Raw genomic sequence first — 576,716 nt, forward strand, 5'->3', positions numbered from 1 at the left:
TTGAAGGATTTGCCGTATAGTGAAGATTTGGTCGTTTGTTGATCTGCCGTTGATGAACCCGGCCTGATAACTCCCGACAAATCCATTTACCAGTGGTGATAGGCGCCGGAACAGGATCTGGGATAACACTTTGTAGGCGGCATTTGACACTGTGATTGCCCTGTAGTTTGCACAGTCCAATTTGTCACCTTTCTTGTATATCGGGGTGATGACCCCTTCCTTCCACTCCTCCGGTAGCTGTTCTCTGTCCCAGATCTCTTCGATTATTCGGTGCATGCATTCCGTCAGTTTCTCCGGTCCCCTTTTGAAGAGTTCTGCTCCTAGACCATCCTTACCAGCTGCTTTGTTATTCTTGAGCTGTTGGATAGCCTCCTTGACCTCGTTCATAGTGGGCACTGGTACATCTCCGTCGGCTGCAACACTGACATAATCTTCCTCCTCCAACGCCTGATTGTCCGCCTGTGCACTATTCAGATGTTCATCGTAGTGCTGCTTCCACCTTTCGATCACCTCACGTTCGTCCGTCAGGATGCCACCTTCCTTGTCTCTACACATTTCGGCTCGCGGCATGAAGCCGTTGCGAGAGTCATTCAGCTTCCTGTAGAACGCCCGTGTATCCTGAGAACGATATAGCATCTCCATCTCCTCTCTCTCCGACTCTTCCAGGCGGCGCTTTTTGTCCCGGAAAAGGCGAGTTTGCTGCTTTCGTCTCTGTCGATACGATTCCACGTTCTGACGGGTGGCTTGACGCAACATCGCTGCGCGTGCTGCATTCTTCTCGTCCAATATCTCCTGACATTCGCCGTCGAACCATTCGTTCCGTCGACTCCTTGGCACGTATCCCAGGACGCTCTCCGCAGCATTGCTGATGGCTGCTTTAGTTCTGGTCCAGCAGTCCTCCAGGGGAGCATCATTGAACTCCTCCTCCGCTAGCAACGCTGCTTCGAGATGCCGCGCGTAGGCAGTCGCGACCTCGGTGTCCCTCAGTCGGTCCAGATTATACCGCGGCGGGCACCGGTACCGTACGTTATTCACAACGGACAGTTTTGGACGCAGCTTAACCATCACAAGGTAGTGGTCCGAGTCGATGTTAGCGCCCCGATAGGTTCGTACGTCGATAATGTCCGAGAAATGCCGTCCATCAATCAGGACGTGATCGATTTGTGTCTCCGTTTGCATGGGTGATCTCCAGGTGTATCGGTGCAAGAGGCGGTGCTGGAAAAAGGTGCTTTTTATGGCCATGTTCTTGGAGGTGGCAAAGTCGATGAGTCTTAGGCCGTTCTCGTTCGTTTGCTGGTGGGCGCTGAACCTTCCAACTACCGGTCTGAACTCCACCTCCTGGCCAACCTGAGCATTGAAATCGCCGATGACGATCTTGATGTCATGTCTTGGGCAGCGATCGTATTCACGTTCCAGCTGCGCGTAGAATTCGTCTTTGTCGTCATCGCTACTTCCGAGGTGGGGACTATGCACGTTAATTATGCTGATATTGAAGAACCGGCCCTTGATCCTCAACCTGCACATTCTGTCGCTGACCGGCCACCATCCGATCACACGCTTTTGCATCTCCCCCACAACCATAAAAGCTGTTCCCAGCTCGTGTGTGTTGCCGCAGCTCTGGTATATGGTGTGGTTCCCGCGAAAGACCCGCACCGTAGACCCCTTCCAACACACCTCCTGCAGCGCTACGATGTCGAACTTGCGGTCTTTCACTATATCGGATAGTATACGCGTGCTTCCGATGAAGTTGAGAGACTTACAGTTCCACGTACCGAGTTTCCAATCTCTTGTCCGTTTTCGTCGCAAAGGTCTGAGCCGATTAGATCCATCCGAATTTTCTTGTTGAACTTCCTGAGCAAGTCCTTTTTATGGGCGGCTAGCTAGGCCTGCGCCAACCTTGCAGTAACGCTGAAGGACCGCGAGAAGAGAGAGATTTGGGCCAGGTGCATATTGAAAGGCGGCGCCAACTCGCCTTGTCAGGGCCAACTACTTTAGGTCTTGTGGTTTTTAGGCCTAGAACGTGTAGGGCCCACTACCTCGTCCTACCCACACCTGCAGTCAGCCCCCGCTACATGGTTCGGGTCGCGAGTCACAACGAGTTGCTATCGCGACTAAGCATTATCCACCACCTATGACCCGCCCGGTTGCTTGCAGCTCAGCTTCCCTCATAGTGCTCCTCCTCCACCACAGGGCCCGAGAAAAGTGTATATATATCAGGTGTACAACTTTGCTTCCGCCGTTTTTCCATAGGTGACTGTACCGGCTGAGGCTAGTCAAAATACATAGATGATAATGCCTTTAGAGTATGTACAGTGCCTAACGAATTTTTTGTGTGTTTCGATTATAGAGGTCTTAACCTTAAGGTCATTCGGCTCTTCGGGCCAAAAAAACTTTCTGACCCTATGTGCGGGGTTGGGAATCGAACCCAGGAGGGCTGCGTGAAAGGCATCGACTTACCCATCACACTATACCCGTCCCCCTGCCTAACGAATTGTCGTCGCCGTTTCAGTGACAGTTGTTCTTGTTTTCGTATTATTCACGCTCGAAAATGTCTGTTTATGTGTCCAATTCTCGCCATTTGCGGGAAGTTTTACTTTTCTGTTACAATTCGAAAAAATGTAGCTGAAGCGCATCGAATGCTCTCAGAAACTTACGGTGATGCTTCTCTGAGTAAAAGAACGTGTCGGGAGTGGTTTCAACGTTTCAAAAATTGTGATTTCGATGTCGAAGACAAACATATTGGTGGAAGAGAAATAACCTTCAAAGATGAACAACTAGAAGCATTGCTTAATGAAGATTCGTGCCAAACCGAATCTTGCCGAATCGTTGGGAGTGAGTCAAAACGTCTCAAGGCCCTGATTCAGAAAGAAGGAAACTGGGTGCCGTACGAGTTGAATCCGAGGGACATCGAGCGCCGTCTATTTGTATGTGAGCAACTGCATCAAAGACAAAATCGCAAGCGGTTTTTACATCGAAGCGTAACCTGTGATGAAAAGTGGGTTCGATACGATAATCCTAAACGTAGAAAATCATGGGGAAAGTCCGGGCATGCTACTTCGTCGTAGGCAAAATCGAACATACACGGCGCCAAGGTTATGATTTGTATTTGGTGGGATCAACTCGATGTGATTTACTACGAGCTCTTAAAACCTGATATTGGAACTGGATTCTGAAATTGAGCCTTGGATCTTAAAGACTGTCCCAGAAAGTATGGACGCAACCAAAAACCGCTGCCATTTCGCAATGGTTTAGAATCTGTCAATTTTTATGGCTGCGTCCTGTTGTTTGCACTCTCCTCTAACCACTTGTTTATTCGTTTTCATTAGTTTGTTTCGAACTGCGTGGACTTTCAGCAGAACTACGTCGAAAAATTGTGAACAAATGGTGCACAGAACGCGGACTGTCACTGAGAAAGATAGCAAAAATGGAAGGAGTAAGTGAAAAAGCCGTGCGAAATGCAATCAGGAAGTTCGGTGAGGATAACTCCTTTGAGGATGAACCGAAAACGGGTCGAAAAAAAGGTCCTGCTACTGAAGGCGTTCGAGTAAAAGAAGGAGGTTTCAGTTCGGGATGTGTCCAAAAAAGTGGGTACTTCGAAGTCAAATGTTCTTCGTGCTAAAGAACGTTTGAATCTTCAAACCTATAAGAAGCAGAACCAACCAAAATGTAGTCCGAAACAAGAAGCATCGATCAGGCCGAGGGTTCGAAAGCTGTACAATACGATTCTTGCTGGAAATTTGAACTGCATAATCATGGACGACGAAACCTACGTCAAACTTGATTACAAATCCTTGCCGGGACCACAGTATAAAACGATGCAAGAAGGGCAAGTGTTAAACCAATCCGAGACATCGATTGAAGTCGAAAAATTTGGTAAGAAAGCTATGGTCTGGCAAGCAATTTGTAGTTGCGGTAAGATTTCGAAACCCTTCATCAACAATGCTTCAATGAACAGTGAAATATACATCAAGTAATGTTAGCAAATATTACTTCTACCCATGATTAGAAGCCACAAGGATCCTGTTGTCTTCTGGACAGATCTTGCTTCTTGTCACTACTCGAAATCAACGGTAGAATGGTATACTATCAAAAATGTCACGTTCGTCCCAAAAGACATGAATCCACCAAATTGCCCACAACTTCGACCAATTGAGGAATTTTGGGCGTAACAAAGGCACATCTTAGGAAACATGTCTCGGCAGATGAAACCATTCAACAGTTCTAAAAAGATTTAAAAAAAGTGTCAAAACTTGTCGCCAAGAAGTCTGTACGGAATTTAATGAGGAACGTTCGCAAGAAGGTGCGCCAGCTAGTCTACAATGGCTAAGTAGCAAATGTTGAGAATAATATTCTGTTGTTGTAGTCTAATACTATCAGTATATCGAATAAAATTTGAATATTTAACACTTGTAAATTATTTAGAGCGAAATCAATGTGCGTTCATACTCTCTGGGACAGTCTTTAATCAATCGAAATGAAATGACACTGCAAGTAATAATTTTTTATACCTACTTTTATACACGAGAAAGGCAAACACGCACAAACATGAGTTTTTCGTTTTGATACTCGTACATTTCAGAGAACTTTATTTTTGAATTATGTGTGGTTATGTCATTCAATGGAATAGTTTATCATAAGTTGTTGATCATATTTCCGATGGAATGTAGCATAAATTATTTAGATACACTCTAAAAAAATTTGAATTTTACAGGTGACTTAATCCCTCATACAATGTTATTCATAAAAACCTTTGTCAAATGACGGAAAATTTTATTTGTAATAACTTAATATTAGATGAGCTTGATTTTTACTGGTTTAGACTGTAACTTGCGTTCTATTAGCAGGTGCGACTGTATGAGTTTAAATGCACCTTTTACCGGCCAAGCAGATGCATGCTTCTGTGGCTCAGTCGATTATCAGATGAACTTGCGATCCAATGATTCTCGGTTCGAGTCGCGGTGGGTTGCTACATAATTCTTTTTTTTATTTCAATGAATTTCATGTCATGGAGTTTTAGACAAAATCTTAAATGTTCTTCCACGTAAATTTGCGTGAATTGCGACGCTCCCTTTATGTTCATCTAATAAGATGTAAAAATTTTTAAGTGTGTACGTTAGTTACAACAAGAGCTATCGACGATCAAAGTTGTCTTACTCTACTATGGGGTGCCTTTCAAAAATTTGAAATTAATAACTCTAGTTACCGTGCATTTCCAGTTGAATCCATACAAATTTTATTACGTATCTTTTCTATATAAGAAAGGTTAATATGGAGCAACAAAAAAGCGAATTATTGTTATTAGCATGTCTTGTTTTGTAATCAAAAGTAACTAAAGTTGCTTCAATAGTTTCGACAAGTCAAATAACTTTTACTTGAAATATTTCTAACTATACGCGTCTTTCCAAGAAAAGCAAAAACAGCAACATAATGTGATATTAATTAATAAATTGTAGTATTGGAATCAAATTGAGATTTCAATCTGATGTTGCTATCATAATTTGATTTCGATTTTTTCTCATTTTGATGTTTGACTTTACTAGAGCAAGACTATACTGTCTTCAAATTTTTGTAACTCGGAGACTATAAATTGCATAACAATGTTGGAAGGCCATTATTTGATTACGCTAAATACCGTGTTTATATTTGCGCTGATATCACTTGATTTACCGAGATAATATGCATTCCATGTCGAAGTGTTCACATATGAACAAAATGATATCGTTTGACAATCAAGTTGTCATATTGAATATTCTCATTATTTAGACCCATTTTATCTTAAAGCTCAATCAATAGTAAAAGTTTCGCATTTATTGGTTGTCGAACGCCTGTATTTGTTGGAAAATTCAAAATTATAATGATTGTTTATTGTCATTTTCAAAGTGACATTTTTGAATGCGTGAGCACACCAGTTAGCCGACTGAGCCACAGAAGTGCATATCTGCTAGGCTGGTAAATCGTGCATATAAGTTCATACACTCTCACTTGCTAGCCGAGTGCAAATTACACTCGGAGGCAGTAAATTTCTAAACGAATGGAATATTGCATCATTTGAGAAGTTAAGTAGTTATGAATTGTATCGTTTGTAGAATTATGTCAGCTGTAAAATTCATAATTCCTTTCTGTGTATGGTATATCAAGTGATATGGCACGTGGTGTTATATAATGTATCAAGTATATCCGCATATCACTCGATATCAGCGCTAATGGGAACATACTATAACTTTGCACTCTAAATAAATTCGTCCTCCGAAGTGATACATTTACATCAGAAATATTTTCAATTAGAAATAATTTCTATATGAGTATTATATTTTATATTTAACACCCAAAAGAATCTGCTGAGCACAACATCTCGTTCTAGAAAGGATAAACTTGGGAATTTGAACGGAAATTATTCATAACTATCTAGTGAAAATGCACCAATAACTGCTAGGTGTCACCGGGCAAATGAACGACGCGACAGTAAATCTTCTTTCCAAATGACGATCTTCCGGTGTATCCAGAAAGGATTTTGTGCGCAGCTTCTTTTCCGTCAAGAAAAGGGGAAAAGTTGTGGATAAACGGAAAAGTGAACAAAAATGTAAACACAGACAAACTTTCTATTCGACGATATTTATGGAAATTGATATTTGCGGGGGAAATCCCGTCGTATTAGATCCTGAAAAGGTACGACTGGCTCACCGCAACGAAAATAAAATGAGGGATCATCAATGGTCGCGTTCAGAGGGTCGCGTCTCGGTTTTCGAAGCGAAGTATTCAATGTTGGAGCGCACAGCAGGATGCAATATAATAAAAATAAAATCAATTTGACTGATGAGGATATTTGAATGTTGTTTGAAATTGGCCAAATCCTGTTATGTTCGGCTATAATTGTATTAGTTTAACCCTCGGTTATTCTGTAGACTAATGAGCAAATCATCGAGAAACAGTATTTTTATTGCTGATGAGCAAAAGAAAGGATAACAGGTCGGTACAAACATATTTTTTTCGTTTTGAACTGGAAAATGATTCATTTGTGGATATTACATGTAATAGAAGTTTTACATGCTATGTCAAATTTGCCACTAGTTATTACATTGGTCAAACCATAACAGTAGGTCTTGACGATCAATGGTTAATCAATGTGGTCATCTGTGTTTCCGAAAATTGATAACATTTATTTCTCAGAAATTCTTGCACCGTATTTTATCTTAGCATGAAATGAAGCTTAGTTTCCACGTTATTCAACACATGTAGCTGCAAATGAAAAATTCCGTGGAAATATCTGTGCCTCTACAACGCTCTAAGCCGTGAATCATTTTGCGAGCATTTTCAACTTTTTGTTTAAATTTGACAGTCGAGTAGTTATTACATTCTATTTAAAAGATTTTTTTTCAGGCCTATTTTCGTACAAGCTTTACGTGGCCGATTGAGCCGATTTTTTATTTTTTTTTTATTTGGATCTCGTTGTCACCCTTTTTCTAGGGGGAGAGGAGCTTGCATTTCCTTCTTGCGAGGATTGAGGGGCATTTCGTTCGTAATTCGTCTCGTCATCCGTTGCCGCATCGATGATATTGTTGTTGATTTCGTTGCTAGTTGCTGTAGATGAGCCTTGTTGTACATTGTTTGCAGTTGCTGGTTGGTTGGATGGTAAGTTGTTAACTGCAACTAATGTAATTTGTTCTATAAGGGATACGTTGGAGGGTTTCGTTGAAGGGGATGCTTCATTGTTGTTGGTGGATGTCATAGGTGTACTGAGGTTGCTTGGGGTTGGTGTGAAGGAAGCACCGTTGTCCTTTGGTGTAGTTGTCTCCTTGTCCAGTTTATCACATGGCTTACCGTAGTGAACAGCTTTTTGGTAATATTGACATGTGGCCATCTGGTTGTCATAGGTAACAAATGATTTGCACGGAATTCTTGTATTTTGACCGAAAATCACATAAGAAGGTATAGGCCTCTTCAAGTGTATGCGTAATAAACGTACGCCATTTAGAATACCGGGGAAAAAATTCTTCCTCTTTTATTTTTCGATAGAGAGAATCTCTCCGTATTGGGACATAGTTTTGCGAATATATGAATCAGTAACGTTTGAGGGAAGATCATGCACACGCACTTCTATAGCACTATCTTCCATATATATTTGAATGTTGTACTTAATGTTCTCGTGCTCCACATAGTGCACATTGTTATTGTCTTTTGCGAATTGAATTGCATCCAACTCCTTATAAAACTGGATGTAAATAACATTATTCGTCTTATTACATTGAAGTAAATGCACACGTTTAATGTGAAGATGCATTTGCTCCTTAAGCAAACCTTCAAGTTCTCGTATCGAAGGTCGAATTTTGCACTGCCTAAAGTCAACAACAATTGTATTCTTTCGTATCGGCGGTAACTTTTGTTCGTTTGGTTCACTCATTTCGAGGTCGTTCTATTGTTCACTACACAATACTGTACTTGGTTTCATCTGTCCCGAACGTAAGCAGATTTGTTTTATCGACTGACTTGGATGAGATGTGAAACCGAACTGAGTTATTGCCTTCATTGTCAAAAACAACCCTGCTCGAGAGCATGGTTGTTTTTGACAGTGCGATAGTTATTCCACAAAGAGTAGACATCCAAGTAGAGTTTTCAATTTGTGTAAGAAATGTAATGGTGTTTTTAAAAAAGCAATCACCAAGCAGCAATTCTCCTGTAGAGGCGCTTCGAGCAGCCCAGTAGTCCCTTATGGGCTCTTGCGTTCTACCTTTCATACAATGGTAATTCATGCGTGCAACTGTGATTTTTAAAAGATTTTTACTTGTATGCGTTACACAGCTTTTTTGAAAAAGTTTATACTAGCTTGGATGTCGGTTCTCTGTGGTTATTCTCAGCTGTTTTTTTTTGATTTTATAAAAATGTGGACGGGTGAATAATCAGACTTAAAAGAAAATCATTCGAAAAACCATGCGTCTCCACAAAATTGTCATCGTCCTATGGAGACGAATGGTATTTAGTTCTAAAATCATATATCACATACCCTTAGAAATAAATACCATCCATCTACAACTTGAGTTCAGGGCTTGAGTATTGACATAATTTACACACGCCCGCACGCCTGGCTCGATTTACCAAGCAATGATGTAGGATATGCATTAGTGAACATATGTGCCAGCGGACGGTTGTAATTCATTTCTAACTTTAACATCTTGCGGGATAGTCCGGAGCTTTCAAGGTTAGCTATTAGCAGTCCTAAGAAATACTATAAACCAGATAGAACTCATGTTGAAGCGCCTGCAGCAAGCCCTGAAGAGCTAAAAAGAACGTATTAATTCGCATCGCCGATTTTATATACAAACAACATGTTCTTTGAAACTTTTTCTTTTTTATTCTTGAGTCTGCCGAATCACATTTAAGAACCATTTTCAAATGTTTTTCGTCTGTTATCCTGATGACATGCCCAGCCGATCGTAGCTGTCCAATTTCAGCTGTACGTATGATAGGTGGGTCTCCAAGCAGCGGTTTAAAACCGTTCCTTATACGCCGTTGATTGGTTTCTTATGGTGACGTATTACTTTTCTTGTAGCCTTATCCGTGTTCATAAATGAATGAATACACGAATTCATCAACCATCACGATGTCGTCGCCTCGTGTCATTATTCGAGTAGGAAGGTGTTATATTTAAAAGCCTTGTTCTCTCATTAATCCGTTGATTTAATCCGTCTTGGTATTTAGTTCTAAGGGCATGTGATATATGATTTTAGAAAAAAATACCATGGGTTTCCGAATGGTTTTTGGAATGATTTATCATTTAAAAAATCTGATATTATACCCGTCCACATTTTTAAAAAATCTGAAAAAATGCAGCGTAATATACTCATAAATAATTTATTTTTTTGTTGCAAAATCTAGAGTCTTACCAAATTTTACCAAAATTGTAAGTGCGGATAAAAAAAATTCAAAAATTTATTTTCACATGGAATACATTTTGAAAAATTTTGAAAAAAAATCAGAAAGGTTTCCAATATTTCCTAAAATATTCCTGTTTTTTTTGCAAATTTTTTGCTAAAGAGGTTTTTGAAAAATTAAAATAAAATTTAAATCAGAAGAACCACCCTAACTCCTCCAATATGGCAGTTAAAGGGTTAAAATTTTGGGAAAATCATCTCCAATATGAAGCCTTTCAAACAGCGTATATCAACTTTTTTTTGTTTGGGGGCAGTTTTTATATGCAAACTCGGCTACACCCTTTGCCAGACAATAATACAGCATAAAGTAAGATTTTTTCGATATTCATGTATCTCAGAAATTCAAATCGCGGTGCATCGCTCTTCTCTTCATAATCTTCATCGCTGAATGAACATGGTGTATTATTTGATACGGTGTTTTCACGGTTACGGTTCTTTCAATAATTTCAAAGTATCGCTTCTAAGTGGAACACTTTTGCGCTTTTTGACTTTCTCATATAGCAAGGCTATGCCATCGCTGTGAAAACCGACTTTACAACTGAGGCCGAAAAGTTGATCCAAATCCGACTTCCGGTTCCGGTATTACAGTGCGATTTGTGAGAATATTCAGTTTCATGAGTATTTTTTCAAAACCGATGGCGAAACGAGGTGCATATTTTTATAAAACTCACTGATAAATTCATCTAGTTGGCAGATTTTTTTAGTTAGTGAATATATAAAACTACTTTGGGACTACTAGTCCCCGGTTTCCGTTTCCGATAATAATGAAGAAAATCTCCAAAAACGGAACTCACTTCGATTTCTCAGCAACGGTTAAACAGGTTTTCACGAATCATGATTCAAATTAAAACTCTTATTTCCGGTTTCGAGATTATAGGGCAAAACATTCAAATCGTTATTCAAAATGACGATGCAAAACTAGTACGCGACGGTACGTTCAGCTTTTCTCCGTTCGTAGAGTGCTTTGTTCAATTTAGTGTAGTGGCAAAGTTGCCACATTAAAATTTATATTCTTCAGGTGAAATAAATGTAAATCACTAATTCTTTTATTCAATTTGTACCTACTTGTTAGTGTTATAACAAAATCATGATAACGTTCCTAGTCCCATATAGAAAGCCTTTCCCATATAGAAAGTTTATGCAAACACTTGAAAAATTGACTAGTGAAAATTTGCCCAGAGGGCTAAACTGAGCAATGTATGTGTCTGTGCGTGTATGTGTGTGAGTATGGGTCAAATAATGTCACTCATGAAATAAAAAATCTCGTAGTCCCATACACACTTAGTTTTCTTTACCGACTTCAGCAATATTTTACCGACTTTTACACAGCTGAACGTACGGTAATCTGTTCAGTAATTTATTAATTGACGAACGTTCAGTAAAACTGAAGTTTGTTCGAATTGTCATTTTTAACTGTACTGGTCAGCAAATGTTGATGAGGACTCAGTAAATATTGCTGTTTAGTCAGCATTTGTTTTACGTTGAAAAGTTACCGAACCAGCGGTTAAACCAACTGATTGAATCAGTAATTTGTACAGTTCAGTGCAGCAGAAAATTAAATTTGAATGATTAAATTATTTCATTTGAAATTTCGGAAAAAATATCTTGAACTCTACGTTCGTTTTATTTTTGATTTAAAAAACATTAATTTTCTTTCATCTCATAGTTTCGGCGAAAGTTTTCACCCGTTGTAGTAAGAGTTCCAATACCATATAAAGTGTTTATAATGAACAAACGAAACAGTTCATCTGCAGGATGGCTTTTACAGTTGAATACTTCAATTTTACTTGAATTTTAAGATCGCGCCAAATAATAGCTCCTCCTTCAGCTTTGTAAAGTAGTATCGGTATATAGGAATTAACCTCAGGAAACGGGTCATCAACCTGGAATAACACATGTAAATTCACAGATATAACAGCGTAATTAATTATTACTAATATTGTATTCGTTCTTTGTGATGGTATTAACAAGACGGAATTAAAAAAAAAACAAAAAATACAGTTTTTTACCTTTAACCACTGAATTATACCGTTTAACGGGTTTATTTTTTCTGTATCTGCATCTTTTGTTCTTTTAGATCCACGAGAATTTTTAATTTCATCCGTTTCGGTATGTTTAGTGTCTTCATTAATTGAATCTACTGACTCATTATCCGCTAGTTCCGCATATTCAAATGTAGATTGAAATGACGGAGAATTCACGAGAAATTGCGGTTCTCGGGCATGTTTATCCAAAATATATCTTTTTTAAGGCCAGAACCGACTATAACGCATATTACAATTCGATAATCTACAGTCGTAATGTACAGCGTCAGGAAGAAAATCGCGATTTCGGATATGTAAAGAGACATGGTGTCCAAGGTCTTCTACATAACCGGAACTGCCTTTCGACAGAAAAAAAAACAAGTGATTGCATCCATTTATTGTAAAACTGAAATGTTATAAGGAAAATCATATTACTTACTGAATATTTCGAATAACTATACATCCAAAGATTGGATTTTGTTCAATATATATTCCATTTTACTCACTTCGATCACAGTATACAAAAACCAAGTTTTGCAAATTGATTCGGTACTCTTTACCGAACAATTCGCTAAAAATCGATAAATTACTGATCGATCAGCACGATTTCTATTAAATTTATCGAATAATTTCAAAGTGAAGACAGTTCGGTAGATAATTGCCAAATTTCCAGTACATGTTTTTGAAGAGCTGAATTTCGGTAACAAAATATGCTGAATACGTCAATTTTTATAAGACAAGCAGACTAATCGGTAATTTTGATAAAAATAACAAATTTTCCAGTAAAAATATTACCAAACTGAAAATCCGAAAATAAGTGTGTAGGTTGCTATTGAATTTCACACCGTCATTTAGAGCGACGATGCAAAAAGGGTAAAATTCTTCTAGATTTGGCCTAAAACTGATTCAATTTGTAGGCTATATTAGGTACTTACTAATCGAACCGACTTCGGCTGTACTGGTTCCAAGTTCCCGGTCCCAAAAGTACCGGAAATAGTGGTCAAAAAGCGAAACTCACTCAATTTTCTCAGAGATGATTTGATCGATTTCCACAAACAGGCTCAAATAACAGTTCCTATAGTCTCATAGGTTGCTGTTTAATTTCATCCGGGAATTCATCATTCCAGAACTATTGGGTAAAGTGTGTTTAATCATTTAGTGCGACGATGCAAAATAAAGAAAAATTCTTACTAACTTGACATAACAGTTTACATGTTTTTCATAAATACGGTTATTTCTTAAGGCAATATACTTAAGTTTTTCTTCGCCGTAGCATCCATAATACATAGTACTTTAAACCTAATACATTTCGAATATCATATTAGTATGTCGGAATTCATTAGTTTATCTAAACACTGTTTCTATCAAGCGATGTGCTATTATTAATTCCATTAAATAAAAAAAAACATTTATTTTGTACATGATAACATACATGATGATACATTATAACTATTTCAGGTTTGTTTGTATCAGTTAATCACTTTCATTCAATAAAAGATAGCTTGCTATTGGTTGATCTCATGGAAGAGGAAGGAGTCTAACATAAAATAAAAATTAAATTGTCTTAATGAAATGATAAAGAAGTTTCATGTAAGGAAGGTCACGACAAGCACGAATGTCGCGAACTGGACATTGAATAGTCTGCCTTGGGTACGCAAAGAAGGTATCACCTGACATCACGATACTCCACGCATGTCCAAACGACAAGATCAATATCGCGGTTACTTTTGTCACAAGCACAATGATTAGTCACGAAAAGACCAATTCGAAGGAGATGTACATCTAACGTGTAATGATTGGACATGAGTCTGAAAACCACACGAATGAACTCCCTACTCACATCCAGCCCCCTGAACGAACCATGCCTTTGTCGATATTTTAGTAATAATTTACTAAATTTCTGTATGAGCTGTTAGTAGAATATTCTCACTAATAGTACTGTTGTTGTACCGTTGAATTCCACTATATCACGTCATTACACTCTCACAAAAACACTATTTTCACAGTCACTATTTTTCCGAAAGTGTATCAAACGTTATAATACAGATACGTATTTCGGAATGCTATTTGCATCCTTCTTCAGTGTATCGGTTTTATAAGTTAATTGGAATTAGGAATAATTTAGTGCATCCACCGACCCAGATCATCTTTACCCCAAGAAGTTTGCCAGCTGGCAAGTGTTCTTTGGCGAGACGTGCTATAGAATTCGTTGGAAGCATTCGGTCGCTCATAAATTTTACCCTCAATAGCACCACTTTTGGCTAAAGTAGCGGCTCTTTCATCGCCTGGAATGGAGCAATGAGCCGGGACCCAGACTATAGTGACTTGATAATTATTATTTAATATGTCGTTCAGGCACTGTTTTAAAACGGTAAACGGCAAAAAAAAACGGTTCATTTTTAAAAGTAGCATTTGAGCGAACGGCTTCAATTGCGCTCAGATTATCTGTGAAGAGGAAATAATGGTTCGGAGATAATATGACTATTACACTCAAGCTATCATGAACTGCTACTAACTCTGTAATATAAACAGATGCAGGATCTTGAAGCATAAATGAATCCGAAATATTACCAAACCATGTCACCTCTTCAATTCGTGATCCGTCCTTGTAGAAACTGTTTACAAATTGAAAAGGTTATATTAGTTTATACCCAAAGAAAGTTTCTTATTTGATTCAAGATTGAAAAAAAATTTCTTCACAGAATCTTCTAGTGATATTTTTGAAAATATAAGGAATATAAGAAAGGCATCATTACATCACCAGTTGGATTGAAAAAGGTTTCTATGTTCTGCAAAGACGAAATCTGAGGATACCTCAAGTCTATTGAAAACATCTTGGTTGGTGGCTACCCTGTTAAAAACAATAAAAATAGCGATGAATTACAGAAATCACAGAAATGCAAACGTGAATACCGTGAACATTTTCTTATCCGAAATTCTCGAATTTTTTTTTGATGTCCTTGTTGCGACATTCCTGTGGTTCCTCTGAGAGAGTACCAACAGCAATGACAAACGCTCACACAATCACCTTTTGTCTGAATAACGACGTATTGATTTTTCGATCGAATGCGGTTCGATCGAATCTTAGCTACGTTTGATTTGGCTAAAATCGTGAAAAATCGATACGAATAAGGCTTAATCGCCCTTATTCTGAATAACGTCGTATCGTTTTTTCCCTCGTATTTCATTTGTATTTCCCATACGGCTAGCAAAATCAAAGGAAGCTATGATTCGATCGAACCACATTCGATCGAAAAATCAATACGTCGTTATTCAGAATAAGGCCGAATATCTGCCCCGTAAATAAGCACATGATGTACACTGGGTGGCATTTTGTACCATCCGTAATGCTCAACATACTCCTCCGCAGTTTCAATGCGGATGAACTGGTGTCAAAAATAAGCCCGAATTATTGTCAGCAAAATGTAATAATAAAAAATAATCTTAATAAAGAGACAAAAAAATTGAATGAGACTGTTTCGTAGAAAGAGAAAGGCATTATCACACCACTAGGTGGATTAGGAATAGGTTTTATTTGTGAAAATCGTTTGAGCCATTGCGGAAAAAAGTGAGTTTTTTCCTAAGGAGTGTATCGACAATAAGCTATCCACATACATTCGTGTTGTACGCATGTATTTGTGATGTTTTTTGCCTTTCTCATATAGAAAGGTTATGCAATCACTTGAAAAACCGACTAGTGAAAATTGGCCCGGAGGGCCAAGTGTCATATACCATTCGACTCAGTTCATCGAGCTGAGCAATGTCTGTGTGTGTGTGTGTATGTATGTGTGTGTGTATGTGTCAAATAATCTCACTAGGTTTTCTCGGAGATGGCTGAACCGATTTTGACAAACTAGGATTCAAATGAAAGGTCTCGTGGTCCCATACGGAATTCCTGAATTTCATCCGGATCCGACTTCCGGTTCCGGAATTATAGGGTAAAGTGTGTTCAATATTGTACACCGTCCTTTAAACCGGCGAAGCAAAAAACGTGAAAATTTTTCTAAACTGGTCTCAAAACTGCACAAATCGATAGTCATTATCAGTAGGCAACTAAACAAACCGATTCCGGCTATCCTGGTTCTCGGTATCCGGTTCCGGAAGTACCGGAAATAGTGGTCATATATACCAAAATGGATCTCACTCACTTTTCTCAGCGATGGTTTGACCGATTTCCACAAACTTAGATTCAAATAAAAGGTCTTCCGGTGCCATATGGAATTCCTGAATTTTATCCGGATCCGACCTCCGATTCCGGAATTATAGGGTAAAGTGTGTTCAATATTGTACACCGTCACTTAAACCAGCGAAACAAAAAACGTGAAAATTTTTCTAAACTGGTCTCAAAACTGCACAAATCGATAATCATTATCAGTAGGCAACTAAACAAACCGATTCCGGCTATCCTGGTTCCCGGTATCCGGTTCCGGAAGTACCAGAAATAGTGGTCATATATACCAAAGTGGATCTCACTCACTTTTCTCAGCGATGGTTTGACCGATTTCCACAAACTTAGATTCGAATAAAAGGTCTTCCGGCCCCATACAGTATTCCTGAGTTTCATCCAAATCCGACTTCCGGTTCCGGAATTATAGGGTAAAGTGTGTTCAATATTGTACACCGTCCTTTAAACCGGCGAAACAAAAAACGTGAAAATTTTTCTAAACTGGTCACAAAACTACACAAATCGATAATCATTATCAGTAGGCAACTAAACAAATCGATTTCGGCTATCCTGGTTCTCGGTATCCGGTTCCGGAAGTACCAGATATAGTGGTCATATATACCAAAATGGATCTCACTCACTTTTCTCAGCGATGGTTTGACCAATTTCCACAAACTTAGATTCAAATGAAAGGTCTCCCGGTCCCATACGGAATTCCTGAATTTCATCCGGATCCGACTTCCGGTTCCGGAATTATAGGGTAAAGTGTGTTTAATATTGTACACCGTCCTTTAAACCGGCGAAGCAAAAAACGTGAAAATTTTTCTAAACTGGTCTCAAACTACACAAATCGATAGTCATTATCAGTAGGCAACTAAACAAACCGATTCCGGCTATCCTGGTTCCCGGTATCCGGTTCCGGAAGTACCGGAAATAGTGGTCATATATACCAAAATGGATCTCACTCACTTTTCTCAGCGATGGTTTGACCGATTTCCTCAAACTTAGAATCAAATGAAAGGTCTCCCGGTCCCATACAGAATTCCTGAATTTCATCCGGATCCGACCTTCGGTTCCGGAATTATAGGGTAAAGTGTGTTCAATATTGTACACCGTCACTTAAACCAGCGAAACAAAAAACGTGAAAATTTTTCTAAACTGGTCTCAAAACTGCACAAATCGATAATCATTATCAGTAGGCAACTAAACAAACCGATTCCGGCTATCCTGGTTCCCGGTATCCGGTTCCGGAAGTACCAGAAATAGTGGTCATATATACCAAAGTGGATCTCACTCACTTTTCTCAGCGATGGTTTGACCGATTTCCACAAACTTAGATTCGAATAAAAGGTCTTCCGGCCCCATACAGTATTCCTGAGTTTCATCCAAATCCGACTTCCGGTTCCGGAATTATAGGGTAAAGTGTGTTCAATATTGTACACCGTCCTTTAAACCGGCGAAACAAAAAACGTGAAAATTTTTCTAAACTGGTCACAAAACTACACAAATCGATAATCATTATCAGTAGGCAACTAAACAAATCGATTTCGGCTATCCTGGTTCTCGGTATCCGGTTCCGGAAGTACCAGATATAGTGGTCATATATACCAAAATGGATCTCACTCACTTTTCTCAGCGATGGTTTGACCAATTTCCACAAACTTAGATTCAAATGAAAGGTCTCCCGGTCCCATACGGAATTCCTGAATTTCATCCGGATCCGACTTCCGGTTCCGGAATTATAGGGTAAAGTGTGTTTAATATTGTACACCGTCCTTTAAACCGGCGAAGCAAAAAACGTGAAAATTTTTCTAAACTGGTCTCAAACTACACAAATCGATAGTCATTATCAGTAGGCAACTAAACAAACCGATTCCGGCTATCCTGGTTCCCGGTATCCGGTTCCGGAAGTACCGGAAATAGTGGTCATATATACCAAAATGGATCTCACTCACTTTTCTCAGCGATGGTTTGACCGATTTCCTCAAACTTAGAATCAAATGAAAGGTCTCCCGGTCCCATACAGAATTCCTGAATTTCATCCGGATCCGACCTTCGGTTCCGGAATTATAGGGTAAAGTGTGTTCAATATTGTACACCGTCACTTAAACCAGCGAAACAAAAAACGTGAAAATTTTTCTAAACTGGTCTCAAAACTGCACAAATCGATAATCATTATCAGTAGGCAACTAAACAAACCGATTCCGGCTATCCTGGTTCCCGGTATCCGGTTCCGGAAGTACCAGAAATAGTGGTCATATATACCAAAGTGGATCTCACTCACTTTTCTCAGCGATGGTTTGACCGATTTCCACAAACTTAGATTCGAATAAAAGGTCTTCCGGCCCCATACAGTATTCCTGAGTTTCATCCAAATCCGACTTCTGGTTCCGGAATTATAGGGTAAAGTGTGTTCAATATTGTACACCGTCCTTTAAACCGGCGAAGCAAAAAACGTGAAAATTTTTCTAAACTGGTCTCAAAACTACACAAATCGATAGTCATTATCAGTAGGCAACTAAACAAACCGATTCCGGCTATCCTGGTTCCCGGTATCCGGTTTCGGAAGTACCGGAAATAGTGGTCATATATACCAAAATGGATCTCACTCACTTTTCTCAGCGATGGTTTGACCGATTTCCTCAAACTTAGATTCAAATGAAAGGTCTCCCGGTCCCATACAGAATTCCTGAATTTCATCCGGATCCGACTTCCGGTTTCGGAATTAAAGGGTGCGTACTGGAAGATTTTGTGTGTCATGTTAGTTGGTGGCCGTACGAACCGATTTTGATTATACCGGTTCTCGGGTTGCGGTGCCGGAAATGCATATAATAGTGAACCCATTTCGTTCTCTTAAGGATGGCTTACGCAATCAAAGCACTGTTTTATTCTGTATGTTATGCATAAACAATCACTTGGTTTCTTTCAAAAATCGAAGAGAAAATTTTTGAATAGAATACCACAATATTATATGTACATGAGAAAGGCATCATTACACCACTAGGTGGATTAAAACAGGTTTTTTATGTTCAGATCACAGCATGCTGTGTGTTAAGCTGTTAGCTTTCGTATGTTTACTTGTTTGTGCGGTTGAAATTCCGCATTTTCAAAATGTCGCGTATTGAAAAGAAAGTGAAAATTAATGTTCTAGACACATGGCTAAGTGAGATGGGTATTACTATGCGAAAATTGGCAAAGCGGTTTGGGATTCATCATGCCAGTGGTAAAACCATCATTAATAAGTTTGGAGAACACTATTCGTTGGATGAGCTACCAGGAAGAGGCAGAAAACCCGGTTTTTCCAACCCGAAACTAGTCCAGAAAGTGGTATCTCTAGTCTTGAAGGAAAAATCAATGTCAATACGTGATTTGGCCAAAAAAGCAGGAACGAGTGTCGGAATGATTCAGCATATCAAGAGGCGAAATCACCTGAAGACCAACAAGAAGTAGAAAATCTCGAAACAAAGTGTAGAACAGAAGAAGCGAGCAGCAACAAGGGCCCGGAAATTGTATTCGCGTCTTTTGCAGTGTCCGGATGCATGCGTTTTGATGGACGATGGGACTTATGTAAAGGAGGGTTCAAAAACTCTTCCAGGTCCACAATACTTTACTGTCGTCGTTGGGGAGGATGTGATCGATGCGGACAGGTCGATTCAAGTAGAGAAACTTGGTCGAAAGATACTGGTATGGCAAGCAATATGTTCCTGTGGTTTGAAGTCAGCCATTTTTTACACTACCGGAGCTATAAATCTATCGATCTGAGTGTCTCCATGAGAGATTGCTGCCTTTTTATAAGAAGCATAGTACACCTCCACTGTTTTGGCAGCATTTAGCGTTGGCTCACTATGCCAAAACCACTCTCAATTGGATTGTGGAAAAGGGTATAAATTTCGTTGAAAAAAATATCAATCCACCAAATTGCCCTCAGCTTCGACCCATCGAACGTTACTGGACAATCGTGAAGAGGGTCTTCAAGAAGACTGGTAAGGCAGCTGGGAACATGCAGGAGTTCAAAAAAATTTGGTCTCAAGTGTCCAAAAAATGCGATGCAACACGTGTCCGGAACTTGATGAAGAGCGTTCGATCAAAAGTTTGAAAATTCTTGAAGGAATAACATAAATTTCATCTGGTTTTCATTATACTCAAGTTTAACCTCGTACAATAACGGATCAATTTTTAGTTTGAATAAAATATCGTTTTTTATTATAATTTGAAAGAAAAATTAGCGGATAGCTTATTTTCGATACACTCCTTATAACGACTTCCCGACAGTGAAAGTAGGACCTGGAAGGAGCATTCTATAAATAATCAAAAATAATTTGTAGTTATTATACTTACTGAATAGATCGTTGAGTCTCATGTCTTAACTGTAACAATATTTGATATTATTTTATGAACCTACTTCTTTATTTTTTCCTTCGATAGTACTACCAATTTTATTTTACTTGGTCAAATTATATTTAAATAAAACTCTTGAAACTCTTTAAAAAATTGGCATACTTAGCTCACTTTTGTTCTTATATTTGTATATCCTTGAAACTATTAGGATTCATTTTTCTGTCTGCAAACTGTTTTTTGCGTCATGACGTCATGACTTACGACTAGCTAGTGCAGTTACATGAATTTACCACGACTATCTGATTCTATGGTATCCTTTAGATAAACAGGCCTACTTTGTGATCAAAACAACTTTGAACCAAGGCCTTGAGAAAAGTATGCATTAAATTATATGAGATATGTTTACACCGATTTTTATAAACTTAGATTTAAATGAAACGACATTTATTTGGATCCAACCTCCGGTCCCGGAAATAATTTTTTTTTGTCTCGACGGACCATGTAAAAAGTAGCTAATTATTTAAAATTGGTTATTAAATTTTTTTAGTTCGTACAACTCGTTAGTTGATGACCAAATAAATTCAATTTAGATATACCAGTCCCCGATTTTCGGTTCCGGAAGTATCTGAAATAGTTATGTTGCGTTGTGCCGATGGTCTTGGCGGATTGCCACCACCGTTAGGTATTATTTCGGAGTGGAAGGATATCGGTGTTCATAGCACCCTTCCAGGTTTTGTGCATCGCCAGTACTGCGATATGTACTTTTCCCCATACTTTTAAATTAGCTCCCGACTTTGATCCACTCGCTTCACTCCGGAGGATTGACCAGTGGGGTGTCGGTCCGGCGATTCTGGTTGGGGTGGCACATCCGGTTCGGTTGGTTACATCAGTTCCCAGTTTCCTGTTTCGAGAGTACTGGAAATTGAGGTCGAAAACTCAAAACCTTCGATTTCTCAAAGATTGTTTGGTCAATTTACATGAATTAGAATTCAAATAAAAGGTCTTATAGTCCTATAGGTGACATGTATCCGGATCAGACATTCGTTTCTAGTGTTATATGATGTTAAGTGGTAAAAATAATGGTCGAACAAACAAACTTCGGTTATATCGCTCCTTAGTTTCTTGTTCTGAAATCCTTCAGAATGGAATAAACAACGATTTTTAGACCACTAGATGAGTTGAAAATGAATTTAATTTAAAAAAATAATAAAAAATAATAAACTAAATTAAAATTCGTTTTTTATCTCAGCGCTACGACTCATTTTGTACATAAATAATTCGCTGTCAATTATGTATAGAAAGTTTTTATAAAGTTCGTAGGGAATGATGATTCTGAAAACTAATGTTTTATACTTTTTGATGGCTATCATGGAATGGTCATGGGATTCCAGTATGCTAACGGATCAGCAAAACTCTAAAGCTCACCTTGCTTGGTGATCTCGCGCCTTTTCCATTCATCTAAGCGACAAAGCGGAGTGGGAGGAATCAGGAAACGTCCATAATCAGTCGCGTGCTCCTGGTTCAAAATACACGAAGCCGGCTATTTCCTGACCGGTTGCAAACTTTTCCAACTAACGAGATCCGATTACGATTTCCGCTTTTCTCGCAGTTCACTGACAAAGTTCGCCTGGAGTTCACTTGTGAATAGCCTAGTGGCCGCCATCAGGAACCTGTTTTGCCACATCATCACCATCGTCATCATTCTACTGCCCGCACACTCTCTTGCCGTCTCATAAATACAAATTGCCTTATTTAGCATTTGCAATTCGGTGCATTTCCATAATCCCTTATGAAATATAAATTAAATAAAGTATGGAGTTGCTCTTCCGCGCAATGCGCTAGCCTAACGAACGCAGTAGCCTAACGGAAAACTGTTCGACTGACGGTGAAACAAAAAAAAAATTCCGCGACAAAAGTTTGCCATTTAGCTTTGAGTTTATTACTCACTATAGTGCAGAGAGTTCAAAGGTTCATGCATCGCTCGTTGAAAAGGTCCCCAAAGAAAGTAGCCGTTTTCTTTTATTTCCTGCATCTACGGTAGGTGATAGAGTTATAAAACCAATTGTATTGTGATTGCAGTAGGTATTGTACTGTGCAATGAACCGAATGAAACTATAAAACCAAACGGGAGTAAACTCAAGCTGCTGCGTGTCAACCAAGTCCTTCGAAACGAAAATATTGTGCTGTTTAAATTTTTTGGTAGATACGAGTAGGCAGAATACTATTTTTTGTAAATAAACTGATTGAACCATGTAATTTCACTGCGCTTCGAATGATGAGCCTTGGGACGGTGGCGGTGGGAGTCAGTTTTAAATTCTTACAATACTGCTGAAGATGAGCCCAATAAAACCATACTGAGATCGAATGTTTGTGACACTTTGAGGTTTCGGATTGAATTCCGAGTAGAAGGCAGAAACCGTGCAGACATCGGCTCCATTCGACTTGATTTTGGGTCAGAAATTAAAATGCATTTCGAATCGATGGCGGATTGGATTTGAGTGGGGGAGGCGTATGAAATAGACAGTAATATCCGGGAAGAAAATTTGGGTTTCGATTAAATTTATTCTTCAAATAACGCATACTCCAACCATGATGAATTTTCATGACAGTTAAAGCTCTTGATTTGGATCATTTCGATCACAAAATCCAGAATCATCATTTTGAAATTATCGGTTTCGTGATTATTCACTCATGACAACTATAACGGGTTTTTGATCCCGTATATCTTTCAACATGAACATTGCGCATATATTTTTACTGAACGTGAAATGAAAAAAAAATCACTCTACTATTAACAGTACAAAGGGGACAGGACTGCGCTTCTGCCGTTTTTCGTCAAAAAATGTTCATTGTCATAGGCATGTCCTGTTTCAGTACTTTCGTGATCTCGTCGGCTCAGCACGGTTTCATCAGAAAACGCTAGTCTACAATGAATTCGATGCTGATGAGCAATTTAGAAAAACTACAACAGTTCGGTGAGATATAAAGACTGTCCCAGAAAGTATGGACGCAACAAAAAACCGCTGCCATTTCGCAATGGTACAGAATCTGTCAATTTTTATGGCTGCGTCCTGTTGTTTACACTCTTCTCTAACCACTTGTGCAGTTGTTTATTCGTTTTCATTAGTTTGTTTCGGAATGCGTGGACTTTCAGCAGAACAACGTCGAAAAATTGTGTACAAATGGTGCACAGAACGCGGACTGTCACTGAGAAAGATAGCAAAAATGGAAGGAGTAAGTGAAAAAGCCGTGCGAAATGCAATCAGGAAGTTCGGTGTGGATAACTATTTTTATTTACTGTGAATCAAAAACTTTGCTTATTTTCACCTCTGGTTTAGACATTACACTTCGGTGTAAGAGCAAAAAGTATTAACTTTATGCCTGTCTAGCGGTTTAACTGCTACGCACTGATGGGTCTGTGACGAAAAAAAAAACAAAAAGTAAGACTTGAAGAATCATCCCCATTGGGTTGCTCGAGCTATTGATGTGGAACAAGGCTTCCAAAAATTTGAACGACTGATAATTTCTATAAAACATTTCAATCAGTTGTCCTAATTCTCAATTAACGATAATTGTATATCGATTTGTTCGAGCATCACAACAGTTTAATCTGAACCTTATATAAAAAATAGATAAAGAATTCGTTCAAACCTTGGAAATTTGTTGTTAACTTTTTGAGCTATACTAAGTTTTATGTCAATATTTGCAGTTTTTTGACAATATCTGTCACAATTGACCTCAAAAACAAAACAGATTCCAAAATTTAGAAACCTCGTTGTAATACTGTTTGGAAGGTATTACAACGAGGTTTCTAAATTTTGGAAGCCATAGTTTGTAGAAATCCGTCCATTTTTGAAGAAGGTATTGACATTTTTGTGAAAAAGACTTTTCCTCTCTATTGCAGTAAAAGGAGTTTTGAACGTTTCATGATAAATCGATGTTTGGAAGCGAAGTAAAACACTTGAAACTTTAAACTGCACTTGAAAAATTGTGTACAGCACCTAAAAGAAAGTGCACAGCATCCTTTTTATGACATTTTGTGCAGAAGATGAAAATCAAAATAATTCAGTTCTCTCAAGAAGCGCTCGACCAATTTTCATAACTTAGGTTCAAATGAACGATCATACAATTTCAAAGAACCCTGTCGAATTTTATCCGGATATATCTCCAAAATTACAGGCTGATAAGGATAAAAAATTTAATTTCAAAAAACGTGCTTTATACATGACACAATAAAATTGAGCAAAGTACTTCAGGATGTCATATAATTCATCAGTTGGTTAGTTGATGACCAAATTTACTGATTCCGGGTATGCCAAATCTTAGTTACAGTTATCGGAAAAGTGATCGTATTCTCCAAACCGGAGATCACTCCATTTTATCAGAAGCAGCTGCTCAGATTTTTTACAAACATAGATACAAATGAATTATGGTCACATAAGTTAATGGTAAATTTGTCCAGACCCGGCGTCCTGTTCCGCAATTATAACTGATTTCAAATAGTAACACTTATGAAAATAAAAAAAAAATATAAGAAAGGCATCACCACTCGATGGATTAAAACAGGTTTCTGTATATTCCGCGTGCACATGAAATGATCAAAAATTTAAATTATTGTTTTTACCTTTTTTATAAATATAAAAACGTGCATAATCCACCTAGCAGTGATATGTAAACCTTTTTTATCTATTCGCATGTGCTTTTTGCATGTATATTCTTCGGTGTTTCAGTTTACGTCATTTTAAGCGGCAATTTGAGATTTTAATCACTCATTACTCTGTAATGTCGAAACTGCAAATCGGATCGAGTTTGTATCTAAAAGTATGACAATCGATTGAATATTTCATGAGATGTCGAAATAAGTTCCACTTTAGAGTTTACGGTTATTTACGATACTTCCAAATCCGGTGTTCAGGAACCAGCATAGCCCAAACCGATTCGTAAGCCAAAATAAATTGCAATAGTTTTGAGTTCAACTCTAATGCTTTTAGGGATTGGATCTTCTCTATCGGTTTGAATTAAAAAAAATCATCTTCCTTAATTTATTTTTATATGGGACTAGGAGTTTATTTTAATTTGAATTTTTTTTTAAATTCGATTTAGCTTTTTTTGAGAAAACGATTGTGCTTTGAGAAACGATTCGATACTGGAACCGGAATTCGAAAATCAGTGTAGCCGAAGTCAGAGTAGCTGTATAGTTTACATTTGTTTCAAAATGTTTGAAAATCAGTGTAGACATTTTTGAGAAATCGTAGTGCGAATCATGGGTACCTTCCGAATCGGAAACTGAATACACCCAAAAAAACTAAACATCAGATCTCAAAACCATTCAATAGCGTGCAGGGTGACAGGGAGACTTTTAATTTGCGACTAGTTTGTTCATATAGACACACACACACCCACACACACACACACACACACACACACATCCAACAAACCACCCACCCACACACACACACGCACACACACACACACACACACACACACACACACACACACACACACACACACACACACACACACACACACACACACACACACACACACACATACACACGGACATTTGCTCAGTTCGTCGAGCTGAATCGATTGATATATGACACTCGGCCCTCTGAGCCTAGGAAAATTTTTCTAAAGTTCTAAAGTCAACAAAGAGGTCGAGATCTTAGAGATGAGTGAACCGATTTTGATCAAACTAGGCGCAAATGAAAGGTCTCCCCGTCACTCTGAACGCTATTGAAGAGTTTTGAGATCGGATGTCCACTTTTTGAGTTACACGAAGTTTTATGTCTAAATTTTCTAAATTTTTTGACAATATTTATCTAAAATGACCTTGAAAACACCCCCAAAACTCTCCCTGCGCACGGGCCTGGCTTGCCACAATAATTGCTGGAAGAACACTACTTCTTACACCTTTATATCATTAGAAGAAATTTGTCGAGATGAGTAAATTTGTTTGTGGAAAATAATTTCATGATTTTTATCGGAGGTGGCTTAACTGATTTCTACAAACTTAGACTTATATGAACAGTTTTGTGCTCCCATATAAGGTTTCTGTATTTAATTTGGATCCGACTTCTGGTTCCGGAACTACAGAATGATATATGCAATTAAATTAAAATAATGTCACGTATTTTGCTCGTAGGTGGCTGAACCGATTTCGTCCATCTAACATTAAAATTAGTTCTAAAGGTCCCTTAAAAACTACTTATTTTTTAATTACATCCGACTTCTTATAAAGGAGATACAGCGTGATTAGTGTAAACATTTCACATAAATTTAGCGGGTTTATCAAGTTTACAGATTTTGATAGTCGATGACCAAATAATAGTTTTAATATTTTTCGATACCGGAAAGTACTCAAAAATTTCATTTAGAACGCACTACAATTTCTCTAAGATGGCTACACCGATTTTCGAAAGTTTCGAATCTAATGAAATGGTTTACAATCCATTAGGCGAATTTAACTGACTTCGGTTACACCGATTTCAGAATTCCGTTTCTGAAAGTATCGATAATAGATAAGCTAAAAGAAGGCCAAAACGAATTTAATAAACAATAATTCAAATTAAAATAAACTTATGGTCTCATACGAAATTGGTAAATTTTATCCGATTCCGACTTATTGCAGGATGATGAGTTTTCATCATTTTCAAACCATCATAGAAGATGACGATACCAAAAAATCTTCAAAGTTGGGCTCAAAACTATTTCAATTTATTCGTCATAGAAATTCATGGACATACAAACTTTTTTTGGTTATGCTGGTCTCTGAATACCGTTTCTGGAGGTACCGTAAATAATGCCAAAAACTTTGACGAGGAACTCACTTCTACATCTTATGAAATGCTTAATCGATTGTCACACGTTCAGATTAAAAGCGATATTTTTAAGGTTACGTACAATTTCTATCTTCGATTCGTCTTGCAGTTAAAAATTACAAGGTCGTAGTGAGGTCATAGTGAACATCGAAAAAATATAAGATAAAAAAGGTATCATCTCACTGCTAGGTGGATTAAGCACGTTTTCCCCTCTAAATTGCCACAATCTGTACGGCTAGTAAGTCAAAACTTGTTTCGCCCAAGACGTCAGTTTAGACATTACACTTCGGTTTAGCAGAAAAAGGGGTTTTGAAAATGCTACTACCTTACGTTAGGGTGCGATAGCAGCTCAATATAAATTGCTACGTACTGATGAGTCTAAGACGAAACGTAAAATCAAAGTAAAAAAAGTTATGCGCGTTGAGCATAAATTTGGGGTACAAACCCTTTTCCCTTCCAAATTACTATAAGGCAGCGTGTTTTGTATCCCCTTACGATCTTTCTGTAGAATTTGTTTTGTGTAAGTTGTATGCAAACCATTCACAATCCATAATATTGGACAACATTTTTATCGTGAATATGGCTTACTTTACTGTAGGGCGCCCTTTCAAAATTTACCCCAAAATTATCGTTTTCCAAAATATTTCATATCAACGAGTATTAAAGAGAAAAACTCATGACACTTTTTGTCTTTCTCGGGCTCAGACGATCTCGCGATAACCATGATTAATTTTCATGATAAAAAATTTTTTGCTCATGGTTTGAATCGTTTTGATCATAAAATCATAAAAAATTATCATGATTTCATGAGACCATAAAATGTTTGATTTCGTGATTTTTAATCACGGCTGCAGTAACTGACTGCCTTTTTTGTATGATTATGGAAGAAATTCAGTCCGATCAAAAAATCAAGTATTAGTAGCAGAAGGTCACGTTCTGAGTTTTTGGGCACTATTCAGTTGTTTGGCTAGAAATCTCCATACCGAGCTCTATGATCGTTATACATGTGTAGTTTAAGGCCTGATGACAGTGAGCTACATATACACACTTAGACAAAAATCATGTAAATTTACGTTTTTATAGATGCACATAAAAGGAGCGTCGTAATTCTTCCGAACACTGCTCCTAAATTTTACGAAAATACTTTACAATGCACACCGTTCACCTCTGCGAAAATAACATGTCCAATTTTCAACAGCCATACCTCAGGAACAACACTTTACACTGTAGCAGTCTCTAATAAAGGAATAACAGCTACATTAAAATTTAAGGCTAGGAAGTTATTTTGTTGTGAATACTTTACTATGGGGCGCATTTTCAAAATTTACTCTGTACAAGAATGGGTAGAATTTTATTGCGAATATCACTTAATGTACCTAAACCAGCAACATAACTTTTTTTACAAGCTATCGGAAATATGATCAAGAATTTGTGATTAAATTTTCGACAGCGTGAGATAACCAATAATAATTGAAAAACAAAGTTTTCAAAAACTTTTGGAAATAATGAGGAAAATTCATCCCACTTGCTTGTCTTTTTCGCACCCGGACGACGGTTTTAAGGTAGTCAGGCGCATATCAGTTCCGATGTTCTACTGGACGAGTAAAAAAGGTAAACTTTGATCGAAAATTATTCATTTCTTCTAATGCTTGTGACTGAACTGGATATTGAGTTTAGGTTCTCCCACAAACATCACTAACAACGAACCAGGGATGAAGTGTGAAACGGTCAGGTCGTGCTTTCATTTGGATTTCGATCGTCGGGTGCAGCAGTCGCCAGTAATGAGATCATATCTGTTGCGTGGTACACGAAGAACGATTGCGTCATTCTGCTGCTGATCGTTTGCATTGGAGCACATGCAATGGAAAATAGACAACTATATAAAGATTGTTTCTTTGCAAATCGGAAATTAAAACCATCAGTGTAGTGTCAACCTAGGATAATTTGATTAGCTTCATGCAATTCTAGCAGTGCTGAATTCGCAACAGAGTCTATTATTATTTATATGCAAATAGTGTTTAACATCGTAGAGAATTACATAATTTGACATTTTTATAGTTTGTTTCACTGAAATATTGGAATCCGAAATGAAATAATCGACATAAAAATTGTGTATGCTGCTATTTAGAACCATAATTATATACCCAAAGAATTATGCGATTACCTACAACGACCATATCAGTATCGCACACACGGACAATACACCAGCCTGGAAATAGAATATGGAAGTAAACGATATTCATCGAAATTCGAACTCAACTCGCCACTTTCCATTATTTTATCATAAAGAACTATACTGGTTATTTCGTAATATGTAATTGTGTGTTAGAATGTTAAATGTAACTAATCTGTACTTTAGTTTAGGTGCATCGTTTCAAATTCTAGTAGTGAAACAAGGGAAAGCTTGCACAATTCACACAATCGATCAACTAATTGATATTTGGAAGTATAAAGAAAGAGTGTCTTATTCGTCTGCACGACATCTAGTTATGTCTCTGACACTACACACTCGCACTTTTTTAAACAACGCTCGAAATTAGGGATCGAAATTTCCGTTTACAGGAGAAGCTTCCATCAAGACAAAGCATAAAATGAACCTACACTGAAGTGTTTTTTTCGTGCGGGTTATGTAATGCTTAAAATGAATCCGAATAACTACGGCAATTCTCATAACTAGGGAAGTCCACAAAATAAAATAACACATAACTTCGTAAATCCGTATAAACTCGCATGAACTTAGTGTACTTTATAATACAAAGATAAAGGAAATTATTGATGAAGCCATGTTTTTTTTGTGAATTTTACTGCATTTGTATTTTTTCATCTAGAAGACTTTTAATGTATATACAAAGTCTTCAGTGTATACAACGTTTACCGTCTGCATCGAAAAGAGCAGAACAAAAAACAAATAAATTCAAGAAAATTATGCTGCTATACTTGGCGCCGGTTCATATTTATATCCATTCCGAATGCAACGTGATGCACATATGAGGGCTAAACACCCTGCTCCTAAAAACCACTAATAGGTACCTGTGCAGGGCCGGTTCTTACTATGGAATTGGAAACTTTTAAATCTATTTCACAAGATTTGATCGGCTGGATATTGTACAATTTATTTAGCATTAATTCCTCTCAATTACGTCTTGAAATAATAGTCCATGTTGTTTAAGTAATGTTAAGAATTCAGAAGAGGTTAAGACTTTGTGAAACGGCGTTCAGACTGGATCTGCAAAACTAATTTAGGCGTTTTGATATCTCAAAAGTAACCGGTTTGTGACTACGGCGTGATAGCAACAAAATCTGGACAGAATAAATTTGAAATTAGAAAAAAATTTCTGTTAGTTCAATCCAATATGCATTTTTATTCATTTCATTGTGCATTACTAGTCATCCTAAAACTAATTGCTGTTACTTAATTGGGCTGCATGAAGAAACTACGAACTTTTGATTTTATGCACTATTAGGGTCTGCATGAACTTCTCTGTAACCGGTTGAGCTGCTTTTGTCCAAGATTTTCGATTTTTTTTTGTCTGTAGTTGAAGTTTGTTGTTTATATTGAGAGAGCTCTCTCTTCACTAGAGCCCAACATTACTCGATGGATCGCAATTCCGGGCATTTAGGTGGATTCGTCTCTTTCGGTACAACATGGACTCCATTCGTTTTATACCATTCCTTTGGCAGTAGTGACAAGATGTTAAATCAGACCAGAAAAGGGAGGGAGCGTCATGGTTGCGTAGGAAATGTAATTCTCTACGATTTTAAACACTGTTTGCATATAAATGATATTAAACTCTGTTGCGAATTTTGCACTGCTAAAATTGCATAAAGCTAATCAAATTATCCTAGGTTCACACTACACTGATGGTTTTAATTTCCGATTCGCAAAGAAGGAAATGTTTTATTAGGAATGCCTAAAGAAGTGATTGCCACAATTCAGGGTGCTTCTCAGGCATTCCTAATAAAACATTTCCTTGTTTACAGTTTCAGTAGTGATGAAGATTTGGCTTATATTTCCAGATTTTGTCGAGAACAAGCCTACGCAGTTTTCCCGCCAAAAACTGCGCTCAAGATCATTTGATGAGCGTTGGTACTAGACCGATATAGATATCAGGAATACCGGCATGAAGTGAACGTTAAGATACAACAATTTGGTGTAGAGGAGCTTTAATTTTGTTTTGTTTGGTTGGTATGAAATCTGCCAAATCTATATTTTTTTATTTGAAAGATATTTTAAAAAATTTTTTTTTGATTTGGATCTCGTTGTCACCCTTTTTCTAGGGGGAGAGGAGCTTCCATTTCCCTCCTGCAAGGATTGAGGGGCACTTTTTTTTTTAATAACTATTTATTGGAATATGAGTTAAAATTAAATTATTAAGATTTAAATTGGGTGTTCAGCCACAAGTGGTGACTTTTCAGCCCTGTTATATATATATATATATATATATATATATATATATATATATATATATATATATATATATATATATATATATATATATATATATATATATATATATATATATATATATATATATATATATATATATATATATATATATATATATATATATATATGATTTGGTTATTACCATGAAGACATCATTTGCTTCCGCAATTCTGAGATTTTTGTGTAGGGAAAATTCTAAACCTACTTGTATTGTGTAATGAAAAGGAACTTATATACTAACTTACTAACTAATACAGAGAGCGAATCGATTCAATTGAAGATTGCATCGATTTTTGTCGGTTATTATGTGACATTACATCTAATGGTTCTATATTTGTGGGTCTGTGTAACTCATTTGTACATAAACCAGGGAGGACGCTTCAGAATCATTTTTAGAATTTTATTCTGAATCCTTTGAAGCGTTTTCTTCCTGGTGGAATAACAACTTGACCAAATTGGTACTTCATAAAGCATGGCTGGTCTGAAAATTTGTTTATAAATTAACAATTTGTTTTTTAGACAGAGCTTAGAATTTCTGTTTATAAGAGGATATAAACATTTAATATATTTAACGTATATCATACGTTAAACCTAAGTATTTAGCTTGATCAGACCATGTCAATTCCAAGCCATTCAATTTGAGAATGTGATTATTGTTTGGTTTAAGAAAAGAAGCTCTTGGCTTGTGAGGAAAGATAATTAATTGCGTTTTTGCTGCATTTGGTTTAATTTTCCATTTTGACAGATAATCACTGAAAATATTTAAACTTCTTTGTAGGCGACTGCAGATCACTCTTAGATTTCTACCTGTGGCTAACAGACTTGTGTCGTCACAGAATAGCGATTTCTGACAACCAACGGGTAGATTTGGAAGATCAGAAGTGAAAATATTATACAAGATTGGAGCTACACTCGAACCCTGCGGAACACCGGCTCGTACGGGTAGCAATTCAGATTTACAATTCTGATAGCTAACCTGAAGAGTACGATCAGTTAAATAATTTTGAATCATTTTGATCAAATAAATAGGAAACTGGAAATCAGACATTTTTGCTAAACACTGTCGAATGCTTTTTCTATGTCTAGAAGAGCAACTCCAGTGGATAACCCAAAAGATTTATTTGATTTTATCATGTTCGTTACTCTGACAAGTTGATGAGTAGTTGAATGTTCATGACGAAATCCAAACTGCTCTGGTAAAAAAATTGAATTCTCATTTATATGAGACATCATTCTCAACAAGATAATTTTTTCAAAAAGTTTACTGATAGAAGAAAGTAAGCTAATTGGGCGATAACTTGATGTTTCTGCTGGGTTTTTATCAGGTTTTAGGATAGGAATTACTTTAGCGTTTTTTCCATCTTTTTGGGAAGGAAAAACACTTGTTGAAAATTTTAACCAGGAGTCTCAAGGCAACATCGGGAAGATTTTTAATAAGAATATTAAAAATTCCATCATTACCAGGAGCCTTCATGTTTTCGAGTTTCCTAATAATTGATTTAATTTCATCCAAATTCGTCTCAATAATGTCATTTGGTAACAACACTTGAATTGAAACATGATCATATTTCAGTGAGACTTCATTTTCAATAGGACTCACAACGTTTAAATTAAAATTGTGGACACTCTCGAACTGCTGAGCAAGTTTTTGAGCTTTTTCACCATTTGTAAGAAGTATTTGATTTCCTTCCTTGAGAGCAGGAATTGGTTTCTGAGGTTTCTTAAGAACCTTAGAAAGTTTCCAGAAAGGTTTAGAATATGGTTTAATTTGTTCAACTTCTTTAGCGAAATTTTCATTTCGCAAAAGAGTAAATCTATGTTTAATTTCTTTTTGTAAATCCTTAACTATGTTTTTCATAGCAGGATCACGAGAACGTTGATATTGTCGTCGACGAACATTCTTCAACCGAATGAGTAGTTGAAGATTGTCATCGATGATAGGAGAATTTAATTTAGTTTGAGCTTTGGGAACTGAAAGATTTCTAGCTTCGATAATATAATGATTCAAATTATCAATTGCTGTGTCGATGTCCGCAGAATTTTCTAAAATAGTTTCATGATCCACATGATTTTCAATGTGAGATCTGTAATCCAACCAATTAGCTCTATGATAGTTGAAAATAGAACTAATTGGATTAATTATAGCTTCGTTGGAAAGTCTGAATGTTACTGGAAGATGATCTGAGTCAAAGACAGCATGAGTAATCGGTTCACTACAAATGTGACTTTGATCTGTTAGAACCAGATCAATTGTAGACGTGTTTTTCACGGAAGAGAAACAAGTAGGATTACTGGGATGAAGAACTGTGAAGTAACCAGCTGAGAGTTGATTATGAAGTATTTTACCATTACTGTTATTTTGCCTACAATTCCACTGGACATGCTTAGCATTTAAGTCCCCTATTACGAAAAATTTCGATTGATATCTTGTAAGTTTTTGCAAATCGCCTTTAAAGAAATTTAATTGTTCGCCGGTGCACTGGAATGGCAAATATGCTCCAGCGATGAAATAAATTCCATGAATGGATTGAGGGGCACTTCGTTCGTGGTTCGTCTCGTCATCCATTGCCGCATCGATGGTATTGTTGTCGATTTCCGTCTTCTTTTCGTTGCTGTATATGCACCTTGTTGTATATTGGTTGCAATTGCTGGTTGGTTGGAGGGTAAGTTGGGAAGTTCTATAGAGGATGATGATGGATTCGTTGAAAGGAATGCTTCATTGTTGTTGGTGGCTGTCACAGGTGTACTGGGTTTGCTTGGGCTTTGTGTGAAGGAAGCACCGTTGTCCTTTGGTGTAGTTGTCTCCTTGTCCAGTTTATCACATGGCTTACCGTAGTGAACAGCTTTTTGGCAATATTGACATGTGGCCATCTGATTGTCATAGGTAACAAGTGATTTGCACGGAATTCTTGTATCTTGACCGAAAATCACATAAGAAGGTATAGGCCTCTTCAAGTGTATGCGTAATAAACGTACGCCATTTAGAATACCAGGGAAAAAAATCTTCCACTTTTCTTTTTCGATAGAGAGAATCTCTCCGTATTGGAACATAGTTTTGCGAATATAAGAATCGGTGACGCTTCTATAGCACTATCATCCATATATACTGGAATGTTGTACTTAATGTTTTCGTGCTCCACATAGTGCACATTGTTATTGTCTTTTGCGAATTGAATTGCATCCAACTCTTTATAAAACTGGATATAAACCATATTATTCGTCTTATTGCATTGAAGTAAATGCACACGTTTAATGCCAAGATTCATTTGCTCCTTAAGCAAATCTCCAAGTTCTCGTATCGAAGGTCGAATTTTGCACTGCCTGAAGTCAACAACAATTATATTCTTTCGTGTCGGTAGCTTTTGTTCGTTTGGTTCACTCATTTCGAGGTCGTTCTATTGTTCACTACACAATACTGTACTTGGTTTCTTCTGTCCCGAACGTAAGCGGTTTTGTTTTATCGACTGACTTGGATGAGATGTAAAACCGAACTGCCAAATCTATTCAATATGTATCAAGTTATAGTACTAGCAATTTTCATCGTGTAGTGAATGTCGAGTTTTTTTCCCAGATAGTGATTATTTGCGCAAAGCATTAATATTTTGTTTACATTTGAAGAAAAGTGTTGCAGAGGCATATGGTGATCGTGCTCTATCAGAAGCAACATGCGAAATATGTTTTAATCCATTCAGAGATAATGAATTTAATGTGAAAAATGAAAGAACGTGGAAGACCATAAAAAAATTTAGAAGATGCCGGATCGCAAGCAGTATTGGATGAAGATGATAATTTTAGTCAAAAGCAAATTGTAGCAATGTTCAAAATTGCACAACAAACAATTTTTGGCCGTTTAAGAGCTATGGGAAAATTCCAAAAGTGTGGAAAATGTATGCCACACGAATTGAACGAAAGACTGATGGTAAATCGAAAAAAAAAACACTTTGCTTCATAGACACGGATGAAAATCAGTTTTGCATCGATTGTTAAAAAATCAAAAATAGTTTTATCAGTTTAACATAAAACCGTACGGATATACCTGGTAACTACATAGTTTGTCTTTGTACTTAGCATGATCATAAAATTGCGAAATTAGAAAACGTCGTAAGTGTATCGTGATATTATATAGATGATGGGCATTGAAATATCAAAGCTACCTGTTTGATAGTTTGGGACTAAACTATCAAAACTGAAAGTAATGTACAAGGCACTTCTATTGTATCCAATAACGAATGAAACATTCCGAGTATCCGAATATTTATACGATAAAAAAAACTTTGTTCACGATCATCGAATCAATTGCTCCTCACTTATTTTTGATCAGCAATTTATGATAAAATTTGCAGTAGCATGAGATAATAAGAAATAGTTCGAAGAAATAACGAATGAAACATTCCGAGTATCCGAATATTTATACGATAAAAAAAACTTTGTTCACGATCATCGAATCAATTGCTCCTCACTTATTTTTGATCAGCAATTTATGATAAAATTTGCAGTAGCATGAGATAATAAGAAATAGTTCAAAATTGAAGTTTTCTAAAATGTTTGGTATGAACTAGCATTAAGGTGAAATTCAGTACTAAAATAAGGCGCGTATAATTTCAACCGAATGAATTGAACGAACCATTGCACAAAGCGTATGGTGCAAAACCGATAATACGGAATATTTTCAGTGATTGAGTGCAGTGGTTAGTTCCTGTTTTACTAGCGAAACGTTTTTTTCGCTAGTAAAACAGGAACTAACTATCTTTTTCAATTTCTGAATAAATTTGAACATTGCATTTTTGATTTAATCGGCCTTGTCCCCTACACAACCCCGCAATTTTTGCTCTCTTGTGTTCCGCCTTTTAATTGTACCGTTACAATTAAGCAAGCGACCCAATGAATGTTCGCCAAATTCACACAATCAATCAACTATTCATTCACTCATTCAATTTTTCCTTCCCTCTTTCATACACCCATACACTCTTTTCATTCACTCATTCATTGATTAATTCATTTATTCATTCGTCACTTAATCCTGCTCTAGTGCTGAAATAAATAGATTAGTGTTAGTTTCGAATGTTCTAAAATATAAGTAAGAGCCCCTTAAAAGGTATTCTACATTCCACTGGTAGCTCTAGCATAGTGTAAATAGTTCATTGTCTTTTCGCTAGTATACAACGTTAGTCGTATTAATCTCAGCTTGTCAACGTCGTGGTTCTTTTTTGCTACAGTATTTTTTTCCAAGTTGAGGTATGCATACCTTATGATCAAAAAAGAACCGGAATTTTCATTTTAAAATTCCCGCGCTTGTCCAATCGGTAAACTTTTATTTTCTCAACGTTGGCAACACTTTTATACACATTCTTTCAAATTTTGACGCATATCGTACGATTAGTTTTTGTTTGGCTTCTATACAAAGAAGTTGAAAAATTTTCGTGTGGCGATTTTTATAATGGATGAAAAGTATAGTTTCGGTTTGCTGTTTCTTTCGATTTTAGATATGATTTCTAATATTATCCTTTCACGTAACCGTAATCTTTTTCTGTCATAGTTTTGAACGATTATAACACAGTCATTCGTTGATGGATTGATATAATTTAACAACCAATCTATTTGGAAATATTTAACTTAAACATACATGCAATTGATTTGAATCAGCTTATGTTCTCACGAGCCAATCACAGCATGCCAAAATGATGTCTTCCACCTGATTTCTCCAGGACAGCGGACGGTTTCGATCATTACTTCACACCTCGAATTGCGTTCAGTAGCAGTTCTGCTTCGATCGTATAAGCAGGATTTACGTCATGCATGACAAAGTATCGCTCTGTTTTGCACAGTATGAACCTTCGCACAAAACGGAATTTATAAATATATGGGGAATTCCACACAATATTAGCCACCAGATTTGTTTCCATCTACTTTTTCGGTTAAGAACTCAAAATATTTTATACGTATTTTTTCATTTCATTATGATTTTTTGAATTTCCGCGTTCACAAAAAAGAGTGTTTTTTTCAACAGCCTATACTGAAAAATCTAATAATGATTCAAAAATTTGTCCAAAACATGAAATGTGCGTCTTTTCCTTAGCTTTCAAATAGGCTTTTCCAAAAAAAAAAAAAACAACGTAATTGTGCATTCAATGAAAAAAGGTCAAAGTTCATAAACAAGTAAAAAAATTTCAAACCTGGGCCTTATTTTTTTATATTTGAAAATAGTAGCCTTAGGGGTTTGACTAAGTTCGGGCAAAGTTTGAGAGTGGAAAGATGAATACTTTCGGAGTAGTGAATTTTTCAACTATGACTCGCACGCGGGGTGCGTACCGCAGCGCTCGGACCAGAGCAGTTAACATTCCGACTACCAAGCCTTAAAACAGTCGGAACAGTATTTTCCAATGGCTGTATCCTCGTTGGTACTGAGTCGATTTGGATAATTTTGGTATCAAAGGATTTTTCGGAGTGTTAAAATCAATGTACTTGGATTTGAGCATTGGCCAATTTTGAAAATTGAAAACGTCGGAGAAAGTACTGTAAAATGACATATGCATCACAACAATTGTTGAGAAACTTAACATCTATCGCGATAACCTGCGTTTTTTTTCAATTCGTATTGACACTAGTGATAAGTTCTCAGATCGAATTTTGACTTCAAAGGAACTAATATTTTCACAAATAGGCACTTTTTTGTGAATGCGGAACTTCAAAAAATCATTACTCAAAAATTTCACGTATCATATTGGAATAAAAAAATACGTATCGAATACGTATGCATTTTTGAGTTTTGAACCGAAAAAATAGTTAGGTGAAAAAAATATTGGTGGCTGATTTTGTGTGGAATGCCCCATCCCTTCCCTCGCTGGATAGTCGCTTTTGCACTGTGTGCGGTGTGTAGATGCAATTTTCCATCTGCTACATACCGTGTTCGCTTTAGTATATTAAATACCAATTAGCTATTGATTTTGATTCCCCGGTGGCTGGTTGGCTTGAAACTATCTGCGATAGATCTTTGCACCTAGTTTGAAGCGTTTGAATCTCGGTGATCTGTTGATGGAATTACTACCTTTTATTTTTTTCAAATAACATTTTTATTCAGGCCTACTCGCGTACAAGCTTTACGTGGCCGATTGAGCCATATTTTTGTTAGATGCCAATATTTATTTACTGTTGGATCTCGTAGTCAGCCTTTTCTAGCAGAAGTACTGGGTTCACTAGGCACCGTTGCTGAGCGGTTGTCCTTGTCTTTGGTTGAAGATGTCCTTTTCGCAGTTTAAGTGCAGGATTTACCGTAGTGTACAGGTTGTTCACAAAATTGATATATAATCAGCTGACTCTCATAGGCAACCAACGATTTACAAGAATTCCATCCACCATGATCACAAACTACATAAGATGATATTGCCTTATGCAGTTGCATACGTAATACTCGCACGCCATTCCAAATACCGGGAAAAAATTTCCGCCATATTTCCCCTTCGATGGAAAAAATTTTTCGTGCTGCGACATATTTTCTCGAACGCAATGATCACTGACCTGCGGGGAAAGGTCATGTGCACGTATTTGTGTGGCATTGTCCATCACGTACTCAAGGATTTTGTATTTAACATTGCCATACTTGACACTGTGCACTTCGTTGTTGACCGAAGCGAATTCAATTGCATCGCTTTCACGTTTGAATATAATGTACACAGAGTTACACGCCTTGTTGAATTGAATCTCCTTTACATATTTAACGTCTAAATGTATTCGTTCTTTAAGTAAGATTTCAATTTCGGTTGAAATCAATACAAATTCATTTTGGTTTAGTAGGCCAAGTTTCAGCCAAGACAGTAAGCAACTTTCGACTGTGCTGGGTGAGATGCGAGCACGAACTGGTACACACATTTAACTTGATTCGAAAACACTACTTCAATAGTGTACGCTTAAAATGGATTCATGAGTCGACGGAGTCCATGAACAGACTCACGTATACAGAATCATTAGATCTAATATCACGTGCTATTATGAATAGTAACCGTCCAAAATATTTGCAATCTTCTATTGAATGGATTCGTAAACTGTAGAATTTGTAAGCTAGTTTGTGCGTTCTCTTATTCCCGACCAAAAGACAACTAGGTTTACAATTTTTCCAACAACAAAAGTTTCAGTATCCCGGAAGTAAATGATTTCTTAACTAAACAGAACTAAATCAAGTAAATAATAGAAATGAAAAGTCGGAATAATAATTTCTGGAAAGGGTAGAATCAATAATTATGAATAAATGCGATCGTAAATTTTCTCATTCGCAATCTCTTTGACTAGAATAAGTTTTTAGTTTTTATCAACCATTACAAAAAAATTGTATTTATTTAGTGAGTCCAATAATTGTTTCATTTTTAGGATCATTGTGCACAGTCGTATCTTGTGTATAGAGACCGTGCACGAGGGCGTGGTTTAGTGGCCCGGTAACGACAGCGCACGAGGCGGCGAGTGGAAAAAATAATCCTACCATAGCAAAACTTGTAATCTGAGTTTAAAAATATATTCTCTGTGTATTTTTTTTTCAGAGTCAGGAACTTTTCGCGTGCGGACGAACGATTGCTCAACATCGACTGGCTATTAAATTTTAAGTCGAATTATTCGTTCTGTATCTAAATACGGCCACGTCATTTTTTGTCATTGCAGTTGGATTTGTGTATAATGTTGATCATATTCTCTGAAACATACTCTATTATCACGATATTCTCAGCACATTAAATGATTTTTTATCGACTGGACATGAAACACCAAAAAAAAAAATCTCGAAGTTCTTCTCTTACTTTCGCTAAATGGCAATTATTACACCACTTGCCATTACTTTATTTTCAGAGCAAAATAGACCCAAATAACTTTCCATCCGTTAAACTTTGAAATGGGCCGCAGTTTTCGATAAATTTAACTACTTGATAAAAATAACTGCTCGACTGTCAACTTTCAAATAATTCGTAAGATTCTTAGAATGGAAGAAGAAAATAAATTGCAATTGTAAAAATGCTAGCAAACTCACGGGTAGCCAGTTCGACGAATATTGAAAATACGAGTCACAAATGTGAGCAATGTCTGTCTATTTGTTTTTCGAAAGTGACTTAATCGATGTTGACCAACTTAGATTCAAATCAAAGGTCTCGTGGTTCTATACGGAATTCCTGATTTTCATCCAGATTCGATTTTCGGTTCCGGAATGATAGGGTAAAGTAAGTTGAAAATTGTGTACCGTAACTTAAACAGTCGAAACGAAAAATGTTAAAAGTTTTCTAAATTGCTCTCGAAAGTATTCCAATCGGTAGCCATTACCACTAGGCAAACTAACAAAGCAATTTTGGCTATCCTGGTTCCCGGTTTTCGAATAACGACGGCAGATAATAGTTATATACTCAAAAAAAGATCCCACTTATTTTTCTCAGAAATGGCAGTACGGTATTCCTAATCTAAGGTCCAAATGAAAGATCTTATGCTCCTACCGAAAATTATGCATATATTTCGGATGCAATTAACACCCAAACGCTCGGGTAGGGATTTTAAACGAATTTATTTTTTCAAAAAATCATAACTTTTGATACCGTTGATCAATTTCGATGCGTCCAGTGCCAAAAAAAAAACAGATTTTCTTCTAGTCCATGCTGACTCATACGGAGCCGCAGTGGTCCAAAAACACCGGAGTTATTCCAGATCACGTTGGGGTATGTCTGTTCTGCCGTTAGAAGTTTTTGATACATAAAATTTTATATAAGTATGGGATTATCGTCGTTCAGTGTACGATGTCAAAATCGTATGAAATCTTCAAAATTTGAATAAAAACTAGTAGAGTTTGTAGGTCATGTTAGTTGATGCCATACGAACCAACTTCGATTATACCGGTTCTCGGGTTCCAGTACCCGAAATACCTACAATAGTGGGTATAGTACACTAGTGGCGCTATTTGTTATCGTGCACGGTCCCTATAACTCCGTAATTTTCGACTAAATTGCCTTTCCGTTATATTGTATGTTCGACCAATAAAAATATTTGGAATTACAATTCTAACTGATATTTCACCAGATTGAAGGTTTCCGAACTGTTAGAAAACAGATTTAAAAGTAAGTGGCCCCTGGCAAAAATGCCAGCATTTTGCCCGGTACCTATCAATGGTGCAACGGCTCTGTCATCTATCCAAAGCACCGTAATTTGCCATCGGTAGAGTCGATACACATGCGAGCCGCACCTTCATACTGAGTTTCTCACATACATTGGAAGGCACTTGCCAAACATGCCCGGAATGCTCGATGTTATCAGCAATTTACAGCAACTTTCCGGCATGGTGGTGCCGTCTCATCGCATTCGTTTTGCTGGAAGCGGAAGATGGGGGAATACTCGTATGACTATGAATTGCACTTCCGGAATATTGGTTTGGATAAAAACATTGCTGGCAATTTGGGCGTAAAAACCTATTTTAATTTCGGCAACTGTATTTTAAATCCATATTTTACGTGCGATTAAACCGATCTTAGAGCAACAGTGCGTGCTTCGAATCGAAAGTTGGATTATCAACAGTGGTACTAGGAGTTTCTCATCGAATTTATGCGGTTGGGAAATTGTTTCTGAAGAAATTAAATGTTCTATTGTGACAGTTTAACGGTATTTTCTGCTTGATAAATTGGAAATGGCTACAGGTAAGGATGCATAAACTAACCACCGCCTGCTCGAAGCAAAGAAGAAATTGTTGAGAAAGTTGGCAAGTTATTTTACCTCATAAAACGTGCGTGATATCTAAAACAGAAAAGGATGTTCAATGTAGTAATCGGTATCCATCGATTTCCAACCTGGAAGGACTTATAATGTCAGTAGGATGGGTGGCATGGTTCATGTAATTGCCTTTTACACAAAGAATTGTTCTTGAAATCTGTTGGAACAGTAGGTCAGTTTCCACATCAGAATGTAATACCAGGACTTTGCTGTTGCTTTGCTTACTTACGGAATTAAATCTTTTCTCCTCTCCTTATACTAGGTCATAATTTATGAAAAGTGTAGTTGAGATAAGGGAAGGAATATTTACTGTTGCCTATTTTTTATAATATTTTGATAAATAAACTGTCGCACATGAAATCATTGTTCAGTTCGCAAAAGGAAACGTTTAAACCAGAATAAACTTAATGGGTTTATTTTATTTTTATGAATGCGGAAGGGAATGTAAACCAACCGAAACCTAAGAGTCGATTATGTAGAAGCGTATAATTGAGCCAGAAAATGAAGAACTAAATTCATTTTTTCCACTGTTAATTGCTGAAGATGCGAAATACTGTAGATACATTTGTGTAGTACGTATGTATTTGTAATGGCATTTTATGCTCAGATCACAGCATGCTTTGCGTTTGGCTGTCAGCTTTCGTTTGTTTACTTGTTTGTGCGGTTGAAATTCTGCGTTTTCAAAATGTCGCGTATTGAAAAGGAAGTGAAAATCAAGGTTCTGGATACATGGCTGAGTCAGAAGGGTATTACTTTGCGAAAATTGGCGAAGCGGTTTGGAATTCATCATGCCAGTGTTAAAAACATAATTAATAAGTTTGGGGAACATTATTCTTAGGATGAGCTACCAGGAAGAGGCAGAAAACCCGGTTCTTCCAACCCGAAACTGAACCAGAAAGTGGTATCTCTAATCATGAAGAACAAATCAATGTCAATACATGATTTGGCCAAAAAAGCAGGAACGAGTGTCGGAATGATCCAGCGTATCAAGAGGCGAAATCACCTGAAGATCTACAAGAAGCAGAAAATCTCGAAACAAAGTGTAGAACAGAAGAAGCGAGCAGCAACAAGGGCCCGGAAATTGTATTCGCGTCTTTTGCAGTGTCTGGATGCATACGTTTTGATGGACGATGAGACTTATCTAAAGGAGGGCTCAAAAACCCTTCCAGGTCCACAATACTTTATTGTCGTCGTTGGGGAGGATGTGAGCGATGCGGACAAGTCGATTCAAGTGGAGAAATTCCAGTGGTTTGAAGTCAACCATTTTTTACACTACCTGTACTATAAATGCTGAAATCTATCGACCTGAGTGTCTCCAGAAGAGATTGCTGCCTTTAGCATAGTACACCTCCACCTATTTGGCCGGATTTAGCGTCGGCTCACTATGCCAAAACCACTCTCAATTGGCTTGCGGAAAAGGGTTTAAATTTCGTTGAGAAAAATATCAATCCACCAAATCGCCCTCAGCTTCGACACATCGAACGTTACTGGGCAATCGTGAAGAGGGTCTTCAAGAAGACTGGTAGGGCAGCTGGGAATATGCAGGAGTTAAAAAAATTGGCCTCGAGCGTCCAAAAAATTATATACAACACTAGTCCGGATCTTGATGAAGAGCGTTCGATCAAAAGTTCGTTCGTCTGTATGCCTGGTTGCTATGTAAAATATGCGGATTCGTCAGTAATGCTATTATTGAAAATGTTGGAATAATACGCGTAGTTTTATTGATTCCCATGAACATTAAGTATTATTTAACGAATCCTCCAGGTGATGTCAATCGAATACACATTTCTACCGACTAAATAATTTAGTGTTTATATGACTAACTCAGAGTCTGTCCGATGAAGGGAACAACATGCGAACAAAATACGAACTATGTAGTCTGAGTGCATCTTAAATCCTTTGAATGAGTAAGTTCTATTTTTTAGACCAGGTGTCTTCCAGTTACTGCTAGATGTAATGATTATTTCTTCTAGTTTACAGGTCTTGTAAGTTGAAGACCACACAGACTCATATAGAATATACCGGTTCCGGAAGTAATGTAAATAGTGATCAAAATCTTCAAAATGGAACTAACTCACTCTTCACCACGACTGCTCACCCGAAATTTAAAATCAAATGGAAGAGCTTACGATCCTTTATAGAATTTCTGAATTTGACCCGGATCTGACATCCGGTTCCGGATTTACGGAGTGATGAAGTGAAATTTCAAGTCATCATAGTGCGACGATGCAAAAGAAGGAAATTCTTCTAAATTGGACTCAAAACTGTTACAATTTGTACACGGAACGACCGAAATTAGCTCTGCGCCTAATTCGTATTACTATTTTTGAATTAGTTGATTTTAACAACAAAATTTTCAAAATAACTATGAAATTAGTTAAAATTGAGAATTTACTTTGCTGAAAAAACTCTTATTTTAAGAGAATGTGTTTAGTTGGTGAATATCCTGGGCACAAACCAGCAATATTTCAATCCAACACGAAATTCTCATTGACAACTAATTTTGTTATTAAAATCAGAAAATTTGTTTCTATTTATCTATCACCATCATTACTGAAGGACAGCACAAAGAAAACAAAACTGAAATGGGTATTATTAACAAGTTTATTAGCCAAAAACTCATGAGAAGTGTCAAAGCAAAACAATCAATTAAAAAGCTAAAAAGGACAGTCTTATTGAAACTGCTTGAAAATTGTTTTGATGTTTTTCGCATGTGTTCGATATATCTTTATTTAAATTTCTAAACCGATATGTAAAAATTTCGTAAACTGTTAGTGGAAATCGTATTTATTCAGAATTTGTGCGCACTTGAAGCGATTGTGCGTAATAATGTTTTTACGCGGAACAGTGAAGTGAATTTCGAATGTTTCACTCTAATTGTGATGAAGTTTTTTTGTATCTTCAAACCTTCCGAGCTGCGCCGTCCGGTGTACTACTTGTATTCGGTTTTTGTTTTCCGAGTGCTCAAAGTTTTCAGTGAGAATGAAGAAAACAGTGATTTAGAAGAAAAAAAATTCAAAAAGATATTTATGTTTCGTTTATGTCTTTTTCTCCAATACAACATCGTATTTATACCTGCCAATATGGAAAAGACAACCGCGTCTGAAATTTTTTCGGCAGTAGTGTGCCATCTAGTGGCAAGTAGTCATTACGGTGTTACCGTTTCGGTGACAGGGCGCCATATAGCTGCAGATTGCAGAAGCCAATTCAACCATTCATATTGGTTGAAAACAACATTTTATTTCTTTGATTCAACTAAAAAATTAGTTGAATGGAAATGAAATGTGCCTTAGCTAAGAAATGACAGCACGTTTAATTTGTGAATTCAACTAAAAGAAATAGTCATTTCAACAAATATTTTATTATTATTAAGGGAATGAGAATAAAAAATCTAAATTAGCAAAATTAAGAATTTTTTAGTTGTCTCAAAAAATAACTAACTAAAATCAGCAAATCAACTAAATTTTTCGCGAAAATGCTGATTTCGGTCGTTCCGTGTAGCTACTGATCATATAAATCGCCTTCGGCTATACCGCACCCCGGAATCCGGTTCGGGAAGTTCCGAAAGTAGTGGTCCAACATCACTTTTCTCCACATCGGTCAATCATTTTTTTCTAAGTTAGACTCAAATACAGAGTATCTGAAGTTAATCCGGATCCGTATTCCGGCACTGGGATTAAAGGGCGATGAGTGTTTAAAATTTCATGCCATCATATGGTGCGACGATTCAAAAAAGGAAACAATCGATATCGGATTTACCTGGTCCCTTCAAACTGTGACCAAAGGTTCCAAAACACTCATATTTCTCCGTTACTTCTCAACCGATTTTAAAAAACGAAAAGCCAAAATTAAAAGATAATCTGGTGCTACAGGGAGAAGTATGTTGAAAATTTCAATCTTAGGCCGATGCTGCAAAAAACTGAAAAAAATCTACTTTTTTTCTCTTGAAAATAGGTCGATTTTTAGGCTTTGCTAGTTCACGCCTTTCCTGTTTCTATTCAATGAGCAGTTTTTTAGACTACCACAGTAACATTGCTGAGTCACGTGAGAAAAGCATCATCACACCACTAGGTGGATTCAAACAGGTTTTCTATTGTCATTGCAAAACTGAGCTAAGTTATGTTGACTTTACGTCAAACCAACCAGTGTTGGTGATTGTCGAAAATTTGACAGAAGCTGCTATATTGCTATCTATATTGTATACAACATTTTCAATCCGGTAGAAGATGCTACAAGAACTCGAGTCTCTCAATGCATGAACCGCGAGAAAATTTTTCTACATTCCTTCGCTCCACTTCATACTCTGAGTATTTCACGGCCCTTAAAAAATTACAGTCTGATAATGATCGTTGCTGTGTGGAATTTCCCAAGAGAGAATCGCAAGTTGACAATTATCGCAGAAAATCGAGTCGATGATTCAACTTGATGATTCTCATACTAGGTTGCAATATTTCAAAACCCTTGTGTGGAGCATTCACATACATTTTCATAGACACAACTTATACAAAGATTATATGCATATAGTTATAATAAGCGGCAATAGTAAAATGATTCTATTGCAATTATCAACTGCCTGTATAGAATCGGATCGCGAAACGAAAATAAGCGACCGTTTGTTGCTTCAGAAAGGATCCCCACAGCAGCGTGCTAACCTTTGATTCTCAGAAATGTCATCGAGAGAAATTCGCTCTCGCACTGGTGTCGATTCTATGTTCAATGAGCCATGCCGGGTTTTTGTTGGTACGATGATTTCCAACTCTCTTTGATGGCACTGATTCAATCGTTGAAGAGTTGCCAGTGAACGTTCTTTGATACGATAAAAGCCATCCTTGAAACCAACTACTATTAATAAACCGTTAAAAACCATCTGCGGTTTGAATTTCCGTAACAATGTACCTCTTGTAAAGTGAGGGTCATGGTAAACATTTCCGGTTCCGGAGATAATATCGTATAAAAGGCGGAACCAACAAAACGCTGGTTTTTATCCGGTAAATTTTCTCAGAAGTGCCTGAACCGATTTTGAAAAAATCTTAGACGCTACTATTGGCTTATTTGATAATCTTTGATATCTTATCAAGAACATATTCGGTTCTCGAAGACTTATACTCGTCTAAGTAACCTAACCGACAAAAGTTCAGTTTTATGCTTTCAGCATAATTTTCTCTGAAAGTGATCAATGATCATGTTCAGCTGTATTATTGCTAATGCTTCGAGAATGTTAGCGAATATGAGAAGTAAACTTTGAAGCCCGTTTTTAAGATCGACTCGAATTCATCTTAAGGGGGGAGTAGGATCTAAACGATGGAAAAATTATAATTTTTGCAATTTTATTCAGAATTATCGTTCAACAAAATAAATTCCAATGTTTTGCATGATAAAAATCATCACTAGAACAACAAATTTTTTCGTTGAAAAAATGGAGGAATAAGTCGGTGAAGATGTTTTTTTTAGGACGCTTCTTAGTAATCATGGTTTGTGGTGTCCACTGTATTCCAGCGTAGACTAATCAGAAGTGAACAAATGAACGAAGCATAGTTAGAGTAGAAGTTTTTCTAGATCCCAACGATTCTGTTTGATTTTTTTTTTTATTTTTGGTGGTTGTTCAAAGTGAAAACTACGATTATTTCACAAAAAATCTGTCATTTTGTAGCTGCTAAACCTATCCAAAGTAATAAACAACGAAAAGAAAAACGTTGGGGTCAGGTTTTTTTATATGTAGAAAGCGGGTGCAAATTTAAAAAAATAGTGCAGTAGTTTTTTGTCTATAAAATCATCGGAAACAATTAATTACTCCAGGTACCCCTTAGGGTTTAACATTTTCAAAAAATCACATTTTTTCTTTTATAATTTATTATAATGAAACATTTAAAGAATGTTTGGTCAAGTTTTTAAGTAATCGAAGTAGAAATCTTGGGGCTGCGCGCCAAGCTCTTGCTTCTTTGCAGAATGAGATAGCAATAGATAAAGGTCCATAACTTCCAGAGATTCGTTCCAATAGGCTTGAAATTTTAACAGAATATTCTTTAAATGTTTTATTATACGAAAACATGAAGAAAATAACAATTGATTTTTCAAAAGTGTTAGATCCTACCCGACCCTTAATGAATTTGTGTCAAAATTATCCTAAATTCATACCAAAAACTATCTCAATTAAAAATTTTTCTTCTATGGGACTTTTTAAATGGCAAAAGAAAATCATCATCACACCACTAAATAAGTTAATCAGAGGTTTTGCCTTTCTCATATAAAGGGTGATTTTTTAAGAGCTTGAGAACTTTTTTAAACAATAAAACGCATAAAATTTGCAAAATCTCATCGGTTCTTTATTTTAAACGTTAGATTGGTACATGACATTTACTTTTTGAAGATAATTTCATTTAAATGTTGACCGCGGCTGCGTCTTAGGTGGTCCATTCGGAAAGTCCAATTTTGGGCAACTTTTTCGAGCATTTCGGCCGGAATAGCCCGAATTTCTTCGGAAATGTTGTCTTCCAAAGCTGGAATAGTTACTGGCTTATTTCTGTAGACTTTAGACTTGACGTAGCCCCACAAAAAATAGTCTAAAGGCGCCAAATCGCATGATCTTGGTGGCCAACTTACCGGTCCATTTCTTGAGATGAATTGTTCTCCGAAGTTTTCCCTCAAAATGGCCATAGAATCGCGAGCTGTGTGGCATGTAGCGCCATCTTGTTGAAACCACATGTCAACCAAGTTCTGTTCTTCCATTTTTGGCAACAAAAAGTTTGTTAGCATCGAACGATAGCGATCGCCATTCACTGTAACGTTGCGTCCAACAGCATCTTTGAAAAAATACGGTCCAATGATTCCACCAGCGTACAAACCACACCAAACAGTGCATTTTTCGGGATGCATGGGCAGTTCTTGAACGGCTTCTGGTTGCTCTTCACTCCAAATGCGGCAATTTTGCTTATTTACGTAGCCATTCAACCAGAAATGAGCCTCATCGCTGAACAAAATTTGTCGATAAAAAAGCGGATTTTCCGAATGGACCACCTAAGACGCAGCCGCGGTCAACATTTAAATGAAATTATCTTCAAAAAGTAAATGTCATGTACCAATCTAACGTTTAAAATAAAGAACCGATGAGATTTTGCAAATTTTATGCGTTTTATTGTTTAAAAAAGTTCTCAAGCTCTTAAAAAATCACCCTGTAGAAAGGCTATACAATCACTGTAAAAACCAACTTTTAACTGAGGTCTAGAGGGCCGAGTGTCATATACCATTCGACTCAGTTCGTCGAGATTACAAAATGTCTGTGTGTGTATGTATGTATTATGTGACAAATAATGTTATTCGTTTCTCTCAAAGATGGCGAAACCGATTTTCACAAACTCAGATTCAAATGTAAGGTCTTATGGTACCATAGATCACTATTGAATTTTATCCCGATTTGACTTCCGGCTCCGGAATTACAAGGAAATATGAGCAAATTTATGACTAAATGCGCACTAATTTTTTTCGGAAAATTCTTAACCGATTTTTACAAACTAAGAAGCAAAAAAAAAGTCACCGAGAAGCTGATCCAGATCCGGCTTCCTATTCTGGTAGTACAGTACGATTAGTGAAAATTTTAAATTTCATGAGTATTTTTTTAAAAGTGATGGCGAAACTAGGTGCACATTATTATAAAACTTGCTGATAAATTCATCTAGTTGGCAGATCTTGTTAGTTAGTGAATGTATAAAACTACTTTCGGACTACTAGTCCCCGATTTCCGCTTCCGAAAGCATCGATAATAGTGAAGGAAAGCTCCAAAAACGGAACTCACTTCGATTTCTCAGCAACGGTTCCATCGATTTTCACAAATCACGATTCAAATTAAAGCTCTTAGTGTCTTAAAATATACTGTGCAATTTTTTCCAGACATGACTTCCGGTTCCAAAATTTCGTTTAGCGTACTGGGTTGCCACGTTAAAATCTATATTTTTCAGGTGAACAATATGTAAATTTGTAAATCTTTTATTCAATTTGTACCTACTTGTTAGTGTTATTACAAAATCATGATAACGATGCTATTCTATAAAAGTACACTTATTGCCTTTCTCATATAGTAAGTTTATACAATCACTTGACAAATTGCCTAGTGAGAGACATTTCATAGAACTGAACAAATTATGTGTGCCAAATAATTTCACTCATAAAATAAAAATTCTGATAGTCTCACAGGTTGCTATTGAATTTCATCATACTTTCATAGGGTAAAGTGTGTTTAAAATTGCACACCGTCCTTTAGAGCGACTATGCAAAAAAGAGTAGAATTCTTCTAGATTTGGCTCAAAACTGATTTAATTTGTAGGCTATATTAGTTACTTACTAAACGAACCGACTTCGGTTAGTACTGGTTTCAAGTTCCAGGTTTCAGAAGTACCGGAAATGGTGGTCAAAAACTCTAAAACGAAAATCACTCAATTTTCTCAGAGATGATTTGATCGATTTTCCCAAACTTAGGCTAAAATAAAAATTCCTATAGTCTCGTAGGCTGCTGTTTAATGTGTGTTTAATCATTTAGTGCGACGATTCAAAATAAAGAATTCTTATCAACTTGACATAACTGTTTACAAATTGAAACAGTTGTGTTAGTTCATACCCAAAGAAAGTTTCATATTTTATTCAAGATTGATTTCTTGACAGAATCTTCTAATGATATTTTGGGAAATTTAACTAATATGAGAAAGACATCACTACTTTTATAGAATAGCACTAGGTCAATTAAAATAGGTTTATTCATAAGTAATCATGTGATGAAAAGAGAATTCTTTTAATTGGCTAATGAATTTCTCTAATTTGCAGATCATAATACTCTAGGACCAAATAAACTCATATGAGATTTTCATAAAATAAAACTAAAATCAACAGCTCTGGAAGACCCATTAAAATATCCAAGTCTGATTTCCGATTTTTACATTACAAGGTGGTAAGTTTTCAAAATTTCAAACCGTCATAAAAAACCGTCAATTGAAATAAAATCTTCTGAGTTGTGCTCGAAACTGTTCCAATTTATAAACTATGTTAGTTTTGCCTGTAGTGTACATTTGTTTGACGAATAAATAAATAAATAAATTTATGATAGCGGTATCCAGTTTTCGGTTCCGGAAATTCCAGAAATAGCGGTCAAAATCTTTCAAATGTTACATTTGAAACTAATCAAATGGAGCTCTTAAATTCAAATGTAAGATTTAAATGTAGTACAGGGTGTCCCACAAAAACTTCGAGTTTATAAAGCAATAGTAACAAAAAAACCCCTCATAATCCACCTAGTGGTGTGATAATGCCTTTCTCTTCTTTCATAACAGTCTCATGAAAATACTTTTATTAAATAAATTTGGATACTAATTTTGACACCAATTGATTCAGATTGATTCGAGTAGTTCACAAAAGCATGCTTCAGTGTTTATGTCACACAGTCAGCATCATTTTTCCAAACTAATGCTTGACATTTGCGTTGCCTATTTGTATGAGAACAGTGATGCTAATCTAAAAAAAAGCACTCTTAGTCCACTTAGTGGAATTTTCATATATCTTGAAAAATAACCATAGGGGGGAGTACATGAAATTTTCGAAATCGAAAAAAAAATTGATGCCAGAAGGCTTAGAATTGCATGAAACGTCGAGATTTAGTGTCATCTCGAAAAAAAATTTTTTGGAAAAAGTCGACTTTTTGGGACTTAGAAAAAATATGAACATTTTTCTAAGTCCCAGAAAGTTGATTTTTTTAAAAAAATTTTTTTTGAGATGACAATAAATTTCGATGTTTTATGCAGTTTTAAGAGTTTTGTCATCAAAAAAAATGTTCGATTTTGGAAATTTCATGTACTCCCCCCTATGGTGCTTTTTCAAGGTCGAAAATTGTTAAAATCGGTTCAGTTATCTCTGAGAAAATTGAGCGCGTTCAAATACAACGCTTTTTGTCGGCTACGTCACTTATACAATCATATCTCCGGAACTAAAAGTCACAACCATTTGATCTTCGAACTTGATCAATGGCCCGATAGTACCTTTCAAACGAGCCCGAGTTTGTTAAAATCGGTTCAGCCATCTCTGAGAAAATTGAGCGCGTTCAAATATCTTCTATCAATGTCAATGTTTTATGAACAATTTCGCTAATGATTATAAATTGTTTATTTACAACTTCAAAAATTTTGTGAAAGATAAAGGAAATTATTCGTTGAATCAATTTTCATTTTATTCTTTTTGTTTATGAAATGCCGATAGTAACACATATAAAAATAATATTGTAGATCACAGCCAGTTGGAGCGCTATTTCAAATGAACCTAATTGAACGCTATTCGCATGCATTTCATGTATATAATTCAATATAGAAGTAACTGGAGCGCAGAATTTACCTTGCCTAGGTAACCCATCAAGCGCAATGTTTTAACTCATGTTTCTGTTTGCTGTGCTTTTTGAGTTCGTCAGGCAATCAAAGTCATGAGCTCCTGTTACTTTTGAGTCTAGATTTTGATCAACAACAAAACAACAAATTGTTTCCAACACCGTTTTCCGGTTAATACTGATCTTGTACGGTATTATCGACCTATGATAGTTTTGATTGCAATCAGTTTGATCCTGGATTTTGGAAGATTTTACTTTCACAGATCCGATGTAACAGTATAACGAGGATTGAATATAAAATTGTCCACAAGCAAACATAAGAACATGCCTTTCCCTTTTTCTGTTATGACGAACTCTCATCGAGTAACGAATCTTCTGGTATTCTTATACAGGGTGATTTTTTAAGAGCTTGAGAACTTTTTTAAACAATAAAACGCATAAAATTTGCAAAATCTCATCGGTTCTTTATTTTAAACGTTAGATTGGTACATGACATTTACTTTTTGAAGATAATTTCATTTAAATGTTGACCGCGGCTGCGTCTTAGGTGGTCCATTCGGAAAGTCCAATTTTGGGCAACTTTTTCGAGCATTTCGGCCGGAATAGCCCGAATTTCTTCGGAAATGTTGTCTTCCAAAGCTGGAATAGTTACTGGCTTATTTCTGTAGACTTTAGACTTGACGTAGCCCCACAAAAAAATAGTCTAAAGGCGTCAAATCGCATGATCTTGGTGGCCAACTTACCGGTCCATTTCTTGAGATGAATTGTTCTCCGAAGTTTTCCCTCAAAATGGCCATAGAATCGCGAGCTGTGTGGCATGTAGCGCCATCTTGTTGAAACCACATATCAACCAAGTTCAGTTCTTCCATTTTTGGCAACAAAAAGTTTGTTAGCATCGAACGATAGCGATCGCCATTCACTGTAACGTTGCGTCCAACAGCATCTTTGAAAAAATACGGTCCAATGATTCCACCAGCGTACAAACCACACCAAACAGTGCATTTTTCGGGATGCATGGGCAGTTCTTGAACGGCTTCTGGTTGCTCTTCACTCCAAATGCGGCAATTTTGCTTATTTACGTAGCCATTCAACCAGAAATGAGCCTCATCGCTGAACAAAATTTGTCGATAAAAAAGCGGATTTTCCGAATGGACCACCTAAGACGCAGCCGCGGTCAACATTTAAATGAAATTATCTTCAAAAAGTAAATGTCATGTACCAATCTAACGTTTAAAATAAAGAACCGATAAGATTTTGCAAATTTTATGCGTTTTATTGTTTAAAAAAGTTCTCAAGCTCTTAAAAAATCACCCTGTATATTGTTTAAACCATAAGCAGAAAGAACAGCAATGTTAGCAATGTTAGTGATCTATTTGATATATGATGTCCTTCATTAAGATACCTTCAAACGAATACACTTCAAACAGTACAATACATCAAAGTAACATACCGAGCAGTAAGACGAGTTGAATGCATACAATTGTTTGGGACTAGCGATCCATTTGAAACTTTGGAACTTTTCGAAATAATAAATTTGCTTCAAATGAGAGTTTGCATTTGAATCAAGCTCTCTTTCAGACAGCAAGCCATGTAATTTAAGAAGCTTGGATCTTTCAAAGGAAAGCCTGCCATTCTTTCCTGGTTGCTGGCTGAAACTTGTCGTTGAATGAGTAAAACTTTTCTGATCTCATTTTCTTCCTTCGGTGGTAATAGCGAATAACATCGGAAAGCGGTTGCATCTAACGTTCGCTGCTGAGTTATTTTACACGACGCTCGACGCTTCGGAATGTACGTTGTTATGTAACCCGTGAGGAGGTATGACTTGATGAAATCGCAAACAGGATGTTTTTGCTAGTAACACGTTCCGTAGGTGAACGTGCTTTTACGGAATGTTGCGGAATTGGGGCGGAAATTTAATAAATTTTACCCATGGAACCGTACCGCGCCTGAAGTTATGTCAGAATGGAAAGAAATGATGTCAGTGACAGACGTTGATCGGTGATTTGATGATTCGGTTTAGATAAATTAGTTTGATGATGCGTTCTACAATGGTTTCACCAGTTTTGGTCAATGATTTTTGTCTATCTCTAAGAGAGAGGTAATAAAGAAATGCTGGAGAAACCGACTTTTAATCTGAGCTCCTGAGACCTCTAGTGGCATATACCATTCGACTAAGCTCGACGAGATCGGGAAATGTCTCTCTGTTTGCACCATTGATTTATTCTATACGCTCAATTTTCTCGGAGATGGCTGAACCGATTTCAAAGGGCTTAGGCACATTTGAAAGCTATTATTGGATTGTGGATCATGTTCGAATATCAATTGGCTGACACTTCCGGTACCGGAGATATACTGGTATGTGTTGTAAACGACAAAACGCGTTTTTTTACAATCCGCTTTTTTCAGAGAGTTCAAATGTATTATACTTGTACTTTTGGTTTCGAGAATGTTGTCGAATATGCGACGTAAGCGTTGAATCACGCTTTTCTGAACTAATTGGAACAGTCTGAATAATTTTGCGTTAAAAATCAACCCAAATCCGTGTCGGAAATTTTCCTAACAAAAAAACACTTTTTTTAAATGATACTGTTCGAATGACAAGAAAATGGCATTATCACACAACTAAAATGATTAAGAAGTTCTACTGGTTCATATTTTCGACCGCGCACCGAACGGAGAGTGTAAAAACCTGTTTTAATTCACCTAGTGGTGTGATCGGATCGGAAAATCGGATATTTATGAAACTCTCATGTAATAAATAAGCGCATATTTACGCTCATTTTCTTCTAGGTTGAGAAAAGTCCGCACTTCGGACTTAACTCTACCGATCGAATCTTACTTAACACTTATTTTTCTTACACCATCCACTAACTCTTTTCAAATTCTTGTAGGTTTTGAAGATCTTTCCTGTTTTTCGGAGCTCGCTCATTATACTTGCCCAATCTTTCCTATTGGGTTAAGTTCTAACAAGATCGGCGAATTTGAGTCTTTGAATACCATAATTACATCGTTGGCTTCGTACCTAAGTCATATTAGTAGATGGTCATACAAATTTACTTTGGCTATACTAGTTTCGGACTGGACTGGGTACTGGAAATAGTGGTCTGAAATTTCAAACCTGCAGAATCTTGCTTAACTAAGGCATGCTCGTGCACTTTCTCTTTCCTGTCGTCCAGTACAATTTTATGTATTATTATTATTGTCAATTATTTTACCCGGTTTCATCCTCCATTTTATGTGGGTTTGACTCTATTCTGCTTCATAGGACCTGCCGCTGCGTGCTTTATCGGCAGTGGAGTTTTGACCATCACGTAACTCTCGAAATCTCTATCTTACGGTGTAATATGCAGGATCAACAGCCTCATAATATTTCGCAGTCTTTTTTTCTCGTTTCTGTTTCTGATTTCGGTACGTGGCTGTCGGTAACATTTAATCTGATCATGATAATATAATATAATGATTCCTTCATGGGTAGAATAGAACAATTAATTAATGTGAATAATATATATGCTCATTTTCTTTCAAAATTAGATACATGTTTTCGTTTCGTTAAGGTATGTCATCGTAGATTCGTTGTATGATCATTTCTAATCAATTCTTAATTTTGACGCATGTAATGCTTCGTAACGCCTAAAATTTATTCAAAGTAACGAATGTAACGCTTTGTGATGCTTCTAAATTACTAAAAGTAACGCATGTAACACTTCGTAAAACCTGTAATTCACAAAGGAATAACGTAACGTCAAAAACTCACAAAAATCAAACGCATGTAATGCTTCGTAACACCAAAAACTTATACAGAGTAACACATGTCAAGTTTCGTAACACCTGTAACATACAAAAAGCAACGCTTCGTAACGCCTAAAATTTATTAACAAGTGACGCATCATAACGCTTGTAACTTACAAACGAGTAACGCTTATAACGCTTCGTAACGTCTATAACTCATAAGAAATAACGCATGTAACGTTTCGTAACGCTCAAAACTTATAAAAAGTGATGTTTGTAATTTATAAATGAGTAACGCTTGTAACGCTTCGTAGCATTATAACTCACAAAAAAGTAACGCATGTATCGCTTCGTAACCTATAACTTACAAAAAAGTAGTTCATGTGACGCTACGTAACACTTTTAATTTACAAAAATACCGCTTCATAACGCTTCGTAACGCCTATAACTTAGTAAAAAATAACGCATGTAACGATTCGTAACGTTTATGACTCACAAAAATTAAGGCATGTAACGCTTCGTAACGCCCATAAGTTATAATGAAATATCACATGTAACGCTTCGTAACGCCTATGAATCACAAAAAAGTAATATATGTAACGCATCGTAACGCCTATAACTGAAAAGTAACGCATAAAACTCTTCGTAACACCTATGACTCACAAAAAAGTAACGCATGTAATGCTTCGTAATAATTATACTTCGCGAAAAAGTAACGTATGTAACGCTTCGTAACGCCTATAATATACAAAAAAGTAACGCCTTTCACTTATTAAAAAGTAACGCATGTAACGCTTCGTAACGCCTATAACTTACAAAAAATAACTCATGCAACTTTGGGGACGGGTATAGCGTGATGGGTAAGTCGATGCCTTTCACGCCACCCGCCTGGGTTCGATTCTCAACCCCGCACATAGGGTCAGAAAGTTTTTCTGGCCCGAAGAGGCGAATGACATTAATGTTAAAGCCTCTATAATTGAAACAAAAAAAAAACTCATGCAACGTTTCGTAACGCCAATAACTTACAAAACAACAACGCATGTAACGCTTCGTAACATCTATAACCTTCAAAAGAGCGATGTATATAACACTTCGTAACACCTATAACTTCCTCAAAAGTAACTCATCGTAACTCGTTTACCGCAAGAATCTAACCCTTATAACGGTTTTTAACATTCATAGCTTCCACAAAATAACTCATATGATTTGTAACACTCTATTTAAGTAACTTATCGGTGCAATGCTTTCTAGCTTCTTTAACATAACGTAACGCTTCCCATTTCACGATAATATCGAGTGAAACGATTCGTCAAATGGAACATTTTTCCATATTGTGGACGGGTATAGCGTGATGGGTAAGTCGATGCCTTTCATGCAACCCGCCTGGGTTCGATTCCCAACCTCGAATATAGAATCAGAAAGTTTTATTTAACCCGAAGAGGTCAGTCGGAACAAACACAATTTCCATTGTATCTTTACTCAGGCATTGACTCAGATATGCTAGAAAAAACTTCGTTACGTATATAGCTTCAACAACTAAATTACTATTTTATGTATTATTATTATTGTCATTTATTTAACCCTCTGTTATACTTCGTAGGACCTGCCGTTGCGTGCTTCATCAGCAGTGGAGTATTGGTCATCACGTAACTCTCAAAACCTCTATCTCACGTTGTAATCTCAACTCAGAATCAACAGCCAACTGCCGGTGTAATCTCAACTCAGAATCAACAGGCGCAAGAATCAAAGCCACACGACCATCGTATGCGCCGTGAATTCAGCAATTGGTCGCTCAATACACTTTTTTACCGCAAAATTCTTTTCAGTGAAGTCTATGGGATGGTGGAATCATCGGTCTTTATTTCTTTAAAAATGAGAAAGGACGACGCGTTACCGTGAATGGAAATCGATACAGTACCATGATCAATGAGTTTTTGTTGCCAAATCTTCAAGATATGGATGTGGACGAAATGTTGTTTCAACAGGATGGTGTCTCTTATCATACTGCGGCCAAAACAATCGATTTATTTAAAGAACATTTCAACGATAACATTGACGATAACTGGACCGATGAATTGTTCTCCGCGTTCGTGTGATTTGACGCCACTAGATTTTTGTTGTTGGAATACGTGAAGACATTGACTTATGTGGATGCTATGGAAGCCAATATTCAACGTGTCATTGATGAAATACACCCTCAAATGCTTGAAAAAGTGGTCGGTTCCTAGTGTAACCTAATAAGAATTTTAGGGACTTAGGTATTAGAATCATTAGGATTTGTTACAGAGCCACCTAACTCTGAACAAAACTCGTCCATCGGTATAGAATCTGCTGCAGATTAGAGATGGTCGGGTATAGAAATTCTTATACCCGAACCCGACCCGTACCCGAGTGGTCAGCAAAAAAATTTACCCGTACCCGACCCGTACCCGATTAAAAATTAAAAAAATTACCCGTACCCGACCCGTACCCGATCAATAATAAAAAAAAATTACCCGTACCCGACCCGTACCCGATAAAAAATAAAAAATTTTACCCGTACCCGACCCGTACCCGATAAAAAATTACCTGTACCCGTACCCGACCCGAATGAGTAGTAAAAATTTTACCAAAATTCAGTATGGAAAAAATAAAGTGTTTTAGATATCGAGCCGTATCAGGCTCTAGTTGGTAAGAAAAATACATTAAAATGCTTGTTTACTTTTAAACATATAAATACACTGTGGAGCATGAATAATGTAATGTAACTTTTTTTTAAACATGAAAAAAAAAACGTTTCATCCGAATTCAAAATTTATTTTTTCATATTAAAGTACAATCTCTCCGGGTAATTGTGGCATATAATTTCATTCAAATGGCTGCCTCGGCTGGCCTTGCAGTACGCCATACGGTCGGTCCAGCTATTTAATACATTTTCGATTGTACATATGCAGCTTTATTTCAGCTATGGATGCACGAATGTTATCCTTCAAGGCTTGAATTGTCTCTGGCTTGTCCACATAACACTTATCTTTGACAGCCCCCCAAAGATAATAGTCTAACGCTGTCAAATCACAGCTCCGAGGCGGCCAAACGACATCCGAATTTCGACTGATAATTCGATCTTCGAAGACTGTGCGCAGAAGATCGATCGTAGCGTTGGCTGTGTGGCACGGAGCACCGTCTTGTTGGAACGAAATAGTGTCCAAGTCTTCCTCTTCAAGTAACGGGAAGAATCAATCGCTAATCATGGCGCGGTAGCGCTCACCATTGACCGTGGGGGCGGCTCCTGCCTCATTTTCGAAGAAAAATGGCCCAATGATGCCGCCAGATCAAAATAAGCACGAAACCGTCACACTCTGAGATTGGCTTCTCCATGATGACGTGCGGGTTTTCCGTCCTTAGATGCGACAATTTTGCTTATTAACTTACCCGCCGAGATGAAAATGTGCCTCATCCGAGAAGATGATTTTTTTGCACACATTCCGCAACATTATCATGATTTTGAAAGTAAAACTGCACTATTTTCACGCGGTCCTCAAGCGTATACACAACCATTTTCGTTCAGCGGAAGGATACAACTAAGTTTCTGTCAAATCAGAAGTGACATTGAGGTTACCAATGTCGAAATAACCGCTAGTTCAAAAACAAATGTTAGATGGCGGACCCTGTAGATTTTCAATGTCTTTGGTACTTTATACTCATTTACAAATGTCAACAAAAGGGAGTAATATCAACTCAAATTTTTCGAGAAGCATATTTACCCAAAATGTCGTAATACCCGTTGTATTCAATTTTGGTTAGGTATGGTTTTTACGAAACAGTGCGACTTTTGATCCAATTCTTTAGAACCGCAAGTAAGCGTGCTCGTTATCTTGACACACAAATAAAAATTCACATTCGAATCACTTGAAAAATCACTTAAAATAGTTCCAAATGTCAAATTGAATATTATACGTGACGAAAATGAATGTTATGCGAACACCCCCTAAAAAGGAATAGTGTGTTATCAGTTCGTTTACGTGAATTGACCAAAGAATCAAACAATGTACGTGTATTCCCGGTGTGAAAAATTCAATTTTGAACATGGTGAACAGTGAGTCCTTCAAGTGTAAGTAGTTTGAACATTCGTAGGAACATTGCTCCCTAATGCTAAATCTTGGTATTATTACATGAAATATCGTTAATACACCTTTGCTGTTGCAATATTGCAACAAATGGAATTATTGAAATTTTGCACTGAATGGGACTGATATGCGGGTACTTTAGCATATGGGACACATAAATGAGTTGATATTTTTTTTATATTTTACTGAACAAACCCTCAACTTTCATTGCAATTTCTGAGAGTATATTGAGGAAAGACTCTATTCCTCAAGCTAACTCAAAATTGGCGAAAATCGATATGAGACTGATATGCGAGTATGGGCAGTATATGAATCAAATAATTTTTTCTGAATTGTGCATTAAACAGTTTTAAAATGACAGTCCATTAAAACCTACGTGAAAAGTAGATTCCGACCGCAACATCATAGAGCTAAGGCAGTGTGTCTTATTAAATATGTTATAAACAAAGTAGGGCGGGAAATATTCACATAACTTTTCACGTAACTATTGTCGTTTTCGTTTTTAAATTGCACTACACCGGTGTAGCGAAAGCTGCACCTAAACCGTTCGTTTTTACCAATTGCACTACACCAGTGCTACACTTTTTCTGCACCGATACCACTGGTGTAGCACTCATCAAAAGTTTGGTGTAGCTCTGTGCAATGGTATCGTTTATTGTAGTCAATGGTTACTGTTTATGTTTTCGTCATTTTTGTTCGTTTATGCATGCCTCAGTGTAGCACTGCACCGGTGTAGTGCAAATTAAAAACGAAAATGCCATATGATTGATCTTTTTTTAAATGAAGAAAAAAATGTTTTTTTTTTTCTGGAAATAGATGCCAGTTGACAGGTCTGGTCCTAGGCGCGAATGTCAAAACCCCTTGAATCAAATTGATTATTTTTCGGAAGAACTGTTTTGCAATGAAAAAATCTCGTCAACGTGTAAACATATTTATGTGAAGTACAAATGGTCGGGTAATCGATCCGAAAAAAAAATTTACCCGTACCCGACCCGTACCCGAGTGAGCGGTAAATTTTTTTACCCGTACCCGACCCGTACCCGAGTGAGCAGTAAAATTTTTTACCCGTACCCGACCCGTACCCGATTGAAAATAAAAATTTTTACCCGTACCCGACCAAAAACCCGTCGGGTACGGGTACGGGTCGGGTTTCGGGTAAAATACCCGATACCCGACCATCTCTACTGCAGATGTAGGTCTCTGAAGACGTCAGACCTCTCCCCAAGGTGAGTGCATGAACTGATTTCAAGGAGCTTGAAGGTCATAAACGTCGATTAAAGTTGGGGTAAAATAAATACTCACAATCAATCAATCACATGTCTTCAATATTTAAAACGTCGATCTCCCACATTCTTCCGTATTACTCCATAAACCTACTTTCACGTTGCGAAAGCCCGAGTTGGCGGTTCAATGCATACGGCGCTAGTCTAACGAGCCAGTTGTCATATGTTCGAGCCCAGACCTGGAAGGATTCATAGTGCCAGTAGGATCATATTAGTACTAGCCATGCAATGATTCTGTACGAAAAGAATCGTCTGCGAAGTCTGTTTAAAACAGAAAGGCCAAATTCAACAAAAGGAATGTAATGCCAAGACTTTGCTTTTACGCTGCGAAAGTTCGCATGGATCCTCCAGTATGAGATGTTGGAGCTGAGGTGATTGGGGGGCAGTTGCCCTACATGTTCTGTAGTTAATCTGTATGTAGTGTATGTGTGTGCGCACATAAATCATCGTACCCCACGATGGATAACCAACCCTCAAAAGTCACAGAGTTGGGCACATTGATGTTTTTGATCGAAATCAATTTTTTTTTTGTCAACGGAAATGAAAGTATTGGCTAAATAACGTTTCCACCGAGTTTTGATCGAATGTTACTGACGCTGTTTTGATTTGCCTCCTGCTCGGTTTGCCTTCAATGTCCCTTTATTTATAAGTGGTAGATAAACACCAAGCAACGCACTACAATCATTAGACGGAAATATTGTACCGCTTTTCTATTGTGTATTTTCATAGCTATTACCAACCAGTTTGATAACTTCCATGCATTGAAAAATTGTGCATCAGTATGCATGTGTGGTTCGGTGAGCAATAAATTTGCATTTTTTACAGGCGATGTAGCTAACCAATTTGTAACTGTTTTCTAGTTTCCACCCTCAGTAAATCACAGTTTTCTGAATAATTCATTCGAAGCAACTTTCCTAGCTTTTTCCACAGAGCACACGCGAGACTAAAAATGTTGAAATTTGATGTTGGAAGAGTACACCAACAGCAACCATCAATCATAGTTGGGAAAATTTGTTGCTTTTCTGTAAACTCTTTGAGGTAGGCCACACATAATACTTGTGGAAGATATAGTCGAGTTGCTCGCAAGGGTAGAGTTTATCGGATGTTTTGATTCATTTAATATCGATCTGGCAATGGAAGGATTTGGTGCTTAAACTTTGATTGTGTATTATATAGAAAATTCAAAAGCTACTTTATCATATAGTTTCGGTCAGCGTGGGTCCAGCCTTGGAATATTTAATCGAATAGCCAACAAAGAATTGAACTTGGTAACAAACTTGTAGTAATGATTTTTTTTCAAATTTATTGAATATTGAATATGAAGCATAGAAATAAGATTAAAGTGCGAACACCAAATGTATGAATAAAATATATAACACTTAAGGAGTGTATCGAAAATAAGCTATCCACATACATTTGTGTTGTACGCATGTATTTGTGATGGTTTTTTATGCTCATATCATAGCATGCTGTGCGTTTGGCTGTCAGCTTTCGATTCTTTACTTGTTGATGCGGTTGAAATTCTTCGTTTTCAAAATGTCACGTATTGAAAAGGAAGTGGAAATTAAAGTTCTGGACACATGGCTAAGTGAGAAGGGTATTACTATGCGAAAATTGGCGAAGCGGTTTGGAATTTATCATGCCAATGTTAAAAACATAATTAATAAATTTAGGGAGCATTTTTCTTAGGATGAGCTACCAGGAAGAGGCAGAAAACCAGATTCTTCCAACCCGAAACTGGACCAGAAAGTTGTATCTCTAATCATGAAGAACAAATCAATGTCAATACGTGATTTTGCAAAAACAGCAGGAGCGAGTATCGGAATGGTCCAGCGTATCAAGAGCAGTGTTGGTGATTGCCGAAAATTTGACAGAAGCTGCTATATTGCTATCTATATTGTATACAACATTTTCAATCCGGTAGAAGATGCTATAAGAACTCGAGTCTCTCAATACATGAACCGCGAGAGAATTTTTCTACATTTCTTCGCTCCACTTCATACTCTGAGTATTTCACGGCCCATGAAAAAATATACAGTCTGATAATGATCGTTGCTGTGTGGAATTTCCCAAGAGAGGATCGCAAGTTAACAATTATCGCAGAAAATCGAATCGATGGTTCATCTTGATGTTTCTCATACTAGGTTGCAATATTTCAAAACCCTTGTGTGGAGCATTCACATACATTTTCATAGACACAACTTATACAAAGGTTATATGCACATAGTTAGAATAAGCGGCAATAGTGAAATGATTCTATCGCAATTATCAACTGCCTGTATAGAATCGGATCGCGAAACGAGAATAAGCGACCGTTTGTTGCTTCAGAGAGGATCTCCACAGCAGCGTGCTAACCTTTGATTCTCAGAAATGTCATCGAGAGAAATTCACTCTCGCACTGGTGTCTATTCTATGTTAAATGAGCCATGCCGGGTGTTTGTTGTTGCGATGTTTTCCATTTCTCTTTGATGGCACTGATTGAATCGTGTGAAGAGTGAAGATTGATCGTTCTTTGATACGATAAAAGCCATCCTTGATCAAGAGGCGAAATCACCTGAAGGCCTACAAGAAGCAGAAAATCTCGAAACAAAGTGTAGAACAGAATAAGCGAGCAGCAACAAGAGCCCGGGAATTGTATTCGCATCTTTTGCAGGGTACGGATGCATGCGTTTTGATGGACGATGAGACTTATGTAAAAAAGGACTCAAAAACCCTTCCAGGTCCACAATACTTCACTGTCGTCGTTGGGGAGGATGTGAGCGATGCGGACAGGTTGATTCAAGTGTAAAAACTCGGTCGAAAGGTACTGGTATGGCAAGCAATATGTTCCTGTGGTTTGAAGTCAACCATTTTTTACACTACCGGAAATATAAATGCAGAAATCTATCGATCTGAGTGTTTCCAGAAGAGATTGCTGCCTTTATATAAGAAGCATATTACACCTCCACTGTTTTGGCTGGATTTGGCGTCGGCTCACTGTGCCAAAACCACTCTTAATTGGCTTGCGGAAAAGGGTATCGTTGAGAAAAATATAAATCCACCAAATTGCCCTCAGCTTCGACCCATCGAACGTTACTGGGCAATCGTGAAGAGGGTCTTCAAGAAGACTGGCCTAGCTGGGAACATGCAGTAGTTCAAAAAAAGCTGGGCTCAAGCGTCGAAAAAATGCGATGCAACACTTGTCCGGAACTTGACGAAGAACGTTCGATCAAAAGTTCGAAAACTCGTGAAGGAATAACTTAAATTTCATCTGGTTTTCTTTATGCTCAAGTTTAACCTCGTACAATAAAGGATCAATTTTTAGTTTGAATAAAATATCGTTTTTATCATAATTCGAAAGAAAAATTTGTGGATAGCTTATTTTCGATACACTCCTTAGTTTGTAAAACGTTCAAGTATATTGTATTATGTAGTACTACTACCATTTGTAGAAAAACATTATTTTAGTTTTTCATTTCAATACCCACTCAATATATTTAGTTAGACTCTATATGACAATTAAATTCCAAGTGTATAAATTTTATTTATATGAAATCATATTGAAACTTATAATTATATCACTTTAATTTTATCAACAAAACTGTATATATATTTTAAATACATTACAATTTATATTCAATTAACTAGACTCTTACCAATTAATTTTTAGACCTTTAATACCTAACTTGATTTCATTTTTTTTGTTTCGATTATGGAGATTTTCACCTTGTGCGGGGCTTGGAATCGAACCAAGGTGGGCTACATGAAAGGCAGGGAAATGCCCATCACGCTATATCAATCCCCCATAAAGTTTTTTACGATATACGATAAAGATATTGTAAAATTAGTTTTATTCTACAATATCTATATTTCGAACATTTAATGTAGAATATTATTTTTCGTTTGCGTCGTACTTATCATGCACGAACTAAATAATGTCGTTCGAAAGAAGAAAACACCACCGCCTTTAGAACGAAACACACAACGTACTTGGTTCAATTTCGTATCGCGTGCACTGTTGCTACATTTAAATCTATGTTTTCAGCGCCAGCTCATTTAGTTGGATGACAACTGAAATTTGTGTACGACATTTTTCTAAGCATGTTCGATCTTCTGTTGGCAACAAAGTTCGGCACGTTAGTATAGACATTGCATTTCGATGCAAAGAAAAAAAGTGTTCTGTAAATAGCAGAAACTTTACGTCTGCTTAGCGGTTCAAATTGAACTGCCGATTTTTGCATAAAGCAGTTCAATTTGATGAGTCAAAGATGAAACGTAAACATATCAACAAACTTATGTTTATTTACAACAATTACGCCACATATATATCAAAGTCGTCGAAATCTTTTTACAATCATGGTTTTGATGACTGGATAAAAACTGTATGCGAATTTAAAACGACTCATTTTATATAAAATTGAGTTTCTGATTGTGGACAAAATTGAATTTTTGTGAGTAATATTGTCATTTATGAAGTGGAACGCCTACTTAGTATCGTACGCAATATGCATTCACAACTCAAAATTTTAAAAAAGGATTTAGTGCAACAATTAAAAAAGGATTTAGTGCAACAATCGATTCAAGAGAGCTCATGAACAGTGCATCAAGTGTAAAATCCTTTGCTTTAAATAAAGATTTTTTGACGTAGGACTAAGTCTTTCTTTACAATGCTCATCATGAAACGAATTGAAGAAGGTGTAATATTATTGTCATTACACGTTTATTACGAAAAAGCAAAGCCTTGGCGTTACATTTCTGTAGTGGAATTTGACCTTCTGTTTCAATAGACTTCGCAGCTGATTCAGAATGTACAGAACCGTTGCATGGCTGGTGCTACGATTCTGGTTTGTAAGACCAGCGCCCTATGTATTGAATCGCCAACTTGGTAGGAGTTTATTACGTTTATTACGAGAACATTGTTTAAATAGTGAATATCACACATCTAATAAGCAAGCTGCCATCTACGTCAAGAAAGTGCAACTACATCCGGCATTCAACTGGTGCTTCAGTCAATATGAGGTTCCGTTCCAACAACAACTAGTTCTTCTGTGAGCATATCTGCTGTTGGACTTTCGTAGTGTGAGTTTCGCTTCAAGCAAGAGCTATTGCGTTATCCAGCTGCTGGTCGTTTGCATTGAAGAAATGGCAATCGAAAAGTGGACAACTATGGGGAACATTATACCAAATCAGCCGTTCTAATGGCTCTAAATGTTATCTAAAGAACTATTAAGATTACTTCTTCAAAGGTAAACATCATCAGTTATGTTCGAATCTAGAATAATTAGCAGCTACAAGCTATGCACATCTCGATGTGCCATATTCGTTCGAGAAAAATGTTACGAATGGTGTTTCGTAGAGAATTCCACGGTTTGGCACTTCTGAAAGACGGAAATGAGTCCCGTACAGCATTTCGATAGTTCTATTCACTCAAATAATGAGATGTATGAAATATTAAATATGTCAGCCATTGTACGACTTGTGTTACGATTATATTTATGTAATGAATTCTTCTTGGTCAAGGATCAAACTTACAAATTTCCTGGAATACAAACGTAACCATATAATCTTTTCCAAGACTCCAAAACCACTAACGTTCCTTTTCAGGGCCCCAACAGTAACGTAAAGGACTCATCTAGAAAACTGTTTTAAATCGTTGCCCTAGAATACAAACGCAATCTTTTGAAACCAAATGGCCTCTTCAGAACTACAAAATCTTAAACAGTTAAACGATATCAAATCAATTAATATCTATGCCGATCTCGAATGCAGTCCTACGTCAATCTCTCGGTTATGTCTCTGGCATTACCTGCTCCAAGTGTTTTACATTTTTACTTGCATGATATTTTACATATTATTAATTTGTGAGCAAATATTCGCCCTGATTTTTTTTTCTTTACAAGGAACAGTGTTGTTCAAAGTTCTATAAATTTCAATGTCAAAAACATTTCTATTTTTAATTTTTATGTATAAATTACAAAGGGATCGGGTTGTCAAAAACTCGCAATGAAGGTTAGGAGATATACTGAAATGACAGAGTGCGGGATTTTAAAATACCTTTCATTAAATTAAAAAAAAATGTCCATACTGACGACTCCTCACTCCAACGTTATGAATAGAGAAAAGTTTTGATTTCCATTAGCATGGCTCCGTTTCAACTAACTGAGTTGTTCATCATGCATTCTGCTATGAATTGAGACCAAAAGGATGAATTGAAGCATAGGCGTAAACTAATAAATTGAAAACATTTCACATTTTCATCAAGATAAGATTTAAGTTCAGTAATTCAATATTGAAGATAAAGTAATCCTTCTTCAGCTAAAAGATAAAATTCAGGCCATATATCATGTCAACGGTATTGTTGATTGAGTCAAACTTTTCATGTGATAATCAGATTACATAGCCGAAAAGAGTAAACAACATCATAGAAATTCCTTTAACACGATTAATGCTAACGACATTTCCCTGGGAAGCCAGTCTTGAGTTAAGGTGTTGATGGATAAATAACTGCACACCCGTAAAGTGATTATTTTCCGTCACCAATGGAACTCCTAGCGGAGCTGTACCCTCTAAAGTAAAATTAATAGCCTGATATCTAGTTTAAATTAATGACCGAATTAATAAACCATTTCAGAATAATGAAATTGTTCCTACGCATGCACGGTGCTCATTATGTCGCATGCTTTTTAAAAGGACGGTAAGTGATAAAATTACTACCCCTTGTATATTTTCATTACTGCCAACACCTCCCGTTGTCATTTTGCTTGGAAGACGGGTTTTATGATTCCACGTTGACAAGGGTGATGGGGTTCGATGTTCGTGCCGCGTGTAATCGAGCTTCTTGTGGAGTCATAAACACATAATGAAATTACGCGTGAAAGCAAGTCTCACCATTTTTTTTTTTTTTTCCAAATAAAATTTTTATTAGGCTCATTTGCTTTAGCTTAACGTGGCCGATTGTCTTGTTGTTAGGGAGAGAGAAAGGGATGCCGTATTACGGGGCGGCATACTCCCCAGTTAGTAAGGGGACATAGGGAGGGTGGGACCTACACAGTATTGAATTGAAATTTGAATACATCATTGGTTTGTGGCATACATCTTTTAGACACATTTTGAGTTCGATGAATCTTCATGTTTTTCAGCTTGTAGCAATGAAGAGATTATTCTGGATTGGGATGCTTCGTTGGTGTGTTCTGACGTTGATGTGACGTTTTTGGGTAGCTTCCAGCAACTCAGTCAGTTCAAGGCAGGTGCATGCTCCGAAGCATCGTTTACACAGGCCATACTTCCAGCAACGTAAAGAAGAGTGCGGTAGAGCTGTAGACGAGAAAGAGATAGGGAGAGCACTAAATTTGAGCATTGATAGTTTTCAAGAAGTTATAGATGAGAGTCATATAAGGAAGATTTCGAGTTGCCAAGACGTCGCGGACTGGTACGAAGGGTGGTATACCTCGGGCCCGAAGGGAACCTATGAGTTGGGACCTGGCATCACAATACTCGACACATGTCCAAACAACATGTTCGATGTCATGATAACCCTCACCGCAAACGCAGACACCACTCTCAGCGAGCCCCACACGACGGAGATGCGCGCTGAACATATAATGATTAGACATGAGCCTTGACATTACACGAATAAAGTCTCGGCTCACGTCCAACCCCCGGAACCAAGCTTTCGTCGATACCTGTGGGATTATTGAGTGTAACCATCGTCCCAGAGTTCCACTATTCCATGTATTCTGCCAGCTAGCTAGAGTTTTCTGACGACAGCAACTGAAAAATTCATTGAAGCAGATTGGTCTTTCATAGATATCACCTTCTAGTGCGCCCACCTTGGCTAACGAGTCCGCCCTCTCATTGCCCCGTATGGAACAATGTGAGGGGACCCAAACCAAGGTAATCTGGTATGATTTTGCAGATAAAGCACTCAATTGTTCCCGTATTTTCCCCAGGAAATACGGTGAGTGCTTTCCAGGCTTCACTGAACGGAGAGCCTCAATGGAACTGAGACTGTCCGATACAATGAAGTAGTGATCTGTGGGCAGAGTGTCAATGATCTCAAGGGTATACTGAATTGCAGCTAGTTCTGCGACGTAAACTGAAGCTGGATCACTGAGTTTATAGGAAGCGGTGAAATTTACATTGAATATACCGAAGCCAGTGGACCCGTCTAGATATGATCCGTCAGTGTAAAACATTTTATTACAGTCGACTTCTTTAAATTTATTATTAAAAATTTTTGGGATCTCTTGAGGGCGTACAGGATCCGGGATTCCACGAATTTCTTCTTTCATGGATGTGTCGAAAAACACAGTAGAATTAGAAGTATCCACAAAATGAACACGATTGGGAACAAACGAAGAAGGATTTATATTCTGAGCCATGTAGTCAAAATACAAGGACATAAAACGGGTTTGTGAATTAAGCTCGACGAGCTTTTCAAAGTTTTCTATCACCATCGGATTCAAAATGTCGCATCGGATTAGCAGTCGATATGAGAGATCCCAGAACCTGTTTTTCAACGGTAAGACGCCCGCCAGCACTTCAAGACTCATCGTATGGGTTGATTGCATGCAACCCAAGGCAATACGTAAACAACGATACTGAATTCTTTCCAGTTTAATGAAATGAATATTCGTAGCGGAGCGGAAACAGAAACATCCATATTCCATTACTGACAATATCGTCGTTTTGTACAACCTGATCAGGTCTCCTGGGTGAGAGCCCCACCAAGTTCCGGTTATTGTACGAAGGAAATTGATTCTCTGTAGGCATTTTCGTTTCAAATACCTAATGTGACATCCCCAGGTACCTTTGGAATCGAACCAGACCCCGAGATATTTAAATGTGAAAACCTGAGCTATGGTTTCACCCCCTAGTTGAAGCTGTAATTGCGCAGGTTCTCGCTTCCTTGAAAATACAACCAGCTCAGTTTTCTCCGTAGAGAACTCGATACCCATTTGAAAAGCCCATATCGACAAGTTGTCGAGGGTATCTTGCAATGGTCCTTGGAGATCGGCAGCTTTGGGTCCTATAATAGACACAACACTGTCGTCGGCAAGTTGTCTTAGCGTGCATAATGTGTTGATACATTCATCAATGTTATTTCGTAAAAGTTGTATAAAAGGGGGCTTAAGCATGAGCCCTGAGGAAGACCCATGTAACTGAATCGCTTTGTCGTCAAATCACCATGCTCAAAATGCATGTGTTTCTCGGACAATAGATTATATAAAAAGTTGTTCAAAACTGGTGAAAGACCATGCTGATGCAACTTCTCAGATAGAACGTTAATGGAAACTGAATCGAATGCCCCCTTGATGTCGAGGAAAACTGATGCCATTTGTTCTTTACGAGCAAATGCCATTTGAATTTCTGTTGAGAGCAACGCTAGACAATCGTTCGTTCCTTTGCCCCTGCGGAACCCAAATTGTGTACCTGAAAGCAATCCATTTGTTTCGACCCAATTGTCTAGACGGAAGAGAATCATTTTCTCCAACAATTTCCGAATACAGGAAAGCATAGCAATCGGCCGATACGAATTGTGATCGGAGGCTGGTTTTCCAGGTTTTTGAATAGTAATAACTCTCACTTCTCTCCATTCGCGTGGGACAATATTACCCTCGAGGAACTTGTTGAATAAATTCAACAAGCGCCTTTTGGCAGAGTCGGGCAGATTTTTCAACAAGTTGAATTTAATTCTGTCTAACCCCGGGGCTCTATTGTTACACGACAAGAGCGCAAGTGAGAACTCTACCATCGAAAACGGTGTTTCGTTTGTATTCAATGTCGCGACGCGGGATATCTTCTGTTCCGGAACAGAATCAGGACATACTTTCTTAGCGAAATCAAATATCCAGCGGTTAGAATATTCCTCGCTTTCGTTCGCGTGATTTCGATTGCGCATGCGACGGGCCGTATTCCAAAGAGTGCTCATTGCTGTTTCTCTCGTTAATCCGTCAACAAACCTTCGCCAGTAACCGCGTTTCTTAGCTTTAATCAGACTTTTCATTTGAAATTCTAACGCCGCGTATTTCCGATAATTATCTGGAGTTCCGTTCCTTCTAAACGAGATGAAGGCTGAAGCTTTTTTCGTTTTCAGCTCTGAGCACTCTTTGTCCCACCATGGGTTGGGAGAACGCATACTAGTTTGCGCGCTAGGTACTCGTTTCGTCTGAGCTTGAATTGCGGTGTCAAGAATCAAGCCAGCCAAAAATGTATACTCTTCCTCCGGAGGAAGCTCCTGTGATGTTTCTAGTTTCTCAGATATCGAGCTCGCGTAACGTTTCCAATCAATGTTTCGTGTGAAATCGTACGAAACATTGATTGTTTCCGATGGTCTTCCACGGTTGGTGATAGAAACTATGATCGGCAAGTGATCGCTACCGTGAGGATCACAGATTACCTTCCACTTGCAATCTAACTGTAGCGAAGTCGAGCAAAGGGATAAATCCAGCGCACTTGGTTGTGCTGGCGGTCTAGGGTTCCGTGTCATTTCTCCCGTGTTTAGAATTGTCAAATTGAAGTTGTCACACAGATCTTGGATTAACGAAGAACGATTATCATCATATAAGCAGCCCCATCCTGTACCATGCGAGTTAAAGTCCCCTAAAACCAGCCGCGGTGAAGGAAGAAGTTCTATGATGTCTGCAAGCCGACGATGCCCTATCGAGACTCTGGGAGGAATGTAGATAGAAGCTATACATAGATCTTTGCCTTTAATATTAATTTGGCAAGCAACAACTTCAATTCCCGGTGTCGAGGGGAGGTTAATACGATAAAATGAATAGCACTTTTTAATCCCTAAAAGTACCCCTCCATAAGAGTCTTCTCGGTCCAGGCGGATTATGTTAAAATTATGGAAGTCGAGGTTGATGTTAGAAGTAAGCCAAGTTTCACTCAAGGAGAATACATCGCAATTATGAGTATGTATTAAGTGTTTGAAAGAATCAAGTTTTGGGATGATACTTCTGCAATTCCACTGAAGCACAATGATCATATCTTCGATTCTCAGTGGTAAATTATCCATCAAAAGATACGATCGCTGCAAGGAGGGGCCATTGTTCAGTCAACTGTTTTAAAAATGTCCTTACTGTTGGCAGTAGAGCAGTTAGGAAGCTTTTCAGAGGATCAGTAATATTGAAGGCTGTTAATATCCAGTCCACGATATCAGAAAATTTCAATAATCCAGCGTTTGTTGGATTTTCTGGTTGTGCTTTGGGGTCATTCGGGTTTTTTGATGCCCCAGGAAGTGCTGGGTACTCCTTATCATCCCTAAGTTTTTTGAACCCAGGAGGTGTTTGCTTCGGTTTTGAGTCAGCACTTTTTGTTTCCGTTTGGTTCTTTTGTGACGAAGAGGACAGTCTGAGGCCTTTACGAGGAAGCTTGGGAGAAGCCAGATTTTGTCTTTTCCTGCTTCCTTCAACCTGTGTGTAGGAAGGTCCTTCGCCTGGGTCGTCAGAGGTATCCTCTTCAACTGGCAAGATTGCAAACGGGTTCTCAGGGGTCGATGGAGTGGTTCTTTTTAAGATTTCCGCATAAGAACGTTTGGAACGTTCTTTCACGGATCGCTTCAATTTCTCCGCACGCTGTATGTACGTAGGGCACACCGAAAGATCATGAGGATTCTCCCCGCAGTAGCAACACTTTTCCACTGCTCTTCTGCAGAGATCGTCCTCATGGGCCTCTCCGCATTTGCCGCATCGCAGTTTGTTGCAACAATAGGTTGCCGTATGACCTAGCTGTTTGCAGCTTGTACAATGCATTATCCGCGGTACATACAGCCGAACAGGTAGACGAACTCCACTCACTACCAAATAATTTGGAAGTGCAGATCCGGCAAAAGTCACGCGAAATGAGTCCGATTGGTAAAATTTACCATCTATCGATTTGGAGTGCAATTGCTTGCACTCCAAAATTTTCACTGGTTGAAGGTCGGGGTTTTTGAAACGGCCTACCCCGTCCTTCATCAGATCTTCGATTGTCAGACTTTCGTCACGGACCACACCGTCGATCTCCACCACATGAGACGGGACGTACACGCGGTACTCCTTCGTGAACAACTCGCTGGTAGCAATCCCGTTTGCTTGCTTCAGGTCGGACACAACAACGCGTAACTTGTTTGGCGAAACCTTATCTATTGTTTTTATTGCCGAGTAATGTTTTTCCAGGTCCCGAGCAATATTTAAAACTCTGAGAGACTTTAATTTGGGCCGGAAGTATACCACCCACGGACCCCCCGAGCCATCGTCTTGGTAAACTTTTTGGCGAGCAGGCAATATCTTAGAGGGAGATGGAGGCATCGGAGAGGGAGATGGCATCGGAGAGGGAGATGGTATCGAAGGGGGAGATGGTATCGGAGGGGTAGATGGCATCTCGGAAGCAAACTCAGCCTCTAAATGTTCTTCGTTCATTCGTTCAGCTTCGCCCTCCTCCGAGACACCCCCACTGTCATCAATATTCATATTTAAAGTGCGGGAGTAAAGAAGTCTCCCGCACTTGAAATGAGAAAGAAAGAAATAAAATGAAAAGAAAATATATGAATAGTAAAAGTTGAAAGAAAAAGTTTGAGAAAATACTTAACAGTATGTCACGGTAAGCTGTTAGGTGAGTTGCTCCTTCACTCCTTCGTTGTGCTTCAGCGTGACCTTGACTCAGGATTTGGCTGCTGCGATGCGGGTAGCAAACAATAGAAATAACTGCTGCCCGAGGATAGCACAATAGCGTCTACTGTCGATACCGATACAAAACCGGTGCACAGACAGAACTCACTTGCGGGGATGCTACTTTTTATCACTTTTATTTAATGCCTATACTACAGCCTCTGCTGTGATAGGCACCTTCGTCTTACCGATGTCGATTGTTAAAAAAACGCGTGTGCTCACTTTGAACATTCGGTTACGAATGTAGTCTCACCATTGATTATTATCACATTTTGATGCCATTAATCCAGGTTGACAAACTTGAAAAACTAATCAATCAATATGAACCGAAAGAATATCCGAAGAAAGTTTTCTAGTTTTACTTCTTATTTTTTGTAATGTTTGTTTGGATCGTATTAAAAATGTAGCACTAGTAAAACCCTATTGAAGACAGCATAAATCACTTGTTTCTAGATTATTTCCTTAATTAACCCTAGAGTTATGGAGTTTGTTGAATTAAAAAAATTCAATAGCATTTTCATTTATTTTTTAAATATTCTGGGACAGTGGTTCTGCAAGCCAGTTGTCGTATGTTCGAGTCCCGATCTGGATGGATCGTAGTACTAGCCATTCAATTGTCTTGTACACCTTTGAATTGGCTGCGTAGTCTATTGAAGGTAAAGTACCGCATCGGAATGCACCCAAACCTCCGTTTACAAACACTTTTTATACGTTACCTTTTTTTTTTTTTTTTTTTTTTTTTTTTCAATTATAGAGGCTTTAACATTAATGTCATTCGCCTCTTCGGGCCAGAAAAACTTTCTGACCCTATGTGCGGGGTTGGGAATCGAACCCAGGCGGGCTGCGTGAAAGGCATCGACTTACCCATCACGCTATACCCGTCCCCACGTTACCTCTTTTTACGAACCAAATCCCAAATAACGTAATCTTTTTTTACGAACCAAATCCCAAATAACGTAAACTTTTTTTACGAACTACCTCTTTTTACGAACCCCCGTTTAGTTCGTAAATGGAGGTTTCGGTGTACAGTGCTCTGACTTTGTTTGCTACGGAGACGACTGGTTATTTGATGTTTACAAAGCACCAAAAGCTGCCAGTGGAAGTCATTTGGAGCCTTATTCGTCAGACGAAACATTGTGCCTAACGGAAACGATTAATAAATACGTTGTAAGCATATCAATAAACGGTTCAGTGATTTTTTGCTATCGTTTATTCGAAACAGTTCATTTTGTATACTATTTGAGATGAACTATTTTTCTGGGACTACTAGTTTTTAGTCAGCTTTGCTCACGACCGCTTGTACGAGCACCGCTCATAGGAATAGTGTTTGATTTATGCCTTTCAATGTTGGGACAGCAAGTTTCCTGTCGTGTTGATCGAAACGTTATGCGCTGTGCAATCCATCACGTGTTCAGGTTAATTAAACTTACGACCTGTTTCCGTATGTTGATTTAGTTGCAAATTCCGCGCGCGAAAAGTGCATAATAAATGCAATCTGAAATGATTTGAATAGAGTTTATGATTTACAATTCTAGCATCATTTAGTTTGCAAATTACAACAATGAAACACACATTTCAGTCAGCGATGTATACGTAAACTACTGATAAATTAACTTTTCGGTTGAAAAATAGCTTAGTTCATTTAGAAAGAGTTAATTGAGCTAATTCAGTATTTCTAGAGCTTTTACAGCAATGGATAACAATACATTTTCAGCAAATGTTTTGTATGGATGGAGAGACCAATTCGACTCAAGACTGATTTATGAAATGAGCGTATATATTTTTGCATGCTTTTTCCTGCAATCAGTTAAAACAAAAACCTAAACCTAATCAAATAGAAGGCTAAGAAAATGATGAATAATATCTAGAGAACAGTTACTTTTGGGACGAAGATTTTATTGAGCAAACTTATTGCCTTTGGTAAGTAGAACGGGCATTCATTATGGATCAAATTTAAACCACGTTCACTTGTGTTGGTAATTTGTGTGTTAAGTACATTTTATTCGGTACGTATGACATAGAACTATGTCTTTGTATATGCAGTGCAACCAGTTTATCAAAGTGGCTTGAACGATTGAGTTTAAAATCAATCTTTTAAGCAAAAATTTATTCTCAAACGAATGTGAAACCTGACTTTTTGCATGAAATATCAGTTATGATAAATTTTTCACCAACGTTTGATGGAAAATTACCTACATTTTTTAAGTCATTTTAACTTCCTTATAAAAAAGTTAGCTACACTGCTTCAGTGCATTTGTTTTAGATCGCGCTACACAAATTGAATAATCATACCTAGTCATTTGAAGTTTCGCTCGCTTCGTTTCAAGCGCCAATGAATCCATCTGTTTCTCTGTCTCAGTCGCCGACAGTGAACAAGTTCTAATGAATAGGCATGAACATCAGCTCGATGACAGAAAATAAATTCGACCGGTACAATAAACATAAGGTGTCGGTTTCCATTTGAGTTTACAGCTATCGCCAGGAAGTTTGAATGTATAATTTTCGAATTTTTAGTATGCTTTAGACGTATTCCAAAGTATTAGACATTAAAATTGGAGTATAAACAATAAATTTAAGTACATTCTGTGTTTGATCGTATTTACTATTCAATTATTATCTTGAACCAACGGAATATTCACTAAGAGTTCATTTGATGGGCACCCGCAAAAATATAAACCATTGATTTACAATTAGATCTATTTTTTTATTTCTAACGATTCAATATATTGTTTCTACGATTCACAATTGAATTTATTGTTTCAAACAATATGCAAACTGTATATTTGATTGTTTTCCGAGAAAACAATTTTATTGTAAAAAGCTTGTTCACAATTAGTTAAATAGTGTATTACAATATATCGAAATATTTTTCAATGGTCAAAGCTAAATTGTGGAAGGTTTAATAACAACAAATCATATTGTTTTTCAACAATATTTTTTATTCGGGAAGCCTCTCAGTCAATTGGAAGAGATGTTTGTTATTTCAGGGGAGAAACTGACGTCGACTAAGTTTCAATTGACGGTGCAACTGATGAATAACAGAGTGTTGTCCATTCAGTATATTAGTGAACGGTGTATTCATTGAGTATGGAGTATCCCGAATAAAAAATATTGTAGAAAAATAAAATACGATTTACTGTTACAAAACCTTCCACAATTTGGCTTTGACCATTGAAAAATATTTTAATGTATTTTTATACACTATTCAATTAATTGTGAACTTGCTTTTTACAATAGAATGTATAGGTTGTTAAGCGTCGTAACAATTCAAATCATAAAATTTTCTCATACATGTCTTGGAAAACAATCAAATGTACTGTTTGCATATTGTTTGAAACACCACGTGTACAATAAATTCAATTGTAGAATCGTAGAAACAATATATTGAATCATTGGAAATAAAAAAAATCTTGTCAAGATTAAATAAAATGTATTGTAACCAAGGATGGCTTTCATCGTATCAAAGAATGCTCACTCTTCACTCTTCACACGATTGAATCAGTGCCATCAAAGAGAGACTAATATCATCGCAACAACAAACACCCGGCATGGCTCATTTAACATAGAATAGACACCAGTGCGAGAGCGAATTTTTTTCGATGACATTTCTGAGAATCAAAGGTTAGCACGCTGCTGTGGGGATCCTCTCTGAAGCAACAAACGGTCGCTTATTCTCGTTTCGCGATCCGATTCTGTATGGGCAGTGGATAATTGGGATAGAATCATTTTACTATTGCCGTTTATTCTAACTATGTGCATATAACCTTTGTATAAGTTGTGTCTATGAAAATGTATGTGAATGCTCCACACAAGGGTTTTGAAAGTTGAACCATCGATTCGATTTTCTGCGATAATTGTCAACTTGCGATCCTCTCTTGGGAAATTCCACACAGCAACGATCGTTATCAGACTATTTTTTTTCAAGGGCCGTGAAATACTCAGAGTATAAAGTGGAGCGAAGAAATGTAGAAAAATTCTCTCACGGTTCATGCATTGAATGACTCGAGTTCTTGTAGCATCTTCTAACGGATTGAAAATGTTGTATACAATATAGAGAGCAATATAGCAGCTTCTGTCAAATTTTCGGCAATCACCAACACTGATTGTAACCCATATATGTAATTGTGAATCAATTGTTTATGCTGTAAAATCAATCGTCTATTTTTTTACGGGATAGCACAGTCAACTGATCGGCTGTGTATAGTCGATTTTAATTGAATGAAATTAAATGAAATTTTACGGCACTGGTAATGAATATTGAAGGGTAACAGCTGATGTCGATAGTTTCAAGAGGTTTAACATGTGTCATTAATATTCAGTTCATCTTGCTTCGTTTTTGACTGTGTTAATTATGAACAATTTTGTGTAAACTTAGTATATGCTCCCGCATATAGTTTTAATTTTCTGTTTTCATTGGAAGAAAAGTTCAGTTTCTGTACGATTGAAATCCTTGGGAATGATTCAAGAGCAAAGCAGTTGGGTGCCTTACGAACTGAAACCGAGAGACAGTCTTCTTCTTCTTCAATTCTGAGTGGCGTCACCTCACTTGAGATGACACCGATTGATGGCCTAGTAGCTTAGACTATATTGCCAGTTAATTTTCGTTTATAGTCCAATGGACTTTCTTTTCACTGGACTACAAGCGAAAATCTTGCAGTGTGGCTCTGTCGAGCCGCCAAAGTAAGTTGCCATCGACCTCAACATCAACACCAAAGCCGAATATTCATGGTTCGAAGGTCATTTTGTGCATCTGGTGGAGCCAAAAGGATGATGTGTACTACGAGCTGCTACAACCAGGCGATACTATAACGGGTGATCGGTATAGGCTGCAGCTGATGCGTTTGAGCCGTGCATTATGAGAAGAACGGCCGAAATATAAGCAAAGACATGAAAAAGTTCATCTTCTCTATGATAACACTCGGCCTCATGTCGCAAAAGTCGTGAAAAAATATTTGGAAATGCTCAAGTGAGACATTTTGCCGCACCCGTCGTATTTTCCTGATATTACTCCTACTGATTACTGGTTGTTTCGACGGATGCAGCACGATCTGGCAGGCTTACTTCTTTCGCAGAAATCCAAAATTGGCCTCATACTTGGATCACCTTGAAATACGGTTTTTTTTAGATTGAATTCGGGAATTGCCCGAGAGGTGGAAAACGGTAATAACTAGCGATGGACATTGAGGGGTTAGCCAAATTTTGTGCTAGGGGACATAACCGTTTTTATTACTTTTACGTTTCATCTTTGACACATCAGTGCAGATCAGTTCAAATCGAACTGCTTAGTGCTAAACTTGGCAGTTCAATTTGAACCGTTAAGCAGACAAGTTTCTGCTATTTACAGTTATGTGCACAAAATTTGACTAACCCCTAAATGACAAAACCTGAATCGGCCAGAAATAGTCGAAAACACGTTTTCGTTCGGCACGTCAGAAAAGACATCGCACTCCGTTGCAAAACAAAAAGTGTTCTGTAAATAGCAGAAAATTTACGTTTGCTTAGCGGTTCAAATTGAACTGCCGTGTTTAGCACTAAGCAGTTCGATTTGAACTGCTCTGCACTGATGAGTCAAAGACGAAACGTGAAAAGTAATAAAAAATAGCGATGGCCGATCTTTTGATTAATCAATAAATTCGTTTCATTTTTGAATAAATGCATTTTCGACTCCCAAAAAACTGACCGAATTAATTTATACTCGCAATGAAAGTCCATTGCCATCCAAGGCCATTGCGAATTTAAAGTCGGCTAAAAAAACGAGAGGAAGAAAAACAAACATTGTTCAATGGGATAAATAAATTTATTGCTGTTAGTTGAAATAATTAATCATATTTGTAATTCTTTTTTAACTTTTTAGAAACAGACTAGTCTAAACATCTGATGAAGGTTGTAAGAATAGTTTTGAATATGTAAGATAGAAGAATTATAGTTTATCGCCAGACTCAAATATAAAACATGAAATTGCATGCCTTTTATGCCTTTTTATATACTAATTGTATGATTTTTCAGAAAACTTGTCTTTGGACCTTGTATGAAAACATACCACCCATTTACTACTGACTATTACCTTTACTCTCAGAGTGGATTTAACAGCAACCTTTAGCCTCCATTTGAGCTTATGTTTATTATAATCGGTTAGACATCCAAGAGTACGATTTTTCTTCAAATGTTGACTGTTTTTAAAAACTCCCATGTCCGGAAATCATGGATAAAAAATTTAATTGCCTTTTCTTATCGATTGCAGAGTTTAATTGAACCATTGAAACAGAAATCTTAGTTGCATAACATCCACTGCTTTTATCTGATGAACTTGAACCAATATAGAATTACACACAAACCTCCATTTACGAACCTTAAATATGTATGTATGTATGCTTACACACTCCCTCGTTTGCGTATATGTGCATATATTTATACGTATAAATAATCACTTTTACTTCACCAATATTTATATGTATTAGGAAATACAAATATTTGCACACATGCGTACGTATATCAATACATATATGAGTTACGTAAACGGAGGTTTGGGTGTATATGCACACTCAAGGGCTTGGTTAGTGGTGGCATTACCAGCGTATTAGGAAAGAGATTTGAGGTGTTGGGCAAGATGCGCCAGCACGTGATTGGGTGGCAGTCAATCAGTGACAGGAAGTGCGTATTGAAGATCAAGGGCCGCTTCTTCAATTACAGCATCATCAACGTGCACTGCCCACATGAGACGAGACCCGATTACGAGAGGGAAGCGTTCTACGCGCAGCTGGAGCGAATGCAAAACTCGTCATCGGAGAGTCTGCACGCGGCAATAAATGACAACGGCCAACAATGCGTAAACTTTGCTACCTCCAGAGAAATGGTAGTCCGAAGCCCCTGGAGCCACTTGGAGATTACCTGATCAACATAGAGAAAACCTAATCGATCACGTGCTCATCGACGGAGATTCTTCTTCGACATCATCAATGCCCGCACCATTGATTCGGACTACTATCTTGTTGCGGTTTGTATGGGCTCAAAACTATTGACGGTGCATAACTCGTCGCGCACGAACGCCGAGACTTAATCTCGAGCAGCTATGTCACGATCGGGGGCGGCCCGTTTGGTATAAGGTCATTTGTCATAATACCGTTTGACATAACGCTATTTGGCATAATGGTTATTTGGCATAACGGTTATTTGGCATAATGGTCTTTTGGCATAAGTCCGAACGAGCGGCAGCGAGGTCGGACAGCAGGTCATTAAAAACGATGAGGCGTAGCCGCATTAGACCTTGCAAAATTGCAGTAAATTAGAACAATTTCTATTAAGCAGCATGTTCATCTGTTATGCCAAATGACTGTTATGCCAAATGACCATTATACCAAATAACCATTATGCCAAATAACCATTATACCAAATAACCATTATGCCAAATGTCGTTATGCCAAACGGCTTGATGCCAAACGTGGTAGCCCCGTCACGATCATACTGCCCAGGAATATGCGCATAAGCTGGAGTTAGTGCTAGTAACGGAATAGCAGTTCGGCGCGGCGACTCTTGAAGACAGCTGGAGGAATATAAGGTGAGTGAGTTACACTACTGTAATCGTACTATGTACGACTTTATCGAATCGAGGAAATGACTGGTTTGATGGTGAATTCCAGCAGTGGGTCAAAGAGAAGAATGCAACCACACGCTACAGAACGAAATGTGCAGAGATACCACTGGTAACCTTCTCACGAACAAATGTGATGTCGGTTTGGTTTCACATCTCATCCAAGTCAGTCGATAAACCAAAACCGCTTACGTTCGGGACAGAAGAAACCAAGTACAGTATTGTGTAGTGAACAATAGAACGATCTCGAAATGAGTGAACCAAACGTACAAAAGCTACCGCCGGTACGAAAGAACACAATTATTGTTGACTTCAGACAGTGCAAAATTCGACCATCGATACGAGAACTTGAAGGTTTGCTTAAGGAGCAAATGCATCTTGACATTAAACGTGTGCTTTTACTTCAATGCAATAAGACCAATAATGTTGTTTATATCCAGTTCTATAAAAAGTTGGATGCAATAATATTCGCTAAAGACAATAATAATGTGCACCATGTGGAGCATGAAAATATCAAGTACAACATTCCAGTATCTATGGAAGATAGTGCTATAGAAGTGCGTGTGCATGATCTTCCCTCAAGCGTCATCGATCCTTATATTCGCAAAACCATGTCCCAATACGGAGAGATTCTCTCTATCGAAAAAGAAAAGTGGAAGAATTTTCCCCGGTATTCTAAATGACGTACGTTTGTTACGCATGCGCTTGAGGAGGCCTATACTTTCTTATGTGACATTCGGTCAGGATACAATAATCCCGTGCAAATCACTTGTTACCTATGACGATCAGATGGCCACTTGTCAATGATGCCAAAAAGTTTTTCACTACGGTTAGCCATGTGATAAACCGGACAAGGAGACAACTATACCAAAGGACAACGGTGCTTTCTTCACACCAACCCTAAGCAACCCCAGTACACCTGTGACAGTCACCAACAACAGTGAAGCATTTAACCCTTTAACGAAACCATCCAACGTATCCCCTATAGAACAAAGTACACCAGCTGCAATTAACAGCTTACCATCTAACCAACCAGCAACTGCAAACAATGTACAACAAGGCGCATCTACAGCAACTAGCAACGAAATCAACAACAATACCACGGCAATGGATGACGAGTCGAACCACGAACAAACTGCCCCTCAATTCTCGCAGGAGGAAAATGGAAGCTCCTCTTCCTCTAGAAAAAGGGTGACAACAAGATCCAATACAAAAAAATTATCTGAAAACTCAGCTAAATCGGCCACGTATAGCTTGTACGAAAATAGGCCTGAATAAAATATCTTTTAAATAAAAAAAATGTGATGTGATCGACAGGTGAAGCAGTACCACGACGAACATCGGAATGGCGAAACACAAGATACAGAGAACGACACAGGAATCAATCTGGGTGCACGCTGAGCTCCCGCGGGCAATGATCAATTGCCAGGCGAGCTACTCAAACATCTAATCAGTGCCTGCTAGAGCGCTGCCCTGGATGTTTTCTAAGATATAGGAGGAAGGAAATCTACCGCAGGAATGGATGGAAGAAACGGTATGACGCAAATATAAAAAGCTTGATTGTTGCCACTACCGCGCAATCACATTGCTGAAAGCTGCCTTCAAGGTACTCACCCAAATCCTTTGTCGTCGTCTATCACCAATAGCTACGACGCTCGTTGGGCCGTACCAAGCGGGTTTTACTGGGGCTCGCGCCACTACGGATTACATATTCGCGATAAGGCAAGTACTCATGAAGTGTCTTGAAAGCAAAGTACTATTCATTGACTTCAAAGCAACAGACGACACAATCGATCGAGAGCAGCTATGGCAGATTATGCACGAAAACGAGTTTCCAGATAAACTGATGCAATTGGTCAAAGCAACAATGAATAGTGTGATGTGTTACGTCCGAGTATCTGGGATGCTCTCGAGTCTCTTCGGGACTGGTGATGCAAGGTGATGGACTGTCTTGCCGCTTGTTTAATAATGCTTTGGAATGTGAGTGAGGATCGACAAGAAAGTACGATCTTCCGAAAATTCGTACAACTTTTTTTGCTGCGCCGACGATGGATATTGTGACACGTAACCTTGAGAAGATGATGGAAACATGCATCGGACTGAAAGTTGAAGGTAGGCGTATCGGACTAGTTATTAATGCGTTGAAAACAAAATACATGAGAGCAGTGGCGTACCGAGGAAGTTTGGCGCCCGGGGCAAAATAAGAGTTTTGCCGCCCCCATCGTTGGATTAGTGAGCAAAAAACAAAAATCCGGAAACCCGCAAAGATCTTCGACTAGCAAAAAAAAGGTCCCAAAGATGACTTTGCCGCCCCCTTCAAATGTTGCGCCCGGGGCTACTGCATGAGAGAAAGAGGCTCTAGAGAAAAAAAATAACGCCTTCCGCCACGAATATTGATTGACGGTGACACTATCGTGGTGGTTGACGAGTTCATACATTTGGACTCACTGGTGATCGCCGATAATGATATCAGTAAAGAAATTCAGAGACGTATTTTGGCAGCTCATTAGACCGGTTGTTCTCTATGGTCACGAGACCTGGATTATCTTGGCAGAGTACTAACGCGCCATCTATGGCGGAGTTGAGATGGGAGACGGAACGTTGAGGCGACGTTTGAATCACGATTTGCATCAGCTAGGAGAACCACACACCTAGAATAAATCGTGTAAATATACTTCACATATGACATATATGAGCGTCAAAAATACTTCAATTTTACAGTAAATATAACTTATTTACACGTTTGCTTGAAATGCGGACATATATTTATATCATTCTTGTAAAATTCAGTCGTTTCACGGATTACATTCTATGAATTGTGTCATATGTAGATTTGTGTCACCTGTCAATTTCATAATTTTTTGCTGTGCACTCATCGTATAGAGAGCTAAAATCGGAGGGTACGAAGGGCTGGACATGTGATTAGGATGCAGGACCGCTGACCGATTACGCTATACCCGTCCCCCAAAATGTTGTATTTATCAGATAACAGAAAGCTTACCGGAAAAAAATATTTGTAGGAAAATACAGCACAGTCATCAAATTATGCTATAACATCGTTGTCAAGAAGTCCTTTAAATATTGACAACAAACTGGCAAACCCTTTGAGCTTAACAACAACGATTATGAACATTTTCCAGAAGAGTTTATCTGACGAATAACTTTTCGGAGCATACTGCCTTAATTTTCGCAGTGGCATCAGAAACCGTAACTATCTGTTAGGTAGTATATGTCAAATGTTATTTCAGAGTGATTTGAGGCAGATTTCCGCACACCGTCGTGAACGAGCCTTTCTAAATGGAATAGTTTCCGATTGAGGAAATACTGTTGCAGATGGTGAATTCTAAGCTGTATTTAGGGTACGAAATTTCAGCTGTTGTCGTTTGCCAAACACGATGAAAAGTGTTATTTATGTGCCAGACATAAACTGCGAGTTCGCAGCTCTTCTTTCCATTTAGAAACAACTACAAAAGAAGAGATTATTTGTTTTGCGGCGGTAAGCTTAGGCGCAATGAAAACGGTCGCTAGATTTATGGTGTACCTTTGCTCCGTAAATTGCGTGTAAGTTACACATAAATCATGATAAGTGGAGTAATAAAGATAAATAGCTTTTTGCTATCATTCTGGTTTCTATAAATGTTCGTTGAAAAGTGTCTAACACTGTGGGACTAATTTCTGCACCACCCACCGCTTTGCACTGGAAATAACGTTTCTTTTCTCCATTTGTCAATGCTAATCATGCCAATTTGAATCAGTCAAGAAAAGGAACAGTTGCGAGTCAGGAACTGTTACATCCTTAATACTGGTTGAATACAGATATAGTACATTTGATTAGAGGAAGGCTAGATCACGCTGGATTATATTGAGTCTTATTTTCCCACCGACGCTACTGTGCCGTACCCCAACTAAACAAACACTACGAACATCGTCAGGAAACTTCACGACATTTGTTATTAAAACTTTTGCCATCAGCGCAGTTCGTCGTTTTCCGTTGACTGGATTTACGAAGCCAAGCGACCCGTTTTGTATATACGCATCTAAAACTATCGCAGTATTCAAAATTAATATTTACAGCCATAAACTTCCTCTTTGCCAGCATAAGGACATCTCCCCGGCGTCGTTGGTACAGCCGGGAACCATTCAAACTTACCAGCAGCAGTGCATTTCCGATCCAAAATAGATTTTCTTCCGGTGATAGGGTACAAGTTACTCGAACTAATTTAATTTGGAATTATTAAACAAAATATTCGAGAAATATTAATCACTTCCTGGTTGGCAACCAACAGCAACTAGACGATCCAATTAAAATGCCATATCGAATCAATTTACGTTGATAAGTAATTTTTTAACGACCGTGTAGTGGAAGTCACATATGGTGATAATCATGTTGGCCGTGGTAACATAATTGCATGGAATCATCAGAAATTAATTACAGTTTTGATTCATCTACTGACTCTGTATCACTTCAACTTTTTTCCAATATGATTTATTTATACAATTTTATCCGCTGTATGTGGTTACATTGGGCTATCGTTTGACCCGGTAGAAAACATTAGAATGAATTGCTTTTCGATAGCGTTATGAGTACTCATTAGTGTTGTTCAACGAGCGCAGATAATTGCGCTACAATGTGTACAATTTTAAATCATGGTAACTTGTTCGTGTCGGAAACCGTACTATGCTTTATAAAGGTTCCATTATTGTCGGTCGGTTGGTTGAGAACTATTTAACACAATACCTGAAATTTTATATCGCAAGGCTCAATTTGTAGAATGATTTAATTGATACTTGACTGTTTCAAACTTGTATGAAAACCAGTAGTAGTAGCGATGCTATATTCGCAGTGTGTGAGTTTGAAACGACGGTAGAGACAATCAAGCGTCAACACTGATATTTGGTCGAAGGGTTTAGTGTCGAACAAGAAATGCAGTAATAGAATCAAAAACTACATCTCTGATGGAAGAGCCAATGTATCCTGTATATGTTATGCATGAAAGGAAGAATTTAACTTTGGGCCTGAACATTTTACTTGCTTTAGTCATATTGATTTGCAGTGTTTAGTTTGATGATTTAATTATTGATAGGTTTTAGGAAAAACAGCCGATACTCATTTGCCATGTGGTCAAATAATCATTGAAGTTTTTTCTAGAGTGGGTAGAACTTAATCGTCAATATCTCTTGTTGTCAGTGCAGTAAAACTTCATTCAATTCAATTGAAACTGAATGTGGAACACATTGACGATCTCTCCATTGCAGTAAACTTCACTCTCTGACACACACAATGTTTGCTGATGGCCCGAACGGGTAGCATTCAGTTCATCACTCGTTTTTCTTCAATCGAGGCTCAGTTCAACCACCGTCAGTTGATCTCTTGAAGTAACAAAATATCTCTTTCAATAGTATGAGAGCGGCCTTCAAATGAGGTTCATGTAAACATTCGAATTGGTTCAAGATAATAGATGAAAGACTAATCAGATAGCTGAAATATCAATCACAGAACACACATAAATTAATTGTTTCCTCCTTCAGTTTTCATTTTTAATACTTTACTCCATTTAAAATTCTATTCGTTCGAACTTGCTTACTACCAAAAGAGAAGACATTGAAGCAGCTATACTACTTGGCATTTTAAACTGTGCAAGCAAAACTTCAAATGACTAGGTACGTCTATTCAACTGACGATGAATCCTGGGAGCTTCACTTGAACATGGCAGCAAAAGTCAAATGAATTAGTAGGGATACGCTGACGGTCAGCGGCCATAAATTTCATTTTCATCTTATATTATTCGATTGAAAATGAAACTTTACCGCACTGCTTGTTGTATTTAAGGCAGCAACATTATTTCTTCTTCATACCATATTTTCAGTAATTGAGTGCTGTGGGCTTACGACACGTTTTGTTATCTTGCAAAACTGACACTAACAATGAATGGTTATAAACCATGAGTATTTTTAATTCACTAATAGGATGAAAACATGTGCGTGTTGTTCAAGGCGGTCAATTCAGTCATTCAATTTATAATCAAAATGCTCTTATAATTAATATTCTCGGCTATTGAGAAATTGTTCATACTTGGCTACAGATTAAAATCTTTGGCAAAAGTAGTATACTTCTCATTCGGTTAATAAGCGGGAGATTTGAATGCTGAGTGTGATACTTGTTGTGGTCGACTGATCACCTATACATCTAAGTAATTCCTTAAAAACTCTTTACTACTCAGATACACTGGAATTCGGTAGTTGTGTTACAAACAAGATTACATCTCTCGAACCGGAAATGTTCGTCACAACCCGCCCAAATTAGATCGATAGCTTTCAAATAAGGAGTGTATCGAAAATAAGCTATCCACATACATTTGTGTTGTACGCATGTATTTGTGATGTTTTTTTATGCTCAGATCGCAGCATGCTTTGCGTTTAGCTGTCAGTTTTCGATTCTTTACTTGTTTGTGCGGTTGAAAGTATGCGTTTTCAAAATGTCGCGTATTGAAAAGGAAGTGGAAATTAAAGTTCTGGACACATGGCTAGGGAGAAGGGTATTACTATGCGAAAATTTGGGAAGCGGTTTGGAATTCATCATGCCAGTGTTAAAAACATAATTATTAAGTTTGGGGAACATTATTCTTAGGATGAGCTACCAGGAAGAGGCAGAAAACCCGGTTCTTTCAACCAGAAACTGGTCCAGAAAGAAAATCGTGAAGAACAAATCAATGTCAATACGATCGATGTCTATCGATCTGAGTGTTTCCAGAAGAGATTGCTGCCTTTATATAAGAAGCATAGTACACCTCCACTGTTTTGGCTGGATTTGGCGTCGGCTCACTACGCCAAAACCACTCTCAATTGGCTTGCGGAAAAGGGTATACATATCGTTGAGAAAAATATCAATCCTCCAAATTGCACTCAGCTTCGACCTATCGAACGTTACTGGGCAATCGTGAAGAGGGTCTTCAAGTAGACTGGTTAGGCAGCTGGGAACATGCAGGAGTTCAAAAAAATTTAGGCTCAAGCGTCCAAAAAATGCGATGCAACACTTGTCTGGAACTTGATGAAGAGCGTTCGATCAAAAGTTTAAAAACTCGTGAAGGAATAACATAAATTTTATCCGGTTTTCTTTATTCTCAAGTTTAACCTCGTACAATAAAGGATCAATTTTTAGTTTGAATAAAATATCGTTTTTTATCATAATTTGAAAGAAAAATTTGTGGATAGCTTATTTTCGATACACTCCTTAAGCGTAAGTTTAACGAAATTCGTTGAGTCATCTTCGATAAAATTCAACCGATGGAAAATGTGCAGTTAGTCGGTTACGTCACTTAACTATACTATTATATATCCGGAACCGGAAGTGACAACCATTCGTTTGTCGAACTTGATTCACAATTCAATAGTAAATTTCAAACGAGCCTGGACTTGTTGAAATTGGTTCAGCCATCTCCGAGAAATCGAGCGGAAAAAAGCGGAATGTTATATAATTCAAGCATCGGATGTTTCGAGCTATTTTTGTTAGGAGAGTTTTTAATTTCCAGTGTTGTGAGCAGTGCGGTAAAATTTCATTTTCAATCGAATAAAATAAGATGAAAATGAAATTTATGGCCGCTGACAGTCAGCATATCCCTACTAATTCATTTGACTTTTGCTGCCATATTCAATTGAAGCTCCCGGAATTCATCGTCAGTTGAATAATCGTATCTAGTCATTTGAAGTTTTGCTTGCTCAGTTTCGAGTGCCAAGTAGTCTACCTGCTACAATGCCTTCGCTCTTGGTAGTAAGTAAATTCGAACGAATAGAATTATAAATGGAATAAAGTATTAAAAATGAAAACTGAAGGAGGAAACAATTAATTTTTATGTATTCTGTGATTGATATTTCAGCTATCTGGTTTGTCTTTCATCTATTTTCTTGAACCAATTCGAATGTTTACATGAACCTCATTTGAAGGCCGCTCTAACACTATTGAAAGAGATATTTTGTCATTTCAAGAGATCAACTGACGGTGGTTAAACTGAGCCTCGATTGAAGAGAAACGAGTGATGAATTGAATGCTGCCCGTTGGGGCCGTCAGCAAACATTGTGTGTGTCAGAGAGTGAAGTTTACTGCATTAGAGAGATGTGTCAATGTGTTCCACATTCAGTTTCAATTGAATTGAATGAAGTTTTACAGCACTGGTTGTGAGTTTTATTGTTTTACTAGCACTTCTTTTCTATTCGTTTAGAAAGGATATTTTTTTCTACTGCTGTCTGATTAACTCATCGTAAGTACGTATGAGTTTCATGAATAAATGTTATCAATATATTGACATATAGCTTATTGAGGCAGACAGGCACCACACTTTAGCTTAACTGGATTAAGCGGCCGTCAGTCCGTCGCAGTCTTTCACGTAGGTCTAGCAACCAAACATTTATTTTCATAGCTAATAGTTATCGTTTAAAACAGATGACGAGCGAAACCATGAAAAAGTAAAGCAATGCTGGGACTATCGGTGGCTGCTTCGGTGGTCTACACTGCTCTTTACGCAGCCAAACGGAAACTCTATGCGGTTTCCCTGAACACCATTTATGCGGGTACAGCGGAAGCGAAGAGATTTGATATCAGGGTTCGATAATAATTATGATAATTTAATGATTATTTTACGGCAAGTAATTTGCATAGTAATGAGTTTGTGGGCAGAGCACAAGATCTCTCTATCGTCATCACTTATATTATTAGAAAAATGTATAATGCTCAGGACTTCGTTCTATATCGATAGAGATTATGCATCGTGATTAGATTCTCCACCGAAAGGATGGCTTCAAATTTGGAAAGGGTAATGTATGTAACATCTGCACAAAATATACGAGCCATAGCGTAGAGTAAATTTAATTTTAATCGCTAGTTCATATCTGATTCTTAGACTCGATGGTTGAATAAATTATACGGTAGTGGGTCATAAGTTTAGATTTTTGATGGATTTTTTGAATGAAATTTAACGCATCACGGATGACATTCTGCGATGTGCCACTGCTGTTGGTTTCCATCTGGATCCTTCGGCTCATGAATTAACGAATAATTAGAGCGAAAAGCTTCGGGAATCGGCGTAGTCGAAGTGGGCTTGTATGGCTTTCTACTAACAAGACCTACAAATTAGAGTAGTTTTGATCTCAGTCTGAATGATTTTATGCTTTTTTTTCGCGTCGTCTCCTTAAACTAATTCCAAAGTTATTATTGTTGTAGCTTCTGTTTGTAAACAAAATCCGTTTTATTGATAGAAACTCATACATTTCCTTATATATTAATCTAATTTTGTTACCAACATTTTGACGTTTTGACATCTGAGCAATTCCAAAAAAAGATGAGCAAGTCATCAGAATTCACATACTCCGATTCGGATGAAATTGAATTTCAAGGAGTTCAGAGAATTCAGTAATTCTAAAGCTTCTAGGCTTCTATAATTCATTTATCGTATTTCCCAGTATTTTGAAGATTTTTACTGTCTGAAAGCACTCTACTGTAGCGTGATACGCTTGACTCTAGAGTATGCGTCTGTCGTTTGGCCACCTTTTTACCTTCGAGACATTCAACGCCTAGAATCAATCCAACCCAAATTCGTCCACTTTGCACTTCGTCGTCTTCCGTGGAGAGACCCATTAAACCTTCTGAGCTACGAAGATCGTTGCTAGATTTGCTCTCTGTTCGATGTGACGTCTGTAAGGTCATTTCTGTCGCTGATTTACTACAAGCTCGTAAAGACTGTTCAGATCGTCTACAATTAGTACACTTAGATACTCATCACCGTACTCGTACTTCGTTTCCACCCATTTCTTAGAATATCTTCATCTAGAACTAACTACAGTTATTACGAACATTTGACTAGTATGTTCCGCCTATTTGATAATTGCTCCAATGTATTTGAGCTTCATAATTCTCGTAATGTTCTAAAAACGCTGTTTCTCAGTTATCTATCTCGATAGGCTCTAGAAACTAGCATATTTAGTATTTTTTTTTATAAAATTTTTTTTTATTCAGGCCAATTTGCGTACAAGCTTTACGTGGCCGAATGAGCCATGTTTTTATTAGATAAAATAATTTTTTACTGTTGGATCTCGTTGTCACCTTTTTTCTAGGGGGAGAGGAGCTTCCATTTTTATCTTGCGATGAGTGAGAGGCACTTTGTTCGTGGCTCGTCTCGTCCTCCATTGCCGCATCGGTGGTATCGTTGTTGGTTTCCGTTTTTTCTTCATTTTCCTTGTAATTCGCATTCTTGAGCTCGTTGCTAGTTACTTTAGATGCGCTTTGTTGTACATTGGTTGCAGTTGCTGGTTGGTTTGATGGTGAAACATGAGTACTGCGCTCACTAGTTTTCGATGTTGAATGGTTGAATTTGTCTTTGGTTGAAGATGTCTTTTTTGCAGTTTCAGTGCAAGGTTTACCGTAGTATGCAGCTTGTTTACAAAATTGACATGTAACCAGCTGATTTTCATAGGTAATCAACGTTTTACACGGACGTGTCCCACCTTGACCACAAATGATGAAAGATGGAATTGCCTTACGTAGTTGCATACGTACCACTCGCACGCCATTCCGGATACCCGAAAAAAAATTTCGCCATACTTCCCTTTCGATGGAAAGAACTTCACCGTACTGCGACATACTTTCCCGAACATACCCATCGCTGGTGTGCGGGGGATGGTCATGCACGCGTACTTCTGTGGCATTGTCCACCATGTACAGAGAGATTTTATATTTAACATTGTCATGATCAATACTGTGCACCCCGTTATTAACCAAAGCAGATGCAATTGCATCTTTTTCACGTTTGAACATAATGTACACACAGTTAGACGCCTTGTTCAATTGAATCTCGCTTACATCAGTAACGTTTAGATGCATTCGTTCCTTAAGCAAGATTTCAATTTCGGTTTCTGCTGGTCTAGCTTTGCAGCGCTTGAAATCTTTACAAATTGAATTTGGCCTTGTAGGCCAAGTTTCAGGCTTTGTTAAATCGTAATTGCCCATTTCGTACACTCTATTGTTCACTACACTGTATTGTCTTTGTTTCTATCGTCTCGACCGTAAGCAATTGTCGACTGTGTTTGATGAGATGCGAGCACGAACTGAGCATATGTCTGTATAAAATGTTCAAAACGACGTATGTAACATTGAGATATTCTCTTTGTTTACTTTCTCTTTCGATAATTGCGAAATATTCCTGCTTTTTTTGGTAATTTCTCCAGAGCAGATTAAAAGATGATAGCTTTATTTATTATTATCGGTAAATAATTGGATAGAAGGATTGCTAAGAGTGCCGTAATAATCAAAAGAGAAAGTAAACAAAGAGAATCTCTCATTGTTACATACGTCGTTTTGAACATTTTATACAGATTTAGTATATTTAGTATTAGTTTTTTCTTATCACTGTATTTTCCGTAGCGGCTGAATGACTAGCAGGTATGTGCTAATATTACTCAATCGATACACGGACGCTCATTGCCATCCAGTGATTCTCGGTTCAAATCCCAGTCGTTTCTAATCATTTTTATTGTTTATTTCATTGATTTTCTTACCATGTGTCTTTCGAATCGCATGAAAAATTCTGTTTTATGATTGGTTGAGTTTTGTTACAGCCGATTCAAAGGAATTTTACAGGTTTCTTTCTAACTGTGTAGCAAATAAGAAATTTCCTGCACAGTGTTTAAAACACTCATTTAGTTGCATGTCGCTGCCAGGAACAACGACTAGCATAAGTGATAGAACGCTATAATAGTGCCGCAGCACGCTGCTAAGTAAAAGACGAAGCAGTCGTGCATAATGTTTCTAATTGGAAAATCAAATAGTTTTAAGGCAACCGATGTGGATAAATAGGTTGGGAGCCTCTGGGAGTTGACGATGATGATATAATGCTTACCGCCCGGATAACGGGTACCCCAGCAAGCGGCTAGGAACATCAGAATCACATTAAAATCATCACCACCGAGGTTCTACTTTGGTATTATTCCATCACGGAGGTTGAACCACTTGTTTATCCCACCAGGCAAAATGAAACGTCTACTGATACAACTGTTATCCTTCCATTCACCATCAAATCCAATTGCTGCTACAGTTTTTCGACGAGTACAGAGAGGTGGAGTGAGATAGTTAGAGAGAGAGCGAGTAGGGTAAGCCTTTTTGTGGCAATTGTTCAGTTTAATGGATTTGGAAATTTTTGCGAGATAGCATCCTTGATCATTGAACGAACAGGGTTTTTGTACAAATTTACGGTTGATCATATTTTCACTCTTGCCTTGGCCGAACATTCGCCCAAACACTCTAACAATTCACGAAGCATATATCATTCGTAGCTATCATCACCAGCCGTTCAGAGCGTCGAGTGCGATGTCAACAAGAAGCTAGAAATGCCTATGTTCGTACAACTGTCTATCTGTTTCCATCTGTATCGCATTCAGTTAATGCTGAAAGCTTTTGATCAGTTGCTTTTTGCCTTTCTCGTTCCATGCATACTGGTGCGTCTGGAATGTACGCCCAAGGAATGGATTAAATAGAACATTTGGCACAACAAGGCTGTAGATTCTGCTGGCGGTTGCTAGCATTCGACTGCAGGAAGAATGCAGACTGCTTTCAAAATTAGGATTTGTAATAGCACTTCCAGCTCAAGTAATATACGATTTTCAAATTTATTGAGTTTTGCTGTCGGTAATTTTAGTATGGATTGTTCGTTGGCCAAATTTGAAACCATTTGGAAGAAATTAGAACATCAATTGTAATAAATATCTTGGAATTTCGGAATACCTAACACGTCGGTCAAAAAGAAAGGGATCTGACAAAATAACGTCGTTGGAACAATTTCATTCCTCATTGCAGAGGAATATAATTATTCCAACGGCGATCCAACATTTTTACTCCGCGATTTCTTCTTAGAACGAAAGAACGCTTCAGTCTCATCATTCAATGCAAATCTCTTTCCAGCTAACTTCCTTTTTTGATTCTGAGAACAAAAAAGAGTCGCAGAGAGCTTGCAAATATGGTGGATGCGGTAGCAATTCGAATTTCAATTCATGGAATTCTGTTATTGTATCGATAAGTTGTTTTGGATCAGCTGTGAGAAAACGCGGCAATAACTTTGCATATAATTTTGTTATATTCAAGTGCTCTAAAAATTGCGAATAAACTTTTTGGCCTTAGCCAACGAGTCTGCTTTTTCACTGCCCGGAATTGAACAATGCGATGGGAATTTTCCAATCACACAATATTACATGGTCTTGTACGTAAATTTTCGTGAACTGCTACACTAAGTGTAAAATCAGAGTTTTTTTTCGAAGTGTGTAGTATATTAATATCAGATTGGGTACACGGTACTTAACACACTTCATTCGATGCAAAGAATCTTCCCGTATATTGAATAGATGCTTTTGTAACATTTTGGCTTGTACTTTATATTATCGTTATATTTTATCTTTAACGTTTTCAAACGAAAAAATATACCCTTCTAATCAAGAACAGCAGGTGTATTTCGATTGAAATTTGTACCGCTGTGTCTTATTTCTGGTGTAATGGCCCTTCCAATTCTCATACAAATATAAACATGCAGACGAAAGTCTACATACCCAATTCCTTTTATATTTTCCTGAATTTAGAGGTTTTCGTTGTTGTGTTACCCGTAGGCTCGGAAACATACAAATTGAAAAGAAAACATGAACGTGCAGTTAAAAACTTGAAGTTCAACCTTATTTAAAAAGGATATAATTATCGTGCTAATCACTTACGTTCGGTCGTTATTGAAATTATGACGTGTATTACTTTTACAGCATGTGATTTTACTACATATTAATTGCCAGACGCCATGACGTGCTCTTTGATAATAGGTAAGCCTCGTAAACTAATTTTAAATACGAACATAAATAATTGTAACTGGAAGAAAAAAAATTAGAGGGTTGTATTCAAGACACGACCGAGCACAATAACATTAAAAATGAAACGTTTCTAGGGTCTTCATAATAAATACAAAAATAAAGATGATAATGATAATGATACACTAAACTTCACTACACTTCAAAGTTACTTGAAAGCTCAATTTGAGATACAAACAACCTAAAGATTTAAACCTGAACAAATGAAACTATTTTATTTTAAGATGATAATTTTAGAGCAACGTACAAACTTATTAATTTGATTTGATTTATATCGTTTATTTACCCCCAGTTTTAACCTAATAATGGGTGGACTTATTAATTTTATAAATAGTTAATCGATCCAAGAGAATGTTGTACCACTAATCTCAATAATGGTGTAATTTTATTAATCCTTCAAAATCGTCGATAATCGTCGGAAAGTGTCGGTAAATGATATGGTAACAATACGAGGAAGAAAACATATGAAACAGTCCGCATAAAATTAAGTTAAAAGTGTCCGAATCGATTGGTTGTTAAATTATAACAATCCATCAACAAATGACCGAGTTATTAACGTTCAAAATTATGACACAAAAAGGTTACGCGACTATTTTTGAAACTTTTAATTGACACCCGGCCCCATATAGTGAAGAGTAAGGCATTTTTAATGCCAAAAAACAATTACACTATTCTTATTTTTTCTGCGTATCCAGCAGAATATCATTTGGACGACTTAGCACAAAAGCTCTAAAGTGTTGCGTTGAACTTAATCACGCATGCAATGAATAGCAATGTGGAAAAATGCTTCATGAAACAGCATTTCGTAGAGCACGTTTCATAGCATGTTTCAGCTGGGAGTTTAGGAACTCGCGAAAGAGCACAGCAAAAATGCCTTTACGCTGAATCCTATGTCAAGTGAGCTTTGTTCCGGTATCGCGAAACCGGTTGTTCGTTGTTTCTGACAGAGTTTGCTGCCGGAAGTGGGCTCGCCGGTGTGTGTAATTATCAGCAAGCGAGCAGTTAGTGCACCTGGTAGCGAACGAAGAATTCGTATGAGTTTAAATTTCCCTACCGGTTCGTTCGTTGCTTCTGCCTTTGAGTTCCTGGTGATATGTTATTAGAAGGCATGACGCCTATGGCCATGTGTTTCGATCAGCAGGAGGGGCAATCGTTCGCATGTTGAAGAATTTGTTATTTTTTATGTTAGCTGTTCGCCGCTTTGCGGGAGGGTGACTAAATAGTTTCATAATGAAGGTACGTGCTTTGTGTGCTTTATGTCGTTTCGGTTCCTCAACTATTCAGCATGTTACCGATGAGTTGTAATATATGGTACAGTCGACTGTTCCATGTGGTATTATCGGAAGCGATCAGCAGTAGGAGGGACGCTCAGCCGTTTATTTGATTCCAGGAAGAATTTTTGATTAGGTGTGCTTCCTCATTTGAAAGTGTAATTATGTGGTGCGCGTGCCTTTTTTTATCTACAATTATCATGCTTCGTTGATCGCGCGTGACTTTCTAGTTAAGTTCACTTGTGCTATAAAATGATGTCATAGGGACGCTCCATTCAATGCATTTATTTGTTACAGAAATTTTCAACAGTTTTTTTTGGAATTCCGTTTTGAATTCAAGTTTCTCTATGTTCGACAGGAAGTAGATCGAAATGATAGTGTCCAAAAAACATTGATTACGTTGTAAAATATTAAACAAAAATGGATGACATCAGTATGCCGTAGTAAACGCTAATGAAAATCTCTTACACCCAAACCTCCATTTACGTAATAATCGGGACTACGTAAATCGAATTATGACGTGAAAAAAGTTTACGTTATTTGGAATTATCAACGTAAAAAAAGTTTTTCTTTTAATTTAAAAGATATTTTATTCAGGCCTATTTGCGTACAAGCTTTACGTGGCCGATTTAGCTGAGTTTTTAAATAAAAGTTTTTTTTTTTGTATTGGATCTCGTTGTCACCCTTTTTCTAGGGGGAGAGGAGCTTCCATTTTCCTACTGCGAGGATTGAGGGGCACTTCGTTCGTGGTTCGTCTCGTCATCCATTGCCGCATCGGTGGTATTGTTGTTGATTTCGTTGCTGGTTGCTGTAGATGCGCTTTGTTGTACATTGTTTGCAGTTGCTGGTTGGTTGGATAGTAAGCTGTTAACTGCAGCTGGTGTACTTTGTTCTATAGGGGATACGTTGGATGGTTTCGTTGAAGAGGATGCATCACTGTTGTTGGTGACTGTCACAGGTGTACTGGGGTTGCTTGGGGTTGATGTGAAGGAAGCACCGTTGTCCTTTGGTATAGTTGTCTCCTTGTCCGGTTTATCACATGGCTTACCGTAGTGAACAGCTTTTTGGCAATATTGACATGTGGCCATCTGATTGTCATAGGTAACAAGTGATTTGCACGGTATTCTTGTATCCTGACCGAATGTCACATAAGAAGGTATAGGCCTCCTCAAGGGCATGCGTAACAAACGTACGCCATATAGAATACCGGGGAAAAAATTCCTCCACTTTTCATCTTCGATAGAGAGAATCTCTCCGTATTGGGACATAGTTTTGCGAATATAAGAACCGTTGACGCTTGAGGGAAGATCATGCACACGCACTTCTATAGCACTATCTTCCATATATACTGGAATGTTGTACTTGATATTTTCATGCTCCACATAGTGCACATTATTATTGTCTTTAGCGAATTGAATTGCATCCAACTCTTTATAGAACTGGCTATAAACAACATTATTGGTCTTATTGAATTTGAGTAAATGCACACGTTTAATGTCAAGATGCATTTGCTCTTTAAGCAAACCTTCAAGTTCTCGTATCGAAGGTCGAATTTTGCACTGTCTGAAGTCAACAATAATTGTATTCTTTCGTACCGACGGTAGCTTCTGTTCGTTTGGTTCACTCATTTTCGAGGTCTATTGTTCACTACACAATACTGTACTTGGTTTCTTCTGTCCCCAACGTAAGCGGTTTTGTTTGTCGACTGACTTGGATGAGATGTAAACCCGAACTGGAAAAAAAAGTTTTCATTATCTTTATGTATTATTAAATATGTATAATAAATTGGATAGTTATGGAACGAAAATTATGAGTATTTACAGGAAAAGGATGTTCTAAGAAGCATCAATTTCCACGATGGCGACTTCCGGTTTATTGATATTCCTTGAAAACCCTTACAATATGTGTATTTTCGGTACGGATTTGATGAGTAGATGTCGGCAAAATATGTTTGAGGTGGTTCTGAATTCCAAGATAACGACTTCCGGATTATTGATGTTCCTACAACATGGGTATTTTTGGAACGGGTTTGATGAGTAGATGTCGGGAAATGATGTTTGGAGTGGTTCTCAATTTCAAGATGGCGACTTCCGGTCTATTGATATTCCTTGAAACCCCTTACAATATGGGTATTTTCCGAACGGATTTGATGAGTAGATGACAGAAAACGATGTTTGAGGTGGCTCTGAATTCCTAGTATTTGTAGTAAAAATTATTTATTTGAATAGATTCAAGTTTTGAACTACTGTTAAAACAGTTATTTTTGTTTTCGTTGACTGATTTCAATCCCTGAACTGTTGATTAGTTTCCCCATAATTTCATTCCGGTAAATCACAAAAAACTAATGAGTCAAACAATTAGATTTTAAAATGATTTTGGTGGCTTTTTCACAGACCTGAATTAGCAACTAACAGTTCCTCTTCATGTCGTTACACTCAAACATCGTTTTATTTATTTATTTCGTCAAGCAAATGTAGACTACATATAAATGGTTTACAATGTTTACTTAGATACTACGCATTTTTTCTACGACTAAGCTGGAATTTCATTTCATTTTTGGACATACCAAGGTCAAGATGTTCGCAATATTGATTGTAGTGGCGCATTATACGAATGATTGGGCTATATTTTGCATAATTTGTTCTAGTGTTTCTTTCTAAAAATAATTTCCTGGTTCGTAATTGACGGCTAGGTGTATAAAAATTCAGTTGCGATCATAAAGAAGGTGATTGAATGCGTTGAGAAATAATGTCGCTGATAAAATACAGCATTGCAAGGTCGCGGCGTTCTTTAAGTGTTTGAATATTGATGAGCATGCAGCGTGCTTCATATGATGGTAGAGGAAATGCTGTCCAGTTTATTTTACGAAGTGCATGTAAAAGAAATTGTTTTTGAATAGATTCGATGCGTTCTTCGTGAATAATATTATATGGATTCCATACTAGGCTGCAATATTCCAAAATAGGTCTGACATATGTAGTGTATAATAATTTAATTGTGTATGGGTCCTGAAAGTTATGATTGAAGCGTTTAATAAAGCCCAGCATGCTATTTGCTTTATTGATTATGGAATTGTAGTGTTCCACAAAAGTTAGCTTGGAGTCTAAGATTACGCCTAAATCTCTTACAATTTTACATTTTTCTACATGTTGATTTCCTAGATGTATGTTTGTAGATATAATTTCATTTTTCCTACTGAAAGTTATTGAGTTACATATTTTTACATTGAGTTGGAGTAGAATTTTGCAGCACCAAATGTGAAATAGATTGATTTCGTTCTGGAATATTACAGCGTCGTTGATATTTTTAATTTTCATTAAGAGTTTCATGTCGTCTGTATATATAAGCACTTTCAGATTTTTGAGTATGAAGGAAATGTCGTTTATAAGTAAAATGAAAAGGAGAGGCCCTAAGTGAGAACCCTGAGGTACGCCAGAAGTTACATTAATTCGTTCAGACAGAATATTTTGGAAGCGGACTACCTGTACACGATTCGTTAAGTATGATTTGAGCCATTCAAGAAGAGTATGTTTTATGCCATATTTTTATAGTTTGTGTAGAAGTAATAGTATGTCAATAGGGTCGAAGGCTTTGCTAAAGTCAGTGTAAAGAGTTTCTACGTAGTTGCCGGCGTCCATTGCATTCAGAGTGAATCTCATAAATTCTAAGAGATTTGTTGTAGTTAAGCGGCCTTTAAAAAACCATGTTGTTTGTTTGTTATTACATTTTTAAGTTGATGAAAAAGTTTTTCATTTAAAATTTTTTCAAATAATTTTGGAATGCATGCGATAATGGCTATTCCACGGTAGTTCCGAATGTTAGATCTTGCACCAGATTTAAATATTGGTACAAGAAAGGAAAATTTCCATGCTTTAGGATAAGTTCATTTATTAAGTGATAAGTTAAAAAGTAGTTGTAGTGGTAGTGTAAGTTCTTCAGCAAGATTTTTTAAGAATATTGGTGGTATACTGTCAGGTTCGGGCCCTTTTGAGGCGTCTAAGTTTTTCAGTGCTGTCGAAATGTCATGTTCTGATAGATAGTTTACAGAGATGGAGTTGGAAAATGCAGGTATGAAAGAGAAGTATTCACGATCACGGTCAGTTTCTGAATAAGATGTATATACTTCTTGAAAAAAATTGGCAAATTGATTGCAGATTTCTGTACTATTTTGCCCTACATGTTCGTCGAGGTGCATTTGAGATGGAAAATTGTTGCTTTTTAGTTTAGTTTTTGTGTAGTTAAAAAAGTTCTTAGGACAAGTCTTTATTTCGTTTTCCATTTTGCGGTTATTTTCTTCATGTGCTGTGTTTATGGCTATTTTGAGTTGATTGCATAGGTTTAAGTAATTTTGAAGATGAGCATCACTTTTTTCTTGCTTGTAAGTTTTGTGTGCTTTTTGTTTCCTATTTTTCAAATGTTTTAGTTGTGAATTGAACCATACAGGTAATTTGCTGTTATGATTTTTTCTTCTTCTTTTCATAGGCAAAGTTTCGGCTAATATTTTGTTTATAATGTGATAGAATTTGCTTACTTCGACGTCGACATTTCCTTCTGTACTCAGTATGTTCCGCCAATTTATTATACTTAGTCTACACTTGACTTCTTCAAAGTCAATTTTATTGTATTCCGGCACTTCCTCATATTCCAAGTCGTAGGGAAGGGATGCATTGTGTGTAAATAATGAATATTCAATTGCGGTGTGAAATGCTTCATTTTTCAATAATGGCAGGTTTGATGCATTCACACAAAAGTCTTCTGTGAAATTTGTGAAGAGAAGGTCTAAATATGCGTTTTGTTGATTTTTTACGGAGTTTACTTGATGTAGGCCAAAATTAGAAATTTTGTCGAAAAAGTAGTGCAATGTTTCGTTTTCTCCTACGACTGGAAGTAAGATTGATTCATTTTCAATGTCAGAAATGAAGTCCGCATTTCGTTGATTGAAGTCGCCAAAAATATGAAGCTTTACTTCAGGTTCCATATTCGAAATAATTGTGTCTAAAGATTGAAAGAATAATTCAAAAGAGAATTTGTTCGCATTTTCGGGTGGAAAGTAGACAGAGCAGTAAATATGTTCTTCTCCCAATATTGAGACTTTGGCCCATACATGCTCAAATTCTTTATATTTGGGAGTAATAATTTCTTCAGAAGTAAAGCAAGAGTTAATGGCTATGAGGACTCCACCTCCAGTTTTTTTCTGACAGAGAGATAAATTTCGGTCGTGCCGAAATACGTTAAAATTATTTCCAAATACTTCTTCACTTCTAACACTTTCATCCCAGCTGCTTTCAGTTCCAAGGATTATGTCGAAAGAGGAGGTTATTAAATTTTGATGAATTTCTTTCATTTTGGCCGGGCTTTTCATGCGGTTGAAATTTTGGCAATAGACCAAAATTTCAGTCACATTTTGTCTGTGAAGCGAAGAAATTTTTGAGAATTCTGAAATACTTTTCCCATAAGAGTCCAGGTCGGCCAACGCTTCCTTAGGTTTCATTCCATATTCCTGGTGCACTTCGATGAAGATTCGTAGGAGGTGGTCAGGTGTTGTTGGAAGGCCTTCTGATGCTAATAGCATTTTTATACTAGTTGGTGTCATATCCTCGATGCATACTGTAGGTTGTTGATTTTTCATGTATGACAAATACAGACGGACGACGTGCATTATTTTCGGGTCACGAAATCTTGCTTTTAAGAAGCGTTCGTCGCCATTTGCAGATTGTGAAATAAGACGTACAATGGGAGGACGCATTGGATCAATTTCGAATTGACTGTCTGTATTCATGTCCTGTGATATTGCAGACGTATTTATGTTCTATGATATTGCAGATGTGTTCACATAGTTAGTGTATGGTACAGCTTCGATGTCATTACTTCCTAAGACCGGAGTAGTGTTGTTTTGAATACTTCTTGTTCTTTTGTAAGGGTTGATTGTTTCGCCTTTTTGAAAATTTATGAATTTTGAGGCAATGTCTGCATCTGGATGCCCGGAGAATTGAACCCGTGCAGCTGCTAGTAAGTCCTTGTCCAAGGGTAAGGTATATTGTAATGACATATTATTATTATTAAACCAGTTTCAAAAATACCCTTATTATAAGGATTTTCAACGAATATCAATAAACCGGAAGTCGCCATCTTGAAATTCAGAACCATCTCGAACATCGTTTCTCAACATGTATTCATTAGACCCGTTCCAAAATACTCATATTATAAGAATTTTCAAGGAACATCAATAAACTTTTTATCACCTCAAACAACGTTTTCCGACATCTACTCATCAAACCTGTTCCGAAAATACCAATATTGTAGTAATTTCCCTGGAATATAAATGAGCCGGAAACGATTTTCATTGTATGCAAAAACCTCTTTTTACGATGTAAGTTCGTGAAAAATTTTTACGTTATTTGGAATTTTCAACGTAAAAAAAGATTACGTTATTTGGAATTTTTGTCATAAAAAGAGTCACTTGAAAAAACAACTAGTGAAAATTGGCCCGGAGGGCCAAGTGTCATATACCATTCGACTCAGTGCATCGAGTGGCTGATCCGATTTTGACAAACTTAGATTCAAATGAAAGGTCTGGTGGTCCCATACGGAATTCCTGAATTTCATGCGGATCCGACTTCCGGTTCCGGAGTTATAGGGTAAAGTGTGTTACATATTGTCCACCGTCACTTAAATCGGCGAAACAAAACACGTAAAAAAGTTTCTAAACTGGTCTCAAAACCACACAAATCGATAGTAACTATCAGTAGGCAAACAAACCGATTCCGGCTCTCCTGGCTCCCGGTATCCAGTTCCGGAAATTCCGGAAATAGTGGTCATATATACCAACATGGATCTCACTCACTTTTCTCAGCGATGGTTTGACCGATTTCCACAAACTTACATTCGAATGAAAGGTCTCGTGGTTCCATACGGAATTCCTGAATTTCATCCGGATCCGACTTTCGGTTCTGAAGTTATAGGGTAAAGTGTGTTCAATATTGTACACCGTAACTTAAAATATTGTCGGGTGCAACAAACATTTAAATCGTAATTTAGAGTGCGTACTAGTAGAGTTTGTGTGTTGTGTTAGCTAGTGGCCGTACGAACCGACTTTGATTATACCGGTTCTTGGGTTCCGGTGCCGGAAGTGCATATAATAGTGAACCCACTTCGTTTTCTTAAGGATGACTTACGCAATCAAAGCACTGTTTTATTCTGTATGTTATGCACAAACAATCTCTTGGTTTCTTTCAAAAATCGAAGAGACATTTTTTTAATAGAATACCACAATATTATATGTACATGAGAAAGGCATCATTACACCACTAGGTGGATTAAAACAGGTTTTTTTATTATGTTCAACAGCATTCTCTGATAAACCTTTTACACCCAAACCTCCATTTACGTAACTTATATATGTATATATGTATTAATATACGTACACATGTGTGCAAATATTTGTATTTCTTAATACATATAAATATTGGTGAAGTAAAAGCGATCATTTATATGTATAAATATTTACACATATATGCAGACGAGTGAGTGTGTAAGCATACATACATACATATATAAGGTTCGTAAAAGGAGGTTTGGGTGTATTTAAAATCGAAAAAAGTCTATTTTGTCATGATTTGCATTTATTCGCTTTACTTAGTTAAACATTATTTGTCAAAAAATGATTCTTTGCGCCCTCTATTGAGTTCTGTGCGCACTAAAACAGCCAAACTCATTCCCGTCATTGCTCACACGTACAAAACCGATGAGGAATTTTGATTGAAAATCCGTCACAAATCATAAAAGATATATATTAGGATATATTTTATGCACAGAATAAAATAAAAAAATGCTGTTCAGCCAATATAGAACGATCAGTCGAGTTTTTTTATGATATTCTCATACTTTTGCTCGGTAGTGTGGTTTAGCTTTCAGATGTTGAATACTCGTTCGCACCGCACGCGAAAAAGTGTTGGCTCTGGGATTTTCGGATAGCTGTAATTGATTTTTAGTTTATAACTGAAGGTACCCACGAAGTGGTGTTTCTAACCCTTTTTTTCATAATTTACAGCATATATATTATATCGAAAAAAGTCTGAAAATAATAAATTTTTATGAAACGTGCTGCCATTTTTTCAATTTTTAAAATGTTGTCCATTTTCTTCCTCGACAACATAAACAGAATTAAGATTTTTTTTTGGTATCGCATTTTTACACTCAAAATACCAAGCCTGAAAAAAAGTTGTAAAGTTGAACTTCGAGCTGTCGTAGCTCAGCTGTTTTTCAACGAATCTCAATAAATTTTACACCCTCGAAATTTGTGAAGTCCTTAGATTGATTCAAAAACTTTGGAGCAGACGATTGGTTAGAAAAACCAATGAAAATTTGATTATTCCCGTTTCAAGTTTTTTTTCATGCGCTTTTCTGCTTTCCTACTTTCTTTCCCTTGGCATCAACGTCGCATGTAAAATAGTCAACCGATTTTAGAAATTCGTTCACCATTGAAAAGGTAGAATTTCCAGAAATAAAATGCACTGAACAAACGAAAAATAGGGTTGTCTACCCAAAGTTATAATTAAAACTGTAGATAGATGTCCTCAGACTTTTCACAATGATCGTATATATCTCGAAATTCAAAGCGAAGACTTATATGATTTTACACATAATTTGATTGCTAGTGACACCAGCTACAATTTTCGCCTAACTACCATTGTTGCACTATCAAAAGAAAACCTCCAAAAATCGGTAAATTTATGAATATATATAAATTTTTCATTTTTGTCGCATTTTCGTATATAACTCAAAAGATAAAGCGATGACGTGTACATTTTTCTGCTCCAAAATATTTGAATCATTATCAGAAACAATGTATTGATGTACAAAATTATATACCCGTTCAAAGAATTTCAAGAAATTTGGAACAAATACAGAGAATTTCTATTGTTGGGAAAATTTGGCCAAACAAAATCAAGTCAAAACTTTTAAATAGTACGACATATATTATTTTATTATTTTGGAAATTGGAAATTGATTATGAACAAAATTTACAAAAAATTGAAACTTAGATTTCATTGACAATTCTAAGAATCTTAGTAAACATATCGAGACTCTAATCTGTCCCATATGGAAAAAAGGTATATCGAGAAAAAGACGATCAAAATTTTATTAACCATTTTTTTGATTTATTGTGTCACCTAATTCCAAATTATGGTTTTATTAAATGAAATATCGCTAATACACCTTTGCTATTCCAATATAGCAACAAATGAAATTATTGAAATTTGCACTGAATGGGACTGATATGCGGGTATATGAGTTGATATATTTTTCACATTTCATTGAACCAACCCTCAACTTTGATTTCTGAGAGTATATTGAGGATAGATTTCATTCCTCAAGCGAACTCAAAATTGGCGAAAATCGATATGGGACTAATATGCGAGTATGGGCAGATATTTAAGAAGAAGATTAAGTGTCGGTGTACAATATTGAACACACTTTACCCTATAACTCCGGAACGGAGTTTTTGAAAATCGGTCAAACCATCGCTGAGAAAAATGAGTGAGATCCATTTTGGTATATATGACCACTATTTCCGGTACTTCCGGAACCGGATACCGGGAATCAGGATAACCGAAATCGGTTTGTTTAGTTGCCTACTGATAATGACTATCGATTTATGTAGTTTTGAGACCAGTTTAGAATTTTGTTTTGTTTTGTTTTTGTTTTTTTGTTTCGCCGGTTTAAGTGAAGGTGTACAATATTGAACACACTTTACCCTATAACTACGGAACCGGAAGTTGTATCCGGATAAATTCCAGGAATTCCGTATGGGACAAGAAAACGTCTCATTTGAATCTAAACTTGTGGAAGTCGGGCAAACCATCACTGAGAAAAGTGAGTGAGATGCATTTTGGAATATATGACCACTATTTCCGGTACTTCCGGAACCGGATACCGGGAACCAGGATAGCCGGAATCGATTTGTTTAGTTGCCTACTGATAATGACTATCGATTTGTGTAGTTTTGAGACCAGTTTAGAGTTTTTTTTACGTATTTTGTTTCGCTGGTTTAAGTGACGGTGTACAATATTGAACACACTTTACCCTATAACTACGGAACTGGAAGTCGAATCTGGATGAAATTCAGGAATTCCGTATGAGACCAAAAGACCTTTCATTTGAATCTAAGTTTGTGGAAATCGGTCAAACCATCGCTGAGAAAAGTGAGTGATATCCATTTTGGTATATATGACCACTATTTCCGGTACTTCCGGAACCAGAAACCGGGAACCAGGATAGCCGGAATCGGTTTTTTTAAGTTGCCTACTGATAATGACTATCGATTTGTGTAGTGGTGAGAGCAGTTTAGAACTTTTTTTACGTTCTTTGTTTCGCCGGTTTATGTGACGGTGTACAATATTGAACACACTTTACCCTATAACTCCGGCACCGGAAGTCGGATTCGGATGAAATTCAGGAATTCCGCATGGGACCACAAGACCTTGCATTTGAATCTAAGTTTGTCAAAATCGGTTTAGCCATATCCGAGAAAAACTAGTGAGATTATTTGACTTATACACATACACCCATACACACACATACACACACATACACACACAGCCATTGCTCAGCTCGATGAACTGAGTCGAATGGTATATGACACTATTTTCACTAGTCGGTTTTTCAAGAGATTGCATAACCTTTCTGTATGAGAAAGGCAAAACGGTGGAAGATCGGAAATTTTAAGATGTCCGATGCACATTACGTTCCAACGGTTCTGCAAATCAAAGTGAATATATTGCAATCCGATTTAATAATAAAATATCCACCTAGTGGTGTAATGATGCCTTCCTCATATCAATCATACTATCATATATAATACTGTGGTATTCCTCAAAATAATTTTCTTCGACTCTTAAAAGAATAACCGAAATCGGTTAGTTTGACCGTCTACTGATAAAAATTATCAATTGGAAAAGATTTGAGGTCGATTTAGATTTTTTAAAGGTTTTTCCCCATTTTCAGTGATGGTATACAATTTTTAACCCGCTTTACTCTATATTTCCGGATCCGGAAGTCGGATCCGCATGAAATTCAGGAATTACGTATGGGACCACAGGACCTTTCATTGGAATCTAAGTTTGTGAAAATCGGTCGCGCTATCTATGAGAAAAGTTAGAACACATATTATCTTTTTTTTGCACATTTTACCCCATAACTCCCGAACCGGAAGTCGGATCCAAATAATATTTAGGAATTTTATATGGGACCTCAAGACCTTGAATCTTAGTTTGTGAAAATCGGTTCAGCCTTCTCTGAGAAAAGTTAGTACAAAAAAACGTTACATACACACATACGCACATACACACACATACACACACAGACATTTTGCGTACTCAACGAACTGAGTCGAATGGTATATGACACTCGGCCCTCCGGGTCTCAGTTCAAAAGTCGGTTTTCACAGTGATTGCATAACCTTTCTATATGAGAAAGGCATAAATAGAACGTAAAATTATAAGAATTTCGTATACTAACCCATGGCAAACGAAGCCAACTACAGTTTAAAAATGATACATTGCTTGATTTTTGTTTTACAAGCAATTGAGAGCAAAAACACACACTTCGAAATAAACCCTGTGATTTTACATCTTATTATATGCACATAAAAGGAGCGTCGCAGTTCATGCGAATTCACGTGGAAGAACATGTAATATAGTGTCTAAAATTCCATAACATGAAATTTATTTAAATAAAAAAATGAATACTGATTTGCCCCAGTTTTACTCGCTTTCTGCCTACACGGTGTACACAAAATATCATTTGCTTGCAAAAAATCGAATTTCTCAGGAAGGGAAGAAGCAACTGGACGCAACAAATGTTTTTGATTTTTGAATTCAGGTTATACTTGATTTCAACTGGGGTGATAATCGTGGAAAACTGTAAAACGGCTGTCTCAGTCTTATAATACAAACGAATGTTGTTTACTGTCCGACGTTCCGGCCTTTGATGTAGGCCTTTTTCAAGGAAAATAAAGTCTATCGTTTATAGTCAAAATTTGTCGATGTCTGACGCTACGCTACGACTGAGACAGCCGTTTTACAGTTTTTGAATTCATTTTTACACCGCAATCTTAACAAAAACGTTGCTAACAATAAACTGTCAAAGTTAGGAATCGATCAGTGGCGCGATATGTGTCGACAAGTTAAGTCCGTATTCGAACGAGTTGCGCTGCGGTGCACTCACGTACCATATCGAAAAAAATAAATACGTGTCGAATATTTTCGAGTTCTTCACCGAAAAAAACTAGTTAGATGAAAAAAAATGTTGGGTGACTGATTTTGCGTGGAATGCCCAATATACCTTTTACACATTTTCCATACGCACTCATTCAGAATGCTCCCACTACCCTTTCCGAAAACACACCCGTGCGATAGACCCAAATGCATAGGTTCGGCGTGCAAATCCTCGCACAGAAAAAGTGGTGTTATGCAATCTGTTAGTCGGACAATCAACATTCTAACAAATCAGAAATATACAAATATATGCTTCTGGGGAATTGCCAAAATTGAATTCTTAGTAATTCCAAAGGAAATGATTATGTTTGCGACCTGGAGCAGTCGGTTTCGTCTAAGAAACATCAAATCAGATAAACACTAGTAAAGCAGAATGTCGCAAGCATTTTGTTGATTTCCTTGTTCCGTTAGCCGTTTTCGTTAAATTTTTCCGGTCTTACTTGAATTCAGAAGAAAAAGTGTTGCTGCACGAACTGCAATTAATTATTTTTGTTTACGCAATCTCTGCTCACTATGTAAATTCGTACAATGAGATTCAACGTTCTCAAAACATTGAAAGTGTTCTCCATCTTCGTTTACTTACCACCAAGCGCCGCTTGAAGCAGTACCAGTAGGGGAGCAAGTTATATTGTTTGACCAAAAAAATGCTCTGCTGGGCTCAGGACCAGCAGCTGGTTGTAACGGACGGAACCCATAACCCAACCGTGACGAGATTCTGGAACACGGCAGATATGCGTCGAACCGAGAACTAAACACAACATATGTGCTATTTGCACCGGTTTGCATGTGTAGGTTGTCAGGAGGAGCGTTGGTAACAACTGAGGTGAATCTAATGCACATCCCTCGAATCCCTTGCAGTAACCACACTACAGTCAGCAGTGTGTAAACTCGTTCCGCTTAGTTGCACAAGACAAATGGTTTCTATTTCTACGAATCGAAAGTGGTGAGTAATAAAATGTTGGCTCAACAGATTACTGAGAAAATATTGTAATATTTTGAACAAGAAATGCTTCTTATGAATTAATCTCGATCAGTGCAAGCAAATCTCTAATGTCTACTTGCGAATCAATAATTGTTTTCTGACATCCTAGAGCTTGTTCTTGTACGCCACTTACTTTCACCCAACACTACAAGGTCCGTGTAGCAGTACAGCTCAAGTATCCACTCTGTTTTGATGATGCTCAGCTCTTGGAGCAGGACAATTGCACCGCATAAGGGCAAAGAAATGAAGAAAGGAAATTTATACTGACGGCAAAATTATGCTGATAGCATTTTCTCTTTACGGCCTTCTGCTGCCGGGCCTGTAAGGGTTCTGTTTTTTGTCTCTTCTTTTCTTCCACGATCGCCTTTTTCGCTGTTGTTGCATTATATCCAGCTTACGATGCTGTTGCGGTTCTCAGCTTAGTTTACGGTCCGTTTTTGTCACGTCCATCGGTCCCATGAATTTCGTGTTGTTGTAGCACAGTACGAGAACGCATGCGACTGTTCAGTTGTATCCGCGTGTCATCATGTTTGGCTTTCGATTTCGGCTTGCATTGCTTCACTTGCTTACTGTGGCACTCTCGGGTAGGTCCTTTGGGGTGTATATAAACTATGAACCAATACAATGATCTGTTTTTGTTTATTTGTTGACGTAATATCGAATGTGGTTGCACATATAAATCTACATCTACGGAAGTGCACTTTTGAATATATTTTGCATCAATATGCAAAATCTTATAGTTATGTCGATGCAAGACTCAGTAAAATTTTAAGAATCATATTTAGTTATATTTTGTGAACATTTCGATCTCTTTCTTCGGGGTATTCGGCATTATTTTGAGGCTTCAGATTGATGAATTGAGAAGTTTCAGAAATTAATAGGTGGTGAAATCTGGAAGGATTTTCACGATTTGAATGAAACTTTGTACACTTCTTCAGTTTGAAAAACTATATGTTGACGTAAAAATTTCATTTTTCTTTCGTTTATATCTGCGTTATTATACAAATATTTGCTACATGTCTGGTACTGTTAGAAATATTGAAATTCAACATGAATATTTTGTAAGTGAACGTGAAACTTAGGGAATTATTAACATAAGAAAAAGTAACCAAAGAGAAACTCTCATTGGATTATGTGACCTTATGAAATGTTCACGTCGATTTTCGCACAAAAAGAGACACCGGTTCGACTCAAAATTGATGTTTTGAAACGAGTGAATGCTTTTTCTGCATGCACTTTCTTTAAATCGTTGTTATTCGGAAATTGTTACATATACAAAAATCGTGTCCAAGGAGAGTTTGCAAAAAGTTAAGGGGAGCTATTTATAGAAATGTACACTGAAAAAATGCTATTTCAAGAACTAGAGAATTTATCGAAAAAATAAAATTTGAAAAATAACGCATCCTTCATTGTTTTTGCCATAATTTTTAATTTAATAGCTATGAGAACCTACATTTGACGTTAGTTTGATTAGTAATACTATTAGTTATACTATACGAAGACGAAAAAATATAAGCTATATATTATAGGTAAAACAATTTAAACAAGTTGTATGTATGTATGTATGTAGGTTGCCACCATCCCAGCTGGAGTCTTGCTCTGCATGCGGTTCCACTCGACAGTAACTTCAAAATTCGTTACCAATCTAAATTCAACATACCACTGTGTGATGGAGCCAAAAAGGGGTGAGCGGTCTCGTAAGCCGAGTGACCTACGCGAAAACCCGCGGGGAGCAAAGAATCTCCTTCCAACGGTATAATCCAATAGATTGAATTATGATTTTTTTTACTTGTCTAGCTTTCCGCTTGATGGTTTGTTGAAAAAGGGCGTGTCAAATATTTTACAACTGTTGGAGAGAAATGCATCAGTATCGAAAGACTAACACTTTTCCTCCTTGACTCCGATTGGCACTCCACTTCATTGTCCAGTTGTAACTTCAATGATACCCTGATGCGATTATCATGCATTATATAAATAGTGCGGAATATAATGTAATATAGTAGAATAAATAGAATATGATGAACTGCAATATAATATAAAATGATGTAAAATACTCTAATGACTCAAAATATAATACAGCACCAACAATATATTTAATGTAATACTATGTTCACACCTCGATTTAAAAACGCATTTTAAGGCTATCTTGATGTCATTTTTCTTGTTTATTATATTAAATCCCGTTTTAATTCCGTAGTGTGAACATAGTATTATATAATATAACACAATACGATATAAAACATTATAATACTACATAATATAGTATAATATAAAGCAATGTAATACAATCCGATATAATGAAAAACAATATAATGCATTGTGACACAATCTGAAAAAAATAATATAATGCAGTATAAAAATATATAACATCAAACAGCAAATACCCGGCTTGGTGGTTCAATACATGCAGCGCCAGTAATATAATATAATACAATGTAATACACTGAGGTCTTTTTTTATGCGGTCTTTTTTATGCGGTTTTTTTACGCGACTTTTTTATGCGAATTTTCAGAGTTATGCTGTTTTTTTTATGCGAAGTTTCAGAGTTATGCGGTTTTTTTTATGCGAATTTTCAGAGTTATGCGGTTTTTTATGCGAATTTTCAGAGTTACGCGGTTTTTTATGCGGTACGTAAATTCACATAAAAAAGACTTCAGTGTATAATACAATATAATGTTATTTAATAAAATATAACATAATATAATATAATATAATATAATACAACACAGCATAATATAATATAATGGTTTTTATTACTATTCTCAATTCCACTTCCACATTCACTTCACTTACATGTCACTTCACTTGAATTTCCCTATTACCAGTGTCACGCACAGTGAAGTAATCACTATAATTAAAATCATTTTGACAACAAAATTTGGTGATGTGATGCTCGTAATAACCACAAGCTCATTAAAGCAATTATTTTTTACTCTAAAGCGACTTCCGTAATAAGAACCTACATTCACTTCACTTGGTTTCCATCGTGAAGCGATACCTATAATAAGGGTCACAATCACTTGACTTGGTTGGTAAAACAATTTAAACAAGTTATATACAAAACAATTTTAAAGTATTTGCAAATCTTCAAGATCTTGGTAGAAAAAGCCAATCAAATACTACTATCCGATTTTACATATGAAAAGCAATAATCATTTTTTTTGGATAGTGCCTCATTTTTTGAAGAATTTGTTATTTTTAAACAGCAGTCATTTAAAAAAATTAAGAAGGGGTACCAGTAGGCAGTCTACACAGTTTTTCGGTTAAGTCACTTGTACGATCACATCTTTGCTACCGGATGTATATAGTGTAACCATATAATATAAGATTATATTTCATGTAGACTTTAGTCAGATGGATTTAATAACAATAAAGTAAAATAAAATAAAATATGCCATTTGGACTAGAATAATGACCCAATACATAGCTTTCAAATTAGTCTAAAATGATCAAAATTGTTTTGGACGTCTTTTGCCGATAGAAAAATAACACCGAGAAAATTGAGTGGGTAGAAATGCGATGTTATTTTGCCTTTCTCATATAGAAAGGTTTTACAATCACTTGAAAAACCGACTAGTAAAAATACACAAATCGATAACAATTATCAGTAGGCAACTAAACAAACCGATTCCTTCTATCCTGGTTTCCGGTATCCAATTCCGGAAGCACCGGAAATAGTGGTCATAATAAAAGGTCTCACAGTCCCATACGGAATTCCTGAATTTCATCCGGATCCGACTTTCAGTTCTGGAGTTCTAGGGTAAAGTGTGTTCAATATTATACACCGTCACTTAAACCGGCGGAATGAAAAACATAAAAAAATTCTAAACTGGTCTCAAAACTACACAAATCGTAAGCCATTATCAGTAGGCACTAAAAACGCTAATTCCGGCTATCCTGGTTCCCGGTCTCCGGTTTCGGAAGCACCTTTGTTATAGGGTAAAGTGTGTTGAATATTGTACACCATTACTTAAACTGGCGGAACAAAAACCGTAAAAAATGTTGTGAACTAAACTCAAAACATTTCTTAGGGTCAAACGAAAGGTCTTATGGTTCTACCAAAACTTACTGCATATTTTCGGATACAACAAACATTTAAATCGTTATTTAGAGTGCGATGGTAAATTTGTATAGAATCTTCAGAATTTGACTAAAAACTAGTTCAGTTTGTACGTCATATATATATATATATATATATATATATATATATATATATATATAAATATACACTTGATTTCCTTGGAGATTGCTGAACCGATTTTTACAAGCTTATGGCGTTTTCGTTTTTAATTTGCACTACACCGGTGCAGTGCTACACTGAAGCATGAATAAACGAACAAAAATGACGAAAACATAAACAGTAACCATTGACTACAATTAACGATTCCATTGCACAGAGCTACACCAAACTTTTGATGAGTGCTACACCAGTGGTATCGGTGCAGAAAAAGTGTAGCACTGGTGTAGTGCAATTGGTAAAAACGAACGGTTTAGGTGCAGCTTTCGCTACACCGGTGTAGTGCAATTTAAAAACGAAAACGACATTAGATTCAAATGAAAGGTCTCATTGAACGCTATTGATTTTTATCCGGATCCACTTTCGGCTCCGATATTAAAGGTTTTTTTTATTCTATAATATAATATAATTTTAAGACACACTGCTTAAGCTCTAAGATAGGAAGGGTATTTACTAATCTTAATTATCGTCAAACTAAAAACTAAAATAGTCTTAAATTACAGGGTTATAATTGCAAAAAATAGGCATTCAATTTTATCGGAGTTGTCAGAGCCGATTCTAACAAGCATAGATTCAAACGAAAAGTCCTAAAATCCTGTAGAACGCTATTTAATTTTATTTTAATACGTCTTCCGGCTCCCGAACTAAAGGGTGGTAAGTAACGAAAATATAATTTCATATTTGCGGACAAAAAGTTCTTTGAACTAGCCGTATATTTCTTATATTATGCATATTTTGTTGGTTGGTGACAAAAAAAATCGATTTCCGATATATCGATTCTAATTTCCCGATTCCGGAAGTACCGGAAGTAGTGGTCAATACTATAAAACGGAACTCATATATTACTGTAGAATTTCATTCAGATCTGACTTACAATTCTGGAATAACAAAGTGAAGTGTGTTTGAAAGCTCTTATCGTCATTTAGAGTGACGATAAAATATACGGCAGAAGTATTCTAAACATGGCTATTCCAAATTGGAGTTGGTTTTAGTTGCTGGCCAAATGAATCGATTTCGGCTATATCTGTTTCCAAAATTACCTGAAAAATGGTCAAAATCTTCAGAAACGGAATTCACTTCATTTTTCCAGAGATGCCTAAGCCGGTTTTCGTAAGCTTACGCTCAAATGAAAAATCTTACATTCCAATAAGCTGCTACTAAGTTTTATTTGGATCCGACTTCTTGCTCTGCAATAACAGAATGAAGTGTGCTTGAAATTTCAAAACGTAGCTTACATCCACGGTGCAAAATACGGAAACAGTATCAATTTAACTCAAAACTATTCCAAATTGAAGTTCGTTTTGATTGCTGGTTAAACGAATCGATTTCACCAACATCTGTTTCTAATTCCCGGTTCCAGAAGTGCCGGAAGCAGTGGTCAAAAATTCAAAAAACCTGTTTTAATCCGCCTAGTTGTGTAATGATTTTCTCATATTACTTATAACATCAAAAATATTACTTTGGAATTCGCAAAAACCACTGTTCATTGAATAGAAATAGGAAAGTTTGTTCGGACTTAATCTAACAAATTCTACAAATCCTGTTTACCCTGTAGTTCCGGAACCGGAAGTAAAATCCACAACAAATTTAGGAATTCCGTATGAAACTGTAAGACTTTTTCTTTGAACCTATAAGTTTGTGAAAATCGATTTGGCCATCTTGAAGGAAAGTGAGTGAGACTTTTTTAATCACCATTCCAATTTCTTTCGAAACCAGATTCAGATGACCGGTATAGCAGACATTTTCTCAGTTCGTCGAGCTGAGTCGGCTGGTACACACTGAATTCTTATTTTGATGTTCGGTAATTTTTTTTACAGTTTTAATCTGTAAAAGGAAATTTTAGCAGAAAAAATCGGCAAATAATTCCATTTTACCGACATCAGTAAAATATGCACGAGTTGTCAGTAATTCCATGATAATTTTGCTGAAAATTTGTTTTTTGTTTTACTGACGTATGTTGTAAACATTGAAATGTCATCACGTCTAAGTCATTCCGTAAAAAAAATCACTGATTCTCAGTGGTTGATGAATAAACACCGAAAAAATATGTCAACAGTGCTGAGCTTCAGTAATTTTCACTGAACGCTTTCGGAGAAAATAAAGCCTGTCAAAAGTGTCGCCATTTTAAAGTTCAAATAATACTAACAGTGGTAAAAATTAGTGCTTTTTTCGGAAAAGTGCAGACTGCAGCTAAAATGGACAATATATTGGACTTACTTGCGGATGAAGAAGTAAAGAAGCTGTTCAGTAAGTACATTTATAATATTTTCAAAGTTTTCTCATTTTTAGCAAAGTACGAAAATGTCTGACGAGTGTATCACTTGCTTTTTTTGTCGTAAACCTGTTCCGGGATACGTTGAGGGGCTCGTACGGCACATTACGTAGCACATAAAACGTAACCACACATCACTAAAGGTAAATAAATTGTATCGAAAAACGTATATTCGAAATTGATATGAAAATTTTCTATACAGATTTCTTGAGGGCTCTAGCTATAATTCGGATGAAAAATCCGAGTCGCGGAGCAAAACGATTGCGTGTATCCGGCGCTGCCAACGATAATCCTCTCCAGGGCATCTTAGAATGGTGTCAGGTAATATAATGCAGTATAGAATTTCATCGAAAATAACAATATTTTTTATACATCACAGGATGACATCCTTCCGCAATCATATGACGTACCCACATTACACATTAAAGGAGACATGTTTGCGGTCAACTCTGAAGCATTTATAATTAGCATTAGCATTAGCATTAGCATTAGAGACCGCCCGTGTGTTGCTACTCCGTTATTGATCTGGACCAATTGAGATTGCAAAATGATTTTTTGAAGTAACATGTTTGGGAATAACACATTGTTTCACACTGTGCAAACTGTATTGAACCATGCATGCTGATCAATACCGACGCCGGCCACGTCCGAATGCAGATCTACTTGGGAGGGAAAGGATTGTCAGTTCGATGTATGTTGCTACTAGGAACCGAGGAATCCTCTGCATTCCCACATGCATCACAGGAGAGGATACTTTGTTAGTAAATGTTTTAATAATGTTATCATGTGTTTATTGCTCTGGGTAGCCGGCTACCAAGAATGTTTTAAAGTATTATCGTTTTATGTGTTACTTTGTGCTGGCAATATAATGCACGAAACAGTCAATCTCCGAAATTGACAAAACTCCGGACAGCCGGCTGTCGAGTATGCAGTCACTCGTTTATGCATCTACCTTTCGCGTTTTTTTTAGTCATGCAAAACAAAACACATGCGGATTGATGAAAAAAAGGTATCATCTCATTGCTAGGTGGATTAAGCACGTTTTTATAAATGAAACTACGTGACACAAAATTAACGAGCGAATAGGATTTAGACAAAAAAGTTGATTCATTGCATTGAAATATTCTAAACAGTTATTATAAAATCATTTGAGTCGGTGTTGAACAGTCGTTCGCACCGCACGCGTATAGCTCTTGGCTCCTGGAATTTTTTTTTTCTGGCTACCTAGAGTTTCATTGATTCAAGGCTTCAGTCTTTTTCAAGGCTACCTGAATCACTAACTAAGTGACTAAGTGATACAAAGAGTGATATTAGAGTGACTAAGTGATACAAAGAGTGATATTAGAGTGACTAAGAAATTAATCAGCCTTTTTTAAGGCTAGCTAGGAGTCTAATCGAAGACTAATTTAGCCTAGTTAATTTAATTTAAAATTTCATTAATTTCAAAAATGCCTGCGTCCAACCGGAAAGGCAACAAGCCTAAGGCTAAAAATAATTCAATACGGAATAAATCACAATCCGTTATTCAACATTTTTCTAATAACATTCACGATCTTATAGAATCTGAATGTAAAAATAAAAGACAACGGACGGATTTCCCTTCCGTTGATCCTATGCCGTCTAACAATATTTACGAGATTCTTCCTGAATCCGATTGTAGCGACATAGAAGAAAATTCTTCAAAAATTCCCAAAATGGACGCTTGTCGTTCTGGGAAGAAACATCAATCTATGCCACCAGTGACGGTGATGATTTCCGACTTCAAAGCATTCCGTACTGAGCTTTCTACTTTTCTCCCGGAAGTAAAAGTCTCATTTCAAATCGGACGAAGAGGAGAATGTCGAGTCTTGGTGGATGGATTGGAAGATTACGAACGTCTTATTCGATATTTGTCCGAAAAACTTCATAAATTTTATTCATATGATATAAAATCAGACAGACCCTTCAAGGCTGTCTTGAAAGGATTATCAAATGATCAAAGTATTGATGAAATTAAAAATGAACTAAAAGAATTGCTTGGTTTTGCCCCTTCCCAAGTAATACTTATGAAAAAAAGAGCGAATGGTACTTCTAAACCACGCTCTGGAATTTCCCATGAACTTTACCTAATACACTTCAATCGAAGTGATGTAAACAATTTGAAAACTTTAGAAAAAGTACGTTTCATTTCCCACATTAAAATTCATTGGGAACATTATAAACGGCATAATCGTATTGCAAACTTAACGCAATGTCGTCGTTGCCGAGGCTTCGGTCATGGAACCAAAAATTGTCATATGGATATACGGTGTTTGAATTGTGGTAAATCGCATTCGAAAGACGCTTGTCCAATGAATGAAACCACTGATAAATTTTCATGTTCAAATTGCAATGGAAATCATAAATCCAATTATTTGAAATGTCCTGTCAGGGAAAAAATTTTAAACGCTCGTTCGCTTAGACAACAAGTCAAATCAACGACCTTAAATTTACAGAACATACCTGAAAATTCTTCTAAGGCACCTGCCAATTCGTCTTCTAACGAAAACAATTTATTGACAGGTAGATCGACCTCGTCATCATCTTCTTCTAATGTCAGTTATGCTGGTATATTAGGTAGAAATCTATCTCCTATTTCTTCTAATGTAAATAATCAAAACACAGGACCGCCTTGCAGTTCTTCTTCTAACGAAAACAATTTATTAATAGGTAGACCGGCCAAATCATCTTCTTCTAATGGCAGTCTACCTACAAATATTCCTTCAATGCCATTCGCTTCTTTAAATGAAGTCGATTTAGGCGATATAACTGAAAATAAAATGATCTACCTACAAGATCAACTTTTTCAAATGATCATCCAAATGAATTCGACTTCATCACTTTTTGAAGCATTTCAAATCGGATGGAAATTTGCAAATAATATTATAATGAATTTAAAATTTAACAGTGATGTTAAATAATTATTTGAATATTTTAAATTGGAATGCTCGATCTTTGAAATCGAGTGAAGATGAATTTTATAATTTTCTCAAAGATCACAAAATTCATATTGCCATTGTGACAGAAACTTTTCTTAAACCAAATGTAAAATTGAAAAGTAATCCACATTATGTGGTTCATCGATTTGACAGGTTTACTGGAATTGGTGGTGGAGTTGCCATTTTTGTCCAACGGCAAATTAAACATCGAATTTTACCTTCTTTCAATACTAAAGTTATTGAAAGCTTGGGAATCGAAGTTGAAACCATTCATGGAATTTATTTCATCGCTGGAGCATATTTGCCATTCCAATGCACCGGCGAACAATTAAATTTCTTTAAAGGCGATTTGCAAAAACTTACAAGATATCGATCGAAATTTTTCGTAATAGGGGACTTAAATGCTAAGCATGTCCAGTGGAATTGTAGGCAAAATAACAGTAATGGTAAAATACTTCATAATCAACTCTCAGCTGGTTACTTTACAGTTCTTCATCCCAGTAATCCTACTTGTTTCTCTTCCGTGAAAAACCCGTCTACAATTGATCTGGTTCTAACAGATCAAAGTCACATTTGTAGTGAACCGATTACTCATGCTGATTTTGACTCAGATCATCTTCCTGTAACATTCAGACTTTCCAACGAAGCTATAATTAATCCAATTAGTTCTATTTTCAACTATCATAGATCAAATTGGTTGGATTACAGATCTCACATTGAAAATCATGTGGATCATGAAACTATTTTAGAAAATTCTGCGGATATCGACACAGCAATTGATAATTTGAATCATTATATTATCGAAGCTAGAAATCTTTCAGTTCCCAAAGCTCAAACTAAATTAAATTCTCCTATCATCGATGACAATCTTCAACTGCTCATTCGGTTGAAGAATGTTCGTCGACGACAATATCAACGTTCTCGTGATCCTGCTATGAAAAACATAGTTAAGGATTTACAAAAAGAAATTAAACATAGATTTACTCTTTTGCGAAATGAAAATTTCGCTAAAGAAGTTGAACAAATTAAACCATATTCTAAACCTTTCTGGAAACTTTCTAAGGTTCTTAAGAAACCTCAGAAACCTATTCCTGCTCTCAAGGAAGGAAATCAAATACTTCTTACAAATGGCGAAAAAGCTCAAAAACTTGCTCAGCAGTTCGAGAGTGTCCACAATTTTAATTTGAACGTTGTGAGTCCTATTGAAAATGAAGTCTCACTGAAATATGATCATATTTCAACTCAAGTGTTATCACACGATGACATTATTGAGACGAATTTTGATGAAATTAAATCAATTATTAGAAAACTTAAAAACATGAAGGCTCCTGGTAATGATGGAATTTTTAATATTCTTATTAAAAATCTTCCCGATGTTGCCTTGAGACTCCTGGTTAAAATTTTCAACAAGTGTTTTTCATTAGCTTACTTCCCAAAAAGATGGAAAAACGCTAAAGTAATTCCTATCCTAAAACCTGATAAAAACCCAGCAGAAACATCAAGTTATCGCCCAATTAGCTTACTTTCTTCTATCAGTAAACTTTTTGAAAAAATTATCTTGTTAAGAATGATGACTCATATAAATGAGAATTCAATTTTTTTACCAGAGCAGTTTGGATTTCGTCATGAACATTCAACTACTCATCAACTTGTCAGAGTAACGAACATGATAAAATCAAATAAATCTTCTGGGTTATCCACTGGAGTTGCTCTTCTAGACATAGAAAAAGCATTCGACAGTGTTTGGCACAAAGGTTTAATAGCAAAAATGTCTGATTTCCAGTTTCCTATTTATTTGATCAAAATGATTCAAAATTATTTAACTGATCGTACTCTTCAGGTTAGCTATCAGAATTGTAAATCTGAATTGCTACCCGTACGAGCCGGTGTTCCGCAGGGTTCGAGTGTAGCTCCAATCTTGTATAATATTTTCACTTCTGATCTTCCAAATCTACCCGTTGGTTGTCAGAAATCGCTATTCTGTGACGACACAAGTCTGTTAGCCACAGGTAGAAATCTAAGAGTGATCTGCAGTCGCCTACAAAGAAGTTTAAATATTTTCAGTGATTATCTGTCAAAATGGAAAATTAAACCAAATGCAGCAAAAACGCAATTAATTATCTTTCCTCACAAGCCAAGAGCTTCTTTTCTTAAACCAAACAATAATCACATTCTCAAATTGAATGGCTTGGAATTGACATGGTCTGATCAAGCTAAATACTTAGGTTTAACGTATGACAAAAAACTCACTTTCAAGGATCACATTGAAGGAATCCAGGCAAAGTGTAATAAATATATTAAATGTTTATATCCTCTTATAAACAGAAATTCTAAGCTCTGTCTAAAAAACAAATTGTTAATTTATAAACAAATTTTCAGACCAGCCATGCTTTATGCGGTACCAATTTGGTCAAGCTGTTGTTCCACCAGGAAGAAAACGCTTCAAAGGATTCAGAATAAAATTCTGAAAATGATTCTGAAGCGTCCTCCCTGGTTTAGTACAAATGAGTTACACAGACTCACAAATATAGAACCATTAGATGTAATGTCACATAATATTATAAGCAAATTCCGACAAAAATCGATGCAATCTTCAATTGAATCGATTCGCTCTCTGTATTAGTTAGTAAGTTAGTATATAAGTTCCTTTTCCCCATTACACAATACAAGTAGGTTTAGAATTTTCCCTACACAAAAATCTCAGAATTGCGGAAGCAAATGATGTCTTCATGGTAATAACCAAATCATATATATATATATATAACAGGGCTGAAAAGTCACCACTTGTGGCTGAACACCCAATTTAAATCTTAATAATTTAATTTTAACTCATATTCCAATAAATAGTTATTTAAAAAAAAAAAAAAAAAAAAAAAAAAATAAAATCATTTTAAATCACCAAACAAAGGTCAACAGATTTCACACGCGTCTTGATTCTTTATTATTTCCGCTTTATTATTTTAATTATTTATTAAAATTATTAATTGGTTATATTAGTTGATCTGGGCAGCCGGCTACCGAGAAAAATAATAATTTACTGTTTGAAATATTAATATCAAGTGTTTTTTACTATGTATTCAATATACCGATATATGTTATCTCTGTTATTAACTTTGTAATATAAACGGATTTGCGCAATGGTTGATTTTTATCATTCATTTTATAATCCTGAAAGACAATCAATAACATGGAAGAAGAAATCATTCCTAATAAAACTTTTCTCCGAAGCTAGACAGAAATTGATAGGTTGAATAAAGAGATGATTTAGTAAAATAGAGTAATCAGAAGTAAAACATTGAAAATATCTGATAACTGAAAGGAAAAAGAAACTCCTGCAATTGTCGCCTTTTACGACATGGAAGCAGGAACCCAGTGGATCTATTCTTGGTTCATTTTTTCCGCCGGATTCCACACGGCATCTAGGCTGGTACAGTCCGGAGAGAGCTAATAGGTACTATCAATCTCCTAGTGGACCCCAGCCCCTAGGGTCAACTCTGAAGCATTTATAATCTGGAGAAACTGGAGCCTGAAAATAAGTGGCGACTATCAATATTTCTTCAAGATACTGGTTGAGTGCTACAATGTGGCGAAAGTCGACTGTCGTCCTTCGAATAAATTTTTTTTTATATTTATATATTCGCTCATGGGCATTGCTGCCTTAACAAAGACGGGAGAAAAATTTATGCGTAGTCTTAAGTAATGTATTCAAAAATCATTAAACTTAACATATCACCGAATAAACCTGTGTATTATTTTTCGCTGATCCTTTTTAATTTCTTAGTATTTGGTATCAAATACTACAGATTAAGTAATATAGAAGAATTCAGAAAATTCAATTTTTACGTTTTGTTTTGCAAATTTTACCGAACTTCGGTATTAGGTGATGAATAAGTCAGTAAATTTTGACAGTTCGTTGTGGCGATCCAGTTTACCAATCATTCAGTAAATTTAAATTTTACTAAACTGTTTACTGACTGTTCAGCTGTTTGAAAGTCAGTAAAATTTTTACCGACACCCGTAAAAAAAGTATAGTGTGTATATGACATTTGGCCCTCCGGGCCTCGGCTAAAAAGTCGGTTTTCACAGTGATTGCATAGTCAAACAATGGCAAACAATGGAACTGAATTCATTTTCTCAAATACACACCACTGCTGTTGAATTGTATCGGAATTCAAGTTTCGGATTCACAGAATGCAATGTTTTTTAAAGCATCATTTAGAATGACGACGAAAAAACGGAAAAATTCTTTCAAATTTGGCTAAAAACTACTTAGAAATAAAATTTTATTTAGTTGTCAACTAAACGAACCGATTGATTGATATATGACACTTCACGCGCTGGACCAAATTTTACTAGTCGAATTTTTCAAGCGATTGCATATTCTTGTTATGTTTGAAAGACAAGAAAAGGTAAAAAATGAAAAAAATAAAGTCGTCATTAGTTAGAGTGAGATTCGATAGATTGAATTCAAGAGTAAGATGAAATTAGGAGCATTCGCATCAACTACGTTTTCTGCGATATTTCTTGTTAGATTGTATTCGATTTTATCACAATTCGTTGATTGAAAGTCGAGTAATTGGTAAAATAACATGGTGACGCTACTAATAAGATGATTATCGGTACAATAGAGTTAAGCATTTTGCTTTGTTATTTGAAATAAAGTCTTGAAAATTTTAATACTCTTCACCTTATAGTTTCGGAACCGGATGTCTTAGCCGTCAAAGTTTCATAGCAATCTGTGAAACCGTAGGACCTTTGGTTTGAGTCTACGTTTGTGAACAACGAAGTGAGTTTTTGGCAAGTCTTGGCGATATCCTGTGTCAGCCAACACGATCTGCAAACTGGAGTGTTCACAACAACACTTGATCATTTGAGTTTAGTTATTGAAAATCGGTTCAGAGAAAAGCGATTGCGCTGGAAGTCGGATTCGAACTACAATATCTTTTATTTGAATCGGAGTTCATTGAAATCGGTCCAACCGGCTTGTTGCTTTTATCTTGGAATACAGCTGCTAAATGTCGAACCCAGAGCTGATCAAACTCAGCTGTTTCTATTTCCTTGTATTTGACCTCACTGGCACCTACTATATCTGAACACAATGCAATGTTTCCTGCAAACCCTTTTCATATTGCTGCATTTTCATCCTATCTTGTGAGGGTTTTTTCTGGCCTAGATTTATGTCTTAATGAAAAACTCCAACAGAATTGTTAATAGACCTGTGGACTGGGAGCCGGTAAACTGAAGAAAGGAAAATGAGCGGAAATGTAAAAAAGCGCAGTAGTGAAAGGAGAACTGGAACTGGTTTGAATGTGACTGGGCTAAACGCCAGGGACACAGAATTCAAAGTGAGCACACAAAAAATCCGGAATGCTTTGGTCCTGGAAGTTGCTGGCCTAGATAGATGTTATTTGACAATAGAGTAGATATATAAGGCACGTGATTTGAGAGCGAAACAATTCCATGTCTACGACTAGAGGAGGAAGAATTGAAAGATGCAACAGAAAATGCTCAAATAATTGTTGGAGACAGATTACAACCATGATGCAACGTTAGATGCAAAGAATCACAACATTACGTGATTAAAGTGTGTTTTTGATCCACAATCTAAGAGCCCGGCATGTAAACAATTGATTCTTTGTGTCCGTCCGCGACCCTTATCGCGATTTGTCATCCTTTGTTCTGTTATTGTGGAATATAGTTTGTCTGTCCGGAACAAAACTAAAAGTTGACTAAATTTAAATTAGATATTTAATATCTTTTTGGATTTTGCCTTTTTCTTTAGAGAGGATATAGCATTGAAGCAAACACTGACTTTTTAACGGAGCTACGGAGTTATGTCGTTCTACTCCATCTAAACAGTTTCAAACAGGCCCGTGCGCAGGGGGGGGTTTTGGGGGTTTTAACCCCCCCCATGAAGAATTTTTTTAAAATTAAGTTTCATGAACAATGGAGTACTTATTATATTAAAGTGCAAATAACTTGACAATTCATATTTTTTTATCAATTTTTTATCTATTTATAAACTGACATAATTTGAAACCCCTCCCCCCCGCGCACGATCCTGTCAGAATTCGTTTTACATTTTTGGACACCCCCCTCTCCCCTTGAAACCCCCCCCCATGGATGATTCCTGCGCACGGGCCTGGTTTCAAATATTCCACAGACCATAGTACGTTTGAACGTGATCGGAAATCACTATCTGAAATAAATATGCAGAAAGAAAAAAATTAACAACTTGACGATTACATCACTTGTGCGATTACATCTTCAAAACTTGACATGTTAGTCACTTGATTGTCTCGAACGAGCCTAAAATTATTGATATCGGTAAGTCCATCTACGAGAAAATTGAGCGGTAATCAGTTGCGACGTTTACATCACTTATACCATTATATAACCGGAACCGTAAGTGACAGCCATTTGAACTTCGAACCTGTTTGATAAATCAGTGGCTGCCAAACCGTTATTTTAATGCATATAGTTGCTTTTAAGAAATTATTTACAAATATATACCGCGTAATTTGATTTTATCCCTAATTGTTCATGGCCTCCTTTGACAAAATATATAACGATAACTTTTTTTCTGAAGAGAGAGAAATTTTTATTCTTCTACAAAGTTTTAGAACTATTGAAAATAATTTACTTTGTCAAATATACCAAAAGTCTAGGTCGCACCGTTTCGGATATACAAAGCGTTTTCACGGCAATCCCCCTAAAATCAGTTTTTTATTTAGAACTTGTTTCGAGTTATTTTTTTATGCATACTTTGTTTGGAATAATTGAAGAAAATAAAAAATCTCATATTTCTGTTGAAGGTAGTGCATAGGTTTGATGTTTCCGGGCAAAGTTATACATCATTTTACCTTTTTTTACCTATGATAAAACCTTACACTGAAGCGAAATATGCAACTTTATGCAGGTGATTTTTACAAATTTTATAGGAAAAGATATGCTCAATACTATAAAAAAAATCTAAGTGGAACTCGATGGAACCTTTTTTAGGCCTTTTCAAAGTTAGTTTTAGTTATTGAATTATGACAACCCCCTTAAAACTACTTTTCTAATCATAACTTGTTTCAAGTTAGTTTTTTATACATACTTTATTTTGAATAGTTATAGAAAATATAAAATCCCATAACTTTGTAGAAGGTAATGCAAAGGTTTATTCTTTTCTGGAAAAGTTATACATTTTACCTATTTTTACCTAGGAAACCTTGTACTGAAGCGAAATATGCAACTTAATGCAGCAAACTTTTACAAAACTTATAGGAAAATATATCCCTAATCCAATTTATTTTCCAATGAGAATATCCTGAGTACTATTCGTGTAACTCATTTTCACTATAGCCATGCTGAAACCATGAATGGTTATTAAACTAAAAGAATTGCTTGGTTTAGCCCCTTCCCAAGTAATACTTATGAAAAAAGAGCGAATGGTACTTCTAAACCACGCACTGGAATTTCCCATGAACTTTACCTAATACACTTCAATCGAAGTGATGTAAACAATTTGAAAACTTTAGAAAAAGTACGTTTCATTTCCCACATTAAAATTCATTGGGAACATTATAAACGGCATAATCGTATTGCAAACTTAACGCAATGTCGTCGTTGCCAAGGCTTCGGTCATGGAACCAAAAATTGTCATATGGATATACGGTGTTTGAATTGTGGTAAATCGCATTCGAAAGACGTTTGTCCAATGAATGAAACCACTGATAAATTTTCATGTTCAAATTGCAATGGAAATCATAAATCCAATTATTTGAAATGTCCTGTCAGGGAAAAAATTTTAAACGCTCGTTTGCTTAGACAACAAGTCAAATCAACGACCTTAAATTTACAGAACATTCCTGAAAATTCTTCTAAGGCACCTGCCAATTCGTCTTCTAACGAAAACAATTTATTGACAGGTAGATCAACCTCGTCATCATCTTCTTCTAATGTCAGTTATGCTGGTATATTAGGTAGAAATCTATCTCCTATTTCTTCTAATGTAAATAATCAAAACACAGGACCGCCTTGCAATTCTTCTTCTAACGAAAACAATTTATTAATAGGTAGACCGGCCAAATCATCTTCTTCTAATGGCAGTCTACCTACAAATATTCCTTCAATGCCATTCGCTTCTTTAAATGAAGTCGATTTAGGCGATATAACTGAAAATAAAATGATCTACCTACAAGATCAACTTTTTCAAATGATCATCCAAATGAATTCGACTTCATCACTTTTTGAAGCATTTCAAATCGGATGGAAATTTGCAAATAATATTATAATGAATTTAAAATTTAACAGTGATGTTAAATAATTATTTGAATATTTTAAATTGGAATGCTCGATCTTTGAAATCGAGTGAAGATGAATTTTATTATTTTCTCAAAGTTCACAAAATTCATATTGCCATTGTGACAGAAACTTTTCTTAAACCAAATGTAAAATTGAAAAGTAATCCACATTATGTGGTTCATCGATTCGACAGGTTTACTGGAATTGGTGGTGGAGTTGCCATTTTTGTCCAACGGCAAATTAAACATCGAATTTTACCTTCTTTCAATACTAAAGTTATTGAAAGCTTGGGAATCGAAGTTGAAACCATTCATGGAATTTATTTCATCGCTGGAGCATATTTGCCATTCCAATGCACCGGCGAACAATTAAATTTCTTTAAAGGCGATTTGCAAAAACTTACAAGATATCGATCGAAATTTTTCGTAATAGGGGACTTAAATGCTAAGCATGTCCAGTGGAATTGTAGGCAAAATAACAGTAATGGTAAAATACTTCATAATCAACTCTCAGCTGGTTACTTCACAGTTCTTCATCCCAGTAATCCTACTTGTTTCTCTTCCGTGAAAAACCCGTCTACAATTGATCTGGTTCTAACAAATCAAAGTCACATTTGTAGTGAACCGATTACTCATGCTGATTTTGACTCAGATCATCTTCCTGTAACATTCAGACTTTCCAACGAAGCTATAATTAATCCAATTAGTTCTATTTTCAACTATCATAGAGCTAATTGGTTGGATTACAGATCTCACATTGAAAATCATGTGGATCATGAAACTATTTTAGAAAATTCTGCGGACATCGACACAGCAATTGATAATTTGAATCATTATATTATCGAAGCTAGAAATCTTTCAGTTCCCAAAGCTCAAATTAAATTAAATTCTCCTATCATCGATGACAATCTTCAACTGCTCATTCGGTTGAAGAATGTTCGTCGACGACAATATCAACGTTCTCGTGATCCTGCTATGAAAAACATAGTTAAGGATTTACAAAAAGAAATTAAACATAGATTTACTCTTTTGCGAAATGAAAATTTCGCTAAAGAAGTTGAACAAATTAAACCATATTCTAAACCTTTCTGGAAACTTTCTAAGGTTCTTAAGAAACCTCAGAAACCAATTCCTGCTCTCAAGGAAGGAAATCAAATACTTCTTACAAATGGTGAAAAAGCTCAAAAGCTAGCTCAGCAGTTCGAGAGTGTTCACAATTTTAATTTAAACGTTGTGAGTCCTATTGAAAATGAAGTCTCACTGAAGTATGATCATATTTCAACCCAAGTGTTATCACACGATGACATTATTGAGACGAATTTTGATGAAATTAAATCAATTATTAGGAAACTCAAAAACATGAAGGCTCCTGGTAATGATGGAATTTTTAATATTCTTATTAAAAATCTTCCCGATGTTGCCTTGAGACTCCTGGTTAAAATTTTCAACAAGTGTTTTTCATTAGCTTACTTCCCAAAAAGATGGAAAAACGCTAAAGTAATTCCTATCCTAAAACCTGATAAAAACCCAGCAGAAACATCAAGTTATCGCCCAATTAGCTTACTTTCTTCTATCAGTAAACTTTTTGAAAAAATTATCTTGTTAAGAATGATGACTCATATAAATGAGAATTCAATTTTTTTACCAGAGCAGTTTGGATTTCGTCATGAACATTCAACTACTCATCAACTTGTCAGAGTAACGAACATGATAAAATCAAATAAATCTTCTGGGTTATCCACTGGAGTTGCTCTTCTAGACATAGAAAAAGCATTCGACAGTGTTTGGCACAAAGGTTTAATAGCAAAAATGTCTGATTTCCAGTTTCCTATTTATTTGATCAAAATGATTCAAAATTATTTAACTGATCGTACTCTTCAGGTTAGCTATCAGAATTGTAAATCTGAATTGCTACCCGTACGAGCCGGTGTTCCGCAGGGTTCGAGTGTAGCTCCAATCTTGTATAATATTTTCACTTCTGATCTTCCAAATCTACCCGTTGGTTGTCAGAAATCGCTATTCTGTGACGACACAAGTCTGTTAGCCACAGGTAGAAATCTAAGAGTGATCTGCAGTCGCCTACAAAGAAGTTTAAATATTTTCAGTGATTATCTGTCAAAATGGAAAATTAAACCAAATGCAGCAAAAACGCAATTAATTATCTTTCCTCACAAGCCAAGAGCTTCTTTTCTTAAACCAAACAATAATCACATTCTCAAATTGAATGGCCTGGAATTGACATGGTCTGATCAAGCTAAATACTTAGGTTTAACGTATGACAAAAAACTCACTTTCAAGGATCACATTGAAGGAATCCAGGCAAAGTGTAATAAATATATTAAATGTTTATATCCTCTTATAAACAGAAATTCTAAGCTCTGTCTAAAAAACAAATTGTTAATTTATAAACAAATTTTCAGACCAGCCATGCTTTATGCGGTACCAATTTGGTCAAGCTGTTGTTCCACCAGGAAGAAAACGCTTCAAAGGATTCAGAATAAAATTCTGAAAATGATTCTGAAGCGTCCTCCCTGGTTTAGTACAAATGAGTTACACAGACTCACAAATATAGAACCATTAGATGTAATGTCACATAATATTATAAGCAAATTCCGACAAAAATCGATGCAATCTTCAATTGAATCGATTCGCTCTCTGTATTAGTTAGTAAGTTAGTATATAAGTTCCTTTTCCCCATTACACAATACAAGTAGGTTTAGAATTTTCCCTACACAAAAATCTCAGAATTGCGGAAGCAAATGATGTCTTCATGGTAATAACCAAATCATATATATATATATATATATATATATATATATATATATATATATATATATATATATATATATATATATATATATATATATATATATATATATATATATATATATATATATATATATATATATATATATATATATATATATATATATATATATATATATATATATATATATATATATATATATATATATATATATAGAACAGGGCTGAAAAGTCACCACTTGAGGCTGAACACCCAATTTAAATCTTAATAATTTAATTTTAACTCATATTCCAATAAATAGTTATTTAAAAAAAAAAAAAAAAATGAATGGTTAAGAAACGGAGGGCGTCACGCATCTGCTATTTCTGTGACTAACTTTTGCAGTGAACGTAGATATGTGCAATTCGCTCCTGAGCTATTCTAGTGAATCGAATCTTTAAAGTGAGCTGATAGCTCACAGCTCTTTTTAAAAGAACCGCAGCTCACCAGTTCACCGCACTGGTAAGCAGGGATGCCAGGTTCATTAATCTGTGTTCCACAGATTTTCAACCTTTTGCACGGATTCTCACAGACTTCTGAAAATAGTCACAGATTTACACAGATTCTGAAATCGATCATAGATTTTAAAAATTGATCACAGTTTAGCACCAAAAATTACAGTGCGGTAGGAAATAGTGAGAGTTTTTGTATGGTTACAGATTTTTCGAAAAATGACCTGGCATCCCTGCTGGTAAGGTTAAAACAATCTACGAGCTGAACGGATCTTCGGCTCTTGAAGAGCGAGTTACAAATGAGAAGAAATGTTTACATGAGCTTTTGTTCGTTCTTCTAAATGTGCATCTATCCTTTTTAACAGATAGAATGAGCCATTGTCAATAAGAAATCTTACCTCTCACTCAGTAGGCTAAGGTATTGCTCTTTGTTTTCTTTCTATCGTCTTAAAAAACGTGTTGCTTCGGGATAAGTCAATTTATTTACACGTTTAGAAATGAAATCTCTTTGTAAAGGTTTGTATTTTACAATACTTTTTCATATTTTGTTTGGAAAACATTTTTCCATTTTTTTAATATATGTTGAACTTTTGATAATTTTTCGGATTTTGAATATTTAAAACTAACTTTGAAAAGGCCTAAAAAAATTGCATCGAGTTCCACTTAGATTTTTTCTAATATTTTTAAATGTCAAAAAGTAAACAAAATAATAATCACAACAATTTTCTTAAGCTGCGCGTGCAAGCATGAGCTTGTTTATGCGTATTTATGCGCACTTTGTAGTAGATACTTAGGTAACAGAGGTAGATTTTACGTAGATAAAATCGAAAAAACTGTTTTTAAAATAAAGTGAATATATCTCAAAAAATATTTTGTTCAATTATTTATATTTTCAGCAAAAATACTTCAAATATATTTTCTTCAAAATAAGATAGAAAAAAAAAATTTTTGCGAAAAAATTTTTTTTTCCGAAATTACCTCCCCAAGTAACAATTTTTGTTACGCTAGCTTGTTTGTGACTAGTTTGTAACCAGATATTTGAGTGATTGTTACTAACGTCTAACCACTTGCAGGACTCAAAAAGCGCATTTTCTACTAGTTGTTAGGTCGGCTAAAAATAAGTTGTCGTTACGTTGTAATGTCATACTGAAAGAACTTATCTTTTCATTACTTGAACTTGTTTTCAAGTAAACTAGTTGAAACTTAGTCACCATCGACATTATAAACATTGAATGAATACAGAACACTTTTCTATCATCAATAAAAAAGCAGAAGAGTACTTTAAATCACAAATTCGATACAAGGTACAAATTTCACAACGATTTTGAAACTGTCGAGCGGAATTAAATTTTACTTAACTGTTTTTTATGCGCCTTCAATCAAAATCTGTTTATAAAGATATAAAAAATAAACAGCAAAATAACACTATGTTCAGAATGCTCAAAATTATTCCAAGTGATTTCTCATCATTTTGAATTCATATATCATGAGAATTACAATATTATCACAATCGATGTTCAATCCCTATATTATTTTCTTCGTGTTTATGACAGTGCATAGAACAAAAATGACTATTCTGCTTTTCACTATTTTCGACAAAAAGTAGTTTTGAAACAAGTAATATCCTGGTTTTATTTATGTTTCATACACTTCTTGAGACTCCATATTGTGTTCGCCATATTCAAGCCAACAAAGGTTGTTTTGTTTTCATTTTCGTTATCATAACGTTGAGAAAACCTACCGATAACTATCTGAATCAATGAAGAAATTATATGTTATAATTTTATAATATCTAAGTTATTACTACATCAATTCACAGTAACGATTTACATATACGCTTACGTATTTACATTGGTTTCGCAACGGAAAATAAACCTTTTTTCAACTAGTAGCTAAAAGCATAGTTGTGATTAAAGATATGTTAGAATCAAGTAACGATAACTTACAAATGATAGTTAGTTCAATGTTTACGTTATAAAAAAAACACTGCTGTCACCTTGTTTCAACCAGTACTACATAAAAAACATGTTCGTGCTCTTGTTGCAACACAGTTGGGTTAAGTGGTATCAAAACTAGTTACGGGTTGCTACTATTGAAGTCAAATAAACTTTTTTTCAACTAGCAGCTAGAAGCATTGTTGTGATTAAGAATATGTTTGGATTAAGTAACGATAGCTTATAAATAATATTTAATTCAATATGACACGAAGATGTTATTATTGGAAACCTAAATAACTATTTCGTAACTAGTTATGTTATGATGAAACATTGCTGTCACCATGTTTTAATCACTATAACATAAAAAACATATTCGTGCTCTTATTGCAACATAGTTAGGACTTTGTCGTATCAGAACTAGTTGCGGATTGCTACTTGGGTCCTTAACAAAAATTAAGGTGCCACTAGGTTCTACAAAAGATCCTACGGATAATTTGAAAAAATCTGGGGTATACAAAATCTCGTGTTCTCATTGTGATAAAATATATATTGGACAAACAAAGAGAACTCTAGACATCCGTTTCAAAGAGCACGTCGCTGAAAGAGCGAAAGCATCTAAAGAAATAGAGAAAAGACTACCACATCATTTCAAGTCAAAAGTAGCTGAACATGCCTTTTCTGAAGATCATGAACTCACTACCAACGACATAAAAATCATAAGACAAATTTCCAACCCATGGAAATTAGACACAGCCGAAAGTTTAGAAATCTTCAAAAATAACTCCATTTCTTTATTAAATCGTGACCAAGGAAATAAGCCCTCCTGGCTATTCAAGTTATTACCTAAACATAAGATACAAATAGATTTAGGTAATACTTAATCTCTTAACAAAATATTCCACTTCTTCAGTTTGTTGCCCTCCGCTGACAATCAAACTACCTTCCTACCCGTTTGTTACTACCTGTTTCTTCCCGTTTTTATGTTTGTTATGCTTCATTAAAGTATAGTGACTTTGTGAAAGTGTAATAACGTGACAGTGAAATAGTGGAATTAAATGGTACATAAATAGTGCAACTGTTGAATATATTCCGCTAACAGCTCCAGGTGAAAAATAGTTATTTATGTGATTAATCTCCCTAAAAGTGAGATAAAAATTTTATTTTAGCTCAGGGCCAACATACGGGCTGAGTTACTTCGATAAAGTTGTGCAGAAAGTTATTTCATACAAGTTTGCTGAAGGTACTATTCCCGTAACTTGAGTGTAATTCAAGATATAATGTATTTTCTGAAAAGGATGTCCAAAAACCAGTTTTTGTGAGAAAACATATATATATATATTCAATTTATATGAGTTTTTCATGTTATACAAAGCTTTTCATCTTTAAAAACTACACAACTTTCTCGAACATACTATTCTGCTATCATTTCAGTTTAATGAAATAGAGCAATTTTTCATGTTTTTTTTAAATAACATTCTAACTTGTCTATTATCAAAAGGCGCAGGAAGGTGAAGATGGGACTACTTACATATTAAACTACTTCAAAAGAGCTTTCATACCGTGGTTGAATTACTCGTCTGTGATCGTCTGCAGGCGAGATAAGTTCTCTTCAAATATCCTTGTCCTTGACATTTTCAATGATAAGGTTCATTGTATTTCAGATCAGATTCATTGTATTTCAGATTCCATTTTATCTCCGAAACCATAATTGCCCGACATTTAATCTACGAACTTGATCCGCAATTTAATAGTAGCTTTCAAACGCGCTTAGGGTCATGAAACCGACTCAGCCATCCCTGAGAAAATTGTGCGGTAGAAAAACCTACGTGTTTTGTCGGCTACGTGACTTATACCATTGTATCTCCGGAACCAGAGGTGACAACCAGTTGATCTTCGAACTGGATCACTGGTAGAACAGTAGCTTGCAAACGAGCCTAAGCTTGTGAAAATCGGTTGAGCTATCTCTGAGGAAATTGAGGGGTAAAATATCTTCGAAAAAGGCACACACATGCATACATACACACAAACATTTTCCAATCTCGTCGAACTGAGTCGAATCGTATACAACACTATGGGTCTCCGAGGCTCCGTAAGAAAGTTGTTTTTTCCAGCAATTCTATAGAGAAAAATAAATATCATATTTTAATGGAGTACCATCCTCGAATGATTTCAGGAAAGCTATGATTCCTGATATTTTTATTAGTATTGCTAGCAAACTTTTTTCTTCTTGATCATGTGCTTTAACGTTTTTTCCAAGTTTTTGCCTTTCTCTATAGAAAGGTATTAGAATTGCTGAAAAAAACGACTTTCGAATGGTGCCTCGGAGATCCATAGTGTTATATACCATTCGACTCAGTTCGACGAGATCGGAAAATCTCTCTCTCTCTGCGTGTGTGTGTAGCTTGCAAACGATCTTTCGAAGATATTTTTACCGCTCAATTTTCTAAGAGATGGCTGAACCGATTGTAACAAACTTAGGCTCGTTTGAAAGCTACTGTCGGGCCACTGATCAAGTTCGAAGATCAAATGGCTGTGACTTTTGGTTCCGGAAATATGATGGTATAAATGACGTAACCGACAAAACGTGTTGTTTTTTTACCGCGCAAGTTTCTCGGAGATGGCTGAACCGATTTTAACAAGTCTAGGCCCGTTTGAAAGCTATTGTTAGGCCATTGATCAAATTGGAGGATTAAATGGCTGTGGCTTTTGCTTCCGAAGATATGATGGTATAAGTGCCGTAACCGACAAAACACGTTGATTTTTACCGCTCTTATATATAAGGGTGCCAATATTTTGGGATCACCTCTATTTTCGTAAAGCTCTAGTGCTCAAAACTTTAAGTACCTCGAAAGAAGCCCTCATGCAAAATTTGAGCTAAATCGGACATGCGTGAGGGGTGCTGCATTAAAAAAATTTTTTTTTTAAATCAACTTCATGGAACTTACAAATTCTTTGATATTTATTAGTCCCAAAAAGTCGATTTTTTCAAAAAAAAATTTTTTCGGGATGACACTAAATCTCGACGTTTCATGCAATTCTAAGCCTTTTGCCATCAAAATTTTATTTTTCGATTTCGAAAATTTCAAGTAAATCACCCCCCTCCCCTCATATGGTGATTTTTCAAGATCTATGAAAATTCCATTAAGTGGACTAAGAAAGGGTTTTTTTAGATTAGCATCACTCTTCTTTTACAAATAGGCAACACAAATGTTGGCAAAATGATATCGACTGTGTGACATAAACACTGAAGAATGCTTTTTTGAACTACTCTAATCAATATGAATCAATTCATGTCAAAATTAGTGTCCGAAATTATTTAATAAAATTATGAAATATTTTTTCATGAGACTGTTATGAAAGAAGAGAACGGCATTATCACACCAGTAGGTGGATTAAGAAGGGTTTTTTGGTTTTCGCCGCTTTGATATCATCACTGTGCAACGTTCGAGATACGTCTTTTTCGCCTACCTGAGTTTTTTGTTCTTCACCTGGATGGCGATGGTTGTAAACGACCTCTAGGTTGCAAATCTTTATTAAATCTCTCTTCACATGATTTCACAATCATGCGCGTTCCAACTCTTCTGCTAAAGTCGCCATCCGGGTATTCGCACTAGATCAATTGTAGTATGGTTTCTCACAGAACAGAAACTCGTTGGGCTATTTTAAAATAAATCAGATAAAATAGGCATACTTCTTATGCTTCACACGGAACTGGACGTCGTGGTGAGGACCACCACAGCAGCAACAACAGACCATACCTTATGTGTGGTATAAAGCTTCAAACACTCAGGTCGTGCTCTCATTGGGTTTTTGGGCATCCTGGCGAGCAGTTTCCTTCTGAACTAGTAGCCTCAACAACAGATTATCATTAAGCGAATTCAGGTCCTGCATACTGGATCTGGATTTGAGATTTGAATTTTTTTACTTGGTTCTGTAACAAAATCCTAAAACAGAACGAAAAACCTGAATTCTGGTCCTCCTGAATTCTGAGCATAATTTCAAGTTTAAAATTTTGTTTCAGAATTTAGATTTAGGTTACAGAAATTAAAACCATGTGTCTGGGTCGGGATCTTGACTTGATTTTTGGACATGAATTTAGTTCCTTTATTAATATTCGGAATTTAGTTCGAACATCAAGTTCAGAATTCGGTTCCAGAGCTTCAGGATTTTTAAAAAGAGTTTCATCATTGTAGAACATGCTCATGTAATGAATTCTTGGTCCAGATTTCTAACCAGATTTTTTCCTCTAAATTCTAAATTCAAATTACCCATTACCCACCCACCTTTTTCAACCAGCTCTTGCATTCAAAGTTTATTTGCCGATTACTACTGCTGCTGACGAAGCATAGTTTGCTTGTTTGTTACGGGCGGCCAGAATTATGCTGCGTTCTACTACGCCAGTCTTCAGAAAAATTATAAATGCAAGAACCGTATAAAATCATTTGTTTCGGAAGAACCAGCGTAGATTTTATACAGTTATATAATTAAAAGTTTTTTTTGTCCGGTTCTGACAAAAAATTTTTTTAAACAATATGTGTTTAAACGAGATGATGTTCAAAACTCATAATCGAATATATTGTACGGTTGTTGATAGCTATCAAAATGTTAATCTAAGAACAACAAAAATATCAAAATTCTTCCAGTTATATTTATTCAAAACATTACTTCTGTGTTTGCCAGATAAAAGGTGTAGTCCGTTCGTGATCTTATATGATATCAATTGTCTATCAGTCGGTTTATCGATAAACACTATTAATTTCAAACTAGCAAATAAATATTTCTCAGGATTAAGCAAACAATTTTAGCAGTGCCAATGTCTGCAATTTACCAATTAGTATCTACCTCATTTTCGCTTGATTTAGAAGGTTCAAAGTGATATCCGTAAGAACAGTGAAGTTACGAGTATCCAATAAAATACATTCCGCAAGTAACGCATATTGTGGCCATGATGGGTTTTCATGGTTAGGATCACTTTGATCATGAAATTATGAATAATTGTCATGATTGCATGAGAAGACAAAGTGATTTGGTTTAATGAATTTTAAATCATGACTACAATAACGGATTTCTTTCCATGTATGAAGAAAGATGTAATTTGATAAACAATTCAATAAGGATACTGTGGATAAAGCTAAGATCAGACTAGCCAGTTTATATGTCACAGTTTATCTGCCACGGACAAGTAATTTTTCGGCAGTTTAAATTTGGTCTGGCAATGTGATTCACAGTTAAATGACTGCAGCGGTCAGGTTTGACTGCCGGTAGTCAATATTTTGACAGTTGTTATGTTTGACTGTGACAGACTTTTTGAGCATGTCTGTATTGTGATTACATTGATCAGACAAATAAAACTAGTTACAGACTTATTATAGGGAGTGGGCTGTTTATTACAGTTTTTCTGCACACAGTGATCACATTACAAGAAAGTTTTGCGACAGAGAACTTTCCGCGGAATATCGTTTTATGATAAAATATCGATCTGGTCTCACAAAAGGAAGTTCATTGCGTTGCTACTTGGTGTGTTGTGTTTGGAAGCAATTAAAGAAGGAATGTAAATGTGCTTCGGTTTTTTTTACCTCTTTTATATATATAAAAATAGGTATAGAAATCGCTCAAACTTAAGAAAAATTTCCCAAGGCCCGGAGGCGCATGGTGGATTGGTTATTATTTTAGAAAATCTCAAATATTGAACTTTTCCACATTTTTGAAAAATATGAAACCGAAGCTCTTCGATGTATCTAAAAATTATTTATTAATCAAGGATGAAGTGAGCGTGTTTTTGTTAAAATGAAACGTTAATTTTGAATGAGTAAATAAAAAAAAAAATAGTCGAAATAGTGACCATCTTTCTGGCAATTTGTGGATACCTTGCCAATCAGATATCCAATTTTCGACTTCTTCGTAGGAATTGAAATGGTGCAAAGTCAATGCGTGGCTATTCGATAAAAACAAATTGTAGTCATTTCATATAAATTCATATTTGTTTTCCTTCCTTTTTCATCTCTGCATGATTTACATTTCAAGTGATTCTATCATAAATTGTTTCATCTTTGTTACAGTACTTTGGTTGTTCTGTTTCTTATTTCCTATCTGTATTTTACTGATTTAGTGTCGTTTGATACAAATAGTAGTCGGAAATAAATGAACACGACGGTGAGGGAGAAGCTCCCAGTCAAGTGCTTTGATTGTATCCTTCCTGAACTTTGACACTGATTTTGATCATTTGGTGCCCCCCCCCCTCCCCCTCTCGTCGCCCTGATGATACACTACACCTTTCTAATCCTTTCCCACATAAAAATCATTACCTTTTAAACCGTCTTTTACATGTTGCTTCTGATAGAGCATGATCACCATATGCCTCAAACAAGCATTCGATGAGACTCTGCAGTACTTTTCTTCAAATGCAAACAAAATTCTAATGCTTTCCCCAAATCATCACTTTCTAGTACAAAATTCGACAATTTTTAAATGATTGATATATGCGATGTTGTTTGTTCTATGATGTATATTAGATATGTTTAGCAGATGTCATAACAAACAAAAAATTGAGATTCTTTCACATTATATGTTCATTATCTACACATTTGTGTCTTAACACTCACATCATACGGGTATATCTGCTATTACTAAAAAATCCAGAGTGGCACCGAGATCGAAAGCGTAAAAAATATGTTTCGCAATTGTTAAGAACTTTTCACGCAACAAATACATTTTCAATAAATTGTAAATGGAGTGGTAGATTTAAAAATCAAATGCAATAAAAATCCATAGGATCATCCTACCTAAATATGACAATTACAGGGTTGAAATCGAACTAATGAACGAACGATAAGCTATTGGAAACTCGGTAAATATTTACAAAATCTAGAAACAAATTTCAAATGAGTAAATTATTTGTTACTGTTCAGTATTTTTTAATTTGGAGTGGTTAATAGTTTTTTCATTATTTCATTATTTAATTTTTCATATCTATTTCAGTACAAAGCAAATCGTTCCAATACTAAACTTCTGGAAATCCATTGCACTTTATCGTGAAGAAGGAGCTCGGAAAATTCACTAGTAATTTTTTTAAAGAATTCTACGAAATGTGATAAAAGTTTCATTATTTCGACCGGAAATGACGACATTGACAACGCGGTTCGGTGAGAAGTGAGTGCACGTCGTTGAGAGATAGAGGTGGTGTCCAGTGTTGGTGATTGCCGAAAATTTGACAGAAGCTGCTCGATATTCATCAATATTGTATACAACACTTTCAATCTGGTAGAAGATGCTACAAGAACTCGTGTCTCGCAATGCATGAGCCGCGAGAGGATTTTTATACATTTGTTCACTCCACTTCATACTCTGAGTATTTCGCGGCCCTTTAAAAAATTACAGTCTGATAATGATTGGTGCTGTGTGGAATTTACCAAGAGAGACTCGCAAGTTGACAATTATCGCAGAAAATCGAATCGATGATTCAACTTGATGATTCTCATACTAGGTTGCAATATTTAAGAACCCTTGTGTGGAGCATTCACAGACATTCTCATAGACACAACTTATACAAAGGTTATATGCACATAGTTAGAATAAGCGACAATAGTAAAATGATTCCATCGCAATTATCCACTGCCATACAGAATCGGATCGCGAAACGAGAATAAGCGACCGTTTGTCGCTTCAGAGATAATCCCCTCAGCAGCGAGCTAACCTTTGATTCTCAGACAGGTCATCGAGAGAAATTCACTCTTGCACTGCTGTCTACTCTATGTTAAATGAACCATGCCGATTTTTTGTTGCTGCGATGATATCCGTCTCTCTTTGATGGTACTGATTGAATCGTGTGAAGAGTTGCTAGTGAGCGTTCTTTGATACGATAAAAACCATCCTTGGTGGCGTCTAATACTCGTTAATCGATTTCGATCGATTTTAGGTACTTTTTTGCGGCTTCCTGTTCCTGACATAGTGGTCATATACTCAAAAATGGAACTCACGCACTTTTCGTAGAGGTCGCTTAACCGATATTCACAAATTTAGGATCAAATAAAAGGCCACAACTTCTGAACTTTGCGCGGATGCCAGTGTTTGAAATATCCCTTTTAAAATTATAAGTATTTAAAATTTAAACCGTAGTTTAAAGTACGATGGTCAAATCATATAAAATTTTATAAAATTTACTAAAATCAATACAGTTTATAAGTCATGTTAACAGATGGTCATTCGAACCGACTTCATTTACACCTGTTGCAGAAGTACCTGGAATAGCAAAACTGTTTCATTTTGTTGGTTGTACTAATTGATGCGCAATCAATTTTTTTTGTTTTCTTTCGAAAAGCAATGAAAATTATTTCGAAGAACCCCACATACATGAGAATGTGAGAATATGAGTAATACGAGAAAGCCATCAATACACCACTAGGTGGATTAGAACAGGTTTTTTATTACTACCTGTTTTCAACACATTAGAAAAAATTTGATCACGAAACCAAACCTCTTGAGGAAAACCACGTGTACTCACTTCTCACAACATAAACAAGTTTTTGGTTGTCATAGAATCTGTGACGGACAACTTCTGCACAACAAATTCAGAAACAGTCAAATTTGTCTGTTTGTCTGTCGACTATAATCACACTGTGATTACATTGTCACAGATAATCTGCACACTTTGACTGCATACAGATGGACAGTCAAGCCGATTTTGACTGCATGCAGACAACTGCGAACCGATTACACTATATTACAGTCAAACTGCACAAGTTTGTGCAGATAAACTGGCTAATGTAATCGTTGCTTAAGAAGCCTTTACATTATTTGTTATATGCCGATTTTCATAGTTGTCCCGGGTTGGCGGTTCAGCGCATAGGGCGCTGGTCTTACAAGCCAGTTGTCATATGTTCGAGTCCAGACCTGGACGGATACTTAAGCTACGATCAGACTAGCCAGTTTATCTGTCACAGTTTATCTGCCACAGACAAGTAATTTTTCGGCAGTTAATATTTGGTCTGGCAATGTGATTCACAGTTAAATGACTGCAGCGGTCAGGTTTGACTGCCGGTAGTCAATATTTTGACAGTTGTTATGTTTGACTGTGACAGACTTTTTGAGCATGTCTGTATTGTGATTACATTGATCAGACAAATCAAACTGGTTACAGACTTAAATATAGGGAGTGGACTGTTTATTGCAGTTTTTCTGCACAAAGTGATCACATTGGAAGAAAGTTTGTGGGGCAGAGAACTTTTCACAAAATATTGCATTATGATAAAATATCGATCTGATCTCACAAACAGAAGTTCGATGCGTTGTTACTTTGTGTGTTGTGTTTCGAAGCAATTAAAGAAGGAATATAAATGCTCCGTTTTTTTAACCTTTTTTATAAATATCAAAAATAGGTATAGAAATCGCTCAAACTTTAGAAAAATTTTCCGAGGCCCGGAGACGCATGGTGGATTGGTTATTATTTTAGACAATTTCAAATACTGAACTTTTCCACAGTTTTAAAAAATATGAAACCGAAGCTCTTCGATGTGTCTAAAAATCATTTATCACCCAAATATGAAGTGAGCGGGTTTTTGTTAAAATGAAACGTTTTTTTTTGAATGTGAAAAAAAAGTCGAAATAGTGACCATCTTTCTGGCAATTTGTGGACAATAAGTATTTTTCACGCAACAAATACATTTTCAATAAATTGTAAATGAAGTGGTAGATTCAAAATTCAAATGCAATGAAAATCCATAGAATCATCCTACCTCCGTAAATATGACAATTAAAGAGTTGAAATTTTGGGAAGGTTGTATCCAGTCCAAGCTCTTTCAAATATGGTATAACGGTATGAATTCGCTTTGGGTAAGAGTTCAGATTTTGACAGATCCCCACTTTTATTACCAAACGCTTTGTAATCAATGCAATTATCGAACTAATGAACGAACGATAAGCTATTGGAAATTCGGTAAATATTTACAAAATCTAGAAAAATATTTCAAATAAGTACATTTTCTGTTACCGTTCAGAATTTTTTAATTTGGAGTAGTTAATACTTTTTTCATTAATTCATTATTTAATTTTTCATAATTATTTCATCCAAGTACAAAGCAAAACGTTAAAGTACTATGCTTCTGGAGATCCATTGCACTTTATCGTGAAGGAGGAGCTCGGAAAATTCAGTAGTAATTTCTATTAAGAATTCTACGAAATATGCGATAAGCTTCATTATTTCGACCGGAAATGACGACATTGACAACGCGGTTCGGTGAGAAGTTAGTACACGTGGTTAAGCGATAGAATTGGGGTCCAATACTCGTTAATCGATTTCGATCGATTTTAAGTACTTTTTTGTAAAATAAACAATATTTGTGTATAAAACTAAAGAGCCCTGGCATCATATACAAAGAGCCTTGGGCTATTCCCGGCTTTCTGTTCCTGAAATAGTGGTCATATACTCAAAAATGGAACTCACTCACATTTCGTAGAGGTCGCTTGACCGATATTCACAAATTTAGGTTCAAATAAAAGGCCAAAACTCCTGAGCTTCTAAACTTTGCCCGGATGCAAGTGTTTTAAATTTCATTTTTGCCATTTCCAAAATTATAAGTATTTAAAATTTAAACCGTCGTTTAAAGTACGATGGCCGAATCATATAAAATCTTATAAAATTGACTAAAATGAAAACAGTTTGTAAGTCATGTTAACAGGTGGTCATTCGAACTGACTTCATTTACACCGGTTGCAGAAGTACCATCAATAGCAAAACTGTTTCATTTTGTTGGTTGTTGGTTGTGCTAATTGATTTTTTTTTGTTTTCTTTCAAGAAGCAATAAAAATTATTTCGAGGAATACCACATGTATGAGAATGTGAGAATATGAGTAATACGAGAAAGCCATCAATACACTACTAGGTGGATTAAAACTGGTTTGTTATTACAATCTGGTTTCTACACATTAGAAAATAATTGATCACGAAACCAACCCTCTTGGGGAAAACCACGTGTACTCACTTCTCAAACTGGTGCTGGAACGTTTTGCTTTGTGTTTGGATGAAATAAACAAGTTTTTGGTTGTCATAGAATCTGTGGCAGACAACTTCTGCACAACAGTTTCAGAAACAGTCAAATTTGTCTGTACAGTCATCAACTGGTTGTCTGTCGACTATGATCACACTATGATTACATTGTCACAGATAATCTGCACACTTTGACTGCATACAGATGGACAGTCAAGCTGAATTTGACTGCTTGCAGACAACTGCGAACCGATTACACTATATTACAGTCAAACTGCACAAGTTTGTGCAGATAAACTGGCTAATGTAATCGTACCTTTAGTGTCAAAAGGATCGTAGTACCAGCCATGCAATGACTCTGTACGCTAAGAACCGGCTGCGAAGTCTGTTGAAACAGAAAGGCCAAATTCCACAAAAGGAATGTATTGCCCGGAGTTTGTTTTCGATTTTCATAGTTTCGGTAAACGGATATGCATTAATCCGTAAGTCCGATCGTAAGGAAATTGAACTGTAGCTGCTGGTGATACTACCTGCACGCATCAGCACACATACTGACGTTTTCTGATATCGATGCATAAAGCCGCATGAAGTTGAAATTATACAATAATTATTAAGTCTTTTTCTAACGAGATAAGCAAAACGATAGGGCGATTTAATGATGAACAACACGTTGGAAATGCTAGTTGCGTTAGGGATACTGGTTCAGTAGTTTTGCTCGTAATAAAGTCATAAGAAATAATGTTCCAATCATTTAGTTATCTATTTTTCAGGAGTGAAAATGTTGCAGACTAGAAACCGAAGGTATGGCTTCTCTTTTGCCTTGTACCGTTAGTCATTTGAATCAAACAATAGATAATGAACCAACAGATACCAATTAGGATCCAGCTTCTCACAATACATGCTGATGGATGTCCTTTCTTCGATAGATCTATTTGTGGATAAAGCATCAGTACTCGTGTGGTTTCAGGATTCGATGAAAAGCCATCATCTCGAAGCGGGTTCTGTTGAACATAACCTGAAGCAAGAAATATAGCACCAGCTTCCCGCTAGTATGCTTCCTCCGTACCGGTTCCCTCTGACGATTCCGACAATACGACGACAGGCATTGGAGCCACCTTCAATTACGGTCGGTATCATTTATTTTTCCTGACCTACTGACTAGAGTGTGGGTTCGGGAAGGTTGGTGCGTTTCCAACGTTGCTGCTGTCTCGCAAATTTGCTTTCCCGCTGCTTGTTCGGACTGGCTCTCCAAGCACAAGTGTTCATCAGTTATGCTTCAGTGCGCTCTCTGTAGATCCCTGAAAACCGAGCCGACGACGCGTCGGTATTCGGAACGACTCGGGTTGTTATGCTTCACATGGAGAGTTCGGTTTGTGTTGCGCAACATATTCCTTCGGTTTGACGAGCCGACCGGGGGGTTCCTCTCGAGGCCGTATAGCAATGCGACTGTAGCAACGGTACGTCAAGGTGAAGGATTCCTCATGATTCTTGTGTTATGTTACACGTAGCATAGCGATGAGAGAGTTGGTTCGTTCTAGAGCAGATAATATTTCCGGTAGGAGCGGAATTTTTAGTCGTGTTTTAGAAATCGAAACGAGCGGATGTATTTTGATGTTTCTCGCGCCCCCACGCTGTAGGAAGTTGTTTGTGAATATTTCGTGTTTGAGTCCTGTTTGCTATCGCAACGCTGGTCACGATTTGTTATCTGATTTGGCCATTGGCAATTTTGAGCCTTTTCGCACACATTTTGGACTGGTTAGTTCACACAAAGCTGCAGGTTTAGTTTGAAAGTGCGAAGTGTAGTATCGTGCCGGTAGAAGGTTTCGGTTTTTACCGACGATCTCGTGATACACTTTGGCACCGGCTGCCCTGGCCTTCGGTCTACATATAGTGCGAGTGGTGTGTGTTTGTGGGATGGTCATCGAAAAACGCCGCCAAGTGCAGAACAGAGCAACGAGGAAAATCTTCATCCCAGCTGTTTCGAGTTTCTCTCAGACGAACTACGTCGACTACTAGGTGCGGGAGCACGGAAGAAAAATCGGAAAATGCGAATAGCGAATAATGAAATTGGAATAAAATAAATTTCCTTCCATTCGTGTGTGCATTGTTGGTGTTGGTGAAAGCTGAAATAATAGTGAATATCGCAGCAAATTTGTTTTGATAAATTTGAATCTGTCAGTCCGTTGTACGTGTTGGTCGTGTTGCTCGCCCGTCTATCTATCGTCACCACCCGCGCCACCTGAGGCTACCTGTAGGAATGATAAAATTGGAAAAGTATTAAATTGTAGCTACAGAGTGAACGCATTTGGAGCAAAATTTGATTCCGTGCCTAGATCGGATCGCATATAGTGTGTAAAAACTGTGAATTGCTTTCGGTGTAGTAAAAATAGCTAGCGTGAGCTCATGCCGCGGGCAAAACAAGTGATGTTTATTCAATTTTCTTCGCACGTGTGTGTCCTGGCATCGCTTTAGAAAAGCCCGAACGGTGTGCGGTGCGTGAAATACGTGCGTGTCTGATAGCAAGTCATCTGTAAGCCTACGGATTTGTAGCCACCTGAGGACAGCAGCCGTGAAAATTCAGGAAGCTCACTCCCGTTCTTCTAAACTAGCAAGATCAGCGCTGACTGAGCAGCACCGAGCATGGATAAATTCAGCACCATAAAAATTGGATTATTCTGTTTACTTTTCGGAGGTGAGATATGGAAATTTCGCGTCTTATACCTTTATCTCTCGAATGTGTCAGAATTATAAATTTTTCGCCTTGTTTGTTATAATAGAAATAAGCGTTTTGTTTGATATAAGGCACCGAGAGCGCATATCTGTTGCTATATTGTGTGGATTTATTTGGAATACACCGCATGCGGCTGCTAGGTGTACGTTTTTTTTCTACTTCATCTTCTAAGGGATAATATTTCAAAATCTTTAATTCAATTAGGCATGGGCAATCAGGATTTTCTGTACGTGAGAGGATATCTAATCTAAGTTTCAATAAAATCCTGAGCTATTTACATGAAGTTTTGCAATGATTGAAATTAACCTATTTTGACGGTATGATTGCAATTGGTTATTTTGTCCGGGTAAAATTTACTTTTAATTTGATTTTATTTCGTCTTCTATCGTATAACGATCATTTGGATCCGAAAACTTGTGTTCACAGGCAATATATAATAAAAGAGCGCCGTTTTGTAGGGCAACGTTTTTGAAAGTGGTTTATCTCGTTTTTAATTCACTCGTCAATTCTTTCCAGTTTGATTCTCTTAAGTAGTTTAAATAATATAGTTGGTTGAAAAATTCATCCAGAATTTATATAAATAATTTTTGGAACACACTGTTATCTAAAAAACCACCGACCTAGCTAGAAATCATTATTACATTCTCTGTGTGCCATACTATTACATTCTCTTGGTGAAGTTTGATTTGGCATTCAATTTCTTACGTGCATAAGCTTCACTAGGCTGAAATTCTATTAACACTAACAATCCTTCCAGATCAGGGCTCGAACATACGACAATTGGTTTGTAAATAATCGGTTGCACTGCACGCTTGAAATCGCTTGTTTTTGACAGATAGCTCCTTGCTCTCATTCGCTGAATTTACTTGGAGATACTTGATCGGATTTAGAAGATCGTACACTCGTTTGAAATATACGATTACATATAAGTTGGAATGGCTTATAGTGAACACTGCCGGTTCCAAAGAAAAAAACCTATTTTAATCCACCTAGTGGTGCAATGATGCCTTTCTCACATTACTCATTACATCATAAATATGATCGTGAAATTCGCAAAATCAACTGTTTATTGAATAGAAATAGGATAATTTGTTCGGATCTAATCTTACAAACTCTATAAAACCTGTTTACCCTGTAGTTCCGGAACCGAAAGTAGTATCCACAACAAATTAAGGAATTCCGTATGAAACTGTAAGACTTTTCTTTTGAACCTATAAGTTTGTGAAAATCGATTTGGCCATCTCCAAGAAAAGTAAGTGAGATCCTTTTTGCAGTTTTTGATCATTATTTCCAATACTTCCGAAACCGGATTCAGATAAACGGAATAGCCGAAGTTGGTTCGTTTACTACCAACAAATATGACCTACAAATTGGATCAGTTTTGAACGTAGTTAAACCTATACTTACTATCTCATGCTCTATTTCGATTAAACCAATTAAACGAAACGAACCTGCGTTTTTGTTACTTCTGCGTATGTAAGTCAAGCTAAACAGCATAACACATGTAATAGGATTATTATTATTATTATTATTATTATTTTTATTAATATTATTATTTTTATTATTAATATTATTATTATTATTATTATTATTATTATTATTATTATTATTATTATTATTATTATTATTATTATTATTATTATTATTATTATTATTATTATTATTATTATTATTATTATTGACATCACTACACAACGTGTACGAAATGGAACAAAGCACGCCTTGTTCGTTTTGTGTTTTCTTCTTCTTTCAGTGTTGTACATAGTGCCACTCTATATGGCGATTTGAAAACTTTGACACTCATCGCCCTGCAACTGCGGAACCGGAAGTCCGATCCGGATGAAATTTCACACTAGGTTTAAAGACAGTATGAACTTCAATTCAAATCAAGATTTGTGAAAATCGGTTCAAGCATCGCAGAGAAATCGAAGTGAATTTAGTTTTAGGAGTTTTTCTTCTCCACTTTCGGTGTTCTTCGAACAGGGAAAGAGGGAACCAGTAGTGCCGAATTAACTTTTCATGCCCACAAACTAACAAGCTCTGCAAACTAGAAGAATTTATCAGACAGTTTTATGGGATTTGTACCTGTTTTTAACCATCGTTTGTGGAAAAATACTAAAAAAATTGGTAATTTTCCACTTATCACTTATCTTAGCTTGCAAAAATCGGTTGAGTCGTTCCAGAGATAATTGAGTGTAAACTTTTTCTCAAATTTTCACGCCATATAACTCCGGAACCGGAAGTCACATTCAAATGAAATTCAATAGCAAGCTATGGGACTATAATACCTTTTATTTGAATCTTAGTTTGTGAAAAACGGTTCAGCCATCTCTGAAAAAAGTGAGTGCATATTTTTTTTCACTTTTTTGGTACTATATCTCCGGTTAAAAAGTCGATTTTCACAGTGATTGCATAGCCTTTCTATATGAGAAAGGCAAAACGTGAAAGTATCGTAACCGCAAAAACGCATTTTTTTCTTTCCGCATAATTTTTTTCAGAAATGGCTGGCCTCATTTAGGCCAATTTGCGCTCATTTGGGGAAGTGAATCTTAGTTTGTAAAATCCGTTAAGGTATTTGGTATTAGTTTGTAAAATCCGTTAATGGTATAATGCAAAACTATCAAAATATTACTCAGATATTTCATATCCGTATGCTCTGAACCCCTTTCTATTCTTGTTGAAACCCTTCTTATTCTAGCTAGTGGTGTGAAAATGCCTTTCTCATAGCCATCATATTTATGAGATTATATTCTTAGCCAATAATATTCTATCATTTCACGCATAATTGTCTCGAATATATAGAAAAAAAAAACACATAAAATATGGAACAGTTATGTGTAGAACGTCCGTATTGTTAACTTATCAAATAACCCAATAGTAGCTTACAAACGTGTCTAAGACTATGGCATCGTCGAGAGATTTTGAAGCACTGAAAAACATTATGTTTCGTCGGTTAAGTCATGTATAAGACAACATATCTCGAACCGGGAATGTTTGTTTTCTAAACTAGATCAGGGACTACATTGAAGCTTCTAAATAAGCCTAAGTGTATCGATATTCGTTGATTGAATGTGAAAACTGCAGTTAGTCGAATACATCACTCATACCATTATATCTTCAAACAAGCTTAAGCTTGTTGAAATCGGTTCGAACATCTCAGAGAAAATTGAGCAGAAAAAAGAATTGACAAGTGCACGCACATACACACACACACCTATACACACAGACATTTACCAATCTCGTCGAGCTGAGTCCAATGGTTTATAACACTCAGTCTCCGGTTTCCGAGGCTCTGTTCGAAAGCCGGTTTTTCCAGCAATTCTATCGGCATCCTATTGAGAAAGGCGAAAGGCACGAAAAAAATTTCAACCGCATGAATTAAACGAACCATCGCACAAAGTGAATCGTGCAAAACCGACACATAGAAATACAGAATATTTTCTGCGATTGAGCGCAGTGGGCTTGCGACACGTTTTGTTCGCTAGTAAAACAGGAACTAACTATCTATAGTTATAAAACATAAGTAATAATAATACTAATACTGCACTAATATGCTTCATCATTTTACATGTAATTTTGCTCGCGACACCAGCATAATACGAAATAGCATCGCGCAAGGAACAAAGAAAATGGCGATCATTTTTCAAATTTGATTCGAATTATTTGGAAATTTTTACTAATTCTTGTAAGTTGAGATAATTTTGAGCTTCAAACTGGGAATCATAGGAAATTCTTTCTTTAGTACTTTTTATTTTTGCCTTTCTCTATAGAAAGGTATTAGAATTGCTGAAAAAACGGACTTTCGAACGGAGCCTCGGAGACCCATAGTGTTATATACCATTCGACTCAGTTCGACGAGATCGGAAAATGTCTGTGTGTATGTGTGTGTGCACTTTTAGAAGATATTTGAACGCGCTCAATTTTCTCAGAGATGGCTGAACCGATTTTAACAAACTTGGGCTCGTTTGAAAGCTACTGTCGGGCCATTGATCAAGTTTGAAGATCAAATGGCTGTGACTTTTGGTTTCGGAGATATGGTTGTATAAGTGACGTAACCGACAAAAGGCGTTGAATTTGAACGCGCTCAATTTTCTCAGAGATGGCTGAACCGATTTTAACAAACTTGGGCTCGTTTGAAAGGTACTATCGGGCCATTGATCAAGTTCGAAGATAAAATGGCTGTGACTTTTGGTTTTGTAGATATGATTGTATAAGTGACGTAACCGACAAAAGGCGTTGAATTTGAACGCGCTCAATTTTCTCAGAGATGGCTGAACCGATTTTAACAAACTTGGGCTCGTTTGAAAGGTACTATCGGGCCATTGATCAAGTTCGAAGATCAAATGGCTGTGACTTTTGGTTTCGGAGATATGATGGTATAAGTGACGTAACCGACAAAAGGCGTTGAATTTGAACGCGCTCAATTTTCTCAGAGATAACTGAACCGATTTTAACAAACTTGTGTTCGTTTGAAAGCTACTGTCGGGCCATTAATCAAGTTCGAAGATCAAATGGTTGTGACTTTTGGTTCCAGATATATGATGGTATAAGTGACGTAACCGACAAAACACATTGATTTTTACCGCTCTTATATATATATATATATATATATATATATATATATATATATATATATATATATATATATATATATATATATATATATATATATATATATATATATATATATATATATATATATATATATATATATATATATATATATATATATATATATATATATATATATATATATATATATATATATATATATATATATATATATATATATATATATATATATATATATATATATATATATATATATATATATATATATATATATATATATATATATATATATATATATATATATATATATATATATATATATATATATATATATATATATATATATATATATATATATATATATATATATATATATATATATATATATATATATATATATATATATATATATATATATATATATATATATATATATATATATATATATATATATATATATATATATATATAAGGGGTGCTGCCCGGTGGTAAACTTTTTCATATTTTCATATTTTTTCTAAGTCCCAAAAAGTCGACTTTTTCAAAAAAAAAAAATTTTCGAGATGACACTAAATCTCGACGTTTCATGCAATTCTAAGCCTTTTGGCATCAAAATTTTTTTTTCTATTTCGAAAATTTTATGTACTCCCCCCTATGGTGATTTTTCAAGATATATGAAAATTCCACTAAGTGGACTAAGAAGGCTTTTTGCCTTTCTCTATAGAAAGGTATTAGAATTGCTGGAAAAACCGACTTTTGAACGGAGCCTCGGAGACACATAGTGTTATATACCATTCGACTCAGTTCGACGAGATCGGAAAATGTCTCTGTGTGTGTATGTGTGTGTGTGTGTGTGTGTGTGTGTGTGTGTGTGTGTGTGTGTGTGTGTGTGTGTGTGTGTGTGTGTGTGTGTGTGTGTGTGTGTGTGTGTGTGTGTGTGTGTGTGTGTGTGTGTGTGTGTGTGTGTGTGTGTGTGTGTGTGTGTGAGTGTGTGTAGGTGTGTGTGCACTTTTCGAAGATATTTGAACGCGCTCAATTTTCTCAGAGATGGCTGAACCGATTTTAACAAACTTGGGCTCGTTTGAAAGCTACTGTCGGACCATTGATCAAGTTCAAAGTTCAAATGGTTGTGACTTTTGGTTCCAGATATATGATGGTATAAGCAGAGATGTCTATCTCCTCTGTGTGACGAAGAGCAAGCAAAATTTCTCTCCTCGCACTGACAACTTCAACGAGAGCTCTTCTCTTTCACATTTATACACCACTGTTGTGTAAGTGTGCACGCATCATGAGTGCGTTTGTTTATTTCCTTTTACCTCTTCCACTGAATCGCACCAAAGTGCTAGAGCATTAGCTAATAAATTCTCTGAGGTGGATGCAGATACTTTCACAGAGGTGTACATGCCGGTGAGCACTCTGCTGTATGGTTTTCGTAGATGAAGCGTGGACACGCAAAATCAGCAAAATAAAACAATTTATCATAAAATTTTCGGTTTTCCTTGCAAATTTTTCATAGCAAGGCCAGATCTACTCTCTATTAATTGAAGTTCACAGAAGTGTTCGCTCACCATCACACGCCAGTGGTCACTTGGGTGTATTTAGACGAGAGCGCGTGTGAGCGATTCATGCGAAGAGAATGTGTTTCACTCGCGCCAGCTGCTTTAACCACAAGCACACACTCAAATGCTGTCTATTCGACACTGAGAAGAAGTGCGCTTTCCTCTTTGTGCGGTGATTCGTTTTTTGCATCCTCGGTGTGGCAAAAATCTGACTCTAGCGTGTATAACTCTGGTGAAATGCCATCTCTGGGTATAAGTGACGTAACCGACAAAACACGTTGATTTTTACCGCTCTTATATATATATATATATATATATATATATATATATATATATATATATATATATATATATATATATATATATATATATATATATATATATATATATATATATAAGGGTGCCAAAATTTTGGGATCAACTCTATTTTCGTAAAGTTCTAGTGCTCAAAAGTTTAAGTACCTCGAAAAAAGCCTTCATGCTAAATTTGACCTAAATCGGACATGCTTAAGGGGTGCTGCCCGGTGGTAAAGGTTTGACAATTTTCGATCTTGAAAAAGCACCATAGGGGGGAGTACATGAAATTTCCAAAATCGAAAATTTTTTTTGATGCCAAAACTCTTAAAACTGCATAAAACATCGAAATTTAGTGTCATCTCAAAAAAATTTTTTTTGAAAAAATCAACTTTCCCAAAAAGTCCCAAAAAGTCGATATTTTCAAAAATTTTTTTTTTCGAGATGACACTAAATCTCGACGTTTCATGCAATTCTAAGCCTTTTGGCATCAAAATTTTTTTTTCGATTTCGAATATTTCTATGGTGGTTATGGTGATTTTTCAAGATATATGAAAATTTCACTAAGTGGACTAAGAAGGCTTTTTTTTAGATTAGCATCACTGTTCTCATACAAATAGGCAACGCAAATGTCAAGCACTAGTTTGGAAAAATGATGCTGACTGTGTGACATAAACACTGAAGCATGCTTTTGTGAACTACTCGAATCAATCTGAATCAATTGGTGTCAAAATTAGTATCCAAAATTATTTAATAAAAGTATGAAACATATTTTCATGAGACTGTTATGAAAGAAGAGAAAGGCATTATCACACCACTAGGTGGATTAAGAAGAGTTTTTTCCATCCTATCGTTGGTCCTTTATTCATCCTATAAATTAGTAATGGCGACAACAATCAAAACAAAATATTCCACTATTACACTCTCAGGTTCAAAATGTCAGAATTCTTTTTAAAAACGGCCTAATGCCAACTATAAGACAACACACGATATTTTTAGAACTAGTTTGAAATCATTTCAACGTTTAAAAAATTTTTCGGTCATTTCCGTTACCTTTCGCTTTAAATTTAAAATTTTACTGTAAAGTTAATTTGGTGAACTTTAAATAAAAACAAAAAAAGAATTGTGACTATTTAGGCATTAGTCCTTCTTAAAACAAAATGCAGAACCAGAGATGCCATTTATACAGATTTATCTGTATTGTATAGATTTTTGCGTTCGCTTACTGATTTCAATCAATGTACAGATTTTATACAGATTTCCTAAATTTAATACAGATTTGTACAGGTTCATAAAAAGTGAGAAGTAAAAAATTTGACTTTTCTCTCTGAGTATCTATTAGTATTCGATTGCAGTGATTCTTGAAAAGTTAATTAATCAACGTTAAAGTAGAAATCTTTTATGCAGATAATTGATTATTATTAACACCATTTTATTAGTGAAAACAGATAGAGAAGATATAGACTTTCTATGCATAGTAATACATATTTTCTATGAAAATATCTGGCATCGCTGTGCACAGCCGATTAAACACACACACTTCATAGCGTTATGTTGACGTATAGCGGAATGAAACCAGTGCTACTAGATTTGCCACATTGGTTATTTCAATAGTATTTAACACGCTCTTTCTGATAATATTCAAAGCTGAAACAGTTTTATTGAAATATTAATATCAATAATATAATTAAACTAATGTCACGGATACCAAAAACATACTTTTTGATGATAATTTGAAGAAGAAAAACACTTTTTGTTTTGTAACATTATGAGATAACTTGGCAACTTTGCGAAACCAAATGAGATGAAAACAAAGTGCAATCAAGTTAACTAAGTGAAAAACTTTCATCTCATATTTTTGAAGACTTTTATTACTTGTCGGGTAATTTTTGAAGTTTTTAATCGTTAACTAAACAAGTGTCGAGTAAACATTACTAATTATGAAGTCATCCAGTATTCAATGGTAGTGTAATTGGGCGAAATAGTGATCATGCTTTGAGACGAATCGATTAGTAGATAATCAGAAACATGACGAACTGTAAATCTTGAGTCGAAAATGTGTCCTAAATTGAAAAGTGAGTTTATTTTAAATGAAAAAAAAAAACGATCACCGAAGAATACAAAATTATTTCTATCAATGGGAAAGTGTGACAATAGCTTTTATAATCATTTTAAAACATTTCACAGTTTGGTTCAGGTACGTTGTAAAATATTATTCATGTCCAAAGTAATGAGGTGACGGGATGAGATGGAAATAGGAGCTCAGATGAAATAGGGTGCCGTTACCCTACTAGTTAATGCACGAACAATTCCTTGGTTCCTTTCAAGAAACATTTTGAATTGATTTTTTAAACATTTTGAATAAAATGTCACAATATTATATATGAGAATATGATTCATATGAGAAAGGCATCATTTTTAATTTCGGTTTATATTTTTCACAAACCAATCATACTTAGTAGTTGTAAATTTAGTTACGAAATGTTAAGTGTTTTACTTTTTTCGAAGAACGATCTAGTTTTTTAATAATTGTTCAAAAATAGAAAGCACGCATTCCACTGAATTTCACTTAGATTCTTCACAGTATTCTCAGTGACCAGACGCAAGACTTTACTCACAATATTAATCTTATTATAAATTTGCCAGTCCCTTCGGTTTTCCAAGGGTTTGCTTCATGATGGCGTAACATCTTTCTTCAACTAAGTTTCCGGGTGTATGCATGATTGCAGTCTTCTGGTAGAATGGTGATGATGCTTTCTGCAAACCACGACTCGTTGACATGAACTTGTTGATTAATCGTACCTGCGGTTATGTAGATGATGATCTTCAAACCACAACTTCAAATAACCTGCCAAACCAAGTACTGTTTCAGAGAACTTCGATACCACCAAAAGCGGCAAAAGAGGCAACAGAAAAAAATCTCCAATCAGTCTTAAACAGAAACAGAACTGGTGATATCGTTGTGTGTTCAGCATAAAATGGAATAAAGTAAACTACAAGGGAAATTAGATCAATGTTCCGGGACCATTAGATGTACTTGATGAAAAACGATTACCGATTGATAAAACTGAAATATTTATGTTTTAACCTTCTAGAGTTGTAATTGAATTGAGATTATTTAATCGAAATGGGAATTACTGTTTTTGTAAATATTCGAAGCAAGTTCCATGTTGAAATAGTGTAATACTGCATAAACTTAATCGTCTGCGGGAAATCGCTGCGAGTTTAATTTTGGAGTTTTGAACACTATTTTCGACCCCTGCGGACCGAAAACAAGGGACCGGTAAAGCCAAGTGATTTTATATTGCTATTGAATAACAAGATCTGCAGGGGACTGGTAAAGCGTGATTGGTAAGTCGATTTCTTTCATGCAGCCCACCTGGGTTCGATTCCCAACCCCGCACATAAGGTCAAGGTATTTTTTTTGGCTCGAAGATGCGAAGGCTTAAGGTGAAATGTAGCGGAATGCGAAAATCGCGTTTTTGATCAATTATTCAAAAACTAGACCGATTTTCGAAAAACCAAAAACACTTAAGTTTTCGAAATCAAATTTATCATAACTAAGTATTCTTAGAATTTTGAAATTTTGCTTTGCCGAGCCGTAATTGGTTTTTGAAATGTATAAACGGTAACTGTTCCGTTCCACGGGGATGATTTTAGAACTGAGAAGTAGTGTTTGTAGCAGAATTTCACAAAGAATCTGAAAATGCAACTCAAAATTATAAAATTTTAGCTAAAACAACCGAAATTTGAAAAAGGTTACATAAACTTTTCCGCATTTTTTTATTGCTTTGCGCGCTACTGTTTCGTATTGAGGTGGTGTGAGAAATGCACGGTGGACTCGGTGGCATTATATCGTGAGCAAAAATTACATGTCAAATAATGACCCGAATTTATGCAGCATTGGGTTTTGTGTTGAAATAAAAACGAGTTGAATACAATAAAATGGGTATTGTAAGAAATCGTTTATTTTCTAAGTAACTGTCATTTATAATGCTAATAATGTCCAATTCTGTTGAGTTCAATGCATTTATGTTGCTGAAGCAATAAAGCCTGGTTGTGTGATATCGTATAACAGGTATTATTTTAGATTGTAGCAATTTTTATAGCAAAACTATAACTTCATCATTGACAAGCTACTGAATGAAACACAAACCAAGTATTATCGTGATACAAACAATGTGATAAACATTGAAAAACAACAGGCATATACATGGTTAGCAAGTTGGTCAATACATATACATATAACCTCATGTTAGTCATTCATAATTACTCATGATTTATAGCTCTAGTGTAAGAGTAATCACTAACAATAACGATTGAATTAGCATATATTCAAAGTGTGAAGGATTTCAAAATCCATTACGTCCAGTATTTTTTACAAGCCAATATAACGAGAGGTAAACCCACTGCGCCCAATCATTGAGAAAAGTTTTTGTTTCTATGTGTCCGTTTTTCTTGGTATGCTTTGTGCGACGGTTCGTTCAACTGAAGCGGATAAAATTTTGCGCGCATTTTATGATGCTACATTTCACCTTAAGGTTAAAACCTACATAATTGAAACAAAAAGCCAAAAAAGATCTGCGAACTAGACGATTTTATTAAATAATTTCAGGATTTCATTTTATTCGCAAACTCATATATGAAAAATCAAATGGCAAAAAATCAGTTTGGAAAAGTTCGCTAGCGAACATAAGCCTCGAAGATATTTAAGGAAAAAGTTCACACATAGAATACATCTGATATTATTCTCGAACATACTATATTCGGAAATTGAATATTCATAGCCGTTATATCTCATCTCTTTGCAGAATTCATGATGTATAAATTCACCTTTCTGAAAATGTTCAGTTAGAGTGGTTGATAAGAGGATAAATAGTGGAGATTTTCTCAGTAATATCGTGGCGATGGAGTAATATCATCAATAAAAGACGCAACTGCTGTGATTAATAATAGTAATAATGATAGTAAAAACATTACTAAGAAATCAATCACAACGCATGGAATTGCGGAGCCGGAAGTCGGATAGTAAAATTAGGAATTTTATTTGAGACCGTAAGACTTTTCGAATCTTTTGTGTTTCGCTTCGCCAGTGATAGTGCTACAATGTTAGTAAAAGTTTGCTATTTAACTTTTCCATGTAAACTGTTACAGCATCTTGTTTTCCGTACCCAATATTAGTTACAATAGTGTAAGTGCATACTACACTGTGAATTTTTAAAATCTTCATATGTTTTCAGTCTGGTTCTCCTTTTTGTTTCGAAACATTTCATATGAATAGCAATTCAGAGCAATACCGGTATGATGACCACTTTTCTGTAGTTGAGTTCAACTCCTAATTGACGAGCACGGTTTGATTAACTGTTTTATTCGAGAGGCGACAATGATGACATTTAAACCAGTTCAATCGAAACAAAAAGGAAACATATATTAGAACATGTATTTTTCTCTTTTTTCGAACAGAATGAAATATTTCGGACTAATTATTACGGAAACCGAACCAATTTAGGCACTGCTCAAAATCTGAAGCATTGCTTCTTTGGAAAGCCATAAAAATGAGCTGTCTATCATCATATTCCGTTTCGAAGTTTACTCCTCCTCCAAACTGAATGTTAACAAAAATTGAAGCAAGTGAGTGCAACGGAGAACATGTTGGAAGGGGCCACCAAATTGAGTTTGCCAATTTGCCAATCAGAATAACAAGCAATAAAGCTGCACTCGTCCATTCATCGCTTCCCTCGTCGAGAAACCTTCGCAACATAAATTGGTTTAACTAAATAAAAGTAATGCATGTTTACTCATCTTCCATGAAGCGAAGATAGCTCTCTGGGTCGTATGTCTCCACTTTTCATCATTCTCCTCTCAACAAATCACTAAGCATACCACTCTCCCGGCCGACGTTTGCGTCGGCCGTGATTTTATCTTCCATCGAAAATACCAGTACTAATAAATTAGGGTGAGCCGGCAAAATGTTTTATCCAACGTAGGTTGATGCTAGTCTATCAAGCTAAATTACACACTTTGTCTTTGTATTTGTGACGCGAATTTTTTTTTCTTCAAAATCCTCGATCATTTCTTGTTTGTGTTTTACATGCAGGTTCTTCGGTTGTCTAGCGAACTAGCCAATTCAAACAATGAAATGTAACTTATGTTATTCAGGGTTTAGCACAATTTAGTACTCATAACACATAACCGTTTTTAATTTGGTTAACGTTTGGTCTTTGACTCGGCCAATATAAGTTGAAATATATATTTTTTGTTTTCTGCTACAGTGTCAATATTATGTAAAAATACAGAGTTGTTCCTGAGATACGGTTGCTCAAAGTGGAACAAACTGTCAACCTGATGCGCAAGATTGTCGATTGTGTCCCAAGCAAAGTCTTGGCATTACATTCCTTTTGTGGAATTTGGCCTTTCTGTTTTAACAGACTTCGCAGCCGATTCTTAGTGTACAGAATCATTGCATGGCTAGTACTATGGATTCTACTGACACTAAGAATCCTTCCAGGTCGGGGCTCGAACATACGACAACTGGCTTGTAAGACCAGCGTCCTATGCATTGAACCGCCAACCTGGGAACGATTGTGTCCCAGTTAATACGAATCCTCAGTGATCTGCATTACCCATTTAAATGAGCCCAAGTTTGTCCAAAGATTCAGCCTTCTCTGATAAAACTGTGCAGATAAAAGGCGCGTGGATAATATCCGAGATGTAACTTGAGGACGTGAATACGAATAAAACATACTTTTTCACATTTCCTAATATCAATTATCGTACACATTAGTTGATTGTTTGTGTGATTTGTGTAAAATTTCAATACTTCACTTGAAGAATTATAACGGAGTAAAGCGGAACACACGAGAGCAATAAATTATGGGGATGTGTAGTGGAAAAGACCGATTGCGATGTCATTAAAAATGCAATATTCATATTCATTCATAAAATTACTTAAATTATTAAATTTCATAACTGGATATCTAAGATTTCTAGATTTAAGTTTTGGGTGGCGATTAAAAAGAATGTACATACACCGAGTGTCGTCCTTTGGTATTTTGAGAACTCTACAAGTATTACCTGGTGGAAACTAAGTAGTGCAAACAGAAGCTAAGCTTTTTTTTGTCGATGACCCGACAATTACAAATCTGGTTTGATTCAGCCAATGTTTTCTCACAAAACCAACGTTTGCTCTAAACAATCAATGATTTCTCATATAGAGACAACTATTATTGTGGTTTGATAGACAACTGATCGTTTTGTTATTTTAAACAGTCGAGAAAAACAACTCTGCTACGAGATGGTATATGTGAGTAAAGGTAGGAGTAGGTGTTCAGTTGCCGGCACCCCACCGTAACTTTTGACAGAAAGCAGATAGCGCCATTTCGACAAATTTCATGTGTGTGTAATAGCAGCACATTCTTTTTGTGCCGAATACCGAAGCAAACAGACGCTTGTACTTTTTGCAGCGTTCAAAACAAATTTTAATTGCGTGAAAATCAATACAAAAGTTTTTTCTAACTTTTTATAGTCTCATAAATTGAAGAGCATCAATCGGAAATGTGAGTGGATTGAATATTTATGAGGTGAAATCGATCTATTTCGTGATTTAATATCAAAATTATCGCAACCAAAGATTTGTTTTGTCATTTTCAAAATGTCTGCCGATTTCGGTTACCGGCACCCCAAGGTGTTAGGTTACCGGCACCCATTTTTTTTCGACAAATCGTGAAAAATTTTCAGTGATATGCAGGCTGCTGTCGAGACAAAGCAAGCCAAAGTGTTGGCCAAACATCTAGCTGCTCATACAGCAGATGCTCCGGCTAAGAAAAAATGTGGAAGACCGGCCAAATCAATACCAAAGGTGCCACCATTTACTAAATTGATAATACATTTTTTTCTAATAAATGAATCAACAGTTTCCTAATCAGTTGTTACGTAGGACTTTAGCTTTCCATTGATGCATAGTGTGCACTAAGTCATACGTTATTAGCTTAAAATAAAAGGGTGCCGGTAACCGAACACTCTCCCTTACGTATTAGCATAAGCTTTCGGTTTATTTAAAACAACTTTTATCTATTATTGATATAAAATTGAACGTATAAGAAAAATTTGAATTTTTTTGCGATGACTGAGCGGAAACATATATTGGAGAAGCCAAATGAAAGAAAAACTAACAGAAAAGATGATTTTTTGGAAAAAGATACGCTCATAGACAGGACTCTAACCTGCGTTCTTATGCATTCCGTGCATACGCGCTACCATTTCGCCACTCTGAATCTTGTTTTAGTCACTCTAAAACGCCAGACAGACATAGTAGAACGTACATCGAACATGGTCTACATCCTGGCCGTCACCCGACCGATACCTTCTATCCAAACATCTTCTCTGTCCATCAAACACTAGTCCTCTCGCTTTATACCTATTTCTCCGATCAAGCATTGAGTAGGAGAGTGTATTTCTAATCGCTTGTCACCTTCAATGGTGCCATGTTCGATTTACGTTCTACTATGTCTCTCTGGCGTTTTAGAGTAACTAAAACAAGATTCAGAGTAGCGAAATGGTAGCGCGTATGCACGGAATGCATAAGAACGCAGGTTCGAGTCCTGTCTCTGAGCGTATATTTTTCCAAAAATTCATCGTGTCTGTTAGTTTTTCTTTCATTTATCTTCTCCAATATATGTTTCCGCTCAGTCATTGCAAAAACTGAACTTAGTTATGGCGGCTTTACGTCAAACTAAAATTAATAAATCGTTAAAAATTTGAATACTATTTAGATCTTTTATAAAATGATGCATAGTTGGAATCAGCTAGGTGAAGTAAATTTCTCTCTATGCAAGAATGCAAATTTTAAGAGCATTTTAGTTATAAATTGAATGACTAAATTGACCGTCTTAAACAACATGCACTAATGCGTCTCCTTCATTTTTGTCAATTAAAACTACTCACGGTTTTTAACCATACATAATAAGTGCTTGTTTTACTAGCGAACAAAACGTGTCATAAGCCTACTGCACTTAATCACAGAATATATTACGTATTTCTAAGTGTCGATTTTGCACGATACGCTTTAAGCGATGATTCGTTCAATTCATGCGGTTGAAATTTTGAGCGCCTTTTTTTGGCACTGAACTTCATCTTAAGGTTTGTTCATATCAAACCTTCTAGAAAACTGCAATTTTGAGATTTTTGTGATTGCCTCATATTAGGGAAAATTTTATCATAAATTACACATTGTTGCGTGAACTACAAAAAGGAATATTCACGATTGAACTTAATCGTGAATATCCTGTTGGCTAATTTTGAAAAGGCGCCCCATAGTAAAGTCAGTCGTATTCACGATAACAGTCATATTTGCAGCTTGTCGATTATGTGACTTATTCGAAATTGTAGCGCTTCGCAATTAACCTCACAAACTCGACAACACTTATATTTATTATAGTGAATTCTATGAATTACAAGTTTCTCTTCGATGCAGTACGATACAATATAGTTGACTGGTTGTAGAGTCCCAACAATTACAAGAATTACAAGTTTCATTCTTTCTTTTCATCACTACAAGAACTCGAAGCAAGACAATGGTACGTTGTTACTAACTGACTGACTGACGAATTTCTGCCCTTTTGATGTGGGGTTTTATGTGCTTACTACTAACTTTACAAGCTTCGGGGTGAAGCATACAACTGTACTCAGGTAATCAGGTCTCGGCGAACTTTCGTCTTATGCTCTCTAAGTGTTGTGTAGCGACCCGAGACCACTGTTTTCAGGATCATCGTCAATCAGACTCGCACAAACACTGAAACGCCTCACCAAAGCTGAGTTGTATTAAATGCAACAACTAAATTTTTTCTCCATTCGATTAGAATTTTGTAAAGCAATTTATGATAAAATTTCAAGCTGCATGAGAAACTGTCTCAAACCTTTGGACATATCAGTCCCGATGTTCAACTAGACGAGGATAAATGGAAATCCATGATCGACATTCGATCATATCTTCTAGTCCGTTAGACGGAACAGGAAGTCTTGGCGAGGACATTCCACCAACAGCAGCAACACCAGACCTTCAGCGTTGTGTAAAACGTAGTGTTAAGATTTGAATCTGGAACTGAATTTGAAATTGAACTTTGGAACACTTTCTTGACTAGAATTTTAAACTGAAATTAGTGCCTTAATTTAGATTTTGGAACCAAATTTTAGATCTGAACTTCGCGTCTGAATGTTGGACCTGACTTTTGAATTAGTTTAACTTTTGAACTCAGTTCCAGAACTAAGCCTTAGATTTCAGGCTCAGAATTCAGAACTTGTACACCGGAACTAAATTCGAAACTTGGATTCTGAAACTAGATTTAGGAACTGAATTCAGTTTTTTAATTCAGAGTAGGAATAAGGTTATAAAACTAAATTTGGAACTTTTTATTCTGAAAATTAGTTCAGTAAATGAACTCTGTAACTTAACCAATGAACTAAATTCTTGATCTAGATTTCGAACCTTAATTTTGCAACTGCATTTCGAACCTATTTATCAATACCAAAAATTGTTTCTCCACTGAGAAATCTGCAAAAAAATCAACTATCACAGTGTTGGTTGTATTTTTGCCTTTCTCATATAGATAGGCTACGCAATCACTGTGAAAATTGACTTTTGAACGGAGGCCCGGAGGGCCGAGTGTCATATACCATTCGACTCAGTTCGTCGAGATCACAAAATGTCTGTGTGTGCATGTGTGCACGAGTGTGTGTCTATGTGCAAATTTCTGCGTAACTCTATTTTCTCGGAAATTTCCCAACCGATTTTTACAAAATAAGAAGCAAATAAAAGGTCTTGAAATTCTTTAAGAAGTCCCCGGGAAGTTTCAATTTTTCAATTTCGTTAGTATTTTTTCACAAGTGATGGCGAAACGAGGTGCACATTTTTATAAAACTAACTGCTAAATTCATTTAGTTGGCAGATTTGTTAGTGAATATATAATACTACTCTGGGACTACTAGTCCCCGGTTTCCGCTTCCGAAAGCACCGATAATAGTGAAGAAAAGCTCCAAAATCGAAACACACTTCGATTTCTCAGCAACGGTTAACCCGATTTTCACAAATCATGATTCAAATTAAGGCTCTGATTGTCTTAAAATATACTGTGCAATTTCATCCAGATCCGACTTCTGGTACCGAAATTGTAGAGCGATGAGTGTCAAAACATTTACGTGCGACTTTTTTCCGTTTGCAGAGTGCGTTGTTCAATTCCGTATAGCTTGCAGGGTTGCCACGTTTAAATATATTTTTTCAAGTGGAAAATATTTAAACTTTTAGACCTTTTATTCAATTTGTATCTACTTGTTAGTGTTATTACAAAATCATGATAACGATGCTTTTCTATAAAAGTATACTTATTGCCTTTCTCATATAAAAAGTTTATGCAATCACTTGAAAAATTGACTAGTGAAAATTGGCCCAGAGGACTAAGTGTTCTATATCAGTCGACACAGCTCCCCGAGCTGAGCAATGTCTGTGTGAGTATGTGTCAAACAATGCCACTCATAAAACAAGAAAAATTTCATAGTGCCATAGGTTGCTATTGAATTTAATCATGCATTCATAGGGTAAAGTGTGTTCAAAATTGCATACCATCATTTAGAACAACGATGCAAAAAAGGATAGAATTCTTCTAGATCCAGCTCAAAACTGGTTTAATTTGAAGGTTATAGTTACTTTTTTACTAATATAGTTACTTTTTTACTTTTCTCTTTTTTTACTTTTTTCTTTTTGCCTTTCTCTATAGAAAGGTATTAGAATTGCTGGAAAAACCGACTTTCGAACGGAGCCTCGGAGACCCATAGTGTTATATACCATTCGACTCAGTTCGTCGAGATCGGAAAATGTCTGTGTGTGTGTGTGTGTGTATGTGTGTGTGTGTGTATGTGTGTGCACTTTTCGAAGATATTTGAACGCGCTCAATTTTTTCAGAGATGGCTGAACCGATTTGAACAAACTTGAGCTCGTTTGAAAGCTACTGGCGGGCCATTGACCAAGTTCGAAGATCAAATGGCTGTGACTTTTGGTTCCGGAGATATGATTGTATAAGTGACGTAACCGACAAAAAGCGTTGTATTTGAACGCGCTCAATTTTCTCAGAGATGGCTGAACCGATTTTAACAAACTTAGGCTCGTTTGAAAGCTACTGTCGGCCCATTGATCAAGTTCGAAGATCAAATGGCTGTGACTTTTGGTTCCGGAGATATGATTGTATAAGTGACTTAACCGACAAAAAGCATTGTATTTGAACGCGCTCAATTTTCTCAGAGATGGCTGATCCGATTTTAACAAACTTGGGCTCGTTTGAAAGCTACTGTCGGGCCATTGATCAAGTTCGAAGATCAAATGGCTGTGACTTTTGGTTCCGGAGATATGATTGTATAAGTGACTTAACCGACAAAAAGCATTGTATTTGAACGCGCTTTTTAGATTAGCATCACTGTTCTCATACAAATAGGCAACGCAAATGTCAAGCACTAGTTTGGAAAAATGGTGCTGACTGTGTGACATAAACACTTAAGCATGCTTATGTGAACTACTCGAATCAATCTGAATCTATTGGTGTCAAAATTAGTATCCAATTTTATTTAATAAAAGTATGAAACATATTGTCATGAGACTGTTACGAAAGAAGAGAAAGGCATTATCACACCACTAGGTGGATTAAGAAGAGTTTTTAAATGACTAGTTTTAGTAGTCAATATTTCTTTTTTCTTATTGCGATATTCACCTAACCAGAGACCATTTTTTTAGAAACAGGAAAAACAGGTAAAATTCTGCAAAACGGACTCTGGTTGGGTGAATATCGCAAGCAAGAAAAAAGATATATTAGTTACTTACTAAACGAACTTTTGCCTTTCTCATATAGAAAGGTCACTTGAAAAACGGACTAGTGAAAATTGGCCCGGAGTGTCATATACCATTCGACTCAGTTCATCGAGCTAAGCAATGTCTGTGTTTGTGTTTGTGTGTGTGTGTGTGTGTGTGTGTGTGTGTGTGTGTGTGTGTGTGTGTGTGTGTGTGTGTGTGTGTGTGTGTGTGTGTGTGTGTGTGTGTGTGTGTGTGTGTGTGACTGTGTGTGTGTGTGTGTGTGTATGTGTGTGTGTATGTGTCAAATAATCTCACTAGGTTTTCTCGGAGATGGCTGAACCGATTTTGACAAACTTAGATTCAAATGAAAGGACTCGTGGTCCCATACGGAATTCCTGAATTTCATCCGGATCCGACTTCCGGTTCCGGAGTTATAGGGTAAAGTGTTTTCAATTTTGTACACCGTCACTTCAAATATTTTCGGATGCAACAAACATTTAAATCGTAATTTAGAGCGCGTACTAGTAGAGTTTGTGTGTCATGTTAGTTGGTGGCCGTACGAACCGACTTTGATTATACCGGCTCTCGGGTTCCGGTGCCGGAAGTGCATATAATAGTGAACCCACTTCGTTTTCTTAAGGATGACTTATGCAATCAAAGCACTGTTTTATTCTGTATGTTATGCACAAACAATCTCTTGGTTTCTTTCAAAAATCGAAGAGAATTGAATAGAATACCACAATATTATATGTACATGACAAAGGCATCATTACACCACTAGGTGGATTAAAACAGGTTTTTACTAAATGTTCAATAAGTAGGTATAATAGGCCCGAACAAATTTTCGGAATATCATCTGTATCCCGCTCCCAATTCTAAAATTACAAGTTGATAAGTTTTCAACCCGTCATACAAAATCGTAAAATGTCTTCTAAGTTGTGCTCGGAACCATTTAAATCGAAGGTGCAGAAAATTTTACAAATTCTTTCAAATTGAACTTAAAACTGTTTCAGTTTACAGTTCATATTGTCTGATGGTTCAATGATCCGAATTTTACTATAGCGATACCCAGTTTTCGGTTTCGGGAAATAGTGATGAAAGTCTTTAAAATGGAGCTCACCTCATTTTTCCAAATGGGGCTGAATCGATTATCACAAGCTTAAGTTCAAATGTAGTATTTTAATGAGAGCGGGCCATTTCGTCGAAAGCCATTTTGCCGAAGGTCGTTTCACCGAAAGTTGTTTCGCCGAATAGGTAATTTCGCCGAAAGGGACATTTCGCCGAAAGGGACATTTCGCCGAAAGGGTAATTTCGAATACATTATATTTTCATTTTTTGTGTTATTATGCCGCCGAGGCGATGCCGGCGAAGGCCTCTTGCATACAAACCTGTAATCGCCTCGATTGCCCGGTCTACTCAAAGCTAGGGTTCTTTGCTTTAGTTAGGTCCGAACGAGCGGTAGCGAGGTCGGACAGCACACGAATCAAATCGATGTGGCGAAGCTGCATTAGATATTTTTCATATAGTAAACGGAAAATACCACATACATTTGCTTGGTAGACCCATGCAATTGCTTTGATGCTTAATGGCTATTAGTCACCAAGTTTCCTTGGGGACTCCGCTCTGAATTCCGTGAATTATTCAAGAAGCACAATTGTAGGTCAACAAAACGGGTTTTAACGTATTATCATTCATTTGTGTTCATTTTAAATCAATTCCAATTATAATATTAAGACAGTTGCAGGAATTGGCGAAATGACCCTTTCGGCGAAATGACATTCGACGAAATGACATTCGGCGAAGTGATCCATTCGGCGAAATGTCATTCAGCGAAATGATCCTTTCGACGAAATGACTTTCGGCGGAACGGCTTTCGGCGAAATAATCCTGATCCTATTTTAATGTAGTAATATTATGCAAAAGAAGTTTTCTGGATTCTAAATTTATTTAATTTGTAGTATTTTGAATAATCTTGCTGTAATATAAGGAAGATAATAAATAATATGTGAAAGGCATTATTACACCACTAGGTGGATTGAAACAAATTTTTTACCTATAAATAGGATTGTTTACTAGAAGTATCTTAGTTGTTTAAGTTAGTTGGTTGATTCGATGGAAAAACTACAAATCACTAACTTTTCGTTTGAGTGTTTGAACAGAATGATTTTACAAGAATAAATTTTTTAATATTACCATTTAATTCTGTTATAAGTATATCACGTCACTATACAAACTCACTATGTATCTCACAACACTATAAATCATGTATAATGAACGTCACATTACATACCTTATGATCGAAAAAGAACCGGAATTTTCATCTTAAAATTCCCGCGCTTGTCCAATCGGTAAACGTTGGCAACACTTTTATACACATTCTGTCAAATTTTGACGCATATCGTACGATTAGTTTTTTTATTTTTTATTTAAAAGATATTTTATTCAGGCCTATTTGCGTACAAGCTTTACTTGGCCGATTTAGCTGAGTTTTTAGATAAAAATTTTTCGTATTGGATCTCGTTGTCACCCTTTTTCTAGGGGGAGAGGAGCTTCCATTTCCCTCCTGCAAGGATTGAGGGGCACTTTTTTTTTTAATAACTATTTATTGGAATATGAGTTAAAATTAAATTATTAAGATTTAACTTTTCAGCCCTGTTATATATATATATATATATATATATATATATATATATATATATATATATATATATATATATATATATATATATATATATATATATATATATATATATATATATATATATATATATATATATATATATATATATATATATATATATATATATATATATATATATATATATATATATATGATTTGGTTATAACCATGAAGACATCATTTGCTTCCGCAATTCTGAGATTTTTGTGTAGGGAAAATGCTAAACCTACTTGTATTGTGTAATGGGGAAAAGGAACTTATATACTAACTTACTAACTAATACAGAGAGCGAATCGATTCAATTGAAGATTGCATCGATTTTTGTCGGAATTTGCTTATAATATTATGTGACATTACATCTAATGGTTCTATATTTGTGAGTCTGTGTAACTCATTTGTACTAAACCAGGGAGGACGCTTCAGAATCATTTTCAGAATTTTATTCTGAATCCTTTGAAGCGTTTTCTTCCTGGTGGAACAACAGCTTGACCAAATTGGTACCGCATAAAGCATGGCTGGTCAGAAAATTTGTTTATAAATTAACAATTTGTTTTTTAGACAGAGCTTAGAATTTCTGTTTATAAGAGGATATAAACATTTAATATATTTATTACACTTTGCCTGGATTCCTTCAATGTGATCCTTGAAAGTGAGTTTTTTGTCATACGTTAAACCTAAGTATTTAGCTTGATCAGACCATGTCAATTCCAAGCCATTCAATTTGAGAATGTGATTATTGTTTGGTTTAAGAAAAGAAGCTCTTGGCTTGTGAGGAAAGATAATTAATTGCGTTTTTTCTGCATTTGGTTTAATTTTCCATTTTGACAGATAATCACTGAAAATATTTAAACTTCTTTGTAGGCGACTGCAGATCACTCTTAGATTTCTACCTGTGGCTAACAGACTTGTGTCGTCACAGAATAGCGATTTCTGACAACCAACGGGTAGATTTGGAAGATCAGAAGTGAAAATATTATACAAGATTGGAGCTACACTCGAACCCTGCGGAACACCGGCTCGTACGGGTAGCAATTCAGATTTACAATTCTGATAGCTAACCTGAAGAGTACGATCAGTTAAATAATTTTGAATCATTTTGATCAAATAAATAGGAAACTGGAAATCAGACATTTTTGCTATTAAACCTTTGTGCCAAACACTGTCGAATGCTTTTTCTATGTCTAGAAGAGCAACTCCAGTGGATAACCCAGAAGATTTATTTGATTTTATCATGTTCGTTACTCTGACAAGTTGATGAGTAGTTGAATGTTCATGACGAAATCCAAACTGCTCTGGTAAAAAAATTGAATTCTCATTTATATGAGTCATCATTCTCAACAAGATAATTTTTTCAAAAAGTTTACCGATAGAAGAAAGTAAGCTAATTGGGCGATAACTTGATGTTTCTGCTGGGTTTTTATCAGGTTTTAGGATAGGAATTACTTTAGCGTTTTTCCATCTTTTTGGGAAGTAAGCTAATGAAAAACACTTGTTGAAAATTTTAACCAGGAGTCTCAAGGCAACATCGGGAAGATTTTTAATAAGAATATTAAAAATTCCATCATTACCAGTAGCCTTCATGTTTTTGAGTTTCCTAATAATTGATTTAATTTCATCAAAATTCGTCTTAATAATGTCATCGTGTGATAACACTTGGGTTGAAATATGATCATATTTCAGTGAGACTTCATTTTCAATAGGACTCACAACGTTTAAATTAAAATTGTGGACATTCTCGAACTGCTGAGCAAGTTTTTGAGCTTTTTCACCATTTGTAAGAAGTATTTGATTTCCTTCCTTGAGAGCAGGAATTGGTTTCTGAGATTTCTTAAGAACCTTAGAAAGTTTCCAGAAAGGTTTAGAATATGGTTTAATTTGTTCAACTTCTTTAGCGAAATTTTCATTTCGCAAAAGAGTAAATCTATGTTTAATTTCTTTTTGTTAATCCTTAACTATGTTTTCCATAGCAGGATCACGAGAACGTTGATATTGTCGTCGACGAACATTCTTCAACCGAATGAGCAGTTGAAGATTGTCATCGATGATAGGAGAATTTAATTTAGTTTGAGCTTTGGGAACTGAAAGATTTCTAGCTTCGATAATATAATGATTTAAATTATCAATTGCTGTGTCGATGTCCGCAGAATTTTCTAAAATAGTTTCATGATCCACATTTTCAATGTGAGTTCTGTAATCCAACCAATTAGCTCTATGATAGTTGAAAATAGAACTAATTGGATTAATTATAGCTTCGTTGGAAAGTCTGAATGTTACTGGAAGATGATCTGATCGCCTTCAAAGAAATTTAATTGTTCGCCGGTGCATTGGAATGGCAAATATGCTCCAGCGATGAAATAAATTCCATGAATGGTTTCAACTTCGATTCCCAAGCTTTCAATAACTTTAGTATTGAAAGAAGGTAAAATTCGATGTTTAATTTGCCGTTGGACAAAAAATGGCAACTCCACCACCCATTCCAGTAAACCTGTCAAATCGATGAACCACATAATGTGGATTACTTTTCAATTTTACATTTGGTTTAAGAAAAGTTTCTATCACAATGGCAATATGAATTTTGTGAACTTTGAGAAAATTATAAAATTCATCTTCACTCGATTTCAAAGATCGAGCATTCCAATTTAAAATATTTAAATAATTATTTAACATCACTGTTAAATTTAAAAATTCATTATAATATTATTTGCAAATTTCCATCCGATTTGAAATGCTTCAAAAAGTGATGAAGTCGAATTCATTTGGATGATCATTTGAAAAAGTTGATCTTGTAGGTAGATCATTTTATTTTCAGTTATATCGCCTAAATCGACTTCATTTAAAGAAGCGAATGGCATTGAAGGAATATTTGTAGGTAGACTGCCATTAGAAGAAGATGATTTGGCCGGTCTACCTATTAATAAATTGTTTTCGTTAGAAGAACTGCAAGGCGGTCCTGTGTTTTGATTATTTACATTAGAAGAAATAGGTGATAGATTTCTACCTAATATACCAGCATAACTGACATTAGAAGAAGATGATGACGAGGTCGATCTACCTGTCAATAAATTGTTTTCGTTAGAAGACGAATTGGCAGGCGTACCTGTTTTTTGTTTCGAAGAAATCAGTGCCTTAGAAGAATTAGGCGTGGCATTTGTAACGGTTTTTTGATTTTCAGGTATGTTCTGTAAATTTATGGTCGTTGATTTGATTTGTTGTCGAAGCGAACGAGCGTTTAAAATTTTTTCCCTGACAGGACATTTCAAATAATTGGATTTATGATTTCCATTGCAATTTGAACATGAAAATTTATCAGTGGTTTTATTCATTGGACAAACGTCTTTCGAATGCGATTTACCACAATTCAAACACCGTATATCCATATGACAATTTTTGGTTCCATGACCGAAGCCTTGGCAACGACGACATTGCGTTAAGTTTGCAATACGATTATGCCGTTTATAATGTTCCCAATGAATTTTAATGTGGGAAATGAAACGTACTTTTTCTAAAGATTTCAAATTGTTTACATCACTTCGATTGAAGTGTATTAGGTAAAGTTCATGGGAAATACCAGAGCGTGGTTTAGAAGTACCATTCGCCCTTTTTTTCATAAGTATTACTTGGGAAGGGGCAAAACCAAGCAATTCTTTTAGTTCATTTTTAATTTCATCAATACTTTGATCATTTGATAATCCTTTCAAGACAGCCTTGAAGGGTCTGTCTGATTTTATATCATATGAATAAAATTTATGAAGTTTCTCGGACAAATATCGAATAAGACGTTCGTAATCATCCAATCCATCCACCAAGACTCGACATTCTCCTCTTCGTCCGATTTGAAATGAGACTTTTACTTCCGGGAGAAAAGTAGAAAGCTCAGTACGGAATGCTTTGAAGTCGGAAATCATCACCGTCACTGGTGGCATAGATTGATGTTTCTTCCCAGAACGACAAGCGGCCATTTTGGGAATTTTTGAAGAATTTTCTTCTATGTCGCTACAATCGGATTCAGGAAGAATCTCGTAAATATTGTTAGACGGCATAGGATCAACGGAAGGGAAATCCGTCCGTTGTCTTTTATTTTTACATTCAGATTCTATAAGATCGTGAATGTTATTAGAAAAATGTTGAATAACGGATTGTGGTTTATTCCGTATTGAATTATTTTTAGCCTTAAGCTTGTTGCCTCTCCGGTTGGACGCAGGCATTTTTGAAATTAATGAAATTTTAAATTAAATTTATTAGGCTAAATTAGTCTTCGATTAGACTCCTAGCTAGCCTTAAAAAAGGCTGATTAATTTCTTAGTCACTCTAATATCACTCTTTGTATCACTTAGTCACTCTAATATCACTCTTTGTATCACTTAGTCAATTAGTTAGTGATTCAGGTAGCCTTGAAAAAGACCGAAGCCTTGAATCAATGAAACTCTAGGTAGCCCGAAAAAAATAATTCCAGGAGCCAAGAACTATACGCGTGCGGTGCGAACGACTGTTCAACACCGACTGATTGAGGGGCAGTTTGTTCGTGGTTCGTCTCGACATCCATTGCCGTGGTATTGTTGTTGATTTCGTTGCTAGTTGCTGTAGATCCGCCTTGTTGTACATTGTTTGCAGTTGCTGGTTGGTTGGATGGTAAGCTGTTAACTGCAGCTGGTGTACTTTGTTCTATAGGGGTTACGTTGGATGGTTTCGTTGAAGAATACCGGGGAAAAATTCTTCCACTTTTCTTTTTCGATAGAGAGAATCTCTCCGTATTGGGACATAGTTGCGCGAATATAAGTATCGGGGACGCATTAGGGAAGATCATGCACACGCACTTTTATAGCACTATCTTCCATATATACCGGAATGTTGTACTTGATATTTTCATGCTCCACATAGTGCACATTATTATTGTCTTTAGCGAATTGAATTGCATCCAACTCTTTATAGAACTGGAAATAAACAACATTATTGGTCTTATTGCATTGAAGTAAATGCACACGTTTAATGTCAAGATGCATTTGCTCCTTAAGCAAACCTTCAAGTTCTCGTATCGAAGGTCGAATTTTGCACTGTCTGAAGTCAACAATAATTGTATTCTTTCGTACCGGCGGTAGCTTTTGTTCGTTTGGTTCACTCATTTTCGTGGTCTATTGTTCACTACACAATACTGTACTTGGTTTCTTCTGTCCCCAACGTAAGCGGTTTTGGTTTATCGACTGACTTGGATGAGATGTAAACCCGAACTGACGATTAGTTTTTGTTTGGCGTCTATACAAAGAAGTTGAAAAATTTTCGTGTGGCGATTTTTATAATTGATGAAAATTTAGAACAACATGCGTGCATCAAATTTTGTGTTGCAAATGGATTTAAGTGTTCCGAAACGTTGAAAATGTTAGAAAAGGCCTTTGGTGAATCGTGTCTAGAAAAAACACAGGCATACGAGTGGTATAAACGCTTCAAAGGTGGTCGTACAAGCTTGGATCATGATGAGATCCCTGGCCACCCAACAACATCTGTTACAGAAGAAAACATTGAATCGGCGAAGCAAATCGTGTTGCAAAATCGTTCTGTACCGATTAGAGAGATTGCTGTGTTGTTGGGCATCTCTTATGGATCAGCCGAACACATTTTAACTGATGTTTTGGGTTTGAAACGCGTCGCTTCTCGGTTGGTGCCAAAAAAGTTGAATTACATTCAAAAAGAGCGTCGTGTTGATGTGGCCGAAGAGATGATTTCCAACGCAGATAGTGACCCCACATTCATCGAATGCCTCATAACTGGTGATGAGGTGTGGATCTATGAATATGACGTCAAAACCGCACAACAATCGACCGAATGGCGCTTCGATGGCGAGCCGTTGTTCTAAATTTTCATCATTATAAAAATCGCTACACGAAAATTTTTCAACTTCTTTGTATAGACGCCAAACAAAAACTAATCGTACGATATGCGTCAAAATTGGACAGAATGTGTATAAAAGTGTTTCCAACGTTGAGAGAATAAAAGTTTACCGATTGGACAAGCGCGGGAATTTTAAAATGAAAATTCCGGTTCCTTTTTGATCATAAGGTATACGTATTTCGAATACAATTTATATTCTTCTTCAGTGTATCAGGTTTTTTTTATTAATTAAAAAAATTATAATAATAATAAAATACTAAAAAAGTTATCCTTGTACAAATCACTATTGTCTTAAGTTTTGTTGTCTTTCTCATATAGAAAATATATAGAAAAGCTATGTAAGCATTGCAAAAACCGACTCTTTGGCCCCATAGCCTGCTATTGAATTTCATCCCGATCCGACTTTCGGTTTCGAAAGCAGGGTAATATGTGCAAATTAATAAAAAAATGTTTTATATAGTTTTCTAATGTCGTTTTCGCTTGATAAAACTGAAACTGACCCAGGGTAGTTTCATCAAACAAACACTTTTCACGAAACTGTGTTGATTTCGCACTTAGCAACGGGGGTTTGAGTAAAACTGATTTAAAAACCAGGTTGGAAACTGACTCGATTTTCAGTTCAACAACGTTGAAACTAGGTTCGAAACTGACTTCAAACAAACGGTTTGACAGCAGTTAGGGTGGAAACTGGGTTAGGTTTGGCATCAAGCGAAAACGACATAAGCATTTCGAATTTTATCCCGATCCGATTTTCATTTTCGGAATTACAGTTTACGGATTGGTGGAAAATTGTCACTTTCATGAGTATTTTTTTCACAAGTGAATGGCGAAAAGATGTGCAAATTTCATGAAATTAACTGGTAAATTCTTCTAGTTTGCAGATGTTGTTAGTGTTGAAGTAAATCTCCAAACATGGAACTCACTTTGATATCTCTTCGATGGTTGAACCGATTTTCATATGCTTTGATCTTATTGTCTCATAAGCTGATGTTAATCCGGATTCAACTATCGGTTCCGGAATTACTTGCTGATGAACGTCAAAACATGGATGTCTCATGGTTTTTTCTCTTATGATCAGTTCTAAATTTAAATTTAAATTTTAAAAATTATATGTTTTTCACAATTATATCTCGTGTGAATCCCAGATGCTTCGTATGTAAAGTCAAAACCCATCCAGTTGTCGTAGGTCCGAGCCTCGGCGTGGAAAGATGCTTAGTGTGCGAAGGATAGTAGGACTAGTCTAGCAATTGCTCGATATGCCAAGAATCGGTAGCGAAGTCTGTCGAAATAGAAGGTCGAGTTCCGCAAAAAAGTGTTTTACATATTATTACATCCTACAGACGTTGGAAATATTCCTCTTCACAAGCGCTGTCGATCGCATGGCGCATTGGTTGTATCGAATTTCACCGTTGGCAAAAGGTCAACCCGTGCCAGAAATAATATTACCTGAAAGGAAATGAGTACACTCCTGACTGTGTCGATCCACTTGAATTCAAAAATCGACAAAAAATGACAGTGCTGATGCACTCCCATCCCTGCGGCTACGTAAGCCTGTCACAAAAGGTATGAAACTGATACCATACCTGATGGCATGTGCCAACATGTGTGTTTTGGTTTGTTATGATTGATCTTTTCAATACCAACTATAATATCGATATTGCTAGTGGAATATTTTTTTGTAACCTGAACCTATGATGACAGTATGCTGTAGTGAGGAAATTGAAAATGATGCAGCGGAAATTGCGACATATGCGACATATGGTTGTTTGGCGAATCTGCTACATGAACTGCAATTGAACCCGGCTACTAAAACGTTCCAAACCCAGACTCTACAACAAATATAAAAAAGAACCAGATTTTACAAAGTAAGTGTAAAATGATAGAAGTTAAGGACGTTATCTACGTCTAACTTCTGAAGCTTTGGTCCCGGCTCGCATTAAAAAGACAAAGAAAACACACAAAGGCGTGAGTCCCGGCAGCCCCACAAATTGGCAGTTGCACGGAAAACTTGTTCATTGGAAAGGCTCACTCTGCTGTCTAACTGGAGCAGTAGGTGGGTCCTCGCACGAATAGCCTTTTCCCACGTGGTGAAGATTCCAACAACTTTGAATTGTTTCCTTTATCAAGATTCGACAAAGTTTATCGGAACCGTCCTCTCTCATTTGACCGCTTACCACGTGTTCCAGATATCGCTCTTCGTTTGCGTATTGCAGATACACTAACCGATAAAATGACGAACGTGCTCATTTCGTGCGAGAAAATTGTTGACCCAAAAGAAAATACAGCTCGTCCGGGGAGCCACTCTGACGAGGCGACGATGATTTATGGCTGTCTTCATGCAAAATTACCACACCGGAACCTTATCTCATGGTCCTGCTGCTGCTAGTCTATGAATAATGAAAGCAGAGAAATTGCCCCGGCCTTCAAAAGCGTCGAAAACGTGACGGAATGGAAGTTCAATGCGATGAGTGACGGGGAGACACTCGGGGAAAAAAGTGGGTTCAATTATTTTCGAGCACAGGTCGGTGTCAACATCGTAAATAATAGCGAAATCCATCGAATTGTAAATCATGTTACAAGTGAAACATTTTGTTCATTTGAATACATTGATAGTGTTGTACTGACCTCGAGTTTGCATATCAGTTGGAGAGAAGATTTGTCTTCTTTTTAATTACATTCTCTGTTCGGTGGAAAATGATCACCGTTTCAGAGGTACAAAACATCCTCGCACGAAGAGTGGTTATGTTTCGATTAAGTTAATTAGCAATATACGTAATAATGCATTAATGTTGTCTCAATGAAATTATGGTGGCATTAGAGTTTGAATATATAATGTCTTAGAGCAATTGGCATAGTGTTTCCCTAGTATCCTTCCGGAATGGATAGATTCTCATTTATCTTCATTCTTCTCACTTCAGGCTACATAATTATTCTGTATTTATCGAATCGGCTGCGAAATCGTTAATAACAAACCTATCAATCTAATCAGTAGGAGTTCTTGTTGGCTGGATCTAGTAAACCTTTCCAAGAAGCTGTTCGTTAGTCTCTCAAGACACCAATTCTTTGTAAGTCACCTTCCATTGAATTGCGTCATTTTAACAAATCTAACGTGAATTTCTTTACGCTTCGCCTTCGGATCATCAGTGACTGAAGTAGTTCAAATTGACTTGCTATCTTCGCCTAGCAGTTCAATTGAAACCGCTAAGCAGACGCAAACTTTACATTTTAAAATTCCTTTTGTGGAATTTGACCTTCTGTTTCAACAGATGTCGCAGCTAATTCAGAGCGTACAGATCAACCATCGTTACAATCGTACTGACATTAAGAATCGCTCCAGCTCGGGACTCGAACAAACGACAACTGGCTTGTAAGACCAGCGTCCTTTGTATTGAACCGCTAACTCGGGAATAAATAATATAGAGGGTAATGGTACCGGTCTCAGCTCCAGTTATCATCTCATATACAAAAACCATTAGTAAGAGTGGAATCTTGTGTCTCTGTTCGATAGGTTGACTTTGTGAGTGAGATGAAATCAGAGGCATTCGCTTTAAGTTTTCACGTAGCTATAACAGCAGTATTGTACAATTTCGGAACTATTTTTTCTGTGGTATCGCTTCTTAGAGCCGAAGCAAAGATGTTGTATTGTTTTGCCGATGTCTGCAAATTGCAACAAGTTTAAAACCAGAGGTGTTTCATACTTATATTTTATTTTGCTTCTCTCATGTAAAAAGTTTATGCAATCGTTTTAAAATTTAACTCGTAAAAAGTAACCTTCTTGAGAAAACTCTCCACAATCTTAGGGTCAAATGACAGCTCACATGCTATCATTGATTTATTCTAGTGTTTTTTAACTGAGCGACTGAAAACAAAAACCGGATAGAAAACATTGGGAGTAGAAACCAGACATGGATTTTGCAGTGCAAGAATTGATTAAAGTAATCTTTTTTTTGCATGAATCGGACAAGAAATACTTGGAATGCCAAAAGCAAACAAAAACTTTACCGGTTCTTCCAAAACAAATGTTTTTATTTATTCAGTTCGGTTTCACATCTCATCCAAGTCAGTCGATAAACCAAAACCGCTTACGGTCGGGACAGAAGAAACCAAGTACAGTATTGTGTAGTGAACAATAGAACGATCTCGAAATGAGTGAACCAAACGAACAAAAGCTACCGCCGGTACGAAAGAATACAATTATTGTTGACTTCAGACAGTGCAAAAGTCGACCTTCGATACGAGAACTTGAAGGTTTGCTTAAGGAGCAAATGCATCTTGACACTAAACGTGTGCATTTACTTCAATGCAATAAGACCAATAATGTTGTTTATATTCAGTTCTATAAAGAGTTGGATGCAATTCAATTCGCTAAAGACAATAATAATGTGCACTATGTGGAGCATGAAAATATCAAGTACAACATTCCAGTATATATGGAAGATAGTGCTATAGAAGTGCGTGTGCATGATCTTTCCTCAAGCGTCATCGATCCTTATATTCGCAAAACCATGTCCCAATACGGAGAGATACTCTCTATCGAAAAAGAAAAGTGGAAGATTTTTTTTTCCCCGGTATTCTAAATGGCCTGTACCTTCTTATGTGACATTCGGTCAGGATACAAGAATCCCGTGCAAATCACTTGTTACCTATGACAATCAGATGGCCACATGTCAATATTGCCAAAAAGCTGCTCACTACGGTTAGCAACTTTGGCAATGTTCGCTACCTATTTTTTATGATCAAGTCAAAGTTTGAGTAGATAATGATTCAGTTACGTCCCATTAGAAACTCAAAAAGAGTAATCGATTATTTACCTTAAGATTGAGTGGCACCAACATTTTTTTTCCGATCTAATTTTTGGTAGCTCATAGAAAAGCTCGACAATGAACGATTTTTCCTACAAAATCTAGATTTTCAATATGTGTGTGCAGTGGCGTCTCGTGAAAAAAATTATAGGTTATGTACTGCTTATGTGGTACGATATCAGATGGAACAGTTCGTAGTGAGTGAAACCGAAAGATTTGGCAAATGGATATTCATTAGTGTTTTTCAATACTATAAGCCACTGAAACCTCTCCTAACGGTGTGCAAACAAGTTCTCACAGAACCAGACGTTATAGCGAGAATAACAAATCTCAGAGCTGAGTGGAGTAATCCCTTCTCTTCTTGAATCTGCACAGTAACTTATGTACACGGAGAAGACACTAACACAAGAGATACTTGAAATTTTATGTTGGATGTATATGAGATAGGTGCATAAGGCAAAGTGCTCGAGTTCAGAGCGCAGCGTATTGGCTACGGCAATGTGATATAAAAAGATCGTTTAACTGTCATTGACCAGAAAGCGCATGTAACTTATGGTGAAGTTGCGCATATTGTGTTGTGGACAAAATCGCTCTTTTTTTATTCGGTATCTAAAATTAAAAAAATAATTGAGTGCGGAAGGAGATGCAGTTAATTCCTTCAGTTTGACTGACTGGTTGTGCAGTGCACTAGGTGCACATGTAGACGAGACGCCACTGTGTGTGTGTATTCCATAGCGGCAGTCGATAAAAAATTTTAAATGCAAAAACCGGATTTGGCCATAAGCTGTTCAATTGTCCAAATAATGGTGCGCCGAAGCAAAGAAACGGAAAAACTCAAAATTTATTTCAAAGCTTAATGATCCTATGCGTGGAGTTGGAAACCGAACACAGCCAGATTGTGGGTGATAGAACCTAACCATCATACCACACTCGACCCTGCTCAAAATATTAATGTTTGAATTGTATACACACTACAAAAAATTATGTAATTAATTTTTTAAGCATTTAAAAATAAGATATCACGGTATGCTTGAAATTGAGGTTATAGTCCTACTACAAAAGGTTATAGTCGAGCGGGGCGTTTTCTGGAGAGTTATGAGGATGTGATAATATTTTCGAAGTTAGGTTTTTTTAATGTGCTCTTCACCTGATAAGCCTTTTAAGATGTTTTGTTGTTGTGACCCATTCTGGTCATTGTCGGTAGCAATCCAGCTCAATCTTAATAACTCGTAGTACACCACTACACACATGGTCTCATAAAGCATTGTCTTATGAGCAAAATGATGTGGCCTTGCAATCAATGGGCCGGCTTCACCAGATGAAAGCTATGATTTGTTCGAGTTTTTTATCTCGTCTCAATTCTTCAGGAAAGATTTCCTCTCAAACTGTCAAAAAAATAGGTATATATATAAGTTCGTGTCATTTTCTTGCAAATGACGTAATTTGAATTTTATTTCAGTGATTATTTGTTCTAATATGCGTAGGAAAGCTACAGTCAAACAGTTTCAGAATCATTATGTGTCATTTAGCTGAAACGTAATACTTATACGTAATACTTTTTTACTATGAAAATTCCGAGTTTAGAATAATTTGTTTTTACGGGGGTTTATTTCAATTTCAAGAAAACAGTCGCCGAAAGTCATTGTATTTTAGTGGAAGCATATGATGAGCATACTCTAGTTGAGCCAGCCATTTGTCAACATTTAAAAGCAACGGAACGATCCGAAAGGTAGGCCATTAGGTGTCGTATGAATTGAAGTCAGAGGACGTCGATCGTCGTTTTTTTCACGAGCGAACAACTGCTACAAGAGGCACAAAAGAAAAGTTTTTTTTGCATTAAACTGTTACTGGCGGTGAAAAATGGATCCATTACGAATCCATTTAAAAATCATCATTATCATAATTAGAATTTCAGTTTGTGAAAATCATTTAAGACATCTAAGAGAAGATTGAGTGCAGCTTTTCTTAATGTTCTGTACATTCCGGAACCGGAAGTTTGATCTTCGTTCAATTACGTTCGCAGTTTAATGTACATCTTCATATTTTATGCTGATTCCCATGGTCCTAAAGTACATTGATCGCCAAATTTGAAAAACGGCAGTAATTCGATGCGGGTATGATTTTTCAAAAGCTCTCGGCCGTGCTCCTAATCTCTTCGCTGTGAAAAAAATTGAGTGGATTCCCAATGATTAACTTTCTGAAAAAAAATGCGGATGAAAAAAGTGTGTTGTCGGTTACGCCATTCATACCATTATATTTTCGGAGTCAGAAATGAAAGCCAACTGATCTTCGAAATTTTCCGATCTTGTCGAGCTGAGTCAAATGATATATAGCACTATTACTTTTCTATAGAGAAATGAGCACATACTCGCAAATATATTATTTCTGCATCAAAATTCCGAGCCATATTATGTTCCGATGTTAACATGGCACTATACCCAAGTAACAATTCGAATGCCTAATGGTTTTGATTGTAATTTATAGGAGTTTTGTAATAGAATTTTCAATCACTACCTGTTTTATGACGACTATAATAAATGTCTCTTTTGACAAGTAATATCATAGTTTTTAAAGCTTCTATAAAACTTTTTACCTAGACTAACAACTGGACTAAAAATAAAACAATGTGTTCTAGAATAAAACCATGGAAAAACTCTTAATATTGCTTTCAAACATTTTCTTTAAAACATTATTGTCAGTTAAATTCTTTCATAAATCTAGTTTTGTGTGTGTGCGTTTTCATTGGATGACAGTTTCACTCAGAGCAAATTTGAGGGTTCTAAAGTATATTTATGACACATTTGTTGTGGGCTATTTGATTTATTGCTCCTTAGATTAAGTGTAATTTGCATTAAAGAAAATTTCATGGCCGCCATTATGATGTCCTATACCGTAGCATTTATTGACATCAAATATACTTCGAAATGCAAAAACGAATAAAAATGATGGGCTTTAATGATTCATTTTCAGAACGTATACACAAGTTTTAATGCCACGATATAGTTTTATACGAAAATGACGAAGAATCACAAAAAATAATTTTTAAAAATCATGGAGATTTTCGTAAAAACTGCATTTATTTCAAGGCGATTAGTTATAATTCTTATTTTTATCCAAACATTCACGATAAAAATAAAAGCGCATGAAGTTTTTACGTCCGGAAAAAACCTCAAACTTGTAAATAAAATCTAATATATTCTTACTGGTTGCATTCAAAGCAGACATGACACACACATAGCCATGAAAAATATAATCAAAACGACAATTTATTCATAGCGGAATTCATTCCGCCCGAATAATTTAAATGTTGATCGTAAAGCTGGTTTCAAAATTTTCTTGAATTTGGAGTTTTCACGCAGGTTTAAGCTAATTCTTCACTTTGCTTTATAAACCTTATGAAGAATGGTCCACTTGGCAGGAACTTGCTCTTATAGAGGTTTTCAGTAGGCTTTCGTGGAGTTTAAAGTTTTAATGCAAGATTTATTATGTAGAATTGAAGACAGCTACAAGTATTTATTAATATTAAAATTGTTACTTGGGTACCTAATTGCATGAAACATGACCAACACAATCAAAATCTAGCCATATGTTCATTTATACATATTGACGTTTTTCCGCGGTATTCCACCTCATGATCTTTTTTCTGTCATGGCAAGATGCTAAATCCAGCCTACATAATGGAACAATTGTATTATTCGAGGATAGGACTTCTCTCCGTTCTTCATCTTCACATTTTTGCTCTTCCTTGAGAGTTCTGGCTCTATAGTTTTCATATTCTTTCTTCTTTTATATGTAGTCTCTAGTTAGTTTGATATAGTTAAAAAAAGCCAACAATTTGAGTATAGGTTATGAACGTTTTCCCAAGCACGGTCCGTTCCAAATGTCACTTTTCTTGCCAGACGTCCTGTCATACAAGATAGTTTTGATCTTTTTCAATAGCTGAATGTGTTTCTTCCTACTTGTGCATATATGTCTTGCGGAAGGATTCATCATCCTGCTTTCGTGATCGTACTCAAGCCGACTTGTTTCGCTGATCGTCACGACCTTCTTCCAATTCAATAATCCAAATCGTTTTTTTTTTTCGCTCGATGCACGGTTGTAGATCGCATTTCTTGCTTACTTGCGACATCTCGGTTGCAAAGTTTTAGGTACCGCTTGAAGCAACTGGTCACTCGTTTTCGACACTCTCTCCGAATATTCTTATTAATCTAGTGACAATTTATTTAGTAATATTCAAAAGTTTCAACAACATGGTGCGGGAGTAGTTCGGATATTTGTGATGTTTCAGCAAAATTTTGACGCGAAGGAAGCTATTCTTATTTCGATGCTATTTTTCGAGTGATGAGAAAACGTCAAAATCAAACAGTAGACATAATGCATGAACAAATCTTTAAGATAAGTGCGTAGGTTATTTTACTGGAAGTGCTATTCAAAGCATCCTGTTGAAGTTGATCAATTTTGGATCGTAATACTATTCAGCATGTTAGTCACTATAATCTTAGGATGCCAACATTTCACTTTTTCTGAAAATCAATTTTCGAATATTGAACTACTGGAATCGATAATGATCTGAAATATAAAAAAAAATGAAACAACTATCTCAAATCTCTTTCATAATTTCCATCTTATTTCCCGCAGTGCAGCAATGGTTTAGAAGCGAGTTTCCTACATTAGTTGGAAACGGTGAAACGTGTCACCACTCTTCGGTACACTATTCTAGCGAGAGAACCGCTTGTCTCATATCCTCTTCACCAATAGGAATGAGTTGACATGGCATAGCAGCCAGGATCGCTGTAAACTTCAGTTCGTGAATTACGTCAATCATTTTCCATGAGACACATAAGTCAGATTCCTGACAGTAGTTTTGGTGGATGCGTGGGTTCTGCGGAATATTTTTCGGTTCTGGATATTTACGTGAGAAGATTACATTCGACATGTGTTGGATTGAATTATGCTCTAATATGTTTGTCAATCAGTCAGTACCCCATCACTCTTCATCGCGATAGGATTGGCATCAGATACGTGGTGAAATTCTACCGATCATCATACCGACACGATTGGAGTTTTCCGACTCATTTCCAAAGTTATAAGTTGCTAGAATCAAATCTTCTGTGACGGGCGTACAACCTGAAGGTTACTTAACAAATGGCTCCCATTCAGAAGGGAATTGGGTCCATCAACTTCATCAGCCTTTTAGTGGCAGTTGAAGAAAGCTTTTGTTTGAACAGTACAGGTGGGTTGGGCAGTCCAATGAATAAAATATGACTCCTACCACTGGGTCTATTTGCTTGGTTCGAGTGACTGGAAATCCAACCTTTCGCTGGTTCGTTCACTGTTTAACTAAAGAAGATTCCGCAAAGATTGAGGTAAGCTTGAATATAGTCAAACAAGGAAATGCAAGAAGCCGGGAGGGAGCCTCATCGGAAAATGGATTCTACCGGAACGGCATATTGCGCGTGAAGTTAAAATCTTCACGTTTACTTCCGTAATTTTTTCCCCCGGCGACTCGGTCGCATAGCTCTCGTGAGTGGAATGTTGTTCTGGCAAGGGTGCAGTGTTTTTGTCCCGACATGGCATGCGGTTTCGTGTTATGTATTATATTTCCATATTTACATCGAGGATCTGTCAGTTTTGTGAGCACGCAACATTCATTTCTGCCTGTACACTACGCGCTTGTTAGACCGCATGTAATTTCAGTCCGATGGGAAGAAGGAAGATTGCAGAGAGACATTCGGTTTACAGAGGAATGATTTGTACAATCAAATGATCCTTGGCCTGATTATGTAGTAGAAATTACTCTAGTTTGCAGTTTGGAATTTGATAAATATGGTGTTTATTAAGAAGGAACATCAAATGTAAATTTTAACACATGGGATTTTTTATCATCTGAAGACAGAAGCATGCATTGTTAAGAATAGGGGGAAGTAGAGAATTTCGAACTACACTTTGATTCTGATTATACTTGTCACGTTTCAGAATTTGCCGAATTCAAAATTTAGAAAGTTAGAAGGAATATACAAATCTAGTCAATTTTGTCAGTCATGAGGAATTCCGAACCACTATGCAAATTGAGACAATTTGAAGAAATATTTGCGTAAAATGTTTTTAATTTTCTCGGAGACAGCTGAAACGACTTTCACAAACTTCCAAATGATGAAACCACAACCTCCCAGAGGATTATGCGTTTCTTAGTTTCGTTTTTAAGATCCAAATGAAAGGACTTGCAAAGTTCCCAAATTTCATTTAGATCCGACTTCCGGTTTTGGAATAACGGGGTGATAAGCACCAAAACAATGAAGCTAATGTTACTCAATTTTTTCAGAGACGGCTAAGCCTGTTTGCACAAGCTTACATTCAAATTAAAAGCTTTGCAAAGATCCAAAATTTCGTTTGGATCCGACCTCCGGTTCTAGAGTTGTAGGGTGATATGCACCAAGAAAGTTATAATGATGTCAGTTGCTTCTTTCGAAGATGACTGAACCTATTTTGACCATTTTGGATTGAACTGAGAAGTCTTTAGATACCATAAGAATATTCGGATTTCTATTCAGATTTACGTTTTCGGACTTAGACTAAAAATATCAATTTCAAGAGTATACTTTTCAATTCTTCAAATTAGCTAGTAAATTTCTCAGCTGTTACTATTCAATATTCATAACAACCAGAGCCATCTATTGAAAACGGACCGAACTTATTTGTACTCTCAATACTTATGGGTAGCTCATAGAAAAGCGCGACCATGAACGATTTCTCCTCAAAAAACCTGTTTTAATCCACCTAGTGGTGTAATGATGCCTTTCTCATAGCAATCAAACTATCATATATAATATTCTTCAAAATTATTTTTCTTCGATTCTTAAAAGAATAATCGAAATAGATTTGTTTGACCGTCTACTGATAAAAACTATCAATTGGAAAAGATTTGAGGTCGATTTAGAAAACTTTTTACGGTTTTCCGCTCTTTTCAGTGATGGTATAAAATTTTTAACACACTTTACTCTATATTTCCGCATCCGGAAGTCGGAACCTTGAACCTAAGTTTGTGAAAATCGGTCGCGCCATCTATGAGAAAAGTTAGAACACATATTTTCATTTTTTTGCACATACACACACACAAACACACACACAGACATTTTGCGTACTCGACGAACTGAGTCAAATGGTATATGACACTCGGCCCTCCGGGCCTCGGTTCAAAAGTCGGTTTTCACAGTGATTGCATAACCTTTCTATATGAGAAAGGCAAAAAAAAAAATTTCTTAGACTCTTAAAAGAATAACCGAAATCGGTTTGTTTGACCGTCTACTGATAAAAACCATCAAATTGGAAAAGATTTAAGGTCGATTTAGAAAATTGTTTAGGGTTTTTACCCATTTTCAGTGATGGTGTACAATTTTTAACACACTTTACCCTATATTTCCGGATCCGGAAGTCGAACCTGCATGAAATTCAGGAATAACGCATGGGACCACAGGACCTTTCATTTGAACCTAAGTTTGTGAAAATCGGTCGCGCCATCTATGAGAAAAGTTAAAACACATATTTTCTTTTTTTTTGCACATTTTACCCCATAACTCTCGAACCGGAAGTCGGATCCAAATAATATTCAGGAATTTTGTATGAGACCTCAAGACCTTTCATTTGAATCTAAGTTTGTGAAAATCGATTCAGCCATCTCTGAGAAAAGTTAGTGCACTTATTTTCACAATTTTTTGCACATTTTACCCCATAATTCCGGAACCGGAAGTCGGATCCAAATAATATTCAGGAATTTTGTATGGGACCACAAGACCTTTCATTTGAATCTAAGTTTGTGAAAATCGGTTCAGCCATCTCCGAGAAAAGTTAGTGCAAAAAAACGTTACATACACACATACGCACATACACACACACATACACACACACACACACACATACACACACAGACATTTTGCATACTCGACGAACTGAGTCGAATGGTATATGACACTCGGCCCTCCGGGCCTCGGTTCAAAAGTCGGTTTTCACAGTGATTGCATAACCTTTTTATATGAGAAAAGCAAAACAAGTAAGCTCGGTTTTTGCAATGACTTGTTGGAAACATATTGGAGGAGAGAGTTTTTTTTTCAATGACTGAGCGGAAACATATATTGGAGAAGCCAAACGAATGAAAAACTAACAGAAAGATGAATTTTTGGAAAAAGATACGCTCAGAGACAGGACTCGAACCTGCGTTCTTATGCATTCCGTGCATACGCGCTACCATTTCGCCACTCTGAATCTTGTTTTAGTCACTCTAAAACGCCAAACAGAGACAAGAGCGCGTACATCGAACATGGTCTACATATTGGAGGAGCCAAACGAACGAAAAACGTACAGAAAAGATGTTGGAAAAAGATACGCTCAGAGACAGGACTCGAACCTGCATTCTTATGCATTCCGTGCATACGCGCTACCATTTCGTCACCCTATGTCTTGTGATAGACACAACTCTAAAACACGATTAGGCATGATAGAACGTACATCGAACGTGGTCTACATCCATTCTATTATGCCTAGTCGTGTCCTGTCTCTGAGCGTATCTTTTTCCTAAATCTCTTCTGTAAGTTTTTCATTCATTTGGCTTCTCCAATATATATTGCAAAACTGAATTTAGTTATAGCGACTTTTCGTCAAACCAACTAAAAATTGATAAATCGTAAATAAGCTCGATTTTCAGGCGTGCGTTGAAGGCATGTTTCTCAATTTGTTAGGTTGGTGTAGAGCAGAATTTTTCCATTTTTTTCGGGAAATTTAAATAATCCAAGAAACAAGCTAAGTATTTCAAATCGATTTTGTTATACTCTTTTTAAAGTGGACTTACATTTATTCTGAGTCTTTCTGATCGGAGAGATTGTATTCCGCTTATTTATAAATTACCTTAAAAACGCTTAACTACCTGCTGACACGTCGTCTTAACGGCTACTGGTTGCCATGTTGAGCTTCTTTATGATAAAGACAAAAGGTTTTCTAAGGCATAATAAATATCGTACCGCATGGAAAAACTAATATCAAGGATGGCTTTTATCGTATCAAAGAACGCTCCCCAGCAACTCTTCACACGATTGAATCAGTGTCATCAAAGAGAGACGGATATCAACGCAACAACAAAAATCCGGCATGGCTCATTTAATATAGAATAAACACCGGTACGAGAGCGAATTTCTCTCGATGACATTTCTGAGAATCAAAGGTTAGCACACTGCTGTGGGGATCCTCTCTGAAGCAACAATCGGTCACTTATTCTCGTTTCGCGATCCGATTCTTTACAGGCAGTTGATAATTGCGATAGAATCATTTTATTATTGCCGCTTATTCTAACTATGCGCATATAAACTTGTGTATAAGTTGTGTCTATGAAAATGTCTATGAATGCTCCACACAAGGGTTTTGAAATATTGCAACTCAGTATGAGCATCATCAAGTTGAATCATCGATTCGATTTTCTGCGATAATTGTCAACTTGCGATTCTCTCTTGGGAAATTCCACACAGCAACGATCATTATTAGACTGTAAATATTTTTAAAGGCCGTGAAATACTCAGAGTATGAAGTGGAGCAAAATTCTCTCACGGTTCATGCATTGAGAGACTCGAGTTCATATAGCATCTTCTACCGGATTGAAAATGCTGTATACAATATAGCAGCTTATGTCAAATTTTCGGCAATCACCAACACTGACTACTATATTTGAAAATTCTCTAAAAACGCAACGCAAAAAATGCATTCTGCATCATCGCATAAAAAATACCGCATCACTCTGAAAAATTTGCAAAAAAATACACATCTCGGAAAAACTTGTTGTATTGTTTGTATTCACCAGATGTCTTAGAAATTTGTGAAGCGTTGTGTGGTGTTTTTACGTATAGGATTTTTATAAACGTTGACTTGGGACTTTTTGAGATTCTTTAATTCGAGAGTTTTGATGCCGAATGTTTTAAATATATCTGAATATTAAAATAAACGAATCTGGCATTTGAAATATTTGTTCCAGTTAATATGAAATAAAAAATTGAGATGACAAAGACACGTTTCATGGGTTTCTGAGACGTCTGGCATCAATGAAAAAAAAGCAAATTTCCGATTTGGGGCTTTCCATGTCCCAATAAGTCGTTTTGGATCATTTTTCAGATCATTTTTTGGCCGTTAATAACTCATTCATTTGTTAATGGATCAATATAATTTAACAACCAATCGATTCGGAAACTTTCATTTAAACATGTATAGCACCGTCGTTTCAGTATTTCAATAGTATACTATCAAAACATTGGTTAGAATCGACCTATGTTTTCATTTACCAATCCCAACTGACCAAAATGATGATGTCATTCTCTTGATTTTTTGTGCTTTCGATCGTTAATTTTAGTGCTTTGTTCGGCATAGGAGGCTTTGCATCATGCATAAAAACACCGCAACGCTCTGCGTAGTATGAAGCTTAGCACAAAGATGAATGTATAAATATATGATGCATAACATTTCTTTGCCGTGTTGATGCTTGTCTGTGAATGAAACAAGTAGCTCGTCCAGTGAGGTGATGACTGGATTGTATATGCGTTCGCTCGCTGGATTGTCGCTTTTGCATGGTGTGTTGGTGCAATTTCCTGCTATCTGCGGCACAACGTGTTAGCATGAGCATCCAGATATTGAAGAACCGAATCAGTTTGGTTACCGGTTCTTTTGAAATATCCCATGTATATGGTATATTTTGTTCAATTGACTTGAGTTTGAACGAAAGCAGGTAGTAAAACCTGTTCTATATACTCGGCTGAAAATTTTCAGTCAACATGCAGATTTGATTTAGGTGGTAAAACATTAGCAAATATATTTATGAAATCAATTTCGTTTATATATAAACAGAAATTCTAAGCTCTGTCTAAAAAACAAGTTATTAATTTATAAACAAATTTTCAGACCAGCCATGCTTTATGAAGTACCAATTTGGTCAAGTTGTTATTCCACCAGGAAGAAAACGCTTCAAAGGATTCAGAATGAAATTCTGAAAATGATTTTGAAGCGTCCTCCCTGGTTATGAGATGAGTTACACAGACTCTCAAATTTAGAACCATTAGATGTAATGTCACATAATATTATAAGGAAACTCCGACAAAAATCGATGCAATCTTCAATTGAATCGATTCGCTCTCCGTATTAGTTAGTAAGTTAGAATATATGTTCCTTTTTCCCATTACACAATACAAGTAGGTTTAGAATTTTCCCTGCACAAAAATCACAGAATTGCGGAAGCAAATGATGTTTTCATGGTAATAATAAAATCATGTATAAAATAGGGCTGAAAAGTCACCACTTGTGGCTGAACACCCAATTTGAATCTTAATAATTTAAATTAAAAAAAAAATTCGTTTATTATTTATCAATTAATATCTAACTACAACCTCAAAAACTAAGAATTTACCTGATTTGAAAACTGCGAATAGATATTGATGTTCCGGTGCCTAACAAGTCAGTTTGAATGATAGATTTTTCGAGCCCAAATCGGAATGCTTGTATCTTGGTAGTTTTTGATTTGCCACATTTAACTTAACTCAAAATATTACTACGAAATTGTACTCTTGAAAATGAATTAATTTGTCGATGGGATCGTGTGCTCACTGTATATTTACAAGCGATACTATAAGTAGTGTTATGAAGATAATCATAGATACTTATTTTTCGTTAAATATGGCAAAAACACAATTAATTATCGTTTAGCATTAGCCACCAATTACAGTTATTGAACTGAACAATAATCATGTAATCTAATTGAATAGTTAGAAACTGGTATGGTCTGATCAAGTAAAATCCAGACTAAGTGTAACGAGAACAATAAATCGTTAAGCTGCACCAATTTGATCACGTTGTTTGTCCACCAGGAGTAGAACGCTTCAAAAGATTCGGAATAAAAGTCTGAAAGTTATCTTAAAGCGGCCTCATCGGTTTTGTACAAATGAGTTGCACATATATAAAACTATTAGATGCAATAACATACAGTATCAAAGAAAAACTCTAGATAAGGTGATCTGCGCTTTAACAAGTATCATTTTAATAGGACGCCTCGAGAATTTCGGTTTACCGAGTCTTAATTCAATTATTATTTGAATCAAAACAAAAAGCGGATAATATTAAATTCAATACAAAAAATGTGGGGAGGGTTAAAAAATCAATGATTATGAAAAATTCAATTGTCGATTTTATCATTCGCAAACAATTCAAGCGCCTAAACTACATTATGGTTCTAATCGGTCAATTGAATAAGTTTTTAATTCAGTGCATCCACCATAATCTTTATTTTTGTTGTTATTGTAGAAACATTTAGATTGTTTCATTTTTAATGTAATTGTTCTCGGCTGTGTCTTGCATAAAAACTTTGGGTACTTCATAGAAAAGCTTAACAATGAACGATATCTCCTAAAGAAAAAAGTAAACTCGTTTTGCCTTTCTCATATAGAAAGGTTATGCAATTACTGTGAAAACCGACTTTTGAACCGAGACCTGTAGGTCCGAGTATCATATACTATGTCTGTATGCGTGTTTGTATCTATGTAACATATTTTTGCACGCACTTTTCTCGGAGATGGCTGAACCGATTTTCACAAACTTAGATTTAAATAAAAAAAGTCTTATAACTCCCCACAAAGTTCCTGAATTTTTTTTTACTTTTCTCAGGGACAGCTTAACCGATTCTCAAAAACTTGAATTCAAATAAAAAGTACAATTGTCCTATACAAAGTTCCTGAATTTGATTGTGATCCGACTTCCGGTTCTGGAGTTACATGATGATTAGTGAAAAAATTCTTATTTCGTATTACTTCCTCACTTTTCTCAGAGATGGCGTGACCGATTTCAACAAACTTAGATTCAAATTAAAGGTATCATGTTCCCATACAAAATTTTTGCTAATTTTCATCCGGATCCGATTTCCGGTCCCGGAATTTTATGGTGAAATGTGTTAAAAAGGTGGCAGCGTAGAGAAACAGTGGACGGCGTTCAAGAATGCCTTTACAGAGACCTGCCAAAACAACCTACGTGAACTACGCGCCCGGAAGAAGGAGTGGATCACGGATGATACCTGGCGGAAAATTGAGGAACGGAGAGACGCAAAAGCCGTGATAGAGCGAGCGAGAACCAGAGAAGCGAAGCGCTAAGCCTGCCAAAAGTATTCGGCCCTCTCAAAGGAAGTAAAGCGCTCGTGTAGGCGGGATAAGCGAGCGTGGGTGGACTCCCTGGCCAATGAAGGTGAGAAAGCCGCAACAACCGGCGATATCCGTCTCCTCTATGATTTCCAGTGAAGGACGCGACTGGTCAGCTGCTAACCGACCCCATTGACCAGTTAAAACGTTGGTTTGAATACTTCGAACAACTTCTTCAAGTTTTGACGGTCAACCAGCCATCAACATCTCGGCATGAGCCGCCAAGAGTGCGAAGCATCTCTCGTGTCAGCTCCGAGGCGCCATCTTTATCGGAGGTCAAAGCCGCCATTCCAAAGCATGAAATCCAACAAGGCTGCTGGGGTCGATCGCGTATCAGCGAAGATGCTCAAAGCTGTCCCCACGCTATCTGCTCAAATGTTGCATCAACTAATTCTGAATATCTGGGACACCGCGACATTCCCGGTCGACTGGATGCAGGAGAGGTATCATGTTACTGTGTATTGTTCTCAAAGTTCTGTGTAAGGTTATCCTCAACCGGATACAAGAGAAGATCGATGTGACTCTCCGACGGCAGCAGGCAGGATTCCGTGCCGGAAGATCCTGTGTGGACCATATTGTCACGCTTTGTATTATTCTGAAGCAGGTCAATAAATTTCAAGAGTCCCTTTACTTGGTCTTCATTGACTACGAAAAAGCCTTCGACCGACTCAATCACGAAAACCTGTGGGGCACTTTAAGGCGCATTCGAATCCCAGATAAAATCGTCAACCTCATCGAAGCGTTGTATGAGGCTTTCACGTGAAGAGTACTGCATAATAGAGCCTTGTCTGACCCTATTCGGGTAGTCGCTGGAGTGAGGCAAAGATGTATTCTATCATCGCTACTGTTCCTCATCGTGATAGACGAGATAATGGTTGGTGCCATTGACCGTGTACAACACCGTGGGCTGCTTTGGCAGCCTATCATTATGGAGCATCTCAACGACCTCAATTTGGCAGATGACGTTGTTCTAGTATCGCAACTCTGACTCGTCGAACGCTCCTCAGCGGCGGGTCTCAACATCAACGTCAGTAAGACTAAATCGTTGGATGTCAACGCGGCCAATCCATCCAACTTTACGGTAGCTGGTCAGGTAGTGGATAAAGTTGAAAGCTTTCAATATCGTGGTAGCCAGATGGCGTCAGACGGTGGGACCAAGAGCGACATATGCGCGCGGATTAAGAAGGCACGGTTTGCCTTTGCGAGTCCACGAAATATCTGGAGATCAAATCATATTCGTCTACGCACGAAGATCCGAATTTTCAACACAAACGTGAAATCTGTACTGTTGTACGCCAGCGAAACCTGGGGTATATCAGCTGAAAGCACGCTAAAGCTGCAGGTGTTTATCAACCGATGTTCGCGGTACATAATTCGTGGCCTGAAAATTGGATTTCCGAGCAGATGCCGAGCTCCATCGTCGTTGTCATCAGAAGCCGATATTGACTGAAATTCGGGAACGTAAGTGGCGGTGGGTCGGACACTCACTTCAAAAGAGCGGAAACGAAATCTGCAAGCAAACGCTGGACTGGAATCCGGCTGGACATCCCAGCAGAGGTAGTCCTAGGGGCTCATGGCGGCGGAGCCTGAACAAGGAATTTAAGCGAGTCGATCAGAATCTGACCTGGGCTCAGGTCAAGGCGAAGGCAAACAATCGCCCAGGGTGGAAATGTTTCTCGTTGGCTCTTTGCGCCACTTGCAGTGCGCAGGACACATAAGTAAGTAAGTGGGTTAAAAATTGGAAACTGTTACTTGAAGCGGCGAAACAAAACACGTAAAAAAATTTCTTAACTTGCTTCGAAACTATTCCAATCGGTAGTCATTGTCAATAGACAACCAAATAACTCGATTCTGGCTATACTGGAAATAAAAGGTAAAAAATTTCTAAACTTGCCTCAAAACTTGGAATAGTTCGATAGTCATTGTCAGTAGACGGGCAAACATATCTGGTAACCAGAGATGTACATCTCCTCTGTGTGGCGAAGAGCAAGTATAATTTCTCCACTCGCACTGACAACATCAACGAGAGCTCTTCTCTTTCACACATATACACCACTGTTATATAAAGTGTGCACGCATCATGAGAGCGAGTGTTTATTTTTTTTCAACTCTAGCATTCGATGACACTAAATTGCTAGAGCAGAGCTCTGAAATTCTCTGAGGAGGATGAAGATATTTTCTCCGAAGTGTGCACGTCGATGAGGACTCTGGTACACGGTTCGCATAAGAGAAGCATGGGGCACGCATATTCAGCAAAAGCGCAATTCTGTATAAAATGTTCAAAACGACGAATGTAACAATGTGAGATTCTCTTTGTTTACTTTCTCTTTCGATTAATGCGAAACATTCCGGCTTTTTTCGGTAATTTCTTCAGTGCAGATTCAAAGATGATAGCTTTAGTTATTACTATCGGTAAATAATTGGAGTGAAGGATTGCTGACAGTACCGTAAAAAATCGTTAAAGTTTAGTTTTGCCTTGCTGCGAAAATAATTGTCATAGCAAGGCCATCGCCATAGCCACCTTCTATGAAATATAAAATTAAATCGAAGAAGTGTTCGCTCACTAGCACGCACCAGTGGTCACTTGGGTGTATTTAGGCGAGAGCGCACCAGAGCGATTCATGCGAAGAGAATGTGTTTCACTCGCGCCAGGTGCTTTAACCACAAACACACACTCAAACTCTGTCTATTCGACACTGAGAAGAAGTGCGCTTTCCTCTTTGTGCGATGTTTCGCTTTTTGCATCTCCTGCGTAGACAAGAATCTGACACCAGCGTGTATCACTCTGGTGAAATGCCATCACTGCTGGTGACTATGGTTTGTTTACGAGGGCTACTGATTCACTGGTGAGATGCATGGCTTTTTATGCTAGCAGCACGGTCAAGATGATTAGATGTCCGGGGAACAGGTGAACAACGGTCGGTTAAAATCTTGAGACACTTACAATTTCGATACTATTAATTCCAGGTTATTTCGTACTTTGCGAACTATACGCCGTTCATCGACTTTCGATAGGATACATTTTTTTCTCTTTCTGCCTTATTCTTCTGAATTCCCTCGTATTTCCATTTGTCAACGATAAGTTGTACAGTGGAATGTGATCGATCGAAAGTCATCAATTCAATTTCCTTGTAGAAATGTCAGTTTGCCTTCTTTTGCTTTCCATTACAAAAAAGGGTTCTCTCAGAGTTTCAATTCATAGCTCGCAAACCGAAGCTGTCATGAACTGTTGTTGTTGATAACTTTAACACTTAGCTAAGCGTACACGCAAAACGAGTTCATAATAAATCGTACCGGTATTGGTGTACGATGAGATTGTGAGGTAAAAATAAGCTTATATTTCCCTATTAATCGACTATTTCTAACAACAAGTTCTTTTAATCCAAGTTTTTAATTCAATTATGCTTCAAACAAATGTTCATTGCAAAACCACTTGAAAACAAATGAAAAATTTGCTAGTAACAGTTTGAACCTGCAAACCATTAGTTCATTTACTTTCAACCGTGTTTGCTCATCCACCAGAGATCACTTGCGAGCTTCACTCCACTAGTGCCGACGGATATCGATTTTCACTAGTAACACTGAATTGGAAAACAAGATATCGACACCTAATTAAAACGAAAAAAACACAATCACACCGAAGACTTTTGTGAGCCAATTCTGCTTTCTGTCGCGTCATTCAACACTGGTTGTATTGTGCTGCAAAGTTGTTATTTGTTCACTATCTATCATCTGTTTCGATTTTCTCGTTTCTCTAGCTAGCCGGTAAGCGAAGAAAATTCAGCCGACAATTTCCGGAATCTGCTGGGTAACATAACAAGGTGTACCGCCCGGATCGAAACCCAGCTTGACTTCGCGTAACTGGAAGGAGTGTATCGATTCAGCAGAGTTGTGGGGAAGAAGAGAAACAAAATCAAGAGATTTTCTTTTAAGCGCCAACAAAGAAAAAGGACATCATTCAACCTACGCTTGGTTGGAAGTTGTAGAGGGTTTGCCAGTCTTACTCTATCTTTGGAACGGAAAGTGAGGCATGCCTTTCAACTATCTTTGGTAGATTTTATTTACACTTTTTATATGAAACTTCATAGACGATGACTCAGACCCCGTCGTCCCCTGGTAGACACTATAAGGAAAGTGGGTAAACATTTACCTTCTACATCTATACTCTACTACGTCGTACTCAGTCCAAATGAACGCTGATGGACTGGTTTCACTGTTTCTGTAGTGAGCCAACTTGAAACTGGCGCACAGGACGTAAGTGGTATAGTACTATAATGGCAGATTTTATGCTCCTTGAAATTCTGACGGAAACGGCCGAGGTCCTTCGGATATAGCAATAAATAGCCTTTCGATTTGATTCCATACCATTCGTCTGCCTGGTTGAACGGGGGCGGTCCGTTTGGCATAAGGGCATTTTACATAATACCGTTTAGCATAACGTTGTTTGGCATAATGGTTATTTGGAATAATAGTTATTTGGCATAATGCCATTTGTCATAATACTAATTGGATTTGCAATATTTCAATCTAATGTAAATTTTCGTTTGTGTTTCGATCGAGTGATGTTGTGCAAGCAAAACTCAAACGAAATATGTGAATTTTACATTCGGTCCAAATATTTCGATAATATTAGATGAACTAGCATTATTATTTTTTATTTTTAAAATTCTGTAGTAAATAGCACACTACCATTTTATATAAGCAACTCACTTAGTGCTAGCACAAAATTCTGTTCGTCATAGATGGTTCAGGTCGAGACGGCCGAAGGCCACGAGTGCGCCGGCGACCCACCGTCGGAAGCGCCGGCCACTGCGGAAGGGCAGCGCCCCCGCAGAAATCACCTCTGTCTAGTTGTGGGTGTTTGCCCGGATTACCCAAAGTTAGGAGCTATCCCTCAGTTAAGTCCGAACGAGCGGCAGCGATGTGGCGTAGCCGCATTAGACCTTTCAAAATTGCAGTAAGGAGTGTTTCGAAAATAAGCTATCCACATACATTTGTGTTGTACGCATGTATTTGTGATGGTTTTTTATGCTCAGATCATAGCATGCTGTGCGTTTGGCTGTCAGCTTTCGTTTGTTTACTTGTTTGTGCGGTTGAAATTCTGCGTTTTCAAAATGTCGCGTATTGAAAAGGAAGTGAAAATTAAGGTTCTGGACACATGGCTAAGTGAGAAGGGTATTACTATGCGATAATTGGCGAAGCGGTTTGGAATTCATCATGCCAGTGCTAAAACCATCATTAAAAAGTTTGGGGAACACTATTCTTTGGATGAGCTACCAGGAAGAGGTAGAAAACCCGATTCTTCCAAGCCTAAACTGGACCAGAAAGTGGTATCTCTAATCATGAAGAACAAATCAATGTCAATACGTGATTTGGAAAAAAAAGCAGGAGCGAGTTTCGGAATGATCCAGCGTATCAAGAAGCAAAATAACCTGAAGACCTACAAGAAGCAGAAAATCTTGAAACAAAGTGTAGAACAGAAGAAGCGAGCAGCAACAAGGGCCCGGAAATTGTATTCGCGTCTTTTGCAGTGTCCGGATGCATACGTTTTGATGGACGATGAGACTTATGTAAAGGAGGGTTCAAAAACTCTTCCAGGTTCACAATACTTTATTGTCGTCGTTGGGGAGGATGCGGACAGGTCGATTCAAGTGGAGAAATTGGGTCGAAAGGGAATGGGAGGGCAAGCAATATGTTCCTGTGGTTTGAAGTCAACCATTTTTTCACCTTACCGGAACTATAAATGCAGAAATCTATCGATCTGAGTGTCTCCAGAAGAGATTGCTGCGTTTATATAAGAAGCATAGTACACCTCCACTGTTTTGGCCGGATTTAGCGTCGGATCACTATTCCAAAACCATTCTAAATTGGGTTGCGGAAAAGGGTATAAATTTCGTTGAGAAAAATATCAATCCACCAAATTGCCCTCAGCTTCGACCCATCGAACGTTACTGGGTAATCGTGAAGAGGGTCTTCAGAAGAAAATGCAGCAGTTAAAAAGTAATGGGCTCAAGCGTCGAAAAAAAATGCGATGCAATACTTGTCCGGAACTTGATGAAGAGCGTTCGATCAAAAGTTGGAAAATTCGTGAAGGAATAACTTAAATTTCATCCGGTTTTCATTATGCTCAAGTTTAACCTCTTACAATAAAGGATCAAGTTTTAGTTTGAATAAAATATCGTTTTTTATCATAATTTGAAAGAAAAATATGTTTATAGCTTTGTTTTCGATACACTCCTTAAATTAGAACAATTTCTTTTAAGCAGCATGTTCTGGCATAACAGATGACTGTAATGCCAAATTACCATTTTGCCAAATGACAATTATGCCAAACGGCGTTATGCTAAACGGTATTATGCCAAACGACCTTATGCCAAACGTGGTAGCCACGGTTGAAAAACTTTCCAAAGCCAAATCCCAGCCCTAGCATTGCTATTTTGCCAAAATTTGCGGAATGCACTATCGCGGCAGAGCAAGACAAACAGTGCTGAGCAGTTGAGAACTTCAACGTAGGTGGGGTACCAACTTTCGTATTAAGTTTTGTTATTGAAGGCCAACATAATTGAAATATCGTTTCGTGATTTAAAAAAAAAAAGGGCACGTATCGTTAAATTAGGATATATCCGTTGTTTACACGTGATAAATAAGAAATTACACTTTACCCATTTTCACAACCCTAACCGACATACCGTTCCTCACTGTACAGGGTGTTTCAAACCGTTTCCTCAAAGTGAAATCCGCAAACACGTGCCAGCAGGGATTACTTTTCGATATCGCGATTTACTGCCATTTTCGAATCCCTGATACAGACAGGGCGCAATGCGTGTTACAACACGTTATTCGGCAGTCGGCTTCCTCTTTCGCAACGTTTGCCAACCAATAGCAAATATCTCAGAATTCAATCATTTCGAGTTTATCCCGCACCACAAATCCTACAAAATCTCCGATACCGCTGAGCATGTCGTATCGATTGTTAAATTTACACCAGTTTATCGTTCCATACAGGAGTCGCGCGGAGTTCGCTACCACTCACGTCTCCATTAAATCCGATTTCCCCAAAGCTCTTATACAAACCGGAGCGGAGACCCGTTACACCCGCTCACTTCTTCACATTTCCGCGGGTGGCCACAGAAGCCGAACCCCATGATCATGAAATGCAGATGGAAACCCGTGTACAGCTGAAATATTTATATTCCCAACAGTAAGCCACAGAACAGTCATGCAGACCTATCTACCTTTCTATCTGCATGTGAGTTAGTAAGACTGGCTGCTGGAATCCCGTGAAATAATACGGGAATGAAAGTAAGAAGACGAATGCAGTGTACGAGATTTCCACCGGGTTGTGCATTAGTGACTTTGTGCCGCTCAAACACCCACCGACCTGCCCACTGTGGAAGCAAGGTTTAAATTCTTGGCGAAAAGCGCAGAACACGAGCTTCAGTGCTTTCCCAAACCCGCAATCCCAACACTTCCACAAGGTGACGGCTTGCAAAATGTATCACGTTCAAAACCGTTTTTCCAGTGTAGTTGTGTGGTGGAGCTAGCATGGATTTTTTCATGGTACGCCAACCCGCGTGGTGTAATGGCGATTCGGGATAGTTTCAAGATATGTAGCAGTTCGATAGTTCTGATACGCTATGCTGCCGACTGTAGCTGGTGCCATTAAGGTGGCTCAGAATTTCAAAGGACGCTCGGAAAACATTGCAGTAGTTGTGTCTATGAACAGGTGAATGAACAGGATGTCACCATCACCTCTGTCAGTTTGCTAGGAATGCGATCGAAATACACACATTGAGCCATTCTACGGCATGAAGCAGTAATGCTAGTGCAAATCTGTAGTCCTCCCGGAATTGGCTTACCTGGACAGTCATAAAAATAGTTGACGTGATCGTTTGTTGTATTCAGGAAATGCATACTTTAAATTGTGTCCTTTTGTAAGCGGATTAGATGTTACTGCGGTGTTGATGTAGGGTCTGAACCGTAGAAAATAAGCGTTTCGTATTCAAGCACTTCAATTAAGTGGGTCACTCTACGAAAAAAAACGACTTGTTTCATTACTTCAATCGATAGATGTACTATCTGAGAACATAATGGCAAAGCCGTACTTTAAATACAGGGTGATTTTTTAAGAGCTTGAGAACTTTTTTAAACAATAAAACGCATAAAATTTGCAAAATCTCATCGGTTCTTTATTTTAAACGTTAGATTGGTACATGACATTTACTTTTTGAAGATAATTTCATTTAAATGTTGACCGCGGCTGCGTCTTAGGTGGTCCATTCGGAAAGTCCAATTTTGGGCAACTTTTTCGAGCATTTCGGCCGGAATAGCCCGAATTTCTTCGGAAATGTTGTCTTCCAAAGCTGGAATAGTTACTGGCTTATTTCTGTAGACTTTAGACTTGACGTAGCCCCACAAAAAATAGTCTAAAGGCGTCAAATCGCATGATCTTGGTGGCCAACTTACCGGTCCATTTCTTGAGATGAATTGTTCTCCGAAGTTTTCCCTCAAAATGGCCATAGAATCGTGAGCTGTGTGGCATGTAGCGCCATCTTGTTGAAACCACATGTCAACCAAGTTCAGTTCTTCCATTTTTGGCAACAAAAAGTTTGTTAGCATCGAACGATAGCGATCGCCATTCACTGTAACGTTGCGTCCAACAGCATCTTTGGAAAAATACGGTCCAATGATTCCACCAGCGTACAAACCACACCAAACAGTGCATTTTTCGGGATGCATGGGCAGTTCTTGAACGGCTTCTGGTTGCTCTTCACTCCAAATGCGGCAATTTTGCTTATTTACGTAGCCATTCAACCAGAAATGAGCCTCATCGCTGAACAAAATTTGTCGATAAAAAAGCGGATTTTCTGCCAATTTTTTTGGTAATAAAATTCAATGATTTGCAAGCGTTGCTCGTTAGTAAGTCTATTCATGATGAAATGTCAAAGCATACTGAGCAAATAATAATGCATGAAAATCATAACCTCAAAAAATCTGAGCAAATACTAATGCATGAAAATCCTAACCTCAAAAAAATCACCTTTTACATTCGAAGGTATAGTTATTAAAGTTTACTCGCACTTAGCCATTCCTTTGAAGCGTCTACGCTTTGAAACGCGTTGTTTTCTTAGATTCCGTTCACACGATAAACAAATCTTTTTTAACTTACCTGGTGGTGTGATAATCTCTCTCACTTTGCATTCAAGCAGTCTTATTACAATATTTTTATTGAGCCAATTTTTGACACAAATTTGAAGGGATTCTATTAGATTGATTCGAGTGTTTCCCAATAGCGTACTTCAATAGGGTTAGGTTCAATACTCGCCGCCATTCCGCTAAAAGCGGTTTCACCGAAATGGTCATATCGCAGAATCGTATAATTGTCTTGATATAGCGTTTGAATTTAAAATAAAGAAAAATGAAAAAATGAATTCATTTCTCCGTGTTTCTCAGAATGTGATTAGTTGCCTAGTTGACTTTATTAACTAAGAAATTTCAAAACAGTACGCCAAGTATCTGACAGGCAAATTTTGCGATACTTTTCCGACAACTGAGCACAAAATATGTCTAATGCGTTACGCTGCAACCGTATTGTGCGTGTGATGTCCGATCTCGCTAACACCAAGAAACGTAGCTTTGAGTGGACCGGACAAGGGCGGTCACTCCCACCCTCCTCACATCGCTTTATTAATTCTAGGGGAGTTTTCAGCTCCCTTAATACGGCATCCCTTCTTCTCCTATAACAACATGACAATCGGCCACGTTAAGCTAAAGCAAATGAGCCAAATAAAAATTTTATTATAAAAAAGGGCGGGCACAGCTTTGTAGGTAAGTAGTCAGCTAATTCAGCTCGCCTCCGCCGCAAATTCATCTTAGAATACATAAAAATAAATAAATATTATTGATGGAGAACGGTCACTTATAACGGGTGATTTTTTGAGATGTCTGGATTTGATTGAAAAAAAAAATAACAAAAAAAAAATAAGAAATTTGATGAAATCTTTATTGGAATCGATAGAACGATCAATATAATGTAATGTTTGAAGATGATTTCGTAAAAATGTTGGCCGCGGCTCCGCTTTAGATGGTCCATGCGCAAAGTCCAATAACCCACACCAAACAGTAACTTTTTTGGGATGCATTGGTGGCTCTTCTGGCTGGTCTCCATTCCAGATGCAGCAATTTAGCTTGTTGACGAATCCATTCAACCACAAATGAACTTCGTCGCTGAACACAATTTTTCGATGAAATGGTGGATCTTCCTCTAACTTTACTAGGTTCCATTCATGATTAAATTTTAGACTAAACGACGATTCATGATTAAAATATAGACTAAACTGAACAAGTTTGACAATGACACGATTCACGTGTGATCTGTCAAAAACAGTGTTGCCAAAAAGATACCAGCAGAAAATCACCCTTTATAAGAACGTTTTTTTGCCCGACGTTTCGTTCACCAGTTGTTTATCAAAAGATATATTTCATTGGTTCTCATCTGCAATTTTTTAAAAACAAAATCAGCTGCCATTTTATATTTCATGCATAGTGAAATAATTAGAACTATATCATAGTTTAATATTTACTAATATAATAATCAAGTAAAATTACTTTTTCATTAACTTTGGTATTATTATACTAATTATGTCAAATTATGGGTGCATCCAAATGCGGAACATGACCTCCTGTTTCAACAGATCTTACAGCCGGTTCAAAAGTGTCCTGGAAAACTTTATGGCTGTGATGCGTTTCTACTGATGTTGAAAATCACTTCCGGTCAAGGTCTAGTGACATGCGATGACTGGATTGCACGGAGAACCCGCAGATCACAAAATTACAATATTGCAACTGTTGTTACACGCCCTGGTGGTTTCAACTAAAATGTTGTTGATTTAACTAACATGTCTGTTGATTTTGTCATAACCATATAGGTAAACGAAATTTCTGTATTTAAATGCTGTCACTTTGCGGAGAACGAAGACAGCAAAACGCAGAACAAAAATCCTCTTCATTTCATCAGAAACGTTTCATATTGAAAATTTCCAATGGCAAATGAACGTCACTTATGTCAGTTACGTAGTGACCATTTCATGTAAGTGAAAGTATGCTGAAGAACAAAAGAGTTAATTGTAAAATAGGTTTCCCATGTATTCAATAGATATTCCTACAGTACAAATGTTTAAATTTTATCTCCGAGTAATGTATTTTCGGACAGCTTATGTTAATGTAACTAAATACGCTTAAAGCTTTTGCTAACGCTTTGATGCTAAAGTGGTACTATTTGTATTTTCTTGAAAGTGCATCTGTAGCATTAGACTTATCAGCAACATTTTTGAACATGGAATCAAAAAAGCTCTTCCTGCAAGCCAGTCTGCAAGTGGAGGAAATATTTCTTAGTGTCCTCTGAACATTTTACTGGTGTACCCTTTTTCTTGGGAATTTTAATCTTTTGTTGCATTTCTATATCATCTGTGAGTTTAGTAATAAAGATATAAGCAGCTAACTGAATAATTGGTTAAAACTACTGAAGGAGTGTGTCATTGCTCAGTCCCACGAGTGACACCTCATTGAAACGTTTCATTTTCCGATTAGAGGTGCATGTCATCGCTCAACTGTAACGTTTCATTACTCGTTTGTGGTGCGTGTCTTTGCTGGGTGTCATTAATCAAAAATGACAGTTTCGTTAAAACAACAATCGATTAGTTGTACCAAATTTTAATCAATTAAATTCAGAAAAACAACTAATATTTTAGTTGTTTTTTTTTTCGAATTTGCGATCGCTGGCTTTTCCGTGTGCGAAACCATTGTCTTATAACAGATCGGCTGAAAAGTTCGTATTGTTTCTATGAGAGGGCGCCACTAGAATTAAATCCATACCATTTTCAGTTAGTACCAACCTTCAAAAGATACGTGTATAAATTTGACAGCTGTCTGATTATTAGTTTGTAAGATATTGCATTTTGAGTGAAGCTACTTTTGTTATTGTGAAAAAAAAATGGAAAAAAGGGATTTCGTGTGTTGATGAAACACTACTTTTTGATGAAAAAAAGTGCCGCCGATACCAAAAAATGGCTTGATGACTGTTATCCAGACTCTGCACCGGGCGAAGCAACAATTCGTAAGTGGTTTGCAAAATTTCGTACTGGTCATATGAGCACCGAAGACGATGAACGCAGTGGACGTCCAAAAGAGGCTGTTACCGATAAAAGCGTGAAAAATTCCACAAAATGATTTTCAATGACCGTAAAGTGAAGTTGATCGAGATAGCTGACACCCTAAAGATATCAAAGGAACGTGTTGGACATATTATTCACGAATATTTGGATATGAGAAAGCTTTGTGCAAAATGGGTGCCGCGTGAGCTCACAATCGATCAAAACCAACAACGAATTGATGATTCTGAGCTGTGTTTGGAGCTGTTATATCGAAATAAAACCGATTTTTTTTGTCGATACATAACAATGGACGAAACATGGCTCCATCACTTCACTCCGGAGTCCAATCGGCAGTCAGCTGAGTGGACTGCACGCGATGAACCGAACCCAAAGCGTGGAAAGACTCAACAATCGGCCGGTAAGGTTATGGCGTCTGTATTTTGGGATTCGCATGGTATAATTTTCATCGACTACCTTGAAAAGGGAAAAACCATCAACAGTGACTATTATATAGCGTTATTAGAGCGTTTGAAGGACGAAATTTAAAAAAAAAACGGCCTCATTTGAAGAAGAAAAAAGTTTTGTTTCACCAAGACAATGCACCGTGTCACAAGTCGATGAAAACCATGCTGAAATTGAACGAATTGGGCTTCGAATTGCTCCCTCATCCACCGTATTCTCCAGATTTGGCCCCAGTGACTTTTCCTGTTCTCAGACCTCAAGAGAATGCTCGCTGGTAAAAAATTTAGAAGCAATGAAGAGGTAATCGCTGAAACTGAGGCCTATTTTGAGGCAAAGGACAAATCGTACTACAAAAATGGTATCGAAAAGTTGGAAGATCGCTATAATCGCTGTATCGGCTCTGATGGCAATTATGTTGAATAATAAAAACGAATTTTGGCAAAAAAATGTGTGTTTCTATTAAACGATACGAACTTTTCAGCCGAACTGTTACTGTGAACCACCGATCCGGGTTTTTCAGATATCGTCCGAGTAAAAATTTTATATTTTTCCAAAATAAGGCTCTCGTTCGTAACTGGCTGATTTCACGAGGTTGTCTTACAACACAATAAACTGTGGATATGAGTTTTAGTTTGATAAAAATCGACTTGTTCACTAAAAAGTAATAAACTATTTCAGCATACATTCACTCACTCGGGCTATCTACAAGCTCAGGAATGAATTTCCCTTTTTAGTAATAATAAAATAAGTAAGTAAAAGGTAAAGAAAATTCATATCTATAATTACTTTATCCTATGTTATTCTAGCGATTCAAGATAACAGTTTTCTCCAAAAAATGTTAAATTCATTTTGAAATTACTATTGGCATAACGATTATTACTGTTGCGTTTCATAATCAGAAATTTACGACCAAGCGTATCCTGTTTATTGTTTTTTTATGAACTGAAAGAAAACATACATGCGATGCTATTTAAATCATTTTGGTACAATTTTACGAATTACGTTCTTTCGATTCAAACACGAATTTACGTCACCGGTAAATTTCACAATATTTTGCTGTGCATATAATAATAAGTGTATAAATATTTTCGTGCCCTTTTACTAACAGATGGTGGAGCTTAATTTCTATTCCAGTGATTTACCTTTCCTAATATGCGTTTGAAAAACAGTATGTGTTATTTGACTAAAGCTTAAACAGTAATTCTTTTGTCGTGATTTGTGCTTTACTAGTAAGCGCCATTTCAAAATTAACTCTCTTATAGAGTGATAAGTTTTGATCGTGAATATCTCTTCACAGAAAGAAATAATGAAATTTACACGACATGTAAATCAATAGTGACACGGAACAGACTTTAGAACTGTATCTTTCAACTGACGCTTACTTTTGCGATTAAATTATATTGAAACCTAAAGAATTGTAAAGTAACTTTATGTTTAAATGCCTGCTCCAAATATGTGCATGAAAATAGATGTAAAATCACAAAATATTTTTATCTGTTTGGTTGTATCTAACGTATCAACATAATTTTAGCTACATGCCATCGACAATATGATCATCAATTTATGATAACATTTTCAATTATATGACATAATCACAAATAATTCAAGGTTAACACTTGATATATTTCGTTCATTCTAGCCCGCACAGTTGATTGAGCAGGAATTATAGCAAGTGCATCATTCCCTTTAGTTCAGGTCTAGATCTCAGTTTCAGTATCACAAATTCAGTTCAGTAGTGAATCAATGGGCACTGTGAGTAGTTTTGCTGCGGGACATTCGCAGTGCGATGCGTTAAATATGATTTGAGCCAATCCAGAAGTGAAGGGTTCTATACCATATTTTTTGTAGTTTGTATAGAAGTAATGGTATATCAATACGGTCGAAAGCTTTGCTAAAGTCAGTGAAAAGAGTTTCTACGTTGTTGTCAGCGCCCATTGCATTCAGAGTGAATGTCACAAACTCTAGGAGGTTTGTTGTAGTTGAGCGGCCTTTGAAAATGCCACGCTGTTTATTTGTTATTACATTTTTCAGTTGTATTCAATTTTGTTTTTGAAATAGTTTGGGAATCCATGAGATAATGGCTATTCCATGGTAGCTTCGAATGTTAGATTTTTGCTTTCTTGTATAAAAAGGCTATACAATCACTGTGAAAACCGACTTTTGAACCGAGGCCCGGAGGACCGAATGTCATATACCATTCGACTCAGTTCGATGAGCAACGTAAATGGCTATGTATGTATGTATGTATGTATGTATGTATGTGTGTATGTGACAACTAATGTCACTCGAATTTCTCAAAGATGGCAATGTGCAAATCTATGAGAAAATTTGCATTCAATTTTCTCGGAAATGTCTTAACCTATTTTTACAAACTAAGATGCAAATGAAAGGTTTTAAAATTCTTTGAAAAGTCTCCGAAAAGTTGTTCCAGTTGTTCCGACTTCCGGTTCCGGTATTGCAGTGACATTAGTAAAAATTTTCAATTTCATGAGTATATTTTCACTAGCGATGGCGGAACGAGGTGCACATTTCTATAAAATTTACTGGTAAATTAACCTAGTTGCAGACCTTGTTAGTTGGTGGAAATGTAAATCTACTTTGGGACTATCAGTCCCAGGTTTCCGCTTCCGACCGACTTTCACAAATCATGATTCAAATTAAAGCTCTCAGTGTCTTAAAAAATACTGTGCAATTTCATCCAGACTTCCGGTTCCGAAATTATAGGGCGATGAGTATCAAAACTTTCAAACTGTCATATAAAATGATGCAAAATCGATACGCATCGGTACGTGCTGGCAGAGATGGCATTTCACCAGAGAGATACACGCTAGAGTCAGATTTTTGCCACACCGAGGATGAAAAAAACGAAGCACCGCACAAAGAGGAAAGCGCACTTCTTCTGTCGAATACTACTTGTGCTCTGAAACCCGACCTGAACCAGAAACGACGGGTATTTGTCGGGCTCGGATACAGCAAACATTTACAAGTTGTACGGGTCCGTTTGGGTGAAAAAATTTAGTCGAGTTTCGATTTTGTTTTGGGTTTTGGAACTTTTTTCGGGTTCGGGTAAAGATTTGGGTCGGGTTTGGGTTTGGAAGAAAAATTTTTCTGGGGCTCGGCTCGGATACGAGAAAAACATTTTTATTTTCGAGCGGGTACGAGTCGGGTTCGGGTTTGAACAAATTCTTACCGACTAGCTGTAGTAAGTATGTGAAAATTGGTTCAACTTTAAAATAAATATCACAGAGCTTCACACTGAAGTTTCACAATGTTAACGAAACTTCCTTAAAATTCGCATTCCTGGAAGCCGGATTCTGAACCTGGATTCTGAAACTGAATTCTGGTCCAGGATTCTGGAACTGAATTCACAATCTGGATTCCTGAACTGAATTCAGAATCTGGATTCCGGAACTGGATTTTAGAACCGAGATCTGGAACTAAATGCAACACTTGGTACTGGATTCTGTACGCTATGAAAAGGCTGTTAATTCTGTTGAAATAGAAAAGCCAAATTTCACAAAAGGAATGTAATGCTAAGACTTTGCTCTCATGTTGCTGAACCTTTTAGTAAACAACCGACTTTTTTTAGTAGTATTTTGCCAGATTATTTTCTTAGCTGAGATTAGTTGCGTCCATTACCAGGGGACTCTACTAAGTGAAGCTCTATGGTGTTGGGGAGTGTGGTGGGAAATAAAAAAATATTGACTAAAGTGGGGTGATTTACCGCTCTGGGAGAGTTGTCGAATTTTAGAGTTGAAAGTGCTCTAGAGTTATTATTGTCAGTGTGAATTCACCTCGTCAGACGGCAGTGGAAAGGTAAGTAAAAGTAGCGAATTGTAATTTATCTGTAAATATTTATATCCGATAGTATATTGATAGCTCTGGTGTAGTGAGCGAGATGTTTATTTCATGCCACGTAAAAGATAATATTTCGTTCGAAATCCATTTCAAAACAAGAACACAATTTATCTTCGTGACAGATAAAAAATTGTTGAAGATATTTTTACAATAACTGAAAAAGTTTTTTTTCATCGTCATTTAGACTTATGCGGCGTCTATACCTTCAAATCGGTAGAGACATCGCACAAAAACTACACACTTAAAAAAACCCTGTGATTTTACATCTTATAAGATGTACATAAATGGAGCGTCGCAGCTCACGCAAATTTAAGAGGAAGAACATTTAATATTGTGTCCAAAACTCCATACATGAAATTCGCTGAAATAAAAAAAAAAAGAATACTGAGAGCAACCGTCACGACTTGAACCGAGAATCATTGGATCGCAAATACGTCTGTTAATCGACCGAGCCACAGGAGCATACATCTGCTTGGCTGGTAAAAGGTGCATTTAAATTCATACAGTCGTACCTGCTAGCAGAACGCAAGTTACAGTATGAGGGATTAAGCCTGTAAAATTCAATTTTTTTTGGTGTGTGCACATTTAGAAAAAATCATGTGATTTTACATCTTATTAGGTGCACATAAATGGAGCGTCGCAGTTCACGCAAATTTACCTGTAGGAACATTCAATATTGTGTCTTAAATTCCATGACAAGAAATTTACTGAAATAAAAAAATGAATCCTGATAGCGACCGTTGCAACTTGAACCGACTACCATTGGATCACAAAGTACGTCTGTTAATCGACTGAACCAAAGAAGCACACATTTTCTTTTTTATTTTTTTTTTATTTATTTATTTATATATTTTAATCAACAGACAAACTAAAGTCCTAATGATTATTTCTAAGAATATTCAAAAAATTCGCTTTTATTCTGCTACGAGGAAAATGGAAATCGAATCCCATCGATACGCCATTGAAGGTTCGCTGCAATCCAATAACGGCACCGTTGATTCCGTAGTTAGTACGACGTAGAGGCATTCTGAGGAGGTTGTTGTTGCGAAGAGCTCTAGAACGAACGTTGATGTTGATTTCACTAAGTAGTGCAGGGCAATCAATATTGTTCGTCAAAATATCGGCAATCAGCATTGCACGGAACAGATCTCGGCGTACTTGTAGAGTATCGAGTCCGATGAGCATCGCACGGCTTTCATAACTAGGCAGCTGGTGAGGGTTATTCCAGGGCAAACGACGAAGAGCGAAACGAACGAATCTGCGCTGTATTGATTCAAGTCTTAAAGCTCCATTATGAAAGTGAGGGTTCCATACTGACGAACAATATTCGAGTGTTGACCGTACAAGCGAGCAGTAGAGAGATTTCAAACAATATATATCTGTGAATTGTTTGGCGGTTCTCATGACAAATCCTAGACAACGAGAAGCTTTTGCCACGATGTACGAAATATGCTGCTTGTAATTCAATTGTTCGTCGAGAAGAACGCCAAGATCTTTGACACAATTGACTCTATCAATCACTGATCCTCGAAGACAATAATTGAAACGAATTGGTGTTTTTTTTCGTGTGAAGGTGATAATCGAGCATTTGCTGATATTTAGCGACATTTTATTAATTTCACACCACTCGGAGAAAATTTCAAGCTCACTTTGAAGGAGACAGGCATCTTCAAGAGTCTTGATAATTTGGAATAACTTTAGGTCGTCCGCGAAAGATAATCGTGCACCTTTCAATGAAAAGTTCACGTCGTTGAAATACAGTAGAAATATCAGTGGTCCGAGATGACTGCCTTGTGGAATACCAGAAAAAGCAAAAAACTCCTTGGAAACATTTTCATTGATCTTAACCGCCAGCCGTCGATTGCAAAGATACGATTGAATCCACCGAAGAATGTTGGAACCGAAGCCCAGTCTGTCCAATTTGGCAATAGTGATAGCGTGATTAATTTTATAAGTTGTTTTCTTGTTTGGTAAAAGGTACATTTAAATGCATGCCGTCGCAACTACTAGCAGAATGCACGTTACAGTCGAACCAGTAAAATTCATGCAAATCTTACATTAAATAATTACACATTAAATTTTCCGTCATTTGACAAATTAGGTGTTTAATAATTACATCGTATATCGTATATCTTACTTACAGTGTCTATATTGCCTACCCGATACAAAAGGAAGCCTGTTGTAGAGCGAAAATTTAAAAGCAGTCATGAAATGTGTCAAAAGAGGACAGTAGCCATTTTCCTATTTTCGATCCTACATTTTGTAAAAGCGGCAACTCTCTCAGAAAAATTTTTCAGAAATAATAAAATTTCGCCTTTCCGCAATCTTCACATTTGTGATAGTATAATAATGAAGAAAATTTTCGATTACTGAAGAAAATTTTCGATTACTGATGACTAGGCAATTAATTTTTCAATCCTGATCGCTCCTGTCGAACTAACAGCAAATTTTTTTTAAACAAGTTCGGCAATAATTGGCAGTTGACAAATTTTGAATTGCCGAGATGCTCAGTAATTATACATTTTGCCGAGACTATTACCGAGCACTCGACTGTGCAAATCTCGGAACTGTTTTTGTCGGGGTTCAGCAAAAAAAAATTTTATTTAGTGTGAGAAACGATATTCACGATTAAGGTGATGGTATGACGAAACCAGAGAATTTAAATGTAAATGTATTTGTGGAGTCTACGTTTTTCCATTCAGTTATGATATTTGTGAGTATAGCACCCATCACTCATCACCCGTACAACAAGAGTAAAAAGCAACAAGTTGATTGATCGATTCACCTATCAACCTGAAATCGAATTATCTGATATTATTTATTTCGTGTTCCTTGAAATTGTGAATATAAGGCAGGATTCTGTTCAATAATGTACTCCAAATATTGCAAATTGTCCAACGACGTGTTGCTAAAAGAGAGTATGGGGTTTACCATATAAATATTCTGTACTAAATTTATTGAATAACCAAATGTATGGAACAACCAAAATAGAATCACTTGGTACTTCCAGTATGCTTTCACACATGGTTTGAGTGTCGCATTTCTGGGCTGAACTTGAAGACAAGCTGATAATTTGTTCTGGAATAACTTTGCCTCTTTCATCGATCGATTCTAGATCGTTATAAATATGAATAATTTTACTTTTTGATATCTCTGAAGAAGGACCATCGGCAGGGTTACTGAATTCCAGTGGAAAATTTTTTCGAAAAGGCGCATCTGATAACTCTTTAACTAATGTTTTAAATCAAAAATACATTGAAATGGTAGCTCATGGTTATATATTTTTTAAAACATCTTTGGGCACAGTGTCGAAAAAAAACTGGGTAGGTATTACCAATACTACAACACTATGTTACCGTTACGTATGTTTACATACCGAAATATTAAAATAAATAAAACCGCAAATCTCGGTTGATTTTTCAGAAGGCCGCAAGCAAGTGACAGTTTCCACTTCCGGTGAAACCCTCAGCGAGTGAACACGTTGTATAGTGTTAGTGCGGTGAAAATTTGAGTATTTCGCGGGAAAGAAAGGATTTTAATCCGTACTTTGGCGACTCCACGTTGTCACATAGCAAGGTTTTCACTTGTAGTCCAGTGAAAAGAAAGTCCATTGGACTATAAACGAAAATAAACTGGCAATATAGCTAAGTCGCTGTACCATCAATCGGTGTCATCTCAAGTGAGGTGACCCACAGAAGTTCAAGAAGAAGAAGAAGAAGAAGAAGAAGAAGTGACGGTTTCTCTCTGTTTACTTTCTCTTCTATTAATTACCAAGCGGTTTCCACGTTCATCACTCAACACTTTGCATAAAATGATACCCGAAACTTTCGACTTTCAAACAGTTTTGTACAACCCATGAAAATCTTTATAATCGCATCACAATAATCGAAATAAACTGTCACTTGCTCTTACGGCCTTTTACAAAATCAACTGGGAAATGGTAATTTTCCTACCTTTTTCTTGGAAATTTGGTATGGTGGACAAAAAATACCATGTGTGATGTTTTTAAGCATTTTTGTACAGGGTAAATTTTGTAGAGGAACCCAATAGAAAAATAAGATGAACTCACGCCAAAATCAGTCTTGCGGTGGATGTTAAATGTCTTTGTTCGTTCCCCATCGAACGCTAAACCACTGCTTATATGTTATTTTTAATGGCACAGGATTCGTCGTGGTCTCATGACGGCCCGTAAATATTTTCTCAACATAAGTTTCCGTATCCTGAGAGTCTTATACCTAATAATTAAATGTTACATTGTGTAGAATTTTCAAAGGACATGTCATGGAATTCAGGTCTAATTTTACAATCGCGAGCAGAAACATTGCACGTCTCGGTAAAGCGTCAAATTTTCGGCACGTGTCGGAACTTGCTTTAATCATTCCTATTTCAACAACATACATAAACATTTTTTTGGCCTACCTCTATGTACGCTATGGCAATTGTTTATTCGAAGCTTGCATGTACAAACAAACTCCTGCAATTGACGTTCGAATTCTCGACCCGGTAGTCGTGTAAAACAAACACGTCATGTTGCCGTACACAAGTTAAACAAAGCAAATCAATTCACGTGAGCTCACCTACCGATCGAGTTTACAAAATTTGAACCATACTGATTTTATAAATTGAGCCACAATCAAATGGAAGCCCCCCTGAACAAACTGACGAACATAAGTCTTCGTGAATGATGTCACAGTGAAGCCTAGATGAAGGTACAGTTGTGAACATGATAATTCAAATCGGATTACTCTTTTAACAAGTTCGCATATCAACCATATGGGCGGTGGGGGAGAAAAATCAGTTTCGTACACCCAAGAAAAATAATATTCTTCGTTGCGGAAAAAGTGCTCCCCCATGCAAAATAAATTCAGCCCCACCCAGCAGCATTATGAAAAATGCGAATGACGACGGTGATGATGCTGATGACGGCGATGATCACGATATCGATGTCGATTCGTTTGCCAAACATAAGGTTGCTTTTATCATAGTAGCAGTTGATAATGCGTCTGTTAGGTGGAGCAGTTTCGTCAGACCGTTCAACCTACTGATATTTGCATCGTCGTATCAACGACTTGCAAGTCACTATTCCCATCTGTATCGGTTGTAACAATGTGTACTCTTTCAATTCAACCCTATAGGAACGAAACTCGTACCAAGGTAGGTCTGCTGGAATGCATTTTCTGTAACTGATCCTCTTCGAAATCATCATCAAGAAAGTTTTGTATAGAGAATATGCACTCGTGATTCAAGATAGTACATAGCCTTTACATCACAGTTGAGATGTGTGTAGACTACTGGAGAATTGCTCTCGAGAAGAATGCTTTATATTTGATTGCAATTATCTGCTCACACGACGTATTAGAAACAGGAACCATGTCTCGGTATCATCTTGAATCAATTACAAGTTATAAAATTTGATATATTTGCTTGTCAAGATGATTTGTCAACCAATTAGAATTTGTTCAGTTAAGAAGACCCATTTCCATTTGTCAAAAATCCCTCGTTCTGGTTCGTGCAAATCACTAGGGACTAAGGGTAAATGATTTCAGAGGTGCTAATCAACGTCCTCATAGCGGCTAGAGGTAGCATAGATATCTGTGGTGATTGATCACCGGTTGAAATACCGCTGCTCAATCAGAAACCTAAAAACCGAACGTGCTGATGATTTCCGAAATCAATTGGCTCCATTCGCACTGGTCGAGGAGAACAGTTGAAATCGAAACAGCCTCCCATTGGCAACGGGAACGGTTCATTTGCTGATCTGTACAGAACAATAGCATCTTCTCCTCGAAATGCTCGGATGCGATATTCGAAACACTGTATATCATTTTCGTGCAACTGACTCCGACTGGAGCCGGTCAAGCACGGAAATCCAATTAAATTCATTCCTTCTTTCCATTGGATTTGAATTGTACAATTTATCCTCATTAAATTTCCATCCAATCAGCTGCAAACGTGCTACCGTAAGCGTGTAATGAAAGAGTAAGCTTCGTCGGTATGGTGTGTTCTGTTGGAGTGAACAGGAGCCTTGGTTAACCCCCACTCCCTGTTGGCGATGAATTGAAAGAGAGGGAGGGAAAGAGCGTAAACCACCGGAGAAAAGGAAGGCACAACATATCGGAAACGTCGTCAGAAACCCCTTTTCTACTCGAGGAAATCCGATGCGCTCCGGGAAGGGTAATACCGCTTGTTTATTTTGCGTCGTTTAATTTTCTTTGCTGGCAAATTTACCGGTATTGTTGCTCGAGGCAGATTGGATTGCTATTGTGCAAGTCGGTGAGACAGTAGTAGACTAGTGACTAGTGATACTGATCAAACTAGCAACGACGAAGCTTGTAATAGTACGAAGTTATGTCAGGGAGCGTATAGCTTTAACCTGTATATGATTCCCGTTCATTCCAACAGAATGCAGTTATCACACTAGGCCATGCTACTATTTTCGAGCCAACATAATGTAATTACGATGTTGAATCTGTACATGAAAAGTTTCTAGGTTCATGTTTTTCGATTTCCATTCAAGTTCTGTGGTAGAAGAACAAAGTGTTGCCGACTTTTATGTTCGAATAAACTTAATATTTTGACGTGAATAGTCTGACTTTACTATGGAGACCTCTTCAAAATTCGCCTGTTTTTTGTTCGTGAATTTCTTTAATCGTACCCAACGAAACATCATCCTATTATTATTAATATCGGTTTTAGTCCTCGCTTTTTTCTTTATGCCAATTGAGATTTGTCCAGGTCCAGGTCCAGGTCCAGGTCCAGGTCCAGATCCAGGTCCAGGTCCAGGTCCAGGTCCAGGTCCAGGTCCAGGTCCAGGTCCAGGTCCAGGTCCAGGTCCAGGTCCAGGTCCAGGTCCAGGTCCAGGTCCAGGTCCAGGTCCAGGTCCAGGTCCAGGTCCAGGTCCAGGTCCAGGTCCAGGTCCAGGTCCAGGTCCAGGTCCAGGTCCAGGTCCAGGTCCAGGTCCAGGTCCAGGTCCAGGTCCAGGTCCAGGTCCAGGTCCAGGTCCAGGTCCAGGTCCAGGTCCAGGTCCAGGTCCAGGTCCAGGTCCAGGTCCAGGTCCAGGTCCAGGTCCAGGTCCAGGTCCAGGTCCAGGTCCAGGTCCAGGTCCAGGTCCAGGTCCAGGTCCAGGTCCAGGTCCAGGTCCAGGTCCAGGTCCAGGTCCAGGTCCAGGTCCAGGTCCAGGTCCAGGTCCAGGTCCAGGTCCAGGTCCAGGTCCAGGTCCAGGTCCAGGTCCAGGTCCAGGTCCAGGTCCAGGTCCAGGTCCAGGTCCAGGTCCAGGTCCAGGTCCAGGTCCAGGTCCAGGTCCAGGTCCAGGTCATGTCTAGAATTCAAGATCCAGATCTCATATCCAGAATTTAGATCAAAGTTCAGAATCCAAGTAGAGATTCCTGCTCCATCAGTCGAGGTGCAGAATTCAGGACTAGGTTCTGAATTCAGGTTCATACTATAGATCCAGAATTCAGGTTTAGGTCCAGAATACTGGCATAACTTTCACGTTCAGTTCAAGAATTCATTCAGGTTGAGAATTCAGATCAACAATCCAGGTCCACAATCCAGGCCCAGGTTCAATATTCAGATCCAACTTAAAAGTCTAGATTGAAAATCCAGGTCCAGAATTCAGAAGCTCCTCTGGTCCTGGTTTCGAATTTAAGACCAGGATAAGAATGCTGGTCCAGACTTCGGGCCAAGCTTCAGATTTCAGACTCAGAGTTTAGGTTCAGAATTCGAATCCTGATAAAGAATTCAGCTACAAGCTCAGAACACAGTTTTTCTGATTCTGATTGAATGGGTCATTTCGCCGAATGCCATTTCGCCGAAAGTCGTTTCACCGAATGTGGCGAAGCCGAATTAGATATTTTTTCGTCTGCACTCTGTTATCAGAAAATACCGCATTATGCCTACAAAAATGGTCTCTGGATCGTTTCAGAAGTACGATTGTGCCTACAAAAATGGTCTCTGGATTGTTTCAGAAGTACGATTGTAGGGCAGCAAAACGTTAGTTGAAATAATTGTTTTTTGCCTTTAATTCTTCAATACCAATCACGATATTAAGACTATTGAAGAATTCGGCAAAATTACTCTTTTGACAAAATGGTTTTCGGCGAAATGACTTTTTCGGCGAAGTGGCATTTGGTGAAACGGCTTTCGGGCGAAATTACCCTGATCCAACTTGAACTATTCTTGGTATTCGTATTCACGTCATCTCTTTGACATTTCTCACATACTGTGTTAGTTTCAGACTTATACTGATCAACTTTCACAATGAAGTATTGCATTGTTCGAATTACGAATTATTTATTACATAAAGATAGTGATAATTATAGCTAATATTGATAACTAAAGAGATAAAGTTCGAAAACAACGGCGGCACATAAATATGTAGCAAACATAACAGATCGAGCAGTCGATGCTGGATTGGAGTAGATCTTCGAGAAAAATTCAAGCAAATCGTTATGAATGAACAGTTGATCAGTGATCTTGGATTTTGGAAGCTTCAAAGGATCTATTTATGTAAGTTGACAAAGCACGACACAAACATATTTATGTTGAATGACTTATACATAGATAAAAATATTTTGTGAATTTACATCTATTTTCATGAACATATTTGGAGCAGGAAATTTAATCTAAAGTTACTTTACAATTCTGTACGATTCAATATAATTTGATCGCAAAACTAAGCGTTAATTGAAAGCTACAGTTCTATTCATTGAAAATTCAATGTTATCCAATTTCGTTTTACATCGATGATGGGTTTCAACCAAACTTATTCAACGCATATTACTATTGATTTACATGTCGTGTAAATTTCATTATTTCTTTCTGTGTACTAGTTGAATGTTATTTTGGTAATACGTTGACACTACAACTGCTGCATATTCAAGTGTATGTGAGTGATGTGAAAATTTTGCGTCTCGGTGGTTGTAGTTGAAGACAGTTCGATTTAGTAATAAAAATGTATGGGTTATTTTTTAAGTTCGAAGATAATGCATAATTTTCAATACAAGGGTTAACACGTCACAGTCGAACAAATATGTTGCCAAAATACTTGGCTGAGGAGTACTGTATTCAATATTTCAGTCACTCAGAAACTATTGTATTGAAAATTGTGTCTAATTTTGATTCCAAACGTCCTTTCATCATGTTTCCTTCAAAACCCCTACTACGTAGGTTGTGTTTCCCGGTGGATTTGACGTTTGACAGTTTTAAACTATTACCATCTTTAGAACATTTTATCATCTGAGCGCTATTTGTTTTGTTTATTTTACTTCAGCAGAAAAATGGAATTGAATCGTGAAAATTTTCGTGCAATAATTCATTACGATTTTCGTCGTTGACTATCAAGGCAAGAGTGCTTCAATCAACTTAGTTCGACTTTTGGCTGTAGCACCATTCTATGCGAATGTGAAAAAAAAACTAGTATAACGAATTCAATCGTGGTCGTAGTTCGCTTTCCGATGAATTCGAAAAAGGTCGTCCAAAATCAGTTGTTTTGCCAGGAAACATCGATGCATTCAAAAATCTGATAATGGAAGATCGCCATGTGACGTACCGTGAAATGGAGGCAGTCTTGGGCCTTAGTTTGAAAAGCTTATATGTTATTCTGCATAAACATTTATTCGTGAAAAAAATTGTTCTCGTTGAATCCCACATAATTTGACCATCGCTCAAAAATAAGAGTAGTATCGATTGGTGCAAAGTAAAGTCTTGGCATTACATTCCTTTTGTGAAATTTTGTCTTTCTGTTTCAACAGACTTCGCCGCCGATTCACAGCGTACAGAATCATTGCATGGCTAGTACTACGGTCCTACTGACACTAAGATTCCTTCCAGGTCGGGGTTTGAACATACGACAACTGGCTTGTAAGACCACTGGTGCAAAAAAATGCTGAAAAAATGCAATTGTGATGCTTCAAATTTAATGTATTACACAGAGCTGGGAATAAGCCCATTTTGCGCATGAAAATGTGAATCAAGATTTCCGATTGTGAATCAAAAAACCGAACACCGTGAATTAAAAAAATGTTTGCGATTATGTTTTTAAATTGTGGGGAATGAAATTGAAGACTTTCATAAATTCTAAGTAAAACCAAAATTCATCTTATTTGTATTACTATACGTATACATGTGTGCAAATATTTGTATTTCTTAATACATATAAATATTGATGAAACAAAAGTGATCATTTATATGTATAAATATTTACACATATATGAAGACGAGTGAGTGTGTAAGCATACATACATACATATATAAGGTTCGTAAAAGGAGGTTTGGGTGTAATTTCTACAATAAATATGTGATATGAAAAGATAATACTGACTATTTTAATTTACTGGAAATCAAAACATTAGCTTATTTCCACCCCTGGTATAACATCTACACAGGTGACGAAACATGGATTTACTCATATGATCCCGAAACTAAACAGCGGTCGACTGTATGGGTGCTCCAAGAAGAACCAAATCCAACAAAAGTTTTTGTTCGGCAAAAACGGACATATCGCTACTGTTGTGTGAAAGAATTGTAAGACCGTCAATTCTAATTGGTATACCACCATTTGTTTGCCAGAAGATTTTTTGTGAAATAAGGAAAACAAACACAAGACGCAATATCATTGTTTATCATGATAATGCAAGCTCTCACACATCGGCTCAAACAACCGAATATTTTAGCACCCAAAACGTCGAATTGATGGGCCATATGGTCCTGGCTTGGCACCTAACGAGTTCTATTTGTTCCCTTCCGTGAAGAATAAACTGCGTGCAGAGCGATTCAATACTCCTGAAGAAACTATTGAATCGTTCAAAAACCATGTTTTGGGGGTACCTCGAGAAGAGTGGAAAAAATGTTATGAAAATTGGTTCAAGCGTATTTTGAAAAACATTAAATCCATTTCCGTTCAAATATAATACTGTTTTCATTTTAGGCCTGGTTTTGGGAAATGACGGTGTAATTGACTACTCAAAAATATCTATATATCCGTAAACAGTTGACTTTTTCTTACATTAAATATTTAATTTCCAAGGTCGATTGTCACAGATATTGCTAAAAAACATACAATTTTTGCAACTTTTTCTATACAAGGTTGTATAACTCGGAAAGTAATCGTCAGATCAAAAAACAAGAAAATATTGTACATACTTCCAGGAAGACTTTTCATTTGCAACTAGTTTGATCAAAATCATACATACAGACATGTACTCAGTTCGTCGAGCTTGTTCGATATGGTGAATGTTCATTTCGAATGGTAGAAGCAGTATAAACTGATAATATTTGACATACACCCGATGGAGATAGCTTGAAAATTAATGTAACTGAAAACAATCACACCATAAAAGCATACCGGCGACACTGTTTCGAGAGCGCTATCAAACAAGGAAACATTGAACAAATAAAAGTATCCTGTAGTGCGTACAAAAGAGGTATCTTTGCTGCAGCTGTTTCCTATGGTCGTTAGACATAGCCGACTAGTATAATGCTATCCAATATGCACCAAATCATTAACGTCTATGGAATCCACTGCACTAAGCTGGCATGTTCACTCGATACCCTCTTTCTAGAGCCAGATGAAACTAAATGGATCGCATCACGGTACTCTCACACAAAGCGCACGAAAAATGTTTGCAGTCAAGCAAAATTTGAATGGTTCTGTTTCACACAAACAACCGGAACATGACTTTAGGGTAATGAATAGCTGGGTTATAAACGATTGCCATCCGAATACGTATATTCTGCTCTGGATTGTGCAATCCGGGGAAGAAAAGCGCCAGGAACTAATTGATTGAAAGCGTTCAGCTGGTTTGATTGAAAGGAAGCTCACCTCAGATGATGAAAACAGGGCTGTCAGAAGCAAAGCAAACAATCAACAGGATTCCTACTATGAGCTTCGGCAGTCTATCGGCTGGTTTCTCTGCATAGGTAGAGCGAGGTTGTTGAATTTCCATACATGTGATTAGTGGGAATGTTCTATTTTTCAATTAAAGGAATCATTTAATATGTGACTCGCATCGAACTCGAGTGGAAGTACATCAATCAACTGTAACGAAGTGGGAAAATCGAACACCTCTACTGCTGATGAGGCTAGTTTACCGCAACTGGAGGACTAGAAGGAAGCACATCAGCTCGCCTGACCAACTCTGCTCAATGGATCTACGAAATCAACGTGGGAGTGGGTGGAAAGAAAGTGTCGGACCAACCTTAGTCAACCGACACGCTTGGCCACATGTGCCCTGGGGCTTCCGGATGCTCAAATGAATAGTTTGTACGTGAGGATACGCTTCATGTGTGCCTACGATCCTGGAGCATGCATGGTTGTGTGTATGGGTATGTTTTTGTGATGATAATGTTAATCAATCAACTGTTTACGCGTGGGTTTCCGGTAGGCGTGTGAATGTTTCTGCTGAAGCCAGTCTGGCATGGTGGCTTCGTTTAGGTGAAATGTTGTTATACTTTATCGAATCATGTACAGCTTCCGACCGCAATTTAGTCAATACACAGCTTGTGTGTACAAGAAATCGAAGGCGACCTCGAAGAAGATAAGCGGTTAGTTTCATCAAGGGTCTGCAATCGTTAAATAATTCAGATAAATCTAGAGTTTATCAATTTTCAGTCCCATGTAATATTCTTTCAGTAGTTTATTTATGATGACAGGGGTGGTTCATTTGAACTCCGTTTAGCAATTCGAATTTTCGATTTTTCTATGTTTATTTATAATGATCAACTTCAACTTCTTCCCATCGACGCATTCCGAGGAATGATGTAGAACACAGTTTATTCATATAGCAGTGTACATTATTTACATACTGAATAAGAAAATGGGCTGAATAGTGGTCAAGTTTTAAACGTTGAGCCCATTTTGGAGGTATGCTCAATATGTTTGTATCATTCTCTAAGTACACCGAAACCTCCATTTACGAACTAAACGGGGGTTCGTAAAAAGAGGTAGTACGTAAAAAAAGTTTACGTTATTTGGTATTTATTTCGTAAAAAAAAGTTTTGTGTAATTAATGTGGAAACCGCGCATCATATGATTATTTTCGGAACGGATGTGAAGAGTAAGTGTAAGAAAATGATGTTTGGGCTCGTTTAAAAATCCAAGATGGTGGCTTCCGGTTTATTGAGATTGCCTCAAACCCCTAACAATATGGGTAGCTTCGGAACGGAATTGATGAGTAGATGTCGGAGAACGATGTTTGAGGTAGTTTTGAAATTCAAGATGGCGACTTCCGGTTTGTTGATATGTCTTGAAAACCCTTACAATATGGATATTTTCGGAACGGGATTGATGAATAGATGTCAGAAAACGATGTTTGAGGTGGTTCTGAAATCCAATATGGTAACTTCTGCTTTGTTGATATTCCTTGAAACCCATTACAATATGGGTACTTTCGGAAAGAGATTTAAAAGTAGACGTCGGAAAATGATATTTGAGGTGGTTTTGAAATGCAAAACAGTAACTTCCGGTTTATTACTATCTTTTGAAAGTTTTTGCCTTTTACCTTGAACTTGATATTCCTTTAAAACACTATACCGGAAGTCACCTCATTGAATTTTGAAACGAGTTCAAACATCGTTTATCGGTATCCATTATGTTTCGGAAATTTCTTTGTTTTAAGGGTTTATAAGGCATATCGATAAATCGGAGGATGTTATATTGGAATTCGAGACGACACCAAACATAGTTTTTCGGCATCTGTTTATTAACACTCAAACGCTCGGGTAGAGATTTTCAACGAATTTATTTTTTCAAAAAATCATAACTCTTGATACCGTTGACCAATTTCCATGCGTCCAGTGTCAAAAAAACAGATTTTCTTCTAGTCCATGCTGACGCATACGGAACCGCAGCAGTCCATAAACACCGGAGTTATTCCAGATCGCGTTGGGGTATGTCTGTTCTGCCTTTAGAAGTTTTTGATACATAAAATTTTATATAAGTATGGGATTAATACGGAAATTGTATAAAATGTGAAGGGCTTACTAGAACTCATAAAATGCAATGTCCAATTCCGGTAAATCCGGATTGTGGTCCCATAGAATTTGACATGGCTCTCAGGACTTCTCAAGTTGTTGGAAGGCTTTCAAAACTAATTTGGGAACTCCAGTTTAGTATTTGTTAGCTGATCTGCAGATTTTCGAGATTTTGATGTAAATTTAAAGTACTTTCCACTTAGAGCTGTTTGATCAACTACTTTTTGCCACCTTCATAACATACTTCTAACGGCAGAACAGACATACCCCAATGTGATCTGCAATAATTTCGGTGTTTTTGGACCGCTGCGGCTCCGTATGAGTCAGCATGGACTAGAAGAAAATCTGTTTTTTTTACACTGGACGCATCGAAATTGATCAACGGTATCAAGAGTTATGATTTTTTGAAAAAAATAATTCGTTTAAAATCCCTACCTGAGCGTTTGAGTGTTAAATACTTTCCAAAAATACCCATATTGTTAAGGTTTTCAAGGAATATCGATAAGCCGGAAGTCGCCATCTTGTATTTTAGAACCACCTCAAACATCGTTTTCCGATATCTACTCATCAATTCTGTTCCGAAGATACCCATTTTGTAAGGGTTTTCAAAATGTTTCGTTTCCGACATCTACTCATTAACCCCGTTCCGGCAAAACCCATATTGCAAGGGTTTTCAAGGAAAATCTATCAACCGGAAGTCGCCATCTTGGATTTAAGAACCACTTCAAACATCATTTTCCGACATCTACTCGTCAATTCCGTTCCGAAAATACCCATATTGTGAGGGTTTTCGAGGAATATCAATCAACCGGAAGTCGCCATCTTGGATTTTCAAAAAGCCCCAAACATCATTTTTCGGAATCTACTCTTTAAACCCGTTCCAAAAATATCCATATTGTAGTAGTTTCCATGGAGTCGGAAATCGCTTTCGATGTAGGGTTCGTAAAAAAAGTTTACGTTATTTGGGATTTGGTTCGAAAAAAGAGTTACGTAAAAAGAGGTAACGTATAAAAAGTGTTCGTAAACGAAGGTTTGGGTGTTATACATTTTCGAACAAATTTACCCTAATCTGTGCATTTTAAGTTTTATGGAAATTAATTGTTCATTAGCGTTAACATTAAAAAAGATGTTTAAATGCAGCGCTTTGATTAGTCATTCACAGCAAAAACAAAACCGAAGAAGTACGTGAATGTAGTGTGTAACATTTTTTGCACTCACTTTTCTTGGAGATTGCTGAAGCGATGTTCATAAACTTAGATTCAAAAAAATCTATCCTTTTTTAATCAAGCTAGTGGTATAATGATGCCTTTCTCATATTACTTATATTTTCAAAAAAATGTTCGAAGATTCTGTCAATTTGCCCTATAATTTCGGAACTGAGAGTCGGATCTGGATGAAATTGTACAGTATCTTTCAAGTCAATGAGATCTTTAATTTGAATCATGATTTGTGAAAATCGATTTAACTGTTGCTAAGAAATCGTAGTGAGTTTCGGTTTTACAGCTTTTCTTCACTATTACCGGTGCTTTCGGAAGCGGAAACCGGGGACTGATAGTCCCAAAGTAGATTTATATTTTCACTAACTAATTAGGTCTGCCAACTAGATGAACTTACCGGTGTAAACCCTGTATTGCCGCGCAGCCCGAGCGGTGTGCGTCGAGGATTGAAGGGGCGTTTCTTTTCGCGAAGTAATTTATTTCTCTTATGGTCGAGAAAAAATGCAGAATCTACATTGACAATTCGCATATTTATTTTTATTAATCGCAATCATGTACAATTGATTTCTTTTCCTTCTCGTGAAACTTCACTTATATAGGACTGGCTTCTACAGTGGACTGCACGATTCTATATTCCAATTTCTCTTTTAATCAACCTTTCGCAAAAACCGTTGTCACCTGATTTAAGTTCACAAAGGAAACCTCTGTTTCTAACTTACACTCTAAGTGCACTTTCGCAAAACCGTTGTCACTTGTTTCCGTGCTTATAATATTATAAGATATCTTGCGCACGCCCTATACTATGACGACCGCGACTTGCGTCTATCTTTCGCGGCTACTATACGTACACTATCCGAAACTGACTGACCTGTCTCCGGGTCGACGCTCGAGACTTATGGCTATTTATCGCGAGCTCTTAGTTTGTGAAAATCGTGCATCTTAGTTTGTGAAAATCGGTTAAGAAATTTCCGAGAAAACTGAGTGCGCATTTTCTAATAGATTTGCACATGTTGTGTAGTAATTCCGGGACCGGAAGTCGGATCGGGATAAAATCCAATAGCAGTCTATGGGACCATAGGGCCTTTCATTTGAATCTGAGTTTGTGAAAATCGGTTCAGCAATTTCTGAGAAAATTAAGTGACATCATTTGTCACATACACACAGACATTTTGTGATCTCGACGAACTGAATCGAATGGTATGTGACACTCGGTCCTGTAGGCCTCCGTTCAAAAGTCGGTTTTCACAGTGATTGTATAGCCTTTCATATAAAAAGAAAGGCAAAAAATGCTTGATCACTTTGTGTTGAAAACTAGCAAACGTAATTTATTTTCAATTAAAAATATGTGTTAAATTAAAAAAAGTTCATACCAGTCGTGAATCAACTTTGAATATGAGTTTGGAAATAATTTTCAATGTTTCTCGATGCATAATTAACATAAATAACCAGTAGTCATATCACGAAGCCCACGTTCCGTAACAAACACGTGATGGTGCAAAAGCACACAGTGAGTGCACAATAATTACTTTAAAGTTTAACAGTCTACCTTTTACTCGATGCGCAGAACATAACATATTACAAATTGTCTGTCAGTGATCTTGAATTTGCTCTGTCTGAGTTATAATCTTTCATCCGTAACCTGCAGGCAGTTGAAAGTTTTATTCCCTTATCATGCTTGGGTAGACGAAGTTCGTAAATTTTGGGGGAGAAAGCTCTGTGGCGGATGGTAGGATGAAAAGTCACACAAAATGATTTAACATCATGGTAGCTAAGTTGTTTTGAGTTTTCTCGAGACTTTTTATCGGTTGAAGGCCGTTCACTCCAAAATCCGGAACCTCTCGGGGAACTGTTATGCAGACAAATCAGCATGGAACGGGTAGAAAATAGCTTTTGCATTTCACAAATATGGGCAATAAAGCGACTAGAAATTGTATCGAGTATTGCGATTACATTTAATAAGAAGTTGGGAAAGAACATTTCATAAGATTTTCTTAGGCAGAGAAACGTTTCGCGGATGGTTTTAACTTATTGTTAAAATTTGACAGTTCGATAGTTTAGATGGATGTGAAATTATTTGAATTAAGTTTGCACTGAAAATAAAATGATAACAAGTGGTGCAATACAGCGTACGTAAGAACTTAGAGAAAAACTTACTTTGTTTGTCGATTTATTAGAACGTTTTATATGAGTAATTCCTTTCAATGAAAGTGTTACAAGAATTTACTTAGAAGTAATTTTCACTTAAGATCTTAAATTAGATTTTTTTTGAGAAGATTTTTTTCAGTGTCGGAAAATAACTATCGAGCTGACAAAAATAATCATACTCTCAAGCAGGATTGTTTTTGACAACGATTACAACAACTACTCGACTGTCAGATGTTACCCAAAAAATTTTTATTATTTCGATTATAGAGGTTTCAACCTGAAGGTCATTCGCTTCTTAGGGCCAGAAAAACATTCTGACCCATCATTCTAACTCCTCCCCAACTAAAAGTAAAAATTATCTGCGAAATGATTCACAACCTTGAATTTTTTTGCCGGATTTTTGTGTGATTAGCCTATACTTTCTATACGTCATTTCTCTCTCTTCCTATGAACTTCTTTCCAGTCCACTGAGTATAGAAAGGCCACGAGAAAACAAATCAAACTGTTTGTTCATTATTTCGGTAGGTAACTTGTGATGTGCGTTTATAATTTGCTGTAGTGTGTAAAACTGATTCAAGAACAGGATTAGTAATTGACCAACAAACCGTATGATCGAGCCCCGAGGTATTTTTAATCTTGTTTTTTTTCTATATTCTATATTCTTTTAGGTATTTTTAATCTTGTTTTTTTTTCTAATACAAATAGATGATTTGATGCACACTTTGAAAATATTACAGTATGGGTTTATATATCACCATCCTGATCCGACTTCCGTTTCCGAAGTTATAGGGCGATGAGTGTCAACAAATTCAAATCGTCATGACGATGCATGTCGTCATGACGTCAATGACGATGCAAAACTAGTACGCGACGGTACGAGCGGCTTTGCTCCGTTCGCAGCGTGCTTTGCTCAATTGCTTATAGCGGGCAGGGTTGCCGCATTAAAATTTATATTTTTCAGGTGAAAAAAATTTAAATTTTCTAATTCATTTATTCAATTTGTACCTACTTGTTATGTTATAACGATGCTTTTCTATAAAAGTACACTTATTGCCTTTCTCATATAGAAAGTTTATACAATCTCTTGTAATATTGACTAGTGAGAATCGGCCCAGAGGGAAAAGTGTTCTACATCATTCAACACAGTTCATCAAACTGAGCAATGTATGTGTCTGTGCGTGTTTGTGTGTGAGTATGTGTCAAATAATGTCACTCATTAAATAAAAAATCTCATAGTCTTAAAGGTTGCTACTAAATTCATCATGCTTTCATATGGTACAGTGTGTTTAAAATTGCACACCGTCATGTAGAACGACGATGCAAAAAAAAGGTAATATTCTTCTAATTTTGGCTCAAAACTGATTCAATTCAATATAACATAACATAATGAAATATGATAAAATATAATATAATATAATATAGGGTGATTTTTTAAGAGCTTGAGAACTTTTTTAAACAATAAAACGCATAAAATTTGCAAAATCTCATCGGTTCTTTATTTTAAACGTTAGATTGGTACATGACATTTACTTTTTGAAGATAATTTCATTTAAATGTTGACCGCGGCTGCGTCTTAGGTGGTCCATTCGGAAAGTCCAATTTTGGGCAACTTTTTCGAGCATTTCGGCCGGAATAGCCCGAATTTCTTCGGAAATGTTGTCTTCCAAAGCTGGAATAGTTACTGGCTTATTTCTGTAGACTTTAGACTTGACGTAGCCCCACAAAAAATAGTCTAAAGGCGTCAAATCGCATGATCTTGGTGGCCAACTTACCGGTCCATTTCTTGAGATGAATTGTTCTCCGAAGTTTTCCCTCAAAATGGCCATAGAATCGCGAGCTGTGTGGCATGTAGCGCCATCTTGTTGAAACCACATGTCAACCAAGTTCAGTTCTTCCATTTTTGGCAACAAAAAGTTTGTTAGCATCGAACGATAGCGATCGCCATTCACTGTAACGTTGCGTCCAACAGCATCTTTGAAAAAATACGGTCCAATGATTCCACCAGCGTACAAACCACACCAAACAGTGCATTTTTCGGGATGCATGGGCAGTTCTTGAACGGCTTCTGGTTGCTCTTCACTCCAAATGCGGCAATTTTGCTTATTTACGTAGCCATTCAACCAGAAATGAGCCTCATCGCTGAACAAAATTTGTCGATAAAAAAGCGGATTTTCCGAATGGACCACCTAAGACGCAGCCGCGGTCAACATTTAAATGAAATTATCTTCAAAAAGTAAATGTCATGTACCAATCTAACGTTTAAAATAAAGAACCGATGAGATTTTGCAAATTTTATGCGTTTTATTGTTTAAAAAAGTTCTCAAGCTCTTAAAAAATCACCCTGTACATATAATATGATGTAATGCAATGAAGTATAATACCATACAACATAATATAACATAACATAAAATAATGTAAGACAAAAATATATGAAATACTATGCTATGATACAATATAATAGTTACTGTCGCAGTGTAAGTGATGCTCTTCTTTCGTCGCAGTACTGCAGGAAATATAATATTTTTCTATTATTATTATTAATATTAATAATAATAATAATAATAATAATAATAATAATAATAATAATAACAATGATAATTATATATAATATAATTCATTTCAATATATAATAAATGATGTAATAAACAACAGAATTTTATGTTGTAATACACTATGATAAATAATGCTCTTCAGGATGGGCTTCAACTTATAAACCATTTCGCCTCCTCTCATTCTGCTACTAACGCAGAAGGCGATAGCACCCAGTCGAAACCGTTCTATTGACCAAATGTCATTATAGACGCTCGGGGAGGCATGAGATAGGAACTTGTGAAGACTTAGTTATCTCACCATTTGACGACATTCCAAGTAATGGAAATAATGGTCAAAAAATGTTCGAACCCCGACCTGGAAGGATTCGTAGTATCAGTAGAATCGTAGCACCAGTCATGCAATAGTTCGGTACACTCTGAATCGGCTGTGAAGTCTGTTGAAACAGAAGGTCAAATACCACTGCAGGAATGTGATACCAAGGCTTTGCTTTGGTCAAAAACTCTAGAACGAGATTCACTTAATTTTCTCAGAGATGATTTGATTGATTCCTTCAAACTTAGGCTCAAGTAAAAGTTCCTATAGTCTCCTAGTTTGCTGTTTAATTTCATCCGGGTCCGACTTCCGGTTTTAGATCTATAGGGCTAAGTGTGTTTAATCATTTAGTGCGACGATGCAAAATAAAGTAAAATTCTTATTTACTTGACATAACTGTTTACAAACTGAAAAGGTTATGTTAGTTGATACCCAAAGCAAGTTTCTTGTTTTATTAAAGATAGAAAAAAGTTGTGAGCTTATACTTAGGCACTAAATTCAGTTTCAAAATTCAGTTAAGGAACCAAATCTCAAAATCTCGCTTCAGAAACTTTTGAACCCGTATTCGGAAGCTCATTTCTAAAACTGAATTCAGAAATTGAATTCAAAATTTTAAATCCGTTGAACATTTTCCAGAAAGGAAACCCATTGAAATATCGGTCAACATTGAGTTATTATTGTGTAAGAGATCTTTAACCAGACTGTATCTTTCGCTGTTCGCTGAACAGATTTCACAAACGCTCTATTACTATTAATCCATTATTTTAGAAGGTTCAGAACAAATTGGCTTTATTTATAAAGTAAAGTAAAAGGTTTAAGTCGTCAAGAAAATCTATGCAGTTTTTTAAAAACATTGATATTTTGTAAACTGCAATTTTTAATTCTTCCCTGTCAAAAGGTTCCAATCTTTGTGCTAGCTGAAACTGAATTTGGCGAACACATGAATTTATCGCATCTGTTTGAAAGTTTCATTGTTTTCCCAGCCACAGCAGAATTCTATGTATACGATAACAAATAGCGCAAATTAGTTGGACCGAAAAGAGTAAACCTATCTATCGTTTGATTGATACAGAGTATCCGTTGCTATTACAACCAAAATCAATTTAAATTGAATGGAGTTTATATTAAAAAAAAAACGATGGAAAATCATAAATTCTATACACTCTTTAATGCATGATCAAAACGCACTATGGGAAACAACAAATACAGGACGAAATTATCATGTTGAATGCAACACTCGAGGGCATAAAAAATGAACGTTTCACGTTGATGCAGTTTGATACTAACAAAAAAAAATGAATGAAGGATAACACCAGAGATGCAGATTTGTTAATAAATTGCTGCGGATATTTTTTCGACTGTAAAAATTACAGATTTTTCAATATTTTTGCAGACATTCAGCAGATTTTCGAAGTTACCTTACAGACAAAATGAGCGGACTTTTGAAACTGACTCGGCCTTTTTAGCACGCTAAATCTACATCCCTTTTTTGGAGCATTTCGCATTAAGCAGACATTTAAAAATTTCCCTTGCATTTCTGGATTACACGACAAAATAATTTAGAGTTTACATTTCAAAGTTCAAATAGACGACACTTTTTGCTCTGGAGACATAATGGTATAAGTGGCGTATCCGAAAAAACGCTCTTTTTTCTAACCACTTAGTCAGAGATCTAGACTACTCCAACTGAGAGTTCCCCGGCGAAGTAAGTTCTCTCGACTCCAAAACCTCCGTTACACCACACGGGACACCCGAAGGAATGCCGAGGTCGGTTCGCCTGGCGTCGGCTGGCGCCCCAACGACTCAAAACGGTGTTGTAGCGACTACTCGACTAGCCTCCCGAAACCGAAAAATGTCTGTGCGTGTGCGTATGTGTGAGAAAAATATGCCCTCACTTTTCTCCGAAATGACTGAACCGATTTTAACAAACTTAAGCTTTGATGAAAGGCATTGCTCCGTAGATTTTTTGATGTGGAACACATCTTTATTAGGGGTGCAAATCAGAAACTCAAGAAAAACTACACGTAGAAATGTGGTCAGGTTTTAAACACTTACAGCTCAGTCTGTTTTGTATCAATTATTAATATTATTTCATCATTTGATAGGAAATATTTCTACGTATTGATTTGAATGTTCATAGTCATATATTTTGAATTGTATATCATTGAAATGTTGATTAATAGCTAGCAGTGTTCTATTTTGACTGCAAAAAATCTCCAGCATACCGGATTTCTCTGCCCTAGTCGACGGTTTTGAAGGAGTAAGCGATATATCAAAGAGAGAGCATCGCTCTGATTGGTCAATCGATGCAAAAGCGAAGCTGTTGGAAGCACGCGAATCTATAAATAGAAGCGAATTTAAAGCTAACGTTTCATTCGTCATCTAACACTCGATGTGGATAGACGAATAACCTACTACGACTAATTTCGATTTTGTTTTATTTTTTATTCGCAGTTGTCTACCTACCCAAGCTATGGGTAAAAACCGCCATAGATCCGAGAAGGATCCAAAGGATGCTAAGCGTCTGAAACCAAGTGATGTACAGGTAAACGACCGTTTGCTGAGTAAAAACCAATATGCTGATCTGCCAGTAGATGTCGAAGAGGAACTGCAGAAGAAGGAAAAAATGCCGCCTTTCTACCTGAAGGGCTTCCCACCAACTCTACGCTCGGATTTCAACACACTGATCAGCAAAGGACTACAGGCAACAATCCGTTTATGTACTGAAGGCTACAAAATAACTGTTCCGGCTTTGAACCACTACAAAGGAGTGGAATGCTATCTGAAGCAGACAAAAGCGGAATACTTCACACACGATATTGCCGCCAACAAACCTATGAAGGTTGTACTTCGAGGACTACCCGACATGATGGAAGCCGAACTAAAGCAGGCACTTTCGGAGGCTGGACTAAAGCCTTTGATGGTATTTAAAATGAAGCGCCATAATACGGACAAAAAGTTTAGAGATCAACTGTACCTGATTCATCTGGAGAAGGGCTCCATCACCATGAGTCAACTGAAAACGATTAAATCGTTATTTCACATAATCATCGAATGGCAAAAGTATAAACCGGTACATCGGGATGTCACACAGTGCACGAACTGTTTGAACTACGGCCATGGAGCGAGGAATTGCCACATGAAAAGTCGGTGCGGGAAATGTGCCGAACCACACAATACCAACGATTGCCTACTAGATGACATCGGTGTAAAATGTGTGAACTGTGATGGCGACCATCCATCTACTAGCAAATCGTGTCCCAAACGTGCTGAGTTCACAAAAATTCGACAACAGGCGTCCCGCAAACAATTAACGCGCAAGAATGTTCCACAGAAGGATGAAGTTAATTTCCCACGGCTCCCACCGAAGAGGGATATTCCGAATTTGCCGCCACTTCCTCGCAGCAATCCAAAAGATTCAGCCGCTGGATCACAAAAAGAATCTTCCTCAAAAATCCCTCCTGGATGGGGCAATAATCAACCACAAGCAAAGGATTACTCTGGTGATTTATTTTCTGCTGAACAACTGATCGTCATTTTTGAAACAATGACAACAAAACTACGAAACTGCAGAACGCGGTTAGATCAAATCAACGCCTTAGGCAAATTCATCATCGAATATGCAATTTAATGAGTTGGTTATAGTAAATTGGAATGCTTGCTCACTCAGGAGCAAAACTGCTGAATTGTCCGACTTTCTTCAAGAGAAGAATGCCGATATTGCTATTTTAACTGAAACTCATCTTAAATCTGAAATTTCTATTTTTATTTCCAATTACAGGATTCACAGGCTCGACAGGGCAACTACCAGAGGAGGGGGAGTTGCCATTGCCGTTAAACGATCCATTCAGCACAGGCTTCTGTCAGCCTTTAAATTGCAACTCATAGAAGCCATAGAACTCATGGGACCCATCATCATCATTGCAGCGTACTGCCCCAAACAAACCAATCTTCGAGATGGTACGTGTGCATCATTGAAGCGAGATCTGGCTATGCTCACTCGACGACAGAACAAATTCATCATTGCTGGGGACCTGAACGCACGGAATGAGCTGTGGGGAAACAGAAGACAGAATCGAAACGGATTCGTACTTGCCGAAGATTACGAAGCTGGACAATACATCTTCGCTCCGGATCAACCAACGCGAATTTTTTTAGATCGGGAGTTCATTCCATTTTGGATATATTCATCAGCAACATCACCATAGACAGCTCTCCGGTTGTCTTCTACGAGCTCTCTTCTGACCACTTTCCAGTAATATTGACGTTGGGATCTTCACCAGAAACAGTGCCTATTCAACCACGGAGGAACTATTATCGCACCGATTGGGTCCAATTTCAACAAATCGCCGACCAACTTATTAATATCGATTTGCCACTTGATTCCCCGATGGAAATCGATGCAGCCTTATCTTCCTTCCAGCATTCAATCACAGTCGCTCGTGATAGGACGGTTCCAGTACAACATATGCCGAGTTCCTCTCTTCAAATCGACAGTGTCACCAAGAAACTCATCCGACTTCGGAATATCTACCGGAGGCAGTATCAACGAACTGGCATCCTAGATAGGAAGACTACTTATAACAACTTAACTAGGATAATCCAGGAAAGGATATCTGAGCTTCGCAACAGGAACTTCCAGCAAAAGCTTCGAGAAATTCTCCCACATTCAAAGCCCTTCTGGTCCTTAACGAAGGTGCTTAAGAAAAAACCGAAGCCTATTCCTCCTCTGATGTCACCCCAGGACGCAGCTGAAGGAATACCTTTAATCACACCAGTAGAGAAGGCAAATGCGCTAGGCCAGCAGTTTGTGTGTTCTCACAATTTAGGACTCAACATTGTTAGTCCATATGAAAGAGCCGTTGCTGATAGCGTAGCTGAGGTTGACCAATCAGACAGCTTAGTTCCTGAGGAAAGTAGAGTCACTGCGAATGAGCTGATGGCTTTTGTGAAAAAATCCAAAAATATGCAGGCCCCCGGTTTCGACAACACATTCAACATTGAGCTGAAACATTTGAGTATTCGCTCATTTGTCTTCTTAGCTAAACTTTTTAACAGGTGCAGGGAGCTTGGTTACTTCCCTTCAATGTGGAAGTTAGCTAAAGTTATCCCAGTTTTGAAACCGGGGAAAGATCCTTCCTTTTCCAAGAGCTATCGGCCCATCAGCTTACTCTCTGCCCTATCCAAGCTGTTTGAAAAGTCAATACAAAGGCGAATTCTTGCTTTTGCAGATGAACAGGATATATTTCTAGAAGAACAGTTTGGGTTCCGGAAAGGAAGATCCACCATCCACCAGCTCACAAGGGTTAACAACGTCATCCAGCAAAACAAATCAGTGTCCAAAACGACTGCCATGGCAATATTGGATATTGAAAAGGCATTCGATAATGTGTGGCACGATGGACTGGTGTTCAAACTGCATCGGTATAATTTTCCCATGTATCTTATTAAAATTATCAAAAATTATCTTGCAGATAGAGCATTCCAGGTTTCTCTGAATAATGCACTTTCAGAAAGATTTACTATTCCTGCTGGTGTACCCCAGGGAAGTATCCTAGGTCCCATTCTATACAACATTTTCACATCAGACATCCCACCTCTTCCAGGTGGTGGTGTTCTGTCACAATTTGCTGATGATACTGCCATTCTTTACAAAGGTCGTGTCATTAATGCTCTGAAAAATAAACTACAGACAGGTCTGGACGCTTTAACGGAATATTTTACAAGCTGGAAAATTGTGATCAATGCAGCAAAAACTCAGGTCATCTTGTTTCCACATTCAAGATCTCCAAAACTTGTTCCATCAGACGAATGCAGAATACGATTCGGTGATGAGGTCATTCAATGGTCCGATGAAGTTATCTATCTAGGACTCACCTTTGACAGACATCTGATATTCAGGTCACATGTTGACAAAATCGTTCAAAAATGCAGCATACTCATTAGGTCTCTGTATCCGCTGATTTGTAGAACATCTAAACTATGCCTGCAGAATCAGATGGCTGTCTATAAACAAATCATCTACCCCGCAATTGAATACGCAGTCCCTGTTTGGCGGGGTTGTGCACGAATACACAAACTTAGGCTTCAACGCATTCAAAGTAAGATCTTAAAGATGATTCTAAATCTACCCCCTTGGACAAGGACTAGTGAAGTACATGAGATTGCCTCACTGGATATACTAGAACAAAAATTCGAACAATACTGCACGAAATTTGAAGAGAGGTGCTCAATCTCTGAAATAAAAATAATTCAAAATTTGTACGTATTAGGTTAGGGATAGTCATAAGTAGGTAGACATTTTATAAATAATTAAAATATATATTATGATTAAACATTAGTATGTAAAACAAGAGTAACTAAAACACCTAATATTAATAACGAATCGTATGAACAACAAAGATGAAAGGCCAAAGGGTCAAAACACTTGTACTGTAAAATGTTGATGTAATACACAAAAATAAGATTAATAAACAGATATTTATGCAAAAAAAAGCTAACGTTTCAGTAATATTCCTAGCATGCTAGAGGTAGGTTGTTGCTAGACAGCAAGACGTGCTATAAAACGATTTGAAGCTTTAAGGGCTGATGCCAGTTGTTAGCGTAGAACCGTGTCGCTCGCTGTGCGTATTACATTTCTCTTCATGCTCTCTCGTAAATGTGTAAAATGACTCTCGATGTGGCCGGGTGGCCAAGAAAGTTTTGATATTTTCGGTTACAAGTTTGACTACATCACATAAAATCCAATAAAGCTACCGCTTGTTTGGCAGCCTTGAAGTGCCGATTTTATTTCTCTCTCATGTTTCGTTACGTTACCAGGCAGAAATGGTCCGCCATAGAAACGTACTTACCATTACAAAAATAACATTCACTTAATTTTTATCGCGACAACATATATGTTTTTATGCACTAATCGCATCTAAACTAAATTATCTAGACATTGTCAGGATAGATTTTTGATCCATGCTTTTGAAGGCGAGATATTCAATGAACAAGTTGAAAGTTGCCGTTTTCAGCTATGCAACTCTTCGTTCAGAAAAAAGACTTTCTCGACCGCTAAAATCAAACAATCATTCTGAAATTTTCACAGAATAATCTAAACTAAATTTCTAAGAGATTGTCAGTTGGGTTTTTTGATATTCGTCACCGTTTCTGAAAAATAAGATTTGAAGCGTGAAAATAGCCCTTTAAAACGCTCCAAAACAAACTGGCCTGAAGCGTGAAAATAGCCCTTTAAAACGATTTAAAACAAACTGGCCTCAGCCCTTAATTGGTATGCTCTGATCTTGTGTCATGCAAGCTCGGAATTCCATGTTATGTCGTTTCCCCATGAGAAATTGACAACTACCCCTGGATAAATTTTGAATGCTAAAGATTAATTTCTAATTTATATTAGATGATCTCGATTGATTATGAGAAATAGTTTATCGCTCCAACCGAAATCGCAGAATGGTAGAGAAACTTAACGCTAAAAAAACTGCTTGCATAAAAAACTTGAACACAAGCTTGGCGAAGAGAAGCCTAATTATCGATATCGCAACTATGTACAAAGATATAATTGCATGCATTTGGGATAATGGTGTAATTTCGTCGGTTATAAAACAAATGCAAATTAAGACAAATGATGTTTGGTGTTGGTTCGGTTTGATTGAACTTTTTGATTGTAGATCATTAGAAATTTTGGTTTCCTTGTTCCACATCAATGGCTCGAACAACCCCATGGGGCTGATCCTTGTAGTTTTTTTTCTAAATTTGATATACGCGGATTCGGTTTGGCCGGTATTCGTTGTTGCCGGATTCGTTATTGCCGGATAACCGCGATAAACGGGACCCAGAGCATATGGGATTTCGAATGATTGGGGCTGTGAACGGTTTTCTCGCTTCGGTCGACAGATAGAGCCACACAATCTTCGGCAAACTTATTGTAGATACTTGGACCAACAATTTAGTGTAGTTTGACAGACAATTAATTGAGAACTGCTCCGCCAGGGGCGCTTTGAAAAATGCTTGATATAAATCATTCGCATAACACAGACAAAACGATTTGAGCTTCAAGTAACTTATAAATTATAGTATTTTGAAGAATGCGGGAATTCAAAGTTTGTCAAACAGCATATGTTTTAACTCGGAATCACTCCATCAGATGTAGTTAGTGTGCTTGACTACACATTTTAGTTATCAGAATTATGCTCTTATCAAAAAACTTAAAGATATTGAGCGTTTTTTTTTGCTGGAAAGTTGTTAGGAATGTCAGGGTTATACGTTATGAAAACCATGGTAGTTAAGAACTTGTCCACCGAGTGGCGCTAGTTGGTTCACAATTTGACGATAGAATATTTATTATGCGATATCTGTAAACCGTGATGATACAGAATGTTGGTGTTTGCGAAAAGAATGTCCCGGAGCTTGAAACAGATCGAATAGTGTAAACAATTTGAGAAAATTCTCCAATGGGTGGCGCTAGTGTGCAATTCAAGGTTGGAAATTAATGTTGACTCATTCAGATGGTTTCTTCGAGAAGTTGTTTTATTGTTTCAATACCTATTAAATGATTGACAAAACAGTTCGTATTGTATCTACAAGGTAGTCTTCAGTAACTGAAAATCAGAATTGTTTACGAGAGTGATGTTATTGATCAGTTTTTCAATAAATTGATGGAGGATAGACAAATCAAAAACTGTTTTCCTAGAAGGCGTTAGTAAGCTACTAGAGTATTTGCAAGAATGAGCTATCGAAATCTGAAATCTGAGGAACTTAAGAGAGTGAAACTCAAACTTTATATTAAAGTTTTGATTATTTGTATTGCTAGATATAATGATAAGTACATAAAAACTAATAGTTATGTTTTTTTTTCAATTTTATTTTATAACGACCGCCAATTCATCAACATTTCTTGAAAACACTTATAAATTGAGTATATATGGCGAATGATCATGAACGGTTGAAGTCGTTAATAAAATGAAACAAACGAACAAACAGTATAGTACAGAACCGTACTGTCTTCGGGGAGTTTTTGTGTGTTTGTGGAGACTAAAAGTGATATTTTAAATAAAATTAGTTGACAACTGTCTCACCAGAACCGCATTGAAAAAAGCATGAAAAAAATATATTGTATGGTATAAGATGGATTACGCGTAAAGATTTTGATTATTTGGAAAGGTGGTGGTTCTGTGCAAAACATAAATGAATGCGCAAAACATAAATGTATTTAAAACTAATTACTCTATCAGGTTCCACCTAATAATTACTCTATCAGGTTCCGCTTGTGTACCGTAATGTTTACAGTATCTATCAGAATACTCGTTTCGTTTGCACGAAAATTGTTCGCAAGATCTTTAACTAAATAATTGAGGGTGTTTTAGTTTTAGTAAGGCAAAAGTAATTACTTGGATTAACTTGATGCCATTATGAACATCACGCCACAAACATTTTGTTGAAAAAATTAGTTTGTTTTTCCACTACAGTGATCACTTCACTATGCGTGATAATGGTAATAGGTAAAATCAAGTGAAGTGAATGTGAAAGTGGAAGTGAGAACGGTAATAAGGGCCATATATTGTGAACTGATTTGCGCAATTCTTGAAAATGGTGCTGTCGTTTAGGCTCCATATTGTTAACTCGACATCCAACGCGTCGAAGAACTTCTTAGGTTTACTCTTTGTAGTCTCCTTTGGAGGGATCCCTAAAATTTATCCAACCATCAAAAGCTTTATAAATTTATCGGTTTATCGGTTTATCTATTCGCCGAAATGTCTCTTAGGCCGTTTGCGTAGCCGATTTTGTTTGGATTGCATTGAACTTTCAATAAATATAACTGTAGCTTTCAATTAACGCTTAGTTTGCAATTAAATTCTATTGAAACGTACAGAATTGTAAAGTAACTTTATGTTTAATTACCTGCTCTAAATATGTGCATGAAAATAGATGTAAATTCACAAAATATTTTTATCTGTGTAGATGCCGTGTGGAATCCGGCGGAAAAAAATGAACCAAGAATAGATCCACTGGGTTCCTGCTTCCATGTCGTAAAAGGCGACAATTGCAGGAGTTTCTTTTTCCTTTAAGTTATCAGATATTTTCAATGTTTCACTTCTGATTACTCTATTTTACTAAATTATCTTTTTATTCAACCTATTAATTTCCGTCTAGCTTCGGAGAAAAGTTTTATTAGGAATGATTTCTTCTTCCATGTTATTGATTGTCTTTCAGGATTATAAAATAAATTATAAAAATCAACCATTGCGCAAATCCGTTTATATTACAAAGTTAATAACAGAGATAACATATATCGGTATATTGAATACATAGTAAAAAAACACTTGGTATTAATATTTCAAACAGTAAATTAATATTTTTTTCGGTAGTCGGCTGTCCAGATCAACTAATATAACCAATTAATAATTTTAATAAATAATTAAAATAATAAAGCGGAAATAATAAAGAATCAAGATGCGTGTGAAATCTGTTGACCTTTGTTTGGTGATTTAAAATGATTTTATAATAACTGTTTAGAATATTTCAATGCAATGAATAAACTTTTTTGTCTAAATCCTATTCGCTCGTTTATTTTGTATCACGTAGTTTCATTTATAAAAAATAGGGAATTTTTTATTCTTTACGCGATAGTATTGCAAATTTTTCTTAAGTTTCCTCCAATAAGAGCTGTTAATCAAGACTTCCCGGGACTTCAATATAGAATATTGTTGAAACGTTCACTCGGGAAGTCAGTGAGTTTAGTGGTGCATCCGAGCATCTTTAAACCGGAACATACTGAGTCGCGCGCGAATAATACCAATACTGAAATTTTTACTAACAAATATCCTTATCCCGTGACACTTGTGGAGTGCGTAGTAGTATATACGGCCTCTAGTAACAACAAGTTTTGGACTAACATCCCTTCCCATTCCTTAGACGATCTACGATCAGGCCTGGCCGGCGCCGGTACTGATCAATGATTTCTGGGATTACCAGAAGATGTACATTGAAGGATGATTTACCAGTCCCAGGTCGGATCATCTAAAAACTCCCTGTACAATTTCAGCTAATTCCGATCAGTAACGGAGTAGCAACCAGGGGTGGTCGCTCAAGCTCAAGCTCAAGCTGTTGTTCAATGAAAAACTAAGTGAATATTAATGTAATTTTACATCAATCACGGTTTTAAATCAGATTTTCGTTTCAACTGATGTCTATTTCATAGTACTATCGGTTTACCTGCCGTGTAAGTTTCATCTTTTCTTTCTGTGTTGTTGAATAACTGGATTTAGATATTCACTCTCGTTATATTAAATCTCATCCATTCCTGAAAATTTAATCAGCATTATCTGATAACGGTTTTTTAATGTATTGTATATTAATTGTATTGATCCCACTAACGCCACTTGGTGAATGAGTTTCTACTTAATATAATTTTCATAATGTAGATCGCTACATTCCGAACAGAAGAGTAAAAATTTCAGAAGTGGCCCCCCCATTTTTCACGAGGTAACCGATTTTACAATAAGTGTTATTGTTTTGTAGTATTAGTATCTACGAACATGTTCGTGAAATATTTCGTCGATATTCGAATATTTTATGCTATTTTTAGTTACATTAACATTTATATACCTTTTCATTGCAATGTTCCCTGAAACTCAAGTTCTCTTTCGAATTATACGAAACTTCGCAAATGCATAAACAACTATTTTTGTCATAGAATGAAGAAAAAATTGTTTAAAAATGTTCAATTTTACTGAAAACTACTCAAACGTAGAAACTTTCTGTTAAATGCTAAAATGTTGCATATTTTATTGGTTTTCATAATCAACAAAAAATTTTTTGTCCTCAAATAGGGTTTTTGAAATATTTGATTTTTTGTATACGCGCGCTGTATGCAAAGTGCACCGCTCGAGCGAATCGGTATGGTGCGGCAGGGTTCGGTAGGGTGCGATGTCGTCATTGTGATTGAAGCGAGTTGCGACAGGTTTGGACAAGTAGGCATAGAAAATGATTTTTTGCCTTTCTCATCTCAACTTTTTTAAATTGTAGTATTTCGATGAATTTTTGCTGTAATATATAACAAAATAAATAATATGAAAAGGGCATCATTACAGCACTAGGTAGATTAAAACATATTTTTCTATTAAATGTACGTCAGGAAATTTATTGATCACATATTGTTTTATAATTTTTTTTTAGTTTTTCGTCTGGTTTGGACGCGAAAATAGTCAAGTAAAAAACAAAAGTTTGAGATCATTCCGAAAAAAAAGATTAACGATACAAGTTCAGTGCATTTACTGCACTTCATGAGAAAGATTATAAAATTAGGACCGAATGGAATTCTTTCGCAGCCTCACATGGGAAAAAGTTATCTTTGGAAGAACCGTGAAAAGACACGCGTATAAAGTTAGTTTGCATCAAATCAAAACCAGTCGAATTCCAACTGCGCATAATCTATTCAATTGAGTAAAGGATTCATTCAAACATATAAACTTTGATTTTTGCATGATGACGAACCAGACATTCAGGATAGACAACAACAACATCGATTTAAAAACGTAATGACGATTAAAACTACACGCGAATTTAAGATTTTTTCCGACAACGAAGTATTTGTTGTAAATGTTATGTTCAAACCACCAGAAAATATAGAATAATCTAGAGTCGAACTTGTGAAGTAATATGTGATTAATAAATTTCTTGACGTACATTTAATAGAGAAAGCTGTTTTTATCTACCTAGTGCTATAATGATGCCCTTTTCATATTATTCATTTTCTCTTATATATAACAGCAAAAATTCATCGAAATACTACAATTTAAAAAAGTTGTGATGAGAAAGGCAAAAAATCATTTTCTATGCCTACTTGTAGAAACTGTCGCAACTCGCTTCAATCACACCGACGACATCGCACCCTACCGAACCCTGCCGCTCCATACCGATTCGCTCGAGCGGTGCACTTTGCATACAGCGCGCGTATACAAAAAATCGAATATTTCAAAAACCCTATTTGAGGACAAAAATTTTTTTGTTGATCATGAAAACCAATAAAATATGCAACATTTTAGTATTTAACAGAAACAAAAATCGCGTGAAGAAGGTACTTTAATATCGATTTTTTTGGAAAATTTAAGCAGAAATTTTAGTAAAATTGAACATTTTTAAACAATTTTCTCTTCATTCTATGACAAAAATAGTTGTTTATGCATTTGCAAAGTTTCGTATAATTCGAAAGAGAACTTGAGTTTCAGGAAACATTACAATGAAAAGGTATATAAATGTTAATGTAACTAAAAATAGTATAAAAAATTCGAACATCGACGAAATAATTCACAAACATGTTCGTAGATACTAATACTACAAAACAATAACACTTATTGTAAAATCGGTTACCTTGTGAAAAATGGGGGGGGGGGGGGCACTTCAGAAATTTTTACTCAGAAGACAAAGTTGCTCTAAATCTTTCAGTTTTCGTACTAGAGCATAATTTTGATATTGAAATTTGTACCATAGCAAGCACACTAATTCCATCTGATGGAGTGATTCCGAAATATACTTTTAACTTTTTATTAAACTTTGAGTGCCTCGAAGAGCTGTTTGAAGATTCCAGAAAACCACACTAAACTGTTGGTCTAAGTATCTACAACAAGTTTGCCGAAGACTGTATTGCTCTATCTGTCAACCGAAGCGAGATAATCGTTCACAGCCCCAATCAGTCGAAATCCCATATGCTCTGGGTCCCGTAAGTCATGTTAGTTGCTGACCATACGAACCGACTTCGGATGTACCGGTCCCTTTTAAGGCTATGCTATTCTACGCCCGAACAAACTTGCAACATACCACTGTAATATTGCTGAGAATACAAGACATATGAGAAACACATCATCACATCACTAGTTGGATTAAAACAGGTTTCTCCGATACTACCGATTTTAGCAAGCTCAAGCTCGTTTGGATGCTTCTATTGCTTTATTAAACATGTTTTTATATTCAAATGGCTGTGACTTACGGCTTCGGTGGCATAATGGTATAAGTGATGTAAATTATTGAAATCGATTCATGAGCTCATGAATCGATTTTAATAATATTTGGGTCGTTCGAGATTAATAATTGGTTGTGAATCAAGTTTAGAGATCTAATTGTTTCCTCTGTGGTTTCGGATGTATAATCGTACGGGTGACATAACCGCATAAATATTTCAGAAAATAATCAATTATCAAAGTTCAAATGTCGTATCGCTGAAACAGTTGGTTTGAGGAATGTTGCCGAATATGTAACCTAAAAGCTGAACCAGTTGCTCGTTTCAAATCATGTAGTTATTTTGGTACAAATTATTAAAATTCATTACACAGAAAGAAATTATGAATTTTACAGGTAACATAATTCTACAAACGATACAATTCATAACTACTTAACTTCTCAAATAACGCAATATTCCATTCGTACAGAGATTTACTAGTTCCGAGAGTAATTTGCACTCGCCTAGCAAGTGAGACTGTATGAATTTATATGCACGATTTACCAGCCAAGCAGATGTATGCTTCTGTGGCTCAGTCGACTAACTGGTGTGTTTTGTGATCTAATGTTTTTCGGTTCAAGTCGCGTTGTTGCTGTCGATCTTTTGATTTTTATTCCATTCGTTTTAATGCCGTGTAATTTTCAAATCACACAATTTTTCATGTTCTTGAATATAAATTTGTGTAAAATATGACGCTCCATTTATGTGCATCTGATAAGATGTAAAATCACAAGAATTTTTCGAACTGTGTAGAATTAGAAAATACATTATTTCCAATTTCAGAAAATTCTTTCGATTTAAAATGGAGTAATTAATAGCATTATGATTCGGTGTCACTTACAGCGGTACTATTGTCCGCTCATAGTATTTATGTAAATTAATAAAAAAACCAACGCATATGTGATGAGGTAAGTATCTTGGGAACGGTGGCATTTTGAATAATTGAGACAAAAACACAAACGAAAAGTGAAAATGGAGACTGATGTCACGGTGTGTCGCTGGCAGAAACTGCTAAATGTGTTTTTGCCACTTTTCCCGTGACATGCCTCAGGTCGGATTGGGTCGGGTCGGCTGGTTAGCACCTCTGCGTAGGTCATCATCGCCGCTCGTCTTTTTCAACCGCAACCGACCAGTCCCCAGCACCAGTTGGCTCCCCGCCCAGGGAACGAAAAAGGCTACTGAATCCAACAGAGTCAGCAAATGGCAACGGTAGCAAAAAAGAATAGCACACACACAAACACACTGATGCGAACGATTTTTTTTGCGGATTGAAGATCTACTCACGCTCTCCCATGACGCTTATGATGTGGATGCCCACAGCTTCGTCGAGTGCGGTCGACGGTCAGCACTGAAGCTGAACGTGACCCCTTGAGACTAGAGGATATTTAATGTATGAATTTAATAAAATCGAATGGCCCGTCCAAAAGCACATGTGTCAGACAGAGTGCCAAATGGCCCGAATGTTGTATGTTACTTTTTTTGTTTTTCTGGCTGCCCGCAAGCCAAGATATATTTCAACGTTTTTTGTTAGTTCAATTAAAAAATTTCCTAAAGCCTCTGGGTGTTTCACGGAAATATGATGTGGAATGCACTCAAGTGAAATAACTCTCTTCTGGGACACGGGAAATGTTTGTAGTTAATACGTTTGCCCGGACCCCGGTGGTGTTTGTCAATTTAATGGATTACGACCCCTGTGTTTTATAACGGAGTAAATAGGGGGTTTATGATAGGATATTATTCAAAACGAACCGCAGAGGAAATGTCCTTCTGTTCATATAAAACGGATTTCTAAGGTGCAAAATAATGTTTGTAACCAATTGATATTTATCATTTTAATGGTTTGAAAAATTCTGAAAGTTCATCCGTATTTGACTTGCGGTTCCGGATTTACAAGATGATAAGAGGAAAAAGATGCGAACTTCTTATAGCTGGTGTATAAACTCGTAGAATTTAAGATCTGATTAGATGACGGCCAAATAAAATCACGTTGGCTTCACTAATCTCCGTTTCCAGTTACATGTACCGATCGCTAATATTTGATTCCAGGGAGTTCCAGTGTAGCTGTCAAAAGACTCAGAAGTTGAACTGGTATTGCTTTTCAGAGATGCCTGAACTGATTTTCACAAACTTAGATTCAAATGAAAGGTATTATGATTCGTTCGACCACTGTTGAATTTAATTCGAATCTTACTTTCGGAATCAGTGATAACAAGTGTTAACAATTTCGAAACGTCTTCTAAACGGAAAAATATCAGATTAAAAATTTTTACATTTCTTGTTGATTACCAAACAAACTCGTTTTGATTATTACATTACACCACTAAGTGGAAGAAAATTGGGTTTTGCTGTACAGTTTCATTATATAACATCTTACACAAAATACGTTCTGTTTGTACGTAGAAAGTTTTTTGGGACTCGAACCTTCAACTTTCTTTTATTCTCTGAATGTGTAGAGAAAAAACTCAGAAGGTAATTCATAATATTGGTTTTGACTACGATTGTGATTTTGGCAGAATATTACAACTGTCATTAATGTAGACTAATGTGTTTGATTACACAAGGATATACAAAATTTGCATGAAAGACGGTTTTCGAAAATAAATAAAAATATTCTTCGTCTTCCGGCCAGCCATTATAATCTATTGTTGCCCTTATTTAGTTTTAGTTTAAGTTATTGATAAAAATATTCCATGTTTATGAATTCGTGTCAAATTTTCTTTCCTAAGCTGTTGTGATATTTTAAAATAATACTTTTCAAATATATTATTCGTTTAAATTTGCAATAATGTATTTTTTCTACTTACAGGTGAGTTCACAAATACAACTACAACGACAGTATTGCAGTGTACGCAGGTTGTATACAATTTTAAACAAGTGCAGAGTATTTTCGATGGTAGATTTCATTGTTAAAATTCGTATTGCGATTATTGCGAAAACTCAAACTTATATATGAACTCTTCTATAAATGATAAATCTGATGATTTTTTTTCTCGGATATCATTCCTATTTTTAGGAAAGACTCAAACTTATTGTTATCTAACGAGGAAGATAGGATTTGATCTATTTTATGTTTGACTGTTGTTTAGTTGTTTATGTTATCGGGAACGTTATTTTTGGGACTTTTCTGTCCCTTTATGATATTAGCTACTGCTCAGTAGGTAAAGACAATGTCAGTTGCAACAAATGTGCTGAAACCCGTTTACTATCGGTAATCGCCTTATTGACTGACTTCTTTACTACGGGATTCCATGTGGATAAATAACAAGTTACCATTTCTGAACAATGGAGAAATATTTTAGTCGTTTCTTTTTAAAGCAAAACAAAATTACCTTAACTAACTCTTTTTGATATTTCCTACCATGTGTATGCCTTTCTCATAAAGAAAGACTATGCAAATGAAAGGTCTTTCAATTTAATAAAAATACTCAATTTAATGAAAATACTCATACAAAGAAACATACAATACATTTACAAACGGTGGTCAGAAACAGGTACAAATATCATAAAACTGACTTCTTCTAATTTGCAGAAATTTCTTAGTTCGTAGGTACACAAACTTAATTCGTCACTACTGGTCTCCCGTTTTCTGTTCCGGAACACAGAAAAACTCCAAAAGTAGAACTCACTTCGATTTCTCAGCGATGCTTGAACCGATTTTCACAAATCTTGAGTTAAATTAGATCTCACATTGTCTTCAAAGCTACTGTAAAATTTCCTCTGGATCTGACTTTCGGTTCCGCAATTACAGGACGATGAGTATCAAAACTTTCAAACCGTCATCTAAAATGACGATACAAAACCGATACGAAGGAAGAAGGAAACACAACACGCCCTTACGAATGATGCATACAGAATGCTTTGTTCAATTTCGTACATACTATAAAAGAAACAAAAAGTAACAGAGAAGCATGGGTTTGGAAACACAACCGAGTGCATAAGCACCGTAAACACATGACCAGGAGTTTTCAATCGGGTTGAATGAAGCAGAATCACGATGCGGCTATGAATGTCTGCTAGAATTTTGGTAAAACACTTTTTTTATTATTTACAAGATATTTTTTATTCAGGCCTATTTGAGTACAAGCTTTACGTGGCCGATTGAGCCGATTTTTTAAATAATTTTTTTTTGAGTTGGATCTCGTTGTCACCCTTTTTCTAGGGGGAGAGGAGCTTCCATTTCCCTCCTGCGAGGATTGAGGGGCACTTCGTTCGTGGTTCGTCTCGTCATCCATTGCCGCATCGATGGTATTGTTGTTGATTTCCGTCTTCTTTTCGTTGCTAGTTGCTGTAGATGCACCTTGTTGTATATTGGTTGCAATTGCTGGTTGGTTGGAGGGTAAGTTGTTAACTGCAGCCGGTGTACTTTGTTCTATAGAGGATACTGATGGTTTCGTTGAAGGGGTTGCTTCATTGTTGTTGGCGACTGTCACAGGTGTACTGGTGTTGCTTGGGGTTGGTGTGAAGGAAGCACCGTTATCCTTTGGTGTAGTTGTCTCCTTGTCCAGTTTATCACATGGCTTACCGTAGTGAACAGCTTTTTGGCAATATTGACATGTGGCCATCTGATTGTCATAGGTAACAAGTGATTTGCACGGAATTCTTGTATCTTGACCGAAAATCACGCCTCTTCAAGTGTATGCGTAATAAACGTACGCCATTTAGAATACCGGGGAAAAAATTCTTCCACTTTTTTTTTCAATAGAGAAAATCTCTCCGTATTGGGACATAGTTTGGCGAATATAAGAATCGGTGACGCTTGAGAGAAGATCATGCACGCGCACTGCTATAGCACTATCATCCATATATACTGGAATGTTGTACTTAATGTTCTCGTGTTCCACATAGTGCACATTGTTATTGTGCAAATTGCGAATTGAATTGCATCCAACTTTTTATAAAACTGAATGTAAATAACATTATTTGTCTTATTGCATTTAAGTAAATGCACACGTTTAATGTCAAGATGCATTTGCTCCTTAAGCAAACCTTCAAGTTATCGTATCGAAGGTCGAATTTTGCACTGCCTGAAGTCAACAACAATTGTATTCTTCCGTGTCGGCGGTAGTTTTTGTTCGTTTGGTTCACTCATTTCGAGGTCTATTGTTCACTACACAATACTGTACTTGGTTTCTACTGTCCCGAACGTAAGCGGTTTTGTTTTATCGACTGACTTGGATGAGATGTAAAACCAAACTGAAAACACTTTATATCGTCACATAAAGTGGCGAAGAGGAAAACGTAAAAAATTTCCTAAACTAGGCTCGAAACTATTCCAATCGTTAGTCATTGCTAGTAGACAACCTATCAAATTAACGCTGGCTATCAAATTCAAATAAGCCAAAATGGGTCACAGTTTATTTCCTCAGAGATGATTCGATCGATTTCCCCGAATTTAGGTTTAAGTAGAAGATATTATGGTCCCATAAAAATATCCTGATTTCATCATACTGGTAAAAAGGATCTATCTTACTTTTCTTCAAGATTCAAAATATATGTTTTGCAGTTTCATGCGGAATGCCTTAATCTGTTCTGGATACTACTTCCCGTTCCGTAACTACAGGGTAAACAGGATTTACAGATTTGGCTGGATTACGACTTGTATTTGTATTTGGTCTTCGATAAATTTAATCGCACCGACTCTTACGTACTAATTCTTAACCTAAACACATTTTTAGACACTATAAAATCAAAATTGTCACAAACATCATTAAATAAGCGGAAACAAATATCCAGTGGGTTGTTTTGTCCATATTGGGCGCGGTAAGTTGTTAATCAAAAGAGTTCCGTACGACGGGTTCGTCTTAGTGGAGCATAAAATTGTAATTTCTCCAGTAGTTCTGCGCTGTCAATGATGGTACATAATATGTCGAAAATTAGAGGACGCTGAAAGGTTTTGCATCTGCCCAAAATCTCAATTTGCTATCCAAATAAACGGCAAGTTTCTTTATAACGGAAAATGATACGACGTTACATTTACGTTAGTTAGCCTCCTCCATACCAGTATTGTTACATAAGGCAATGAGTAAATCGATGTCAAATTGAAGGACGTAACAATTTAAGATAGATTCTTTACAGCGAAAAATCTTTAGGTCATTCGCATACAGGAATTTAGAAGATTTTATCACTTTACAGAGGTCGTTGGTAAATAGAACCAAAAGCAGTGGACCAAGACGGCTTCCTTGAGGGACACCTGAGGATATTCCGAACGGAGAAGATATTGTATGTCCGATATGCACGAAAGCACTGCATTCAGTTAAATATGTCCAAATCCACCGTGTCAGCCAATTTGGGAATCCGAGTCTATTTAATTTCACGACGACAAAATCTGAGGGACTCTGTCGAAAGCTTCGGACAAGTCGAAGTAAATAGTGTCGACTAGACGTCGATTCTCCATGTGTTCAATATAATTAGAAACATGGCACGTAAGATTTTGTATTCGAACGTTTTCTTACAAACCCGTGTTGTTCTTCGGCAATTATGGGATGCACTGACTCATACAGGATATCATGTCACATGCTTTCGAGCATTTTTGGTAGGCAGCTGAGAATTGAAATCGATCGGTAAATACTTATATCGTGAATGTTACCACTTTTGTCAATCGGAGTTATTGATGCAGTTTTCCATGCAGTCGGAAAAACGCAGTCGCTGAGAGATCGGTTGAAAATCAGGAAAAGCGGGGAAGCTAACTGAAAACTATGCGTGATATGTTGAGATTGTAGTGGGGCGGTGAGCTCAAGTACGATTCTGTCAAGGGTGGTGAGTTATTAGGGGAAAGTGTTATAAAGCGCCCCTGCTGGCCAAAACGCCCCCCTTCCTTTTTTAAGTATTCAAGACTTTTCTAAACAAAAGTTTTATCTCTAATGTTATCTTTTCGTAAGATCTGTCTGGTATGCAAGTTTGGCAGTTGTGGTTTGTTGGAAAATATGAAAAAACTAAAAATATCATTAGATAGCTTTTCGATGTAAGGTTTTGCTTCGACTAAACAAGCCTTTTAATCGTGTAAAACGTCTAATGGTCGGTTGCAACTTAGTAATTAACTTTCAGCAGTGCTTATGTCTCTATTTACAGTATAAATATCTAGAGAAACAAAGCCATTTCTTTGATATACGAATTTTCTCATAACAATCACTCTATGGACATTATGCCCCACCTTCGATTCAACAGTATGCTTCGAGTTAAAATATTGTTTTAAAGATTTATAATGGTTATTAAAACAAAAAGTAGCGTTGGGAGGATAAAAACTGTTGGTTTCCAATTGTAATTAATTGATTATGCAATTGATTTCTGATGCAAAGAATATCTTCTTTATCTGCTTTTCTTCTATACCGACATTTAAAGGGGCATATTGCATCATTGTTGTGGCATACCACTGATTTGTTGTGAGGCATATTATACGGTTGCTGGGGTATTATGCCAACGGCAAGCGAAAAAACTGAGAATGTGGTCGTTTTGGAAAATGTGTTTGTATCAATCAATTATCATCACTTCTTCCGAAATCATTGAAAATTATGTTCCTTAGACGTATTGCAAAGAAATACACACATTCTCGAAGAAAATATATCAGTACATTTAGAAATATCTCAATATTTTCTTAAGGGGGGCATATTATAACACTTTACCCTACTTCGCACACTTTGAAAGAACGACGGGAATAGGTTTACAGTACACAATGATGTATCGACTGATTCACCGTTATAACGAACGTTAATTGGTCTATCTTGGTCTTTTTGCGGCTGACGATACACTTCCAAAAAGTCTTCGGGTTGACCTTCACATTATTTTCGATGCACTGTATATAGTTACGAAACGAAGTCACGTGCAAAGAGTTGTATTGACGCTCTAGTTCGCGTGGCTCTGCTTTATATCATTCACACTTAGTTTTAAAGAAACGATTGTTTGCCTTCCTTAACCGGTTTCGTACATTCTGAAGTTTAGCGTTCCGCCAGGACTGATTGTAGTGCTTTTTTCACTTAGTTGGCACGTTATGCGAAATAATTTCGAACAGTTTTGTGTAGAAGAATGAAACAGCGTCATCGATTAATCTCGTCATTCAATCTCAGATATCAACTTTGAGTAATCGGCTCGATTTAAATCCAAAGTCGTCCATCAATGTCAACTTCCCTTTCTGAGCAGCTTAGATAGCTGTGTAGTGTCGGTAGCGGTTTTCTAACTGGCTAAGAATAATGCTACGGTCCACCTGTACCGGTGGTATAAGTCCACCAAACAGGTAAGCCGTGTGACATCCGGCGGAATTATTTTCTACCAAGAATTGATCCACTGGTTTTCTGTTCCATGTCGTGAAAGGCCACAAAAATAGGAACTCCTAAGTCAAGGTGTATTTCCGTGCCGAGGACTGAATGGCTGCAGGAGGTTAAACAATGCAGTCGTGAACGGAATATCTTGGGTTTTTCCCCTACTGGATACACGCAATGCTTAGCAATCGATTTCTTTGTTCATCGCTTCGGCAAACAGAGATTACAAAGCTAAGTGTCTGTGTGTGTCCTCAAGGTGGAAAGGATTGGCTTTCGGCCAATGCAGACGAGCTTTTGGAAGGTCATGCAGACTCAAACCCAGAAACATTCATTGGATCTACACAACTATCGTTAGACCAATTTTGGCATACGGATGTCTTGTATGGTGGCAGAAAGGAGAAGTTGCGGCAGTTCAGTCAAATCTGAGTCATCTCCAAAGGATGGTCCTAATAACGATGACGGGAGCATTTACGACAACGGCTACTGCTGCTCTAGAGGCGCTACTGTGCATTAAACCACTACACGTGTTCCTAAAACAAGAAGCATTATCTTGTGCATACCGTAACAGTAACCCTATAGACTATGCTACTAGCCACACTCGCTTGTGGTCTCGAATAGTTACCTGGGATGAGTATTTACTCGCTCCTAGTGACCTAATTCTCACATGTAGTTTTCCTTTCAAAACATTCAATGTGAGCTATCCTCTTCGTGAGGAATGGTTGACTTGATGAACACATAGTTTGTTATACGGACGGTTCTCTGTTGAATGGTCGTGCTGGTGCTGGTGTCTACTGTCGTGAAATGAGGCTAGAGCAGTCTCATTCACTTGGTAAATACTGTACTGTGTTCGAAGCAGAAATCTACGTGGAATAGAATCGGCACTTCAGCAGAGGATCTGTGGTATACGAATTTATTATTGTTCCGACAGTCAGGCAGCTTTAAAAGAACTGAGTTCGAATGATTCACGGTCGAATTAAGTGATCGCATGTCGAACTCAAATTGAAGACCTTAGCATCTCCAAGGCTGTTTACTTCTTATGGGTATCCCGGCCATTCTTGTATTACTGGAAATGAATGAGCTAATGAGTTGGCAAGAGCTGGTGCAACGAATGATTTCGTTGGTCCGGAACCAGCTTTACAACTTTCAATTAGTTGGATAAAGCACAAGATTAGTTCTTGGGCTGCATCCAAACATGCCAGCAAAAGGATATTCTCTCGTTTCTCACCCAATGTGATAAGGAGCTATAGTCAGAAGAGTTCATCGTTCTTCCTGGACTGAATGAATCCTTTCTGTATTCACTTTAAATAGGGTTTAGCAGATTGTTTGGCATCTCTTATGGGGTACCGAATTTACTTCTGTCTGTACATACTGCGAATCGTTCTGCATTCTTCCGGAAGTGCAGAGTGGTATAGCTAAGTTGGCACGTTATGCGAAATAATTTCGAGCAGTTTTGTGTAGAAGAATGAAGCAGCGTCATCGATCAATCTCGTCATTCAAGCTCAGATATCAACTTTGAGTAATCGACTCGATTGAAATCAAAAGTCGTTTCATTGAAGTCTGTGTGTGAAGTGTGTTGAAAATTACAAGCCGTCGTTTAGAACGACGAGGCAAAATATGGAAAAATTCCTCTAAACATGGCTCAAAACTATTTCAATTTGTAGGTTTTGTTAATTGCTGGTGTGGCTAGCAATTAACAAAACCTACAAATTGAAATAGTTTTGAGCCATGTTTAGAGGAATTTTTCCATATTTTGCCTCGTCGTTCTAAACGACGGCTTGTAATTCGGCTATGCCGGTTACCAGTTCCCGGTACAGGCAGTAGCGGACATTGTGTTCAAAACTCTAAAACGGAACTCACCAAACCGGTTTTCACAAACTTAGGTTCAAATGAAAGGTCTTATAGTCTCACAGGTTGCTATTGAATGTAATCCGGATACGACCGTTTTCGGAACTACAGAGGGAAGTCTTGTAAACCGTTATTTAGAGTGACGATGCAAAAAAGGTAAAAAATCTCCTAAATTTGACTCATAATTGGTTAGAAATTGAAAAAGTTATGTTCGTTTATTCCCAATTAAACTTTCTAGTTTCAAATAATTTTTTTAGAAGAATCCGAAATTCATAAGAATATGAGTAATGTGAGAAAGACATCTGAAAAAAACAGGTTCTTAATTATTTCGTTTGTCTTTTGTAGTTTTTCGGTTTTCGTTAGTCGTTGGTCGTTTATCGTTGTTGTTTCTATTGTTATTTCCAAGGCTTCAAGGTTTTATGTTTACTAATTCTTTTATTCATGCGGATTTATCAATTAAGAAGCAACTTATCTAGTTTTTTTTTTCTAATTCTGTGTCTATGGGTTCACATAAGTGATTGTGGACTTTGTCGGGTGAGATACGAAAGTGAACTGATCTCGACGAACTACATCAAACAATATGCCACTCGGTTCTCCACTTAACATAGTCAACGATAAGTCGACATATTTGCATATCGATTACGAAATACATTAGTTGTGAAAATCGTTTATGACGAATAATTGTGTACATTGATAGTCATGCAGATAACTTAGTAGTTTCGTTGTGTCCTTCTCATAAATAAAGTTTAAGCAACCATTTGAAACTTCGACTAGTATGACCATTCGACTCAATTCGTCGAGTTGAGCGGTACACGGGTAAAAATTCATTGCCGGTACCATGATTAAAAATCATGAAATCATGAATCATGTCTATCATGAACAATAAATCATGATTTCATGAGCAAAACGATTGATATCATGAGCAATAACACATCTTTCATGAAAATTTTCATGATATCAATCGTTTTGCTCATGAAATTTCATGAGAAGGCATGGTTAATGATTTCATGAATAAAAAATCATGGTACCGGTAATAGATTTTTATCCGTGTATGTGGTAAACTCGTTCAAATTTAAATCTTATAAAACATTATCGTGCGTGGGATCTGTTATTGTCATCTTGAAACTTTCAGCAGACATTTTCAGCTTCAAACGAGAAACAAATAGATTCTAGATGATTATAGATGACAATTTTACATTTATTTTTTTAGATTCTAGATGATTATAGATGACAATTTTACATTTATTTTTTGTCAAAGTCGTAAACATTACATGAAATATTACCTTGATCAAAAAGTTCCCGGAGTCACCACCATGTGGCGCTCTCAGTCACCCGATTAGACATCTGTCATTGATATTGTATCAATTTTTCGGCTTGATACATGGACATTTGAAAAAGTTACGCTATATTGAGCGAGTTTGCATTTGAATTTTGCGTTGAAAACGGTTTTAATGGTGCGACGTCATTGCGAATGTTAGAAGAGTGTTTCGGCAACGATACTCTGAAGAAAACAGTCGTTCATCAGTGGCACGAACGTTTCAGAAGGGGCCGTGAGTCTGTGAGTCGTTTTCAGACGAAAAAGAAGGCGATGCTCACAGTTTTAATTGATTACAAGAGTGTTGTATATCATGAATTCCTTCCAAAAGGCCAGGTCGTCAACAAGAAGTATTATTTGGGCATTATGAAACGTTTGCGTGAAGCAAATTGCCGAAAAAGACCAGATTTGTGGACAAACAACTCGTGGATCTTGTACCCGATAACGAATCGTCAAACAATGCCATAGTTATCCGTGAACATTTGACTAAAAACGAAACAGATACCATTCAGCATCCACCGGATTCACCTGATTTAGCTCCCTACGACTTATTCCTATTCGGTCGACTCAAGAAACCGCTCCATGGAACGCGTTTTAGCACCCGAGGTGAGATTATGGATAAATCGCAGATGGCTGTGATGGCCATACCGAAACCTGAATATAAAAAATGTTTCGAAAATTGGATCAAGCGCTGGCATAAGTGTGTTGCAGTCGATGGAGAGTACTTTGAAGGGGACAATATCGATTTTGATGAATAATCTTGTATACCTTATTTTCTGAATAAATTCCGGGAACTTTTCGATAAAGGTAGTGGGTAACAGAAATATTTTCCCGCATTAAATGTTTCTAAGCTACGGTTCTATGCACACGTTCATAAAATTCAATATAAAATGATACGTACTCATAAATTGTTATTGTTAAGCGCTGTGCGTATCGATCTTACACGGAAATCATGCACTGTTGTTATGTTCTGTTACGATGATTTACCGTTACTGGAGAATCTCACAGAGCCATAATTGAGTAACTAATTTAATACTATAATACTATGTATAGCGCTCAAGTCAAGTGTTTTATTAAAAATCTTACTTTAAGAGTATTAACATTTGGCAGAATTACTAACCGTAATCTCTTCCTAATAACAACTGATTGAATTCTCAATGCACGACTCTTCTCATAAAAGTTCGCACCACTGCCATCGCGACAAAATATGCTTTTCAGCATGTTTCGTTCGGATTGGTTCAGCTGTTTGTAGTGCCACATCTGTTCCAATTTTGGTTTCAAATTCATGCACGACACTTGTGATGACAGAATTACTTTTCAAGCAAAGGGAATACTTCAACACATTTTTCAAGGTTCGGTTTTTCTTTGCGGCAGCATTAAATAACATTCTTGATATAGTTGGATTAGTATTTTTATTCTTTTCATCGGTGCAATGTTTGGTATGTTCATTCATTTTCTCATTTTAAATACAATACAATTTCAAAACACTATTTAGTTAAATAATGATGTCGGAATTATAGATGCTGCTTTCTTGCTGTTTCCAATCAATTAAATCAGGTATCGCTTTTTACTTTTCGACATGACCCCACTTTCATTGTGAAATCTATCAAAACTTGAATTTCTCATTTCCTCATCTGCACTCGAAAAGTGAATGATGATGCCACTATAGGAAACGGAGACGCTACTATCTGATCAGATATTGAATCCGAGTAAGAAAATTCTTAACTGTGCTGAATTGGTCGCATTTGGTCGTTTTTGCATGGCAAAAACACGGAAACATAAGAAGAAGTCGAAGATGAGGAAACTGATTTCGTATGCCACAGGCGCGAAATGTGCTTCCGATTAATATGCGCTACCTTTCGCTTCTTATGTTTTTGTCACCCGTTTAGGGACAGTCAACGCTTATAGAAAACGTGATTTTTCTATTTCTGAGACTTATGACAGAAAGACGAATTCTAACATCAGGCTAAAAATTGAAACCGTGACTTCAATGCGAAAATATATGGTTGAACTGAAATACGAAAGTGAAGTTAGCTTTACAGCTGCATGTCTATGATGGTTGGTTTCGTGTAAGAAATCGACACTCTGAAATCTGTACAAAATAGTTCAAAGTCATACCTCGAGAACTTAACGTTCAACTCTGAGGAAAATCTGAATTCTGAAATTGTAATTTGTACTTTTTGCATAGTGCTTGATGTGTTATGTCAATAGTTTCTGTCTTCTATATTTTTCACTTGCCACAGCTCTTGAAAAACATTCCACAAAATAGCAATTGAAAAGGTCCATCACACAAGAGGCCCTCATTTAAGCTAAACTAACTAAAGCAATTAGACAATAGAAACTTGTAATAATATCTGCAATTTTTAATGGAAAAGAACGAAAATGATATCCGCAATTTTTAATGGAAAGAACGAAAATGATTATAGTCATCTACTTAACGAAAGGACAATGACTTATCCAATTATTCCACAGATGTCGCAGTATTGGTGAGGTTTTTTTTTTTTTTTTTTTTTTAAATAACTATTTATTGGAATATGAGTTAAAATTAAATTATTAAGATTTAAATTGGGTGTTCAGCCACAAGTGGTGACTTTTCAGCCCTGTTATATATATATATATATATATGATTTGGTTATTACCATGAAGACATCATTTGCTTCCGCAATTCTGAGATTTTTGTGTAGGGAAAATTCTAAACCTACTTGTATTGTGTAATGGGGAAAAGGAACTTATATACTAACTTACTAACTAATACAGAGAGCGAATCGATTCAATTGAAGATTGCATCGATTTTTGTCGGAATTTGCTTATAATATTATGTGACATTACATCTAATGGTTCTATATTTGTGAGTCTGTGTAACTCATTTGTACTAAACCAGGGAGGACGCTTCAGAATCATTTTCAGAATTTTATTCTGAATCCTTTGAAGCGTTTTCTTCCTGGTGGAACAACAGCTTGACCAAATTGGTACCGCATAAAGCATGGCTGGTCTGAAAATTTGTTTATAAATTAACAATTTGTTTTTTAGACAGAGCTTAGAATTTCTGTTTATAAGAGGATATAAACATTTAATATATTTATTACACTTTGCCTGGATTCCTTCAATGTGATCCTTGAAAGTGAGTTTTTTGTCATACGTTAAACCTAAGTATTTAGCTTGATCAGACCATGTCAATTCCAAGCCATTCAATTTGAGAATGTGATTATTGTTTGGTTTAAGAAAAGAAGCTCTTGGCTTGTGAGGAAAGATAATTAATTGCGTTTTTGCTGCATTTGGTTTAATTTTCCATTTTGACAGATAATCACTGAAAATATTTAAACTTCTTTGTAGGCGACTGCAGATCACTCTTAGATTTCTACCTGTGGCTAACAGACTTGTGTCGTCACAGAATAGCGATTTCTGACAACCAACGGGTAGATTTGGAAGATCAGAAGTGAAAATATTATACAAGATTGGAGCTACACTCGAACCCTGCGGAACACCGGCACGTACGGGTAGCAATTCAGATTTACAATTCTGATAGCTAACCTGAAGAGTACGATCAGTTAAATAATTTTGAATCATTTTGATCAAATAAATAGGAAACTGGAAATCAGACATTTTTGCTATTAAACCTTTGTGCCAAACACTGTCGAATGCTTTTTCTATGTCTAGAAGAGCAACTCCAGTGGATAACCCAGAAGATTTATTTGATTTTATCATGTTCGTTACTCTGACAAGTTGATGAGTAGTTGAATGTTCATGACGAAATCCAAACTGCTCTGGTAAAAAAAATTGAATTCTCATTTATATGAGTCATCATTCTCAACAAGATAATTTTTTCAAAAAGTTTACTGATAGAAGAAAGTAAGCTAATTGGGCGATAACTTGATGTTTCTGCTGGGTTTTTATCAGGTTTTAGGATAGGAATTACTTTAGCGTTTTTCCATCTTTTTGGGAAGTAAGCTAATGAAAAACACTTGTTGAAAATTTTAACCAGGAGTCTCAAGGCAACATCGGGAAGATTTTTAATAAGAATATTAAAAATTCCATCATTACCAGGAGCCTTCATGTTTTTAAGTTTTCTAATAATTGATTTAATTTCATCAAAATTCGTCTCAATAATGTCATCGTGTGATAACACTTGGGTTGAAATATGATCATATTTCAGTGAGACTTCATTTTCAATAGGACTCACAACGTTCAAATTAAAATTGTGGACACTCTCGAACTGCTGAGCAAGTTTTTGAGCTTTTTCGCCATTTGTAAGAAGTATTTGATTTCCTTCCTTGAGAGCAGGAATAGGTTTCTGAGGTTTCTTAAGAACCTTAGAAAGTTTCCAGAAAGGTTTAGAATATGGTTTAATTTGTTCAACTTCTTTAGCGAAATTTTCATTTCGCAAAAGAGTAAATCTATGTTTAATTTCTTTTTGTAAATCCTTAACTATGTTTTTCATAGCAGGATCACGAGAACGTTGATATTGTCGTCGACGAACATTCTTCAACCGAATGAGCAGTTGAAGATTGTCATCGATGATAGGAGAATTTAATTTAGTTTGAGCTTTGGGAACTGAAAGATTTCTAGCTTCGATAATATAATGATTCAAATTATCAATTGCTGTGTCGATATCCGCAGAATTTTCTAAAATAGTTTCATGATCCACATGATTTTCAATGTGAGATCTGTAATCCAACCAATTTGCTCTATGATAGTTGAAAATAGAACTAATTGGATTAATTATAGCTTCGTTGGAAAGTCTGAATGTTACAGGAAGATGATCTGAGTCAAAATCAGCATGAGTAATCGGTTCACTACAAATGTGACTTTGATCTGTTAGAACCAGATCAATTGTAGACGGGTTTTTCACGGAAGAGAAACAAGTAGGATTACTGGGATGAAGAACTGTAAAGTAACCAGCTGAGAGTTGATTATGAAGTATTTTACCATTACTGTTATTTTGCCTACAATTCCACTGGACATGCTTAGCATTTAAGTCCCCTATTACGAAAAATTTCGATCGATATCTTGTAAGTTTTTGCAAATCGCCTTTAAAGAAATTTAATTGTTCGCCGGTGCATTGGAATGGCAAATATGCTCCAGCGATGAAATAAATTCCATGAATGGTTTCAACTTCGATTCCCAAGCTTTCAATAACTTTAGTATTGAAAGAAGGTAAAATTCGATGTTTAATTTGCCGTTGGACAAAAATGGCAACTCCACCACCAATTCCAGTAAACCTGTCAAATCGATGAACCACATAATGTGGATTACTTTTCAATTTTACATTTGGTTTAAGAAAAGTTTCTGTCACAATGGCAATATGAATTTTGTGAACTTTGAGAAAATTATAAAATTCATCTTCACTCGATTTCAAAGATCGAGCATTCCAATTTAAAATATTCAAATAATTATTTAACATCACTGTTAAATTTTAAATTCATTATAATATTATTTGCAAATTTCCATCCGATTTGAAATGCTTCAAAAAGTGATGAAGTCGAATTCATTTGGATGATCATTTGAAAAAGTTGATCTTGTAGGTAGATCATTTTATTTTCAGTTATATCGCCTAAATCGACTTCATTTAAAGAAGCGAATGGCATTGAAGGAATATTTGTAGGTAGACTGCCATTAGAAGAAGATGATTTGGCCGGTCTACCTATTAATAAATTGTTTTCGTTAGAAGAAGAACTGCAAGGCGGTCCTGTGTTTTGATTATTTACATTAGAAGAAATAGGAGATAGATTTCTACCTAATATACCAGCATAACTGACATTAGAAGAAGATGATGACGAGGTCGATCTACCTGTCAATAAATTGTTTTCGTTAGAAGACGAATTGGTAGGTGCCTTAGAAGAATTTTCAGGTATGTTCTGTAAATTTAAGGTCGTTGATTTGACTTGTTGTCTAAGCGAACGAGCGTTTAAAATTTTTTCCCTGACAGGACATTTCAAATAATTGGATTTATGATTTCCATTGCAATTTGAACATGAAAATTTATCAGTGGTTTCATTCATTGGACAAGCGTCTTTCGAATGCGATTTACCACAATTCAAACACCGTATATCCATATGACAATTTTTGGTTCCATGACCGAAGCCTTGGCAACGACGACATTGCGTTAAGTTTGCAATACGATTATGCCGTTTATAATGTTCCCAATGAATTTTAATGTGGGAAATGAAACGTACTTTTTCTAAAGTTTTCAAATTGTTTACATCACTTCGATTGAAGTGTATTAGGTAAAGTTCATGGGAAATTCCAGAGCGTGGTTTAGAAGTACCATTCGCTCTTTTTTTCATAAGTATTACTTGGGAAGGGGCAAAACCAAGCAATTCTTTTAGTTCATTTTTAATTTCATCAATACTTTGATCATTTGATAATCCTTTCAAGACAGCCTTGAAGGGTCTGTCTGATTTTATATCATATGAATAAAATTTATGAAGTTTTTCGGACAAATATCGAATAAGACGTTCATAATCTTCCAATCCATCCACCAAGACTCGACATTCTCCTCTTCGTCCGATTTGAAATGAGACTTTTACTTCCGGGAGAAAAGTAGAAAGCTCAGTACGGAATGCTTTGAAGTCGGAAATCATCACCGTCACTGGTGGCATAGATTGATGTTTCTTCCCAGAACGACAAGCGTCCATTTTGGGAATTTTTGAAGAATTTTCTTCTATGTCGCTACAATCGGATTCAGGAAGAATCTCGTAAATATTGTTAGACGGCATAGGATCAACGGAAGGGAAATCCGTCCGTTGTCTTTTATTTTTACATTCAGATTCTATAAGATCGTGAATGCTATTAGAAAAATGTTGAATAACGGATTGTGATTTATTCCGTATTGAATTATTTTTAGCCTTAGGCTTGTTGCCTTTCCGGTTGGACGCAGGCATTTTTGAAATTAATGAAATTTTAAATTAAATTAACTAGGCTAAATTAGTCTTCGATTAGACTCCTAGCTAGCCTTAAAAAAGGCTGATTAATTTCTTAGTCACTCTAATATCACTCTTTGTATCACTTAGTCACTCTAATATCACTCTTTGTATCACTTAGTCACTTAGTTAGTGATTCAGGTAGCCTTGAAAAAGACTGAAGCCTTGAATCAATGAAACTCTAGGTAGCCAGAAAAAAAATTCCAGGAGCCAAGAGCTATACGCGTGCGGTGCGAACGACTGTTCAACACCGACTTTATTGGTGAGGTTTGCTTGGGGCTTCATAAGCTTGTATGAAATTTCAAAGATGTTTGAATAAGTAGTATCTTTATTTAAACCGATTTTACAACTAAATCCCAGTGAACCGATCATCGACTCAGTTCGCCGAGTTCATAAAATGTGCGTTTCTATGTCAAGGTTGAAAAACTTCAAAAGGATGGCATTAAGTGAATGGCCAATGTGTGGGACTTACTAGGCGTTAGTCACACTTCCTGTCCATTCACTACTTCAAGGAAGGCCTGCGCTCAAGAATTCAAAGGTTTCAGTTTCAATTTAGTTTTTAATCTCCAGTTTCAGTTCGTTGATTTCAAGGGGAACACTGGCATCCCGATAACTCAAGATTTGTGCAACATTTCGAAACTACTCGGTACGCGGAGGGTCAGGTCTACAACGAAGAAGAGATTCTCGGCGGTTGAAGTTCTCCCGAAACTGGCGCTTTCGATATTCGTCCACGGTAAACCCGGCGCTTTCTGCACTACGCAATGATTTACTTGTCTAATCTCCGACAAGTACTGAGGTCGGTGCGGTGCGGGATCATAGCTTTCGGTTCATTTCGATGCATCTAGCCTACGCCGGCTCATAATACATGGGCTGAAAAGTCCCGAGCCTAACACATAGATCGCTAGTTTTATCACAGTTAATACTAACCTTGAAAAGACAGCTGTTAAAATTTCATGATATTCTACTTTTTTTATTTTCAGAACAATAGATCAAAAACAATTTCGTGTTTTAATTTTACACAGCTTCTTGATGGGTAAAAATACCGTTCATAGGAAGCAATTCACGGAAAGAAATCCGTTACTGCTGTCATGATTAGAAAATCATGAAACCAATCATTTTAACTTCTCATGAAACCATGAGCAAAAAGTCTTCTCCCATGAAAATTAATCATGGTCCGAAAATGCGTTACTTGAGGAATGTATTTCTGTCAAAGCTCGTAACTCCAATTTTCTACCCGGATATCACTTTAAACCCTCTGCCTCAAATGATGTGACGAATAGCTTAATAGATTAAGGCAAAAAGCAGACATCGAAAAGCAAGAAGTACTGAAAATCGGTAGCGACCATCTACCTATCGTAATTTCAATCGCCTACGGATTAGGACCATCGGAGACAATCAATGTTTCGTATGACCTCACACGAAATATTGATTGGAAATACTACGCAAATTCGATATCTGAGAAACTAGAATCAGCACAAGAACTTCCTCCGGAGGAAGAGTACACGTTGTTGGCTGGCTTGATTCTCGACACCGCGACTCAAGCTCAGACGAAACGTGTACCTGGCGCGAAAACCAACATCCGTCCTCCTAACCTGTGGTGGGACAAAGAGTGCTCATCACTGAGCGCGGAAAGATCATTAGCGTTCAAGAAGTTCAGAAAAAATGGAACACCCGATAATTATCGGAATTACGCGGCGTTAGACAAGCAAATGAAGAACTTAGTCAAAGCAAAGAAACTTGGTTATTGGCGACGGTTTGTTGAAGGATTATCAAAAGAAACATCGATGAGCACTCTTTGGAACACAGCCCGACGAATGCGCAACCAAAACGCCACGAATGAAAGCGAGGAATATTCCAACCGCTGGATATTCGATTTCGCTAAAAAAGTATGCCCAGACTCTGTTCCGGAACAGAAGACCACCCGCGCCGCGACATCAAATACAAACGAAACACCGTTTTCGATGGTAGAGTTCTCACTCGCACTCTTGTCGTGTAACAATAAAGCCCCGGGGCTAGACAGAATTAAATTCAACTTGTTGAAAAATCTTCCTGACCCTGCGAAAAGGCGCTTGTTGAATTTATTTAACAAGTTTCTTACGGGTAATATTGTCCCACACGACTGGAGACAAGTGCGAGTGATCGCCATCCAAAAACCAGGAAAACCAGCCTCCGATCACAATTCGTATCGGCCGATTGCTATGCTTTCCTGCATCCGGAAATTGTTCGAAAAAATGATTCTCTTTCGTCTTGACAATTGGGTGGAGACTAATGGCTTGCTTTCAGAAACACAATTTGGTTTCCGCAGGGGCAAAGGAACGAACGATTGTCTTGCGTTGCTCTCAACAGAAATTCAAATGGCATTTGCTCGTAAAGAACAAATGGCGTCAGTTTTCCTCGACATCAAGGGGGCCTTTGACTCAGTTTCCATAAACATCCTATCTGAGAAGTTGCATCAGCATGGTCTTTCACCAATTTTGAATAACTTTTTGTATAATCTATTGTCCGAGAAACACATGTATTTCGCGCATGGTGATTTGTCGACAATACGATTCAGTTACATGGGTCTTCCTCAGGGCTCATGTTTAAGCCCCCTTTTATACAATTTTTACGTAAGCAATATTGATGAATGTATCAACACATCTTGCACGCTAAGACAACTTGCCGACGACAGCGTTGTGTCTATTATAGGACCCAAAGCTGCCGATCTCCAAGGACCATTACAAGATACCCTCGACAACTTGTCGACATGGGCTCTTCAAATGGGTATCGAGTTCTCTACGGAGAAAACTGAGCTAGTTGTATTTTCAAGGAAGCGAGAACCAGCACAATTACAGCTTCAACTAGGGGGTGAAACCATAGCTCAGGTCTTCACATTTAAATATCTCGGGGTCTGGTTCGACTCCAAAGGCACCTGGGGATGTCACATTAGATATCTGAAACAAAAATGCCAACGGAGAATAAACTTTCTTCGTACGATAACCGGATCGTGGTGGGGTGCCCATCCAGGAGACCTGATCAGGTTGTACCAAACAACGATATTGTCCGTTATGGAATATGGATGCTTTTGCTTCCGATCCGCGGCGAACACTCATTTCATCAAGCTGGAAAGAATCCAGTATCGTTGCTTGCGTATTTCCTTAGGTTGCATGCAGTCAACTCATACGATGAGTCTCGAAGTGTTGGCGGGCGTCTTACCGTTGAAAAACCGATTCTGGGATCTCTCATATCGATTGCTAATCCGATGCGAAATCTTGAATCCGAAGGTGATTGAAAACTTCGAAAGGCTTGTCGAGCTCAATTCTCAGACCCGTTTTATGTCCTTGTATTTTGATTACATGGCTCAGAATATTAACCCTTCTTCGTTTGTGCCCAACCGTGTCCTATTCTTGGATACTTCTGATTCCACTGTATTTTTCGACACATCCATGAGAGAAGAGATTCGTGGAATTCCGGATCACGTACGCCCTCAAGTGGCCCCCAATATTTTTTATAACAAATTCAGAACAGTCAACTGTGAAAAGATTTTCTACACTGACGGATCATACATCAACGAGTCCACAGGCTTCGGCATCTTCAATCAAAACATCACCGCTTCTTACAAACTCAGTGATCCAGTCTCAGTTTACGTCGCAGAACTAGCTGCCATTCAGTACACTCTTGAGATCATTGAAACCTTGCCCAAAGATCATTACTTCATTGTCACGGACAGTCTAAGTTCAATAGAAGCTCTCCGGGCAATGAAGCCAGGAAAGTATCCCCCCTATTTTCTGGGGAAAATATGGGAACACTTGAGAGCTTTATCTGGACGGTCTTATTTAATATCCTTAGTCTGGGTCCCATCGCATTGTTCCATTCCAGGCAATGAACAGGCAGACTCATTGGCTAAAGTGGGCGCATTAGAAGGTGATATTTATGAAAGACCAATATGCTTCAATGAATTTTTCAGAATCTCTCGTCAGAAAACTCTCGAAAGTTGGCAAACTTCATGGAGCAATGACGAACTGGGACGATGGCTACACTCCATTATCCCTAAGGTATCGACGAAACCTTGGTTCAGGGGGATGAACGTGAGTCGCGATTTCATTCGTGTTATGTCGCGGCTCATGTCAAATCACTACACCTTCAACGCACATCTTCGGCGTATTGGGCTCGCGGAGAGCGGTCTCTGCACCTGTGGCGACGGTTATCAGGACATCGAGCATGTCGTGTGGTCGTGCGTAGAGTATCGCGACGTCAGGTCGGAGCTACTGGAATCCCTTAGGGCCCGAGGTAGACCGTCCAATGTTCCGGTTCGGGATGTGTTGGCGAGTCGGGATAGTTTATACAGGGTGATTTTTTAAGAGCTTGAGAACTTTTTTAAACAATAAAACGCATAAAATTTGCAAAATCTCATCGGTTCTTTTTTTTAAACGTTAGATTGGTACATGACATTTACTTTTTGAAGATAATTTCATTTAAATGTTGACCGCGGCTGCGTCTTAGGTGGTCCATTCGGAAAGTCCGCTTTTTTATCGACAAATTTTGTTCAGCGATGAGGCTCATTTCTGGTTGAATGGCTACGTAAATAAGCAAAATTGCCGCATTTGGAGTGAAGAGCAACCAGAAGCCGTTCAAGAACTGCCCATGCATCCCGAAAAATGCACTGTTTGGTGTGGTTTGTACGCTGGTGGAATCATTGGACCGTATTTTTTCAAAGATGCTGTTGGACGCAACGTTACAGTGAATGGCGATCGCTATCGTTCGATGCTAACAAACTTTTTGTTGCCAAAAATGGAAGAACTGAACTTGGTTGACATGTGGTTTCAACAAGATGGCGCTACATGCCACACAGCTCGCGATTCTATGGCCATTTTGAGGGAAAACTTCGGAGAACAATTCATCTCAAGAAATGGACCGGTAAGTTGGCCACCAAGATCATGCGATTTGACGCCTTTAGACTATTTTTTGTGGGGCTACGTCAAGTCTAAAGTCTACAGAAATAAGCCAGTAACTATTCCAGCTTTGAAAGACAACATTTCCGAAGAAATTCGGGCTATTCCGGCCGAAATGCTCGAAAAAGTTGCCCAAAATTGGACTTTCCGAATGGACCACCTAAGACGCAGCCGCGGTCAACATTTAAATGAAATCATCTTCAAAAAGTAAATGTCATGTACCAATCTAACGTTTAAAATAAAGAACCGATGAGATTTTGCAAATTTTATGCGTTTTATTGTTTAAAAAAGTTCTCAAGCTCTTAAAAAATCACCCTTTATATGCTTCTCATATACCAGTACCTTAAACACATTAATATACAAGTGTAATCCGTAGTTTCCTCTCTCTTGTCGAGGCTAAGAATAATCTTCACCTACAGGTTCGAGACTAACATTCGCCCGATTCTCCAAACCCCTCGCCTGTCCACCATCTCTGTATAAAATAACAAGATCTTTTTGCTGTCACTAACTTCTTCGTTCCCCCTTTCTCCGTTTCTCCACCATCTCGATGTCAACTAATTAGATCTTTATCGTGTTTGGTCATTCGTTCTCAAACCCCCTTTTTCATCCCGTTTTCCACAAAATTACTTCTCTATACTTCTTTCATTCTCTTAGGCAAAGGCATCGCCCACGGGAAAACTGCTTCAATCGATGAACAACATGCGGGCCACCCGCTGGGTCTCTGTGACCTGGGGGTGTTTCCCGCGGACCCATTGAAACGTATAATCGTCATCTGGAAGAAACTAATGCCATATTTAATCCACCGACCATTGCCGATCGCCAGCTGCAGACTAAATCTGCAGAATCGACCATTGCGACCGGAATTCGCCACTACCCTAATGATAATACCCTAGTTTTAAGTTAGTTTTAATTTAAAATAAGAAAATGCCCTTGGCATCTAAGAGCTTAAGCAGTGTGCCTTCAAATATGTTACTATTGAATAAAAAAAGTACTGAAAATGTTTACATAAATATAATGAACCGAAAATTTACATTATTAGAGACTAAACACGTTACATTTTGTATGAATATATCTGAATGTATTCTAACATATTTGATGTGACTGTTGTTAGAATAATGTACGATTCAGACGATCCGGCTTCTTCCGTCACCGGAACGCCAGCCTCCGTCAAAATTAGTCAAATGAGTTTTCCCTTTGCACATTCACACGATCCAGCAGTGTTTTTTCCTCTTTCTAGGTAATTTTGAAAGTAATTTATTCGATTAAAAGGTAGGAAAACAACTGATCGATTGGCTTCAAAAGCTCCCAGGTTTTGTATTAGTGGAATAAAATAGTGCGAAACTAAGTTCTTCAAATTCTGCGTGTAAGAAAGTGATATGACGGACACGGATAGGAAACCGGATCGTGTGAATCAGAATGACGGTGACGGAAGAAGCCGGACCATCTGAATCAGAATATTCCGAAAGCTAGCGTGAACCGAAAAATAAATTCGACTATGAATTTGGAACCATCTAACGAAAATAAGAAAAAAAATTTTTTTTCAACCACTTTGAAAAATTTGTTTCATATATGTAACAACACAGGCTGTATTGATTCGTCTAAATATTTTAAATAAGACGATTTTGCAAATGATGTTTCGAAGAAAAAAAAAGCAAATTCATTCCGCGGTATTTGCAAGAATTCGACATAGAGTTTGTTTTTAAGAGGGTTGATTCACTCGTGTTTTTTCATGAACGCAAGTGAACACGTTATTTTAGGCGTCGTCGTTTTTCAAAAACATAATGTTTTAATTGTTAATGATTCCGATTAGAAGAAATTTGTCGTGCTTTTCACTGTTTGGCTCTTCAAACGTATATCATTTGAGACATTAGTTAAAATCGTCCAAAAAATTCGTTCATCACCCCATTCCATTTAAAATTTTCATATTTTAAAATATAACGCCTGAATTTATGTTACAAAGATTACCATCGTAGCAGAAACACGCCTGAAGTTATACCCATTAACAACGCTTAAATTTCAGCGAAATCAGTCCAAATGGGTCATGATCCAAGAACTTTTAATCATGGTGTATTATCATAACATGAAAATATACTCTTTTCCCTAAATCATGACTCATTTTGCTCATTTCTAGAATCAGAATTTTGCCCGTGTGGCTTGAAAAGTGCTATGGAGACTCCGCTCCATCCGAAACAACAATACAACATTGCACAGTGGGGAAAAATGGACCAAAAACGCGACGATTTTTTTGAAGGCATGATACAGCTGGCCACAAATCACTGTTTTTGTGTAAAATGGTCAGTAAATTCTAATACAAGTTCCCTTTTTATACTGCATTGTATTCAAGCTTAACTATATAAGATAAAACCGAAGAGCTTGCAGAAAAGCGAATAGAGTGTTTCTGATGTAAAAAAGTGTAACATACCGCATACCGAAAGCAGGCTGATTGCGATTGATGAAAATCGATTGATATTACGAAGAAAGACCTGAAAATAAGATTACAAATGAATTCAATGACCGCATGAATCTTGTTATACCGTTTTACCACAATTTATTTCATAAGTCGTATTTCTGGTTTAAAGAACAGTTCAAATTTTTTTATCAATCTGTCGTAGACGAATCACTGTCAGCAGAGGACATTGACGATACTGATGAGTGGTAATGAGAAAATAGAGAAATAATTATCTGTGCGAAAAAAACGAAAGAATGAAAACGTGTTTGTAAGTGTCCTTCGAACACAAAATTTTTTTCACTTTAATTTTTTTATAATTTTTCAAATCAAGGTACATTGAACATGTTACTGCGAAAATATTCAACGAGCTGCTTAAGCCACTGCGTATTTTCAACAAAATGTTAGTATAATATAACTCTGTTTAATCAATTCGACCAGATTCCTTTCAGAATTCAATAAAATTTTACCTCGAAACTGTTATAAAACCTTCAATGACAGTTATAAACCATAAAATGTATTTGGATCGGTGAAGTTTTTTACGTAATATGGACCAACATTGATAGTTCGTATTGAATCTGCTTCCGAATTGTAGATCAAAGCTAAATTAAAAAAAATTGAGGTAAAACGCTATAACAAGATTCGTGTGGTCATTTAGTTCATTTGTAATCTTATTTTCAGGTCTTTCTTCGTAATATCAATCGATTCTCATCAACCGCAATCGGCCTGCTTTCGGTATGCCAAAGAAAGTTTTGCCAGAAATACGACCTATAAAATAAATTAGGGTAAAACGGTATAACAAGATTCGTGCGGCCATTGAATCCGTCTGTTATCTTATTTCTAGGTCTAGGTCTTTCTTCGTAATATCAATTGATTTTCATCAACCGCTATCAGCCTGCTTTCGGTATGCGAAAGAAAGTTTAACCTTGGGGACGGGTATAGCGTGATGGGTAAGTCGATGCCTTTCACGCAGCCCGCCTGGGTTCGATTCCCAACCCCGCACATAGGGTCAGAAAGTTTTTCTGGCCCGAAGAGGCGAATGACATTAATGTTAAAGCCTCTATAATTGAAACAAAAAAAAAAGTTTAACCAGAAATACGATTTTTATATAAATTGGGGTAAAACGGGTTAAACATTCTAGTACTGTCATTCCCATTGTGTTTATTTGGATCACAGATGTTTTGTACGTTATGTGAACCAATATTGGTAGGTCATATTGGATCTGCTTCGGGATTGTAATTCTGAATTCAACAAATAATTATATTTGTGGCTAAATTGGGGTAAAACGATGTAGCACGAAGCATATGATCATAGAGACTATTTGTTAATTAGTTTTTGATGTTATATGCGAAACATAGAACTGTCTTGTTTAACCAAAATTGGTCCAAACACCGATCAGTTGAACTTTTGTTTATGTAAAACATGGAAGAAGATGACGGGGGGTTAAACAGAGTACAATTATTTGCGGTCTATCTTATTAAAAACAATTCATTTATCTAACTTATGAACATGTCAGGAATACCTTCCGATTGGTCGAATTCAATTTTTTCCAGAGTTTCACAGTTGGTTTTCAAAGTAAAGTCTGAAAAAATAGGAATTGCAGCATAACGGGCATGATAGTGAATTTGGCGGATCTTCTAACTCATGAATCGATTCCACGGAAAAATTTGCATAAGAAATATTAACTTTGAAAATATTTGCTTAGCTTTTTATAAATCTATTGAGCAAAGTCGCGTTTTTGATTGTTTTTCCCCGCTGTGCATTGGTTTGCTGACTTCAAACGTGTTCGTAGAGACCGATGATGCAGAACGCAGTGGTCGTCCAAATAAGGCGGTAAAACAAAAAAAACATAAAAACTAATTCCTAAAATTGTTTTGAATGATCGAAAAGAGAAGTTGCGTGAGTTAGCTGACATCTTAAAGATATCAAAAGAAGGTGTTGGCTTTATATTGCGTGAGCATTTGACTATGAGAAAGCTCTGTTCAAAGTGGTTGCCGCGTTTGCTCACTGTTGACGTGTTGATGATTCTGAACAGTGTTAGGCCATGTTTAAACGTAACAAACAGGAATTTTTGTTTCGATATGTGGCAATGGATGAAACATGGGTTCATAGCTTCACTCCGGAATCAAAACGATCGTCATTTGAGTGTACGATTGTCCAAAGCACCCAAAAGCACAACAATCGGCTGAAAAGGTTATGGCCCCGGTATTTGGTGTGATGTTTATCGATTATCCTGAGAAAGAAAATACCAATAACAGTGAATATTACATAGCGTTATTGGAGCATTTGAAGGCTGTAATTACAAAGAAATGATCGCATAGGACAAAGAAAAAAACAAATTATAATAGAAAAAGTATGATTTTTTGAGAATGTTGGACCTTACTGGCTCCCTTGAGTAATAAATTGTTTCCATTGATTTTATAGATAATTCCGTTTCCACTTTTCTATCAATTCCAGAAATGTAACGAACATTTATGTAATAACGTTGATATAATCGAAAGAGAGAGTAAACAAAGAGAATCTGTCAATGACTTTTAGACCCTTTTGAAATTTTTACTTCGAAATGACAGTTTTGTTGAACTTAGTCAACCAAGGAAACTATTATTTAGAGGAATAGCGTCTTTATCCCAATCATCAATTGATTCAATTGGCCTGTATTTGGTTGTTAAAAGAATGTGATGGATTTCCACACCAAAACACTTTACAGGTGTGGAGTTCAGTATACTCCAAACAGGGCTCCCGTCGCTTCTGATAACAACATTCTTATTGTAGCTTGACCGCCGATTTTAATCATGGTGCCAATTTGGCAAACATATAAAGAAACGAAAATTGCGTTAGTATTGAATCGATCCGCGTTTGGCAGTGGGCAATTTTATACTGACAATCAGTTGTTGATTTTTGGTGTTGGATGAAATAAATGAAATAATAATAATAATAATAAAAACAATAACAATAATAATAATAATAATAATAATAATAATAATAATAATAATAATAATAATAATAATAATAATAATAATAATAATAATAATAATAATAATAATAATAATAATAATAATAATAATAATAAAAATAAAAATAATAATAATAATAATAATAATAATAATAATAATAATAACAATAACGGTTTTAATCTGTACCTCAATAAAAACCTAATAAGCTAATTTACAAAATCCGCACTGTCAGCAGTACGAACTAGAGTAGTGTATAGCCTCGGATCTTTTTTTTTTGCTCGAAGGCCGTCCTACGTTAATTTCGCTGTTGTATCTCTGCCATTATCTACTCCTAATTTTTCTGAGCTGTAAGGCAAATAATAACAAAAAGTTAAACCGCTGTGATTGATTGCATAACCTATCGTCAGAAGAAAGGGTAACACTCATCACAATGTAAAATTTTAAGAATTTTGATTGAAGTTCAAGTATCTCGAGTATTAATTCCTAAAAACATGTAGCACATGAGCACGTAACACCGAATAACAAAGTTCAAAATATTTACCCAAAGTTTAAGAGAATTTTTTCCAACAGCTGACATACCAATGAGCCTACTAAAGTGGCAAGCTGTTTCGTGTATTGTAATATTCAGTGAGTCTGTTCGTTATTTTAATTTGGTTTATCCCATTACGAAATCGCCGGATATGGAGTGGTACCAGTAATCCAAATTGAAACATGACAACGTTTGCTTATGTTCAGCCCGAACCTGCCCCTGAACAGCCCAGTGACCGGATCCCAGAAGTATGCTGCCGACGCGCCCTGGCCGACAGGCAATCATCCAGAAGCCGGAAGGTCAGCCCGTACTGAACCGTGTTGTCGGCATTTTAATTGCTTTAATTGCAACTCCCATGTTCCGACGATCATCAGAAATGCAGAAATGTGCAATGAAAGGCATGCTGCGAATTTGCTGAATCATTCATTCTGGCTTGTGAAATTCTGATGCCCTGGTCGTTATACTACATGGAATATGGCTGTTCATTGGTTTGCTGTGTATTCGGATATTGCAGATTTTCCTGTGAGCATGGACCCTGTACATTATCGTGCTGGTGCTATTTGCGGTTCTGCGTCTGTCCATGTTCAAACAAGCTGAATTTTTCTGCTTACGAAAGATTATTTCAGCTGCTGTACCAGCAAAAAAAAAATTGTTTATTCAATTACATTCAATCGGATCTCCATATTCTTAAGCTGAGAAAATGCTTTGAGTGCTCGGTTTACGATTACAAGCCACCAAATAGCTATTCATACGGCAAATGCAGCACTGAGATACCCTCGTGGTAGCAAACATATTTCACATAAAAATCTTTCTTTTTACCATTTCAAATGTATGAAACGTCGTGCCATAAACGGCATGCACGTGCTTTCCAGATATTAACATCTTTATCTGCTATATGAAAGCCGGCTACCATTTCCCGAAAGTGCTCCGAGCATCAACTAAAAAAAAAAGAGAACAGATTCGTCGCCTATTCTAGCGCCTTGCTTGGAGCCGACAGTACAGTCATTTGGGATTCATGGAAGATGATTACATGGCTGATTCACAGAATCAGCATGGCTGTTCGCGAGTAAGCGTTCTGCTATTTCCCCTTCATCTCATTCCGACACTTATGTATGTGTTTGGGCTAAGCCCCGGAAAAACCGGACGAGCACGTGTGTGAATGGTGAGAACCAAAAAAAAAAAATAATAATCTCGGTGACTAATTTTGAATTCAACAGATGAAGATGTTCCTTCGAAATGGGGCTTATGGAGATATTAAAAATGTATCCGCAGTGGTGGAGCAAGTCTTGAGGAAAGGAAAATGGTGCCTACGGAACGAACAGTCTATGGCACAGTGCATGCCGAGGGAAGGGTTCATCAATTTCCATAAATCTGAGCTCTGACTGATTACATTTCATTTGTGGCTGTTGGGGTCAGACTCTCATTTTATGAAGAGTAATATGGAGTAAAACGTATTTTAACACGGATTAGTAAAGTTTCAACTTGGCAACTGTTTGTTTACATTAATTCAATTGTGAACACGGAACTTTAAGTGAAATGTGAACTTTGTGTGAAAGAATTCTCTTTTTGTGAAGAATTTTGTGTTAAATTAATGCTTGAATTGTTTGCTTCTTGCGACTTGCTTCGTTGTAACTCGGAAGCTGTTAATGGTAGAACAAAGATGTTGAAAAATTTGAACGTTGAGTCCTATTGAAAATGAAGTCTCACTGAAATATGATCATATTTCAACTCAAGTGTTATTACCAAATAACATTATTGAGACGAATTTTGATGAAATTAAGTCAATCATTAGGAAACTTAAAAACATGAAGGCTCCTGGTAATGATGGAATCTTTAATATTCTTATTAAAAATCTTCCCGATGTTGCCTTGTTAGCTTACTTCTCAAAAAGATGGAAAAACGCTAAAGCAATTCTTATCCTCAAACCTGATAAAAACCTAGCAGAAACATCAAGTTATCGATCAATTAGTTTACTTTCTTCTATCAGTTAACTTTTTGAAATGAATTATCTTGTTGAGAATGATGTCTCATATAAATGAGAATTCAATTTTTTTACCAGAGCAGTTTGGGTTTCGTCATGAACATTCAACTACTCATCAACTTGTCAGGGTAACGAACATGATAAAAACAAATAAATCTTCTGGGTTATCCACTGGAGCTGCTTTTCTAGACATAGAAAAATCATTCAGCAGTGTTTGGTACAAAGGTTTAATAGCAAAAATGTCTGATTTCCAGTTTCCTATTTATTTGATCAAAATGATTCAAAATTATTTAACTGATCGTACTTTTCAGGTTAGCTATCAGAATTGTAAATCTGAATTGCTACCCGTACGAGCCGGTGTTCCGCAGGGTTCGAGCGTAGCTCCAATCTTGTATAAAATTTTCACTTTTGATCTTCCAAATCTACCCGTTGGTTGTCAGAAATCGCTATTCTGTGACGACACAAGTCTGTTAGCCACAGGTAAAAATCTAAGAGTGATCTGCAGTCGCCTACAAAGAAGCTTAAATATTTTCAGTGATTATCTGTCAAAATGGAAAATGAAACCAAATGCAGCAAAAACGCAATTAATTATCTTTCCTCATAAGCCAAGAGACTCTTTTCTTAAACCAAACAATAATCACATTCTCAAATTGAATGGCTCGGAATTAACATGATCTGACCAAGCAAAATACTTAGGTTTAACGTATGACAAAAAACTCACTTTCAAGGATCACATTGAAGGAATCCAGGCAAAGTGTAATAAATATATTAAATATTTATATCCTCTTATAAGCAGAAATTCTAAGTTCTGTCTAAAAAACAAATTGTTAATTTATAAACAAATTTTCAGATCAGCCATGCTTTATGCAGTACCAATTTGGTCAAGGTTTTGTTCCACCAGGAAGAAAACGCTTCAAAGGATTAGATTTAATGTCACATAATATTATAAGCAAGTTCCGACAAAAATCGATGCAATCTGCAATTGAATTGATTCGCTCTCTATATTAGTTAGTAAGTTAGTATATAAGTTCCTTTTCCCCATTACACAATACAAGTAGGTTTACAATTTTCTCTGCACAAAAATCACAGAATTGCGGAAGCAAATGATGTCTTCATTGTAATAACTAAATCATGTATATAATAGGGCTGAAAAGTCACCACTTGTTAAGCCACAATCTTAATAATTTATTTTAACTCATATTCCAATAAATAGTTATTAAAAAAAAGATGTTGAAAAAGTAATGGTAGTATTGGTCGATCGGGCGCACTGCAAATTCTACACATTTGTTCTTCAAGAGTTCATACATTGTCCGATACAATATAAAACTACAAGGATCAGCCTAATGGGGTTGTTCGAGCTATTGATGTAGAACAAACCAACCAAAATTTTTAAAAATCAATATTTTAATCAAACGGTTCAATCAATTGGAGCACATAATTTTGAATGCGCAATTGCACGAGAGTCTGCTCAGATTGATTTATATTAGGAACCAACATCGAACACGCGAACCCAGATCATAGACTCTATTTGCCTTGATTTGTATTTATCTTGTATCCGGCGAAATTATATCAATAGCCCAGATAGGTATATGCAATTATATCTATGCGCATACTAGTGTAACGGATTTCGATATTTAAGCTTCTTTTTGCCAAGCTTCTGTTCAAGTTTCGCATACATGCAGTTATTATTATACCGTTAAGTTTCTATTGTGAATATTTACTATCATTAGGCGATTTCGATTGAAGCGATAAACATTTTCTCATTATTAATCGAATTTATCTTATTCAAATTAGAAATAAATCTTAAGCTCTAAACTTTACCCTGGGGTAGTTGCAGACTTCTCAGACGGAAACGACATAACAACATTTCGTTCAAAATCGTATGACACTTAAGATCAAAGCACATCAGTTAAAGCTTCAATTCGTTTTACAGCGCTTTGTGTGATACTTGATGTCTTGCAGCAACCTTTCTCTGACATGTTTCATGTGAGACTTGAGCTATAGAAATAATGTTGATTATATTTGTAGATTTGCGTGTTTCCACAGTTTCGCTTTTGCATAAACTGACCAATCAGAGCGATACTTCTCAGCTGATAAATCGCCTACTCCTTCAAAACCATCGTCTCCGTTAGGGAAATCCAATAAGCCAGCATAGCGATTTTTAGCAGACATAATGGGACACTGCTCGTTATTAATCATAATTTTAATCATATATAACTAAAAATACTTGGCTTGATACATATAAAGTGAAACTAATAGAAATATTTCCAATCAAAAGGTGAAATAATATTAAGCTGAGTGTGTTCAAAGGTGACCACATTAAGTAGTTATAACAGAAACTTTTTACTTTTTTTTTATAACTTCTGGAAAGTTAGTGATTTTTTTTTAATTTCGGTTTTTAACGATATCCAACTAACTAGAGATTGTAATAGAAAAAAAGAATATGAAATTTATAGAGCCTTAGTGCTCAAGGAAAAGTGAAACGTGACAAGGTCATCTCATCGATGCAAATCATTCGAGTCTCTGATATGTCAGAAAGTAAAGTCGTTTACCATTTATTATCCGAACCGAGATGCCTAAGTTCGACTCATCTGGTAGAAGGTAAAAGTTTTGCTGCGAGAAGCTTTCTGCTTACTCCAATGACGCTTGTCTCGTTTCACTTCTCCTTGAGTACTAAGGCTCTATAATTTTTCTATTCTTTTTTCTATAACAATCTCTAGTTAGTTTGATATCGCTAAGAACCGAAAAATAAAAAAATCACTGAATGAACAGAAGTCGTAAAAAAATTAAAAAGTTTCTTCTACTACTACTACAACTGAAGAATATGGCTGGAATTTTTTATTATTTTCATGAATTTACGTGCTTCATGAAAAATAACCAATCAATCACTAGTCAAAAGTATTAAATTTACTAATAGTACCCTGTTCTCGTACCCCTAATAGTACAGCTGTTCTCGATATATTTAGACATGAAATTGAAAATACTGCTTTTATCTAACTAGGGGTGTAATGATGCCTTTCTCATTGCCAGGAAGTTGAGAAATTGATGCAAGTTTGAATTAAGATTTTTTAACTACTATTTTCGGTATCGGAATAGCCAAGTAAATTTATATGGCCATAAACTAACCAGACCTGTATATTAGATCAGTTCCAAAAATGAATTTACTTATTTGGCATTGTCGCTTTTAGTGCAAAAGTTGACAATCCTTAAACTTCTTACCACATAATCGTTCCGTTTTTATTTGAATTTTGTTCGCCATTTCCAGTACAAGCACTGTTTCAAAGAGTTTCTACAGTTTGCATCGTCTCCTTAAAGACTATTTTTTATTTTTCCACACTTTTCTCAACATAATTCCGGAACCGGAAGTCAGATTAAGTTTCATGGCATGTTCGAGCTTAAGCTTGTGGAAATCGGTTCAGAAGTTTCTGAGAAAAGGCTGTGGGCTTCTCCTATTAAAAAAGGTCAAAAACTCCATGAAAACACAGCTCATTTCAACAACAGAGCCAAAGGAGCTCTGTTTTCATGGAGTTTTTGACCTTTGTTTTTATTAGGAGAAGCCCACAGCCTTTGACTACTTGTGTTTTCTCGAAAAGTATCTAAGGAATTTATTTGAATTTTCTATTGTAAGTAAAGTAAGTAGTTTCTGTGACCTCCCTTTAAATTTAATCAAAAATATTTTGTTAGTTTAAATGAAAAAAAATCTCATTTTTGCGACGACAATGTAGATTTTTGGTTTCAAGATTTCTATCGTTAAATTAGCAGAATGATAGTTTTCTGTTACAGATTAGCAGAGCATAATGACATTAAGTATCAGAGAATATGTTTTTATAGATTTCAGTATAATTCGAATGTTGCAGAAAATGTTTCATAAGTAAAGATCTTATAATGCACTATCGGGTGGCTTGGGCCACAGCACAGTAGGCAGCTTTGGGCCACTGCTTATGAACATAAAAAAAGAAAGAATCAGCAACGGCCCTGAAATGTGCCCCTTAGAACAAAAAACGTAAGAAGACTTCTACAAAATCAATAAAAAAAGGTGGGTAGGTAATGCCAGAGACATAACCGGGTTGATGTGAATACGAATAACAATGGCTCGTTGAAACTCAAACTGTTTCCTTATAAAGCACGATATCAACATGTCGAAAGTGGGCTATAGAAAAACATATATAATACCAATAAGCACAATATCAATAGGAAATATTGGAAATGGCTCTATACAATAACGTGTGCGCTACTCAATATATAAAAAAAATAGAAACATTGGAAATGTTTTGTTCCATTGATACGTATTATTTCGTTTATGTTTCAATTACTGCACATCATTGTCATCGCAATCGGTCGTTTCTTGTACACAATCCTGTAATTATTTTAATAGTCTAATATGATTAAGATGATCGCTTGGTGAATGATAGCATCCATCGGCATCTCATACATTGAAATTCGAAGAAGGCAGGGTATTTAATTTTCGTCTAATACATTAAGGAAGATATTGAATCAGGGTGCAATTATAGTATTGCTTACGTAAAATTAAATAGGGTACCAGAGTTCGTCAGTCTTAATTTTCGAAATGTACAGACTTTTATTTTTAATATTTTGCATCTCTGAACTGACTCCATATAAAGACAGGTTCAAAGAGTTTATCGTTGATTCGAAACGACACCCGTACTAGTATAAAGATGTCTTTCAATTCAATACGTTCATTTTCGCATTGCGTGTGAGCATTTCCCCTTCGCAATTGAATGTGTTAGTGACGGGGCATACTTTTTCCACTTCCATTTTGATGAATTCGATGCTTTTGATAAGAAATGGATAAAATTCAAATAAATCCTTATGATGATCTGTGGGATTGAAAATTGTTTTGAATTGTCATGACCTATGGGATGTGCATTTTGGTGAAATTGAGCTGGCTCTTGGTAAACTCGTCCGAAATTTGATTCGGAATTCATTGTGATTTTCACTTGTACTCCAAATAAGATGAAACAATCGATTCCAGGCGGAATCAGTAGGTGCATTTGGAAATCACGAGCGGTAGCGAGGTCGGACAGCATACGAACCAAAACGGTGTGACGAAACCGCATTAGATATTTTTTTCATTTTCGCTCAGCAAAAAAAAATATCACAAACATATGCCTAGTAGATACACCTATGCAAATGCTTTGATGCTTAGTAGCTGATCGACGAGTTTCCTTGGGAATTCCGTTCTGAGGTTCTTGAATCAATCTTTATTCAAGAGTAAAAGAATGAATATTTATTCAAACAATATAATTGTTGGTTATCCAAACGTATTTATTTTTATTTAAATCAATTTCAATAACGATATTAGGACAATTGCAGAGTTCGGCGAAATAACCTTTTCGGCAAAATGTCATTCAGCGAAATGACTTTCGATGAAATAGCTTTCGGTGAAATGTCTTTCGGTGCAACGGCCTTCAGCGAAATGGCTTCCTGAGAAATGACCCTGACACGTTTTTGCAATACATGTTTAAGTTGAAAAAGTTCAATTTATTAGAAGTTAAATTTTATAAATCCTTCTACCGACCAGATTTACGGCTCAATGCATATGGTCTGATGACTGATGACTGAAATCAAAAATTACAAGTCTGTTTACAAAAAAAAAACGCGCTTAATCCACCTAGCAGTGAGATGATACCTTTTTTTACCAATCCGTATGTATTTTGCATGCATATTCTTCCACGGAACGACCGAAATTAGCTCTGCGCCTAATTCGTATTACTGTTTTTGAATTAGTTGATTTTAACAACAAAATTTTAAAAATAACTATAAAATTAGTTAAAATTGAGAATTTACTTTGCTGAAAAAATCTCTTATTTTTAGAGAATGTGTTTAGTTGGCGAATATTCTAGACACAAACCAGCAATATTTCAATCCAACACGAAATTCTCATTGACAACTAATTTCGTTATTAAAATCAGAAAATTTGTTTCTATTTATCTATCAACGTCATTACTGAAGGACAGCACAAAGAAAGCAAAAATGAAATTGGTTTTATTAACAAGTTTATTAGCCAAAAACTCACGAGAAGTGTCAAAGCAAAACAATCCATTAAAAAGCTAAAAGGGACAGTCTTGTTGAAACTGCTTGCAAATTGTTTAGATGTTTTTCGCATGTGTTACGATATATCTATATATAAATTTCTAAACCGATATGTAAAAATGACGTAAACTGTTAGTGGAGAGTGTATTTATTCAGAATTTGTGCGCATTTGAAACGATTGTGGGTAATCATGTTTTTACGCGGAACAGTGAAGTGAGTTTCGAATGTTGCACTCTAATTGTATATGTCAAATAAAGTATTTTGTATCTTTCAATCTTCCGACTGTGCCGTCCGGTGTTCTACTTGTTTTCGGTTTTTGTTTTCCGAGTGCTCAAAGTTTTCAGTGAGTGAGTCGATTTCGCGAAGTCTAATGAAGAAAACAGTGATTTAGAAGTAAAATTTTCAAAAAGAAGCTTATGTTTCGCTTATGTCTTTTTCTCCAATACAACATTGTATTTATACCTGCCAATATAGAAAAGATAACCGCGACTGAAATTTTTTTCGATAGTAGTGTGCCATCTAGTGGCTAGTAGTCATTACGGTGTTAACGTTTTTTCGGTGACAGAGCGCCATATAGCTGCGAATTGCAGAAACCAATTCAACCATTTAAGTTGGTTGAAAACAAGGTTTTATTTCTCTAATTCAACTAAAAAATTAGTTGAATGGATATGAAGTGTGCCTTTGCTAAGAAATGACAGCACGTTTAATTGATTAATTCAACTAAAAAAATAGCCATTTCAACAAATATTTTATTATTATTAAGGGAACTAGAATTAGAAAATCTAAATTAGCAAAAGTAAACTAAAACTAAAATCAGAAAATCAACTAATTTTTTCGCCAAAATGCTGATTTCGGTCTTTCCGTGTCGGTGTTTCAGTTCTCATGACATTATTTTAATGACCGTCGTTTCAAGCGGCAATTTGAGATTTTAATCACTTATTACTCTGTAATGTCGAAACTGCAAATCGGATCGAATTTGAATCTATAGGTGTGACAATCGATTGAACATTCTATGAGATGTCGAAATAAGTTCCACTTTAGAGTTTACGGTAATTTATGGTATTTAAACCGGTATTCAGGAACCAGCATAACCCAAACCGATTCGTATGGCCATATGACGAATAAATTGCAACAGTTTTGAGTCCAACTTTAAAGCTTTTCGGGATTGTCATCTTCTATATCATCCTGTAATTCCAGAATCGGAAGTCAGAATTTGGCTATTTTTGAGAAAACGATTGAGCTTTGAGAAACGATTGAATACTGGAAACAGAATTCGAAAATCGGTAAAGCCGAAGTCAGATAAATTCACCTATATATTTACATTTGTTTCAAAACGTTTGAAAATCAGTGTAGAAATCTTTGAGAAATCGTAGTGCGGTTTAAATTTGTGGGTACCTTCCGAATCGAAAACTGAATACAACTAAAAATAAAATAAGTTTATTTGATTATCGACTATCCAAATCTGCAAACCCGATAAACCTGATTAATTTATGTGATATAGACATTTTTATACTAATCAACCAGAAGTTAGATCTGACTGAAAGCAAGATGTTTTATAGAATCTTAAAACTTTCCATTTGAATCTTAGATCCGTTCAGCCATCTACGAGCAAAATGAGTTACACAATTTTAATATCGTTTCACATATCATCTTTTAGTTCCAAAACCAGAAATCGGATCCAAACATAATTCAGGAACCTTGCTTAGGAACATACGACTTTTGATATGAATATGAGTTTGCAGAAAATCGGTTGAGTCATCTCACACACACATTTGCTGATCACGACGAACTGATTCGAATGGTATATGAGTGTTATGTTCTTCCAGAAATTATTGCTGTAAGTAGTTTGAAACAATATAATTTAGGAATTGCTTTCAACTCGAAAATTCTGCCATCATCTGATTTACATATGGCATATTCGAACGATTATGTTGCCAAAAACGAATCGTGCTAAAATCGGTCCGAAGCAAAATGCCATGAAAAAGGATGGGGGAAAAGTCGCTTACACAAAAATGTCGATATTTTCGTTGAAAATGGACGGATTTTAACAATCTACGGCTAGTTGGATAGCTATTACCGTGCGGAATTTAAGTCTGGAAAATTATTCTGTTTTCAAGGTCAAGTGTGACAGATACTGTCAAAAAACTGAAAATTTTGACATAAAACTTCGTATAACTCAAAAAGTAAACATTCAACCTCAAAACTATTCAATAGCGTTCTGGGTGACGGGGAGACCTTTCATTTGCAACTAGTTTGATCAAAATCGGTCCAGCCATCTCTGAGATCTCGACCTCTTTGTTGACAACACACATACAGACATACACACATACACACAAACACACAAACACACACACGGACATTTGCTCAGTTCGTCGAGCTGAATCGATTTGTATATGACATTCGGCCCTCCGGGCCTCGGACAATTTTTCCAAAGTTTGAGAGAATTCTATACCTATTTTTTATATTTATAAAAATAAGGTAAAAATACGATGAATAAAGTCTACTAAATTGCCAGTTTGATGACCCTACGAACCGACTTCGGATGTACCGGTCCCTGGAATCCGGTTCCATAAGTACCGGAAATTGTGGCCAAATACACCAAAACAGTACACATACTATTCTCCGCGACCGTGAATTGTGTTTAAAATTTTAAACTAAACTGAAGAAAAATCTTCTAGTTTTGACATAAAAATATTTCGATTTTTGGGCTATGCTAGCTTACACCTGAACAAACTCACATGAAAAAGACATCACGAATTAGCGTTTTTTTTAAATCATCATTCCTTAAATTCATACCGGAAGTCAGATTCATACCAAATTAAAGAAAAATTCTATGGACCAATAGTACCTTTTGTTTAAGTCCAAGCTTGTAAGAATCGGTTCAGCCATATCAAAGAAAAGTGAGTTAATTTTTCTCACACATAGACACTTTGCGTACTCGACGAACTGATTCGAATGGTATATGATACTAGACTTTCCGGGTCTTGGTACAATAACGGTTTCACAGTTATTATATATTATGACTAATCGTCGGTATTTCCTTAGATGGGAATCTACATAACTGTTACACATACGACACTGACTCAACATTCAACATTCTGAATATCATTTTCTACATTTGCCTATTTGACATTAGGAAAATGAGTCAAACTAATCGTGTTTCTTATTTCACATTTGACAAGCTAATAGTCAAACACATTCTTCCGCAAATGAACCAATTTTGGTAAGTTGCACATAGGAATTGGAACTAATTTTGAATCGCCAAAGAGAACCGAAACAAACAACGTAAATTCCGACTCTCGTTTGGCTAATGTTTCAGTGCAACTTAGAGCCACAGTCATTATTTGTTTTGACTCTGCACTGTTACATATCGAAGCATAGCGTTTCATCGGTTTCCTAACAACAACAAAAAAAAAAACAGTAATTCCCTAGGAGTAAACCATTGCGAGTTTAGTGAGTGGATGTGCTTTACGTTCTATCCGGTTATGTAAATGAAATTCTTCAATATAGCTAAACGAATTGTGTCAGGAGGAAAACTCCAAAAATCGTCTGCTATACAAAATGTTACAGTTCTGCTGCTTAAACGATTCTGGCACCACCACCCATTCTACAGTCAGGAACGGGACCTACTGGTTCGATAGGAGCTCTATTTTTTGATATTTACTATTTCGATTTACGGAGAGTAGAAGCATCCTGCTAAGTGATAAATCGGAGATGTGTTTTGTGGATAACTACAAACTACGCTACCGATGGCAGTACCAATCAAATAGCAGTGTACTTCGAATGGCCATTAAAAGGATTCACGTGTTCGTCGTTCCGGCAGTAAGACTCCTGACTGTGTTCGTGTGTAGCTCGTCCAACCGCAAAATCCTTCGAACAGAATATTCGACTGGGACGTATCGAACTGCAAGCTGAAAGAGCGAAAAAGTTTTCCCGTTCACCATATGCCAACCGTCATCGACATCCCGAGTGAGTTCCGACCAGAACGGTTGCCCGCAGCGGCTGGCGGAAAGCGTTATTGGCTAATGGCTACTGTTGCCGTTTCCTGGCGTAACTTTGAAATTAGCAAAAATTGAAACTTGTGCCGATGTACGATATCCATATAAATCCAGGAACAATAGCTGCCGGAAGGCGCGTGGAACGGGAACTGTCGTTTTGGGGACCGAGACCGGTCAGCAAGCATTAATATATCAGTCGGGTTTGCACTTTCCGGAATACGACGCTGGTTCTATTTCAGTGCAACGATGGCCTTTTTTATTCATTCGTCGAGATAGAACAAGTTTTCGCGCAGCTGATTATGAGCAATTTGCAGCTAGGCAAAATTTTGCTGATTTATTCGATGGCAGTGCATTTTCGGGTGTATGAAAGTTTCCTGTTTAACGAAAAGGTAATTATAACTTGGAATTGGTTTTGCTTTTAGGCCAAACCAGCTCTTTGTGCAATTACTTTTGGAGACTCCTGGTCTGACAGTAAACCGCATGAATGATAGATTTTTAGTTTCAAAGCTTAACAAACCATGGCTGTCTAGTATCTAACATAAAAGCAGAAATGTTGTGGATTTGAGTTTACTATGCAAATATAAGAACTAACATTTTGCTGATAAACGATTCAGTTTTGATCGTTGATAGTTGTGAATTTTTTTAAATATTTTTCGCGTATCACCATGGAAAGTTTAGACACATAAATTCTGAATCATTTATTGAAAATTGCAAAAAATTGTTGCGCTAAGTTTGGTAATAATTTACTGAGTATTTATGGAACTATGCCGATATATACAAACAATTTGACTTCCAGGCCTATGGATATCCTTACGACCATCTCTTACTTGTAACTTGTAATAAATATCTTTACTGTTGAAAAATGTCGATTTTAGCAAAATAAGAGATATTTTGCTTCAATTTCTCCCTGTACGCAACAAGTTTCTGCCAAGTTTAGTGGCAATCCGTTCAGTAGCTCCGGAGTTATGCCGTTACAAACATACAAACTCACATCCTTTCTTATATGCTTAGGAAAAATAGGTGCAAGTATTTCAAATACAGTTCGGACGTTTTCGGAAAAATTATATGAACAGTAGTTCTGCAGAAACAGTTATAAGGACTTGTGTCGGCTGTTATTACACATGGAAGTTCGTTGGTTTTTCAAAGAGTAATTGTTTGAATCATTTCATGTAAGTGTTTGACTATATGATGGAGTTACATGGAGTGTATTTGTAAACTTATTTAATAAAGTTAACTTACGATAGAGGAATTTCAGAATTTAACGATAATAGGATGGAAATTTCATAAATTAACAATACTAGAATTGCTCTGATTTTGATCAAACTCTGCACACATCTTAAGTATGACAAATCATTTGTTTTGCACGGATAGAGATACCATTTGGATTCGAGAGTGATTGTTTTCATGTACGAATGTGTTTTAGCATAAAAATAACTCCGAATCAATGGTCATAACAATTATCCCCCAAATTTGGCACAAGTTATTTCTGCAGTTCATAGATAAGGATATTTTAAAAGGGGAATTTGTTGCAAAATGTTTATTGCAACTAAAAGATAAGGATATATAAAAGCATAAAAAGGTAGTAAGTGTATCAATCAAAGAATCAAAGAATTAAGGAAATATTAATTTTCGTCCTCCTATGAACGCGAGTGTACAGTCTGTTACATAAGAGCGTGGTCACTGTTGTGAGATAATGAAAAGACTCAACACGGAAAACGTTCTCAATTGGATTGGCATCGGGCGATTGAGAGCGCCGCGGCAGCTTGGGTCATTTGGGGACCTTTCAGGGGCGAGCACAACAAAACTGTTTCGAAGCGCGAACCTTACGCGGTACTCATTTTGAAAAAATGCTGAGATCGAATTGTAAACGATAGTCAGCTAATTTATTCTCGCATTGCATGAAGGACACTGAAATTAAAAACTACAAGGATCAGCCCCATGGGGTTGTTCGAGTCATTGGTGTGGAAGAAGGCAACCAAAATTTCTAATGATCTACAATCTACAATCTACGATCAAACAGTTCAATCAATCGTCATACTTTTGAATCCGCAATTGTACGAGAGTCTGCTTAGATTGATCTTGATTAGGAACCAACACCGAACATTGTTTGTCTCGATTTGTATTTGTTTTATAGCCGACGCAATTACACCAATACCCCAAATGTATGCAATTATATCTTTGTACATGCTTCCAACAGCTTCGCTTTTGAATCGACTGACCAATCAGAGAGCTGCTTTACCTTTGATATATCGCTTACTCCTTCAAAACCGTCGTCTATGGCAGGGAAAACCGCTATGCCGGAGATTTTTAGCAGACAAAATAGGACACTACTCGCTACTAATCAAAATTTCAATCATATATAATTGAAACTACGTGGCTTGATACATTCAAATTGAAACTTAGAAATATTTCCAATCAAATGATGAAATAATATTAATGATTGATACAAAATAGACTGAGCTGAGTGTGTTTAAAACCTGACCACATTTCTACGTGTTTTCCTTGGGTTTCTGATTTGCACCTCTATATAGAAAATATAGATGTGTTCCACATCAGCCCGGAAAGCAGCCCGATTAAATAGTACACCTTGTTCATGTTCAGGTAGCTTAAATTTCAGTCTATTTCATGTCATCTACTTTCGCACAAAATCACTAATTAAGCCATACTCCAAAAAATAAAAGGCGGGTGGGTAATGTCAGAGACATAACTGGATGTCGTGAATACGAAAACAACTGACATGTTCCTTAACACTTCCGAATATCAATTAGTTGATCAATTGTGTGAATTATGCAAGCATTCCCCTTTTCCACATTTTTCGCAAAAACAAAGAAGGCTTCCCTTGATTTAGATTACTGTGAATTTCACACAGCGAAAAAAGCAAAAATCAAATCAAACAGTTCTAGATTTGCACTAAACTGAGGATATTTCCTTTCGATTTGCGAGCAAAAAATCCTAATAGTTCTTTAGAATACTTTTAAAGCCATTAGAACGGCTGATTTTGTGTAATGCTCTCCAGCGTTGCTTTTTCACCAATGCAAATGACTGGCTGCTCTGACGTAATCGCTCTTGTCGGAGGCGAAACTAGCTTTGCAAACGACACAAAATACATCTGCTCGCAGTGGCGATAGAATCCAAACTGATCCAATTTTTGTTGAGAGGCTTGTTTTTACCTGATTTTCTTTGTAGCTTTTTCACTAATGGGCGGTCCTAACGGCTATAAAAATAGCAGCACATAGAATTTTAATTTCGATATTTCATTTCGGATTTGCATTTCATTGAAAGAAACTGTCCGGATGCTGTACGGGATTCATTCCTGCCTTTCAGAAGGGCCAAATTGTGGAACTCAGTATGATATTAAACACTAATCGGAACATTTTTCTCGAACGATTTGTTGTACAGCAGCAGATATTTTGTTCTCTTCCTCAGAACGCGTTCTGATTGGCTGGTGTTGACATGGGTCAAATGAGACAGGTTTTTCAATAGTGTACTATTGAAATACTTCAATGCTTTTTCTTTACACGCTTAAGTTGAAAAATTTCGATTCTATTGGTAGTTAGATTATATAAATCCTTTCACAGATCACTGAGCTATGAGCTTTAAAAATACGAGAAAGCAAACGCGCCTTATGAATTATCCTCTTTGATACTCGTTTATACCAAACATTTTAGAAAAGTTTAATTTTGTATTATTTGAGATTATGTCACATAACTGAATATTTTATTATAAAATTGTGATCATATTTCCGATGGCATGTAGCAAAAATTATGTTGATTCGTTAGATACAACAAGAGATATTCACGATCAAAAACTTATCACTCTCTCAGAGGGTAAATTTTGAAAAGGCACCCCATAGTAAAGTAAGTCGTATTCACGACAAAATTTACTCTATTCTCCCACTGGATAATCTTCGCATAAAATCACGGCAAAGTGGCTAAATGACACGGAATTTTCGAGTTCTTCATTTGGTGGGACTAATCGACCAAAAAAATTTAGGAAACACTGGTCTAACCATACAACAAACATTATAGTAACCGGTATTGAATGAGAAAATTATATTAACAAAAAATATGACTGCTTCTCAAATTGAAATTTGCATTAAGTGCAAGAAACGATTCCGAAAACCAATCCAATTCTGGCCATGCTTTGAAAAAACACTGTAGAAACACCAATGCTCATAATTGGTGCGGCTTTAGTTTACGCTACTGCCATCTGGACGATTGACGAAATTCAATAATGTTCGTCTGGTCGGGTATTAGGAGAAAACGAAATCAAAAGTTTCCTTTCAGTGTCCATGAATTAGATCCGATAATTATATCCTCCCGATTGCCAACGTCAATTTTCATTCGACATAATAGCTTTTTCTTTTTACCAACTAAAAGTAAGACATAAGTTGTCATAATGCCAAGCTGGACTGAATGGAGAGGGGATAGCAAATAATCATTTTGACTAATCAAAACTTTTCACCTCGTCGTCCTGTTTGCTGGCTTCTATGTTCATTGCAAACGTTTCGCACGTCTCATCGACAGCCGCGTGACCCTCTGCACCGATGAGGGCGAACTCCGTGGAGATTTCTACACAGAGGAAGTTGGGAATTTCTCCAATAAACCGGTAAAAGCTGCCAATGTGTTCATCGATACAGCTGGCTCCATTTACACCTTCGATGCCGAGCTTCACCAGGATAATTTATTTTATCGCACCAACACCTCGATGGACTAGAGCAATTGGTTCGATCTTCCATTTCCCCGGACGAACCCGATCAGAAGAGAATAGCAAACGAAGACCATGTTATGTCATTCTTTTCAGAATAGCAAAATAGTTCTGTTTGGTATTGGTTAGGTTGAATTAAGAGCTAAAATATCAAAACTGAATACCAAAAATTTACACCATGCATACCAGATTCATAACAAGTTGACCTATTTAAGATACCAAAACTATACCACAAGAATATTAGTTTATACCCATTTTCTTTCTTGATGTGTATATGAACCCAATTTTGATTACTACGATTTAATCGTGCTGATCTAAAAATAGAATCACAAGCTTAATGTATTTATAGCCAACATTTAGGCGTATGAAATTTGCCATAAAAATTATTGAGAGGGTGAGCTTAATTGCATACTTGAAGGCTAAATTAGTTGTGAATTATATTGAACATGTTTTGTTAAAGATGAAATAGTTTCGAACCTACGCTTATGAAGTGGAAGTCGGTAGCTTCAACTCAAGGCCATGGCATCCGATTGATAGTGAGTGGAAATACAGCCATTATATTATAAGCCCTTCGACTTCGTCATACAGATATGAGAACGCTTTCATCGCTGCATCGAACTGTTTAATTTTTTGTCTCTTTCCTTCCGTGGTAATGAATAATCGAATTGCAAAATCAGGTCTGCGTTTACTATTATCAATCTAAAAACAAAATCAATAATTTCTGGAGCATAAAAAAATACTTTGCCAATTTTAAATGTGAATGAGGTGATACAGATATTGAATTTACTTCAACAAGCAACCTTCTAATCCTTCTTGGAATATGAACGGGATGGTTTTGCTTACTATCACTTATTATTTGTTTGAGTTGCCCTTGGGTATTAAGAAACGTTTATCGCCGTCAAAGGTTCTCATTTTCTCATACACTGCTGTAGTTTCTAATTTTTTAACAGAGTTCTGGATACACATATAATTTTATGACAAGTGGGTATTGCAGACCGTAATTCGACAATACAAAGAAAGAAAATATCTTAAATGTCCATAGAACTAGTATGGAGTAAGACCTATCCCCCAAAAAACACATTTTGTAAAGAATAAAAATAATATATGTTAACCGGAATCCATTTCGTCTATTCCCTTTTTGTAAACGTTTGTAAGGGACACACTAAGAGAAAATCATGTAAGTTTACGTTTCAATTCACTTAAATTTACAACCAAAAGCATGTACAAATTTATCATGTTTCTAAATTAACTTACAACTTTTAATATGTCAATATCGGATGAATACAATTAAATTTAGAAAAGCAGTTTAAGTATGTATATTTGAATGCAGAAACCGAACACGGACTTAAGATTACTAAATTTTTTAGAAAACATGTATTTTGAGAGAACCGAACAAACATTTCTATCGAAAGAACAAGTTTAGTTTTGACCGAATTTTACTGCGAATGAAGAACAATTTGTTTATTTGTTACGTGATCTGATCCACGCTACGTTCCTAAACGACAGTCGGCCCAAAAGTAATCGGATATAGGCATTTGTTTCGGAAGAACCAGCTAACCAGAAGCTATACCCCTGTTCTTGTGTACAATTTTTTTGCACGGTTCTAGAAATGAAGATGTTTTAGAACAATTTTTGTCTGTTTTTTTTTTACACCCAATGTTCAAAAGTACTTCTCCGATTTTTGCATTGATTTACAAATTTACATTCGCTGATTATTGTGTTTTGCCTTTCCCATATAGAAAAGTTGTGCAATCACTGTGAAAATCGACTATTAAACCAAGACTCAGAGGGTCGAGTGTCAAATCCGAATCCGTGTCAAATCTCGAATCCGTTCGTCGAGATCGGCAAAATCTGTATGTGTGTGCACTTTCTCTCAGAGTTGGCTGAACTGATTTTCATAAACTTAGATTCATATGAAAGATCTTGTGATCCTATACAATGCTCAAGAATTTTATATGAATCCGAATTCTGGTTACGGAGTTACAGGGAGATAAGTGCAAAAAATTTGATTACCCTCATAATTGACTTTTTTAGCTTTTCATAAGTGACCATGTAGAGAGCTGCGATTTGCTTGAAAATTGATCATATTTTTTTCTAGTAACTAGATCTTGCTGACAGATCACCAAATAATCTCACTACAGTTATACCGGTCCCCAGTTTCCGGTTCCCTAAGTACCGGAAAATAGTGAATTTTCTCCGTGAAGATTTTTCAGAGATTAACTGGTGGATTTTCATAAACTTAGGTGTAAATGAAACGTAAACGTTGTGCAGATGCGACTTTCGGTTTCGGAATTACAAGGTGATGTAGGCTTAAACTTTAAAACAGTCGTCAAAGAGCGACGATGTGGGAAATGGACAAAACCGGATCCCTCGAAAAAAAATTCTCGAATTCATAACTTAGACGGCAACCCGATTAAACGATTAAACAATACGTACATGTTCAGATTGTTCACGGTCAGTGTCCCATCTCAGATCTCACAATAATGTTAATTTTCATGGTATCCTCGTCAAATTTGGTCAGTTTTATGTTGTTATGTTTTCTGTAAAATTCAATCAATTTCACCTTACACTTCTCATGTTTGGGGCACTTGCTACAAAAATAACCTTATAATCTCCATTGAAATAAAAGTAGTATCTGTATTTGTCAAGAAACATCGTTTCTCGTTGAATAAATTTTATATTGAACTTCCTATTTTTAGTGAACTTGCTACAGCTCTTCTCCACGATAATCCTTAACTCCACCTCTGAATAGTGTACAAAGTATCCGTGCTCTTCAAAAAGTATCGATTTCCACCTTTGGTACATGCGCCAAGCTTGGCGACGACTTGTTTGGTTGTTTCGTAGTTATGCTGAAACTTGCATACACTCGCTTTTATAGGCAGATTAAGATTATTGTCTCTTAGTTTTTTAATTTTCTCTTCGAAATAGAACCAAATCTTTTATTTTTTTTTAAACCTGCGTTCCATTCAAATTAACAATATTAATACTATCTAGCAAGACCTAGAAATTCTTGCCTCTCTCTTATTTTACAAAAAATGAGAGATAGAAATTGATTTTCAAGACCCCTTCCTCATAGTCTGAATCCTTCCCCCTCTCTTGTTTGTCGACAAATAAGAAAAGAGAGAGGCAATTGCTACGAATTACACCCCCTTTGCAATGAATATTAAAGCTCGTCGAGAAAAATCAAAATATACTCTAATGACACCCTCTGAATTGTAAGAAATACCTGTGCCAAGGTTGGTGATAATTTACTGAGTTGTTATGGAGCTTTGCTGAAATATATCGGTTCTTTTTAAATTAGATAAATTTCGTCGTTGCTCCATTTTAAGGACACCATATTAAGTACAGTTGCTATACACTCTCTCCTATGAAAATGTCCTAACGATCATATCTGAAGAAAGAAGTATCTGTGCCAATTTTTATAGTAATCCGTTGAGTAGTTCCGGAATTATTCCGTTACAATAATTACACCTCTTTTTAGAGACCCTTACTACATCAACCCCCCTTATAATCATATCTAATTCGTACAAAAAAGTATCCATGATCTTTGAAAAGTATAGATTCTCGTCAAATTAGATAAATGTTGTCATGACTCCCCATGTTAAAGACACACTCTCCCCCCTAGGAATATCTTTATGACCATCTCTGAAGAGCAAGAAGTATCTGTGCCAAGTTTGGTGGCAATCCGTAAAGTCGTCGGAGTTATGGCGTTACAAACATACAAACATACAAACTTACATCCTTTTTTTATATAAAGATTATACTTCGAATAAATTGTTCAGCCCTCAAAATCATTTAAACAGGGTTTACTATCTTCAATCCATTATTCTGCCAAAATTCGAGTTTTTCGTGTATATTATGAACTTCTTACTAAAATATACTAAAAATGACAGAAAATGCTGACAGCGGCACTTTAATACTTTCATACATTTCTCACTGTCTGAATAAGAAAATAATAACAAAACGAGCTATCATTGTAAATTTATTCATTACTTTACTATTTCCAGCAATTTTTGCAACATTTCACAATCCATTATGATAGCTAAATAAGCAATGATAACTAAATGAACTATAGTTATGATATTCGTTTGCTCTTCTCTTATGATCGGGAACAGAGCGATAATTGAAGCAGAAGTAGCACCAGTGGTAGTATTAACGATGACCATTAGGAAAGTTGATTGCGATCCAGGTGAGCTGAAGTGTTTTCCGCTTCTCGAGATATTCTTCCAATAACGATGATGAACAAGCAGCGCAAGGGGAAATATCAAGCGATCGATGAGGAGTTATTGAATTTCGAGCAAAACAGACGACCATCGTCTGAGCTGAAAACTTTTCCGTACGTAATCCGCAATGGGGACGCCAGTGGTTAGATGTCAGAAAGTTTTAATGATAACGTACCGATAGGTCATTTTAATCAGGAGAGTCTTACTAAATATTGCTTTCCTCGGTTGTCGTTTTCTGTCTCCAGTTTTAATATGGCAAACCTGATAGGTGTTGAAAGCGCAATATATGAGAAACTAGCACTTGTGATCAAACCTGCGTACCAAAGTGCTAATATTTTTTTTTAGCAAAAACCACTTTAAATATTTTTCTGGTTTCAACACGATTCAATTTTCTGCTTCAATATGTTCGAAGTGATGCAGTAAACTTTTTTCTCTTTCACTTTGTGGCTTACAAAAAAGTTCAGACACAGCCATGAAATTTGTCGTTGCGACATCTGCCTCCAACGTCTTAGGCAGAGCGGACCTTCTCACATTTACGCATAAAGATGTTGACAAAAAATCTAAGACATTTAATTCCATCCCTATCGCCTGCTGGAGGAAAAGACGTGCTCACGAAAAGAGATATAGTCTATGGGAGCGATAGCAAGATGATGGATGGCAACGATTGAATGTAATAAAATGTACATTTTTCGTGAGTTATTTGTTTACTTGATTAATCGAATTATAATGGCAATAAAATCCAGCACATAGGCAAAATATGAGATAGGACGCTTGAAACATAGTGTTGTTAAATGACAACCGACTGTTCAACTCCCCATAAAAGAATCTAATAAAATGATATTTCGTTGAGATAGTAATCAATTCTGTTGGGTATCATAGGAAATAGTTTTAGGGATGTTATGAATCAATCGGAAATCCAACAAGAGATTATTTCAAATTGACGAAAATAAAGAAAACAATTCGTTTGTTTTTACGCACACATTGTTGGCATTACTCATACGCTTGCAATAGAGTCTTGCTCCTTCAGTTACTCTGCCATAATTGCCTCGTCACACATTGATTTTGTTTTCGACTGAACTGCATTGCACTTACTTTAGCATGTTTGCTTAGAATAAATGTAACAACCTCGCAAGTACTCGATCTCACTTCGTAAACTGCTCTCACTCTCGCTGCACTGGCCAGGCGAAGTGTCACGATACGCATGCGAGCCGGTTACATTTGATCAAAGCAACCTTGTCAGAGTGAATGTTTCACCCTGCGTTTCGCGCTAATTCTGGTTTCGTCCCAAAAATGAAGAAATAAACGAACGAGAGATTACCCTGACGAAGGTAGTACTGCATTATGGAGCTTGACTTTTATTACTATTTGAATCTCCATAATTTTCGTACTCATTTATCTTGATAAGCATTAATTAGTTAATGGTGACATTTTTCTGTGATGCTGAATTCCTTTTCAAGCACTGATATTATTTTGCATCGTTTTTAAAGTACCATAATCAGAAGTAAAGTTTTTTTCTACTCTCCCAATGTGAACTTCATGTGACATCATAAAACTGCTATTCTGATTCCCTGCTAATGTGCAATGTTACGTATTTCGTGGAAAAAGTAGATTCGTTCACTAGCCTCAGGGACCGGTGGTGTGGAAAATCTTAATTCGCTCGAAACTACGGCGGAAGATGATATTTCTTCCCGTGTTGCATTTTCTCTGCACACGGTAATGAATACTCAAGCTTGTGTGGGTTGCAAAGATATGAGAATTGGATGCATACATTGTGTAACTTTATAAGCATATCGCATGCTTGAATAAACCAAGCTGGCACTTTGCCACACATATTTCCAGGACAAACGTGGCAAACGAGGGAAGAACGGTGTGAATTCGCAAGAGACGCCGGTGCCATGAGAAAATGGGAATTTCTCCACGCAGAAAACGACACGAAAGTTGCTAACTTTGCATGCTTCAATATACCGGTTGTCGAAATAGTTACCGAAACATTTACCTGATGAATAATGTATTAAAAAGCTATGTAAATAAGTTCTGAATACAGAAATGCGCATGTGATAGTCACAGTTGTATGGTTATGCATTAACCGTGCATTTATTCTGTACTTTTATGAAGCGCTTTTTGCTGATTAGCAAGTATGCGTTAGCTGGCGGTTCAATGGCGGTTCATCTAACAATCCAATTATTGAATGTTCGAGTCTGGATGGATTCTTGCTGACAAAATAACAGTCCAATCAAGCTCTGAAGCTTCCAATGATGTAGTGCCAATATTATGCTTCATTAAAGCATAGAGAACAGACAGGTCCGTACTTAGGATTTCATTTCGGGAGGGGCCCTTAGATTAAAATTGCTTATCATGGTAATGATGCTCAGGCCTTTTCACAGCGATTTCTATTATAAATCGCTTCATTAATGCACGCTAATACTAGCATTGAGGTTGTTGTCCTCCAAAAGTATACAATGACAATCCCAGCAAACCGTGATCTTTTCGACCCAATGAGTCTTTCTTCCAGGCACTCGCGCCGCTTCGAAGCACGACTTCAGTCCAAGTTTATTTTGCTCCGGATTTAACCCGGAGTTTTAACACTGTTCGTTTTGTGTCAAACATATTTTTTGTTTCTATTTCTGATTTCCCCTTCCTGACGTGCCTGAGAACAGACATCAACGAAAGGTTTTCAATGTGTTTACGTAATTTGTCATTTCCAAAAGTGATCGCCGTGTAGCAACTTGTCTACAGCGACATTGCCAACGGCCCGCAATTGTTTATGAATATTTTAGTTTTATTTTTTTATGAATATCCATGTGCTTTTTGCGTCGTTAACATGTATGTTATAACTGTTGAGTATAAAATAGTTGAGTGCCCATATAAACTACTGATGATCCTTACCGGGCACTACAAATTCATTCATATTACTGCTTGTGAAACCAACTCAAAAACCTGTTTTAATCCACCTAGTGGTGTAATGATGCCTTTCTCATGTACATATAATATTGTGGTATTCTATTCAAAAATTTTCTCTTCGATTTTTGAAAGAAACCAAGTGATTGTTTATGCATAACATACAGAATAAAACAGTGCTTTGATTGCGTAAGCCATCCTTAAGAGAACGACACTTCCGGCACCGGAACCCGAGAACCGGTATTATCGAAGTCGGTTCGTACGGCCACCAACTAACATGACACACAAACTCTTCTAGTACGCACCCTATAACTCAGGATTCGGAAGTCGGATCCGGACGAAATTCAGGAATTTCGTATAGGATCGGATTTCATTTGAATCTAAGTTTGTGGAAATCGGTCAAACCATCGCTGAGAAAAGTGAGTGAGATCCATTTTGATATATATGACCACTATTTCCGGTACTTCCGGAACCGGATACCGGGAACCAGAATAGCCGAAATCGGTTTGTTTAGTTGCCTACTGATAATGACTATCGATTTGTGTAGTTTTGAGACCAGTTTAGAAATTTTTTACGTATTTTGTTTCGCCGGTTTAAGTGACGGTGTACAATACTGAACACACTTTACCCTATAATTCCGGAACCAGAAGTCGGATCCGGATGAAATTCAGGAATTCCGTATGGGACCACGAGACCTTTCATTTGAATCCTAGTTTGTCAAAATCGGTTCAGCCATCTTCGAGAAAACCTAGTGAGATTATTTGACACATACACACACACATACATACACACACACATACATACATACATACAATTTTCACTGGTCGGTTTTTCAAGTGATTGCAATTTTCACTGGTCGGTTTTTCAAGTGATTGCATAACCTTTCTATATGAGAAAAGCAAAACCTGAATGGATTAAGTTCCACATCCGGTTTTTCAACTGACTGTACGACAAGATCATTTGAGCAGTTTAAATTCCGGTTTCCTCTTCGCAAATATTACTGTTGTGAAACATATGGAACAAGAAGCTTGTTGCACATCATACATGAAAAGTGCGCTTTTTCAATCGCATAATCGTTGCGAGAAGAGTTAATAAATTCAGTACTAGAACAATGTTTGCTACTTGGGTATTCTGATCAGACTTTTTGATAAACGGCTTGCACTGTCATGGAACTTTTGATCACTTGAGTGTTTTTTTTTCATTTCTAAAGAAAATCAGGGAAAAAGTTATTAACAATCAAATGTCAACCAACACCAGGGCTGGAGTAGATTGGCCGAGTTTGACAGAATATGGGAAACACATTAAATGCACCAATGGAAAACGTTTATTAGTGAAACAAAACTTAGCGTTCTCCATTTTGTATTATGTAGGTACGTAAAAAATGTTGCTATTATTGGAAAATCGATCGAAATTTGGATCAATCGACGTTTATGACCTTGAAGCTCTTTCGAACCAGCCGCACAAAAGTCAGTTAACCTGTCCCAATGGATATTCTGCCGAACAATCACGATGTACATGAACAAGAGTAAGGTTACGTTTGAAATCGTTACACAATTTTGTAGGGTTTTGAAAACCGTTTCCAGTGGTACTATATTTTCGGAAACAGGATGTGATTCGCATTACACATATTACTTTACAAAAAATTACTCCTCGACGCCGAGAAAAGAACATACAAGCTTCTGTACAAAAGATAACACATAAACATTTAAAATAATGTCGGTACACGGGCGACTTGATATTCATCTCGTCGCTGCGTATAATTGCCTGCTCATAAACTCTGCCAACCTGCCCCGTTGATGAACCAGTCCCAGGCTCTCCTATTGCACTAAAAAAGGTTTGCGGTTTGAATTGTTTTTTTTTTGGAAAAAAAACCTACACCAAGGAAGACTCTCAAGCGCTGCCCGGACCGCAATATTATACGAAATCGGTGTACCAGGACCTGGACGACGCTGATACCACGGTGGCGATGGAAAAGTTTGGGCAGAAGGTGTTGGTCTGGCAAGCAATTTGTACCTGTGGTTTGCGGTCGTCGATTTTCTTCACGAAGGGCACAATTAACGCCAAGGTGTACGAGGAAGAATGTTTGAAGAAGAGAATGCTGCCACTGTACAGAAAGCATAAGGCTCCTCCTTTTCCCTCATGCCCGAATTTTTCTTCAGCCCACTACGCCAACTCCGTTCTACAGTGGTTGTCAAAAAATAATGTACAATTCGTGGAAAAGGACATCAACCCACCGAACTGCCCGGATCTTCGGCCAATTGAAAGGTATTGGGCAATTGTCAAGCGGCACTTTCGGAAGGAAGGTACAGTGTCCCAAAACATGGAGGAGTTAAAAAAAAAACTGGACAGCTGCCAACAGGAAAGTCACAAAAGTAACTGTGCAGAATTTAATAAAGAATGTCAAGTCCAAAGTGCGAGCGTTTCACAGAAACTAGGATTTTCTTCAATATAATCAGTGAAATGCATAAAAATATAATTTTTCTACAATATATCGAAAACTGATGTCAAAATATGTTTTTTGTTCGCTTTTTTATTCAATAATTAATGTTGCTAACTACTTTTCGATACATTCCTTACAATTTTTCACATACAGTGATAACATTTTTCGTAGAAATTGTACAAAGTATGTACTAATGAATTGAAAACTCGTGTAAACAACACACAGACACACACACATACATACACACACGGACATTTGCTCAGTTCGTCGAGCTGAATCAATTGGTATAATACACTCGGCCCTCCGGTTTTCGTATTTTTTTTTGAAAATTTGAGCAAATTCTATATCTATTTTTTATATTAATAAAAAAAGGTAAAATCATGAAATTATACAACAGGTCTGTTTATGAGATCATGTTTATTATTCATGGTTTCATGAGCAACATGATTCATATTATGAAAATAACTTAAGCCATACAATGTAGCTTAAGAAAACTGATTATTATTTGTTTTGTTAGTATTTATTGAATATTTATTTATGTTGCTCAACAATTATACTTCAATAAAACTATCTATCTATCATATTGAAGAACTTGTTTGATCAATCGAAGCAAAAGTAATTGATTCATAGATGAATGAGTTACCTAGTGCCATCTTCTGCATATTTTATCTATCAGCCTAGCCCTAGTTTTAAAGACCCAATTTCGCTGAAATGCCTTTTGCACTAAGTAAGTTTTACACATAGCTCTCGCGTATATCATTACTAATGCAGTGCAGTCAATAGATTTCACTAATCCGAGTCAACCTATTGCAACAATGTAAGCAAAGCAAACTAATAAGAATATATTGGAGCATTTTCTGTACATTACTTCTCCATAAGCAATGGAATATAATAAATGTCAAAATGATGAAAAAAGATGTGAGAATAATTAGTACAACATCTGGACGCAGGGAACAATATAGACTGCCTTTTTAAAACCTCATATCAAACCAGTGCCATGCTCAAAATACCGTGAACCATGAAGGAAAGAAAAAACAGTACTTTGTTCTCTGCATTTGTAGCTGTATTTGAACAACAGTGTTTGTTCGTACCCTGCGATATGGCGATATGCAATTTATTCGGAAATAATCCAAACTGAGTAACGTTTTTAGAATTATGTGCAGAACAAAGCATCCACAATGCAATCCCTGAATCCGATAATCTTGTTGCCAGCTATAGATCTGAGAGATTCAAATGCTGATCCAATATAAAATATTGGTCCGGTTAGCAGACCACGAATAACTACCGGCAATGTGTGAACTAGTAATCCCATGCGGAAAAAATGGGTTTTAAATCCAATTCCATCTGGCAGTAGTGGTAGCAGCGAAACGTGGAAACTGTTACCGAATGGTTACCATGTTTTCGTTACCGCCACAGTTTCCCTAGTTTGTGGGTGGTGTTGGGATTCGCTCTGTATTCTATTTATGCAGCAGCATGCACTTCCGTTTATTGTGATTATGACCTAGAGCTTTTTCCGGGCATTAACGTAGGTCTCTAACGAACGAGCTAACGACACACACGGTAGCTCTCAGCGTCATAAAAAGAAGGAGCAACGTCGTTTCAAAGCATACAACCCACTGAGTGAGCCTGAGTCTAGAGCGTCATAGATATATAAATAGGAAAACAATAACTGCGCTAGGGGAGAGTGGAAACTGTTTTATTTTATATTGTAATGTATACACAGCGATCACACAGTGTATATATATTGATATCATTATTACAATGTAGTATACATGATGTTAAAAACACATCGAACATTATGTACTGAAATTTGAAACGTCACATGTTTGATTGATAAGAGGTGTTTAGTTTTGACATGTTCCCACATGTACCCGAATAGCTGGTAGAGCATCTCCACGGTAAGGAGGTTACTGGTTCGAATCCTACCCCTATCTATTCTTTTACGAAACTTTTCATATTTTCGTAACTTGATCTTCCCTCTCGATTTGCGTCTAGTGTCTTAAGATGAAAAACCAAAATAAAACATATTTTGAATAAGGACTTGCACTGAGTAATTTGAACCAATAATAAAAACAATTTTCATTTTAAATAAAATCGGATGCTTTCAATCGAAAAAAGGGGAAGAGAAATCATAATCATTTATCAAAGAAGAAAAAATTGGCTTTGAAAAGAGCGCCGGTTTTATAATCTCTTCATTACCACTAGTTTGACGTTATCATTGATTACGATTGGAAGGAACCGAATTTGAAAACATGACATTCCTCCACCGCTGGACCAGCGAATATCACTTCGCGCAAGTCATGCGTTTATTGATGAGCCATCTTTTGATGTTTGGGAACGGGTTATAGTCACAGCGATCCGAATTAAGCAAATATGGTGGATGGGGAAGAATTTGTTTCTTTTTTGTATTCCGTCACCTTGTTTTGTAAAACAAAAGAAAAACTCTTCATGTGAGTTCGCTTAGCAGCAATTTTTGCTTTCGTTTGGGCTTTTCTCCAAGTAGTCAACGAAGTGCATGCCATTAACTATTTATTTATACCGAACTCAGTCTATTGCCGGGTACTCATTATTGCACCAGAGTGTAGTAGTGGATCTATTGAGAGTGCAAATTAATTCGATCCGTTTATCGGGGTCAAAAATCATCGTCCATCACTAGTTACTACACACGTAGAAAAAATGTGTAAATTTACGTCTTCTGATTTTTACAGCAGTTTGTAAGTGCTGAAGCACGTCTGCTTCAAAAATAGTGGATGTTCGAAATATATGTAAATAATTTTTTTAAATTCTGTCGTTTTACGAATTACATTCTTATAGTTTGAGTCATAAGAGGATTTACGTCACCGGTTAATGAAATTTTGTTGCGTACTCTTCTCCACCTTTCACGCAATTTTCGAATTCCCTTTCGAAAAAACGACTCGTCTTTTGAGGTGATCCAAGTTTCAAGCCAATTTTAGATTTCCGCGAAAGAAGTAAACCGATGACCTGCCAGATCATGTTGCATCCATCAGAACAACCAGTAATTAGAAGGGTCAATGTCAGGAAATTACGGCGGGTGTGGCAAAATATTCTACTTGAGCGTTTTCAAATATTTTTCCACGGCTTTTGCGACATTAGGCCGAATGTTGTCATGCAGGAAAATAGCTTTAACATGTTTTAGCTTGTATTTCGGCCGTTCTTCTCGTAATGCACGGCTCAAACGTATCAATTGCAGCCTATACCGATCGCCCGTTATAGTATCGCCTGGTTGTAGCAGCTCATAATACACAACACCCTTTTGGTCCCACCAGATGCACAACATGACCTTCGAACTATGAATATTCGGTTTTGGAGTAGTATTTTTTCTTCTTAAGGCTATCATAGAAAATCGATGGGACCCGAGGATCAAAAAGTGGTCATGCGTTCCAGGAAAGTGTATACAAGACGTTTGGGCTTAAAACCTACGATCCTCCAGAATATGTTAGCATCATTCTCGGAGGCTAAGATCCTTCGCATCCCAAGACGGTTATACTATAGAGTACCGGTACCGGTATAGATTCTCGCGAATCCAACGTTCAACAAAAGTCAACTATTCGGTGTAGTGCTGAGCCTAATTGTCCATTTTCTTCCAAATTGCATATACAACTATACAGTGAAGTTCCACTACCGTTTGATACCACATTCGAATGGATCGTAGCAGGTCTTGTGAGTTCAGTAAACTCTACGCAAAAAGCCTTTGTGTATACCTTCCTAGCTCTTAAGTCGAGTATTATTTTTGTATTGAATTTTTTTAATGATATTTTAAGGGGGTGCCATTCGAATTTTCTTGGTTGTGCATCGTTGATGTTTACTCTCACACGTTCGTAGCCTACTACTACTATCGTGATTTTTGGAACTGAATTTAATTCCTCAATACATGTTCAGGACTCAAATCCAGAACTCTGTTTCAGGATTTCAACATCAGAGTTCATTAACAAAATTTAGGATATGAATTTTAGATCTGGATTCTGAAAGTAAATGTTACATCGGAAATAGAATTCAATTCATGAATTCAGTCCTATTTTTCTGAATTCAGAACCTGCATGCAGGAACTAAATTCGGAACTTGGATTCCTTTATTGAGGTTTGGAATTTAAGTTCAAAATACAGTACTTTAACTTGTGGATTTTGCAAATGAGTTCAGTTTCACAATTCTAGAACTGAACTCATGAACTGAAAACTAGATCTGGAATCCAAACCAGAATTTTGCAACAGAATTCTGAGCCTGTTTCGTATTTCGTATGTAGTTCTTGAATTTAGTAACAGTTCCTAAATTCTGGTCCAGAATTTTTAGTTGTTCGTGGATTTCATTTGAATCCATCTTCTGGTTTTGAAAGTAGAGGATAATGTATGTAAAAACATTAAAATAAGATCACTTACTTATTTTTTGTATATGGCTGGCTGAACCAACCACCTCCGTCTAAGATTCAAATGAAAGGCTTTAAAATCCAATAAAAACTTTCGGTTATTAAATCAGATCCGGCTTCCGGTTCAGAAGACACAGAGTGATTAATGTAAATATGTCAATTTTACATGAATTATTCGGGTTTGCAGATTTTGGAAGTCGATAAAATAAATAGGTCTGATGAATTAAATAAGTCTAAATGAAACCCCATCTGTTAGATTGAGGGTATATGTGAAATTCATTCAAAAATATGTCCTATACAGTTTATTTTTAATTTTTTTTGCCTATACAGTTCTTGCTAGTCGCAATTTTCAAGTAATAATATTTAGAGATGCTGAAAATTTTCTAAAAATGTGAAAAAATACGGAATTTTTATTATTAATAAAAACAGAATTCTTAAATCATGAATTATTGAAATTAGTTTGAAAACTAACAACACCGAGGAATATGTGTGTCGTCAATCAATCAACTAAAATGCACGATTATCTGAAGCGTGAAAGAAGCATATTAGTTTTATTCGTATTCACGTCTTTTAGTTATGTCTGTGATCTTCACGCTCGCTTTTTTTAATTTAACTAATGTTTCGAATGCTTTTAAATAACAAAATATCTGAAACATTTTAATTTATAATCAAAATAGTTCATGTCGAAATCTTGTGAATATTTAATGTTTTTTTAATTCTTCCCAAAGAATCGTTATACGTTATAAATACCTTTAACATAAACCGAATAATCTAGATGTTTATGATGTTTGGGTGAATCAATACATCCTTTGTCGTTTTCAAATTAAACAAAGTTGATGAACAAGGTCATTTTTATCATTTCCACTAGATGATGCTCCAAATTTGTGACCGAGTTTATACTTCGGTTTACGCCAGTTCTTGGAATATTATTCTAACAACAATAAAATCAGACATTCAAAAATCCATTGAGACGTGTTCGTAGACCAAAAAGCATTATTTTTATATTTGCAAAATTAAAAGCGTTTCCTCAGTTCATTCACGATCTTTTATGATATCGATTTCCTGTGAATGGTGAATGAAGGAAAACACAATTATTATAAAATAAATATTTCTCAGAATCCATTCAACAATTTGAGTTGTGCTTGCATATTGACATTCCGTTTTTTGAAATTTTACCCCTACATAAAAAACAAAGACATAGTCCTACACCAAAACAGTTTCTGGTGTTACTTCACTCACAAAGTTCAAATTTCCACATGTACCATAGCTTCTAGGTATGAGTAACATAGAGAATGCTGGACTTGATCATATCTTTCGCATTTGGTAGTTGAATGCATTGCTACAAATAGAAAACGTTATAGCGTTTTTGCATTTGGAAAGAGTGGAATCGGAGTGCTGTATTTGAAATTAGGTTCACTCAAATGCGATTATTTTGCGTTTTTCATTCCGCGTTCGTTATTGTGTTTGAACTAAATCTGGTGATTGGATTTAAAATTTATAATATACACACAAAGAGCACCCAATCTCCCTTACATATACAAAAACTGGGATCCTGATCCTGATGATGGCTGCATATATGGTACACATGGACTGTAAGCTTAGATTTATGAATTGAAACCTGTATGCGGTTTGGCACGTTACCATTACGATGTGTTGTCGTAACTCACTGTTTTAATCGTTTCTAGTCGTGAGTTTTTACTCGACTGCATCCGTTAGTCATAGGTAAAAGAACCGACCATGCGAGCGCTCAGGATTCCGGTGAGACTGCAGACAAACCGACAAGTGCATTTGTAAAGTGTAAAATTCTATAGAAGAAAATTTTATTCCACCAGCTCAGTTTGCATTCTTTCTATGACAAGCCTATGCTTTTTGTTATGCGTAAACCGCTTAATATCGCATATCTGCATAAAAAAAGCATTTTTAGTAGAAAATACTCATAAATTAAAATATAGACCCAGCGAAACCAAACTGTTTCAGTTGCTTTGTTAGCTCGTTTGGCTGTCAAGCTTTGTTTCTTTATCTACATAGGGTAACCGTTTTTAACATTTCTTATATAGGAAGGCTAGGCAACCTGTGTGAATACCGGAAGGCTTAGTGACATGTACAAAATCTCATATTGTTTGTATGTAAATAACAAAAATATGCTCTCAATTTTCATGGAGATTCCTGATCCGATTCTCACAAACTTAGATACAGTCAGTTAGTTTTCTACTTATTCCGATACCCGATTTCAGGTTGCTTTTTAGATACGACTTATAAATACCAAGGAAAAAAAATTACATACTATCCAAAACAAGTCTAGAAAATTTTCAAATTTGTTAATCTGGCCAAAACAAATTACTTTGTTTATATCGGTCCTCGGTCTCCGGTTTTTGTTATTTCTTATATCTAGAACCTAGAATCGTGACTTCTACCATTAATATAACTTTGGTAATGCATTTTTTATGTGTTAGGTTTCATCAGTACTTAATTAATTCAAATCTGAAAACGCGGGGTAGTTTCGTCTGATACGCCAATGAATATATTGCGCCAGGGTGCAGTTATGGTGTTATTTAAGTGCAACTAACTTTCACTTCTGTATAGAGTTTAGGTTTAGTCAGTCTTAATTTTTGAAATAATCAGATTTTAATTTTTGATACTTTTCATCCCTGTTCCGGCTTCATATAAAGATATTTTCAAAGATATTACCGTTAATTGATTACGAAATTTTCAAAACTCTCGGTTGCTTACAAATTAATTGAACAATGCAATATAAATTACCATACACGAGGATATTCATTAGGAAATTGTTTTCTTTTCACGCGGAATATTTTTAATCGATGGTCGTACTAATATTAAGATGTGTTCCACTACAATACTGCTCGCTTCAATCCAAAAGTGTGAGGTGTCGGGTCCTTTTCTGAATGTCTTGCTTCGACAACCGTTTCATAAGAAAAATATTGGGAAGTTTCAAATGTGCATCTTTTATACCCATACTTTTTTCTACTCTCCGCCTTATATATGGGGCATTCCACACAAAATCAGCCACCCAATTTATTTTTCATCTAACTATTTTTTTTCGGTAAAGAACTCGAAAATATTGGACACGTATTTTTTTATTTCAATATGGTACGAGGAATTTTAGAGATTTTGATGATTTGAAGGTTCGCTTCTACAAAAAAACAGCCTTTTTCAACAGCCTATACTACAAAATATAATAGAGATACAAAAATTCGTCCAAGATATGAAATGTGCGTCTTTTCCTTAGCTTTCAAATAAGCGATTCCATAAAACAACCTTTAGAGTTAGTTTCATGAAAAAAGTTAAAAATTATTAAAAAAATTAAAAAAAATCAAACTTGGGCTTAATTTTTTCCCTTTTTTAATTGAAAAAAGAAACCTTAGGGGCTTAACTCAATCTTGGCAAAGTTTATGAGTGGAAAGATTAATACTTTCGGAGCAGTGAATTTTTCAATCACGACCCGCACGCGCTTGCAAAAAATCGAATTTCTCAAGAAGGGAAGAAGAAACCCGACGCAACGAATGTTTTTGATTTTACTAACATGAGTCTTAAAGTTAAATGGATTGCAGCAACGAATTTGGATTTTTGAATTCATTTTTACACTGCGATCTTAACTGAAACGTTGCTAACAATAAACTGTTAAAGTTAGAATTCGATCAGTGGCGCGACATGTGTCGACAAGTTAAGCCCGTATTCGAGCGAGTTGCGCTGCGGTACGCTCCGCACGTGCGGGTCGTGATTGAAAAATTCACTGCCTCGAAAGTATTAATATTTCCACCCTGAAACTTTGCCAACATTGAGTTAAGCCCCTAAGGTTTCTTTTTTCAATTAAAAAACCTGTTTTAATCCACCTAGTGGTGTAATGATGCCTTTCTCATGTACATATAATATTGTGGTATTCTATTCAAAATTTTTCTCTTCGATTTTTGAAAGAAACCAAGTGATTGTTTATGCATAACATGTTTGTTGCATCCGAAAATATTTTAAGTGACGGTGTACAATATTGAACACACTTTACCCTATAACTCCGAAACCGGAAGTCGGATTCGGATGAAATTCTGGAATTCCATATGGGACCGGAAGACCTTTCATTTGAATCTAAGTTTGTGGAAATCGATCAAACCATCGCTGAGAAAAGTAAATGAGATCCATTTTGGTATATATGACCACTATTTCCGGTACTTCCGGAACCAGAAACCGGGAACCAGGATAGCCGGAATCGGTTTGATTAGTTGCCTACTGATAATGACTATCGATTTGTGTAGTTTTGAGACCAGTTTAGAAAATTTTTTAAGTTATTTGTTTCGCCGGTTTAAGTGACGGTGTACAATATTGAACACACTTTACCCTATAACTCCGGAACCGGAAATTTGATCCGGATGAAATTCAGGAATTCCGTATGGGACCACGAGACCTTTCATTTGTATCTAAGTTCGTCAAAAACGGTTCAACCATCTCTGAGATAACCCAGTGAGATTATTTGACACACACACACATTGCTCAGCTCAATGAACTGAGTCGAATGGTATATGACACTTGGCCCTCCGGGCCAATTTCACTAGTCGGTTTTTCAAGTGATTGCATAACCTCTCTATATGAGAAAGGAAAAAAATTACAAACTATCCAAAACAAGTCTAGAAAATTTTCAAATTTGTAAATTACAAATTACTTTGTTTATGTCGGTCCTCGGTCTCCAGTTTTGGTTATTTCTTATATCTAGAACCTAGAATCGTGACTTCTACCATTAATATAATTTTGGTAATGCATTTTTTTAAATGTTAGCTTTCATCAGTACCTAATAAATTCAAATCTGAAAACGCGGGGTAGTTTCCAATTTTCGTCTGATACGCCACTAGTGTGCAGTTATGGTGTTACTTAAGTGAAATTAACTTTCACTTTTGTATAGAGTTTAGGTTTAGTCAGTATTAATTTTTGAAATATTTAGATTTTAATTTCTAATACTTTTCATCCCTGTTCTGGATCCATATAAAGACATTTTCAAAGATTTTACCGTTAATTGATTATGCAATTTTCAGGATTGCTTACAAATTTATTGAATAATGCAATATAAATTACCATACACGAGGATATTCATAAGGAAATTGTTTTCTTTTCACGCGGCATATTTTTAATCGATGGTCATACTAATATTAAGATGTGTTCCACATCAATACTGCTCGCTTCAATCCAAAAGTGTGAGGTCTCGGGTGTTCCTTTCCTGAATGTCTTGCTCGACAACCGTTGTACAGAAAATATTGGGATATATCAGGTGTACAACTTTGCTTACGCCATTTTTTTCCAAAATTAACAGCTTTATTGCGAAAAAGTGCTTACAGATGCATTATTCAAAGTATTGTCCGCTAACGACAACTTTCTCGCACCTTTCCGGAAATTTTCGGATCCCGGCTCGAAAAAAGGAGTCCACTTTTGACGCTATCCATGAAGCAATCCATTTTTCCAACTCTTCGAAGGATTGAAAATGTTGATCTGCCAGGCCGTGTGCCATCGAACGAAATAGGTGGAAGTCAGAAGGGGCTACATCTGGGGAATACGGCGAATGGGGCAAGAATTCCCATTTCAGCGTTTCCAGGTACTTTTTGACCACTTTTGCAACGTGAGGCCGAGCATTGTCGTGTTGGAGGATGACTTTGTCATGTCGCTCTTGATATTGTGATATAGTACGGTGAAATTCTTTCCATCGAAAGGGAAGTATGGCGGAATTGTTTCTCCGGTATCCGAAATGCGAGTGGTACATATGCAACTACGTAAAGCAATTCCATCTTACTTCATTTGTGGTCAAAGTGGGATACATCCGTGTAAAACGCTGATTACCTATGAAAATCAGCTGATTACATGTCAGTGTTGTGAACAACCTGCATACTACACGCATAAAAAACCTTGTCGGTACCATGATTAAGAAATTTTGAAAACCATGAAACGTGTCTTCTCATTAGATCAAACTTATTATTGTTAATATTATGAGCAAAACGACTTAAATCATGACAAATTTTATGGGGTTTGCTTACAAAATCATCAGTAATAAGCATGGTCTCATGAGAAGTAATGTTTCATGATTTTTATGATTTCTTAATCACGGTATTGGCAATGGATTTGTCTCCGTGTACGGCAAATCTTGCACTGGAACTGTGAAAAGGACATCATCAACCAAAAACAAGGGCAACCGTTCAGAAACGGTAAACGTTTCCAGCATCAAATCAACAAGCAACTGCAAACAATGTTACACAAAACGTACCTACAACAACTACGAAAAACATCGAGAAGAAAACGGAAAACACTGACAATAATACTTTTGATAACAACAATATCACCGATGTGGCAATGGATACGAGCCACGAACAAAGTGCCTCTCAATCCTCGTCGGATGGGAACGGAAGCTTCTCTCCCCTTAGAAAAAGGGTGACAACGAGATCCAACATTAAAAAAATAATAATTAAAAAATCGGCTCAATCGGCCACGTAAAGCTTGTACGCAAATTGACTTGAATAAAAATATCTTAAAAAATGTATAGGGTGATTTTTTAAGAGCTTGAGAACTTTTTTAAACAATAAAACGCATAAAATTTGCAAAATCTCATCGGTTCTTTATTTTAAACGTTAGATTGGTACATGACATTTACTTTTTGAAGATAATTTCATTTAAATGTTGACCGCGGCTGCGTCTTAGGTGGTCCATTCGGAAAGTCCAATTTTGGGCAACTTTTTCGAGCATTTCGGCCGGAATCGCCCGAATTTCTTCGGAAATGTTGTCTTCCAAAGATGGAATAGTTACTGGCTTATTTCTGTAGACTTTAGACTTGACGTAGCCCCACAAAAAATAGTCTAAAGGCGTCAAATCGCATGATCTTGGTGGCCAACTTACCGGTCCATTTCTTGAGATGAATTGTTCTCCGAAGTTTTCCCTCAAAATGGCCATAGAATCGCGAGCTGTGTGGCATGTAGCGCCATCTTGTTGAAACCACATGTCTACCAAGTTCAGTTCTTCCATTTTTGGCAACAAAAAGTTTGTTAGCATCGAACGATAGCGATCGCCATTCACTGTAACGTTGCGTTCAACAGCATCTTTGAAAAAATACGGTCCAATGATTCCACCAGCGTACAAACCACACCAAACAGTGCATTTTTCGGGATGCATGGGCAGTTCTTGAACGGCTTCTGGTTGCTCTTCACTCCAAATGCGGCAATTTTGCTTATTTACGTAGCCATTCAACCAGAAATGAGCCTCATCGCTGAACAAAATTTGTCGATAAAAAAGCGGATTTTCCGAATGGACCACCTAAGACGCAGCCGCGGTCAACATTTAAATGAAATTATCTTCAAAAAGTAAATGTCATGTACCAATCTAACGTTTAAAATAAAGAACCGATGAGATTTTGCAAATTTTATGCGTTTTATTGTTTAAAAAAGTTCTCAAGCTCTTAAAAAATCACCCTGTATTATTCAACTTTTTCACATATTCGTTTTATTAAACTTTGATATTATATTCAAATTCACAAACGTTCCTTTTAACACTACTCATAAGGTCTCGTGCAACGTTTGGACCAACATTTTTTGCGTGGCCCTGTACTTTTCAATTGGCCGTAGTAGGATTGAATTGTTCATATTGGGATGAAGTTAAAACTGATCACGAAAGCTTAGGACCATTGTGTGACCATAGAAGTGGAAGTAGACTTTATGTAATGTTTATTGACCGTTGATCATCCCGGTTGTCACAAATGGAGTTCTCACCTTTTCACATGGACAAATTGCTTGCCAAATCATAGATTGCTATCAAACTTTGACATCTTCTGCTTTCTAACGTCTTCTGGAACATTAAACTTTTGATTTTCGGTAGCTTTTGACAGATTGATGAAATATTGATAACTCAACGCATCGATGTAATTATGGAACTAATGATTGATGATTGAAATCTTGCCAATCTTTGTCGAATTTTGCTAAATTTTCCATGTAAAATATTTACAACCGTTCGTGGTGCTCTAATTTTGAGTAGTTAATGTATTTTGACGTGAATACGTCTTACTTTAATATTGAGTGAATTTACAATAATGTTGCATTACAAGAATGGGTAGGGAAAATATTTTGAATTTTCTCACAGTAATGCGTATGGGAAGTTGTGTAATATGAGAAAGGCATAATTGTACTGCTAGGTGAATTGAAGCATAATTCTTAATCTTTTGGAACGCGTAGTAATCCGTTCTTCAAAGTGTAACGGGTTTGCATTCCTTTATGATTTATGAGATGACCAGCGAAGCGAATTCTACTCGGAAAATGTCATTATGCGAATCATTTCTTCCGGGAAATAGCGCTACAAAAGACCGCTCTGTCTACCCCGTTAGTGGCTGGAAAGTTGGCATTCCGAATTGATAGCCCCTGGAAACGGAAGCTATTTGTGGCAGTAAGACAGAACACATGCTTTAAACGGAAGGTTGGGAATCGTTCGCCAGGGGCCAACTGGCACAAGTTTCGAGCAAACCAGCACTCAAGGTGGCGTACAATAAAATCTGCCGATCGAAAAAGGACTAATCGTATTACCAGTTGGTTTTTCAGAAATTGTGTGTAACAAGATAACGCTTCTTACCCAAGAGAGGAGTTCTGAACGGATGGGAATTCAAGGGACAGCTTTTTGTTATCGGAACAAATAAAGGGCTAGGTGGAAAGTCGGGTCAAGGCGGGGGGGAATGGTGCTCACATGACATACTTCGAGAAGGATATTATTGGTGAAATGACAAGGCTCTCAAATGGGTTTCCCGACATGGGCTTCGATTATCGTTTTTCTTGGGGGGGGGGGGGGGGTGGAGGGGGGGGAGTACACCGGAGGGAATGATTTTTGCAGATGCCGACCGTTGGTTGCAAGGTTGGGCGAGATTCTAACGAGATTATGCTTACAATACTGTAAATTGCTTAGTCATGTTAATTCAACTCTTCCCAGATGGAAGACAATTTCAGTAAAATTGGTATTATCAGTCGTTTTAGGAAGTTCTGCCTAAAAGAAAATTACACGATGCAAATAAATCTCATTTCTAATTGGTTCTTTTGTGACTGTTTTCCTTTATCTCTTTCATCGAGAGTGTAACTTTCCGTTTGAGATTAAAATTATAGCCAGTGCTAGTAATTTTCATTGACATCAACGAGATACAGCTCCCACAGAATCAGAATCCAATAAATGAATCGTTATTCATGAACATCCAGTACAAGGAAGGTTATGCGATTCAGTGTGAAATGGAGACTTAAGTAACTTTACTTTTCATACGAACTACATGAACATTTGAGGGACGATCAATTCGATGATTTTTATCACTCTTGTTCTCGGTCTGATATTGTAAAATCGCTACTTGTATTAGGTATTCATGCAAAATCAATCATCCCACGTAATGGTGTGGAAGAAATAGGATATACGAACTACGGAGGTTCAGCTGTGGCACAGCGGAAGCAACTCTCTGTCGGCTCTCTGGTATAAGTGAAAGCTAGTTATTTTATTATGCACTCAAGATTCATATGTATGCAAATTCGGACCCTTGCCATAATCGTATCACCCCGGATATATTTTTCCCGGCGAGAGTTGATGTGAGTGACTATCTGGTGGAACAGGCTGTCTAACCTTCTTTCCAACACAACATTCTCTGGCCATCAGCCCAGAAACCAAGCGATTGTGCGAATTTTTTCCTTCGTCGTTAATATTTTATACATTCATCCTCTCGCAGAATATTGAATTTCGTACGTCATTGGACCAATGTATTCTAATATCTATAATATTGCACCGTGGAGATTCATCCCGCATCGGTTCCGACAAATTTCAATACCATACCGTTTCATCGTGAATGCAGGAAAGCGATTCTATCAAATAAATTACCTCGTTTCAATCTATCATGTTGGTGAAATGTGATTGCTTTTCGTTTGCTTCGATATGCAGAGTCTGTCTTGACGATATCATTAGCCCTTTGATATTGGTCCCTTGGGGAAATACGATCATATTGTGTTTGTTTTCTTCCGGTCAACTGTTTGGATATCAACAATTTTTGCCGAGATATGAACATATTGCGATGCGCATTGTTCTGGAGGAAATAGATGAATAAAACGCCCTGTGATTTGGGTAACATCGTCGCAACAACTGCAAAAAAAAAACAATCGAATAATAATGCGAGCCGTGACCAAATACCTTTCATTATTTCTACTGTATCTAAATCTTACAAAAAAGCGTTAGTTATAATTTTATCAAGCCCCGGTTTGTAACTTCATTTCTCTGGGGAACAAAAAAGTATTCTATGGATGACTCCTAATAACATTAGTAAATTTTTCAGTTAATTCTACTTGCAGTTAATGTTCCTTGCTTTCAAGCATTTGTGTACCAGTTATATTTCTGATTTCAGGTTTAATTATTAAACTCAAAATATTTTCCAGTACTTTTTGCAAATTTTTGACATCTCTCTGACAATCTGTGGATCGTAGGATCGTAGTACTAGCCATGGAGGAGAGTTGGCATCACTGGGAGTGCGATGCGGTGTCCTGGTGCCGCTCTCAAAAAAGTATAATTTCAATGTGTTGTTTGATAAGTATAGTTAAAAATTTGGTTGAAATAGTTATTTTGAGTGACAGTGCAGGTGTGGCAAGTGTGTGTTCAGTAGTGAGAGTGCTATTTATTGAATAATATTGATCAGCGAAACTAAAGATGCTCAAGCGGTGGAAACTGAGAATTTACCGCCCTAAAATACAACGATGTTAACCTGTTAACCGATCGAAGCGCCGTCTGCATGTCATTGTTGGTGTTGTCGGATTTCTATGGAATGTGTGAAAGTTTACAAGACGATCGTGTCATTCAGACTGTAGGTCTAGGGTTGATCTGCAGCGGACCCATTCGCTAGTGTTTTTATTTTATTCTTTCAGTGGTCGTGTTTCATCTCGCTTTGTTGACAGCAGAGCGAGCGGGAGAAAAGGGATACTGGTGAGATAGTATCTTGGAGATATTAGAATATTTTCTTACTAATTATATTTCTCCTGAGAATCAAAAATCAGGTTTTGTTGATATCATATTGTTTACCAAAACATATTTGGATCTCTTTCCCTCCCTACTAACAAATCTCCTATCCCGTGATGCTCGTGGAGATACAGTGATACCCGCGGTCTCTAGAAACAACGAGTATCGGACTAACATTTCTTCCTTTCTCTCAGTAGCACAGCCTTTGGTCGTAGCCAGCGTCGTTATGGATCATTTAATAGAAAGTTAGGAGTGAGTGGGTATGTACATTGAAAATGATGTGCTTCTCCCTAGCTTCATTTTTTTTAAATAACTATTTTTTAGAATATGAGTAAAAATTAAATTATTAAGATTTAAATTGGGTGTTCAGCCACAAGTGGTGACTATTTAGCCCTTTTATATATATGATTTGGTTATTACCATGAGGACATAATTTGCTTCCGCAATTCTGAGATTTTTGTGTAGGGAAAATTCTAAACCTACTTGTATTGAAGAACTTATATACTAACTTACTAACTAATACAGAGAGCGAATCGATTCAATTGAAGATTGCATCGATTTTTGTCGGAATTTGCTTATAATATTATGTGACATTACATCTAATGGTTCTATATTTGTGAGTCTGTGTAACTCATTTGTACTAAACCAGGGAGGACGCTTCAAAATCATTTTCAGAATTTTATTCTGAATCCTTTGAAGCGTTTTCTTCTTGGTGGAACAACAACTCGACCAAATTGGTACTGCATAAAGCATGGCTGGTCTGAAAATTTGTTTATAAATTAACAATTTGTTTTTTAGACAGAGCTTAGAATTTCTGTTTATAAGAGGATATAAACATTTAATATATTTATTACACTTTGCCTGGATTCCTTCCATGTTATCCTTGAAAGTGAGTTTTTTGTCATACGTTAAAAATAAGTATTTAGCTTGATCAGACCATGTCAATTCTAAACTATTCAATTTGAGAATGTGATTATTGTTTGGTTTAAGAAAAGAAACACTTGGCTTATGTGAAAAGATAATTAATTGCGTTTTTGCTGCATTTGGTTTAATTTTCCATTTTGACAGATAATCACTGAAAATATTTAAACTTCTTTGTAGGCGACTGCAGATCACTCTTAGATTTCTACCTGTGGCTAACAGACTTGTGTCGTCACAGAATAGCGATTTCTGACAACCAACGGGTAGATTTGGAAGATCAGAAGTGAAAATTTTATACAAGATTGGAGCTACGCTCGAACCCTGCGGAACACCGGCTCGTACGGGTAGCAATTCAGATTTACAATTCTGATAGATAACCAGAAGAGTACGATCAGTTAAATAATTTTGAATCATTTTGATCAAATAAATAGGAAACTGGAGATCAGACATTTGTGCTATTAAACCTTTGTACCAAACACTGTCGAATGCTTTTTCTATGTCTAGAAGAGCAACTCCAGTGGATAACCCAGAAGATTTATTTGATTTTATCATGTTCGTAACTCTTACAAGTTGATGAGTAGTTGAATGTTCATGACAAAATCCAAACTGCTCCGGTAAAAAAATTGATTTCTCATTTATATGAGACATCATTCTCAACAAGATAATTTAAAGATTTTAAAGTAAGCTAATTGGTCGATAACTTGATGTTTCTGCTGGGTTTTTATCAGGTTTGAGGATAGGAATTACTTTAGCGTTTTTCCATCTCTTTGGGAAGTAAGCTAATGAAAAACTCTTGTTGAAAATTTTAACCAGGAGTCTCAAGGTAACATCGGGAAGATTTATAATAATAATATTAAAAATTCCATCATTACCAGGAGCCTTCATGTTTTTGAGTTTCCTAATAATTGATTTAATTTCATCAAAATTCGTCTCAATAATGTCATCTTGTAATAACACTTGGGTTGAAATATGCTCATATTTCAGTGAGACTTCATTTTCAATAGGACTCACAACGTTCAAATTAAAATTGTGGACACTCTCGAACTGCTGAGCAAGTTTTTGAGCTTTTTCGCCATTTGTAAGAAGTATTTGATTTCCTTCCTTGAGAGCAGGAATTGGTTTCTGAGGTTTCTTAAGAACCTTAGAAAATTTCCAGAAAGGTTTAGAATATAGCTTAATTTGTTCAACTTTTTTAGCGAAATTTTCATTTCGCAAAAGAGTAAATCTATATTTAATTTCTTTTTGTAAATCCTTAACTATGTTTTTCATAGCAGGATCACGAGAACGTTGATATTGTCGTCGACGAACATTCTTCAACCGAATGAGCAGTTGAAGATTGTCATCGATGATAGGAAAATTTAATTTAGTTTGAGCTTTGGGAACTGAAAGATTTCTAGCTTCGATAATGTAATGATTCAAATTATCAATTGCTGTGTCGATGTCCGCAGAATTTTCTAAAATAGTTTCATGATCCACATGATTTTCAATGTGAGATCTGTAATCCAACCAATTAGCTCTATGATAGTTGAATATAGAACTAATTGGATTAATTATAGCTTCGTTTGAAAGTCTGAATGTTACAGGAAGATTATCTGAGTCAAAGTCAGCATGTGTAATCGGTTCACTACAAATGTGACTTTGATCTGTTAGAACCAGATCAATTGTAGACGGGTTTTTCACGGAAGAGAAACAAGTCGGATTACTGGGATAAAGAACTGTGAAGTAACCAGCTGAGAGTTGATTATGAAGTATTTTACCATTACTGTTATTTTGCCTACAATTCCACTGGATATGCTTAGCATTTAAGTCCCCTATTACGAAAAATTTCGGTCGATATTTGGTGAGTTTTTGCAAATCATCTTTAAATAAATTTAATTGTTCGCCTGTGCATTGGAATGACCAATATGCTCCAGCGATGAAATAAATTCCATGAATGGTTTCAACTTCGATTCCCAAGCTTTCAATAACTTTAGTATTGAAAGAAGGTAAAATTCGATGTTTAATTTACCGTTGGACAAAAATGGCAACTCCACCACCCATTCCAGTAAAACTGTCAAATCGATGAACCACATAATGTGGATTACTTTTCAATTTGACATTTGGTTTTAGAAAAGTTTCTATCACAATGGCCATACGAATTTTGTGAACTTTGAGAAAATTATAAAATTCATCTTCACTCGATTTTAAAGATCGAGCATTCCAATTTAAAATATTCAAATAATTATTTAACATCACTGTTAAATTTTAAATTCATTATAATATTATTTGCAAATTGCCATCCGATTTGAAATGCTTCAAAAAGTGATGAAGTTGAAAAAGTTGATCTTGAAGGTAGATCATTTTATTTTCCGTTATATCGCCTAAATCGACTTCATTTAAAGAAGCGAATGGCATTGAAGGAATATTGGTAGGTAGACTGCCATTAGTAGAAAATGATATGACCGATCTACCTACTAATAAATTGTTTTCGTTAGAAGATTAACTGCAAGGCGTTCCTGTGTTTTGATTATTTACATTAGAAAAATTAAGCGGTAGATTTCTACCTGTCGCACTAGCGTAACTGACATTAGAAGAAAATGATGACGAGGTCGATCTACCTGTCAATAAATTGTTTTCGTTAGAAGACGAATCGGTATGCGTATCTGTTTTTTGTTTTAAATTCGAAGAAATAAGTGCCTTAGAATAATTAGGCGTGGCATTTGTAACGGTTTTTTGATTTTCAGGTATGTTCTGTAAATTTAAGGTCGTTGATTTGACTTGTTGCCTAAGTGAACGAGCGTTTAAAATTTTTTCCCTAACAGGACATTTCAAATAATTTAATTTCCATCGCAAATTGAACATGGAAATCTATCAGTGGTTTCATTCATTGGACAAACGTCTTTCGAATGAGATTTACCACAATTCAAGCACCGTATATCCATATGACAATTTTTGGTTCCATGGCCGAAGCCTTGGCAACGACGACATTGCGTTAAGTTTGCAATACGATTATGCCGTTTATAATGTTCTCAATGAATTTTAATGTGGGAAATGTAACGTACTTTTTCTAAAGTTTTCAAATTGTTTACGTCACTTCGATTAAAGTCTATTAGGTAAAGTTCATGGGAAATTCCAGAGCGTGGTTTAGAAGTACCATTCGCTCTTTTTTTCATAAGTATTACTTGGGAAAGGGCAAAACCAAGCAATTCTTTTAGTTCATTTTTAATTTCATTGGTACTTTGATCATTTGATAAGCCTTTCAAGACAGCCTTGAAGGGTCTGTCTGGTTTTATGTCATATGAATAAAATTTATGAAGTTTCTCGGACAAATATCGAATAAGACGTTCGTAATCTTCCAATCCATCAACCAAGACTCGACATTCTCCTCTTCGTCCGATTTGAAATAAGACTTTTACCTCCGGGATGCTGAGTCCGGAATGCTTTGAAGTCGGAAATTATCACCGTCACTGGTGACATAGATTGTTGTTTCTTCCCAGAACGACAAGCGTCCTTTCTGGGAATTTTTGAAGAATTTTCTTCTATGTCGCTACAATCGGATTCAGGAAGAATCTCGTAAATATAGTTAGACGGCATAGAATAAACGGAAGGGAAATCCGTCCATTGTCTTTTATTTTTACATTCAGATTCTATAAGATCGTGAATGTTATTAGAAAAATGTTGAATAACGGATTGTGATTTATTCCGTATTGAATTATTTTTAGCCTTAGGCTTGTTGCCTTTCTGGTTGTACGCGGGCATTTTTGAAATAAATGAAATTTTAAATTAAATTAACTAGGCTAAATTAGTCTTCGATTAGACTCCTAGTTTAGAAAAGTCTTGATAAAGACTGATTTTGTGGTAGTCTTAATAAAGACTGATTAGTTCGAAGAATAACATAGTTCTTTGAATAGCTAGCCTTAAAAAAGGTTGATTAATTAGTCACTCTAATATCACTCTTTGTATCACTTAGTCACTCTAATATCACTCTTTGTATAGCCTTGAGAAAGTTAGTGGTTCAGGTAGCCTTGAAAAAGACTGAAGCCTTGAATCAATGAAACTCTAGGTAGCCAGAAAAAAATTCCAGGAGCTAGAGCTATACGCGTACGGTGCGAACGACTGTTCAACACCGACTGTAGCTTCCTTTTCTATGGTTCATTGTACATTTCCACTCATTCGGTCAATCACGAAGTGCAACTACGGGTGAACTACTTCAGCTCAGCTCAGCTCAGCTCAGTGGGATCGTAGTACTAACCATGCAATGATACTGAACGCTAAGAATCGGCTGCGAAGTCTGTTGAAACAGAAAGGCTAAATTCTGCAGAAGGAATGCAATGCTTTGCATATTCGAACAATTGTGTTACCAAAACCTGTTTTAATCCACCTAGTGGTGTACTGATGCCTTTCTCATATTTCACATATTCCCATGTATAAATCTGTGGTATTCTACAAAATTGAAAAACAAAAAGGTTTGTCCATAAACTAGTCATATTCACAGAGTGAATCAGTGCTCAGATCGGTTAGGCCATATCTGAGAAAACAAAGTGAGTTCCACTATTGCAGATACTTCCGAAACCGGATTCCGGGAACAGGTACAATCGGAGTTGGTTCGAGAAAAGTGCTTGGGATCCATTTTTGAGCCCATGTCTACAATCTCCGGTCGTTAATCGAAAACCGGGAACCAGGAAAGCTGAAATTAATTGACTTGGTCGTCTACTAACAAATTTTTCCATGTTTTTATTCGAAAACTTGACTATTTTTGTAAAAGCATTGTTTCTAGGATTTGTCGTTTTGTCGACCATTTGAAAAAAATTGGTAAAAACCGTTTGGTTCATTTCAAAAGATCATTTTTGGAAAAACAAATTATGTACAGTGGTTTTTTTTGTAACAAAGTCTTCATGTACAGCGAGTTTCATTGAAATACGAGAGGGTGCTGCCAACATTTGTTCGAGTTAGCGCGAAATTCAACACCCGTTGATTGGCCTCCATTCGCTATTCTTTCTACCATCATACAGCACTAAGTTTATCACGTATGTTAGAGCTTTTAATGAATACTCTCACTGTACAGCTAGTACTCGCGTAAATAGTTAGTGAATAAATTAATTTTTAATCACAAATCATGTAGAACAGTTATATCATCTCGATAACTCTCTCGGATCACCAACTCATTGCATGTATCAAAGGTAAATCTTATTCAATTGGAAATAGTCACTTGATAACATAATCACCACTTCGATTATTATTACTACCACCCCGTGTTTCCACGACATAAGTGCGTTGTTTATTTACCGCAATGTGATTTTTTCCTTTCACTTCAGCAAATAAAGCACTTTATTAGTTCTATCCGAATGATTCAGCCCAATTAATATGATCCGGATTAGGACGTCATGCTTACTACTAAACACGACAAACCACTTCGGTTACTTCTTAATTCTATTATGGGAATAGGCCAACTAGGCTAACGATGCCATTTGTCCCGTTTGCTACCATGGCGATTGAAAACCACTTGTGCAGTGCCATACTGTCAGTAGCGTAATTGAATGTATTCTCCCCCTATCAATTACATTCTAATTCTCGCTTGCCATTATTTATGTATGTATTCATGTTGTGCTGCGACGGTCTGCCAGCATTGACCACCTCACCGAAGAGGAAGCTACTGCGGCTCGGCCGTTTTTGGCTATCAGAAAGCCAAACTATGCTAAGCAGAATGATATAAATTTCAATTCACCACACACGGAGATTGTCCTGAGAGGAAAGCGAGCTACACTGTTACTGAAGGCTATTCTTGGACCAGAAGATGCTTAGCTCGGCTAGTGGAAATGTATTATATTGCGACCAGCTGTGAGCACTGAGCGGGAGCCTTTTATGAATACGATTTTGCAGGCCTGTGTGGTACCAGTAGGAAAGTCGAGAAAATAAATTCTTTCCTGCAGATGTTTGCTCCTCAATACTTCAGAACTAAAAAATATATAACGCCATTGTATAGTTAGTTAGGTGTATTTAACACAATATTCGTTCCCAATTTTATTAAATTAAATTAAATAAGTTCTATTTTATCGAAATTTGTTTAGCAATAAATTGTTTGGAAAGGTGCGCGAAACATACAAGCAATAAGAAGGTGTTGTTAATTATGTGAAGAAGAGTTAGGATTTATTCATCGAAGTTAATTATCATTGTTAACATTTGAAACATAGAGACCAAATCAAAAGGTCTATGAGGAAAGAAAGACACTAGCTGGTTATTCATACCAACTTGATTTCATTAAAAGTCTACATCGAAAGACATCTTTATCAGAGTGCATAACCGATTCATGGTACAATATTCGGAAAACAGCCATTGTTTATTAACAAAAATAAAGTTCTCTTCATTACCACCAGATGAACTTTCGTAAAGAAAACTTTAATGTATTTATAACACTGTTCTAAATGAAGTGATATTTTTCCTATGAATTTCAACATCAGCGGACAAAAGTACTTTTGTGATTTTCAGCAATGGCTGTTTCCGTAAGTTGGTGAATTGCACCTTAAGAAGTTCCAGTATTCGACACCGAATGAAATTATTCAGCAAACGAAGCGAGTCAAATCGGATTTGAATATAGTTCACTGTACATTTATTCCACCTCTACGAATCGGAGGGATTGCGTGTTCACTGTGGAACAATATCTGCTTGCGTTGGAACGTCGGCTTCGGTTTGCTTCATCAACCTTTTCTGAGCAGCGTACATATTCCTTTATCATCTCAACTTTTAAATAACTGAAACACTACCGCCTGACATTCCTAGCTGAAATCGGGTTATGTGTTGCCCTGCTAAGATGTTCCGAACGTGAGCGTCTCTGACACTAAGGAGAATGAGTGTGAAAACCATTCGTTTTTCTGTAGTGTGAAATACACATTCCAAGCTGGCAAATATTTCTCAAGAACCAGATATCAAATATCAAATTTCACTTCTCTGTTGTTCACTTAGAATTGCTTTCACTCGTCGGAAAAATTCCAAACCTGTGCCTTCCTTCGGAACAGCAGACTATTCCAATCCAATATTGAAGTGGATTTGGTTGCTAGTCGGTACCATCCAACTAGAAATGAATATGCTCTAATGGTTATCATCATTCTTTTGGCTCGATGGCTGACTAGATAGCACAAATACCAGTAGTACAATCAAAACATTTTTAATAAAAGCTTGTTTCTAAGATTAGAAGCAGAATGAGATTATTGTTTCGATTTGTTTTATGATATGTACGTAATCAGATTCACGCCCAGTGAACGAAATAAATTGTTTTATGTTATTTTCAATCTTGAATGAACAATCGAGAATTTCGTTGCTGCTCGATGCTGTTCACACAAGCGATCAATACCGTAATCAAAGCTTTCAAAGAGTTATGAAACGTCAGGCGTATCGTACATCAATTCAGTTTATTGCTTCGAAACTTCCATCCGTTATGGATTGTGCATTCGAACAAAGGCGCCCGAGCAAGGATAATAATAAGAAGTCATTACTAACGATGAGAATCGAACAAACGAACTGTTCAGCAAATAATTGTAGATGAAAAATTCTGGCTAACACAGAAAAAGTGTTAAACTTACAGGTGACGTAGTTTATGTAAATATGACCCAAATCTTACCCACTCGATTCCTTTAAGGACTAGAATTAACAAGATGTATGAAAACATAGCAAACCAAAGCAATGTCAGGGCACGACAATCCGATGCGGAACTTGACTTTCTGATTCGACAGACTTCGCAGCCGACTAGTAAAGTGTAACGGCTTATTGTATAACCAGTGCTACGGTCATATAGACACTTATAATCCTTTCACGTCAGGACTTGCTCTGAGTCGTCAACCCGTGGTATAGCAAACATACTGAGCTTATAATACAATCATGTTACACTGAAGTATTTTTTTATGCGAGTTTACGTACCGCCTAAAAAATCCACATAACTCTGAAACTTCGCATAAAAAAAAGCAGAAGGGAAACCGCATAACTCTGAAAATTCGTATAAAAAAACCGCATAACTCTGAAACTTTGCATAAAAAACCGCATAACTCTGAAAATTCGCATAAAAAAGTCGCATAAAAACCGCATAAAAAAGACCGCATAAAAAAAGACCTCAGTGTACCTTATGATCAAAATAGAACCGGAATTTTATTAAAAAACGAAAAATTTCAATTTTTAATAAATTTCTTTATTATCGCCTTCAAAGTACTCTCCTCCTGCGGCAATACATGCATGCCAACGCTTGATCCAATTTTCCATACAAATTTTATAGGCCGCCGAAGGTATGGCCTTTGGTTCACGCAGCGAATTCTCTTTTATGGTCTCTTTGGTCTCAAAACGCGTTCCCCGCAATGGCAAATTGAGTCTGGGGAAGAGGAAAAAGTCACACGGTGCTTGGTTGATGATATTGGTTGAGTTTTTGGCCAAAAACTGCGCCACAACACGACGCTGTTTTTGAATGAAATTCAGCTTTTTTGGCACCAGCCGAGAAGCGACGCGTTCCAAACCCAAAACATCAGTTAAAATGTGTTCGGCTGATCCATAAGAGATGCCCAACAACACAGCAATCTCTCTAATCGGTACAGAACGATTTTGCAACACGATTTGCTTCGCCGATTCAATGTTTTCTTCAGTAACAGATGTTGTTGGGCGGCCAGGGATCTCATCATGATCCAAGCTTGTACGACCACCTTAGAAGCGTTTATACCACTCGTATGCCTGTTTTTTTCTTAGACACGATTCACCGATGGCCTTTTTTAACATTTTCTACGATTCGGAATACTTAAATCCATTTGCAACACAAAATTTGATGCACGCACGTTGTTCTAAATTTTCATCCATTATAAAAATCGCCACACGAAAATTTTTCAACTTCTTTGTATAGACGCCAAACAAAAACTAATCGTACGATATGCGTCAAAATTTGACAGAATGTGTATAAATACCCGATCAACAAAGGAGAACAAAATTGCATCTGAATTTGTTTCGTTTTGCCTTTCTCATATAGAAAGGCTATGCAATCACTGTAAAAACTGACTTTCAAACGAAGGCTCGGAGGGTCGAGTGTCATATACCGTTCAACTAAGTTCATCGAGATCACCAAATTTCTGTGTGTGTATGTTTGTATATGTATGTATGTATGTATGTGTGTGACAAATAATTCCACTTGATTTTCTCAGCGATGGCTGAACCGATTTTCACAAATTCAAATTCAAATGAAATATTTTATGGTCGCATACATCGCTATTTATCCCGATCCGACTTCCGGTGATATGCATAAAAGATTGAAAAAAATGTCACTCACTTTTCTCAAAGATGGCGTGACCGATTTTCACAATCTTAGATTCAAATGAAAGTTCTTATGGTCCCAAAAATCGCTATTGAATTTTATTACGATCCGACTTCCGGTCCGGAATAACAAGCAAATATGTGTAAATTTACGAGTAAATGTGCACTCAATTTTCTTGGAAATTTCTAAACCGATTTTTTCAAACTAAGAAGTAAATAAAAGGTTCTGAAATTATTTAAAAAGTTTTGGAAAAGTTGATCCAGATCCGACTTCCGGTTCCGGTATTACAGTGCGATTAGTGAACATTTTCAATTTCATGAGTATTTTATCTCAAGTGATGGCGGGACGAGGTGCACATTTGTATAGAACTTACTGCTAAATACATCTAGTTGACAAATCTTGTTAATTACTGAATATATAAAACTACTTTGGGACTACTAGTCTCCGGTTTCCACTTCCGAAAGCACCGATAATAGTGCAGAAAGCTTCCAAAACCGAACGGAACTCACTTCGATTTCTCAGCAACGGTTGAACCGATTTTTACGAATCATGGTTCAAATTGAAGCTCTTATTGTACTTTAACCTGATCCGACCTCCGAAATTATAGGGCGATGAGTGTCAATAATCGTCATTCAAAATGAAGTTGCAAAACTGGTACGCTGTGTGCTTTGTTCAATTTTGTATTTCGTGCAGGGTTGCCACATTTAAATCTACATTTTTCATATGAATAATATGTAAATTTGTAGCCCGGAGGGTTAAGTGTTCTACATCATTCGACACAGTTCATTGAGATGAGCAATGTCTGTGTTAGTGTGTATGTATGTGTGTGATTATGTGTTAAATTATGTCACTCATAAAATAAAAAAAATCTCATAGTCCCATTGGTTGCCATTGAATTTCATCATATTTTCATAGGGTAAAGTGTGTTTAAAATTGCACACCGTCATTTAGAGCGACGATGCAACAAAGGGTTAAACTCTTCTAGATTTGGCTCAAAACTGATTTAATTTGTGGGCTATATTTGTTACTTACTAAACGAACCGACTTTGGCTATACTGGTTAAAAGTTCCCGATTCCAGAAGTACCGGAAATAGTGAGCTGAGCTGAAGTAAACCGCCCGTAGTTATATTTCGTGGTTGACCGAATGAGTGGAAATAATTTTAATGAAGTCCACACGAATTTAAATTCATACATTCAACACAACAGGTAATCGAAATAGTCATGTTTGCTAAAACTTTTGAAGAAGTCATCTCTTAATAATTCCAACAAACCTTGATAGTCACTCTAGCTCTACTCATCCGACTGGAAGTCACTGACTGGGAAGATTGATAAAAGCGTTTACTGCGTGTGCTAACACAATTATGCAGCTAAAACGGGAAATTTTCCGGCTGCTTCAAGTTCAGAGATGCTCGGATATGACCAAGGACCACGTGTTGAGCACCGCTGCGCAATCACATTATCCCAGGTGCCTCGAAACGAATACCTATGGTTGAAAAGAATTTCGCAATGTAGTAAAATTTTATTTTACGATGCTGCTCAAGCTTGATAACGAGTGAAAGGAATTTATTAATACAACGTACCTACGTATGGGAATGCGAACACGGAAAACTTTTCCCAAACAACAGACGGTTGAATGCTGACGACGAGTCGTGCAAGGAGAAGTGGAGAATTGCAGTTAAGATTCAAGCAATGAGAAAATGTAGTAAACAGAATGGAGTTTTTCCTGTGTTGACTCAAGTAATGTGAAAAATGAAATTGAAATTCATTGACACTTGATTCCGAATGAAATCCGTGCAATATATTTGTTTACTCTACCAACTTGCCACAAATTCCATTAATGAAGCTGTTGTTTCAATGGCTTCATAATTTTCTTCTATTAAATTGGCCCCAATCTAACACAGGCGTCTGTTATTTACAGGAAAATCGAACCTTTCTCACTCGTAGGAAAGCCCGCAGGCAAGGATTTTGTTTATTTTTTACGATACACAAGTAAAATATTCTTGTCGGCCTAAGTCTCGAAAGGTCGATAATTGCTGCCAAACATGGCCAGACAATCCTTTTCTAGCGTTGAGCGTGATTTGACTTTCGTGTCTGTAAGTTCTTATCGAAGTTTTTTCTTTCGCTTTGTTTGGCGGTAGATTGGTCATCGTTATTCGCAGTTGGTGCTTTGATTTCTAGTGTCTTGGATTGTGAGAATCTCAAGTAAATTGTTCTAAACAGATTGTTTGTTTCAGCTGACCATCAATTTCACGAAATGAGAGGATTATGGATGAGGTTGGGTTAATTGCATAATCAGTCAGCCTGTTGACGGGTGTACGGTCGCATTCAAGTGCGATAGATGTTCGTCTATCTCATTACAGATTATGGTAATCACTGGCACTTGATTAGAAGGAATAGAGTACATGAACGAGATAAAGATAATATGGATGGCAATTGCTTTTACGTTTAATTAGAAATCCAAACATCCGATACGAGAAATATGAGAGCATGATGAATACGAATCAAAGATGGGCATTCCGATTACTTGACCTTACCTAACCAGCATCAAAATCTATATGAAGAAAGACTGCAGTATGAAATAATATTTCTGTAATTGCCTGTGATAACGGAAAAATAAATATCAAGGCAGCGACTTGTGATATACGATGCTGCAATCATGTGCGACCATCCGAAATGGACTGTGTCATCACAACTTATTGTCTTTCTCATCGTGGTCTTTCGTTTCAATCGGTCTGCAACATCAAAAACATTTAATTGTTTGACTACATGAAGAACTCGTGATGTTTTTTTCTCTGTGTATTCAATTACGTTTCGCCTGGTAGGTACGTTCGACGTTTCTAGTGTCAAAGCAAAATTAATTTAGTTAAAAGCCAGCAGATACACTTCGGTGGAAGCCAGACTTTGAGTGCATACGCGGTCCTGGGTATCTTCCTTGGAAAATTTCATTCCATTTATAAATGACAAATGAAGAAATCAACGAAACAGAACAAATTAATTAAATATTATTTCCTTGCTCATTAATTCATTTCCAGGGCTTCCTTTACTTTGAATGAAGCTTCAGTGGGGTTTGCCTCTCGAATGTAAATAAGGATTGAAAAAAAATGGATGGAGATTGTGGCGAAAGTTTAAGAGTCGATTTGAATATACCTTGACGGTGTTATTGCTGAAAGAAAAAAAAACGCCTTTCCATTTACAGGCTGGAATAACTTAGCAGTATCGTAAGTCTATTTGGATAAGTTTACTTTTGTGTTGAACTGTGGGACGCAGATGTTATGGATTGCTGGATTGTTCAAAGGTTAGGTTCGAGCTAAAGATTCCAGGGCTTAATTAATTCCAACCGAGTAAATCCATGCAAATTCTCCATGGATCTCGTTGTTTTGAACGATTTGCTTTCGTTTCTCGAGTCCTTTGAATTATTTTTATATTTTCAATCAGTGCCGGAGATAATTTAAGGTAGCAGTAAATTTAACTAGTTTTTATTTTTTTCTATTCATTTCCGTTAAAGTTCAAGATCAGAAAAAAAGTCAAATAGTTTTATGTTAGGAAGGCAGCTAAGTTGTGTTTTTTGAAAAAAATATTGAAATTAAATAATAGTCATATCATTCCTTTTTAATACATTTAAAGGGGGCTTCTTTATTTTGGCGTTGACATTTTGTCATTTCTTGTAGATTTTTTACGGTTGTATAAAAGGTGCTCAGCTGAAATTTTACACAGTTTTTTAAGAAGATTTATTGATAATATATATTTTTGGAAAGTCGAAAACAAAACACAGAGGCGATGATGCATCTATGAATGGTGCCTTGTCAAAGGCGATTAGTCCTGCTGGTGGAAGTCCTACTGGTCATAAACATAAAGTGAAACACAACATTAATTTTGTTCTTCTTTTTTACATTTTTCCGCATGGAGTAGACAGTAACGGCGAATTTATGAAGTTGTGAGCAATAAAACATTTTTACTATGATGTCATGTATGTATGACAACGATACCTTATTTCTTGGCCATAGGGTAACGGCTCCAGTAGTCATCTAATATACGAAAACTATTAGTTAGAGTGGGATCTGCTGTGTTTGTTCGATAGATTAACCTTAAGGGTAAGATGAAAATAGGTGTATCCGCTTCGAGTTTTCGCGTTGCAATAACAGCAGTATTGAACAATTTTCGAACTATCTTTTCTACACTATTGCCTCCGAAGCAAAGATATTTTATCCGGTTGCATCACAATTCGTTGATTGAAAGGCGAGTAATCGGAAAAATAAAATGGCGACTCCACGAAAGGAATGACTATTGCTAAAATTGCCCTGTATAACCTTCACAATAGACATTTGTGTTGAAAATATGTGCAAAACGTTAGTTATAATGAAAGATTTTCTATTCCATTGAGAATTGTGAAAAACTTATTAATTGATCTACCGATTCGATTCAGTGGGAGCTACTTGCATGATTCTACACAGTCTCAAAATAATGTCAACCAAGAGCTACATGGATTTTAAATGAAGAACTTAAATCTCGATTAAATTTTGAGGAATTCTAATACCATACCATCAGTTTTGAAGTAATTATAATTTCGCTATCACAAACCGTTGTCATAAAGTCCCAGTTATTCAAGATATTCAAGAGGAAAAGATATACAATAAATCTCAAGCGGCTTTTCTGGATGTACGAAAAGAAAGAAAATGTGTGTCCTTGTATAATAATTAAAATCAACAGTTTTACGGGTGGAAATAGTTGACGTCACTGTTTGATTACGATGTGACTAAATAATAATCGGACAGCATGAAAATTGAAATTTATTCATTTGCTCATTATCTTATTCCGATGATTTAATTATGAAAAAATGAGCTTTATCAATATGTTTACGTTTCGTCTTTGACTCATCAGTGCATAGCAGTTCAAATTGAACTGCTTAAGGCCATCGTCCAAGTACCATGCGCGCGTGTTTGAAAAATTTGTCAAAACTAAAAACATACAGACCTTTAAAAAATATTTGTCTATCTGCAGGGTGATAATGGCTGGAAAATTAGGAGGATTTTCCGAGTCTTATCAAAAATAGCTCTGAAAAAATAAGTTTTTGTTGTGATCTTTCATAATTATTTGAATAAATAATTTGATGGTATGAAATTTTTTTTTCAAATAAACCTTATGCTGGCTACAAGGATCACATTCGAATACATTTTTGGAAAAGCTTTCCACGTTTATCTAGGAAAATCAAAAAATTTCATATAACCGATCTCGTTGTATTTTGACGATTTGGAAGTATGAATGAAATACAAATTATTTCGCAACGATGCTAAGTCAATTTATAAACGCAATAATGTTAGTTTTGTAAAGTTTTCTAAGTTTTCCACAGAATAAGATCAATTTTGCAACGAACTGAAGAAAATTCGCTTCAGTTTGAATGTGTGTAATAATTTTGAAAGATCACAAAAACACTTCTCAGAGTTATTTTTGACAACACTCGGAAAATCCTCCGAATTTAACAGCCAGTCTGCATGTTCTTGGTTTTGTCAAATTTTTCAAATTTTCCATTCAAAATTTCCTAAACCCACCCGCGCGCGCATGGTACTTGAACGATGGCCTTAATGCAAAACTCGGCAGTTCAATTTGAACCGCTAAGCAGACGTAAAGTTTCTGCTACTGGCAGAACACTTTTTAGTTTTGCATCGAAATGCAATGTCTATACTGACGTGCCGAACAAAAACGTGTTTACGACTATTTCTGACCGATGCAGGTTTGATCATTCAGGGGTTAGCCAATTTTAACTGCTATGCACTGATGAGTCAAAGACGAAACGTAAACATATTGAAAACGTTTATGTGCCCTTGCACCAAAATTTGGCTAACCCCTGAATGAGCTTTATCAATTTATGTTTATGTTAGTACTGTCTTCATTTTTTAACTTCAATAGGGAATAGGAGAATGAGAGAGAGAATAAAAAGAGTCGCCTGTTTTTGACTGAGTATACTGGGCCATAGAACTACGGAGTATCTCATTTCATAATCACTTTTCACAGAACAGATTACAGTTGACGATAATTTTAGTCAGTCTGTCACAGTCATTCGACGTGACAAATTGCAATTCTGCTCTCAAGTATCATACATTTGGTTAAATATGCAATTTAAACTGGTTTTTTGATCAATCGAAGGAAACGCGCGGACGGTTAACTAAACTAAGCCAAATTTCTTGAAAAGTAAAAAAAAATGTAACTACGTGGACTTTAGACCCTCCCCCCTAAAGTTTTCGAAAGAAATAAAAGTGATTGAATGCTATAAGAACGTTAATTAAGAACTGTTTATTTCGAAGCGATCGTAGTTTTTAAGAATGCAGTAGTAATTGTATATGTTAGCAACCTCTGAAAAAGAGCACAAAAATGTACAATTGCTAGTTTAAATGTTTGCGAAAAAGTTATTGTATTTCCATTAAAGAATTTTATACCAACGAAATATAATTATTTGCTCTCGTACGGTTTTTCCCGAAACATTCGAAATTTCTGAAGATCGAATTAACGGTTCAGGAGAGCTAGTTCTTTCAGTAGTTCTATCAAGTTTAATAATATATTTTTTATTTTATTAACATTCAATCAAATTCTGAACGGTTCATTGAATGAATTATTTCGCCCATCTATAATAGCTATAACCGTTTTAATCTAAGTCTCAAAACATATTTTATTTACAAGATCAATTATGACAGATATTGTTAAAACACATTTGACTTAAAATTTCATACAATTCAAAAAGTAAACATACATCTCAAAATAATACAATAGCAATTTTACTGATTTATTAAATTTTAGTTGGTTTGACATAAAGCTGCGAACGAAGTTCAGTTTTGTTTTTCAGAACAGACTATCGAACAGCTTTCATAGGGTCTGTCGCTAACGATACCAAGGCAGCGACTGGCACAGTAGAGAAGGCAACAAGCGATTATAAATATACTCTCCAACCCAGTGCTTGAGCGGAAAATAGGTATAGAGCGAGAAGACTACTGTTGGTTGTCTGATGAACAGAGAAAATGTTTGGATATATGGTACCGGTCGTGAGGCGGTTAGGATTTAGATCATTGTTCGATGCACGTTTACCAACTCGGTGCTGTTGTAGAACTATGTCTACCACGTCTTAGGGTGGCGTAAATGGTGCGATGATCGATGGATACCATTCTTTGCGAAGCATTCTTCATCTAATAAATTCATCATATCTCGTGAAGTAGCAGTAATGGGGGAGTACTGGGATATGATTCGTCACACACACACACATAAGGCTATGATACTAATACAGAGGAAAACGTCTCAATAGGGACTGTGCAGGAGGGCGTGGTTTAGTGGCCCGGCGACGACAGCGCACGAGGCGGCGAGTGGAAAAAATAATGCTATCATAGCAAAACTTGTAAACTGGGTCTGAAAATACTTTCTAGCGTATTTTCTCTGCGGATTTTTTTCCAAACCCTATGGAACTATTCGCGTGTGATGCGAACGATTGTTCAACCTCGACTGACTATTAAATTTTGAATCGAATTATTCATTCTGTATCTAAATACGGCCACGTCATTTTCTGTCATTGCAGTTGAATTTGTGTATAATATTTGTCTTATTCACTCAAACTCAAACACTCAAACGATATTCTCAGCACATTAAATGATTGTTTAATCGACTTGACCGGAAAAACTGAAAAATATCTTGCTAAGTATTCTAATTTCAGACCTTTAGTAAAATTTGCTTCTGTGTAATTTCTTTTTATACTTTCACTCTAAGAAAATACCCCAATAAAAATATTTTTTAAATGAGGTAAATTTATCTCGAAGTTATTCTTACTTTCGCTGAATTGTAATTATTACACCACTTGCTATTACTTTATTCTCAGAGCGAAATAGACCCAAATAACTTTCCATCCGTCTAACTTTAAAATGGGCCACAGTTTTAGATAATTTCAACTACTCGATAAAAAATAATTGCCCGACTGTCAAATTAACTAAAAGTTCGAATAATTCGCAGGATGGTCCATACTCTTAGAATGGAAAAAGAAAATAAATTGTAATCGTAAAAATGCTAGCAATCTCACGAGTAACCAGTTTGACGTATATTAAAAATACGAGTCACGAAGCTAACAACAAATAATCATGTTATTGAAACGTTGAAATGTTTTGCCTTTTTCATATAGAATCACTTGAAAATCAACTAGTAGAAATAGGTCAAGTGTCTTATGCCATTCCACTCATTTCGTCGAGCTGATCAATCTATCTGTGTGTGTGTGTGTGTGTGTGTGTGTGTGTGTATGTGTGTGTGTGTGTGTGTGTGTGTGTGTGTGTGTGTGTGTGTGTGTGTGTGTGTGTGTGTGTGTGTGTGTGTGTGTGTGTGTGTGTGTGTGTGTGTGTGTGTCTCGAAAATGACTTAATCGATGTCGACCAACTTAGATTCAAATTAAAGGTCTCATGGTTCTACACGGAATTCTTGAATTTCATTCGGATCCGACTTTCGGTTCCGGAATGATAGGGCAATGTGTGTTAAAAATTGTGTACCGTCACTTGAAGAGTCGAAACGAAAAAAGTAAAGTTTTCTAAATTGGTCTCGAAAGTATTCCCGGTTTTCGAATAACGACGGCAGATAATAGTCATACACTCAAAAAAGGACTTTACTTACTTTTACACTTAGTCCGGTATTCCTAATCTTAGGTTCAAATGAATGTTCTTATGTTCCTACCGAAAATTAAGCATATTTTTCGGTTACAATTAAAATCATGTTAGTTGATGGCCATACGAACCAACTTCGATTATACGTTCTCGGGTTCTAGTGCCCGAAATACCTACTCACTTTATTTTCTCATCGATGTCAGAGAACTGTTTCATTCTGTAGGTTATACTAGTTAATGCGCAAACAATCTCTTTGGTTTATTTTAAGAATCGGAGAGAAATATTTTTAATAGTATACCACATTATTAAATATGAGAATATGATTGATGTGAGAAAAGGATCATTACTCCACTATGTTATATTAAAACAGGTTTTTGACTATTTTACTCAGCGTAAACATATGGTAACAGTGTAAAGCTATGGTGAAGTTTTTCGCCTATTCGCCACTAATGGCGCTACTTGTTATCGTGCACGGTCCCTATCTGCTTGTTTCAAAGACATCACGAACGATCATCGCGAATTAGGTTCTGGCGATGATCGCTGCATAAATATTCGTTCCACATTCGTGTCAAGTCATTCGGGAGTATATTTAATGCAAATAACAACTGCAAGGAATAGATCTTCCAGCGAGCAACGAAGCAGTGTCGGAAAACTTAAAGATTGAGCTAATTCTATACCGATTTTTATATTTATAAGAAAAGGCAAAAAAAGGTAAAACAGATCCGAGATCCGGTTTTGCCCTATCGGGAAAATTGGTAATTGTTGAGTGGAAAGATGATTCGGGATAGTTCTGAAATGTGAGAGCAGAGAGCCCGAAACATAATGCTAGGTATTTGGGGAAAATTCGACGTTTCATCGAAACCAAGAAGAAATGAGACTCGGATGCAACCGGAGGAGACAGTCTTATATTATGAAATGTCTCTAAATATTACTTTCCGGTGTCAGCTCTTTAATTGCGTTCGAACAATATCGTTATAATACGGACTTTTTAAATCAATATCAGAATACCTGAAGTCATTATCTATAATATTTCTATAGAGAATGAAATCTTGTTCATGATACAGAGCATTGCATGTGAATTGTATAGTTCTAAGCATTATTATTAAACATTATTATGAAACATGCCTACACCGAAACAGGCCACCGCCGGACCCAAAAATTTTTAAATAAGGCGTGATATAACATATGTTTTCGTAGCCGACGTCGATATTTCTGATCGGCGATATTAAGTTCCTGCACAAAAAACACCTCTATTCTGTATTATTATTGGATATTTTTTGGCGGTGTGTAGATTGAGATGCTTGTCTAAGCCATACGCTTTGTCGGTTACGTTATTCATGCGACTATTTCTTCAGAACGAATCAAATTGAGCGGATAGGAAAGTTGCAAACAAGGACATTTTCCGATATTATCCTATCCACAGAGAGAAGCAAACATTATTTTTTGTTTCTACTTCGGACATGCAATATAGCCGTACAACGTCACTTCGCTTCAGATCGTACGACACCTAATTCTTCCCTTTATAAATGAATTTCAATGATACTAACACAGTTATGCATTATACTGATATCCAAGCTATCAATGTGACATTCTTCCTCGGAATATATAGGATACAACAGCTTTTTTAAACCACTGGAAGCTTTCTCCTTGTTTAAATATTGACTGAAATTATACTCATTTTTGGAAATTGACGACATTTCTTATAAATTCCACGAAGAAATTGTTTTTTTTTAACTGTGTGGTAAAAATATTTTCGTTTAATTAAATAACGGTGAATGTTGGGTCGTCGATGCTGAATGTGGATTTTGGTGGATCAGTTTATATTGAGCTAGAATATATGGTAACGATTCAAGTACCATTCGAAGAACCCTAATGAAACCAATAATCACAAACCTAATAAGAAAATTTACTTGTTTTGTAGTGGACTAGAAATGCAATGTTTCTGCTTTTGTTTTAAATTTTTATTTCAGAAGAATAAATCACTTTTTTATTGCTGTAAATAAGATGGAAATATGCTATTTGATGCAGATATCTCAGTAATAAGCAAAACATATTTTCAGTACCTATTATTCGGAATGTTATTAAAACTCAATATATGGGCTTCTCTTTCGACTTGCGTCAAATATATTGAAATGATAAAAAATGGGTTTTACCATCAAAACATGGAATCTAGAAAATAAGATTATATTTCGTTGGTCATGCAAGCCAGCTATCGTATGTTCGAGCCCCGAGCAGGAAGTACTCTTAGTGGCAGTAGAGTCGTAGCATGAGCCATGCAAACATTCTGTACGCTTATGGATCTGCTGCGAAGTTTGTTGAAACCTAAGGTAAAATTGCGTAATACCAAGGCTTTGCTTCGCTTCGTTTTCAAGTTCAATTCATACAGATTGAAGAAAAATACTTCCTCAAGCTTCCTTTTTAGTGGATGTTATTTTGCTGAGCCTTGCGGTTGACTCCATCCATCGACTCTGAACAGCTTCCAAGTTAACTATTCTTTGACAAAAATGTTTCCGTGAACTGCATCTCGCTGACAATTGTTTTTTCGCGTTTTCTTGAGGTTCTGATTGACGATGGCCGAATATGTACCACCTACTATTTTATTTTATTTTTGGAAAAAGTTCATTCCCGTAATGGCAAGATGGCAAATCCCACTAAAAAAGAACTTGTTCTGTATTTATGCTGAATAAATTTAACAGAGCTTAGAATTGTCAAGCATTCTCAATGAATGAATCCAATCCAGTCTCATATTCTTTTTTTAACCATTTCATTAGTTATTGATCGCTTCAAAACAATTGAAGAGAGACGAAGCATTTCTCATTCCAAAAAATAACGTCTGTAGAGAGAATCATTCGAATTTCCATAATCATTGTTTCATAGATATAACAAGAAATCTGTGTAATTACAACACATAACCTCTTTGGAAATCAAAATCACTATAGATAAGAGCACCAACAGGTTAAAATCATTGTGAATCGTTTTCTGTCATTATCGATTCTCGAAGCTTCGATTGAATATAAACACTGCACAGTATACGGATTTCACTGAAAACCGAAAATGACTTATAGAGTAAATGGTAGCAAGGCACTACTGTTCCGCTTATGTTGTTGATTAGATATGGATCTCGTTCTCATAATTTGCAAACGGTGCTAAGAATGACATGTATTTATTGTCATTTTCCTATATTTTAAGTCAGTAAAAATGACATTCATTAGCTCTGCAAGCTTAATCAAACAGAACGTATGCTCCCCGGCGAGCGACCATAATTAAAATTGAAATAACATAAACAATGTTTAATAATAACTATTGCGAATATAATCACCGTCAATCCGAAATATTGATAATAAAGATTTTAACAATAAAGCCACTTGTCTCTCTTGTTGACAAAAATTTAAAAAGGTTAAATGAAGTTGTCACCTTAGCTTGGCCATATGTCACTAAATGCATATACACACTTAAAAAATGTTGCATCTTCTTAGATGCACATAAAAGGAGCGTCGAGATTCACTTACATTCACTATACATAGCATGTAAAGATAAGTCATATCATTAACTTCACAGTAAATTTAACTGAAGTTTACATCGATACAGACGCAAAATTTATATTTACATGTTAGTAGATGTAATATTGTGTCATCACTGAAGAAATTACGGCATACTTGAATTTACGTCAAGCGTAAATTTCATTTTTTCTAAGAGTGTACGATAGAAAATGTGAGAGCACAAATAAAAATGTGACAAAGGAAAAAGGGCTGTAACTGATGCTGGAGGAAAAATGATTAGCTGGTAAGGTATTTGCATGGAATTTTAACGAGCGATAGAAAGCTGAATACACGAATCTTAAAATATCTGTTGTTATTATTACGTAACAATGACCACACTCTTATGTAACAGAAAGCATCATTTCTCTTTGTTAAAAACCTTCAATCAGGACCTAACATCCGAACAAAGCTCCAAACCGAAATGCCTCACTTCGCTAAACGTAAATCTATGCAAAAACAATGGGTGAAACCTGCACCGTGATCCGTAATACACGTTCCGAACATACATTTCACCGTGCCCTAGGGGACTGCCGGTAACGTGGGCCATAATTTAAAGAAGAGCCATTTCGATATGGCGTGACTGGGGCTGAAAAGTTTTCCTGTTTCATCGATCCTTTGCCATCTACGGTTCATTGTGGCGTGACGAAGTTCGTTGATAGGATTCTGGCACGAAACGAGCAGTGAAAAAGAAATCGGCTGTCACGGTCAACTGGTTTCCGGAAAATGCGTTCTGCAATCATCTGCACAAAAAAGTCAGAGCTAATAACATAGACACACACGGACAATTTTTGGGTTGAGCAACCAAATGGAACCATTTGTCAAATTCAGGCAGCCCGTTTGAAAACTGACAATTTGATTTGGCACCGGGAAAACAAATTTCCACCCTGCTGTTACACAAACTCAATCAAATATACCCTACTAATTCTCTTTGTTCACATTGTTTCGCTTCCCATTTTCAGTGTGTTCGTCGGTGAAGATAACCAGCCTGAAAGTGCCATCCACCTATCTATTAGATAAGAATTCGAAAAATCCGGACCCGCTGATACTGGATTGCGAGTATGAAGTCGACGAAAGTGAGAAGGGTTTCGTGCTCAAATGGTTCCTCGATGGACAGCCGGTATATCAGTGGATACCGACGAAAAATCCGTTCCCATTTGTAAGTGTTATGCATATTTCTATCCTCTTTTTTACATGCCACTCACAACTGTCAATGCTTATCACAGTTCAAGACATGGTGGCCTCAATTATTCATTTAGAATTTAATGGAATTTAATAGTGCCAAAGTCAGACGGACTTTGGAACGTACAAACTGAGAACGACCAGTGCAATCTTTTACCTGACAGCTTTTTGATTTTGCAGCAATCCTTCAAAAACCGTGTCGACACCAGTTACGTCGTATCACAGGAGCGGCTACACAAGCATCGTGCCATGGCCATCATTAAACCGCTGGCCAACTTCACCGGAGAATACGCCTGCATGGTTCAAACGTTTGCTTCGATTGACCGGAAGTCAGCGAAGCTGAAAATCATTGGTAAGCATAAGCTCTCCCATACAACTGTTACTCCCCAAAGGGTCATAAACTACCCTACGTTTGCGTAGATTTGTATGCATGCATATGTGTGAGTGTATGGGTTTGGCATAGGTGGAACCGGAATGTGGCACAACGTTAATCTGCTTCGTCTCTAATTGATTTCACAGTTCAAGAGTCCAAGTTTGATCTCAACTACTACCTAAACGGGGACGGCTACATCACGGTTGATTGCCACGCACGGGACATTTCACCGCTGCCGGAACTGCAGATTCGGTAAGTGTTATCAACTTTCGGTCCTGTCGTTATAGTTAAGGCTCGCTCGGTAAACGCCTGTATGTAAATGAAAACCGACTGATGTGAAACCGAGCGAATGAGAGGATCTGTTTTGTAAAATAAGCGCAACGAATTTGATGCCGTAATCCATTATGGTCGGAATTTTACCCCACACACACACACACACGCATGTGACATTGATGGATACGCTGTGTCGATTTTATGGCGACGGAATGAAAAATGATTATTTTTAAAATCCAATTTTTCATTAATGACAAAATGCCTGATACGGGTTTTCGCTCGAACGGGTTGCTGAAATTTGATGAATGTAGCAAGTGGGATGTTTAAATTTTGTTATCTTCATATTTGAATGCTTGAGCGGTACTGTAACGTGATGGGAATGTTGCGGGGCATCTTTATGTGAACATAAATTATGTAAAAAAATTCATTTACATTATGCCGCCCAATAAGTTTTAATAGTTTGAATGTGTCATCGTTAGTGTTTGGAATGCCTGTCTAAGCAATAAAAACATCAAAATTAAATGTAACGGAGTTTCTGTGCTGACTTACATAGTGAGGACGGAAATCTACATTAAGGGCCATCATAAACCACGTTGACTCACTAAGAGGAAGGGGGAAGGAAGTGTACGTTTGTTTACTAAAGGGGAGAGTTTGTTCAATGTTCACGTAACCTCAATATTTTATTTAGAAAAAAAACGTTGTTCGAAGTTCAGCCAACCCTTTAAACGAAAAACGACTTCGAGAGAGGTGAATGATTGAAATATCGCGAGTAAAAATTTGCTAAAAAATAGATCGTTGAGGCTAAACCCGACCATGCGAACTCTTGGCTTGGTTTAAATTGAACTACTCTTCGAAAAAATAATAAAAGGTTTTCAATACAAAATAAATTTTTTTTTCGGTCGAAAAGTAAGATCGGCCGAGTGTGGATGGATCTTTATGGAAATCTTTCTCCGATCATCAAAACTTGTGAATGTGCTTAATCCACCTAGCAGTGAGATGATACCTTTCCTTATCAATCCGTATGTGTTTTTAGCGTGAATATTCTTGGATGTTTTTAGTTTTTAGTTTTTTGAAATTATTTTAGTGATTGATTTTAAATGACAGTTATTCCTTTTAATCTAAACGTGTGACAATAGATTAAGCATTCCATGAGATGTTGAAGTGAATTCCTCTTTAATGTTTTTTGCCATTATTTATGGTACTTCCAAAAACGGTATTGAGAGACTAGCATAATCCAAATAACTCGTATGTACATGAATGAGTATGGCGAATAAATCGAAATAGTTTTGAGCCCGACTTTGGAGATTTTTTGGTATTGTCTCTTCTAAAGCTTGCTTCAGATAGAATTGGAACAAAGACATTTGCCTGTATTTCAGTTCGTTATTATTGAATTCAAGATCTTTTTTATACAAATGTAGCGTTTTCTTCATACTTTTAAGAAAAAATACGGATAAAATTATTCGTCACGGTTTCGAAGGAATTCTCGAATTTTTACTGTAACACGGCTCATTAGGCGGCGCACACCTTCTTCGTCCATAGTTTTAGCTATCTTATTCCACCAGATCGTCAAGTGATTGATGTCTTTGATAACCTTTCCCTTTGCCTTGAGTCTCCTGATTGTCCAGTATTTCTCAATAGGGCGGAACTGGGGGCAGTTGGGTGGGTTAAGGTTTTTCGGAACAAATTGGACCCTTTTTCTGCATACCATTCTTGAACGACTTTGCTGTAATAACAGCTTGCCAAATCAGGTCAAAACATTACGGGATGGTCGTGGGATCGCATGAACGGCAAAGTTCGTTTTTGGAGACACTCTTTTTGGTATAGTTCCGATGTCATTGTCTTATTTGTAACGAAAATTTTCATTTTTTTTTGCCACAGCTGCAAATGCCCCGCCAAATCATAAAATTTTCTTGCAAATTTGTTGGCAAAAACAAATTTAAATTTGACTGGAACATCCCCCCGAGCTGTTGCCAAATAAAATGTTTGACCTGGGATTTGCCCGAAGTTAGCCTTGACATAGGTTTCATCGTCCATCAGAAGACACCTGTCGAACTTGGTCAGCACCTGGTGGTAATATAGTTTCCGAGCACGAATTTTGATTACACTATTCTGTTTTATTGTTCGATTTGGCTGTTTGCTAGTTTGATACGACTTGATTCCTTTCCGGAGTCGAGTTCTTCTCACGGTACTATGGCAGCACCGAATTTTCTGGCCAAATCACGGTCCGACAGATTAGGATTCCTCTTAATCGTCTTCAAAATCTTACCACGCAGTTTCCGGTCGACAGTTCCACTCCGACGATTGGTTTGAGGCTTTCGAATCGTCGTCAATGTTTCCTTATACCGTTTGATAACGCGGTATTTCTGGGCAATTTCAGCTGTTTAGCTAGCCTATATGCAGACCACAATGGATTTTCCAATTAACTGTGCACATTTTTTTCCCTTCTTTCGGCTTCCATGTTGATTGCTTAGTTACAAAGTACAGCCGATTTGCGGAATGTCAAAAAGCAAAGCGATCTGAGCAACAATTTGTTCCAATTCTAAATGAAGCAAGCTTTATGACGGTTTGAATGTTAAAAACTCATCACCCTGTAAATTCAAAATTGGAATTCGGAATTGGATAAAATTCATCAATTTTGTGTAAGCTCATAAGTTTATTTTAATTTTAATTATTGTTTATTAAACTCGTTCAGGCCTTCTTTCAGCTTCTCTATTTCCGATACTTTCGGACACGGAATTTGTAAATCGGTGTAGCCGAAGTCAATTACTTTCACCTAACGGATTGTGAACCATTTCATTAAATTCAAAATTTTTGGAAACCAGTGTAGCCATCTTAGAGAAATCGTAGTGACAAATAACATTTTTAGGTACCTTCCGGGATAAATTTATGTGAAATTCTTACACTAATCACCCTGTACTTCCTGCACTGAAAGTCGGATCTGATTAAAAAACATGAATGATGAATAGATGGACGAAATCGGTTCAGCCATCTACGAGCAAAATGAGGGTCATTATTTCAATTTTACTACTTGTAGTTTCGGAACCAGAAATGGGATCTAAATGAAATTCAAAAACCTTATATGGGAGAATAGGACTTTTCATATGAGTCTAAGTTTGTAGAAATCAACTAAGCCATCTCCGAGAAAAACAAATGAAATTTTCTTCAGACCCAAATTCACTTCTTCGAGTGGTATAAGGGTGTAAAATGTTGTGTTCTTCCAGCAATTATTGATGCGAGCAATATAAATCAATATAAATATGAAATTGTTTTGAATTAAAAAATACTGTCATCTTTCTAATGCATATGAAATTTTCGAACGATTATGTTGGCAAAAATGAACAGTGCTAAAATCGAAACGTCATGAAAAAGAGTGCTATTTTAGGTGCTAAAAAACAATTGCCTAAAACAGTATTGAAAATCGTGTTTCACTTTGCTCCAAAACACCGCTTTAGCATCAAGCGGGTAAAACTCCTACTACTGGAAAAGTTGCTTACACAAAAAATCGATATCACCAGATGAATCGATTTTAACAAACTAAATCTTATTGGTTAGCTATTACCGTGCGAAATCAATGTTTTCAAGGTCAATTGAGACAGATATTGTAAAAAACAAATAATTTTGACAAAAAGCTTCGTGTAACTCAAAAAATAAACATCCGATCTCAAAAAAATTCAGTACATTTACTAGCATTAAAAATCGAAGACGTAATATGTAAGCACAAGAGCAAATTCAGCAGGTGGAAGTTTTATATGGGAGATCTATGATAGAACTGTAACTATAACAAACGTATGTAATAATACTATTATTTTCTTGTTCTATTTTCGGATAATTCGCAAAAATTAGTCTGAGCTTCAGTTTTCTTCTTGTGGCCGAACACTTTCGTTTAAATGATTTGCTTGCCTGAACAACCATCGAACTATCGATAACCATTGAAATGAGTACATTAATCAAAGGTTTCTATGTAAAAGTTTTGAGGCGTTTGAAATAGCGAAATTGTAGTTTCTTAAATTCCACAGTACATGCGGAATCGATTTAAGTTTCGCCAGCAGATGGTAATTATTATAGCTTCCATACCCAAGCAACCGAACGTTTCACAGTATCTGAAAAAAATAACTATCAAGTTTCAGTTTTTTCCGCGTGAACTTTCTCGTTGCTTGAAAGTGCGCGTGAAACTAGCAGAACAATGCATTTAAAAAGCTGCTTGCAGTCCTGGCAGATCATTTTACTTACTAGTTGTTAAATCTTTAAATCTCTCTCAGCATATTCTGTTTCGTTCCCTTATCTTATAAATAAAAATGCAATTAATAATAGTTTGACATCTTTTTTCTGTATCGGAGATAGTCAACTTGAGTTACTATTTTAAAATAGAAATGACTAAGAAAAAGTAAATTTACTATTTCTAACTCAGAAATCACAGTAAATTAATTTTTTTCCATGTGTTCTTTTCGTTTGAGTAAAGCAGTTTGATTGGGAGTGGACAAAAAGGGTGTAGCCGGGTTTGCATATCAAAACTGCCCCCAAACAGAAAATTAACATTATATACGATGTTTGAAAGGGTTTATATTGGAGATGATTTTCCCAAAGTTTAACCCTTCAACTGCCATATTGGTGGAGTTATGGTGGTTCTTCTGATTTTCATTCCATTAAAATTTTTCAAAAACCTCTTTAAGAAAAAAAATGAAAAAAAATCAGGAATATTTTAGGAATTATAGAAAATCTTTCTTATTTTTTTTTAGAATTTTTCGAAATGTATTTCATGTGAACAAAATGTTCAAAATTTTTGAATTTATTTGAATCGCACTTACAATTTTGGTACCACTCTAGATTTTACATAAAAAAAAACATTAATGAGTACATTACGCTGTATTTTTTTCGGATTTTTTTTAAAATGTGGACGGGTATAATATCAAACTTTAAAAATAAAAATCATTCGAAAAAACCATGCCAAATTGTCATCATCCGATGGAGACGCATAGTATATAGTTCTAAAATCCTATATCACATGCCCTTAGAACTAAATACCATGCATTTGCATCTACAACTTGAGTTCAGGGCTTAAGGAAGAATTTTTATTAGGAAGGACAAGTGAGAGAAACATGAATCAGAACTAATGAATTAACAAATATTTACGTTTTAATATACGGTTTAAAGTTTTTATTTATGAACCGATAAGTCATTTTACATTTATTGTATTCAAATCAAATAATAACTATATTTAGTAAAAATTCTAAAGGACGATAAAATTATAGTTCTGTTGCAGAATAAGATATTTTTAGATACCAAGCGCAAAATCAAGGAAAATTCGAAACCAAGCGAAATCTAAAAAAACTATCAGTTTTAAAGTAAAATGTTCGTCGACGTTCTGTATCACATGGTATGAAAAGCCAAGTTGCCTGAAATTGCTCAACAAGGCAGCTAACGTCAAACGGCTTAAGCTCATAAAGACGGATTAATCAAACTGAGATCGGACTGACAGTAAATCCGTCGAAACAAAATGTATGAGAGTGAAAGGCTTTAAAATATAACACCTTCCTACTCGAATAATGGCGGGTGGCAACGACATCGTGGTGGTTGATGAATTCGTGTATTCATTCATTTATGACCGCGTATAAGGATACAAGAAAATTAATACGTCACCATAAGAAATTAATCACTGGCGTATAATGCACAGTTTTCAACAGCTGCTTGAAGATCCACCTATCAAAGAGTGGTCATAGTCTGAGCTGTATGGAGACGACTTCTAGATACATTATAAACGGGCTTGAGCTGATACGTGAGAAAAGTACTCCACGAAACACCAGAAAAAGGCCACTAAGTGCAAGTAAATTCGATGAACTATATTTGCGAAAGCGTTTGAAATTAATCTTTTATACATAGCTCAGTTTCTCATTCATTCTTAGTTAATACATATTTCGATTGAAGCAATAGAACAATACGATTTTCCGAAACTGTTTAATAAAGAGGTCCTTTTCAGGAAATAGCAAAAATCGACGATGCGAATTAATACGTTCTTTTTGGGTCTTCGGGACTTGCTGCAGGCGCTTCGACTTGATTTCTATCTGGTTTATAGTATTTCTTAGAACTGCTAATAGCTAACCTCGAAACCTCCAGACTATCCCGCAAGATGTTTAAGTTAGAAACGAATTACAACCGTTCGCCGGCACACATGTTCATTAATGCATTCCCTACATTATTGCTTGGTAAATCGAGCTAGGCGTGCGGGCGTGTGTGAATAAGTTGTAGATGGAAACGCATGGTGTTTAGTTCTAAGGGCATGTGATATATGACCTTAGAACTAAATACCATGCGTCTCCATCGGATGATGACCATTTGATGGGGACGCATGGTTTTCCGAATTATTTTTTTTAGGTCTTATATTATACCCGTCCACATTTTTTAAAAATCTGAAAAAATTACAGCCTAATGTACTCATAAATGATCTATTCATTCGAAAATTTTGAACATTTTTTTCACATGAAACACAATTTGAAAAATTCTGAAAAAAATCAGAAAGATTTTCTATAATTCCTAAAATAACTCTGATTTTTTTCAATTTTTTTGCTTTGTTAAATTTTAATAAAATGAAAATCACCTAAGTTAAAGGGTTAAAATTTTGGGAAAATCATCTCTAATATAAACCCTTTCAAACAGCGTATATCAATTTATTTTCTGTTTGGGAGCAGTTTTTATATGGAAACCCGGCAACATTCTTCCCCAAATTTGTCGCTCGTCATAAAAAGATTCAGTTTTAGTATTTATCCGGAGAATCGGAGATTGAACCCCAGACCCGGAGAGGCGTAATTTCCATTTTCATATACTGGTTAATTGTACAAGAAATATTTCCATTTCGAACATAAATGTGGCTATGCTGAAAAGAGCAGTCAAATATCAAACAAAGTTAGGATTAAAACAGCCATTTAGTACTCCAATACAACATGAATGGTTACTTAAAGATCCATCATTAGATTAAATGGAATGTAGTGTAGTTTAGAATAACAATACATATTTACTTATCTTCGGAACAAACTAACAACGTAAATAACTTTACCATGGAGCATCTTCTCCAAATTTACCATGGGGAAGAATGGATAAAACTTATTCGTGAATGTCTCGAGTTGTAGGGGAGAGGGCTTGGTTGTGAACCGGGTTTTTTAATCTGTAACTCTTTATAGATTTTTTTAAATAAATTCAAGATATCATTGGAAAGCTGAACAAAACGCGCAACTTTTTCATTTCGGCAGATTTGACATTCGATCGTTCGGTAAATTTCTGCGACCGATTTTTGAAGGGCGTGATGTTTAGCTGTTTTAAAATAAAGAGGCTGGGTTGTGAACCATCGATAAAATACTGTTGAAACTCGGAAAACTCTAAGTGATACTGATAATTGTTTCAATAGTGAAAAGAGCACCTATTTACAGGAGGCCTGATTTTGAAAATTTGTTTTAGAGGTTCGTTTTCAGCAATTTTAGGAATCTTCATCCGATGAATTTAAAATGTTTATAAAGAAATTTTTTTATAAAGTCACACACCTTTTAATCACAATAGGATATTTCATACACAGTAAGTAACACAAATAGAGTAAAATTTAAAAAAAATCTTGAATTCAAGATATCTAATGATATTTGACAGTTCTGATACAACTCTAGCATGGAGTACGAATTGATTGAGGCATGACGCAATTTTTTTTCAAAGATATTTTTATTCAGGCCTATTTGCGTACAAGCTTAGGCCGAATTAGCTTATTTTTTAAATAAAGAATTTTTCGAAGTGGATCTCGTTGTCACTCTTTTTTTATGAGGAGAAGAGCTTCCATTTCCCTCCTGCGAAGGTTGAGGGGCACTTTGTTCGTAGCTCGTCTCGTCATCCATTGCCTCATCGGTTGTATTGTTGTTGGTGTCCATCTTCGTTTCGTTTTCCTTGTTGTTCGTAGTCTTGAGCAGTTGCAGTTGCTGGTTTTTTTGATGGTGAAACATGAGTGACAACAAAACATAACTGACATGTAACCAACTGATTTTCATAGGTAATCAACGTTTTACACGGACGTGTCCCACCTTGACCACAAATGATGTAAGATGGAATTGCCTTACGTAGTTGCATACGCACAACTCGCACGCCATTCCGGATGCCGGGGAAAAAATTCCGCCTTACTTTTCTTTCGATGGAAAGGATTTCACCGTACTGCGACATATTCTCCCGAACGAACATATCGGTGGCCTGCGGGGGAAGGTCATGCACGCGTACTGCTATGGCATTGTCCACCATGTGCACAGGAATTTTGTATTTAATGTTGTCACACTCAACGCTGTGCACTTCGTTGTTAACCGAAGCGAATGCAAGTGCATCGCTTTCACGTTTAAACAAAATGTACACACAGTTATACGCCTTGTTGAATTGAATCTCACTTACATTATTAACGTCTAGATGCATTCGTTCTTTAAGTAAGATTTTAATTTCATTTGCTGCTGGTCTATCTTTGTAACGCTTTAAATCTATACAAATTGAATTCGGTCTTGCAGGCCAAGTTTCAGGCTTTGTTAAATCGTATTTGACCATTCCGTACACTCTATTGTTCACTGACGTATTGTCTTTGTTTCTGTTGTTTCGACCGTAAACGATTTTCGACTGTGTCGGGTGAGATGCGAGCACGAACTGATGACGCAATTTTGTCTAACGTCAAAACAATCTTACAATACTTACAATCTGAATACGGTTAAAACAATACAGGATCGCAAAATACAATTAACACACTGAACAAATACGCAAAACACTAACGATTTAAACACCTTTGTTTTGCACAAACTTTTTAAAATCTACTCAAATATTAAACCTGGCATTTCTGATGTAAACGACATGTGGCTTTTGTAGTAATAATAGCGTGCAAAAAAAAAGTCAAAATTTTAAGTGCTAGAAACCCCTCAATGATATTACCAATGGTAACCACATGAAGCAGTTTAGAGGAGTTCGTATTGCTATTTTTAAAACTTTGTTGAAATTCATCAAACCGAAAGAGCCTGGGCAGCCTACATACTATCGTTAACTGAAAGCTGATGATATTACTATTTTCAAAGAAAATAAAACTTGGTTTGACATTTGAACCGCTTGGATTGTTGTTTATTATTTGAGGAACAACACCATCACGAATTTTCGACAGTGTTTTAGAAACACTTTATTTCAGACTTTAAACATGGATTTTTTGCCCGAACAAAAAGGCGAGCCAAGACACATTGCCAGTTTTTTTTAAATACCCAAACTGTAGATGAATTATCGATTGCATCAAAAACAGGACCGGCACTCCTCCAGCTGTCGAAAAGCGGGCCTTAATGTGCTCATTGTACATTAAGGGATCACTGTAAAATTTCTTTTTACAATCAGTCCTTCTGGAATGATGATATTTGTCCCTAAAGAGTATGGGGGGAGATCGATCGTCGGTTTTATTGTCAATGAATCTGGTTTTGTCGATTTAGTGGAGCTTGGGGATAATATATTGGCTGCCGAAGGTTTCACCCAAAAAAAGAAAATTTATTCAAGCGTCAGTGTATTTTTGTAATGCCACCTTTTGCATTCAATCCACAATTTACTAATAAAGAAGAAGACAATAAAGATTTATCAAATTTTATCATCATGAAAATTTACAATTTTCCATCAAAAATGATTTACTTTTCACGAGACGATGGCCATTCAATTTCGACAAGCTTATAATTACCATTACTGAAAATCAGTAGCAGTCACACGTAAGTATCGTTTGAGAAACCATATCGACGTTTCGGATTGCTTTACCGAGTGCATATAAATTAATCTCCACTTACGCTTATCAACAACGACGTTTGATTCGAAAATCTTGTGGCAAATAATTGACAGTTTTAAACGTCCATTTGCAGATGGGCAGAAAGCATTATAACATTTAAAATTGGCACGAATTTGTAAACGATATGAGAAATCTACTACATGGAATAGGAAGTTCTGGGGCAAACAAAGAAAAAGATGATTTTTTATCGTGAAAACTTTTTTATTCTTCAGTATAATCTTTATCTAGAGCGATACAATTGACCAATCCTCCAACATTTTAATGCCCTTGGAAAAAAAGATTTGTTAACGCCTTCAGAATTGGCTTCCGTTTCTGCTATGACCTCCGCATTCGACTTTCCGTGGAGAATTTTTTCAGGTTAGGAAATAGATAATAGTTGCTGGGGGTCAGGTCTGGAGAATACGGGGATGGTTAACCAATCCGTACCGTAAATCATTCAATTTCACCGTTACTTTTATGCATGAATACGCTGGTGCGTCTTTTTCCTTAGCTTAATGAAAACTAGAACTGGTCTGACACGATTAGCTGTTATTTAAACGCTAGAGTCACCTAGAGGCTTGTTCTCAACAAAAATATACACGGATCGAAACGTTTTCGGTCGTTTCTCAAAAAACCTCACTTGCGTGAAAACCTGTCATTAGTTTTCTCCTCATCCTTAATGATTTAAGGCAAAAACCAAGGATTTGTATGCCTTGACGTGATTTTTAATAATTGAACTCATTTTTCGGATATTTTTTACAGCATATCATTTTAATAATCTACGCATATAGTTCTAATATCTACGGGGTACAAAAATAGATAGCAAAATAGACAAAAACAAAATCTCGAATCAGTAGATGTATATGTTTCTGTTGAATTTGTTTCCGTTGATACGGGACTGTAAATGAATACCTTGGACTTTCTCTTCATGTGTTTTCAAATGCTGGTTAGTTTCATTGGTAAAACAATTTCCCCGATTAGGAGTTAGCTACGGGTTCGAGTCCCGTCTCTGCGGTAACATTTTCGCGGTTTTCATTACATAATTGTGTTCACATGTCAATTTTGCAATCTGTTTTCCCCGGTAGATACTGATCATATACAAAAAATACCTCAAGACTGTTCTACATCTTAACAAAGATAACACACAAACCGTTCAAACAGGAATGTTTCTTCTAAATCATTTATTTTTAGTCCCATACAGGTCACTTCATTATGAATTGTTGGAACAATTTGGTCCAACGCCAAATAAATCTATTTGATTTTGGACTATTCTAATACAATTTGTGAAACAGAATATTTTGAGGTTAAAGAACTCAATGTTTAGTGAAATGTACTCAAATATGATTGAGAAAATGTCACTAAAACTAGAGGTCAAAGAACTCAAGTTTCGAATTGAAATCACTCAAATTTTCTTGGTAATACGCATATATTTGTTTTGATTTAATTTTACTTAAGTTTTTACATCTTTATTCCTTTACTCAAAAATTAGTATTTTATTGCAATAAAGATATAACAATGTATTAATCAACGGAAGAGTAACACATTGAAATTGAGATCTTTTGTGCAGATATTTGATGATAAAATCTAAAATACATTTATAATTTGAAACCAATTCAAACTGTGTTCGAATATTTAAGGAAGTCATGGCATCATGAAACTTTGTCAGACTAAGCGTTGTATGGCCTGACCTGACATTGATTATAGGGCGTTGGGATTCCATGTCAACTTATGAAGTCAACATTTTCAAATAACACAAAAAATCTGTTATTCTTTTCACATAATCTATTAGAATAACATCTTTTAGCATCATTTTATTGTAGAAATTTCATTTCATCTGTGAATACAGATGAATACAGATTTTTTATACAATCCAGAGATGCCAAATATTTTCATAGATAATCTGTATTGCGACTATCTATGAAAATATCCGGCATCTCTGTCTACAGTTCACATTGAATGAATGACAGCTGTTCGTTTATATACGCTCAAATATAAAAAGTAATATTAGGGTGGATATATGTATTTTGCATCGTTTTTAGTACAGATTTGCATAAGAGGAAAGAGAACGAAGAAAATGTCTGGGGTAAATCATAAATTATATTAATTTTAGCCAACAAAATCATGCAAACTCTTTAAGTAGATCAAAGGTGGATATACTTTTTTACATAATGTAGGTAAATACAAAAAAAAATTCTTACAAAGCAAATGCAAAGCTGCGTGTTGCTTCTCGCAGAATGAAGCCGCATAACAATTTTGTTATGTCACGATAAACATGTAAAATAGAAACGTTATTGATTCGATCTTGCACGCTCTTCGAACATAACTCATGGTTTGAGTTGCGATTACTCAAATTCCTGAATTGAAACAAAATGTCAAAATTTGATTATGGATTTGAGTAAAATTTAATCAGGCCACAAGTTCTCTAGCATTTATTCATACATTAGAGTAAGCGTTATGTTTTTAAACATTCGAGTGAAAAAATGCTTCTTGCAGTTCAGTGCGTTTCCATTATCGGAATATTTTAATCGAATTTAAGAATTCATTCAAGAATACGTCGTTTTTCATTTCCGTTTCAAGATCCAAACCAGGAAATCATCAATCATAGTTGTTTTCAATAGAAATTTTGTAGTTTCAATTTTACTAAATGAAACGTTTAACATAAGGAGATATCAAAATCATTCAATTTTGACTCCAAACTGGTCAAAAGGAAATGGTGTTGAATCACTTTTTTGCACTTCCCATTTAAAAAAAAGAATAACTTTAACTAGAAATACATGTAGGGGTAGATGGGGTAAAACTCACCCCCTAAGCAAATGTTGCTATATTTCAACTATAAAGAATAACACGGAAGAGTTTCATGCATGACTATCTTTCTTAATAGATATTTCTCAAAATTACGTACAAATACTCACTCAATGCATTGGAAAATACATGAAATATCTTATTTTCTAAAGCCCTTCAAAATTGTCTGTTGAAATATATGCGGGGCATGACGCCCGATCGTGGAAAACATGAAAAATGTACATTTTTAATTACGCGAAGTGACGATTATCTGAACATAGAGGCAGGAGGATCTTAAACAACGGGTAAACATCCATCAAAACAACGGATTAAAACTCATGACAACCACGGGGCAATATGCACCCTCATAAAGCTTATTCTTCTTATTTAAAGAAAGCTTTAGACTTTTCGTTGACGAAATATTTGCCAGGTGGAAGAATGTTCACTATTATTCATTAAATTGATAACTTATGGATAATTTTTGTAAGCGACTACTTGAGCATTTTGCCTCATTTAATTCGGGCCATTTTGCCCCCAAAAATATGAGACGATAAATTTGACGATTTTTCTATAAAATTGCAAATACATTGTCTGTATAAGAAATAATTTTAGAAACCCGAATGATTGGCAAATAAGTTTACTGGTTACATAATTAAATCATCTTCCTCACCCTAGAAAATTACTATGGAATGAACATAAAAAATTACTGATAACAGAGACATAATTGGTTTTTTATTATTTTTTCATATATGATTGAACCATCGCTACCAAAGTTTTATGGTAATCGGTTGTTATGGCGGGCTTTCAGTTTCATTAAAATTTCAGTGAAAAAAATGGGTAACTTTTGAGAAAAGCAAAAGGTGCATTATGCCTCGGGTTATGCGTTTTACCCCATCTTCCCCTATATAAACGTTGACGAAGAATAATTTCTTTATTCTGAGGGCAAGGAACTCAAATTTTAAGTTAAGCTGACTCAAATTTTGAAAAAATGAGGATGTGCAGCATTGTTAATATTAAATATGTTTGGAACCTACGAAAAACTTCGTTTATTTCAACGGGACGACCCTGGTACTGTAACAAGTAGACGAACGAATCACACAAACTCTGAAGCAAGTCCTAGCATGCATTAACGATTTTGTGAGAAATCTCCAACTTCCCTCAGACTATTTGCCTGCGCTTAGTGTTCCTTGTGAACATCATGCTTAATTTGCATGCACAATTTCATCGATATCTGCAAATCTTTCCAACAGTTTGAAAAATCACGCAGAATAATTTTAGAATCGATTTGTAGTGATATTTCATCTATCGGTTTTCAAACTATCGGTTTTTCAAATTCAACGTTTTTAGCTTTGTCTTACGCTTGACTTTTTGAAATGAATTGACGACGCGTAATTCGAGACTCGTTTAGTTTAAGATCAGTAACTGCTTTTATGCTCTTACTTCAGGATATCCGATTCATAATTGGCCTTGATTCTTCGTTTGACTTTAAATTATAAAACCCTAAAAGTAATTACCAAGTTAATTGTATTTTACCATCAACAATACCATTGCTTCTTCACACAATACTCTAGAGTATCGAGAATTATTTCACACTTTTACCAACTGATTATTTCATATGAGACGAATGAAGGTACCGTGAATTTATATCAATTGTATCGACTTGTGGAAACGCTGTTTCACGGTCCGTAATAAATATCTATCCACCGACAAAACTGATTTCCTGTGAAATAAACCTACCATTCGTTCATAATCCCTGCGGAAAGCCATAAAATTGATAGAGATAGAAAGCAATAAATCCTAATAATTTCATCACATTCCTTCTTTCCTTGGCCACGGATGAGTGGGGGGAAATGCGAAGCAGTCTTTTTTCTGAATTTCAGTTCACGCAGTATAAAAAGGATAACCCTACAATAGAGCAAAACCCATATCACGAAAATGCTGTGTGATGATTATTTATTTCTATAATCCGTACACTATCCTGAGCTGAAAATGGCAAGGAAATGGAACTTTCTGAGTGGAGCGAACTCCTGCCGTCAACCCTCGCTAATAGTGCAAATAGCAAAAAGACAGAAAATCGATCCAGATAATTGGAACTCCTTTCGTTTCGGGAGGTTAATGTGTTGCTTATCGGGACGGTGATTTTCGCTTTCCTGGGTGAAAGTATTTTTTGTTACTATTTTCAATAAATAAAAAAAATATCCGATAGAAACGAAGGAAAACAAACTGATCGCAAACATTTCCGTTTCTGGTTTTTCTTTCTTTTTTCTTACATGTACCGTGTGCCGGGCACAAACCGCAACCGCCCGTCAACATCATTCCTTCACTGCACAAATACACTCGTACACAAACACACAGGATCAACGATAAATTATTCGAAACGCAAAAGCTCAAGTCGGTGCAGGGTGAGAATAATTTGTACAACGTGTCCATCAGTGGCAGCATACAGAAAGAGGAGCTCGAAAGTCCTACCACGATCGAGTGCTTCCTAATGGTGCCGGAGACCAACTACACCAAGAAGCGTTCTACGATTTATTACGGTAAGTGCCAGACATCACGGAAAGCTTGTTATTGTAAGCGATTTTTTCACTTTCTTGAGCTTCGATGCTTTTTCCTATTTCGTATGTTGGCAAAATGTCTTTTTTTATTCTTGATGCTTCCTTTTCCCGCGTTATGTCCATTTGTTTGTTTTGCGGCATGTCTGCGACTACTGTACTGTGGTGGATATTCGATCCACGATATGTGGAGAAAGGTTTTGGTTATTCATTTGCTGTACATTTTTTGCATAACTCATCCTGCTTGTATACATTGCCCTTGTACACATTATCGGTCGCTTTGACGCTTTTGCCCTTCTTATGTGCGCGTTTCAATGTATTTCGATTTGCCATCTAATCCGAACTGTTGATTTATTTCTTATGGAGTTATTGAGTTGAATGATATTTAGCTGCATAATTGGTAGCTAGAATAGAACTGCGAATGTTTCTACAATTCAACAGATACAAAAACAGGATTCGATATGTTAGCTGTCTTCAAATGGAGAGAGTTTCTCGTGCAGTTGATAATGACTGATTCACAAGTAACATTTGTTCTGCCACATGTTTCCTTATGAAAGATAAGAGATATGAATATTATTATCACAACTTTGGCTAAATCGATAGAAATAAAATCATCTGCCTGCTAAGCCTGTCAATTTGGCTCAAAACACTTAATGATTTAGAGGATGTGCATACTTAAATTTATTTACTGAATTTCAAAATACCAAGATTATCTCGCTAAAAAATATATATAGTTACTGCGAATCTCTTGGCAATTTGGCAACAGTCCATTGTAACCATGATTTCCTGCATTAATTTGACCGATAGCTACGCAAAAGCGCACAGAAAGAAATCATGGATAAGCTATCAGTCACTGAGCATAAGAAGGACTTTACATTGTTTTACTGATAGATTTTAAGGAGAAGGATGTTTCAATAATTCTAATTTTAATTTAAAACATTAAAAAGAGAACAAAACATGGAAAAATAACATGGCCAAAACATTCACTAGCCACTACCTATAAATAAGCAGACATCTGGAAGTATACATGAATGGTAGATGTTTAGTTTTGAATTTACCGTATAAAAAATGTCGTTCAAACCTTTTCGCCACTATTTCTATATTTTTAAGCTCCACAAGAAACGGTGATGTGGTGTAACGAAAAATCAACAAGCGAAATGCAGGGCACTAAAAAAATGCAGCAGACTAAAATAATATCCGAAAATTCATTTCAAGTTGAGTATTTTTGAAACTCTCAAGGAATACATATACAGATATTAACAATGCTTTTGCAAAGTTGGTCTATTCAACCTTTTCTTCTAAGATAAATGCCCAAAACTAAATGCATATGGGTACCCATCAACACTTGCGTCGAACATTCCTAACTTCACCTTTATCAAATCTTTGTCAGTTTTGAAAGCCGTCCCTGTTTTTATTATTTTCTTATTGGACGTAGTTCTGACGACTTTTTTGAGTTTTACTCCTTTGGAATAAAACGAGATTGGTGACTATGTACCATTCCATCACCAGTGTCGCATAAGGGTACGATGCCATATTCGACAAAAGCAAAGTGTCACCTTTGTGGGGTCGAAAGAAGGGCAACAGGCGCTTCTGGTCTCATCCTTATTTATATGGAGCTGATCGTTATGTACGGCTTACTGGATTTGTCTCACCCACAGATCGTCTGCCACACTAACTGCTTCTTGGAAAATTTGTTGTTTTTTTTCAGAGCATCCAGCCTCGACTAGCCGACAAAAAACTTCAGATCTTCTTAGTGTCCTCTAAAATTTTTATTGTACCAGAAATTGTTGAATTGCTAGAGAAAATGTGATCAAAAAGGCTATAGTCGGGTAAGCATGCTCAATCTGCTCCTAAAAAAATCATATTGTTATACATTTGAAAGAGTTTGTACTGGAGAATATTTTCCCAAAATTTTAACCCGTTAACTGTCATAACGATGGAGCTTCATTTCATTTTATTTCAATTTTGAAGCAACCGCTTTATCGAAAAGTTTGAAAAAGCCAGGGATGGTTTAGGTATTGTCGGGTAGGCTTACAATTTTTTAAGGATGTGTTTCTTGTTTTAAAAATATAATTTCGGAACACATTTTTTCATACTTCCGATTTTGGTACCACTCTAGAGTTTTCAATAATAAATAAACCATTTTTGAAACTGTTATAGTGATCCGGATTTCTTAAAAATGTAGAGGACCACAATATTTGATTTTTATAAAAAAAATTAACAATCCATCATGCGTTTCCATTGCAGCTCGTTTGAAGTAAAACGCATGGTGCTTAGTACTATAGTAGTTATGCATCATGCGTATCCTTCTAACAGAACTTTAATGGAGCCGCATGGTTGAATATTACCTTACCTTACCTAACAGCTATAGGCCTGGGGTGTCCTTTGCTGTATCAAGCATACGTCTCCACATAACTCGGTCCATGGCTGCTCGTCGCCAGCCACTCAAGGCACGGACGCTTCTGAGATCATCCTCCACTTGATCGATCTACTTTGCTCGCTGCGCTCCTCTTCTTCTTGTACCAGTCGGACTAGATTCAAGAACCATTTTCACTGGGCTGTTGTCCGACATCCTTATGACATGCCCAGCACATCGTAGACGTCCGATTTTAGCTATCCGTACGATGGGTAGTTCTCCTAGCAGCTGTTGCAATTCATGATTTATACGCCGTCTCCACGTTCCGTCTTCCATCTGCACTCCGCCATATATGGTCCTCAGTACCTTTCTTTCGAAAACACTGAGGGCGCGTTGGTCCTCTGCCAGCATAGTCCAGGTCTCGTGGCCATAGAGAACAACCGGTCTAATGAGCGTTTTGTGGATGGTCAATTTCGCAAAATTCGCACTAATACAAACTAATACAAACAGTTATCTATATCCGGAGGTGTACTTTACCATGGGGCACTTTTTCGAAATTTACCTTGTACAGGAATGGGTATGACTAAGGAGTGTATCGATAAGTAGTTAGCAACATTCAAACAGTTATTACTCTGAAATGGCTCAATTTTTTGCAGCGTGTTTTGCGGTGACATGATTGTTTACATGTCAATAACAGCTGCGCAATCGTTTGGTTTCGGTACGGTTTATCTTTTCAATGATGAGTCGAATTGATCCGGAAACGCGAAAGAAAATTTTGCACACTTGGTGCTCAGAAAGTGGTGTCACGTACAATGAAATTGCAAAACGGGTGAAAGTGCACCACAACAGTGTCAAAAATATTATCGAGACCTTAAGACCCTTTCCATGAAGGATTTACCCCGATTCGGTAGGAAAACGGGTTCCAGCCAACCCGGCCGGGACTTAAAAGTGGTTGAGTACATCAGGAAAAATCCATCGGCGTCGACGCGGGATTTGGCCAAGCAGTTCAACACCAGCATCGGGATGATTCAACGGATCAAAGTTCGGAACTCCCTGAAAACGTACAAGAAACAGAAGGTGCCGAAAAAGTACCTGGTACAGCAAGTTCAGGTCAAAACATGAGCGCGAAAACTGTATAACCGGATTCAACAGAAAAAAAAGACGGATGCATCCTGATCGACGACGAAATCTACGCCAAGGAAAACTCTCGAGCGCTGCCCGGACCGCAATATTATACGAAATCGGTGTACCAGGACCTGGACCACGGTGGCGATGGAAAAGTTTGAGCAGAAGGTGTTGGTCTGGCAATTTGTACCTGTGATTTGCGGTCGTCGATTTTTTTCACGAAGGGCACAATTAACGGAAAGCTGTACGAAGAAGAATGTTTGAAGAAGATAATGCTGCCACTGTACAGAAAGCATAAGGATCCTCCTCTCTTCTGGCCGGATTTGGCTTGAGCCAAAGAACTCCGTTCTGCTGTGGTTGTCAAAAAATAACACAAAAGGACGTCAGTCCACCGAACTACCCGGATCTTCGGCCAATTGAAAGGTATTGGGCAATTGTCAAGCGGCACTTTCGGAAGGAAGGTACAGTGTCCCAAAACATGCAGGAGTTTAAAAAAAACTGGACAGCTGCCACCAGGAATGTCACAAAAGTAATTGTGCAGAATTTAATGAAGAATGTCAAGTCCAAAGTGCGAGCGTTTCACAGAAACTAGAATTTTCTTCAATATAATCAGTGAAATGCATAAAAATATAATTTTTCTACAATATATCGAAAACTGATGTCAAAATATGTTTTTTTTAACTTTTTTATTCAATAATCAATGCTGCTAACTACTTTTCGATACACTCCTTAAATCGCGAAGATCGCTTGTTGTATTCAAGGCAGCAACATAATTTCTTCTTTAGAATTAAAATTCTAGAATTTGATTTAATTTACTAAAAATTACGATTTAAAGTTTGTGCACTTTTATTTAATCCTGGGTGCATTCCACAAAGAATCCAACGAAAGTGCTCAAACTCATAGTTGAGGCAAATTATTTAGATACTTTTAACCCAGATATGGGTAGAAGAGATTGACAAGAAAGCTAATATTTGCTCTTTTTCCGGTAAACTTCACAAAATTCTAAATTCTTTTTCTATTAACTTTTTAAGTACTACACAAGTATTTATTTCTAGGTGCATCCAGATTACCGTATACGACACGTTTTTATCGCTAGTGAAACGAACACATTCTCTGGATGGCTATAAACTAAGATAATTTTTAATTGACTAATATGAGGAAGCCATATTTGTGCATGCTGTTCAATTTATTCATTGAATTTTAAACCAAAATGATCTTTCTATAGATTTTTTCGGTTATAGCGAAACTTTTCATTCTCTGTTACTGATCAAAATCTATGGCATGGGCTGTGTATTACTTATTCGATTCATAAGCGAGTGTGATCGATTGATCATCTATACATCTATGTAGTTTCTTAAAAAATCTTCAATACTCAGATACACGATACTGGGTACTTTTTAAACCAAGAATAGGTTCCAATTTTTTTTGACATGCTAGCGTTAGTATTAATTAAAATTCGCACCGTCCGCAGTTCTGCAGATGCAACAATATTTACTTTCTTTTGCCTAGTCACGTTTATTTGGGTGTTGTGAAAAATACAATAATTTCGGTCTGCAACATAATAATCCATGGCGTTTGCTTAAACAAATAGGATTATAGTAGGGTAACGGCTCCCTATTTCATCTCTTTTTTAGGGACGTTACCTCAAAAACCAGATTTAGCCACTAAAATCACTATAATTATTTCATATTTCTGCTTAATTCGCCGTTGGGAATTTATTTCCAATTTTGGGAACTGAAACTAGTATTCAAAAACTCGCAAAAAGCACTTCTGATATGATCACTACTCTGCAGCTAATTTAATCTCAATGGGGTTTTATTCATCCTATCGTTGGTTGGCGACAGCTATCAAAGCAAAATATTGCACTATTAAACTCTCAGGATTAAAATGTCAGAAATCTACTTACAAAGGTCCTAATGCCAATTATGAGACAATATATATTTTTAGAATTAGTTTGGAATCATTTCGACATTTAAAACTTTTTGGGTCGTTTTCGTTACCTTTTGTTTTAAATTTAAAATTTTACTGTAAAGTTAATTTGGCAAATTAAAAAAAAAACGAAAAAGAAATTGTTACTATTCAGGCATTAACCTTTCTAAAAACAAAATTCAGAGCCAGAGATGCCATTTATCCAGATTTATCTGTATTGTACAGATTTTTGCGTTCGCATACTGATTTAAATCAGAGTACAGATTACACACGGAACGACCGAAATTAGCTCTGCGCCTAATTCGTATTACTGTTTTTGAATTAGTTGATTTTAACAACAAAATTTCCAAAATAACTATAAAATTAGTTGAAATTGAGAATTTACTTTGCTGAAAAAACTCTTAGTTTTAGAGAATGTGTTTAGTTGGTGAATATCCTGGACTCAAACCAGCAATATTTCAATCCAACACGAAATTCTCATTGACAACTAATTTTGTTATTAAAATCAGAAAATTTGTTTCTATTTATCTATCACCATCATTACTGAAGGACAGCACAAAAAAACCAAAACTGAAATGGGTATTATTAACAAGTTTATTAGCCAAAAACTCATGAGAAGTGTCAAAGCAAAACAATCCATTAAAAAGCTAAAAAGGACAGTCTTATTGAAACTGCTTGAACATTGTTTTGATGTTTTTCGCATGTCTTCGATATATCTTTATTTAAATTTCTAAACCGATATGTAAAAATGTCGTAAACTGTTAGTGGAAATCGTATTTATTCAGAATTTGTGCGCACTTGAAGCGATTGTGCGTAATAATGTTTTTACGCGGAACAGTGAAGTGAATTTCGAATGTTTCACTCTAATTGTGATGAAGTTTTTTTGTATCTTCAAACCTTCCGAGCTGCGCCGTCCGGTGTACTATTTGTATTCGGTTTTTGTTTTCCGAGTGCTCAAAGTTTTCAGTGAGAATGAAGAAACAGTGATTTAGAAGAAAAAAAATTCAAAAAGATGTTTACGTTTCGTTCATGTCTTTTTCTCCAACACAACATCGTATGTATACCTGCCAATATAGAAAAGACAACCGCGTCTGAATTTTTTTCGACAGTAGTGTGCCATCTAGTGGCTAGTAGTCATTAAGGTGTTACCGTTTCGGTGACAGGGCGCCATATAGCTGCAGATTGCAGAAGCCAATTCAACCATTCATATTGGTTGAAAACAACATTATATTTCTTTAATTCAACTAAAAAATTAGTTGACTGGATGAAGTGTGCCTTAGCTAAGAAATGACAGTACGTTTAATTTGTGAATTCAACTAAAAAAAATAGTCATTTCAACAAATATTTTATTATTATTAAGGGAATGAGAATAAAAAAGAGTAAGATTTTTTTAGTTGTCTCAAAAAATAACTAACTAAAATCAGCAAATCAACTAAATTTTTCGCGAAAATGCTGATTTCGGTCGTTCCTTGCAGATTTCCAAAATTTAATCAAGATTTGTACCGGTTCATAAAACGTGAGAAATAAATTATTAGATTATTCTCTCTGATTATCTATTAGTGTTTAATATAAGTGATTCTTTAAAAGTTTATTAATCTAAGGACAAATCACATGTTAAAATGGAAATCCTTTGTGTAGATATTTGATGATAAACACTGACAAACATTTTTATTAGAATTTTAAACCAATACATATTTTCTATGAAAATAGTTGGCATCTCTGTGCACAGCTGATGAAACACACACACTTAACAGTGTTATGTTGACATATAGCGGAAGGAAACCAGTGCTACTAGGTTTGCACAATGGTTATTTTCTTAGTATTTAACACGCTCTATCTAGTAATATTCGAAGCGAACCAGTTTTATTGAAATATTAATATCAATAATATAATTAAACTAATGTTATGGATACCAAAAATACTTGTTGATGATAATTTGAAGAAGAAAAACCTGTTTTAATCCACCTAGTGGTGTAATGGTGCTTATCTCATATTATTCATATTCACAAAATAAAATATTTCGGCTATCAAAATACAATGCACTATGGTTTGAAACGGGAAATTAGCGTGACAAAAAAATTTTCACTATTAAATATTAGTTTTTTGTAGTTGGTGTCTTCACAAAAGTTGTTTGGCGCTCCTTTAATATTACTAGGGTGGTCCTTATTTAGATTGAAATCTGAAATCTAACTTTCTTAATTGAGCTCAAAAATGATTTTATTGTACAATAAAGTTGTAGGAAATTTTATTTTGAGCAACTTTACTGAAAAAAGCACCTCTCTAGCTTTTCATTTGACCGAGTTACATCAATTGTCCCGGGTAAGAGTAGGGTGGCTCCTGAAAAATCGATTTTTTTGTTCTAACTTTTTTGTGAAACGTTCTATGGAAAAGTTGTCTTCAGAAGAGTTGTTGAAATAAATATTGCGCATAATTTTGCTGAGTAAAGCTTTTTCATATGAGCTACCAGTAAAAAGTTATGATTGTTTTTTCATCAAAAACTAGTCAACCTTCAAATATCAAAATTCATTAGATGCCAGATCGATAAAAATGTATCTTATGCGGCTACTGAAAGTTCATAATATAAGTAAACATTTAAGAGAAAGTTGGGAGAATGTTAAACTCTTAAACGCCTTAACGTATTAACATACTTCCTTTAGCAAAATAATAGTATCAAGTTAGCCCTACAAGTGTTCCATACATTGTCCATTCGAGAAATGAGACACACAAAAACTACAGCCGAAAATACATTTTTTACTGAACAATTTTAATTAATTTATTACCAAAATAACTGATTCAGTTGAGCTTAAGCAACAGAGACACTGTGTAATATGATTATTCCGAAGTAGAGGCCATGATAATCATATCAACAGAAATTTTCATTATCTTGACAACCAAAGCTCAAACAAACTGGTGCAAGTTAGTGAAACGCAAATATTTTTATCCAAATCGTACCGAGACGCCTTTTTTCTCATCTACTTGTGTACCGAATAGCCTGTGACAACCGGAAAACGACGCACAATGAGTTTTGGTTAGAATAAATACAATCTACTCATTTTAACAAACTAATGATTTACTTGGGTTTCAGGAAGTGTTTTGTCTTACAAAAAGCTAACGGATTTAATGATTGCTGGTAGAAGTAATAAGGACATTTTACAGTATATCATTCAAGAATTGCGTATGAAAACCCCCACCTGGCGTGTTAGCAAACTGAACAAGACCGTGAAGGAAAGGGATACAAATATAAAAACTGCGTTTAGAGAACATTTGGGCCTACGTATCGGTGAGCCATTGCCATCAGGAGGTAATTTCAACGACGGAAACACGGCCCGGAAATTTTTCAAGAAGTGGAAAGAAACAGCAGATATAACAGGCCTTGATGTAACACTGTTCGAAGGATTTCACGTTATTCTCAGTGTAATCAATAGCCGATAAGATAAACGTCGACGAATTCCAAAGTTACACTGAGAAAATACGAGCGTTGTATGTATCGTTGTATGGCTAGTATCCACTATCACCAACTGCTCATAAATTGTTGATACATGGAGCCACGATAATTAGACAAGCAATTTTACCTATTGGTATGCTTAGTGAAGAAGCTCAGGAGACTCGAAATAAAAGTATCCGGAACTTCAGAGAGCACCATGCTAAAAAATTCAGCAGAATCGCGAACATTGAAGATGTTTTTAAAAGGCTGCTGTTATCTTCAGACCCTATCTTGGCATGATATTGAATTCATAAAGGATAGAATGATAACTATCTTGGCATTGTCAAACAAACAAAATAGGAGAAGTTCAGAAGATTTACCCGAACAAGCAAAATGTTTAGTTTTAGATAATAATTGGAATATTTCATTGCTTAATTTATTCAATACATACCAAACCGTAATCAACTGTTGTCTTATGTTTTATTTTGAATGTTAACGATACGATCATTACGATAACGGAATCAAAATCAATTGAATCAGTTATTTTGCTAATAAAATAATTAAAATTGTTCAGCAAAAAATCTATTTTCGGCTGTAGTTTTTGTGTGTCGCATTTCTCGAATGGACAATGTATGGAACACTTGTAGGGCTAACTTGATACTATTATTTTGCTGAAGGAAGTATGGAGGTATTTTTAAGACTAATTTAAATAAATTAAAAGAAAAACACCCTCCCAATTTTCTCTTAAATGTTTACTTATATTATGAACTTTCAGTAGCCGCATAGGATACATTTTTATCGATCTGGCATCTAATGAATTTTGATATTTGAAGGTTGACTAGTTTTTGATGAAAAAACAATCATAACTTTTTACTGGTAGCTCATATGAAAAAGCTTTACTCAGCAAAATTATGCGCAATATTTATTTCAACAACTCTTCTGAAGACAACTTTTCCATAGAACGTTTCACAAAAAAGTTAGAACAAAAAAATCGATTTTTCAGGAGCCACCCTACTCTTACCCGGGACAATTGTGTAACTCGGTCAAATGAAAAGCTAGAGAGGTGCTTTTTTCAGTAAAGCTGCTCAAAATAGAATTTCCTAAAACTTTATTGTACAATAAAATCATTTTTGAGCTCAATTAAAAAAGTTAGATTTCAGATTTCAATCTAAATAAGGACCACCCTAGTAATATTTTATATCAAAAGGAGCGGCAAACAACTTTTGTGAAGACACCAACTACAAAAAACTAATATTTAATATTGAAAATATTTTTGTCACGCTAATTTCCCGTTTCAAACCATAGTGCAATGCCTGAACAAAAGAAGAATTACATGGTTCATTCATGAGATTTCGTTTATTTTTACATCGTCTTGTATCGAAACACGCTCTTTATATTATCATTTCTACACATATCCGCTATAATTCCGGAATTGAAAGCTTGATCGGGAATAAGTTCATAAGACCAAGAGAAATTGTTTATGATTGATAAGACCTTGTCAACTATTCGTCTTGATCAGCATCATAAGCAAATCATATGAATCCATACGAATTCAGGAACTTTGAATTTTGTATGGGGCCATAACATCTTTTATTTGAATCTGAGTTTGTGAAAATTAGGTTGCAATCTTAAAGCAACAAAATTGTCAGTATATGTAACCCACACATACAACTAATTGATTCGATTGGTATATGCCATTTGTCCCTACAGGCCTAGGATCATAGGTTCAATTTTCATGGTAACTGCATGTATTGAATGGCGAACATGGTAACTTGTGCGTCTTTAGTGCTGAGTCAAATTGTGATAAATTTTGTGTGAAATAGGTGGCTTTTTGCGAAAATTTTTTCGACTAAGCAAGTGACTAATTGTGCTTTAAACAGATAAGTAGAAAGTGTTTTGTAAATACTTCTATTTTGTGCTGTAAATTGTGTCAGTAATCGCCGTGCGGCGATCGCTCAAACAAAGCGGCGTCGTACCGTGGTATATTGAATGCATTGTCTATTGTTTTTGCATGGTTCACTTTGCTTTAATTTCTCCCCCAGCTGTGTGTCGGGCCGGTTTGGTTTGTGCATGAATGATGGGTGAATGTGTGAAGTGTAAGGAAAAAATAACCATATCAGATATTAGAATAACATGTTCAGTTTGCGAGAATGGCTATCACCAGCGCTGTACTGGGCTTACGAGAGCCATGGCCGGTTGGGTTTCAGATACACCGGCGCTTTTGTTTAAATGTGCTGATTGTTTGGAAGGTGCCGCGGTGTCTAATATGATGCCAAAGGATGATGTTCTTTCGCTCATTAGTAATATGAAGAAGGAGATGGAGAAATTCAAATCCATCACTGATTCGTTTGCTGCTGTGCGGGAGAGTATCGAGGCACATATTAATATCGCGATAGAGAGTGGAATCGAGAGACTGATCAGATCTTCCAATGATGCTCTGGAGAGCAAAATGGCCTGTTTAGAAAACAGTGTGGCCAAAAAGTTGGAAGATTTGAAAAGTTTCGTGATTAAGAATAATCAGCGCAACGATAATGAATTGGTCGTAATGAAGAGAAAGAAAATTGTTGCAGATAGAAAGACTCATTCGGAGTCAGATGGAAATCCCAGACGCAAAAGAAAAATTATGTCTAATACTGATGATGAACCACATGATAAAAATATTGATAATGATAGTAATGACGAAGTTTTTGATAAAAATAATAAAAAGTCATACGCGGATGTTCTTTCTGGTAAATTAGCTAGAAATAGAACGAAAAGTAACAGAAAACGTAAGACTCGCTCGGTTATTATGATTAAACCTATTGAGTCTTCGCAAACAAGTGATGACACGAGACAATTTTTGAAGGGTAGGTTGGATCCAAGAACACATAAAATTAGTAATTTCAAAAATGGTAAAGATGGCTCGATTATTGTTGAGTGTGCAGCAGGAGAGGATATTCAGTCAGTGAAAGAAAACATTGAAAGCAATTTAGGTACTGAATACAATGCTGTTATACCCAAGCCCGGGAAACCAAAACTGAAAATAGTGGGGATGAGTGATCGATATTCCTCTGATGTATTTATTGACCTATTGAAAAGCCAAAATCAGGAAATTTCGATTGAAGATGTAAAAGTTGTTGCTGACTTTGAGAATCCACGCTTCAAATATAACAAATTCAGTGTTATAATTGAGGTTGATGAAAATACTTATTCTAGTTTGATGGCCGCCGGTAAGGTTTGCGTCGGCTGGGATAGGTGTTCGGTTTTCGAGTCGTTCAACGTATTGCGCTGTTTCAAGTGTGGTGAGTTTGGTCACAAGAGCACCGAATGTTTAAACAGTGAAAATTGTTCCAAATGTAATTCCGCACATAGAACATCTGAGTGTTCTTCAACTGAATTCAAATGCGTTAATTGTCTGAAAATGAACAAAGAAAGGAAATTGAATTTAGACATTCACCATCCAGCGTTTAGTAAGCAGTGTCCTGTATATCTGAGATTGCTTGAAACGAAAAAGAACAACATTATGTCAATGGAATAGCAACTAATCGATGGGAGGCATTCAGATATTTTGTATTTGAACATAGCCGGTTTGTCTTCTAATTATGTCGCAATGCGTCATCTTATAGAGGATAGACATCCTTCATTAGTTTTGCTCTCAGAGACACATATTGTTGATTCTGACGCTTTCGATCAGTTCAGTGTTCCGGGTTACACTGTTGCTTTTTGTTTGTCCCATTCCAGGCACACGGGTGGATTTGCAATTTACGCCAGAGAATCAATTAAATTCAGCATTCAATCAAACGAAGCAGTTGGAAATAATTGGTTCTTGGGTATATCAGTTGAAAGAGGCATGCAGATGGGAAATTATGGAGTCGTTTACCACTCTCCAAGTTCAAGCGACCGCCAGTTTCTGGAAATTCTAGAAAACTGGTGGGAGAATTTCGTCGATTTTGGTAAACTAAATATTATTACTGGAGATTTTAATATTGATTGGCTCAGTGATCAAGGTTCGAATCAATTGAAACAGTTAGCAGAATTCTTCAATTTGAGGCAAACTGTGAATGAATTTACAAGAATTTCGAGATACAGTAAAACATTGATAGATCACGTGTATTCCAATTTCGACGGTTTTTATTCAAATGTGGAATCCGATTGCAAGATTTCAGATCATGAAATAATTGCAATTTCCGTAACGAGTAGCTCTAGAAATGAGGAAGATACGGTGAAAATTAAGTGTTGGAAAAACTATTCAAAGCAAACCATATCTCGACTTGTATCAAGAAGCTTGGGTTGTACACAGTTGACTGGAAATTTGGATCACAGGGCATCTATTCTTACTGACATACTGAAAAAGTGTACTAATGAATTAGTAATTGAAAAGTATGTTAGTTTGAACAGCTCGAGTAGTTGGTACTCAATAGACCTCTTACGGTTAAAACGGGAGAGGGATAAACAGTACAAGAGATTCTGTAGAACTAACAATGATAGTCACTGGAGTAGATATACACAAGCACGAAATATTTATTCACGGGCCCTGAAGAAGACTAGATATGAATACATACAGAGGAGAATCGATCAAAATCAACAAAACAGTAGAGAGTTATGGAAAATTCTCAAACAGCTTATCAAGCCTACACATAGTGCATCGAAAAGTATAACTTTTGACGGTATAGAAGAACACACAGAACAAATTATATCTGAAAAGTTCAACAGTTATTTCATAAATAGTGTTCAGCAGATCAATCAAAGTATTGAATTGGTAGGTTGAAATAACACAGCCGATGAATAACTATTGTAGACTTGATGAATTTCAACCAATCACTTTTGAACAATTGAAAAATATTTGTTTTAATTTGGGAAAATCGACGGGTATTGACAATGTAAACTCAAAAGTGATACAGGATTGCTTTCATGTTATCGGACACGATCTACTGGATTTGGTAAATGAATCGTTGTACACGGGGCACGTGCCAAAAGTGTGGAAAGAATCTCTGGTTGTTCCTATCCCCAAGGTTACTGGAACGGATAAAGCCGAGGAGTACCGTCCCATTAACATGCTGCACACGCTGGAAAAAATTTTGGAACTTGTTGTTAAAGATCAGCTGATTAACTATTTGAACTCTAACAGTTTGCTAATACCGGAACAATCGGGATATCGTAAGGGTCACTCTTGTGAAACCGCTTTGAACCTAGTATTGGCAAAATGGAAGGAGAAAATCGAAGCCAAAGAGAGTATTTTTGCTGTGTTCTTGGATCTGAAGAGAGCCTTTGAAACAATTTCAAGACCTTTATTGTTGCAGACATTGCGGCGTTTTGGCATCGGGGGAATGGCACATGAATGGTTTGAAAACTATTTATGTGGTAGATCTCAAAAGACTGTTTTTAACGATGTAATGTCTAGTTCCCTCGGCAATTCACTTGGTGTGCCTCAGGGAAGTGTGTTAGGTCCTATTCTATTTATCATGTATATTAATGATATGAAGCGAGTCTTACGTTTCTGTGATATAAATTTGTTTGCTGATGATACTGTTCTGTTCATTACGGCTAAAGGTTTCAATGAAGCTGTTGCACATTTAAACGAGGATCTAAGTTCGCTGGTTCGATGGTTAAAATTTAAGCAACTGAAACTAAACGTCGCGAAAACTAAATATATGGTTATTTCTTCTGTTAGCACCGGTCATGACGCCAATGTGGAAATTGATGGTGAAATTATTGATCGCGTTAGAGAAATGAAGTATCTTGGAGTCATAATTGATGAAAAGTTAACATTCAAATCTCATATCAATAACGTCATCAAGAAGATTGCCAAAAATATGGTGTATTATGTCGTTTGAAAAATGACTTAACGACCCATAGTAAGATTCTTTTGTATAAAACAGTCATTTCACCACACATTGACTTTTGCCCATCCATTCTGTTTCTTGCTAATAACACACAAATCTTGAGATTACAGCGACTGCAAAATAAGATCATGCGATTAGTTCTAAAATGTAGTAGATATACCTCCTCAGATTTTCTACTGAACGCATTACAATGGCTTTCAGTGAAACAGAGAATTTACTACTTAACCATGGTATTTATTTTCAAGATATTAAATGGCATGCTGCCTCGATATTTGTGTGATCGAGTTGAAAGAGGAACTGATTTGCATAGGTACAATACTAGAAACGCGTCTGATGCTAGAACACCAAGCTTTTTGTTAGCCAGATCGCAAAACTCATTGTTGTACAAGGGAATAAGTTTTTTCAATTCGATGCCAAGAGAGATCAAACGCGCGGCGACATTGGTGGAGTTCAAAAAGTTATGTATTTCACACATAAAGTCCGCTTTGTAAGCAAATATTTAGTTAGTTAGTTCAATTTTTTTAGATTTTTTATTTTTTTACGTATTACGAAGATTGTATTTTTTTTTGTTTATATATATTATTGTGAGACGTATTAAGTTACTATGTTCGGTATGATGATGATGGATTTTTAGTTTTTTTGAGAGTTAAAAATAATGAGCAGTCTACAAACGTTTGAGCCTCGCGCGCGAAGCAGGTAGTGACTATTTGGAAAGCGAACAGGACTGGCCGAAGAGCCTTAGCATTCAGTGTGTTAAGTTTGCTCTTGACCTTGATTGCGAGGTTGGATAATAATTTAAGGAATAGATTCGGGAAACTAATTGGGATCGACAGTTGTTGATGGAATTGGGCTTGGCTCTGCTCATCCGCAGTCTCGTTACTCCATCGTAGCTGATGTGTGTAGCGATGAACTGGTCCGGCGGGAAGGGCCAGGTGAATTACTGTCTGATACTGGTAAAGATATCGGGTTCGATTCCTGAGGTGATCAAGGATCTTCCCGGGTTGGAAATTTTCTTGATTAACCCTGGATAGTAAATCCGAGATATTTGAATGTTATTTTGTGGTCAGTCGTTCTTTTGAAGAAAAATCTATACCTGCTAGATTAATCAGATCGTTTTCTTTTGTTTACTGGTTAAGATCTGTGCAAAAATATTAATTATCATTTAGATAACTCGTTCTGATCACACCTTTGTAGGGGTATGAGGCGGGACCATCATCATCATCATCATCACCTTGTAAAATCGGTTCAACCATCTCAGAGTAATGCGAGTGACATTATTTTCACATTTTTGGTGTTTTATTTTCACATTTTTTATGCATATCACCCTGTAACATAAATCCGGAACCGAAAGTTGTATACAAATGAAATACCGGAACATAGTATGAGACTATAAGACCTTTCATATGAATCTAAAATTGTGAAAATCGGCTAAGGCATCTCCGAGAAAAACGAGTGACATTATTTTCACATTTCTGGTATATATCACCCTGTAATTACTGAACTGGAAGTCGGATCCGCATGATATTTCGGAACCATAAGACCTTTCATTTGAATCTAAGTTTGTTAAAATCGGTTTAACCATCCCAAAGTAATGTGAGTGACATTATTATCACATTTTTTATGTATTACTTTCACATTTTTTATGCATATCACTCTGTATTTCCGGAATCAGATTTTGGATCTAAATGATATTCAGGAACTTCGTATAGGACCGTGAGACCTTTCATTTAAATCTGAGTTTGAGAAAATCGGTTTAGCCATCTCCGAGAAAAGTGAGTGACGTTATTTTCACATTTTAATGCATTATTTTCCCATTTTTGGTGCATATCACCCTGCAATTCTGGAAGCGAAAGTCGGATCCAAATCATATTCAGGAATTTTGTATGCGACTATGAGACCTTCCATTTAAATCTAAGATTGTGAAAATCAGTTTAGTAATCTCCGAGAAAAGTGAGTGACATTATTTTCTCATATTTGGTTCATATCACCCTGTAACTCCAGAACCGGAAGTCGGATTCAAATGAAATTTAGGAACTATGTATGGGACCATGAGACCTTTCATTTGAATCTAAATTTGTGAAAATCGGTTAAGCCATCTCCGAGAAAAGTGAGTGACATTTTTTTCACACACATACACACACAGACATTTGCTCAGTTCGTCGAGCTGAGTCGAATGGTATATGACATTCGGCCTTCCGGGTCTCGGTTCAAAAGTCGGTTTTTGCAGTGATTGTATAGTCTTTCTATATGAGAAAGGCAAAAAACATTTTTTAGTAACATTATGAGAAAACTTGGCAACTTTGCGAAACCAAACGAGATGAAAACGATGCGCAATCAAGTGAGCTAAATGAAAAACTTCCGTCTAATATTTTTTAAGACTTTTATTGCTTGTCGGGTAATTTTTTAAGTGTTTAATCGTTAATTAAACAAGTGGCAAGTGAACATTACTAATTATGAAGTCATCCAGCATTCAATAGAAGTGTAGTTGTGTGAAATAGTGACCATGTTTTGAGGCGAACCGATTAGTAGATCAGAAACATGACGAGCTGTAAGTTTTGAGACGAAAATGTGTTCTAAATTGAAAAATGAGTTTGTTTTCAATGAAAAAATAACGATCACCGAAGAATTTAAAACTATTTCTTCCAATGGGAATGCTATTGTTTGAATAATCATCTTAAAACATTTCACAGTTTGTTTCAGGTACGTTGGAAGATATTATTCAAGTTCAAAGTAATGAGTTGGAAATAGGGAGCCGCTACCCTACTATTAATTACCTCATTAATAAAGTCACCATGTTATTTGCGGACTACTCGATTTTCAGTCACCGCATTGTGATGAAATCGAATACAATATCTTCGCTACGGTTCTAAGAAGCAATACCGAAAACAAAACAGTTCGACAATTGTGCGATACTGCCGTTATATCCACGGAAAAACTTCAATTATCATCTTACGATTAGACTCAATAGATCGAGCAGAGATAGTAGATCTCACTCTAACTTATGGTTTGAGTATATGAGATGACTACTGGAGCTGAGATCAATATCGTCATGCATCAAGTTCTCGTTTGAACTGGATAGTGGATATACCTTATGATCAAAAAAGAACCGGAATTTTCATTTTAAAATTCCCGCGTTTGCCCAATCGGTAAACTTTTATTCTCTCAACGTTGGCAACACTTTTATACACATTCTGTCAAATTTTGACGTATATCGTACGATTAGTGTTTGTTTGGTGTCTATACAAAGAAGTTGAAAAATTTTCGTGTGGCGATTTTTATAATGGATGAAAATTTAGAACAACGGCTCGCCTTCGAAGCGCGATTCGGTCGATTGTTGTGCGGTTTCGACGTCATATTCATAGATCCACACCTCATCACCAGTTATGATGCATTCGATGACTATCTGCGTTGGAAATCATCTCTTTGGCCACATCAACACGACGCTGTTTTTGAATGAAATTCTGCTTTTTTGGCACCAGCCGAGAAGCGATGCGTTTCAAACCCAAAACATCAGTTAAAATGTGTTCGGCTGATCCATAAGAAATGCCCAACAACACAGCAATCTCTCTAATCGGTACAGAACGATTTTGCAATACGATTTGCTTCGCCGATTCAATGTTTTCTTCAGTAACAGATGTTGTTGGGCGGCCAGGGATCACCACCTTTGAAGCGTTTACACCACTCATATGCCTGTGTTTTTCCTAGACACGATTCACCAAAGGCCTTTTCTAACATTTTCAACGTTTCGGAACATTTAAATCCATTTGCAACACAAAATTTGATGCACGCACGTTGTTCTAAATTTTCATCTATTATAAAAATCGTCACACGAAAATTTTTCAACTTCTTCGTATAGACGGCAAACAAAAATTAATCGTACGATATGCGTCAAAATTTGACAGAATGTGTATAAAAGTGTTGCCAACGTTGAGAGAATAAAAGTTTACCGATTGGACAAGCGCGGGAATTTTAAAATGAAAATTCTGGTTCTTTTTTGATCATAAGGTACACTTAAATACAAGCTCTGTTAAATTGTCTTTTCGAAACATCTTTCACGCCGAGGTGCATTTGTTTTGCTCTGCCGTTGATCTATCCGACATATGCGATATCTTTTTATGTCATATCCTTCCTGTAGTTTTCAATAATCGTTTTTTTTACCAAAGTAAAGAACATATTTACTATTTCGCCATGGCAGCATTGTTACTTTGTCATAACTTTTATTGGTAAAGTAATAGGAATAATGAGGATGTAGCTCATTTCACCACGACGGTAACTTCTTTGTTTCTTCATTCATTGTACATGCATGTACAAGAAAGATCTTATATTAATATTCAATCTCAGTTTTTATTTATCAATTACATATTTGAATCGAATAAATAGTTTATAACCACTCGGACACAGTGACATTTTCAAAGAATGGATGCATATTTAACAGATTCATGTTGCTATTCGATGTAGCTAGAATCTTTCACCATTGAGTAGCAGAGACACACTAACACATCCTAAACATCAAAACTACCTTTTCCGACATCTAGAAAAATCCTTTTCTTTGGCCTTTTGCTAAAACAGTTTGTTTTCTGTATCAAGGCTCATTGCTAACGCCATAAAGAAATATACAAAAACTGCAGAACATCATGTTTGCCGACGTTTGTACAGTGCTGATCCCTACTCCATTTGTTATTAATGTTCGCCAGTGCGTGCCACATCAGCGTAGCCTAATAAATAGCTTCTTTTCTCCAGATCCTTATCACGGATTTTCGGTCCAACGGTAGTTGATTCCTGAGTAACAGAAGACTACCGTAGAGACGGCTTCAACGCAAGACAAGATTGATGTGTTATTTCAATTTGTTTTGCATGATAACTTTTGTTGCTGCATGCTGTGCCCATTTCCTCTACCGTTCAACCGCCGTTTAGGAGGAACGATGAGAAAGGAACATTTTTATTAATTGCCTTACTTGGCCTGTCTCAAGCACAACATAAATTGAAATCACTGGACCATTACCTTCCGTGGGCAGGCACGCACACGTTTATGCTTTCTGTAGAAATAAAACATAGCAAAATATTATCACAACTGATTTATTAGTTATGTACATTGTAGGAATCATTTCTTGTGCTAATATAAAATATGTATACTCAGAATGAGATATCTTAAATATAAACTACAAACTAGTTATGGCTTTCAGATAAAACTGCTACAGTTTCCATTTTGTTTTTTTAATATAGAAAGTAATGCAATCACTGTGAAAACCGACTTTACCATTACCATTCGACTCCTTTCGTCAAGGACACAGAATGTCTGTGTGTGAATGTGTGTGTGTATGTACGTATGTGTGTATGTACGTTTTTTTTTCTTGCACTTACTTTTCTCGGAGATAGCTGAACCGATTTTCACAAACTTAGAAAGGTCTTGTGGTCCCATACAAAATTCCAGAATAATATTACGATCCGACTTCCGGTTCCGGAGTTATGGAGTAAAATGTACAAAAATTGTGAAAATAAGTGCACCAACCTATTTCGGAGATGGCTTAACCGATTTTCACAAACTTAGATTCAAATGAAAACTCTCTAGGTCCCATACTATTTCCTGAATTTCATTTGGATTTGACTTCCACTTTCGGAGTTATGGAGTAAAATGTGCAAAAAACGAAAATACTTTTCTCATAGATGGCACGACCGATTTTCACAAACTTAGGTTCAAATGAAAGGTCCTGTGGTCCCATATGGAATAACTGAAATATAGGCTAAAGTGTATTAAAAATTGTATACCATCATTGAAAAGGGTAAATACCACAGTATTACATATGATAGTATGATTGATATGAGAAAGGCATCATTACTAGGGATGGTACTCGGAAGGTAAAGTATCGATACCCTAGGTATCAAAAGGCAGTCAAGTATCGATATCTGTAAGTATCAATTGATACTTGGGCAGCAATAATTTCGAAATAAAATAAAAAAAGAAAGATTTTTCCATAAATTTGTTGCGACACTAATATACGCATATTTCTTGCTACACCGATTGCACTTCGCAACTTGCCACTTTTTGTTAGAGAAATGATGATTTTACTTATTTTCTCAAAAAGTTTCATGTCATAACCTTTATGCCGATACACGGACACTACACTAAAAGCCAATTCCTATTGAACATTTAGGAGTTTTTTGGTTTGTGCAAAAAGCACATATTTTGTTTCTATTTCTTCGGCTCATCAGTACTATACTTTCGGTTTAAATTGAACTACTAGGCGCAAGATGGTCAATTTCAACTGCTTTAGGCACTGATGATCCCAAGGCAAAACGCGAAGAAATAGAAACAATTCCTATTGCTATTACGACGGGAACAGGGACGGGCGGAGCGGAAGCACCAGGCTCGCGCATGTATTGGTATGACGTGGGCTAGCCGTCGATAAAATTCGTACTCGACATTCTCGCGTCGTCCCACAGGCACACTGAGAGAGAGTGCAATGAGTGTGAAAAAATGAAATGATTGAATCCTCCGAATCCTTCCAGGTCGGGGCTCGACCTCGACCAACATTGAACCGCCAACCCGGGACATAGCCACGTAGCCCACCTGGGTTCGATTCCCAACCCTGCACACAGCCTTAGAAAGTTTTTCTGGCCCGAAGAGGCGAATAGCCTTAAGGTTAAAGCCTCTATAATTGAAACAAAAAAATCCTTCGTAATGGGAATTGACTTTAATCCGTTGCGATACTGTAAGTATCGAGACTAAAAGTATCGCCCTGATGCGATATCGATACCAAAAATACCCGATTCTTGAAAGAAAGTATCGATACCTCAAAGTATCGACTCGGTATCGGCACATTCCTACCTGTTAGTAGCCTACCATCATTAAAATAACTAGAATATTGACGATACTTTACATGTTCAAATGTAAACGTCATTGACTTTGGTGAAGAACTATAAGAACAAGTATGATTTTGAACACTGGCACAAATAGTCGAAAGGCTATTCGAGTAACTGACCGTAGCTGGAATGAAATAATATAAAATTTTAATAACACAACAATTTTACAGTTTTCATTTTGTGTAGTATGAAACCTATCCAAGTACGGAACAAGACACGACACAAGTTTGTATTTGCTTGTGTTTTTTTTTTCAGAAACCGCACGTTTGAAAGTTTCCTCACGATATACGTCACTGTCGGGAAATGTAATAAGCATTAACCCGAAAGTGGCGAGCTGTGGAAGAAAAAATATGCATACACTTTGCATAGAAAAATGACTCCTCGGTGGACTTATTTTTAATTGGTGTGTTTTGCCGGCTATCTCCTTATTTTCTGTTTTACACCCTATCCATCTAGTGTCCGTTGGGAAAGGCCAGGAGCGAACAGTTTCACTGGCTTGGTAAGGGTAACAAAAAATAAAAGGACGAACAGGCTGCTTGCAGTTTACGCAACGAGATATGTCTGACTGCAGAAACGAAACGATGAAATGTTAATTATAAAAGGTCTATCGTGGAGGGATGAAAGTGCTCTTGGAGTTTGTAAATATTTTATTTGGCTAATTGGATAGTAAAATATTAAATGATGATTGAAAAATGAGTTACGAGAACGAGTATCGATTTAGATACAGCGTTTAACCATATCACGGACTATATTAATTTCAAAAACACAATTTTCCATTAGACCGAGATCATTGGGATGTAATAGCAGATTATATTTCTTTTAGAGAAGATTATGGAAAGCAATTCAAAAATTATTTTAAGTCATTAGTCATCGAAGCTAATAGGCAGTGTTTCTTTTGTATAGCGACAACTCATTTCTCATTGGCTTGATGAATGCTTCTTGCCATTACACTGAGATAGGAAATACATGAATGTTTAGGAAATAAAGATAATTCTTTAAAAAAATTGTACAAATTCCCAAACTTGAAATGCCTACTACTCAAAATTAGTAGATCGATAGAAATATCAAGCAAAACTACCAAGATTCCGAATGTGAGAGTTTTGGCTGAATTTGGAAAATACGTAAACAAAAAAACCTAATTCAACTCAGAACTATGGTTCACCAGTGGGATGGTTTCTCGGCAATAAAAAGTATAGACCTAAATTTTCTGTACGTTTCGTCTTTGACTACTCAGTTTATGGTAATTTGTTATGCTATTTACCGCTAAGAAAACGTAAAGTTTCTGCTATTTGCAGAACACTGTTTTGTTTGCACCGCGCAAAACCCTTACTGATATGCCGAACCAAAAAGTGCTTTCGACTTCTACTGGCCGATCCCAATAGACCCGTCAAATAACGGGTGGCAACTAAAATTTTGGAATTTTTTCGAGGCCTGTATGCTCAACAACAAACGAGCTCAGAAAGAACTAAAAGTGTGTATGTGTTAGCTCTCTTTCTTCTCTTTCTGCTAGTATTTTCTGTTTTGTTCATGCTTGCTCAGTTTTGCTCAAAATGCCGTCGAATCTAGAAGTATTTCACGAGCGCATTGTACTGTTCTTCGAACTGCACAGAAATCTCGGCAAATAGTATACGGTACAACATTTCAAAAGCAAAAATGTTGCGGCTTCGACAGTTTACAATATCCTAAGATGCCCAACAACTTACGAGCAGTTGTTGGGCATCTTAGGAAGGTAGTGGAAGACCAGCCAAAATTATGGACGCAAAAAGGACTTCGTTCTCTTTCTCGTGCCTTCAACAACAAGGATTCACTGAGTCAAAGGGATGCCACAAAAAAGTACAACTGTTCTTACCAGTACATCTGCAAAACATTGAAAAGACTCGGAATAAAGTACCTAAAGAAGACACGAGCCCCGAGATATACTGACGCATAGATTTCAACGCTGAAATCCCAATGACGCTGGTTGATTAAAAATTATTCCGGAAAAAGTTTTGTTTTAGACGACGAAAGTTATTTTCCTCTTTCGAAGACGCAGATTCCCGCAAACAATCGATACTATACAACGGATAGTTCTACTGTACATCCGAACATTAAATATTAGTTTAAACATAAGTTTGAATAGAAAGTGATGCTGTGCATTGTCATTTCCGAGAAAGGCATTTCTAAACCATGGTTCAAGCCATCTGGTTTGGCAATCAATCAGGATGTGTACAAGAACGAATGTTTGTAGAAAGTTTTTTTTATAACAATTTTTTATTCAGGCCAACTTGCGTATAGCTTTACGTGGCCGATTTACCCATGTTTTTGTTACATAAAATTATTTTTTTATTGCTGGATCTCGTTGTCACCCTTCTTCTAGGGGGAGAGGAGCTTCCATTTCCTTCTAGCATTGCTACATCGTTGGAGTTGTGAGCGGTTTCCGTTTCCTTGTTTCATTGTTGATCGCAGTCTTGGGATCATTTGCAGTTGCTGTAGATGCGCTCTGTACATTGATTGCAGTTGATAGTTGGTTAGATGGTGAAGGTGTTTTTGAAACAGGAGCACTTCATTCACTACTTTCCGTTGTTGAGCGGTTGTCCTTGTTTTTTTTTGTTTTATTTGTTTTCGCACTTTCAGTGCAAGGTTTGCCGTAGTGTGCAGGTTGTTCTCAAAACTGACATGTAACCAGTTGATTTTCATACGTAATCAGCGTTTTACACGGATGTATTCCGTCTTGATCACAAATGATGTAAGATGGAATTACTTTACGTAGTTGCATACGTACCACTCGCACGCCATTGCCATTCCGCCCGGGAAAAAATTCCGCCATACTTCCCTTTCGATGGAAAGAACTTCACCGTACTGCGACATACTTTCCCGAACATACCCATCGCTGGTCTGCGGGGAAGGTCATGCACGCATACTTCTATGGCATTGTCCACCATGTACACAGGGACTCATATTTTACATTGTCATGATCAATACTGTGCATCCCGTTATTAACCGAAGCAAATGCAATTGCATCTTTTTCACGTTTGAACATAATGTACACACAGTTAGACACCTTGTTGAATTGAATCTCACTTACATCATTAACATTTAGATGCATTCGTTCCTTAAGCAAGATTTCAATTTCGGTTGCTGCTGGTCTAACTTTGCAGCGCTTGAAATCAATACAAATTGAATTTGGCCTTGTAGGCCAAGTTTCAGGCTTTGTTAAATCGTATTTGCCCATTTCGTATACTCTATTGTTCACTGCACTGTATTGTTTTTGTTTCTGTCGTCGCGACCGTAAGAAATTTTCAACTGTGTCGGATGCGATGCGAACACGAACTGTAAAAAGTTTTGATCCCGTACTTTCAAAAACATCATGCTGATGGACAATACGTGCTTTGGTCGGATAAAGCGTCATCGCATTGCGCCAAAAACCACAATCGTTCCTGAATACCCATTCGATCCTATTTGTACCCAAAAATCACAACCCGATAAATCTACCTCAGTGTCGCCTAATTGAAGATTTCTTCGGGGTTTTGAGCTCCTTGGTGTACAAAAATAACTGGAGAGCCACGAATTGCTAACAGTTGATTGGTAGAATCAAGAGATGCATTCGCAAAGTTGACATGAAGGCCGTACAACGCTCCTGTTCCGACATCAAACGGAAGCTTCGCCGAACATCCGATTACGGACCGTTTTCAAATGTTCACTAATTTTTTTTTTTCAACAATGAACAATGTATCTTCACGGAAAGACCGAAATCAGCATTTTGGCGAAAAAATTAGTTGATTTTCTGATTTTAGTTAGTTATTTTTTGAGACAACTGCTAATTTAGATTTTTTATTTCTGATTCCCTTAATAATAATAAAATATTTATTGAAATGGCTATTTTTTTAGTTGAATTTTCCAATTCAACGTGCTGTCATTTCTTAGCTAAGGCACAATTCATTTCGCTTCAACTAATTTTTTAATTGAATTAGAGAATTAAAACGTTGTTTTCAACCAACATAAATGGCTGAATTGGCTTCTGCAATTTGCAGCTATGTGGCGCACTGTCACCGAAAAAAACGTTAACACCGTAATGACTACTAGCCACTAGATGGCACACTACTACCGAAAAATATTTCAGTCACGGTAGTCTTTTCTATATTGGCAGGTATAAATACGATGTTGTATTGAAGAAAAAGACATAAGCGAAACATAAACTTCTTTTTGAAAATTTTTCTTCTAAATCGCTGCTTTCTTCATTCGACTTCACGAAATCGACTCTCTCACTGAAAACTTTGAGCACTCTGAAAACAAAAACCTTATACAAGTAATACATCGGACGGCGTAGCCCGGAAGTTTGGAAGATACAAAAAACATCATTTGACATATACAGTTAGAGTGCAACATTCGAAACTCACTGCAATGTTCTGCGCAAAAACATTATTTCGCACAATCGCTTCAAATGCGCACAAATTCTGAATAAATACACTTTCCACTAAGAGTTTACGTCATTTTTACAAATCGGTTTAGAAATTTATATACGGATATATCGTAACACATACGAAAAACATCAAAACAATTTGCAAGCAGTTTGTTGAAACTGTCCTGTCCTTTTTAGCTTTTTAATGGATTGTTTTGCTTTGACACTTCTCATGGGTTTTTGGCTAATAAACTTGTTAATTAAACCAATTTCATTTTTGTGTTCTTTGTGCTGTCCTTCAGTAATGATGATGATTTTTTTTTTCATAAATACGTTTATTTCTTAAGGCAGTTTACATAAGTTTTTCTTCGCCGTAGCATCACTTTTACATAATATTCTTATCCTAATTTAATTCTAACATAGTCACAACGTTTTGCATTTATTAAAACATATTCTCTTATTACTTAAATATCATCTTAGGTAACTCGTCATTAATTATGAAATCTACTCGGAAATATTATTTGAACCAAACGATTAACTTCTATAAATTATAAAATAAGCTGTTATTTTCAGATATTTTGTTAGTAATTTCATAAACTGTTTCGAGTTTGTTTGTATCATTACATTATTTTTATTCTAATTTAGCTATTGGTTGAACTCATGGACGCAGCTGGGATCAGAACTAAGTCTTGAAAGGGGCCTTTATTAAATTGAAACTCCAGTTTTCTTTATGAAATGATAAATAAGTTTCATGTATGAAAGGTCACGACAAGCAAGAATGTCTCGAACTGGGATATTGGATAGTCTACCTTGGGTACGCAAAGAATTTATTAGTTGAGATCTGACATCACGATACTCCACGCATGTCCAAACGACATGATCAATATCTCGATAACCTTCGCCACAAGCACAATGATTAGTCTCGGAGAGCCCAATTCGAAGGAGATGTGCATCTAACGTGTAGTGATTGGACATGAGTCTAGACATCACACGAATGAAATCTCTACTCACATCCAGTCCCCTGAACCATGCCTTTGTCGATATTTTAGGAATAATTGAGTGCATCCACCGACCCAGATCATCTTTATCCCAAGAAGCTTGCCAGCTGGCAAGTGTTCTTTGGCGAGACGAGCTATAGAATTCGTTGAAAGCAATTGGTCTCTCATAAATTTCACCCTCAATAGCACCACGTTTGGCTAAAATATCGGCTCTTTCTTTGCCAGGAATGGAGCAATGAGCCGGGACCCAGACTATAGTGATTAGATAATTATTGTTCAATATGTCGTTCAGGCACTGTTTTATTTTGCCCAGGAAAAACGGTTCAGTCTTGCCAGTCATGTTTGAGCGAATGGCTTCAATTGCACTCAGACTATCTGTGAAGAGGAAATAATGGTTTGGAATTAATGTGACGATTACACTCAAACTATATTGAACTGCTGCTAGCTCTGCTATATAAACAGATGCAGGTTCTTGAAGCCTAAATGAGGCCGAAACATTATTGTTGAACATACCAAACCCTGTCGCTTCTTCAATTCGCGATCCGTCCGTGTAAAACATTTTCTCAAAGTCAATATGCCTGAACTTACTTGAAAATATTTTTGGGATTTCCGTCGAACGTAGATGATCCGGGATTCCACGCACTTCGCGCTGCATGGATGTATCGAAAAATAAAGTTGAGTCAGGGACATTTAGGAGGCTGACACGGATAGGAATATATCTTGAAGGGTTGATTTCCTGTGACATGTGGTTAAAATATACTGTCATGAATTTTGTTTGAGATCGAAGCTCGACTAGTCGTTCGAAATTATTAATTACCATGGGATTCAGCACCTCACATCTTATTAGCAGGCGTGATGAAAGCTCCCAAAATCGATCTTTTAATGGAAGAACTCCCGCCAGAACTTCAAGACTCATTGTATGTGTCGAATGCATGCACCCTAAAGCAATTCGCAAACAACGATACTGAATTCGCTCCAGTTTGATAATATGAGAGTTTGCAGCGGAACGAAAGCAAACGCATCCATATTCCATCACTGAAAGTATCGTTGTCTGATACAATTTTATTAGATCTTCCGGATGAGCACCCCACCAAGATCCTGTTATTGTTCGAAGAAAATTTACTCTTTGTTGGCATTTTGTTATCAGAAACCTAATGTGTCCTCCCCACGTGCATTTGGAATCGAACCACACCCCGAGGTATTTAAAAGTTAAAACCTGTTGGATCATTCTTCCCATCATATGGAGCTGAAGCTGCGCGGGATCATGCTTTCTTGAAAAGACGACTAACTCTGTTTTCTCCGCAGAGAATTCGATACCAAGATGAACAGCCCAATCGGACAAGTTATCTAAGGTATCTTGCAGTGGTTTATGCAGATCAATAGCTTTGGGTCCAGTAACTGAAACCACGCCATCATCTGCCAATTGTCTTAGTGTACATGGGGTTACTAGACAGCTGTCAATGTCATTTACGTAAAAATTATAGAGGAGCGGACTGAGGCATGAGCCTTGCGGGAGACCCATGTAACTATTTCTGAGTGTTGCCAAATCGCCATGTGTCCAATGCATGTGTTTCTCTGACAAAAGGTTGTGCAAATAATTATTTATAACCGCTGGGAGTCCATTTTGGTGAAGCTTGTCTGAAAGAACATCAATGGAAACTGAATCAAATGCTCCTTTAATGTCTAAAAATACAGATGCCATTTGTTGCTTTTGAGCGAAGGCAATTTGGATGTCAGACGAAAGTAATGCAAGGCAATCATTCGTCCCTTTATTTCTACGGAAGCCAAACTGAGTATCTGACAACAAACCGTTCGTCTCGACCCAAGTGTCGAGACGTCGTAGAATAATTTTTTCGAACAATTTTCTGATGCAGGACAACATCGCAATAGGTCTATATGAGTTGTGATTGGAAGCTGGTTTCCCCGGTTTTTGAATGGCGATAACTTTCACTTGTCTCCAGTCAGGTGGAACAATATTTTGCTCAAGAAACTTGTTGAACAATTCCAACAAACGTCTTTTTGCGAGGTTGGGCAGATTCTTCACCAAGTTGAATTTAATTCTGTCCAACCCTGGAGTGTTATTGTTACAAGACAAGAGTGCTATAAAAAATTCCATCATTGAAAATGGGTTATTAATAAAACCATTATTTGGAGGAGATTCCCGTATAATGCTCTGCGTAGGAACAGAATCTGGGCAAACTTTCCTAGCAAAGTCAAATATCCATCGGTTCGAGTATTCATCACTCTCATTGCCCACGGTACGATTCCTCATTCGTCTGGCCGTGTTCCAAAGAGTGCTCATTGAGGTATCTCTTGACAAACCTTCGACAAAATGTCTCCAATAGCTACATTTTTTGGCTCGAAGTATGCTCTTGTACTTGGTTTCTAAAACCATAAGTTTTTCAAAATTCTGAGGAGTTCCTCCTCCCCGTTTTAGAAACGTCTTGTAAGCATTTTGTTTTGCGAGTTTAGCCTCTGAGCACTCTTTGTCCCACCAGGGGTTGGGAGGCCTTCTGTTAGTCGTTGGCCCAGGAAAGCGTTTAGTTTGGGATTGTTCTGCTGCCTCCAGAATCGAACAAATGAGGAAGTCATATTCTTCAAGTGGAGGGAGCTCTTCCATTGAATTCAAAATACTAGAGATACTACTTTGGTATTTAATCCAGTCGATATTTTTTGTCAAATCATATGGAATACTAGCGGAAGTAGCAATGCAATTGCTACTGCTAATTGAGATGATGATTGGTAAATGATCGCTACCGTGTAAATCAGGCAGTATTTTCCAGGTGCAATCTAGTCGAATTGATGTTGAGCAAAGAGATAGATCTAATGCACTTGGGCGTGCCGGAGGTCTTGGGATCCGTGTCATGCTACCCATATTTAATACCGTCATGCTAAAATTGTCACAAATGTTTTGTATTAAAGATGATCTGCTATCATTGTAAACGGAACCCCACATAATACCGTGCGAATTTAAATCCCCCAGAATCAATCGTGGTGCAGGAAGGGCTTCAACCATTTCATTAAGCTGTTGCTGTCCAACTTGTGCTTTTGGAGGAATATAAACCGAAGCTATGCAAATATCTTTGCCTTTAATGTTTATTTGGCAAGCAACAACTTCTATACTAGAAGTTGAAGGGATGTTTAATCTATAAAAGGAATAGCATTTCTTAATTCCCAAAAGCACTCCACCATACGGAGAGTCTCTATCGAGACGTATAATGTTAAAATCATTAAAATTTAAAGCTATGTTTGAAGTAGGCCATGTTTCGCATAAAGCAAATACATCACATTTTTGACTATGCAATAATATTTTAAATGAATCAAGTTTTGGCATGATGCTTCGACAATTCCACTGCAGGACAGTGATTGTATCATTTGCGACGGGTGATAAATTATCCATCAAAAGATACAAAACCTGAGACAATTGGCCATTGAGCTGATAACTGCTTCAAAAAGGTTCTAGCTATTGGAAGGAATGCCATTATGAGGGTCTTTAAGGGTTCAGATATATTGAATGCTGAGAAAATCCATTCAACAATTTCCGAAAACTTCAGTAATCCTGTTGGTGGCTGTGAAATGGAGCCCACTGGATTATTATCTTTTTCTGTACTAGATCCTGGATTGGTTTGTGAATTTGACAAACCAGGAGGCACAGTCTTTGATTTTGACTTTTTTTGTTTAACACGGGGATCTTTTTTTGAAGATGAAATTTTAGGTGTCTTTTTTGGTAATTTGGAGGAAGACTTCTTTCTCTTAACTGACCCTTGGGTAGTGATAAACGAATTACCTTCACTATTTTCGTCAGAGTCAGAGTCCTCTGGTTCCTCTAGATTTGAAAACCCGTTTTCGGGTTCCAAAGGGGGGACATCAATGACCGTTTTAAGCATTTCTGCATATGTGCGCTTAGACCGTGCTTTTAAAGAAAGCTTAATTTTGTCTTTGTGCACTTTAAATGCAGTGCATACTGAAATATCATCATGAGGACTATTCCCACAATAAATACATTTTTCAATTTCCTTGTTGCAATCATTATCTTTATGAGGCCCTTCACACTTAATACATTTTGGTTTATTACTACAGTAAGTAGCTGTGTGGCCGAATTTTTTGCAGTTCGTACAATTCATTACATTTGGAACAAAAAGCCGAACAGGGAGGCGAATTTTATCGACATAGACATGGGACGGCAACGCAGACCCGGCAAATGTCACTCGAAACGAGTCTGATGGGCGATAAACTTTTTTTTCCTCTTCATGAACTACTGAGTACAGTTGTTTGCACTCCAGTATTTTCACACCCTCAAGCATAGAGCTCTTGAAACGACCAACACCATGCTTGAGTAAATCATCTACCGAAAGACTCGCTTCGGTAACAACACCGTCAATTTCGACATCTTTGGAGGGTATGTAAACTTTATACTCTTTATTGAAATGTTCCGAAGAGACAATATCATTCGCGTGTTTCAAATTATTTACCACAACACGAATTTTATCGTTATTTACTTTTATGATCTCTTTGATTGAAGAGTATCGTGATGTCAAACCTTTATTAATTTGAAAAATGTTTAATGGCTTTGATATACGTCTAAAAAAGACTATCCAAGGCCCAGAAGAGCTCTCCTGATATTTTTTCGTTCGTGGGGGTATCGGATTCATGCTAGGATTTACGTCCATGGATTCATCCATTACATTAAAATTTTTAACTAAACTTTAAAATAAAATTTGAAACCAACACTACACAGTACTCAATCAAAAGGAAAAGAAAAAACTTCTACCTTGAAATTGTTGTCTATCTCCGTTGCACTGCCGTGTAGATCCTCGTTGCTCTAGATGTTCTTGTTGGATGTATCTGGACGTTGATACAATGCTGAAGCTCACTGTAGCGATAGAATATGATGTGATGCTACTGCTACCTGTCATCCAGCACCACTCGAATTCCGATTTGCTTTCGTCTTCGCCAGCTGTAACCAGCGCAGGTCACCGGTGTATACCTGCGTGTTGTATGGCAGTGGAAAGACCGAGTTGTCTTGTCTCCTTCTTCCTAGTGCTCCGCACCGATATGCTTCTGCACCGAAGTGCCTTCGCACCGGTGTGCCTTTGCACTCTCCTGCTTCTATGTGCCTTTGCACTCTTCCTCTTCGATGTGCCTTTGCACTCTCCTGCTCAGCACTTGTGGCTGTATATTGCGGCCTGGGTAGAGTTTGGGAAACGCCCTTTGTTGTTTCCTTCACCAGCTTGGCCCAGCACTAGGGCTCTCTTATGCAGCACGACTATACGTTTTAACGGCTGCTGCCAACAGGTTTCTACCTGTAGTTCAACCGTTGTCGTATTTAACGCGTGTAAACCAACCAGCGTTATTAAACTGTACGCTTCTATACACAACCTTCTCGGTTGAACGGCTATTACTGAATGTAATGATGATGATAGATAAATAGAAACAAATATTCTAATTTTAATGATAAATTAGTTGTCAATGAGAATTTCGTGTTGGATTGAAATATTGCTGGTTTTTGTCCAGGATATTCGCCAACTAAACAAATTCTCTAAAAGTAAGAGTTTTTCCAGCAAAGTAAATTCTCAATTTTAACTAATTTCATAGTTATTTTGGAAATTTTGTTGTTAAAATCAACTAATTCAAAAACAGTAATACGAATTAGGCACAGAGCTAATTTCGGTCGTTCCGTGTTTAATTTCAATAAATCAGATCTTCTCCAAGTATGTGTGTCTTTTTTGACAGCTTGAGAAAGAAATTCCAAAATTTTAGTTGCCACCCGTTAGTATGGGTAGATAGGTAGTACAGACTTGTCGAATGATAAAGCTATTGTACCCATGGTCATTTCATTGGTAGAGTCACCATGTTATTTGGCCGATTACTCAATTTTCGATCAACGAATGGTGATAAAATCGGATACATTATTTTTGCTTCGATTCTAAGATTTTTCTAAGAAATTTTCGCAAAAATTGCAAGACTGCTGTTGTAGAACCGCGAGAACTCGAAGCGAGTGCACCTATTTTCATCTTATCCTTAAGGTTTTTTTTTATTGAATAGAGTCTTACTCTTACTAATGGTTTTCGTATGTGAGATGACTACTGAAGCTAAGATAAATGGGAATATCGTTACTCCAATTTTTTTTATTGAACGAAACTGTTCGTCAATTTGCAAATTGGTTTTGCATTCTGGTTTTCATGGTTCTCACATTCCCGTTTGGACTGTAGAATGCATTTTCTCGGTACATTCGTTTGGCAGGGCTTTCTAATGGACTCAAATTAGATTTTTTGACTTCGTGGAATGAAGTAAAGCGTTTTAAATCGATCCGGAATATTCAGTGAGACAGCTTTTAAACTTTCCCACTTCTACTATTCCAATAGTTTTCGGGTACACCCGCTACACATGACCGAGCGTTTCTGTGATGAAACATTAGGGAATCGTCAACCCGGAGCAGCCTCTGTGATCATAGTGCCACCCGTCATTCAGGCTAAGTGACAGCAAACTGTATCCAGCGATATTCAACTGAATCTTTTCGTAAAACACAAAAAAAACACTTAAATATTATCATTGCAGATTGTGGCTTATTGGCCGATCTGATTCGAGAGTCATTCGAACCGAACCTGTGCCAAATATTAGGTGAAACGCGAGAAAATTGGGTTAATTTTTTATAATATTCAGTAGAAGAAGTTTTGCGTTCAAGGAAAATATACTCGAACTTGTTTAACATTGGGAAGTTTTGTTCTATGAACAATGTTATGTTTTTCTTGCATTGGATTGCGGCAAGGATTTTTTCTTGCTTTCATAAGTCCCGAATTATTGATTGAAAGCGTGTAATGACACCAGTATTTAAAGAAAGCCCTTTGATTCAGTTAGTGTTTGCCAGACATCAGCGAAGAGACCATCACATATTCGGCAAAACTCCTCAAACCAAGTGTATCAGCAAAAATACATTTGAACTTGATTATTGGCCGCTATCGGAAGTAATTGATTCATCCATATCCGATAAAATAGAGCGGTAATGAGTTTTGTCGTTTAGGCCACTCATACCATTATATTTACGGAACCCATCAATTTGATCAAGCACCCAATAGTAGCTTTCAGCAGCCTAAACTTGTTGAAATCGGTTCAGCCATCTCCGATGAAAAATAAGCGGTAAAAAGCTTTGAGAGATACACTACATACATACACACACATACAGACACAGATATTTTACTATCTCGTTGAGCTGAGTCGAATAGTTCACTAGGGGTCTTCGGAGCTCCGATCAAAAGTTGGGTTTTCCAGCAATTCTATAGCCTAGAAGAGATAAAGGCAAAAGGGCTTTTCAAAGAGACACCCTACTGATGTAACTCGACCGAATGAAAAGCTAGGAAAGCGCCTTTATCGGCAGAGTTGCTCAAAATGAAATTTCCTACAACTGTTCAGTAAATGCAATCATTTTTAAATTCAATCTAGGAAGCTAGATTCCTGATTTCAATCCCAACAAAGGCCACCCTCGTGACCTTCTACATCAGAAGAAGCGCCATCCGATTACAAACAACTTTTGTGAAGACATGAGCCACCAAAAATAATATTGAATAGAGAAAATATTTTTGTTTTGTTTATGCAATAAACTTCATTCTGTAATATTTTTCTTCTTTTGACGAGTTCAGAACAGCCGAACTATCGAACATTCTCATTCTACTGATATATCAACACAAATGATGAAATGTTATTTTTACTGAAGAAATCAGCTACCGTGGTTTGAACAGCTGAGATCGGTAATCCAATTTAAATGTGTACCGTTTCGGATTACTGTGTTCACGAATGAGTCCTAAAATGTTTAAGCACAGGAAGATGAACTTTTTGTGAATAAATATTCCAAAGATGAATAAATAGATTGAGCTCTGGTTTCTTGATACATATCTTCTGTTCGTAATCCGTATTATTTCCCAAACTAAGAGTTGCAAGCCAAATTTGTTTCGAATTTTGATATTTTGTTTCGTTGTGAAGAATGAAAAAAAAAATTGAATCTTCGAATTCCCGGGTCCCCTGTAAAAGTCCGGACCCGAGAAGTGTTCCTTCCTCTCCCGCTCCCCTCTCGACAGCCCTGTGGATGCGGTACACTCTCCCAAACCTGAAGCGCATTTCCACTACCGATCAAACTTTGTTGATACTTCACCCTTACCAACATAGTAAAAGTAAAGTATTAGCATTGCAGCCAAAAGCCCTGATGATGGATACTAAACTATGACGGTAATCATCTCGAAATTGACTACTGCATTTTACGACATTACATTATATGATATTCATAAATACCAGTCTAAAAGTCGCGGTCTGTCTGATTTATCATCTACTTATAACCCATAATATCAGTCTACAAACCGTTTTAAAAACATGACGAATCAAAACTCAACCGTTTAGATTTGAATTATTTATCACACAGTTACGGCAAAAACGTAGCGTAGCATAGTGCGATAAAACGAGCTCCTACATAAATCATAAAAAGACAGTTTTGTTGAATTTGAAAGTATTAGCGTGCATAGGAACAATTGCTTTGTTATCTCTGAAATTTCACGTCATGAGCGCATCACCCGGGATCTGTGGTTTCGGGTATAAGCAGAACCTGTCAGATTAGAGCGAAATCACTTTACAGCTCAGCAACGCCCTTGGTACGGTATCACATTTAACATATCGTGTCAAACGTGAGGTGCTGCTACTTTCGCGCGCACGAGTTTAACACTTTACTCACCTACTTGTATATACGAGTTTCGATGTGGATTCGACTAAGGGCGCCATGCTCGCAGTGTGTCGCTTGTGGCTTGTTGGTAAAATGTGACAGATGAATATCTTGGTAATATTATGTCTTTGGTATGAGAAAGCTAGCGTGTATTCAAGCCCCATCTTTGAGAACTATTATGACTGGTAGAATCGTAACACTAACTATTCAATTTTCCCGCACACTTATGCAAAATCTGTGTTGTAGCCTGACTTTAAATTTCATGCATTATAACATGATGTGAATCTACATAGCATTAAGTGCACGCTTTGTTTAGCTTTGATTGTTGAAATCAAGAATATGACGGTAAATGGGATGAGTAACTGAGAACCTCTTATGGAACTACTGCCAGACTAATGAACTTAAAAAGACATATTCATTAACGAATTAGCATACAAGCGTATCTGTTCTGAAGAAATTCGTTCTTACAGTCCACGTCCAAGACGAGACGAACAGATGAACTCTATCGTGATGGTTATTTTATATATTCTTTAGCTAGTTAAGTGCAGCTAATCGAAGGAAACATCTAGTTACAATATTTGGAAAAGCAATCATTGATGAAATTCTGTAAAACCATTGTCTTCTGCAGGATATGGGTGTGTAGGGTTATTGTGTCAATAATTATCTCATAAGTAGAATCCCCGCGTTATTTGGCGTGTTACTTGACTCACAATCGGATACAATATCTTTGCTTCGGTTCGAATATGTAATATCACAGAAAAATTAGTTCTACAAACGTGCAATACTATCGCTATCCTATTTGTAAGAAAAATTGTTTAATTTCCCTCTGGTGAAAAACCTTGCATTTTTATTTATTTTCTTGGGAGTGACGAATACACCGGCTAGCTCTGAAATCAACCATCTATCTCTCCAGTAGGCACGAAACCATTTCATCTTTTATATCAAAATATATAGTTCTGGAACCGGAAATTGGACCCGGATGAAATTAAACAGCAACCTATAAGACTGTAGGAACTTTAATTTGAGCCTGTTTGTGGAAATCGATCAAATCATCTCTGTGAAAATTGAGTGAGTCTCGTTTTAAACTTTTTCACTACTACTTCTGGTACTTCTGGAACCAGTATAGCCGAAGGCGGTTCGTTTAGTAAGTAACTAATATCGCCTACAAATTGAATCAGTTTTAAGCCAAATCTAGAAGAATTTTATCTTTCGTCGTTCTAAATGACGGTGTGAAATTCAATAGCAACCTACAGGACTACAAGATTTTTTTTTTATGAGTGACATTATTTGACACACATCCACATAAATTGCTCAGCTCGATGAGCTGTGTCGAATTATATAGAACACTTAGCCCTTCGGGTCAATTTCCACTGGTCAATTTTTCAAGTATAAACTTTCTTTATGAGAAAGGCAATAAGTGCACTTTTATTGAAAAGCATCTTTATCATGATCTTGTAATAACATTAACAAGTAAGTACAAATTGAATAAAAGGATTAGAAATTTACAAAATTTTTACTGGAAAAATATAAATTTTAATGTGGCAACCCTGCACGCTATACGAAAATGAACAAAACACGCTGTGAATAGTTTTAACATTGTTGTCATTCACCTCTTCGGGCCAGAAAACTTTTCTGACCCTGTGTGCAAGGTTGGGAATCGAACCCAGGTGGACAGCGTGAAAGGCATCGACTTTTCCATCACGCTATACCCGTTCCCCTGAATCATGATTTTGAATATGAATGTTTTGACACTCATCGCCCTATAATTTCGCAACCGGAAGTAGGATCAGGATGAAATTGCACAGTATATTTAAAGACAATGAGAGCCTTAATTTGAATCATACATCGTGAAAAACGGCTAAACCGTTGCTGAGAAATCGACGGGAGTTCCGTTTTTTGAGATTTTCTTCACTATTACTGGTGCTTTCGGAAGCGGAAACCGGGGACTTGTAGTCCCAAAGTAGTTTTATATAATCACTAACTAATAAGATCTGTCAACTAGATCAATTTAGCAGTAAGTTTTATAATAATGTGCACCTCATTTCGCCATCGCTTGTGAAAATATACTCATGAAATTGAAAACCAATCGCACTGTAATACCGGAACCGAAAGTCGGATCCAGATCAACTTTTCGATGAAATTTTAAAAAATTCTAAGACCTTTTATTTGCTTCTTAGTTTATGGAAATTGGTCAAGAAATTTCCGAGAAAATTGATTGCATATTTTTTCATAAATTTTCACATATTTCCTTGTAATTCCGGAACCGGAAGTGGGATCCAAATAAAACTCAGAAAAATTGTATAAGACTAAAAGACCTTTCATTTAAATCTAAGTTTGTGAAAATCGGTTCAGCTATCTTTGAGAAACGTGTGTGAATATTTTTTTTCCTCATTTTGGTGCATATCACTCTGTAATTTCGGAACCGGAAGTCGGATCCATATGAAAATCATTCTCAGGAATTAATTAGATCTAAGAATCCGATAATGGATATCTAGATTTCGTTTCCGTACCTATTCAGTGAAATTAATTCGAGATTGTAGCAGATCTACCACAAGTATAACTCTGAAGAGATCTCGGTGAATGGGAATTTGTGACAATTATTTGAAAATAAGTAACTGTACTTGAAGAATAATTAGATCTAGAAGTTCTTTGAATAGAATAGTTTTAAAAATTGTTCTTACATATATTTAAAAATGACACTCATATTGGATGGCACTCGAATAATAATAATAATAGTAATAATAATAATAATAATAATAATAATAATAATAATAATAATAATAATAATAATAATAATAATAATAATATTAATAATAATAATAATTATAATAATAATAATAATAATAATAATAATAATAATAATAATAATAATAATAATAATAAAAATAATAATAATAATAATAATAATAATAATAATAATAATAATAATAATAATAATAATAATAATAATAATAATAATAATAATAATAATAATAATAATAATAATAATAATGATAATAATAATAATAATTATAATAATAATAATAATAATAATAATAATAATAATAATAATAATAATAATAATAATAATAATAATAATAATAATAATAATAATAATAATAATAATAATAATAATAATAATAATAATAATAATAATAATAATAATAATAATAATAATAATAATAATAATAATAATAATAATAATAATAATAATAATAATAATAATAATAATAATAATAATAATAATAATAATAATAATAATATTAATAATAATAATATTAATAATAATAATAATAATAATAATAATAATAATAATAATAATAATAATAATAATAATAATAATAATAATAATAATAATAATAATAATAATAATAATAATAATAATAATAATAATAATAATAATAATAATAATAATAATAATAATAATAATAATAATAATAATAATAATAATAATAATAATAATAATAATAATAATAATAATAATAATAATAATAATAATAATAATAATAATAATAATAATAATAATAATAATAATAATAATAATAATAATAATAATAATAATAATAATAATAATAATAATAATAATAATAATAATAATAATAATAATAATAATAATAATAATAATAATAATAATAATAATAATAATAATAATAATAATAATAATAATAATAATAATAATAATAATAATAATAATAATAATAATAATAATAATAATACTAATAATAATAATAATAATAATACTAATAATAATAATAATATTAATAATAATAATAATAATAATTATACTAATAATAATAATGATAACATTGCAACGTAACGAAACTCTTTTATTTTGTTTACGGGTTGACTGGAGACCAAAAATTCGGGGCATTAGCATGAAGTTTTATAGTCAGTTTATCTTATTGAACCATGCAATGATTCTGTAGCTCATTAAAGTCGATCAAAGAGAAATTCGAAGGTGAATTCAATATTGTATACTAGATGAATTTTGTAATGTACTTCGAAATTATTTTTTCTGGTTCCGTTAGTTGAGTTCGATCTTACTTGGTCTAGTGTCCGTTTTATTATATTTGCGTGATTTAAGTACAAGAAGGTAATTTTTTTATTTCGAAAAATGAATTCTTAACATAATTTTGTGAATTCTTGTTAGACAGCAACGCTCACCTAACGGGCGTATTTTGGACGAGCTAAAAACTTCGTTCGCGATAACGTCCACACACAGACGGATAGGTACGGATGATTTCGGAAATCACCTTACGTATCGATACAATCTACCAAGCGTTCTCTTATGGTTTAAATAAGCGAGGGCGCATGGTAGTTTACAGATTGTTCATTTTTATAAATTACCCCACGTTTCATTATCAGTATGTATTCAACATGATTCAATTTAAATTCTTTCATCATTCAACAGACAAACTAAAGTCGAAATTCATAAACAAAGAAAGATGTTTAAAAACAGTTTGGCAGAAATTATTTTCATTGTTGGTATCCGTTTTCCGCTTATCGCGTATCACGCAAGGAAAAATATGCCTAGTACGCTTTACTTTGATGCGTGTTCTGCCCAAATCTCGCTGCCGCTTGTTTCTAACTATAGAGCAATTCCAGGATTGAGAAGACGAAAAAGTGACAAAATCAGAATCGACCTTCTCCGAATTGGATGAAACTTTGCACATGGCTTCAGTATGGCAAACCATAACTTTTTAACCGATGAAGAGGTCAACCCGACTCACGACTGATTTTTGAAAAGGGCGTATGTATTTTTACATTTCACAAAAACTGCTTTTTTCAGATCGTTGTAACTCGGAAACCGTTAATTGAACAAAAATGGCGTTCAGAAAGAAGTTGTAGGGCATCGATTCAGCACTCAAAAAAAATATACACTGAAAAATTTTTTTCATTTTTTTCTCAATAATTACAAAATAATCCGAAGAAGTTAAATAAAGAAAAAATCATCTGTTAATTTTTTGTTTTTTTTGATAATTTTTGTTTTAAAGCTGTTATTGAAACCTACAGATTGATTACTATCCCATCCGTTTTTTTTTGAAAAATGAAGAAGTTACAGTTAAAACAGTTCACGGGTGCATGCAAATGATCAAGTTCTTCTCGTTGTAATTCGGGTACCGTTAATCGTACAAAAATGATGTCCACGAAGAAGTTGTAGGGAATCAATAGGGCACTCTAAAAAAAATATACACTGAAAAAAAACTGATATTTTTTCTCACTAATTTCAAAATGAACCAAAAAAATTAAATTAAAAAAATCAGGGTTTCGATTTTTTTTGATAATTTTTATTTTAAAGCTTTTATTTTAGTAATCACTTCATCCAACTCTGCTGCTTTCGTTTTGAGTTATTCGGGATCTTCTTCATCCGCCGGAAACCCGAATATTTGCTTTTTTATACCTCTTGAAATATCCAAACATTTTTCTCGAAGATAATTAACATTCCGGGTTTTCTTCGTTGATATCGGAGACACGTTGATTCCTGCGATGCCCTTGTTGAAGAGTTCAATGTTGTGTGCTCTTGAATACTCCGCCGCGACTGATGCTTCAGAAGATGCTGAGTTGATTGAAGCTGCTGAAGGTATTTCCTCTAAATCGTATTGCGATGTAGATGGTTGTGGTTCCGTTGTTGGCTGCCCTTCTGTTTCCGACGTATGACTTTCCTTATAAGCCCGCTAACGACAGCGATCACAAATGCTTAACGTGGTCTTCAATTTAACCTTGCACTTTTGAGCTTCTAATTTTTCAATTATGGTTACTGTTAATTGGAAAAAATTCCAAGTTACAAAAATTTGAAAAAGGCAATTTTCGTGAAATGCGAAAATACATACGCCCTTTTTAAAAATCAGTCGTGAGTCGGATTGACCTCTCCATCGATTCAAAACTTATGGTTTGCCATACTGAAGCCATGTGCAAAGTTTCATCTAAAACGAAGAAGGTCGAGTCTGATGATCTGCTAAGCATTTCTGAAATTAATCTAAAGTAAAAGTACCTAACCAAGATAAATATGTCAGGCTTCGAATAAACAGGTCTAACAAGGCGATGTATACAAGAAGCCGCCGCTTCCGACTGTCCATGGGACGATTCGGATTGAGAAAACTTGCGTAACCTGCGTGTCTTGTTCTCGCAATGAAATCCAAGTTTCGATGGGAGATATAGCGCCTTCCCAACGAGAATTTTGACTCAACTAAGGAATTGAAACTAGCTTTGAGTAGATCTGGCAAACTGGTAGATTACAGGATTACTTGCGAGATGTCGCCGCTTACGACGGCGACCGACATGGCGGCTTGGCGCCTCCGAGCCATCTTGGCTTCGGTCATGCGACTGCTCCTCATTGATAGAAACATTTACAAACAAGTAACTTTTTAGGGTCATAGTTATATCCCAAAGAGCTATTCTATGTATTATTATTTAAAAAAATGCAAATACGAAATAATACAATGAAAACAGCTTTAGTAGTGAATTAATCCTCACTATAGGACAAACTTTTAAAGTGACATATAAGCAGCGCTTTCCTGGCCTACTGCGTCACCGTACTAGTGAAAATGAATCATTTGATTTTGTTTTGTACCGTTGCACAGTGGGAAAGATTGGATGAAAAACGCGACGATTTTTTTGGAGACATGATACAGCTACATAATCAGTACAATCGATTCCACGTATTGAGAAGGCTGATTGCGGTTGATGAAAATCGTTTGAAATTACGATGAAAGATTTAAAAATAAGATTACAAATAGATTTAATGACCGCACGAACCTTGTTATACCGTTTTACCCTAATTTATTTCATAAGTCGTATTTCTGGTTAAACTTTCTTTCGCACGCCGAAAGGAGGCTAATTGCGAAAAATTTAACTCGATTGATATTAGGACGAAAGCCCTAGAAAGTAGATTACAAATAGATTGAATGATCGCACGACTCTTATTGTACCGTTTTACCCAAATTGATTTTGATGTGGAACACTTCTTTATTTTCTATATAGGGGTGCAAATTAGAAACTCAAGAAAAACTACACGTAGAAATGTGGTCAGGTTTTAAACACTTACAGCTCAGTCTATTTTGTATCAATTATTAATATTATTTCATCATTTGATAGGAAATATTTCTACGTTTCGATTTGAATGTGTCAAGCCACGTATTTTCAATTATATATGATTGAAATTTTGATTAGTAGCGAGCAGTGTCCTATTTGGCTGCTAAAAATCTTTGGCATACCGGATTTCCCTGTCATAGACGACGGTTTTTAAGGAGTAAGCGATGTATCAAAGAGAGAACATCGCTCTGATTGGTCAATCGATGCAAAAGCGAAGCTGTAGGAAGCACGCGAATCTATAAATAGAAGCGAAATTAAAGCTAACGTTTCAGTCCTACTCGTAGCATGCTAGAGGTAGGTTGTTGCTAGACAGCAAGACAAAAACGTGCCATAAATCGATTTGAAGCTTTAAGAGCTGAGGCCAGTTGTTAGCTCGCTGTGCGTATTACATTTTTCTCCATTCTCTCTTAAATGTGTAAAATGACTCTCGATGTGACCGGGTGGCCAAAAAAGTTTGGATATTTTCGGTTACAAGTTTGACTACATCACATAAAATCCAATAAAGCTACCGCTTGTTTGGCAGCCTTGCTGAGCCGGTTTTATTTCTCTCTCATGTTTCGTTACGTTACCAGGATACAAGAGCAGAAAAAAGTGGTGCCGCCAAAGAATTGGACTTACTATTACAAAAATAACATTAACTTCATTTTTATCGCGACAACATATATGTTTTTGTGCACTAATCGCATCTAAACTAAATTATCTAGACATTGTCAGGATAGATTTTTGATCCATGCTTTTGAAGGCGAGATATTCAATGAACAAGTTGAAAGTTGCCGTTTTCAGCTATGCAATTCTTCCTTCAGAAAACAGACGTTCCCGACCGCTAAAGTCAAACAATCATTCTGAAATTTTCACAGAATAATCTAAACTAATTTTCTAAGAGATTGTCTGTTGGGTTTTTTGATATTCGTCACCGTTTCTGAGAAAATCAGATTTGTAGCGTGAAAATAGCCCTTTAAAGCGCCCTAAAACACACTGGCCTCAGCCCTTAATTGGTATGCTCTGATCTTGTGTCATGCAAGCTCGGAATTCCATGTTAAGTCGTTTCCCCATGAGAAGTTGACAACTACCCCTGGATAAATTTTGAGTGCTTAAGATTAATTTCTAATTTATATTAGATGAACTCGATTAATATTAATGAGAAATAGTTTATCGCTTCAACCGAAATCGCAGAATGGTAGAGAAACTTAATGCTAAAAAAACTGCTTGCATAAAAAACTTTTTTTTTTTTTTTTTTTCAATAGTATAATATATATTTTCAGGCACACTGCTTAAGCTCTAAGATGCCAAGGGTATTTCCTAATCTTAATTAACGACTAACTTAAAACTAGAATAGTATTATTAGATTATGTCGTCTAGAATTTTTGAAAAAAGCTTTTAGCTGGTATTCGGCAGGTGTCGGTGAATTGAAACATAAAAAACTTGAACACAAGCTTGGCGAAGAGAAGCTTAATTATCGATATCGCAAGTATGTACAAAGATATAATTGCATACATTTGGGATAATGGTGTAATTTCGTCGGTTATAAAACAAATGCAAATCAAGACAAATGATGTTCGGTGTTAGTTCGGATTGATTGAACTTTTTGATTGTAGATCATTAGAAATTTTGGTTGCCTTGTTCCACATCAATGGCTCGAACAACCCCATGGGGCTGATCCAGGTAATTTTTCACTAAGTCTTTTTATAAAACTATACGCCTTTTCCCCACTGTGTGTTGGATGCGTTTAGTGCACAGTTCATCGTGCGAATTTCGCTCCAAACAAGTGCATTTTATCAACATTTAGCTGCTGGTCATGTTATTCGAGAAAAATGCACCGAACAGTGATCAAAAACGGAAAAAAATCATTAAACAGGAAATAAATGGATCCCTAAAGAGCTATTCGATATATTTTTATATTGAAATATGCGCATTCGAAATGAAATGCTCGGTTTAGTTTACCGTTCGCAGTGCGAATTTTGCACGAGAGAAGTGCAAAAAATATTATCATTAGAATTCGAGAAAAAAGAACGGAGCTATATCATACATCGAAGAATTTCGACGCATTGGGGCCGGAACTAGATTCCAACGAGCATTGGTATATTTTCTTCCATTGTTGTTGATCCGAAGCAATAAAACTAAAAATAATCTGCTCAATGTTTATGCGTTCGTTAGGATTGTCCGTTTTGATATTAGTTTCACTTCTTTCAATGGAATGTTGAAAATCAAAACAAGCAGTTCTGTTGCGGAACAATTGCTGTATCAAGCCTTCGTCTTCTCATAACTCGTTGCATGGCTGCTCGTCGCCAGCTACTCAAGGCACGGATGCTTTGTATATCGCCATCCACTTGATCGATCCACTTCGCTCGCTCCGTTCCTCTTCATCTTATCCCAGCCGGATTAGATTCTAGAATCATTTTCACCTGGGCCGGTGAAACGTGTTAAGCCCAGGTGGATAATTTTTCATACCGTGGGGAACGACTAATGGAAATGATGCAGTGTGAGGTCGATTTTTTAAAATAATATTTTGTTTCGATATAACTTTGCATGAAAAATTGCGCATTCAAGGGTTACATACGACATAAAACTTATGTGGAATTGTTCGAACGATTGACGTTGGGCTGCCAATATTTGTTTTGAATATTAAGGCAGCAGTCTTCTGTGTTCTTAACTTGTTGGGATTGATGATGGAAGATGCTGAACTAGTTCGTCCAATGCTTTATGATCGAAGTCATTCTGCATTTCCTCAAATACGAAGAAATAATCTCTGATGCGCATAACACATTGTTCAAAAAATCACGGCACGGCAGACCAAGAAAAGGCGTTTGTAATGTCAAACTAACTTTATTCAGATAACTTAACATCGCACCACAAACACTAAACATACCGGCATATAAGTGACATTACTAATTCATTTATGAAAAAAATTGGAAATTACAAATTCCGTGTTTTGGTAAAACATTGCTTCTTAAAGGGGAAAAAACGCGCAAACCTAGTAATGGTTTGAGAAATATTTCCCGCACTCGGATTAATTAAAGCCAAAGATTTGTGGTATTCTGATTTTTTATGTGGCCAAATAAAGTAGTCTTCCGAAAGCAAGTTTTGATAATTTACTAGTCTATGTCTCTTTCATTCTCTACCGTAACATAACCATCAACCCCAATCGAAGACCGCTCCAATCGATGACCAGCATGCGGGCCACCCGCCGGGTCTTCGTAGCCTGGGGGTGTTTTCTGTGGACCTATACGGACCAAAGGATGCGGCCAGCATAAATATTTACCAACGTCATCTGGAAGACTCGCGCCATATTCAGTTCATCGACCACTGCGGATTGCCAGCTGTAGGCTGGATTCTCGAGGATCGACAACACCAATATTACAGTTTTATGTTAGTCGTTAACTAAAATTAGAAAAAGCCGGCATCTTAGAGCTTGAGGAGTGTGCCTGAAAAATTATATTATATTATTGAATAAAAAAAAAGTTTTGATAAGCGTGATGAATGAACGCAAAATCAAAGTTCGTGAGACTAGATCTGCTGAGATGATTAACACATCAACTGAAAGTGCTTTTACGATCGTACGCGAAAATATGAATATGAAAAAGGTCTTTTCCAAATGGATGCGTTAGCTCACAATCAAACAAAACCAACGACGACCAACAATCCAGAGAGCTGTTCGGCACTGTTTATTCACAGTAAAATGGATTTCTTGTGTTCTTATGAAACAGTGGACGAATCATGGATCCGCCATTTTCTCCAGAGTTATATTAACATTCAGATTCAGGGGAAAGTCGTCCGAAAATGCAACAGGTAGCTGAAAAAATCATGGAAGAAAATGTCAATGAAAACAATGAACAAATCGAACGAATTAGACTCCGAACTATTTCTTCACCCACCTAGCCCCTAGCGACTACTTGTCTTTTGCTGATCTCAATGAGATACAATGGCTCGAATGAAATCACCACGTCATCATCAAGCCTATTTTGAGGCCATGGACGAATCATTCTTTAAGTATGGCTTCGAGAAGTTAGAAAAGTGCTAGAACGATTGTGTTGCATTTGAAGGTTACCTAGCCCGTAAGAAATGTTGTTTTCCTAGTTTCCTGGACTTTTTGAACGATGTGTTAGCAATCTTATCTACAACAGTATCGAACAGCACAGAATGCAAGTCGATTCGTTAGTAAATCTTGTTTTGTGTGAGTGATCTTGAATGCGAACGCACTCATTAAACAGCTGAATTCTTATGGAATCCGTGAACTTATGTATACGAAACTGTCGAATCTGTAAAGGGAACCACGACAATAGTTTGAGAAACAGGGAAAATTAGACATGGTTCGTTCCTAATGGCAGTTTCGATCGCCAATTATCGAAAATATTTAGATTCATCTACTCGAATCGATGCGTAGAAATATTTTCAAGTAGTATGTCTAATGATATCAAACATCAGTTAAAAAATGGTTGAGATGTATGTGTTCAAAACCTAGCCACTGTATTGTTTTTTTCGGGTCTCAGGAATTTATTATTCCGAGTTACCAACATAACCATTGTTTTCGCTCGAAATTTCAGGTGGGTAATCTTTGGAATTTTCGGGTGGGTATTACTGAACTGTCGTCCGATATCCTAATGACATGCCCAGCTCATCGTAGACGTCCGATTTCAGCTGTCCGTACGATGAGTGGATTTCCTAGCAGGTGTTTCAATTTGTGATTCTTTCGTCGTCTCCACGCGTATAAACCGTGACAAAATTGTGGTCAGAAATTATGTAGGCACTGAGGTAGGTGCGAACATTAATGACGTCAGAGAAGAGTCGCCCGTCAAGAAAAAAGCGGAATCAATTTGGTTTTCCGTTGGTTAATCAGGTGATCTTCAGGTGATTGTGGATATCTTTTCAGGAGAAGAAGGTACTTCTAACTACCATTCCTCGGGAGGCTGCAAACTATGCGCATTGTTGGTCGTAGTCATGTGATGTCACGTGCAGGCTCTCCAGCCCAAACACAGGCCTGTACATTGCCTCTAGGCCTACCTGAGCGTTCGTCGACGACGAGTTTTACATCCAACTTCGTAGGTTCGCTCCAAATACGCGTAGAATGCTTCCTTCTCGTCTCATGTGGGTAGTGCAAGTTGGTGATACTGTAATTAAAGTAGTGGCCCTTGATCTTCAATACGGACATCCTGTTCCTGATTGGCTACCACCCAATTACGCAGGGGCACATATTACTCAATACTACAAATCCCGTTCCTAACACGATGGTTGTACCACAGCTAAGATAGTCGCTCGATGACCGCTTTTTCACACCTTTTGTCCCGTCCAGCAAAATTCCTGCAGTGCTGCGTCATCGAAGCCGCTAATTTGAAGCTCATCATGCAGCATTTGATCGTATCATGGAAAGTCAAGTCATTTGCAGTTCCATGTACCAAGTTTCCAATCGTAGTCCTTTGTTCGTCGCGTAGGTCGTTGTCGATTATTCCGAATGGTAGATCTAGCTTGATATTCCGTAACTCCTCTTTTACGGGTGACTTGTTAATACTGCACCAACCTCTTGTCGCGCCGAAGGGCCATCTTTCCGATGGTTACTCGTGCCACAGTCGACACCGCGCGGAGCTAGGGATAGGAGTTACTGGACAAGATGCTAAGGATCACTTTGGGGCCTATATTACGCATTGTCCAGTCGTTTACATTAGGCATTAAGTTCACTGCCTATACTAGCATCGCTTAGTTTTGTAATGTAACTTTGCATTCAATCACCTGCTCTAAATATGTGCATGAAAATAAATGTAAATTCACAAAATATTTTTATCTGTGAAGGATGACTTTGTCATGTAGCTCTTGATATTGTGGCCGCTTTTCTTTTAGCGAGCGACTAAGGGCCATCAATTGCGTTCGGTAGCGATCTCCTGTGATGGTTTCACCCGGTTTTAAGAGCTCGTAGTAAATCACACCGAGCTGATCCCACCAAAATACAAATCAACACCTTAGCGCCGTGAATATTCGGTTTTGCCTTCGACGAAGTAGCATGCCCGGGCATTCCCCATGATTTTCTGCGTTTAGGATTATCGTATCGAACCACCGGTTACGATTCGATGTAAAAACCCCTTACGATTTTGTCTTTGAAGCAGTTGCTCACATACAAATGGACGGCGCTCGATGTCCCTCGATTTCAACTCGCACGGCACCCAGTTTCCTTCTTTCTGAATCATACCCAGGGCCTTGAGACGTTTTGAAATGGCTTACTGACTCACTCCCAATGATTCAGCAAGCTCTTCTCTTTGAAATTGGTAATTGAATGCAAAGTTACATTACAAAACTAAGCGATTTGTAAATATACAGCCTTGTTCAATGAAAAAGTAAATCCATTTCAATGTAATTTTACATCAATCATGGTTTTAAATCAGATTCTCGTTTCAACTGACATCTGTTTAGTAGTACTATTGGTTAACATGTCGTGTAAGTTTCATCTTTTCTTTCTGTGTTCAACACGACAATGCTCGGCCTCACGTCGCAAAAGTGACCAAAAAGTACCTGGAAATGCTGAAATGGGAAATTTTGCCCCACCCGCCGTATTCCCCAGATGTCGCCCCTTCTGACTTCCACCTATTCCGTTCGATGTCACACGGCCTGGCAGATCAACATTTTCAATCCTTCGAAGAGTTGGAAAAATGAATTGCTTCATGGATAGCGTCAAAAGAGGACTCCTTTTTTCGAGCCGGGATCCGAAAATTGCCGGAAAGATGGGAGAAAGTTGTCGCTAGCGACGGAAAATACTTTGAATAATACATCTGTAAGCATTTTTTCGCAATGAAGCTTTTAATTTTGGAAAAAACGGTGGAAGCAAAGTTGTACACCTGATATTGTCATTATTCCGTACAATAATTTCAAAATTTAGCGTTTTGTGGTACAAAAAATAAAAAACCTGTTTTAATCCACCTAGTGGTGTAATGATGCCTTTCTCATTTAAATCATACTATCATAAAAACACTGTGGTATTCTTCAAAATAATTTTCTTCGATTTTTAAAAGAATAACCGAAACCGGTTTGTTTGACCGTCTACTGATAAAAACTATCAATTGAAAAAGATTTGAGATCGATTTAGAAATTTTTTTAAGGTTTTTCCCCATTTTCAGTGATGGTAGGTACACAATTTTTAACCCACTTTACCCTATATTTCTGGATCCGGAAGTCGGATGAATCTAAGTTTGTGAAAATCGGTTCAGCCATCTCCGAGAAAAGTTAGTGCAAAAAAAGTTACACACATACACACACACACACACACACACACACACACACACACACACACACACACACACACACACACACACACACACACACACACACACACACACACACACACACACACGCACACACAGACATTTTGCGTACTCGACGAACTGAGTCGAATGGTATATGACTCGGTTCAAAAGTCGGTTTTCCCAGTGATTGCATAATCTTTCTATATGAGAAAGGCAAAAAGAATTGGGAACAAAATTTCAACCGTCTTTTCCCCAACATGCCGATTTTCCATATTTGACTGATATCAAAGACATCATATCCAGCTATCCAGCTTTCACATTTCCCGAACAAATCATTGGCAACATCCTTTTTTGCGAGCATGGCGCCCTCAGGCGAGTCCGCATCGAATCTTGTACGTGAAAGTAGGAGAGATATAAGTGAAATTCGTGCCTGCCAGAATAGCAGCACTGCGCACCCATACAATTGACATGATATGTTCAATGTGATGCCGTGCGATGGCATTGCTTAACTGAAGATTGATTTCGCTCCAAGCTGACAGGATCTGCTGATATGCAAATATGGGCTATGCAGTAGGATGGGATTGGTTGGTAAACGACTGGACAATGCGCAATTCAGGCCCCAATTTGGTTCTTAGCCTCTTGTCCAGTAACTCCTATCCCTACCTCCCCGCGGTGCCGGCTGGGGTACGAGCAACCATAGGAAAGATCGGGTAACCAACCCCGGTGGGACCTTGGTCGTATGCTGACAGGGAAGGGGGTCCTCTTTAGAGGATGTCGGAGCGTCTGTACTCCATGTTAGGAGCGGCTTCAAACAGCGACTGTTCTGGTATCCAGCGGCTGAGTATGAAATGCTGTATCCCGTCCAGCTAAATCCAAGGTGGCAACCCCACCAACGGGATCGTCCTAGTGCTAGTTGGGACGTTAAACAGAGCAAGCACGATGATCCTCCGGCGAGACAGGGGGTTGGCGCAGGCCTAATAAGCCGCCCGTAAAACACCTATTACGAATGATACAGGAGAGAATACGACCCGGAACAATTGGCATAGACCCACGCAACGAAAAAAGGACTACGATTGGAAACTTGGAACATGGAACTGCAAGTCGCTAGGTTTCGCAGGCTGCGACAGGATAATATACGACGAACTAAATCCTCGCAGCTTCGACGTCGTAGCGCTGCAGGAGCTTTGTTGGATGGGACAGAAGGTGTGGAAAAGCGGACATCGAGCGGCTACCTTCTACCAAAGCTGTGGCACAACGAACGAGCTGGGAACTGGCTTTATAGTGCTGGGCAAGATGCGTCAGCTAGTGATTGGGTGGCCGGCGATCAACGCTAGGATGTGTAAGTTGAGAATTAAAGGCCGTTTTTTCAATTACAGCATCATCAACGTGCACTGCCCACATGAAGGGAGACCCGAGGACGAGAAAGAAGCGTTCTACGTGCAGCTGGAACAAGCCTATGACGGCTGCCCACGCAGAGACGTAAAAATTGTCGTCGGGGACATGAATGCCCAGGTAGGAAGGGAGGCAATGTACCGACCGGTAATCGGGCCGAACAGCCTGGAGTAGCCCAAGATTACGCGCAGCAGTTGGCAGTGGCACTACCAACGGAAGAGCAGCTTGGTGCAGCTACTCTTGAAGATGGCTGGAGAGACATCCGTTCTGCCATAGGTAGCACTGCATCAGCAATGCTAGGTACGGTGGCTCCGAACGTGAGGAACGACTGGTTCGACGACGAATGTGAACAGTTAGTGGCCGAGAAGAATGCAGCTTGGGCGAGCAAGCTGCAACACCGGACGAGAGCAAACGAGGAGCGATGTGCCACAGGCCGATATGTGCAAGGACACCAACGAGGATCTTCTCACGAACGACTGTGAGGTGATCGAGAGGTGGCGGCAGTATTTCGACGAGCACCTCAATGGCGATGTGGCGGAATACGAAAGTAGCGGCGCGGTAACGAACTTGGGAACGCGTGCGGAGGACGATAGACTGCCGGCCCCAGACCTCCAAGAAGTGGAGGAGGTGGTAAGCCGGTTGAAAAATAATAAGGCCGCTGGCGTTGACCAACTACCAAGCGAGCTACTAAAACACGGTGGTAATGCACTAGTGAAAGCACTGCACTGGGTCGTTACCAAGATCTGGGAGGACGAGATTTTACCGGAGGAATGGATGGAAGGAATCGTGTGTCCCATCTACAAAAAGGGCGATAAGCTGGATTGCTGCAATTACCGCGCGATAACTCTGCTGAACGCCGCCTACAAGGTACTCTCCCAAATCTTATGCCGTCGACTTTCACCGATTGCAAACGAATTCGTGGGACAATATCAGGCAGGATTTATGGGCGAACGCGCTACCACGGACCAAGTGTTCGCCATCCGCCAGGTGTTGCAAAAGTGCCGCGAATACAATGTGGCCACACATCACTTATTCATCGATTTCAAATCAGCCTACGACACAATCGATCGAGAACAGCTATGGAAAATCATGCACGACTACGGATTCCCGGACAAACTGATACGATTGGTCAAGGCTACGATGGATCGAGTGATGTGCGTTGTTCGAGTATCGGGGATAAACTCGAGTCCCTTCGAAACTCGCAGAGGGCTACGGCAAGGTGATGGCCTTTCGTGTCTGCTATTCAACATTGCTTTGGAGGGTGTGATAAGAAGAGCGAGGATAGACACGAGTGGCACGATTTTCAGAAAGTCCGTCCAGCTACTTGGTTTCGCTGATGATATTGATATTATAGCACGCAACTTTGAGAAGATGGAAGATACGTACATCGGACTAAAAGCTGAGGCCAAGCGGATCGGACTAGACATCAATGTGTCAAAGACAAAGTACATGAAAGGCAGGGGCTCGAGAGAAGATAACGTCAGCCACCCATTACGAGTTCTGATTGGTGGTGATGAAATCGAAATGGTCGACGAGTTCGTGTACTTGGGCTCACTGGTGACTGCCGATAATGACACCAGCAGAGAAATTCAGAGACGCATATTGTCAGGAAATCGTGCTTACTTTGGACTGCGCAGGACGCTTCGATCGAGCAAAATTCGTCGTCGTACGTAGTTAACTATCTACAAAACGCTGATTAGACCGGTTATCCTCTACGGGCACGAGTCCTGGACAATGCTTGCGGAGGATCAACGCGCACTAGGTGTTTTTGAACGGAAGGTGTTGCGAACCATCTTCGGCGGAGTGCGGATGGAAGACGGTACGTGGAGAAGGCGAATGAACCATGAACTGCACCAGTTGCTGGGAGGACCAACCCTCGTCCAAACGGCCAAGGTCGGGCGGTTACGGTGGGCCGGGCATGTTGTTAGAATGTCGGAGAACAACCCGGTTAGAATGATCCTCGACAACGATCCGACCGGTATAAGAAGAAGAGGCGCACAGCGGGCAAGATGGATCGATCAAATTGAGGACGACCTGCGGACCCTTCGCAGCTACCGAGGCTGGCGGCGAACAGCAATGAACCGAGTTGAATGGAGACGCCTCCTGTATACAGCAGAGACCCGCGTGGTCTACGACTGAAAGAGTAAGATTAAGTAGGATGGGACTTTACAGTAAGGTTTGGAGCATGGTTTGTCACTTAAAAAGACTTCTAAGCTGAGCAACTATGGTCAATACATTAAACATCTCAGATCATCCGTTATAGCGTAATAAAAGAAAGTAATCATAAGCAGCAGTGGTGCTAGATATATTAAGGAATGAGCCATCGTTCATACCTTATATCGGTTTTCCTTTAATAACTTTTTTTTTACAAATGTCGGATTGTTTTGAAGTCTTGGAAGTTTTCCTTCCTCGTTAAATTTCCTACAAAAATGACATACGCACTGATTTTTAGAGTTCATAGGTTGATCTCTAGCCGATTTTTTTTGTAAAAAGTAAATTTCTCCATACTAAATCCCATACAAACTTTAAACCTTGGGCGCGAAAATATAGTTTCTCCGATCGAGCTAAAATTTTTCATGGTGCTTATGGGACCCAAAAGAAACACGAAAAGTTTTGTGGTGCTGAAATCAATATTTTGTCCCACTCTACTGTGCAGCCCTACGTTAATATTGCGGTTATGTCTCTGACATTACTCATAGTTTTTGTTTTATGTGTTATTACTTTATTTTCTATTTTTAAACTTTGTTGACGTAATGAGTGTGATATTGACAACAGTTTTCTTCTGTTAAGTAAAACAATGATAGAAAATAATTAAACAATCTTTTTATTAGGATAACAAATTTTATGTAAGTTCGACTTTCGCTTAGAGTAGCAGTTATGAAAATTCGTTCAGGTCAGTATAGCAAAGAAAGACTTTGTCCCAGCTTATAAGTTCCTCTCATCCATTGAACATCAGTTGCGGAAGTGTTGATATGAACCAAACCATGCGAACAGCAAAGCAGCGGACAGTGATTATTTCTACTCAGTAATTGCCGTTCATTACCTTGAAACTATCACCTGTGCTTCAAAAATACAAGTACATGTCCTAACCTGCCCTCATCGACACTCGTTGATTGTGGTTTTTTGTTTAACCCTTTGCCGATATTAATGCTTATCTAATAAAGCACAAAGTTTCGTAATCAATTATTGAAGACAATTATATTGTTAAGTTTAAAAACTTAAGCTGTTACGTTCAATTCAACAGCTGAAACTCAAGATTCAATTCAACCCTCTCTCCCACTGGATAAATTTTGAAATGACACTACATACTAACGTAATATAGAGGCATGTCAAAATCTACTTAACTGAGCATATCTGATTTTAATGAAGCTCGCTCTCACCATAAAACTGAGCACTAAATGGAATTAACTTCGATGACATGTCAATTAATCATCACGGCTATCAAGGGGAATGGTCAAAATATGTATGAATGGGAAGAGCACAGTGTCACATTGGAAGGCTACAAGCATTTATTAAATATCCTATAAATGGAAAGGCGAGAAAAAAGTAAGAAGAGACCAATCCTTCCGACCGTACTTGATAGTGCTTTGATAAATGACTTTTGAAGACAATGAATAAATCGCCCGATTATTCGGAAATGTGGGAAGCCATAGAATTTCAAGGGGTCGGTAATGAAACCTTGTCGGTCAGTAGCCAGCGGGAGGTGAAGCTGATGGTAAAATAATGCGTCATCAAGTCCATTTTGCATGTGGCATATGCTCCCGGGGAGTAGTAAAGCTTGACAGTTCAACGGTTGGTATACTGGCGGTCCGGAACAACTAAACAAAGCATGTTTGCACGTCCATACTGATGAGACAAGGAACATTCCAGATTTGCGTGCAAAGCCTGAATTGAAAGTACCACGGTGCAGAGCCGTAGATGGATAAGGTGTTTCGGCTGGATTTGTGCCTATGGTTGTGTCTGACAAAGGCGGAGTTTCATTAATTATAAAACCACTGACTGCAGTCCCTGAGCCCGATCAGAACGTACAAGCTCGAACTGCCTCAACAATGAAGCTACACGTAATTAGTAAAATTTGCTCGTTACGATGTATCGCGCCCAAGAAGTGAGCTGCATATATGCAGTGAACGTGTTCAAGTCCCGGTTTCGAACGTTGAGAAACAAACCATTTTAGAAGCAAACTCGCTAAAGTAGATTATAATCAGGTGGATATCGCCATATAGAACCAAATGACGATAATCGTTGCTATTATTGCTTTAATTGAGCTGCTATATTTCACAGGACTTATCCGGGAATAGAGAATAATAGCCCTTAGAACGGACCCGTTAGCATAGCGGAACACCCTTCGGAGAGAGCTGATACGGGTAATCCAGCCGATTGCATAACCTCGCTTAGTGGATCGATAGTCATCGCGAGAAGCAATAAATTAATTTATTAAAACAATTTACTCAAACCGAATGAAGTAGTTGCGAAAGCAAACCGTCGGCACCGCCCCGAACGCGATTGGCGTTATTAGAATAGAAAAGCTTGACGATAACGTTCCGAACACATAACAAATGAAAATCTGAATTACAAATTTCTAGTCAGTTGTGTTTAGTGCTGATCGACCGAATCGCGACCTCAAGCGACGGTAAGCATACTTCCGGGTGGGGAATACCGAAGCGCTCCAGACATTGCAACAGCCCCACGGAAGAACCCGTTGTTTTGAATTGGTCTTTTATGCACATTTTCTATGGAATCAGCAATTTTTGTTGGGTTCGTTTGGAATTATTGCTAGTGCAATTCCCTGCCGTCACGGAGACTGTTTTAGCAGCTTGTGTCTCTGCTAAATTGAAGAACCATAGTATCAGCTATTCATAATTCTGAAGGATTTTTTTTAATGCAAATCACTTACGATTATTATTTATAGTATGGTTTGATCTATTTTATGTAAACAATGTAATATATTATGGATACATTTTGATTCAGAATTTGAGCATCTGTTGCAAATGGTCATTTTTTCATTTTATGTCCGATGTCATTATACTACTGATCAAACATTTTCCCGGTCAATCTACGAATATACGAAAACTAAGACCAAAGTGATCAGCATACGACAATGTGATCCAAATACAACATCGTTATAAATCAATAAATTATCCTTGTCTTAAGTACTATTAAGAAATGAAATGTTAAGAATTTCAGAACTAAGGCGGCCATATTAAATATACTGTTCAATGAAAAAAAAAAAGTCGAATAAGTGCAATATTTTCAGTGATGGAGTGTAGTGGGCTTACGAAACGTTTTGTGCGCTAATAAAACAGACACTAACTATGTATTGTGACACAGAGGAGAAATTCATTATTGATTTGTTTCATTTCGTTTTAATTATATGTAAAAGACCTTAGTTATAAGTAAATAATTGTTTTTTTTTACATTTCTAATGAATTTTTGGAGAAATTGTAGATACTTTTTATCCACGCTTGACGATATTTATAGTTAAATAATTTATAGTTTAAGAATTATTAAAATTCAATTTGGCGGCTTTCGGTTTGTGGGTGTTGTTTCAAATCCCTATATAGTTTGTATTTTCGAGGTGGGTTTGACAAGTAAACAATTGAAATTAATACCATATTAATTCCTAATTTATGTCAACTATCGTTTCAAAATAATGTATGAATGAATTTTTAACGTCATCGTAATCGATCTTGTCCACTATACAAACTGCTATTTTTTTGTTCTCGTGTGATTCGCTTTATAGTTCCAAACTTACACAGGCGTGTGATTCGCTTTATAGTTCCACCTTAACATACCGAGTGTCATACACCAATCGACTCAGCTCGCAGCTATTGATCCCTGCAATATGTGTTTCCTACTATGATACGAAATTTCTTTCGAAACTCGTAAAACTCCGGACAGCTGGCTGCCGGGAGGTTGAATATAAATTTATACATTTAATTGATTATGTTCAGTGTTTTTGTTCAATAGATTGCCGTAATACTGACAAGATATCACTCGATTATCATCAATCGAACAACAACACCTTACGAAGTAATGTCGATATCAAAGTCGTGGCATTACATTCCTTTTGTGGAATTTGGCCTTTCTGTTTCAACGGACTTCGCTGCCGATTCTTAGTGTACAGAATCATTGGATCCTACTGACAATCCTTCCAGGTCGGGGCTCGAACATACGACAACTGGCTTGTAAGACCAGCGTCCTATGCATTGAACCGCCAACCCGGAACAATATGTACTCCCTGACCAAAATAATAAAATACTAAATACTACTCCTCGTAGTCTAAACTATATTTACATACATCCTAGCTAAGCACAGTCGCAAAAAATATCAGCACGGTTATAAACTCCACGCGCGGGTTTTAAACTTAGCGTTTAACACGGAGCTCTCCGAACAATCCACGGAGTTTAGTCTAGCCCGGTTTTTAGTAAGGAGAAGTATAATAAGATTGTAAAGAAGAAACTGTGAAATATATCTGAGCAACGATGGCACCAGTATCCTTTTTCTCCTATTCTCATTGCTGTTAACAACGCAAAATCACACAGCACTACTGAAAAAATAAAATAAAATAAACACTCCCAGATGGGTTTGCTGCAGACCAATTTTATATTTTCAGCTTGAATCACACGATTGAATTGTAAATTTTCACACATTCCATATAAATCAGATACGGTTGACCTCGGTTAATTTTGGGTGGTAAATTCGCAGTTACAGTTGCTTGAACATTTATATTCAATAAATAACACTAATCAACACACACACACATCAACACTTGTCAAAGCTGCAGTATCACTCAAAATAACTGTTTTGATTAGTTCGCTTTCACATCTCATCCAAGTCAGTCGATAAAACAAAACCGCTTACGTTCGGGACAGAAGAAACCAAGTACAGTATTGTGTAGTGAACAATAGAACGACCTCGAAATGTGTAAACCAAACGAACAAAAGCTACCGCCGTCACGAAAGAATACAATTGTTGTTGACTTCAGGCAGTGCAAAATTCGACCTTCGTTACGAGAACTGGAAGGTTTGCTTAAGGAGCAAATGCATCTTGACATTAAACGTGTGCATTAACCTCAATGCAATAAGACAAATAATGTTGTTTACATCCAGTTTTATAAAGAGTTGGATGCAATTCAATTCGCAAAAGACAATAACAATGCACTATGTAGAGTACGAGAACATTGAGTACAACATTCCAGTACCCGAGCAAAGTCAAACATCAAAACGAGAGCAAATCGAAATCTTATTATGATAGCAACATCACATTGAAATCTTAATTTGATCTCAGCTCATTAATTTTTCAATTGATATCACATTATGTTATCATTTTGCTGTTACTTTTGGTTTAAAAAACTTGGGAGGCAAAAATTTTGGGAAACTCCAAAAATGATTATTCAAAAGCAACAGCTTAATAACTGCATCAAAATAGGACTAATTTCATTAGGCGATACAAAAATACAAAAATAAATTTTAATGGAACAATTATTCCTTTAATTCTATGTTGCGTTTTACAAAAATGCTTCCTGTGGCAGTTGTCCGGAACCATAACCGTGATCAAGGAAAAGATTTTTGTCAACACTTTTGCAACCTTTACATTAATAATCCTCTATATTTTTACTTGCGAGATTATTGTTGTAACACCACATATCTGGAGGACATTGGATAGGTTGACGATCATTGGTGCCACGTCTATCTGTTTCATCTCCTTTAGCGATCTCCTGGCATACTGGGCCTTCACCAGATCCGGCCAAAATGGGCATTCTCATCTCTCTGATCGTCAGCCACAGAAAGACCTTCGTCAGGAACTTGATATGAAAAATACATTTGACGTCCACGATTTCCTTCTGGTGGGGTACGTTAAATATCAGATTCTCTAACAGTTTTCGCGTTTAGTTAAAAAAAATGTTAGATGTTAGATGTTCTGACTATTATTTTCGGTTGTTGTTTTTACCTTTATTTGTGGTTCAGAATTCGAGTATCGGTATTGCCAAAGTGATTGTTTTTTCGTGCATCAACTAACAAGTCCTTTGAATAATACGCTCTTCTTTATATCATACTAGCTGAATTGCCCGGGGTTGCTCGGAAATGTTTCGTGAATACAAGGCCTCAAAAACAATTTTAGAAATTGTTCTGACCATTGAAATACTCAGAGCGTAGTGAAACACAGCTTATTTACACATAATTGCACAAGATTGTGATAATGATTATTTGATAACGAAAGGCTGTTCATAACTACGTTAGATAATACTTTCGTTCTATAGAATAACGATTCAGTTAATTCAAATGTTGTCGTAAACTTATTTTCATGAGCTTGGGTCGACAGTTTTTTCAATTTACCTAAAAAAATGCACATTAATTTTATGATTTCTTCAAAAATTCAGATAAATTTTACCTCCCTTGGTTAAGAATATTTATTCCCCTGCCTCTTGATTTGATGTGAAGGTAGTATCTGTATTGATCCAGAAGTATGGTTTCTTGTTCGATGAATTTTACATTGAACTCCTCTTGTGTTAGTGAATTTGCAACAGCTCTCTGCCCTCTGAGTAGTGTAAAAAGTATCTGTGCTCTTCAAAAAAGAGACGGGGGATGAAAATTGTTTTTCCAGACTCTTTTCTCCTAGTCTATATCCTCCGGCTTCCCTCGTTTGTCGACAAATAAGATAAATTCAACAATAAACCTCTTTTTCGAGGCACTTGCTACAAACTCCAACCTTTTTTCCACCTGTGCAATGAATATCTGATCTCGCCAAGAAAAAATAGTTTTATTACCACCTCTGAATTGTAAAATGTACCTCTGCCAAGTTTGGTGAGTTGTTATGTAATTATTCCGATATTTACAAACAATTGAGCTGAGATCTTCTTCAATTGACACTTGTTATCTTTTCACGCGTATAAATATCCTTACGATCATCTCTTAGTTGTGATAAATATCTGTGCCTGTCGAGAAATTTCGATTTCGTAAAACTCGAAACATTTTGCCTCAAATTCCCCCTGTTAGCAAACACATACTGCAACCACCACCTCTCCCACCCCCCTCCTCATTAAAATATCTCTTATAAGAACCTATGAACAGCAAGAACTGCTCGTGCCAAGAAAGTTAATAATCTATTGAGTTGTTTTGGAGTTTTGTTCGATCATATATACAATTTATCCTTTGCATGTTTGAGTTTGATCTCCTGTTGAAGACCCTAGCTAGGCCTCCTTTCCCATAAAAATACACTTTTGACCATCTCTGAAGAGCAAGAAGTATCTGTGCTAAATTTGATAGCAATCCATTCAGTAGTTTCGGAGTTATAACATTAAAAACATTACACCCCCCTTTTCAAAGGCACTTGCTGCATTCACCCCCCATATAAGCATATCTAAGATATGCAAAATGTTTCTATGGTCTTAAAAAATTATCGATTTCTTGTTCTCCCCCTCCATCATCCCCCGGTAAAGGACACTTGCTACGCTCTCTCCCTTTTATGACTCAAGAAGTATCTGTGCCAAGTTTGGTGGCAATCCGTTCAGTAGTTTTGGAGTTATGCTGTTACTAACATTACACCCCCCCCCCCCCCCCGTTTTGAAGGCACTTGCTACATCAACCCCTCATCAATTCTAAGGTATGCAAAATGTTTCTATGATCCACCACCCCCCGCCTCCCCCCCACCCAACCCTTCATTTTGTCCCAACCATTTAAAAATATCCCAAGGACCATCTCTAAAAAGTTTGAATATTTGATTGCATTTTAGCGCCACCAAATGAAAGAATTTTATTAACTCCAATCAACGACGTTATAAATCATCACGTTTCAGAGATATAGCGTAATATGTCTTCTATCAGAAACTTTCGAGCGCTGTAGGAGCGCTTGGCGAATAAATTCCTAACTAACATATTTTTCATATTGTAGACCTTGACATCCCGCACAACTTTCATTAGAAAAAAAAAAAGCTTTGAAGATTTCAGGTTTTGATCTAGATCATATTATAGTCAAATATAGTCCATATAGTACAGCGATTTTGCATTAATATTTGAAAAACTTAGAAAACTAGTTTGCAAACCCTATTCTCTAAATAATCAGGTTTCCATGAGTTATCTATGTTTAATCCATTTTATCTGAAGCAAGCAAATGAATTGCTTAATGTTCGCTCCGAAATTAATCTTCATCGAATGATCCCGAATTTAAGTCTACACAAGAATTAAAAACTTGCTAAATCAGTGTGATGCTGTCTGTGGGCAGAAGTTCAAGTTCAAGTTCATTGTCCCAATGAGTCGAAATAAGTAAGATATTTTTTTGGAATCGAAATAACATATGATCTGGGATTGCTTATTGTCAGATTCCTAATTCACGTCTCCAGTAAGCCTTTGCTGTAAAAGACTTCACTCTAAAGCGCTCGCTCTTCTGAGCCTAGAAATTCGTATTTCAAAGTGATTACATACTCGAGTAGTGTGAGATCAAATAAATAACTCAATTTGATATTATGATGTTCACATGCTACAGCTTCTGGATACGAGAAAGACAAAGACCACATTTTCATACCTATCAAATAGCCGCACTGCCATTCACGATGGCTGCGGGACGGATGCGACGAAACGAGTGTACATCAGCTAAAACTACCTGTATACAGCTTCGTGAACACTGCTTGTCATACGATCGAAAATTCTCCATCTACTTACAGCTTAACGTCACAGTTCATAGCATTCACAGAGAGTTCGAAATCCAAATCACCTAGGTTCGAAACCCAAGTTCTCTCTACGTGGAGGTGTTGTGCTTTTTGACGCTTTGTTATTGTTGCAAGTAATATCGCCTAAAGGTATACTATCCCGGGTCTTTTGCCCGATCTATTTTTAGCTTATGCTCGCGACTTGTTTGTTTTCAGTAACGTCTTTTTAAAGCAAATCAATAACTGATTATGCATTCCAGGTTTGTTTTCGTTGTTTGATAATAACTTCAAATTGAAAACTAGTTTTGCTATCAACAAGAAAAAATCTATATCTTATTTAGATTTCAGTTTGCTTTCGCTGTTAGCAAAAATAGTTTTCTTTTTGCTATCATCGGAATATCTTTTTGCTTTCGACTTTGATGTTTTGCCACTTAAAACGACCAAAACAACAGCAAATTGAGTAATCGATAAATGCGAACATCACAACATCAAAATGAGTTTTCTATTTGATCTCACACTCTGCTCGGGTATATATGGAAGATAGTGCTATAGAAGTGCGTGTGCATGATCTTCCCTCAAGCGTCACCGATTCTTATATTCACAAAACTATGTCCCAATACGGAGAGATTCTCCGACGACACGACCAGGCACTCCGAAGGAAGATAGGAATAAAAAGCGTTCGTGAGTGATTTACCGCCAGTTACCACAAATATAGCGACCCCTTGATAATGATAAAAATAATCTTCTTGCGCAACACTGTTTAAGTTGCTACGAGCTAGTTGCCACGGAGCCCCATAATAAATAAACAAACCATTTGAGAAAATGTAGAAGAAGTTTTATTAATTTAAATTTTGTGCCATCAGAACCAAATTAAAAGACTTGAAATTATTGTGAAGAAATCGAGATTGTGAAAGCTGTACGAGGCCCTGCGACCCATCGGCCGTGAACTGATACCCCTAGGGGAATATAACTGTCCGGCCCTCGTTTAACATTTACTTCTAAAATACAAACAGATGCCCATGTTTACAGCGCTGAAATGGAATTATCAAATATGACGGAGTTAGACGCTTACACAATACGCATAAAATTTGGCTTATTGAATTCATTTATTCCGAATTACAGAATCATCCTGCACCAGAGCCAGGTTCAACAGTTTATCATGTATTGGAACAAATTAAAAAAAATGTAAGATACTATCAAGCTAATGTTACAATGCTCTTTGTGTATTTACGGCGACCGGAACTGGAAGTACAATGTCAAATCTGACACTAGGTGTATTGCTGCCACAGACAGGAAGTTTTAGTTTAGGAAGTCATTACAAAAGAATAAATATAAATTTTGTTTATAAGTATATTCGTACCTGCATATGAAGTGCGATTTTGGCATGGATAAAAATATAGTTCAGAAATTCAAGTATCTTTGATTTGCTGCAAATGAGTTTCTTGCATTTCGTACAATACTATACTGATATACCAGATCGACTCAGCTATATCATTCATATTCCGTTACTAAATTTTGATGATAATGACTGAAGTTTGAAGTTTGCTACCATTTTGTAACTCGTGTACATAGCGGAGAGCCGTCATAGATCTAAGTCTGATTACGTTAAAATATTTAACTAGCATCGGTAGATATTGAAACATTGCGTCATACCAACAACGCAGTACCCAATACAAAAGTTCTTGGCCGCATACGGCAACCTGATTGCAGTGGTATTACAAGAAATTTTTCGTATGCTCGAGCCCTAGCTGAGCTAATCGATCTAATAATCTAACGCGTGATGATGATGCAGAATTTGCAACTTGCCGCGAAATAAGGATCTTCCTCTCGAGGCAGTTTGTTTTGTTTACTTTCTTCAAGTCTTCAACATGCAGTAACCAAGGTTTTGGTAACTGTTTATTCAAAACTAATAATTAATCAACTTGTGTTGCTAGTTTTAATAGTTTTTCAGATAGTTTCATTTTGACATTACCAGTTACTGAGGGGTAGTTAAATTTGCGATACAGTTTTGATAGGCGAGTGGGAGGTCGTGTCGTCGGATTCTCTCTATCGAAAAAGAAAAGTGGAAGAATTTTTTCCCCGGTATTCTAAATGGCGTACGTTTGTTACGCATGCGCTTGAAGAGGCCTATACATTCTTATGTGACTTTCGGTCAATATACAAGCATTCCGTGCAAATCACTTGTTACTTATGACAATCAGATGAACACATGTCAATATTGCCAAAAAGCTGTTCATTACTGTAAGCCATGTGATAAACCGGACAAGGAGACAACCACACCAAAGGACAACGATGCTTCCTTCACACCAACCTCAAGCAACCCCAGTACACCTGTGACAGCCACCAACAACAATGAAGCATCCCCTTCAACGAATCCATCATCATCCCCTATAGAACAAAGTACACCAGCTGCAGTTAACAATTTACCCTCCAACTAACCAGCAACTGTAACCAATGTAAAACAAGGCGTATCTACAGCAACTAGTACCGAACTCAAGACGGAAATCAAAAACAATACCACCGATGCGGCAATGGATGACGAGACGAATTACGAACGAAGTGCCCCTCAATCCTTGCAGGAGGGAAATGGAAGTTCCTCTCCCCCTAGAAAAAGGGTGAACCAACTCGAAAAAAAAAAATATTTTTAAAAATCCGGTCAATCGGCCACGTATAGCTTGTACGCAAATAGGCCTGAATAAAAATATCTTTTAAATAAAAAAAAACTGTTTCGATCAATTACTTTACTATAAGTAGTTTAATACACATTGAAGTTATACATTCTAAAGGTAACACTAAGGCATTCATTTTAATCCAAAACTATTTCAATTTGTAGGTTATGTTTGTTGACTTCAGTTATACCGGATTCTTGTTCTAGAACTAGCAGAAATAGCGGTCAAACACTCTAAAATGGAACTAACTCATTTTTATCCGGGATGAAATGGAAGGTTTAACGGTTTCCACGGAATTCCTGAATTAAATGTTCGGATCCAACTTCCAGTTCCCGAATCACAGGTGTAGTTGCTGGCCAAACGAACCGAATTCGGTTATACCGAACTAACTTCATTGTCTTAGAGTTCAGTTGAAAGGCATTGTGGCCATAAAACTACAGGGTGAAGTGCGTTTAAAATTTAAAATCTGCACGGTAAACTGGATGCACCTAGAAATAAATAATTCTGTGGTACTCAGGAAGTTAGTAATAAAACCATTTAATATTTGGTGAAATTTACTGGGATATAAGAACGAATAACCATCATGTCAATTTCATTTCAGAACTGGCTGGAAATTATTTCAATAGTTTACCTAGTTCATGAGCTTGTGCGCATTTTTGTCGTGAATACGACTTACTTTACTATGGGGTGCCTTTTCAAAATTTACCCTCTGAGAGAGTGATAAGTTTTTGATCGTGAATATCTCTTATTGTATATAACGAATCAAGATAATTTTTGCTACATGCCATCTGGAATATGATCACAATTTTATGATAAAATTTTCAGTTGTGTGACATAATCTCAAATAATTCAAAATTAAACTTTTCTGAAATGTTTGGTATAAACGAGTATCAAAGAGGATAATTCATATGGCGCGTTTGCCTTTCTCGTATTTTTAAAGCTCACAGCTCAGTGATCTGTGAAGGGATTTCTATAATCAAACTACCAATAGAATCGAATTTTTTCAACTTAAACGTGTATAGCAAAAGCATTGAAGTATTTCAATAGTACACTATTGAAAAACCTGTCTCATTTGACTCATATCAACACCAGCCAATCAGAACGCGTTCTGTGGAAGCGAACAAAATATCTGCTGCTGTACAACAAATCGTTCGATGGAAAATGTTCCGAAAAGTGGTGAATATCGTAGTGAGTTCCTCAATTTGGTCCTTCTGAATGCTAGAAACGAATCTCAACAGCATATAGATATTTTCTTTCAATAAATTATGCGAATCCGAAATGAAATAATCGACTTTAAAATTCTGTATGTGGCTATTTTTAAAGCTGTTAGGACCGCCCATTAGTGAAAAAGCTACAAACGAAATCACGTAAAAGGAAGTCTCATAGCAAAAATTGAATCAGTTTGGATTCTATCGCCACTGCGAGCAGATGTATTTTGTGTCGTTTGCAAAGCTAGTTTCGCTACAGACAAGAGCGATTACGTCACAGCTGCCAGTCATTTTTATTGGTGGAAAAAACAACAGTGAAGAGCTTCACACAAAATCAACCGTTCTAGTGGCTCTAAAAGTTTCTTAAAGAACTATTAGGAATTATTTTTCTCAAGTCTAAGGTAAATATCCTCAGTTTAGTACAAATCTAAAACAGTTTGGTTAGATTTGTGCACTTTTCGCTGTGTGAAATTCACAGTAATCGAGATCAAGTGAAGCTTACTTTGTTTTTGCTAAAAATGTGAAAAAGGGGAATGCTTGCATAATTCATACAATTGATCAACTAATTGATATTCGGAGGTGTTAAGGAACATGTCAGTTGTTTTCGTATTCACGACATCCAGTTATGTCTCTGACATTACCCACCCGCCTTTTTGTGCTGGGTGCATTCTATTCAGAATCCAATAAAAGTGCACAAAGCTCAGAATCTTGGTACATTATTGTTATAGGTTGATTATAGGTAGATGAGATCAACAAGATGGTCGTTTTCTTCTATTTCTCAGTGGATTTTACCAAATTATAGATTATTTTTCTATCAATTTTCTGAGTACTACAGAAGTACTTGTTTTTAAATGCATTCAGTTTACATACGTTTTCCATACTTTAGGGACGAATTTTTGGATGTGTTATATCGATTTAAAGTTCAAAATTTTATATATCGGATAATAGATATCTCTCGAAACGTACAGTGTGGATTAGAGATGGGCAATTCGTTTGCAAACGGTTCAAAGTTCTTTTGAAATAATGAATGATCAATAGTTCTTCTTTGAAAACGGTAGTTCTTCAGTTCAAAGTCGTGGACCTTTTATTTTGCACGCGCAATCCTTTTTGAATCTACGAAACCTTAACTGTTGATAATTCCTAAATGCTACTTTTTTTTTATCTAGAAAGAAGTCTCTCTAAAGTGGCCAACCACAATATGAACCAAATTTATTTATAGGTGCATGGAGGATAAAAATCACCTCCTACTTTTCCTAGAAATCACAAATTTTTTTCGTAGAACTCAAATTAAAACGAAAATTCATTGTGACAAAACATTACTGTTTATACAATTTGGTACCTCTAGATAAATCATAACTGGAAAAAGATACAAAAAAATGGTGTAGTTGTTATATGTAATTTTTGGTGTTCGTTCCGTAAAAAGTTTCTGGTGTTGTCAAGACGTTTGTAATTGTTTATCCACTCAAGTTCTGTTTCACCCTCTCGTTTTCTGAAATTTTATTCTAATGCTGATTATGTATTAGCAATTTATTCGAATCGAAGTTGCTATCTCATGTTTAAGGGGCAAAATAACCTACATTTTGTAGGGCAAAATGCTTAAAAATTCACTTACAAAAATTATTTCAATTACCGATTTATTAATTTTAGTTGGTTTGACGTAAAGCCGCTATAACTAAGTTCAGTTTTTGCAATGACTGAGCGGAAACATATGTTGGAAGAGCCAAATGAATGAAAAACTAACAGAAAAGATGATTTATTGGAAAAAGATATGCCAGAGACAGGACCTGAACCTGCGTTCTTATGCATTACGTGCATACGCGCTACCATTTTGCCACTCAGAATTTTGTTTTAGTCACTCTAAAACGCCAGTCAGACATAGTAGAACGTACATCGAACATGGCCTACATCCTGGCCGTCACCCGACCGATACCTTATATCCAAGCATCTTCTCTGTCCAACGAACACTAGTCTTCTCGCTTTATACCTATTTTTCCGATCAAGCATTGAGTAGGAGAGTGTATTTATAATCGCTTGTCACCTTCTTTAATGGTGCTATTCGCTGGCTGGACATCAATTTTTCACACTTTTCCTGTGGATTTGCCCTAATTATTTTAAGTGCGAATCCTGTGGGGGTAGAAACTGATCGAACAAAAAAAAAGAATCATGTAAATCCGTCCATCCGTTTTTAAGTGATGCGATTACAAAGAATAACCTCTGTATTTATATACCATTCAATTCCAGAACCAGATCAGGATTGAATTCAGCATTTTTTTCAACACCATGCACATTTTGCCCCATAATTCCGGAGCCGGATGTCGGATCCAAACAATATTCAGGAATTTTTTGACCACAAGACCTTTCATTTGAATCTAGGTTTGTGAAAATCGGTTTTGCCATCTCAGAGAAAAGTTAGTGCAAGAAAACGTTACATACACAGGTTATACTTGATTTCGACTGGGGTGATAATCGTGGAAAACTGTAAAATGGCTGTCTCAGTCTTATAATATGTTACAAACGAATGTTGTTTACTGTCTGACGTTTAAAGTCTATCGTTTATAGTCAAAATGTGTCGATATCTTCCTTCCTTGAAAAAGGCCTACATCAAAGTCCCAAACGTCGGACAGTAAACAACATTCGTTTGTATTATAAGACTGAGACAGCCGTTTTACAGTTTTCCACGGTTACATACACACATACACATACTTTTAGTTGGTTTGACGTAAAGCCGCCATTTACATTATTTCAATTGTCAAATTAATTAATCATAGGGAAAATTCTTTATAAACATACATACAAGAACATAAACATACGTAAACATACATAAACATACGTACACATACATAAAAATACATAAACAAACATAAACATACATACACATACATACACATACATAAACATACATAAACATATATAAACATACATAAACATACATAAACAAACATACATAAACATACATAAACATACATAAACATACATAAACATACATAAACATACATAAACATATATAAACATACAGAAAACCATTTTATGATCTCGTCGAGCTGCGTCAAATGATATACAACACTAGGAGTCTCCGGGGTTTCGATGAAATGTCTTTTTCAGCAATTCTGTACCAATCATTTGAACACTTTGAGTAAATCGAATCAAACCGAATAAAGTGGAACATATGTTGATGAACATAACGGGGGAGCACCGACAACTTTCGTATTCTTCAGGCGCACATGTGAAAAACTTTTATCTAGTCAACGATTCCAAAGCTGCTTTTGTGTATTGTTTTTTATCTGTGTTTCAACAGTTTATTTGCAAACTTCAAAATAATTAACAACAATTCCAATTTTTTTAGTGCGCAACATTTTTGTCGAATTTTTTTGAGTATGGAAACGCAATGTTTGGTTTCGTTGTATGATGAAAAGTCTTAGTATATATCATTGATTTCCAAAAAAACTGGTCTCATGCTTCATTGCTTGTCAGGACCAACGAAAGATGAAACAAATCATTGTAAGAACCTTCTGCACATAAAAAAATAATCCTAAAGACAAATTTCGTGTATCTTTCGAATCAATTTGTTCTGATTCCTGATATTCGTTGGTAAAGGTGCTGATGCATGGATCACGAACTATACCAAGGATATAAACATTTTGCCAATGGATAATTCCATTCAATATTTGAATAGATATCGTATCAGTTAATCAGTAGGAAGTTTTTTAAGAGCCTTGGTAAATCAAGACTTTAATTCTAAGTTATGCAACGAACGAAAATAAATAAATAATAGTATAAGCAGAAATGCTTGAAAAATAAAATATCTCAATTGAACAAGACAACAAAACTATTATCACAATGATTCACGGAGTTGCTCGCACACACGTACAAAAGGTAATTGATTTTTCAAACCAAACATATTGAATCGTGTGCGATAGCGTCTGCAATATTAGCCTGAAACACACAACCATTTGCACATCCCATAATGCAGTGGTTGTCTGGCGTGAGAATTGGCACAATCGTGTCTATGGTGCTAAACAAATAGTTACGATAATACCACATCAGTGTCGGTTATCAGACGCAACGGTTTGGGAAACATCATCGGTGTCCGGTTGGGTGGACTCCGATAATGCGGGATTAAGGCCAAGAATTACGGCAATGGTTGTGGTACAATCACGATCGGTGTTCGCACACTAATGTTAATCTCAAGCTCGAAGCTGCAAAAATCTGAATTGAGATATGAGTGCAGAGTTATCATTCTAATGATAATTGGTTTCTAAGCTACAATCCAAAATATCTACTGCCAATAGTGAATTGGTCACACAAGTCTCATACATACACATTTACATATATACACACATACATACATATTCGAAATACAAATACATTAGCATATGTAGCACAGCAATCTCGTGGGCTCAAAAACAGACCTCGTGCAGTAACCGACAAGCAATTAATTCCTGCCTAATACTATTTGCAATCGTTTCTGGCGTTTCCATGATGATTGCTTCCTACTTTTGTGCTCGGGATATGTGTACATGTTTTCTAAATGATTGCCCAGCAGCTTGCTCCCAATTTAATTAAATCGTGTAGTTTATACTTGCAGTACACTTGATAGTGTGATTGGATGTGAATTGGAATTGTTATCACAGTAAGCTGAGCTAGGATTATCCGTAGTGGAAAGGGCAATGGGAATAAATGTGTCACCGGATCAATTTGATGAGCCAAGAACGATAACAGCCACTAGAACTCACTTGGTTCGAAATGATTCGAGAATTGCACTTTCTGGCGTGAGAAAATAACTATACCAATTTCATTACAGCATATGGTTTTGACGTAGAATTGCGTTTTTGTTTGGTATACAGAGATGAAAATTCAATATTTCTACGCATTGGTTCGAGAAGATGAAGCTGTGTATTTTAGACACACAGTGGTCGAAATTTAAATTAATAACAAACTATGTCCAATTTACGCTGTCTTTCAGCTCATTAGCATGCCTTCCTATAACAGAAACGACAATTCCGTATACATGAGTATACTCTGCATTTTGCATAATCCAGACGCGAATATTTGAGGGCGGGTAGGGTCTAACACCTTTGAAAAATCATTTAATATTGTCTTTGTATTTTCTTACAATAAAACATTTCAAGAAAAAAAACAAAACTCTGATAGTTATGGGTTTTTACCTTTGCTTATCTTATACTGCGAAGAAGCAAGAGCTCGGCGCACACAACCAAGAGTTCTGCTTCGATTGACTTAAAAATTTGACAAAACATTCTTGAAATGTTTTGTTATGACAAAATGCAAAGAAAAATCATGGTTTTTCGAAAATGTTAGACCCTACGCGCACCACAGAAAAACAAATTGTTTCTTCTATTTTATAGACAACAAATTTCAAACACGTTTTTCTCGAAAGCAGGTTTTGAATGCTCGTGTCCATCGGCATTCGAAAAGTACTTCACAAAGTTTTTTCAAACACTTTCTACATGTAGAATACTAGACCCCTACGTTTTTCTCTTCGTTTTTTGTCATTTTGAAGAGGTTTTACAGCTACAAAATGGCGTTTTTTTTCGTTTACAATTTAAAATTAGAAAAAAATCAAACAAAAACGTTGGGATCTACAAAAACATCTACTATAACTATACTGCTTTGATTTGTTGACATCTGATTAGTCTGCGCTGAGATACAGTGGACACCGTAAATCATGATTTCTAAGAAGCGTCTTCAAAAATACTCCTTCGCCGGTTTATCTACCATTATTTTTCCACTAAAAAATTACGAAATGATATTCGAATGATGCTTTGTATTATGCAAAACATTTGAATTTATTTTGTTGAGCGATCTGTAGAATCTGTAGAATTTCCCAAAATGTGGCGTGTCCGCCCATTACTAATTCTCATAACATCTGCTTTTCGAAATTTCAAGTTTTTTGTCACTGCCACATGTTTACCGTATCGAAAGGCCTGCCACCGCGGACTTCATCGGTAGTGGAATTTCGGCCATGACCCTATATTTCATGGTACAATTTGGATGAGTGTTAACATTGTATTATTTCTCCAATTTTTCTTTGGTATCTTCTGCCGTTTAGGCACTCAACGTACGACGAAGGTTTGCCAAATGACGATGGTTTTGCCAAGTGTGAAAACAAAACTCGACTGTCGAAACTAAAATAAATAATTTTTTCGAGCTGTAATTTAACATACTGGATATGAATGGACTATAAGGCTACATAAACATTTTTATGATTACAGTGCATTTTGGCGGGCAAGGAATTTGCCTTTCATCCTACCTTGCATTCGAAATTCACACCCAAATGTCAGCCCCACATGGTTTCTTTTTGTTTAAATATAATCCACACTGTCCCATCCAACTTTTTTTTTTTCTTATTTCAGATCCTGAAAAATATTATATGGAGAACATTTGGCTTGCACATGGAATACCTAGCTCTGATTTGATCCGTCTATCCCTTGCTTGGAAATTGTTCAACGTAGTTGAAGGTTGATAGGTTTTTTTCGTCAATTTGCGTGTGCTTTATATATAATGATTTTTTATCAAACTGTTTTGATTGATTGACCGATAGAATTCTATTATTTTTCATCTTTGTGAGTTATTTTGTGCACTAATAAAAGAGAAAAGAATCGCTTTATTACGCTTCGATTACATCTATTCACTCCCATATCTAATAAAAAAGAAGATATTTGTGCTTTGCCATCGCCACAAAGTCATTTGCCACCATGAAAGAAATATCGTACGTAGAATTCAGCAAATGTAACATCATGTCATAATAAATTGATGACGAACAGATCGAAGTTTTTTGTCTGTCTTAATATCATAGTTGCTGTACGTTTATGCTGGAGATTGATTTGTGCAACTCTAACCATTGGCAATTAAAGTAATGTACACTCCATCTCCAGTACCTATCATACAACAACTAGAAGAAACCAAATATATTGGCTTATAATCGCCTATAGCGTACCATGCAAGGATTTTTTTAATATGTTAATCATTTAAATCTCATATCCTTCAGCCATTCAGTCATCGGCACAGAACTACACCTAGATTTAGGAGCTCCTATTTTTGTGGCCTTTAACGACATGTAACAGGAAACCAAAATGAAGAATTTTTCAAAATTAGGTTTCATGAACAATGGAGTATTTATTATATTAAAGTGCAAATAACTTGACAATTCATACTACGTTTTCAGAATTTTTTTACAGCTTCAATATTATGGATGACGAAACTTTCTTTTTCAAATTTTGGCGCCTTTCCCACTTTCTGTCAAGTGTTAATGTGGTAATGCAGCCATCGATGTTACGCATTTATACAGTGCGTGTCCGAAGTACCGACTACCACCGCTCTCAATAACGCGCATCTTTTCTCTAGAGTAAAGTCCAATACTCACATGCAGGGGAACTATTTCTTTTATCCTTTTCGCTAAAAAATGTTCGAGGAAATTGCCATTTTTGTATGGTAACGGTACTTAACAGCATATTCGGTATATGGTAATTCGTTTCCTAACAATACGAGAAAATGGTACGGAACGGTATTTAGGAATTGAAAAAAGAGAAAACGCCGAAGAGAACTTCAAACAAATTTTTAGAACCGTGAGTGAAATCGGTGAACAGTATGAAATCGAATTGCGGAAGCCAAGACTCGTGTCAAAACAGACTCAAGGATCGAACATACAAATTGATTCAGTTGAGATTTTTTTTCCGCATTATAGTCTACATACCGTACATTGATCCATTTCTAACTCATTTACAAGATCGATTTTTGAATAATCGCAAGATTTGATCAAATTTTGCTTGCCTCTTTCCCAACAAACTGAAAAATTTCGATGAAGATTCTTGCGCTCAACTATTTGAACCATATTCTTCAATTATACACAATGATTCTCGTGGCATCTGGATACACGAGGTTCAACTTTGGCGTAAACCAGGCGCGTACACAGGGGGGGGGGGGGTGGTTAGGGGTTCAACCCCCCCCCCCCCCCCCCCCCCCGAAACAAAAAATTATAACCCATGGGAAACATTGTGATATAAATTGTACATGTGTTGATTTATCACCATGTTCTAAACCCCCCCCCCCCCCCCCCCCCCCCGAAAATTTTCTCTGGCTACGCGCCTGGCGTAAACGCATTGCCGGACAAAGTTCAGAAATTCACTTGCAGCACTTGATATTTGTAATGAAGACGTGTTTCCAAATGTCCACCAAATGCTTCGCGCTCTGGCAGTTTTGCCGGTAATAACGGCGACGAATAAACGGTCTTTTTCAACATTGCGTCGTCTCAAAACTTACCTCAGGTCGACAATGTCTGAAGAGCGGCTAAATGGTTTAGCCTCACTCAATATTCATCGCGATGTCGAGGTGGATACCCAAAGAGTTCTGGAAAAGTTTTTTTCAGTACCACGCAGAGTTAACCTATTGACGAATTTTAACTGAACACTTTAATACAATAGAATGCCTTCATTTGAACAAAAAGTTCTATTTTTTATCAATTTATAAACTGACAAAACTTGAAACCCTCCTCCCCTCCCCCCGCCCCATGAATGATTTCTGCGCACGAGCCTGTAAGAAATCGTTTCACATTGTCAATATTGTGGATGAGGCGCCATTCCGCCTTTTGGACACCCCCCTCTCCCCTTGGAAACCCCCCTCATGAATGATTCCTGCGCACAGACCTGAGATGTATAAAAAAATGAATGTGTAAATAATATATTTCAAAGTATTTGATGAAAGTATCCGATTTTGGAACCAGAGCCCATTGGCCAGGTACATTCCTGATTGTGAACATTGTTTACTGATGCAAATGACTTCTGAATTAAAACATCTCCAAACATAACTGTGTAAGTACTGTACGTTCAGATATGCATACATTTAAGTTACGTATCGTGAACGTGGTTTCTAAAAAGAAAGGTTTCATTCGCTTAAGTCAATTAAATACTTAGAACGAACTGGCTAAACTTTACACGAGCACGGACTAACTGAAAATGACTTTTTCTCTTTTCTATGAGATTCCTGCTTAAGGTGAAATGTAGCGGAATGCGAAAATCGCGTTTTTGATCAATTATTCAAAAACTAGACCGATTTTCGAAAAACCAAAAAAACTTAAGTTTTCGAAATCAAATTTATCATAAATAAGTATTCTTAGAATTTTGAAATTTTGCTTTGCCGAGCCGTAATTGGTTTTTGAAATGTATAAACGGTTACTGTTCCGTTCCACGGGGGTGATTTTAGAACTGAAAAGTAGTGTTCATAGCAGAATTTCACAAAGAATCTGAAAATGCAACTCAAAATTATAAAATTTTAGCTAAGACAACCGAAATTTGAAAAAGTTTACATAAACTTTTCCGCATTTTTTTTATTGCTTGCGCGCTGCTGTTTCGTATTGAGGTGGTGTGAGAAATGCACGGTGGGCACGGTGGCATTATATCGTGAGCAAAAAGTACAGGGTGATTTTTTAAGAGCTTGAGAACTTTTTTAAACAATAAAACGCATAAAATTTGCAAAATCTCATCGGTTCTTTATTTTAAACGTTAGATTGGTACATGACATTTACTTTTTGAAGATAATTTCATTTAAATGTTGACCGCGGCTGCGTCTTAGGTGGTCCATTCGGAAAGTCCAATTTTGGGCAACTTTTTCGAGCATTTCGGCCGGAATAGCCCGAATTTCTTCGGAAATGTTGTCTTCCAAAGCTGGAATAGTTACTGGCTTATTTCTGTAGACTTTAGACTTGACGTAGCCCCACAAAAAATAGTCTAAAGGCGTCAAATCGCATGATCTTGGTGGCCAACTTACCGGTCCATTTCTTGAGATGAATTGTTCTCCGAAGTTTTCCCTCAAAATGGCCATAGAATCGCGAGCTGTGTGGCATGTAGCGCCATCTTGTTGAAACCACATGTCAACCAAGTTCAGTTCTTCCATTTTTGGCAACAAAAAGTTTGTTAGCATCGAACGATAGCGATCGCCATTCACTGTAACGTTGCGTCCAACAGCATCTTTGAAAAAATACGGTCCAATGATTCCACCAGCGTACAAACCACACCAAACAGTGCATTTTTCGGGATGCATGGGCAGTTCTTGAACGGCTTCTGGTTGCTCTTCACTCCAAATGCGGCAATTTTGCTTATTTACGTAGCCATTCAACCAGAAATGAGCCTCATCGCTGAACAAAATTTGTCGATAAAAAAGCGGATTTTCTGCCAACTTTTCTAGGGCCCATTCACTGATTTGCAAGCGTTGCTCGTTAGTAAGTCTATTCATGATGAAATGTCAGAGCATACTGAGCAAATAATAATGCATGAAAATCATAACCTCAAAAAATCTGAGCAAATACTAATGCATGAAAATCCTAACCTCAAAAAAATCACCTTTTACATATAAAATCATGACGCGAATTTATGCAGCATTGGGTTTTGTGTTGAAATAAAAACGAGTTGAATACAATAGAATGGATATTGTAAGATATCGTTTATTTTATAAGTAACTGTCATTTATAATGCTAATAATGTCCAATTCTGTTGAGTTCACTGCATTGATGTTGCTGAAAATATAATGCTTGGCTGTGTAATATCGTATAACAGGTATTATTTTAGATTGTAGCAATTTTTATAGCAAAACTATAACTTCATCATTGACAAGCTGCTGAATGAAATGAATACTAGCCAAGTATTATCGTTCATTAACCTGTGATACAAACAATAATAATAAACAACTCGAATAAACGTCGGCAAGCAAAGCAAAGTCTTGGTATTACATTTATTGTTGAATATGACCATTTGTTTCAACAGACTTCGCAGCCAAGGAGTGGCGGAACCGTATTGGGAGAATACTGAATCCACACCAGGAAAATGTCTGGGTTTGGAAGTCTTGGAATTACATTCCTTTTGAGAAATTTTTTACAAGTAACCCACTGCGCTCAATCATTGAAAAAAGTTCTTATTTCTATGTGTCCGTTTTTCTTGGTATGCTTTGTGCGACGGTACGTTCAACTGAAGCGGATAAAATTTTGCGCGCATTTTATGACGCTACATTTCACCTTAAAGGACTATTCACACATTTCAGTTCCGTGACGGTTCAGAGAAAGTGCTCTTAGTGCGCCGTCAGTGTTCTTTTTTTGTCGGAACCCTTCCGTTCCGTTTCCGTGCTGTTTCCGTTCCGGCACAGCAAATGCAGTGCCATACCGACTTCAGTGGAAATAAAAAAATATCGGTAACGACGAATTTGAGTTTGCCGGACAGAAGCTACACTGACGGCTAGCTGCACTGAAACGGCACCGTGCCAGATAGGTGTGAATGCGCGCATAGAAAACAAATGAAATAATATCAGTATCCGTGTACGGTGTGGTGCCGGCACTTAACCGGACCGGATATGTGTGAATAGTCCTTAATGATTCTAAGCTGCATCTCTGCAATCCTTCTTGTGACCGGTCGATCGGTGTGAGAATATGGTGGGCTTGTGTTTTTCATCCGGTCACGTAGCGCTGGTGTAGCACAATCCGAGTAGTCAAGTCTAGTCAAGTTTAGCAAGTCATGTTAAGGTACCAGCGTAACTTACTTTTCAAATATGTTTCGTATATCATGTATGATGGATATTGAAAATGTTATACCTTCGAATACAAATTTCGTAATATATGTAAGCATGAAATTGAGAAAAACTGAATACTACACAGCACAAGCACGTACCCAGAGGGGGGCCCGAGGGGCCCTGGCCCCTCCTGAAATCAGAAACAGAAACAAAAAAAAATGTTTGATACGAGGCGAACAGTGTCAAAACTGAATAAAATGAAAATTAAATACGAAACAAAACAAAAGACAATAATAATAAGACACCTAACTGTTCTGGATGCCTGGAAAATGAGAGTGCGCGAGCTTACCATAGTTGAGCAAGATTCTGCAAAATAGAAAGGACTGAAAAGACGAGTGCAAGTGCACTTCGAGTACATGTTTGGCTGGATCCATTATTATACGCCAGAGAAATAAATGATTACCCGACAAATAAATGAAGTCGTCGCGGCATGAGTACCTGAAAGGCAGGCTACTTGGAGTACTAAATTGATTAAAGACCGAAATCGCTGTGAAAGGGCCTTACATGAAGCACATGAGCATCGCTACCATAGTTAAAATCAACGGTTGAGTGCTCCAATTACTTGCTCATCCACTTTGTTCACCTGATTTGGCCTTCTTGAACTGTTATCTTTTCCCAAACCTCAACTCATCTCTGAGAAATCGATGTGAGTTTCGTTTTGGAATTTTCGACCGCTACTTCTGGAACCTGATACCGAAACCTGTATAGCTAAAGTAAGTTTGTATGGCCATCAACTAATATGACCAACAAATTTAGAAGATGCTTTTAATTCTCCACGAATCGAAGTAAGTGATCTATCTCGGACCACTTCTCAAAATTCATCACAAGTCTTGTGGTTTTGTGTGCTCTAAATGGACATTTAGAAGGTCATGTGGGATTGAAATGGCATGACAGTAAACGTTAAGAAATGTAATACAATAACCTTCTCTCGGTCATAGTCACAAATTTGATTTATATACCTAATAATGATAGTTCCAGTGTAAAAGTTCAAGGTGTCTGTTAAAAACGCCGGCAAATCACGCACCGGAAATTATCTACTTAAGCAATCTTCAATAACATTATTTTTTCATTCTGATCCCCTCCCGAAACCAAATCCTGGGTACGGGCCTGACATGCATTTTGTTTTCTCTTAAACCAAAATTGTGCCAATGAATTACAGTTCGTTGTAGAAACGTTGCTATCCTCACGTGATGCTTAAGTTCAAATACTGCATTGAATCCACTAGAGCATTTAATACGGCCTCACTCAAGATGCTTCACTTTGTGTCACGGAAGTGAACATGATTCGATTAAATCCATGACAAAAACCCCTTCTTAATCCACCTAGGGGAATGGTAATGCCATTCTCTTTATTCAAAATAGTCTCATGATTATTTTTTTTAATTTTATAAAATAATTTCTGATACTAATTTTTGCTCATTTTTGACACCAATTAATTCAGATTGATTCGAGTATCATGTTTCATTGTTTCTTGTCACATACTCGGCATCGTTTGTCCAATCAAGCGCTTGGCATTTGTGTTACCTATTTATATGAGAAGAGTGATGCTAATCTAAAAAAAACCCTTCTTAATCCACCTAGTGGTGTGATAATGCCTTTCCCATCTTTCATAACAGTCTCATGAAAATATGTTTCATACTTTTATTAAATAAATTTTTTGAAAAAGTAGACTTTTTGGGACTTGGAAAAAATATGAAAATTTTTCTATGTCCCAGAAAGTTGATTTTTTCAAAAAAAATTTTTTTTGAGGTGACACTAAATTTCGTCCGATGTCCGATTTAGCTCATGTCCGATTTATCGCATGTCCGATTTAGCTCAAATTTTGCATGAAGGCTTTGTTCGAGGTGCTTAAACTTTTGAGCACTAGAGCTTAACGAAAATAGAGGTGATCCCAAAGTTTGTAAAAATCGGTTCAGCCATCTCTGAGAAAATTGAGCGTGTTCAAATACAACGCTTTTTGTTGGTTACGTCACTTATACAATCATATCTCCGGAACCAAAAGTCACAGCTATTTGATTTTCGAATTTGATCAATGGCCCGACAGTAACTTTCAAACGAGCCCAAGTTTGTTAAAATCGGTTCAGCCATCTCTGAAAAAATTGAACGCGTTCAAATAGCTTCGAAAAGTGCACACACACACACACACATTTTCCGATCTCGTCGAACTGAGTCGAATGGTATATAACACTACGGGTCTCCGAGGCTCCGTTCGAGAGTCGGTTTTTCCAGCAATTCTAATTCCTTTCTATAGAGAAAGGCAAAACCCTTCTAAGTCCACTTAGTGAAATTTTCAAGGGGAGGGGGGGACAAGAGCGCTTTACGAAATTAGAGGTGCTCCCAAAATATACATCAGAGCGATAAAAAAACAACGTGTCGGTTACGTCACTTATACCATTATATCTCCGGAACCAAAAGTCACAGCCATTTGATCTTCGAACTTGATCGATGGATCGACAGTAGCTTTCAAACGAACATAACTTTGTTAAAATCCGTTCAGCCATCTCTGAGAGCATTGAGCGCGTAATATAACACTATGGGTCTCCGAGGCTCCGTTCGAAAGTCGTTTTTTTCAGCAATTGTAATACTTTTCTATAGAGAAAGGCAAAACTCCCATGTTTGGCTTCCGTTCAGTTCATCAGCCGTGCTTGAGGCAAGCGGTTTTTAAGTGCTTGCCGCTAGCACACCGTCAAGCATAGACATTTTCCAGAGCCACCACTCCACACTAACGGCTAGATTAGCCTTTGATGCTTATCTTAGAACAAGAAAAACGAGGGAAATTGAGAACACCGAAATCAAACGATACGAGAGATGAAAGCAGTTTATGAAATACTTCTGAATCAGTCCTCTCGCATCCAGCGCTGCTGGCTCTACGGTATCATTTACTAGTATCACAACATGATTTTTATTGCCTTTTCCTGTTCATTGTTTCCGGACCAAATTCTATTCACGCCATTTTTTTGTGGTAGCGATTGGTTAGAGTGGTGCATTTCGACATGCCCTTAAAACGGATGGTCAATTTGTTACCGATTCATGAGAGCCCTCGAGTTATATCTGTCATATTGAAACACATTGCTCCCTCTTTAAGTCTTGTGATGATTTATGGGAAAACAGCGTGAAAACGATTTATGAAGTATCACAGTCACCGAAAATCTCATATTTAGTAATCGAATAAAAATTCTAAATGCAGTAGTTTATTGAAAATGAAAAAAAACTCAAAACTAAGTTACAGGTGTCAAAGATATCAGACGGATACGCAAAACTATTTCTTCGAAGTTAACATAAGATCTATATATCTGATTCATAATTCAATAGAAGTAAAACATCAAAACACCCTACCATAGGGCACACTGTAGAAGAACATTTAGCAATTTGAAGGTTTATTGTTTGTTCTCTGCAGTATATCTTACTTGATTGTAGCATTTGTTTGCTCAGGCTTCCGTGCACAATGTTCTCTGCTAGCATGATATCCCCGCAGGCAACGAATTATTCGTTGGGCTATTATTTCAGATCTACAGGGTGGTACCATGGCATCAATTTAGTAATAGATCGGAGACTAAAGAAACGAAAGTAGGCCAGATTTTCACGTCGATAGCCGGTGTTCAGGATGGTGGGATGGACTGACGTTATGCATCCCAATTCGATCGAAATGTCATCGAATCGACCATGTTTCGAATTATGATTTTCGATTCAAACTCGCTTATCAAGCTTCGTTCGAGTTCAGACGGAGAAATATAAGGTTATCGAGATGATTAGGTATACCAATATATTAGATATTAGGTATACCAAGTATACCAATTAAATTGAGCTCTGAATCGACTTAACTCGTTGGAAAAGGTTCAAAAGCTATATTGGCATCGACTCCTATTAAGAATACTTTTGTTTCTAATTAAGGGTATTTTCCGTCAGCATCATACTTAAATAAATCATTGTATATTTAGTCCGTCTCGCATATTATTTCAAAAGAACATTATGCAGAAAATTAGAAACTGTAAACAAATGTTTTGGTTCAATTTCGTCTCATTTGCGCGTCACTCGATATGTGGAAAATTTTATTAGAATTATAAGAAAAATGTAGATAAGATGCTTAAACTGAACTCTTCTGGTAGTGGTTAAAAGTTGATTTTCATAAACTTTTATATTATTCACCTTTTCATTTGTAATTTTTCGTTTTCTTCATCAACCAAAAGTACCTGGCTAGTTCCGAATACACAAGAATAACAGCAAATTTTAAAAGCCCCGAGTGACAAAAATTGTACTAACTTAATGCATGAAAAACATGATAATATCAAAAGCTTATCTATAGATAGTGAACAAGTTTCGTGGAAGCTTATAACTGCAACATCGCATACATCCTCGTCTTCATACCTAAGTAATAATTGATAAAGTTGGCTGTAGTTTTTGTGTGTCTCATTTCTCGAAAGGACAATGTATGGAACACTTGTAGAACTAATTTGATACTATTATTTTGCCGAAGGAAGTATGTTGATACGTTAAGGCGTTTAAGAGTAATGCAATGTTTTTGAGATTTTTGAAGGTATTTTTACAACTAATTTAAATAAGTTAAAAAAATAACACCCTCCCAATTTATCCTAAATTTTTACTTGTATTATGACCTTTCAAGAACCGCATAGGATACATTTTTATCAATCTGGCATCTAATGAATATTGATATTTGATGCTTGACTAGTTTTTGATGAAAAAATAATCATAACTTCTTACTGGTAGCTTATATGAAAAAGCTTGGTTAAACAAAATTGTGCGTATTATTAGTACAACAATTCTTCTGAAGACAACTTTTCCGTAGAACGTTTCACAAAAAAGATAGAACAAATAGAGTGAATTTTCAGGAGCCACCCTACTTATCCGGGAAAATTGATGTAACTCGATCAAATAAAAAGCTACAGAGGTGCTTTTTTCTGCAAAGTTGCTCAAAATAATATTTCCTACAACTTTATTGTACAACAAAATCATTTTTGTTTTCAATTAAGAACGTTAGATTTTAGATTTCAATCTAAATGAGGACCACCCTAGTAACATTTTTCATCAAAAGGAGCGCCATTTGATTACAAACAACTTTTGTGAAGACACCAACTACAAAAAACTAATATTTAATAGTGAAAATATTTTTGTCACGCTAATTTCCCGTTTCGGATCACTGTGCATTGGTCTTAAAAACCAGTGATCGCATACTCGATCGTCAACCTACGTGAATTTTTATCATCAATAGAGCCACAGCACTAGCTGTGCAATTGCTGGAATATTCTAGAACAGATTCGAAAATTATCACGTATTTTCATTGGAAGAATCCAATCCAACATCCTCATCTTTGTTTGATTGATTTCTCATTCGTAAACTATTTCACATTGAAAACAAACGAAGAGAGATGAAACATTTTCGTCTTTTACTTCAACAAACAGAGTATCAATGCCAACGTCACTTATTTCCCTATACAACAAGATGAAACCAAATAATCGTCTGTAGGTAAATAGAATTTTAATACTCTTTGTTTCTTCAATATCTCTGTGAAGTATGACTATCAAGAGAGTATAAAATATGACATATCAAAGTTATTACACTGTAGAACCTCTTTGAAAACCAAAACTATTATTGATACGAGAACCAACAGGTAGAAATAATTGTGAATCGTTTCTCGAAATTTCGGTTTACCATCGACATTGTAAAGTATATGGGAGACCTGGGTTAAACCGGACAGATTAAATATCTTATTTACCAGCCATTATTACGATCCATTATACGCGCTTTACCTTTCATTTTCTTCGCGCTCATTAAAATATCTTGAGATTTGGCACCCTACTTTATTCGTTCTTCATTTTTATGTGAAATTTTAGAGTCCAGTTAAATCCCGCGGTTCCTGAAACATTGGATTTTAGATTGGTCACTTCTTCGCGACTGGTGGAAGTTGTCCATCAATGTCAACTTCCCTTTCTGAGCAGCCTAGATAGCCGTGTAGTGTCGGTAGCGGTTTCCCAACTGCCTAAGAATAATGCTACGGCCCACCTGTACCGGTGGTATGAGTCCACCAAACAGGTGAGTCGTGTGGCATCCGGCGGAATTATTTTCTACCAAGAATTGATCCACTGGTTTCCTGTTCCATGTCGTAAAAGGCCACAAAAATTAAGGTGCATTTCCGTGTCGAGGACTAAATGGCTGCAGGAGGTTAAACAATGCAGTCGTGTACGGAATATCTTGGGGTTTTCCCTACTGGATACACACAATGCTTAGCAATCGATTTCTTTGTTCATCGGCAAGCAGAGATTACAAAGCTAAGTGTCAAAGTGGTGTACTATCCCCACTTTTATGGAACCTAGTCGCCTTGGATTTCCGACTTATGGTTTTGCCGACGATTATCATATATTGATGACCAGTATAAGCATTTCCACTCTCTTTGATTTAATGCAGCAAGCACTGCGATCTGTTCAACAATAGTGTTGTCAGGTAGGATTATCTGCAAATTCGGGCAAAACATCAATGGTGCTTTTCACTCATCGTAGGATAATCACAGGAGCTCGTTCAGAGCTTCTGTTCAGAGGTCACTGTGGTTGATCAAGTTAAATACGTCGGGGTTATTCTTGATTCAAAACTGAATTCTGCTCACATTGACTTCAGGATTAAAAGAGCTTGCATGGCTTTCGGCCAATGCAGACGAGCTTTTGGAAAATCATGGGGACTCAAACCCAGATGCATTTATTGTATCTACACAACTATTGTTAGACCAATTTTAGCATATGGATGTCTTGTATGGTGGCAGAAATGAGAAGTCGCGACATTTCAGTCAAAGCTAAATCATCTCCAAAGGATGGTCTTAATGGCGATGACAGGAGCATTCACGGCAACTCCTACTGCTGCTCTAGAGGCGCTACTGTGCATTAAACCACTACATGTGTTCCTAAAACAAGAAGCATTATCTTGTGTATACCGTCTTAAGGTTACAGGGCTTTGGATCAGCAGAGGATCTGTGGTAAGCTTTAAAAACACTCAGTTCGAATGATTCACGGTCGAATTTAGTGATCGCATGTCGAACTCAAATTGAAGACCTTAGCATCTCAAATGCTGTTTACTTCTTATGGGTAACCATCTCCTCTGTGTGACGAAAAGCAAGCAAAATTTCTCCCCTCGCACTGACCACTTCAACGAGAGCTCTTCTCTTTCACATTTATACACCACAGTTGTATAAATGGGGCACGCATCATGAGTGCGTTTGTTCATTTCCTTTTACCTCCTCCACTGAATCGCACCGAAGTGCTAGAGCAAAGCTAATAAATTCTCTGAGGTGGATGCAGATACTTTCACAGAGGTGTACACGCCGGTGAGCACTCTGGTGTATGGTTTGCGTAGAAGAAGTGCGGGACACGCAAAATCAGCAAAATAAAACAATTTATCGTTAAATTTTCGGTTTTCATTGCAAATTTTCCATAGCAAAGCCAGATCTACTCTCTATTAATTGAATTTCACAGAAGTGTTCGCTCACCATCACGCGCCAGTGATCACTTGGGTGTATTTAGGTGAGAGCACGTGAGAGCGATTCGTGCGAAGAGAATGTTATTCCCTCGCACCAGCTTCTTTCAACACAAGCACGCACTCAAAGTCTGTCTGTCTGGACACTGAGATGAAGTGCGCTTTCCTCTTTGTGTGGAGCGGAGCAAATGTATCCGTAGTGTTTAATTGAAACCTACGCCCTGGTGTATCACTGAAGTGAAATGGCATCTTTGCTGGAAATGAATGGTCTGATGAGTTTTCTAGAGCTATGAGAATGTTTTCGTTGGCCGGAATCAGCTTTACCACTTTCAACTAGTTGGATAAATCACAAGATTCGTTTTTGGGCTGCATCCAAAGATTCCAGCAAAAGGATATTCTCTCGTTTCTCACCCAATGTGATAAGGAGCCATAGTCAGAAGGGTTCATCGTTCTTCCTGGAGTGAATGAATTCTTTCTGTATTCACCTTAAAAAGGGTTTAGCAGATTGTTTGGCATCCTTTATGGGGTACCGAATTTACCGAATTTCTGCTCGTACATACTGCGAATCGTTCTGTATTCTTCCGGGAGTGCAAAATGGTGTCGCTTTTGTAAAATCTCTAAATCCTCTCGGGGGTTGGAGATTTTATTAACTGTGCATCGTTCATCAGAAAGAACGCACATAGTAACAAACCTAAATAGGTCTTACAGCAGACTGTTCGGGACCTCGTAGAGGTTCAGAATTTACTTCTGCTTCCACTAAATGTGATCCCCAGCAGATTGTTCAGCATCCCTTAGGGGTGCAGAATTTACTTGTGCTTTTTTGTGTTTTTGTGTCGTTAATACTCCCCACCCTCATAGTCCAAACCTTACCATTTCCCTTCAATCCTTCCCTCTAATATATCCAAATACCAAATACCATTTGAGTCAATTTGTTCTGATTCCTGATGTGAAATTTTATAGTCCGGTTAAATCCCGCGGTTCCTGAAGTATTGGATTTTGGATTGGTCACTTCTTCGCGACTCGGTACGAAAACTAATGTACATTTTTCCAAATCACAAATTAGGAATAGTACCTGAAGGTTGAAGCTACACAACGGTAGAGACATATCGGGTAAAACCCTAGTTGTAATGGATTTTTTTCGATTTCCAAAAAATGTCCGGTTTAGCCCCAGTCTCCCCTACGAAAATCAAAAATGAATGAAAAGGTAAACGAGAGAAATAACACAATTTTGAAACTACTGTTCCGCTTTTGTCGTTGACTGGACGTGGATCTTGTTCTCCTAATTTGCAAGCGAAGCTGAGAGTGTCATTTTTGTGGTCTATATCAATGTAAATGACTAATATTTGAGCCGCACTGAAATATCAGTTGAAGTTCCACATTGGAATGCAATTCATTATTTTACTATGCTAATAAAAAGGGCAAGAGATAGGATTTTATTAATAGAAAATATATTTCAATCTAACTATTTCTGCGCATGTTACTAGTAACAAAACCTCCTGGATAATTATCTTCAGAGTTTGTGTTATAGGCGAATAAATATTTAATATACAACAGTCAAATTCTTATCAGCCTTCGTCCAAAAACGCAACAATTTCATAGGAAAAAATCTTGTACATTGCTTTCAATTTCAGTTTTAAATAACTGGTTACAGAATACTATATTCAACTAGCTGAATTACCCGACATTGCTCGGAAATGTTTCGTGACAGCAAGCCCGAAAAAAAATCTAGAAATTGTACTGCCCATTGAAATAATCTGATTGTTATGAAACACAACTTAGACGGCAATCCGATTGAACAATACTCCGTTCATGTTCAGATGGCGAATGATCAGAGTCCCATCTCAGATCTCTCAATAATCATTTGTTTTATGTTTGAACCTTTTATTAGGAACATTTTCTCAATTTACATAAAAATGCACCTTGATTGTATGATTTCGTCAATTCAGATCAATGTTGAGAATACCTATTCCATCTCCCTTTTGTGAATATTTTTGTAAACCTCACCTAGTTGCTGGAAATATGCTGTACTTGTAAAGAAATACCAATTTTCGTAAAATTCGATCAATTTTCCCTTACACTTTCCATGTTCGGGCCTCGGGGCACTTGCTACACTCCCTCACCCTCAAAATAATCTTATAATCTATTTTGATTTAATTTTCTTTTTGTCAGTGAACTCACTACAGATCCCCTCCCTTATCCTGAGTAGTGTAGAAAGTATCTGTGTTTTTTAAAAATATCGATTGCCACCTTTGGTACTTGTGCCAAACTTGATGGCGATTCGTTTAGCTGTTTCGTAGTTATGCTGAGGCATAAATACACTCGCGTTCATAGACAGAAAAAGATTGTTTTTCCTTAGTTCATTGAACTCCTCGGTAAAATGGAACCAGATCTTTTGAAATTATTTAAAGAAAATTGCGTTGCATTCAAATAACCAACAGCAATACTATCTTCTACAAACTTGAAACTCTTGCCACTTTCTTGTTTCACAAAAAATGGGAGATGAAAATTTATTTTCAAAAATCCCTCCTTCTAGTCTAAATGTCGATTCGCTTCAAACTATATAAATTTCTTCATTTACCCCCATGTTAAAAACACTTGTTACACATTCTTCCTTTTGAAAAATTCCTAATGATCATCTCTGGAGAGCAAGAAGTATCTGTGCCAAATTTGATAGCAATATTTCAGTAGTTTCGGAGTTGTGCCGTTACAAACATTAAACTCTTTTTTTAGAGGCACTTACTACATCCACCCCACACGAACCCTTTAATCATATTTAAGTTGCGCAAAAAGTATCTACGGTCTTCAAAAAGTACCGATTCTCGTCAAATTAAATAAATTTCTTCATGCCCCCTGTTAAGAACACTGGCTACGCTCAATCCCCCATAAAAATACCCTTACAACTATCTCGGAATAAGCATCAATGCAAAATGTGATAGCAATACGTTCAGTAGTTCCGGAGTTATGCCGTTTCATCCCCTTTTTACAGGCACTTGCTACATCCACCCACATATATATATCATATATAAGGTATGGAAAATGTTTGCATGGTCTTTAAAAATTATCGATTCTAGTCAAATTTTAGGCATTTTTTCATGATTCCCCCTGTTAATGATATTTGCTACGCTTCCTCCCCTATAAAAATACTTTTATGACTATTTATAAAGAGCAAGAAATACCTGTGCTGTTTTATAACAATTCGTGTAGTAGTTCCGGAGTTTTGCCCCCCCCCTTCACCCTTATAATCATATCTAAGTTGTGCAAAAAGTATCTATAGTCTTCAAAAAATACCGATTCTCGTGAAATTAGATAATGTTTTAAATAACCCCCTTTGTTAAGGACACTTGCTACGCTCCTTTCCTCCTAAAAAAGTTTATAAACATCTCTAAAGAGCAAGAATCCGTTAAATAATGCCGGAGTTATGCCATTTCAATCAATACAACCCCCTTTTTGAAGACACTTGCTACATCCATCCTCCATATAATCATATATAAGGTATGCGAAAGGCTTTTAAGGTCTTTAAAAAATATCGATTTTCGTCAAATTATATGATTTTTTTCATAACCCCCTGTTGATAACACTTGCTACGCTCCCTCCCCCATAAAAATATTCTTATGATTAACCCTGAAGAGCAAGAAGTGTATGTGGCAGGTTCGATAGCAGTCCATACGGTACTTTCGGAGTTATGGTGTTACAAACATTACACCCCCCTATTTAAAGACACTTGCTACATCCACCCCCGTATAGTCATACCTTAGGTATGCAAAATGATTCTGTGGTCTTTAAAACGTATCGGTTCTCGGCAAGTTATATGAATTATTTCTTGAAAGACCCCCCCCCCCCTTTTGATGACACTTGCTACGCTCTCTCCCCCCATGGAAATATTCTTATAACCATCTCTGAAGAGCAAGAAGCACATGTGCCAGGTTTGATAGCAATCCGTTAAGTAGTTCTGGAGTTATGCCATTACAAACTTACACCCCCCTTTTTAAAGGCACTTGCTACATCCACCCTTAGTTAATTTTTTCATGACCCCCCCTTGTTTACGACACTTGCTAGGCTCCCTTCCTTATCAAAATACTCCTTAAACCATCTCTGAAATGCAAGAAGTACCTGTGCCAAGTTTGGTGACAATCCGTTTAGTAGTTCCAAAGTTATGGCGTTACAAACATACAAACTTACATCCATTTAAATATATATATGTATATATATATATATGTATATATATGTATATATATATATATATATATATATATATATATATATATATATATATATATATATATATATATATATATATATATATATATATATATATATATATATATATATATATATATATATATATATATATATATATATATATATATATATATATATATATATATATATATATATATATATATATATATATATATATATATATATATATATATATATATATAGATTATTGTTAATCAAGCTGACCTTTGTGGATAATAAAAAAAATGAATTATCAGAGGCTCTCTTGAATTTTTAAACCCAGCGTCGATTTTAAACACGTGAAAGATATAATACAACAATGATAATGTGCAATTAAATTACTCATCCGTAGTTCCATGTTCACTAAAGTGGAAGTCTTTTATTATTCTGCACATGTACTATTCCGCCGACTCTATTTACCGTATGCGTGATATCGTTTGCACAACAGCAAAATTATGCCAAGGTGGCATAAACCCAAAACAAATTTCAAATTCGTATGAAACATTAATGCTATTAAATTTTCCAATATATCAAAAGCTGTAGTTCGAATATTGAAATATTTTAAATGAGAAATAAACTCTCCAGAATGTTTTGAAAAAGAAGTGCTTCTAGATATATTTGATTACTAAGACATTTCAAACGCCGTAGGAGTGTTCCGATCAGGCTTCCCAGCAGTACTGCTTTTCAATGACATCCGCCACGAGATAGCATGAATTGTCTGAGCGCAAAATCGAAAGCCCAGTCTACAATATGTGTGAAGCATATGCCGAACTGTAATGGCAACAGCGCTCGCATACCTAAATGAATGCTGTCACTGAGACAGTTTGTACTCGCCAGATTGATGAGAGTATTCTATCCGGAGAGTAGTCAAACCGAACGGGCTGTTTGTATCCTGTTTCTTTATGTTCGCTCTTTCGCATGAACTGTTACGGCGACAGCCTTTGAAAATCGAAGACATCCTTTGATTTTTAGGGAATTACTGTTACGAAGGGCTGTCGCGAGCCGGCTGTCTCATCAATGTCTCTTGAAGTAATAAACCGGCTGTTTCTGGAGACGAGCTGTGGTTAAAAGTGCGCTCGTACTATTTCAGTTGCCTCAATGAAACGGTACTAGTACATACGATTGCGTTGTTGGGATTACCTTTGCAGGAAACATTAGGGTTTCATTACAACACATTACCATTGTGAAATATAGAAATTGTTTTAGATTTATATATACTGTCAGCGAAGGCAATGAATTTTAATAACTAACGAATATTTAAAGATAAACACTGAGTTTTGTGTAACGGCTCATATATCTGAATTTCTAAAGTATTGATCCTTAGTGCTTCCTTCTTATTCCTAAAGAAACAGATACACTTCCATTCATCAATAATACTCCAAAAATGTCTTATGCACCTTACTCTGAATAATGACGTTTTGATTTTTCGATCGAATCGTAGCTACTTTTCTCAACTATTTAATTATTTAGTGTATTTAACGTTACTCCACCAATTGTCGGCACACTTTGGTACCCGTGCCACACCGATTTCGTTGAAATTATAGAATATGATACTCTCAACGAAAATAAAGTGTTTGGTGCACTTTGAACAGTTTTCGACCATAAAATTGAAAAGACAACTTTTATGTTTATATGTGAACAAGTGCTTTCAGATTTTCGATGAAAGTGTTTTAAAAAAATATAATGAAATCATTATGTTTCCCAAAAGCATCAATTTTTTTGGTTTACCCCAAACTTTGTTACAAATTTAAAATTCTCAATTGTTCTTTTTCACATAAGAATAAATCAACTAATAGCTTAAATTTATTTAAATTTAGTTGTTCATTTAACATTCACATAGATTTTGCCAGCAGTTGAAGGAATGAGAATATGAAAACGTCGAGTTCTTTATTTGTTACGACCTTTGAGAATCGATCTTCAATAAACCTCTTTTGTTTTCATAAATTTCTCAAAACTATGAAAATAAATTTATAAGTTTTTTTTATGGAATTCAGTGCCTATTAATATAGCTTCATTGCGGCTTAAATTGACTTTCCCTTTGCTATCATTGCAAGTTTCTATGTACTCCCAGGACCTTGTAATTGAGCTCTTTTTCGTTGAGGTAGTAGATCTTTTAGTACCATCTACACAAATACAGGGTCCGCAACCATGAAGTTGATTGGGGAAGCCCTCAGATAAAAAGTAGTTCAACAGATGGTTGTTTATGTGTTTTCACTGATGGTGCACATTAATAATTTTCGTTTCTTGAATGGATCGAGAAGAAAAGTTCTGAAGATATTTTCAAATCGCAAATCATTTGATTAAAATCTCTGAATTTATGAGGTATTTTAGATGAGACTGACGTAGTCATTCTGAAACCCGAATTTTGAATGGCCTCGAAAGACATGTGTTATGTACCATTCGACTCACTTCATTAAACTTTTAACGTAATAATGAGCCCGGGGGAACGATTGATATGTGTGCCTCAACTAACTACTAACTTAAATACCATTATTTTACTCTGTGGGTTCCGTCAAGGACCTCCTAAGACTGTGGGCCCGGCGGCACGTGCCCCCACTATCCCTTTGTAAAAGGGGCCCTGGTAGAAGTATGCTTGTATGTGTGTGTGTGTGCATGGGAACATTGACCGACTTACCCAAACACTGGGTTTTGTGGCTCCATAGCCTTCCATTTAGTTTCATCCATATCTAACTTCTTGTTTCGAAATTAAGGGATGATCGGTACCAAAACTGGGAATTTAAAAATTTAATTTTTGAATTTTAAATAAATGACAGACAAATTTGTGTCATATACTGCTCTTAAATTCTGTTTCTCCTAGGATAACTAAAACAATGAGTTTAAACTTAATTGTGGTCGTTCACCGGGAATTTACACCTACATTTTTCTGAACATAATTTCTTTTCAGAAAGAAAACTGTTAAATATGTGCAATGAACTCGGCTCTCAGAATGTTTCACTATTTAGTTACAATATTTATAGTTCCAAACGTTTGATTTTTTTTTTAAATGCGGACACAAGCTACTTAGCCAATTAGACTTTAGAAATTTTTCGACATTATTAGACTTGTGACTGTGGAAGTCGGATCCGAATTAAATTCGATAGTTCGCTTTGCTATTCACGAATAACTTTTCTTTTCCGATCCCATGTTCGCCCTAGAAGTTCCGGAAATGTGAGAGCGTGAGAGCCGACTCAAACAGAAAGTCTAAAATGTGTACGAGAATTGTAGCAAACGCATATAAACTGGATGTGCTGTTTGAAATTTCAATGCACCGCATCTTCTTCTGCGTGCGGCTCGTAATTGCAACATCTACATTTCCCAAATTGGATTGAGCGTAAAATTGAGGTTATATTACTCAAGAAAGACATTATTACATAACTTGGGGAATTAAAACTTTTTTTCTTAATAAAACAAAATAAACATTCGAATCTGTTACGGGCAACCATGCTACATTCCATGCTTGGAAACATGTTTTTTGGAAGAACCGGAATTTTTCACTCAGTTTTTGCATTCAAAGTTTTGTTTTACGGTACCTGAAAATAAGATGTTTCTAAATGATTTTTGCCTTGCAAATTCCGACTCCAAATTTTGCACTCAAGGTTTTTATTCGATTGGTGGTTCAATGTACAACTTAACGAACTTAACGAGCCAACGATCTTTGATTTGAATATATCTTTCGCTACGAACATTTATTTACCGTTTACATATAAATCTAAAATCTGATTCGATTGGCTTATACACTCTTGTATAAGGAGCGATCGCGCCTTTACTATCCTGAAGGAAGAGATAAAGAGGATGAAAATAATGCTTCACGCACATCAGTACGCGCATACACTATGAATGTTACAGCCCACAAACCGAACTGTCTCAGCTGTTGAAATACATTGCTCTTTAATTATGAATATAATTTCTTGAAAACTAACTTTTCTTTCTATGGAATTTCATTGATCGATCGATCGATTCATAGAAGATCGACCAAAATATAAAAATTAACATTCATTAAAACCAAAGTCCGTTCTTCAATCCGTTTCGTATTAGTAGTTTCGTATATTATTAATTATCAATTATATTGTTATCAATGCCTTAACAACGGTGACTGCTATGCGCAATGATCAACCGCTGCGCAAAGCAATCACCAAAGGCAAAACTAAAAACCCACATGCTTGCCTCGAATCGTCATATCAAACCTAGAGAAATATATTCGACCACACCGGCTACTGTCGCAGACCTGGTCAAGGGAGAGTGATATTTTGCTCTCGACAGAAACAACGCAGTGACTGATACCCGAAGTTTACTGTCGCAACAGCGAGAACTTCATGCTTCTTCGGCTGTCGTGGACCACGACAAAATGTCTTGAGATGGAATGAACTGTCGAACGAATTGAATGACGGCAACGTTGGCTGTACAGAACTATTTGTCTAAGGGCTGTCGTGATGAAACCTATCACAAGGCTGTCATGGAAAGAGTAGCATGACAGCCTCAATAATAATGTCGCGCGGCGGTACATTTGGGAAGCCTGGTTCTGATGGACCATGATAAGGATCTTATACCGAGAAAAGAGAAGACAAGTATTCGCCAAGGTGGTAACAGGTCCTTCGAGTAGAAAATCCAGATCCGATTTTGTAACGAATCGACGGTTCAGGATTGGAAACGTCATACTTCTTCTTTAAACCATCGCGTCAGAAATTTGAGCCGGGGATATAGGTGATCTGTTTGACGATACAAGAACGACAAGTGACGTGAAGGATGATGATTCTCAAGTACTGTACTGACATGATTCGTCATTACATCCCGGACCGGAACCTCGGGTAGTTTACCTGGGGCCCTAAGGGAATTCTTCAACTCTGACCTAGTGCTCCGCAAATCCAATACGGCGACAATGATTTGTTGGTGTAATGTCGTCGATGTAATGGTTTGACTTGAGCCATATGAAAAAAAAAATCGCGAATCACGTCCCTGAACCAAGGCTTCGTAGATACCTTAGCGATAATGAATGTAGCCATCGCCCCAATTCCCCATTGCTTAAAGAAGTTTGCCCACTATAGAGAGTCTTTTACGAGGGACGCAGAAAAAAAACCATTGAAGCAGATTAGTTTTCCTTGAATATCACCTTCTAATGTGCTTTCCTTAGCTGAGGAGTGTTCCTTCTCATTACCCGGAATGGAACAATGCGAAGAGACCCAGATTAAATAAATTAAATAGAATCGTCCAGATTGAGCTTTCAAATGTTACCTTGTTTCATATTTTACACTCATCAGTTTCGTCAATGTAGTGTTGTGAGCGAAAGTGACAAATTTTCATCTTTGTAATAGCGGTCAAAATAAACTTATTTTTAAATATGAAGATAATTTTAAACTTAACTTCCCTATCTGTTCATGATGTTTGAAAGAATTGTTATGAAAAAACTTGTACATGTCAATCGAAATACACCATTATTTATGTTTAGGTAGCAAAGGTAGCATCCGAACAAAACCATTTTATTTGCATGCTCAGCTTAGTTCCTGTTTTCCAAGACCGCTAATGAATATCTCAACTAATGCAACCCTTTGATCTGTTTACTTTTTGTGTGTGGTTTGCATTGAATTGTTGAGAATCCTGCTTTCTGTTTATTTTCCTTGTCATTCGGTAAACCGTCAACGTTTGTTCTGTGCAAGCATTCATCATATCCATCCTAAAAAAGTTTCTTCTTTTTCCATTTAACATAAATACGAAGCGCGCAAAACTATAACTAACACTAAACCGCTTCCAGAATCTCATCTGAGAACCACAACCAGCACAGTAGCTTCCACCACGATCGTTGGCATGCTACAAGCGGCACCGGAAAATCTACTGAAAAAGGGTAAGGAACAAACGTGAAACGAAACAGACGGGTATGCAACCGCTCACCACGTAAAAAATGAACATAACAATCCCGGTGTGGGAAAAACAATGTCAAGGAGCGTTGCTTTGCCGGAGGGTTGAAGCGACAATTATTGACAACTCAACGTCCAATACAATTAATGCACTTCACAACCAAGCAGTTCATACTTCATCTTATCAGTACTGTGAAGAATCATTTCTAATTCAAATTAGGCAAATAGAAAATACGAGCTATGAAATACAAATCAAGTTAATTAACGAGTGGCAGTAATTGTCGCTCTACCTCTACAATTTCGCGGAAAACCAAGTACGGCAAATCAAAACAACAGCAGCATCAGCAACAACACAACAACAAAAACTTCACCAAACAAAAAGTACGCCTTTCGTTTGTTGGTTTTAATTTCGTTCCACGTTCCTTTATCTTTGCCGTTATTTCTTGTGTTCTCATGTCTGAACTGGGTTTTTAATTTGCATTCAGTGTTTATTTACAATGCTTTCGTTCTGCACTATAAGGACGACTTTGTGTTCTGTACTAGTTCTCTTTTTTCGTTGTTGTAACACCGAGTTTCCTAGCCGGGGAACACTTTTACTGCTACTAGCTGTGCGCGCTGAGCCAAGGGAGTAGATATAAAATGGTTTCACATTTATAAATCTGCGGCTTTTGCCGGCATTTGTGCCTTTCAGAATGGTCTAGGGCGAAATAGGCGACAACGGCAGAAAAAAAAATCTGCGGCTTTTCTAATTACGGGAACGGCAAAACTACAATGCAACGTAATTTTTATTTTATTTTTATTTATTTTTTGTTACAGCCGATCTGGAAGAAAGAAATGCTGAGGGTAACCAGGGTAATGAGATTTTTTCATTCGAAATTCGTTGAATATCATTGCTTTTATTTCATACAAAAAAAAGTCGTTTTCTTTGAGAAAAATAAGCCTAACACTAACCCATTTCATCAGTTACTTACTATGAAGAAACGAAAGCTCTGAATGGTAGAAGTAATCATTTGATTTAATCGTACTAGCAGCACCGGAAAGACTTATATTTGATATCATAATTGTATACTTGCTTGGACACGGGCTCACCTGTCCGCGTACTGACTTCCTCATTCAGAGTGAGTCGCTAAATCTTATACGAGAGCATCTTCATAAAAAGAATTACCACTTCGGATGCATCCGAAAGTTTTTTTTATTTAAAGAAAAAAGATGCTGGAATTGAAAAGAGTTGCTTTTTCCAACTTTCCTTGTTATACGATAACTTTTAGAAAATTCCATAACGTTATCGAGTACTAATTATACCATACTATTCGTACTTTGCGTACTTGCTATGCGGAGGATATGCGCACGGTTTCGTTTAAGTGGGTTAAATTTTTTTTCTGTATTTAAGAGGTTTTGATCTATAAACTGGTTCGCTTCTGAGCAAGGTTAAGTTTGTTTTTAGCAACAATTATTTATCTGATAATTACTGAAAACTTTAAGCGCTCGAAATGTGGGATCTAATTTACCATTGAAAAGGATACCATCTTAATCAAAATTAAATTTTTTTATAACCATGCGAAAAAAGTCATAAAATCACTTGAAAAATCGACTAGTTAAAATAATCCCGGTACTCACTTCATTTTCTCAAAGATGCCTTGACCGATTTGCACAGAGTAAGGCACATGATTAGAACTTGGTGTATTATTATTATTATCGATACCGAACGTAGTATAAAACTTCTGACTGACTTGGAAGCTGCTTAAAACCGAGTTTGATGTATGTTACGTCACCGATCATAGTCCAACACTTGTGTTTCGTCACAACAAGAACCTTCCGCACTTTTCGGCCACGGAATCCTGCTTCATGTGCCGGTTCGGATGCACGACTTATATCATTTTATGTGAAGGATGCTCTGCACCTTCAGGTTACATCTCGGATCGAAAGACCGGGGATGGCACCTCAACACACTGCTGCACAGCTGACAACCCTGGTTCCAGTGTTTTCCTCATTCAGAGTTTCATGGTAGGATTTGAGCACTCGAAAAACCGTTATTTTCGGCATCTTCAGCGCTTTAGCCAGCTTGGAATCGAACCACTCTAGATTTTCCAGGTGTTTTCGCGGATTTTTTTTCCATCTAGATTCATTGAACGTTATTTCTCAACACGATCGATTACTTTGATCGAACAAAATACGGTCAAAGATTTTCAATTCTCAACACTAGAGGCGTTCTAGCGAGATGGCGCACCAATTTAAAGACTGTCCCAGAAAGTATGGACGCATTTTTATTTCGCTGTAAATAATTCACAAGTGTTAGATATTCAAATTTTCTTGCGAACGTTCCTCATTAAATTCCGTACAGACTTCTTGGCGACAAGTTTAGACACTTTTTTCCAATCTTTCGAACTGTTGAATGGTTTCCGGTGCCGAGACATGTTTCCTAAGATGTGCCTTCGTTAATGCCCAAAACTCCTCAATTGGTCGAAGTTGTGGGCAATTTGGTGGATTCATGTCTTTTGGGACGAAAGCGACATTTTTGGTAATATACCATTCTACCGTTGATTTCGAGTAATGGCAAGAAGCAAGATCTGGTCAGAAGACAACAGGATCCTTGTGGCTTCGAATCATGGGTAGAACTCGTTTTTGTAAACATTCCTTGATGTATATTTCGCTGTTCATTGAAGCAGTGGTGATGAAGGGTTTCGAAATTCTACCGCAGCTACAAATTGCTTGCCAGATCATAGCTTTCATACCAAATTTTTCGACTTCAATCAATGTCTCGGACTGGTTTAACACTTGCCCTTCTCGCACCGTATAATATTTTGGTCCCGGCAAGGATTTGTAATCGAGTTTCACGTAGGTTTCGTCGTCCATGATTATGCAGTTCAAATCTTCAGTAAGAATCGTATTGTACAGCTTTCGAACCCTCGGCCTGATCGATGCTTCTCGTTTCGGACTACGTTTTGGTTTTTTCTGCTTCTTATAGGTTCGAAGATTCAAACATTCTTTAGCACGAAGAACATTTGACTTCGAAGTGCCCACTTTTTTGGCCACATCCCGAACTGAAACCTCCTTCTTTTACTCGAACGCCTTCAGTATATGTTTATCCAACTGAAGGTTAGCAGGACCTTTTTTTTCGACCCGTTTTCGGGTTATCCTCAAAGGTGTTATCCTCACCGAACTTCCTGATTGCATTTCGCACGGCTTTTTCACTTACTGCTTCCATTTTTGCTATCTTTCTCAGTGACAGTCCGCGTTCTGTGCACCATTTGTACACAATTTTTCGACCTTGTTCTGCTGATAATCCACGCATTTCAAAACAAACTAATGAAAACGAATAAACAACCGTACAAGTGGTTAGAGAAGAGGACGCAGCCATAAAAATTGACAGATTCTGAACCATTGCAAAATGGCAGCGGTTTTTGGTTGCGTCCATACTTTCTGGGACAGTCTTTACTTTTAGTCAATCTGGAAACCCTGGGCAATCAAAAGTCTACGAAGCAGTAACATCGATTTGACAGAGAGAAATGGATTGATTTTCACAAACTTAAATTGATACTCAGGAAAAATTCGGTTCTACTTAATAGACCCAGAAGAAAAAAAATTATCTACCCATTAAAAATGGTTATAAAACTTTTCATTTATTTACCCGAAACGTCATGACTAACAATCTCTTAACAGTGCTAAGTCTGTTCAAGCATATTTCGTAAGTTCTTTTATTTATTTATTTATTTATTTATTTATTTGTTTGTTTAATTTTCACAAATATCATTCAAAATCATCTATCATGCCCGTCAACTAAAACAAACTACTATTGCTATCACTACGATTTTCTTAACCTCTCGACTATTTTCTCCTGCAGGACTGAATGCCACCGACGGAAACAGTGCAACGGCTCTTCCAGTCCAGATGCGCACCACATCCAGCCTGATAGTGACCCTCGTGACGATTGTACTCATTTTCACGTCCACGATTTTGTAGATGAACTTCAAGCAGTACACCGAGGTCGAGATTCGTGATCGATATTTGCATATACATTTTGTCCGTAGATAAACATTGAAACAACTAACGCGTGGCTCGAAGCTACGAATAGAAAGGGATGAACATAGTTGACCCCGACTGTAGAGTGGATGTGATGAACGTGTCCCGATTGAGCAGAAAATGGTGTGTAGATATCGTAGGATTCGCGTCGTTGTGTTGCAGCTAAAACAATATGGTACTAACTACTGCTACTAATATAGACGCTTTCAAGAGTGCTTGCGAGTCATGGAAAAGTCTCATGTAAAACAAAGATGTCTCCTGTAGTCGTACATAAGTGTTGAATCGTGCTAGTTTTTATCGATTACCATCTATCTATAGGGTTTAAGTTAATCGCAGTCATTGTTTACATATTAAGCAGATTTCATTTTTTTGTTTCACACTCCTGATACCAAAGCTAAAACCAAAGTAATCATCTTGATACCTACTAAATGGCAACAACCAACCAAATTCGAAGCATACGAAACGCTAAATAGTCATTCGAGAGTAAGTAGTTGAATGTTTTATATAGATTTTTTATGTGTGTACAGCAAAACTGATCTCATCAAAAACAATCTGAAAGAGATCTGATTTTTGGTGGAAACTAATGGGAATTTGTCCGTTGTCGGCTAGCAAAAAATAACAGCTAAATTTACAGTCGAGAACGAAAAAAAATGGAAACAATTATTGAAGTATTTTACAACAAGAAGGAAGTAAAAATATGATGCCTTATGAAATATATATAAAAAACACACACTTTTTTAAGACACCGAAAAATTGAGAGCGCGTGAAAGTAAATTGAATGGAATTACCAGAACTATTACTATGTAAGAAAACGTAATTTCAGAAAATTGTCCCGTTCCGTGTTCTAAAGAGAAGAAAAACCGACGCAACCTAAGGGGAAAAAACTAAAATGGCGAACAAACATATGCAACTATATATATATAGTCATAATAAATTTATATATTTAAAACAGTAGTTTAAGTGATGAAAATTAATATCGAAGAAAACAACCAATTAGCGAATCGCCTGTTTAATCCGAAACTATTTGCAGCCAGTTCTTTAGATACTGTAAAAAAGCAACCGAACAAAATACTTATTTTTCGGTTTTTCTTTTTGTAAAATGACAGCGAAGAATACTATGATGTCCGGAATAAAGAGCAGTGATATTCGAAATATACAAAACAATAGAGGTTTTCACTCCAACCATATCACAGTCACATGTTCATTATTGTTACTGTTTCTCCTTCATTGCAGAGTGATTGGTACAGTGTGAAAGACCCGTGAGTTAATGTAATATTAATACATGGTACACCCAAACCTCCGTTTACGAACACTTTTTATACGTAACCTCTTTTTACGTACCTCTTTTTACGAACCAAATCCCAAACAACGTAAACTTTTTTTACGAACCAAATCCCAAATAACGTAAACTTTTTTTACGAACCTACTTCGTAAAAAGAGGTTTTGTCATTCATCGAAAGTGATTTCCGACTCCATGGAAACTACTACAATATTGGTATTTTTGGAACGGGTTTAAGGAGTAGATTCCGGAAAATGATGTTTGACATATTTTGGAAATCCAAGATGGCGACTTCCGGTTGATTGATATTCCTTGAAAACCCATACAATATGGGTATTTTCGGAACGGAATTGATGAGTAGATGTCAGAAAACGATGTTTGAGGTAGTTTTGAAATTCAAGATGGCGACTTCCGGTTTGTTGATATTCTTTGAAAACCTATATAATATGGGTATTTCCGGAACGGGGTTAATGAGTAGATGTCGGAAAATGATGTTTGAGGTGGTTCTGAAATCCAAGATGTCGACTTCCGGTTTATCGATATGCCTTGAAAACCCTTGCAATATGGGTATTTTCGGAACGGAGTTGATGAGAAGATGTCGGAAAATTATGTTTGAAGTGGTTCTCAAATCCAAGATGGCGACTTCCGGTGTGTTGATATTCCTTGAAAACCCTTGCAATATGGGTATTTTCTGAACGGAATTGATGAGTAGATGTCGGAAAATTATGTTTGAAGTGGTTCTCAAATCCAAGATGGCGACTTCCGGTGTGTTGATATTCCTTGAAAACCCATACAATATGGATATTTTCGGAATGGAATTGATGAGTAGATGTCAGAAAACGATGTTTGAGGTAGTTTTGAAATTCAAGATGGCTACTTCCGATTTGCTAATATTCCTTGAAAACCCCTACAATATGGGTATTTTCGAAACGGGGTTAATGAGTAGATGTCGGAAAATTATGTTTGAAGTGGTTCTGGAATCCAAGATGGCGACTTCCGGTTTGTGGATATTCCTCGAAAACCCATACAATATGGGTATTTTCGAAACGGGGTTAATGAGTAGATGTCGGAAAATGATGTTTGAGGTGGTTCTGAAATCCAAGAAGTCGACTTCCGGTTTATCGATATTCCTTGAAAACCCTTGCAATATGGGTATTTTCGGAACGGAATTGATGAGTAGATGTCGGAAAATTATCTTTGAAGTGGTTCTCAAATCCAAGATGGCGACTTCCGGTTTGTTGATATTCCTTGAAAACCCATACAATATGGATATTTTCGGAACGGAATTGATGAGTAGATGTCAGAAAACGATGTTTGAGGTAGTTTTGAAATTCAAGATGGCGACTTCCGGTTTGTTAATATTCCTCGAAAACCCTTACGATATGGGTATTTTCGGAACGGGGTTAATGAGTAGATATCCGAAAATGATGTTTGAGGTGGTTCTGAAATCCAATATGGCGACTTCCGGTTTGTTGATATTCCTTGAAAACCCATACAATATAGGTATTTTCGGAACGGAATTGATGAGTAGATGTCAGAAAATAATGTTTGAGGTAGTTTTGAAATTCAAGATGGCGACTTCCGGTTTGTTAATATTCCTCGAAAACCCTTACGATATGGGTATTTTCGGAACGGGGTTAATGAGTAGATGTCCGAAAATGATGTTTGAGGTGGTTCTGAAATCCAATATGGCGACTTCCGTTTTTTTGATATTCCTTGAAAACCCATACAATATGGGTATTTTCGGAACGGTATAGTGTTTTAAAGGAATAAAGAGTTAAAGGAAAATGGCAAAAACTTTCAAAAGATAATCAACCGGAAGTCACTGTTTTGTATTTCAAGACCACCTCATATATAATTTTCCGACGTCTACTTTTAAATCTCTTTCCGAAAGTACCCATATTGTAAGGGGTTTCAGGGAATATCAACAAATCGGAAGTTACCATCTTGGATTCAAGAACCACCTCAAACATCGTGTTCTGACAACTAATCATCAATCCCGTTCCGAAAATACCCATATTGTATGGGTTTTCAAGGAATATCAAGAAACCGGAAGTTGCCATCTTGGAACTAAGAACCACCTCAAACATTGTTTTCTGACATCTACTCATCAATCCCGTTCTGAAAATACCCATTATGTAAGGGTTTTCAAGGAATATCAAGAAACCGGATGACACCATATTGGATGTCACAACCACCTCAAACATCGTTTTTTGATATCTACTCATCAATCCCGTTCCGAAAATATCCATATTGTAAGGGTTTTCAAGGAATATCAACAAACCGGAAGTAGCAATCTTGGATTTCAGAACCACTTCAAACATCATTTTCCGACATCTACTCATTAAACCCGTTTAAAAAATACCCATATTGTAAGGGTTTTCAAGGAATATCAACAAACCGGAAGTAGCCATCTTGAATTTCAAAACTACTTCAAACATCGTTTTCTGACATCTACTCATCAATTCCGTTCCGAAAATACCCATAATGCAAGGGTTTTCAAGGAATATCAACAAACCGTCGCCATCTTGAATTTCAAAACTACCTCAAAAATTGTTTTCTGATATCTACTCATTAACCCCGTTCCGAAAATACCCATATTGCAAGTGTTTTGAAGGAATATCAACAAACCGGAAGTCGCCATCTTGAATTTCAAAACTACCTCAAAAATCGTTTTCTGATATCTACTCATTAACCCCGTTCCGAAAATACCCATATTGCAAGGGTTTTCAAGGAATATCAATAAACCGGAAGTCGCCATCTTGAATTTCAAAACCACCTCAAACAACGTTTTCTGACATCTACTCATCAATTCCGTTCCGAAAATACCCATATTGCAAGGGTTTTCAAGAAATATCAACAAACCGGAAGTCGCCATCTTGAATTTCAAAACTACCTCAAACATCGTTTTCTGACATCTACTCATCAATTCCGTTCCGAAGATACCCATATTGCAAGGGTTTTCAAGGAATATCAATAAACCGGAAGTCGCCATCTTGAATTTCAAAACCACCTCAAACAACGTTTTCTGACATCTACTCATCAATTCCGTTCCGAAAATACCCATATTGCAAGGGTTTTCAAGAAATATCAACAAACCGGAAGTCGCCATCTTGAATTTCAAAACTACCTCAAAAATCGTTTTCTGATATCTACTCATTAACCCCGTTCCGAAAATACCCATATTGCAAGGGTTTTCAAGGAATATCAATAAACCGGAAGTCGCCATCTTGAATTTCAAAACCACCTCAAACAACGTTTTCTGACATCTACTCATCAATTCCGTTCCGAAAATACCCATATTGCAAGGGTTTTCAAGAAATATCAACAAACCGGAAGTCGCCATCTTGAATTTCAAAACTACCTCAAACATAGTTTTCAGACATCTACTCATCAATTCCGTTCCGAAAATACCCATATTGCAAGGGTTTTCAAGGAATATCAACAAACCGGAAGTCGCCATCTTGAATTTCAAAACTACCTCAAACATCGTTTTCTGATACATACTCATTAACCCCGTTCCGAAAATACCCATATTGCAAGGGTTTTCAAGGAATATCAATAAACCGGAAGTCGCCATCTTGAATTTCAAAACCACCTCAAACAACGTTTTCTGACATCTACTCATCAATTCCGTTCCGAAAATACCCATATTGCAAGGGTTTTCAAGAAATATCAACAAACCGGAAGTCGCCATCTTGAATTTCAAAACTACCTCAAACATCGTTTTCTGACATCTACTCATCAATTCCGTTCCGAAGATACCCATATTGTTAGGGGTTTTAGGCAATCTCAATAAACCGGAAGCCGCCATCTTGGATTTTGAAACGAACCCAAACATCATTTTCTTGCACTTACTCTTCACATCCGTTCCGAAAATAAACATATGATGCGCGGTTTCCACAATAATCACACAAAACTTTTTTTACGAACCAAATCCCAAATAACGTAAACTTTTTTTACGAACCAAATCCCAAATAACGTAAACTTTTTTTACGAACCAAATCCCAAATAACGTAAACTTTTTTTACGAACTACCTCTTTTTACGAACCCCCGTTTAGTTCGTAAATGGAGGTTTCGGTGTAATTTTTGTTTTTCCTTCCGAGAGAGGCGATGATTCACTGTCACGGTGTGTCATATAGTTTCTAACGCAGTACAATCAAACTTACGAAAGCTGCTTATAATTCGAAATGGACAAGCTAAACTATACTTAACCTTGAGCATATCTGTACGTGCACTATTCGTACAGCTATTACAGGAGTTGTTTTGATTCAGTAGCCATTTGTCTATCTGTGAAATTTCAGATACTGAAATACAACGTGAGTTATGCCTAGTTTATGGGTGAAGGAATGCTTAAAGTTGGGATGTTAAAAAGCGGTTGAGTGATGTCACAACTGTACGACGTGAATACGAAAAAAACTGGCATGCTTCTTTCACAAACAGTTACTCTTAGGGCGAAGTCAGAGTGGGCGCGACAAACGACGCGAAGCGATGCGATGCGAACATTAAAGGATCTGAATTTCGTTCATTTGTTTCCAGCAAAAAATTAACATATATTTCCAGGTTAAACACGAGGCGTTGATCAGTTTTTCATGCGACTAACGAGCGAACAAAGGTTTCCTCAATTATTTTTCGTCATAGCGGAAGAAGATAATTTGATTGATATCAAAGCTCTAATCGAAGTAGTTTTTCAACGGAATGCGCTTTGGAACTGGAACTGGGTTCTTGTGAACAAGTGTTGGAAAGAGGTTTCGAAAACATTAGAAATTAGTGGAAAGTGCAATAAATGAAAATACTTTAAATGAGTTTTGGAAATACTTCGGATTATCTCAATGAAAAAAGTCTACCCTTTTTATTGAATTTTTAGATCAAAATGCTAAGAAACATCTTCGCGATACTTTTGTTCGAAAATCACGAGAATTATTATAATTTAGTTCCATGGTTTCAGGTGGTCATGTAATCTCCTCAAGCTAGCTTTATTTCAACAGACATTTTTCAAATAAATATCTTAGGGGAATCTAAAGCCTTCTGTACATTACAACGGCAACGACGAAGGGTCATTTGAAATGCCATCTAGTCAGATTGAAACATTCGAGCTAGCAAAGATGTCCAGTGTACAATCAATTACTATTCTACTACGCCTTGACAAAGGAAAATGGAAGAAAATTCCGAAAAGAATAACCTTCTCGACACTGCTTCTAGAAATAGAGCTTCGAAAGTTAATCAAGTTAATTTAGTTAGAGATCAAGAACTAAATTCGAAACGTATGACTGGGTCCAAATTCAGTTGCAAAACTCAGAGTAGAAAACCAAATCAAGAATTCAGTCCATTGATTTCTAGAATTTTAGAATCGAATTCGTTTTCAGAATTTAATTTTAGAACTGAATTCTGGTCTGGAATTCCGAACCTAAATTAAGGAACTGAATTTAGTTCCAGAATCTGGAATCCAAATAGGGAATCAAATTCTACAACCGAACTGAGGAATTAAATAGTGAAACCTGAGTTCAGCAAATAAATTCTGGTTCTAAAGACAGTATAAAAATTCAGGTTCGATGTGTAGATCTAAAATTTGGTTCTAGAATCCAACTCTAAAATTTATATCTCGAATTTTGTTCCAGGATTCCGAGGTTTGGATTCCAATTCCGAACTTAAATCAAGGCACTAAATGTAGTACCAAAATCTAGTCAAGAAGCCTGCCTTAATCTTTATCCATAATCCGGATTTAGGATTCAGTTCAAGAGTCTTAGTTTCAAATTTTGAACCTGTATTCTTGATCTCAATTGTTAAACGTGCAATTTTTCGTCATTTGACAAATTAGGTCTTTATGAGTTTCATAGCATGAGGGATTGGATCACCTGGAAAATTTAATTTTTTTTGGTGTGTGGAATAAATTTAATCTCACTGCACCTCAGCTTAAAAATATTCTGGAGGGTTCATTTTCAAATTTTATACTACGATTCTTGACTTTTTAACAAATTGAAAGGCGATATTGCTTCATTCTTTCACTGGATTCAGGTTCATGTCAAATCACTATACATTCAACGCACATCTCCGGCGTATCGGGATCGTGGAGAACGGGCTCTGCACCTGTGGCGACGGTTATCAGGACATCGAGCATGTCGTGTGGTCGTGCGTAGAGTATCGCGACGCCAGGTCGAAGCTACTGGAATCCCTCAGGGCCCGAGGTAGACCGCCTGAGGTTCCGGTTCGGGATGTGTTGGCAAGTCGGGATAGTTCATATATGCTTCTCATATATCATTACCTTAAACACATTGATATACAAGTGTAATGTGTTATTCCTCGCTCAGAAAGTATAATCACCACCTACAGGTTCGACACTAACATCCGCTCGATTCTCTCGATCCCCGTCCCTGTCCACCATCTTCATTGGAACTAACAAGATCTTTTTTTGTCACTAACTTTTTCGTCCCCCCTCCCCTGTCTTTTCACCATTTCGATGGCAACTAATTAGATCTCTGTCGTTTTCAGACATTTTGTTCCCACATCCCTTTTTACCCCGTTTCCACAATATTTACTTTCTTTTTATTTCTCTTCCGTAACATCACCATAACCGCCCACGGAAGACCGCTCCAGTCGAAAACCCAGCATGCGGGCCACCCGCCGGGCTTTCGTAGCCTGGGAGTGTTTCCCGCGGACCCACACGGACCGAAAGATGCGGCCAGCGCTAAATATTTACCAACGCCATCTGGAAGACTCGTGCGATATTGAATTCATCGACCACTGCCGATCGCCAGCTGAACGCTGGATTCTCGAGAAGCTAGGATCACATATTCTAATGATACTATTCTAGTTTTAAGTTAGTCGTAAGTTAAGATTAGAAAATAACCTTGGCATCTTAGAGCTTAAGCAGTGTGCCTAAAAATATATTGTAATATTGAATAAAAAAAAACTATCGAGAGACATTCCCAAAGACACTGTCAAATGTCTACCAGAAGTTGCGTCGTTCATCGGGAAACACCATAAAGGCAAACACGCGATGTTCTGGCCGGATCTGGCGTCGGCCCACTACTCGAAGCGATCGTTGAAGGCGATGGAACGGTTGAATATCGATGTGGTACTTAAGTCGGCCTACCCGCCAAACGTACCCCAGCTGCATCCCTTTCGAGAATTTCTAGGCCAACCATAAGATCTACAGGGTCCGGCACTCGAAGTGTAACCAACTTCAGACCTTCGAGCCTGGCGTCAAGGTAAATGCGACATATTATCGGGAAAGTATCCTGGAGGTTGCTTTGAAGCCGTGGGCAGACAAACATTTCGGTGGCAGACCATGGACGTTTCAGCAGGACTCGGCACCGTCTCACAAAGCAAACAAAGCCTCACAAAGCGTCAGAACCAAGAATGGCTGAAAAACAACGTTCCGAACTTCATCACGTCCACACAATGGCTCTCGAATTCACCAGATGCGAATCCAATGGATTATTCTCTTTGGGTCATTTTGGAGAACAAAGTCCGAACTAAAAGATACACCAGTTTCGAGGCGCTGAAAGAAGTTATTGTCCGCTAGTGGGCCAAAATACACCTGCAAGTCACATTCGGGCAGCTTGCGATTCGTTTTTTGACCGTCTCAAGGCCATAGTCAAGGCAAAAGGTGGTCATATCGAGCAAAAGTGAATTGATTCTGAATTTTGTATTATTTTTACACATTTTGTACTTTGAATTAAGTAAAAGTAATTTTCCAAACTGAATTTAAGGCTTTTTTAATTGGTTACACTTCGAGTGCCGGACCCTGTACATCAACAATTTTGTCGTGAAAACTGAGGAGGAATTGATAAATAAAACGAAGAACGAACTGGAAAACATGATTATACGCATGCTTTCGTCCGCACTGGCGAATGTTCCAGTGATCTGCCAAAAGCCGCTTGCAAGGGCGTAGAATTTGTTTGCAAGTAAGTTCAAATTATAACCTTCCACGGGAAATTTATCAAAATCAATTATCTGTCTCAGCTTTTTTTATCACCATCCGAAAAAAGTACTATTTTTATGCAATCGTTAACACAAGCTTAAATCATTTAAGAAGTGTATCGAAAATAAACTATCAACATACATTTGTGTTGTACGCATGTATTTGTGATGGTTTTTATGCTCAGATCACAGCGTGCTGTGCGTTTGGCTGTCAGCTTTCGATTGTTAACTTGTTTGTGCGATTAAAATTCTGCGTTTTCAAAATGTCGCGTATTGAAGAGAAAGTCAAAATTAAGGTTCTGCACACATGGCTAAGTGAGAAGGGTATTACTATGCAAAAATTGGCGAAGCGATTTGTAATTCATCATGCCAGTGTTAAAATCATCATTAATAAGTTTGGGGAACACTATTCTTTGGATGAGACAGAAAACCCGGTTCTTCCAACCTGAAACTGGACCAGAAAGTGGTATCTCTAATCATTAAGAACAAATCAATGTCAATACGTGATTTGGCTCAAAAAGCAGGAACGAGTGTCGGAATGATCCACCGTATCAAGAGGCGAAATCACCTGAAGACCTACAAGAAGCAGAAAATCTCGAAACAAAGTGTAGAACAAAAGAAGCGAGCAGCAACAAGGGCCCGGAAATTATATTCGCGTCTTTTGCAGTGGATGCAAGCGTTTCGATGGACGACGGGACTTATGTAAAAGAGGACTCAAAAACCCTTCCAGACTCACAATACTTTACTGTCGTCGTTGGCCCAAAGCAATGCGGAAAGGTCGATTCAAGTGGAGAAATTCGGTCGAAACGTACTGGTATGGCAAGCAATATGTTCCAGTGGTTCGAAGTCAACCATTTTTCACACTACCGGAACAATAAATACAGAAATCTATCGATCTGAGTGTTTCCAGAAGAGATTGCTGCCTATATATAAGAAGCATAGTACACCTCCACTGTTTTGGCTGGATTTGGCGTCGGCTCACTATGCCAAAACCACTCTCAATTGGCTTGCGGAAAAGGGTATAAATTTCGTTGTGAAAAATATCAATCCACCAAATTGCCCTCAGCTTCGACTCTCGAACGTAACTGGGCAATCCTGAAGAGGGTCTTAAGGCAGCAGGGAACATGCAGGAGTTCAAAAAAATTTGGACTCAAGCGTCCAAAAAATGCGATGTAACACTTGTACGGAACTTGATGAAGAGCGTTCGATCAGAAGTTCGAAAACTCGTGAAGTAATAACTTCAATTTCATTCGGTTTTCATTATGCTCAAATTTAATCTCGTACAATAAAGGATCAATTTTTAGTTTGAATAAAATATAGTTTTGTATCATAAATTGAAGGAAAAATTTGTGGATAGCTTATTTTTTATACACTCCTTAGCATAATCATTAATATTATTTTTGTAAAACTCAATTATTTTATGAATTACGTTCTTATGAATTTGTATCATGTGTGGAATTGCGTCACTTGTAAATTTCGTAGTTTTTGCTGAGTAGCTCTGCTGTGCCATGCTGAAAATCAGACTTGAAATTTGAAGTCTGTCATCGAAAAATTTAAATATTGGGGAACATTAATTTAAATAAACATTCTGTGTAGTGCGCCAGCGATAAGGCTTTCCTCATTAATATTACGAATTAATGAACAATTGCTAACAGGACGGGCCATGTCGGATTGAATAATGTGGCATTAGCTACCTTAGAGTTTACTTTCGCACCGCTACAATCTATGCAACGACCGATATGAGAAAATTTGTTGACCACATGAATATTCGATCAGTTATATAATCTGATCATTGTGTGTATGTGTGAGAGGCCCTGCGTTGATTGCTGAACCGTACTAGTTATATTTGCTCCTCGTAAATGCAGTTGGAAAAGCCGATTGTATATCCACCCTTACTAATCACTACTAACTGGTTAGCATCCTTCATACGCATCTATTAGAATATTATTCCACTAGAATAATTATCCCAGGTAATTACTTAATCTCATGAATGGTAATTGACCGCAACCATCCAATATCGAGTCGTTCTCGAGAAGAACGTTACAATCTCAAGCAGGCAGAAGGCTTCGTTTGAATCCGCATGAAAAGGAAATTGAATGGAAAATTGATTTAGTATCGGCCCTATAGAAAAGGATCCCATGTTAGAACATGCACGTTTAGACCCAACCATAAGACGGTTTATTGGTAATTTGCATTCTTGGTACGCTCTGTTTATTCGTTTCCCATCGCTGAGGCGCTAAATATTCAATCGTAGTGATCGAGGTTTTCAGTTCGACATTTTGTAGAGCTGTTTTATAAGCCAATTATTCACCGCATATATTCTGTTGAAATTATTTTTTCGATGACGAGGATGTATATCTTCTCAATAAACGAATACCAAGCAAACGCAAGAGTCAACATTGGGTATAGCACAATGACTTTGTTGATGGGCGAAGAGGTATTCGAAAAATCTGCAATTTATCTCACTTCCTCATTTATAATTCAAATTGGAGCTTACATCGGTAAGATTAACCCAAATTAAATTAGGGAAATAGTTCAAAATAGTTAAGAATATTTTTTTCGTTATCGAAAATGGATGATGAGAAATTGTACATCGAATTCCTCATCGGTGATCAATTATTTAAGTTACATATCAGTTAAAATGTTGTAATGGGTTGAAACAACCAACAGCACTATGCAAACAATAATGAATGGATACAAATACTTCAATGCCATAATAAAAATTAACGACTGGCGCTCGCTCAGGAGAATAAAAATAGCATACCCTGCAGCTACTTTTATGTAACGCTGTAGACCTAATGAATGTATGATGATGGCAGCCCAACTACTTCCAATGTTTTGCCAAGAAACTGGGGCAAATAAAGGGAAGCACGCATCGAAAAATAATTTTCTACAGACAAGCTTCAAAGATTTAATGCGAATTTTCAGCGGTACCTGTACTCATTCATTTATTAACAAACAAGGTTTCAAATAGAATTTTGACTCTAACGCTAAATTGATGTAAAAATATACCACAACTGCGTTGCTTGAAAAATTTTCACTGCTTTCGCATTATTCAAGAATGATCATTTCAACGCATTTTGCTTCTCTGATCAGTGGCAAAACTTCCTGAAACTACATGCGGGGTTGAGAATCGTACACTGGTAGGCTGTATGAAAGACAACGGAGGTAGTCGGGCGGAGATAAAGCTTATTTGATTGTCACTCTTGAAAGAATCAGTTTAAGAGATTTTCTACAAAAACTCTGTGACTGAAAAAGCCACTTCCGAGATTTTCATTCATGAAACAAGCATCCACAAAACTCTAACCGAAGTTCACAAGTAATTTTTTGTGTAAACGAAGCTTGATGATTGGCTCGATAAGGCTGCCAAACACACAGACATTCAAAGTTGAATAATATTCATTGTTCATTGGAGTCCATGTAATGTCCAACCCATACGATAGATTAATGTGATAAAACTTCTCATCAAAATAATAAAATGTATGCTGGCAACCCGGTACAGTTTGCTCGACGACACGACCTGCCACTCGCTTTAAAAACTGTATCGTAAATTTAACTACCCCTCAGTAACTCGTAATGTCAAAATGAGATCCTACGAAATATATATATGGAATTGGCAACCCAGGTTGATAAACTGTTGTTTTTAGAAAACGGTTACCATATCCTTGGTTACGTTTGTTGTTCAATTGAAAAATGTAAATAGAACAAAACGAACCAATATGTAATAAGTATTTCAGCACGCTTCTATCGTAGGTCGCAAAGGAAGAAGATGCGATTTCAAGTATAAATGTATTATAGGTATAGTTGAAATAGTTAGCTCATATAACGCCTAACGATTTTTTAGAGTTTTCAAATTTGTGTGCAATTGCTGATCATCCTTATTCTACATAAAGACGTATTGGTTTAGGTTTTGCCCTCAAATGTTGATGGGAATTCGGCTAACTTCAATTCAAATGCTTAAGAATCTAAGTGAATGATGAACCAGTGGACGGCCTTTAAGATAGTAAAAGCAACAAAAGGAAATAAACAATAAGTTAGTTCAACTAAAACAAAAAAATCTTCTTTTAAAAAAAGACTAAGACCATAAATTCTGCTGAGCATGTTAGAGTATCTCAATTCGTACCACTGGCAAATTCTGATCAAGTATACAAAAAACAATGTAAATAAAAAAATGTTGAAGCCATCCGAAACCAGCCATTGAGATCACTAAACTCGAAGATGATAAATTTGATCAGCATCAAACGGAGAAAACAGATTTGAAAAATGACATGCAAATGCAACTATAGGATAAACCAAGACTAAAACAAATCATCGAAATTAATAACAACTTGTATGAGAAAATAAAAGGAAAAAAACGATTAAGACAACTTAGGTAAACTTCACTAAGATAGATTCTTAGTGATGAAGTATTTGTTAATATAACAAGGTCTTTCTTATATCATCTGTATATTCCTACAAATAATTTTCATACTCCTTCTTGTCTTCGTATAATAGCTTCACAGCGGTCTAAAAGTTTCGCGAGTCATACTTAAGATAATCCATCCGTATTTTAACAAATTCACATTCAGAACATTCAGGAACAGGATGTCAAGCGAAATGCCCTACCGATGGCGATTGCTGCGATAATTGAGAAAGAAATGAAACAGGCATTTTGCTGCGGTCGCTTGTATCATGATAGGATCGATAATTACCTTGTGTCGTTCCACACATTTTTTCATTTCTCACCAGGAAACAACTATCAAGTTGATAACTTCGCCTAGTATTCGAACAGATTAATAGTAAAACCAACTCCTGGACAATACAATTTGAAAAGCTTACCAAATTAAAGAACTTGCTGGCTCTTCGAAAACATATGCTGTTACCCACCTTCTTGTTAAACTCAAATACGTTGGAATTGTTACAAACCTTCCGGTTTCGTTTTCGCTCGTAAAGAAATATGCTAGAAGCAGAGAATTATAAGTCTGTTGCGAAAAATATCTAAGAAATCCTTCAAACTTCCCAGAAGTAATCTTGAGATATCCTAATTTAGACGAACTTTTCCAAGTTGTTTGTTTATTTATATTGCTGGGGTACCTCGGTAACTATTTATTAGCAACCAAAACAGTGTTGCTTAAGAATTTTATTTATATCAATAATAAGGGGTCACTATATTTGTGGTAACTGGTGGTAAATCACTCACGGACACTTTTTATTCCGATTTTTATTCGGAGTGCCTGGTCGTGTCGTCGGTTTGCTCATATACGAGAGAGTACAAGAGAAATACGATGCGCAAAGGGAATTGAACGAGCCACGTAGTCGATTTAAAACTCAACACGTGGCCCTCCGTCCTCAGAGACGTAACATTTCGAACGAAAAAATCACTTTAATATCGACCCTCGCACTTTTTTCGCTATTATATATATATATATATATATATATATATATATATATATATATATATATATATATATATATATATATATATATATATATATATATATATATATATATATATATATATATATATGTATATATATATATATATATATATATATATATATATATATATATATATATATATATATATATATATATATATATATATATATATATATATATATATATATATATATATATATATATATATATATATATATATATATATATATATATATATATATATATATATATATAGATAACGGATGAATTCATTTCCCCATGTTTAACCCAGAAAGACTACTCTCTTGAAATGTTGATTCATGATCCTCTGAACGAAAAAAACTTACTTAGAGAAGAAGTAGGACCACGCGTCCTTGCACTGATACTTCTACTACACTTCAAAGTTAGTAATTCCAGAAATCGGTAATAAGTCATCAGGCATCACATATTCTGATTTGGATGAATCGTTGCACTTATCTTCAGCATGGTTTTGGTTCAAATTGCTCTCTTCAATCATGCACGGAAAGACCGAAATCAGCATTTTGGCGAAAAAATTAGTTGATTTTCTGATTGTAGTTAGTTATTTTTTGAGACAACTAAAAAAATCTTACTTTTGTCAATTTAGATTTTTTAATTCTGATTCCCTGAATAATAATGAAATATTTGTTGAAATGGCTATTTTTTTAGTTGAATTCATCAATCAAACGTGCTGTCATTTCTCAGCTAAGGCACACGTCATTTCTATTCAACTAATTTTTTAGTTGAATTAGAGAAATAAAACGTTGTTTTCTACCAATATGAATGGTTGAATTGGTTTCTGCAATTTGCAGCTATATGGCGCTCTGTAACCGAGAAAATGTTAACATCGTAATGACTACTAACCACTAGATAGCACACTACAACCGAAAAAAATTCAGTCGCGGTTGTCTTTTCTATATTGGCAGTTATAAATACGATGTTGTATTGGAGAAAAAGACATAAACGAAACGTAAACTTCTTTTTGAAATTTTTTTTTCTAAATCGCTGTTTTCTTCATTCGACTTCGCGAAATCGACTCTTTCACTGAAAACTTTGAGCACTCGGAAAACAAAAACCGAATACAAGTAGTTTGAAACTCACTTCACTGTTCCGTGTAAAAACATTATTACGCACAATCGCTTCAAATGCGCACAAATTCTGAATAAATACACTTTCCACTAAGAGTATGCGCCATTTTTACAAATCGTTTTAGAAATTTATATATATGGATATATCGTAACACATGCGAAAAACATCTAAACAATTTGCAAGCAGTTGCAATAAGACTGTCCTTTTTAGCTTTTCAATAGATTGTTTTGCTTTGACACTTCTCATGAGTTTTTGGCTAATAATCTTGTTAATAAAACCCATTTCGTTTTTATTTTCTTTGTGCTGTCCTTCAGTAATAATGGTGATAGATAAATAGAAACAATTTTTCTGATTTTAATAACAAAATTAGTTGTCAATGATAATTTCGTGTTGGATTGAAATATTGTTTATTTATTTAAATTCTCAATTTTAACTAATTTTATAGTTATTTTGGAAATTTTGTTATTAAAATCAACTAATCCAAAAACAGTAATACGAATTAGGCGCAGAGCTAATTTCGGTCGTTCCGTGTGTAAAATAAATGGTATGCAATTCTGAAGACGTGTTCAAATCTTCATCCAAATCGGAGGCCCGAACCCGAAAAATAGGAAATATTTTAATCTGCAAGTCGAACTCGAAAAAATGTTTTGTTTCTGGACCCGAATATTAGCCGACAGATATATTCTTTTCCGGAACCCGAACCAGATCCGAACCCGCCTGGCTCGAGTTCGGGTTGGATTTCAGATGCAAATACCTGAAACCCGACTACCTCTAGTCTGATGACTTTTTACCCATTTCTGGAATTGCTCAGCTGTTGTTTGGGTTCAATCATACAAAAAATATGCCAAAGTACATAGTAACGTAATCATCGTTTACGCTTGCTCTTGAAGTATGGCTTATGTAACTTATGTAACGAAACGGTTATTCTGTAACCAAAAACCCCAGAATGTTCAGTGTACATGTTCAAGTTGATTCGAGACCACAGGTAACATTGTAAACAGACGCGTCAAAAGTGACAGAGTGAAATTAAAACTTCTATCTGGAACTTCCTCAGCAAACGTTTCAATTTATAGTAATCGTATCGTGTACAACAAAGTTTATACCAATGCAATCATTTCAACAGTGTTATACCAACTGCCATATTCCATACAATGAATAGCTAGAAGGGTTGCACAAAGTTATTACCTAGCCTCTGCAATCATAACCAGAGAATGCTACCATTCACTGATTGCCAAATGTACTATATGATGATAGAAAAGTTCGTCGTTGGCTCCATTAGGCCAGCAATTCGAGTTTGTGTTAAAGAAAGTGTGATGAGGGGTTCAGTGAAATCTGGCCGTCGGCAAAAGGAGACTAGGTGACGTGTTTCCGGAAATGTCTGCAATAAATGCAAATGGAAAGATTTGACTTTTATGGTAAAAGAATTAAATAAACCTTCTTACTCCTTATATCTCTGCTATAGAATTAAATGACAATTAAATCGATGGTCGCTTTGAGTATCTGTTGTTTCATATAATTACGAATGAGTTCGCTAGTATGCGAAAAAGAGTAATGCCATTCACTGATAATTCAGTCGTTGCATAAAAAGTTTGTATAATTCCCTAATATTTTACGAGCATCAATTGCAAAAATTCGGAAGTAGGCGTAAACAAGATCAAACAAAATGGCCTTAAACATGGCCTTCCTGAGGTCGATTCCTACTCGCGTCCATAGGGCCGGGATGTTTATGACTCATGATTCATGAATAACCCGAAGTTTAAAACCTCTATAACAAAAGAAAGGCGGGTGAGTAATTTTAGAGTCACAACCGAATACACGTAAATACCAATAATATTGACACGCTGAGAATGGAACAGTGCCCCTATAAAGCACGTAAACAACTCCAGCGAACTACAAATACCGGTTAAAATTGAGGCTAAATAAAAGACATACAATAGTAATAAGTCCAATATCAAATATGATCACAAACAACGAAAGAATAAGAAATAATAGAAAAACATTGTTTAAAAGACCGCATGCGCTATCCAAAACAATAAACATTTAAACTAGAGTTGTTTTACAAATGAGTAGAAATCTTTATTAAATTATAATAAACTTATAATACCGATACACTGAAGAAGGATGTAAATAACATTCCGAAAAACGTATCGGTATTATAACGTTTGATACACTTTCGTGAAAATAGTGACTGTGAAAATAATGACTTTGTGAGAGTGTAATGACGTGACAAAGTAAAAAATTAAACGGTAAAACAACAGTACTATTAGTACAAATAATTACTAAGCGGAACACTTCCAATAAAAGCACCGTTAACGAATCTTGCCATGAGAATGAGCGATAAGGAACGCGTATGAATTGAGTTCACCACAACCTATAGTGTTGATGAACGGGAAAAAACCGGAAAGAAGAATTTTTTTCAAGATTAGATTATTCTTAAGAGCTCGCAAGAAGAGATAATAAAAGCTTGTCTTGAAAAATTAAGTATAAATAAACACACTTTGTTGAACCAAGCAATAGTTCAAGCTTTGGTAACTTAAAGTAGGAAAAGATAAACTCCTGCAACTGTGGCCTTTTGCGTCATGGAAGCAGGAACTCAAATGATCTACTCCTGGCTACATTCTTTTGCCGTCGGATTCCACACGGCCTCTAGGCTGTTCCTTTCCGGAGAAATATAATTTGTACTATCAATCTCATATTGGATCCCAGCCCCTTAGAGAAATCGAAGAGTGGTATAAAATATTGGCCAATATTTGAGCTAAACCTGATGTGTGATTAACTTCGTGGTATTTGGAATGCTCTAAGATATCAAATCCGACTTGACAATCCAGAAAGACGCCATCTTGGATTTGAAAATTTCTTTAAACATCATTTTTTTAATCTATTGAAATAATTTAAACGATCATTCTTCGGAACATACTCGTCAAATCGATGTGGCAATGGTACGGTAAATCTTTTATATAATTTTGACAAACCGAAGTTATTTTTGACATCTTCTCATCAAGCTAATTGGAGTAGTCTTTTCGACGTTCTTTTTATATATTCGCTGAAACTAAAAGCGTTGTTTGATGAACAAGGAGTAGGTAGTACAAGGAAATGTACTCTCTGGAAAGGTCAAAATGCAAAAATTTTTCCGTTCAAAGAATTAGAAAAGTGACAGGATATATGCCAATAAGCGTAGTCAATATCCTAAATAGAAACGAGAAGTAGGAATTCAGTTAAAAAATAAAAGTGCATAAGCTGTAACAAATCGTTTACAAAATTTGACTGGGGAACGGGTACAACGTGATGTGTTATTTGATGCGTTTCACGCAGTATACCTGGGTTTGATTCCCAGACCCGCACATACGGTCAGAAATAGACTTTTTTCGCCAAAACACCGCGTATTTACCTTTTTGGTATTATTTAATGAACGATGCAACTTTCTTATTATAAATTTGTCCGTTCACAGCCAGTCCAGAGCCATTCCATACTGGGTAACCTGCTGTGTGGAATGAACATCACCTCGGAGCTCACTTCCTTCGTTGGGGAAATAAAATACGAAGTGCCCTGCCAGTCGTTGCCATACAGGTCTCGCTGTCCATTGCAACCACCACGTTACGATTCGCCGGGAAAATCGAGTTGACCATCATATTCAGTCGCTACCGTTGCGTAATTGCCTGCAGATCCGAAACCAGTGGACGCGACTTCCGCTTTCTGATGTGTATGTTCGCCAGGTGCTTTTTCACTGTTTGGCCACCTATAACGACTTTTCCCTCGGTCTTACTTTTCAGTTTCCTGTGGAGCTTCTTGTCACTCAGGGTCATTGGTCGTCCGGAAGCGGGCTCTCTTTCGATGTTCTGATTATTATCTAATAGTGCCAAGATGTTGTAGATGCCGAAACGGGTATTGCAGGCGTCCACAAAGTACCGCACGACGTCAGTTTTCATTGCGGCGTTATGCCACAACGTTATGCCATTCTGAACGGAGTTGCTTCACTGTTTTTGCCATCACAGTTAGAGTTCGACCGATAGAGCTGTCAAATTTTGTCTATTAACTCATGGGTTACTATGATTGATGCTGCATAGGTAGTTTTGTCAGTGCGGGTGAAGATAAAGCCATGGAAAATCGGCCATTCATGTCCACTTCTACAAATGCATACGTTAATCTGCTATGCAAACGTACAATTATTGCCATGTACAATACACTTGAATGTGCAAGGAATGGCTTTCTAACCACCAAAACATAGAGTTGGAGCATACAGATATTTCAAATCCGAATAATACTATTTTCAACTAAATGAGTTGTTGAATGACATTTTGTTACGATAATTTATTTGCATTGAAGAAAAAGACACAAGTAATGTTATACTGCGAGTTTTTATATGTATTAATTTTGCAGTATGCGTACCTTACGTTAAAAACACTACTAGATATGTTCACTACTATGTTCCTATTTTCATCTCAATGGATTTTTATTCATCCTATCGTTGGTCCTCTATTCAACCTATTAATTAGCAATGGCGATAGCAATCAAAACAAAATATTGCACTATTACACTCTCAGGTTAAAAATGGCAGAGTTATTCATAAAATGGGCCTAACACCAACTATGAGACAACACTCGATATTTTTAGAACCAGTTTGGAATCATTCCAACGTTTAAATATTGTTTGGTCGTTTTCTTTTCCTTTCGTTTAATATTTTAAATTTTACTGCAATGTGATCTGGTAAATTTTAAAAAAGAAACAAAAAAAGAATTGTTGCTATTTAGGCATTAGCCCTTCTGAAAACAAAATGCAGAACCAGAGATGCCATTTATACAGATTTATCTGTGTTACACAGAGTTTTGCATTCGCATGCTGATTCAAATCAGAGTACAGATTTTATACAGATTTCTTGAATTCAATACAGATTTGTACAGATCTTTTGTGCCGATATTTGATGATGAACACTGACAAACATTTATATTACAATTTCAAACCAATTTGATTATATCGGAATGAAACGAGTACAACTAGATATACCGAAATGGTTTTTTTATTAGTATTTAACTCGCACTTTCTAGTAATATTTGAAGCGGAAACAGTTTCATTGAAATACAAATATCAATAATATAACTAAATTAATACCAAATACCATCACGGATACCAAAAAAATAATTGTTGATGGTAATTTAAAGAAGAAAAAAAAATTGTTTACCACTATGTGAAAACTTGGCAACATTGCGATACGAAATGAGATGAAAACAAAGTTCAATCAAGTGATTTTAAGCAAATTTTCCATTTTCTCGTATTTTTAAAGACCTTTATTGCTTATCGGGTAATTTTCAAAGTCACACATACACGCACATAGTCATGTGCACTTTAGCACAAAACGGTACACATGAGGTACCAAACCCCTAAATGACTAATTTTAAAAGTTTTTATTCGTTGATTAAAAAAGTGGAAAGTGAATATGATTTACTATGAAGTCTTCCAACATTCAATAGTGGATTAATTTTGAGAAATAGTGATTATGTTTTGGGACGAATCAATTAGTAAGAATTCAGAAATTTGACGAACTGTAAAACTTGTAACGGAGGTGTTTCCTAAATTATGAAGTGAGTTTTATTTAAACAGAAAAAGCCGTTTTAATCCACTTAGTGGTGCCTTTCTAATATCTCACATATTTTCATATATAAATGTGTGGTATTCTTCAAAATAATTTTCTTTGATTCTTAAAAAACAAAAAGGTTTGTCCATAAACTAGTATAACCTACAGAGTGAAACAGTACCCAGGTCGGTTAGGCCATCTTTGAGGAAACGAAAAGAGGTACTTGTGAAACCGGAATCTGGGAACCGGTAATTCGGAAGTTGGTTCGAGAAAAGTGACTTCTATTTTTGAGTCTATGGCTACAATCTACGGTCATTCATAAAAAACCCAAGAACAAAGAAAGCCAAATTAATGTTTGGCCGTTTACTGACAATGACTACCGATTGGAATAGTTTTGGGGCAAGTTTAGATATTATTTTACTTCTTATTTCCGGTGCTTCCGGAATCAGAATACGAGAACCAGCTAAGCCGGAATCGGATCTGTCTATTGACTGGATTGGAATAGTTTCGAGGTAAGTTAAGAAATTTTTTACGTGCTTTGTTTCGCCGCTGAAATTTGAAATTGGGGACCCTTCATTTGAATATAATTTTGTTGAAATCGGTCACGTCATCTCTGAGAAAAATCAGGAAGTAATTTGAAGTAAGAATTTTTTCACTGGTCATCCTGTAACTCCTGATCACCCTGTAACCTCCTCCTTCACTAATCACCCTGTAACCTCCTCCTAACTTCACAAACTTAGGTTCAAATGAAAGGTTTTGTGGTCCGACTTCCGGATCCGGAAATATAGGGTAAAGTGTGTTAAAAATTTTATACCATCACTTAAAATGGGGAAAAACCTTGAAAAAATTTTCCAAATCGACCTCAAATCTTTTCCAATTGATAGTTTTTATCAGTAGACGGTCAAACAAACCGCTTTCTGTTACTCTTTTAAGAATCGAAGAAAATTACTTTGAAGAATACCACAGTATTGTATATGATAGTATGATTGATATGAAAAAGGCATTATTACACCACTAGGTGGATTAAAACCGGTTTTTTTTTCAATGGGAAAGTGTGACAAAAACTTGAATAAACGTTTTAAAACATTTCGCAGTTTGGTTCACGTTGGAAAATATGATTCATGTTAAAAGTTATGAGATGGAATGAGATGGAAATAGGACCACAGATGGAAAAGGAAGCCATTACCCTACCAGCGGAAGTTTCTCGACGATCAGTGCTATGGAATCCTTTTCTTTCATTCTACCATCTATTCGTTGCTTGGTTAAATTGGTATTGGTATTTCAATCTGGAAGGAAGAGCATCTATACTAAACGAATTTTATCGACTTCAAAACTTGTTTCTCAGTTTTTGTGATGCCATAGTCGACTGTTGCCTAGTTGCGATATAAAATAAGCATAAACTACAGTCTATTAAGTAAGAGTGTGTCCATCATAGCTTGAGATTGGTAAGTAAAATCAAACAATGTATAATGGTGGAGTACCGTTAAACGTTACGCGGTCAAACGGCTCGCTGAATGGAAACGGCAAAAATGCATTGTGATACTTGATTCCTATCGGAAACGTCTGGGCCTACATCAAGCAGATGCTTTGTGGAATTCAACTCATTTGTAAGGCGTTTTCCCTCGTATAAGTATAGCAGTAATTGATGTGGTAAAGATTAAACTCACTATTAAAGCTTGCTTCATTTAGAATTGGAACAAACTTTTGCTCATATTGTGGCGCTGCTGGTGGACGGATTTGGAAGCCCATGTGTCGAGAATTTCGAGCTTTACGTATGATTTTTGACACTCAGCAAATCGACTGTACTTTGTAAACAATCAACATGGCAACCGAAAGAAGTGAAAAAATGTGCACATTTATTTGGAAAATTCATTGTGGTCTGCATATAGGCTAGCTAAACAGCTGTAATTGCCTAAAAATACCGCATGGCGCGTTATCAAACGGTATACGAAAACATTGACGACGATTCTTAAGCCTCAAGCCAATCGACGGAGTGGAACTGTTGACCGGAAACTGCGTGGTAAGATTTTGAAGACGATCAAGAGGAATCCTAATCTGTTGGACCGTGATTTGGCCAGAAAATTCGGTGCTGCCCATAGTACCGTGAGGAGAACTCGGGAAGGAATCAAGTCGTATCGAGCTAGCAAACAGCCAAATCGGACCATAAAACAGAATAGTGTAGTCAAAATTCGTGCTCGGAAACTATATTACCAGGTGCTGACCAAGTTCGACGGGTGTCTTCTGATGGACTATGTCATGTCAAGGCTGACTTCGGGCAAATCCCAGGTCAAAAATTTTACTTGGCAACGGCTCGGGGGGATGTTCCAACCAAATTTAAATTTGGTTTTGCCAACAAGTTTGCAAGAAAATTTATGATTTGGCAGGGCATTTGCAGTTGTGGCAAAAAAACGAAAGTTTTCGTTACAAATAAGACAATGACATCGGAACTATACCAAAAACAGTGTCTTTAAAAAAGAATTTTGCCGTTTATTCTATCCCACGGCCATCCCGTAATGTTTTGGCCTGATTTGGCAAGTTGTCATTACAGCAAAGTCGTTCAGGAATGGTATGCAGAGAAAGGGGTTCAGTTTGTTCCGAAAAATCTTACCCCCCCCAATTGCCCCCAGTTCCGCCCTATTGAGAAATACTGGGCAATCATGAAGAGGAGACTTAAGGCAAAAGGGAAAGGCGTGTTAAAGGCATCAATCAGATGACGACCTGGTGGAATAAGATAGCTAAAACGATGGACGAAGAAGGTGTGCGCCGCCTAATGAGCCGTGTTAAAGGAAAAATTCGAGAATTCCTTCGAAACCGTGACGAATAATTTTATCCGTATTTATTCTTAAAAGTATGAAGGAAACGCTACATTTATATAAAAGAAAATCTTGAATTTAATAATAAATAACTGAAATACAGGCAATTGTCTAAGTTCCAATTCTATCTGAAACAAGCTTTATAAAGCTACGAAACACACAAATGCACGGTATTTTTTTGTGTTATAAGTTAAAGACTGTCCCAGAAAGTATGGACGCACTTTGATTTCTCTGTAAATAATTCACAAGTGTTAAATATTCAAATTTTATTCGATATACTGATAATATTAGACTACAACAACAGACTATTATTCTCAACATTTGCTACTTAGCCATTGTAGACTAGCTGGCGCACCTTCTTGCGAACGTTCCTCATTAAATTCCGTACAGACTTCTTGACGACAAGTTTTGACACTTTTTCAAATTTTTTTCGAACTATTGAATGGTTTCGGCTGCCGAGACATGTTTCCTAAGATGTGCCTTCGTTAATGCCCAAAATTCCTCAATTGGTCGAAGTTGTGGGCAATTTGGTGGATTCATGTCTTTTGGGACGAAAGTGACATTTTTGGTAGTATACCATTCTACCGTTGATTTCGAGTAATGGTAAGAAGCAAGATCTGGTTAGAAGACAACAGGATCCTTGTGGCTTCGAATCATGTGTAGAAGTTGTTTTTGTAAACATTCATTGATGTATATTTCGCTGTTCATTGAAGCAGTGGTGATGAAGGGTTTCGAAATCTTACTGCAGCTACAAATTGCTTGCCTGATCATAGCTTTCTTACCAAATTTTTCGACTTCAATCGATGTCTCGGACTGGTTTAACACTTGCCCTTCTCGCACCGTATAATATTTTGGTCCCGGCAAGGATTTAAAATCGAGTTTCACGTAGGTTTCGTCGTCCATGATTATGTTCAAATTTCCAGCAAGAATCGTATTGTACAGCTTTCGAATCCTCGGCCTGATCGATGCTTCTTGTTTCGGTCTACGTTTTGGTTGTTTCTGCTTCTTATAGGTTCGAAGATTCAAGCGTTCTTTAGCACGAAGAACATTTGACTTCGAAGTGCCCACTATTTTGGCCACATCCCGAACTGAAACCTCCTTCGTTTGCTCGAACGTCTTCAGTATACGTTTATCCAACTGAGGGTTGACAGGACCTTTTTTCGACCCGTTTTCGGTTTATCCTCAAAGGTGTTATCCTCACCGAACTTCCTGATTGCATTTCGCACGGCTTTTTCACTTACTCCTTCCATTTTTGCTATCTTTCTCAGTGACAGTTCGCGTTCTGTGCACCATTTGTACACAATTTTTCGACGTTGTTCTGCTGAAAGTCCACGCATTTCGAAACAAACTAATGAAAACGAATAAACAATTGCACAGGTGGTTATAGAAGAGTTTAAACAACAGGACGTAGCCATAAAAAATGACAGATTCTGAACCATTGCGAAATGGCAGCGGTTTTTGGTTGCGTCCATACTTACTGGGACAGTCTTTATACAAGTTATACCGAATTTTTTCTGGATTTCAGCGGAACAAAATGAACTTTGTTTCTACATCACGGAATCTACTTTTGAAAAACGTTATGATTAGTTGCAGAAATTGGAGGTAAATTCGATTTCAATCAACATTGAATATTTGCAGGACTAGTTTTCATAACTTGCACTCAACTTGATTAGGGTCTAATGGTGCTGAACCCCCTGCATGGTTACCATATATGTGCGACCAACTTTATATATTTCGTCCTGCGCTTACCCTTAAGGACGGTAACGTTTCCTCTCGTGGAGAGCAATATTAACATCACCAGAATATGAACCGTTCATTTCCGGCTTGAGACATCTCTGCGGTTATATTGATGACTGTTGGCAAAGTTTAATCTCAGCAGAAAGTCAAACATCTTACTGGCAATGAGCTCGTGACTGGTTCGTTGTATTACTGTGAACCGAAGGAGCGCTATAACAGCTTCCCAGCTTGTTTTACTCTTTCCGTTATCCTCGAGGATAACAGATTGTCCATCGGAGGGCAGCATTACTGTATTATGTCAAGTTATACGAGAAATTGAAACAAGAGGATCATAAAATAGTCATAACATTATAAAACATTTATAAGCTTCATAAATTGAATGCCCCATACTCATTGGCTTCCAGAACACTGCACTTTAATCGATTGGTAAAATAGGAGTGTAGCCAGATGGTGAAGTAGAAAAGAATTTTTTTAGCACCTGTAGAAAGTATTGAGTGGAAGGATACTTTTATAAGCTGATGCCTTTCGGTGCAATAGAAGCTTAACAACGCACGTCAAATTCTTTTTATGATGAAAACCAGCAATAATCCATCTAGTCGTGGGATAATCCTTCTCGCATATGCATGGGATACAACGAAATCATTTTCTAGGCTTTACACAGATAAAATTAATTTGTAAATTTACATCTATTTTCATGCACATATTTGAAGCAGTTAAGTTTAGTTTGCATCAGTGATTTTAGTCTTGCATCAATGATAGTTTCCAACCAAATTTTCGGTATAACTGATGTCTATTTCAAATTGCTATTGGTTTAAATGTCATGTAAATTTCATTATTTCTTTCTGTGTAGCACGAAAGACTTACCAATTTGAACAGCCCAACTGAGTGGTTTCGATACAATTGAGTGTTCAGATGGCTTAATAGTAGCTTTGAAACAAGTCTAAAGTTGTTAGAATCAGCCATCTCTGCGAAAATTGAGTAGTAAAAAAACAACACGTTTTGTCGGTTACTTTACTTATACTATCATATCTCCGGAACCGAAAGTCAGAGCCTCAACTCAAAACTGATCAAAATAATGATGGTGTAATGTGCTCCTCGCGAAATGTTTTTTTTAGCTAGAAATGATATAAAATTAAAGCTAAAAATTAAATAGTGAAAAAGCTGGAAAATGCTGTCGAATAAATAAATCACTTGCTATGAATTTCATTCAATCAGCCTAAAATCTGCGAACACTCATGCCGGATCGTACCTTCACTGGCAGACATGGATTGTTTCCTTATTCCGCGTGTGGTAGAAAGAAAACGAATGTGTTGCTAATGGCAGTGGGCAGAATCTTTAGCGAATCCTGCCCCAGTGCTAGGATAGAAGTGGTTATTGTCTTCATAATTTATCGTTTTTGGGCCGGGTTCACAATATGGGGTCGTAGGATTTTGACCAGATGTAATAAGCTAGCATCAACAGACGTACCACCTACCGAAACGGCTGGGCAACACCAAGGTCGCCTGTGTGGATGACGAAATCTGCTCGTTGAAAACGTGGTAGATATTTGCTCGCCACATCGCTGGCTTCTACAAACCACCAACCAAGCAGCACTGGGACATCTGAACATCGCATGGTCCTCTCGCAATAAAAAGGATGTCGTGATGATGGTGACATTAATTGAATTTGAGAAGCTATTTTGCTTTGAAGCACAGCGCGATGATGTTGGCGTTTCAAGCACAGTCGATAAAAATGCTTTCCTCGGATGGGAGTATGACATCCCATGGACGGCGATGGATTATTTTGATCTGAGCATCCACATCCCCTAATTGATACTGTTTGTGAACACCACAATCTTGATATATGTAATTCGGACTGATTCATGACGCGTTATTCGTCTGCGGAGCTACACGGAAAGCATTTCCTTGAAATAATTATTCGCTTAGAATATCAGTTTCTGAGCTTGAACGTCTTCAACAACTCCATTAACCAACAAAGTTTTGCTTCGGCTGACGATAACTGTCGGCGAAGTACATTTCCTTGATTCATTCATGTAATGTAGTAAAGCCACAAATCTTAAGAATTTAAAGCTTTCGGAAAACTCACACGTCTATAGGAGCATACGACGGTGGCTGGGCCTTGTAATGCATAGCTTGCCACAGAGTCTGATAAAACAGGAGTGAAACTTTTTGGTAAACTTTTATGATACCTTCTAACAATAGAGAATATTCTGCACAAGCTTTTAGTCTGTCTCTTACTACCACTGCTACTTGTTCTACACTTGTTTACTTCGATGTCACACTTGAGAATTCTGTGATAAATCGGATTTAATTTGTTTTCGCCATATTTTCATATTTCCAACCATGGCCTCAGTAGCAACAAGCGTAGAATAAGTTTTTAATATACAGCTCATAACGAAAAGTTTTTCCTCTTCGAATGTGGAGTTTTCTGTGTTTGAAATAAAAAATGCGAATATGATCTGAAATAGAAAGCCTTCCGTCTAGAGAACAACATTTTCAGAGATGTTCGAAAGTAATGAAAATTTATGCTTTGTGAAACCTTTAAAATGATGTGTTAATTCATTGAAATTGTCGAATCGGTAAAGTTGAATGTCATGGTTTCTAATTACAGTTTAGTAGCAGTTAGTTTTCGTTGGCATATATTGATCTTACTACTTCTTCAAGTGTAGAATTTATAATAATAATTTGACGTTATGCTTGATTTCGACTGGGGTTCTATATTCTATCAAATCCATCAAATACAATACGATAAGCAATGACAACTCACCGATGAACACCAATACTACTTTACTCTACACAACACTTTGCTGAGCTTTTTAATGATAACGTTACTTAATAACGTTGATAAGCTCATTGTTTTTTGATCATCTTCAGCTTCAGAATAGTCGTTAAATTAAGTAGTTGTGACACTGTACGTAATTCATGCAAACACATTATATTTGTTATGCAGTCAACAGTAAGAGATGCTTTAAATAATTTTTTAATCAGAATTTTTTTAAATGACTATTAGTTTTCGTAGTATCTTAATGTTCTAAAATTGACCAGACAACGTAGCGTCAGACATCGACATTACGACTTTAAATGAAAGATTTTAGTAAGTTCTTACATTGTATCATTTGTTCAACGCTTTAATTTTTTGTCAATGTAACACAAATTTTTTTTACAGTTTTCATTGAAAAAGGTCTACACAAAAGCCCGAAACGTCGGACAGTAAAAAACATTTGTTTGTATTATAAGACTGAGACAGCCGTTTTCCTGTTTTTCTATAATAATAATACTTCGACGATGAGATAACAAATCTACTCTGTTGACCCTTGATTGACCCTTCGGTTTAGGCACGAACCCAGTGGGGGGACCCGAGAGGCCCTAGTTCCTCCCGAAATCAGAAACAGAAACAAAAAAAATGATTGATACGAAGCGAACAGTATCAAAACTAAATAAAATGAAAATTAAATCCGGGGCAAAATAAAACACAATAATAATAAGACACTTAACTGTTCTGGATGACTGGGAAATGAAAGTGCGAGCTTACCATAGTTGAGCAAGATTCTGCAACTTAGAAAGATATCCTGCCACTAGATCTCGCACATACTTATTTAGAACTAAAAAGACGATCGCAAGTGCACTTCGAGTGCATGTTTGGCTGGATCCATTATTATACGCCAGAGAAATAAATGATTACCCGACAACGGACTGAAGCCGTTACGGTATGAGTGCCTGGAAGGGAGGAACATGATACCGGTTTTCTGGGATTGTCATAATGCACTTTTGGAGTACTTAATTGATTAAAGACCAAAGTCAATGTGAAAGGGCATTACATGAAGCACATGAGCATCGCTACCATAGTTAAAATCAACGGTTTAGTGCTCTAATTACTTGCTCATCCACCTTGTTCGACTGATTTGGCCTTCTCGAACTGTTATCTGTTCCCAAACCTCAAGTCATCTCTGAGAATGTGAGTTTCGTTTTGGAATTTTCGACCGCTACTTCCGGAACCTGATACCGAAACCTGTATAGCTAAAGTAAGTTTGTATGGCCATCAACTAATATGACCAACAAATTTAGAAGATGCTTTCCGTTCTTCACGAATCGAAGTAAGGGATCTATCTCGGAGCACTTCTCAAAATTCAAAACAAGTCTTGTGGCTTTTTGTGCTCTAGAAAGGGACATTTAGAAGGTCTTAAACACGTGGGATTGAAATGGCATGACAGTAAACGTTAAGAAATGTAATACTGTCGGTCATAGTCACAAATTTTATTCAAAGATCTAATAATGATAGTTCCAGTGTAAAAGTGTCTGTTTAAAACGCCGGTAAATGGCGCACTGGAAATTAGCTACTTAAACAATCTTCAGTTTTTTTATTCTGGGCCAATCCCGAAACCAAATCCGCGGTACGGGCCTGCTTCGGAGAGACAAAAAGTGTTCAGAAATGGTAAAACCAATTCCGTTTTTAAGCCTAACGGAGGAGCTCTTGTCCTTAGAGTTCCTCCGTTAGGCTTCAAGCTGTGCAGCGCTGGGGTACAACCGTATTTCGCAAGAGAGTTCTCGGGTAATATTGTTTAAGTATAACTTTTCCAAAAATATTTTTACGTTTACTTCCTAAATATTGGCTGTAAGAGTCGCTTAAATTGATGTCGAAGTACACGCGTTACACAAAGCATCAAGACGCGCGTTCTAGCTACACTTATTTTTTTCTATTCAATTTTTTAGAACAATATTTTTCAATGTTATTGACTTTTGCAATATCAGGACAAATTTGTCATAATACAATAAAACATTATACAATCTAAATCCGTTGAAAAATGTGTGGGCCAGTAAATAATTCAAACCCTAAGACGAAAAGTATAACTTCCGGCATGGTGTTTTCATACACGCCGGATATTGCGAAGTGCGCATTTGTCAACGTTCATGAAATTTTCCAATGCAAAATTGGCAACGTGTCAACGTGTCAACGAGCCAAATTTTCATTGGAAAATCAAATCAATTATTTTTAACATATGTATAGAAAAATTATGAGAAAAAATTGTTGTAATTTTTGTAAGGTAAGTTTAAGTTTATTGTATTATCTTCGATCTGGGAAAGTTTCATTCAAATATGTTTATTTGTTAAAGACGTTAAAGATTTTCAATTTTAGTAAATACTTGTAGCTCTTTTGAGTGTTACATACTAAATCCCGCATTAAAACTGTAAACGCCACAAAAGCATTCTAAAAACCTTTATAAGATCATATTGCAGCCAAATGGATAGTTCCCACAGGAACAAAAGAATACGGCCACCATCGATAAGTATCCACGTCATCTGAACAATCACTATGTAAGATTCATCCCATCAGCATCTGTCGACTAAAACTGGAGACTGGATCCATCAGAGTTGCGGTTATCGGCATACGGCAATGTGAACCAAACACAACAACAACAATTCATGAAATCATCCTAGTCTTAAGTACAGTTAAGAAATACTCTTGGAACTAAGGCAGTGTGCTATAATAAAAACATACAGTTAAATAAGAAAAAAAAGTGGACAGCTCTTCATTAGGTTTAAAATATGAAGCAAAATGAAGAACCAGCGCGTTAAATCTATTTCGGTAGAACATTAAAATTCTATAGTAATAATATATAAGATTTTATTTACGACTTTGAGGTTTTTTCTGAATTATGAAAAATGTCACTTTTATTTTTATTGTGAATGCAGAGATAAAAATAAGTATTATAAATAATGATTGTTTTGTGATTTATCGTCATTTTGGTATAATTCAGCTACATTGCGTCTAAACTAGTACAATAGCTCTGAAAGTGAAACATGAAAGTCAATCGTATTGGCGTTTTTATAATATTCTGAAATTTATTTGATGTTAATAAATGCAACGGTAGAACATAAGAATGGTGGACATGAAATTTTCCTTAATTCAAACTACACCTAACCCAAAAAGTAATAAATTCAATAGCCCACAACCAGGCGCGTAGCCAGAGAAAATTTTCGGGGGGGGGGGGGGGGTTTAGAACATGGTGATAAATCAACACATGTACAATTTATATCACAATGTTTCCCATGGGTTATACTTTTTTGTTTCGGGGGGGGGGTTTGAACCACTAAAACCCCCCCCCCCCCCTGTATACGCGCCTGCCCACAACACATGTGTCATAGATATACAGGGGATAACTCTTTTTTTTTTGAACATGCAATAAAACACAAACGGTTCATCCGATTACAATTTTTTTTTCATATTAAAGTACAATCCTTCCGGTTAATTGTGGAATATAATTTCATTCAAATGGCTGCCTCGGCTGGCCTTGCAGTACGCCATACGGTCGGTCCTGTTTTTTAGTACTTTTTCGATTGTATGCAGGTTTATTTCAGCTATGTCTGCACGAATGTTGTCCTTCAAGGCTTGAATTGTCTCTGGCTTGTCCACATAACACTTATCTTTGATAGCCCTCCAAAGATAATAGTCTAACGGCGTCAAATCACAGCTCCGAGGCGGCCAAACGACATTCGAATTTCGACTGATAATTCGATCTTCGAAGACTGTGCGCAAAAGATCGATCGTAGCGTTGGCTGTGTGGTACGGAGCGCCGTCTTGTTGGAACCAAAAGGTGTCCAAGTCTTCCTCTTCAAGTAACGGGATGAAAAAATCGCTAATCATGGCACGGTAGCGCTCGCCATTGACCATGGCGGCGGCTCCTGCCATATTTTCGAAAAAAATGGCCCAATGATGCCGCCAGACAAAAATCCGCACCAAACCGTCACTCTCTGCGGATGCATTAGCTTCTCCATGATAACGTGCGGGTTTTCCGTCCCCCAGATGCGACAATTTTGCTTATTAACATACCCGCCGAGATGAAAATGTGCCTCATCCGAGAAGATGATTTTTTGGCAAAAATCGGCGTCTTCTTCAAGCTGATCGCAAGCCCAGTTGGCACGTTCCTCAAGCGTATACACAACCATTTTTGTTCAGCGGAAGGATAAAACTAAGTTTCTGTCAAATCAGAAGTGACATTAAGGCTACCAATGTCGAAATAACCGCTAGTTAAAAAAAAAAGTTAGATGGCGCACCCTGCACTTTAAATTATCTCTCTATAGTTATTTGACTTTTGGTGAGTTGTGTTCGCTAAGTTGTTATAGCATGCTTGGCTGGATTCTGTAAACAGATTTAGGATTCTGAATTCTATACATGAGTTCTAGATCTAGAAATAAATTCTGGATCTGGATTCAAGGCCGGTTTTATTGAACTGAATTCAGAACCTGAATTCTGGAATTGAGTTTTGTGACACGAATTCTGAATTTGGACTCAGGACCTGGATTCTGGAAATGGATTCTAGATCTGAATTCAGCAGCTGGACCTGGATCCTGAAAACGAATTCTGGAATTGAATTGTCGGTCTGAATTTTGAAAGCTGAATTCTGGAAATGAATTATGAACCAGAGCCCTAATTTAGATCTCTCGAATCACTCCTGGATTCTGGACTTGGATTTTGGGCTTGGAATCTGGACCTGAATTCTAAACTGAACTTCGAAACAGAATTCTGGACCTAAATTCTGAATCTTGATTCTAGAAATGAATTTTGGACCTGAATTTTAGATTCTGCACTACAATGATAGAATTTGATTCTGTATCTGAAATATAAATTTGTATGCTGGAGTTGTATTATAGATCTGGGAATGAATTCTGGAATTTAGGTTCTGAGTTTTAATTCAGGACCTGGTTTCTGCATCTGATTTCTGGACTTGAATTATGGACCTGAATTGGGAGGCTGGGTTCTGGACCAGAATTCTAGGATTGTATTCTGTATCTGAGTTCTGGACATGAATTTTAGTTCATGTAGTTTTTTATATTCTGGAGTAGGATTCTGTAAATGAATTCTTCATCATGAACTGAATTTTGGACTTGGTTTCTGGTTCTAGCGTTTGGGAATGAATTTTTGACTTGTGTTCAGAGCTTTAATTTGGGACCTAGATTCTGCATCTGATTTCTGGACCTGTAATTGAGACCTGGGTTTTGGAAATGTATTATAGAACTGGATTCTGGACATGAACTCAGGAGCTGAATTTTGGACACGAATTTTTGATTATGCACCAGTACTTGGATTCTGGAAATGTATTTTGAGCCTGAATTCTGGAACTAGATTTCGTACATGAATTAAGAAATTTTACTTTGCACTTGGATTTTGGAAATGAATTCTGAATTTGAATTTTGTGTCTGAACTTCTGTACTTGGGTCTGAATTCTACACGTACACTTTGGACCTGCTTTTTGGGTTTATATTCCTAATTAAACTTCGGAGTAGAACTCTGATCCTGGACCATGAATCTTGATTCTACACACTTAAATTTTATTGCTGAAATGCTAAGATTTGCACAGCCGAGTGCTCGATAACCGTCTCGGCAAAATGTATAATTACTGATAATCTCGGCAATCCTAAATTTGTGAACTGCCGAATTTGTCAATTATTACCGATCTAACCAGTAGAAATTTCGCTGTTAATTCGGTAAAAGCGATCAGGATTGAATTATGAATTGCCGAGTCATCAGTAATTGAACGAAAAAAAATGCTCTTCTTTATTGTATAAAATAAATATCATAAAAGCTAAGGTGGAAAAAAGAGGGTGTTTTAATCATGTTGATTTTCATCTAGCATACATAAAAGACAAGACAACTCCAAAAGAAAACATAACGGCTAAACACAATTGTTTCTAATGCTCATTAACCCCTGTAAGCCTGTAAATAAGCAGATATTTATAAGTATACATGCATTGCAGATAGTTTTGCACGAAATATAGAAATCAATTTTCTCACTCCAATTTTTTTCTAGCTTCACGAGCAACGGCGAAGTGGTGCTTTGCAAAATCGAAAAGAGACATTAGATGATAAGTGCCTCACCGAGTTTCAGTAAAAGCTAACTCACTGTTCGAAGTCTCGGTAAATGGATTTTCTGATTTTGGTATATTTGTTGTTTACTGACAAGCTCAGCATAGTATTATGCCAAGCTTCGGCAAAAGAATGCGCTTTACCGATATATCAGTATATTAATTCAACAAATTTTGGAAAAGAGCATGTGAATTACTGAAGAATCAGTAAAATGCCGTGTTGCCGATCTAATTCGGCATTTCAATATGCCGAGCTCGAGAATCGGTTTTAAGTGTGTGGACTTGGATTTTGGACCAGAATTCCACAACTGGATTCTGTATCTGAACCCTGGACATGAATTCCAAATCTGATCTGGAATTGGATTTTGTAAATAAATTTTGGACCTGGATTCTGAATCAGGAACTTGGATTCTGGTTCTAGAATCCGGAGTTCTGGACTTGACTCCTGAGCTTTAATTCAGAACCTGGAATCCGAACCAGTATTCGGGACCTGAGTTCTGGATCTCAAGAACTGGATTTTGGACATGAATTCTAGATTTTCCCCCAGTACTTGGGTTCTGGAAATAAATTTTGGACGTGGATTATGAAACTGAATTCTGCATCTAGAATCTAAACCTAAGTTATGGGAATGAAATCTGTAACCTAGATTCTAAACCCGAGTTCTGGAACTGATTCTGAACCTGAGCTGAAATTTGAATCAGGACCAAAAGTTTTAGATTTTTTTTCTTTATTTATGACTCTCATACTACTGATAATTTGGTCGTAAATTACTAAACATATTACCAATTATGTAAAGCGATTTTGGCTCATTTTGGAAAGGCGAAACAGAGTAAAATAACTCGTCTCCCAAAAAAATCGCTCCCACTGTCGAGATATGAAAGTCGTGCGATGTGGATAAGAAAACCCTTCGATTGTTTTTTTTTGTGAAAATCAATTGAGCTCAGTGAATATGTACGGAGTATGATTTTATTGCTTCCTTAACTGTTCACCAATTTTTTTTCTAATTCAACGGTTTGAAGAAGGTTTGGCAGAATCATGTTCATTTATTAGGAAACGCTCTTTCGAGAATTTATATTTACATTCAGGTAACCTTTTCAATAATGTTTCTCGTGTCATGATGTTAGTACCCCAAAATCATAATTATTTTACCTAATTCATCGTTCATGCTTCCTCAAGCATGCTATGATTCTGGATAAAACGTTCCGTTATCTTAGAACAGTATAGTATTTTTTATGCCAAATGTCTTTGAATTCAAAACTTTAAGAAAAACTTTTTTTTCTGAATCAAGATCTAAAATTTTGAAATTTATTTAAAAAAAAATGACTCTAAAACTCAGGAAAAATTTGAGGTCGAAGTAATGCCAAATGTAATAGAATTGCATGAAATTGCAAGTGTCATCTAGAAAATAATTTGAAAAAATTGACAATGGAAGTTTTGAGATTTCAGAAATCGAAATAGATATTTAGCATCAAAAATAAACTCGGAGAATTCTCACAAATGGAAAAAATCAGCAAAACTCCTACAAAAATCATTGCCTCTCATAAAAGACGAACAGCGCATTAAAACCCACAGAAACCTGATAAACATAGAGCATCCTTTTTCACGACACAAACGAACTGCACAGAATGCAAGTTGATTCAATACTAATTTAGATTGTGGGAAGAGGCACAGTTTAAATGATCGCCATTCCTATCTATGCGAACTACAAAATGATTTAATGCATACGAAATTGTCGTCTTATTCAGGGGAAGCTATGACTACGGCTTGGTAAAGACGGACAATTATACATTGTTCGTTATTTATAAAAGTTTCGACAACCAATTATCAAAAATATATAGCTTTATCTCTTGCGACCTAACCACTGTTTCGCATTCCTATATAGAATTCAAAGAGTAGTCCTACGTCAAAACGTGCGATATCAGTTCAGTGAACAGTAGTATAGATATCTACGCACTTGCACATTTGATTAATAGTCAATTTTTGGGAATGGTGTTCTCTTTCAGAGAACCTTTTAGTAAATCTAATCTTTGCTTTTGAAGGGGTTCGCAGGTTTCTGTATTCTAAAGACTGTTCCAGAAAGTATGGACGCATCCAAAAACCGCTGCCATTTCGCAATGGTTCAGAATCTGTCAATTTTTATCGCTGGGTCCTGTTGTTTACACTCTTCTCTAACCACTTGTGCAGTTGTTTATTCGTTTTCATTAGTTTGTTTCGAAATGCGTGGACTTTCAGCAAAACAACGTCGAAAAATTGTCTACAAATGGTGCACAGAACGCGGACTGTCACTGAGAAAGATAGCAAAAATGAAAGGAATAAGTGAAAAAGCCGTACGAGATGCAATCAGGAAGTTCGGTGAGGATAACACCTTTGAGGATAAACCGAAAACGGGTCGAAAAAAAGGTCATGTTGGATAAACGTATACTGAAGGCGTTCGAGCAAAAGAAGGAGGTTTCAGTTCGGGATGTGGCCAAAAAAGTGGGCACTTTGAAGTCAAATTTTCTTCATGCTAAAGAACGTTTGAATCTTCGAACCTATAAGATGCAGAAACAACCAAAACGTAGTCCGAAACAAGAAGCATCGATCAGGCCGAGGGTTCAAAAGCTGTACAATACGATTCTTGCTAGAAATTTGAACTGCATAATCATGGACGACGAAACCTACGTGAAACTCGATTACAAATCCTTGGACCACAATATTATACGGTGCGAGAAGGGCAAGTGTTAAACCAGTCCGAGACATCGATTGAAGTTGAAAAATTTGGTAAGAAAGCTATGGTCTGGCAAGCAATTTGTAGCTGTGGCAAGATTTCGAAACCATTCATCATCACTGCTTCAATGAACAGCGAAATATACATCAAGGAATGTTTACAAAAACGACTTCTACCCATGATTCGAAGTCACAAGGATCCTGTTGTCTTCTGGGCCGATCTTGCTTCTTGCCACTACTCGAAATCAACGGTAGAATGGTATATTACCAAAAATGTCATTTTCGTCCCAAAAGACATGAATCCACCAAATTACGCACTACTTCGACCAATTGAGGAATTTTGGGTATTAACGAAGGCACATCTTAGGAAACATATCTCGGCAGCCGAAACCATTCAACAGTTCGAAAAAGATTGGAAAAAAGTGTCAAAACATGTCGCCAAGAAGTCTGAAATGAGGAATTAAATGAGGAACGTTCGCAAAAAGGTGCGCCAGCTAGTCTACAATGGCTAAGTAGCAAATGTTGAGAATAATATTCTGTTGTTGTAGTTTAATATTATGAGTATATCGAATAAAATTTGAATATCTAACACTTGTGAATTATTTACAGCGAAATCAAAGTGCGTCCATACTTTCTTGGACAGTCTTTAAATGCTGCAGAATTGCATTTTCATGTTTATCAATGATAATGATTATGGTGGCATCTCGTCGGAAACTCTTTTTACGACAAAAATCCCAAATAACGTAATCTTTTTTTACGTTGGGAATACTTCGTAAAAAGAGGTTTTCGGATACAATGAAAATCATTTCCGGCTCATTTATATTCCATTGAAATTAGTACAATATGGGTATTTTCGGAAGGGGTTTGATGAGAAGATGTCGCAAAATGATATTTGAGGTGGTTCAAAATTCCAAGATGGCGACTTCCGGTTTATTGATATTCCTTGAAAACTCTTACAATATGGGTATTTTCGGAACGGGTTTGATGAGTAGATGTCGGGGAATGATGTTTGTGGTGGTTCTGGATACCAAGATGGCGACTTCCGGTTTATTAATATTCCTTGAAAACCTTTACAATATAGGTATTTTCGGAACGGGATTGATGAGTAGATGTCGGAAAATGATGTTTAAGGTGGTTCTGAATTCCAAGATGGCGACTTCCGGTTTATTGATATTCCTTGAAAACTCTTACAATATGAGTATTTTCGGAACGGGTTTGATGAGTAGATGTCGCAAAATGATATTTGAGGTGGTTCAAAATTCCAAGATGGCGACTTCCGGTTTATTGATATTCCTTGAAAACTCTTACAATATGGGTATTTTCGGAACGGGTTTGATGAGTAGATGTCGGAAAATGATGTTTAAGGTGGTTCTGAATTCCAAGATGGCGACTTCCGGTTTATTGATATTCCTTGAAAACTCTTACAATATGGGTATTTTCGGAACGGGATTGATGAGTAGATGTCGGAAAATGATGTTTAAGGTGGTTCTGAATTCCAAGATGGCGACTTCCGGTTTATTGATATTCCTTGAAAACTCTTACAATATGAGTATTTTCGGAACGGGTTTGATGAGTAGATGTCGCAAAATGATATTTGAGGTGGTTCAAAATTCCAAGATGGCGACTTCCGGTTTATTGATATTCCTTGAAAACTCTTACAATATGGGTATTTTCGGAACGGGTTTGATGAGTAGATGTCGGAAAGCGATGTTTGAGGTGGTTCTGAATTCCAATATGGCGACTTCCGGTTCATTGATATTCCTTGAAAACCCTTACAATATGGGTATTTTCGGAACGGGTTTGATAAGCAGATGTCGGAAAACGATGTTTGAGGTGGTTCTGAATTCCAAGATGGCGACTTCAGGTTTATTGATATTTCTTGAAACCGCTTACAATATGGGTATTTTCGGAGCTGGTTTAGTGCATATTGCGTAGAAAATATTGTTTGAATATTTGTGGATTGCTGATCGTATCCTATATTGTATTAATATTTTCGAAATGGGAAGAGTCGCTTAAAACCAACTATGTTGTGCCTCTAAAAATCACATTATATACTGCGAGTCTAAGTGTTTCACTCTGTACTCCAGTACTTTCACACTTGATGAATAAAAAATTTATTGAAATCCGTCCAATGTTTTATGTAATGTAAAATTATATTGGCTATATTTTGCCAATATTATTCAATTTAATTCTCAATTTATTGAGTAACTAAGGGTTTCATTGTTTAAGTCATAATCCTCCATCGATACTTTCCACTATCTATATATGTAACAAATGGTGACTGGTAATAGGTGTTACACCCGAGAGGAGGTGATAGTAAACCTTTTATATAGCCAAAATTTGTACAGGAAGGTAGGTCCGAAAATCATCCTAAATGAGTTTCTGCCAAAATCAATTTGATTTTTGTGTTTTTTCTCTAATACGGTCGTCGACGTTTCAAACATTTCCTGAACGCTTTTGGGTGGAAAACTGTGGTTATTTAAAAATAGAACTAAAATGTCTTAGTTCATCATTCATCGAGCTGAGTTGAATGATATATAACGATAAGTGTCTCCGAAAACAAACTTTAAACAAATTTTTATTTTCGTTCAAATCTATATTCTTTCTATAGAGAAATGCAAACATAATGGAATTTACACGACTCAACACTATTAAATCCGTAAAAATACCCATATTGTAAGGCTTTTCAAGAAATACCAATAAACCGGAAGTCGCCATCTTGGAATTTAGAACCACCTCAAACATCGTTTTCCGACATCTACTCATCAAACCCGTTCCAAAAATACTCATATTGTAAGGCTTTTCAAGAAATACCAATAAACCGGAAGTCGCCATCTTGGAATTTAGAACCACCTCAAACATCGTTTTCCGACATCTACTCATCAAACCCGTTCCAAAAATACTCATATTGTAAGGGTTTTCAAGGAATATCAATAAACCGGAAGTCGCCATCTTGAAATTCAGAACCACATCAAACATCGTTTTCCGACATTTACTCATCAATCCCGTTCCGAAAATACCCATATTGTAAGGGTTTTCAAGGAATATTAATAAACCGGAAGTCGCCATCTTGGAATTCAGAACCACCTCAAACATCGTTTTCCCACATCTACTCATCAATCCCTTTCCGAAAATACCTATATTGTCAGGGTTTTCAAGGAATATTAATAAACCGGAAGTCGCCATCTTGGAATTCAGAACCACCTCAAACATAGTTTTCCGACATCTACTCATTAAACCCATATTGTAAAGGTTATACCCATATTGTAAAGGTTTTCAGGGAATATCAATGAACCGGAAGTCGCCATCTTGGAATTCAGAACCACCTCAAACATCGTTTTCCGACATCTACTCATCAATCCCGTTCCGAAAATACCCATATTGTAAGGATTTTCAAGGAATATTAATAAACCGGAAGTCGCCATCTTGGAATTCAGAACCACCTCAAACATCGTTTTCCGACATCTACTCATCAATCCCGTTCCGAAAATACCCATATTGTAAGGGTTTTCAAGGAATATTAATAAACCGGAAGTCGCCATCTTGGAATTCAGAACCACATCAAACATCGTTTTCCGACATCTACTCATCAATCCCGTTCCGAAAATACCCATATTGTAAGGGTTTTCAAAGAAAATCAATAAACCGGAAGTCGCCATCTTGGAAATTGATGCTGCTTAGAACATCCTTTTCCTGTAAATACTCATAATTTTCGTTCCATAACTATCCAATATATTATACATATCTAATAATACATATACATAAGGAAAACTTTTTTTACGTCGAAATTTCCAAATAACGTAAACTTTTTTTACGTCATAATTCGATTTACGTAGTCCCGATTATTACGTAAATGGAGGTTCGGGTGTACTAATTTGAAACGTAAGTTTTGAGTTTAAATAGTTTTCTCGAAAAAAAACCACAAGAAATGAATTCTTCATAAAATTATTGTACATTTTTTCTCAATTTCATCATGTTTTGGCGCCCCCCGGCTGTTGGCGCCCGAGGCGGTCGCCTCACTCGCCTCACCCTCACTACGGTACTGAACTTCTCATAACTCGACTATGATGTATTCTGACATACCCCACATAGTGACTATAATTTGAAGCTTATAACAATCGCACTAGAACCTTTTCTTCATCCGGAGGCGTAAAGCTTGCCAAATACAGGCATTCACGCTGCCTAATATAACGTCAATCATTTCCATCGCTCTGAATTCAATGTGATGTGACGTCTGCGGGCTATGCATTATTATCACTGACAAGCACACTAGCTGGATTCGGAAGTTTTGTCTTCGAGTATGGTTTTCTACTACGAAAACTCCCCAGTGGAATGTTTACGGATCGATAACAGACTGAATGATGTGTTTATATGCTTACTTTCATTGTCGTGACGTGAAGGATTGTTACATATGTACAAATTAAACCAACAATAAAATTCTTCGGGCTGTTTCTCTGGTATTATTCTAGTGGAAACCCACATAGTTGGAATACAACTGACACTAAGAGTCTTCCACTTCCATACACAATTTAAATTGAATTTAACGTGACAGCTTTAACACATTTGCAGTAAGCCTTCGGAAATCTTCTATAGATCTTCATTCAATAATTTTTAGTACTGTACCGAGTAGATTGTAATACTGAGGCAACATTCGTGGATAAGAACTTCAAAAATTGTTGGTTTCAACTTAAATTTCAAATTCAAATGCTCAAACATATAAACACTTTAAGTTTTCAGTTTTCCAGAGTATTTTGGATATCGAAATATGCACTGGAATGGCTTGTCACAAAAATTATCCAACCTTGAAATCTTGTTCGAACCGTCCACCGCAGAAGAGTTTTCGCACAGAGACAAAGTTTTCGACCGACTGCAAAAAGGTTTCCCGTTCGACGCGAACGTAAAGCGACTCGTAAATACTTCGTTGTGTTTCTAAAGAAGAGACAGAAAAAGTTATCACCCAAAGCAAAATTTACGATTGCTATTAGGTAAATTGATTCACAAAAAAGTTTTTCCTACACTTTACGACAACCGACAGAATTAGGTTTGGAATAAACGGAACGTGAAAAGGGATATAATTTAATTTTTAACGAGCAAAAGCCTTCGTCTTCGACGTATGGTTTTATTTTTGTTCGAAGACTAGTTCGTATGCGTGTCTCGATTTTCTCAACGACAGTCTGATATTGAAATAGAAAATGTGTCCTGATTGATGGGCAAAATACTTCATTCAGAAAAGCGCTTTATAAAATGGATTTGGAAGGTATTCTATAATCAATTAGATCTATTTAATACCGACCGTAAGTTCTATATTAGCAAGCAACAAAAGTTAGAACTGATAATTCAATTAATTTAAAGCTCAAAACTTCTCAATAAGTAAATGGTGAAGTATCAATATACGTTGCTTCAGGACGATATTCCGATTAATTTTGTTCTAATTAATTAGAAGCACTAAACTTCGAGGCCTTGTTCCAAGAAAAAATTGACTGTAAACGACGATAACATAGAAAAAGTGAAGGAAATTGTGCTTGAAAATCGTCCTGCGTTAGCGTTAGAGAGATAGCAGAGGATCTTGGTATCTCTTATGGATCAACTCAGTACGAAACGGCCGGATTTGTGGGGAGACAATTCATGGATTTTACACCACGAACCGAAAGTAATCGGTCAGCCACCGAATTCGCCAGATTTGACTCCCTGTGACCTTTTCCTATCTCCAAAACTAAAATATCCACTCTGTAAAACGCGCCATGACTCGATCGAGAACATAAAAAGTAATTCGCTGATGAAATTGAAGGCCATCCAGGCCGAAGCCTATGACAAGTGTATGGAAATTGTATTGACCGCTGGAATACCTATATTGGTTCAAAAGAAGCCTATTTTGAAGGCGTTAGTAAAAAAATGTACTAAGATCTAAAAAAACATTATTACTTTTTAATTCAGTCCAGGTCATTTTTAACCGAAGATATATACACTAAGGTCTTTTTTTATGCGGTTTTTTTATGCGAACACGGAAAGAAATCCGTTACTGTCGACATGACTAGAAAATTATGAAAGCAATAATTTTAACTTATCATGAATTATGAGCAGTAACTCTTCTCCCATGAAACTTAATCATGGTTCGAAAATGCGTTAGTTGCAGAATGCATTTTTTCACAGTTCTTAACTCTAATTTTCTACCCGGATATCACTTGTGTGATGTGATAGATTGATAGATTAATGGTAAAGCAAAAAGCAGATATTGAAAAGTAAGACCTACTGAAAATATTTACTTGATCTAGAAGCATGTTCATTTAATAATCGTGTTGTGTTACCCACCGGCTGATAGAGAATTAAACATCACATAAAAATAAAGATAATGAACCGAAAATTGACATCATAAGAGTTAAGCACGGCAACGCTTTTCATTTGACAAACATCAATGTTACATTTTGTTTGAATGTATTCTTACATGTTTGATGTGATCGTTGTTGCTAGAATAATATTCCGATAGCTAGCGTTTAATTTGATTGTGAATTTGGAACACCATCTAACGAAAGTCAGAAATTTTTTTTTATGTTCAACCACTTTGATTAATTTGTTTCATAGATATAACAACACGAACTGTATTGATTCACCTAAATATCATAAATAAGACGATTTTTTGCAAAAAATCGACATAGAGTTTCTTTTTTAAAGGTTTGATTCACACGTGTTTTTTCATGCAGTTCGTTCAAGTATTTAAATTCTGAAACACAAAATCAAAACTAAAGCAATGAACGCAAGTAAACACGTTATTTTATGCGTCGTCGTTTTTTTAAAACAGAATATTTTTATTTTAAAAGAAGTTCGACGTGCTTTCCACTGAATTTATGTAGCAAAAATGACCATCGTTGCAAAAATCACGCATAACGCCTGAATTTATGTTGGAAAAATTACCTTCGTAACAGAAACACGCCTGAAGTTATACCCAACAACGTCAAGTGCGTTACGTTTAAATGGATCATGATCCGAGAAATTTTAATCATGGTGTATTATCATAACATGAAAATATATTATATTCCCCAAATCATGACTCGTGTTGCTCATTTCTAGAATCGAAATTTTCCCCTTGAAGTTTTAGAGTTATGCGGTTTTTTATGCGAATTGTCAGAGTTATGCGTTTTTTTATGCGGTACGTAAAATCGCATAAAAAAAGACTTCAGTGTACTTCTTGATGGAGCATTTTCAGGAATGTGTAACAGGTCATCAGGAATCACATATTCCGATTAAAAAGAAACCTTGCATATGTCTTTTATATGACAAATCGTTTATTTTCCTTGAATGGAGATGAAACCCATCCATTTCAAGAGACTTTTGTGTGCTCTTTTTTTATATCTCTGAAGATCAAAAACTGTTAATTGTAAAGAATAAAAATTACTTTGAAATCGACTGAGCACTCTACAAAAAATATACACAGGAAAAGGAAGTAGAAGAGTTTTTCAAGAATTAAGAAATTAGCCGAAAACGTGAAATTAAAACAACTTCGCTTCAAATTATAATCATATTACTTTATTTTTAACTTAAAATTCACCTTTGTTGTTAATTTAATTAGAGTGAATTAAAATGTAAAGAAACTTCTGATGAGAAATAGTCATTTATGCAATAGACTATAATTCTACACTCAAAACTCTGTAATTGATTCAGAAATACGCATATAAATTTATACGTTGCCATTTTATTGGTCGAACAAGAGTAATTTAGTTCTGATATCAACAGTGAAACACTCACCTGTCCCCCGTCTCTCCACTCTCACGTTGTCAACTAATTAGATCTTTTTGCCGACCTGAGTCATTTCGCTTCCTTAACCCTGTTTCAATCCCGTTTGCTACAACATTTACTTTTCGCTTCTTTCACAAAATTCATCATTCAAGGAGAACCGCTCCAGTCTATGACCAACATGCGAGCCTGGAAGTGTTTCCCGCGGACCCACATCATTAGAAGCATGCGAAAAGTACCACCATCGAAAAGTACCACCGTCACCGGAATATTAGTTCCTCATGACCCCATCCACCAGTCGCGGAAGAACACCAGCTGTTGGCTGGATTTCCTAGAAATGCTATGAAGCAGGGTAACAAATTACTTGTTTGAACTGCATGAAATAAATTATTTGCTTACAATAGACAAAGCGATTTGATCTTCAAGTATCTCGCAAAATATAGCATTTCGAAGAATGCGGCAATTCAAAGTTTATCGAACTGCAAAAGTTTTAACTCGGAATCACTCCATCGAATGCAGTTAATGTGCTTGAATACATTTTTCAGTTATCAGAATTGAATTGTTGTTGGAAATGTGAGGATATACATCATTAAAATCATCTTAGTTAAGAACTTGCACAGCGAATGGCACTTGTGGGCTCACAATTTGACGGTAGAAAATTTATTATGTGATATCTCTGAAAGTTGATGATATAGAATGTCGGTGTTTCCGTAAAGAATGTTGCGGAGTTCAAAACAGATTAAATAGTGTAAACAGTGGTTAAAAATTCCTGTAAATAAAGATTATGTTGGTTTATTAAGATCGTTTCTTCGACCAGATGTTTTAAGGTTTCAAAACTTGTTAGATGATTGAAAAAAAAATCTTTTGATATCTCCTAGAAATTATGAAACTATCGTCCATATCTTCTAAACTATATGAGATAGAGAGTTTTAGTCTTCGACAAAGTTATTGGATGTGAGTTTATCTAAAACAGTGATTCCCAAACTGGTCCCTACAGCCCACTAGTGGGAATTAGCTCATGAAAAAACTTTCTGAGAATATATAGACATGTGGATAATATATCATTGCGAAAAACAGTTCCAACCAACAATTCCAAAATATCAGTTGCAAAAATGATGTGATTAGTGTATAATCCGTTTCTTGTGAGATTTATGAGAAAGAAAACGAAAGCAGGAAGATGAAAATTTAAGTGCTATTACGACCAAGAATTGGTCAAATAAAAATGAGTGTAAATAGTTTCAATGTTTCATTAGAAATTCATATCATGTCTATATTCCAAATATCCTATTCATACAAAATACAGAAAAAAAATCAGATCAAGATTCAAAATCCAGATGGTAAGAATGATTTTCAAAATTCGAGTTTAGAATGCTGAGGGCAGATCCAGAATTCAGATTCAGATGATCGGAATTCAGGTCCAGCACCTTGCTTCCCGGTTCAGAATTTAGGTTCAGATCCTAAATTAATATCAGGAATTCAGACCCAGAATCTAGGCCTGGGATCAGAACTCATGTCCAAAACACACGAAAACCTATGTATTCCTGTCAGGAGTTCAGGTCTTTAACCCAGTTCCAAAATGGAGGCCTAGAATTCGGATCCCGATTTTAGCTCTAGAATCTAGGTCCACGTTCTGAAACTAGGTCCAGAATACAAGTCCAGAATTCAGGTGAAGAGTCCAGGTTCAGGATCTAGTTTCAGGTTCAAAAACTCTGTCAGGAGCTGATTCGGGGTCAGAATTCTGTCCCAGAACCAAAGTCCCAGTCCAGGTTGAAAATAAAATTCCAGAATCCAGATGCAGAATTCAGGCTCAGGTAAAATATATCTGTCAAGAAGTTCGGTCCAGAATCTGAGTCCAATTTCAGAATTCATATCCATAACTCTAGAATTGAGGTCCAGCATCCCGTTCCAGAATTCAAATCCAAACTGAGAATTCCGGTCCAGAATCGAAGTCCCCATTTTAGGTTCAGAATTCAGATTCTGCACTCAGATCACAAATTTATGTTCAGAGGTTAGGTCAAGTTACTCAATTCAGGTACAGGTTCCGGTGTTTCAATTATAATACTGAATCCATGTCCAGATTCAGAATCCAAGTAAAGAATTATTTATCAGGTTCAGAATACAGAATCAGGATCCAAGGTCAGAATGCAGGTCCAGAACTCAAATCAAGAGGCTAGGTCCATAATCATGCTTCAAAATTTAGGCCCAGAATCCAAGTGCAGAGCTATGTTTCTGAATCCAGCTTCCAGGTTCAGAATCCAAAATCAGGATCAAGTTCCAGGTTCACGATTTCGTTGCATTCCCATTATCTCTGTTAAATTTTTGAGTAAAAATCATGTTTGGAATCCTGAATCGAGCTCCAGAATCCTGCTCCAGATTTAGAACTTCATCGAGAGTTCAAGTCAAGTAATCAGGTTCAGGTCTAGAATCCAAATCCATGCTAAGTATCCAATTGTAGATTTCTGCCTCAGGTTCAGAATCTCTGTCCGAATTCTGGTTCGAAAACCATGTCCAGATTCAGTATTCAGATACAGAAACCTTGTCGGATATCCAAATCCAGGGTCTTGGTTCAGAATCCTGGTGTAGGTTTAGAATCTCTGTTAATAATTTAGGTTCAAGTTCAGAATTGAGGAATTCTAGAGAACTCAGGTCCAGAATCAAATCCAGGCTCACATTCCAAGTGCAAAATATGTTCAATCTTTAGTTTCGGAAACTTTGTTTGAAGTACAGAAAACAGAATTCTGGCACAGAATCCTGGTCCAGAATCTAGGTTAAGACCTCTGTCAGGAGTTTAGATTCACAATCTAACTCCAGGTCTAGAATCCAGATCCATGATCCGAATATAAATACCGAATTCTACTTGAAGTTCAGGATCCATATTGTAACAGAGGTATTTTGGCCCACTTTAGGATTGATTTTATTTTGGCCCACTTTGTAAAAATATCCAGCAAATATTGTAATATCTTCGAAAAACCCTTCGCAATAGGTAATTTAATGTGATTTGCTTCAAATTGATTAACATCGATTAAATCCATAAAGTTTGTTAAGTGGTCCAAAATATATGAAGTGACCAAAATACCTCTGTTACCCTATTCGGATAAAGTATCTCTTTCAAGAATTCAGGTTCAGATTCAGTATTCTTAATCAGAAACCTTGTTCGATAGTCTAATATTCTAATCCAGTGTTCAGGACCAGAGTCCAGATCTAGATATCGCTTAGTTATTCCTGGGTGAAACGACTTGCGAATTCTTCTAATAATCATATAACCAATTACTAACGAATGTAATATTTAGTTATTTATTTATTTATTTATTTATTTATTTATTTATTTATTTATTAAACAAAATCCATCGGACTGCTGTCTAAATAGACTAACAGAGTGGGAAAAGCCCATCTGAGTTGAAAAATGTATATCATTCTCAGATAGGAATAAAAAACCACTATCTTTTAAAACAATCACAAAAATTACAAGATAACTACACAACTACTTAAAAGCTATTACAAACAATTTATAATTAATTAAATTATACATAGTTAGATTATTTCAGATCGCTTGATTTTTTCAACAAAGCGGCGGGAAGACTTTCCAAACTCCAACAACTCTTCTACTACAGTGAATGTTCTTATGCATGCAATAATTGGCTCGTTGTATCCGAATACAGTCCTATGGGATCTGTTCTGAAGCAGGTTTGTGTTACGCAGTGATCTATTCGGTATTCGAAAATTAAGGTCATAAAACAGTTCAGGAGCATCAATCTCTCCGTTGATCAACTTAGCAATTATCAACGCCTGTTGAGTTTTTCTATGTCGCTGTAACGAGTCGATTCCCAACAATTGCATCTGTCTGAATATGGTGGCAAGTTTACTGGATCTCTCCACGGTAAATTTCGTAATGCTATACGAACAAATCGTTTCTGCACTCAATCAATTCTAAACACAGTCATGAACATCTTTATCGCAAAAACTTAATTTTTGTCGTAATTTCTCCTGTGGAAAGTCGTCGCTTGAGGGTCACAAAAAGCTGTTTGATTTAAAATGTTTTCGTTTTTGTCTCCCACACAAGAAGTAAAACAAGAGCTAGAAATGACTCAAAAAGTTACTTTTGAGCGGCCTTTAAAAAAAATCATAGTGTTGTCCACATACGCTACAAGAAAACATACTCAACGCAGAACTTTTCACCATTACCCAACGAAAAAACAATCCTAAATTATGACTGATAAAATGAAAATAAACATAAATTATGACTGATAAAATGAAAATAATGAAATTCAAAAACTGACGTCAAGAGCTTTCTGAGACAGTTTCAAATTCGTCTGCAACCTTCTCCAACCCAAAGAAATCGTTCTGCAAATTGAACTACTATGGATGTTATGATACACAACTCAGAAGACTTCCCGCTAGAAAAAAAAACTTGGTATTTGATCTGACTGTGCACGACCCATGTGAATCACGTATTATTTGAATAGGTCCAATTTCGCACACAAAAACTTGCACATTTGCCGTACCAGTCGATTTTTCTTTATTTCTCCGGTTGAGCAAAGATATGTGAGGTTTTGTTGTTGTTTTGCTTACCCAATGTTTGAACGATAGGGCCTTGAATTAACAATATCTACCGCATTGGGAATGAGAAGCAAATTATTTTATCATTTCTATTTTATATTTATTTTTTTTTCTACTTTCTAGGCAATAGAACGAATAATATATTTAAAATGGGATTTCAACCACAACTCGTGTGTCTGCTATATGATGAAGTATAAAAAATAAAAAGGGGACATTTTTGAAGCAGTAAGTCGGTTTCTTGCTTTGTATATGCTTAGGACAACTTTTCCAGCTCTGTGTAGATCGGTATGCAGAAAATGCTCAAATTCAAAGCAATTTACGTATTAACAGTTGCAATCAATTGCCCTTTCTGCCTTTCTCATATAGAAAGGTTATGCAATCACTGTGAAAACCGACCTTTGAACCGAGGCCCGGACGGCTGTGTTTTTGCACTAACTTTTCTTGGAGATGGCTGAACCGACATTCACAAACGTAGATTCAAATGAAAGGTTTTGTGGTCCCATACAAAATTCCTGAATATTGTTTGGATCCAACTTCCGGTTCCGGAATTACGGAGTAAAATAAAAATATGTGTTCTAACTTTTCTCACAGATGGCGCGACCGATTTTCACAAATTTAGGTTCAAATGAAAGGTCCTGTGGTCCCATGCGTAAATCTTGAATTTCATCCATATCCGACTTCCGGATTTGGAAATATTTGGTAAAGTGTGTTAAAAATTTTATACCATCACTAAAGAGGGCGAAAAACCGTAAAAAAATTTCTAAATCGACCTCAAATCTTCTCCAATTGATAGTTTTTATCAGTAGACGGTCAAACAAACCGATTTCGGTTATAGTCTTAAGAATCGAAGAAAATTATTGTGAAGAATGCCACAGTATTATATATTATAGTATGATTGATATGAGAAAGGTATCATTACACCACTAGGTCGATTGAAACAAGTTTTGAAACTTGAAAAAACCGACTAGTGCAAATTGGCCCGGAGAGCCAAGTGTCATATACCATTCGACTCAGTTCATCGAGCTAAGCAAAGTGTGTGTGTGTGTGTGTGTGTGTGTGTGTGTGTGTGTGTGTGTGTGTGTGTGTGTGTGTGTGTGTCAAATAATCTTACTAGGTTTTGTCGGAGATGGCTGAACCGATTTTGACAAACTTAGATTTAAATGAAAGGTCTCGTGGTCCCATACGGAATTCCTGAATTTCATCCGGATCTGACTTCCGGTTCCGGAGTTATAGGGTAAAGTGTGTTCAATATTGTACACCGTCACTTAAACCGGCAAAACAAAATCCGTAAAAAAATTTCTAAACTGGTCTCAAAACTACACATATCGATAGTCATTATCAGTAGACAACTAAACAAACCGATTCCGACTATCCTGGTTCTTGGTATCCGGTTCCGGAAGTACCGGAAATAATGGTCATATATACCAAAATGGATCTCACTCACTTTTCTCAGCGATGGTTTAACCGATTTCCCCAAACTTAGATTCAAATTGAAGGTCTTTCGGTCCCATACGGAATTCCAGAATTTCATCCGGATCCGACTTCCGGTTCCGGAGTTATAGGGTAAAGTGTGTTCAATATTGTATATCGTAACCTAAACTGGTGAAACAAAATCCGTAAAATATTTTCTAAGCTGGTCTCAAAACTACACAAATCGATAGTCATTATCAGTAGGCAACTAAATAAACCGATTCCGGCTATCCTGGTACCCGGTATCCGGTTCCGGAAGTACCGGAAATAGTGGTCATATATACCAAAATGGATCTCACTCACTTTTCTCAGCGATGGTTTGACCGATTTCCACAAACTTAGATTCAAATGAAAGGTCTTACGGCTCCATACGGAACTCCTGAATTTTATCCGGATCCGACTTCCGGTTCCGGAGTTATAGGGTAAAGTGTGTTCAATATTGTACATCGTCACTTAAACTGGCGGAACAAAAACCGTAAAAAATGTTATAAAATGTACTCTAAACCGTTATTCCCTATCTTATGGTCAATTGAAAGGTCTTATGGTCCTACCAAAAATTACTGCATATTTTCGGATACAACAAACATTTAAATCGTAATTTAGAGTGCCATTAGTAGAGTTTGTATGTCATGTTAGTTGGTGGCCGTACGAACCGACTTTGATTATACCGGTTCTCGGGTTCCGGTGCCGGAAGTGCATATAAAAGTGAACCCACTTCGTTTTCTTAAGGATGCCCTACGCAATCAAAGCACTGTTTTATTCTGTATGTTATACTAGTTAATGCACAAACAATCTCTTGGTTTCTTTCAAAAATCGAAGAGAAAATTTTTGAATAAAATACCACAATATTATACATGAGAAAGGCATCATTACACCACTAGGTGGATTAAAACAGGTTTTTTAATTTTTATACTTCACTATGCTGCCCATACTCGTATATCAGTTCCATATAGATTTTCGCCAATTTTGAGTTAGCTTGAGGGATGAAATCTATTCTCAATATACTCTCAGAAATTACAATAAGAGTTGATGGTTTATTCAGTAAAATGTGAAAAAAATATCAACTCCTATCTGTCCCATATGCAAAGTACCCGCATATCAGTCCCATTCAGTGCAAATTTCAATAATTTCATTTGTTGCAATATTGGAATAGCACAGGTGTATTACCGATATTTCATGTAATAATACCATGATTTAGCATTAGATGGCACAATTATTTAAAAAATTCCGATATAAAATTTTGATCGTCTTTTTCTCGACATGTTAATTTTCCATATGGGACTGATATGCAAGTTTGGGCAGTATGGGCCTACCACGTTTGGCATAAAGTCGTTTGGCATAATATCGTTTGGCATCATGCCGTTTGGTATAATGATCATTTGGCATAACAGATCAACATGCTGCTTGATAGATTTGAAATATCTAATGCGGCTACGCCTACGAAATTTCACATTAGATTAAAATATTGCGAGTCCAATTATTATTATGACAAATGGCATTATGCCAAATGACCATTATACCAAAAGCCTATTATGCCATACTGAAAAGATACCGTTTTCGTTTATTGATCAGAGCAGCCCGAGAGCTGACCCAAAGAATCGCGTAGTTTTGCTCTGAAAAATAAAAATTTCTCGGGTCGCACAATGACATCCATGCAAGTTGGTTTATTTTTTCTTTTTTTCTATAAGTTGTTGTGCATTGACATTGAATCAATCCAGAATGATTTTCTATTACCAATGAAAAGGTAGTTTAGTATTTGAAATTACAAACTGTATGCTAGGTATTTCACAACGATTTTAAAACTATTGAACGGAATTCAATTTGAATAAACTAGTATTTCATGCGCCTACAATCAAAATCTCGTTATGACATAGTTTGGACTTAGTCGTATCAGAACTAGTTGCGGTTTGCTACTTGAGTATTCATACGGCCCCATATGACCTTTTTTGAGCGCTAGACAGTAGAAGATCGAAAACAATTTCCAGTATTCAGTTCATGTTGTTCGAATGAAATGTGTCGGTTGGTATTTGGGACCTTCATCTCCATACCAGGTGAAATAATCACCGGTTATCTATAAAATTGGATGTTGTTGCACTTAGTTTCACTAGAAATACGGAAAATGACAAATTTTGTTTTCTAACTAGATAATACTACATGCCACACAGCGAGCGCTACAATATACTGTTTGTGTTGGAAGTTAGATGTTATATCGCTTATCTTGCTCCGTTCTTAACTTTGAAAGTTCACCGGGCGGTGCCACGAATTTTCAGTTTATACAGATACACAATCGGCAATGGAATACAATCATTCTCAACCGTCATTACCGGATGAACGATCGGAAAGAAAATGAGTTGGTGGTGGTTCAAATGAAATTTTTACTGAAAAGAGATAGTTTGCATGTTCGAGTATAGCCTGTGAGGTGGTGTTTTTCGAATCTGTCTTCGGTTTAGGTTATCTGAATTTCGCAGTTATTTTTTACATAAAAAAGAGACTGCGTAGATTTTGAACAAAACTCTCCCTTCCCACCGCCGGAAGTCGCCGTTTTGGATTTTGGATCGACCCCAAACATTATTTTCCGGCACGTATTCATCAAATCCGTTCCTAAAATACCCAAATTTCAAGGGTTTTTATGGAATATCAATAAACCGGCAGTCGCCATCTTGGAATTTAAAGCCACCTAAAATATCGTTTCAACATCTACTGTCTACTAGCGCAGACTGTAGCGGCGCAAAAAAAAACCTGTTTTGTTCCACCTAGTGGTGTAATATTGCCTTTCTCATATATAATACTGTGGTATTCTACTCAAAATATTTCTCTTCAATTTTTGAAAAAAAAACAAGGGATTGTTTGTGCATTAGCTAGTATAACATACAGAATAAAAAAGTTCTCTGATCGGTTAGGCCATCCATTAGAAAACGAAGTGGGTTCACTGATACATGTACTGCCAGCACCGGAACCTGAGAACCGGTATAATCGAAGTCGGTTCGTACGGCCACCAACTAACATGACGTACAAACTTTACTAGTTTTTATTCAAATTTTGAAGATTTTATACGATTTTGACATCGTACTCTAAACGACGATTGAAATTTTCGTTGTATCCAAAAATATGCAGTAATTTTTGGACGAACCATGAGACCTTTCATTTGACGCTAAGATTGGAAATAACGGTTTTGAGTCCAGTTTAAAATTTTGTTTCGCCGGTTTAAGAGACGGTTTACAATATTTAACACAATTTATCCTATAACTCCGGAATCGGATGAAATTCTGGAATTCCGTAGGGGACCGTGAGATCTTTCATTTGAATCTAAGTTCGTGGAAATCGGTCTAACCGTCGCTGAGAAAAGTAAGTGAGATATATTTTGGAATGTATGACCACTATTTCCGGTACTTCCGGGACAGAAGACCGGGAACCAGGATAGCCGTAATTGGTTTGTTTAATTGGTCACTGATAATGGCTATCGATATGTGTAGTTTTGAGACCAGTTTAGAATTTTTTTACGTTTTTTGTTTCGCCGGCTTAAGTGACGATGTACAATGTTGAACACACTTCACCCTATAACTCCTGAACCGGAAGTCGGATCCGGGTGAAATTCAGGAATTCCGTATGGTACCGTAAAGCCTTTCGTTTGAATCGGTTTTTCAAGTGATTGCATAACCTTTCTATATGAGAAAGGCAAAAACGAATCAAAGGCACTAATTTGTAACTTGTTGAACACGAAAATTCGAATTTAATGTTCCTAATTTCATCTTAATCTATCAAACAGACACAACAGATCTCACGCTAACTAATGGTTTTCGTATTTTAGATGACTAATGTAGCTGAGAGAAACGGGGTTACCGTTACCCTGTGTAGCAAAATATTCACAACTCAATTCCTACTATTGCCTTTTTGCATTCAAATTCATCTCCAATCGTTGTTTGCGTATCTACCAATATATTTCTCATTATATTTGCACCGGTCCAAAAACTTGAAACTGAACTCAACAGAGCTGTTGTGCAACTTTCAAAACATCCCGGGCCCGGGCAACCTAATCCGAGCTTCCATGTCAGAACCAGTGTTTGCCATGCTGTGGCAGCTACCATCACTGCTTTGGCAGTCTCAACCAACAGGCCAACAGCTTCGGGCTAAAAATGAGATATCAGCAAACTTATAGCAGCAGATGACAAACTGAATTTCTCAACTAGTGCAATTTTAAAACTTTCGAATCGACAGGATCGCGCACAAGCAGGGGCGTGTTAGGTGGGGGCGTTTAGTCCCATAAAGAAATCTTATCATTTAAAAAGAACATTTGATCCTTTAGCATAGTATTACTTGAGCAAATCTGAAGGAGCAGCAAGTTAAAAAAAATATGAGACACTTTACACCTTCTGATTATGACAACGCTTACGCAATGGTTGTTAGCAGTTTCATGACGGCCACAGAACCAAGGATGATAAGTAGAGGTTGCAGTTTTTCATACAGAAAAAAAATGATCGAATGAAAGTTTATTTGCCCATACCCCGGAAAATCAAGACGTGTTCTGAACCACACTTGTCCAGCCCGTCGATGGAGTCATGAAAACTAATAGCATTCATAAATCATTGCAGCAGGAAGAGTTTGAAGTTGTTGATAAAAGCGCAAAGTGCCTGCAGAAAGATGATGTCGTGTTTGGATGTTTGCACAATTTATGAGCTATCATGAATAAAAGTGAGCATGCAGAGGTCTGTTGAAGAATATTGTAACTAGGGTATCTAACCGATACGATAGGATCTAGGTGGGAAGCTGCGGCGTCAGTTGCAAGATGAAAAAAGTTTCGATTCATGGCAAGAGGGTGCGGACGAGAAATCCGTTGCTTGTCGAGATGCGTTGCTGGCGAACCAACGAAATCCATTCCGGTGATTATGGGAGCCATCCATATGAAAAAGTGCACGTTCGCAAACGCAAGAACGAGTAATTTTGCACTAATATAAAAGTAATACTAAAGAATCTTCTTTCGGAAACCAACAGGATAATAGTTGCAGAAAGTTTGCATACATTATTTCTTAGTTGCAAAATAAAACTTTATTTCTGGAGTTCCGAAAAAGTCAAGATGTTGGGTGGACGAACAGAGAAGCAGTTCCAATGCAAGTTCTTCGATAAATTACACCGGAACGAGAGCGTATGCTAATGAAATGCAAATAACAGAATTTTTTTTTCAATCTCGATGCTATGAATGGAATTTGTTGATAACAAATTGAATGGAAAGCATTTTTACCCTATCCCTTCCGCATGAGCATACATGAAGGAAGCACGATTTCCTGGTGTGCTCTGATTATATTTATTATCTTCGATCAAGAATTTGCCAGAGGGAATGATTTCTCGAGAAACGATAAGGCACTGACTAGTGATGCAGTATTTGAACACATAGAATATTCATACCGGATTGTTTATTAAAAAGTGCAGAAGAGCTAACATTTAGTTGTGCTAGTGAGTTTTATGAACGTTTTTATTTTCGCTGGCATACTTGTGTCTTTTGCTCATCTAGTTTCTAATTCGTATCCGTCAAGAAATTAACAATCAGTAAAAGTAAGAGAAGATGTTACGGTGCAGCTTATTTAGGAAAGAACTGGAAATGAACATTCGGTCAAAGATAAATAATAAAGACATGTATGTGCCTACAATAATTTAAAAAATTCTGGTTCGTACCCGGTACTTTCTAAAATGACCGCACTCACCGCTTGTTGGAGCGCGAGATTAATTGCATTGTTATCATTTCTATTAAAGTGTGCCATGAGTAGGGCAGAATCAAATGTCAACATTGTCACTCATTTCGATACGATAATATAAAAAGACAATTGTTAAAAATAACCAACAAGTTAAGCGAAACGAATCGTGAAACGAAAAAAAACGAAAAGCACGAAAAATGGGCATCCAAAGCCAGGTCATCATGCTCATTTCTTCCGTATACTCGTCAACCGTAGATTTTGATTTTTTAACATTTATGCAATCTACTCTGACTTTTTTGTAGTAATTAATGGAACGTCGGAAATCTACTGTGTTAGCACTTGGAATTCCGAGCTTTCCGAGCTACCTATACTTCCAACGCGAAAAGTATACAATGTAACTCCCATTTAACTTCTATAATTCATATCTGCTGGAAACTGTCCTCTCGATATTAATTCAAATACACGATAGATTATGGTGTTAGCTGATTACATCAAAACAAACAAAATATTAAGTGTACCATAAAATCTCAATTTATACAAATGAGCTAACGAATCGAAAGGTTCTCACGGTTTGACATTTGTGTTATAAATGTGATGATGGGAACTCAACAGTGCAACCAGTTTATCACAATTGTTGCCAGTTTCATGGGGGACCGTAGATGTGCGCCAAAAAAAGATCGTGACTGGCATGTCTGGAAATTCGTTTGTGCTTCGGTTACAGTGGTAAAATGTTGTCCACTGACGGTCCCAGAAAGAAAAGGCACACCTTCCTAAACGTCTAATCATTCAATACTTGAGGTCTTTACCTTTACACGCATACTTTATGACTTGAAATAGATTCCCGTTGAAAATCACCGTTCACAAATGGTGCACTATTCCAGTAATATTGACGAAACTGTAAAATGTTGATGAAGAAGTGGTATTGGATGATTCAAAATCCAACGTTCGCAGAACCAAAATGAGGTCGAAGCGGTAGACAAATCCAACAACAAAAAACGTGATTATTCCACCTAGCAGTGAGATGATACCTTTTTTTATCAATCCGCATGTGTTTTTTGCATGGATATTCTTCGGTGTTTTAGTTCTCATGACATTATTTTAATTATCGTCGTTTTGAAGGGCAAATTGAGATTTTTATCACTCATTACCCTGTAATGTCGAAACTACAAATCGTATCGAATTTCAATCTTAACGTGTGGCAATCGATTGAACATTCCATGAGATGTCGAAGTAAGTTCCACTTTAGAGTTTTTCGTCTTTATTTATGGTGCTTCCAGAGCCGGTATTCAGGAACTAGCATAATCCAAAAAGATATGCGAATCTTACCATAAATTAATACGCCAAACAATTCATTTCTTCTATATCTGTATGAATTTTAAAAACTCAAAAACCTGTAATTCCAGAATTGAATAAATTTCATCAATTTTGTATGGGACCATAAGTCCTTAAATTTGAATTTTTGTTTTTGAGGTTCGATTTGGCCTTTTTGATTGAGCTTTGAGAAACGATTCGACACTGGAACCGGAATTTTAAAATCGGTGTAGCCGAAATCAGTTAAATTTACCTAAGGAGTGGGTAGACATCTTTGAGAAATTGTAGTGCGAATTAAATTTTTGGGCTTCCGAATCGAAAACTGAATACCGCTTAAACTGAAATAAATTTAATTGGTATTCGACTATCCAAATCTGCAAACCCGATATACCTGATAATTTTATGTGAAATAGACATTTTTATACTTATCATCCTGTATCTCCAAAACCGGAAGTTGGATCTGACTGAAAAACATGATGATTTATAGAATCTTAAAACTTTTCATTTGAATCTTAGATCGGTTCAGCCATCTACGAGAAAAATGAGTTGCATTATTTTAATTTCGTTTCATATATCATCCTGTGGCTCCGCAATCAGAAGTCGGATCCAAACGTAATTCAGGAACCTTGTTTGGGAGTATATTACTTTTCATATGATTCTGAGTTTGTAGAAAACGGTTGAGTCATCTCCAAGAAAATTGAGTGAAATAATTTGTCACGCACGCATTTGCTGATCTCGACGAACTGAGTCGAATGGTATATGGGAGTAATGTTCTTCTGGGAGCTGAATCGATTGGTATATGACATTCGGCCTCAGAAAATTTTTCTAAAGTTCGAGCGAATTCTATACCTATTTTTTTATATATATAAAAAAGGTAAAACCGGTTTTTATCCACCTAATGGTGTGATGATGCCTTTCTCATATTACTCATATTCTAATATATATTACTGTAGTTTTCTTCAAAAAATGGTTTGTTGAATAGAAACAGTGAAGTTGGCTCGGACGTAAGCAAGAATACCGTACAAATCAAAACAGATTGGAGTCAAAATCAAACGAATTGCTTGCGTTTTTTTTTTCAGCGTCGGTGTAAAGGACGGTTTGAAATTTTAAGCACACTTAACCCGGTACCTCCGGAACACCATCCAATTTTTTCATCTCTAACAAAATTAAATAAGTTTCTTTTAGGAGTTTTCGACCACCATTTCTGGTTCTTCGAAATCCGGATTCCGAGGACTGGTAAAGCTGAAGTCGATCATATGGCCAGCAACTATCATTACCCATAAATTGGAATAGTTTTGAGCTCCATATAAGCTAACTTCTTCGTATTTTGCATCGTCACTCTGTATGACGGCTTGAAATTTCAAACACTTATCACCCTGTTATTCCGGAACCGTAAGTCAAATCTGGACACAATTTAGGCATTCCGTATAGGACCGTAATACTTGAGTCTAAGCTTAAGGAAATCGGCAGAAATGCGGCGATGAGAAGAGAGTGAGTTCCATTTTGGAATTTTCGACCACTATTTCCGGTACTTACGGAATCGGATTCCAGGGATCGCAAATCCGATGTAAGATCGTGTGACTATCAACTTACAATACGAATTTATTCGCTACTTTTGAAAAATAAACTCATTTGTCTGGAAGAGGTCTTCCTCTATAAGCAAATAAGTTTTAAAATTGAAAAAAAAAACGATTCAAAATTTTAAACAAATCCAACTCTGTCGCTTCGGAACCGGAAGTGAGATCCGAATAAAGATTAAAAGCATAATTTGAGTTTAAGTTTGTGAAAATCGCCTAAGCTGTTTTTGAGAAAATGAGAAAGTTCCGTTTTTGAGTTTTTGACCACTATTTCCGCTATTTCCGGAATCGGGAGCTGGGAACTGATATAGCTGTAACGTTTGGCCAGCAACTAGCATAACATATAAATTGAAACAGTTTGGAACCAAATTTATATGAATTTGAACGTTTCTTTTCTTGCATTATCGCTCTATATGACAGATTGCAATTTCATTCACATCGGAATCGGAAGCCAGATCTGGATAAAATTCTACATTAACTAATGGAAACATAATACTTCTCGTTTAAGTACGAGTTTGCGAAGAACAATCTAGCCGTTTCTGAGAAATTGGTGTGATTTCCGATTTGAAGCACACGAGCATTTTCCTGGTACTTGCAGAACCAGGAACGATGATTCGGTATATCCAAAATCAACGTCATCAACTAATTATACCTGCCTAATTGAAGAATTGTACGGCTAATTGAATGTATACGACTTGATTTTTCTGTGTCATGTATAAAACACACTCCATAAAATGAAACTTTCATATTTATCAGCCTATAATTTCGGAAACGGAAGCCGTATTCGGTAGGGAAACGGATAAAATTCGGTAGGGTTGTATGGGGTTGTAAGACCTTTCATTCGAACCTAAGCTTGTGAAAATTGAACGGGCGGTGTCTGAGAAAAACGAATACACTTTTTAGTTCATTTTGCACATTTTACCCCGCAACCCTGAGGTTGAGATAGGTCATTTGCCATCATGTCGATCGATCCTTTCACTCGTATCGGAAGCGACGATTACGGGAGAACTTCCATCGTCGGGGAATTCTTCGCCGGTGTAGGATGGATCCTTCGTCTGGGTCTAGCCGAGTAGAAGCCTCAGCACTGAGGTCGAGTGCCGGGGCACCAGTGAACCGGAAGCTATGCTGCATCCGGAATCACCGGATCGACCTCGGCACTCTTTCGAGTGTCCGTTGTGGCGAAACACTAGATTCGGTGTCGGAAGAAATTATTTCGTCGGGGAGCTCTCCGTCGGCATAGTCTAGATCCTTCGAGGGGGATTAGACGAGTAGATCGCGACATAGCTGTGAACCGCAAGTCATCCTCCTGCAGGAATCACTAAACCGACCCAGGCATCATGCCGATCGAACCGTTCACGGGTTTCGGGAGCGTCGGTCCCGGGGAAACTTCCATCGTCTGGGAACTTTTCCGTCGGCTAGATCCGTCGTCGGAGATTAGCCGAGTAGTTCGTCACGTAGACCAGCCTTGGTTCGTCGAGGCGTTCGCGAACCGGAAGTCATTCTCCGTAATCGTTGGACCGACCTCGACATCCTCCTGGTCGATCCGATCCGAAATCCGAGATCCAAGGCATTTTAGTGTTCCAATTATACAGTGGTAGTCCTGTGGAGAGTCTTACACTCTGTGCGTAAATCGATTTCACCTTGTAAAAACCTTTTTTAATTCACCTAGTGGTGTCATGTTGCCTTTCTCATATGACTTATATTTTCAAAAATATCACTAGAAGGATTATGGGAGGATTTTTTTTTCAATCTTGAATAAAATAATGTCGTTTTTCACTGAGTGTTTGCTCGATTCGTGCACTTTTCGTGCAGTCTGGCAATCAAAACAGGTGCACTGTGTTTCATTGATTTGCACCGCACGAAAAAAATGCACTTTCGGGGCAATTCGCGGGCAACTATTTTGCACCCGTTTTTTTTCCGAGCAGCATGCGTGCAAACAAAACTTTACAAAACCGTTTCATTGATCGGCTGTCAGGGCAAAACACTGGCACCGAGCGAGTGGAATCAATGAAAAACGACATAAGAAACTTTCTCTGGGTATAAACTAACATAACCTTCTTAATTTGTAAACAGTTATGTCAAGTTAATAAGAAAGTTTCTTTATTTTGCATCGTCGCACTAAATGATTAAACACACTTTACCCTATAGATCTGGAATCGGAAGTCAGACCAGGATGAAACTAAACAGAAACCTATAGAATCTTTTATTTGAGCCTAAGTTTGCGAAAATTGATCAATTCATCTCTGAGAAAAATGAATGAGTCTCATATTAAACTTTTTGACCACTATTTTCGGTATTTTCTCAACCGAGAACTTGGAACCAGTATAGCCGAAGTCAGTTCATTTAGTAAGTAACTAAAATAGCCTATAAGTTGAATCAGTTTTAAGCCAAATCTAGAAGAATGTTACCCTTTCTTGCATCGTCGCTCTAAATGACGGTGTGAAATTCAATAGCAACCTATGGGACTATGAGATTTTTCATTTTATGAGTGACATTAATTGACACATACTTACACACATACACGCACTGACACATACATTGCTCAGCAGTGATGAACTGTGTCGAATGATATAGAACACTTAGGCCCCTGGACCAATTTTCACTAGTCAATTTTTCACGTGATTGCATAAACTTTCTATATGAGAAAGGCAATAAGTGTACTTTTATAGAAAAGCATCGTTATCATGATTTAATAACAAATCACTAACAAATAGGTACAAATTGAATAAAATTTACATATTTTTCAACTGAAAAATATAGATTTAAATGTGGCAACCCAGCACGCTAAACGAAATTGAACAAAGCACGCTGCGAACGGAGCATAGCCACACGTACTGTCGCGTACTAGTTTTGCATCATCTTTTTGAATGACGATTTGAATGTTTTGACACTCATCGCCCTACAATTTTGGAACCGGAAGTCGGATCAGGATGAAATTGCACAGAACTTTAATTTAAATCATGATAGTGAAAATCGGCTTAACCGTTGCTGAGAAATCGAAGTGAGTTCCGTTATTGGAGATTTTCTTACTATTAACGGTGCTTTCGGAAGCGGAATCCGAGGAGTAGTCCCAAAGTAGTTTTATATATTCTTCAACTAACAGTGAATGAAATTAGCAGCAGGTTTTTTAAAAATGTGCGCCTCGTTTCGCTATCGCTTCTGAAAAAATACTCACGAAATTGAAAATTTTCACTAATCACACTGTAATACTGGAACCGGAAGTCAGATCTGAAACATGTTTTCGGGGACTTTTTAAAGAATTTTAAGACCTTTTATTTGTTTCTTAGTTTGTGAAAATCGGTTAAGAAATTTCCGAGAAAATTAAGTGCGCATTTTTTAATAAGTTTGCACATATTTTTTTCCTATTTTTGGTGCATATCACCCTGTAATTTCGGAACCGGAGGTTGGATTCAAATGAAACTCAGAAACTTTGTATGGGACCTTAAGGCCTTTCATATGAATCAAAGTTTGTGAAAATCGATTCAGCCATCTCTGACAAAATTGAGTGACATTATTTGTCACATACGCACATTCATACATACATACATACATATACATACATACACACTTGCACACAGTCGGTTTTCACAGCGATTGTATAACCTTTTCACAGCGATTGCATAGCCTTTCTATATGAGAAAGTCAAAAAGGGTAAGATAAGATATAGTATTGAGCCAGGTTCAGAAAACAAAAGCCTATAAGTAGGTTAGAACGAACTGAGCCTTTTTAACACTATATACAAAAATAAATGAAATGGTGGATTCGGAAATGCTTGTTAGCGAAAAACAAATGTTAGTTCCGACATCTCAAACCAGTTAAAGTAGAAAAGTGCCAAACACAAATTGCTGAAAGAGTGGCACTAACTTCACATCTCATAGGACTACTAAGGAGCTAGTTTGGTAGTTTGTTGCTGACAGAGAAAAGTTTTCCTCGGCTTGAGATTATCTACCAAGTACCTTGTAAGCTTTTTGGTTTGAGTACTTGTGTATATGTGTAATGCCGGATGGCGTCCCATATATGCTCCAGCTTTTGCTGTTGTCCAGCAAAAGGTTTTGCAGGAACCACAATCGCTCACAGCGCTCGTTAAAAGTTACAAAACTCGTTGGCAAAAGAAAGTTGTTTTGCGCAGTTGTGTCTTTGATATCTTTTGTGAATTCGTTTCAGCATTGGAATATTTTCTATCCGTCGATATCTCGCCCCATAATGTGATGGGTGATCGTCTTCCTCAAGCCGCGAATACACTGTACATGATTGGAGAGATTCGTTTGATCATCGATTGAGTTGAAAGTGATATACTCAGACGATTACCATTATAAGCATCATATCCATCATCCATCAACGCAATCAGTGCGACTGATGAACATAATTTTTTTTCCAACCGCTTCATTGCTTTTGAACTGCATATCTGATGAAGCCGTGATTACAAAGAGAAAAGGCTCATGAATATTTATTATAAGAACCAATTTCTAGTCATCCTTATTTCCGCCAGCAAACCTTCTCGCATTTGATTGCTTTCTTGCATCACAAAGAGTTGCAATTGCCTCACATCAACTACTACAGTATTTTTTCTCGGCTGCTGAGAATCTCTTACAAAGATGATAATATATTGGTAAACGATAATAAGCCTTACTCATATGAAAACAAACTAACCTTCCGCGGGTTGACTGTTTTATATCATTCGAGTCAGCTCATCGACATTTGAAAATGCTTATAATTATATACATACCTACATTATCAGAATAAAATAGTAACCGACCGACAAAACTGTTTAATGTTGTGTTCATTGGTTTAAAATAGGTACTAAAATAGCTAAACTGAATGCCTGAAACTATTACCTGTATGAGCAGAATAATATCAAATCACCTAATTCCTACACCAAAAGAATAGCATAACATTATTGAAATGTAGAAAACAGAGACCATTAAAATATATTTGTATTATCTTTGATAGAACATGATTTCCATTGGTGTTTTACGACTGTGAGTGAGTATTTGATTGAGAGTTTTGGCTTATCACGACGTATTGCTTCCATGCCCGACAGTTTCGGTGATTTATTTCACCTTTCTCAAGGATAGTATTTCGTTGTTAAAAATTTGTTGTTGTATGTCAAACGTATTTTACAGAAATGATACGTTCTGTTCTTGTATGTGTTTTTATGTCCAACAAAGGTTTTTTAGTGTGTATAGAAAATCGTCCGGTTGTGACTGTTATATTGATATTTGTAAATTTTAATTTGTCTGACTCAAAATTCATGGTCTCTACTTACGACAGCAGATTTGCTTTTCAGAAAAAAATCTTACAATTGAAGTGAGTTGCTTTTTTGTAACTTTATAATTGAGAGGATGAAAACAAATAACGGTCAAGTGCAACTTAGTTTGGAAAATGCGTTTAGGCAGGGCTTTTTTGCCACTTCTCGCTAAGGGGCACGATATTTCATAATTTTTTGTACCTCCTCCACAATATTTTACGGAGAAAATATTGAAGTCATTACTTGTTTCATTGGTGAAAAACATAATATTTTAGTAAAAATATATTATACTTTTATTTATGTTTTATTGTTGTAAAATAGTTACTCTTGTTTACGATAAATTTTAAAGCAGCTTTCAAATTTTAATCAAATTTTGCTCATAAATCTTTTCGTAATTATATTCTCATAGTAACTGCTATGGTATGGACAGTATTGATGAGGAGAGTTAAATTCAAATGGAAAATCTTATGGTTTTATACGGAATTCCCGAATTTCATCCGAATCGGACTTCCGGTTCCTGAATCACAAGGTTCAAACAGTCATTTTCAAACAGACAAATAAGCGACGACTTAGAAAAGTAACGAAAATTTCCTATCTTATCTTGAATCTTTTTCAAAATTCGAAGTTTTGTGAGTTGTAGGATGTTGGGTGTTAAAAACCCCAACGTCCCTATGGATGATTACGCAAAAACAGAGACGGTATCATCCTTCCATTCTTTAATTTATACATTATGATTATGTACTACATTTTGATTACAACCAAAAGTGTTAGCGCTGGGTAAAAATATATTAGAGTGACACAAATCCCTCTGTTACCCTACTCTAAAACCTTTTTTAATCCTCCTAGTGGTGTTATGATACCTTTCTCATATTACTTATATTTTCACCAGAAGATTCTGCGAAGAATTTTTTTTTCTATCTTGAATAAAATAAGAAACTTTCTCAAAGTATAAACTAGCATAACCTTTTCAATTTGTAAAAAGTTATGTCAAGTTAATAAAAATTTTTCTTAATTTTGCATCGTCGCACTAAATAATTAAACACACTTTACCCTATAGTTCTGGAACCGAAAGTCGGACCCGGATGAAATTAAACAGCAACCTATGAGACTATCGGAACATTTATCTGAGCCTGTTTGTGGAAATCGATCAAATCATCTCTGAGGAAATTGAGTAAGTCTCTTTTTAAATTTTTTGACCAATATTTCTGGTACTTATGGAACCGGACTCTTGGAACCAGTATAGCCAAAGTCGTTTGATAAGTAACTAATATAGCCTACAAATTGAATCAGTTTTAAGATAAATCTAGAAGAATTTTACCCTTTTCCGAATCGTCGTTCCAAATGACGATGTGAAATTCAATAGCAACCTATGGGAGTACGAGATTTTTATATTATGAGTGACATTATTTGACACACACAGACAGCGAACAAACTATGCAAAAAATGGGCCAATAAATCAATTGATGGCTGTATACAACAAGCATTCAGAAGCAGTCGATTTCACTATGTCAAAAAACAAACTAAAGCAATATTTCAGTTCTATTCGGTAAGCCAATTATAATTATTTAACTCATAATAAATTATACATTATTTAGTGATCTATTTAGAATAGTTTACTAATTTAAGACGATTATTGTAATTATCCTTATGGTCTACTTTTGATTGACGACAAATAAATAAATAAATAAATAAATAAATAAATAAATAAATAAATAAATAAATAAACATACATTGCTCAGCTCGATGAACTTTGACTGTTCTCATATTGAATATACCTATGAGAAACAAGATTCATAACTTTTTGTTCTGATGAATATTAATTGAAAAAACATTGATGAATATCAATTGAAAAATTTTTGCTGTACAATGTTTGAAATATTTTTGAAATGTGATCGAATGTGGTCTTATGTTCAAAAATAATTTCTGTAAAACCTACACTAAAAAAACACCGTAAAAAATACCTGTATGAGCTTGCTTCGCATCTTGTAGCACTCCGTGAAGCAAAGTCCTTCATTCTTGTACAGTACTAACGAGAATGAACCCTTCATTTCATTGCATTACCATGGATTGCTTAGCCCATTTGTTAACTGAGACTGAGAGCACAGGCAATTTACCAAGCAAGGGAACTGGTCTGCTCAGTATCATATACTCTCACGCATACAGTTTCTCTATAATATAGGTCTATCATTCAGTTATGTCAAGCAAAGTTTTCACAGCGAGTGTTTTTCTGTTGCTCCGTTCGTTTGAGGATTCACAATACAAGCCCTTTTCTGGGCCAATTTTCACTAGTCAATTTTTCAAGTGATTGCTTAAACTTTCTATATGAGAAAGGCAATAAGTGTACTTTTATAGAAAAGTATCGTTATCATGATTTTGTAATAACAAAGTAAGTACAAATTGAATAAAATTTCACCTGAAAAATATAAATTTAAATGTGGTAACCCTGCACGCTATACGAATTTGAACAAAGCACGCTGCGAACGGAGCAAAGCCGCACGTACCGTACTAGTTTTGCATCGTCATTTTGAACGACGATTTGAATGTGTTGACACTCATAGCCCTATAATTTCGGAACCAAATGTCGGATCAGGATGAAATTGCACAGTACACAATGACAATGAGAGCTTTAATTTGAATCTTGATTCGAGAAAATCGGCTTGACCGCTGCTGAGAATCGAAGTGAGTTTCGTTTTTGAAGATTTTCTTCACTATTGTCGGTGCTTTCGGAAGCGGAATCCGAAAGTTAGAAGATTTATCAATTCACTAACTAACAAGATCTGTCAACTAGATGAATTTATCAGTAAGTTTTAAAAAATGTTACCATCGCTTGTGAAAAAATACTGAAATTGAAAATCTCCACTAATCGCACTGTAATACCGGAACCGGAAGTCATATCAGGATCAACTTTTTGGGGAATTTTAAGACCTTTTATTTGCTCTTAGTTTGTAAAAAACGGTTAAGAAATTTCCGAGAAAATTGAGTGCGCATTCTTTAACACCTTTGCACATATGTACTTGGAATTTTGGAACCGGAAGTCGGATAAAAATGAAACTTAGGAACTTTGTATGTGACGTTAAAACATTTCATTTGAATCTAAGTTTGTGGAAATCTTTGAGAAAATTGAGTGATATAATTTGTCACATACACACATACATACATAATGACTTTCTCGTGTATTTACATAGTCTAAATTAAACATTTGTAAGATTCCATCTATGACCATTGTGAGTATTGCGAGCTTATTAGATAACGTAACCAAACAGTTCGCTTTTACATCTCATCCAAGTCAGTCGATAAAACAAAACCGCTTACGTTCGGGACGAAAGAAACCAAGTACAGTATTGTGTAGTGAACAATAGAACGACCTCGAAATGAGTGAACCAAACGAACAAAAGCTACCACCGACACGAAAGAATACAATTGTTGATGACTTCAGGCAGTGCAAAATTCGACCTTCGATACGAGAACTAGAAGGTTTGCTTAAGGAACAAATGCATCTTGACATTAAACATGTGCATTTACTGCAATGCAATAAGACAAATAATGTTGTTTACATCCAGTTCTATAAAGAGTTGGATGCAATTCAATTCGCGAAAGACAATATAAATGTGCATTATGTGGAGCACGAGAACATTAAGTACAACATTCCAGTATATATGGAAGATAGTGCTATAGAAGGGCGGGTGCATGATCCTTCCCTCAAGCGTCATCGATCCTTATATTCGCGCAACTATGTCCCAATACGGAGAGATTCTCTCTATCGAAAAAGAAAAGTGGAAGAACTTTTCCCCCGGTATTCTAAATGGCGTACGTCTATTATGATTTTCGGTCAAGATACAAGAATTCCGTGCAAATCAATTGTTACCTATGACAATCAGATGGCCACATGTCAATATTGCCAAAAAGCTGTTCACTACGGTAAGCCATGTGATAAACCGGACAAGGAGACAACTACACCAAAGGACAACGGTGCTTCCTTCACATCAACCCCAAGCAACCTCAGTACACCTGTGACAACAACCAACAACAATGAAGCATCCCCTTCAACGAATCCATCATCATCCCAAATAGAACAAAGTACACCAGCTGCAGTTAACAACTTACCCGATCAGATGGTAATAACATAATTATAACAACTGGCGTAATTGATTTCAGAAATATTTTGTAACAAATTTTGAAATATTTTTGGCTGGTAAGCTTTTAAAATAACAAAAATCATAACAAAAACGACTTTAGCGGGAAAAAAATCGTAACAGATTTTGAAACGTTTGTATCACAATTATTATTGAATTTGATATGACTACAGAAGTCCGAAAGCAGAAATTTCTAACAATAGTTGTAATAAATTAGATAGCAAATTTAACACAGAAAAACTATTACAGCCTACTTTTAGCATCGTTCTAATCCAAAATTTTCGAAAGATTTTTTTCATTAAATGAATAATTTATTAGTAATTTTTCATTAAATGAATAATTTATTTAGTGATCTGGTTTCTTTATTTAGTTCTTTGAAATTTTGAACTAATTTTTCCAATTATTGAACTTTATCATGAGTCTTGCAAATGAAAATAAAACAACATAACTGATTTTGTTATTATATTATTATAATAAGTTTTAATTTTCAACTGTTTTCATTTGTGAAATATCTCAAAATAACACAAATTGTTATACATATCAACTGTTGATATACTTGTGTTATGATTTTGTTGTGTGCATCTGATCGGGTACCCTCCAACCAACTAGCAATTGCAAACAATGTACAACAAGGTGCATCTACAGCAGCTAACAACGAAAAGAAGACGAAAATCAACAACAATACCATCGATGCGGCAATGCCCACGAACCACGAACGAAGTGCCCCTCAATCCTCGCAGGAGAGAAATGGAAACTCCTCTCTTCCTAGAAAAAGGGTGACAACGAGATCCAACTCAAAAAAAAATTATTTGAAAAATAGGCTCAATCGGCCACGTAAAGCTTGTACGCAAATAGGCCTGAATAAAAATATCTTTTAAATAAAAACAAACAGCTTTCAAACGAGTCTAAGTTTTTCGAAATTGATTCCTTTATCTCCGAGAAATTTTATTGCATTGAAAAACACTGGGATTTGTCGGTTACATCACATATAACATTAAATCTTTCGGAACGGAAATATACGCTATTACGCTTCCAAATTTGATTGCTTTCCAAATTTGATTGTTAGCCTTCAAAAAAGCTTATATTTATCGAAATGTGTTGGGTCATCTTCGACAAAATTCAGCCGATGAAAAATGTGCGGCTATTCGTTTACGTCACTTATACCATTACCCAAAGTGACAGCCATTTGATCGTAGAGCTTGGTCCACAACTCAATAGAAACGTGAAGAAATCGAAACGAAATATGTACTTTTTGTACAAACCAAAAACGCCTAAATGTTCACAGGGGCTGGGGTCCACTAGGAGATTGATAGTACCTATTAAATCTCTCCGGACAGTACCAGCCTAGGTGCCGTGTAGAATTCGGCGGAAAAAAATGAACCAAGAATAGATCCACTGGGTTCCTGCTTCCATGTCGTAAAAGGCGACAATTGCAGGAGTTTCTTTTTCTTTTCAGTTATCAGATATTTTCAATGTTTCACTTCTGATTACTCTATTTTACTAAATTATCTCTTCATTCATCCTATCAATTTCCGTCTAGCTTCGGAGAAAAGTTATATTGGAATGTTTTCTTCTTCCATGTCAGGATCATAAATTGAATGACAAAAATCTACTATTGCGCAAATCCGTTGATATTACAAAGTAATTAACAGAGATAACATATATCGGTATATTGAATACATAGTAAAAACCTGTTTTAATCCACCTAGTGGTGTAATGATGCCTTTCTCATATCAATAATACCATCATATATAATACTGTGGTATTCTTCAAAATAATTTTCTTCGATTCCTGAAAAGAATAACCGAAATCAGTTTGTTTGACCGTCTACTGATAAAAACTATTAATTGGAAAAGATTTGAGGTCGATTTAGAAACCTTTTTACGGTTTTTCGCCCTTTTCAGTGATGGTATACAATTTTTAACACACTTTACCTTATATTTCCGGATCCGGAAGTCGGATCCAGATGAAATTCAGGAATTACTTTTGGGACCACAGGACCTTTCATTTGAACCTATGAAAATCGGTCGCGCCATCTATGAGAAAAGCTAGAAAACATATTTTCATTTTTTGCACATTTTACCCCATAACTTCGGAACCGGAAGTCGGATCCAAACAATATTCAGGAATTTTGTATGGGACTACAAGACCTTTCATTTAAACCCAAGTTTGTAAAAATCGGTTCAGCCATCTCTGAGAAAAGTTAGTGCACTTATTTTTACATTTTTTTTTGCACATTTTACCCCATAATTCCGGAACCAGAAACTAACTCCACCGGGCTTTTCCCTGCTCCAAATAAACAAATAAACAGAGCAATAAATCAACTATTTTACCTAAATCCTATTCACTCGTTTATTTTGTATCACGTAATTTCATTTATAAAAAAAATAGGGAAGTTTTTATTCTTTACGCGATAGTATTGCAAATTTTTCTTCAGTTTCCTCGAATAAGAGCTGTGAATCAAGACTTTCCGGGACTTTAATATAGGATATTGTTGAAACGTTCACTCGGGAAGTCAGTGAGTTTAGTGGTGCATCCGAGCATCTTGAAACCGGAACATACTGAGTCACGCGCGCGAATAATACCTAATCCCGATCAGTAACGGAGTAGCAACCAGGGATGGTCGCTCAAGCCAAAAACCCCTAAATGTTCACAAAAAGAAAACCTGTTAAAATCGGTTGAGCAATCTCAGAGAAAATTAAGTGTTTTGTCGGTTATGTGACTTATACCATTTTAACTCCGGAGCCGGAAAAAACAGCCTTTTGATTTTCGAACTTCATCAATAGCCCAATAATAGGATGTCAAACCAGCCCAATCTTATTTAAACCGGTTCAGTCATCACTGAGAAAATTGAGTGTTAAAAATATTTTGGAAAAGTGCACACACATACATACATACACACATACATCTCCTGATCTCGTCGAACTGAGTCTAATGGTATTTAACACTATAGGTCTCCGAAGCACCATTCAAAAGTTAGTTTTTTCCAGCAATTCTGATACCTTTCTATAGAGAGGCAAAACACTTAATGCTTCCTCAAGAATTGAGAAAAAATACCGAAACAATAAAAACATATTTAAAGCATTTACTATCTCATAAAGAAAGGCAATGCAATTATTGTTCAAACTTACTTTTGATCCCAGACCTGAAGGGCCGAGTGGCATCTACCATACGAATCATTTCGTCAAGATCGCTAAATATATGTGTGTAACAAATGCGCTGCAAAGTCCCGGGCCCAACATATAGATGGCGCTGTTACGCTGCAGTTACCTTTTTACATTTAATACTAACCTTTAAATGACAGCTGTTAAAATTTCATCATATTCTTTTTGTTAGTTTGTGAATTTTTGTGCTAAGAGTGACGCTACTTTTATTATTTTCAGAACAATGGATGAAAAACAATTTTGTGTTTTTATTTTACACAAATTCTTGATGGAAAAAATTCTATTCAAGCGGTGCAATGGCTTCAAAAGTTCCATGAGAAACAAAAATAAAACGTTGGTTCGCTGACTTTAAACGTGGTCGTAGAGACACCGATGATGCAGAAGCAGAACGCAGTAGACGTCCAAATGAGGTGGTAACACCGTAAAACATTAAAAAATCCACAATATCGTTTTGAATGATCGAAAAGTGAAGTTGCGTGAGTTAGCTGACATCGTAAAGATATCGTGTTGGCTTTATATTGCAAGAGAATTTGACTATGAGAAAGCTCTGTTCAAAGTAGATGCGCGTTTGCTCACTGTAGGCCAAAAACGAGAACGTGTTAATGGTTCTGAGGATTGAACTTCGAATTGCTCCCACATCCACCGTTTTTCACCAGATTTTGCTCTCAGCGGCTGCTGGCTGTTCACAGACCTGAACAAATGCTAACTGGTAAGAAATTTCGCACAAATGAAGAGGTTATCGCTGAAAGTGAGGCCTATTTTGAGGGAAAAGATAAATCGTTCTACAAAAGTGGTATTGAATTGTTAGAGCGGCGCTGGAATGATTGCGTTGCTCTTTTTTTTTTTTTTATTTAAAAGATATTTTATTCAGGCCTATTTGCGTACAAGCTTTACGTGGCCGATTTAGCTGAGTTTTTAAATAAAAGATTTTTTTTTGTATTGGATCTCGTTGTCACCCTTTTTCTAGGGGGAGAGGAGCTTCCATTTTCCTCCTGCGAGGATTGAGGGGCACTTCGTTCGTGGTTCGTCTCGTCATCCATTGCCGCATCGGTGGTATTGTTGTTGATTTCGTTGCTAGTTGCTGTAGATGTGCTTTGTAGTACATTGTTTGCAGTTGCTGGTTGGTTGGATGGTAAGCTGTTCACTGCAGCTGATGTACTTGGTTCTATAGGGGATACGTTGGATGGTTTCGTTGCTTCACTGTTGTTGGTGACTGTCACAGGTGTACTGGGGTTGCTTTGGGTTCGATGTGAAGGAAGCACCGTTGTCCTTTGGTATAGTTGTCTCCTTGTCCGGTTTATCACATGGCTTACCGTAGTGAACAGATTTTTGGCAATATTCACATGTGGCCATCTGATTGTCATAGGTAACAAGTGATTTGCACGGTATTCTTGTATCTTGACCGAAAATCATAATAGACGTACGCCATTTAGAATACCGGGGAAAAAGTTCTTCCACTTTTCTTTTTCGATAGAAAGAATCTCTCCGTATTGGGGCATGGTATTGCGAATATAAGGATCGATGACGCTTGAGGGAAGATCATGCACACGCACTTCTATAGCACTATCTTCCATATATACTGGAATGTTGTACTTGATGTTTTCATGCTCCACATAGTGCACATTATTATTGTCTTTAGCGAATTGAATTGCATCCAACTCTTTATAGAACTGGATATAAACAACATTATTGGACTTATTGCATAGAAGTAAATGCACACGTTTAATGTCAAGATGCATTTGCTCCTTAAGCAAACCTTCAAGTTCTCGTATCGAAGGTCGAATTTTGCACTGTCTGAAGTCAACAATAATTGTATTCTTTCGTACCGACGGTAGCTTTTGTTCGTTTGGTTCACTCATTTTCGAGGTCTATTGTTCACTACACAATACTGTACTTGGTTTCTTCTGTCCCCAACGTAAGCGGTTTTGTTTGTCGACTGACTTGGATGAGATGTAAACCCGAACTGTGATTGCGTTGCTCTTGATGAAGATTACATTGATGAATAAAGTTAATTTTTGACCAAAAAAATCGTTTTCTATTTGTTAGGCCCGGGACTTTTCAACCCATGTGTTATATGCGATAAAGATTCTCTTTTATCCGAGATGCCACAACCATTTTTCTTTTACTTAAATTCAAATAAAAGGTCTTACGACGCTGTACGGACTTCTTGCATTCTTGCATTCTATACTTCTAAATTAGGCTGTTCCAATTTAAAAATTATGTTAATTGCTGACCATACGAAATGAATTAGACTTAACCGATTTCTGGAATCCAGAAGTACCAGAAATAGTGGGTAAAACTTCTAAAAAGGATCTATTTTCATTTTCTCAGATATCGCGCAATAGATTCTCACGAGCTTAGGTCATAATAAAAGCTATTTCGGAACTACAGGGTGATGTGTGTTTAAATTTTCAAACCGTCATTAGGCCGATGTAGCAAAAAACGGAGAAAGAGTCTTCTAATTTGGACTCAAAACTGTTTCAATTTATAGGTTATGGTTGTTTACGCCAGAGTAAACCTTACTGTTTCATCTCAATTTTTTTTAAGAATGCCACAGTAATATTAATGAAAATAAGAAAAAGTTATTTAAAACCTAGAACTACTTGTTTAGAATCAGCAATTCGCAATAAATTTGTAATAAATAATATTGATCTTTCTCGTAGAAGTAACCGTTCTCGAGATATATGGACATGAAGTTCGATTTAGATATTAAATAAAATTGATTCCCTGCAACTTTTTCATGGGTATCACTTTTGAACAAGTAACTGTTCTTAAATTAAAACGATTTAAAAACAGTGCACGCAAAAACAGCAATCAACCTTTCGAAAATAAGTCTTGAGGGGCGGGCAGACTCTGTCAGCTTGGAGAGAAATCAATCTTCAGTTTAGCAACGCCATCGCATGACATCACATTCAACATATCATGTCAATTGTATGGGTGCGCAGTGCTGCTATTTTGGTACACACGAACTTGACGTTTCTCTCCCCTACTTCTATGTATGAGATTTGATGTGGACTCACCTGAGGGCGCAATGTTTGCAAAAAAGAATGTTGCCAATGGTTTGTTCGGGAAATATGAGAGCTAGATTTTTTTTTTCATAAATACGTTTATTTCATAGGCAATATACATAAGTTTTTCTTCGCTGTGGCATCCACAATACATAGTACTTTAAACCTTTTATATCACTTTTATTTAATATAAGATAGCTGGCTATTGGTTGAACTCATGGAAGAGAAAACAGTCTAACATAAAATGAAATTTAAATTGGAACTCCAATGGACTTAATGAAATAAGGGATATTGTCTTTGCCCATCTCATACTAAGAAGAAGCAAGAGCTCTGCGCACAGTCCCAAGAGTTCTGCTTCGATTGGCTTGAAAATTTGACAAAACATTCTTAAAATGTCTTATTATGACAAAATACAAAGAAAACAATTTTTTCTTTTCGAAAGTGTTAGACCCTACGCGGTCCACGTAAAAATAAATTGTTTCCTTCGATTTTATAGACATTAAACTTTAAACGCGTTTTTCTCCAAAGCAGGTTTTGAAAGTCCGTGTCCATCGTCAGTCGAAAACTACTTCGCCATTTTTTTTTTCAAATTTTACACACACTTTCTACAAGTAAAATACCAGACCCCAACGTTTTACTTTTCGTTGTTTGTTACTATTGCTTTGATTGGTTGACTTCTGATTAGTCTGCGTTGAGGTACAATTGAAATCGCAAACCATGACTCTTAAAAAAATTCGACGCTACTTTTTTTTTCAAAATACATCTTCATCGATCTATTTCTCAATATTTTTCCACCCCTACCTCCTCCCACGCAAGACGATTCGGTCGCTCTATACGTGCGAAACTTATGGTTTGCTCTGCAGTAAATTTCTGAGATTTCCCAACAGTTAGAAATACCGATAAAAAAAGTGATTTACAACCACCTTCGTTGTGAGCAGAATTCATTTCCTACTATTAACAGTGTAAGAAGAGCTCCACTGTAACGTCACACAATAACGTACCATCTGGTATCTTTTTGGCAACACTGTTTATGAGAGATCACGCGTGAATCATGTCTTGTGTCATTGTCAAACTTGTTCAGTTTGGTCTATAATTTAATCATGAATCGACTTATAACGTCTAACATTTGGTGAATGGGCACTGGTAAAGTTGGAGGAAGACTTTTTCACTTTTTTATCGTAATATTGTATTCAGCAGTGCGGTAAAATTTCATTTTCAATCGAATAATATAAGACGAAAAGGAAATTTATGGCCGCTGACAGTCAGCATATCCCTACTAATTCATTTGACTTTTGCTGCCATTTTCAAGTGAAGCTCCCGGAATTCATCGTCAGTTGATTAATCGTACCTAGTCATTTGAAGTTTTGCTTGTTCAGTTTCGAGTGCCAAGTAGTCTACCTGCTTCAATGTCTTCGCTCTTGGTAGTAAGCAAATTCGAACGAATAGAATTATAAATGGAGTAAAGTATTAAAAATGAAAACTAAAGGAGTAAACAATTATTTTTTTGTATTTTGTGATTGATATTTCAGCTATCTGGTTTGTCTTTCATCTATTATCTTGAACCAATTCGAATGTTTACATGAACTTCATTAGAAGGCCGCTCTCACACTATTGAAAGAGATATTTTGTTACTTCAAGAGATCAACTGACGGTGGTTAAACTGAGCCTCGATTAAAGAGAAACGAGTGATGAATTGAATGCTGCCCGTTCGGGCCGTCAGCAAACATTGTGTGTGTCAAAGAGTGAAGTTTACTGCATTAGAGAGATCGTCAATGTGTTCCACATTCAGTTTCAGTTGAATTGAATGAAGTTTTACAGCACTGGTATTCAGCAGCGAAGCTCATTTCTGGTTGAATGGATAAGTCAACAAGCAAAACTGCCGCATCTGGAGTGAAGACAGCCAGAAGCATTGAAAGAGCACCAATGCATCCCAAAAAAGTCATTCTTTGGTGTAGAGGGCCGGTGGCATCATCGGACTGTGCTTCTCCAAAGGCGACGATGGGCGTAACGTTACTGTGAATGGCGAGCGCTACCGTGATTATTGACGGTTTTTTTGCCCAAAATGGAAGAATTGACATGTCTGATATGTGGTTTCAACAAGACGGTGCCACATCCCACACGGCACGCGAAACAATGACCATTTGAGAGCGGCCTTCGGTGAACAGTAAAACTTACGTTTTGAGCCTAGATCGTCTTTGTTAAAGCTCATGGCTACAAGGATAAACCAGTAACTATTGACACACTGGAAACCGTGAAATGCCAGATGACCATAACTAATTTGAAGTTCTTAGTTGTCTGAATGTTTCAGGGGAATTCGTAAATAATAAGTTGTGTAATATCCAAGATCGAAATCACCATTTAAATTTGACAGCTTAACTAGCATACTGTGAATAAATTTTCATAAGAAGATCAAAGCGCGATTACTTGAAGTGCGCTAAAATACAAAAAACAAACAGCTGGATACAAAACAAACAGAATAATAATCGAATCAAACGATACTTTTCCAGCTTTATATCATCCTATTCCCAACAGTGAGCGAGCTTAAGCAACAGTTTTAAGCGAAGTCGAATGGCGCTGGATTTATAGTGAACAAAATTCTGTTGGATTCGTAATACCTTGTACAATAGCAACTCGTATGATTGTAACCTAGGAAAACATATGTCATATATCTCTATCGGTTAAACGATAGAAAAAAATGAATGCTGTCACTGAGAAATTCATTTGCATCCAATTTGGGTATTGATCAATAATTAACCATTTGTTGTGTGTGGATTTTAAGTAAGGATATACAATCAATCCAATTCAACTTCCTTCAATTTGCAAAAGATGGATCATTTGTGCAACGCCTGTAATGAACGCTCCCAGAGTCCCAGCAGCTCATACGATACTATAATATTGATAAGAAATCTTTAAGTCTGCTAGCAAATTGCACGACAATGATGCACTCATATGAAATGCATCAAGTTGAACGTTTCACACATAAGGCAGATCTCTGCAGGAAATCATAGAACAGCTCCCCAAGGACGATTCAAAAAACACCGAGGAACGTTTATGCTCTACTAGGCAGCATAAACGTTCGGTACAAGAACTGCCTTGAACAATGTCAAGTTTATCACAAGCCTCTAGATTTTTCAAACCGCTCTTCCAAACGACAAGGTACATTTATGCATACCTACCCTTCACACTTGATGACACGCCAGGGATTCGAAAAACCCGAACATGTGTTTTCCACTGCCAACACATCCTAGTTTTGCCATTCAAATAGGTATGTATAGTAAGTAGCTGTTCGCTAAAAGTTCACAGATGCCGAGCATTTCGTTAGCCAAGAACTGCTACCAAAGAAAAACGATGCGCCGTTTCCGACACTGTAACACCATTTGTTTTTTTTTCTTCTAGCAAGGTTACCGAAAAAGTGACACAGAAGATAATTGTTGGTCCCGGAGGCGGGTGTTCTCTCGAAATCCCTGATCTGCATCCAGCGAGAAAAGCGGAAAAGTTTCTTTCTATTTGTTCACAAAAGGAAGAAGAAAAAAAGAAAACACAAAGCGACAACATAGTTTCCAAACGGGATTTCTTTTACTCGAACAAGTGTTGGAAAGAATGAAATGTTTCAATAACACAATGTTGGAGAACTTTTGGGTCTAAAATAACTTGTAAATTGTATTTCACTTAAATCTAAAGTTCAAATGAAAAATCTTATAATCGTATAATCGACATTTAGGACACACACTACTCTAATATCTTTTTTTTATAATCATGAATGTAGCTTCTATTTGCTTTGAAGCCGGACACCATAATTAAATGGAGAAGCATAGTAGTTAGTGCAGAATTTCAAATTTTGAGATTTGCATGAACATTATTTTCGTTATTTTCTGCTGCTGTTAATAGATTAAAGAGATAGTAAACTGGATATAAATTGATCCATGATTCTTTAAAATCAAGAAAACCAATGGATAAAAGTTATTATTTTTTATTATTCTGTTGCCTAAATAAACTCAACTATTTATTTGAGATTTCTTCTTATTTTTTCAATTAATTTACATGGATGGACAGACCCACCCGACTAGGGACTGAAACTGTTACTTGAATAAAAATAGTTTGGGGGCACTTACACTCGCCCTACCAATACGTTTCGATTTAATAAGATTTATTCATTGGATTGTAAACTAAGTTTCAAGGAAAACATGGAATACATTATCTCAAAAGCTTCTAAAATGCTTGGATTCGTATTCCGCGTAACTAAGCACTTCACTGATATATACTGTTAAAAGCGCTGTATTGCACTTTGGTCCGATCTACTCTCGAGTACGCTGCTGTTGTTTGGGCACCGTACTATCAAAACGGCATCCAGCGTATTGAATCTATCCAACGTAACTTCGTTCGCTATGCACTTCGTCGTCTTTCTTGGAATGACCCTCATAACCTTCCCAGCTACCAGGACCGTTGTAAGCTAATTGATCTTGACCTGCTATCCGTTCGCCGTGATGTCTCGAAAGCAGTCTTTGTTTCTGATTTAATATTATCACGAATTCATTGTCCAGATCTGTTACAAAAATTTCAACATCCATCAACGCAGTCTTCGATACCAGCCATTTCTGAGGTTACCTCGTGCTAGAACAAATTATGCATATAACGAACCTTTCCTCAGCATATGTCGCCTTTTTAATCGCTGTTCTGATGTTTTCGATTTCCACTTGTCGTGTACTACTGCAAAAAAACGTTTCCGGAATACTCTCTCTAGTTAGCTTTAATTCTATCTACGATCTCAGAGACAGGCACAGTTAGAGTTTTCATGTTACTTTATTTATTTTTTTTTTTTAATTTGTTATGTTGAGATAAAGATTAGTGATAGTTGCATTTTTAAGCTAAAAAATGTATCTGTTGGATATTTGTAATCTGTAGATGCAAAAAACGAGAAGGTTTTAAGCCTGTTGGAGAAAGAGGTTTAAAGAACCTCAGCTCCAGCGGGCTTTTCCCGGCTCCAAAAAAATAAATAAATAAACAAATTTAATTGGTGAATAGCACATGCGATTTGAAGTTCACAATGAGCCGCATGATCTGAAAACGGCGGGTAAATAATGTTAGAGTCATAACTGGACACTTATTACGCTGACCGTCTTAACGACTGTCAGTTAGTTTGCTAAGCCCTCGACCTACTGGTCAAGCCACGGTAGGTCAGGTGAGGGTGGGTCATCCAACGACCTCTTTTGGGCCCTAGCTCGAGCTGGAGTCTCTTTCACTCAAGGTCGGCTTGATTTCAATGGGATTTCGCTAATCAGGGACTCAGTGATATGTTTCTGATGAATAATAGGGTGTATTATAATAATTTTATAATTTATTGTAGGTATTTGTATGTACATGTGGGTGTATCTGCTTGTGTGTGTGAGTGTAATATTTTTATACCGGCCGGTTACTCGAATGCTGAAGCTACTGGAGAAACTGCTGCTGGAGAAGCCGCTGCTGGAGAAACTGTTGCTGGAAAAACCGCTGCTGGAGAAGCTGTTGCTCGAAAAGCCGCTGCTGGGGAAGCCGTTATAGCGGGGTCGCTACGGCCTGGATTTAAAGGACTGATACGGCATCGACGTTATCCGAGGGCTGAATAGACCGCTGGGTCTGGTAAGCGGGGGGCTCCGGATCCCCGATGGTCAATTGTATAAGCTGGTACCGACCACGTGACCTCCTCAGTCTATGGTTTATCCGGTTTCAAGCCCTGTGGGGGGGTTATTTGGGTATTCTGCGGATTTACAGGTATCGATGTCTCGGCTTTTTTCCCACGAAACACTCAAACGAGAATTAACGGGTCCTATAAGATATATAGGCGACACTTGATTTTCTAAGACTAGAAGGTTTCTACGATATCATTCGTAAACGGTATAATAATTCCATATCTGATTCTGGTCAATCTTTTAATCACTTTCGTTTTTAAACAATTTTTACTTCTAATCAAACTATAGAATGAACTGCTTTAGATTTCCGTTCAGCAGTTTAAACACTTTTGGCTACGCCCTTTTCCTTCCTTCAAGGTACGACTGTTCACCTCAAAAGTTCGCGTGAGAAGGCCTTATAATGCTTCGACTGGCAGTAAAACCTTCATTCTATACTCTTTTGTCATTTCCTCTCTCTACTAATCTCCACTGAACTATATTTCCATCTTTGCGTTTCATCTTCGAGCAGTTTTAGGTGAGTGTATTGTGTGCTTAACCCTACTTAGTTCCTAAATAGTGTATGTTGTTTTTAAATTGACCGTTATTTTTCTTAGGTTCCTGAATCCAAAATTCATTATGAATATCAATAATTAAATATATAATTTAAATTTTATCTTTATAAATTTACGAACGGTAACACACTTCCGAATGTCGATAATCGTTCGTACTATTTGATTGATTGTGTGAATTTTACAAACTTTGAATACTTCACTTACAGAATTCTAACGGTGCAAATGTAAGACGCAACACACTAGGGCGAAAAATTGTAAATTTACTTGAATGAGATATATTCCAGAAGAAATCATTTGTGGCCTAGGATTTCTGAATATAAGTTGGGAATTAATATGACATCAATTTCAATAACTTATTTGTCAAAACCGTCTCGAAAGTACAAATTATATGGCGATTTCAAAGAATATCCACAAATCGAAAGCCACCATCTTGGATTTTAAGGATTCGGAAACCATAGAAGATTGATATCCACTCGCCAAGAAATCAAGAATTTTTACTCATAATTAAAACGATATGAAACAAATCAATAATGTATTCCACCTCATGTTTTATTTGAATAAACTTCTATCTATGGTTCTCGCCAAAAAATTAAACATATTAAAAAGATTTGAATATTATTCAGTTATTTTATAAAATGGTGCTAAGTGAAGTATTGTCATCGTGCGAAAGATTTTGGTCTGTAACAAAGAACGAACCATTTCGCTATAGGCGAGAGAATCAGTATAAGTTTTAAAAGATTTATTTAGACCCGGTAAATCCCCAGAAAATCAATTATAAGAGCATTTTGGTTTTAAATTGAATACCTAGATTAACCGTCGTAAGTCCCTGTTTTACTAGCGAACAAAACGTTTCGTACGCCCACTGCGCACCATCACTGAAAATGTTTCGTATCGTTGGTTTTGCACGATACACTTTATGCGAACACTGAATTTAATTTTAAGGGCTGATGACATTACGTTTAATACGTAAGTGTTTAAATACTTTTCTGCTTAAAATCAAGTTGAAACGGCAATTAATATCCGAAAATCCACCTTACAATGTCTTCGATATTAAGTTGAGAATATTCTGCAAAATTTTCAGTATGATTCATCGAGTTTACCGCTCAAGATGTATTTTTTCGGATTGGAGAACTTCGGAAATTTCAATGCTTGGAATGACATACCTTTACTTGTTCATCGAACCTTTCGAAGTCTAGATAAATTAGTTTAGATACGATTAATATATAAAAATATATATGTTGTCGCGATAAAAACTAAGCCTTATATTTTTCTGCAAAACACAGTCAGTTTCAATGCGTTCGCCATTCTATCCGCTTTAATCCGTAGAGAAATAGAATCGCCTAAACAAGGTTCCTAAACATACATACGAAAAAGGAATAGAAGGAGCCACGTGGTCGATTCAAGATCTATACACAACCCACTGTCCTTAGGCCTTAATGTTTGTTCATACAAAACATCTTAATTTTTTTTTTAATTTTGAGTTATCTGTGGTTATCTTATGCAACTGAAAATTTTGATCATGATTTGATCATGTTTGCTATATGTTTGTATAATGAGCCCTGCGATGAATGAATTTGACTATCATTTCATTTCTTCAATTCCGAAAAAGCCCACCTGGCTTCGATTCCCAATCCCGCACATAGAGCCATAAAGATTTGTTGGTCCGAAGAGGCGAATGACCTTAAGGTGTTAAAACCTCTATGATTGAAACAAAAAAAAAAAACAAACAAAGATACGTACCACATGTGTTGTATATTTATGAAAGTGCATTGGCCGTTATAAAAGAGACGTCATCGTTTCGTCAAGCATCTTTAGAAGATATGTTTTGCGGTTTTGCTTTCTTATATGGAAAGGCTATGTTATCTTCCGGTTTCAAAGTTACAGGGAATAGTGTTTTTATACCTTATGATAAAAAAAGAACCGGAATTTTCATTTTAAAATTCCCGCACTTGTCCAATCGGTAAACTTTTATTCTCTCAACGTTGGCAACACTTTTATACACATTCTTTCAAATTTTGACGCATATCGTACGATTAGTTTTTGTTTGGCGTTTATACAAAGAAGTAGAAAAATTTTCGTGTGGCGATTTTTATAATGGATGAAAATTTAGAACAACGTGCGTGCATCGAATTTTGTGTTGCAAATGGATTTAAGTGTTCCGAAACGTTGAAAATGTTAGAAAAGGCCTTTGGTGAATCGTGTCTAGGAGGCATACGAGTGGTATAAACGCTTCCAAGGTGGTACAAGCTTGGATCATGATGAGATCCCTGGCCGCCCAACAACATCTGTTACTGAAGAAAACATTGAACAAACGATGTCCAGCCAGCGACTGGCACCATTAAAGAAGGTGACAAGCGATTATAAATACACTCTCCTACTCAATGCTTGATCGGAGAAATAGGTATAAAGCGAGAGGACTAGTGTTTGATGGACAGAGAAGATGTTTGGATAGGGGGCGGCCCGTTTGGCATAAGGTCATTTGGCATAATTCCGTTTGGCATAACGCTGTTTGGCATAAAGGTTATTTGGCATAACAGTTATTTGGCATAATGGTCTTTTGGCATAATGGTCATTTGGCATAATGCCATTTGGCATAATAATAATGGGATTTGCAATATTTTAATCTAATGAAAATTTTCGTATGTGTTTCGATCGATTGATGTTGTGCAAGGGAAACTCCAACGAAATATGTGAAACCTTTTTATATAAGCAACTCACTTAGTGCCAGCACAATATTCTGTTCGTCATAGATGATTCAGGTCGAGACGGCCGAAGGCCGCGAGTGCGCCGGCGACCCGCCGTCGGAAGCGCCGGCCACTGCGGGGGGGCAGCGCCCCCGCAGAAATCACCTCTGTCTAGTTGCGGGCGTTTGCCCGGATTACCCAAAGCTAGGAGCTATCCCTCAGTTAAGTCCGAACGAGCGGCAGCGAGGTCGGACACCAGGTCATTAAAAACGATGCGGCGTAGCCGCATTTGACTTTTCAAATTTGCACTAAATTAGAACAATTTTTATTAAGCAGCATGTTCATCTGTTATGCCAAATGACTGTTATGCCAAATGACCATTATGCCAAATGACCATTATGCCAAATAACCATTATGCCAAATAACCATTATGCCAAACGGCGTTATGCCAAACGGTTTTATGCCAAACGACTTTATGCCAAACGTGGTAGCCCCGTTTGGATATAAGGTATCGGTCGGGTGACGGCCAGGATGTAGACCATGTTCGATGTACGTTGCTACTATGTCTGTGAGTTTTAGTGTGGCTGAAGCAAGATCAGAGTGGCGAAATGGTAGCGCGTATGCACGGAATGCATAAGAACGCAGGTTCGAGTTCTGTCTCTGAGCGTATCTTTTTCCAAAAATTCATCTTTTCAGTTAGTTTTTCTTTCACTTGGCTTCTCCAATATATATTTCCGCTCAGTCATTGCAAAAACTGAACTTAGTCATGGCGGCTTTACGTCAAACTAAAATTAATAAATCGTTCTGTACCGATTAGAGAGATTGCTGTGTTGTTGGGCATCTCTTATGGATCAGCCGAACACATCTGTCTGTGTATATGTGTATGTAACGTTTGACTATTCTCGGAGATGGACGATTTTCACTAACTTAGATTCAAATGAATTGTCTTCTGAACCCATACAAAGCTCCTGAAGTGTTGTCCGAATACTACTTCCCGAATAATGGTGAATTGATGTGTTGAGCAGCGATGCAAAACACGGAAAAAATTGAAACGTGGCTTAAATCAATTCTAATCGACAGGCCTTGTCAGTTAGAGCTGTGCGCCGATCAAAATTGTCAACATCGGCGGCTGAAACGTCTTTTTGACCAGCGGCGGCGGCGAATCGGCGTGACGCTATTTCCTGAAAACATCGGCGGCGGAGGCGGCGCGATTCGGCGTAATCAATTATAAACATATTAAAAATTTTAATATTGATTCACACAGGACAATTTCTCTATCTTATTGTTTTGTCGACCTACAATCAACGATCCTAATGTTTATGTGATCCATCGAAGCCAACGTAGTGAATGGAGATGGTAAATGTTTTCGAATGCATCGAATTAGAGGAGAAATTGAGATGAATATAAGTGCGATATTTTGAGATGGTTGACTATTGTTTTAATAAATATTTCATTCATATACAAAGGGTTTTTTTATTATGAGCAAGAAATATGAAGTTTTATTCGGAACTATTTTTCAAATCGCTTTTTACATAGTTGATAATTATCATGTATAAAAATCGTTTTATCAACTCAAAAAATAAGTATATCTTTTTCGTACGTATGTAATTAACATAAAATCGATTAGGCGCTCAAATTCATTCAGATATCAAAAATAATATCAAATTAACAAATTCAAATTTTAATTACTTCACATTTGTAACGATTTCTTATAAAAACGGGTAAATTCATTTGAAAAGTCATAGTAGAAGTAGAAGAAAATGTTTTTGCTTTGAGTTGGTAACGTTGATCTTAATCTATTGTGCGAAAACTACATTTATTTAGAATGGATCATGAAATTTTGTTCAATACCATTTTTCAAATGCCCGGAAATAACAAATAAAGTATCCAAAATAAATGGTACTCGATCACTAAACAATCTAGTACCTGAGAAATCAACACTACACTGGTTTCTAAAAAAAATGTTAATCGGAAAAAAACCTAACATTATTTATTTTTTTCGGAAGAACCCTCCTTTTTTTAGTTCCATTTTTCATTTTCAGATGTCGCGACCGATAATGTGCCAATTAGAGTGACTATAATCAGAGTGGCGACACCTGTTCGTTTGGAATGACAGCTACCAGTTCCAAACGAGCAAACGACCTGTAAAGCTAATGGAATGTTTTGAATTGTTGCCAACATTACGGATGAGATGTCGTCACTCTGGTTATAGGCACTCTAGTGCCAATAGCTCAAAACCTTTTAAATAAAGACAGAAAATAGGCTTTGAATCAAATGACATTGGCTTCGGTTGACATCGGTAGTACTGATTTTCAGTATAAGTAGGAGGAAAGTAACTGTACTGTAATTTTCAATGAATTTTCATGAAAACTGTAAACAATTTTCCACATTGATAAAATCATTTTTTCGACTGATGTAATATTACCGGCGGCACGATTAAAATATGATAACCGGCGCGCTGATCATCTTTTTCTTAAATTGGCGGCGTGTCGAAATTATCGGCGGCGGCGGCGTGGCGCGGCGGCGCACAGCTCTATTGTCAGTTGAAGTCCAAACAAACCGACTTCGTCCCAAGCTTTCGATTGCGGAAGCATCGGAAATAGTGGTCGCAGCCATATCTTAAATTACTTTCACATATTTAGGTTTAAATGGAAGTTCATAAAAAAATCCTTTATTTTATCCGAATAAGACTTCCGGCAGCAGAATTAAAAGGAGATGAATATCAAAATATTCAAACCGAACTAGCATATGCACATGTGCTCGTACGGATAAACAAAACACAACACATGCATATAGAACATCACCGCTTCTTACAAGATCACTGAGTTTCAGTTTACGTCGCAGAATTAGCTGCTATTCAGTACACCCTCGAGATCATAGAAACCTTGCCCAAATACCATTACTTCATTGTCACGAACAGTCTAAATTCAATAGAAGCTCTCCGGGCAATGAAGCCAGGAAAGTATCCCCCATATTTCCTGGGGAAAATACGGGAACACTTGAGAGCTTTATCTGAACGGTCTTATTTAATATCGTTAGTCTGGGTCCCTTGTTCAATTCCGGGAATTGAAAAGGCAGACTCGTTGGCTAAGGTGGGCGCATTAGAAGGTGACATTTATGAAAGACCAATCTGCTTCAATGAATTTTTCAGTATCTCCCGAAAGTTGGCAAACTACATGGAGCTCCAGTAGTTTTTCACAAAAAAACACTTTTTTCTAGAACGTTTACAATACACATTATTCAAACATTTATAATTCTCAAAACTTCGCAATGCGCTTATCTCAGTGTAAGCTTTCAAATGTCTAGTAAAAAAACTCACTTCACATTCTAAGAAACAACTGAATTTTCACAAACTTTTACTCAAATGAATGGTCTTATAGTCTCTTAATCTGTTATCGAATTTTGTCCGGATCCGATTTCCGGTTAGGCGTATTCAAAACTTCATGCCGGCATTTGGAGAGAAGTTGCAAAAAAAAACAGAAAAAATCTTCCAAGTTTGACTCTAATCTGCCCAATTACGGATATGGATCGTATGAATTTCAAAATAGTTTACAAGTAAATCCATCCAAAAGTGTTCGAAGCGTTGAAAAAACATATTTATCAAAGTGAGGGCACTGTTCTATTCCTGAAAGTACTCTTCGTTCAACGATTTTCATCTAACAGCTGATGAAAGAATATTTCGTATGTGGTATGCCATATATTGCCTCAGGTTTTATATTGCCAATTCATATTTCTGCATCGAATCAAATGGGCGTGGAATGATTAAAATTATAATGTATTATCGTCAGAATAACTGTCCCGAGATATTCTTACCCCAGTTTCAAAACAATCAATGCAACGAGAGCTTTTTTCGAAAACTCAGATCAATGAGTTCGACGTACTCAACGACAGTAAATTTTTCGGTGATATAATCTCTTTACCGTGTGAAACAAGTGGATTCTCTATCTGAATCTGAGGCTATACTGAAAGATACGCAGAATACAAATGCCAGACCTAGCAATATGTATGTTCCTGAATCAATGCCCAGTAATACATCATCGAGTCAGTCAAATTAGAAGCCATTAAAGATATAAATGATGTTGGAGTACATTGCAAATCAGATTCAAAATGTAAAATCAAACCAATGAAACTAGTCGATGGAATACATACTACATTAGAACCTGACAACGACGATTCGTATATGCAGGCAGATTGTAAAGAAAGTATAACCGACAAAATGGTTGTTGACATCTTCTCCCTTATGCTGATTTTGATGTTGATCTGAAAGACTGCGCTCAAGAATACGGTAAAGAAACAGTAACTGTAAAACAAACTTATTATTATTATCGTTAAAATATCTCGTTTATTTTCAGTATTCCGTATGCGGCCCGTGAGAGTAAGTGCTGATAGGCTTCGAAGATATATTGGAAGTAGCATGCACCAAATTGAAGAACCAATTTCGAAACAGGTATCTTTAATTCAATTCAATTCAATTCAATAATTGGTAAGTGTTGTGCATTTTGGAAGTTTAAAAATTTATTAGTTTGACAGGTTTGGTGTTCTCAATACCTAACGTCACAAAAAAAGGTATAGTCCGTTTGTTTCATAGACAGCTCCAATTCTGATAGCCAAAAGCGATTAGTTGTAGTATGTAGCTGGTTTAAATTAGAAGATAATCAGTTGATACGCTGTACCGTACAAAAACCAGTGTTCATCGAAATATATGCGGGTCATATTAAGCCACCGGTAAAAACATCCGATAAGATTAATATTGAAAACTTTTCACAAACTTTCTGTGAAGACATGTTGAATCAAAACCAAACAACACTTCTTCATCCACCTTTTGTGATTCAAGGTATCATTGTTCTGCGATTATATTTCCGGAATCGGGAGTGACAGCAATTTAATTTTTAAAATTTGAACAATGAGTTGAATTCGGCTCAGCACATACATACACACATACGTACACAGACATGTTCTGATCTCGTCGAGTTGAGTCGAATGGTATATAACATTAGGGGTCTTCGCTCAGATTTTCCAGCAATTCTTTTATCTTTCTATAGAGAAAGGCAAAACGGATTACTATATGATTACTGGATTATTTTAAGATTTTTCCTGATTGGATTATTGAAAAAAAATAAGCAATTACCTGGATTACTTTGAATTACTAATGATTACTTTTGGATTCCTAATGTAATCCACCGATTACAGGATTATTTGCACAAAATTAGAGTAATCCTGGATTACTTGACACCTTTGCAGCTTGTTGGAAACCCTTGGCAAATTCCATAACTTCCAGAGTTTTGTTCCGATAGGTTTGAAAATTTCACAGGATAAATGAAAATTTCACAGGATAAATTGAAATGTAATACAAAAAAAAAAGATTTTTCAAAAGTGTTAGGTTCTACCCGCCCCTTAAGAAAAATGATAGCATTGTAGAAGAGAAACTAATTGAAAAAATGTTCAGGTGTCCAAGAAAAAGTTTCACAACATCGATGGTACACATTGAGGAAGTATTTGAATGTTTCTACGAAAATATTAACTTGTTCAAACAAAAAAAATTAAGAAACCGGCTCTCCTTTTGTGATTCATTATTTTCATTTAAAACTTGTTTCCCTGTAATCTATGAAACTCAAACGGTCCATCCATCTCTGAAAAATCGGAGCAAATTTTAGTTTGGTAATTAACGGGTGGAAACTAAAATTTTGGAATTTCTTTCTCAAGCTGTCAAAATAAGAAAAACACACTTGGAGAATATCTGATTTATTGAAATTGAAGATACATTGTTCATAGTTGAAAAAAAAATTAGTGAACATTTAAAAACGGTCCGTAATCGGATGTTCGGCGAAGCTTCCGTTTGATGTCGGAACAGAAGCGTTGTATGGTCTTCATGTCAACTTTGCGAATGCATCTTTTGATTCTACCAATCAACTGTTAGCAATTCGTGACTCTCCAGTTATTTTTGTACACCAAGGAGCTCAAAACCCCGAAGAAATCTTCGATTAGGCGACACTGAGGTAGATTTATCGGGTTGTGGTTTTTGGGTACAAATGGGATCGAATGGGTATTCAGGAACGATTGTGTTTTTTGGCGCAATGCGATGACGCTTTATCCGGCCAAAACACGTATTGTCCATCAGCATGATGTTTTCGAAAAAACGGGATCAAAACTTTCTACAAACATTCGTTCTGGTACACATCTTGATTGATTGCCAACCCAGATGGCTTGAACCATGGCTTAGAAATGCCTTTCTCGGAAATCACAATGTACAGCATCACTTTCTGTTCAAACTTATGTTTAAACTAATATTTTATGTTCGAATGTACAGTAGAACTATCCGTTGAATAGTATCGATCGTTTGCGGGAATCTGCGTCTTCGAAAGAGGGAAGTAACTTTCGTCGTCCAAAACAAAACTTTTTCCGGAAATTTTTTTAATCAACCAGCGGCATTGGGAATTCAGCGTTGAAATCTGTGCGTCGGTATATCCCGGGGCTCGTGTCTTCTTTAGGTACTTTATTCCGAGTCTTTTCAATGTTTTGCAGATGTACTGGTGAGAACAGTTGAACTTTTTTGCGCCATCCCTTTGACTCAGTGAATCCTTGTTGTTCAAGGCACGAGAAAGAGAACGAAGTCCTTTTGCGTCCATAATTTTGGCTGGTCTTCCACTACCTTCCTTACGAGCAGTTGTTGGGCATCTTAGTATATTGTAAACTGTCGAAGCCGCAAAATTTTTGCTTTTAAAATGTTGTACCGTATACTATTTGCCGAGATTTCTGTACAGTTCGTAGAATTTGTGTTAATTTTCGATACAAATTCTTTTAGCTTAAAATGGGTAGTTCACAAACGCGTCTCCAGTTAATTTGGGTAGTCTTCAGCGCTGACGTTCCATATTCGGCAACTTTCCTTATACCTAATGAACTTGATCATTGGTCACATTTATTTGTCGGCTACGTCACTTATACGGTTATAACTCCGAACTGTCTGAATTTCTAACTGTCAGTCATATGATCTTCGAGCTAGATCTACAACCCGTTATAAGCCGCGAATAAGCCTAAAGTTATTGAGATCAGTTCATCCATATCCGAGATAATTGAGTGGTAATGAGCTGTGTCGTTTACGTCTCTTATACCATTGTATATCCAGAACTGACAGCCATTTGATCTTCGAATTTGACCAATAACCCAATAGTATCTTCCAAACAACCATAAGATTGTCGAAATCGGATTAGCCATCTCCAAGAGTATTAGGCGGTAAGAAAAATTCACACACATACATACACACAGACATTTTCTGATCTCATTGGGCTGAGTCAAACTATATATAAAACTAGGGGTCACCTATTATTAAGAGAGGTAGACAAAACAAAATGTCCACCTAGTGTTACTTTTCTCATTTTACTCACATTGTCAAATATATTATTTTGAGACTCACCAAAGCTTTTTTCGGTGATTCTTATATAGAATTCTTAGGCTGCGAATCATTTCGCGAGTAATCGTAACTTTTACAGTCGAGTAGTTATTTATTGCATTATCGAAAATAACCCTGCTCAAAAGCATGGTTGTTTTTCGGCAGTTCATGCAGACCTATTGTAAAAACCAGATCTGTAGGTATAATTTTTTTTCTATACTATCTATTCATGAGATGACTATTGGTACAATAGTCCTACTATTTGTTATCATTTTATTTTCAATGCACAACAAATCCAAACAACGTTCCATCCGTCAAGATTTGAATTGGGTCGTAGATTTAGTTAAATTTGACTACTCGAAATGTCCAATTTTAAACAAAAGATAAAACAATTCGTGAAATAGTTCACAGCCTTACGTGACCTACAAGTTAAAATATTTATGGAACTAATTTTGAAGATTTCTAATGTTAAATGCATCGTCATATTTAAAAAATTTTAAAATAAAATCATCTCTCTCTCGACACAGATAAAAAGTAGAAACTAAGTTTTACGTCACAAGACAAACCCAAAAATGAACCATTTTATCGAACTTTCATAGTCGCCAAGTTTACAATCAGGCAGAACAATCACCAAAAACAAAAGATTTTTTTTTAACTGCCAAGCTGTTCATCAGCATTGGCACATAATTATGCTCGCGTGCAGGCGAAACACGCAAAACTTTTTGAATCATATCTTCTCTTGTCGCTAATTGCAGTGAACTTCGCACAGGTATTACCACGTGTCTGGCACCAAGAAAACGGGCTACATACTCCAGGTGTATAATATGTCACTATTAATTGCCACGTGATGTTTCTTCCTTTGCCAGCATCCTACGCTGCTAATTTAATTACGTATCATAAAATACTCCACTCACGTATTTGCTCACGATAAACCGCGAGTGCTCCCACAATGGATGCAATGATATTCTTCCTGCGGAGGTTACCTTTCTTAGCTTGAGTGCGCTATTCGATCTACGTACGGATTTAATTAGTGCAGGTCTATTCTTATCACGAAGCTGCTGAATATTTACGTCGATCAATGAACGTGCTGCGTTACAGGTGGAAAGTTTTATAATTATGATATGACAAAGAAAAAGCTTACAGGAAGTTGTTCCCAGGGTGGATGAAATAATGTAATAGACAAAAATAATTATTGGCTACACCACTATCGGCAAAAATTGTTTTTGATCATTGTTTATGCGCGTGGTGTTACTGGGGTGGCATTAGAATTTTGAAAAATGTAATTTTAATTTGTGAAGATACCGGACGAATGTTAATTTCGTTCTCATAGTGTTGTGAATTGCTGAGTCAGCTAAAAATTAATCCAGATCTGCTGGCTCAGGTCAGTAAAAAATTTCCAGCAAAATCATACTTGGAGTCATGTGTTCAATGCGTTTCGTGACAGGTTGAAAGTTATCTCGCTGCAAGCTACTCTTGTGCATTGATAATATTGTAACTATCAGGATTCATTGGACTTTGACCAGTTGCTCAGCTGCGATGAATAATAATTATAATCAGTGTTGGTAATTGCCGAAAATTTGACAGAAGCTGCTATATTGCTATCTATATTGTATACAACATTTTCAATCCGGTAGAAGATGCTACAAGAACTCGAGTCTCTCAATGCATGAACCGTGAGAGAATTTTTCTACATTTCTTCGCTCCACTTCATACTCTGAGTATTTCACACCCTTAAAAAAAATTTACTTTATGATAATGATCGTTGCTGTGTGGAATTTCTCAAGAGAGAATCGCAAGGTGATAATTTTCGCAGAAAATCGAATCGATGCACAGTGGTTCGAATCAATAAAAACGTGGACATAAATCAGTAGCTGTCAAACCGTTCTTTTAATGCATATAGTTGCTTTGAAGAAATTATTTACAAATATTTACCGCGTATTTTGATCCTATCATTAATTGTACATGGCCTACTTTGACAAAAAATGTAACCATAACTTTTTTTTCTGAAGAGATAGAAATTTTTTTTCTTCTACAAAGTTTTAGAACTATTAAAAATAATTTACTTTGTCAAATATACCAAAAGTCTAGGTCGCACCGTTTCGGATATACAAAGCGTTTTTGCCCCTTAAAATCAGTTTTTTATTCATAAATTGTTTCGAGTTATTTTGTTATGCATACTTTGTTTGGAATAATTGTAGAATTTGTAAAATCGCATATTTTTGTTGAAGGTAGTGCATAGAATTGTTCTTTCCTGGCAAAGTTATGCAACATTTTACCTTTTTTGTACCTAGGATAAAACCTTGCACCGAAGCGAAATATGCAACTTTATGTCTCTTAATGTCTGTGTGTATGTGTGTGTGTGTGTGTGTGTGTGTGTGTGTGTGTATGTGCGTATGTGTGTATGTAACGTTTTTTTGCACTAACTTTTCTCGGAGATGGCTGAACCGATTTTCACAAACTTAGATTCAAATGAAAGGTCTTGTGGTCCCATACAAAATTCCTGAATATTATTTGGATCCGACTTCCGGTCCGGAACTATGGGGTAAAATGTGCAAAAAATTGTGAAAATAAGTGCACTAACTTTTCTCAGAGATGGCTGATCCGATTTTCACAAACGTAGATTCAAACGAAAGGTCTTGAGGTCCCATACAAAATTCCTGAATATTATTTGGATCCGACTTTCGGTTCGGGAGTTATGGGGTAAAATGTGCAAAAAAAAGAAAATGTGTGTTTTAACTTTTCTCATAGATGGCGCGACCGATTTTCACAAACTTAGGTTCAAATGGAAGGTCCTGTGGTCCCATGCGTTATTCCTGAATTTCATGCGGATCCGACTTCCGGATCCGGAAATATAGGGTAAAGTGTGTTAAAAATTGTACACCATCACTGAAAATGGGGAAAAACCTTAAAAAATTTTCTAAACCGACCTCAAATCTTTTCCAATTTGATGGTTTTTATCAGTAGACGGTCAAACAAACCGATTTCGGTTATTCTTTTAAGAATCGAAGAAATTTTTTTTTTTGCCTTTCTCATATAGAAAGGTTATGCAATCACTGTGAAAACCGACGTTTGAACCGAGGCCCGAAGGGCAGAGTGTCATATACCATTCGACTCAGTTCGTCGAGTACGCGAAATGTCTGTGTGTGTATGTGTGTGTGTATGTGCGTATTTGTGTATGTAACGTTTTTTGTACTAACTTTATGGGGTAAAATGCGCAAAAAAAAGAAAATATGTGTTCTAACTTTTCTCATAGATGGCGCTACCGATTTTCACAAACTTAGGTTCAAATGAAAGGTCCTGTGGTCGCATACGTAATTCCTGAATTTCATCCGGATCCGACTTCCGGATCCGGAAATATAGGGTAAAGTGTGTTAAAAATATTATACCATCACTGAAAAGAGCGAAAAACCGTGAAAAGTTTTCTAAATCGACCTCAAATTTTTCCCATTGATAGTTTTTATCAGTAGACGGTCAAACAAATCTATGTCGATTATTCTTTTAGGAATCGAAGAAAAATAATTTTGAAGAATACCACAGTATTATATATGATAGTTTGATTGATATGAGAAAGGCATCATTACACCACTAGGTGGATTAAAACAGGTTTTTACCTTCATTCCGCGCGTGCGGGTCGTGATTGAAAAATTCACTGCTCCGAAAAAAATTTGCTCACTCTGAAACTTTGCCAAGATTGAGTTAAACCCCTAAGGTATCTTTTTTCAACAAAAACAAAAGAAATTAGGCCCAAGTTTGGATTTTTTTATTTGTTTATTAATTTTTAACTTTTTTCTTTCAATAATCTATAAAGGTTGTTTTATGGAATCACTTATTTGAAACCTAAGAAAAAACCGTACATTTCATGCCTTGGACGAATTTTTGTATCTTTGTTATATTTTACAGGCTGGTAAAAAAAGGCTTTGTGTGAAATACCCCATGGATTATTACTATACATGCTATGCACGTATGCAAATATATAAAAGATATTTCTATCCTATTTCCGACTACCAGTCTGGACGCGCGTAAACACGCATAAACAAATTCATGCTTGCACGCGCAACTTAAGCAAATTGTTGCGATTTTCATTTTGTTACTTTTTACTATTGACAATACTAGAATAAATCTAAGAGGAACTAGATGCAATTTTGGCCTTTTCAAATTTAGTTTTAATTATTGAAAATCCGAAATATTATCAAAACTTCAACACATATTTAAAAAATGGAAAAATGTTTTCTAGACAAAATATGATAAAGTATTGTTAAAGTACAAACCTTTACGAAGAGATTCTATGTTTAAACGTGTAAATAAATTTCAGTTATCGCGAAGCAACACAATTTTTAAGACGAGATGTTGATCGGGCGACGCTCACTGCCAAAGTGAGTTACAGAAATAGCAGGCGCGTGACGCCCTCTGTTTCTTAACCATTCATGGTTTCAGCATGGCCATAGTGAAGATGAGGCACACGAAGAGTACTCAAGATATTCTCATTGGAAAGTAAATTGGATAAGGTACATGTTCTCCTATAAGTATTATAAAAGTTTGCTGCATTAAGTTGCATATTTCGCTTCGGCACAAGGTTTCCTAGGTAAAAAAGGTAAAATTAAGCATAAATTTTCCAGAAAAGAATAAACTTATGCATTAGCTTCTACAAAATTATGAAATTTTTATATTTTCTACAATTATTCCAAACGAAGTATGCATAAAAGAGTAACTCGAAACAAGTAATGACTAAAAAACTAGTTTTAAGGGGGTTGCCATAATTCAGTAATTAAAACTAACTTTGAAAAGACCTAAAAAAAAAGTTCCACCGAGTTCCACTTAGAGTTTTTTTTTATGATATTGGGCACATCTTTTCCTACAAATTTTGTAAAAATCAGCTGCATAAAGTTGCATATTTCGTTTCAGTGCAAGGTTTTATCCTAGGTACAAAAAAGGTAAAATGTTGCATAACTTTGCCAGGAAAGAACAAACCTATGCACTACCTTCAACAAAAATATGCGATTTTACAAATTCTACAATTATTCCAAACAAAGTATGCATAACAAAATAACTCGAAACAATTTATGAATAAAAAACTGATTTTAAGGGGGTTGCCATAAAAACGCTTTGTATATCCGAAACGGTGCGACCTAGACTTTTGGTATATTTGACAAAGTAAATTATTTTTAATAGTTCTAAAACTTTGTAGAAGAAAAAAAATTTCTTTCTCTTCAGAAAAAAAAGTTATGGTTACATTTTTTGTCAAAGTAGGCCATAAACAATTAATGATAGGATCAAAATACGCGATATATATCTGAAAAAAATTTCTTCAAAGCAACTATATGCATTGAAAGAACGGTTTGGCAGCTACTGATTTATGTCCACGTTTTCATTGATTCGAACCACTGTGTGAGGGTTCGAAAGCTGTACAATACGATTCTTGCTGAAAATTTGAACTGCATAATCATGGACGACGAAACTTACTTGAAACTCGATTACGAATCCTTGCCGGAATCACAATATTATACGGTGCGAGAAGGGAATGTGTTAAACCAGTCCGAGACATCGATTGAAGTCGAAAATTTTGACAAGAAAGCTTTGGTTTGCCAAGCAATTTGTAGCTGCGGTAAGATTTTGAAACTCTTCATCACCACTTTTTCAATGAACAGCGAAATTCACATCAAGGAATGTTTACAAAAACGATTTCTTCCCATGATTCGAAGGCACAAGGATCCTGTTGTCTTCTGGCCAGATCTTGCTTCTTGCCACTACTCGAAATCAACGGTAGAATGGTATACTACCAAAAATGTCACTTTCGTCCCAAAAGACATGAATCCACCAAATTGCCCACAACTTCGACCAATTGAGGAATTTTGGACATTAACGAAGGCACATCTTAGGAAACATGTCTCGGCAGCCGAAACCATTCAACAGTTCGAGAAAGATTGGAAAAAAGTGTCAAAACTTGTCGCCAAGAAGTCTGTACGGAATTTAATGAGAAACGTTCGCAAGAAGGTTCGCCAGCTAGTCTACAATGACTAAGTAGCAAATGTTGAAAATAATATTCTGTTGTTGTAGTTTAATATTATGAGTATATCGAATAAAATTTGAATATCTGACACATGTGAATTATTTACAGTGAAATCAAAATGCGTCCATACCTTTCAGGACAGTCTTTAGTTTCACAATCGCTGCAAAAAAGGCAGTCGGAAGGACGGCGGTGGTGTAAAATAATTTTGCGCATGGAAATGAGAAATTTTGATCTTTTTCATCCTGTAATCGACAGGAATCTGAGAATTGCACAATCTGTGGTATATCGTATTTCAAATCGGTAAATCGAACGTTCTGTAAGAGATGTGGAGAAAAAACTGTATTTGCACTTTCGTGCAGGATGCGAAAAAACGAGAAGAACTAATCACGCATAAAGTTCAACAGACGCCGAATCACAATGAATGGCGGAACATGCTTGGGAAATCACGTGCACGGATGCTCTTCACACAGATGATGACAAAACCACATTGTTTCATTACGGATGAAAAGCAGTACGTGAAAACATACTTTTGACAGTTTCTGGCCCTCCTGTTTCCCAATGCCCATCATAAGTTTGATGTCCCAGAAGAGCTGAGCTGAACTAAGCTGAAGTAGATCGCCCGTAGCTGCACTTCGTGATTGACCGAACGAGTGGAAATGTACAATGAATTAAAAAAAAAAGGAAGCTTGGGAGAAGCACATCATTTTCACTGTACATACCCACTCACTCCTAACTTTCTATTAAATGATCAATAAAGACGCTGGCTACGACTAAAGGCTGTGCTACTGAGGAAAAGGAAGGAATGATAGTCCGATACTCGTTGTTTCTAGAGACCGAGGGTACCACTGTATCTCCACGAGCATCACAGGATACGAGATTTGTTAGAAGGAAGGGAAAGAGATCCGGATATATTTTGGTAAACAATATGATCTCAACAAAATTTGATTTTCGATACTCAGGAGAAATATAATAAGTAAGAAATATATAAAATATCTCCAAGGAACGATCTCACCAGTATCCCTTTTCTCCTGCTCGCTCTGCTGTCAGCAACGCGAGATGAAACACGACCACTGAAAGTTTAAAATAAAAACACTCGCGAATGGGTCCGCTGCAGTCCAACCCTAAACCTTCAGTCTGAATGACATGATCGACTTGTAAACTTTCACACATTCCATAGAAATCCGACAACACCGACAATTTGAATTTTCGGCGGTAAATTCTCAGTTTGAGCATCTTTAGTTTCGCGGATCAATATTATTCAATAAATAGCACTCTCACTACTAAACACACACTTGCTACACCTGCACTATCACTCAAAATAACTATTTCAACCCAATTTTTAACTATACGTATCAAACAACACATTGAAATTATATTTTTTTGAGAGCAGCATCAGGACACCGCATCGCACTGCCAGTGATGCCAACTCCTTCCATAAGTTTGATGTCCCAAAAGACGTTAGAAAGCAGAAGATGTAAAAGTTTGACTGAAATACATGATTTGGCAATCAATTTGCGCGTGTGGAAAGCAGAAAACTCCATTGGTGATAACCGGTCCGACCTATAGGCACGTATACATAAAGGACAGCCTTCAAAAAGCGACTACTTACACTTCTAAGGTCACACGATGACCCAATGCTGTTCTGGACAGGTTTAGCCTCGTACCAATACGCGAAAGATGATTTTGAGTGATATATGGCTAACGAGGTCAACTTCGCGCCAAAGGGCTCGCACCGGAACTGCGGCCAATCAAAAAGAACAGTCTGTTAAGTAAGAGTGTGTCCATCATAGCTTGCGATTGGTAAATGATATCGACTTAATTTATTTCATTCGTAAAGTGAACCTCTATCTTTGGCACTGTGAAAAAAATTCAGTGAATGTGAATATTCCGTTGGGAAAACATTAAAATCGCGATGAGTACAATTTACGCAAAGCACTGCGAAGCCGTGTTTCTTTGCATACACCCTGAAGGACAAAAAATGAACTATGCACCGGCGGCTAAATGCATTTAAAAGTCGATATCGTTTGTCAAGAAGTGGGTTAAAATCGTGGTTCGGTAGGAAAAGTGACCACAAAAAAAAAGAAACATGACTGTTTTCGCGCAATCCTAGCTTGTTTTTATGGCCTAGGTCTAGAGTTATCACACGTCACCATTCGGAAATATCTGTGCGCAAACACCGTAAAATGGTGGAGTACCGTTAAAAAAACACTCTTGTTTGAACGTCACGTGGTCAAACGGCTCGCTGAGTGGAACCACTGTGACACTTTGTTGGCTTTGGCAATTGCCTGATGTATACTCTATTGAAAACGTTCAGCATGGGTCTAATAAAATGGCCGGGGGCTGTGATTTCAAAATTTTTAACCGCCAACACGGCTGCTATACGACGAAGCATATTTTCGATGCAATTCTCAATAGTTTTCCTAATCTCTTCGGTTTCATAGTGTACACAAATCAGATCCTGTTTGATTGTAGGAGCGTGCTCAGCAACTTTGCGTTTGACCAAGTCTCACACATTTTCTATAGGATTCATGCCTGGAAAATATCCTGGCCAGCCAAGAACGGTGCTTTTTTGCTTTTCCAAATATGTAGATTGCCGTTTTAGGCGGTGGCATGGGGCACAGCGATTTTTCATCCATTTTCGTTGGAAGTAGCAACAATATTTCAGAGAAGTATTAATTTTCTCCCATGGGTCTAGTAATATGACCAGGATCTATATATAAAATTATGCTGAACACGCTCCTAATTAACAGACTGTACTGGGCTATCATGAGGCAAGCGCTTCGCCAACGCTAAGGAAGTAACATCGAAGGAAGATATGAAGAAAAATGGATTTACACGCAAAAAAATGTTGCTCCAAAGACCTTTAGAGTAGTGTTAAGAGGAAGAAGGTTCATGCATTTACTTATAGTATGGAGTAAAGCGAACATGGAAAAAGATAACTAATATCTATGATTTGATTCTCTGAATGTTTGGAGATGATCAGTTGAATGTGTGAATTTGACGAATATTGTTTTACGATGCAATTTGATTTCGTACACGCTTCAGAATAGCGGGCCATAGTAGCCTGTTCGCACTATACCGGGACGACCGGGACGTTTTTTTTCCTCATCGGCGATGACTGAGCAGCCGGCGTGTATATGTATTGGAATCACCGATATTCCTCGCCGAGTTTTTTCCAGCGCCGACGGTGAGAAAAACTCGGCGAGGAATATCGGCGGCAACCATATGGATTTTATCCCGGATCCGGGATTCCAATACATACACACGCCGGCAGCTCAGTCATCGCCGATGAGGAAAAAAAACGTCTCGGATAGTCAAGGATGGTCCCGTTCCGGTCGTCCCGGTATAGTGTGAACAGGCTATAACAGTCCCCAATATACATACACTGAGCTAAATTCTCACTCTCACATTTAATGATATTCTAATGATTTTTCACTATTAGCATTTCCTTTGATAGCTACAAAGTGTATTTAACATCATGTCAAATATATAAGATAATCTTATGAAACATAAATCAGTGCCTTAATATTATATTATATTATTGAATAAAAAAGAAACATAAATCTCTTCGTAACGTTATTTTTACACGATTTTCATATAACGAATAAAATTTCCAGTCTGAGTCAAATTTATTGGCGCGCCCTATAACCATTACTAAGGAGTGTATCGATAAGTAGTTCAAACATTCATTCAAACAGTTATTACTCTGAAATGGCTTAATTTTTTGCAGCGTGTTTTGCGGTGACATGTTTGTTTACCTGTCAATAACAACTGCGCAATCGATTGGTTTCGGTACGGTTTATCGTTTCAATGATGAGTCGAATTGATCCGGAAACGCGAAAGAAAATTCTGCACACTTGGTGATCAGAAAGTGGTGTCACGTACAACGAAATTGCAAAACGGGTGAAAGTGCACCACACCAGTGTCAAAAATATTATCGAGAAGTTCGGTAAGACCCTTTCCATGAAGGATTTGCCCCGATCCGGTAGGAAAACGGGTCCTAGCCAGCCCGGCCGGGACTTAAAAGTGGTTGAGTACATCAGGAAAAACCCATCGGCGTCGACGCGGGGTTTGGCCAAGCAGTTCAACACCAGCATCGGGATGATTCAACGGATCAAAGTTTGGAACTCCCTGAAAACGTACAAGAAACAGAAGGTGCCGAAAATGTCCCTGGTACAGCAAGTTCAGGTCAAAACAAGAGTGCGAAAACTGTATAACCGGATTCTACAGAATAAAGACGGAAGCATCCTGATCGACGACGAAACCTACGCCAAGGAAGACTCTCGAGCGCTGCCCGGACCGCAATATTATACGAAATTGGTGTACCAGGACCTAGACGACGCTGACACCGCGGTGGCGATGGAAAAATTTGGGCAGAAGGTGTTGGTCTGGCAAGCAATTTGTACCTGTGGTTTGCGGTCGTCGATTTTCTTCACGAAGGGCACAATTAACGCCAAGGTGTACGAGGAAGAATGTTTGAAGAAGAGAATGCTGCCACTGTACAGAAAGCATAAAGCTCCTCCTCTCTTCTTGCTGGATTTGGCTTAAGCCCACTACGCCAACTCCGTTCTACAGTGGTTGTCAAAAAATAATGTACAATTCGTGGAAAAGGACATCAACCCACCGAACTGCCCGGATCTTTGGCCAATTGAAAGGTATTAGGCAATTGTCAAGCGGCACTTTCGGAAGGAAGGTACAGTGTCCCAAAACATGCAGGAGTTCAAAAAAACTGGGCAGCTGCCACCAGGAAAGTCACAAAAGTAACTGTGCAGAATTTAATGAAGAATGTCAAGTCCAAAGTGCGAGCGTTTCACAGAAACTAGGATTTTCTTAAATTCAATCAGTGAAATGCATAAAAATGTAATTTTTCTTCAATATATCGAAAACTGATGTCAAAGTATCTTTTTTATTCAATAATCAATGTTGCTAACTACTTTTCGATACACTCCTTAGATATCCACACAACATACATTGAAACAATTTATGAAGCGCATATTATATTCACTTCGAATTAATATAGATAGGTTTATCTATACCATATGACTAGTTTCATAAAATTTATATATAACTTTTGATGGAGGTCATCCCAGTTCTATATAGCAGTTATATATAGATCAAATGATTGCTATTTGCTTGACATATAAGATTCAAATTAATTAAAATACTGGGATAATGGTGCTTAAGCTAATTAAAAACAATAAAAATAATTGTCTTATCAAAAACTTATTATATTTTTCGTATGTAAAGAGTTGCATAATGAACTTCTTTGGAACTGGCTGATTTCATCAGATATTTACTGTTACCAGACGAATCAGATGCACAACGAATCGGAAACTATTTCTTTTCTCGAGGATTTGAGCTATACTAGTCGTTAGTTTTGTAAAGGAGCACCTCCTGATATTTGCGAAGGAGAAGAAGGATCCCGATACTATAAATAAAAAATTTAAATCATCTTATTAGACAGACAGAGTGATGAGACGTACCGGGTATTTATTTCATAATCCGTTAGGGTATATCCTTGAATGATAAAAAGAGAGAATAATTTTAGTTTTATTCTAACGGTAGCTTGTTCTAACTGCTGACTGTTTTCTAATGTGCGGAAGTGCTACTAATTGTTGAATAGCTATTACCATGCAGAATTAAAGTGCTAAACTTTAAACCCTTTAGTGTTAAGCTCGTTGGGGCTACCACGTTTGGCATACAGTCGTTGGGCATAATACCGTTCGGCATAATGGTTATCTGGCATAATAGTGATTTGGTATAATGATCATTTAGCATAACAGTCATTTGGTATAACAGATCAACATTCTGCTTAATAGCATTTGTTCTAATTTACTGCGATTTTGAAAGGTCTAATGTGGCTATGCCCTCGGCCGTCTCGACCAGAATCATCTATCATCATAATATTGTGGTAGCACTAAGTGAGTTGCTTATATAAAATGATGGTGTACTATTTACTACAGAATTTAAAAAAAAATAGTAATGCTATTTCACCTAACATCATCGAAATATTTGAACCGAATATAAAATTCACACATTTTGTTCGTATTTTCCTTGCAAAATATCACTCGATCGAAATACGAACGAAATTTCACATTAGATTAAAGTATTACATGTCCCATTATTGTTATGACAAATTACATTATTCCAAATAACCTGTTGTGACAAATATCTCTTTTGCCAAATTAATATTATGCCAAATAATCACTATGTCAAACGGTATTCTGTCCAATGACCTTATGCCAAACAGGCTGCCCCATGCTCGTTTATGGTCTGAGGCTTACTTGCGTACACTTTGTTTTTCAAATAACCCCACGGAAAAAAGTCCGGAGAAGTGAAATCTGGAGACCTGGGTGAATAGCGAAAATCGTTTATTTTAAAAGCAAATGTCCGGGAAATTGCACATCAGGAACTCGAGATATTTCTGCACAAATCCAACCAAAAATTTAACATGACATCCTTTGTCGTCACGATCTAAATGCAACAGAATTAACGTAATTTGTGAACAACTTTTACAGGACCACTCTCAAGGTAGTGTTTCATGAAAATTCAGTTTTTATCACATCGTATACTTCACCGGTGCGACAGGATAACATCTCTATCTAGTGATGTTCATGCTGGCTTCTGAAAAGTGCCACATGTGGCTACGGAAGTAGCAGCTATGAAACGTAGGAGATGATAATGTCATATTGAAGATTGTCTTCATAGCGTTTCTCTTTTTTTTTTGGGTGGGCGACGCTTCCGAGCAGCTTGGCTTTGTGGGCTCTGACTACATACATATTTAGTGACAGTGCAGGTTTTAGCATTTTTGCTTTCGTCAAATGTGCTAAAGCACGGTCGGAGCAGAAAGTAGGATGTTTAGGGATATCACTTGCTCCTTTCTCTGACGCCGCAATTTGCATATCATAAATAATGGATACTCTTCAGGTGTAATCTGTTGAGTTTGGGAAACTTGCAATGCATTATGCAATATACTTGAAATTAAGAGCATTTCGTCGTCCGTCATCACGAAGGATGATATCATGTAATCTTTGGATAGCGCACCAATGTCATTGTTAGGCCTGCATTCGGCCTGTCTGAGCAAGAAATTGTCTCGCCTAGCAAATGTTATTTTCATTTATTTACTGCCTTTATGAAACAAATACTATTTCTCACCAAATTCTGAGCTGTAGAAACTAACATATTAGTGTGACCAGGCATTTTGTTACACTTTGATGACTGTAACTGAAACAAAATCATCAAACAGGTGGAAACCATAGAAACATGCTATGTGTAATAAAAAAAAACCTGTTTTACTGCACCTAGTGGTGTAATAATGCCTTTCTCATATCAATCAAATTATCATATATAATACTATAGTATTCTTTTCAAATGTTTCTTCGGTTTTTGAAAGAAACCAAGGGATTGTTTGTGCATTAACTAGCATAACATACAGAACGAAACAGTGCTTTGCTCGCGTAGGTCCTTAAGAAAACGAAGTGGATTTATTATTTTATTCAAATTTTGAAGTTTTTATACGATTTCGACATCGTACTTCAAACGACAGTTTAAATTTTTGTTGAATCCGAAAACAGTAATTTTTGGTAGGACCATAAGACAGTTCGTCTGAGCCTAAGATTGGGAAAAACGGTTTTCTGTCCAGTTTACAACATTTTTTAAGGTTTTTGTTTCGCCGGTTTAAGTGACGGTGTAGAATATTCAACACACTTTACCATATAACCTCTGAACCGGAAGTCGGATCCGGATGAAATTCAGGAATTTGATATGGGATCGAAAGACCTCTCATTAGAATCTAAGTTTGTGGAAATCGGTCAAAACATCGCTGAGAAAAGTGAGTGAGATCCATTCTGGTATATATGACCACTGTTTCCGGTGCTTCCGGAACTGGATACCAGGAACCAGGATAGACGGAATCGGTTTGTTTAGTAGCCTATTGATAATGGCTATCGATTTGTGTAGTTTTGAGACCAGTTTAGAAAATTTTTTACGTTTTTTGTTTCGCCGGTTTAAGTGACGGTGTACAATATTGAACACACTTCACCCTATAATTCCAAAACCAGAAGTCGGATCCGGATGAAATTCAGGAATTCCATATGGGATCGGAAGACCTTTCATTAGAATCTAAGTTTGTGGAAATCGGTCAAAACATCACTGAGAAGAGTGAGTGAGATCCATTTTGGTATATATGACCACTGTTTCCGGTGCTTCCGGAACCGGATATCAGGAACCAGGATAGCCGAAATCGGTTTGTTTAGTTGCCTACTGATGATGCCTATCGATTTGTGAAGTTTTGAGTCCAGTTTAGAAAAATTTTTGCGGTTTTTGTGTCGTCGATTTAAGTGACGATGTACAATATTGAACACACTTTACTCCAGAACCGGAGTCGCATCCGGATGAAATGCAGGAGTTCCGTATGGCACCGTAAGACCTTTCATTTGAATCTAAATTTATAAAAATTGAATGAGCGGTCTCTGAGAAAATCGATCGCGGGGTTTTAGTTCACTTTGCACATTTTACCCCATAACTCTCGAACCGGCAAACGGATTCCGATGAAAATCATTAGCAATCTATGAGACTACAAGGCCTTCATTTAAAATCTTAGTTGAAGAAAATCGGTTGAATGGTCTCTGAGAAATTCGAGTGCACTTTTTCTTATTTTTTTGTACATTTTACCCCGTTATTCCCGAACCGGAAGTCCAATACGGGTAAAATTCAATAGCACCCTATGGGACCAAGAGACCTTTCATTTGAATCTAAGTTTGTGAAAATCGGTCCAGGCATCTCCGAGAAAATCGAGTGCACAATTTTGTTACATACACACATACATACACACACATAGACACACATACACACACACAGACATTTGCTCAATTCGTCGAGCTGAGTCAAATGGTATATGACATTCGGCCCTCCTGGCCTCGGTTTAAAAGTCGGTTTTCACAGTGATTGCATAACCTTTCTATATGAGAAAGGCAAAAAAGCGTAGAAGAGGAGGCGTCTGCGACTTACCGATAGCTGCCAAGCAAATTTTTCCATAACAAATATTTGATTTGATGGAAAGTAAACAAGTGAAAATTCGTTAAAAATTACCGTTGCGTACGATTTCAGACGCATGAATTGCATCCAAGCTCGAACGCAAGTTCTCATTAGCATTTGCTGGGCTGCTCGAAGCGCCTCTGTAAGCTAATTGCTACTTGGTGATCACTTAACCAACAACCGTTAAATCTCTTACGCACATTGAGATCTCTACTTGGATGTCTGTTCTATGTAATAGAAGCTTGGCATTCAATAAAAACACTCACGAACCTGTTAAACATGGAACAAATTTACCAATTTATTTTTTTAGGAACCGGAAATCGTTGTATTCCAATTGAATTTCCGTATGATTTAAACAACATTGAAATAAAGTTATCTTTTACACTTAAGGAAATCGCATTTAAATGGTTCTAGTTGTACTATTTATATAATAGACAGAAGAACTTTGTTATCTTCCCGAAAAGCAGTAGAACGTTTTGAAAGATCGCTTAGAATAGTCGAGTAGGTGGGAGTAGTAAGCTCCTTGTTTCCAATGTATAGCAAATTTAACATTTACACATATTTTTGAAAACTTTTGTTCGAGCCTGTATAGGGTAACATTGGTATTTTGACCCACTTTAGGATTGATTTCATTTTTTCCCACTTTTAAAAATATCTACCAAATGTTTTAATATCTTTGAAAAATCCTTCCGCAATAGGTAATTTAATGTGATTATCTTCAAATTGATGAAACATTGGTTATTCAACATCGATTAAATCCATAAAGTTTGTTAGGTGGGCCAAAATATATGAAGCCAGTTCGCTTTCACATCTCATCCAAGTCAGTCGATATAACAAAACCGCTTACGTTCGGGACGGAAGAAACCAAGTACAGTATTTTGTAGTGAACAATAGAACGACCTCGAAATGAGTGAACCAAACGAACAAAAGCTACTGCCGGTACGAAAGAATACAATTATTGTTGACTTCAGGCAGTGCAAAATTCGACCTTCGATACGAGAACTTGAAGGTTTGCTTAAGGAGCAATGCATCTTGACATTAAACGTGTGCATTTACCTCAGTGCAATAAGACAAATAATGTTGTTTTCATCCAGTTTTATAAAGAGTTGGATGCAATTCAATTCGCAAAAGACAATAACAATGTGCACTATGTGGAGCACGAGAACATTAAGTACAACATTCCAGTATATATGGAAGATAGTGCTATAGAAGTGCGTGTGCATGATCTTCCCTCAAGCGTCACCGATTCTTATATTCGCAAAACTATGACCCAATACGGAGAGATACTCTCTATCGAAAAAGAAAAGTGGAAGAACTTTTTCCCCGGTATTTTAAATGGCGTACGTTTGTAACGCATGCGCTTAAAGAGGCCTATACATTCTTATGTGACTTTCGGTCAGGATACAAGAATTCCGTGCAAATCACTTGTTAACTATGACAATCAGATGGTCACATGTTAATATTGCCAAAAATCTGTTCACTACGGTAAGCCATGTGATAAACTAGACAAGAAGACAACCACACCAAAGGACAACGGTGCTTCCTTCACACCAACCCCAAGCAACCTCAGTTCACATGTGACAGCCACCAACAACAATGAAGCATCCACTTCAACGAACCCATCAGTATCCCAAGTAGAACAAAGTACACCAGCTGCAGTTAACAACTTACCTTCAAACCAACCAGCAACTGCAATCAATGTACAACAAGGCGCATCTACAGCAACTCGCAACGAGCCCAAGACTACGATCAACAAGGAAAACGAAAAGAAAACGGAAATCACACGATGAAGCAATGAAGGATGAGATAAGCCGTGCACAAAGTGACCCCCGATCCTCGTTGAATAGAAATGGAAACTCATCCTTCCCTAGGGGAAAAAAAGGTGACAACGAGGTCCAAAAGCAAAAAAAAATTGTTAAGTAACAGAAATGTAAGCCAATCGGCCACGTAAAGCTTTTACGCAAAAAGGCCAGAATAGAAATTTTATTATAAAAAAATATATATGAAGTGACCAAAATACCTCTGTTATCCTATCTGTTATCTGTAATTAATATCCTCGCACAGCATGCAGTTCAGCAGTCGGCCATTGCCTTTCAACTCTCTATTGGCCCATCTTGTTTAATTGTGTGTGATAATGTGTTACCATGTTAGAGGTGAAAAACCTGTGTTTTTGAGTATAGTAGGTGTAAAAGTATCACATTTCGTTGTATTAAAATTTTGCTACAAATAGGGCAACAGAGGTATTTTGGCCACTTCATATATTTTGGCCCACCTAACAAACTTTATGGATTGAATCGATATTAAGCAACCCATGTTGCATCAATTTGAAGCTAATCACATTAAATTACCTATTGCGGACGGGTTCTTCAAAGATATTACAGCATTTGGTGGATATTTTTACGAAGAGGGCAAAAATAAAATCAATCCTAACGTGGGCCAAATTACCTCTGTTACCCTAATGACCAATGTTGTAAACCTATTTTTAACCAGATGAATAACTAATTGACTAACCTTTCAAACAAATTTTTCAGCGATGTAACTTAGTATGATGAGTGTTTGAAATTCATTTAAACTTTAAATAGCAATCGAAGTAGGTGCATTTAAGCTTTAAGTTGCAATCGGTGCTAGTTTAGGTATTTTCGGACACCCTTCTTTTATCAACAATTAAATTTCACAAAACATTGTATTGATTGTTTGTATTGTATAAGAGCAGCAATGTATGTTGAAACCTGAGTTGTATACGTCAAAGAAAGTAATCTATTTGAATTTAATATACTTCAGCGATGTGCTAAGCATTCAAATATCATTCACCGTGGACACACGCCAGATTTAATCGGATCTATAGAAAATAAAACTCTTCAATCCCATTTTATGTAAGTCGATACAGACCTGCTCGCCGTCGTTCCATCAAGCATTTTTGGATGAAAATTTGTTTCGAGCTATCAAGGAAGAGTGGGTAACCACGCTCTGTGATTTGTGGCAAATCCTCCGGAGGCGTCGGCATGCACGTCTCGAAAATGAGTTATGATTCCGTGCGCTTCTAGGCAGATATTCTACCCCATCTCTGTTTCCTAGTGGATCAAGTCGGGCGTTGTTGGGACAAAGTTTATCAGTTGACATGCAAATCTCTCTTCATTCCTGATTAGCATAAACCATTATGGAAAATAACTTGACCTAGATAGCGAATATTGGTTGGTGAAAACCGGTCCAAAGCTTATCCTGCGCTGGAGGGAAACTTTTGTCGAAAATCCAAAGTAGGATTATGAAGACACAGAGAATGCTCTTTTTCGTTCTCAGTTAGAGTAAATATCAATAGGTTCTGAGAACCTGGGTTTATCCTATTCATTTAGTGGAATAAGTTAGATCTTAAACACGAACTGTGATCTACGACAGATAAATACCATTCTACAATCTTGTAGAAATATTTTGACAGCATTTAGTCACAAAAATTATAAATCACTCAATAAATTTGCTGGACTGAGCAAATTTTACTTAGTCAGAGGATAATGATAAAAAATGGATGAACGTTAGGAGGAACAGGAACCCTTCTCCTATTTTTAGCAAAATCTTCCTCATTATTTGCTCGTTTTTTCGATTTTCCAAGATTTCGTTTCATAATTCTTTCATCGAATGAAGTTCTAGGATGTTCAGAGAACAAAATTTGGCTAACCCCTCAATGACCAAACCTGGGGTGGCATTATGTATCTCGATTCGACTGAAATTTTATCGAATCGACCACGTTTCGTATTATGGTTCTCGATTCGAAGTCGATCATCGAGCTTCGTTCGACTTCACTCGAAGAAGTATTAGATTATCGAGAAGTTTTGGCATTATGGAACCAAAACAATCGAGCTCGTAAACGACTGAACTCGATAAGAAATGGTCGAAAGCCTTATTACTATCGACTATGAGTTTTCGAATACGTTTCTTTTTTATTTAGGTAGTTATCGATAACATCTTAGATTTTCATAAACATATTAGTATTGATAATCTTTATTTTAATGCATTGTTTTGTATATCGTTATATATATTTTGTGTGTTTGGCATATTATGTACAAGTCGAAATGTTTAGAAAGCATATTAATTGAAAGCTACGTGGTGTTTACTTAAAATAACAAAAGTAAGTCGAAACTAACCTATGCCCAGTAACTGTAGTTTGTAATAAAATCCTGTGGAATGAAAACGTCGCTCAAACGGATTGTAGGTAAAAGCTTATTCGCTCGATAACAATGAGCAAATAATGTTTTTACCCATATATCTAACTCAAGTTAATTGAAAAATTTGTCCAAACACCTTGAAAGTATTTAGAATATTCCAAAAGCATCACAATCTCGTGCTATTAGCGTGTATTTGACTCTTCAATAGTACCTAAATAGATTATGAGGACTACAAAGAATGGGTTGCTCCTGGTATATTAGCTCCTAATAAATATGATAAAATACTACAAAGAAAGCAGCAAAACCTAAAAACCTTTGATTAAAACTACACATATGGATGACGTAAATTGTATTAGACTTGAAACAATACATGAAAAATACAGATTTTTTTTATTATAATTTCAAAAGTTCATCGATAAATTGTGTACAAGAACACGCTTGAAAAAATTCTTTACGTTTTCAAATGGAGTGGAAACGAATCTGCTTCTTGATTTAAATTTCAGAAATGTGTTCATGTTAATTTCGTGCGGCAACTTAAAACCGCAGTATTACAAACAGTTTGCTTCTTTTCAGTACTTGAACTGAATAAATGTAATCGAAAATACTCGAACAATAATTCAGTTTAATTTTTTTCATGATTGCAATGTATATGGGTTTGTTTACCTATGTATGTTATGACCAGATGCCAGATATTTTCATAGAAAATCTGTATTGATTCGTATAAAATATCTGTATTTATCTGTATTCGCTAATAAAATGAAATTTCTACAATACAATTATGTTAAAAGGTGTTATTCCAATAGATTATGGCTATAGAGTGGTAGATTAAATTTCATATCTTATACTATATTCATCGACGAAATTTTATAGTTTTTTCCTATCAACAACATATGCTTGTCTAATTTGAAAATGTTCACTTCATAAGTTGAGATGGATTTCCAAAACCCAATATGCAACGTCGAGTCAGGAAATACAACTGTCAGTCTGGCAATAATGTTTCATGACTAACTAACTTTTATGTTCAATTTAGTTACAAATTTTAATATAAATGGATTTCGGTGTTCTTCTTTAACCCTCAGGGTACGGACTATAAAAAAGTTACGTTCAGTACGGACAGGGTTAGCCTAACCCGGCGACTTTGATTGGGTGTATATCGAGCTGTACTTTGTCAATTTGAATAATTTTTTTTTTATTTTGTGTGAAATTGTCTCAAAAATATAATAGAGTTGTCAGATTAATCATTTAACTGATTGAAAAAAAAATATAATGAAAAATGTGAACGGGTCTTGAATTTGTTTTTGTAAAAAACGTTTTTTTTTTTCAAAATGCTGTAACTTTTTGAAAAAAAAAAATATTAACATTGTATAACTCGCATTTGAAAGGTAAAAAGTAGTTCTTACAAATGTCCATAACGGTTTTTTGATTTATTCCAAAAACTATTTTTTTTTTTGAAAAATGAAAATACGCGTTTTTTCGAGCTAGCGAAAAAACGTTGTTTCGTTGATTTATGATGATAAAGGTTAAAATTAATTACTTTGAGCGTAAAAAAATTGTTTCTCAGATATTGTTGAGTAGTATCATATAAATAAATACCAAACATAATTGTTAAAGGCGAATATTTATTATTAAAAAGTTACACAAGTCATGAGATCTACTACAATACTTCGCTTACACCATGTACAGCGCGTTATTTTGAGGTTAGAATCTACAAAATTAAGTAAAGAGTACGTATTCTTACTTACCTTTTTATTCCTCAGCGGCAAACAGACGAAAATTAAAACTTAATTTTTTTGAAAATTTTGGATTTTGTAACGTTCGATACGGACTGGGTGTACCACACCCGAGCACAATGTTTATATGTGTCTAGCTCGGACACAAAGCGGAGACTGACTCTGCCGCTTGGGCCTCTAATAGTGTGTACCTATAAGTTTTTTCCCCCCCTGGTCCGGGCCCCCCTCGCGAACTTCTCTTCGTATGGCGCTTCTTTCAAATTTCGCTCGGGTTACGGTAACCCAGTCCGTACCCTGAGGGTTAAATATCTGCACAAAATAAATATATTTTGAAAAGTGATTTGTACGTTGATTCCTAAACGTTTATCTCGTCATTGCAATCAAATACTAATAGATAGCTCAAATACTAATAGATAGTTTAATTATTTCCATAATACTTTTGGTGAAATCTGTATAAATCTGTATTAAATTTAAGAAATCTGTAAGAAATTTGTACTCTGTATTAAATCTGTATGCGCATGTAAAAATCTGTATAATACAGATAAATCTGTATAAATGGCATCTCTGGTTATGACAGTTCGAGCAGCGTCAGTCGAAATCTAGTACCACATTGTTAGGATCTCGATCACGAGGTCGAAAGCGATACATAATGCCTCAGTTCAGTCGAAACGACTTCAAAAATAATCGTTTCGAGCAACTCGATTCGAGATGCATAATGTCAGCCCTGCATCGGCCAGAAATAGTCGAAAACACGTTTTCATTCGGCACGTCAGAAAAGACATTGCACTCCGTTGCAAAACAAAAAGTGTTCTGTAAATAGCAGAAACTTTACGTCTGCTTAGCGGTTCAAATTGAACTGCCGAGTTTAGCACTAAGCAGTTCAATTTGAACTGCTCTGCACTGATGAGTCAAAAACGAAACGTAAAAATAATACAAACGGGTATGTGCCCTAGCACAAAATTTGGCTAACCCCTAAATGATAAAAATTTCGTTTTCAAGAGCGTGTTTTTAAAAATGACACTGAAAAATTGACCAAAATATATTTATTTCGGGCATACTGGATCTTCGTTCTCGGTTCCGGAAGTACCGAAAAAATGATCGTGTCGATGTCGATGTCACTTCATTTTTCAGAAACGGCTGACCGACTTATGTATTATGTTCCCATAAGACCTTCTCCGATTTGGATGAAACTTTGCACATGGCTTCAGTATGGCAAACCATAAGTTTTGAACCGACTCACGACTGATTTTTAAAAAGTGCGTATGTATTTTTGCATTTCACAAAAATTGCCTTTTTCAAATCGTTGTAACTCGAAAACCGTTAATTGTACAAAAATGGCGATCAGAAAGAAGTTGTAGGGAAACGATTGGGCACTTTAAAAAATATATACCCTGAAAAAAAGCTGTTATTAAAACCTACAGATTGATAGCTATCCCATGCGTGCCTTTTGAAAAATTAAGATGTTACAGCTAAAACAATTTACAGATATATTCGAAATTTTAAGTTCTCGTTGAAAGATAATCATTTAAACAGTAGTAATATTTATGAGAACATTAGCTATATGAGAAAGGCATCGCTTCACCGCTACACGGAACGACCGAAATCAGCTCTGCAATTAATTCGTATTACTGCTTTTGAATTAGTTGATTTTAATGACATAATTTCCCAATAACTATTAAATTTGTTGAAATTCAGAATTTACTTTGTTGAAAAAATACTCTTGTTTTGAGAGCCATTCACTTTTCGGAAAAATTCATTCGCACGTAAACAACCAACAGCTAACAGTTCGGCCAAAATTCGTTTTTATTTTTCAACATAATTGCCATCAGAGGCGATACAGCGATTATAGCGATCTTCAAACTTTTCGATACCATTTTTGTAGTACGATTTGTCCTTTGCCTCAAAATAGGCCTCAGTTTCAGCGATTACCTCTTCATTGCTTCTAATTTTTTTAACAGCGAGCATTCTCTTGAGGTCTGAGAACAGGAAAAAGTCACTGGGGGCCAAATCTGGAGAATACGGTGGATGAGGGAGCAATTCGAAGCCCAATTCGTTCAATTTCAGCATGGTTTTCATCGACTTGTGACACGGTGCATTGTCTTGATGAAACAAAACTTTTTTCTTCTTCAAATGAGGCCGTTTTTTTGAAATTTCGTCCTTCAAACGCTCTAATAACGCTGTATAATAGTCACTGTTGATGGTTTTTCCCTTTTCAAGGTAGTCGATGAAAATTATACCATGTGAATCCCAAGAAACAGACGCCATAACCTTACCGGCCGATTGTTGAGTCTTTCCATGCTTTGGGTTCGGTTCATCGCGTGCAGTCCACTCAGCTGACTGTCTATTGGACTCCGGAGTGAAGTGATGGAGCCATGTTTCGTCCATTGTTATATATCGACGAAAAAAATCGGTTTTATTTCGATATAACAGCTCCAAACACTGCTCAGAATCATCATTTCGTTGTTGTTTTTGATCGATTGTGAGCTCACGCGGCACCCATTTTGCACAAAGCTTTCTCATATCCGAATATTCGTGAATAATATGTCCAAAACGTTCCTTTGATATCTTTAGGGTGTCAGCTATTTCGATCAACTTCACTTTACGGTCATTGAAAATCATTTTGTGGATTTTTTTCACGTTTTCATCGGTAACAGCCTCTTTTGGACGTCCACTGCGTTCATCGTCTTCGGTGCTCATATGACCAGTACGAAAATTTGCAAACTACTTACGAATTGTTGCTTCGCCCGGTGCAGAGTCTGGATAACACTCATCAAGCCATTTTTTGGTATCGGCGGCACTTTTTTTCATAAAAAAGTAGTGTTTCATCAACACACGAAATTCCTTTTTTTCCATTTTTTTTTCACAATAACAAAAGTAGCTTCACTCAAAATGCAATATCTCACAAACAAATAATCAGACAGCTGTCGAATTTATACACGTATCTTTTGAAGGTTGGTACTAACTGAAAATGGTATGGATTTAATTCTAGTGGCGCCCTCTCATAGAAACGATACGAACTTTTCAACCGATCTGTTAAATGATGTAATCGCGGGATTCATTTCAGGCTTTCAAAAGGTGTTATTTTCTACGATACTTAACGCGGTTTGGAGCATTTTTCTCGAATGCGAAGCGGCCAAAAGATGATTTTATTTGCACTCGTTTGGTGCTAATTTTGCATTTCGAAATCAAACTATTCTAGATTTGCACTAAACTGATGATTTTACCTTCGATTGGCTATGAAGTAAACTTAATAGTTCTTTAGATAACATTTAGAGCCATTGATACGGCTTATTTTGTACAATGTTCTTCTATCGTTGCATTTTTCTCCAATGCAGAGGACCTGTAGCAGGATGACGCTAATGCTCAAAGTGCCGATTGAATTGCTCAAAGCGCCAGATTCCAAACTGAATCTATTTTAGTTGAGATCTATCCTAAACACAAAGCAGCAAAATTTCAATAAAACGCGAAATTCTCCTTGGCAACTAATTTTTTGTTTAAAAGCACAAGGAAAACAAAAATGGAAATGGATTTATTAACAAGTTTACTAGCCAGAAACTCATTAGCCATTGTCAAAGCAAAACAATTCATTAAAAAGCTAAAAGTTGCAAATTGTTTTGACGTGTTTCGCATGTATTACTATATATGCATATTTAAATTTCTCAACCGATATGTAAAAATGCCGTAAACTCTTAGTGGAAAGTGTTTTTATTCAGAATGTGTAAGCTTTTGATGCGATGATTTCAAGATTTGTACAAAATAATGGTTTTACGTGGAACAGTTAGGTGAGTTTCGAATGTTGCACTCTAATTATATATTTCAATCGAAATTCGTTGTATCTTCCAGCTGGTTTTAGTTTTTGTGCAGCTGAAGGTTATATCGAAACAAGAAGAAAGGTAAGTTTATATTTGATCAAAACATAGTTTTGAATCAAGAAAATAAGATCCATCATAGTTTGTGTACAATCTCGTAGTGGGCGGTTGCTCTATTTTGCTGTTCCTTGTTATTTCATGGTATGTTTCGCTCGGGCTACGCCTTCCGGAGTACCACTTGTTTTAAGGTTTTTGCTTTCCGAGTGCTCGAAGTTTTCAGTGAGAGAATCAATTCCGCTGAGTTGAATGAAGAAAACAGTGATTTAGGTATAGTACCTTATGATCAAAAATGAACCGGAATTTTCATTTTAAAATTCCCGCGCTAAATTTCCATCCATTATAAAAATCGCCACACGAAAATTTTTCAACTTCTTTGTATAGACGCCAAACAAAAACTAATCCTACGATATGCGTCAAAATTTGGCAGAATGTGTATAAATGTGTTGCCAACGTTGAGAGAAAAAAAGTTGGACAAGCGCGGGAATTTTAAAATGAAAATTCCGGTTCATTTTTGATCATAAGGTATAGTCTAAGTTTATGCTTCGTTTATGTATTTTCCGTAAATACAACACGAGTAGTCGCTATCGTTTTTATACCTGCCAATATAAAAAAGACAACCGCGACTGAACAATTCTTTTCGGTAATAGTGTGCCATCTAGTGGCTAGTAAAACATGGATCAATAAGCCCTGAGATTAAAGCAGAGATGGCGCTCGTAGTAAACCAGTAACCACGTCTTTCTAGAGTACTAACCTTTGCTTGAAACGGGTCAGAATTTTTAGTCGATCCGACCAGAAACAGCTGAGTTATCGAGGTTGGAGTAAAGTCGTTTTGTAGTTTGATTAAAAAATGGAAAAAACCGAGTTTCGTGTTTTGATAAAACATTGTTTTTTAATGGGTGAAAGCACCGTGCAAGCGAAACAATGCATTGAAAAATGTTATCCGGACTCTTGTCCATCAAAAGCAACGATTTGTCGGTGGTTTGCCGAGTTTAAACGTGGTCGTACCGACACAAATGACGCGGAACGCTCGGGTAGACCTGTGGAAGCCGTTACACCGGAAAATGTGAGTGAAGTGACAAAAATTATAATGAAAGATCGTAAAGTGAAGCTCCGTGAGATTGCTGAGATGACACAGATATCATATGGAAGTGTATTTACTATCCTTCATGAAAAATTGAGCATGAAAAAGGTTTTTTCCAAGTGGGTGCCGCGATTGCTTTCGATGGAACAAAAACAGCAACGAGTCGATGATTCAGAAAGCAGTTTATCGAAAAAAAAATTTGGAACCATTGTATCACAATAAAAGGTGATTATGTTGATGAATAAAAAAAAATTTTGCAAAAAAAAATGTTGTTTCCATTGTTAGTCTCGGGACTTATTGATCCATGTGTTAGTCATGTTTTTTTGGTGACAGTTATCCATATAACTGCAGAATGAAGAAGCTAATGTTGGTTGTTAAAACCAAATTAAATATAAGACAGTTCTCCAATTTCACCATCACCGACGAAATCAGTAGTCTGCAAGATCAGTTGTATTCAAGCAGACCCTGTCAGCTTAGAGCGAAATCAACCTTCAGTTCAGCAACGCCATCGCACGGCATCATATTCAACATATCATGTTAATTGTATGGGTGCGCAGTGCTACTTCTACGTGCAAAATTCGATGCGGACTTGCCTGAGGGCGCCATGTTCGCAAAAAAGGATGTTGCCAATTATTTGTTCGGGAAATGTGAGAGCTTGTTAATATGATGTTTTTGATTCAAGACTTATTCCGTCCGACGACTGTTTTTATTCAGCTACTCTCGTCGTGCGATTTTTTATTCGAATAAATCGGATACCATTGAGAAAAGGTTAAATCGACCATTCGTCATTCATCGAAAGAGGTAGAATCGATTATGACCGTGCTGTGGTTGGTTCTGATTCGGAGAATGATTTCGACATCCCCTCATACACCTCACACCTCACTAAAAACGTGGAACAAAAAATTTGGGATTTTGTTGTTATGTAAGGCGTAAGTATTTCTCGTGAATGAATAACATGAATTACTGAAAACTATTACAAGCCGAAATGACTCAAATTTTGTCTTCAAATTAATCTAACGTTGATTTTTTAACCTGTTTCATCTGATTTCATTGAAACCATAAATCGTATTTATAAGACGATTTAGTTTACTTTTGTAGAACCGAAATAATTTCAATCGATTTATTCACAGACGAATGTCATTTGTTTAAATCTACTATTCATCAATCGATATCATTTGTATTTGTATTGGATGGGTTTAATGTCGTTAAATTGATCTTCTGCATCGGATTCAACAGAAGACTTTCTTTAATGTTATCTACCTACTAACTGTTCGTTTCCGTCTCTAACATAGATTGATTAATTTCGTTTTTTACATCGATTTATTATGCTGACGCGTCAATAAATCTAAAGCTGCCTTAATAGCCAGTGTATTTTCTATAATCATCGAATCTGAAGACGGTTGATTCAGCCGACATAAATCGCTTCAGTAGCTGAAAAAATCAAATCAAAAATATTTTATTGGGGTAGTTGTGCTTCTAATGACTTTATCAAGCGTACTGCAAGTACCCGAGTTTCATTTATTTTCAAAAAGACAAAAAAAAACTATATCAAAAAAAGTGAAAACGGTATTTCCTGGTCACCGAAGGTAATTCATAATTTTATTGTTTATAAATTTATGCCCGTATCAATTACCGTTTACAGTAGCAGATGAGATGGTTATATCATTCTATCGTCTTCTATACAATCTGTGTATATTATTCTATTTATAAGTAGCTACTTTCCACAAATTGAAATATAATATTAAAACCTGTTTTAATCCACCTAGTGGTGTAATGATACCTTTCTCATATTACTTATAACATCATAAATATTACTGTGAAATTCGCTAAAACAACTGTTCATTGAATAGAAATAGGAAAGTTTGTTCGGACTTAATCTAACAAACTCTACAAATCCTGTTTACCCTGTAGTTTCGGAACTGGAAGTAGTATCCACAAGAAATTTAGGAATTCCGTATGAAATTGTAAGACTTTTTCTTTGAACCTATAAGTTTGTGAAAATCGATTTGAATATCTTGAAGGAAAGCGAGTGAGATTCTTTTTGTAGTTTTTAATCATTATTTCCAATTCTTCCGAAACCGGAACTGGAACGCACTACCGGCTGTGAAAGTTACATATTTTGTCAAATAAATTTGAATTAAATGACATTCGTTTATTCTTTCGGTCGCACTTATCATAGAATAGCTAAAATTTTATCCACCGCAGCACCGTATTTCACCATTATCACACACCAGTAGCAGACATCCGTAACCGTTTCTTCATATCGTGTACGAAATAGAACAACGCAAGCATCATTCGATTTGCGTTTTCTTCTTCTTTCGGTGTTGTACATCAATCTTCTTCTTCTTTCGGTGTTGTATATCAATCTATATGGCGAATTGAAAACTTTGACACTCATCGCTCTATAACGGCGGAATCGGAAGTCGGATCCGGAAGAAATTTCACAGTAACTTTAAAGATAATATGAGCTTCAATTCAATTAAATATTTGTGAAAATCGGCTCAAGCATCGCAGAGAAATCGTAGTGAGTTCTATTTTTGGAGTTTTTCATCACCACTTTCGGTGCTTCCGGAACAGGAAAAGGGGGGGGGACCAATAGTGCCGAATTGAGTTTTCATACCCACAAACTAACAAGCTCTGCAAACTAGAAAAAAGTATTAGACAGTTTTATGGAATTTGTACCTGTTTTTGACCATCGTTCGTGAAAAAATACTAACTAAATTGGTAATTTTCTACTTATCACGCTTTAGTTCCGCTACCGGTAGCCGGATCCGGATAAAACGTTCTAGAAATATTTACGAAACTATGAGACCTTTCATTTAAATCTTAAGGCCATCGTCCAAGTACCATGCGCGCGGGTGGTTTTAGAAAATTTTCGATGGAAATTTCGAAAAATTTGACAAAACCAAAAACATACAGACCTTTGAAATACTTTTATCTATCTACAGGGTGAAAATGACTGAAAAATTCGGAGGATGTTACGAGTCTTATCAAAAATAGCGCTGAAAAAATGAGCTTTTTTTGTAATTTTTCACAATTATTTGAAAAAATAATTCGATGGAATGAAATTTTTTTTCAAAAAAAACCTCATGCTGGAAACAATGATCACATTCGAAAACATTTTTGGAAAATCTTTTCACGCTTTTCTTGGGAAATCAACGAATTTCATATAACCGATTTCATAGAAATTTTTGAAATTCGTGGAAAGGTTTTCCAAAAATGTGTCCGAATGTAATCTGTGTATCCATAATAAAGTTTATTTGAAAAAAAAGTTTATGTCATCGTTTTATTTTTCCAGATAATTGGGAAAGATCACAAAAACACTCATTTTTCAGAGTTATTTTTGATAAGACTCGGAAAATCCTCCGAATTTTCCAGCCATTTTCACCCTGTAGATAGATAAATGTAATTCAAAGGTCTGTATGTTTTTGGTTTTGTCAAATTTTACAAAATTTCCATCGAAAATTTCCTAAAACCACCCGCGCGCATGGTACTTGGACAACGGCCTTAATTTGTAAAAATCTGTTGAGCCGTTTTAGAGAAAAAATGAGTGCACACTTTTTCACTAATTTTCACATATTACCATGTAACTCCGCAACCGGATCTAAGTGAAATTCAATAGCAGACTATGGCACCATTAGGCCTTTCATTTGAATCTAAGTTTGTGAAAATCGATTCAGCCATCTCCGAGAAAAGTAAGTGCATTTTTTTTAAATGATGAATATTTGGGTCTAAATGATAATAAAAATCGTTGTGTTTGTTCTTTTCAAATTCAAATGTTTTGCATGATAAAAAGCAATATTCGAACAGCATTTTGTATTTTTTTTCGTGGAAAAATAATGAGAAATAAGTCGGTGAAAGGTATTTTTGATGACAGTTCTTAAAAATCATGATTTGCGGTGTTAATTGTATCCCAGCGCAAATGAAACTTTATTTTCAAAACCCCTTCCTTCTAGTCTAAATCCCCCCACTTGTTAGTCGACAAACAAGATGAATTTTACACTAAACACCTTTTTGTGGAGATACTTGCCACAAACTCTATTTCTGCAATGAATATCTAAGCTCGTCGAGAAAAATAAAAAAATACCCTTATCTGAATAGCTAGAAGTATCTACCTCTGAATTGCAAAAAGTACCTGGAACAAGTTTGGTGATAATTCACTGAGTTTTCATGGAACTATTCTGATATATGCAAATAATTTAACTTACAGCTTCTTTATTAGTGACACTTGCTATCCTTTCACGCGTACAAATATACTTACGACCATCTTTTAGTTGTTATAAATATCTGCAACTGTCGATTATCGCAATTCGATTTTCGAAACATTTTGCCACTTATTATATCCTTAAAATATTTTTATAGCAACTTATGAACAGCAATAATTTGTTCCAATTTAGGTGTGGTAATCTTTTGAGTTGTTTCAGAGGTTTATCATACAAACAATTTGAACTCTCCTTGGCTGAGACCATTACTTTATCCACTCTCTTAACCCTTACAAATGCTCTTAGGATCATCTGAAGTGTAAATAATATCTGTACTTAGCAAAAAGCATCGTTTCTTTGAAAATTCTATCAACTTTATATTAAACTTCCTTTTTTAGATGCATTCATTTTATCCACCCTCACAAATACCCTTAAGACCATATTGGAGTTTTTCAAAAAGTAGGTATGTTCTCTTAAGTTTACGTTTCGTCTTCGACTTATCAGTGCGTCAGCAGATTATGCTGACGCAAACCCCCGGATCAACATAATCCGCTGAGCAGACGTAATGTTAAAGATATTTGCAAGACACCTTTTTATTACACAAAGGAGTGTAACGTCTAAACTGACGTCTCGAACGAAACAATGTATGTTCTGTTCTTTTTCTTATTGTCCTTATGACCATCTCTGAAGAGCAAGAAATACCTGTGCCAACTTTTATTGCAATCTGTTCAGTAGTTTCGGAGTTAGTCCGTTACAAACATTACACCTCCTTTTTAGAGGCACTTACTACACCCTCCCCCCCACGAATATCCTAATAATCATATCTAAGTTGTGAAAAAGTATCTAGACCATAGATAATAATAAAAATAATGACACTTACTACGCTCCCTTTCCCATAAAAATACTCCTGTATATGAAATGCAATAAGTACTTGTGCTACAAACTTACATTCATTTTAATATATATATATATATATATATATATATATATATATATATATATATATATATATATATATATATATATATATATATATATATATATATATATATATATATATATATATATATATATATATATATATATATATAGTATATTACAGGGTGATTTTTTAAGAGCTTGAGAACTTTTTTAAACAATAAAACGCATAAAATTTGCAAAATCTCATCGGTTCTTTATTTTAAACGTTAGATTGGTACATGACATTTACTTTTTGAAGATAATTTCATTTAAATGTTGACCGCGGCTGCGTCTTAGGTGGTCCATTCGGAAAGTCCAATTTTGGGCAACTTTTTCGAGCATTTCGGCCGGAATAGCCCGAATTTCTTCGGAAATGTTGTCTTCCAAAGCTGGAATAGTTACTGGCTTATTTCTGTAGACTTTAGACTTGACGTAGCCCCACAAAAAATAGTCTAAAGGCGTCAAATCGCATGATCTTGGTGGCCAACTTACCGGTCCATTTCTTGAGATGAATTGTTCTCCGAAGTTTTCCCTCAAAATGGCCATAGAATCGCGAGCTGTGTGGCATGTAGCGCCATCTTGTTGAAACCACATGTCAACCAAGTTCAGTTCTTCCATTTTTGGCAACAAAAAGTTTGTTAGCATCGAACGATAGCGATCGCCATTCACTGTAACGTTGCGTCAAACAGCATCTTTGAAAAAATACGGTCCAATGATTCCACCAGCGTACAAACCACACCAAACAGTGCATTTTTCGGGATGCATGGGCAGTTCTTGAACGGCTTCTGGTTGCTCTTCACTCCAAATGCGGCAATTTTGCTTATTTACGTAGCCATTCAACCAGAAATGAGCCTCATCGCTGAACAAAATTTGTCGATAAAAAAGCGGATTTTCTGCCAACTTTTCTAGGGCCCATTCACTGAAAATTCGGCGTTGCTCGTTAGTAAGTCTATTCATGATGAAATGTCAGAGCATACTGAGCAAATAATAATGCATGAAAATCATAACCTCAAAAAATCTGAGCAAATACTAATGCATGAAAATCCTAACCTCAAAAAAATCACCTTTTATAATACCAAAAACCAAATGATAAAAAATCAACTAACAATATATCGTATTGTATCAGTACGTTAATTTAAACATGAGCATTTATAATTTAGAGATATATACGGAGAAATTTCGTCAGCCCTGTTAGAAATTTCAATTGATTTCTAATACTAGTAGAAATAAAGCAAAATTACACAAATTATAAGAAGTGGTGGTTAAGATCATTAGTTGAATTTATCTAAAA

The 576,716-nt window shown here is 36.6% G+C and overlaps 1 protein-coding gene across 6 annotated transcripts; it reads left to right on the forward strand.

The window, feature by feature from the left end:
* The first annotated feature begins 146,046 nt into the window (after window positions 1–146,046).
* LOC131437905 (uncharacterized) lies at window positions 146,047–453,956 on the forward strand. Of its 6 annotated transcripts, none has more exons than XM_058607561.1 (8): window positions 146,047–147,175; window positions 337,861–338,057; window positions 338,261–338,432; window positions 338,600–338,705; window positions 353,647–353,828; window positions 426,019–426,123; window positions 448,676–448,765; window positions 452,620–453,956. In XM_058607561.1, exons 1-8 carry the CDS (start codon window positions 147,124–147,126, stop codon window positions 452,736–452,738), a joined length of 1,023 nt encoding a protein of 340 aa, XP_058463544.1. In that variant the 5' UTR covers window positions 146,047–147,123; the 3' UTR covers window positions 452,739–453,956. The 6 variants fall into 6 exon arrangements, with proteins under 6 accessions (XP_058463544.1, XP_058463545.1, XP_058463546.1 ...); XM_058607562.1 differs by lacking the exon at window positions 448,676–448,765 and adding an exon at window positions 449,595–449,630; XM_058607563.1 differs by lacking the exon at window positions 448,676–448,765.
* The last annotated feature ends 122,760 nt before the right edge of the window (window positions 453,957–576,716 follow it).

Source organism: Malaya genurostris, chromosome 3 (assembly GCF_030247185.1).
Source record: "Malaya genurostris strain Urasoe2022 chromosome 3, Malgen_1.1, whole genome shotgun sequence".
NCBI classification, from domain to species: domain Eukaryota; kingdom Metazoa; phylum Arthropoda; class Insecta; order Diptera; family Culicidae; genus Malaya; species Malaya genurostris.

What these genes read in the sequence shown, in the direction of transcription:
- LOC131437905 (XM_058607561.1), top strand. Translation starts at nt 147,124, where the DNA reads ATGGATAAATTCAGCACCATAAAAATTGGATTATTCTGTTTACTTTTC. An exon ending in ATTCTGTTTACTTTTCGGAG is followed by an intron (nt 147,176 to 337,860) that starts GTGAGATATGGA and finishes TCCCATTTTCAG; the next exon opens with TGTGTTCGTCGGTGAAGATA. An exon ending in CGAAAAATCCGTTCCCATTT is followed by an intron (nt 338,058 to 338,260) that starts GTAAGTGTTATG and finishes TTGATTTTGCAG; the next exon opens with CAATCCTTCAAAAACCGTGT.